This window comes from Seriola dumerili, unplaced genomic scaffold (assembly GCF_002260705.1).
Source record: "Seriola dumerili isolate Sdu_G_001 unplaced genomic scaffold, Sdu_1.0 BDQW01000003.1, whole genome shotgun sequence".
In the NCBI taxonomy this organism is placed as follows: Eukaryota; Metazoa; Chordata; class Actinopteri; order Carangiformes; family Carangidae; genus Seriola; species Seriola dumerili.
The window spans coordinates 469,376-905,693 of record NW_019174258.1 but is presented as its reverse complement, the minus strand read 5'-3'; the positions used below and the strand labels follow the sequence as shown (position 1 = coordinate 905,693).

The following is a 436,318-nucleotide window of genomic DNA, read 5'->3' as shown; positions in this document are numbered from 1 at the left end:
ATTTTATGCCTTACTATACTATGACATTTTAATACCTTACTATAATCTGTCATTTTATGACATTTTATGCCATACTTTAATATTTCATTTTTATGACATTTTATACCTTACAATACTATAACATTTTCATACCCTACTATACTATGTCATTTTTATGACATTTTATGCCTTACTATACTATGACATTTTAACACCTTACTATAATCTGTAATTTTATGACATTTTATGCCACACTTTAATATGTCATTTTTATGACATTTTATGCCTTACTATACTATGACATTTTTATGACATTTTATGCCTTACTATACTATGACATTTTAATACCTTACTATAATCTGTAATTTTATGACATTTTATGCCATACTTTAATATGTCATTTTTATGACATTTTATGCCTTACTATACTATGACATTTTTATGACATTTTATGCCTTACTATACTATGACGTTTTTATGGTATTTTATGCCTTACTATACTATGACATTTTCATACCTTACTATAATCTGTAATTTTATGACATTTTTTGCCATACTTTAATATGTCATTTTTATGACATTTTATGCCTTACTATGCTATGACATTTTTATGACATTTCATGCCTTACTATTCTATGACCTTTTCATACCCTATTATAATCTGTAATTTTATGACATTTTTTGCCATACTTTAATATGTCATTTTCATGACATTTTATGCCTTACTATACTATCACGTTTTTATACCCTATTATGATCATTAATTTTATGACATTTTATGCCATACTTTAATATGTCATTTTTATGATATTTTATGCCTTACTATACTATGTCATTTTTATGACATTTTATGCTTTACTATACTATGACGTTTTTATGACATTTTATGCCATACTTTACTATGACATTTTTATGACATTTTATGCCTTACTATACTATGACATTTTTATGACATTTTATGCCTTACTATACTATGACGTTTTTGTGGTATTTTATGCCTTACTATACTATGACATTTTCATACCTTACTATAATCTGTAATTTTATGACATTTTTTGCCAAACTTTAACATTTCATTTTCATGACATTTTATGCCATACTTTACTATGTTGTATTAATTACATTTTTTGTAATACTATACTATCACATTTTTAATCCCTAGTATAATATGACATTTTAATTACATTTTATTCATTACCTTACTTCAGTGTTTTTATGATATTTCATGCCATGCTTTACTATGACGTTTTATGACATTTTATCTCTTACTATACCATGACATTTTTTGACATTTCATTCCTTACTATACAATGATGCTTTTATTTCTTACTATACTATAACTTATGACATATGTATATGACACATTTGTCCTTCAAGAGTGATGTTACCATACGAGTCACTCATAAGAGGATATATTACTATGACATTTACACATCTTTTGGACATATGATATATGTTTAAAACATATCTGTAATATTGCAACTTTATTAAAACAAAATGCTTATTTCATTTCTTCATTTCTTTTGATGATTTTCTTAATAATTTACTCTTTAATTTAACCATACACATCTATCTTTTATATTTATATCCATAATTAACATATAGTTACAGGCTTTGGGTTGGATACATATTTATATAACATATGTCTATAATATAACCTTACAATATGTTAGTTAGACATATATGTCAATATATGATATTGTTCCAATTTTGAACAGGTTTCACATGTATTTTTACATATATGGGCCATACTGTACATACTTTGACTGTACATATTTAACTTCATATGTACATATATTTCATATATGGAGATTCAACACATGTACATATATTACATTTGTGTATCTGCATTTCTGAATGTAAACTCAGATCTTATATGTTAATAAACCATTTTTTTGACGGCTTTAAAAAATCAATCTCTTTGTTTAGCCCCAGTGGCAGGGTTGTTGCAGCCCTACCAATGTTGAGACCAAACCTACTCCCTTGGCCAAATCTAATTCTGCTCAGGGCCTCATAAAAACTTGGGCCGGCTCTATCCCCAGGGCTGCACGTCCTGTCCCACTGGTGAATTGTGCAGGACGCCGGATGCATGTGATGTAACATTTATTCATGTGAAATCACTTGTTATGTGTTTGTCTTGCTTCACTGATAAAATAAATAAATAAATAAATAACTTCTGACCTTAGAAGTTGTTCATCCCATCCTCCTCCCTGTTGGTCATGAACTTCACTCATCTTGATGAGCTGTCCACTTATGGAGTAAAGTAGTTTACTCCATAAGAGAGTAAATTAATCTTCACTAAGATTACTGTTTCTGAAATTGTTTTATCTGCTACCTTTGTGATTGATTGTTATTGATTTTTCCAATATTTTTGATTTTTTTTCATTGTCATTGCTGTTTCCACTTCCCTGTGGTTGTAATTTATTGTAGCTGCTTTTCATTGTACAAAAAGCAAAGGTGTAACTAATAACATTACTAATACCAAGACCTTGAAACCAGAGCAGCTAAATGGAATTAAGCCATTATCATTGTCATTATCTACACTTGTGCTTTCCTTACTGTGAGATGTTAACACAAGGTCGTCATGAATCTACCTGCACAGTAGGTGGAGCTGACAGAATTAAAAAAACACTTTAACAAATTGTTCTTCAATTCTGACCACTGGATAAGTGCCCAAGAGAAATTTATAAACATTTTGTATGTGAATGTGTTATAAAATAATCTCTTTGGGTCAATTTATTTCCAGTATGAGCACTTCAAAATACAAGTAATTAAATTATTAAGGTGTTAGATCCAGGTCTGTGAAATGTGTACATTTTCACCTCAGCCTGAATGTAACTGTAAATTATGTGACCTCTTGGTCACACAATACTGAGGATACTGAGTCCTAACAATGTAGTGAACACTCAAAGAAAAACGTTTTCCAGGAAAAAGTTTTTACTGAAAAAAAAAAACTATGGTCATTTTATAATTTTATAGCATATGATTGTATAAACATAAACATAGATGGACATCAATGAAAATCAGTTACATAATGTTTAAAATACATCTACTCCTCTTTTAGCAGGTGAGAGTAAAAATGCTTTTAAGAGGTTAAAATCTTTCACGTTTACATCAGTCAAAGGTTGACATACAGTGTTAAGTCATATGAGCTAAAATATAAACAAAGACAATTAGAAATCAATTTTAATTCTGAATTAACATTTCATCCATTCATATCTGAGGCTGACAACATCAGTGGTCTTGAATGAGCTGACATGCTTGCATAAATTCTACCAAGACAATGACACATGAGGTTTCTGATGAACATACCGCACAGTACAAAGAAAAACTGCCTCCCAACACATGACAAGTTGCTAGTAAAGGGTTGATTGCAAGTGCAGCGACTGAGTCTCTGAGCATCCAGCATCTGGGCAGTGAGGATCTGGGTGTAGCGGCTGGTAGGGGGGTTGTTATTGGGGTTTGCAGTCAGAACAGCCTCCCCCATCGTCTCTGTGAGTGCTTTAGTGTAGTTAGTGGAGGAGGTATACAGTATGGGGGTGGTTCAGTGGTTGTCAGTTAGACTAGAGACAGTCCACAAATTCAAGGAGATAGTTGGACAGGGATCAGCTGACTGTCCGTGGCGAGCAAAGGCGGAGCTGATGGAGGGACTGAGAGGGCAGCAAGTGGTCACAGCCTGTAGTTACCATGGAGATAACTAGTTTGGATGGTTAATGTGGTTTGCCACTGTGGATGGACCGACAAGAGGCGGGTCAGTGATGAGGAAGACGCTACCTCCTCCCAAAAAAGCATGGCTGCCTTAAGAGTTCTTGGCGACCATCTTCATCGTGATGGTCTTCACTTCTGAGTACTCCTTCAAGCCATTTTCACCCCTGAGAACACACAACAGGAAATAGTAACAATGCTGCTCATTTTGTTTAATCATATTCTGACGGGAACATTGAAATATAGTGGAGACACTGCTAGAGACCCTTGGAGGAGAAACATTGCAATATCCTGTTAGATAAAGATTTATGTGATGTTAAGCAATTTTGGAAAGTAGGTTTTCAAAACAGAAAGTCAGTATTAGTAATTCTGTGGTTAATTTGTGTATATTCAGTTGGCAGACAACCAAGTCATACTCACAATTCACGCCCATTGCCAGACATTTTATATCCCCCAAATGGACACTGTGTGCTCAGAGCGTTGAAGCAGTTTATCCTGTGAAATACACAAAACATTGATCACTTCTGTGCATTTGACTGAAGTGGCTTTATATTGTGAAATGGGGCATAACTTTGTCCAAAGCAGTAGTATTAAAGCTGCATTTAGTGAGACTAAGGTAAAAATACATTTTCAACTACTGCTACTTTTTGGAACCATCTGGATTGACAATATCCTATAGTTGTGAATTTTCAAGCTACAGCTGCCTGGGAAAGAACTAGTGAATGGATGCTATGAGGAAGAAATACAAAAGTTTGGGTTGAGTAAAAAAAAACAAAAGCGCCAAAGTTAAGAAAGTTGGTGAACTTTGGGATTGAGAAAGTTGGAGGGAGAAGTGTGACTGAGCGTCCAAGAATTCCCTTACAGTCCAGCCTTATCAGTCGTTCCCTGACAGCAATCTTTCACATAGTGGGAAGTGAATGAATAGAAGCCAGTTTATGAAGGAGAACATTTTTTAAAAGATGGAGGAGATCTGACTATTCTGTGTTCTGGAAAATGAGCTTGAAAAAAAGTAAATTTCTGTGTCCATTAGGAACAAATATTGTATTTTGTAAATACTATTCTAAAAAATGACAAAAATGGCAATGTCGATCTATAAATCACATGACTGATCAGTATATAAGAAAACAACCTCAGAGGAGACCTCAGAATCAACAGACAATAAAAAAAGACATATCTGTGAGATTAGGAGGTAACTGGAGACACAGCTGCTTGTCTGTGGTCAATCCCACATGACTTACTACATTATGAGAAGTGGTCATTGTGGCCGGTATTAGTGGTGAGGAAATGTTGCTTGGAATAGGCGGGCTTTGTTGAAGAAGAGTGGATGGGAGGAAAAAGGTTTGGTTGTTCATAAAAAGAGAAGTATGATGGTGACTGGGGTGGCATGAAAGATGAGGGTAGAGAAATGTTTTCTGAGCTAGCAGAGGATTGCAGTCAAGTATGACAAGTTGTGAAAATTTCTTGGCAGATGCTGTATGTTAGCTATACTTCTACCCCTACTCATAACCATCTGCAGCTAATTACAAAAGAAACAAAACAATCTTAGGTGAAATCAAGAAGTAACATTTTATGGCCATTTCATTTATACTGATTATAAAATTAGGGTGTCACTTTACATTTACAGTTTATATTTTACGTTGTTGTCTTGCACTGGCACATGACTTCTGATATTTTTACATCTTGAATGTCTGAGCTGAGGGGAAAAAAGGAAGGAAAACATTTCTTTGTGGCTTGTGTAATGATAGTAACGTGGCACATTGCCAGTTTATGGTTTCTGGATGCCTGAATACTTCCCACATGAAAAATATTCCTGATTGCAGCTAAAGAAAGAAAGCTTACCAGACAGTGCCGGCTTGCATGGCCGTGGAGATGGTCATGGCTTTGTTGATGTCGTTGGTGAACACGGCCGCAACCAAACCATAATCTGTGTTGTTGGCTCTTTCTATCACTTCCTCGATAGTTTTGAACTTCATGATCTGCTGGACTGGTCCAAAAATCTGTAAATAGGCAACAATACACGGGTTCATCACTAACTTCAAATCTTCTCATTTACTTTTCTCATAGTTACCATGGTCATAAACAAAGACATGTGAAAGGATAAGCATAAAGTTCAGTACAATTGTGAGGTACTTTACTTGAGTGTTTCCATTTCATGCTACTTTATACTTCGGCTACATATCAGATGGAATTACTCTACTTTTTTTTTACACTTAGTTCACAGCTTTAGTTACTAATTACTCTGCAGGTCAAACAGGATACAAGATAAACATATAAGGCATCATGCATGTTTTATAGATTTAACAGCCCAGTAGTATATAAAGTGGCTAAAATTAGATCCATCTCAAAAAGCCACAACATTAAATGCTGCTTACATGTCAATGCATCAACAATAATATTCTATAATATATATATATATATATGTAAAACACATATGACACTCTGAAAGGGGGCATTCTGCATAAGTACTTGTGATACTTTGAGCATACTTTGCTGATATTACTTTAGTACTTAGACTTAAGTAAAGTTTTGATGCAAAACATTGACTTGAATTAAGTATTTTTAGAGTATGGTATTATTACTTTTACTTAGAGAACTTCTTCCACCACTGCTTTACACACAGATATAACATGCATTAGTTGTGCTGATGCTATCAAAATCCCAGCTCTTTATCACTGTACCTCCTCTCTGGCGATGCGCATGTCATCCCTCACATTAGAGAAAACAGTGGGCTCGATGAAGAACCCTTTCAAGCCCAGAGCTTTGCCGCCACACTCCAACTTGGCTCCTTCACTGATGCCGCTCTGGATAAACTCCAACACACGATTCTGCTGCTCCCGACTGATCTGTGGAGGTGGAGGACAGATACGATGCGTGAAGCCCGGGCAGAGGAGAAAGATATAGAAAGAAAGACGCTTGAATGTGAAAGAAAATGATATGAAGACAAGGGAACTTCTGCTCAAATGTTAAAACAAGTCTGCAGTTTCATGAAGTGATAGATGTGTTGTGCTCACTCACCTGTGGACCCTGCTCAGTAGTGGGATCAAAGGGGCTGCCGACTATCCTCCTCTTGGCTCTCTCCACACTTCTCCGAACAAACTCATCATATATGGGCTCCTCCACATAGATGCGAGAGCCCGCTGTGCAGCACTGGCCTGCATTGAAAAACACGCCCTGGTGGGCCTGTTCTACAGCCAAATCCACTGTTTAAAAAAAAGTGATTTTAGTTTATCAATACCTAGACACAGCCACTTGTTCGTAAAAAAAGAAATGTCTGATGAAAATAATTGTATAATCATAAGGGTAATTATTAAGAAAGAAAAATCTTAATTGGGATCTTTAAAGTTAAATAATGTAGAAGTCAATGTTAACATAAGCTACATACATATAAAAACTTTATCTGGTAAAAAAAAAAGAAAAAGCTGTGTATGCAGTATATTGTTACAAAATTTGCCCCAATATTTATTGGAGGTATCCTGTGCAAATCTGATACCTGACACCTGAGAGACAGGACCCTGCTGTTGCCCATGAAGGGTTAACGCACCCCTGTGATTTATGGGTCTCGGCTGAAGCACCCGACTGAGTCAGGGTCCATTCTCCTGATTTACAGGCCTTAGGGAGCCCCTCTCACGGCTGCTGAAAGCATTTGAAAGCCTCAGCACCCCCAGTTTGGTGAGCCATATAGACTTTATATGAAACCCATCCATCCACAGGTTTTCATAGCACTACAAAACCTTTGAGCATTTTAGGATTTCTTATTTCATGTGTGTTTATCCACAGACAGAAGGGCCTAAGAATGGGGACACATAACTAAACAAAACAGGGATGGTGGCGGACCAGCTGGTGAGGGTGACAGGTAAACAAGGCAATGAATAAAAACTCACAATCAGCATCTGCAAATATGATGTTGGGATTCTTTCCTCCGAGCTCCAGCGTCACTCTCTTCAGGTTACTCTTCCCAGCTGCTTCTTGGATCAGCTTGCCGACCTAGCAGAGGAAACAGATCTGAGGTTTACTCACAGAGATGCAGGCCTGCAGCCAGATCAGTAAATCAGCTGGAGCCATTAAATAGCTTAAAGAGGTTGGTTAGCTCCAAACAGGGAATGCACCGGTAGACCAGCTGAAACATGAGTTCTACAAACACACAGAATGAATATCTATTACAGGTTTTTGGAAACAGCAACAGGAAAATAAAATTATGTTTTAGCTGGGAACAGCATCTGATGTCTAATGGAGGGCAGGAAGGAGCAACCACAAGGTGTGTGGGTGGTGTCCTGTGATCTAACTGACTGAGAGGGAGAGGGGCTGCCGGGTATGATATGGGTCTGGTCTGTCAGTATGATTTTGCAAGTTTTAGCTTCTTATCTACAAATTGTGTATTTTTTTTTTTCCTCTTGAAAATTGTTTATATTGTGTAATCAATCACAGTGAACATCCTCTGCATTCATTTTTGTTACATTACTGGCTATTGTAGCCTAGTGACACAGTTTAGAAGCAGACTGATTAGAAATGTCCTCATTTCTTTACCTCACAAATGACCATTTAACTGTATGTAAACAGAAAGAATGCCTAAAAAGATGCCTGGAACAGTTGACAAAATAAACATGCACATTATGATGTAAAGTATAAAATAAATAAATTGTAATAGTTGGGTTGCATAAATTTTTTAAATAAATTTTAAATTTGCCCTTTCGCTTTCTTGTCAAGAGACAGATGAGAAGATTGATACCACTCTATGCCACTCCAGTATGTGAAGTCAGCAGTTGGTTAGCATAGCATAGCACAAATAGTGGAAACAGGGGGAAACAGTTAGCCTGGCTCTAACCAAGGGGATAAAAAAAGTCCAAATACCATCACCTCTAATGCTATTCAGCAAGTTATATACAATTAGTTTAATCCGTACAAAAGTCAAAAAGTAAAAATGAAGAGTTGTGGTTTTATGGGAAGTAATGATATGTGTGGCATGACATGGAAAATTTATTTGTATGGCACCTTTCAACATAAAACACTAAAAATTAAAATAAAGTAAAAATAGATTATAACTGAGTAAACAATAGAATAAAAAGGTACTAGTAGTTATGGCCATTATGTGGTCATTATATTAAAGAAAAGTACAACATAATACATTATATATTGAGTTGCTTTCTCAAATGAATTTAAAGGAATGTGTGGCTGTGGCTCAGGAGGTAGACCGTGTCGTCCACTAATCTGAAGGTCAGTGGTTTGATTCCCAGCTCTTTTAGTCTGCATGTTACAGTGACCTTGGGCAAGATACTGAACCCAACATTACCCCAAATGTTATCATCGGTCAGTGAGTGAGAGTGTGTGTGTGGCAGAAAAGGGAAGTATGCATAGAAAAAGTGTGACGAATGTGGTTTGTGGTGTAAAGCACTTTGAGTTCTCGATAAGTCTAGAAAAGTGACATGTAAGTCCATTTATCTTCCATTTACTAATTTCTGACACATTCCTCCATTTACAGGAAGTTTCAAGTGTCAAAATTATGATACTGATTGACATTTTTTCTGTTGCTGGTTAAAACCGCACTGGAAATGAACAATATTTCATCAACTGGAAATTTAGAGAAAGATGATTTTGGGACACTAGAATGAATCAGCTGCTTCAACTGATATTTTTTTCAGTGTCTTGAAATATTGACTCAACAGATAACAAGTCTGAGAAACCCCATACACACCTCCCTCACAACCCTACACCCTAAACAAGCATTCATCTTCCTGTTACTCATACAGCCTGTTTTATTTTCCGAAAGAACTGATGGGATAAAGTGGAAAAATACCCTCTCGGTGTCCAACCAGAAAAAAAAATCCCATTGAAGCACATGGAAAAGACTCATCTTCAAGTTACCAAGATATAATAGAAAACAAGAGAACAGAACAGAATCAACTGACTGCTGTGCTGTGGCTTGTACCAAAGCTGTATAAAAACAACACAGTACTTGGCTTGGCTTCATTGTTTCTGATGTGTTTTTGTCTGTCTTTGATCAGAAACACAAAGCGGCTGACTAAGGGGGGGTTAGCGTGTGTTTATTCAGGGGTAAAGGAAACACGCTGGGCTGCCAGACTCCTCCATGTGGAGTCACAGTCACATGTGAGTCAGTACGAAGATGAGCTGTGGTGCTAAAATCCACCTGTAGCTACACCACCACCTTCCAGCCTGTGAGGAGATGCGGTGGTGGCTACTATCCCCCACCACTGCTACTACAGTGCAGTGACTCACTGTCTGGGCATCAGCAGACACTTACAGCACTGGCTCATTCTCTCAGTAATTGACTCCAGATTACATGAAACAACAGGAAAACTAGTAAAAGAAAAAAAAAAGTAAAAAAAGAAAAAAAAACTGGGCCACTCACAAAGGAAATGTTCAATCAGGACGAGATGATAAAACAAAGAAGATGTTTGTGTTAGAAGGTGCATTTATGCAAGCTCGCGTGCACACACTGATTGGGTGTGTCTGTGAGGGCTTGTTTTACTATATTTGCGGGGTCCAAAAACCAAGAGGCCGCTATACTTGTGGGGTCCGACAGCTTTGTGGGGACCAAAACACTGGACTCTGTAAGTTTAAATGGCTGTTTGAGGGTTATGTCTTAGGTTTTTAAGGGTTTTAAGGGTAAAGGTTGGACATTCAGCTGTGATAGTTAAGGTTAGCGTAAGGGGCTAGGGAATGTATTATGTCAATGACAGGTCCTCACAGAGATAGGTGTAGATAGATATGTGTTTGTGTGTGTGTGTGTCAGAGAGAGAGAGAGAGAGAGAGAGAGAGAGAAAGAATGACAATCGGAAAATGTATGTTTTACATTATACTGTGCTGGAAAATCATAAATACACAATGTTAGAGCCATTCATAGTTCAGATTTGTACTATAACTTGGTCAATATTTCAGTCATAGTTTGTCATGTTTTGTTACCATGTTTCAGGCTGTGTTTGTGTTTTAATTTGCAAGTTTTAATAAATGGTTGAAATAGCTTTAGCTGAAGAGATTGAAGTTAAATAAAAAGCCTAGCCTAGCCTAGCAGTGCTTTGAGGTATGTCTTTACCTGTGTGGGGTTATCGGAGGTCATGCACACTGCTTCTCCAACACACCACCAGGGTCAAAACAGACATCTCCATGAACCACAACGGCTGATCCAAATATAATATAAACCTGGCTCATTTACCAAAGATACATGTGAAATACAGGCTTGTCACATCAAAACATAAATTCTACATTGGAATTGCTGTAAATGGTTTTACCAGAGGGGTTAGTTTGCAGTTAGAAATAACAGATGTTTATAAATGATCTGCAGAAAAGGAATCTGCTGTCACTCTGGCTGTTACCTCCGGCCGGAGGAATGCATTTGGACCGCAACACCCCCGAGTGCTCAACACCTAACATGGTATGTCCTTGATGATTTAGCTTTCCATTAACTGCCTCCCTATTCTGCAAAGCTACAATGGTTTATCCTGTGTGTGAGAGAGGCAGTGTTTTCAGAGTGTGTTTGTATACTCTTGACAGCACAAATATGTGCATGTGTGCAAGATAAAATCAGAGCCCGTTGACATGAGGAGTAATGACAGGGCACACAGCTTATGTAAGACCCCATTTGTTTGTCATTTAGACTTCAATACAGGCACACAACATCCCCTAATTACCCAGCCTGCTCTTATGCTCTGCACATGTTGGTCACTGTGTCACTTGTGTTCGCTGACAAAAGCGGCAGGTTTTTTTCTGAGCCACTTCACTAGAGGACAAAGTACCTCAGTTGATCCTGTGAAGGCCACTTTGTCTATGCCCATGTGCGAAGCAATTGCAGCTCCTGCCGTTGGCCCGAATCCTGGCAAAATATTGATGACTCCCGGTGGAAACCCGGCCTGTCAAAACAATATGAGAGGAAACAAGCTTTAGCGGAGATGACAGCAGAGCCAAGCAAAACCACAGGCAGTGTGGGGGAATCCGGACCCAACCCAACCTCCCTACCAGCAGAGAATGGAGAACATCAAAAAGAAGAAGGCAACAGACAGATAGTCTCCAAAAAGGGGAGAGGCCAGAGAGGACAGGGGGAAGACAGGGAGGATGTGGACACTGAAATCTGCACTTGTATTAACTTTTCTTGATCATATTTATGTTGACTGTCTCGGCTGCACTACACGTACAGCGTGAAACTCTTTTATGATACGTCCTGTGTTTTGTTTATCAGTGCTCTTTTGTAATGTGTCAGCATTGATTCCTATAACTATTAAGTTAAATTATAAATGACTTCAAAGAATTCAAAGTCACTGACCAAGTAGCTCATACACTTTTTTCTTAAAGCAAAGCGATCACATCACCATTCAAATGTGCCTCAGTTCACATATCATTAAGTAAACACCATTTATACCATCACAATGTTGAGTGCTAATTCTGACTGTCCTCAGTTCAGTGGTATATTAAGTCTGTTGATGATTTAAACTGTCATGTTCGGCTTGGTACTAAACTTGGCCTGATGTTGGCAGAATAACAAGAACAGGGAAAACATCCCTTACTCCAACTTGGGGGTGCTATTCCAAGGTGTTAGCTCTAGTGCTAACCTCTAGCTCCTTTTGTTGTGTCACGTATGCGCAGCAGTTTGTTACCATGTGAAACCAGATACAAACAGTGTATGGCTCCAATAAAATAAGATGATTTGATTGTATTAGTGCTGATATTTTATGCTGATGTATGCCAGCAGTTTGTTGATTTGTCTGTAGTTCTTTTCTTTTGGGAGATTCAATGGAGTCTGAAATTCCTGATACCTCTGACTCAGAATTACAAATCTAAGGCTGACATGAGTGGTTGTTCCCTTTTGGCTGTTCGTCACTACAGTTTAAAAGATAAGATTGTTTCTGTGGCTTTTAATAACATTTAAACAAGGAAATGTAGTACTGTGAACGATGCTCTCAGTCACCAGCGAGAGGAGCTCTACTGCTAAAAGCTACTGATTCAGCCAGTGACAGTGTAGTCAGTTCATTTTGAAAATTCATGGATATGAATTTCATAGAGTACATCTCCATGAAAACTGTCCACAGGTGTTGTGTTCAGGTGTCATGCAGCCAGGGAATGGTTCCTCAGCATCATCATGTTCCTGATGAGTTTTTAATGCTTTACGAACCACAAACAAAGATGATGACCTCCATTGTATTGAAGTCTCAGTAGACATCTCAAAGACTGGAATCTAAGCACCTCAGCTAATATAATCAAAGCTATCTACAAGTGATAAATTCTAGCTAATGGGTTGACTGGAGTTAATCTAAAGGTGGAAATAAGGATTACAGATTCTGAAAAGATGCACCGGATAGACAAGCGACACTTTATAAAACATCTGTTTTTTGTCGCTTTGAGGTTACATTAACATTGGGCGATCCAAATAAAGTGTTGGCCAAATTCATAGTGAACACTGTGTTCTTGGCAAACAGAAACCTGTAAGTGATTCTGATTCAGTTATTGGACTATTAATGTTGGTCTGTTCAAATAAAATGCTGACAAAATGCCTTGTGAACACATTTGTGGTTGGTAATGTGATTGTTGTCATTTACCTCCTTGATGAGAGCTGCGATGTAGAGGCAGGTGAGAGGTGTCTGCTCAGCAGGTTTGAGGACAACAGTGTTTCCACATGCGAGTGCCGGGCCCAGCTTCCATGCTGTCATCATCAGAGGGAAGTTCCACTGTGCATGACACACACACACACACACACACACACAGACACACACACACACACACATGCCGGAAAAAGACATCATGCATCTGACTGACACACTGGGTGGTCACAAGTCAAGCTCAATAAGTCATCGCTCTTAAGTCACTTACTCTCATTTTCACTCTGTCTAAACATAGTCAAGTGAGAAAATGTTCTCGGCACTTGTACAGTATTTTCTCTTCCCACAGTATTCTGAGAAAGCTGGGAAATTGCAACACATGTGCAATGGACCCATATCACTGTACAACACACAGGCCTGTGTTATTTCTGCTTTACACAGGAGCCCATGGGGCTCAACACAGAACCGCACGCTTTCTGCACTCTTGCACAATCAACAGTGTCTCTTTCTCCTTGATCTTTTCCTCCTTTCTCACCATTCTCCTTTCCTCAAACCCACTATGTTAAATCCCCCTGTTCAGTCCTCTGCCTCTCACTTCTCGTTCCCTATTACTCAAACTCACTGGCACAGTCATTTTGGGGGCTTACCAGCAGATTTACCCGAATAAACAGTGACTGTCAGGGAATTACTGGAAACTGCAGAATGTAATGACAACAAACAGCCAAGACTAACAACCTCCAATATCACTGCAATTTACTGTTATCTGCTTTTTTTTTAAAAATCTTTTACGTCCATTTGTTTCCATAACGCATGTCACTTGTATCAAGGGTAATACTCACAGGGATAATTTGTCCACAAACTCCAATGGGCTCATATCTGGTAAATGTCAGATACTCTCCATCTGTGGAGGAACGAACACACACACACACACACACACACACACACACACACACACACACACACACACACACACAATGATTTAGTTTAAGAAGTTTAAAGCTTGAAAAATGCCTCAAACACATGAAAAGTGTCACCACCTGATACCCCCGGTGTTGTTGACTTGACATGTTAATTTGCAAGTGAATCCACACGCAACATTCCTCGTTTCTTTACCCTGGTGAGAGATTACATTTCGTTTCGAGCCTCCAACAGCACAGGCATGTGTGTAACTGTTTTAGGTCATAGAGATGGGTGTTATGCTGGAAAGGTTTGCTCATTCCTCTTGCATTACTTGAATAAAAAGGAGGTACTTATTGAGGGTGTGCCATGCTTGTTCATCGTCCACAAAAACAATTGATATTGAGAAATGTGTGTATAAATTTGTTACAACAGTCGTCAGCTGATGAAACATTGCTTTATGTTGCTTTTGGACTGGAATGATCAATGTGGAAGACGAGCCAGATGATCATTTTGAACGGGATACAGAGAAAGTATGACAATGGACACACAACTACATAAGTGGATAAAGTAGTTCAGGTTAATATACAGCATGTCAGCCTTTGTCCTTAAGTCCAAAGTGGATGTGGGATCTTTCAAAACTGTTATTGTTTGCAGAATGGAACTATAACCCTATTAGACACGAGCCTTTCAGGAGGAACTCAAGTATCAGCGAGGTTTGTTTGAAAGTATGACGTCTGGAGATGACTTATATTTCAATTTGGAACAAGCAATGTAAACTATACCAAAATTTTTAGCCAAAGCTCCACATGAAGACACTCCTCATTCATTACACACTGTCCATGATACAAATTTAACTCCAAAGCTGTATCATAATGTGAGAGATGAATAGGTGCCAGGGGGTTGTTGATGATAGATGTCCTGCGCCTCATCCTGACAGGTGAACAAATATGATTTACTGACTGCCTTACCTCATACAGGCGACAGAAATATCCTTGTTTATTTTCTCTGAAAGTCTACAAGAGGAATAAAGCTAAAACCAGAGCCCTGGGAAAATGCTCACCATGGTTGGTTTGGCAGCAGTGTACAAGAGGAGCTTTGAGAGGGACAATACAGTGGTATCAGGAGGTTTCCCATGTCCTCTCTCTTATTCCTTTTTTTTTTTGTCTTTTTTGTGCTTCCTGTTGAAATAGACAGCCAACTTTCCCCTCCTCCACCCCCGAATTCAGCCGCCTTAGAGAGGTGACACTGGTGGCAGCCTCCTCAGGATGAAAAATGTTAATGTTTGGATTGATTGTCAATTTGATACCTTATTCAGCTGAGCGTAGGCATGCTTTTTACACAAAACTGTGTTTTCTCATTCAACTAAATGCTCCTTCAATAAGTTCTTAAAGTGGCTATAATCAATATCTTTATAATAACAGTGGATCTAAAAAGAGCCACTTGTAGTACCCCACAGATAATTATCTGACTCTGCAGTGTCTCTCAGCTCCACAAAGCTTTCATAAGCTTTACTTTCATAAGACAATGCCAGTGTTTGTCATGAAACGACTTGCGAATATTGCACTTACATTCTTCAGGTGGCCAGAAACAACACTCCAGATGAATGAAAATTTTGCTCCATAAGTGCTGGATGTTCGATGTTAATAGCTAACAGTTTCTTAACATGTTCACCCTATCAACTTGAAAAGATGAAAATACGTCAGTGTTTTGTTTACAGCTTGTTTAAAAAATCAGCTATGGAGGCTTATAATACATTTATGTTTACTGTCCTAATAAGAAGAGTTGTACAAGAATTTCCCTGGACCAAATACCCTATAAACAAACAATGGTTTAAATCAGGCCACAACCAAGCAAACAACATAACGCAAAGTATTTTGATTTGGTATCCCAGTGTCCATGGTTTCTCATCACCAATCTGCCTTTAGTCCGTTTCACTGAAACACTGCTGTCATGCTCAAACAGGGATCTCACCCATTGGAATGGAAGTGCCGTGGATCTTGTCTGCGTATCCAGCAAAGTATCTCAGTGTCTTTATGGTTCCTTGGAGGTCCACAAACAGGGTGGGCAGGAAGGGCTTCCCACTATTCAGTGACTCAATAGTCTGAAAAGAGACGGGGGAGAAGTTTCAGAAATATGGGATATAACCTTGTGATCCTCACATAATTCCATACTGTTCCAGCCTTTACACTCTCTCGTGGGTGAAATGTGAGCCTGAGATAACACTAAACTACAAATATAGCCCCTAAGTTACAGTTATACGCTGTCTTTAAGGCAAAGTAGGTGTTTTGTGTTTTCAAACACAGAGACAACTCAAAGTGCTCTGCAGACGGTGTAAAAATGTATTAACAACGAAGACAAATGAAAACTGTTTAAATTAGTTACAGTGCTGTTATAAATAATTATATAAATAGGGTAATAATCACATGGATTATGTCCATGAAATATAAAAGAGTTCTATAAACAAAAAAAAATTATACTACACTACATTAACATTATTTGATTTAGCGAAATGCCCATATTCAGTTAACTTACTGCTAGATAGACGCTGTCTCTCTCCACCAGGTCGGCCAGTTTGGACAGCAGACGACCTCTTTCAGATGCGTCCATCCTTCGCCATACGGAGCCCAAAGAAAAAGCCAGGCGAGCCGCCTGCGCCGCTTTATCAACATCAGCCTATGAGACGAGAGGGAAACACATTAATTATCTGACCTGATCCAGTAGACAGGAGTGTTTTTGCACTCCCTCATGAAATCTGTCTTTTCATGCCAGTAGCATACATGAATATTTTCTGCACTTCTTTTTTTCTGTTCAAAGTTACAGAAATAAGGAAGGGCTAGGACAAGAGCCAGTTCACCAAATAACAAGATCTTGATCTCATATTGTACTTCTGCTTATCTTAATTCTTTGGAAACAAATAGCTAACTTGTTTTTCAATCTCAGACTCAAGTGGTGAAAAATAAGTAACTACATTTCAGAGGAAAACATTGTAGTCTTTACTCTACTACATTAATTTAATGGCTACAGATAGTTACTTTTCAGATTACGATTCTGCATAGAAAAACATATGAGTCTAAAAAAATATGAGGCATTTTTACTGATTAAACCACCCATAAGTATTGAAGTGGTTCACTGTTGCTCTAGGGCAACCAACTACAATATCAAACTACTACTTACATATTCATGTATTATCCAATAATTATCCAATAACACAATAATGCATAATGAGTACTTAAAGTACATTTTGTTGCAAATACTTCTTTACTTGTTTAAGTAAAATTTCTAATGCAGGGTATTACCTTCTGTAATGGATCATTTATATAGTGTGGTATTGTTACCTACAATGTTATGCTGTAGAGTATTTACCTTTTCTGCTTCTTGGACCTCACAGATCTGCTCTCCAGTAGCTGGGTTGTAGACAGGGAAGACCTTCCCACTAACAGAGTCCTGCCACTCATTGTTGATGAAAATCTGCAGAAGAAAACGGCAGGCTTTAGTATTCATTAATAAATAACCTTTGTTAAAGAGATTACTAGTCATGAATCTAGTTTCTTTACACGAATTAAATGCACAAATGGATTATTAAAACCTAACATATGTAAAGATTTGCAAACATGCTGAGCTTGAGTGGTAGATAGAGTAATGACTACCTTATTTTATTTTTAAATATTGATGTTATGTTAAGTAATCATTTCATTACACCATGTTGGCTGCAGTAACATGCTTGCAGCTGAGGCTGTGAAATACTAACAGCTCTCAGGCAGCAGCCCCAGCACCAGGTTCCAGGCTCTTGTGTAAGGGATATGGGAGAATCTCTGGAAATCTGGACAGAGATTCCTGCCTGTCCAGCATTGCTCTCTTGGGAGTGCTCCACCATCCAGACAAAGGGGGTGGGTGGATGTGGGGGTGGGGGTGGTGGTTTGGGGGGGGTAGATAAATCCCTATCAGACACAGACCCACCCTCCTAACTCCACCCTCCACCCCAAGCACACAGACACACGTTTCACAACATCACTGCTCGTTTACGAGATCATAAAACACGTGCCGCGCTTGGTTTCTGAGATGCGTTAAAGCAAGTCTTCCGTTAAACAACCGCCTGGGATTCCAAACAGGACATATTCAACATCTATTGAGACCAAAAGAAAAATAAATATTTACAAAATCACAAACTGAGAATTATGTCACTGGAGTACAAACAAACCCCTTCATAGGCTGATGAAAAGTGGAACAAAAAGGCATGGTGTGATTTGAAATTGCAACTATATCTTACGCAAGTCAAAAAAAAAAAATTCTCCTTTCTTGCTGACATGTTTAGATCCATTAGGCAGACTACTCACACACTGTTTTTAATGGCTGTCAGTCTGTCTGATAAATAGAGTGCAAGGAGAACATCTGCTGGCACAAATCCCTCTGTGTATACATATGCTCTTACCGTCCTTCTACTTTAGAGGAGCTCAGATGCACTGACAGCAAACCTGAGAGCAGGGTTCAAGTATCCCACTGGCCTAAGCCTCCCTAAACTCTCCAACATGTTTACCTCCATAAACGCTGGGCTTTAAGTACTATTTAATTGGCTGTAAACTGTTAGCCGTGTTTACTTTTGGGCTGGTATAAAATGCCAGGGAGTCTGAAAACTGTTGGAGTCACAGCAAACACATGACTCCGCCTGCCTCCTCCTCTTCATTCCCACGGCTCCTGAGCTCATAATGTGGACTCTGCATATGAATAACTCACATGCAGACGTTTAAGGTGTTCAGTATCTGCGTGTACCACTCCACAGACCCATACGTTAACAGACTCATTCCTCGACAGTTCCTTTGTACTGGTCACCCCACACACCTACACACCTACACACCTACACACACACACACACACACACACACACACACCCACACACACACACACACACACACACACACACACACACACACACACACACCGACAGACGGACACAGGCCAGAGTGGCTTCTCTCTGTACCAGCCCAGTATTCTCAGGCGCCTTCCATCAGAGGCCACCTTTAATCTGCCGCTCATTAAGAGCACTTCATAAAATTGTCAGTAACGATAAGGAGCAGAGGGCCAGCTACAAAAACAGAAAGTCCTGTAGAGCACTGAATTAGCTTTTAAATTTATAGGGGCCACTGAAGTGGGGCGCCCTAAATCAGAGGAGCCCCCTGACAGCCTCAACAGTCCAAGCAAGAATGCAGACCATGGGTAGCTTTATGCATGGCGTAACCCCTCTCACAAGACGCTGCTAAAGGAGAACGGATGAAGCACGAGAACAGTGGAGCAGGCCGCCACCTAAATCACGGCCAGAAAAGGACAACTGTCAGCCGCCGTTTGGCTCAGCCCTCTCTCTGGGCTCGGACTGGTGTTAGACTTTTGTCTCGTTCCATTGAGAGACTTGATTAAGATGACAGGCCCGAGTTGTAAATCAACTCTCAAGGTTTCTTAAAATTGCTTTTAGGATCATTTGGACGAGGGGCAAAGAACACAAGAATGAAAAAACAAGTGCAAGGGTGCACATTTTCAAATGACAAATAGTGTTTTCTTTCCCATTCCCTGCGGGGTCGATACTATCACTTCACATGATGGTTTCATGTTTATAAAAATCTGCACTACCAGTGTTTGCTTGGAATTAACTTGGTATCCCGAGGCTGAAGAGATAGTGACAACAGGTTTTCTGCTCTTGCAATGAAGCCATTTATAGCACAACTTTTAAAGTTAAAAACATTTTGCACAGCTAAATTTATTTTTAAAAAAGCATTAAAACTGAAAAAAAAAGCTCTGAAATGTGATGCCTGACATATATAACAAGGATGCCTGATGTGGAAGGGAGCGAAGCACTAAGCTTATAGGTCAAGACTTTCTGCATGGGCCACAGGGCAGCTGTAAACATTTAGCAACTCCCATACTTTTCTTTTCAAAAGCTGTCAATCACATCATCCAGTGACAGCCTGGGGATGATGAAAAGATGAGACATGGTGTAAACAAACATGTTTTAAGTTTTTAGTTTGTTTGTTATTTGGTTTTTTTGTTTGTTTGTTTATTTATTTATTTTTTTTTAGCACGTTTCAAATCAGCTACAGGCTTCTGCCTGTTTGCTACTTTGGTAAAAACGTTAAATACATTCTAAATGAAAACGACGATTTGGTCACCTTGAACCCGAAGGATGTTAAAGTCTGTCATTTTTTCAAACTAACAAAACTTTGCATGATTTTTTTTGTGAGAATTCATTTTTTAGCAATGAACTGTAGTGGGAAGTAAGAAAGGCCAAAATATTTTCTGCAGCCAACAAAACATCTGTTTGGCTCTTTGCTTCTTCTCACAGCTCAGATGCTAACGGCTGAAGGAATATGTAATGCTCCTCAGTTCTTGTCTGTTTTTTTTGTTGTTTTTTTGTTATTTTTTAAAGCAGGGGGATAAGGAGGGTGGGGTGGGGGGGTGGAGTGTGTGTGAGTGTGTGAGTGTGTGAGTGTGTGTGTGTGTGTGTGTGTGTGTGTGTGTGTGTGTGTGTGTGTGTGTGTGTGTGTGTGTTTATATATATATATATATATATATATATATATATATGAGTGTGTTTATACACAACGCGCCAAGATTCCACAGCCACACGAATCCTACCCGGGCACCTGCAACGCTCGTCTGCGCAGGAAGTTTCATATCCTCCTCTATCACAGGACCTCTATTTCCTTTCTGTTTCTGGATGGGTTTCAAAAGTCTTATAATTACTACTGTTACAAGTGAGTGGAGAGCATGTGAAAGTGGATATATATATATATATATGAGTGTGTTTATACACAACGCGCCAAGATTCCACAGCCACACGAATCCTACCCGGGCACCTGCAACGCTCGTCTGCGCAGGAAGTTTCATATCCTCCTCTATCACAGGACCTCTATTTCCTTTCTGTTTCTGGATGGGTTTCAAAAGTCTTATAATTACTACTGTTACAAGTGAGTGGAGAGCATGTGAAAGTGGAGACCAGCTGGTGTTTTTTTCTCCTACTCCTCTCCACATGTCTGACACCATGGAGCCCTCATGTTTTTCACTCACACACCTACAGACAATGCCACCCTACGCTCCCGGGTTTGGCGAGGGCGACCTCGCTGTCACTGACTGGCAAACGTCTTTGTCTCATCGGTGTGTGTGGGCAAGTGGTAAAAGTTGTTCATCCTAACTGAGAAGTTATGTGAGAAACACTAATTTGACATAAGGCTGTAATTACAAACAGTTTCTTATTCACTTTTGCAGTTGATTCACTAATTAAATACACTTCCTCCAGTAGTCAGAAACCACAGCAGACCCTGCACATCACTGGACTACCAAACAGTTAAGATTTAAGCCTTTTTTAGGCTCATATGATGCTAATTTCTTAATACATATTTTTCTCCAAAAGGGGAATTAGATTTTGCTTTTTACAGCTGAAAACAATTGTTCGAGAAAGTTTCTGGGCAGATTTGTATCAATAAATTCACATTTCAAGTCAATAGTTAGTTAAGTCAGTAATTTATCCAACTGGCATCTGTGAATCCCAAAACTTAGTTTCCATTTTGAAATATCTGAGAAGAGCAAAATGCCATTAAACTTGTTATCAACATATGTAAATGTATCACCTTTCAGACTTAATATAAATATTAGTACTACGCAAAACATGTTTAATAATTTATCTACAAGCTTAGTGAAAGGCAAAGCAAAAGACAGACTGCAGGCTGCTACACACAGCTTAATTTCCATGAATCAACAATAAAGCTGACCTCTCCTCTCACTACTGCTGTTTTTTTCCTCTAAACATCTGAGGTTTGACGGGTTTCCTGTGTATGTAACCGTTCTTTAAATCTCAGGTCAAGGAGGGGTTTAAAGAAACATTTTTCACGTAGTTTTAACTCATGGGATCAGTAAACAAAGACAAAGTCATTTTTAAAGAAATGTGACGCTTTTCTACAGACAAATAAACATCTAGAAAGACTTGCGTCTCTGCTGGGTCTGATGCTCGCTGCAGAGAGAGACTCCACCAACAGATTTATGAAGCCAAGTGTTTTTCATAATGACACCATTAGGATTTACACGTTCCTTGTCAAGAGGGCTGCAGACCGAAGGTATGGGAAGTTAACAGGGTAACCTCGCTGTCACTGCTCTTCCTTAAACAGTGATTAAGAGACAGGGGACACGATGTTGACGTGTCTACTAAGATGATAATTTACACTCGCTGCACAAGTAGGCATTTCACACCAATGGACATATTAATGGCAGTGCACACTTACCCTGTCACAATCAAAGAGATGTGTTTTAGAGAGTTTGTGGCTGTGTGTGTGTGTGTGTGTGTGTGTGTGTATGCGTGTGTGTGTGTGTGTGTGTGCGTGTGTGTGTGTGTGTGTCCGTGTGTGTATGTGTGTGTGTGTGTGCGTGCGTGTGTGTGTGTGCGTGTGCGCGAACAGGGAGATTGTGTAAGCAAAGGCATAGAAGGGGGTGGAGGAGGTTCTCACTGTGCTCGTTGTGATAAATCATTTAGTTGCACAGTATCCCCTAACGTTGGCTCTGTTTGATCTTGATCGCAGTAAGATGGTGGTTTTGAAGTGAAAAACTCCAGAACTGCAGGTCAGGCTCTGGCGAGGCAGGGCCACTAACCCACACAGTGAGACAGGGTCATAATTTACACCCCAGTGGACAGCACCTAGCATCGGGGAGCCCCAAGCCTCCATCTGTACTATCTCAATCAGTGACAGACTGATGGAGCCTCTTATTCATCCAAACTGAGTAGATGTCTCTGTATAGACTGCTTTACAAATACACAGGTCTTCAGCAGACAGGTTCTGCACAGGTTCCTATGGAGAGCATGCGCTGATGCAACCATGAGCAAAGCAACAAAGAAAACCTATAATTGTCAATTAGATTAAGAGATCTGTAACTCAGACAATTAACAAGCCCAGTGAATCTGATCCTTGTTAGCTCTTATATCAGTTGCACTGTTTTCTATGTCATTACTCTATTAGGGCTACAATAACAACAAATTGGAACTACAAGACACATTGTAAAAATGCTGATTTTTCTGCATATACATTCTTATGAGTCGACTTTTGTTGAAGCTTGATATCAACTTTTCTCACCTCTATTATATTCAAATAAAGGGCAAAAACATATTCTGACTTTTCACTTGCATAATTACCACACACACACACACACACACACACACACACACACACACACACACACACACACACACACACACACAAACCTTTTATATACTGTTCTTTCAAAGCAAAAGCTGCAACGCTTTGCTTCTGTTTCCACTCTTGTTAATTTTGTCCCACTGAGTGTCTGGTTTAACACTGAACAGTGTGAAAAACCACAAAGGCCCGAGGAATCACCCCCTAAGAAAGGCAGGAAAAGTTCCTCCTTAATTATTCATAAAACAGAGTCTCTCTTTTCCACTCCACGCCACAATAAATAGCTATCATGGCAGTCTTATTTATGGCTTCCTCCGTGGTCCTATCAACCTTTAAACTGTTTTCTATCTTGTAACCCAGCTGCTGGAGCCTTCTAGTGATAGAAATGTGGGGGTAGGGGATCAGGAGAAAGCTTTTTCCTCTTTGTGGTTTTAGCTACAAGAGAAAGTGTGTCTGAAAACTACTAACTCTAACTATTAACAGAACTCCACTTTTATACAGATGCACACAAGAAGGAGCATAGCTTCTGCTGATACAATCACACAATGTGTCTTTGAGGGTGAGCAGTTCACGACTCGGTGAAAAGGACAAGGGGCAAACCTCGATTGCAATAACATTTTTTATCACATGCTTCCCTGTTACAGAAGCAAACCTGGTAAGTAATGATACTATATCGGCCATATCTCCGTTGCTCAGATGTTATCTTTGCATTGCAAAACAAGGAAAAGTCCTTACTTAATAACTGAGATTTGTCTAACTGTTTTTTAATTGTTATGCAAGTTGAAAAAAAGTTTAACACTGCTGTTATATTGCAGAAAAATTCAATGTATATTAGTATTAAAACAATATCGTAGGAAAATCTGTGTCTGGACGCTTGCAGCTCCATCCACACACCCTACAGGCCAGTGAACAGCGTTGGCTGTTTCCCTTGCAGTCAGTGGGGTGGAGAACAGGAACAGGGTGTGAGGAGAGCCCACGCCAGGGGTGCCCATAAATCAGGGCCCTTCTGCCCCCTATGTCCACCAAACCAACAGGGACTGGATGATCCAAATTCCTGGGGGTTAATTCACCAAGTCGCTCCCTAAATTTCCTCCTGTACACCATTGTGTCCACCCGTTTAACTAACACACTGCACTGTGAGGGAATGGAAAGCTTACAACACGACAGAGCCTATACAACATGTACCGTCCGCTTTACAGTGCAGTGGCAGCTTGCCCTTTGCACTTAAAACACTGAGGTATGTGTTAACACGCAGCAGTAATAGCACTGAATGAACTTACACCACGCTATCATTAATCTGTCCTCCATGAGATGTGCCCTTTAATCTCACAATCATAAAAACACTTGTTCTGCAGCTAAAAGACCCTTTCAGGACTGATGATGAGACCTCAAACTAAAACTGCCCACACACACTACAAGAATGCCAGACAAACTAATCATGGAAGTTTTAATTCAAATATACTTTATATTAGCATTGATATTCAAGACACGTTATGAAACAGAAACTAAACAATTCTTATGAGTGATATTTTCAACATGTGTGTCACTGGCTCAACGTTAAAGGTCATGTTCAAAACATGAGGGTTATAATAAGGGAATGAGATTATAAAACTGATTAATTATTGCTTCAATTATACAACAGTTTATCAACTGCTATTAACTTATCATGGCAACAAACTGTTGAAGCACTTCACTGTAGATTATAGGGTTTACAAACAGCATCCTGAGTTAAGACCTGGTGTTCTAATTAAAATCCCTCTGAGAGCAGATTTGTTTTTGTACTATCTGCAACATGATTTGTTTCATGACTCAAATAAAGTTCTTTGTTTGACTCATGCTCCTTTGTCCAGCTGTTTCTGCATCCCCTTTCTTCCACCCACACACTTCTGGCTGCAGAGCGATTCCAAAAGCTTTCTGATAACACATTTTTTCTCTTTGACAACATGCATTTTAATTCTAAACAATTTATTCACCAAAGCAACTTTGTGTTTGTAGTATAATAATGAGACAATGCCTGAGAGAGTGTGTGTGTGTGTGTGTGTGTGTGTGTGTGTGTGTGTGTGTGTGTGTGTGTGTGTGTGTGTGTGTGTTCTAACACTGCTTCTCAAATTGCTGTGATCACTGATGTCATTAAAAGAAAATACTTTCAGACCAAGTAGAGAGGGTGTTAGTTGGATTTGCTTCATCTTTTTCAGCTGATGCCTAATATGACTGTGAGAAACCTTAATTACAGTAAATTAAGGACTTGTTGAAAACCAAAGAAACACTAAGTGAAATATTATAATCATTATGGAAAAAAATGGGAGAAAAAAGGTTTGGATCCAATCTTGCAATATTTCAATGTTATACGTATTCCTCTAATTAATTTCTTTATAGCTCTTGAGTAAGAGACTTTAATTGAAAAATATTTTTTATTAATTGACTTCCCATGCAATAACCTGAAGAGATGCTGGCTTGTGTGTTGAATATAAACATAATAAATATAAACTATATAATAATAGTTAAAAATTGTCCACGTGCCTCGGTGTTATATAAATTTTAGCAGGTCTGAAAACCACTTTACTCTTTATTGCTAAATCACACTCAAGCTGTGACACGCCCTTTATTAATACGTTATTGCCTCTATAAAAACACAGCTATTTTGTAGCATGTAGCGTCATAACTGGCACAAGCTGTATGGAAATCCAAATCAGGTTTTATCATAATCTCAGGTCTATGAAGTGACGCGGTGAATCACATTAAAAATGTAACATTAGGCCCAGCACTAAATTGTTTTAAGCAGTTACATCTTTTTTTTTTTGTTACATCAAGTAAAGTGATATCAGGCTAACGCAAAAATTCAATATAACTTATAGAATATGTTATTTTTATATTTGATCTGCTTCGGTTTTAAAATAAGTTCTTATTGATCATTTAATGCTGAACTGCACTGAGCACGTGGACGCAGAAAAAAAAAAAAAAACTCATCGGGACTTTAAAACGTGCATTCGTCCGCTTATCACGTCTGTCGTGGAAGTTACGAAGTTTTGTTCGGAGAAGTTTATCAGCTCCAGCCCCTGAGTGAGCTGCGCGGTCTGATACCGAAGCTTCAGCTGCTGACACTGAAAAAAAAAAGTTTTGTTCCGACGGATTTCTAAACTCTGGTTAAAGGTACAGGAGACATCTGCGAGCACAAGCCGAGCAAAGTTAACTCTAGTCGTTCGGCAGAGGGGTGTGGAGAGAAACAGACCTTAGTGTACTTGATCTCCGGGTTGGGCACCGGTGAGGGCATCAGCTGGAGGGATGCCATGAGAGCAGCGGGGTCGCTCTTCACCTCTCCGGGGATCTCGATCTTACTGGAAGTCATCACGGCCGTCTCTCCGCTCGTCTGCCTGCTGCGCCTCTCTGGGTTTTTTCTACAGATTTCTGATTAGGACTTTGGGTTCCTTCCTGGGTTTATAGCCAGGTGTCAGCCGCGGTTCATTTTCATTGGGCAAAGAAAAGGGCTGTCCTTTTGAAAATTAAATTCGCGCATTTACATAAACGACCTCAGCCATGCGTGTTAAGGAGGAGAAACACGTCCACCCCACCCACCTCGCACTCCCGATGCACTCAGTTTCCACTGCTTTCACTCACCAGCAGCTGACTGTTTTCTACACTAATTCAAAGTTTAACACGTTTCAGTTCAGAGGAGACCATCTGAACATGGTGTTTGGTGTCTGTCATTCTGTAAATCATAGGTATATGATCTGAACCTAACAATAACTGCCTTATAATAATCTAGCATGTTCACACATTTGGCTTCCACGTTTCTCCATTTGGCTCTGACTTCCAAATCACACAGGACCTATTTTGCACAAGTGTTTTATAAGTGGCCACATGGGTGAAACAGGCTACAGCTCCAGAGAGCACACAGTGGAGCATAATGAAGCCTACGCTTTTACGTGGCAAAACAATCTCACCACAAGGTCCATTTAGTCACTTTTGAAGCTTATCACATGATCTTCCTCCGCAGATGGAGTTTGCCCAGTATTTGTAAATGTTCAAATGCACATTTTTTCTGCGCACTTTAAGGACTTTGACATGACAGTTTAGATTAAAAGTTAATTCTTTACCTTGGTACCAGCAGTTAACAGAGGAGACATAAAGGCATGGCTACTCTTTATTGAAAATATCAACTCACATTCTTGACCCATCATTAACCATTTCCTAAGTCACATAAAGGTGTCAAACTGCTGTCCTGGGCTCACTATCACCCTGTAGTCTTTATTTGCCTAACACAACCTCCCCGCGGTCTAAGATGTTATGTAAATGTGGACTGCGGGGATTGCTGCTACTTGCTGTGGTGTTGTTGGCAGGGATTTGTCCCGCAGGTGATAATTCCTCCCAGCGCCTGCTTTAAACCTCCCAATAAACATCCACCAATTAACCCCAAAGGAGCCTGTCTCAGGGAACTATGGGGGAATTAAAGCAAATCCACTGCATGTATTAGCACACCCACAACAAATGCACATCCTCACGCATTCATCCACGGAGTCACTCAGGTAAGAGCCTGCCAGCAGTTAAAGGGTAAATCAGAAGTTTGTGTGTGATAGCCTATGTGGATTCGAGATGAGGAGATGAATACAGAGAGAAGTGAAGCCTCACATCTGCGGCCAGTTTGGTTTTTAATGCAAACTATGTCCTCAAAGATGAATCTCCTCAACCGGCGCCTTTAAATGTTAAGATTTCATAACATGAGCCTCTTGACAGGACAAAGGAGTGCGGAGACAGATGTAGGCCCATCATTTGCAAATCCCGGGAGGATGCTTTCTCTCCATCAGCACATCACCCTTTCTTCACAGCATGGGCGACACTCTCCAAAGTGTCTGTTTCACATCAAAGCGGACGTGCCTGAAACGGTGACATTGATTAATGCATTCAAAACATCCCATCCTCAGCCTGTCGCCTCACCGTTTCACAAAGCTCAGCGAACGGAAGATAAGACGAACCGGGGGAGACGGTGTGACCAACTCCAGCAGGCGGGTTCAAATGTATTCATGGAGCTCCCTCTGTTGGAGGAACGGGGCCAGGGTGACACACACACACACACACACACACACACACACACACACACACACACACACACACACACACACACACTTAGGTAATGAGCATCAAGAGCGGTTTAATAAGAGAATTGGGCTGGCAGTGGAAACATGAATTAAAAAAAACTGGAAATATGACTGATAAAATGGCTGGAATGAGTTTTTCAGAGCAAACAGCTGCAACATGAAGAAAGGTGAGTGAGAAAAACGAACAAACTTTCTAATGTGTCAAAAAGAAAAGTGAGATTTCCCCCCCCAAAATCCAGTTTCTCTGGTATTTTTTCTGTAAGAGAACTGGACATGAACTGGACAGAACTGGATATGAGGACTGATGGATGCAGGTGAAGTTTTTTTTTTTTACTTTTATTTTATATCTGTTATTTGATCAACAACAAAGATAAAAATTAATAAAGGTTATCAAAAGTTGCCTATGAGTAGCTATAGTTATTTTATCTCGTTTTTCATAGACGTTGATGTTGAGTGTTTGTAGGAAAGTGTAGGATATAGTAGGATATGTAGACCTACCTGGGTGGACTTGTTTTCAAAAATATATTTATCTCTGTGGAGAAGTTTTCTTGCATTCAGTACACTTAATTCACTTTGTCTTCATTACTAAATAATTTACAGTGGGGTGAGAGTCAAAAAAAATAGAAAGAAAGAAAGAAAGAAAGAAAGAAAGAAAGAAAGAAAGAAAGAAAGAAAGAAAGAACTACTTTAAAAAATGAAATTATAATCTAACTCCAGCAAATTGTATTTCCTAAATGGAAACATAAATATGTGATTTATTAAATTGAGTATCATCCAAATGAGGTTTTGTATTAAAATAGACAGATTGCCCTTTTAAAACATCTGAAAACGTTTCACAAAAATTAACTAATTTGTTTTGTTTTTTTAATTGCAGAAAGCCAATATATACATTTTATATCACCTGGGCCTACCTCATCTGTAGCTCTGAATGGTCAATAAAAATCAACTTTATATGCCATATTTTCACTGGCTGGAGCTCAGCTCAACTAACGTGATCATTATCAACAATATTTTGAGATTGTGGAAGTCACTGCTGAGTTGTGGTTTTGAAGGTGAGCCTGTTAACTAAGAGTTTATTCATTGTCATTTGATATTAGACGTGAGTGTGTCCGTCAGTTCAGTGATCTATTCAACAAAGGAAGTTCAATCGTATTTGTCATGGCTTTATTAAGAAAGCAACCTCCAGTAAGGGCGTTTTTAAGGCCACAGTTCTTTTATGTTTTTCGTGCATCCAAATGTGGAAGAATACAAAAAATACAAACAAATACCGTCTGCAGCAGTCAGGTTTGGATGGCAGTTCAAAAGTTTGAAGCTCACATTTGCAATAAAAAGTAGACCCCTTGTGGTTACAGAGGGAAATAGATGCAGAAAGCTTAACGTGCCCGACAGCCTGCTGAGGGCTGCACGGTCCGACCGCACCGAATGGGAGGCGGCAACCTGCACCGACTACTACACACAGTCTGTAGTTGTTAGCTGTTTGTTCTGGTCGGAGGAAGACATCAAGGAGCCCCAGAAAAAAAAAAATGGACAGCGACAGCAAGAGCAAGATGAAGGAGAGATTTGGCCTGAGGCGGGACATCTTTAAGGAGTTCCTGGCGGAATTTCTGGGGATATTTGTCCTGATAGTGAGTACCTCCCTCTGCACCTGTCATCCAGCTTAAACAGCCGCTTTAAAGCTGTGAACCAGTATGCTAATAAGGTGTCAAAGTGGGTCTCCAGGGGCTCTGACTGCTGTCTCTCATATGTCTCTGTTAACACATAGTATAGTCTGGAAGAGAGTTTCTCTTTGATCTGCTCAGATGTGATTTGTGCTTGTAGAAATCATAACAAGATGTGACTGATGTGGGACTGTTTTTTCTCACTCACAACTCATCCAAAAGTGAACTGTAACACAAAATGTAAATCATTATAAACACAGCAAGTCATTTCCTTTCAGCTATGAGGTCACGGGGAAAATAAAACATGGTTTAAAATAAGGTAATGATCGATTCACTTTGCACCTCAGAGTAGTATCCTGGTTTTCCTTGAGGAGGAGGAGGAGGAATGCTTCTCAGTTCTTATGTGTTTCTAGTCTGGACTATCCTCGCCTCCACCTGTCTCACCTGAGCTCCACCTGTCCACTTTAGATGCCACATCAGAGGAGTGGAGAAGTGATGCAGCCTCCACAGCAGCCCTTTTTATTTTTGGATGACTGCTCTCATCTCAACACTTTTTTTTTTCCTCTAAATTGCTTCTGCCTTTTACCTAATAAGTGGGGGATTAATTATTTTTTCCAAAGCTCCAAGTTGGACAAATTGTCTGTGGCAGTCGGAGGCTGTTGGTGGACAAAAGGGTTAGTGTTAATGGCGGGTATAATTGGAATAATTAAAAACAATGAGTCTTTCTACCTCCACCCTTTGTGTTTTTGTTCTTGTCTGTGTCCCAGCTCTTTGGATGTGGTTCAGTGGCCCAGACGGTGCTGAGTAAAGGGGCTCTCGGGGAACCCTTGACCATCCACGTTGGTTTCACTCTGGGAGTCATGATGGCCGTCTACATGGCAGGGGGAGTGTCAGGTAAAAGTCGCCCACACTTCATATGGATACACAAACAACTCACGGTCATTACAATACAGAAACATCCACTTCTCAGTTCAGAGTCAACCGTTTGATCCTTGCAAGTTTGCAACTAAGAAGTGTTTTCATTATTGTTTAATCTGCATAAATCAATTAATCGTTTGTTCCATGTGTCACAAAATGTTGAAAAATGCCAGCTGTAGTTTCCTAAAGCCCAAGGTGATGTCTTCTTTTTTCAGATTTACAGTCTAAAACTCTAAAGATCTAAAGATATTCAGATTACTGTGATATTAAACACAGAAAAGCAGAACATTTGTATAATTAAGAAGCGAGATCTAACGGAATGTTGTGTATTTTTTTCTTAAAAACAAAATTACTTCTAGGAATAATTATGATTGTCACCAATTAATTTTCTGTTGATTGATCAGCCGATTAATAGACTAATTAACGCAGCTCTACCTGCAAGCACATGTAGACACCAGTGCCATTTTGTTGTGAAGTTGTTTGGTTTGGCGGTTTTTCTCAGCTTTCTCAGGGGAAGAAAATCTTACAGTTATTTAATATTTCATCCAGCAGAAAGCTACAAACACAGGCTGGTAACAAAAGTCATCCCTCCGTGTTTGTCTGTGGTGGAGATGCAATCTTTGGTTGTGGAAGTCTGGCCCACCTCTTTGTTCTTACAGCACAAAGACAGTTCTCCCATTCAGGTTACTTTGTGTTACTGTTATTGCCATGTTCAGTAAGTATTTCCATAAAAACTCGGTGCATTTTCATCTCGGATCACTGACATCATTGCATTAGCTTACTGATCTAGATAAAATGGCCTATGAAGAGTGTAGAACTCTGTTATGGACTTGCAGTGTTACATAATGGGGAGCAATGGACCTATAGTAACATTTTTTTCTGGTCTTTAAGCAAGAATCACTGAGACAAATGGGAAAATGTGTTTTTTACTGGAGAGTAAACAATTAAGTGCTGTAGTTTAATTACCCCCTTGAATGAACTGATTTTCAGTGTAAGAGTGGTGTAAGTGTACTTGAGGGAGGGAGATATTGTATCCTGATGTACAAATGGGACTTTACCAGGTACATTCCTTGAGGATTATTGCAAGAAGAGCCTGGTGTAATTTGCCAGCAATGATAGGGATAGGAGGGAATAGTTGTTAAATGTCACGGTACTTTTCATGGGCTTTCTGAGCCAAAATGGTGAATGTCCATTAATCATGGAATAAGGGATTCAACATGTCAAGGGTTGCATTGTATAGGCTCCGTGTATAGTCATTTCCATGATTCTTGGGAGCAGAAAAAGCATAATCAAAAGTGGAAAAAAGAGATCATATAAATGTTGTGGTGTCTGATGGCATGATAACTGCTGAAAGGAGTAGTTTGACATTTTGGAAACAAGGGGAAACAGTTAACCTTAGTCTGTCTATGGGGAACAAAATCCACCTTCTGCCACCACTAAAATTCACTAATTAACACATTATGTCTAGTTTGTTTAATCTGTAAAAAAAAAAAAAAACATCAAGCATAAAAATAATAATTCACTGTTTTATGAGTTAGTGATCTTTAGAGCAGGTGATAGATGGATTTTGTTACAGAGACAGGCTAGGTATTTCCCTCTGTTTCCAGTCTTTATGCTAAGCTAAGCTAATTTTATAACCTCATATTTAACAGACAGACACGAAAATGTTATTGATTTTCTCACCTAACTCTCAGCAAGAAAGCAAATAAGACCTAATTAATGCTGTAATTAACCCTCCTGTATATGTTTACACAGTACATCAGAATATTGAGGAATTATATATGTATAGAATTGTTATTATTATTATTATTATTATGAGGAAATATACTGTACCTAGTTTGTGTTTTTGAAGAGATCAAAAATTATTCATTGAGTAATTTGGAAAATGGAAAGTGGTACACATTTAAATGAGCTTTACGTGTTTTTGTTGTTGTTTAGTTTGGTTGTGGCGATCACTCTGACTCATGTTACAGTGATACTTGTGCTACACGTTTAATGAGAGGAGTTGTAGAGCTTCAGAGGAATAGTAGAAAAGCCTGAGGACAGGGAGGTTAATATATGGAGAGCTTTTGCTGCATGACTGGGCCATTCAGCCCCAGGGTCCACAGCTCAGTGGGAAGCTTCTGTCCAACGACATCTCTGAAGATGATCATAGGTATTGGACTAATGAGCTTTACTGGGGCATGGGTCTCTGGAGAGGAGGGGGGGTCAGGTGTGACAAGCCTGGCTTTCTAGGCTTCCCTGGCAGGACGGCCCCATAGGAGAAGAAAACACAATTGTTTTCACTTTGTAGTCTCAGATTTTAGATGACAGTGTACCGTAAGTGTGACACATCATGGTCACTCTAATGACCTGCAGTCTACGTGTGCCTTAAGCAGATTCAGGCAGATTATGTCAGATGCAATTCAGGCAGGCAGGTCTGGCTGGTTGTCGTGGTCAGTGTTTGTGAACAGGATGGGGAGATTAACAATGGGCGCATGGCTGATACCCCCAGTGGTGTTACCACAGCGAGGTCAAAGCCAAGATCCCAGAGTGTTAAATAAATGACCCCACACTGCCGCTACAGCCCAGTAACAACTGGGCTGTGGTGAACTGGAATGTGTTCAAACATTTAGAGACAATGTAGAATATAGGAAAACAGGCCGACTCTGACAGCCATACAAACCCAGTGCCCTTTGTTTGAAAATAGCCTGAAAGTTTTGAATGAATGAACAACAGAGGGTTTAAACTCAGGCACTAAATAATCAGACAGCTCATCACTGACTGTTTTAATCCACTTACCTTGTCTCGTAAAAGATGACGAAAAAGACTTAAAATGCTTGGCTAATTAGTCGATTAGTCAATTAATCAATTAGTCAAGAAGAATAAGAAAAATAATCAGCAACTATTTTGATAATCAGTTATCATTTAAAGGGGAACTCCATCCATTTCACACATCAGAGGTCTTGGCGAATACCAAAACATACGTGAAAAGAAGTTATATAAAGCCTTTTGTGGCTCCAGAGGAAATCTGTGTGAAGTCTGATACATTCCCTGAAGCTTGATTCATCGTCTGTCGAGTCTGAAGAGTACAAAATCCTGCCTCAAGGTTGCATTAGCCGCTAACACACCCACATCGCCAATCATACTGTCTGTGGCTGAGTTTCAAGGAAGAAAAACATATATCTCTGGTTCTTCTGCATCAATTTCGATTGTTTTTCCTTGCGAGTCATAGAGTAGACTGTTTGAAGTCATTTTTCATTTTTTGATTCCAGCTTCTAAAGTGTGAGGATTTGCTGCTCTTATATCTGATGTGATGATAAACTGAAGATCTTTGGGTTGTAGACTATTGGTCAGACAGGGCTTTAACCGGTGATGGGTATTTTTCACTTTAATTTGATTGAGAAAATAACTGGCAGATTAATTTATTAAGAAAGTAATCACTAGTTGTAGCTCTGATTTTATTTTAGTTTTAAGCCTGCCTTAAAAATTTTGGTTCTTTTCTGTCACTTCCAGTTGTTGTTCTACTCTTCTTTTTAAAATACTGTACTGTCTGTTATGTTTTAGGTGCAACTTACGGAAATGTTACTTGCTCTTGCTCATTTGTTTTGTTGCATTGTTCCAGGAGCCCATGTGAACCCGGCGGTCTCTCTGGCCATGGTGATCCTGGGGAAGCTACCGCTGAAGAAGTTTCCTGTGTATGTGGTGGCACAATTCCTGGGTGCTTTTGCTGGATCTTGTGCTGTCTATGGGTTGTATTATGGTAGGTGTAAATGTATAAATGTCATCACTACCAGAGAACTGTCTCAGAAAGTGGGAATAACTAGTTATTGGAGTGAAGCTAATTTAGTGATCCCGCTTCGTGAGGTGGCGCCTTGTTTTTATGTCTGACTTATTAATATTAAAATACAAAAAAGTTGTGATAGTTGTAATAATTGCAATAAACAATTGCTTACCTTTATTGGATTTTCTTTTCCACAGATGCTTTGATGGAATATACCAATGGAGAATTTGCTGTTACTGGTGCCAATGCCACAGCCAACATATTTGCATCTTATCCTGCACAACATCTCTCAGTCATAAATGGGTTTGTTGATCAGGTGGGGGCTTAACACTAACTTGTATTTCCCCTGAAAATATACTATATCCACATGGATGGTAATACTTTACACAACCTGCCTGAGAACACGAAAATTAGAAACAATTTTTTAAACTTATATTAGTAATCAGCTTTGGAGGGCTTTTTCCTCTTTTTTTAAATGTGCAATCATTGATTATCATTGAGATACCAAACATTTTCCAAAATGATTCTGTGTATGTGGAAGTCACTAAAGCAAAAAGAGGCGCATGTGAGTGTACATTTTGTGCAGTCATGGGTATGACAATAGGCATAAATGGAGTTGTTTACTGATGTATGAACAATTCTGCTCTGATGCTGAGAATAACTACCATCTGTTCTGGATGAGTACGAGGTGAGATGGACATGTTAGTTCGTGCATTTGTGAAGGCAATTACGATGTTTAAGTCTAATCTGTTAATCTATTTTTTCTTTCTTTCTTTTTTTGATCATATAAATTTCAGGTTACATTCACATTAACAAGAGTTTGTAGGATAGAATTTAGCATTGTGTTACTTAACTGATTTTACAAAGCCATGAATTCTGCAACGTTTACAAGCATAACAGATGTAAACGAAGCAGCTACACCATCAGAAATATTAACAATTAACTTTCAGTTATAATTATTAGAAGACATGTCAAAGTAAAAGCAGGTTCTAATGATGTGTTTTGATATTTGACAATGGGCATTTGGATCAACGTGGTTGTGTGGTTTTAAGGGCTCAAATTAGAGTCTGTAAAGTATAACAAACTTGATATTTTCAAATAATACGTTGTTATGTGAAAGTTTACACTTTTTGATAATCTCACCCCGGAATGGTTTTTTTTTTAATATACAGCTATATGAAACTATATAGTAACGCTGTTTCATACAGACTGAAACCAGGGGAAAGGGGAAGCCCCATAATAAGCTTAGAGGCAGGTCAGAGGTCACCATAGTAGATGAGGTAACTGAAAAACATCTTCTCTACTACAACTACAACAACAACAACAACAACAACAACAAACAAAATAAATGGAATATAACTGTTGCTACTTGCCTTATTCTTTTGCTTTTAAGGTAATTGCAACTGGCGCTCTGATCCTGTGCATCCTGGCCATCACTGACAGGAAGAATATTGGTGCTCCAAAAGGCATGGAGCCTCTGTGCATCGGCCTGATCATCATGGCCATCGGAGTGTCCATGGGTCTGAACTGCGGCTATCCAATCAACCCGGCTCGAGACCTCGGCCCACGGTTCTTCACGGCTGTGGCCGGGTGGGGCATGGACGTATTCAGGTAATTTTAATGATGTGTCATCTGTAAAGCACAGTGTTTGAAACAAATATGAAAGAGAGAGTTATGTGGGGATTATTATCAGAAGGACTCATACAGAAAGTGGAAGAAATGTTTTCTGAGCCGCCTGCCTGAGACACAGTCAGTGTGTGATGTAAGAAACTCAAGTTTGATCAAGCGGTTACTCTTTCCTGTCCCACATGAAGAGCAACATTTGTGGCTCCATCTCTGCTCTCTTCACAATGTGAATAAATATTTCAAAGACCATACATGTTTTCTCTGCATTTGAGAAAGGGCTCTGGGATTCAAGTGAACAGGGAGAGATACCATGCACATAAATATGAAATATTCAGCACTTCATCACTGAAATGGCACAATCGTGTGTTCCTCATTCTGTCTTTCTTCATTTTATTTTATCCCAGTCATTTCAGCAGTTTGTATTTTGTTTTGTTTTTTTATTATTTTGTTTATGCTCAAATCAGCATCATATCTTGATCAGAAGGATAAAAAATATTGTTCTTATCGCATGTGAAAGTGTCTAAAAGAGTGTGTAAACTCTCTAAAACCACAAATGGAGTTATACATTTTAGCAGAAATTCATTTACCATCTACAACATTTTTGGTTAAAGGCACTTTGTTGAGGTTTTGACCACAAGTAGTTCTATGGAGCAGTGCTTTGTTTGAATCACAAACCGTGCAAGCACAGGAATGAGGATGCACTGTTACACACACATGTATGTAGGTGATGATTAACAGTTGTGGCTGTCACACACCAAATAATTAAAGCTAATTAAAGTTAGTAAACATGGATATACACAGTACAAGTTACCAAATATTCAAAGAAAATGACTCTGGAAATGTTTTATGAAGAAGGAAAAGCATTCAACAACACCACAGTGTGTGACAGCCTCTGGGATACACAAAATGTGTTTTGCTAAGAAACACTTATTGTAAATGTAACATTTTATTGTTTATTTGCATGAAGTGTCACTGCACACCTTTAACACTTATAAATCTGAGTCTTTGGTTCTGTTCCAGAAAAGGCAGCTTGTATTCACACGTAATAGTAAAAGGGATCTTTAACAGTGTGAACAGGGGGAAGCAAAGCAACCCAGACATTTCTGTTACAGCACTGTCCTTGAGCTTGTCCTGGGAAAACCCCAGACACGCTCAGGACACACAGGAGATATCGTCTCTTTTGTATGTTCAGCTTTGTCCTGCCCCAGCCACCTCAGATGTCTTGTCAGTGCAGAGGAGGGAACCCCCTCTCAACTGCAGCCACAGTTAAAAACCAGAAAAACCAGAAACAATAACATCACACAGCAAAGGCGCTGCTCTAATATCAACGAATTGTACATTTGAAATACTGTCTGCACGCTGCAAACAGAAGAGGGGACAAGGTGCACCCCTGTCTCACTTTCACTCTGGACTTTGTCAAGAGTGCAAACAAAGCTGTCACTCCACATGTATATAAACTCAGTGGCATTTTGTATGCTGTACACCTACATTATACCTCTCGAAATATTTGCCAAATCTTAAAACACATATCAGCTGCAATAGCAAACCTGTATCCTCCCTTGATTATCTGTGAAAGGCTGAAGTATTGGTCCACCATTTTGTGTTGTTGACATAATCCCTATTGTTCTTCCTGAAACTGAGTATCACCTTGTAGTTTCTTTTCCAGCTACTTGATTTAGGCTTTAATTCCTACTGAGGCAAAATGCTGTGATCCCTGGAAGAGGCTCAGAGTCTAACATCGTTGACTCAGTCAGTGCGACAGACTCTTGTGCCAGTTCAGAGGCTCTTTCCTCAAAATCCCTGTGATATTGAAGTGGTGTATCTACTGTGTTTCTTCTGCTTTTCACCAACATTCCCAGATGAAGTCAGTGTTGTCATGTCTGTGAACAATGCCCTATCCTGTTCTTTCTTTTACTCACATGTTGCTTGTCTCTGTTTCGACAGGTGGCAGATATATGCTGTTTGTGTCTTTGCCCTGAGTGCACAATTTATCATTGCCTCTGTCCTGGTCCTTTCTTTCTAACCCCCTTGGAAGTGCTAAAATGCATTAAGAAAGAATATGTGGTTGTTTAATTAAGAACAAAACACTGCTTGGATAAAAAAGATGCCTTAAAATGAGTAGTATAAGCGTAGACCTGGATTAAAAGGTTGTTCAGTACAACTAAGGATTTTTAAAAGCAGGATTCTTGATTTATCTTCAAAATAACACAATATTAAGCAGTCTACAGCTCGCTATGGGACAGATACATTTTCTGATGCTCTCTGTCCCCATACTACAGCTTTAACGATCACCAGATGGCTCATATGACCTTACAAATATCTAGCGCGATTGCTTTAATGTACATATAAGCCCTTGGTACTGTCAGTTTCATGTAATGCATATGTGCTCCATGTGCTAAGTCAGACATAATCTTTTACATTTATGATATAAACAGTGCAATGTAATGAAAAAAAAAACACTCAAATCAGGCTGAGGACTGATTGTGAAGGGTGGCACTTGGCTCCATAAAATGTTCATGCTGCGTCAATGTGACCCACTGTCTCCTGGCCTGATCATCTTAGCTGTGGCAATAGATTAAAGTCTATAATCCAGCCGCCTCCCTCCTGTAGTCTGTTTCCTGAATGCCTCCAGGAGAAAAAGATGACCCGCTCCGACGCTTGTTTACTTTCAGGCCTGTGCATCAGCACTGTTAACTGAAGCCCTTTCACCTGCAGTAAAGTCTCCTAACAGCAACATTGACCAGAAGGACTCTAATCTACTCCCTGGCTAAATAAAACAGTCTGTCTGAGGTCAGCCAGAGCGAGAATGAGGACACATGCAGTAGGTCTAACACAAAGAGCTTCTTAAGACTTTACTGTAATCTGGGATAATTGCATATAACTCGCCCCAGGTAGGACGATACAAACATAAACATACAAATTGGAGAGGCAGTGTACATTATTTAATGTGAAAGACAACTGCGCAATTCAACAATGTAGTTCTATAGTGTTGGGGGACCTGCAAAAGAAAAGAATGGAAGTGAAGCAGCAGAGGTCAAGATACCCTGACTTTTTTTGTCAAGTGAGGGTCAAGCTACACTTCCTTCACTTCCTATATTGCAATGCAAGTGTCTTTCATTTATCAAAAGCGTATTTCATTATTCAAGAGTCTTTCCAATTTATAACTATGATTGGAAAACATTTCTTTTGATATTAACGCACTTAGCAATTAGAAATACCTGTGACAGTAAAAGTTTCTGAAAACCAAACCAACAAGGATGCCTCATATCAGCCAAAGTCTAACCATTCAAGGTAATTAAAAGAGTAGTCAAATCTTGAGCTCATCCTTTAAACCCAGACTTAAAGGATATAGTGTTGTATTGTCCATGCATAATATTTCTAACCTGAAGATGAATGACTTTTAGTTGTATTATGACGTGAATGTTGACAAGTTGTTATGTAAGGCAAAGTGCTTTCTTGGTTTGAATCTTATCTCACTGGATGCTCCTACAGTGTGTCATGGCAAGGACAAACATCCTTATCCCATCCCCTCCCCACTGAAGTATCCCAAGTATCAATACTGGGACCCCTCCTCTCTGCAATATACACCACCTCCTTGGGTTTAATTATTCGCTCCCATGGCTTCTCATATCACTGCTATGCAGATGACACCCAACTATACCTGTCGTTCCCATCACACAACCCCTCGGTCTCTGTAGGGATCTCAGCCTGTCTCTCTGGCATATCCACATGGATGAAGGAAAGCCACCTTCAACTAATCCTCTTCAAGACTGAACTCCTAGTTATTCTGGCCAATCAATCAGTCTCTCCATCACAATATCAATTTCAAAATTGCCTCTTCATCCCTTACCCTAACCAAGGTTGCAGGAAACCTGGGTATCATGTTTGATGACCAGCTATCCTGCTGTGACCATGTTGCATCCGTCTCCCAGTCATGCCATTCACAGTGAAACCCTTGCAGATGGTCCAGAATGCAGCAGCCTGTCTGGACTTCAATCAGCCTAAAAGGGCACATGTCACTCCGCTACTCATCAACCTACATTAGCTACCCATGGCCACCTGAATCAAATTCAAGTCACTAATGCCGCCTTCAGAGTGACTTCTGGGTCTGCACCCATCTACTTGAACTCAATCATACAGCCTTATGCTTCTTCTCGGCCACTGTGTTCCTCCAAGGAATGTCGTCTGGCATTGCCATCCCTGCAGTTGCAGTCCAGACTGTTTTCGTTTGTGGTTCCCTGATTGCGGAACAAGCTAACAAATGCTATCATAGCAGGGGTGTCCCTCTCTACCTTCAAGATTCTGTTGAAGACTCATGTCTTCCAAGAGCACCTCCTCTCCTAATACCTTTAACACACTAACATGTCTAACTAGCACTTACTATGTACTTTCGATACACTTCTTTACTTGTTCTCCTGGCACTTATTAAATAGATGTCGTACTTTGTACTTATGCCAAAGTTTCCTACTGCACTGAAGCTTTAGTGATGTCCCTCACTTGTAAGTCGTTTTGGATAAAAGTGTCTGCCAAATGAACACATGTAATTGTAAATCTTTCACCTCTCTACCGTCCACCCCAAATGACATGAATGTAACATTAGATTCTCTGTGCCTGGGAAACTTTCTCATTCATGCACCCAGTTTGTAATTCAAGCTTTTTGTTAAACATTTTTAGTCTGCTGTCACTTGAGTAATGTCCTTAGACTTGACAAAGTTCCTTCAGAAACACAGAGGAACTACATTATCTTGATAGGTTGTGTAGTACTGCTCAGTGGTGCCGCACCCCATTAAAGCAAAGGTTTAAGATTTTAAAGGTTTAATTCATGCAGGGCCGCGTGTAAATAATAGTAACTACATCGTTAAATCATATTTTCTCCTAATTATTTATGTGTATATGTTCTTACTGCAGAGCTGGAGGTTGCTGGTGGTGGATCCCTGTGGCAGGGCCGATGGTGGGCGGAGCAGTTGGAGCGGGCATTTACTTTCTCTTCATTGAGTTGCACCACCCTGAGCCTGAAAAACAGGAGGAGAACAACATCCAGGACAAATATGAAATAGTAACTATGAGTTAAAATGTAGAGAAGGGGCTGCAGAGCAAAGCAACAAAGCTGCTGATTTTTTCTCTCAGATGGCAAAAATGTTCTTCTAGATGAAGAATTTTTATACATTTCTACAATACATTTACAGTTAATGGTTTAATACACCAAACATCCGACTACACAATTTCATAGTCATTTATAAAATATGGATGAATTAAATCTTTTTGTGTTTTTTTGTAGGAAGTCTGGTGTATTCATAAGTTTCAGGGGCTCCTTCATTTATTACAATGTTAAACTTGCTTATAAAATATATTATAATTAGACATCAAGCTTTTTCTTTAATTCCATGCTATAATAACCTTGTATGGAAAGTTACCGCTTTATTATAACTGTGCAGTATTCTTTATATTCTCCTATTTCGTTACTGGGATCATTTCGTCTCATTAGAAATATTTGCCAAGTTTCTGTACAGCATTTGTATTATTTTTACTAATGTCTACCTTACAAACAAAGGCATTACATATATGTAGCACTTAGGAAATACTGGTTTAATGTGGAAATGTAGTAATTTATACTATTTTTTGTGTGTTACAGTAACGGGTGTTTTGTGGAGTGTCTCCTTTGTTCTGTTTCACTTGATTCTTTGCGTGTGTGTTAAAAATGTGTGATCGATCGCTTTATCTTGCTGACATTTATGTAGAAAATCCAGCCTTAAAAGATTATACTGGTGTTGCTTACTTTTTCAGTTATTTTCATAATCCTGTGACACACAAACTTGTGTCCTATTGCTGGATCAAAGATTTACTTGTTACTGAGACCCTTTGATATTGAAAAGCCATAACTTAACATGAGACATTTAAGTGTCTGCTTTCTGCAAAAGAGAAAAAAAAACCAAAACATTTTGTTTCCAGCAGAAACTTTTTCAAATGTCACTGAACTCTGTGATGAATTGTGTTTGAGGCAGAGCACACACTGTATCAGGGGCAATATGCAAACACTGACTGTAACTGTTTACATTAATAACTCTTCAGAGCTGAAGTAAAATGTGTAATAGAACATAAATGTTTGGGATGGTTTACGTTTGGTTCCAAGTTCAACCCTGAAAATTGGATAACAACATTACAGGTATTAAAAAAAGGAACAACACTACTTGGAAATGTAAACTGGAGTTGTAAAAACACTGGATTTTCCTTTATTAATTGTGTTTTTGTGATTCATAATGTTTGTATCCTGTGAGCACAGAAATGTGAATTTGCAAAGACAATCCAAATGTAAACGAATATATATTAGAATACTATGACTTGTAATTCAGCCTGTATCAATGGATAACATACTGTAAGCATCACTGTCAGACAACATGATGCACATAGATCCACAGTATGCTAATGTTAATGTGGATATCTGTTGTCGGTTAAACAGGCGTTTATACTTGCATTAATTGTGAGATTCTATTGTAGTGTATTGAATGTCATTTTACAACAGCACAGTGTTTGTGTAATGTACAAGACACTTGTTTGGCAACATGACAATCACATAGATTAGGGTTTTTTTTTCATTTGTTGTTTTACTTTTATAAAACAGAAAAAATGTGAAAATGTAGTGTGTCCATTGTACTTCAAACCCTGTATGTGGCCTATGTTTGATTCAGAATTACTAGTGTGCATGTTTGAAAAACTGTTTAAGGTGTTTGTTTCACTGAACCCGTTCAGCTGTTCAGTGAAGTGGCTTGTATGTTGGTACTTTTCTCTCCCTGTCCTACACTTATGTTAGTGCTCCTGGCATGAGTGGCAGCCTGTCACTGAATAAACTTTGCTGAAATTATGTTTTTGTTCACACTTGTTTTGTTGATGTTCTAAAAACTACAAATAAACAGAGGTGTAACAATATATGAGCAGAATATTTCTTCCTCAAAGGCATCTGTTTTTTGTTGTTTTTTTCATTTGGAAAGCATTACGTTTTAAAGAGTGAAAAATAAATATAAATCAAATAGTCATAACATTTTTTCTCTCAGAAAATATTTCTGGCTGATATTGTTTTTTAAAAGAAAACAACATGTACTGTACTTGTCCAGGCCAGGAATTTCAATTCACTTTCTATGAAGTGAAATGCATTTTGCAGGGAAATGTTTTGTCCAATCAGTTCAGACATTTGCTCTTTATTTGAATGAAAATATTGTCAGAAAATATAGTTCATAATCCAATTTGACATTTTTTTCACAGAAAGTGTTTTGACATGGGACATAGGAAAAGCACAGGTATAAACCTGTATTCTATAATATTTTAACTATTGAAGTGGTTACAAACACACACACACACACACACACACACACACACACCCACACACACACACACACACACACACACAAATAAAATAAACAAATAACATCTTCAATCATAACTCTAGTCCACAGCACTCAGTCACCCAAGTAATTACATGCATACAAGCCATTAATCATCAGTGGGAGCAGCAAGTATAGCAGTAATATATAAAAATTTAAAAGACGACAACTGGAAAAGCTTACATAACTTCATGGAGAATGGATGAAGAGATGAAGAGTGTACATTTTACACTTCAGTGCTTTCAGAGCTCTTCCCCCATAGTGTGTTCTCTCTTCGACTTGAATAATACCAGCCTAGTTACTGTACTGTACTGTAAGACTTTGGCTCAAAATATTCTTTCAGTTTTTAATCTGAAAAGGAGTTGTGCATTTGATTTCTTATGGCAGCCCAATTCATTCTCATTCTTGACATGATTTGTATTATTGTAATTTTTTTTGTTTGTTTTTGTTTTCTTTGGATACACTGTTGTATTTGTGTATATTTTTTTATTATTGCCGTCATTGGCTGCCAAAATACAGTGACTAGACACAGAAGCAAGCAAACACACACACACACACACACACACACACACACACACACACACACACACACACACACACACACACACACACACACACACACACACACACAACACACACACACACACACACACACACACACACACACACACACACACAGATGCAATACTTGGAAAAGCAAAGGTTCATCATGTTTGCTGCAGATGTGACATCACCCATTAGACAAACTGCGACTTTAACTCTTCTGCTGCTGGACTAAAGTGAACCTTTACACAATATCATGTGTTTACAGCCTGATATATTTATATTTACAGCTGTTATTCTGTTCATTATTCTGCTTAATGGAGATAACAGAAGACAACATTCACTGAAGCCTGAACTAAGTATGGAAACTATGTGTCTGTGTGTTTATATGTGTGTGACTACTGGCCTGATTTGGGACATGGCCGACAGTTCTTTACTGTCATATTCTATAAATACATATAATAATAAATAATAGAGTAATTCACCAATGCCAGTTTAAGTATTATTGTACATCATTTCACAACCTGAACCTTTTTTTATTATTATTAGTATTGCACAAGAGTTAGAAAAAAAAAAGTACCAGACATCAGTATTTAAGGCTCTCCATGACCACCGTGTGACCATTAACCTTGTTTGTTTACTGTGTTTACTCACACCATTTACCTCAGACTGATACTTGGAAAAAATCCAGTGAAAAGGTGACGGTACCTGAAATAAATCATTGATTTTGTTTAATCATTTGACATAAAAAAAAGATCATCTTTGAATAAAATCTGCTGTTAGCCTGTCAAGAGCTACTTTTCAACTGTTCAAACATGTATTGCAGCAATGCAGGAAAACTCAGCATCTAATTCTTGTAGGGATTTACTCATCCATGTTTTATCCATAGCCTGAAACTGGCAGTTCTGTAGGCTTGTCAGTTTTTCGTCCATCTATCCATCTACAAAGGCAGTTAAAGCTGTGTGGTACTATTTTGAGTTCATTTAAACTGCATAAAGAAGGATATGGATCTGGTGTCATTTCAACCTCTCAGCACATTGTACTCCCCCCCCCCCGTTCATACCTCCACTCTTTCACAATGTGTTCGATCTACACAACTCGGCGCCCAGCCAATCAGGATAAGACCAAATCCCCCTGATAAACCATTACTCCTGGTGCTCCCTCTCCTTCTGTACAGTACAGTACAATGTGGTTCCCACTCCCACTCTGTTCAAGCCTCAGGACAGTGATGAGTCTTCCTTGAAAGAGCTTCTACACTTGCAGACAAAAGGATTTCACCTTCAGACTCTACATTACCTGCACCCCCTGCACCCCCCCTACACTAAAGATCTGTGCTTCTCACCTGTGACAGAAGTTTTGGTTCAAAGGAGGTAGTGTCTGTGAGACGCCATGTCTGTGGTCAAACTCCTGTGCTGTTTGCTGTTAACATATCACCTCAGTGAGGGGAAGAAAATCAAAGGAAGCAGAGCAGGTGAGTGAAATGTCATGTTTACAAAATCCCAAAAGACATTTATTGCATATTCAACAGATTTCATAAATGGATAGATGAATGAATGAAATCTACAAATCAACAGGCAATTCAGAAAACAGCTGACTCATTGACAGTTTGGAACTGGATTAGTAGACTGAATTTTTATGGACTTATACTATAGTTCAAATGTGAAAAATATTACACATCCTAAATATGATTGTACACATCATATTGATGGCCGTATTATCAGTCCATGTATAAATCAATTAATTAATACCAAGCCCCTGATGACAGGTTTCAAATTGGGCCTTTAAACCTCTTAAACTTGATATTTCCTCTCAAATTTCATTCTACCACATTTCCTGTCAATCTCCACTGTCCAATCAAATAAAGGTACAAAAATGCCCCAAAAAATCCTTTAAAAAGAAAATCTATTCTAATCAACCACATTTCTTTTTGGGTGTAAACTTTCAGTTCTCCTGTTCTATCTTATTTTATTGTTCATTTGAAGTATCTTGATTTAAAATACATTATGTATCAAATGCTTAATTGAATGTTTATTTAAAATCCACTGAACAACATAATGCTCTGTCTCCAAATATCTTCACATCTGGTCGTTAGATTGCTAAACACCTAATTTGTTTTGTGTTACTGTGTAACAGATTTTATTCTATCTGATCTGCTAAACAACTCATTAAATTGTGATTATATTTTATGTTTTCTTTACATCTGATTGGTCTTGTCAGTTTGAAAATTATAGTACACACTACAGTGTGCTTGTTGCTGAAAATATAGTAAATACAATTGCAAAATACTTGCTAACAAATCTGTCCAGACTGTTGCTGAAGTTATAGTTCTGATCAGTTTAAATTCCTTTCTCAAGTTTGTTACAGATGCATTTTGTTTGAATAACTGTGAAATTATCACGATGAAATTTTTACAACCAATTTAGTTATAATTCAAAGTTTTCTCTTATTCAAGTGTTGCATTCAGTCAGTTGTCTCTATTTAGCTGATTTAAACACATCTAGATACGGAGATGCAGATTAGAGAGAACAGCTCTTCATTCACTGCACATAACATGCAAATTATTGCACTTATTTTCTGCACAAAAAACTGTATCGTGCTAATGACAGAGTGTGGATTGTAAAATACATCCAGTACTCTGTCAGTACACATTTCTGAATTACAGTGTGTTTGTGCTCCAATCAGTCAGGCTGTTTCTAATTACTCTCCATGTTCGTGGATAAACAGTCATAACAGGGAGGAGACACACCAAAGAAAATGTGGGATTGAATTAGCAGAGGGAATGATGTTGATTGATGAATGAATAATTACTTTCATTACTTTCACTGTCGAGATGTTTTCATCATAGGCTTCATATCAGCAACCAGAGCTCATCTGATGGCGACTGTGTCACTGAGTGTTCAGGCGCCTGGGTTTCTGGCATTATTAACGTTACCAGTTTAGAATAATAAACATGCTGGACAGGAATCAATGACAAACTATAAAGGAAATGTCATGATGGATTTCCTTGGAGGAGGATCTATGATGTTTGCAAGTGAGATTTCTGAGGTTTCTGGGCTTCGGTTTTTAACATGTTAAGGGAGGAGGAGTTTAGATAAGAAATTATGAGAAGAGTCTGGCAGAGATTCACTTGATGGGACATTTTGTGAAGTGTGCATCTGCCAAAGAGGTCTGCATGACCTGGAAACACACCAAAGTTTCTCTGAAAGGGCATTAGTCCAAAAGGGACTCAATAGTGATTTCTTCCTGTTTACTCTCAGATGATATTATCAAAGCATGAATTAAAACATTTGCTCTGCTCTCGAGCGGACAAAATAAAGTGACTTTACCTGCATTATTTGTAATTATTCACCTCAAAGTAAACACATCCAGCACCTCAGCATGTTCTGGCATGCAGAATAATTAGAAAGAACAAACAGATAACTTCTCTGCTGTTTGATTTCCGAGGTGTAGTGGACACCGAGCAGAGGAGAGTCCTGACGGGGAGAGAGCCGTATGTCAGCAGCTCAGTCTTCAGGCTGTTTTTAGAAGGTGAGGACACCTGCACACTGGACCCTCTGCAGCTGCACACTCTCACCTCCTGTGGTTTCAACAGCAGTAATCCCCTCATCATCATCACTCACGGGTGGTCGGTAAGGTCAACTCCCGCTTTCCTCACGCTTCACTGACTTGAACCACTGCATACAAAACATGGAACTTGACTACAGGAAAAGAAACATGTTCAAAAGCCTGGAATATACTGAAATAAGAAAACATAAAGTATACATCCAGAGACATTTCTTTATGTGAATCACAGATGAATTCAATTACATATTCAAAATTTTGACTTTTTGTTTCACAATTTTATACACTGGGCCTATTTGGTTGGAGTATATGTTTATTCTTTCCATTTTAATCTTGGTTTTGAGCATTATGAATAGGAGTAATACTGTGCACATGCACTTTGATTAAAACACATTTCTAACAGGCAGTCTCTCCTAAGGTGGATGGTATGATGGAGAACTGGGTACTCCGGTTAGCCTCAATTCTAAAGACAAAACTGATTGACATCAACGTGGTGATCACTGACTGGCTGTCCCTGGCTCACGAGCACTACCCCATAGCAGCACAGAGCACCCGCACTGTTGGAAAAGACATAGCTCACCTGCTGCAGTCACTTCAGGTCAGGAGAACTTTCTCTACTGAAGGCCACTTTATTTTCATGTCTGCAATGAAGTAAAATCTGTTAAACTAATCAAGGTTCATACTGAAGAAACACCATAAAACTGCACCATATTGCAGTTGCCAAAATCACCTATATATCAAAAATCCCCAACAGGTACAGTATCAGTACCCAGTTAGAAAAGCTCATTTGATTGGCTACAGCCTTGGCGCTCACATCTCTGGCTTTGCTGGAAGCTATCTGGAAGGTCCAGAGAAGATTGGAAGAATTACTGGTGAGTTTTTCCACAGTGTGAATGTAACATCTATGCTATCTTACATCAGGTACACATTTTAGATTCACTGGCCAAAATAAACATAATTTGCAAAGGGATATTTTGGATAATTAACTTATTTATTCTGTACTATAAAACAAACCTGTTCTTGATTGCATATTGTGGGTTTTTCCAGGCCTTGATCCAGCGGGGCCGCTGTTTGAAGGCATGTCCCCCACAGACAGACTGTCTCCTGATGATGCTGAATTTGTGGATGCCATCCACACCTTCACTCATGAACGTATGGGCCTAAGTGTGGGCATCAAGCAAGCTGTGGCACATTATGACTTTTACCCCAACGGAGGAGACTTCCAACCAGGATGCGACCTGCAAAACATTTATGAGCACATATCCCAGTATGGGCTCCTCGGTACGATAAAGAACACACTGTAAAACCTTAGAAAATGATGACAGAAAATGTACTTACTATATGATGTGATCCTCTGGGGAATGTGAATTACATCACACAGTACCAAAGTGTTGGATAGAAAGAACATCCTTCTCTTTTTTTATTGCAGTAGTGATGCATAAAAATGTAAAATATTTTGCCCCAAGGGTGAGTTTGGAGGAGAAGCCCTGGAATTTATAGAATCAAAAAGGTTTATCCTCTGAGGACCATGACTGTGCTAAAAAACAAACAAACATGGCAATTCATTCAATATTGTTGAATGGTGTTATAAAAAGGTCAGGGTCAAATAGTCAGCTTTTGTACAAAAGCTGACAAGCTTATGTAGAGAGAGTTCATCCTCTGGAGAGAGTGAATTTCCTCAGTTCATTTCATGAGTAAATTTCATGACATTCAGCTCAGTGGACTTTGATATTTCTTGTGTAAAGACATTTTAGCCTAAAAGTGGAGTAAGAAAGGTCAGCAGGTACCAAAAACATCAGGGTTTAACCTCTGAGAACCATGAATATCCTCAAAACCTCACTGTCATCCACTGTGTGTGGAATCTTTTATTATATATTTATTATATTCATCTTGTGTGTTTTGCGGTCTGTAAGGATGATTTTTTTGTGGAATTAAGTTCTTGTTCAGGGGTCAGAGGGGCCATTCAGCTTCCTAGTATCTCTTTGAGCCATTTACAACCCTACATCAGAGCAGTGTGTTCTGCTGCTTTACTGCTCACTGGTTTGCCTCGTGCTCTGCTCTATCATAATATATTTTTTCTTAATTGGTCTTGCCACCTCAAAACAGTGGTTTAGAAGCCGTATCGTAGGCACCAGTTCATCTTTTGCTTGTTGACAGTTTCTCGCTCTGTGTTCAAGCAGATGCATTTGATTCCTTCCAATCACGTGCGAGTGGCTCTGGGATTTATGGTGCTTCTCAATCCAAAACACATCCGCATAATATGACATTGAGAGCCACATTAAAGCATCTGTCATCCTCAGGAGTTAATTAGCAACATGTGCCTTCCTCCAATCTGTCCATCCCTCTGAGCTGAGCTGCCTCCAGGCTACAGCAGTCTACTCAGAGAAAAGACCCTCAGAGCAGACCAGTATCAGGCATAATGAGTCGCTTTTAGACAGGACAGTGTGATTGATGTCAGGATTTGGTCAGGATAATTAACTCATTCCACAAATAATGGGCAGACATTGTGATTAAGGTACTCCAAAGCCTCTCAATCCACAGGAGAATATTTTGTGTGATGTGAAATGATCTGTGAAAACTAAGATCAGGTTTGTTTAAAAGATCAATGTGTCATGTTTTAAATTTCCACCATTTTTTCATTCCCTCCCAAAGGTTTCGAGCAGACAGTGAAATGCGCTCATGAGCGATCCGTCCATCTATTCATTGACTCTGTGCTGAATAAAGACATGCAGAACATGGCCTACAGGTGCGGTGACAACAGCGCTTTCGACAGAGGTCTGTGTCTGGACTGTCGCAAGAATCGCTGCAACACACTTGGCTACTATATCAAGAAGGTTCGCAGTGGCAGAAGCAAGAGGCTCTACCTGAAAACACGCTCTCGGATGCCTTACAAACGTATGTGGTTGCCCATAACAATTTCAACCAAACAGGTTCATGATACATTCATATGCATATCTCCAGTCATTATATAATCAGTTTACAGACCAACGGTGTTTCATGTCTTTCTTGGAAATTCAATAATTCTATAGATATATAGTCTAGACGGATCATCTGAGATGGATATACTGGGTGATGACATATTTTAGCAACATCAATGACATATTTATCATTAGTTCAGTCTGGTGATACTGTATATCTTACTCGTTGCCAACAAATCCCATAAAAAGACCAAAACAAGGATTTTTTTCTACTAAGAAGTATTTCCTTGTAGCCAGAGCCTGATACAGATTATTATTCCGTGCCATAGAGCTATTAAAAACACATCAATGAGTCAGATCACCGCACGGGGTGACATGTTTTGCTATTACAATGAACATGGACACTGATGTTTAATTTGAGTTAATCCCACTTATACTGTCCTCAATACTCAGAAATACTCACTAGAGCACCAAATGTGTATTATTCTGCTGCTAAAAATAGTTCCCGACAAATGCACACATTTTAAGCCTGTTTGCGTAATGTTCATCAAAAACAACAGTGCCAAGCTATTTTAGCACATTACTGAGCCTTTAAAAAAATGTAACTAAATATCTGTGATGCATTTTATATCTTTAGTTGGAACAAATGGTTTTGGGGCTGAGTGCCACAGACAGGGCAGGGAAACTCAGAAAGTACCTAAACAGAGACATTATTGGTTCGGAGATTTTCATGGGAGTTGTAGACAATGACGATAATCTATTAGCGTCACTGTGAAGCAATATACATTTTTTGATTTTGGTGAAAATGTGACATGGTGGCCTTTTTCATAGTTTTCATAGTTTTGCAAGATGCTGGCTGTCAGGGCACTCAGTATTACTAATCATCAAAACTGAATGGGATTCAGCTTCTCACATTATCACCACTACTTCTTCTTCTTCTGTTTCTGGTTTGCTCTCTGAAGTCTATCATTACCAGTTCAGGATCCAGTTTGTCAACCAGATGGAGCAGATTGAGCCCTCTCTCACCATCTCCCTCACTGGAACAAAGGAGGAGAGTGGAAACCTCCGCATCTCCTTGTGAGTACTGTACCACCGCCCATCAGGCTTACATTACATCACATCTATGCTCAGCGTACTCAGTCTTTGACACATGCAATATGCAGCTGGGCTCCCAGCTCTATAAAAGAAAGGAAGCAAGTTAAGAAGAACAGCTGACACACATGGAAACAACTCAAGCCCCTGCATGAAAGAGAACTATAAATGTGGATGATGGAGTAAATAATTTACTCAAGACACTATTCCCTGACAACTGTGCATCAAAGAGCCTCAGGCAGACCAGTGCGAGCAGAGGAGATCTCATGTGCCGTCCTGCTTGTCTTAGTTGTAGACCATCACAACAGAGGGTCTTTGCTTTGCCAATAAAGTACTGTGCCAGCTTGATATAGGATGTTCCCTGCTGTAATGATTGAACTCTTGTCTTGTTTTTTGTGTCTTCCATCTTAAACACGTTCCACTAGCACTGAAAAGATCTCAGGCAATAAGACCTACACCTTCCTCATCACCCTGGACCGAGACTTGGGGGATCTGATGTTGCTCAAAGTGCACTGGGAGGGACCGGCCCTGTGGAAGAATGTGTGGAACCAGGTGCAGACCATCATTCCCTGGGGCGGCCAAAGGAGAAATCCACTGCTGACTGTGGGCAAGATCAGCGTCAAAGCAGGCGAGACGCAGGACAGGTACTCCATTACAAGTAAACATCCTGCATTTTGAAAGCTATATACTGTTGGTAGTTTAATCCATCAGTTTCTTTTTTTGAAAATGCAAAATGCAGACCGGTGTGAGTTCATCTAAAAATTAAACATGTCCCACAAGTCTTCTACAACCCAGCCGGCTCTTTGGCCTAATTAGGCTGGTATGTAAGGTTGTTTCTAGTTTCTCTTCATACATTAATTAGTCAACTAACTTACAATTACTACAAACACCAAACACGAGCAACATCACAACCATATTTTCAAATACTTAAAGTTAGTACCTACTTTGAAGAGATGTTTGTTTGAGATTTATTATGTTGCATCATATTTTAGAAGCAGATCAAAAATTTGTATCAAATAATTGCGGGGGAGTAAAAAAAGACTATATTACTGTTAGTGACTATATTACTACTATGAGATGTAATGGAGCAGAAGTATTAAGTGTCAGAAAATGGAAATAGTTAAGTAAAGAACAAGTGCCTCAAAACTGTAATTATGTACAGTACATGAGTAAATGTACTGGAGGGCGCATGAACAGTCAAGTTAAAAGAGGAGGATTATTATTAGTCTTAGAGGATGATTGCTACATGAGTATTATTATTAACTGTATATATTTAATGCCAGTTATGTTGTCATGTACTATCTGAGAAAACTGCTAAACTAGATACAATAACCTACTGTACACTATCGGCACCATTGCGGACCTCTAATGCCACCTAGTGGACTGTTTCCCCAACACAGAAACTGCTCTCTGCCACACACTCTCTCTGTGTAACCGCACCACATCAACACCATTGTCATTGTTCCTGTTCCCTAGGACATCTTTTTGTGCCATGACAGACGATGGACAACATGTTGAGGTGTCACAAGATAAAGTGTTTGTGCGCTGTGAGGAAGACACACCAAGACAGCGTAGAACAAAGCCCAACTAGTGGACTAGTGTGGGTTCCTTAATCTGCTCAACAGACTGAAGATGTCTGATGGATTGTCCAAAAGGTCACAACTGGATGAAGTTCTGTCAACTCCTAAAAGTTGTGCAGGTTTAGGGAGCACATTAGAAATCATTAAGTGTCTGAAAGATGTGGCACTAAACAAATGGTGTTACAGTTTAATAGATGAATTGAAAACTGAGGCTGGAAAACAACTAGCAACTTCTGTGAATTGTGTTTACAATTTACAGAGATATTTGTTTAGGGTTGATTATGTTAATAACATTTTTAATAAGATAAGTATTACATGTGATCTCAAGCGCAGATTAACATTTCTGGCTACATACTTAATATACTTTCAGGGGTATAAACAGTCGAGAGTTTGTCAATTCAAATATTAACCACACAGTAAACACAGAAGTTCAATGACTTTTTGATGACATTAATTCCAAAGACTGTAAATGTATTTTTTTTTAAGCGTGTGTACTGTGTAAAATGATAAATCTCCTCATTTAAAAACCTACATTAGTTTTGCCAATAAACTCATATAAATTCACTTGTCAATCAAACTCAAACCAGAGCAATAAACATACTCTATTCTTTTCTATTCTATCTTGTGAGCCAGTTTTTTTTTTTTTTTTATGCCTGTGTGAAGGTGGATTCATGTCTTGAAAACTTCCTGTAGCACACAGCTGAAAGGTCCAGTCAATCTGAGAGTCAAAGCTCAATCAGTAATCAGAGACACCCAAATAGAAGCAGTTCCAGGTATTTAGCAGGGGGTGACTCCAGAGGGCAGACAGTTCAAATGAGAGGCAGTAAACTCAAAAGGTTTAAACAACAAGACGGTATACCTGGAAAGCTGAACAGTAAACTCCCGTCAGACCATCGCTGCAGGACTCATCACTGCCATGACTGTCAAGTTTTATGCTGTAATGAAAACAACTTTTAACATACGTCGAATACGAATTGTAAACTTGGCTCAAAGATGCACTTAATCCGTATCATAATACTAACTTGCTATCATGATCAAACAGGGAAAACAAACATTTGATCAATTCTTATTTATTAATATATTTCAAGTAGTTCAATAGAAATTATATATTTGCACAATACCTTTGCAAATTTAGTAAAATTTCCAAAGTAAGCATAGTGGGAAACGGAACAAAAAAAAGTAAACAAAAACAAAAAGACACAGAGGAGACATTAAAATCAGACAGCAGTACTGAATCTATGTCATTTTGGATTCGCAGTTCACATCACTTAAACCTCAGTGCAGATTTTCTCAACATCACAGAAACACGAAAGAAACTTATCCCAGAGAATATTAATGCTAAACACTCACCATTGTCCACATCATACTATAGCAACAAAAAGATAACAAATATTCAGCAAAGACGCACACGCACGCACACACACACGCATGCACACACACACACACACACACACACACACACACAAGCTTTCAAATTTGCACAAGATGATGAAAGAGAAGCGAAAGCACTACCAGTAGCACCAAAAAGACAAACAAAATCAGCAACACAAGCAACAGAGGATTGTTCAGAAACTTTCTGGTAGCACACACACGAATAACTGTTATGAAAACACAATAGAATTTCCTATGTACCCATTTAGGAGAAAACAATGAAGGCATTTCACTGTGAGGAGGTTAACTCGTTTGCTGTTGAGCGCTGTGATACTCTGCATAGAATCTATCCGATCGTCATCCTTACACCTTGTGCACAAAAACACTGCTGAGCTGCAGCTGTGCTCACACACAACTCTTTTGCAAGGGCAAGGAAAAAAACTATCTATCTAGTCTGTCTTTGCTCTATCAAGTTGTTACCTCCCAAAATAACTCTAAAAAACTATACATATATATTTCTTTGTTGGCCAGAAACTCTTGGTATTCTGCACTCTCACCCATCTGTCAGTGACGTTGACTTTGATTTAAGTGAAAAGTCAAAGTAGGCCAAAGCAGGGCTGGACAGTCACATAAAATCATCGAAAGTAAATACTAATTACAATCTCTCAAAAATCTGGAAACAAATTATGGAATATAATATGAAAATGTGTGTATTGTGATACAGTATACAGTGCGTATGTCAATCAGCCCTTACATTTCATATGATTATCATACACTGCCAAGCCCTAAGTCACATCATCTCCAGACTGCTAACGCTGCCACCTCATGCATTGTTTCAGCCTAGTTAAAGATCACTGACACTAGTACACCAATTTCCGTCACACTGTTATGAGTAGGCACATTTTTAATGCAATAACACAAATCAACATGGTGTTACAAGGCTAGGCAAGTTCCTTGAGAAAGCCCCCATCAGTAGGAAAAGAAAGGACAGAACAGAACAGCGGTGGATGGCTGACGCATAGTGATTGTTCGCTCGGGTAAATGTCTGTTAACAGCAGCAACAACGCAACAATAAAATTAGAATCTTTAGTTTCCCCTAGATCATTCAATCTTCAAAATATACAAATAATCCGAACTGCAAGTAAAATCAATAAAAGCAAATTCCACAATCACATTTAAACCAGACGTGTTCATTCATCTGGCTCCAGAGGCCAAGAGGGTCTAACTGCATTTGAGTGGTTTTAACAGATTTTGTCATTTCCTCTAACAACTGCAAGTGTGTGAAATTCAAAAGTGTGATACAATCAGGTTTATAAAAAGCTATTCTCTCACTGTTTATTTCAGCCCCAGACTTTAGACCAATATGTAAACGCAGCTGCAAAATCATATCACGACAGAATATATATATATATATATATATATATATATATATATATATTCATATATTTATATATATCCAGAAAATCAATCCCCCCTCCATAGCCCTCCATCTAATAATAGATAATATTATAATCTGATTAAGTTCATTTATCTACATTCTCTTCATACAATCTGCGCTCGACATCCCACAGCAGCTAACGTGACCCTTTGTCTACACGCATCAGCCAGGAGGGACTTTACCCTGAAATACGCATGCAGCCATTTTTTCCACCCAATACTCTTGTTTGCTGTTGTTTTATTAATCCTGAGAAAGTGAACAGTAAATAATCTTCATCATACAGAAAAATCTATTTCATTTGAAGCAGAAAAAAATCTAATGCAAAATCTGTACAATTGCACACTGAAAGAACATATAAGATTTAGAAATAAAAAAACTTCAGGTTTGATGGTGTTTTGATTTAAAACAATCGAATTAAATTGGCAAAAAAAAGAGTTTTCTCCCAGGACAGTGTCTGTTGTTTTTTCATTGGCAGCAAAACCTCACGTGAATTGCAGTCCTGCAATTGTGCTGATGATGGCAGCACTTCAGAGAGGAGGAAGAACAGGAAATAAAAAGGTTGCGCAGATGGAGGACAGAGGAAGGCAACTGTAACACAAAGCTGCTTCTCTCTCCTCCGTACTTTGAATAGAAAAAAAAGCATTCAAAGAAAACAAAAAAAGATTAAGACCACATAACAGAGATCAGTGAATTTCTCCTCCTGTTCCTCGTTGGAAAAACTATTTATTTCCTATAAAAGCTGTGTGAACCACTGCTAATCTGGCTCTTAGAGCAGAGGTGCTGAGTGAGCTTGTTAGGCCTAAAACAACCTCCAGGCTTTGTCCAGTGAAATTGTTTCAGTTGCAAGTTCTTTGAATTTTGCAATATGTGGTAATAAAGGTAACTCTTTGGAGAAGTGCTCCCACTGTAGGCACTAGGAAGAACCAAGGCAAAGAGCAGACGAGTGTCTCAGCGTCTCATCTGTCCCATTTGATAGTTCTCTCTGTACTGACGTTGCTGTCGCTGGCCCTGTGACTGTTGGTTTGCCTGCTGCTGTCTTCTCCGTTTCAGTGTACCTAAAGGACATCAACCTCTCAGTAAGGGTCAAATAAGCACAACAAATGCTATCTATCAATATATCCATCCATCTAAATGCAAGTATAGACATTAATGGTGTACTGTACCTGGCAGTGGCTTTGGTGGGGGCAGTTTGGGGTTGCTGCTGGGGGTGTGGACGCTGCAGATCTTAATGAAGCCCGCCATTAGCATAATAAGAGCAATGCCCATCAACAGCACTGCCCACCAGTGATCCTGGATAACACAAGATATATTACATTATATCTAAATTAGGCATATATGTACTCATGTCATTGTGATGACCAGTCCTTAACATTAGCTCCACTGCAGAGATTATTGCATTTCCTGTACAGGACAAACTCACCACTATCCACTCTGCAATATTTTCATAGAGCTCTGCATTGAAGATGGCTTTCTTCAGCCTTGCCAGAGGCCCATCGGCGTCCACCAGACGACACCTCATGAACACATCACAGTAGCCCTTAAAGTCATTGCAGGGTGAGCCGGGCTGCAGCGTTGTGACCTTCTCGTTGAAGAATTTGGCCCATTTCGCTGAACCTGTGCTGCTGCAGGTGCTGGGGTTCACTGAGGGGAGGAGGAGAAGGAATGACCTTTGAGATACTGACAATTAACTCAGTCCTTTCGCTTGAAGACAACACAACTACGAACAAAAAGTAAAACTAACAGTCACTAATGTTACATATCACATAATTCTAGCTGAACATTACTACTGTGATTGGGTATTTTGATTCATGAACAGTCTTGCAGCCTGTCACTCACTTTTTTCCATGCAGCACACATGGCACAGCTCAGCTGCCTCATCTTTGTCATCTTGGCTGGCACAGGTGCATACCTCAAGAGAATACTTTGCACAAATGGAACCAGAGCAGACCTGGTCCAGAAGCAGGGAGTAGGAAATCAGTTTTTAAAACCTTTTACTTTAAATAGAAACATATGCAAACAAGCTGCTAATATCAGATACCAAACAGCAAGCAGGCAACTAAACATACCCCGTTGATGCAGACTTGTGTTTCTGAATGGCAAGAGGTGTAATTTTCCTTTGGTGCTGAGGCAGGACACAGAGCAGTGGCTCCATTGCATGTGCCCTCATGGGCACACTCAGAGTCCGGTCTGCACTGCTCATCTGAGCCCTTGAAAGTACACCCTGGTGTGCAACATGGGCCTTGGCTGGGACTGTGGAAAAAGATTTACAAATATACAATCAAACAAACAAACACTACACTTTTAACAGCACTCTTTTGTGCTCAATAATTATTTCACAAATTACAGGACTGTACAAAGAAATGCTAATCACATCTGACCTGCAATTTTTGCCAGGTTTGAGTTTGCACTTTTTGCCCTCCACTTCATTGGCACTGTAGCAGCAGGCGTCCATACACTGATCACTGTAGCCACAGTCACACTCTTCTCCAGCTTCCACTAATCCATTACCACAGATAGGCTGGCCAGACTCTGTACACACAGACAGAACAGCATGAAAACAGAATCTCTCTCTCTCTCACACAGACACGAACAGATATGTTTATGAGAGAGAATTTACCAACAAAACAGTCGTCCCTCTTCTTTGTCAGAACCGCGCTTATATTACGGATGCTGCAGATAGAGAACTTGTTATTGTTGAGCTTGTCCCCAGATGTGGCTCTGGCGTACATGATGTAGTTGCCCTGTTCCTTTTTGTCCGGTGACTTAGACTCTCCAGGGGTGCATTCAATCCCAGAGTCATGCTGTGGAACAGTAGGCAAGTTAAGGAGAGAGGGCGGAGAGACTTGAGACAGAGCTGCATATAACATATTGCACAGCTTGGCAGGAAGTGTACTGGCATAGGCCAGTGTTTGAAGTCATAGTACTTACAGGAGAGCCAAAGTTGTGCCCGACCTCATGAGCAAAGGTGATGTGTGACACCTTGGGAGGGACATGGGAGGCGTAGTTCTGCACAGTGATGATACCAGTGTTCAGAGACTTCTTCTTTCCATCAGAGTACAGTTTGCTCTTTTCACAGATGCCTCCAGAGCTTCCTGTGGCAGAAGAATGAAAAATATAAGAGGATTATGGATTATCACACTATTTAAATACTAAACAAAATGTGTTGTTTATACAACAAGTTAATTCACTGTGGGGTAAGAGAGTCAAGAGTTAGGTGACATGAGCATTTGCTGCCAGGTACCCTCCCAGCGTAAACATAAACATGAGTATGCACGCATACACATCACACATCACAAAAACACGCACACAGCAGGGAGAGTGACCTGCTGGTTCTGGTAGTTGCTCCTGATGGGGGGCAACAGCAGGTGTCACTGCTACACAGTTCACAGAAAACAAGGTTCGTCTACTCCTGCACTTCAGAAAAAAAAAATCACTCAACCATAAACTACAGTAACTTTAATGGATGGAGCAAGTTATCAGCCAAGTCTCTGTGGTGTCGGTTTTACCATACAACTTAAACCATATTGCTCTGCATGCATGGGGAAAAAAGCGAAAATATGTTGAAAAGGTGTATAACTTGTCCTGTTAGACAGAACACCAGTAGGTGTCAGTGTTTCTGATGCTGTAAAACATTTAGTTTGTAAGAAGTGAAATGATCTTACTCAAGTGATCAGAAAAATGTGAGCCCTTTTCCAAAGTAGCCAAAATATGTTGCCTGAACTGACGATAAACTGGTCACCAAAACTATAACTTAATTAAAGAGGAAAAAGAACCATTAAAATATCATATTGTATGCTAAACACAGACCAACTGCTGTAGTGGAAGAACAGGTGCCAATATACAACAGATAACAGATTCTCCAATGACAAAGTTCGAATTTTTCACTTCTGTTTGTCTTAATATCCTAGTTTTGGCCATCATTTTTATTAGTTACACACACAGAACTTCATCAATTGATATTTCTGATGTCGTTGCCTATATATGTGTTTAATGACCTGCCGTTCTCCTCCATAGTTAGACAAAGGTAAACCATATACCACTATAAACTAGGGCTGAACGACATGCAAAAAATGTTTGTTTGAGATGTTGCAATTGCGATGAGTCAGGATTTTAGTTGGAATCTTTGCATTTCATTTCCACAAAAAAAAAAAAAAAAACTAAAAATGATAATGATGATGATGATGATGATTATGATGATGATGTGGTTTTTGCTGTTGTCTTAACCAAACAAAAAAACTCCCTTACATCTGGAGAATATGATTTGTAGGCCAGGGCATCTCTGTAACACTACAGTGCTTCACAGTGTGTATGTTGTAACACATTTTACTTTTATCAAAAAATTGCAGCTCCTGCGAGATGGATATTGTACTTGGCCTTGTTACGATTTCAATTATATTTTGATTAATTGTTCAGCCCTACTATAAACATGACTGTGCACGCATATTATGATGGCTATACAAATATATACTGTAGATAAAACTAAGGCGCATAGTGTGAAAAACTAAAATTTTGTTTTGAAAAAAAAACACAATGCTGTGATCTGAAACGTGCTGAATTGTGTGTAGCTCCAAGGACTGAAGCATGCACCATGTAAACTATCTGGCCCCTGACCTTTGTTACCTTTCTGAACTCTGAATTATCTAAAATGAAAATGCCAAAAACAAGATCAACTTGAAAAAACACAACAAAGCACTTGCCATCACACTCAACAATAAGCATTCCAGCAGTGTTGCTGCTTTTCCCATTATCCATAAATGCAGTGATTAGCAGCTTCAGAGGCAGCTTCTAGCTGCACAGCATCATGAGATCAAGGCACTTAAAGCAATAAACAATGCATCCATTATGTGTAACTGTAAATGGGCATGACCGCACATTTTATGTTTGTATACTGCATGTGTGTGTTCTTTCAGAATTGTACAGTGTATTGTATTATACAGTGTTTGTGTAACTGGTCATATCAAATAAGACTCAAATTAGTTATGTTTCACTAGTATCCCTGATGGCTGTTTGTTCTAGACTCCCTTTGTTCAAACATTCACCCCACAGCTCACTGCAACCCAGCTCTTACCCTCAAATCAATTCTTTCAGCTTTCAGCTTTTCTAATTTGCCAGTATTGATTGTCTGAGTTTGCTGCTTTATTCTTCATGTTGAGATGGTGGTGGCTGAATGTAGTCAGAGGAATAGGAAGGAGAGCCCACCACATAATTCATACATGTTGTGTTTGAGAGCAAAGAGCCACTTTATATAAGATTTCTGTACGTTATGAATACATTATGACAGTAGAGGCTAGATAGAGGCATTCCTGGCATACATTACCACATAAAAATATTATATCTATTATGTAGTCATACTAAAGGAACCTGTTTTCTCTACTCACATACATTAATACAAACCAGTTCACAAATTGAAGACTGTAGGAGACAGCACACAATGTCGATACCGCAATTTCCTCCATGCCCCATTTCCACCTTGTTTTGTTTTATGACTGACTGTCAACGTGAGATATGTACTGTATGCGCAAAAGTTAGCCACTGTCCTGCACTTCAGCTGATTATTGCAGCAGCACAAGGCCATTAAAGCTCCATTTCTACCCTTACGCTGAATTCTCTGAAAATAAGCAGGTTATAAATGACTGAAACACAAATGACTGACCAAACTGACCATAATGTTTTTGCTCTTATACATATCACCTCTTTAAGCCCTTTTTGTGAAAGGCAAATGCTATATTTAGGTTCACATTTAGGTTGTGTGTGTGTGTGCGTGTGTGTAGTATTGGGTTACTCTTATCAGGGTCTGCTGGGGTTAACAGAGACACAGTCCTATCTGAGATTTGTTCATTATTTCGAGGAACATCAATAGCACGATAACAGTTGACCTACTGGCATTTCAGCCTGTGCTCATTTTGCTCACCACAATATTGCCAAGGATGCTGTGATCTGGGATTTCCAACTAAACTGATCTCAACTCAACAAAGGTATAGATGAAGACTTAATTTACTGCCTCGCTGTTTTATGCCTCTGCCAACCAGCCAAGTTTCAGGAAATATGGCCACAATCTCCCCTTCCTGAGCTACAGCAATGAATAATAGCCAGAAGTGTTTTTGCAGAAATTTATGATGTCACAGTGAAGTTGACCTTTGACCTTTTGGGCATAAATGTCATCACTTCATTATTTTAACCTATTAGACATTTGTGTTAACTTGTGTCATAATTATCATATGAAAATGTAATCAGTTCATTCTGTAGTCGAAATGAATATGCCAGATTTGAAGAAATTCCCTCAAGGCGTTACTGAAATATCGCATTCACAAGATTGGGACGGATGGGTAACCCGAAAACACAATGCCTCCGGCTCTGGCTGTCGCTGGCACTGAGGCATAAAATATAAAAATGTGTAGTATCCCTGCGTAAGTGGCAAACAGAGAGGGTACTGATAAACCTGAAGGATGACCTGAAGGAAGTCCCTGTGTTAGAAAGCATCCACACCAGTTTACATGTCTCTGAGCAACACAGGAAGTCACCACTAGGGCTGTGTGTGTGTGTGTGTGTGTGTGTGTGTGTGTGTGTGTGTGTGTGTGTGTGTGTGTGTGTGTGTGTGTGTGTTTTGTACAAACCTGAGGGAGCCCCAACCCAAGCCAAGCCAAGCACACCATCATCAAAGTCCCTATCAGTGAAGACGTAGGCCAGGCAGTAGTCATCATGGTTCTGTTCAGAGTTAAGCTCTAAAAACTTCTCCACTCCGATGTTGGCAAAGCGAAAAGGATTGCTTTTGTCCCTTTCATCTTCAGTGGTATTTATCTGAAAGAAAGAGGGTTCAACATTTTGAGGCCAAGGGGAAAGTGACAAAGGAGAGATACCTCCACACAGATGGAGTAGTAGATAGAGGTTGGAGAATTTAAAAGATCCCTGGCATAAAATGATAACTATTCCCACGGAGGAAACTACATCTACACCGCCAAGCAGAAAGGCCAGCAGATTTCTCCACACAAAATATTAGCAGCTCACCCTGATCCTTTTAACCATGAAGCTGATGTTTCGGATGCCCATGAAGTCTGTGGCCTGGTAAATGGAGTCAATAGCCTTTACATGGCTGGAAATCTGAGGAGAAAGCAATGAGGTAAAGATTAGTACGAAGGTGCATACAGAAGTGGAAGAAAACAACATGTCATAGTAGCTAGCTTCTGTTATTTCCAATTCATTGAAAAGATTAAGGGTTTTCACATTCCTAGATGCTGACATTTCTGACAAATAACCACTCACTGTTCAGATACATCAGCTAAGCATTTTCTAAGCAATTCTTTGAGAGAGATAACATGGCCTGAGTGGATGAAAAATTAAGCAACCCAGCAGATATGTGACAGAGTATAAAGTGCTGGAGGCGCAGGCAAAAGAGCCTCTAAATTCAAGTCATGTTTACATACTGTATGGCTGCATACCTGGGCAATGACAGCCTCTCTTGTGCCGTAGTGTTTGAAGAACAGGTGGTCAGTCTGGATGAAGAGCTGGCAGGTGTTTTTCTCTTTCCCAGCTGCCCTCTTCCTCCTCAGAATGACAGGACCATGGGAGTTCTCCTCATCCAACACAATGCTCACCCCCTGTACAAAAAACAATCGTGGTGAAGGCAAAGTAGTCAAAAATTGAGGGGAGTAAAATAGACGGTTAATCCTATCCCTAGACAAATACTCATCAGTTGAGATAACAGTGAGTCTTTTTCCCTTATGATAGCTGCCTCTTATTTTGAAAGGCATTATAGTGTGGGTCAATAGTGTCTGGTGAAAATTGCTTTCAGACAAAATCTGGAGAAAATTTACACTGCTATATATAAAAAGGCTGGGCATGGCCTCTACATTGCTAATAATCTGGAGCACCTATTCAAACTAGAATTACCACCTCATGGTTGTACGCCTCCGCTAACCAGCCAAACTGCAGGAATTATGGTCACAATTTCCCCTTCCCAAGTTACAGCATTGAATAATTATAATTATCAGAAGTGTTTTTACATTATGATGTCAAGTGAAGTTGACCTTTGACCTTTTGGATATAAAATGTCATCATTTCATCATTTTAGCCCATTTGTTTAAATTGTGTCATGATAAGCATATGAAATTGTGAATTATGGTCACCGTGACCTTGAACTATGACTACCGAAATTGAAAGAGATCATCCTTGAGTCCAGGTGAATTTTTGTGTCAATCTGAAGAAATTCCCTCAAGGCATTACTGCGATATCTTGTTTACAAGAATGGGACAGACAGTTGGAATGACTGACAGTCAACCCGAAAACATTACACCTCTGGCCCCTGGCTGTCACCAGCACAGTGGCGTAAAAATATACACATGCCCTTACTGTTAGTGTAAGGTATGTTGGATATTACATAGCATCTTTTTAATCTCATAAACCTTGACCATCAGTATGTTTAATTTTGAGCTGGAAGGGGGGGGGTTATTGGCACTTACTTTGGCTGGCTCCTCTGCTGCCGATGCCTGGTACTTCCTCATCCTCTCAAACACTGAGTGGTCAGCACAACCGCCCTCTGAGCCATACTTATGAGGATAATCTGGCAGATAGGGAGGAGATAAGGGAGTGGTTGTGAACAGTTTACACTGCATCATGGATCTCTTTAGGATCATGTGTGGTGGGCTGAAAGAGGTGAATCAGGATGGGTCCAGGTGCAGGAGTAGCTACATGAGGATTTGTAGGTAGAAAAGTACTAACTAACAAATCAGCGTTATCTTCCTCCATCCTTCATATCTCTCTTTGTACTTTCTCACAGTATTTTCACTCATGGTCTCTATTACATTCATATCTAGACTGCACACTGTGTACACAGTGACTGCATTCTTCTGTTTTAATTATAACAATAAACATTTCAGCAGTATGGCCATTTGCCTTCAGCAGCTGTCTTTATAGGATCACAAAAACAAGATGGGATTAGTCTTACGATTTACAATCGCCACCTCTGCTGATAGTCACAACGCTGTTAAACACTGGCCACACCCATATGGCAATCCCACATCAAATAATGTATGACTCAACGCTTCACAACATCATTGAAAAAGCAGTTTCAGATAAAGGAGGTATGAATGAACAGACTAATGATGAGGAATATATCATATTCATTTTGGGCTTATTCATTGAGAAAATATTACATACTAGTAAAAAGAGCTTTATACCACTACTTGTGGCAGGTAAGCAGCTGATGCAACCTGCTGCTATATATCTTTCAAGTTAATACATATATATATGTTGGATATGGTTAAAATAAAGCAAACTGTCACCTGTATTATAGTATTGTGTCTTTTATAAGCCTAATGAGGGTCACCAGCCAAAACACCAAATCACCTGGACAATAATGAACAATACAGCCAGTGTGCTGGTGTTTTAAATCATTTTAAAGTGCTGATAAACAAAATGAGTTAAAAAAAATTTTTTAGCAAGGCGTGCAAATCAATGTGTCCTTATGATGTTGGTTTCAATTGATGGATGGCTTGCCTCTGAGCAACTTGTATTTGCAAAACCCGTGATCCCATTAACAGCAGTGCAGGACATCAGCCCGACTGTCTCTCAGCCACTGTTGGTCATTCATTAAAGAGAACAGTACGATGCTGGTTACTCAACTGACTGGACACACAACGCATTCAACCTCTGACAATGTGTTTTCAATCTTCACAGAGAAAGACGGCTTTGTTCATACAGTGAATGCCATCTCATTCAACTGCTGATCAAAAGGCCCTAGGCATTTAGGACAGAAGTAAAAAAAAAAAAAAAAAAAAGTTCCAAGAAAACCCAGGCGTTTGTGTTTTTTAAGTGCCATTCCTCCATCTTTTTCACTGATACCAGAATCAAAAACCACAGGGAGACTTCTGAAACAACAGAAACATTTCATAGTTGGCCTGAGATATTACTAAGTTTTATTCTGAGATTTATGTAGATGTTAGCAGCGACTATTTGAAAACTCCTTCTCTGTGCAAGGATGGCAGCAGGAATGCTGTGTTAATTATAGCCTAAAATACTATGGTATATTTTATAAATACCCACATTTGTTAGGGCCCACCGCACTCCACCCTTACTCTGCAGTGATTAGTGCCTTCATGTATAACTACCAAATCAGAAATCAATAGAATGATAACAGGTTGGGATGAAGTCCAAATCTATGGAAGTATGACATGGTTACAAGAATTTACACCTTCGTTCCAACCTTCCAAACAGATTCTTCTCCCTTCATTTCTCACTTCTGCTTTCATTTTTACAGCCAAGTAACCAGCAGAACAAACTGCAATGAATATTACAAAGCCCCAATCGAGGGTGGGGTTCATATCAGACTAAATGCAGTTCTTTGAACTGGAATCATGAGTCTCAAGTGACTGGATTGAGCTTTCCCTCATATTGTGTTTGCTTCACCTCATCACCCACAACCAGACCTTGCCTGTATGAAATCTACTAGAGTTTTCTGTGGTCGCGGTAAAGACTGAGGCTTGTAGTCCTGACTGAGAGCTTCTCTGTTGGTTGTAGTCTGACCTTTAGCAATGGCAATGAGTCATGCCTGTGCTGTGTTGTGCTCCAATCCTGCCTTCAGTATAAATACTGACCATCTTGTCCATGGCCCAGGACCCAGAGCCAAATCCTGCTGCTAACAGTCTGTCAAATGTAACCTTTTCTACAATCTTGTCAAGTTAGTATATGAACCGCTTAACCCCCAGCCCCTTACCTCACAACATTTGCCACACCAACACATCTGGTTTATTACTCATAATGCAAAAGCAACATTTTCTCCCAAAATTATATTTTCTTTTTTAAGTATTCAATTTCTGTCTTAATAGCTTTCAACATACAATCTGATTTATTCTAATAACATGGCTAGGTGAGAACCTTCGATACTGCTCATCGTTAGTTACAGCAGTTTATGTGATTTTAAACTTCCTGTAGTGCTTACCAGCTCCTTTCACTTAAACAAGTACACTTACTGATGTCATCCTCATGATAGATGACAGAGTGGAAGGGCACATTCTTGTCCTGTAGGTACCTCTCTGAGGGTTCAACATAGTAAGTTCCTTGGTAGGTTTTAATGAAGCCCTCAAAGCGTCCATTGACCACAGAGCCATGGGTCAGTGTGCCCTTTTCACCTGAAACACAGAACAAGAAGGGTGAACAGAGGCAAATAAGATATAGCCTTTGTCTGTAAAGAAAGTTAAAAAACTTCAAAGTAATATTGTTCTATATTGAATTTACAATGAGACACATCTGGTCTAAATATTCAAGCAGCTTAAGGACAGTAGTGATCTGTTGAATAAGCTTCTACATACACACACAGGATTTACATTTACGAAAAACATTGAATCCAAGTTGTTATCACACAGTCTGCACAAAAAGTCCGACAGGCTGATTCCGAACATACCCTAAGGTAACTTACAAACTCGTGATATGTCATGAAATCATAATGTTTGTTGAAAAACTAAAAGTTTGGTATTTGAACATAAATCTCATTTAATTTGTTTAAGGCTCAAAACTTTTGCATGGATTTTTCCACAGCTATATTTTTTATTTCTGAAATCTCTGAGCAGAGATTAAGGATATTTATTATGAGGGCATCACCCTTGATAAGAAAAATATAAATCTCTGTTTCTTTTCTTGCTGTTACACACACACACACACACACACACACACACACACACACACACACACACACACCAAGAACAACATGAAAAACATGGTTGTTTTTTCCCCCTCTCCATTTGAACTCTGCAGGACACAAGCAACATGAATACGTGCAGGAAGGAAGGGGACTGAGCGGAAAGAAGAACTGGATGAAAGGTAAAAGTTAAGTTCTGCATGGGGTGGGTTGTGATATGACAAAATCTTGACAAAAATAACCCTCAAATTTTTCTCCCTCTCTCTCTTTCTCTCTCACTCACACACTCACAGTTGCAGAGATGATGTAGGGGATGATGTAGGAATGATTAAATGAGAAGTGGTGATGTGGACTTTCAACGTAATTGAAAAATGAACACCATAATTGGATTAGAGACATTTCCTGCTAAGAAACGGAGCCTCTTTCCAGGATGTGGTGTGCAACTTACCAAAGATCTCTCCACTATAAATATGCGATGTATCAATAGGTGCCTCCTCTCCTGATATCTCAATGATGAGATCCGGAGAAAATAGAGTTGTATCCCTCTTCATCCGCAAGTTAAAATGTCTAAAAAAAAAAAAAAGAATAAGAATGTGAGTTAATGTCTGGTTAGAAAAAGAACACAAAAGTTTTACTTGGACACACTGACATGTGGGCAATGCAATACACAGTCGGAATGACAGTCTGACACTCAAACCCTCAACCCTGGCACTGTTAATGTCACACTCTCAACACAGAGTTTTAGTATAAACAACTGGGGAGCTAAGGCAGCACACAGAGGACTTAGCAGAACAAGCAGCATTTACACATTTTCACTGAGCTTCACCATGCTGCTGTGCTGGTTGCTGCTCAGTGCTGCTGTGCTCAGTGAGTCAGAAGAAGAATTATATCATGAGGAAAAACACATGAACATTTGTGCACAGCCATAGAACATTTTTTGAAATCCTCTCGTTCACATAACCATGATGCCAAAGACAAAAAGGCATGCATCACATGAGGTGCACATGAGCCACTAGCTTCCCAGAGACCCGAGGTGATGCAGTGAATACTTCAGAGGAACACTCCTCACCAGAAATCTCTCTTTCATAATCAAATGGTTTGGTCTCAAGGTGTGAAACTTTTTAATAAGCATCCAACAAGTGTAGTCAGTGTGTCAAGTTCTAATCATTTATGGGTCAAAAACGCTAGATCATCCGTTTTGCTTAACACAACCAATAGCATCATTTCATTTGTCTGGTTAATGGCCATGTTTTTTTGTTTGTTTTTTAAATACTCCAGTCTGTAATTGAGATTTTAGTCTCAAAGCCCAAAATGAGATAATCTGATGGCATCATCAGGGTTATTTTCTCAGACTTTGGAAAACACATGTCACACCCACGGAGGACATAATACAAGTGTTCGGCTGAGTAGTACACTTGACTGTGTGTAAAATCTGCACCTTTAAAGTCTGTGTAAACCATCTCTCTAGTTTTAGACAGAAACTCAGGTGCACTTCACAGTATTAATGACTAATTTCACCTTAACTGTGTTGTATATGTAGGTGTGCTTCAGAGGACAAAAAAACAATGAGGATATATAGGCAGAATTACTACACTGCCAGAATGACTACGTGAAAACATCAGAAGAGAAAAACAATGGGAAACATGAACACAAGAGACATACAGTGTGTGGATGTGGGGAGGAGTAGAGCATGTGTTTGGAAAAAGTTTGGGAGGATGAGACAGCAAATGATGTTGTAGGGGTCAGACACAGACCAGGATTTCCTTCTCCAGGATGACTCCTTGACCTGCACCAGCACTCGGTTTTCCCTTTCTAATTACTGCTCTCATTTCACACACACAAACACACAAACACACAAACACACAAACACACAAACACACAAACACACACACACACACACACACACAAAGCCATAAAACAATGTTACTGTTAAAGTATTTTCAACTTATTGGTTCACTTGTACCAAAGTCACGGATGACTTGTGTGTTTGTCTGTCTGTGTTTCAGAATATAAAGTGAAAAGGATCAGGTGGATTTGTCCTTATTTCAAGCAGCCTAACAAGATGTGATCTGTATTCTGAACCAAGAATATTCTGTCAGAAGACCATTTTCAAATGAAGCCAAGAGAAAGAAAAAGAAAGAGGAAAAGAGTTTGAACAAAAAACAAGAGAACTGCTAAACACAGGGAACAAAGACTAAGATCACTGGGCATTCCTCTGCTTGTTATTCATCCTGGTACACCCACTACAGTTCTTCCTGGCCTCTCTCCACCTTATTGATGGTCTCTACAGCAATCAATATGACCTTATGACTTCATCTATGCCCCATGAAAAGCTCAGTCAACCCATGACACCACCATGGCACACTGATCTCTGTTGAATATAAATTCATAAATCGATTATTCAGTTAGAAACTTTATCTGTATTGTCAATGATCTGCAGAGCATTTTTTAATGCTTATTGTCACCAATTGTTGCGCTGTCCATTTTTTTTACTGAATATTTTTGACAGAGAAGGATCACTGACCGAGAAACACACACATTTACACCAGCTGCTTTAAAACTTTAACTGTAACTTTTTTCTGGTTTAACCACTTGCTTCCTTGTCCATAACATTTCCAAATAACTGAGAACCATAGGGACGCTAACAAATCACTGAACATTCAAACATCACCCTAAACGGTCAAAGATTTTACCAGCTGAAAAAGAAAAAAACAAGAAAGAAAGAAATCACTGTATCAAGTTGCAGACAAAACAACTTGCTGACAAACTTGCAGAAGCATAGCAACAGACAGGAGGAGAGGAGGCTGAGGATCAAGTCTGTACTACTCATCTCAGAGAAGCAGCTGACTGATAAATTATTCAGAGATATCTCAAATGCTGAACATACTAACCCAAGCAGTCATACACTTTGCTCAGTAAGCAGGCCAGCTCAAAGAAATAGAGTGCCTCAAGCCATGTCCACGGAGATGGTATGCCTAAAAAGGGGACAATATCTAACCTATATGTATAAAACATTTCATGTTTTACAAAAAAAAATTAAGCAGTCAAAGGTCAAGGTCACTGTGACCTTACAAAACACATTTTTGGCCATGATTCAACAATTCATGCGCTAATTATGACTAAATTTAACAGAAATGTCTAATAGGATAAAATGATGAGGTGATAACATTTTATATCCAAAAGGTCAAATGTCAACTTCACTGTGACATCATAATTTTCTGCAAAAACACTTTTCTGGCCATTCTTCAATGCTGTGACTCAGGAACAGAAGGAGAGATTGTGACCATATGTCACACTTGGTCAGATACTGAACTGGGGACACTAATCCTGGTGCCCACCTTGAAACTGTGGTGATTGTACAGATCTTCTGTGCTGCGGGTTTGAAGACGTGTGTTAAGCATCCACATTTTAGAATTTGTAGCTTCTTTGCAGCAACATCTGTATTTTATGGATAAAGCATAAAGTCTACCGTCATGGCTACAACTTTGTGTTCTGTCAGAGTTAACTTTATTGCCCTAGCAGGTGAACACATACAAGAAATCTAACTATGTTTCTTGTTCTGTCAGTGAACTTACACACTAATACAGTAGAGTCAAATCAATGTTATTTATATGACCCTATATATAACAAATCAAAAATACACTTAATACCTTTTATTAAATTCCTTCAAAGTCTTCACTACATATATCATATGAGTTTGGACAGACATGGATGTAAACTGCAGCCTGACTGGTTGGCGGGGGAATAAGCCGTGAGGCGGTAATTCTAGTTACTGTCTAACTTGGAATCCCTGGAAGCCCCACATACTCCAGACAGGAAGGTAGAAATCACACAGTCATAAGCTGCTAGTGTTTGTTGTTAGGAGTTTTTACAGACAACATGGATCGAGATCAAGCACATCTAACATGCAATAAACTGTAAACACACTTCTTATCTCAGAGCAAGACATATTTGCTTCTGAACAATGTTGAGCCCTGATGTTTGCCAAAGGTGTTCATACTTTCAAGCATTACAAAGGGGAAATATACATCCCATAAATAAGACTCAATCCTGGAAAGCTGGCCACTAAACTGAACCGTGAATTGTGTCACTTCCACCGGCATTGCCTTAGCCAATGGTTGACCACTTTTTGGCACCTCTCTGTGTAAAGAAGCCCTCCACAGAGACAACTGTCTGCCCTGCCTTGTTCTGTCACCTGATCCAGCCACAAATATGCGAGTGGGACCTCTATAGTATCACACAGCCTTGCTCTCATAGAACACTGCACACACGTAATCATGATGAATTCAGTGACGATATAAAGAGTAAGGTACTAGCTTTATGACCACTGGCTTCTGTATCTCTTATAGCTAACTTAATTGCAATTATGAAAAACACAAATGCTAATATACAGTATGATGTCAATAACAAAACAACAGACGAAAACCTTCACACAACCGAGATAGATCAAAATCTCTGACATATTACAAAATAATAAAATGTAAGCACACAGGTGATCAGTGTTTTAAGACTATGATGCTGGTTTGTGTAAGCTTGTACAAGGGAATATGACACTGTGTCCACCTGTGATACTAATGTGAAGCTAAACTTCCTCTATTAAAGCATAAACTTACATCAATGGAAATTCTGAATAATTTGTCCCCAGAAGACAAAAGTAATGGTCCTGTTACATAACAGCCCCAGGGGTTATTATGTTAATATGTAACTAGCACATGTTTATGTTTATTGTTTATTAATGTTTCTCAAACAATGTTTTAACTGTTCTTAGATCTCCCACTGTGCACAATTCACCTGTTAAGTGAACTGGACATGCTCTACATTGCCTTGCCCTCTTCTCTGCACGTTATTATCTGTGCAGTTCTACTACTTTTTACTCTGCTACTCGAGCATCATGAGAGTTTGTTTATAGCAAACATACTGTAGGTCCATCCCCAATTCAACTTGTTCAGACACTGAAAATGCTCACACTGTATGACTCTGTGATTACCTCACCATTACAGGCAGGGCCAGCTTTTTCTCAAAGGCCAGCAATGACAGGAAAAAGCAAGAAAGCACAGGAAAGGGATCTGTTTGACAGATAACCCACAACAGACAAGCTTGGTGAAGAGGAAACACTGAAAAAACAATATTTCTGAGGTAAATTATTGTTACACTCTCATGGCAATGTGGCAATAAAAGAAAAAGAGGAAGAGGGAAAAGCAGATAGAAATAAAACTGAGACAGAGAGGCGCAAATGGATAGAGATTACCCATTATCAAGATATAATTTATTGTATGTACACATGTGTCTATGTGGATAGCGAACATATTTGTGTTCAAATTTAAGGCAGCAGAAAACAAACTCCTATTGTTACAGCGAGCCAGCTTGTCCACATTTTCTATGTCATGTGTTGAAGCACTGTGCAGTCCTAACCTGGGGTCTAGTAAGGGGAAAGGCGAGTATGACTCAATGTTTCCCTAGAGTCATAGCATATCATGTTTTCAACTCTATCTTTGATTCCTTGAAGCATCTACAGTCTTTGAATTAGAAATGGGAGTAAAAAGTATTTTTCCCTTTATTTGGTAAAAAATAAACTACCAGTCTCACAAAGACATGGAATGGCTCACAAGTAAAAAAAAATTGCAAACATTCACAAATATCCACAAAAATCAGCTGTTGCTTTCAATTTTAGTATCTTAATTTATGAGATCATACAAAGACTGTTGGACAGCATTTGCAAAATGGCCAGTCGTGGAAGAGTACAGAGTCACAGAATTGTTTACACACTACCAACATTTATTTTCTTGTTAGAGCATTGCAAGCAATTTATGTGCAACTGTTTTTTCTCACACACTCTGCTGCAGCTGACTGTTGCTTATTACCAAGTGACAAGAACTCAGCTGATACAAATCTGAAAATATTTCAACAGTGACGGGGCATGAAATCGTCTGTTTCCAAAACATGGGTGGCACCACTGTACTCAAGACAACCTGGCCTTGACAAGGGATAGATAATCTAAAATTACATGTCGTTAAAAACAGAATCGCAAAGAGAAAGAAGAAATACACAGGGACATCACTGTCAGAGATAAAAAAGAAAATAAGGACAAGGGAAAGATTTGATTACAGTTTGCAGTAACATGGTTAGTCTTGTCTTGTCAGAGCCTTAAGTAATGTTGCTGCTGCTGCTCCCAGAGAAGCCTGCACTATAGAGGCAGGTATCTTTTACACCAGGTATAAAACCCACTCAACACTAAAATCAATTATGTTCCCTCACATGTCTACGGTTAATTCAACTTTCATTGAAAGTTTCATTTCTTGTCTAATACAAAGACAACAGCAGGTACTTTCTAAATATGGGGGATTTTAAGCTGTGGTTTTCTGCTCTAATGCAATTTCCTAGTATTATGAAAACATTTCTTTAGTCTTTGGATACAGTTCTTTTATAACCAGATGGTTCAATAAGGAAATATTACAACTGAGCCATAAATGATGATGTGTCATATCCAATGGCACTGGGGAAATTAATAAACATTCATTCAGTTGCACTGCCAGCTAATCATTAACGCAAAAGAATATATACAATCGTGTGGTGATGAAATGGAAACTTAACACAATAAGCCCAGCGCAGCATAGGTCAAGGTAAAACATAAGACAAGATATATCTCCATTAAATTAATGGAATATAACAGCAGTATTTAACATTGGACCTTAAAATATTCTACAGTAAAAATGTGCAAGTGCTGTATTTATTTGTGGGTGTATTCTATTACAGCATTTTGTGTTCACAACTAAAGTGCATACGGTAGGACAAATATAAAAAAAATAATAAAATGTGACTGACATACTATGAGGTTACGTTGGAAGACTAAAAGAGAAAGATAAGGGAGGATTGTGTGTTTGTACTCAAACTCACCTTCCATGTGCATGGAAGTCCAGGTGCACAGTCCTATCTTGAGGAGAGAGTGCCCTCTTGGCTCTCTGGTGACTGTTGTGCAGGGCTTCTGTGTCATATGACAGACCTTCATAATGGCGAATATATTTGTTCAAGCGGTTCTCAAACTGACCTGAAAGAGAATTCAGTGGCTCATCAATATTTGTCAAAAAATATCTGCTGCAAGGCGGTAAAGGCAATCCACATTTTGTGTTAGTATTCTAATATGATTCTGGGTCTAATTAATCTTATATAGAATTTGACTGATACAACAGACTGATATTATAACTTGCTAACCCCAAAAAATTGAGAGAAAGGGCAGCATTCTGGTGGTAAAAACAGTGAATGAGTCACCTCATGTCTAAATCAATTCAGTGAATTTTGTTGCAACTATACACCTAAGAGAATATCCACATATCGCAATAATTTTATTAGTCATGGTAGGAAAGGTGTTACTAATTACATTAATGATGGCTCTGCTTTATTCAAGTGTATTCAAATGTATTTGTGCTGTAAGACAGCATGTACAGTACCAGGACCCTGAAACTGAAGTAGCTGAGTGAAATCCAACCATGATTAATTTCATTATTTAACTACTTTGACATGTCAATGTCTTAATGAAAAAGTCTTACGGAGCCAGATCGAGAAACGAGCAATGATTCTCTCCGATAGTTGCCAGCTATAGTACTAGCTGTCACTTACTAGATATGCTTAACAGGCTTACTCAGCTTACTGATGTGACCCCACAGAGGTAATCCTGTCAGCTTTTATTCTGACCATTTTCTTTGTGCTTTTCACAAAGGCAAAGAAAGCGGTCAGTTTAAAGCACAAGTGAGGAGCATGTGATGCACATCAGGTGACTGAGGTTCTGTTTCAGTGGTACTGTATGTCATTGTGCGAGCTCAGTGGCAGAGTTTGCTGCAGGCTGTTCAAATGCTAATCTACATTCCAAGGCAACACAGAATGCTAACTAAATATCAGTCTGAAGTTTTGGGTTATAAAAAGAAAAGCTGCCATGTGCAACAAAATAAGCCTTTGGACATAAGTTCATTAGCAAGAGCTCAATTTAAAGAGCTGGGACTAACACTGAGCTCTAAGCTTTTGTACTGACAGACCTTGGAAATATACACATTACTAAGAGACTCCCACAGGCCAAAAAGGATAATGTGGGTGCTCCACCTTCCATGTGTTGGGAGTCACAACTCCCCAAACAGGGAGAGGCTGTACCAGGCTAGTAGCAACTTGTCCATGAATGCAAGGAGAAAATATTCCAACAACCAGCTTCTTTAGCCCTTCTTCATCAATGAGAATAACGGCAGCAAATCAGACTGAACAAACAAAAAGCTTGAAAAACAACATAAAGTCTTAAGGGGTGAGAGATTGAGATAGTAATTAATCAGGGAAAATGTTGATTTTGTTCAAAAACACTGCCAGCTCAGACTGCCCAGATAGGCCTTCTCAGTGAGACATGGCAAGTCCATTAATATGTAATAATGTGACAGCACAAAGCTAAATTATAAACAGATGGTCATTTGCATATCAACTTGGCAATAAGTCTGACATTTGACATGGGACATTATAACATTTCTGCTCACATTAAAAAATTTAAACAGAAAGAAACAAATATATCATATAAATGAATGTATCAACTACAATTTAATTTGTTGCTCTCTTATAGTGCTTTTATACACACACTACCACCCTGATTATCAGGGCTACTGGAGTTTCCAATTTGTTTGAGCATGTAAATATCATATCCTGGTTTCAGACACCTGAATAAGCCTTCATCACAGAATTTGGAAATGTGAATATCCTTGGTTGTGCCAAAAAAAAAAAAAAAAAAACTAGTGACACTTCTGTCACAGGCACATAGGTCACATAGTTATTAGTCAGATAATACAAAATGTGATAAACATACATAATGTAACATAATGTAAAGTCGTTTTACATTCTGAAGTTAAAGTCTGTCTCCGACCCACTCTGTCTGTCATTATTGATGAGAAGAAGCAAAAGCCAAATCCAGAAAAATGCTGATGCAATTCCATTAGTAGCAAAATTATGAAATATGACTGACTAATATAAACACCTAGACAATCAGAAACCTGGGCAAAGATAGAATCTTCTACACAGGCATGAGTAACCACATGTTTTCCATGTAAACGTCATATCCTGAATATGATCAAAACTAGGACATTAGTGTGCATACAAACGCACTCATAAAGACAGACAGCTACAGTTACAGTTACAACACAGAAACCAGCTGTCACTCCCAAGTTGAGTGACATATCCAATAATACAGGGGCCAACATTGGATAACAACAAAATTTGAGTTATTAAGAGTATTACTAACAAGTTAACCAAGTGGTTTAAGTAAAGACTCAGGGAAACTGGGGCATCCTGGTGGCTACAAGGTTACAGTGCTGACCATGAACTGCAATTTCCCCAGATGAGGATCTTCGCTGCAAGTCATTTCCCATCTCTTTCCTGTTCACACTCAAATAAAAATAAAAAATAAAAAAAATAAATAAATCAGGGAGACCCTGAATTTTCTGCTCCAAGGTCTCAGGCTACTTTCCATACTTCAATCCTCAACGATGGGGCTCAACTGGTGTTACAATATTCCCACCAGACTGAAACACAGCATTTGAACGGTCACCACTGCAGCCCCTGAACTTCAAATATACTGAATCATTACCTGACAGTAACACATCAATCCTACTTTGTTTGGGCCTAGATTACCTCACTAAGAGGTAGCCTGAATTTCTGGGTAGACAGCAAAACTGAGAAAAAACTGGCAGTCAATTTCACTGTAATGGCAATGTCATCATGATTTCAGTGCAATCTGTTTCAGCCCCAAGTGCTCCAGTGAACCGTGAAGTGCAATTCTTGACAGAGAGGAAATCGCTGACAGGAAGAGAGGAGGTGGTAACAGCATGGATCACAACTGATCTGAGCCTTGAGGGTTATTACCATACATGCTGGGTGATGGCAGACTAGCTAACACGACACATCAGAAACTAAACAGCTCACCACAACTTAAATGTCTCTCTTCCCGTGTGTATCATACAGTGGTGGACAATAACAGTAAGGGGGGTAACAGCAGCTGTGTCAGACGTGAGATAACCTTGCTTTACAGAAAAACTGACTTCCTCAGACATATTTGATCCTTACAACTAAAATGTAAACAGTCGACACTTAACCATACATAGCTTTTTCCAACATGCCTGTCACACTGATAATACATTTTAGAGCAGTGTGTAGTTGAAAAGAAGGAGTCAAATTGCCAGGTCTTTGTAGCAATTTAGGCTTAGATCAGGACATCTATTGTTCTAACTTTCCGATCATTTGAGAGAGTAGAAACAGTTTCTCTCTCTGACAAAGTTCACAATTCACCGCAGCAGAACTTCCTCAGGTTGCAGATATGCAAGGCAGAATGCAAGGATAAAGTCACTGCAACTCACCTCAATCAAGGCTTGTACAGTGAAGGTTTTAAACATCAAGTCACGTTGTGTATAAACAGGCAAAAGGGTAAGCACCATGAAACATATCTGAGCTTTTGTAAACAGAAGTCAAAAGAATTTTCCCTGGAGGACAAAGTCAATATACAACACTTCACTTTTTAAGAAAAGCGGTCAAGCTTACATGCACCAATGTTCCAATGTTTAATGAAGACTATGAAGAAAAGCATAGTGGTAACCAAGGAAGAGCATTGGTTTTGCATACTGACTGACTCTTCAATTTTAAGCAACTTGTGTTGATGGATTTTGAATCTCATCAACATCCTTTTGATTATTCCAGTAATCTGCCAGTGCAAGTCTCAAGGGTTATAAGAGATTATTAAAACACACTGAATTGCTGCATTCAATCACATCCTTATGACCATGTTATTTATTTGTACTTGCCAATATCTGTTTCTGCACACAGTTCAAACCAACACTTTTAATGTATTTTGTCATAACGTTTGTGAACGGCTAGGGGTTGGACAACTGTATAAAAATCCTCTGCAATAAGCAGTATATTTTCATCATCTGGGTGGAGAGTCTCAACAAAGTTTGGTTCAGTTTTTAGGGTAAATGGTGACCTACTGAGGCCTGGAAACTACGATAAACTTATAGTGAAGGTCACATCAGAACTTCGACAACTACCGCAATAAACGCAATTTATTACTCATCCCTGGTAGGAGTGGGAAGCTGTTATCGAACAACTTGAAATTGGGAACATGTTCTGCTGTTGTGCAAAACACAAGTGTAACTTTCATTAAGGGTGTGTTACCGGTCAGTAGTGGAAATTTTAAAATACATTTAGCTTACAGGTTTGCTTTGGGCAGATTGAATAACTGTCAAACGTCGCAGCAGTGGAAGCATATCATGTATCTACATAAGAACCTGCCTTATATATATATACACACTGTCTTTTCCAGCGCAGCAAAACTTAATATTTATCTGGTTGTTTTGAAATTATTGAAACACCGGTGAATATTTGTTACTTCCGAGTCTATTAGCTACATCACCGCAGATCTGGTGTCTTGTTTGAAGACGGTTAGCCCCGTAATGTTAGTTTAACACTCAGTAACTGTCAAAAACACAGGCTTTTCGACTATGAGAGTATTTCACCTGTGTCAGCCAGAGGAAATTAACTTGACACCCAGTCAATACGGCGTGGCTAACCTGGCCCGTGTTCACACTCTAACAATAAACACAGGTTAGCAGCCACAAACACTACAGTTACAACATTAGCCAGCTAGCTAGCAAGTTAGATAGCCAGAGTACAACTGCCTGATCCGATTAGCGCTAGCGCCACTGACGATCACTCAACACTTTCCTTTCGCTGTGAATCAGTAGCAAACTTACCTGTAATATCTTGTAGGAAGCAAAGAATTAGAATTAGTTTAACAAATATCATATCGAAATTCCCTGTAAACCCAGTACACCAGCAAAGCGACCAGGCGGTAACGCTTCTTGTTTCGTTTTCTTTCACTTAAAGGTATAGTCGCCCTTCCTAGTTAGCTGACTCCCATCACAAACACCGGCTCTGCCTGTTTCAGCAGCCAGCCCGACGTCAGACAGACAGACAGACAGATAGACAGACAGACAGACAGAGAGTGAGACAGGCCAACAGACAGACAGGCCATCCTCCCTTCCGCTGTTGCTTGCCAAGACAGCCTGGACACACCCATCAACTGTGTACCATTGTGGTTATAGGTCGGGAGACTATAAAGACTAGCAAAAAATCACCTTTACACTACCAGATTCAAAGAAGAACAGTAAAACGCTGTGGCGCTAATGCAACCAGTCTGACATGCACCAAACTGTTGTTTGAGCGCTGTTTTCATCAATCAATCTACAAGTTGTTTACTTCCTTAAATCAGGACTTCCGTATTTACCAACTATTCTTAGAGTTTAAATATATATACAGTACCAGTCAAAAGTTTGGATATATATATATATATATATATATATATATAGCAATTATATAATATAAAAATATATAATATATATAATGTATATAATAATATATATAATGAATCTTAATATAATTTATATTCCAGTTTTTTCCACTAATAAGGCCAATTGTGTATGAAAGGTCACAATACTAACAAAGACAACATGAATACAGCTCAATAAAGTAAATGGCACTAAAACTATAGTGTACTGAGTAGACAGCAGAGGGATAAATGACTACGAATAATTATTTTTACAAGAAGGTAAAGCATGATGGCATCCTGCTCAACACTCAAAAATACACCATTCATTTCCTGATTGGTTTCCTTTATCAGCCACAAAGTTATGTCAAGTCTCTGCACTTCACCGAATTATCTTTGAACAAAAACAATACTGTTAAGGATGTCACTGCTGTCTGTCTGTGCTAAGCTATGACACCAGCAAATAAAAGAAAACTTTTCAGATCTCAATAGACACAATTCGTATGCTTATATATGTGGTTTGACACAGGTAAATCTTATATAACATGAAGTTACAGTCCCCTTTTTCATTGAGGCATTACGTTTTATATGTCACACTGCAGTTCAGCAAAATCCAGATCAATGCTTGACAAGATCATAGTTTATACCTTGAGCTTCATACTACCTAACCCTTCTCTAAAATTACAATGAAAAAAACTGTTGTGTCCTTTAGTTTATAGGTTGTTAAGGTCAAGGGCATGTTTGTGCCTGAGTTCTGTTGGGGAAAGGGTTTTTATGCAGTCTGATTGAAAGTCTGATGTGATGTGCCTGTACAACTCTGCCCAGTCTAGAAATTGCTGCCACCCAGTGACTCTAAAAAGTTACTGCATGTGGATCGACAGATTTGTCAAAAGAACCCAATTTACCCTGTATACAGTACATATATAGGCTATATATAAATTTAAAGTCTGGAGAAATTCAACCCCCCAAAATGTAGAAAAATTGGAAAATCATTATCGTTAATCATTATTACGGGTTAGGTTAAACTAGGGTTCAAATTCACAGCGACCGCCTGATCATTTCCAAAGTCTCGTTTGTCTGTACAGTGGTAGGGAGCTCTGGCTACGCGAGACTATACTGCTCTCACTGGCGCGCGTGCACACGCACGCAAGACTGTCACGGCCACGGCAAGTTCTTTTCATCCTACACTCAGGAGTCCTCGTAAAAAGGGGCACTTAAACATACCAGCGGTTTGAAAATGTAGCCAGCTACACATTCTACAAAGGTTTGAGCTTGCGCAAATACTTTAAACGGTTAACAACTTGTATACACTCAGTCTTATCTTGCCTATGAGTTTGAGATAGGCGTGATAAGTAATTAAATGGTACCGCAGCTCACAATAGACCTCAAGCTGGAGAAATCCTACAGTAATCGGCCTCAGCTTTATATACTGAGGACATCGGTCTGTCATCCTAGTCATTAGATATTTTTTGAATAAATGTATGTAGTATAATGATATGAATAGCTACCTCGGATAGGTCAAACTGCCTTAACCTGAGTGAGTAACTCTACAGAATACGAATGCACACAAACGCAGCACCGCCTGGCCGTTGGTTTTCTACCGCCCCCTTGCTCGGCCTGAAAGCAATTCACTCTGATGACGTCACTCGCAGAGTTGTCATGGCGTCTTTGGGACCGAAGCTGCTGCTGCTGCAATTTAGCTAAAATCTGTCGACAGTCTGTAAATCGAAATGGAGAAAAATGCAAACCTGCATCGAGACACTGACGGAAGCTCATTGTGTGCCACGATTGCAGCAGAGATGGGCGATGTTGCGATTGTCGGCGGAGTGAAAGGAACAGCCGAGAAATGCAAGAATAGTGAGGCACCTCTCAGTACTTTGGTTAACGTTAGTTGTAATGACAGCACCACAAATGTTGGTGCTCCCAGCGCCGTTAATGACACGTCCAGTGCTGGGAAGTCCGACGTGCCAGAAGCGGTCGAAGTCCTTTCCGCACAGGAGGGTAAGAAGAAGGACACCGAGGCGATAGGATCGTGGTCGGGGTCCGGGGATCAGATCAGTAACGGGATGGGGCATGAGTCGGTGCTGGCTGCAGAAGATAGAGAGGGTGGTGCCTCAAAGTTAGTAAACAACAAAACCGATGGCCCGTCCTCACCTCCCGCTAAGGAGAGCACAGATGTGGGGGGTGAGGTTTTGGCATGTGGAAATAGTGAACCGACAAAACTTGCCAAGCCGACTCATCTGTGTCCGGACAATGCAATCACAACAGACGTCAAACCGGGGCTGTCCGGTGATCGCAGCTTATCGGAGGGATTGCCGAGTGGGAGTGACCCCGATCCCAGTCTCGGTGGTGAGTCCCGAAGCATAGATTCACTTGAGTCCTTCTCCAACCTCAATTCCTGCCCTAGCTCCGACCTCAACAGTGAGGGACTGGAGGAGAGAGGGCTGGCCCTGGCCCTGCAGAGCGAGTATGGGGCTGATGGGACAAAGACTTCGTGCACTAAGGACCGGGCCGCTGGCCAGTCCATATACCACATCAAGTGGATCAAATGGAGGGAGGAGAATACACCGATCATCACCCAGAATGAGAACGGCCCCTGTCCATTACTGGCAATTATGAATGTCCTTCTGCTTGCATGGAAGGTAAAGGCTCTGAGATGGGCATGGATCAATAGAAACTTGATTCCAACTTAATACAAATAGGCGTTTTCATAAGGTAGCTCTGAGCTCTATCAAAATTTATTTCATGTAATTACAATGGAAAATTTGTGTAATTTAAACATTTCGATTTGCTAAGGGTTAACATACACATCTCACAATAGATCTAGTGTAGAAGTCCTAGTTCCTCTGTCCCTAAGCACTTCCCGTCAAAAGATAATATGTTAAGACGAGTTCATATATGATTACTCAATTTTAGCATTTGATGTGGATTTATTTAATCATGTCAGTGCATGTTGAAGAGGGAAGCCAGGTGTTTTACCAACTGAAGTGCATGGGTCTCGACAAAAAATGGTTTTATCCTGTTTTGGTTAACTTTTGTTGCAGTGCTTTGTCTGATTAAGTAGTAATAAATGAATAAACAATGAGTGTCCATGGTTGTCTGTTACAGGTTAAGATGCCACCCATGATGGAAATTATAACTGCTGAGCAACTCATGGAGTATCTTGGTGAGTGTTTGCTGCCGTTAAACCTGTTACACAAGAGCAATTTGATGCCGATGATTGATCTAAGGGGAAAATTGTACTGAGTTTATTAAGCCATGTTACCCTATTAAATATGGTCCTCTTCTGCTTGCTTTTTTCACTTGGCTTAAGATTTACAATAATAACCTAATGTGAACTTGCAGAAAAGAACAAATTTCTAAAGTATAATAAATAGACTATAACACTACGTTGGCCTGCGTTTATAGAACCACAGCAACTTGAGTGTTGCCCACAAGTCCACACTTGTAAACATACTAACCAATAAAGCCACTGGCACTGGAGTTGCAGCAACCTAGTAAACATTCTTGTGTTTCACATCCCCTCAAATGAGTGGATACATACTTAAGGTCAGATATATATACGTATATACATATTTAGAGCAGGGAAAACCCCCAAGAGCCAAACCTCTGCTGTTGCAAAGGATACAAGAGATATCTCTTCTCTCTGGCTGTCTCCTTCCCTCCATAACTAAAATTACTCTACAATATCAAAGCAGAGTGTCTGATTACAGCAGGGGCTCTTCAGAGGTAGAGCCAGTCCTCACTAGTGTCTCCTGTCAGCTCTATCAGGGCCTTCAGTATCCACTGGCATTGGAAGACTAAAATGTTCCACATCATGGCACTATATGTGATCCCCAGTTTTATGGTCCTTTACTGTGTTTGTTAAACTTATTTGTGTCTGTTAGCTGGCATGGCTCAAATAGTGCTCTTGTTTCTAAAAATGACAATTAGATAATAAATAACGATATCTTTATCACTTTGTTCATTAATTATCTCCAAAATGTCCATTTGCGTGGTACATTAGAGCATGAGTTCACCACGAGTTCAATTACAGCGCACAAAGCTAATCTTGTGTAATGTCCAGGGGATGCTGGATGACTTCTAAACTCAGAACTGTTTTTCATAACACATAGACACAAACAGCAGGGGTGACGCTGGGTAATGAAGTTCAAATGTGGTGTTTAAAGTGGGTGGTGGCGGTCACTCAGCAGCTCAGAAATTACACAGCATAGCATGAGCATGATCCCGAAGCACAGAGGCTGACAGATACAGACATTTAGGGAGGACCAGAGATGAGTGAGTTCACAGTTCAGTGGAGAGCAGAACAGTGAGGGGGTTTCCTCATTGTGGACATACTGTAGTAAAACCACTCAGCTGGCTGGCCCCCTGCTGGAAAAAATCTTGACTTGCACTAAAATCTTCATCAAGGTTGACAGCATAACAATCAAGAAGTAAGAAGAGTTTTTTTTTTTTTTTTTTAAACTGCAACCAGCAGCTTGTCTGTTGGTCAGTCCAAATAACTTGTGAAATATATGGATTATGTGCCAGAACACAGCTACAGAGTTTATGAGCCTGACTTTTCAGTTCAAAAAACATCCAAAAATCCTGAAAAACTTGCTCATCATAACATGAACTATATTCTGTGATAGGCTAGTTTAAGATTGGACAGTTAGTTCTCACAGCATGCACATGAAGAAATCATCATGCCTTTCTAGGTCAGCCATTAAAATTATATTGAAAAAAATAATAATGAAGCCCTAATTACAAGAAAAAATACTTTTTTCCTGGATATTCTCCATTCATTCTGTTTGCTTAAGCAAAATACATATGAGAGCATGTTTAATCTCCATGTGTAGCTGTTTTCACTTAATGTAGCTTTTGATGACAAGAAGTTGATGGCATTCCTCAGAGTAATTCTCAGGAAAAGTATGTGTTGACAGTGCAGCACGATACTCTCGCCAGTTTCTAATACATTAATGATTCTCTGTGAAACATTCTGAGAAATACTTACACCACAGTTTCAAAAGTCAGGAGTAGACCGCAATAAAACTTTCACAGCAATAGCAAGAATGTATTTTCATGGCTTTTTTTGCCCTTCAAAGTGTGTGAAATGCTTTAAATGTTGCAGCATGTTTGTAGTGCTCAACAGAGCAGGAGCCAGACATCTGCCAGGCTGTGCTCTCTGCCACAGCCCATGCTGCCACAGAGCCGTGTCGACAGAGATCTCAGTTGACACCACAGTGGACATGACTCAAAGGATCCTACATATTTGGCTCAGCCTTTTCTAAAACCCTACAATGAGTATTCTCTGCAAATGCTTAAGCTAGGAATCCATAGTGATCATCAGTGCCAAGCAAGTGGTTTCGCTCTGTCAATGCAATGTAACTCATCATATCTGGCAACATCTCTCTCTTTCTGTCCCTCTGTAGGAGACTACATTCTGGAAACGAAGCCTAAAGAGATATCAGAGGCTCAGCGGCTAAACTATGAGCAGGTAAGGCCTGCTTAATCAATGCGGAATATTCTTATTAAACAGGCATGTGTTTTTGCTTATGTGTGTGCATTTGTAAGCTGCTGACTGTTTATGGTACTTGAGGAGCACAGGGCTTTTGGAATGAACTCACTCTTTGTCTCTTCTCTCTCTCTCTCTTGCTCTCTGTGTTGAAGCCATAACTGCAAGTTTAACATGACACACTCAAAATTTCTCAGATGTTATCATGGCCGCTATTGATATATTTTCACCACCGATTACAAAGTGAGATGCACACTTCTCTGATGTGCCACACACACATTCAGTATAGTTGCATGCTAAAAGCGGGTTTGCACATTTGCATTAAGGTAGCGGAGAAGGTCAGTGGATGTTCCGTAATATGGAAATAAGCATCGGGTTGATTGCAAACCACATAAATAGCTTAGCTTTTTTTCCCTACTGCTCTATAGGTTACATAAGAAGTGTCTTGCGAGGCCTAGGGAACAACAGGGGTCAGGAGTGTCAGATTATGTTGTTTCACATGGCGGTGAATGCTTAGAGACGCATGGCTGGGTTCAGCTCCCAGCTATTACTGAGGCTGTGTGTGTGTGTGAGTTTGTGTGAGTTTGTGTGAGTGTGTGTGAGTGTGTGTGAGTGTGTGTGAGTGTGTGTGAGTGTGTGTGAGTGTGTGTGAGTGTGTGAGTGTGTGCGCCTGCCTCACCATGAGAGGCACTTGGAGATGGAGCTCCTGCTCCAGTTCCCCTGCTTCCTCCCATCTCCACTGCCTGCCTACGGTGTGGGAGGGGCCCTGCCTCTCCTCCTCTTGCGTGGCAGAGCACCAGCACATCTGTGAATGATTTGAAGCCACACTTGTCCCTCATTTAGAGAGGAGAAAAAAATAATGTGCAGTCTCCACACAGACGCTCACTGAATGGCTTTCTAAATTTACCTTGAGCCGAAATACAACCTCTTAAATAAATCAGTGGTGTCCTCAGCATGCACAGTTAGAGTAAGGGAGTGGTTAGAGTTTGTGTTGCATAGTTATTATGGCGGTCTAATCCTAGACACTAGCCTGGGAGCTGTGTTGCATGTGGGTGTCCTCAAGTCCGTGTGCTGTGGTTGACACAGTATGTGGAGACGACAGTGGGCAGGGCTCTGGGATGCTGGAAGCTGGGATATAAAAGACAGCAAGTCTGTGAGATGTGTTTATGTATACATCAAACAAAAGGTTTCCTCCTCTGTGCATCTTAAAGAAGTGTGTTTTCACCGCTTATTGAATTGTTATGAAATACAACTGAAGCGGCCCAGACTTTGAAAAGAGCTGTAGGAGTTCATAACAGAAGTAGTTCTATTTATAAATTCAGCTCAAAAAACATCATCTGTCACAGGAGTGTATGAGGCTTAAAATAGCAGTTGCACGGCTGCTCTTTAGCTATTGTTAAATATTTACTTGGAGGAGCTGTGGAAGTGAGTGTAGTTTTGTCTGACCCAGCTCAACACCATCTCTTACAAGGCAATTCATCCATGATGAGTGTTTAGCCATTGGAAGAAATGGGTTATCATGTTAAAGAAGCCTCTTATTTTAATTTGATGTAATTCACAGTAATGGGTGTTGTTCACAAATGTTTCTTAACCCTTTCTTTTGTTCTGAGTAAAGCACATAAAATCCCAATTTGGGTTTCACAAATCTGAAGTACGCGCTTGACCATAGCCTGTTGGATGATGAATGAATGCAAATTTGTCTCACATATCTGTTTGGGTGACGCCCTGCTTATCAAATTAAAGTCTTTCCTTATATAAATCTATGAGAAAGCAGAGACATTAACATAGAAGAAAACATGATGAGAAATTGCGGATGGTGATGTCGGAGACAAAGGAAATGGTTTGTTTTAAAGTTACAATCATAAAAGCCCATAAAAAGAAATACAGCTCGGTTTATTAGCTCCGTATGGAGAGCAAAGCATCGAATGGGCAAGTAATGGCAGAGGCTGTGCCATCAGTTGTGCAGCTTGTGGTGCAGGACACTGATTTAATTCAAGCAGGATCCATCTAATTATAAGATCAGAGATAAAGCTATACACAGGTTTATCAGTGTGTTAGGTACACGTGTTCATTTTAATGCAATCCATTACAAGAGCCAGGAGCTGATTCACCTCTACAGTTCCTTTTAGGTATAGTTAGTAGTGTCGCTGCACTGGATTGTGTTTGGATTGAATTACAAACATTAGAAACATGAGATTTATTTTGATGATACATCTAACAAAAATGTAGAGCAGTAGCAGCTGCTGATGTGTTTGAAGTATAACCCACATTGTGGGACATTACAGTCTTGTAAACTGTGCATTATTTACAGCCCCCACTGATGGGTAATGGCATTATGTAATGGTTTACATTTGTCCTCCAGTGACTGAAATATTGTTTTTTAGGTTCATAGATCAGATGTGTATATTTTTATAGATTTTTATATGATTTCAGACAGACGCGTGACAAAGTTCTGACAGTTCCATTCCCTAGATTAATTTTCATTGAGCAATGACATAGATATTTTTGTGGCAGTGTCAACCTTGGTATGTATTTCTTAACTAAAAACTATTGCTCAATTGTGTTGCTTGGCAGAAACATTGGTGACTGCAACATGGGGAAAGCAGCTCATTCCTCCAGCTCTAGAAGCAAGGCCTCTTTCTTTTTACATACATTTATATAGTGTAAGTGTGACTTGATTATGGTTTGATTTCTTGGCTGCATTTTGTTTTAATATAAGAACTGCTTCATGTGATCACCTGGGACCGTCATGTAAATGACGAAATGAAAGCCTTCCCTCATCTTGGAGTTGTAATACCATATTCTATGAACTACCAGCTTAGTCGATCTACTCAGGGTTTTATTTTTAGTTAAGTTTTGGATGAAAATCAGCAAAGTGAGAGAGAAGCAGAGAGGCCTTCCCATAAAAACTTCCTCTGAAGAATGAAAGTAAAAATACAGGAAGGCCTAACCAGAGTACTGTGCTAATGTTTTACTGTGAAAATGCATCCAACACAAGCACAGATGAATGTGAAAGATGCAGTGCTAATCATCCGATTTCTGAGTGCTCCTCTGCTGTTGGAGCCCTGTGCCCTAAAGTGAAGAGATGTGGTCCATTACACTGCCCTGCTAATCCTGCCATCAGTGCTGCTCGTAAGCATCCTAATCCGCACACTCAAATGGGCCAGCTAAAGGCTTTTCACCTCAGTTTCTGCCCCAGAGCTGGAGTATCTCACTGCTCATGGGATGTATAGTATTTCTAGTCCACACGTTGTACTGTCAACGTTTGCAAATTTGTTTTAAAATGATGAATTTTGTGTCATTTGGAATCATTACACCCATCACTTGATATCAAAGACGGTAAAAAATGAAAGATTCATATTCACAATAGTGATGCAAGCTAAGCAATATACAATAATTGAAATTAGTATCACAGTATTAATAAGAATAGGTTTGTAGTATCTGTATCAATATGGCAAATTAATGCAAAATCAATTATAAAATAATAAGACAAAACTCTTCACACTAATATATATATATATATATAGAGAGAGAGAGAGAGAGGTAGGATTTTTAAATAATTATCTTGGGATTATTCATAGTTTTTTGAATGATTAAACAATATGATGAAATTTTTATTATACAATAACACTGAAAGTCAACAAATGATGATATTGAATTATCCAGATTTATTTCAGCTGTAACTCAGGTTCATTGCTCTGGTATTTGCAAAGATTTCTTTTTTTGCTTTCGGGTAATTTTCCTTGTATCTCCACCATCTCCTGTAGTGTATTGTGAAAGAGCTGAAATCAGATGTAAATCGCTTACAACTACGCTCGCAATAGAGTTGTAGGGCTCAGCTGCAAGGTTTATCTTGATCTCAGAGTTAAATGGCAGCAGGGGTTCAGAGCCAGCTGGGAAACATAGCTCTGAGGCAGAATGCAAGAATTAGTCTGATTCGTTGAGTTCTCAGGTGTGTGGTGCATACATATGGCATACTTACGATGTGATGTGTACATAAAGTATGTTATATATAAAGTTCACTCTGTTCAACCCTTCAGTCATTGATTTGAAAGAGAGGAATTTCTTTCTACATATTTATATTTTTGGCAGTGTTTAAAAACTTATTAGACATAAACACAGGAAAAAAAACATCAGTTCCATGTCAAACCAGCAATATACTATATGCAAGCACATTAATATCAGAATTAGTTCATTTGTTTAGCAAAGCAAACAAGAGGTGCAGCTCTGATTTGTATTACCAATGCCTATGTTAAATATCGACTGTGTCTCATTGAACTGAAATGACTAAATGAAAAGTATTCTTCCCAGAGCCGTTTATAGTACATTATTCTCCACCATGTACACACAGCAGAAGCATGTGGACAGAAAAAGATCAAACCACCAACCTTACAATTAATGGCAAGCTGAACGCTACCCTGTTCCAAAATAAAGTTCTGATGTTTTCTAATAAGGGTGAAAAGCAAAAAGCAGCATGGAGTGGTATTTTTCTCAGTTTTGTTCAGGCATGCCACATGATTACCAGAGACAACATATGCAGTTAAAACCTCACAGGAACCTAGTGGTAGATTTATTTTAATGAAACTTGTAAAAACCCATAACATTGTAGGGAAATCACAATTGCAACAGTCACATGGGTAAAACATATAGAAATGGTATAAAGATGGTATAAAGCTAGTAAGGAACTGACTGGAGAAGGTTTTATAGACTGCTGAAGGCCAAAGAGAAGACAAGCGAGGTGAACCAGTAAACTGTATGCGTGGTTTGACACAGACCCTGAGAAAGTATTAACATTAAAAAGTATTTACAAACCTATACGCAGACAACCAGAATGTTATTTGAAGCCATCAGAAATTTGATTTTGCTGAATTAAACCCAGATGTTGTGTGTGTGCTGTGTTTGAGGGTGTTCTGGGTTTTACTCAGTAAATGTATCTACACGAGATGGTAAACCTGCCTCAGGCATCTTTATGCTTTCAGCCATTGTTCTGTGTAATGTTATCTCCCTGGTGTGAAGCTACATACTACTGTATATACTGCACACCAGGAAGCTAGGTTTCTGTCTACATTGTACTGTCTGGTACAATAGCACAGTGTAGATTCTGATGGTCTGATGGGGTTATCAAAGGAAAAAGTACCTTGTGCTACAGTGACTCATCTCCCATCATCGGGACAGAAAGGCTCGACAAGTTACCGGAGTTAAAGTCATTTAAAGTTGATATTGTCTAACTTACTAAAAGAGCGAATTAAATGTGCTGCCCATCCATTTTATCTTCTTAACTAATTATGGCCTTCACTAGAGGAGGTAGTGAGATCTAAACTATAGGATGAACCCTGTAGTGGTTTGTTACAATGTGGAATAATTATGCAACTTAATGTTTGAGCCCTGAAAGTATTAAAATGGGAACAATTACAATATCATATACTTTAGTCTAAGTTAACAGACTACAGCCTTGAACTGGCCACAGAACTGAATCATCTGTCTGATATGACTGTATTAAAATTTTAACATTTTAGGGGCGATCTGGTGAGCTAGAGGTTTAGGTTACTGACCATGTAGTCTCAGTGTCCCCCTGTTCAAGTCCAGCCGAGGACCTTTGTTGCTCTCTCTCTCTCTCTCCCCTCATTTTCTGCCATGTTTCTATCATCCACTATCAAAAGTAAAGGCAAAAATGCCTCAAAAGATCAAACAAAGGCTGTATTCATTGCAGAGCTATTGGATTGCATCATATCGTCTTGTGTTCCTGTTATTTTGTCCACTTGTTAATATTATCAAAGGGAAATATCATGTCTCATGATGATGAGTCTGAAAGCTTACACAGAAATGTAATATCAAATGGTTTCCTGGCAGAGACTTCCATTTCTTTCTGCGGTTGTAGGTTGATTGATGGTAAACAGAGTAAAACCTAATAAGAGCAGCAAATATGAAAACTCAACTTAGTCTCAATGAAATAATTGTAAAGCAGACACATTTGACAAAACCAAATGAAGGCTTGAGTGTGTGGAAGTGGTGTTTTTTTGGGAGGGTTTTGTATTGCGCTGGCATAAATGGCAGTTAATGGTTTGTTGTAAAGGTAGAAAAATCAATACTTAATAGCTCCAGCTATGCTGACTGTGTGCAGACAGCCAGGAATAGTGTAACAGATGAGGACAGCTGACAGCAGCAGCTGGATTGGACACAGCTCTTGGTTTTGTATATTGTTAACAATACATAAGCAAACATGTTTTTTTTTTTTTTTGTTTTTTTTTTTAATTCCTCTGCTGCATTGTTTTTTTTAACAAGAATGCGTATCCTCTTTCTCCTTGTTTCCTAGAACATGAGTGATGCCATGGCCGTGTTGCATAAGCTGCAGACAGGTCTGGATGTGAATGTTAAATTCACCGGGGTGCGAGTCTTTGAGTACACCCCAGAATGCATTGTGTTTGATCTGCTGGACATCCCCCTTTACCACGGCTGGCTGGTTGACCCCCAGGTGAGATGGACCTTACTCATCACTGCTGTGTTCCTTTACTTCCCTGAAAGCCAGTGTGTTTTATTGTGCTCATGTCTATCCTCAACACATCTCTTTTTTTAATTCACTATGAATAGTGAAATACTGGAAACTGGTTGCTTTCACATCTGAAGTTCTGTTCATTTGGTCCAGGAGAAGGGAAAAATGTTACAGTATTAAAGTTCGGGTCTGGTTTTGTGTTCACACTAACTTATTACAAAGAAACCAAGACGAGTAACCATGCAGTCTAACAGGCTGACAGGTAACTCCTTTGGTAACTCTGGTGCTGGGCGACTGTGGTGGGAAAACGAAGCAGACCAACCACAGGGTTTACTGATGGTAGATTTGTATGAATTCTGCTAATCCTGAACTTTAAAGGAAGCAGTCTTATAAGTGTTATGTATATTTATGCCGTATCACTTGGTCCCACAAATACCACAAATCTGAAAATGAATAGGAGTTAAAAGTAAGAGGCGTGTTGTGTTTGTGTCCTGCTTTGCGTATTTTAGCAGTTCTTCATTAAGAAGTAAGTGAAACACACTGACCACTCATTCCTGCACTATCACAATGCAAACTGTTTCATCCTTTTCATCGCAGTTTACATATATTAGCTCCATTTGCGGTCTGAGCTAATCATACTCATAATTAGACCATGAATTAACTCATCAGGTTTTGTAAAGTGCAGCACGACTTGCTATTGGATTTCCCCACATGGGTCCATTTAGTGGTGATGACGCAGGATGACAGTTGCTAAAACTGTTCAATCAGTATGTCGGTCCATATGACTTCATGCTTGCAGCTTATAGGCTCAATATGAAATATAAGTAAGGGAACAGTATCTGTGTTTTCCTTGATTCAGACCAAATGAGCCAAACTGTAGATGTGAAAGCGTCCTAGTTTATCTCAAACAAACAGTGAGATGTGAACATGTATAGCATTAAATTTTAATTTGGCGACTGTCATCCTGCATCACCAGTGCTACAAAAGTCAAAACGCAGTTTATTCTGGTGACTTCTACTGAACTTTATTGCACCCTGTGGGTTTATTTATCTTTTTTAGTGTCACAAAGAGCTCAGATATTAAGAGGTGGTTAAGAACATTATTAGTCAAGACTGAAACAAGATTGAAAACACAGACCGCTAGAAACAGGACAGAAACATGGCATCTTGTACCATAAGGGGTGGATGCAGTAGTCATTTCATTTTGCTCTCTTAACCACAGTTTTTACATCATTAACTTCCAAATGTACGTTGCCATAGCAAATCATTTTCGATAATTATTGGAGATGTTTTCCATGACGGCTTCCACATTCAGCAGATGGATTGTGTATATTTAATAACGAGTGTAACTTTTGAATTCAAAGTATCGTCATAGCTACTACTACACAAACCACAAACTAACAACTCCAGAGGTCTCTGGGAACCAGACTACCTCCTTTTCAGGTTGACTGTGTTCACTTCTTTGGTCTGAGTTCAAGTGACAGCGTTCACACCAACCTAAATAAAGAAAATTAGCAGGTAAATGTACCTGCGTTCAGGAATCAGGTTTACACAGTGCTAACAGTTGCAGCATGAACCCCTTGTCACCAGAATATTTCTCTCTGTTATAAATTTTGTATAAATGTACTGTGGCTTTTAGTGAAACAGCACCAAAGCCTGGTGAATGTTCTCTCCCACAGTTTTTATCTTTGTTTGCAGATGCATGACATTGTCAAGGCAGTGGGAAACTGCAGCTACAACCAGCTGGTGGAGAAGATAATATCCTGCAAACAGTCAGACAACAGCGAACTGGCAGGTGAAGGTGGGTGCTTTCTCCTCACTCCCTCTACTCTCTGACCTGCCTGACTCTCCTCCTGGCCCCCGTCATCCCTTCCCTGTCATCCCTGTGTACTTGACTGGAGGTCCAGAAAAAGAGAGAAAGTAATTAATTTTGAGGAAAATGTTTTAAGTTCAAATCAAATTTTGAGCTTTAGAGTTGCATTCTGATAAACATCCTCTTTCTATTAATTTTACAATACACATTGAAGTCAATTATCACCAGCGTCTTTGTGTCATACGTAGTGACACAAGTACAACTCTGCAGAGAAACAGCTGTGCAGTGTAACATTGAATCAGTGGCATCTTCTTTACATAAGATATATTTACAGTAAAGTGCAAACATATTCTGCGCAAAACCACAGACCAAGTTCAAATAAAACCAGGACACATGTGGCTGCTCATCAAATGACCTACTTCCACAGCTGTCAGTAACTTCTCAACTAAATATTTGCTAATTCACCACTGACTTTCCTCAGAAGTTGTCAGCTGGGCTGCTGCCAAGTCCAACAAATCAAGGCCTCAGTCAGTGATGATAATGCTGTAGGAGATTCACTCCTGTTCTATTGTATTTCGACATTTGCAGCATGGACCCGATTTAAGTGGTTTGCTGCTGATGCTACCCATCGCTGCTTGATGAGCTGGATTTGCATCCACTTTAGATGGGCAAAGATAACTCTCAGAAAACTGAGAGAAAATGAAACATCTCTGAGATTTGTTGTTATGCTTTGATGTGCTTCAGTGTTCAATAGTTAGTTTCTGTTTCCACCGTCGTGGCTCATTCTTTGGTAGACTGCTCCTCTGTCTTTTTGAGTATCACACTGCGTTTGTGGGTGTTTGTTACAAATTGGATGCTGTCCTGTCTTACAGATGTTGATCACCATCTGCTACTCAGTCTATATTGGGTTCACTATAGTAACTGTGACCAGTTCAGCAGCAGAGAGTCACAATGTTCAAATAGCAACTACAGACATTACAACAGGGTTTCCAGTAAGCCTTCCAAATACTGACCCATGTTCATGAATGAGCGGGGATTGATTGTAGTGTAGATGACTCATCCAGTGGTCTGTCGTCTAATGATGAAAATATTTGAAAATGAAAAAGAGGCAATTTACAAGCAACAAATGAAAGTTATTTTTCCACCTTCCTAAGTTGAATAATTGGTTATTTGCAGAACTACTTTAACTCATAGGCCAACAGGCAAGTGGCTGGTGAAGCTTATCAAATTAAAACACCAAAATTAACAGAGACATAATATAGCTCAATTTCAATCAATTGATTTTAAATATGTCTTTGATCTGCAGCACGCAGGCAGTAAACTCATACAACCAAAATACAATATGCATTCATGTGACCAAGTTTCTGCACTGGCTAATCAATCACTAATTCAATACCTCCTTTGTTTTTCTGTATGTTTCCTCCTTCCTGTCTCTCATACTAGGCATTGTAGCAGAGCAGTTTCTGAGCAGCACAGCCACTCAGCTGACGTACCATGGCTTATGTGAGCTCACATCCACTGTACAGGAGGGAGAGCTCTGTGTCTTTTTCAGGAATAACCACTTCAGCACTATGATCAAATTCAAGGTAACCACACCGAAAAAGTACTGTCAACACTAAAACTGTTGGCATTATTTGCATTAGTTAGATTGAGATCCATGTGTCATCTGTCCTCCCAGCCAGTGACGAGGCTCATGAAGCCTTTTACCTTTATATCACAGTCAGATTTCTGCTTCTCTGCGGATGTTTACAGATATAAGCAAAACCAACTTTGCAATCTTAAACAGACAGCTCTTTGTTTTTGTCTGTGAGCTAAACAGAATAAACATGCTTTAATTAAATCTTTCTCTGTGGGCTATTCAATAAGAAATAGTTCAATTTGATTGAATTGATAAATAGTTAATTTTTACAGGAAAGCCTTAGAGTAATATTTAATTGTGTGTCAAGATTTTGAATGATTATTTTGCAGATGATTCAGAAAAAGAACTTTCTAGTTTAAGTGTTACCATCTACCTGTCAGGAAGCCCTTCTTCTCTCTGTTTCTCTTCCCGCTCTGCTAAAGCTCCTGAGCACTTTCCAATAGTGTTCACTGCATAGACGTACTGCAAGACGTTCTTCAAACTTATGATAGATATGCATTTATGTGTAACAGATATACAATATTACATCAATCCCGATGACGATAAGAGGTCCCATTCGTCTGCATCCCATCCCCAACAGCCCCGTGCCCACAACTGGCTCGCCATGTCATTGTAGCTGGGACAGACCTTTCCTGTTGTCTGCAGGAGGGGAAGTGAAGTCTGCGTACTCTCATTTTGAATAGCACAGTATAATTTGCCAATGTAAGCAAAGCCGTGTGTGTCACCTATGACGTCAGACCAAGTATCATGACAGCCTCTTGTAATCACTCAGCTGCAGACTTTTGCACAAACACATACATATAGTCGCACATGATAAACGCCCATATGCACGTTGTGTGGGTGTGTACCAACAGTAGAAACTGTGACATCATGTCCCTGTGTATATAGTGTAACACTGATAAGATATATGTGTGTGTGCTTACTTCCTAGGGCCAGCTGTACCTCCTGGTTACAGACCAAGGTTTCCTGACGGAGGAGAAGGTCGTCTGGGAGAGTCTGCACAACGTTGATGGGGATGGCAACTTCTGTGATTCAGAGTTCCGGTTGCGGCCTCCCTCTGATCCAGAGACTGTGTACCGCGGCCAACAGGATCAGATAGACCAGGTCTGAGCACTGATGCAGGCAAGACTAGCAGAACCAGCATTTATCTACCACCACATCTTGATATGCTTAACTGCGATGTGCTTTTCACACCATTAGTGTACCACAAAAGCCGAGACAGAATGCTGGACCAGTAGTGGCATAATGCTCCTCACTGTTCTTTCCTCAAGTATCTTGTTTTAAACACTGAGGGAAAGGGAAAGACAAAAAGTCACAACACACATTCCGTCAAATTCCAGGAAACACCAGAATGGCACAGAATTGTTAATGAAACGTGAATGAATAAGGGAAAAAAAAAATCAACTGTGCACCATCCTGGGCTAAATAATAGATGTGTTATGACTCCCCACACTAATATTTGAGATGCAGACATATCAGATGGCAGCCTGAACATCACATAGCAGGGTTGCATTGTGCCCCCTTCCCTTCTCATCCGTTCTTTGTTGTACCACACTGACTCCACACTGGCCCTTTAGCGATGCATTGAGTTTATGTCTCCTGTGCATTTTGACTATAATTCACAGCTGTTTGCTCATTGGTCGGCCAGAGTGGGCCAAACACAGAGCTCGCTGACATATTGTCTGCCTTGTTCGCACACACACAGACTGGACCTGAGCATGGGAGCTATTACTTTTTGCTGCTCACTCAGGCCCATCCCTCCTTATCTACAAGATAGGCTTGGTGAGAAAAATCTATTCAGGCAATTTATGCACTCATAATCAATTCAGTTAGATTGGTAGAAAACTTGTAATTCTCAGTGGGGAAATTGGGTCTTCGCCTTGACAAAGGACATAACATTGAGAAGAATAGAACATACTGAATGTAACATAATGGATAACTCCAGCATAAAGGAAGTTCTGTTAATTATACTTCAAAAAATAATACGATGAAGATAATACAACAAATGAAAAGTGCTCAGTTAATAAGCACAGAACTGTGGTTGTGGATTGTGGATTGGTCTATAACATGTTGGCTGAGGAGCGACCAAGCTCGGCATAATAAGAATACAGTGTATATACATAAGCATCACAATGACAACTTTTGCTCATAAATCATCAAGTGTGTCTCTCTCCCTGTGCATGTTCATGTGTGTCATCAGGACTATCTGATGGCGCTGTCGCTGCAGCAGGAGCAGCAAAGCCAGGACCTGCAGTGGGAGCAACTCCCCGAGGGCATCAGTGACCTAGAGCTGGCAAAAAAGCTTCAGGAGGAGGAGGACCGACGAGCCTCCCAGTACTACCAGGAGCAAGAGCAAGAGCAGGCGGCAGCAGCACAGGCACAGGTGGGGAGGGAGGGATTGAACGAGGTAAAAGCAGGTGGGAGAGGGAGGAGAAGCAGGACTTTGAACAAATGTGACACAGAGGGAAGATGTTACCTTCTTGAAAGAGATGGATGTCTGCATCAGGGAGTTTGAGCTATAAAGGAGGGATTGAGGATGAAACGGGACATATTCTTTTTTTTCTTGTAATTCTGCCACCCTTTACCATGAGGTCAAGGCACACGCATTGTCGTGTAATTGTTGCAGATGAACAGTGACACGTATCCAGTCCTGTGAACTCTTTGGAATTACTTGGTTTTCTGCATGAGTTGATCATAAAAAATTGATCTGATTGTCACAAGTATAAGCAGAGACAATTTGCTCAAGCTAATAATAAACAACTTTACTGTTTCATTTCTTTACTGAACACACCTTTAAAACACAGTGCTGGTGGAATAAGTAAATGAAACCTTGAATTTTATAACGAGTCAAACTTTTGACAGCAATAACCTCAAACAAGCACTTCTGGTAAATGCGGATCAGACCTGCACAATGTTCACAAAGATGTTTGGACCATTATTCTTTACAGAGCTGCTTCAGCTCAGCCATATTCTCAGGATGTCTGGTGTGAGTGACTCTCTTGACATTGATCCTGACATTAACTTGTAAAATATCTTTGAGATAAATTTGGGAATTCATTTTCCCCTCAATGATCTCTAGGCCTAGAGGCATGAAAGCAGCCCCAGTATGTTTTCATGTTGGCGTGCAGTAGTGTACGGAGTGAAAAAGGGTTTACACAGCATGTAGTGCTGTGTGTTCTTCGCAAACAATTCAACCTTATTTTCATCAGTCCATAAAACCCAGCAACACTGTGGAGCGAAGCGCTGCTCTTTAGCAAACTTCAGGCACGCTGCAATGTTTTTTGTGGAGAGCAGCCGCTTCCTCCATGCGACTATGGACCGTGATTTACGTATAGTAGACACATGACTGCTGTGTCTGCGTTGTGCTTTTGGAGTCATCTTGGATGGGCACCCACTTCTAGGGAGAGTAGCCACAGAACTCCATCTATAGACAGTCTTGACTGTGGACTGATGATCTAAACTCTTTGATGACTTTGTATTCCTTTCAGCTTCATGCAAATCAACAATGTCTTATGTCTTCTGTGATTTCTTTTTTGGTCAGGCATGGTTCACATCAGCAAATGTTACTTGTTTAAGTCTTTTTATATAAATCAAAATAGCTCTAATCCACTCCCCCCATCTTGTTTCATTTGTTGGACTCCCAGTTTTCATAACTCCTGACTCCAGTTAGCTTTTGTTGATGTCATTAGCCGAGAGGTTCACACTTTTTCCAGCCTACAATGTGAATATTTGAATGATGTTTTTAATATCGGCAAGAACAGTACAACGATTAGTGTGTTATTAATTAAAACAGATTGTGTTTGTTCATATTTGTAACTTTGATGAAGATCTGACCACATTTTCAGACATATTTATTCATAAATGCAGATAATTCCAAAGGGTTCACTGACTTCCTCTTGGCCCTCCATGGGAGATACACGGTATACTGATTAGACGATTTCTATAAAGAACATCATTAGAACCAATGAGGCATTGCACTTTTTTTTTTAGCTTGTCTTCAGCTTGTTTTGTTTTGTCATACTTTCAACGGAGACATTAATGTTTCTATTTGCACTTTTTTCCAGTTCCAGTTCAAGTAGGTTTGCTTGTAATAAACACGTCTATATACATGTATTTACATTTCTTTTGTTCCCTTGCTCTGTTTGTGCAGCAGGGCCAGCAGGAACCTGCCGAGGGAGATGAGGCTGAAAGAGGAGGTGCAGGAGCAGGTGGAGCAGCAGCCGGCGCTGGGACGGTGGCAGCAGCTGGAGCCACACCCAGCCCGGGAAAACAGTCCTCTAGTGGGGAGCGCAAAGCCAAGAAAGAATCAAAGGATAAAGACAAATGTGTTATTTTGTAACATACAGTGTGTCTGTGTGAGTGTGCGTGTGAGTGTTTTGTGCATTTGCTTATCTGTGAGCACGGGGACAGCATTTGTTTCTCCATGGACTGGACACACAACGCTGAGCCCCCACTTGATGACAAACAAGGGAAGGAGACGATTGAGGGGAGACGCAACAAGACTAACAGTGGATCTGCTGTTCCCAAACCACTGGTGCCTGCTAACCTCTAAACCTAGACATCAGAGGAAGGGACACTACAACAACAACTACCCCTTATCTTTCATAGAGTCAGCCAAACTTTGTTACAAGTTGCACAGTGCACTATATTTGTGATGTGGGGTCAAGTTTATCTGGGGTGGTATATTTTATAGCAAAAGACATAATCTGAAGAAACAAAATGTCACACTTTCACCGTGTTCTTTTCCAAAAGCATCATTCATTTCACTCATTTTTCATTATTGCAGCTTATAAGCTTTTTTGTACTCATCAATATTGACGAAGCATATTAGACAAACTCACTTTTTTGATTTTTGTTGAGTTTTTTAAGTTAGCTGTCAATGCCAAGATTCACATTTTATTTATATATCTGTGTAACAGGTAGCTTTTGGGAGCAGTTTTATGTTTTTTTTTTTGTGTAAGATGAAAGGGATTCTCTCATAATATTGCCTGTTAGAATTCAGTGTAACATTATTTGTGTCCCCTCTGAATCACTATGTACCTAAGGGTTACTTCATGCCAGATAGCTGCCAGATACTGTAGCTTCGTAACAATACTCATCACAGCTTGCCCTGTTCAGATTTGCCTTAAGAATGGCAGTGTTGTATTCTGCTCTGTTTGAATGTGAATGTTTGTTTGTCTTCATGTGTATGTTATGTACAGTACACGTGTGCTATGTGGTATAATGGCGTGCGGTATACGTGTTACATGTCTCATTTACTCAGCATCACTGATGTAACAAGTTTCAAATTGGAAATAGCCAAATCTTTGACGCTGTATTAGTTAAGCTACACATTTATGAGATTTCTTTTATGTTGTGATTCTATTTCACAAAAAAACATGTTTGGGACAGTGAGACTTAGGAAAGCATTGCAGATTTTAATTGACAAGTCTTTTTCTGAATCTGATGTTGTTTCTGTGTGAGACACAACTAGCTTTTGGCAGATTAGATTTGTATTAGATCGCACCCAATTTAGAGTGCATGGTAGTTCTGAAAGGCCCCTTTCTTTCTCACAGTCTCTTCTGGCAGCTTCCTGGAGAGATGCAGTGTGTGTGTGTGTGCGTGTGTGTGTGTGTGTGTGTGTGTGTGTGTGTGTGTGTGTGTGTGTGTGTGTGTGTGTGTGTGTGTGTGTGTTTTTGTGCGTGCGTGCGTGCGTGCGTGCGTGCGTGCAGGCACTATCTTGATCTCCTCTGTTAGGTTTTGGATGTAAAAGTTCCACTGCAGGCAGGTTTTGAAGAGAAATACCACAGAATTTAGTGATTTCTATGTAATATTCCTCTAAACCAGGAAAGTTCAGTTCATATTTGTGAACATGTACTACTCTTTTCCACAAACCGGAACCCAAACTCCAAATCGGTGACATCAAGACTTGCAACTCACAATGTTGGGCTCCGTTAGCTGGATATTTTCCTCCTCGTTCTGCGCAGTTCTCCACGGGTTAATCTCAATCACCTTTTCTTACCCGTTCTTAGAGATTTACATTAGCCCCTGTGTCAAATTCAGAGAGGGCTAAATTCATCTGTCATTTGTGGAAAAGAAGGCCTAAAAGTGAATGTTTACAAACTGAGCAGCCCTGGAGGTCTTGGATATACACACCGAATACTGAAATTCTGTGGTATGACCTTTTAACTTGTGTGCATTTCACTACAGCGTTGAGTGTGCAAACACATGATGTACATATTTATCTAATGCATTCTTATGATGGATTTGGCTAGTGGTTTGTGCCATTATTGTACCATGGGACTGCCTCCTGAGAAACTTTTCTATCTATACATTCCAATTGGATGCCTTGACTCAAGCCTTCTATTACAGACTGAGGGAGACAGTTGTTACAGGAGGTCTTTGCAGTGCTTGTAAAACCTCCATCATTATTTTGTTCAGTGAGAACAAATTCAATGTGAGGACAGGACGATTACATGGAGGCAGCAGGCTACCTACTGTGTGGGAACCCTTTCTTATGGGCTTTGTGTGTTCGCTGGAGTTAGTTTGTTTGGCCCTGACGAGGCTATGTTTTGTGTGTGTGTGTGTGTGTGTATATATATATATATATATATATATATATATATATGACGCCTTACAACATTTCAGCATATTTTATAGGACAACAGGAAACAGGCGTATTACCAGAATGAGACAATCCATGCATTTTTCACACGAACATCAAAAATACTCTCAGGCCTTTTATTCAAGGGACATATCCTCGAGTGTCTTTTTCAAATGGTATGCTTTGTAATGGCACAGTTCCTTGGCCTGTAGTCACTTTCTCCATCACACCTTTAAGTATCTATTTATGTATACTCTCAACTATTTTGACACTTTGGAGGACTTAACACTATATTATTTAAGACCCTCATTGTTGAACTTCACACTAGAAAACAATGACTTAAGATGCTCCTCTTGTGCTAACTTGGATTATATGATTAAAAAAATAAAAGCCCCTCAGACAGGGTTAAGGAACATTGTTAACTATCTACACTTCTCATTGAGTCCTTAGCAGATTTTTTTCCAAGCAGCTTAAATGAGTAACATATAATCATAAGGTGAAAGCAAGAAGGCAGAGCGGAGGCTTTGTGGCAATATTGTATTGGGTTTTTCTGGGGTTTTTTTGTTTTTTTGTCTGTCTTTACCAAGTTTCACCTCATGTATGTCTAGGCCCATCAAGTGAACATGCTGATTACACATTCCAGTGGAAGCTTAAAAAATGAAACTTCACTTAGGGCAGTTTGAATTGATTTGGAAGATTTTATGTTGGTTGGTGTTTGTCAGAGTGAAAAGAGCGCAGAGCGACACATGCCACATGTTTTTATTATTATTGTTATTATTATTATTATTATTATTATTATTATTTCAGATTTACTACTGTGCATTAGCTTGCTATCCCCTAGTCATCAATACCAGAATTTGATATTTTTGTTGTAATGTGTTTGTTTCACCCTAGTTCCTATGATGAATTGATCAGAAGGATATTGTGTGTTTAATGTCTCAAAGTGGTTTCTTGTTTGCCTTGTAAAAGTGATGGTGGGGTAAATGCTGTAAAATGAGTATTTTGACAAGGTGGTTGTTGAACATATAATCGTTGTAATTGGTTTTGCACTGTTACATTGATATGCACTAACAGAAGAGAAACATACCTCATTTTATACAGAACATAAATTGTGAAAGAGTGCTATTGTTCTTTGGGTACCTTTTAAAAACTGAATAATGGCCAAAAGAATTCTCTCAAGCGGTTGCTCTTAAGCCAGGCGAATAATATAAATTTGTAAAAGTATGAAAGGGCTGTTTAAATGTTTGGGCTTAAAAGGATAAAAGATAGTGTCACTTCAATAGAACTTGCTGCAATTTGATATATTCAGGTTAGTGGTACACCTATACCAGGCAAAAGGCTACCAGTACAAAGGCCTGAGTACCAGCACACAGCTCATAGATGATGAGGACGTTATGAATTACAACAAGAGATAGATGGATTTCATTTGAATTACTTAACAGAAGCAGGTTTTCTACAAAGCACGGAAGAAAATATGTAGACAAGACAACACTGGTATCTATTCAATCAGCAAAAAAAATGGTGTAGGTGCACCCCTAATTCAGGTAATTATTTTTCCATCATTTAACCACACAATGTTCACAAACAAGGGCGATATGCCCAAACTTTAACATACAGAGAAATGGGAAAAGGCTGCTTTATAAGGCTTGAGTGTTGTCATCTATGTAGCAGAGGGAAATGTTCATTCTTGTTGTATGAGATACACATCCAGAGTGCTGAACAATCTCAAGGGAGACATTTTCTTTAACGCAATATCAGACTCCCAGATTTTACTTTGCGGCGCATGTATAGTGTGGACTGAAAAGTTAGGCAGAGTTCAGTTTTATTATTAACTACCCCAAGAACATCATTTCCACTGTGCGGCTCATTATGTTTATATTTCACATAAAACATACAAGCAAAAGGAACGTGTTTGTGAATATGGAAGGATACTCATTTGTGTTGATTTCAATGTTCATCTATTTACATAAATGACCAAATAATGTATGTAGCCTTTCACATTACAGTCACATATTGTATATGGTGATATATATATAACAAAATGCCTTATAGACGAGGGACATTCAACCTGATTAGAAGTTACCAGGATAATAAAAGACTAAGATCAATGGTTGGTTTGTTGTCATCGTTTGTAATGAGCCTTAATCACTTTGAAGATCAATCTAAAAAAATTATAAAATATAAACTTCAGTGTCAATGATCTACTGTCTGTTGCATTCCTACCTTTTTTATCCTGCAAGGACCAATTTCACAAAGTCTTAATTTTCTGCTGCTTTGACAAGATGCAACCCCATTAATTTTATCCTGTTTTTTCATTTTAAGTCACTGTTACATTATGTTGACAGGGATCTATATATAAGAGCAACAATAGCGCAGCAGTTTTGTGACTTATAAGTTAAATTTGAATATCTTTGTCCCCATAACTAACACTCATCTGTGGCTAATTCAATTAGACATTTTTCTTACAATAAAAAATGTATGTGTGAAGCCCCTCAGGTGACCGGAAATGTCAAAGGGGAAACTGCACAAGAGGTGCAAAACCGGTTTAAAGTTGAGCAATATGTGACCAGAGGAGAGGTTTACTGGAACGCAAACAGAAAACACATTTTCCTTAACACAGACCTGACTATGCACACAAACTGAAAAACACTAAGGAGGCTGACCAAAACCTCAGGGACCACTATCACAGTCAGTGCAGTGTATGATAAAGTATCTGAGCTGTGTGATACAAGTCAGAAAGAAGGATGTTTAAACTGGGAAGTGCTGGAGAGGCTCAGCCAAACCTTGTAAAGTCCCCTGAAACCTTGTAAAAGTGACTCTAAGATAGCTGCTCAAGCATCAGAAAACATGAATCCTAATTGTTCCCATGAATGCTTTTGGGGATTACTTAGTTTTATTTCACCTGACAATCAACAACATCTAATGAGAGCGGGTCTGAGATAAGGTTAGATTTGTTTTGATTAAATATAAATGAAGAGATAACCAATACACACTCCTGACAATTTAAGGGGTTTTTGGGCCATTAATTACTAACATAAAGCACTTTAAAACTATATATATATATATATATATATATAAATATATGTATAAAATGTTCACAAAATATGTTACATTTTTTCTACCAGCACTGTTCCACCACTTTCCATCCACTTCAATTATAATAGATCCTGCAGTTACCTAATCTTGTGGCTGTCGTTACATTTACATGTCATTTAATCACTTGGTAGACGCTTGTATCCAAAGTGACTCACAAGGGAGGGACGGCACTTGTTTTATCTTACATGGTCCATACTCCTGAATATAGCTGTTAAAAATCACAAGTAGTGTTCAGGCATAGGAGTACTGGCTTTTGGCTTCATGGGAAAACAATGAAGCAGCCATATAGTTGATGGGAACTTTGAGATGACAGGGGACATGCACAAGGTGAGAGAATGGTTGAGGAAAGGAGATACAGAGGCTTCGATCATGGAACAATCAGAACGAGTCATTCTGCTTCTCACTTTTTTGTAGTTTAATCAGGCTTTATCAACCAATTACAACAAATGTGTAGGTAAAGAGTGTGTTGTGAGTCCAAGTATGAGTGAGCAGCCCTGGATGTATAGTACTGGTCCAACTATAAAAAAAAAAAAAGATGTTGAAACTTGACAGTTTTTCAATGAAAAAATAAATAAAAGTAAAATAAGCACTACAGAGGTACCTCCTCACAGAGGCATGGTGAAGGTTTAGTCACAGATGACAGAGCGCTTGCTCCACTACAGTGTCAACATCTGGAGTCCTTTCAAAGTGGAGATTTCATGTTGTGTAGATCACATCTTCAAACCCAAATATTCTAAACGCAGCCATTAAAGTACTTCCTGCTTGTATCATAAGATTAAATGAAGTACATAGGTACCAATATCATGCATCTTTCAAAATCCCTGTAGGCTGAGAACTGACCGAAAAGCCCAAACCACCAGATTTTCAGCCATTAATGGTCTGTCAAATTTCCAGATTTACTGGAATAACAAACAATTAATTCACTTAAAACAATGTATTATGGTCCTTTCACAAAGTGTAACACCACTGAATGCCCTGCAGGAAGACTTTACAGTCAAATTTTATTTCAAAGACACAGGCCTGTATGTAATTCAACTCATGGCCTATGAGAGGTACAATGCAGGCTGTTTGGGAGTTTGATGTTTTAGTAAATCCGATTAATCTTTCAAAAGCATCAACACCAAGTATGACTTTTCAAAAAGAAAATTACTCCTATGTCATCCGTTTCCTCACAGAGAAATATCCAAATGAATGAACGTCACTTTATGAGTTTTAAAATACACTAAAATAAGACATAGTACACAGGAAATCTGAGTGTGACACTGGGCTATCCAAAATGTACATACAACACTCAATTAGAGGAGAAGTTGGTAATATCACTTGAAAACTTTACTTACAAAGACCTATGGCTGTACAATAGCTTCCTAAACATAAGTAAAACATATGCACATGGTTGTTTAATGGTAACAGCAGAACTGTCAGGAACTCTACACTGAGGTAAACACTTGTCTATACAAAATAAAATAGTGTTATCAACCTCATGGCTACAAATGTGCCACCTAAAACAGTTGATAGTCTAAGAATAAAGAGTTCAAAAAATTCTCAGGTGCTTTAAAGTGGCAGAATTTGGCCGCAGTTAGAACTGCCGCTGTGTTCCTTTGAAGGGCTTGAATCCACCAACGTTTCCACCACTAGGAATGGAGTTGCTGGTGATCTGTACAATTCGGTTCATTCCAGATGAAGAGTGACTGCAGAAAGACAAAGTTCAAGTTAATGTGGCTGGGAACAAGAGTCACACCATTCAGTTTTTCCATCATTTATTGATATGTCTGGTATACCTGGAAGAAGCCATCATGCTGCCCCGGGTGTCTCCCATCCTGCGATTATCAGGGAAGCCCCCGCCCTGGGAGCTTGATCCACCGTGCCACTCCTTCCTTAGTCCCTGCTCCCTGCCATGACGCTCCACCACGACCTGGCGGCCAGAGCTGAATGGCTGCAGAGAGAGGAGATTTGTATAAAAGGAGTCTTCCATAAATGTATATGTGAGCTTCAGCTTAAGACTGAAATTTCTTAGTTCTTAAAAATTCAGTCAAAATATGATTAATCTTACAAGTGATAATAATCTTGCAAATCAGATGTCTTTAAGACTGGACCAACATTTCATCACCAAGAATTACTACCATGGCGATGTATGCCGCTGCTTCAGTGTGCAAATTCTTGAGTTATGGCCAAAAACGTGTTTTTGTGTGGTCACCATGACCTTTGAGCACCAAAATCTAATCAGTTCATCTTTAAGTCCAAGTGAACCTTTGTGCCAAATTTGCCTCAAATTTTATTGTGCCCCTGGCCACAGCTGTCAGGGAGGCATAATAAAACTGGAACACTAAGAAAATTATTTTAATTTCAACATGTTAAGTACATTGCTTTAATTTAAAATGAGATTCAAAAAACAGAAGAGCAGCAAATATCTCCAATTTAAGACTGGAATCACAGAACGCCTGTCATTTGATTGATAAATGACAAACGTTTGATTAATCAAACTATTACTCATTTCAGCACTAGTTTTTGAAGAATTGAAGTGTATGAACTGTGACTATCCTGTACCATTAGTACAGGAAAACCTAAGAAATGCATCACATTGTCATAATGTCAGCTGACCTGGTCACTCATCACCATGGGTCTTCCTCCATCTCTATCATTGAAGCTGCTCCTTCCACGATTAGCCGAGGAGCCTCCTCTGAGTGACGGGCCTGGACCCTCTCTGCCGGATCGCTCAGCACGCATACGCATAGGCCCTCTGCTCAAACATTACATCAGGTGAGAGGTTTGATACAAATTACCTTTCATAAATTATCTTTCATGTATTTTTCACATCATGCTTCTTTTTCAAAAAGTGCATTCAATTTACCGCATATCTCCTTTGTTGGAATTTATCCCTCCATCATTCTTCCAACCATGCCCTCCATCCCTGGGTGTGCGGTTGTGTGACATGCCAGGTATTGTAGCTCTGGCTCCCATAGGGCGTTCGTGCATGGGCACCGGTCGTCTCTCATCTCTGTCCCTGCGGTCAGTGTCCCGGAGTTCAGTGCGGGGAGGAGGAGGTGGTTCAGCTCTGCGAACTGTTTCAAAGTTCTTGGGGTAGCGCTCAAAGCCAGAGCTCTCTCTGTGAGGTGCCGGGCGATTTTTTTTAACCTCAGGCTCACCATCAAACCGGTTACGTCTTACAACAAAACAAAGACCAAAACATGATTAGCCACATTACAAAAACTTAAATTAGCCCATAGGCAGAATAAAACATCTCAGGTCAGGAATACAAAGCCTAAGTACTGTGGAACAGAGGAGAATACTCGCATGCCGCATTCTGACATATTCTGAAAGCTTTCTTGGTCCACACAGGTTACCTTCTTACCCAGTCTTACCCCCTTCTTACCTAACAAACAGAAAATCCTACATGATCTTGGAGTAAATTTTAACATTTAAAATATTGAATGCACAAAAAAATCCTACTGCATTTACTTTTTTGTGTTAATAATAATAATAATAATAACAACAACAACAACAACAACAACAACAATGGATCTGTTCTAATCAAGTGTCCCAGTAAGTCATGGCAGTACAACAGTGGACCAGCATGAACAACACCAGGACCCTGTTACTGAAGCAGCTAAATGGAATGCAGTCATTATTGTTTCATTATTTACCCATGTGCTGTTCCTACTTTACCATGTCATAACGTCCTCTGTGACTGATAATGTTGCTGCAATGGACTGCCTAAGTTCCTATAGTTTCAACACTCTTACCTGTCGTAAGTGTTGGGCTGCTCAGCAGCAGCCTCTGGGAAGCGACCCCTCTCTCGGGGACTGAAGTTTGAAAAGCGGTTTGGCTGCCGGTTATAGTTTGAACCTTGGTTCAAACGGACATCAGGATCAGACTGCATCTTCTTGTTGCCATTCCAATAGGGATCATCTCTCCGACTGCAACATTAAAGATACACCTCGTGAGCCAAACCAGATTACTTTAGGTACCAAAAGTTACTTTTTGGACCTTAACAGGCAGTTTTCTCCGTTTCCTTTTCTATGAGCCTGTTGAGCACTTGGGAACAACCTTAGTTCAAACAGATCCCTGATGATCAATACTGTTTTCTTGGTAGGCCACATTCATTTCAAATGGATAAAATGCTAAAATACTGAAGTTTGTGAATTGCTGCCTTACAACTCCCAATTAAAGTCCAAAAATTTTGATCTTAGCCACACAACCACCATGAAACTGCTGAGGGACAGAAATTCAAACAGTGCATACCCATGTTCCACGTCACGGCCTCTTTTGAGGTTGTTTCTCTTTTCTTGCTCATAGCGGAGCTGCTCCTGCTGCCTCCGCAGCTCCTCACGTTCACGTGCCATGCGCTCTGCCTCTTTACGGCGTTCCTAGAAAAGGCAATATTAAAATGCACAAATTAAAATTAGTTACTGAGAGACATGGTTATTGTTATAGTTACAAAGTCACATCGTCACCTGCTCTATACGGATTCTTTCTCTCTCAAGCCTCTCTCTCTCCAAGCGCTCCCTTTCGAGTTTTTGTCTTTCCATCTCTACTCTCTGGCGCTCCCTGAGCAGGTTCTCCCGTTCTTCACGCTCCCGCAACAGACGGACACGCTCACGCTCGCGTCGTTCTTGTTCGGCAATTTCACGGCGCCTGAAAAAGAAAACATCCCTTGTCTTAGAAGAATAAATAGCAATACAAGCATGCCTTGATTATAAATCTACAAAATGTGTGTGAACGATGCTCTGTTCCAGGATACCTGCGCAACTCTACGGCTCTACGGACACGCTCTAGACGAGCCATTCGTTCACGCATCCTCTGCTCCTTCATCTTCTCAAAAGGCAGAATGTCTTTGTCGTCCCCCTTGTTGATAAAAGGTCGCTGTTTGTCTTTCATCATCTCTAACTGGGAGGGGAAAATACAAGTTGAAGTTTAAAACAAAGCTCATAAGTGAAACATCAAAGTACAAAGTCATATGCCCATAGTATCAAGAGTTTCATACCTCTTCAGGAGGAATCAACCATTTTGGCCGCCTTTGAATATTCATGTTGACAGAGGGCTGAAAAAAAGTTTCAAACAATCTTATTTAACATCTTCTGATGGCAAATTTAAAATATCCTTTAAAATATAATTAAATCAAATACAAATAAAAAAAAAGGTCTTACTCTATCAAAATATCGCCCCCTTCTGAAAGGTCGCATTTTACCAAAATTAGACTCTCCTTTACCGTGATCGAACATCATCATCTTGCCTGGGCTTTTTGTCCCTAGAGAAGAAGAAAATAATCAGTGAGAACAGACATACGCCCACTGATTAACTGAATTGGATTCTCTAAATTAGTGATGGGAAGAGGGATAAAACTTACGCCCATGCTTTCTGTCATCCTTCTTCAAAGAATCTTGTCCCAAGTTAGATGAAAGAGACTCAGATTTCCCACTTTTGACCTCTGGTTTCTTGGATAAATCTTTGTCCTTTTCTGAAAGTTTATCTGATTTCTTGTCTTCTTTTTTGTAACATGGCTGTGCTCTGTGTGTGAGGAGAACCAACTGTTAAATATGCTTTCAATCCAAAAATGTTTAACTTTTCAACTGAATTTCTGTCACTCACTTGTTAGTCCATTTTAGCCCTGTGGAACTGCGTTTGTCACTTGATTTACTAGACGTTGCTTTGTCCTCTGCTTCTTTCTTTGAGGGCTCTTTTTTGAATGGATCGTTTTTGGCCTGAAAAACAGCATCAGTCAAATATAAATGGTTCACAGGTCCAAAAATGTTCTATAAACACAGAGGTTAATATTAGACCGATCAAAGTCTCTTTGAAAACAATTTCATCCGCTTCTTAACTTACCCTTTCAACATAGATCTGCTGTCCATGCAGCTCTGTACAGTCAAGATGGGAGACACACCGAGTCACTTCTGTACTCGAAGACATAGTCACCAAGCCGTAACATTTTGAACCAGGACTGCGAGCATTTGTAACCACCTTGGCGCTTAAAACCTGTTGGCAACGAATTTTATTTTAAAATTTTTTGATTTTGATAAAATAAATGATATTTTCAAACATGTTCAAAATAAGCAATGACTAATTGCAAAAAACATCTTGTTATTTACCTTCCCATATTTGCCGAACAGGTTCTTTAGATCAGCTGCTTTGGTGTTTGAGGACAGGCCACTCACCCATATGTTACGAGAAGAGCTGCTGTTGCTGCTGACAACTCCTGATAAAGATGTTTCCAAAACACATTCAGCAATCACATTGAGCAATAAAAAAAAATAGTTACAAGTTGTCAAAAGTGCTTCCCTGGGTTTTTATCAACAACATTCGGACAGTGTCTTACCCTTTTCATCTTTTGCAGCTTTCCCATCTCTGTCTCTTGAAGAGCTATGAAGCAAATGTTGCAACAACAAACAGATGAAAATGAGTCATATTAAATAAAACCCTGGTGTAAAGTGATAGGCATACATCTAGTGGAACAAAAAAACATATTTTGTACTTTTCAGGAAAAAAAATCCTGTAGGAAAGGCGTGGATCTGAACCAATGTCTCAAAGGCTTCATTGCTTTTCCAGTGGTGAGATGGGTCAGGTTGTCAGCCAATTTATTCCCTGGACCAATGAAATCTTCGGAGGTTTGTTCAACTTCACAGCGAATCATTTGACCAAAAAGGAAAAAAAAAAAAAAAACTGCCATCACGGGGACTAATGCTCTTTTACAATGCCTTGTGTGGAAACTGGAAAAGGCTTTAAAACTGCTGGAAAGGTCAAAGTAACAAAATAAGAGGCGTTTTCTCAGCTCCTGGTTAATGCCACAATTTAACCAACTTCAGAAAAATAAATCAAAGTAGTAAATGGCAGGATTAGGTACATCAGTGAACATTTCCCTTATGGCAAAAAAAAAAAAAAAAAAATCTTGAGGCTACCCACAATGTTGCGTTCTTAGTGAGCTGGACTTGGTAGTAGTATCAAAGAACTGACATAGAAAGACAAACCTCTTTGCTTGACCTGATGCCCCAGTAGTGGAGGGGCCTTTCTTCCCAGAATCCTTTTCTTTATCTCCCGTTTCAGCTTTCTTCAAGGAGTCTCTGCTGTCTTTCTTCATGGGCTCACACCTGGATCCATCATCTTTCTTACCACCTTTGTGGCCCTCTGTCTCTTGCTCCTTCAAGTCATCATCTGGGCCCGTCTCAGCAGAGGCCTCTGGCTCATCAGTGCCCTTCTCGGCATCTGGATCTGGAAGTTTCACATGTTTACCTGTTTCCAGGAGATCATCACCATCAACATCTAGGGTGATGGCATCTTCATTTGGGATTGAGACGGATAGGTGATCGTCCTCAGCTTCTTTAGAGGAATTCATGGCTTCGGCGTCCATCTCAGCCAGTTCGGCCTCCGCCTCTGGCTCAGCCTCCCCATCCACCTCTGGGTCAGCGTCCTCATCCACCTCTGGGTCAGCATCGGCATCGACCTCTGGCTCAGCCTCCGCATCGCCCTCTGGCTCAGGCTCTGAATCAGCCTCAGCCGCCACAGCTTCTGACTCTGGTTCAGCCTCAGCCAGGGCCTCAGCCTCAGGCTGAGCGAGGCTGTCCTCACTGGGTGCAGGCTTAGAATTTTCACGAGTACCATCATCTGTATCAGTTATATCTGAGGGATTTAATAAGGATAAACATGGCAAAACACAACTTTTAACATTCACATGTTACTTGACCTAAAAAGTAGAATAGAAAGCATATTTAGTGTTAATGGTCATCGAGGGCGTAGACACCACAGGAAGACACAAAACACACAATCTTCACCGAAAATGGAGGGTGATTCAGTGCTCTTCATTTCTTGACACATGTAAAGTACTGATTCATTTTCAATTCACACTGAACGCGCAATTCCAGATGTTTCCTACAATGTGTGGCAGTTCTCCAGGTGGGAATCTTGGACAAAGTTCAAATAAGGAGGAAAGACTCATCAGTTCATCCTTTGGTTTTCTGCATTATGCAAAATGCATCCCCAGCTGGCCAGTCCATGGAAAGTCATCTGAGTTTTAGGAAATCTTGAATGTCTTCCAATATTTCTTCAATAATCCATGTCATCAAAGTCTTATCAGCAGATTTCAGAACACTGAAAAATCATCTTTCATCATCAAAGCCAACCTGTGTCCATGTGTCCCATCAACTGTACAAAACTGTAAAGTGTGTTGCTTTGGTAGTAACAGTCTGTCCTTAGCAGTCCCAGGCCATGCTGTATGTCCGATCTCGTCATTGCACACATCGTGCCGGGGCTGCAGTCAGCTGGTTTATATGCAGTATTGATGGATGTCTGCAATGACTGTGAGGTCTCTTATCTTTCAGCTGCCTCCTGACACAAGGCCTTTACAAACTGTTTTGAGGTATCTAGTGGTCCTTGCACTACCCAAATTCCAGCCTTGTTCACAGGCCGTCTCATCTGGCAAGACCTGTGACAACTCAAGTGTTTGATTCCTGTGGTAAAGGGAGTGGAGTATTCAGACATACCCAGTGCGCTTGTCACTGGTCTGTCCAGTGTTGTCGATCAAAATGTCAACAGGAAAGTGCAATGATCCTCCAGTTCTACAAGTTGTTGTGTCTTCCGACTCATTGGATATAATAAAATGTCATCATGTTTGTTACCCTTCACTCTTCATTTCCATGGGGAATGTGGGAAGTTGAGTGCCACGGGCCATGGAAATCCACAGATGCAAACAGAACTTTTCTTTAATATATTTTGAGTAATCCAAGAAAATTGGATACCATAGTCAAGGCAACCCACATCCAATGATTCATGTGTGTACCAATTATGAAAAAAACTGGAGTCGGTCTTCCAAAATGTCTTCATTAAGCATGCCCTTATTGATCCCTTTAACATATTGTGACTTAGATAGTGCAGTAGCTAGCAGAGGCATGAAATACCACTAAATCATCACAAGATGTTAGCTGTAAAAAAGAAACCTTAGGTTAGCATTGGTCATTAGTGTGCCAGCATACATACCTCTTTCTGATTCGTACTCTTCAGTTTCCTAGAAAAAGACAACACTGATGTTAGCCCAGAAATGGTTCAATGTAATAAGCACAGCAAGAAAGGGTAGTTCTGGGTATGTTTATAGAAATAATTTATTGCATTATTTTAGTGGTTTTCATGTATAAAAAGATATATGCTGCTATTTTATGACTCGATGTAATAGTACAGGTACAAGATGTAGCTTAATACCAAGTGCTGACAAATAGATAGGCTAGGGTTTTTCTCAATCATTTTCAAGAATTTGTGACTTTGTATTCAGTTATTTTATGTTAAATGGAACTGAGGAAAAGGGTATTACAGGTGTGAGAACTCTAAACAATACTTCTAAGCATGTTAAGAAGGGTCGAGTATCTTAAATGCTTCCTGTCATCCAGTTGTTTTCACACTTTTTCAGATGGACTTCCTAGGAACCATCAGAACCCTTGCTGAAATTGTCAGATGTTTCTGTGGGCCCTCTTGATGACCCCAAAAACAAAAATGGCTTAAGATGATCACAGTGAGAAATTCTTATATTTGTATCTAGGCATTTTGGCAGGAAGGCAAAGGAGGTGAAGACATAAAAAAACAACATTAACAACAGAATTACGTGCAACAATCACCTTAGAAAACACATCATCTTCCGCTGTGGTGTCTGCATCTGAATCCATCTTTTTTCCTGAAAGGTGAAGTAAATTTAAAAAGAAAAGAAAAATCAACATTAAAAAAATACTGACTTTATTCGCCACCCTGTCTCATCAATGAAATTAAAAGCAAAATTACCTTTCGCTTTTCCGCCTTTTCGAGGTGTATCACTTGAAAGCTGGATTTGAAAGTTTTCTGGATCACCGCCTTCATCCTCAAGAGCCTTGAAAAGTAACAAGTAATTTATTAAAAAACAGTTAAAATCTTCCATGGATCAATATGGATCATTTTCATTCTTAACTTGAATGTGACAAGGTTCATCGCGTACAATCAAAAAAACGAACACGAATCTGCTCCACCTGTTTAAATCATCACTTAAATGATCATGTGCACGGTTCACCACGCATTTAACGAAACAGCGTGCTACATATTATTTCAACAGCTGAACTCAATCACGTCCAATCAGCTACTGTTGTAGTCACTGTGTAGCGTTAATGCTAACAGCGAGCGCTTAATTTATTTGATAACGTATAGCTTTAAAGGTTCAAAAAACCCACGATATTCACATGTCTTTTCAGGGCCATTTGTGTCTGTTTTGAACGCCCGTCTCTTATTAACGTTAGCTTTACATTTTAAATTACGACAGTTATGGTTACAGTATAATTCTCTCCCGGTAATCACCTAAGAAGCTCATACACACTTCTTTACTGACGGTTATATGTGCAACTGTTGGCCTGAAGTGTTGGTTAGTTAAGTTGACATATATATATATAGATAAATTGAGTCGGCGGTCATGTCGGTGGTTCACTTTAACTAGGTTTAGGAAACCTGTAACAACATTAGCTAACGATAGCAACCCTGCATCGCATTCACTCGTTCTCGCACAAAATGGCTTCGTTTTTAAGTTACCTGTCTCAGTCTTGCGAGAAGGACGCTCTTTACACCAGACGTGTCCAAATTCCTTCGCTTGAGTTCGGATTTAAGATCAACAACTCTTAATTCTGATATTTTCTTGGACTCCGTGGAAATGGCACCCGACGCCATTTTACCTCAAGCTTAGTTAGCAGCGCGCGTGCGCATACTCAGATGGTTTGGCCAGTCTTCTTCTTCGTTGCTTCATTTGGTGTCACTAAATGCCACGCCGCCGCATACCGTGCTGGAGGAACCAATGAAAGAATAAATTAAAACAAATCGGTGTCCCGTAGGAAAAAAAATCTCAAATCACTTTCGCATTTGAATACCATTCATTCATTTCATTCATTTCATTCAACCACACGTGCATTCCATAAATTAGCGGGAATTACAGCTGGGGGAATTGTGCGTTAAGCAGTGTTTTTTTTGGCAAAGAGTGTTAACTTCCGATCACCTTCAACTCAACCCTGCAGCATGATGTAATTATGAAATTTTCACGCCCAAAACGAAATGCGTTCATATCAAATATGTTCAGTGTATTTTCAGACTTTGGAAAGGCAAGAAGAGCTCTTCTTGTAGATTTCATCATCATTATCATTATCCCCTCCAACTAATCACTATACCTTGATCTAATTATGAATTTTGTAATAATTACAATTATTTATAATCGTTTCTTCCATCTCAACACTGCAGCCTGGATAGGGATTGTTGGTGTATGCCTTACATGAATAATTTATACTTGGTAGGATTATTTATGTTTCTCAATGACAGTGTGTCATTTGTCAGGTGTATTTAGAGATTATTTGATTCATACCTTTCATTTGCCTAGGGCTATAGTTACTGGTTAACTTTCAGATTAAGATTTTACATATGATAAAAAACATATGATAATGCTATAAAATGCAATACATTTTAAAGATTAAACCAGAGTTTTCCAACTTGTTTGGTTTATGACACCCCAAGCAATGGTTAATTCAGTCATATTTACAGATCTATGAGTTGAATCACTCTTTTGTAGCCTAGTAGTTCCACAAAAGAGTGATTTCCTCTGTAAATTTCTTTGTTGGTTTCATTTAAAAAAGGTCCAAAGAGTTAAATTGATCCAATATTTCAAAAGAACAGAGATTAGAGAAAAGTCCAAAAACTGAAAACAGATCTATTTTTTCTTTTTGTAGATAATTTTATTATCTTTTGATAATTAAAGTATATCTTCTGATAATAGTTTACTTGTGTTGGATTTTGAATGCAGAAACTTTACTTTAAATACAGTATTTTTTACACTGGTGCGTTTCCTTTAGTAAAGTATCTGAGCACTTCTTCCACCCACAACTGGCAACTTGTATTTGGGATCAGGGGCACTACTTTCATTTCCACATGTCCACCCTACATCCACTAGTGGGAGTGCTAGTATTTGGAATCGGGTATTACAGATGATACCTGATACATGCAAAACAATGATGCATCAACTTGCATCATCAACAGAGCTGCAAGTACACATCGCGTCTTGTGAGCTTTTGAAACAAGACGAGGAGAGAGTATGGAGTATTTTCCCCCATACATTTAGCTTTTAGAGGATTTAAATCAAGTTGTCGCAAAGTGTCGTAAAGTAGCTGATCGTTGGCAGCGATGTAGCGCTCCCGTGCGGCGCTGAGAGTAATGCCTTTATTTTCACCACTGTAGCTGTGAGCCGTAGCCAGCGAACAGACGACCTGCTGAGTAAACAACAGCGGATGCCTCGGAAGGCAGGAATGGGAACTTCGTCGAGGGCTAATAGTGAGGCATTTCAATCTTGTCAAATATAAACATGATGGAGAAGTCGTAGTGCTTTTTAAGAGTCGGTAGGATTCCTGTGCGAGTCAAAATGGCTGAGTATAATCGGGTATTTGATGAGTGAAGTGCAGCTAGCCTTTACGTTAGCTTAGCTCGTAGCTACCCAGGGCCCGTTGCCGTCGATTTTGCCTCTCGGCTCAGCTCGGGACTGTGTTGTCAGTTTCACACTCCCAGCCACTAACGTCCTCGGACTGCGATTTCTGTATAGGCCTGTCTAGTTGCAGCTAGGGTGAACATTAGGATTACTGCCCACTTTCAACGCTTGTCATTGTTTCCCCACAGGATTTAACCTCACATGTTTGAAAAAGGACGGTGACACATTTTGAAAAAAGGACTTAGACCCAGGTACGTGTTGTCTTTTGTTGTCTTCTGTCTGGAGTATGTGTCAGGCTAGTTGGCTAGCCGTCCACTTTGGTTTCTCTTGATTCGTTATCGAAATAATGGTAACACAAGTTTCTAACATTGGATGTTCATATTTGAGTGCTTCTCTATTAACACGAGTTTTATCTGGTCTTAGTCACGCCAGCAGCGTTTGTGGGCTACAGACAGACAGCAGCTTATTGTAATTGTTAAGCGTTGTAGAAACTATGCTTAGCCTCAGTTTCAGGCTTGATACTGTCAAGGTAAATAAATCTATGAAGCTCTGTTTTTGCTGGCCTAATCATAGTGGCTGGTTGTGGTTTCACAGACAGAAAGCACAGTGGGCATCGTTAGCAGCAGCTCAGCAGTCCTGGCTCAGTCGTACATCTTAAATTGGTTCACTGTTACCATTTCTGTTACACCATATATTTTGTTATACTAGTTGTATCGACTGGTTCAGTTGGTCTTAGGTATTGGTATTATCTATTGCTTATTCCTTATTCGACCTTCGTCATGAGAAATCTGTATTATTCAGCCTTGATGTATGGGGATTTTTGTCTGTAAGGGCTGTCCTCTGAGGCCCCTCTCTTCATGTATGTCATTGCGCAGCTTTCTCTGTGGCATCTGAAGTACACTCACTTATCAGTTAGTTGTATATAAAATCAGAAACAGCATTCTGTCAAGTGTTATTAACAGCAGACTCACTAAAGTCACAGTTTCACAAAATTCTTAAGAAAAGCACCCCCTGGCAACATCAATCTCATCAGCCCTATTTCTCAAAAGTCAAGTGAAAATTGGTTCCTTATCATGAAATAAGCTGTGAATGAAGATTGCAATGTCATTACTTTATGTGTTTTTTCACTCTGTTAGCAAATGAAATGCATTGCAACATACAGGAACATCATGCACACCTGTGCAACATAATGTAGTGCACTACAGTTTACCTGCAGCAACACTACTGGGAATGTTGTTGTGTTACATTTTTACTGAAACAGTGAGAGATGGAAAGTGAATGTAGCTGTGTCCTGTATCTTAAAAAGAGCAGTCTTGAATTTGCAAACAACTGAGCCCCTCCACAAAAGAATAAAATGTTTTAAAAGTATCTTCAGTGCAGTAGTTGGATATTCAAGTTTTTACCATGTTTGGCATCCATGCTTTTTTTTTAAAAGTTTTATTTTGATGCAGATAAAATTACACATGGATTTTGACACTCTTACCACCTTTTTATAGATATTTTTTCAAAGCAGAACTGGAAAGCAAGACATCCAAATTTCTTAATGTTTCTTGTTGTTTGTTAATTGTGTAGTCTCAGCAAACAATGTGGATGCTACTAGCAAAGCATTGGTTTTTATTTTCTTTTGTTGTGTTACATCACATGTACTTCCAGATGGCTGCATAGAAAGCACTGGTACAATATGTTCCTAAATTGGTTGCTGAAGTAGAAGTACCATGATTTTGATGATTATGATTACATCATATCAAGAAGTGTGGTCGCTTTGTTGCTCTGGGTTGTATCACCACATGCATATAGTGCAACCTGCACTTCTGTCATTTTCTTTACATTGTCACCAATGAATATCGCCACAAATATGCAGCACCCTGTGTGATTAATGACACAGTGGTATCTGCAATAGAGGTATCCACAAAAATTTTGATAACTCCATCCAGGAGCGATCAGATTTAATATTTTTGAAATCATATGTACTCTTTTCAACTGCATGAACACTGTTTGTGTGTTTGTTGCCCAAAATACACAATTGGGATGTCCAAAATGATCTGCTGTATCAGTATTGGGGTACATCTTTTTAAATATCTTTTAATAAATTATTATTATTAGCCATATAAAGCCTGAACTATTACAGATCTTTGGTGTACTATAATCCTTTGTAATTCAGGTACACCACATTTTGAAGACAAACCCCTCCTATTTCACTTCACACTTGTTTCTGGATGTACAACAATATGATATCTTGCCCAAATGAATTGTTGTTGGATATGTGATATATTGCAAGAAAGCCATCTACTTTACATCAGCATAACAGTGTAACTGAGGAGTACATGCAACAAAACTTCTTCAAAGCAACAATCAGTAATCAGTTAATCAGTTATGATAATCATTAAAAGGGGCTTTCAGTTTTATTGACAGTTGAGGGCACAGAGACTTTTATTATTATTATTGCCAATTTGGAAATACCAGTTCCTTTGTATTATAACCCTTGTCAAAGTTAACACCACTGTTGGCTGGCAAAAGGGTGTAATCACCCATGTGCCTTCTGAAAATACATATGGAGTCTTAACATTGAAACAAACTTTTAGTTTGATTATTACAAAGTAGTCCAAATTTTGGCAATGCTGGAATTTAGTGTTGCTCAGGGAGACCTTGCACAGCTGTAAAAATTTTCCCACTGAAACCTGCTCAAAGAGTCTCTTTTTCTAGTTAGTCAATTATTGCTGCACACAAATATAGAGAGAATTGTCCCACGGTCAGGACATAAACACAAGAATCACTTTTCATGGTGGATATTCCCTCAGGGATCCCATTTTTATTCAATCTGATTCATACATTGCCTGGAATCAACAATACAACACATCAGTATTGACTCAGCCTTTACTTTTGACTCAGCCTATGGGTATTTATTTTCAAGCTTTAGTCAGCGGCCTTGGGTCACGCTGCGTTAATTTGTACTAACAAGCAGAATGACTATTAGTGAATGAATGCGTTGCCCCACATTTAGCACAGTGTTATTACAGGCATATTAATGTTTTTTTTTAGGTTTGTGTGCTGTTGATTGGTCAGTAAAATGCTAGAAATACATTTCTATCCCAAAGAAAAGCTCATATTTTCTGCTGTATGTTGTTTTTCGAAAGGGTTGAACAAATCAGTGCAGACGGCATAATTAGAACCACAATTATCTCATCTGCAACCAGCTCTGTCCTCTGATCTAACAAATCTGCTTGGATTATCTGATTTTAGCCTATGGTGTCAAGTTGATCTTGCCAAACTGCTTGAATTTTTATCACTGATATTTCAGTGGACCATTGGTAACTTGATTTTCATTTATTTACCCGAGGATTCATCTCAACATTGCATTTCATGGATGAATTAAAAGATAGAATGTTTTAGATCATCTATCAGGCAAATGTTGATGTGAGCACTTGCTTTTTATTTTTTTCAGAACTCTCGAAAGTTCTTAATTCTGTCACTGACATATTGATCTGTCCTTGTCCTTTGTGAGGATAGACCTGCCACCATGAAGAGTGAGGTGCCATCTGAGGCCCCCAGCAGACAGGAGCATCTGAAGGAGCCACTGGTTAACCCAGAGCCAGTGGAGGCAGCCAAGAGCTTCCCTAACAACATGGAGGTGATTGGAAAGGCAGGCAGTGAATTTGAAACCCTGTGTGAGTCCAGGCATCGGTCGCTGAGGGACACGGGTACACACAGAGACTCAGAACGGAGCCTTCCTGGACGTAGAAAAAGAAAAGGCCAACAGGCAGGGCCATCAGACTGCTCGCTGAAGGAGGACCAAATCAGTGAGAGTTCACTGACCCCTCAGCGTCCAAGGGTAGAACTTTTACAGCACCCCAGTGAGGATGAACATAATCACGAGTCCTCTTTTAGTGACTGTGCTTCCTCCCCTTCCTCTAGCCTGCGATTTGGCGACTCGGACACTCTTAGCTCAGAGGATGACGGGGAAGCTGGAGCAACAGGGGGCCAACACAAAGCTCCTGCCCTGACAACAGGAGGAGCCACTGGACATGGCGTGCGCCCTGTTCTGGGTCGAACTCGGGGGAATCGCTCACATAAGTGGGTGCGGTCTGAGGCTGAGCCAGTGCTTCTGAAGCGGCCGTGTCTGAGCAGCCGACGGCCTCTGCATAGGAAACGCTTTGTGAAAACAACTCCTGGAGGGGGTCAGCGGACTCAGAAGCAAAAGGAGCGACTATTACTGCAGAGGAAGAAACGTGAAGTGATTGCACGTAGGAAGTATGCTCTACTCCATAGCACCAGTAGTTCCAGCGAGGAGCTGAGTAGTGACTCGTCCTCCCCCTCTTCTACTGAAGCAGAAGATGAGCTGTATGTAGATGTCAGCAGTACCAGCAGCCAGCCCAACAGTGCGACTGTAGCTACAGGTAATTACAAACCCTGACTCTAGTACAGTTGTATCTTTGTGTTGCATTGTGTTCTCTATATTGTTTCTAACATGTCATTTTACAACATGAGGTATGTTCAAGTAGGCTATATCATATGGTTAAAAGCATTATAAACCAACAGGGAAGGCTTACAAAAGATATTGTGATTTTTTTTGCACTTTGTTAAAAAAAAAAAAAAAAAAAAAAAAAAAGAAATAGGCAAAGGGAGGAGCCGTCACAGTTGAAACATTATAATGGAGATGATGTCTCCTAAAGCTCAGAGGCACTGGGATCTCTAATGTGGCAGAAAAAAACACTATCAAGCATTAATTCACTTATTTTAATTGAAGTACATTCATGCAATGTGAATTCAAATGCGCTGACAAGAAAAGCAGAATGGCGGCTGCTGGAGAACAGGGCCACATTTGCAGTGAGAGTTTGACTTTTTTTTATCAGGAAAAAAAAATGTTTGTTTGTGTGATATTTTTTTTTTTAAACGTAAATGACTTGAATAGGCATGCATTGTCACAATTTATCTTACACGAGACTTCCAGTTTCCTCCACTGCACAATAAGAAATTAACTGGTTATAGCAGAAGTGTCATGATTGTAAACTGTCTCACTCACAGACATTAGTCTGTTTACAGGTTTTGATTCTACAACACATGATTTTATTTTGGCTCTCAATCAGGGAGGTAAAGGAGAGTAAACAGAAGAATTGAGATTCTTATCCCTTGCAATTCAATTCACAAATGCCAAAAAAAAAATTTAATAACACTACTTAAAAATGTCACATTGATAAATTTAAAAAGGTGGAGCTTAAACAATGAGGGCACAGTATGGCATACAGAGTGCACATACAAGAGTAATGTTGTAGTTCATCTTAAAAAAAAGGCCATTGGTTTCATTTGAAAACTCTTGCACCTGTATAGCATTTTGAATGATGATGGCTTTCCCCAGTACTAAAGCTGTGACAGAGAGGCTGTTCTCCTCTTCTAGAGACATGTTAACAACATGACGGAGCGCTCCGCTTTATTGTCTCCTTCCTCCTTAATAGGCTCCTTTTTCGTTAACTCGTCCCCACGTTACTCCAGAACCACAACACTAACTTCTGTTTTTACAAAAAACATTTAACCAGTGATGTTCTTCAGTAAATTACTCTCTAATTTCATTATTTGCATACAGGAAGAAGACAGTAAGATGCTTCCTTAGCAAGTTAACTTACACAACCTAGATAAAATAACTTAAACAAAAAAGCTGCATACCCTTACACACTTTTCTTAGCTTTTTTCTGTCGGTCAGACAATGACCCTCATTATTTGCAGCTCAGTGGTAACCCAGTATGGTTTGGCACCCTGTACACTGCAGTAAGAATCAGAGAATCAAAATATAGTGCCCAACTTTCTTTTTATTCAACTACAAATCCAAGATTGCCAAAGATTTGCACTGCTATAAACAGAGGACCCACCTTGTATAGTGTTTGGCAGGAGTGAAAATACACTTACAAATGGCTCTCACCCTCCACTTTACATGGCAGCTGCTGTGTGTCCCAGGTCTACGTAAAAAAAAAAAAAACGCCAATAAACCATATTATATATATATATATATATCCTTTGAGCTTTCGATAAACATGATAAATGTTGCAACATGCATAAGAATATTGTCTTTATCTTTTTGCAATAGCTTCTGCACCACTAATAAAGGTATAGCTACTCCCCTGGGCTTTCCAGGGCCTCACACCTGGCAGGCTGTAATGGAAAGTGTTGTCCTCCTTTACCTGTTGAAACAGCAGGTTTAAGCAGCTCCCAAATCTAAACCATCACTTTCTGCTCTCATTCTCATGGAGTAGCACAGCCCAGTGTGCATATCATCAAGGGCACCGTCTACTTTCTGATCTGAAATGTTTTAGCATTCGCAAAAGGAGTCAGTATATCCTGTGAAAAGCCCCACCTTTAGCGTGGCTCATTGTTTTCCTCTTGTAGCCATTTAGCCTCAGCAATATTTCTGCTGCTGTGGCCCTAGGGGAGAATGGAAAGTTATTTGTTGTGCCTCTATGGTAGGAGGCAGGTGGGAGAAATCTCAGACACTGTTGAGCAGCAGCCTTTGCATGGAAACAGCAGGTCTCGCAGGGAAAACAGGGCATGTGTTTACAGCAGGGTAAAGCAAGGAGGCAAGTGATGAAACCTGCCTTCATCACATAGATGCGGGATATAGCCAGGAAACGGGTGAATCTTACCTTTTAACCTAAGTTCAACAGAAGATATTAAAAAGTAAATACATGGTATATTTGAATGCAGATCACAGCTGGGTTGCTGTATTATATACAATAAAATTCAATAAATTTGTTCAATCGCAAACCTATTACACGTCCTCTTGCTACCATCTGCTCAAGTTGCTAACTTAAGCAAGTACTTGTGGTTTTTTACATATTCGTTCCAGTTTCTGTTGTAAAGTCATATTAGGAAAGGTAGTAGTAGTAGTAGTAGTAGTAGTAGGTGTGTTTACTTAACAAAACACTGCACATATTGGTTAAAGTTCTCTACCAACTTGAAAGGTGTTGTTGTTTGTGTAACCACATAAAAGCTTCAACTGAGTGCCAGGCAGCTAGACTTGCAGAGGGTGCTAAGCAGCAGTTCTCAGGAGACATATGAATAGAAATCACAGAGGGAATTTATGGACTTTACTAGTATGACAAGTCACTTAGTCATGTTCACAAAAACACCCTCTGCACTACTGAAGCATTAAACTTGCGCAAATAACATTTGTTACTAAGTCATATAAGTAATGTAGCAGGTACCTTAAAATGCCCTCTATTGATTATTTTAAAACCTCTTAACTAGCTTTTACAGACTACAGTATATTAGATTTTCTGCTCAATTCCAGATGAATTGACACCCTACCAAATAGTGATTGAATGTGGTAAGGTTTTGCTCATACTCACCATATTGTTAGCAATAAACAAGTATATCTAAATGTGTCAGTTCTTATTGGTTGACATATATATTTAGAATTCAGGTTGACAATGATATAGTTAACATTTGCAATCTACCAGAAACGTTTTTGCGTGAGATTTACAAGGAGGGCTTAAGAATGTAACTTTGACTCATATACCAGATGCATGAGTCAGCAACTCAAAATTGTGACAATAATTAGAAACAGGCATGCGACTGTAAACACAAATAAACATATATTTTCTGTGACTATATGCTATACATTATCTTCATCACTGGTGGTGACTAAAATTCTAGATTTACATCTGATCTTAACCCTAAAATAAACCCATAGATTGAGCTATGTGTTCAGTTATGTTTGGGGAGGCATTGCCTTCATTTTCTGCCTGTGGCAAAGGCAACAGCTCCATTAAGAAGGCTGAGAAGAATGATGCATTTGTCTCAAATTATTTTGCTGTGACTTACTTGTTTTGAGCTGTGCCTGTGATGAACTGGGTTACTTGTTTATGATGTAAATGGCATTAATACACATGCAGGACTCCTGGAGATGAAGTATTGACCGTGACCTTAATGAAGCGTGAAAAGTGAGAAAGCTTTCATAGATAATATGAAAAGTTTTTAGTTTTTTTTTTTTTTTTTTTTAAAGTAAAAATAAAAACCAAATCAATATTTGGTGGGACCACCCTCTCCTAGGAACACTTGTGCACAGTTTTTCGAGGTACTTGGCATGTAGGTTGCTGGAGAACTTCCCACAGTTCTTCTGTTGATTCAGGCTGTCTCAATGTCTCTTCATGTAATCCTGGACAGACCTGATGATGTTGAGATCAGGGCTCTGTGGGGGCCAGACCATCTGTTGCAGGACTCCTTGTTCTTCTTGTCGCTGAAGATTCTTTATGACTAACTGTATGTTTGAGGTTGTTGTGATGCTGCAGAATGAAATAAGGATCAACCAGATCATCTAAAGTACCCAAACCATTAACAGAATATTGTATATAAGACATCATATCGTTTTTTGAAAGGGTTGTGAGATTTAAACCAATGTTTAAACAACTCTAATTCACAAAATATAGGGAAAACGGTAGATCATATGAATATGCATTTTAATGCTTGAGTCTGTGTGTTGCAACCCCTAGGGTCTACATTTGTGTCACCATATAAGTTTTTACAACATGGATTACTAGCTTTATTAAAATATTGTAATTCCCATCTAAAATATATATAGAAAATAACTTTATTGTGATTGAAGAAAGAACCTACACTCTACTTTCTTCTGTCTGATCTTTCATTGTGACTATTAACCCTTGGTGAACAAACTTGAGGGGGTTCCCATGGGTAGAGGGCAGGTAGAGGGCTGTTGCATAGGTAACCATTCACATTCACAGGAGGTGAAGGAAGAAAGTCAATCTAGGTGCAAAGTTAAGCACTGCTGACCTATATTTCTCCTGTGCCCAGCATTGAACTGTTAGCCTGATGATACTGCTGTTAGCATGATGAAACTGGAGAAATACTACTTGCCTGGTTTTAGCCTTTGAAAATGCAAGAACACATTATATATCATATATCATATTTAAACACAACATTGTTTGGTAGAGACCAGAAAATAAATGGGGGAAAAGTGTTACATCTTTATGCTGTGTAAGAGTAGATCCATATGACTGCATGTAAAAACTTAAATATGTGTATTATTTTGTTTTACTTCAAACCCACAAAACAGGCATAGTGGTTTGTTTGTATTCATCACTAATCACCCAACTTTAATGGCAATATTTCTGATTGAGCAAAGTGTCAAAATAAAATGAGGGGTAGCCAAAAATGAAATTTTCATTTCAAGTATATATATTTTATTGTACTTTCTCAGATTGTATGGTGTGTCAAAACTATACTAACTTCCTCTGGTGTGTTCAGGTGCTCTAGATGAGGATGTGGTGGTGATTGAGGCAACTCCAGCACCAGCCCCTGCTGTCCCTGCAAGCGAGGAGATCAACGTCACCTCAACAGACAGTGAGGTGGAGATCGTCACAGTTGGAGATGGTTTCAGGTAGGCACCTCAGCTCTTTCAGTAAGCTTTGAAGTTACATGTTTGATGGTATGACTTCCCTATTGATCTGTGCTGTGTACAATAGCATAGGATCTTATATGAACATTGTTACAACATTTATCCATTTTTTTTTTCCTGGCTTACGGCAAAGTTGGACTGTAGCTCAGTGTATAGACATTTTTTTAATTATTTTTTCTCCCTTTTCATCCTCTTTTTATGAAGAAAAAAAAAACAGTTCTTTTCATAGCCCTTCATAGTCATTGTATTTTCCTCATGTTTTTTCTTCAGCCATTTCAGTTTCCCTACCTTCTCTGCCCTGCCTAACCTATAGGCTAAATGTCAGCCATGTGCAGTTGATGCTCTTAAAGTTTTAGGCTCCCATACTGCTGTAAAAAGTGTTTTGATTTTTGTTTTCTTTGGTAATATTTTTTTACAATTTTGTTTTATCACAATGCCACCAGCACAGTCTGAGAATACATTAATCCTTAGAATTACTCAAATCACTTTTTGGTGAATGTCAGCAGCCAAGAAAAACATGTTTGAGTGCATTTTTGTGTAATATACTGTATGTGGACATGCTAGCCAACCTTATATGTAAGAGAAATAAATGAAGATAACCATCTTTATTTAGAATTTTCTTTTTCTGTCTAAAAAAACAAATTGGACTATGCACGATACAAAATGAATCCTGAACAAACTTTTATAAGGAAATATCACTTGATCATTTGATTTCACTTCATTTTACACTTGTGTGTAATCAGGTCTGTGCTATTTATGTGTTGTTTATTGGGATATTCTTATTTCCTTTTATAAAACAGTAAGTTGAAATAGCTAATGTCTGCTTTTGGTCAGGTGCTATATGTGAACTTGGATGACCTCTCTATATGTGAGTAATACTCACATATCACTTATTCTATAACTGAGCACCAGTGCTCAGAACTGACTTGAGGAAATACAGGGGTGAGAGTTGGTGGTATGGGTTTAGCATGCTTGTGAGCCTGTTTCACTTTTGATTGCAGTCATGACCAAGCAACAAACGGTAGCAGTGTATGTAGCAATATTCAGGCAAACCGATGAGTGTTTGGAACAACCAATGGAGAAGTGGATGATGCTGCAAGAGAGGTCTCAAGGTTTATTTGGACCTTATGATTTAATTTTACACTGTGAAGGCAGTCTTTATTATATATACTGTATGTGTGTGTGTGTATATATATATATATATATATATATTAAAGAGTTGACAGTTGTTTGTGATGTCTTACTCCTTTCACCACTGTTTTCCTTAAAGTAGCAGAGATGTTCAAACTTTCTGCTCTTAGACCTTTCATTGTCAGGGTAAGGCAATAATGGTAAATTGTAATGTTCTGCCATTCTAATCATTCCTGTATATTAATGGCCACCCGCATACTCTGTTGTGGATTTAAGAACTATGTAGATGCCTTAACCCAAATATGGCTATTGGCTGTGATGGTCTGTACATGCAGTTGCAGCCATTATGACACAAGTAGGAAAAGGAGTAAATGCAGGTTGCTGATTGTGAGTGTTGACGGATATGTATAGTATTGTAGATGAAATAGCATAGCATAGAGTGTGGTGTAATGCTCCACTGGATCTGCTTTGCATATGGATTCCATAGTTCTGCTTTCATTGCTCAGAGAACGCAGACATTGTAGAGCTGCATGCCTAGTTCTTTACAGTAGGGAAATCACTGAACGGACCTGCGCAGTGCTGTGGCTATTCGACTCTTCCTAGAATCATCACACATAAAACTTACTGATTATTTGATTGAATCATCTGATCTGAGCAACTCATATAATAACAGTTTAAAGTTAGTTAAACCGTTAGTGTGAGGTGCCCCACTAGCTCACCTGGTAGAGCTAGCACCATTTAGTCTTTATCCTTACCGTGCGGCCCGGGTTAGAGTACAGCCGGTGGCCCTTTGGTGCATGTCATCCCTCCCCTCTCACCCCAACTTTACTGGCAAAACAAGCCAGAAAAAACTTACGTGACATGTTATAATTAATATCCATTCTACATCCAAACAAATAGCCAAAATCTTATAATCTATTTAAAGCCACATCATACCCCTATGCAACTGGTATGAACCTGTTTAAAGAAATTGGTTAAATAGGGTAGTTGATAAGGGTATTCTGCCATGGCTTTCATAAACATACGGAGGATTAATGAGTGGATGAATATAGTTCTGTTTCTCAGAGGAACTGCTAAATATTTAGCAATACAAAAGATATGTCCTCCCACTATCTACTTCCATTTTCCTCACCCCATTGAGAATCCTATTTCCACATTCTAATAATGTGACTTACTGTCTCAATACTCCCCTAATTCCTTATGTAGGTGATTATGCATATCAATTCACAAACCTCTGCCTCTGTGTTAACCTCTTTCTGTCTCTCCTTTTTGTAACAGTATCCCTCTTTGTCCACTTTATATTAATGTATCAGTAATATCTGAAAATAGTTCCCAGAAATGATTCCACCAAGCTTGGAATGCCATAGCTTGTCTAATCTGCCTGTTTTCCTGACTTCCAAAGATGTCCTGGCTCGCTAGAGAATGTAGAGATGAGCCTCACTGAAGGGGGGATGGGCAGCAGTGGAGCGGGAGGGCGGAGAATCAAAGGCCAACAGAATGAGCATTGAAATCTTTGTTTACACTGCCAGTGGGCCAGTTTGTGAATGTGAGTTTGAGTTTGTGTGTCGTTTATGTTAACGTAGGCCCTGGTCAAACCTGGCATTAACATGCGTCTCAGGTGATCTGATCACAGGTGGACAGCTCTATGTATGTCAGTTCGCACACCTGGCATTAAAATGCGTCTCCACATGCATCTTGATTGACCACTTGTGATTGGATCTCACTTCCCTGCTTTATATGCAAATAAACATGTATGAATTCTTGTTTTTAGCCAATCTGACAGACGGGTCTGTTGTCACTGTGCTTGAGAGGATAGAGTGAGATATCGGGGCAAGGAGGAGCTGAGCGAATTGTTGCACAATGATTTAAGGTTTTAGCCATTTGAAACATTAAAATATTAGGTCAGGACTAATTAGACTGGCAGTGGACGTCAGTAGAGTAGGCGGTCCTTTATTGTGCACAATTGCGCTTTCACTGCTAAAAGAATGTGGACACATGTTGTCCAAACCACCTCCGCATGTGGTCTAAGTGATTGGATCTCAAATCTGCCCCCCAGTGCATCTTGGGTGTGTTTACCCCTGAACTTAGAGCTGTCCACTTATGATCGTATCACCTGAGATGGATGTTAATGCCAGGTCTGAACAGTGCCATAGGCACAATTCATGTAAGCACACATACATACTGTATCATGGCCCTGGCTGGTTTATTGGTAGTGTTTAAGGATGTCTTTATCAAGTATTTCTCATTAACTGGTTAGTTGGTTAGTCGGTTGCCTCTGATCCCATTCATTTAATTTTGACTATGTGCAATTACCATAGTCAACATGGTAATCACATTCTCCTGTGTAAACCAGTTTCACAATGCACTCATAGTCTCACAGGCTTACTTTGATAAAATAAAACTCCCTTAACATTCACATGAACAAATAAAGCTGCTCTTTTAATGTTTTCCTCTAGTATTTTATGTAGTGTCTAATGGTAATTATTAATATGTCTGTAGACAGAAGAGTAGCAGTCAGTTACTGTTGTTGCACAAAGGCTTGGACAGGATTTGGACAGCCTCTCTTCATTCCCAGCTTGTACAGAATGTGGAAGTTCAAATTAAGTTTTCTACCAGAAGCAGCGGTTTAGGGACACGGTGCGATATGTTACTGAAAGTAGGACTAGACTGTCATTTTTAATCCAGACTTAATCAGTGTCAAATTTTTTAATGTGAACTGATGGCTGTTATTTATTTGTTCATGCCACTCCACACTTCACTCACTTGCAAAGCGGTGCATTAGGGGAACATTCCAGTGTGTTAACAGTGCACTGTGGGGCATGTTTGGCAGCTGCTTTACCCAGAGCGCAGTGAGATACAATATCAGGATTACGTAGCTGATATGGATCAATTTAAAAAGACCTTGATCAGTCTCTGCCCTGATTCTGCAGCTCAGCTCAGGACATGCATAGTAGTAGAATCACAGAACTTTTTGAATGTCATTACACTTTCTTTGACAATAAAACATAGTCATCAGGAAACCAGTGTGCATTCTATCTTTTAATATGGTAATGTTGTACCTGTGTTTGAGATGGCTTAAAATCCACTTGCCCAAATGTAACTTAGAACAAAACATGTGATGGCTGTTGTAACCTCTCACATTTGCCTTGCATTATTATCATTTTTGAGCCCTCTACATAATATATATATATATTTTAAAATTGTTGCTGACAGAGAGCTGGGTGATATTATATCAAGCCAATGCATTATGACCACTCACAGATGAAGATAATAAAGTTGATTGTCTTATAAGAGTGGTGCATGTCAACTTTTGAGATATATTAGACAAAAAGTGAACAGTTGGATCTTGTTGTCAACATTTTGTATGTGGTAGAAATGGGCAGGTGTAAAGACTTGAGTGATTTCGAAAAAAGGGCCAAATCGTTATGGTCCGAAAACTGCATAGCTTTTTGTATAAGTGTATATTTCCTTTTGTGTTTTCACATTGATGATCCCAAGCAAAATGTACTGTATCAACATGAAGGGCTTGCATTTCGCTCTGTATTTTCTTTATATTAGATAAAGGGGTAAGTGTAGATCAATGCTCAGTGTGAGAAAATATTTGTTCTCTATTCAGTGCTGATAGTTAGAGAGTGACACCATAATATGCTTAATTGTGAAGGCAAACTCAATACTTTCATCCATGCAAGGCTTGATGCTTCAAATTGTTTACCACTCTTACACAGTGCTATTCCTGCCTTGTATGATCTCCTCCCCTTTAACTCCCAAACTCCCAGCCTTGGCTGTCAGCAGCATCAGTCCCAGCAGTTTACTCTACATTACCGCAGTGCTCAGCCCTGCTCTGATCCCTGGAGCATGTTGGCTTTGCACAACCTCAGCTTTGCCAAGCCACCCATTCCCATAGTGTTCATGTTTACAATGTACTTTGTTTTCCTCTTGGCCACCACCCACCCTCACTTTCACACTCTGGGGGTTATGGTGATAAACATATATTTACAAAATAATCCCAGGTCTACTTAATTAGGAACTCATCCCTGGTGGGTAGACCTGCTCCCTGGGACCAGAGCTGAGGAGCCTGGCCAATTAGACCCCAATTCAACCACCATGCATCCCCCTCTGTCTACCACCCTCATTGCTGTGTGTTTTGCCAGTAGTCGCAAGTGTGTGTCTGTTCGTGTATACATGCACTCAGAGTTCTGCACACTTGCACACTTCTTATTTGTGAATTAAGAAAGTTAATCAGCAACCTCCTTTATTCCATTTTCATTGTTGTGCTGCATGTCTCACAGGAAATTGAAATGGATGCAGAAAGTATTAGTAAATGGGAATCCCCCTTATCATAAACAGCAGAGAAAGGCCTTTCCTGAGTTGAGACACATCTGAGGAACGTGATCAAAGCCACACTCTTAATTGAGCGTTCTGCATAATGTGGAATAGATCAATAATTTAATAAGTCTATAGGATTACATCCTATGATTGATGCATTAACACTTTCAGTATAATCTTGTAGTCACTGAGCTCTTGTACACACTTTTGATTTATGGCAAGATATGAACCGTTTTGGTAAGGTTAATGTTTCAGTTACTGAAGTTATTGTAATGCTTTCAAATAAACAAGAACAGTCCCAAAAAAACAAAACAAAAATTAAACTTGACTGAGTCTAGTTTTGAGCTAATACTATAAAGGCAGAATAGTAAAAGAGAAATATTGACACAATTAATATTCCATGTTTTGTTCACAGTTGCAGTCTATCACAGTGGTCATTTGGGGAGGCTCTGGGTAACACTCAAGCAGGTTTGCTAGTTTGTCACAAGGCTAACACAAAGACAAACACATTACATTACATATATATTAACACCAAGAGCCAATTTTAAGTTTTTAACCCCTCTTACCTGTCTGATTCTGGCCTGCAAGAAATCTGTGCAAACACAGAGAGAAAAAACACTTGCATCATTCTTTTAAGGATTTTATTGAATCACTTGATGATCTCTAAAGTGTCTATGATTTAATCAATAAGAATCACAGAGTTGGTCTATAATTTGGTTTGACACATCAGAAGCTGTGGTTAACAAGGCTGTGCTGTTGGCACTTAGATATATAGCCTTTTCCCTCTGCTCTGGTGTATTTTAAAAATCCCTGAGGGAGCAGCAGTGAAATCCCCTAGCCACAAAGCTCCATGGTATCCAGCTTTACGGCACTCCCATACTCTTATTCTTGTCCCTCGGGCTCATCCCTCCTCCCTCTGATCACCTGGCTTTACGGCACTGTGGGGCGAAATGTGACTATTCCCTGGCCTCTCATTTCAGTCTCATAGAGAGCAAGGGGTAGAGCGACAGGAGCCTCTGAGAGAGAAAATTAAAAGGAAGAAAAGAGGAAGGGCTGAAGCCAGGGCAAGAGAGGTACAGAGCATTCAAGTGAGAAGAAGGAAAAAGGAAAGCATGTGGAAAGAATAGTAAGATTTAGATGGAAGTGGTAGGGCGTTGTGGATGATGACACAAAGCAAGCAATCTGTAGTTTCTGTTAGAGCCACAAACCGCAATCTATGTTTTGTACCATGATCGGTTCTGATACATAACACAACAAGCACCTTCTTATGCATGTACGTTCATAATTTAAAATAATGTACGCTAAGTTTGGGTTTCCATTTCAGTTTTAGGTATATGTGTTGTGTTAAACTAAACCCCCTAAGGAGATGTCAGACAGCACACAAGTCTCAGCTGGCATGTCTTTTGGAATAGGATAATTTGTCCGGTTCAAAATTGTCTAAAAGTCCTGATGGAAAACACCAATGCTGTCTTAAAGGGTTGTATAAGTAAACATACAAGGATCAATCACCATGTTAACACCTAAATTAAATAAAGTGCATCAGATAGATTTGCATTCAGGGATCCAGCTCTGTTGCAGAGACACTGTTAATGTTAGTAACTGCTATGACAGGTCAAGGTGTCTGCCATAAAGAAAGTTTGGTGTAATAGTTGTTTATTAATATCTGTATGTCTACAGGTCACGCTCAGTGGGGGGTCTGGGCAGGATTTGGGCTAATAGTTGCTCCCAGAATCGCCTCCAGGAGCCACGTGGACGTCACAGACTCTCAACTGTCATCCAACCACTGCGTCAGAATGCTGGGGAGGTGGTGGACCTCACTGTTGATGAAGATGGTAAGAATGGGCCTAGAAAAGTCTTCCATCCAAGCAAATGTCTGATTAAAGGATAACTAAACATAGTTTTAATCTAGGTCTCACTTTTCTAGTTATCTGCCTCCTCCTGTACCAAAGCTTATAGTATTGTTCTGTTCTGTGTTCTGTGTGTTTTTTAAGCAAACTACTCATAAAATCATAGTAACAATTCCTCTTCGATATTACAATATATCAAGTATCCTTATTCTCAGATGTTTCATAATTGTCAGTCTCAAAGATGTAATTGTGATCCATGTATTTATACAGTCAAATTAAAGACAGTGTCAAGGCCAGGAGAAACAACTTTTCGATGCTAATATCTTTATGAAGATAGAGCAATAATAAAATGTTGTTTTACAAATGTCCTTAATGTTGTTTGTTTGCAAAAAAGAATATTTCAGATCCTGATATCTTAGAGTTTATGAATTCAGCTAGTAAAATATCAACAGGTTTTTATTATGCTTTGAATATGAATAATGGACATCAATTAGCCGGAATAAAAAGTGTATTGTTGTGAATTAACCATTAACATTAATCCCCATTAACCTCAAGCAGTATCCTATTTATTTGCATTTCTTTTAACAGTAAACAAGTCCTTAATTTCATGTAAAAGCAGGCTGCTTTGTGACCTTGTGTGACTTAAGTCCAATGTCAGTCTCTTTATCAGCCCACACCCATGATGGGGTAGCAAAACTGTAGAGCACCGAGTATTAGAGTATTTGCATTTCTTAGGAGAAAGAGGGGAAATTAATTTGTGAATATGAAAAGCAGATGGAGTTCACACACTGGAATGCTAATAAGGTCTGCTCTTCTCCTCGGCTGCTAAGCCTCTGCAGACGAGTACACACATGCTACAGTCCACACATGGATTATTCTTTTCCAGACAAAGTGTCCAGAAGAATTTTAGGTGGTCGTATGAATTGTGAACATCATGCTTTTTAATCTACAAGGAACAACTGATGCATCTAGATGTTGTCATATTATGCTGTCAGCTATTAGTGTATATTTGTTTGAAAACTAACAAATAATAAATAGAAATAAAATTAAAAAAATAAAATCGTAATTGGAAAACAAAACATAGTCAGACCCCAGATCACTCTAATTGTAGTGACTTTTGACTTTTTTTGTGAAATATTCACAAATGAAAAATTTTTTGGATCAGTAATTCTCATTTCTATCAATAAATTAAAGTTTAGTGCTTTTTTATTTATCTTTTTTTTTTTATGCCTTAACACTGGTGACAACTAGGGTGGAGGCATTATGTTTTCAGATTGTCCCTTTGATCGTCCCATTCTCACCAACACGATATCTCAGTAACGCATTGAGGGAATTTCTTCAAATTTGGTACAAACATTCACTTGAACTCAAGGATGAACTGATTTGATTTGGGTGTTCAAAGGTCAAGGTCATTGTGACCTCACAAAACACATTTTTGGTCTCTTGAATGTGATATCTCAAAACCGCCTTGAGGGAATTTCTTTAGATTTGGCACAAATAGTCCCATGGACTCAAAGATGAATTCATTAGATTTTGGTGTCTTATAGGCTAAAACAATGAAGTGATGACATTTTATATCCAAATGGTCAAAGGTCAATTTCACTTTGACATCATAGTGTTCTGCAAAAACCCTCCTGGCCGTTATTCAATGCTGTAACTGAGACCATGTTTCCAGCAACTTTATTTTGCAACGTAATTCTAGTTGATGCATCTGGTTAAGTGATACCTGTATTTCTCCCTCAGAGCACAATTGTCATTAATCCTCTTTTCTTTCTCCTCCCTCTAAATGAACACTTTATTTTTTCCCCCCCAGATCTCTCAGTTGTGCCAACAACCTCTAGCAGCATTCACCCCCAAACAGTCAGGTCGTCCTCGTCGTCATCTTCCCATCATGCCTCTACCTCAGAGCTCAATGATGCCCCAGGCCCTTCCACTAGCTGCCCAGGCTCAATACCTGAAAGTATGCACACACACAGGCCAAGTGGCTCTTCTCGTACGGCCACAGAGGGTAAGACAGGACACGGCATGTTGAAACCAGCTGCTGTAGAATTTCAATTCTTTGGCTCAGAGGTAGCTTGGGCCCAGCTTTCTTTTAGCTGCTGATATTATTTAAAATGTTTATACATTTAACTGTGAAATGTTCTGTATTGTGCAGTCATATGTCACCATAGGTCATTTGTGTTTCTCGCCCTCTTCTGCCCTTTAAAACTCTAACCTGCTGCCTCATCCTATATTTTTCCTAATCATATACCTTACTCTCATAGATGACAGCAGACCTGGTTTGTCAGGTACAGCAGGAGAAAACGCCGGCACAGCCATGCCCAGACTCCCATCCTGCTGTCAGCAGCACTCCCCATGTGGAGGCCCCTCTCCTGGTCACCTGTCCCTGAGCCACTCTCATTCAAGTTGCTTGCAGGCGTCATCCTCTCAGCAGACGAGTGGCTCTCAGCACAGCCATGGTCACAGCCACAGCCACGGCAATGCTCACCACTTCCTCCACCATGTCCATCACCCAGCACCGCAGCCCCCGGGATCCCTGCCCTTTCAAGAGCCTAGCTGCCCTGTTGAGCGTCCCAGCGCTCTGCCCGCACCCTGCGCTGGAGTCAGCAGCAACAGTAGTAGTAGCAGCAGCAACACAGCCCACTACCATGACCAGGTATTCAACACAAATATACTCTAGTTGTAAATAGTAGTATTTTTGATTTCTTGCTGTATGTGGCTCTATTATGGCACTTCTAAATAAATCTGGTATCCATGACTAAATTAAGTAATGTCTAAATTTGATGGTTGTTATTAGCAAGGACAGGCACAATTAGCAGCCTCTAAATAATTGGCATTGATAGGGTTACGGGGATTGTTATTTAACACCCGAGCATGGCAGCATATAACATCTCTGCCTTCCTCCCACAGCAAACTCTGCCGGTGGACCTGAGCAACAGCAGTGTTCGGAGTGGTGGAAACAGCGGGGCTAGTTTTCATGGCAGCACCTCGGCCTTTGACCCGTGCTGCCCAGGCTCCACCTCACGGCCTCCTGCTTATGTTTCCCAGGCCACCCCTGGGCCCAGCCAGCCAGCTGTGGTGGACTCATTCAGCTCCTCCATGGTGGCTCAGCCCCAGCCACAAACACAACCCCAGCCCTGCAGACATTACATTCACCCCTCTTGTGAGTACACCACCTTCATGCAGTGCAGGAAACCAGACCTTAACCACTGGCTTAATTTTTCTGAATTTTTCAAATCATAAAGTCAAGCGTCTGTTGCTGCATTTGAAAAACTCACTCATTTGCAGTGCCGTACTTATGAAAATTGGCAGAGAGCTGCACTCCTAAAACCTAATGCTAATAGTAATTAACAGAGGCTGATGGTTTATGTGCCAAGTGCTGTGGGAACTGTACCAGGCAGAAGTAGTTAATTGCTCATTCTACTCAGAATAGCTCAGTATGGAAAGGGAAGCAGTGTAACAAGGCTTTCTCGTGGGGATGTAGTAAGAGAGTTAGTTGCTGCTGGTGCCTATGCTCACCTCTCTATTGCCTGCCTCTCTGCCTCATTTCTCCTCATTTTACTGCTGCTTGGACAAGAGCCAAGGAGGTCTGCACCAAGAAGAACTAAACTAAAAAAAGTGAATATTTATTAGGTGGATGACTCACAGTAGTCCTCTCAGATCATTTTGTTTTTGCCAGAAACCTGTCATATTAATAGCAGAAGGTTTGTGCCAAAAAACAACAAAAATACTGCTACAAATGCATCATCTGTAACATGCTGAGCCAAGATGTTTGTCAACTGGCATAAAGTATAAATGTAGAACCCTTGCACTCACATTTTGACTGTTGCATAATGTCAGTAATTACTAAACTTTAGTTTTTTCTTTAAAGGATAAGTCAGGTGACATTCTTTGTTTACTTTATTGTCATTAAATTCCACAAACTTACCAACACCAAAAGCCAATTGATCCTATGAACAAGTATTTCCTTTGTAGCTAAAATCTGATATAGCTTAATCATATGTACCTTAGAGTTCTACTGTTATCCAAAATGTATTGTAGAGGAAAATAAAAAAAAAAACAGGGAACTGGGAATCCCAACATTATAAAAAAGCCATCAGATATGTTTATTGATTACAATGAGCATGAGCACTGTCGTTTATTTTGGTTCAATGTCATAAATACTGTCCTGCTTTTTTTTTTTTTTTTTTTAATGATCTGGCCTGTTTTTAAAAAATGTATGCCATCAGTAAGAACGAATGGGGCTGGGGCTGAATGCCCCAACCCGCATTGTTCGATTTGGACTTTCCATGGGATTTGTCCACAATAACAAAAATAGACAATATTGCCAGCTTCATCCTTTAGTGTTTAAAGACGTTTTACTTCTTTTTCTTTTCTCTTTCCTCTAATCCAGATGGTTCTCTAGCACGCTCACTGCATCATCAGCCCTCCTCCGCCTGTCCTCACTCCCATGGGAACCCCCAACTTACACCTCAGCCTGCTCCACAAGGCGATTATGTCATTCCCCACACTGTCACCTTTCATCCCCCACTGCCATCGCATCCTTCAGGCCACGCCGTGCCCCCTGCCCCTCCCCCTCCTCTGACTACCCACCACCTCTCTAGTTCAAGTGCCCCACTGGCCCAGCACCTGCCTACAGACCACCAGACCCTGCCACACCACATGCCGGCACTGGGAGCTTCTGTACAGAGGCTCCATCAACACGAGATGCTGCAGAGGATGGAGGTCCAGAGGCGCAGGATGATGCAACACCCCACGTGAGTATTCTGAGTATTCATATTTCTGTAAAAGACGAACTCCAGCCATGAACCACCTCCTTGTCAAATTTGCATTTTCCTTTCCTTGCAGACGAGCACATGAGCGTCCGCCTCCACACCCCCACAGAATGCACCCCAACTATGGCCATGGACACCACATCCATGTGCCACAAACTATGTCTTCCCACCCTCGCCAGCCTGAGCAGAGAACAGCATGGTCAGTATCAGAAGTAATGAGGCTTGGCAGATGGTTGGTTTTAGTCCTAATTCAGCTCAAGTTTAATTTCAGCTCCTCAAATATTACAAATGTTTAATGCGACTCTATGGTCGCTTGGTTTTACGTTCAGGTCTTGTAGATATGGCTAATGGTTGTTTATGCGTTTGTCAACAGGGAGCTTGGCATCGAGGCTGGAGTGACTGTGGCACCGTACCCTTCAGGGCACCTGCACTCCCACTTGCCCCACTACCACCCTCCCCCCAGACTGCACCACTTCCCCATTCCCTTCATGGTGAGAGAAGCCCTCAGCACACATGCATACATTAGCATAAATGAGAAAGAATGACTTTTATATGAAGTCTGGCTGAGATTAATGGTGCTGGCTCCTTATTTATAACATCAGTTATTTCAAGGATGGTTTGGTGAACCACATGAATTATGCATTAGCAATTAATAGTGGCTCATCAGGCATTTCAAATGCACACTCAACAAATCCAGAAGCCTCAAGTCAGATCCTGCGCAAATATAGTCAACACTTTCGCAATGTTACTATTAATTTTTTTCCATGGTCATCCTCAAACAACCAAACATTAGTTGTCTTCTGCAATCCATTCTTCTCTGTAGCATCAGTGCAGGTGCACATAAAGTCAGGGTACTGTTGAAAGTTTCCCAGATGTTTTGAGTGTATCCACAGTTAATCATAGCTTGCTTGCTCAGAATTAGGGGGTAGAGAAGTGGAACCAAAGGATACACAAGTGAATTTTGATGAACAGTCTCAGCAGAGTTCATTAGTTTAAATTTGTATACATCTGTGACCTTCATCATTACATATGTGCCACGTGAACACTTTTCGAAGCCCCTCGTAATTTTTTTTCCTCTAATACCACCAGCACTTATATACATGTACATAGGAATTTGCAACTATTCTTTTTATAGGATATACTGTTGGTAAATGTTAGGGTTAGTTTTATACACATACAAATACACTAATATGGCATAGCTGAAAGCCAAAGTACTCAATCACTAATCGCATACATTATTTTTTAACACCCACCAGAAGCTTAGGACCCTTTGAAATTAAATAAAGTCTGCAAAAAGTGTGTGGTAAAAATGTATGGTAGTCTTGTGGTTCAGAAGGACTAAATATATTTATGTAACAAAGCATTTTCCAGGGGCTGAATGAGATGTGTTGTGCATGTTTTGCTTTCTCCCTCATAGCACACTGGCATATCTGAAGTGACCTATCCGCACATTCGGTACATCTCATCTAGAATGACTGGCTTTGGAAGAACCTATGAGGTGAGGACTGTTGATTTGTTTTATTCGCTGGTGTTGGTGAATGTGTTTTACAACCCTGAGTACAAACAAGGCAAAAATGTAAGCAACTCTATCAGTGCGTCACCATCCAATGTTAGTTTTGTTGTATTCAGAATACACACTGGAACTGGATAAACACAGCTCTCATAGGGAAGGGAGAAGAAAGGAGAAAACAGATATAGTGCTCTAGTGGACGTTTATACAAGGAAAATGTTCAACAGCTTAACAAAAAACTAAATTTTAACATAAGCATTCAAACTTACTGGCTGTTTATGGAGTTATTTATGGACCCCAACTCACACTAGTGCACACTTTAATGTGTTATATAACTCAGGCCAGCCATAACTCACAGGGTTGGTGGTTTGATACCTGAGCTCTGCCCCACATGTCGATGTGTCGAAGAGCAAGACACTGAACCTGAATAAAAGTAGTCTGCCAAGTGTATGTAATTTGATGTCACTCACCTGTTCTGTACTGGACAGACAATAATTTGCTAATTTTGCTGTTAAATTGGTTTCCCAGTATATTGACATCTGTATGCAGCAATTATTGGAAGAACCTATCATCAGGACAGACGTGGGTGTTAATGTGATCATTAATGCTTTTAAAAGCCTCTTCGTCACCACTAAATTGGTGTGGATTATTGAATGAATAGCCAAGCTTGGCCAAACTATCTGGCCAAGTGTGGTGCAGTTTCCTGCACAAAAAAGAGAAATTTCTGTGTGTACAGAGCAAAAGCCCTGTGCATGTGTCAGTCTGTCAGTCTGACAGCAGTTCATTTCTACTACTTCCATCAGGACCTGCTGCATTTAGAGGAAAGATTGGGGACTGTGAACCGAGGAGCCTCTCAGGGAACCATAGAGAGGTGCACTTACCCACACAAGTACAAAAAGGTGAGGACCTGTGAGAGTGTGTGTAGATATGTACTGTATATGGTGTTCAATGGATTTTGTAGATACTGTATATAGTTGTGCATGTTCTGTTACAGTTTATTCTGGGACAGAGTAGGCAGTGGTCTTTTGTGCTCATTTCAAACGTCTGATGTTTTGCCAACACTTAGAAAATACTGTAGTGTCTTTTACCAGAGATTGCAGCTGTGAAGACATTGGTGGGGAAAAGTTTCCTTAGAGGTTTCCAAATGTACCTAAATAAGCAATCTAACACCCTGCCACCCAATACAGAAGGTGTTGGAGAGAGACATTGACCAACAGTTAACCCCTGAAGCTTGGGCATCTATTGGAAAAAATATGCACGCAACCCCAGAATCGGTGAGAAATAATGAACAAATCAATTTGGAAACATGTCTCTGCTCACATGTACAGTAGATGTTAGTATTAGTCTTGGGGGCCAGGGAATTCGGCTAATAACTTTGATTTGTTTAGTATAGAGACAACAGATAGAAAGTCTTTTTTTTTTCTGTTTTCAGGACAAAATGACCATTCTCTCTGTCCCCAAAGGAATTTAACGTTTTTGTTGAAATGTTTGTTCTGAATATAGTTACCTCTTTATAGACAATATTATATTTTTATACAAATGTAATATATGTATTTGTAATGTTACCGTAGGGTTTTAGTTGAGCAGTTTAATGTTTTTAATAGAGAGTGGATAAATATGTTTATTAACCATATGTAATGAGTCTGGTTGAGGTTGCTTTACTGATCGATGCTACATATCAAAAGTCAAGTGTCCAAACGTTTTTCACAAACAGAGAAAGCTGCATGGTAAGCAAGACGAAGACGAGGGGGCAGATGAAGACACAGAAGAAAAATGCACCATCTGTCTGTCTATACTGGAGGAGGGGGAGGACGTCAGGTAAATGGTTCCCCTCCTGGGTGTTTTCTTCACTGGTTGTCACAGTTTTGAGTGTGTTCAATTATGCTTTCAGGAGGGCGTGTCTGTGAGCCTTTAAACACAGACATGTGGGATAGCAGGTGTAGTTGTTCCATTTTGCCACCGTCTCTCGAGATATCATTTTTAAAAACCCAAAGGTTTTGTAATCAGCAGAAAACCCCAGAGTGCCTTAAAATTACCGGCCTCAAGGAATTGGTTTTTGGCACTCACTCAGGTTTTTTTAAGCGGATTTTCTGCCCTCTGTTGGTATAAAAGGAAATAATGAGTGTCACATTTCAGTTTCACCCTTTTTTTTTTTTTCTGAGTTTGTAAAATATAGTTTATTTACAGTCATGCCCTATAAGGATTTTAGTGATTTTGAGTATATGCCTGTATTAAATGGTTCTGGTCATATTCGTGTAAAACACCGAAACAAACAGAACTGAGGTTTTACACATTTCTGATCCAGTCAGATGTTCTTAACATTTCACACAGTTTGAAGCATCAGTGTTTCTCTGATCACTCCTCTGTATTTTTACAGGATAAGGCAGATGACATGTCATTTTTTAATGTCAACATATCCCACGAAAAGACCAAAACTAACTACGTGCTAGACTGTCTCGCAGCACTTTCTGTTTACCCTATCCTGTGTTTGGCACTCATCCCGAAGTCCATTTGTTCCTACTAAAGGCAGCCACAAATATATAGGCTTTTTTAGACACAATTATTTCATAAAACAGCTGGAAATTGTAGTTTGTAACAAATGTTGCTTTAAAATGATAAAATACTGTATTTGTTTGGTAATATTTTAAGTCTCGGATTCAGTGCACTAATCAGTATTTACAGCAGCGGGATTGTGCTGATGCGGGACTGATCAAAATGAACTACAGGGCCAATCTTTGTAATAATGAAGGAACAGATCATATAGTGTAATCATGTGTTTTTTGTAGACAACAATGAAGCTCTATGGCATAAGCTATATTAGGCTCAGGCCACAGAGACAATATGTGTTAGTCTGATGAATTCATTCATCATCGGATTTGAACTCATGGCCGCTGCGGTAAGGACTGAGCCTAAGTGGTTGAGCCACCGTGGCGCCCTTGTTTTAGTCTTTTCATAGGATTTGGTGACAATAATAAAAATATAAAATATCACCAGTTTAAACAAACAAGGATAATCAGGAAGTACATTATTATGCCAAAAAAACAGGTTAAGACCGGCCAGAAGAGCAGGACCACTTTGTGTCCTGCTGATCATAAAAGTGAGGCACACCGAATATGTAGGTTGACAAAAAAAAGAAGTGTACTTAATTCAAGATGTTGCTTCCAAAATTCAGTTCTCACTGAATTTGAATTTGTGTTTTCCCTGCAGACGCCTACCATGTATGCACCTCTTCCATCAACTGTGTGTGGATCAGTGGCTCCTCACCAATAAGAAGTGCCCCATCTGCAGAGTGGACATTGAGGCGCAGTTGTCTGCTGAGAGTTGATGCTGTTTTTCTAACAACCCTTTTGTTGAAAGTTTATTTTGAGATCATATTAATTTTCTCTTCAGTACTGCAGTCAACCAAAGATGGCATGAATTACCTGTGCAGCTCCACTACGAGAAAATAAAAAATATCTGACAAAAAAGCATTGAGCCTAGAGTGCCAGCTATCACATATTACTACAACAGCTAGAATTCTCCATTAAGGGTTTAAGATTTTATTGTATTTATAAAGCTTTTATGTAGCTTTTGATTGTTTCCTCAAGTGTCATTTTTGTTTTTGTTTCTCTGCATGTTTCCTTGCAATGCATTTCTTTGCACATATAACGTGGGCCTAACACAGCCTAACAATTTGCAGGTGAGGATAGCTGCTCTAGTAAAGATGCATTTCTGTAAACCTAATGCCTTGCTTTACTAGAATAGAATGTCAACCTCCGGTTTAAAAAAAAAAAAAAAAAACATTGCAGGATTCATTTTACCAATCATTGTATTGATTAGTTTATGTTTAGAAGATGTGGATTGTTAGTGAAAGATGTTTTTTAAGTAAATCAAGACATTCCTAACTAGGGAAATATGTTAACAGATCAGCTGCTGTATTAGTGCACACCCAGTATTTCTAGAGTGGAAATAAACTCCAATGTTCACCTCACTCCCAGAATATGCACATGCTTTGCTACGGTTACACCTCCCTCCAGCACCTTCATTTGACTAAAACACCGTTATCACCACCATCTGATGTATTTTAGAGAACAAGAAAAAGAATGTCACGTCCCTCTCTTGACTGTTCTTTCTAAATGGAACGATTGTTGGGATCTGCTGTGAATCTTTTCTTCATTTTGTTGGGGCTTCTCCCCGACAGGCCTGTGACAGTTACCTAGGTTTCTGTAAGATGAGATCTCAGGTCTACATGTGTGTGTGTGTAGGAAATTTCGCACGAGCCTGCAACCTGGGATCATTTTGTCAATTTAATACTGGCAGTGGTGTGGACTTTCATTTCCAGTGTGTGTGTTCAGAGGGAAATACACAGCTCAATTCGGGATTAATATTTACTGTTTGTTCTCACACTTCAAACCATTTTATCCACCCTCCCTTTTGTCTCTCTGTAGTTGAGCAGCAGCGTCCATTGTGGCTGCTGCGGAAAGAAAAACACTAATACTGTTGACTAACTCACTCGCATAGACTTGCACAAGAGAGAAAAAGGTAGGAGAATAGTAGTAAATATGACAGTGCGCTGAGGCCATGTATTTCCACTCTGATGAATATGAAAAAAAAGAAGAAAAAAAAGATATTTTGAATGGAGTGTTGAAATGCAGTACTTTAAGCAGGTATCCATGCATTCATTGACTTAAAGGCACCAGGATCATATTCTGTGGGATTTATATTAGTTTTAAAAAATAATATTAATAAACTTGGATAACTCTTAAATGAGTCTTTTCCTTGGTGTCCTCTTTGAAAATCAGGTGTATGTGTGAATGTGGGGTTCTTGATTAAAAAGCTATTTTATGAAACACTGTAAACATGAGAAAAAAAATCACTGGGGCCTTTCGGTGTTTGCATGTTCTCCTCGTGGCTGCTTGGGTTTCCTCAGGGTGCTCTGGCTTCCTTCCACAATCCAAAGACATGCATGTTAATTGTTTGTATCTATTTGTCAGCCCTGTGACAGACTGGCAACCTGTCCAGGGTGTACCCCACCCTTGGGTAATGTCAGCTGGGATTGGCTCCAGCTCAAGCTCCAACTTTACTTCCAAATTCCATATGCACTTGTATGTATGTGTGTGTATATATGTATGTGTGTATATATGTATATGTGTGTATATATATATATATGTGTGTGTGTGTGTGTGTGTGTATATATATATATTATATATATATATATATATATATGACTTTATTTTACCTAAAGGATAATTGATTTGGCAGCAAGACTAAATATACAGTACCATCAAAAGTATGGACACGCCTTCCCATTCACTTTAATGAGAGAGTGCGTCCAAACCTTTGACTGGTACACCTAATAAATGCGAATGGCATAAACATAATCTGGCATAAACAGGTAAATTCCTCTTTTAGTGCAAGTTTTGGTCACCGTAATAATTTTTTTTGTCATTATGTTGCTAATTAGTATTTGCCTACATCTGCCACTTGTGACCAGTTCAACCAAAAAGTGATTCTCATTCTTCGTGTTATCGATTCATTTCCACAGGTTAGGAAACACGGCCGTACAGCGATAGTTGAGGAAAATGCACATTTTAATAAGCAGTATATTCATGCTCCTTTTATTTGTCAATTCTAGTTATATCCTGATTAACCCTAGTGTTCTTTTTTTTTACCCTTCTCACTATTCACAAATTTAGTACAAAATTGAATTTTCTGTTCTGCCCATAAAATCTAAACCAAATGATTGTAATAATTATAAAGTAAATTGCATCCTCTGGACTTTTCAGATATTTTTAACGGAGCCTCCGCCCTTTTTGTTTCTGGCCTCTAATCAATGCTTAGGTCACCTAGAAGAGTAGAAGAAGATTAGGCTTGTGCATGAGCCTGGATTATGAACCAGGTGGAAGGGATGATCTTGTTTAATAAATCAACATAATCCTTTACTTTCAAGGCAAAGAGAAGAGCAGTCTACACAAAAATAGAAGTGATTCTGGCCTTTAAGACAGATATAGCTTGATAAAATACAGGATGTGATTAAAACAAAGCTGGGTGATGATTAAATTCACAAATGTTAAGAAAACCAGTCAGACTTTCATCGAAGCTATGGCAGCACTGGACACCACGGCTCTGGAGATGAATCTATTCAACAGAAATGAAAGAGGCTGAATTAATTCCGTTTTCTCAGATGTAATAAATGTTGGGGGGGGGTCAAGAGTTGAGACAAAGTCATTGATGTTCAAAGAGAATTACAAAATAAAAGAAGGGAGGGTCTAAGTTAGTGGGTTTCAAGTGTTCGTATAATTGAAGAATTTCAAGAAACCTGACGATTAAAGTAGAAATTAAGAAATGATGATAAATGCTAGTCTGTTGTGTAACAGTAGTACAAGTCAACAAACAGTCATGTCAGTTATACAGCAAAATCTATCTGAGGTTTCCACTGGTCGTACCAGACAGAGTAAGGTCGTAGCAGCAAAACTCATGGCTGTACTGCCTTGAGTTAAGACTTTAACTCAACAAAAGTCATGACAGAAAACCAGGTGCAATACCTACTGCAGCCCCAGGGTGGACATGACACACCATGGATATCACAGTGGAGCACAAAGGACTCTTTGAGAGACAAACTGTACCAAATTAAAGATGTGACAATGAATAAATGAAAAAGGGAAACGTTTGTTGATTTCATTAGATTCATGATACTGTGTCCTGCCCCGACCTTAAGACCAAATTGTGTTGTTTATTCTAACAAAGTGACATGTAAACCAAACCAAATCAGTAGCAAGTGATACTAAACATTAATGTAGCTGTACATTTGGGGGATGGAAATTTATATGTGTATGAATCAGAATTCTTCTGTATGATTAGCTCAGCAGAGCTGGAAAGACGAGTAGCCTCATGTCTGAGTAGAAGGGAGATGTTAAGAGACTGGAAATAATGGCTGAAAACATATACTGTGGGCGTAGATCTACATGTTGTAGTTGCATTAAGAGACAGTCTGCACAGCATCAAATCTGATTTGTTGTTCACTACACAGTCGTGCTGTAGGATCCACTCATTCCACCAATGACACAACACCAGTGGCAAATTATGAATGAATGAAAGATTTTGTTGCACTGCAGCAGCAGGTGAACAGCCAGGGCAAATTAAGCTTGTGTTCAATTACAGTTCATATTCCATTATGTTCATATACTTAGGGAGTGGGAATCAGTTAGCAGTAAAGGAACCTGCCATCCATGTCCACCTCTATCAGAAATGATTTGATTTGCATCCTGGCTAGGTTTCTCTACAGGTACTCACCCAAGATCAATAATCCAAACACTGATGCTGCAAAAAGATTGTTTTCACAGGAGACACTGAGACATGTCATGGTAAGAAAAGCAGAGGTGTTACTGATAACATTAATGATGGCTCTGTCTCTTCAAGTGTCCCAATAAGTTATGACAGTGTGACATTATCAATTTTCCAACTGTGGCATGTCATTATGTTTTCCATGAAAAAGACCAGTTGTGTTAATTTGAAACAAAATGCCTCCATCAGCTTCGTGAAAGGTGTCGCAGAAATGTTGTTATGCCTTGCTTTTTACCCCCATTGCCATTTGCACTAAATGTTCTTAAATTTGACCACTTTAGTCAAAAAATGAAGAAATTGTGTGGCTCCTCTAACAACCACATTTGCCAAAAACTATTAGTTTTAGTAGCTCAGCAAAAAAAAACTTCCAGATTTAGTGGGGTCTGGTCAGAATGTGTCTGTAGTAGCCTGAACTAATGGTTTTTATGTATTTCTAAAAGGCTGGACTGCAGTCTTGATGGCAGGTGGATATGGCAATAAACATAAACATCAGATTGATCATTATTCATTTAATGGGTTCTCTTTAATAAAACAAAAAAGCAGTTAAATATACAATATTACATGCTTTATTAAAAGACTCATCTACTGTCTTGTATTGCACAAGGATGTTTTCAACCATCCAAGATCAAACTATATTTGATGATGCAGAAGATCTATGACAGAAGTCCCAGCAATGTTTACTGACTAGAGCATAATGTGGTTATTTAATGAAATAACAAATTACTCAGGAATGTGTAAGTAATGCAACAGCAGTGCAAGAGATGTGCAGAAACAGTCGAGCAGAAGCAAAAGGAATTCTTTGTAGTGCCACAGAAAAATGGTAACAAAATTCTTTCACCTAAAACAACTTTTGCACTTGACAAGACAAAAATCCATTAACCCTAGTGTGTGATAACCATTTTTATCTATTTGTAACTGAACTAGAAATAAAGCAGCCCTGTGAGTATCAAAAGCAGAAAAAAATAGAATACTAAGATCCTTCAGATAAAATACAAAAAAATTTAATTTAAAAATCTAACCAACAACAGGCGTACTCCTAAATATGAACACATATACAGAATCAGATCTAAAATGCCTGTTTTTTATCATTTCATGTAAACAACTTATTCTCCTCAGTAACTAGGCTTATTGCTAGCTTGGCAATCTGTCCTTCATAGACGTGACTTACTGGCTGTGGCATGAACGAGTGACGATGTCTGTATCCAAGGTAGTACCTATACCAATAAAGTGCTAATACACCACAGACAGCATGCTCAGGTTACAGTATACACGGCCTCTACTCTGTGTCTAACATATACTGGTGTGATAGAAAAACAAAAACAACAACAAAAAAAACAAAAAACAAAGATGAAGGTGGTTTTCCAGGTGATTCACCACTTTGCCGTGTTGTCTTACGTGAAAATTTACATTGCTTTGGTATTTAAAATCATTACAATAATCACAGTGTGGTGATTTACTGAATGTACGTTCCCGAGAAGTAGTTACAGTTTTGCACCAAAATAAATATACCTGGTAAAACAGCAGTCTCTACAGTTTTGACACTGAGACAACCACCTTTGCTTCAGCAATCAAACCTTCATCCAAAGACGACATGTTGAAAATAAAAATCACAGCCTGGTCCCACAGATTAAGCATACTTCATTCCAACGCTTCAAAATGTTTGAGCGCAAATCCTCAGCAAGATATAAATGACAGTGAGGAGAACACAGAAAGCTATAAATACAATAAATAGTTTTGTTCAGTACTCAAAGGGACTGTGGAGGAAAACAGACCCCGGAGTCAAACAGTCTTCTTGTCTTTAAAGCAGAGCCTCATTTCAAACCTGACGGCCTTTTGGTTTGGTGGTGTAACCGAGAGTTACATTCATTTACCACAAGGCAGAGGTGGGGGAAGTGTGAGTTTCTCTCCTCGGGAAATCTCACAGTGCTTCTCTCTCCGACTGTAAGCTCCATCCTGTCCTCTGAGAGGGTCCGCGGTGACGCAGGAGGCTCTCCTCCTCGTGCTGTGAACCGGCAGCTCCTAGATCTTGGTGACATAGTTGTTGGGGAAAAGTCCCTGCTTTCCACGAAGTCGTCCTGTCCACCATCCGGATGCATCTGATCAGCAAACATGACTAAGTTAGTGTTCTTTTTCAGACTGAAAACATCACTTTAAATGCCATCTTGTCATGCGCTTACCCTCTTTGATGATGTCGATAATGTCATCAGCATTGAAGCTGAGCTCGTCTGTGTCCTGAGCGTCGTAGGCGTACAAAGCTTTGCACTGGGGCACCTGGGGTTTGGGTTTGGGTGCAGGTTTGGGTCGTCCTCCTCCCGGCGGAGGCCTGCTGGCCGATGGTCTGTGGGCTCTGGGGTATCATAAGACAAAGAGAGAAACCACACAGCTGTCAGGACGATCTGCCTACAGGAGGACACTAAATGAGAGATTCAGCTCACTGTGCTGCAGTGGCTGTGAAGGTAACACAGAAGTACCCAAGTTTTTTTATGGGACATTAAAATGTTATAGATTATATTCCAAATACAAGTGCATGCATAATCACCATCTTGTTATACTGAATGAAAACCAATGTTGATTTTTTTTTTTTTTTTTTGTTGTCAACATTGTAATCAAGTTCAAAAAGCAAGGTGTGTGTTTTTTTTTTGTTTTTTATATGTTCACCTGACGGAAACTGTAAATCCTCCTGGATAAATGTGCCGGACACAGAATGAAGGAGCATAAAAAAAAACACTTGTTTGTGTAGTTAAATGATGCATCCTGCTTCATTTAACAGAACGTACAGTTCACAAATCAGCCACAAGATGGTGATCTAGTGCATGCTATATCTTTGCCTGTGCAGAGGAAGTGAGACTAAAAAATGAAGCCTTTCAGAAAAGTGTTGATCCGGCGTCAGTGGTACCTTTAAGATCTCAGTTTATTATTCTGTTTACTGGCTGTGTTCATTTACTGGCAAAACCCTGTAAGTATACCTCTTATACAGTATATCATCTTTTCAACTTATTCTTTAACACAATGGCAAATATAGTATAGAAGACTATGACAAGGAACTACTTCACTAGCTGAGGATCAAGTAGTTTAAATGGCATCACCCCAGGGAGCAGTAAGCAGATAGTAAAGTAGTTGGTTTATACAATATATGCATTTACTGAATAAAAAATATATATGCTTCCAGTGATGCCTGTGTACTTGAAAGCAACTTTCATCTTTTATGTTTATTTCTTTGGTAAACAGGATCCCTGATTACAAATGAGCCATCTGAAGAGGTGCACAGCAGGGATTCTTTCACTGAAAAGAACTCCTTCATGGATCTTTCATCACAGAAATGAAAGATCAAACATACTCAGGTGAATTGTAAAAGAATTCCCCTTTGATATCAATGAAATTGAGCAGCAGCAGAAAATGAAATATTAGTTGCATACTACAGTCGGCTCCTTTAACAAGGCTGAACTTTGCCTTATTTGCATGTGAAACAAAAATGTACAAGAGAAGAAGCATCAACATGTCCTGCTGCTGAAAGCTTTGCTAGTCCTGAACCACCACCCAAAACACTGCAAACACTCCAACTCACATTCCTCCATTTGAAGCTGGCCGTCTGTCTCCATGACTACAAAAGAATAAATTATCCAAATTATGTCAAATTACAGAAACACAAGTACGTGTATTAGTGTGTGTCTAAGCTGCCTATTTACATTTAACAGTTGTGCATGTGAAGTGAGACCCTGTGCCATACTAACATTTACTCCTATACTATCTAATCTTATCACTTTATAAAGGAATGCTGTTCCCTTTATTGTTAAAACATACACGTTAGTCAAGATATGTGGAAATCAAGTCTATATAAGATATAAATTATCCTACAGATTCTTATGTGAGTTCATACATTTATTCATACAGTGTGGACGCAATCGCGTAAACACCTCATCCAAAAGGACTTTAAACCTGAAGTGACTGAATCACACTGCTACAACGTTTGGCCATATTAGATTTAAAGACAATTGGCAGCACTTGTCTGCTATTAACTGATATATGAGTTGATGTACGAGTTATATCTTTCGACTTAACTGTAATGGAAACAGAGAAGGGGGTCTGGTCTTCTTGAAAAATGACAAATTCAAATCATCAAATTGAAGTTTTCACCTTGGTGTTGAACTTGAAACACCAACGATCCAACAAATTGCTCTCAGTGCCAATGGAAACAAAACTTGCTCTGCCACTTTGTTGCTTGTGATTGTCACAGACCAGCGTTTTTATCTCTCACAACACACACTTGTTATTTTCAGTTCTTAGTGTGACACTGGGATTTTTATTTCAGCGCTGTGAGATGTCAACAAAACTGTGTGAGACGCATGAAACTCGACAGATACAGCTGTGTAACACAAAGTTACACAAGATATCAAACAGAGCTCCCAGAGTACCCAGATTAAAACGAAAACTGTAAACCTATTTACTGCATGAAGGGGAGGAGTCTCAAAAATCACAACAACATACTGTAAGCCAGACAGAGATAAACAGGAAGGGTTGTCACAAGACGACACTAACAGAGATATGATAAACGTTTGCTGCAGTATGCAGGGTTGACAAATTTCCATTCGACCTAATATGACCCATCCTTGTAGCAGTAATAGTGAAGTCCTTTCTCCTGACACGTTTTGTGTGTGTATGTTAATTTGTCTACTCCTGCATGTACTGTGTGGGTTTCCAGTTTCTCACCCTGCAGCTCCTTGTTCAGGCACTTTCAGACAGTCCAGGTTTGGCTGCGGCCGGCTGCCGCCTCGCTCCTTCAGCTGGTTGATGTTGCTGGGCAGGAAGGGGCGCGTTGAGTTGCTGGATGAGGGATGCCTCTGGTTGTGATGCTGTGAGTTTCTCTGATTGGCTACGTGATTGGAGTTTTTCAGGCCACCATTCTGGTGAGCAACTGCAGAAAAGAAGAAAGAAGAGGAAAAAAAAAGAGATGTGGATTGGTTATGTTGTGTTATAAATGGTCCATGTGGATAGAAGACAAGCTGCTCAAACACTGTGAGATGTGATCACTGTACCTGGAGGTCCAGGTGCAGCCCGTGATGGGATGTTCTGGTGGGTTCTGGATGCGCTGGAGCGACCCTGAGTAATGTTCTTCCTGGTGGGGCCTGAGGATGAGATTTTCAGCAAATAAGCAAAATGTAAAAAGAGTTGCCATTCAGATTAACATGATTAACTACAATCATCATAACTGAGAGGGAACGGAGATGGAGAGGAGATGCATGTGTATGTGGTAGAGATGGGACCAAGTGACAAGTAAATAACGTGAAGTCTGCTACTGAGACTGTTTTGTGCTGGGTCAAGTCTGACATAGTCAAATTCATGACTCCACCTCACCATGTGACTTTGGTTCACACCTCAGGTCTACGTTATCATGGCTGACTGTGAGAACGGGTCTGTTGATACTCACGTGTATTCTTGGGAAGCCCGGGGCCGACGCTGACCTGCAGGGATTTGCTCGAAGGCTTCAGTACAGGCAAGTCTCCCTGACCCTGGACAAACATGACCTGCCGGGAGCCGCCTCCACTCAAGAAGCCCCAGTTCTCCTTCTTCAACTTCATCTCCAGTCTGAGAATGACATAGATTTAACTTTATATATTTCTAAGCTGTGAACAGGGACAGCATCACTAAGAAGACATTACCTTTACAGCAACAATAAGATGCAAATTTGAGGAACAGAGGAAGATGCATATGGTCACATTGTGGTTGATTTGGGTACTTTGTTATTGTAACTTCCACACTGGTTTGGATTACATTGCATGTGTTTACTTACGTGTTACTAAACTTGAGTGGTAGCTTCCTCTGAGTTTTCTCCTCAAACCTACGAGCCAGTAAGCTGATGAACTCTGTCTTAAAGACGCACTCCAGCAGGCTGTCGTACTCCTGCTCGTGCAGGATCATGAAGTCATCCTGCATCGTGCTGAAAAACATGAAGAAATTATTCAGTAAAAGGCTCGTATCTGATGCAAAATTTAAAACCCTGACATTAGATGTGATCAAAAAGACATCTCACTAAGGGTATGTGAAGAAAGATGACATTCACACAGTTGTTGTGTTGATTTTATCCTGCTCTCTGTTCAGCTTTGATAAAAGCTAAGATGGAGAGTCAGGATCATCTTTCACATTTGCATAGACACAGAGGGAGCCTCACAAAGCAGCTCACATCTGAAGAGGGAAGACAGCCTGTGCCCGTAACCCACACAAAGATACTTTGTTCCTCCCAGTGAAGTGGAGTTTTTCTCTGATGAGCTTTTTACAACTCCTGCCTTCGTTCATTGCACCACCTGGTCCACATTACCCCAGTGACTCAAAAGCCACATGCTCGCACCAACAGCTCTGTGATTTCTACCTCTGAAACAAGTTACACAGTGTTCCCATCAACAACAAAGGCCCCACAAGTCTTTCAGTTCCTTTTATTTTTTTCCTTTCTTTGTAGTAAACCACTCTGCATTCTTTCATGAGAGTGTTTTTTGACTGCATCTTATTTCAGCAACATTTCTGAGATGTTGACCAAACTGTTCCAAGTCGGACCTGCGCATACAAAGGGACGGACACGCAGTATATACAAGAGGTAGTTTTAATACACTCCACATGTTTCCAATGTCCCTTGTGTGACATTTACAGCAACATGGGAGCTTGTGTGATTGGAAATCCAGACTGTGGCTTTTAAGTAGATTCATGACTTTCTGCAGTGCAGTGTCTACAGATTATATGTTGGGTCTCTGCCCTCTGCCTCAGCTGCATGTTGAGTAGCTGTTGTCATGTTTTGGAAACAAATCATTACCTACTGGTACCTCACTGCCTGCTGTTTTGCTCAACATGTTCACAACAGCACATAGAAGGACAAATTCAATCTTGAGAGACATGAGGAGTAAAGGCATATATATGATGGCAGCATGGCTGTGTTCATTTTTCTGTTCGGTCATCAGGACCCATAATGCCTCTGGGGAGCTCTGTCTCCCAGGAAGAGCTGTGAGATGCAGGACGTCAGCTTTGAGATAAAGGCATGGTCAGGTTTCACTGTATTCAGCAGAGCAGGGGGGGAATTTGAGAAGATGATATTCTATATTTTTAACTCTTTTATCTAATTTAAAATCACATTTAAGACAAAGTGGTACGGAAAAATATCAGTGGAACAATTAAGCAACAATAGATTGTCATGTCGCAGGGGTTATATTTACTGGAAAGCAGGAGGTGGTGTAGGAGCAGGAAGCAGTGCTTAAAGTTGACTTATGTAGATAGAGTGAGCACCAATTTTTTTTATATGGATGGATTTTGTTTGCCTATAGTGGTTATAAATGATTGGACAGTATAAGGAACATGTGGCTGCTGGGAATACCCTGAGGCAGCGAGTGGTTCATACCTCAGTGACACCGCCAAGATCTTCTCCACATCAACCCGCCTCTTCAGCACCTCTGTCACCTGCCCTTTCTCCGGTCCCTGTTTCACCTTTTCTCTTCCAATCAGGTACACTGATTTTGGGGTCAGGATCAAGTCTCTCTTAATTCCCTAAACATGGGAGAAAAAAAAAACACACAACAGATCCATAAATGTTTTGTTAGCTCTTGAGCCAAAGAAACAGGCTGCAGACAAGCCTGAAGAAAACCAACCTTGAACCGGCGGTCATATTTTGTGACTTTGTCCGCAAAGTCAATCTTTTCTCTCTTTGCCAGAAAGTTTCGAAGCTCAGGCCTGTCGTCCATACCCAGGTAGTCACCTACAAAGTTTCTGTTGAGGCTGTGTCGCCGCCTCTCCTTCCGGTTCAACAGCAGGTCAGAGGCTAGATGAATCCAGACAGAGAAGAGAGTGAGGAAGAGGGAGACAGGCGGAGAGACAAATAAAGCTGTAAGATGTTACTTCACTCACCTTCTTCCCTCATCTGGACGTATTTCTTGCAGGCGACATATTTCCTCCAGGCTTTCTGGATGGTCCTGGCGTAGCCGTCAAACTTGCGCTCCCTTGTCTCTTCCAGCAGAAAGAGCTGTGAAGACAACCGCAGAGACTCAGCACAACACACAGTAAAGGACAGACATACTGTACTTCAGTGCACAAACCCAAACAGAGACACACCTAAACAGACTGAACGGAAGGAATAACCGCACCGGAAGATTCACCTACTGAACATACAGGTGTACGTTTGAATACAGAAAACTCTGCTGTCAATGATGATGTTTTGATTTTTTTTTTTTTTTTTTTTTCAGTGTAAGAATGAAGGTTTTACTCCAAACTACTGTTCAGTCAGAGTCATTATCTGACACCAGGACCAGCGGTTTGGTTGTATCAAATTGTTCAGTACTGGAATCACAGTAGTCACGCTGGTATCTGCTGAGCTGTAGAGCAACAATGTACCAACTGGTGTGTGTGTGAAAAGTGCAATACTTTCAAATGTTTTAAATAATTCTGATTTCAGATCTGTTCATTGTTTTTGTACTGTACAATATTTATCACACATTGTCATTGTACCATGTTGTTCTGTAAATTTATTTCAAAAAATAATTATTTTTCTTCTTGGGCTGTAAAGTAATTTCACCACTTTCTGCAGAAGGAGCTGACTCTGTGCCAAAAGACCACCAGTCTTCTTCCCGATGGGCCTCTAGACATGCAATCACACTCTCTGTCCTCTCCCTCCCAGACTAAACATCCTGCCTACTGCCTCACTAACAGGCCTGGCATCGACACGGCCAGCCACAGGCCGCAGTGTGACAGGACAGGAACGAACCACAAGCAAGGTCCAAACACATCGTGACAGATCAAACTTCCAACTACAAAAGCTGTGAGGAGAAAAATGTTCTGAGTCACCGAACGACACTACGCAATCAGAGTTTTCAGGGTTTTTCACCGGAAGATGACAAATCCAAAACCAAACAGCAGGTGGGGTTTTAGTTGATATTACATGGATGTGAATTTAGCTCACAGAGGAAAAAATAAAGTGAGTGGGAGGTAAAAAAAAATATATATTCAGATTTCCTAATATCACACAAACACCTAACTGGCACTTAACTCCAAAGCAGAAATGACTATTACTGGGACTGCAACTAAAGATTAGTTTCAATCTAAAGAAAACATACAAATTTATTTATTTATTTGTGTGATTCATTGATTAATGAGCTAGTCAGCATTTATAAGAACCATATAAACATTTAATAAACGGTTTAAAACACATTATAATGTAGTTTTAAGAAGATATAAATACTGGATATTATGTTTATTAATGTATGCTGTTCAATAATAAACATTTAAATGTTCTTACAGCTGTTTACAACCATATTATGGAGTATTATAAACCATTCTTCAATTATGTGTATGCTGCTTATAAATGTTAAATAGAGGGATTTAAAGTAAAGTGTTCAGTCTGTACAATGAATGACGTCTTGTTGAAAATAATTTCAAGATAAATTTAAAATCGATATCATAACCCTGGCAAACATATATTCACATATGAATGACAACTCTCTTTAGCCTGAACTCTGCCTCAACGCAGAACTTGTGAGACCTGTGACGGACAGTGAACCATCAGCTCATCCATCACCACTTTGGGGGAGAAACTCTTCTCCAACATCTGGCTTGGCGTCAAACAAACTTAAACTTATTCCATCCAGCAAAGAAAAAGCTTCAGTCATACAACTAATTAGCTGGTGTCAGTGTCTTATCAGACAGAGAGACTTGTTTTGAGAAGCCTGGCAGCTCATTTCAGCGGTTCGCCCTGAGTGATATTTGCGTTTCATAAGCACACCTCAATGACTTGGACTCTCAGTCTGGCAGTGTGGGGGGATGGGAGAAGCTCTTGGCAGTGCATGGCTGCAATGAATAAGTAAAGGCATTCAGGATCAGCTGTAAGGCCTGAATTAAGACTAAGATGTCTGTGTATAAGCGTCTAAACATACATCTATGTGTGTGCACGTGCATGCTCATTCGTGCATGATGTGTACAAATGTTAATAAGTGAGAGCGCAGGCATCACACAAGTGCTGCTTTCATAGGAATCATGAAAAAAGTAGTTATGGTGGAAAAAGACAAGCCTTTATGATGTCCCCCCCAAACTCTGCAACCACAGCCTGTGCTTGTGTTTTAGCTCCAAAGTGGTGTTGACTCAGTGCTGACGTGGTACAAGGGTCGGGTTCAATCTCCTCCCCTCCAACAAGGAATCGAGTACGATTTGGGACATTAGTGCCCTTTTATGGTGTGTAGTTTAAAAATGGTGAGTTCAGTTTTTTTCTCTGCATACACACAGAGCTCTGCATGCCAGCAGACGTTTTGACATGTGATTTGAATTTTACATCTATACAGGAACAAAAAGTTGGCATGCAAGTTTTTGCTCTGTAGTACATTTTCCTGGAAAGCTTTCTTATAAAGACGTGGTATTACAAAGAGCAGAAACTAAGCAAAAGAACAGAAGACGTGACAGTCTGAGTGAGAGGAAGATGACAAACGTACCGACTCAGGGGCTTTAATGAAGATCTTGGTGCGACCAAGCTGGAACTGATCCTGGTCCATGTTGACAGACCGTAAGAGATGAAGGACGCCTTGTTTCTCGTCTCCTCGCCACGTTGGCCAGGACTCTTTGGTAAGAATGGCGTACCTGAGGAATATAGAGTTTAGCAGAGACAAAGAATTTCACATAAGGAGGGGTGGTTGCGCAGGTTTGGAGGGGGGATTATTTACATAATGTGACACAGGTTCCAAGCTGAACGAACTTTAATGTTGGTGTTCTACTAATCCAACATTTTCTCTCCTGTGTCCGATTCCAGTACCTAAACTCGGGGTAAAAATCTGTACACCTCAGTGTGTGGAACTTATTGGAAACATGTTATGAAAGGTAACATGAGGCAAGCGACGCCACAAAAAACCATGACTGACTGACTGTAAATGGTGGTGGAAATACCGAGGTGGAATACTGAAAAAAGAAATATTGGCGTGAATATCAAGCAGACGCACACCTACTTTTGAACCAAATCACAGTCAAACTGTTACCTGTTGAGGAACTTCCTGAAGATTCTGCGGTAGGCGTAGCCAGCACGCCTCACCCTGATGTTTTCCTTCAGACCCAGATACTCCACCTGATGCTTCACTCTGAGGATAAGAGAAGAAGGACTCAGGATCAACATCAGGATAAAAGTAAAAAGCCTCTCTCGGTTCTGGCAATAACTTGAACAATTAAACAATTATCAAAATGATTAGCAATTAACTTTATGTTGATCGACTAATCGTTTCAGCTTTGAATGGGAGTAAAACACAATATATACTCATTCTGGACAGGCTGACCACTGACCCCTCTGAATGTGGTATTGTATTGATGGAAGTTTACTCATGCTGGTTTTTCTACTTCCTTCCTTTTTTCATATCCTACTTCATTATAAAAAGCTTTTGTTTTCTACATTTGACAATGTGATATTTTTGTATTCATGACAACTACCTTGCATTTTACCATCGGTATTAGAGATATCAGCTACCAACTTTGACTCAAACATCTTTTACCAGGTCTACAGCACAAGAAGCAACCCCACAACCCCACTCCGCCAGCGGAAGGGGTTATCACAGGTCATTGTATGCAAAACAGCTGCATTTTGCGGACTTTTTCCTCAAACAAAGACCTTAAGTACTACTTAGTACACTCAGACTTCCTGTGAAAACAGTGGTTCCGGTGCTAATTAATGTGCCACCCTGTGCCGGACTCACAACAGGAAGGTCATAGGCTCTGAACAATACAGCAGCAGTCTACATCTGAACATGTAGTGCCGAGAGCCTGTGAGCCGGGAAGAAAGAGCGGGAAACTGAGACAAAGGGATTAAGAGGGGGGAATGTTTCTAACACGTCTCACATGACTAAGTCTTCAGACGGACCGAAAACATTAAAAAAAATAAAAAAACAGCAAAAAAACAAAAAGGGTGAAGGCAAAACAAATCAGAACAATGATCCAGTGTTTACGTTCTGTGTGAGAACAGCTAGAGACCCGGGACTGTGTTTATCAAACTGTGAAAATTTGGATTTAAGTGAAAGAGTGATTGCACAAAATATCATTGGTCATAATGAATAATACATTAGCTGAAGGAATATTACAGGCTCATTTTAATATACTATTTGCATTTTGATTTGAACATGTGATATGATGTCACATTGTCTTTCTCTTTTCATTTATCAAGGGTGCTAATAACGAGAATTAAGCTTATATTTATGTTGTTTGCAATCACTTTCCAAGCATATTTGTTGTCTACACAGTTTTCTCTGATCTTGCTCCTCCACCTGTGGCAGAATTTTTTAATTTCAGTCAATTTTCTGTCATTTCATCCTTATTTATATATCATAAATATATTTGATTGTTATTTATTTAATGTGTTAATTGCAACTAGAGTTTTTAAGGAATTTACGCAGATAATAATAACTTAAAAATAACTAAAAATAGCATCAAAAATCATATGTTTTTGCAGAAAAACATCACTGAGTAAACTGTAAGGATTTATTTTGAAAGACTGAACAATATGGCAGATGGATGGTAAATCCTTGTCTCTGGCTGGGAGTTCCTGCTCAGAGCACGCATGTGATCAGTCATGTGATCAGTCATGTGATCACTCTCCTCTTACTAATTTGGTTTTTCAGAGCATTCTTACGTGGAATGCAGAGATGTTTAATATGTACAGGCCCTGCGTGGTTTAAAGGTCTGCATGTGTGACTGTGAGGAATGAATCAGTGAATCAATCACTTACCGGCTCTCTTCCCAGTCTCTGGGCTTCTTGGTCTCATTAGGTTTGATGCAGCGGATGTAGTGTGGAGTACATTTCATCAGTGTGCTCACCAAATCATTGGCTTGTCTCTACAAAGTGCAATTAGAGGAAATATCAAGAAAGGGGAAGAAGATAATGATGAGCCTGATGATGATAACAATGCCAAAGTCATGACTGAATTACTGGCTCTTTTCTGACAGGGAATGCTGAAGGACACTCCAGTGAATAGCAAACACACACATTTTCTTTTCAAAGGCTGTTCCCACAGCGACCCTGATAAGGAAGAGGGACAGGTACACGCACAAATAAACTTAACTGAACACACACCTTTATTTTGCTGCCTGCAGTTGTGGGTCGACCCTTCTTTTCAGCATTGAGGTTTTCTTGAAACAGTGCTCTGATGAAGGCGCTGCCAGAAGACAAAAGAAGGAGACTGAATAAGTACTGATGCAGAAAGGCTGGTATCATCCCCGTAGCAACAAAAACAAAGTGTGGTAGGCCTAAAATAAAATGTGTCAAGCTTTCCTGGCTGCCCAAAACAGAAAATCCAGTTAATGGTTAAAGACCCAAGGACATTTGACTAAGGTCATTGGTTTAAATTCCTGAACCGCTTGGGAAGGTCTGAGCTGGGAGCCGATGGGAAAACAAGAGGTGTGTGTGTGTGTGTGTGTGTGTGTGTGTGTGTGTGTGTGTGTGTGTGTGTGTGTGTGTGTGTGTGTGTGTTGGTGGTAATGTAATGTAGGCAGGATGGAAGCTTGAGCCTTTATTATTTGTACAAGCACCTCTATTTGCAGCAACTCTCCCCAGTGCCACCGCTGTATAGAGGAATATATGCTGCTATTATATGACAGCACACTCGGTTGAATTAAGCAATGAATTACTTTTGATTGCACTTTGGCCTTTTGCTCTTTAAAAGCATTTGGTAACAGTGTTTTCTGAGACTCGGAGATGAAGATACAGGATTCAGGAGGTAGATGACACTTTACACAAGCCTTTTATTCATACCTCCAAAATACTGAGAGAGAAACAATACATCAGCACTAAAATACAATATCCTTGACATAAAACTCTCCACTTTCTCCTCAAAGGCCTGAATATATTAATATATATATTTTTTTTTAATTTGTAGGTGAGGTATTTTATAGCGACGTCATCACTACACTATGATGTGTTGCTGCTGGTCAGAATGTCGCAGATATTTGAGAAGTTTCCATCTTCGTGCTTCTCTCAACTGAAGACACTCAACTTATTTCAAGCATATTTTCAGAGGAAATTTGTACTTTTGAGCACCTTTTAGTTTACAGCTATATACATACAGTGAAGGTGAAGGTTTAATCTTTTATTTCAATAACACACCCCATACAAATACTATCTCATAGTAAATAGTATCTCATCAAAACCAAATCTCACATGCTCTCACATTCAGGCTCCTTTTGAACTGTGTCAGCTGTTTTTGAAATTCTTTGAAAAATATCATAACAACGTGGAGATTATCAGGCTTGGTCTAAAGCTGACACGTACAGCTGCTCAGCATTCAACTTATTTCAACTTGCTTCTGTCGCCGCCTTTGGTGTTTATTATTTTATTATTTCAAAGTGCTTTTTCATGTTGGTATTTTTTTCTAATTTCTGGCTTTCTCCCACATCAGTATTTGTTTGATTTTAAACTTCAGACTCGGGGCTATGGACACAGAAGAAAGGATCAGCAGGTTGTGTGTACAAACAGACCAGAAGTCTGCTAATATTGTCCAGCTGACAATACTGGTCACTCCTTTCTTCTCTCTTCAGACCTGCTGCTCAAAGGAATGAGGCTGCTTCCTTCCTTCTCATGCATCCTTTATGTGTGAGTGTGCCAAAGTCTTTTATCTATGTGCGTATATATGTTTGTGCGTATGTAAGGTGAAGTTCACGTATGTATTTTCCAGCACGTGTCTGAAGGGGACTTTGGCATAAGCTCCTTTCACGCCTCACAAAACGTGCCCACAAAAGGGGGCGAGCAGTGGCTGAGGCCTGGGGGGGTTACACAGACAATGCAGGCTGTTTGCACAGATGGCCACTTTGACACAAAGAAAGGCCAAGAAACCAAAACACAGTGGGACCAGACTCCACAATGTATCCCCGCAGGGAGACTGCACTTTTAAGGCCAGCCTGAGCAGACCCCAAAAGCTGCATTTAGGGGACAGCAGCAAGACGTGATTGAGGGCAAAGGGCGAGACGTAACCCCGCCCCGCACACTTCTGCTACGTTCCCGCCAGCTTCCAGATGCATTGGAACGTCTGAAGCTCTCATTCAGATGTATTCAATTATAGCCATACGCGTCACTATAGAAGACTCCCTTCAAGTCACCACCTGTTGGTGCAACGAGCAAATAGGAGTTACTTACATTTCACTGCTCTGCATCAACTCAATGAGGTCAGTAAAAAGGACGTCTCGGTTCCTCTCGCAGAAACCGTCCGCGTCGTAGGACACCTGGAGGAGACACACAGAGGAAGAATTTGAAAGAGTCATAAATGAAACCTCCAGCAAATGAAAGACGACACCTGTGTGAAATTAAAAATGGTAACTGATATTCTGACCTAAATCAGCGGCTTGAATTTTATGGGAAAAGAAAATGAGGGGTTGCAGCTCCAAGTTTTACACCTCCTTGGATTAGCGTCCTTATAAAACCAGCAGTGGTTTAAAAGTGTATAAATTAAACCATGTTATTTCTGCTATACTGTCAGCTGAGACTGGGGGAATGTTTTGAGCCCGGTCATGGGAGCCCCTTAAGTCTTTATGGTACGGCTCATTAAGCCTGCGGCATGTGTACCAGGCTGCGGCCACCACACATCTGGTGAATGACATGGGACAACCTTGGCCTAGACCACCAAAATGAAAATGAACGTGAAACAAAGATCTCTAATGAACCATAATGTATAACTGAAATAAAGCTGATCAAAATGTATGACGTTAGAAATCATTACATACAGAGATGGGACTGCAACCATAAATAGTCAAAGGAGAGAGAAGGGAGTTGCAGGAGAGAGGGGCGTAAGTTTAAAAATGGAAAACTTAAAAGGACAAAGATGACGACACAAACTCCAGAATTAAAGAACCAGCTGCATAACTGGTATTTATGACAGATCATACAAGCGGGGAGCGACAGAAACAGCTCCCACACCAACACCATAAAGAATGACATTTTAATAAGCTTCTATTTCCAGAAGTTACCATCAGCTCCCTACTGTAGACTGTATGCATAAAATATTAATTTACAGTTGATACCACAGCAAAGACAAGTGCATAGAGTTGCTGGAAACCTCATATTGAATGTTGTAAAAGCTGTTTCTCTGTGTGTGTTCATAAAGATCTCCCCTGCAAACATAGGCAGAGCTAAGTGCACTCAAGCTGACCTTGCCAGCATAGTGGTGGATGATGAAGCCCTGGTTCCAGCTGTTGAAGTGTTCGTGGGTGTTGATCTGGACTCGGAGCTTCTGCAGCATTGTCTGGTCGGCACCTTCGCCCACTGCGTGCATAGTGGCACACACATCATCCAGGATGCTCATGATGCCAGGGGGATTCTGAGGAAACACAAGGAAAACATGTCACATTCGTATCGCGACACTGGGCTCCGACAGTTACTAGCTCACATATAGTATATCCTGAAGTTCATTTTTGACCTCTTGCTGTTTGATTTGTAATTACTGAGGAAGAAAGTCAGGTAATAAAATATAAAGCCAAAGGTTTAATATGTGAAAGAGCTGATAGAGCTTGCTGATCAACTATCATTTAAATCCTTTAAGCAAAAAAAAAAAAAAAAAATGCTAAAAATGAAGTAGTTCCAACTTCTAAAATGAACCAGAATCTGTTGGTTTTGGTTTTCTTACTCTTCTATGTAAAACTCTTCAATGTAAAACTAATAACTAACTTTGCTATTTGAATAGTTGGTCGGATAAAACAAGACAGTTTAAGTGTCACCTCTCAGGCTCTGGGAAATTGGGATTGGGATTGAATAGACTAAATGATTAATCCACAATTTAACATGCTGATTAATCAGTGTTGACAATTGTTGTTAGCTGCAGCTCTAATATGTGAAGAATATTACAGGTTGATGACTAATAGTGGGTATTATGAAAAACCGTCTAACATAATGGAAAATCATAGTAAGGTTCAGTTCAGCAACTGGGCCAATTTATCTTTTACCAAACTATAAGTCAGTGTAAAATATTTCATACAAACACATGAAGAATCTTTATTTTTGACATTAAATGAGCATCTAAAGGATAACTCTCTCAAACATCACTCTCACACTCTGCTCTTTGGCTCCATTATGTCCAAAGTTGATCAGTGGCCTGCAGTTTGCACAGTGGTAACAGTGTCTCAACTCAAAGAACACAAGTCTCTGTCACTGGATTAACTAAAGTGTGTCTGGTGTAAAGAGCTGGACTGTCAGGCACTGATACAGATCCCCTGCTCCTCTCAGATGGAGGCTTGTTTAAAGCCCTTGTTGTGGATTTCATGGATTAGACCTCTCAGTGGGACAGATAAATCAAATTAAGAGGCGTGTCGGCACATTTGAGGATATAAAGCTGCAAGTCATGACAACAGAGCAGAAACTTGGCGGGAACTTGTGCAACTCAGTTAACAATATGAGGACAATAAAACTAACAAATGTTTATTAGAAAAAAAACTGTTAACTGTTCATATTCCAGTTACAGTGGGTTGATGCAGGGAATAATGATTATTTCCATTATTGATTAATCTGACGATTGCTTTCTTGATTAACCAATTAATCCTTTGGACTATAAAATGACATAAAAATGCCTCTGTTAATGACGTAATTGTTTTATCTCTACCCATCATTGTCCATTATGTGATGATGATTGAATGAATATTCAGATCCACATTCAGACTTCTATCAAAAGAAAATATAATTAAGAATTGTGCATCCTTAGTTGGAGTTGTGAACTCTAGTTTGTTTATAATACATTATTATTTATTTACTTTGCTCTCGATGAGATCGCAGACAATCTTGTTGTTGAAGTACTCAATAGGAGTCCACTTGATGCCCTCTTGCACGTACTCCTCCTACAACGAGAGCTCAGAGTCAGAGCAGGAAACATCTGAAGATGCTGGAAATTGAAAATAAGGTCCAAAAAGAAGAAGAGTGTGTACGGGCATTACCTGTTCTGCCTTTAGAGTCAGCTCAATGAATATCTGCTGGAGCTTCTCATTCACAAAGTTGATGCAGAACTGTTCAAATCCATTTTTCTAATGAAGAGACAACATGGTTAATACAATCCATACAGCGTAAGTGAGTTTATATTCAGTAGAGTACAGATCTCTACAGATCTTTGGGCTCAGTGGACATTGTTTGGAGTGGGAGCTATAAAAGAAGGGTTATATTGTGTACATACAATGGACCTTGAGCCTGAGCCTTAGGCAGCAGTGCTCTGCATCTTCCTGTCTAATAGAAAATGCAGCTGACCTTTACTTACATTGTGTTTACAAAGAAAAACATTCAAACTGATAGAAAAAACTAGCGGAGCAGATTAGATATTTTTTACAGAGGATAATGTTATGTAGTGTCATGGTACACACTAACAATCTTGTTATTAGGATCTAGAGCTCCTTGTAAACCAACATAATACAAAAGCACTTCCATTTGGTTTGTCCAATCCTGTGGACAGGTCCAGGACTTCTCATTAAGCAAACTAAACAAACAAGTAATCAGATTAGAAAAGCATGTTGAAGTCTGCTGCCTCAATCAGGAGATGGGACTTAATCCACGTGCTTTATAAATTAGTCTCATCCTCTGTGTTTAATCTGTTTAAATGCTCAAAGTTAAAACCTGTTAATCTAATTTCTGTGTTGCTGCAGAGTAAAATTCCAGTGGGCATGTGTCAGCTTTGGAAACAGGCAAAAAGACTTACTTGGAAAATTTCAAATCCATAAATGTCCAACACGCCCATATTTAACTCCTGATGAGCCTTCACCATGGCTTTGTTGATGGACTGAAATCAAAGAATTTTGTTACTGAAATATAGGTTTATATTTCCACAGCTTTATTACCAATGAAAATTGTGTGCATTTATTAACTTTAGAGCAGTGCAATCATACCTCGACCAGGTAGTCAAACACACGTGAATGCAGGGCTTTGGAGAGGGCGTCTCGAGTGTAACATGCCTGCTCCACGTTTAGTGTCACGTCAATAGACTCCACTGCATTTCCCCACTTGCTGTCCATCTTCCTGCTTGTCAGTTTCTCCTTCAGACGGTTCTGGTCAATTCCAAGCAGAAATGCAGGAAAGGCCAAAACTATTAAAAGAGAAAAGAGAGAAGAAGAGAGGGCAGGAAGTAAATAAAGGCAATGTTACTTGTTACTTTAAATGTTCATTTTCCTAACTCAGAAAAACCTTAAAGAGTGTGAACACTCAGCTGGAATGAACTACATGTTACAGGACAGTCATGATTCTGCATGAATTATCACCCACATATGATAAATTGGCTTTTTAAGCATGTCTACGGCTATATCGTTGCGACACAGACATTACAGCCAAACAATTACTTGGCTAATCGATTAGTCAACCACCAGAAATTCCCTAAAAAGACTATTTTGATATTCAAATAATCTTAAAAGATTTGTTTTTTATCAAAAGGATCAGACATTGCCAATTTTCAGCATCTAAAATGTGATGATTTGCTTTTTTTTCTTTGTCTCATCTATCGGTAAAATGGTATCGTTGAGTTTTGGTGTGTGGGTTGGACAAAACAAGACGTTTGGTGACATCACCTTGGACACAGGAAAATTATAATTGGCATTTTTCACAATATTCCAACATTTTATAGTTTGAATTATTAATCCAGAAAATTACTTGCAATGAATATAACATTTTAGTTCATACTGTTATGGTATGTTAGGTTGTTGTTGTGCTATTATGACAAACTGAGAAATAAAGCAGCATGTTAGTAACTGGTACTGCTCTGAAATAGCAAAGAGACATTTCTCTAAAATCCAGTATGTAAATCATTTTGCAGGCCTGCATACATTTGAAAGGCTGCCTTGTGTAACCTTTTCATAGCAGACAGCCAATGCTAATCCAATGCTCCAACACACATTTTGCACTGCATTTACTCTTATCATTAAGAGGGTAAAGCCACAAAATCGGGGCGATCCTAAACCACTGAAACGAAACATCCTCTGGAGAAAATCCAGCACAGATGAGCTTTGAATTACAGTTGAGTGCAGAATAGAAGAATAGCACTGAGCTAACCCTTGAAAAAAAAGTGTTGTGCACACCACAGATCATTTGCCCCTGACCTGGCGTTGATATTGTCCCCTGAGAGCCCCTCCCTGCCTTATTACAGTGACTCACTTCCCCTAAAAGGAAATAGCTCTCAGGCCTGCAGACTCACTGTGTCTGGGAATGCATCAGACCACTGCAGTAGCTCCCCTTTTGGGACTTTAGGGTGTGACTGACCATACGCCTGCTTAAATCATGAGGAAAAGTCATCCTTTGTATTCGGCAGGAAAGGTATGGATTGTATACTGGAGGCTTTAACGCATTGTGTATGTGAATTTCAGGAACAATGCACAAGTTCCCCTGCAGGAAATTTGTTAGTCAAAGCACCAGTGAATAATGGGGAGGAAGCGACGTCAGGACGGAGGTGTTACCAAGCATGTGGATTCACTCACCCCAACATGATGTAACACATACAATAATTCTGTCAATTTCCTTGTACAATATTGACTCGGCTTAGCGCTCATTGAAAATAATGTTTGAATAATAAAATTTTGGACATTTGAATATCTAAGCAGTCCTTCAGTCAATGTGAGATTTTCCTGGTCAGACTGTCAAACATTCATAGCTTGTTAAGAGTTTATTCTATCAATCCAGTTTTTAAAGGAATAGTTAGACCTTTTTGGGAAACTTTTTTGCCCAAAAGTTGGATGAGGATTGATACAACCTCATGTTTGTGCACTAAATATGAAGCTACAGCCACCAGCTGGTTAGCTTAGCTTAGCATAGAGACTGGAAACAAGGGGAAACAGCTAGCCTGGCTCTCTCCAAATGTGACAAGGCCACCTATACCAGCACCTCTAAAGTTCACAAATTAACATGATGTATGTTGTTTTTTAATCCATACCGATGCAGACATAAAATAGTATCTGGGGTTTGAATATTGTAGTCAATATGCAGATTTGATGGAGCACTGGAACAAGCAAATGCTACAGTATATGCAATGTTCTCAAACAGAATCATTTTGAAGCTACTAAGAGAAAATTTAGAGGGATTGTTTAGAACAAAAGGGTTCAAGATGTTTTTTCTTGTCAAAACATTTATGCTTACCAAACCAAAATGTAGGAAACATCACTATCAGGTTCAAGTTGCTTCATGTCCCAACCAGTCTAATAATGTCCAAATCATCAGCACAAGTAGTCTCAACATTTCTTTCAACAACAGATGACGCACTGGCCCCCGCTGAGTGCGAGTTGATATTTATGTGAACTTGGCTGGTGTACTTTTGTGTGGAGAGCGGTGGTACGACTGTGCAGTTTAAGCACACAGGAAGTGAGACTGGAGGGAACAGGAAAGGCAGAGATTACGAAGTGCCGCTGTTTCGTCTGCACAGAACAGACCAAGGCTTTGTACACTGCATCATACAGATACAGCACAAGAAGGAAGGAGGAAGGGAAAAAAGGGGGAGAATAAAATGAGGCAGGAGAAGGCGAGAGGGAAGGGGACAGAAGGAGAAGTATTTTTCCAAGTAATTTTAGTCTCTGACGAAATATGCCCAGACTTTCAATAATAGCGTTTTATTTTCTGGTAATCTAGCATGGTCTTGGATTACTCCAGACAGCTGGCTGCAGCCCTGCATTAACACAATAAAACTTTAGGGAGTGAAAGTGGTGAGAGAAAAATATCCTCCAAAACCAACTAGACAAGGGTAACTCAGGACACTAAAGAGACGAGAGACATTCTGAGATACATGAATGCAATGAGAAGAAGAGATTTACCGCATCCCAAACTCAACCTGAACATCAGCACCATAGTTTTTGGCCTCAGTCTTAACCATACAACTGTATCTGTGTCATTGTAGCCACGCCAGTGAAATGACTCTATGGATGGCATCGTTGGTTAATCCTCTGCTTTGGTTCAGACTGAAATATCTCAGCAACTACTTGATAAATTGTCACGATTTTTTGTACAGACATTCATGGTTCCCAGATGGTTAGTCCTCCTGACTATCTCTATAGCGTCATCCTCAGGGGTCAAAGTTTCCACTTAATACTTCGGCCTTCACTAGCTACACAACAAGCTATTAGAAAGATTGGCTCAAAATTTGGTGCAAGCGTTGATGGTACCCAGAGGACGATCTTGCAATGACTGTGATTTCCTGACTTTTTCTCCTGCACCACCATCAGGTCAAAGTTTAACTTTGTTCAGCTTTTATCTCAGCGCAGCTGTGCCCAGGTACAGCCTCAGAGTCAACACTCACAATCTCAGTCATAGCCACTAGCATGACTGCAGACTTTTATTTTATATTTATTTCAATGCTTTATATTCTTTGAGACTTTCCCTCAGAGTCTGATGAGGTTGAACAACGACATGCTAACCACACCACTGTTTTGAAGGGGAGTGAAACATTGTTGGAGAGTTTAACATTAATTAGCAGTTCAGTCCTTTTTCCATCCACAAGCACAGTTAACTGACAGTTTATTTGTTTTATTTTGTTTTTTTTTTTGGGGGGGGGGGGGGCGGGGGGGGGTTTTGTTTGTTTTTTTGGTCTGGGACAATAGTTATTAATTGCCTGAAGATCTGTTTTATTCGTCCCCTCAGCTAAATGCAAACAGCAAACTAGAAATAGCCCAGGTTTGTTTTCATTAAAGTTTTAATGTGATCTGTGGTTGTTGCTACCTGTTTTAGTGTGAACCACATTAAGCACAAAACAAGGCAGTGTTAAACTCTTTTGTGAACAAGCCCTGGTGTGAGACTACTTACACTCTTCGCTCTCCACAGCAGCGTAGTTGCCCGATTCCCTGAAACTGATATTTCCCAGGTGCAGGACTCCAGCCACAATCTGAAGCACCATGGCGCGGTCTTCCGCTGAGATGCCAATCACATCCATGGCATGCTGAGAAAGCACAGGGAAAAAAATCATGCTAAATCACGGCCGCAGCATGGGTTTACTCAATCCTGCGGTACCTAGCTCATGTCCTCTAATTACTCCTGTTGCGGTTTGACTGGTAAACAAAAGCAGGAGGAGATCGTTGGAAAAGAAAACAGAAGAGGACTGGTAAGGAGAGAGAGGAATGTGAAGAGAAGACTGTGAGCCACATGAACACTGGTATGAGATTCACAGACATGAAAAACACCATTGAGAGTGGTAAGTTATCGCCAGTTATACAGAAGGGGTCTGACTGTACCGTTGTCTCCTGGAAGTCACTCTTATCATTGATGTCGTCCACTTTGTAGGAACCAGACTGATTGAGGTAAGTGTAGTAATCCAGGCTTGTGATTCCCAGGCTGCTCTTCTGCTCTCCACTGGCTCCTTCTATCAGCTGCAGAGCAGAAAAGATCAATGTATAACTGTGTATGCACCAGTTATAGACATGCCATAACACAAATCCTGCAGTAGTGTCATTTTTAGGCATTTTATGTGCTCCATCTGTGTGTGAAGAAAATTGTACAATGGCAAAACTTAACAATTCTATCTTTTCCAGAGACCTCAGGCCATACACAACGAAAACAGATTGACCGTCCTCCTGCAGCCAAATGGCACATCTAGTCCAATGTGTCCTGAAATTCCCTCACAGACCCTCTCCATGAGCCAAATGTGTCCCGTTCACTCTTAGGCTCAAAAAATAGGTCTCACCTGATAGAATATGTGGAAACTCCTTTCTCCAGGATTCCTCATGACGACACGTGACTTCTCCAGAAGGAAGTTGGAGATTTTCCCTCCGTCTGGTTCGCCACCGGAGCTGAACTGGATCTCAAAGTATTTCCCCTGATGGATCAAAGCATGTTTTTTTTTCAGTATTGGAGTGGGCTGCAATAATGCTTAAAGCCAGAGCTATAAGATCTGAAATACTGGCACCTGGCTGTTCTAGGGTTGCTGGTGGTGGTGGTGTGTGTGTGTGTGTGTGTGTGTGTGTGTGTGCACATTTCTGATCCTGCTTTATGTCTTGCTTTCTTCTCCAGACATGCCTGTAATGTAATATCTGTTCCAGTAAAGCTGAGAGCAGAAGCCCAAATCTGAACAGAGACACTATTTATTCAAAGACAGTACCTTAAAAGTAGTGATCTCAGGCTATTAGTGACAAAAGTATTTTCCAAAAAACTTCATCTAAAAATATCCCAAGCACTGACACAATTCTGCTTTGTATGCTAACCTGAACACAAAACCAATAAACTCAGCTGAAACGGTTTATTTTGTTTTAAAAATGTGCTCTGCCTTAATTTTAAGTCCTTGCTGACTTCCTTCCTTTATAAACAGTAGAGGATGTGCCTCAGTGATTCTGCATGTATGTCTTTCTGTGCACTTTATCCTTACAGCACAGCTCTGGTTAACCAAGACACACATAAGGATTGCTGCCTCATGCAATGACACAGAAATTAGAAGAAAAGCTAATACTGTAAATGTTTGTTTTTATCAAAGACTCAACTTGGATCCAAAGGTACGCCACAAAAAAGTTGAGTCCTCAAATTATTGTGGGGTAAATAGTGCCTACTGCTTGTATTTATCTCTTAGCAACACAGGATTTGCATTTAGAGTGGGTTATTACATTTTTTTTTCTGTGTTACAGAGTCATCCTCACTTACACTGCAAACCAGATTTGACACACACTCACAAAGAAAAACACGAGGCTGAAAAAAAGGGGCCTTGGAAGAAGATTTTTAACTTCAGATGTTTTCTTTCAATAACAAGAACCATGAATTGAGCCGTGATGTTAGACACACTGATTCACAAAAAGTGAAATGAAAGCCTTACAAATCTGCTGGAGTTGTTGTTCCTCACAGTCTTGGCGTTGCCAAAGGCCTCTAGCAGCGGGTTGGACTGCAGGATGATGTCTTTGACGTGCTGCGAGGAGACAGAAGCAACGAGCTGTTAGCTACGTCACAGACGGTCTGTGAAGCAGGTACAGACACCACACACTTCACACCCTCGCTGACAGGCTGGTCTGTGCATCTCTGGAACTTTCCACTCAAATACGAGCATGTGTGTGTGTGTACATGGATACACACTCGCACACAAATACACATCCACAGACAGACACACAAAGTCTGGAGGACATTATCTTTCCTGTGAGCCATCTGCATGTCACAAACACATGAGTTTTAAATCTGTACGGCAGACAGAGCTGCTCCCACTTCCATTATTGTACACAGAAGTTGAGTGGAAATTATTTCTTGGAATTTTTTTTGCGTTACTAAACATAGTCCCATATGAAAGGAAAAAAAATAAGCACTGCCCTTTACGCTTACAGCTATTTATAGATATCCAAACGGTTATTCATTTATTTTTTTATCATATTTTATGCCTCCAAGACAAACCATGCATTGATTAATTAATGGAGCTTCAAAACACATGGAATCCAACTGAAGTAACAAACACATTTCCAACATGGCCTCAAGTTGTTAAAATAAATATTCTATATCCAGAACTTAGATTTTTTTTTTTGTGATGTATGAATATTAATCGATACGATTAGTCTTTGTGAAGATGATAACGATCAGACAGATGAACAGGTGTTACTGGCAGGAAATTATTATCTATTCAAAACTGTTCTCAGACACATGTGAACACACAACGTCAACACATTGCACAAGAATGCATGTGATGTACTGAGCATACCGCACAGTGTGTGCAAAGCTGAAGGGAACCATGTGAATGAGAAGTGATGCTCAACAGAACCGGATGGGGTGGAGAGGAGGTGAACTTTTTCCACTGTAACGGCAACCTTAGTTTAAACAAACAATAAAAAGTTATTTTTATAACTTGCATCAGAAGTGTGCATTTATACCATAACTTGCCATTCTGGACACCTAAAGCAATAATAATACCATAAATATAGTATATTTTTGTCTAACCAGTCAGACTACCAGCTTTACTGTTAAATTTCAAGCCTGAAGATGATTTCTGATGTTGACTTGGTAGAAGCGGCTCTGAGTGGATTAAATGTAGAAAAAAAAAAAAAAAAACCCACTGCCATCATGGTGCAGGCATTTCCTCATCAAACTTTAGATCTTTATCGAGCTTAGGAACTGGACATCTGCCGGTTTGGGGGGCTGCCAGGTGGCTGAAGGGGGCTGGGTGAACAAGAGGCTGCTGATGGGCTGATAACAGGGCACTGTATGAGGATGAGGGTGATAAGACGAGGACTGGATGTGAGGGGCGTTACAAGTGCAGGAATGAAGTAGCAACAGGTTGTTAGAAGTGTGCAGTGATGTTACAAATCATGCTCAATTTGTTAATGATTCTACAAGCAGGACCGAACAATTATAATATAATAAATTGTTTTGTTATTCATCTAGAATGATATAATTTGAAAAGTCACATGTTGAATGATTAAATACATTTTAACTACACTGAAAGTGATGATGAAAAAACCATCCACAGACTTCAAGTATGGATGCTGGGAGAAAGTCACTGACCAGATTTTTCCTTAATAAATGAATTTTGCAAATGCTTTTCCTGTCATTATACAGGGAGTCTCAGCTTTAGCAACGTATTTGTGGAGCAGTAATATATTCATTTTCAACTAATATCCCCTCAAGTTTTTCACATTTAATTTGATTTTAATTTCACTTAGTATTGATTTTTACTATCAGTTCAGAACAAAAAATGTGAGTACAACAACATAATGTAATATTCAATCTGTGCACATCAACATCTAAAAAAAATCTCAAAATGTTTCATGCATCTTTTACATGAAAGAAGAAAAAGCAGCTTGTCTCACCTGTACTCTGGGTCCACCCCCTGACACTCTGGAGATGTAGCCCATGATATATTTGGCCGCCACAGTTTTCCCTGCTCCACTCTCTCCACTGAAAAAGAGACGAAATGAGACACATGAGTATATGCTCAGACATCAGGTTAAGTGAGGCATGTGCACCTGAGTGGTTCTTTGGTATTACAGCCTATGGCAGCTATTGTGCGTTTTAATTTTGTTGCCTAATCAGTCTTATGTCAATGTATCACTGCCGCCTGCGTGTGGTCTGATGTCGAACAAATAACATGCTGAGGATGGGCTCGGCCACATAACATCTGTCAACTAAATAATACTTTAAGCATTTACCACCTGTGAATGACACTTCATAAGGAAGAGAGTAGAGCGCAGATCTTTACTGTACATTCATATTCAAAAACACACTTCTGATTATGTTTTTTCAAGCTGTAGGTGGTTTGTTTACATGTTTTGTCTGAACACACAGCAGCAAACAGGAGGCTTAGAGCTACTGAATACGGTAAATACTGACGTGATGATATTTGAGGTTACTTTTGATTTCCAGGTCCAACCTATCAAGATATTATATGTACGTATTCCTCATTTGAATGGTCAAAATCTGCTTTAAGTCAAGTCACAACTGTTGATCTCATTCATAATTGCAATTCACCACTTTGCAGGTTTATGTATGTGTCAGTGTGTATTTGCGTTTCCACCAAAGCAAAGATGAGCTGGACGTTCAGTCACAGTGAATCTGCTGAATAAACAGATTTCATGTGTACAACCTCCGTTTTCTATATGAACCAACATGTATTTTGTACAATTAGAAGCAACTAGAAGCAAATTTCATCTCAAGACGCTATATGAGTGATTGACTACAGCACATCTGGGCAGATGAATGCTGCAGTAATAAGGACATTTATTCTGTTTTGTCACATTTACAGATTTTTTTCCCATATCTCTCTTCCCTCACCCTACACTTGTCTATTTTCCTCCTTGCCTTTCACTTTGCCAGGGTCATACTTATTTTGACATATGTGGTTTGGCAGTGCATGACAGTGGAGTCTGTTTTTCTTTCTGTGCCTTAAAGTAGGGTCAGGTTGGTAATGCCTCTGTGAGAAACACAGCTGCAGACTGTTAGAGGCTGCCAGAGGAAGTCATGGGAGCCACTCTATTACACAGCAGTCTCTATATGGTTGTAACCCTCCCCCCTATATACCTCCTCGTTTCTTCCAAATCCTCAGCATTGTCTGGGATACCCCGCTGCAGAAGACTCAAGTAACAAGAGTCGGGGGAACAAATATATGATGAGTTTCAGCATATCAAGTTTTAATGCCAGAAAACCCTCCTGAGCTCCCTCTGAGAGCATTGTTTCTACTCCTGCAAGTTATTCTCTGAAGAGCTATTTTCAGCACAAGTTGCTGGGAGTTTGAGTCCCATTCTGAGTCCTCAGAGGGGCGAGTCTCATTGTTAAGGAGCTAAAGTGCTGAAAGGCATTGTTAACTTCCGCAGAGATTTATTAACCAAACAAGGACATGACTTAAAAATGCAATGCAGAAGCAGGGAGGATTAAACATTAACTTTCATGAGGCATTACAGCCACTAGCCATGAGGAGGATGCACAGCCAACACTGAGTTCTAGTTCCAGCGGTTTTAGGTGCACCGCGTTCCCACAGAACTGGTTGAAGTTGTACGTCCAGTAAGTTCAAGCAGACTCTTAAGATTTTGCCTCGCACCTTAAAAACATCAACCTCTCCTTGTATTCAAGCTACAGGAGCCTTTGTCCATCTGTTTTAAGGCTCAACCTACCAGTCCAAAACAAGAGGATGGAGTTGGGGAATTGTAAATCTCTCGTCAAACTTTAAATGACTAACAAACAATCAACCAGTTTGTGTTTGTGCAGACTTTTGAAGCTATACCTTTGTTAAAGCAGTTTTTTTAATACAGCCAATTTTAGGAAAGAAAATGAGCAGACTGGGTGAAGCAGACACATGATAATAGATTTCCTTCACATTGTGGATTTTTATTTATAATGGCTCTAACAGGAGGAGGAGTACTGATACCATCTGGGCTTTCAAAAATGGTAATCTATGTGCAGTGTAGAAAAGGATTAATGTGACGTATCGTATGATGACACATGTTTGGTAGCAGAAGTGTTACTCCATGCCGCCCTCACCTCCTTTTATTGTTGTTTTACACACATGCTTAAGTTCAGTGTTTGCTGACCAGGCCTCATTTTCTGCTCCAGTGTTTGGTCAAGCCAACAGGAGTCAGACATTTGACTGATACAGTCTCTGAACTGCTGAGTGGGCCATTTCAAAGCAGAAGAATCAATCATCCGTTTAACCTAAAATAATTCATTTGCTGCCCTCAGTTCAGAAGAAGGAGAAAAGGACTGGAGTGGCATACAACGTCACGTGCACCAGCTGTGGGGAACATTACATCTGTGAAATGAGATGGACTCACTTCAGCTGGGATGGGATCAAAGTTATCGACCAAGAGTCAGTCGACAGCTCGGGATGATTCCCTTCTCCATATAAGTGTAATGTTGAGTTTAGATCATAGCTTAGATTATTCTTTTATACATACATAAAATAGTTCAGGTTGAAAATTGGTGAGTCAGCAGATATTAAGAGCAAGATGGGCCCTTTTCCTTGCACTTTGTTTATTTATCTAAAACAATATAATCCAACTTATTTTAAATATCTTGTTGATTTACATCCAAATAATTTAATTCCTATAAAAGGTGGCAGATTGATATGTCAAACTTAGATGTAGGTAAGTTTTCCAATTTCAAAGCAAGGAAACATCAGCAAAGGGTCAAAAGCCATAGATATGACTGATAATATAGTAGATCAATTTGGGAAGGAAATTAAATGAAAAGGCCACTTACATAAATACTATTGGGCTTGGGCTTGGCAATCTCTCAATACACATTGTCCTTTTTAAAACTGGTCTTATTATAACATACCCAGCTCTGGCACAGCCAAGTCTGGAAATGAGCTCATGGACGATCATTAAAAAAACAAGGAGAAAAAAATAGGGGTCCAGCCAACACTGAAAAAACCTGCTTTTTATAGGATTAGGGAGCTGTTGTTTGGGTGACATGCTGACAGAAAGACTGAAAATGAATCCCCCTTTAAGGAACACAAAAATGTTTTTCTAACAGGACCATGGTCTTATTTGTCCTGGGAGCAGATGTGAAGAAGTTGGTTCTCAAACTTTTGGAAGATGTCATGGGCCTGATGTCATCTAATAGTTTGATGAGGAGTGCCAAACTGATAACACCAACTACACATACCAGCTCGAGATTTCAAGGCATAGTCACATCAGTCACATGCTGTAGTAAGTAGATGGCAACAGATAAACTGAGAAGCGTGTTGAAATTGAACAAAAACGGGGAAAGTCACAATTTCCCAACAAGTGTAGTCAAAACCACCTCATCCTGAATTCCCCTTACAGTTAATTCATACATTTTCTTAGTAAATGTGAAAAAGCGCTAGCACAGGCCGATGCTGACCACACTGCCTGGCCAGCAGTTCATAGCTGCCTTTGTTTGCTGAGACCTGGTTCATCATAAAACCACTTCCATGCTTTTGTTTGCTGATTTAGTCAATCACAAAGTCCACCTCAGTGCCTTTATGTGGGAAACTGAACTAGCAATTGCTGGCTGTCCAAACAACGGGTGAAAGTGCTGAAGCAGGGGTCATTCATCATGAGGTAAGCACTATAGTAACCACGCTGCTCAGGTGACTGGACCGTAGCCATAGCATAAAGCCCCAATCATGACACCACACTTTTCCCTATACAGCTCCGTAGCTTAAAACACATTCACCAACAAACTCAAACAGGCTGTTAAAGTACTTAAAGAATCCCCAAACATATGAGGAGAGAGTGGTTCAGGACCAAAGATCAAGCAGGTGTTCTTCCTGTTTTTTTAAACCAGGAAGTTCCTCAGAAATAGCCACTATAACAGTTGCTTTGTTTCCATCTCACATCCTGAGTTAACAGAGGCCTGATCCAGCTGTGAACTCTGCATTGTTTTCGTGTTTGGGCATTAGGGCATTTTCCTTACTTTGCATTTAAACAAAGCTGAAGATGATATGATGGAAAAACACCAAAGAAAGTCAACTGTGCCAAATGATGTGGTGGAACCTGTTAGGTCTGTTCTCCTGTTCCCCTCCCAACTATTATCGTGACCTATACTGGCTCAGCAGCAGTTCAGCTTCATTATGACATCTCACAGGTCACATTGCACAGATTACTATCTCCAGTCTTTGTCTCACTCTCTCCCCGTCCTGCATATTTAGAAACTTGACTCACTTACACAAGAGGGCAAGGGACAAACTGAGCATAAGAGATATCATATTAAATAAAGAACTTCTCTGCCACTACATATTTTGGCTGACACAAGTCATTAGTTCATGATATGTGAAGAATGCGAAAATGATGTTATTTAAGTCTTACCTGATGATGACACACTGGTTCTCACGGTCGATCATCATGTTTCTGTACATGTTATCTGCTAGAGCGTAGATGTGAGGAGGGTTCTCATACTGAGCCTGGGAGTTGACAAAAAGAATTTAATTACAGTCAGTGTTTAAACAGCTTTTGTAAAACTGTGTGTTGGTGGTTGTTAATCTAAAACTAAAGCCTGGAACACACTGAAGGATGATTCTGGTGATATTCTATATTTTCCTTACTGTCAACAAATATGCAAATACTCACTAGTGCACCAACTGTGTATTAATCCACCACTGAAAATAGTCCTCAACAAATGCACTGTTTACTTCTGTTTGGGTAAAGAATTGCTCAAAGGTATTGAGAGGTGGATTAACACGTGGTTGGTTTTGGTCTTTTCATTGTATTTGTTGACAATAGAAATGTAGAATAAATTCTGTACTAACTTCACTTTGGCCATGAGGACTTACTTCCAAGACTGTGATAAGTCTGTACTGAAAATAATATACGTTACCACTGCCGAATCTGTTTCCCTTCAAGGGAGCAACAAAGTAAGCTCCTTCATTAATGTTTCAACGTATTCTGAACAAATCTGAACTTTTCCTTGTATTCTTAGCTGGTACGCTCTGAAAATCTGAACCCAGTGCACTTATGTACAACGATAATCTGCCAAACTGTTAAATTTGGCATGTGTGATGCTGAGTGTTTTCACAGTCAGTCAGGATTTTAAAAGTCTTCAAGTGTGCTCCTGGCTTAAGCAGACAAGCCCACTCTCAGCAGGCTGGCCAAGAGAAGGCAGACTCGAACAGGCTGTTCTGTGAAGGTGCTGCCAAACCTTCTCAATGGTTGAGTCAAGTTTCTGACAGCAACATCTGCGCCAGCCCGCTGGAAAGTTCCCACTGCATTTTACTCAGTTCATTTAAAAACCTTTGTCCTTCAGACTGTTACCATCTTAAACCCCCGGCATTTCAATAACACATCAGTGATTCTTAAATGTGTTTATAGCCATATAGCATCATTCATACAAATATATCCTTGAAGAAAAGATGGAAGGCTACTTACTGCACCCTGATACATCTCAATTTCTTTTTCCCCAAAGTATGGCATCTGCTTGAAGGGGTTGATGGAGATAAGCACGGGACCAATGTATGTCTGATGACATTATGTATTAAGGGTCATGACTGGACGTGCAAACAGAGTTTCAAATCATTTATTTGAAATTTTTACAAAGAGATTATGTAACTGTATAGGAAAGAAATGACTTAATCTTAGTCTGCCATGACGTCAACAGAGTGTGCAACAGGGCAGCAGCGGAGTATCTGGTGATCAGGCCTGAGCCTAAATAAGTATCCAGTGCTTACAAATAACAGAGAATAGACCGGCCATGTAACACTGTGAGGTTTTATGCCCTGAAGCCAAAATGCCGCTCAAGGCAAATAAAGCTGCTATTGTGGGTGGCCTACAGTGACCCACAGCCTTGGCAGGGAGACCTCGCAGTTACGGCTATTTATTGACCCAAATCAAAGGCCTGACTCAGAGCTGTCGAACCTAAAACTGCCAGCATTTACTAAACTTCATAATCCTGAGCACTGCCAGAGCGTGGACGAAGTTTATGTAATAGGCTGCTTTGAGAATGCTCAGCATCGCTTTTCAAAGGGTTATTCATTCATTCATCAACTCGTTTCACGTCACAAGCGGCTTGCGTGTTTGTGTGTGCAGCCACAGCCACACTTTAAAAACCTGGACCTATAGCATTTGTGTGATGTGCTACATGAAAATGATAGACCTCAGCACATGAGTCTAAATCACTACCACAATAAAAAAAATTATGGCTGCTCAAAGAAGACAGCAGCAATGCTCTGATTCAAAAAGATTCCTCCATTATGCAACCTGCTATTCCTCACACCGTTTTGTTGACATTTTGCACCACAGTGAGACAGGACCGGAGTAAATCTGACATCGGTGAAGGGGCAGGATTTAGAGGTCTGGGTGGAGGTATGAACAGAGGGACCCTTTGCCCCACTAGTCATGGCAGAGTCTCAGGGGGAGGGCATTACCTTCCAACACTGACCTATTACTCACTGCTACTATGTCACTGTGAATGACCATTCAGCTATTCTGGAAATAGCACCGATGAGATGGGACTCAACTATTCATCACTGGGGTGTGAACTACGATTGTGAGCAAAGGATACAAAGATGTAGTCATCCATGTATCTCTTCTTGAGGTTGTCCACGATGGCGTCCTCATTGATCTTGCTGAGCAGCACCATGTCATCCACACCGCTGTGTTTGACATTGTGGCTCTGCCAGTGGTACCGGTAGTGCCCCCGGCTCCCCTGCAACAAAACACACACACACACAATGTACAATTGTTAGTTCATTGAGAAAGACACAATGAGATGGTACGGAGAGATGAAGAGTCTGACATCAAGGCCGCACAGCTACATGAAGGAATTGTGGCTTTAAAGCACACTGAGAGGTTGAGGTGGTGTGGTTTTATCACACTGTTGAGATAATCAGACAAAGTGAAAGCCAAGGGGAAAATGGTTATTATCACTAAAGCAAAAACCTCTTAAGTGTTCACATTTTCTGATCCCAGCAGCATGATGAGCCATGTTTACTTTGAAATAGTGCAAGGTCAGATTCCCAGAAGTGCTTTGTGTTATTTGTCCAAGTGTTAAAGATGCTCTTAGCCAGCTTTTATCCACATCCTAACAATTTGGTTTCTCCCTACATTCCAGTTTTTGTTCTAGCTGAGTGAGTCTCTGGAGAACTGAGGTCATTCATCATGCGCTATGAGTCAGTGGTGTCTGGCTACTGTGGACAAGGGTCATAATGTGCTCTGAGAAGTGAGTCTCTTTCTCCTGGACGGAGAACCACAGAGAGCATCGAGAACATTAGTCAACACACGAGTTAACTCTTGACTTCCTCCCCCCTTGGTGAGGAAGTGTCGGAAGAGGAAGGAGCTGAGAGGCAGTTTAAACAATACTGTCAAAGGAAAAATAAAATACTTCCTTCAGTGATACTTCTATAGTAAGATACTGTATTTTATGCAGCAAACACATAGATAATGTTTTAATGGACGTAGCATTTAAAAAAAATTAAATAATCCCATATTCTTTTTGGTGATTCTTTATGAGAAAACAAATTTAATGAAGGTTTTATATTGAAATGAATATCAATCACTTGTTGGAGCTTTCAATCATATCACAAAATGTCAATCAAAAACCATGCCAACTGACTGATTGATTGCGTTTTTGTCTCTTTAGGTGGAAGCAACAAACCTTGCTTACAGGTTTTAATCTTAATCAAGAGTTGGGTGTTGTGAATGAAGAATGGCAGACAGTTGAAAGTAACACAGCCTAGTTTCCTATCACAGCAGAACTGTTATAAATAAAACGTTGATCAAGTTATTTTTTGCTACTCCCACCAATGAGGCCACTTTCCTGAAATGATTTTAAAAAATTGTGTTGTGAATGGTGAATGATAAATGCAAGGCAGGGGAAATGATGAAACAAGGCTTGTTTCAGATGATCAATTTATATTATTAAAAAACTTCAAGGATTATTTCTAAACTTTATCATAATTTAACAGAATTTCAGGCTAAAATTACATTCTTGAAGAACCTAAGTAGGAAAAAGAATTGAATATCATGATCATGTGTAGATTCACATACAGTAGATGGAGAGAACGTAATTGGAAATACCCAATTTGTTTCTTAATTACACCTAATATAAAAAACAAACAACTCCTATAAGGCAACAAGCACGCTGGAGGCATTGTGGTCATAGTCACATCGTACACATACCCTGGAGTTGACCAAAGATACAGCCATTGAGGGATGGAGTGAACTCAGTATTGAATGAGGTATTAGGATATACAATTTCCAAGAAGTGTTCTCTTTTATACCTGGGAAATATAACAGAAGTGCTGAAGGAAGATAATTACTTGGTCAAAATCCCTCACAGCTGCGAGGAAGGCTGTTACCAGAGACCGGTTTCATACGGATCCACCAAGATGTGGACAGTGGTTAGATACAGTGCAGGAAATATTTGTGATGGAGAAAATGACTTATTCTCTAAGAGTGAAAGAAGAACAGGTTTAGCAGAAAACGGGAAAAATTGATAATGCTTAGAATGTATGATTTCATTGACAATAATGTGAATTATTAAGGTTTTAATGAGCAAATCGTAGTTGTATAATGTAACTCCCTCTGCAGTTGCATGTTCTGAGTGTGAGTTATTTTTGTATGTACATTATAAAAGCAATAAACACAAAAGTGGGAAAAAAAGACAAAACCCTGGTAAATATCTAGGACCACAGTAAAGTAACACGACAGCACAAAATAAACCAGTGGAAAGTCATTGTGCTTTTAGTAATTAACTTTAAATTACTAAATCAGGGGGGAGGGCCAGAAAGCTTTTAATATACTCAGGGGTGACTTTATTCTTTACAACAGCAAAATTAAAACCACTTTACAGACTCGGTCATAGCATGGAAGATGGCGAGGAATGTTAACAGCTTTTCAGCTTAATTCAGCGGGTATTTACCCTCAGGAGGGAAGCAGCAAATTATAGCTTGATTAATTCTCCAGATCACACCCATTAACATGTTTTACAGCTTTTTAGGTGCGGCAGAGGGAGATGCTGACTTCCTTCCTTCCTTAGCAACGATGACAGGGTGATGTCAGGGAGTTTCAAGGAGTTAAAGAAGTAAATTCATGATGTAGAGAAAGTAGACACGAAGAGAAACAGGAAAAAAAACACACAAATGTACTTGAACACTTGCAGACCAAGTGGCACACCAGTGGCAGACCAAAAATCTAAAAGTATTAAATTCAAGTCAGTTTTGCTCTTTTAACCCAAAATCCAAAATTTTGTCTTGGGGTGCCCTACAATCTATAAAACCCTTGATACAGATAAAGTAAAACTTCCTAAGGGTAAAAAGGGAGAAACCTCGAGAAGAGCCACAGAGAAGAAATCCCTCTCAGGATTCAGTAGGAGTCATTTATACCGACAGAAGTAGAGATAGTACAAAATAAAGACACAGAATGACAGTATTAAGTAAATCAAGTCCATTACTTATAACACTGGGTGAATATTAAGGGTAATTTAAGTGTAATAAGAAAGTTTAAGGCTAAATGTAAACGTTTGGTCTGAAGATTGTGGATGTGGATGCTGATCTTTCGAATAGATTTGTGTATATTTGAGTTTACTTTGTCCTCTGAGGGGCTGACTGGGCCTCAATGATGTCCAGAACCAGCACAACCAGAACCCTGTATTTACTGGTGTTTATATCACCAAATGTTCTTTTTATTCAGGGAATTACTAGGTATCCTTTTGCTGCCACCTACTTATTAAAAGTAGTGCATCAGCAGATGAAAACAGATGAAAACCTTTTCCGTAAAAGTCTACAGTTAAGAGAGTGCTGGCCCAACCACGAAGTGAAAACAATTGAACATGCTATATTTAACCTCTCTCTCTGCTATGTCTGGAATGACAGTGTGCAGATTTAAGAAGGGAGAGGTAATAAGCTGGAGACGTAGGAGGTAAATGTCAAATATTCTGAGGATTGTTTCATCTGTTTTGACTTAGGCCTTGTTTAATGAGGCACGAGGAGAAAGAAAATATTCTAACTTACAGGAGTGGACTAAGGCAATAGCTGCACAGGGAAAGAGGGCTGCACACATACACACAAAGACGTCTGGGAGGTGCCCGAATCAACCGCACTCCTCTGCTGCTGGCTGCGGAGCCGCACCAGAGCAACCGGGGGTCGAAGGGTCGTAACACTCGAGTGAATGTAGTATGGCTGTTGGGGTGAGGGGGTCACTTCCCCTACAGAGATTTCTGTTCTGCAGATTTTAAATCAGTAACTATTCATGAAAACGCTTCTCCATACAGCCATTAAATTTAAACTGCTCCGTCAGTTTGAATCCAGACACTTGGTGTGAAAAGCTAACAACACAGTAATATTTTGCACTAACAGCAGATGTTTCACCATCGTAACAAAATGTACTTTTATGAATGTGGAAAATGGTGAAGACATTAACCTTTTCCTAAGTGTTTTACTGAATTATGGATTTTCCTGTAATGTTGCTGACAAGATTTCTTTTTTTAAACCTAAAGTTACACTGTGATGTTGCTGAAGTATGCAGATGTTGCATATGCATACAACTTTATTAATGTCTATAAGGGGAATTGGATATACTGACTTGGGAGACAAAACACCTCACAACACAAACACTGTGTATTAGAGGAAAAAGTAAATAGCAGAAGTTTGTATTACAATAAATAACTAACGATTAAATTTACAGGCGGATAAAGCAGAACAAGAAGATTCATCTATTCACATACAAGTGCTCAGGGAGATGAAGTCCTGTAATCCTCCGAAAATGCAGATATCATGGGATGTATTTTCTCTCATTTAGCTGTCAGTTATGACAAGAAAAATCTCTTTGGCTCGGATTAAAGGAAATCCGAGTTACTGTAGGTCTGCGGTGGAGTATGAGTGCAGACACAGCGAGACAAACACAAATACACACAAATACACACACACTACACAGGGGACATCTGGCACAACTGGTGACTACGGTGGCCATAACAACACCATCGCCATGGAACCACACAACTTAGTAACACACAGACGCAGTAAAGAAGTGAGCATCTGATATCACCAAAACACAGTGATAAGAAGATCTAAATATATGATAGTTTGACAAGTATCATGGCAACAGTTAATAATGGAAGTATAATAAAAAATCAGAGAGGGCAGTTTTGTGTTGATTAGTTTTCCCTCTGGGAATCGAAGATAATCAGATCACCAAAAAAAAAAACCTCCAGGACCAGACCTTTTCCCAGAAGTTAATACAAAGGAATTTCAACACCAGTCCTGATCTATAAGCCCAGGCTTTCCCTTCATGCAAATACCATTACCATATATGGAGAGTGCTGAGCAGCTCTGGCTCGGTGTACAGGAAATGGCTGGGTTTGATTCAGTATCATAAGCGGCACTTTTCCCCTCATTTCTCCCTTCTGCGTCGTTCTCCTTTTCCACACCAGGATTTGACACACAGTCCACCATGTGTTAGGACTACGTTTCTGCTCTGCCCTCCGAGGCAAATCTGGACAAAAGCCATGAGAACGAATTCCTCTCTTCTAAAATAAGAAGCAAGTATAGTCGTTAATCACCCTGTACCAAAAGTCTGGAGAAATCGCACAGCTTTGATACAAGTAGTGAAAGTAAATCGAATACTGGTCAAATATCTAAACAGCTGAGGCCTTATTTGTCCCACAAACAGGTTGAGTTTCTGTACAGAAACACGCTAAGTCTCCTGTTCGTCATCATCAGATTAGAAAAGGCATTTTTAATAAAGCAAAGTACATAAGTTATATTAATTGAAGCCTCTGAAGCTAAATCAGGTTTAAAAACATAATTTTTAGTGCTACAAGGCAGACTAATAGGTCATGTACTAAAGGAAAGTGCCCCGCCAAGCATTTCAGTGGATATGATTTTGACTTCGGCCTAGAACAGACTGTAGTAGCGGACAGACCCCATGTCTGATAAGCCCTCATGTATAAGATTAGTGGTGCCAACATGTAACAGCTTACTTGACCTGATTTTTAAAGTCATTGCTGTCAAAATATCTTACCATGGAGACATGACGATATACACATACAGCATATGTTTTTGTGGTTGTGTTGTGGAATAATTTTAATCTAAAAAAAAAAGATTTTGTACAGTCCATCTATTTCTTATATGCACTGCTATCTGTATAACAATATATTACCGTCTTTAAATCTCAAACTTCATCTCTTTTTTCCTCTAGAAAAGGTAAAAGGCAAGTGGTGGTCAAAAGAAAATGCTAGAGATGGCCATGGATGTAGGACACTCAACAACTGGCCAGCAGCAGTGATTCAGATGTGATGGCTATTTCCAAATTACTATCAGCACTCGCTGATGACTGTGTGATGAAAAGGCTGCTGCCGAAAGAGCCAAGAACAAAGACCCAAGTACTCTAATTTGGTAAACATGTGTCACAAATTAAAGCACAAATTAAGGATAATTCTAGCCATAGTGAACAAGTCCAAAGAGTTTCTCGGCCCCATGAAATTCATTTTGTTTTTTGTTTTGTTTTGGTAACCTAAGGAGGGATTTTTATAAATGCTCTCATTTATACCTACTTTTTGTAATTTTTGTAATGGGTTTTCTGTGGGAATCTGTGAACCAGATGTAGAGAAAAGTGTTGCCTCACCATCAACAGCAAATTAAATTAAAAACAGCAGACTGGAAATCTGCTATCGCTCCCGACATGATTAGCAGGTCTTATCATTACACAGTCTAACACTAGACAACAATGATACACAGGTCATTAATGCTCTCTCAGGATGTCCATTTAATATGGAAATATATCTGTGATTTTCACTGATTTGGCCTCCAGTTCTTACTGGTTTGTGCATCTAAAATGTTGTAGAACAAAAGTTGCTTCCACACTCTGGGTTCGTGCACCATACCAGTGGTTTTGCGTGTTTTAGTCCATTAACATCCAATCATGTATTCTCTATGCTACATTTACATAAGGTTTTTTTAATGATTTCCTACCTTCAAGGCAGCCACTGCCAGCAGTTCATTTCTTTCAAGTATGAAGACCGAAGTACAGAGACTTAAATCTTGCTTGTGACTGACAGTCCATGATAATGAACAGTGAATCAGCTTTATTTTGTTTGACAAAGTTACAGAACTGTCACACAGTACTGCGCTCATTGATAGGGTGAAACATTTCTAGGAAACTTTACGCTCCAACCTCAGAATAACCTTTTTAATGTCTGACAACCAAATCGACATCATCCTTTTCCTGATGTTGTAGATCACTTATTGTTTGTCTCCCTGGCTTTACTTTTCCAACAATCCTAAAACTTGGAAACCCTGTGAATGCAATGCTTTTTAAGTCGACTCTTTAATTATAAAATTTCTGAGCTTCCTTGAATTCACCAACAAGGAATACTTTTCAAAACAGTCCCTGTGTTATCACAGAGTCATATGGTATCTATTGTATCTAAAAAAAAAAAAAGGCACAAAAAATGTCTGCTTTGATGGATTACCCACCACTAAAAAAGGCTGAAACAGATGCAAGTTCACTGCTATGAAGCAAGAATATGGTACGCTTCAAAATATGGTATAGTGCAAAGAACATTAAATTGTTTTACCTTGTAAAAACACTGATCAAACAGTAACCATTGGATATTTGTGTCATGTGTTATTCTTTTTTCCCAGTAATGCTATTATTCATCTATCCATCCATCCATTAGTCATACTCGCTTATCCCTGGACAAGAGGCAAGGCACACCCTCAACAGGTCACCAGTTAGTCACAGGGCTGACAAATGGAGACAAATGACCATTCACGCAATTCACCAGTCTAGTATGACTAGTGGACACTAAAATACTAAAAGGGCTATAACTGCTCCCAAGACTGTCCACTCCTAAACTGTGCCAAAAGAAGTCAGGGAATAGCTCCAACACACATTCACAGCAAGAATGTATGGGTTGATTTTGACAGATTGTTTTTCCCCTCTTGGTGGAATCCAAAACATATTTGGTTGGATCTTAACTAAAAAGAGCTTAAGGATGTATGACTCTCTAAACAGCATTTCCACCTGGTCTCTGTTGCTGGCGTCTGCACTTTGTCCAAGATCACTCACTATGTATAATCAGGCCAGATGCTGATAAAACTGCTGACTGGGATGGTTGGCCTTTCCAAGGTAGACGAGGAAGATAAACAATGATGAGAAACAGAGTAGAAACTCAGTAGCAGAAGCAGTGTGTGTGTGTGTGTGTGTGTGTGTGTGTGTGTGTGTGTGTGTGTGTGTGTGTCAGAAGTTCAAACCGGATCAGACTGTCTCACACTATGGGTCATTGCTGCTGTGTGACACCACACATACACTCTCACACTCTCTCACACACACACACACACACACACACACACTCTCTCACACACACACACACACACACACACACACACACACACACACACACACACACACACACACACACACACACACACACACACACACACACACACACAAACTTCTTCCTCTAAAGTGATGCTGAAAACTACAGATGAGGCTGGAACTTGATTAAAGAGTAAATCCACACTGAATTACACAGAGCAGAAAACAGTTGCTGCACAACTATCCCTAAACTGGAACTGTTAATGAGGTTGAAACTCTGGCAGCGCTAAACATATACTTACATAAAATACTGTGTAGTATAATGTGTGTATAATGTGTGTTCATTTTGTCTAACACCTCTCCAGGTTATAAATCCAAGTCCTGTGCTGCTGAGTTAAAGACAAACAAAAGCTTGTTTGTAAAAGCCAATCCACATTTTGTAGTACTACAGCCAACATGCAGTCACATTTGTCTCAACACCACATAGGAAGAGAGGAGGCAACCTGTCGCTTCGCCTGCCAACAGAACAAGCAGACATGCCTGCAAGGTCTGTTCTGAAGCCTGCAGCCTCGCATATTAAACATTGGAGATGAACTGCTGTCTTTTTAAACATTTGAATATCACTGGTAATCAATTGATCTGTTTTTCGCAGAAATCTCCAGAAAGAACAGAATCATACAATTGCAGAATTCTGATAGTGAAAAGAAAGCAATATGTGGTGAACCAGCATCTTAAATATCAATATTTCACTATATCGGGAAATAACTGCTGAATCAAGCATCTGATCCAGGCTGAATGGCACTGAATGGTGTGTGGCCAAAAGTTGGCACAACCACTCTCTGTTTTCAATGCTAAACCTTTAATGGAAATTCTACCTATTTATCTGAAAGTGCAAATGATGCTTGTTAACACAGCACTACTTCCAGCCTCAGCTAGAAACTAAACTTTAAATTTGTGATCTCACCGGGATATAAAACCTGGCGCTGCTCAGCTGACAATGAACCATGCTCTGAATTTGTGGAACTATAACATACTAACTGACTGGGTTTGTGTTCAGTCACATGTTCAAGCGTACACTAGACATCTAACTTAAGGAAACCAGTTGAAAATTCACACACATTGACTAGGACACAGAAATAACAATTAGTGAAAACTGTGACATTCCCCTTTCAACCCTAAACCACAGCCACAATGCCAGTAGCGCTTGCCTGAGTCACATCCACACACACAGTGAGGCAACAAAGCAGTCACTATAGTGGTCAGAGCCAAAACTCACTAGACTTTGGAGAAGCATTGTCTTGTCAATCAAAACAACTCGGACCTGACAATTATTGTCATACTGGTTATAATATTTCCCTACCAATGCAAAAACTTGGAACCAAAGCCTTTGGAAATTGTGCATTCACGGGAAATATGAGATTTATGGAAATGTGAACATAAACTTTTTCCTGTAAATGATCCTGTGAATGAACACCTGCACATACAGTAGAGGATAGTGGTGAGCAGAGACAGTTCTCTTGGTATCTTTGTACTTGTGATAACTTGAATGGTGACTTGGTCACTTGCATGTAATTGGGACACCATCATAAATAATGCAACCAACAGGCCTTCCCCGTGACTAGATAACTCACGCTGTTATCTGAACTGCCAGAGGTCACATAAAAGGGAAGAATGAAAAGAAAAATATTGATCTGCTCGGATTTGGTAACACGAGACCTGAGTGGTTGTGATGATGTTATAATGCTGTGCCTGCAGGGAAGGGCAGAGCACCTTCCCTCCCAAAGAAAGAGGACATAATGATCAAGTGTAAACAGATACTGGATGACTTTTAACATGTCTCAGACTGAACTTCACAAAGCTTCAGCTTCACAGTAACAGCACTTTTCTTGAGAGCTTGAGAGCTGCTTGTTTTACACATCTCAAACTGAACCCATCTCTTAAATGGGTGACAACAGCAGTAAGGTTCCTAATAAAATGTGATATCAAAGACAATGTGGTTTAGGGTGGAGCTCAGCTGAAATCCTAGACAAGAAACATGTCTCAGAATGCTGTATTTCTTTTTAAATATCTTTTGAAAGCAGTCTAAGTAGTGGTTGAATGTAAGCAAACCATCTACAGTGGAAATCCAAACCAGCATCTTCTCTCATAGCAGCTGAATACATGTTAAGACACAAATTGCACTCTTTTCATCTAAAACTAAAGATGGAGGAGAAACTTGACATAGTGAATTGTGTGTAACAACAAAGCAGTACTTGGTTTGGTAAAATGCCACAAAACCTGGCAGGACTGCCTGTGTTTCCTGCAGCTCATGAATTATTTCAACACATCCTTCACTTCTTAGAAGCTAAAAATGAGATTCATGGACCAATCGTCAGATCTAAGTTTTGACAAAAAAAAAAAAAAAAACTGAGCCAATAAAGACAAAATCTAGCATTTAGAGAATAAATCTTTTAAAGTGGGTTGTTAAAAATTTAACAACCATGGCTCTGATCATATCATATCAGGCCCTGCTTTCTTTTCGACTACATAATAATGCCTCCATTATTTTATGATGTACCACTGACAGAAAGATCCTCTAGTGTCAGAACTGAGAAGCCAGCAGCTGACATTATCAAACAGCTGCAATTATGAAAGTCATTGTCTCTTAAAGGTCTCCAGGAGAGCTTCCAGCTGAATCAGAGTGGTTGCACTCAGAACAGAAGCATTGCGTCTGTTTTTGGGGAAATCTAATATCTATTAAAACAGATAAACCTCCAGGATTCAGTCAGAAAACAGAGGTGAAGGTCTGAAAAACACAGCAAATCAAGGGAATTGTTTTTGCTGTGAGCTGAAACTGTTTGGATCTTGAGTACAGTGCTGTTACAGACTGAGAGGCTAACATCGGTCAAAGGTGCCTCACATTTCTGTGAGAAAGGTCACAAAGGTCAGACAAGGTCAGCCCTCTTCTTTAACCTAAGAGCAAGAATGCATTTACCTGACTCTATGTTGTTTCAGTAAACAACACTTGTTTTCCAGAGTTTTAAGTTTGTCCAAAAGCTACAGGAGGTTTTATAACGAGATCATACAGAACTATGATAGATCAGCATGACAGTACTGTTGTTAATCTTTCTTACTGTATCTGCAACAAAAAAATAAACTCTGGACTACATATTTAGGACTGTGACCACAAGCGCATTAGCGTTTTCAACTGCAGGTTCAATGGGTGAAAGGGTGTGGCACATGCGTATGATGAATGGGAGTTTAATGACGTTGACTTTATGCACTCCACCAAAGTGAACACAGTAATAATGCAGCTAAAAGAATGACTCGGCTGTTTAATTCATACACTGACAGCACAAACAAAATCCCTGAGCTGCTTCCCAGTATGTGGGAGCACCAGTCTGCACTGGTTGATAGCGTATACTGTAATTCCTCTAATTAAAGAGCAGTACTAAAAGTGTTCAATAAAAATACAGATGTGCTAGTCCTGAGTATCCAAAAAAGGAGGGCAAGAAATGTCTGCTACTTTGATAAAAGAGTCTATATGAAACTATAGATAATAAAAAGAAGAAGTGCATCAAAGTATAAAAACTACAAACACTACAGGCAGCCCATTTCAATCAGAAAACAGAGTTGGTGAATGTCCTGTTAAGGGCATGTTACATGGTATATGTTACCCAGCTGGAATGCATATGAGGATGAAGTTTAACAACAAAAAGGTCCAGGATTTTTCATTTTGGAAATGCATTTAGTTTTATTAATTTTATTGTGACCCTAGCTGCTGTAAATAACCACTTCTGTCAATGATGACAGGAATCCAACAGAAGCAGCCAAACCCAACGCTGATCATATCCAAGTCATTTGTTTTGGCCTGTTAGTGATATTATTATTCACAAAAAGAGAAATCCACATGGAGAATTAAAGTGATTACATGATAACATTAGAGTCCAGTCATGACCCATATTGATATCTTTGCTACTGAATTCTGCATGACAAGGAGTTGCAAATAGCCAACTGATAAATACAGCTAAGGAAAAAGCTCATGTGGTCTCTGTCATTCAGCTACAGGCAGGAATCTATACTTAATTTGTAATGTACCCTCTATAAATGCCATTCATTTTTACTCTTACAGTTTATTTAGCTGGCCTGGTGTGTGTATGTAATACAGTAGTGTTTATGAATGAAAATAACATCAAGTTCAAGAGGATACTATTTTGACGCTCGGGTCACTGCATGATTCCACAAAGAAATGCGCTGACTCAGCCCTGCCATGGGGACATGTGCCAGAAAAGACAACTAATTCAAACCAGCTAATTTTGACTTTTGTTTCCAGTCAGTTCATTCATGCCTCTCTATACAAATGCTGACAAACCTTTAAAAAGCTTTAACTCTGCTCTTGTTCCTCATTGATCACTGTCTTCGCTCCTGTGACTTCTTCCAAGATTGCCTGTGCCAAAATCATGCATGTGCAACTCTATCATTTAAAGATATACATTTAAATATCCTACAACTGCCCTCAGGTAAATACAGGTCTCCCTTTAACTGATTCTAGATTGGAAAAAAAATATATATCAAAAACAAAGGTGGCGACCCATTTTGACTCATGGCCCTAATGTTCAATTCAGCAGAGCAAACAGCAACAAAAGAAAAACTACTTAACGAAAAACAAAAAATGTCACTCACTATAAGAATTCAGCTGCTTATAAGATCAACCATAAAAATCACACTTTTTTTTATTCATGATATAATAGCCATTTTAATTCCCTGTGCTAGTACAGTGTCTTTTTAGGGAAGTAAGGTTAAACAATAGCAATCTACAGGCCAGACCTAATGCAACTGACAACATAAAGACAAATGAAGTTTCCAATGGACAGAGTGAGAGGCTAGCCATTGAGTCAGAGGCCAAACACTGGCTGGCATGTGACAATGGGAAACTATTAGAGCAGATAAGCGGAGCACAGCTGCACGAGTCTGACCTTGTTCCCTGTCCATGATGAGGGAAGTCATACATGCAAATAGGCAGCTATAAAAGGACACTGCGTGGTTTATGATCTAAGAACAAGGAAAATAAACTAAACAAGCATCAAAGGACATTACATGGAGTAGTTATGTATGTAAATGTCATAACATTTACAACAGCATTTATTTATCTTTTACATTACCTTTTTAAAGTAAAAGAGAAGTTGTCTGTTCAGGCATGGAGTTTGATGATCTTATAACAGCTGAGCAAGACAATTTAGTTTAACCCCCGACAGATTTTTAATTTGTTAGAGACAATCATCTGCTAGTATGATGGGAGTGTTTATCTGCTCCACACTGAGCAAACGCAAACTCAGAATCATCACATTTTAGCTGATGTGCGATTAAATTTACACCCTATGATAACTCCATAAAATATTACAGCTGTGTAATTATTTACCAAACAGGATTAAGTTCAGTTCATCTCGGCACAGCACTCTGTCTAGTTGCTTCATGCACAAACGTTTAGTGATCAGATGAAGTAGCTACATCCTCTCCTCATCAATAACAGAAGCAGTACTTCAGTTGGTAGTCACTTCTAAAACAAAGTTGAAGCATAAACACAGAGCCGAACTGTGCAGCTGCGTTGCACGGTGCACACACTGCTCAGAGAGAGAAAACCGATGGGTGCTCCCCACCTCACCACTTCCAGCGTTCAGAATATCATGTTTCACAGTTACAAGAATACTGGAGGTCTTCATGTCACCACTTGACAACTCAATGATGAAACATGAATATAAATAAAAATATACTTCTATTGTAAGTGACTACACCCATGGAGCCTTTGGTATCTGTGGAAACAATACAAAATCATAGCTACTGTCTTATGTCCCTATAATGTTTAATTTGGCAGCGATGACAGCTACTGTACAACAATAAACAAATAAAGCAGCAATTACTCCAATAGGAAAAAAAATATTACAATATTTGCTTGCAATAAATTTAAAGATTAAATAATAAAAGTTGTGGGCATGTTAAATTTCCATTGAAAATGGAGCTGCATAAAGAAGACTGATAGAAAGCGAAAAACTTTGTAACCGACAACTTTAATTTACAGTGTGCAGTTTATATGCTTATCCAGAATGATTTACAAGTGCAACAGCAGAAGTCAACACTCATGAGGTCCGTCATCACAGACAGTAAAGCAGTGAAAGCATAGTTGTAGCTTTGTAACAAAGACGTATGGAACTGATCAGGAGGAGAGTGTGAGCGTACTGAACCACAGCAACAAGCCTAACGAGTTCCCCAGGTCCACAGAATGGGTGTTCGTCTTGTTTTCAGAGAGAGGGCTTGAATTCCTGAGCAAATCTCTACAGCAGTGATGGGTTTGAAAATGGAGCACCAGCTTTGAAATGAAGGGAGAGGGGGGTTGCTCAGTACGCACCTCCCTGTAGGAGAAACTAATGCAAACCATCTGCTGTCATACCGACTTGCTATTCAGCATCTGGCAGAGAAGGACCCAGTGAGCGATGCTGGTGTCTGCTACTCCAGACAGTGAGGATGACAATCAGACTGTTTTCTCTCTCTTCTACTCTCTACATGAGCTGGCACCATCCTTAACCTCCTCTAAAAAGCTCTAAAGACAAAACCTACATTACTTTCAGCAAGTCTTAGAAACTGTTTGAAAGAGTTTAGATGAAAGTTTTATCTCTCAACACCATTATATTCACAACTCTGTCATTGCTATTGAGTATTTCCTGCTGTCATTTAGGTCACCTCACAGGGAGAAAACAGCTGCTGTTCATTCGCTCACAGGCAAATACACAAAAATACTGCAGTAAAAAGAGTGTGTAAGGGATAACAGCTTCACAAAAGCAGAATTAAGGCAGGAATTCTGCATGAATATATAATTTTTTTTTTTGCTTTTATATTTTTTGTCATGGCTCAAGTGTAAAAGCTCTGTTATGCTGACAATGCTCCTTTGGGGTTTTCCTCTGGGTAACCTGACCTACAGGTTCCATACAATGCTTAAGATGGCAGAATGCTCACAGGTTTCTGTCCTGCCTATTTCAAATAGACATTGTGTGTATGTGAACAGGTTTGAAGACGCTGTAATGCATGAAACATACTGTACAGAGACATGGGATTATTCAAGAGAGGATAACTTGAAGTTTTGAGTTCTTCAGAATATTCCTGAAGGTAAACTTAAACCCAAAACAAACATATACTTTGTGTTCTTGAGGCAAATTACAACACCTTCAGTTAAGTGCCGTCTCCTTGCTGTAAGAATGTGCTGAAGAGCTGCATCAAGCTGTATTATTATGTTCAGCCAGAGTGGGATTTCTGCCACAGAGGACAGTGACTTGAGGAATTGTTGCCAAAACACAAGGATGAGGCCACACAATGTCCTCCATAACTTAGGTCTAGGCGTGTCAGGAATGGCATTCAGTAACCAGGAAAAACCTGTCTCCCTGTAATGCACAACAGGCTGCACACATACACAGTAGACACCCTCCACCTGACACACGCTCCCTGGCTGCCTCTTCCTCTTCCTCCAAGACTAACCGGTTTTTTGAAAGATGGCTGCACCTGATACACCTGACTGATGTTTTTAAATGACATCTCTCTGGATGTCACTCAGTCAGTGCCTTTTCTAATAACCTTCACTGCATCCATAACAAGTCTGTGACTGTCAGGACTGTTAGTACTTGTGGGATTCATGATAAATATGAGAAAAGCACTTCCAAAAATAAATGTCTAATACAGAGTACCAACAAATTTTTTACGTTTTCCATGACAAGGCAACTAAGGAAACTTAATCTAATTTTAGAATATTATTGGCTAGGCCTATATATCGATTAAACATTGCTCTGTGTTAAATATTTTTTTTATATTGACTGTACAAAACAATCTCCGCCAGCGTAAATATCACTCACCATCCTCTCACTTCAACGCAACAGTCGCAGTCTTCCCTGTCCGCAATCCAGTCTTTGTGCGAACCTCAGTGAAGTTCAAAGTGTTTCAAAAAACTCTGAGTCGGTTAACCTAAAGCCAGAAGACAATATCCACGTTTACAGACGATATTCCCGATAAACTCCTGACAGCATGGATGCGGCTGGCTCATCGGTGTCGTCCGTCCATCGCGCGGTCAGATGTGAGTCTTTACACTGACAGCGGCGGAGCAATGTCCAAACAGCGAGCTGCTTAGTGATTTACAGAGGGAGCTGAGCAGTGCCCTCAAAAACCGCCTCTCAAACATAACACAGGAAACTGAGCCGGAAGGTCCAATCACAGGGCGCCGAACGTGGAATATGCTTAAATATTCATTAGTTACTGGGAGTTAAACAACTGGGCATGCGCAGTTTTGGGACTTCCTAACAACAGACTGAAATAGAGCCGCAGTCACTTCATACTATGAACTCTCTATTTACTCACTGTCTGTGCTGACAGCTCCAGTACATCCTGAAATACAATAATTTTGGTTACATTGTCAGTGGTGTAGAAAGTACTTAAGTTAGAAATACTCTAAAAGTCTCACTCACTGAATCTAAATGTCATGCATTCAAAATTATAGTGAAGTAAAAGCACAAAAGTTGCCTATTAGCATCAAAATATCTTATCTTGATAAAAAACTGAATTTATCTTCATAATTCATTTGTGAATTATATTTTGTATCATTATTCTGAGTCAGTAAAGTAACAATCTACTAAAATTACCAAATAAATGTAGTGCGATTGGTGAAGAGTAGAATATTATCCTCTGGAGTGTAGTGGAGTAGAGGTGTAAAGTAGCAGAAAATGGAAATACTCAAGAAAAGTACAAGTAGCTCACACTGTACTTAAGTACAGTACTCCACCACCGTGCATTGTAAAACCAAGTTTTAACTTTAACCTGTATGTCTTCTTTGTCAAATGAAGCCTTTTAGTGCTTCAGAGTCAAGCTAATCGGTTACCAACAGGAGCTGTGTTTAAATATAAAATGATAATTCCAAGCATGATGCCTTTTCCTTTTTACATGCTGCTTGTAGAATAATCATTTGAACTTCATATATGGCTGCTGGGGATCCCAAGTGACTTAGCGTCTCAATATCACTGGTGTATATCTGGTTCATGTCGTTTGATTTATAACAGTGTTTATCTTCTATCTGACTGTTGGTAATAAATTGCATTATTTTTTAAAAAGGTTAAAAGTTCTTAAATTCTGTGCAGTAATTCAGTCCTTTCTCTCTCTGAAGACAAAAGACCTCCGGGAGATCTCTTTTGAAGTGCATGGGTGGCACTGGTATCCACTTCTCACAGTCTCCAGCCAGACTGAGGCTTTCCTTGAAATGATGTTGGGCAGTGAGGCGACTCTCTGGGTGTAACCTGTCTAACAGGCTGCCTCTGTATGCAGTCGATACATAGGCCCAGTGTGTGTGTGTGAGTGGGTGTGTGTGTGTGTGTGTGTGTGTGTGTGTGTGTGTGTGTGTGTGTGTGTGTGTGTGTGTGTGTGTGTGTGTGTGCTGTAGTCATATGTAAGTCTTCTTTTAAATCAAATACAACACTAGCACTAACACTAGCAAGCAAACAGCTGTAGGGTGATGCTGTTGGTGCAGTGTTTTGTCACCACCCAGTGGACAAGGCAGACTCTATGAAAACATTTGAAAATATGGGCCAGGGCAGTGTTGATTTAGATGTATGATCACAGCAGGGCATTTTGGTATGGATGAACAGACATAAGCAGTGTGTCTTACAATGTAGTGAGGCAGTCAATCCTAATCTTTTTTGAGGTTAGTCTGTGGTCCCAGTACAATATAGCCTCATATCCTTTCAGAACCGTCATTCCATTGCCCATCTGTCCACCAAGCACCCTCCTTCAGCCATCACCTGCCACTGCCTGCGCACCTGTTCCTAATTACCTCATCAAGCCCAAGTATAAATGCCACCCACTTTCTCCTCTGCAGGCTCATCTGTCTGCTTTCAAGTTGTTTACTGTCAGCCTGCCTTTAAACAATGTGTAAAGACTGTTTTACTTCTGACTGCTTTTGGCTCAACTTGTGTGTTTACCTTGTGTGTTGTACCTTACTGTGATGGGGTTCTGTGTGAAAGTCATGAAAAAGTCATGGTTTATGAGCAAATGAAGTACTGATGCTGATGAGTATTTCACAGTGTTCAAAAGAATAATGTAATTCAAAGACTGTGCCAAACTGATTACTCTGATCATCATAAACTTCAACATTTAAATTGGTGTTTCATGGGACCCATTTTTTATGACCCAATGTGTGGAGAGTTGTGGTGTTTGAATTCCTGGAATAATACAGTTTTCCAGTAGCCTGTTTGCCTGAATCTTATTTGGTATGTAGATCTGGTGCTGAACCAATAGTGCCATCTAGTGCACAGAATTCATAACATAAATGTAATTCTGATTCTGTTGTTAGTTCAACCTAAAATACACTGTTTTTGAATGATGAGCCAATCGTTTTGGCCTAGACATCAGCATAAAATGAATGAAATTCCTGATTAATTTTGTTTGTCACCTTGTGTTAAAATTTGAGTAAGGTTGGATTTAAGTTTGGCTTAGAGAAAAATAAATTTGGCTTTAATTAGTAATCAGATGCTATTAGAAATAGACCAATTGGCAGAAATATAGATGCATATATAAATTCTCATTTTATAATCCTATTAACTTTTCTTTATATTCTCTTAATTTGCATTGCTCACTTGTAATTGTTGGCTTATTTGTTGTATACCTGTACTCCAGGGACAGATTTGTGGTTGTCTCCTTGTGGTTTCCTCCTTGTGGTTTCCTCTTTGTGGTTGTCTCCTTGTGGTTGTCTCTTTGTGATCGTCTCTTTGTGGTCATCTCTTTGTGGTTGTTTTCCATCTCTTTGCGGTCATCTGACTTTCCAACTAAGATATTTTTAATAGTCAAACAGAGGCTCTGGCCCAGTGGCCCCTTAGACCCTTGGACCCCTGGCTTGTGCACCATAGGCCTCTTCAGTAATCCATCCATCCTGTACCACATACCACAAAATGTGCCACATATCATAATAATAATAAAATACATTAATGGTAGTGTTATAAATGGAAGTTTGTTATTGTCACAAGAGTTTCTATATTCTGTGAAACAAAAGTACTGTAAAAAAAAAAAAAAAAAAAGAAAGAAGAGAAAAAAGAGAAAAAAGAGATGACGCACGACCGCAGGCCTCTAGTCGTGTCAAGGTCTCATGGGAGTTGTAGTCCATGGGTGGTGTACTTGCTGAATGCTAACAAAATAATCGTTGTTTTATCTTTCAAATGACAAGGTTATCAATTTTTACAACTACATGCAATAGTGGATATTCATTTAGGTTATGATGTGGGCAGAGTTTTTGCGTGTCCTGTTTCAGCTTTGTAGAAAGTTTGATGAAAGAAAGTCTCAGTACAAAAATATAGCCCAACAGCGGAGCCCGGAAGCAGGGCGGGACCTCGGCTCTTTATAAACATGGCCGTTAAGTCCTTTACAGCATCAGGTACTGCGTTTGGCTGAATTAGTTAGACTTTGAGGAAGCCACTGAGGGTAACTAGCACAGTAACAGGTGGAAAGAAAATGTAGACACACAACCGGGGGCTCTAAATTATTTACATTGTTTTACCTCTGCGTGGGAACGACATTTATAAACTTAATGTAGTACTTTAAGCTAGCTAGCTAACGAAGCTAACGCCGACGTCTCAACGTTAACTTCTGTCAACTTTTTCAGCCAGCGAGCCTAATCTGCTACTTGACTGCTTATCGAAATGGAGGAGTGCCCTCGGTCGCCCAGTCTGTCTTGATGAATATTTCACACTCGGACATCTCGGATTTACTCAGCTAAAGGCTAACCCAAACTTTCTTGGAGGTTTCCTTTTGGTTTGTGTCTTTTTTTCCTCACTGGCAGCAGCCGAGCGCTTGCCAGGCGCCCGTTCAGGAACATCACCGAGAGGGCGGACATAAACAATGTTCTCTGTCAAACCCATGAAACCAACCTTCAAGTGTTATCTTCCTCCTGTACAGGTATGTATTTGCTTGCGGGTTGTGTTTACTTGTCACGGTAGATGGTCACAATACAGTGTCAAGTAATTTCTTGAATTAATTTTAGGCTAAACTTGTGACTGGGGTGTTGCGGAAGGAAAGTTGATATTTGACGTGTGGCCAAGATTATAATAAGAAACACTGACTTCTTGTGTTGTATTGGTAGCAAAGCACAAAAAAACAAAAAAAAAACTGTTTTAGTATTTAAAGTTTGCAACAGTACCCCGCTTGAAAAAAGCAGAAGCATGTAGCCTAACCAGACTGCATTTCCTATGCTACTTCAAAGTTAATGTTAACTGAAATGTCACTGGGTGGCAAGAAGTGGCAAGAGTTTTCTTCCTGCTCCTGTAAAACTTGGAATTGAAACCTGTATGGGGAATCTGGCAGCATTTGGAGAAGGAGAATAATTACTCAGCTATAATTTGGCTTCCTCTGTGGATTCGGCATGCTTGTTTTGCCAACAGGTGCATGCACCTCTGCAGACAGCAAGTGAAAGGCTTTGCTTACAGACGCTGGTTGAGCAACCCACACAAAACCAGTGTTTGTATGGGCAAGGTCAGTGTTGGGAAGTGTTTTGTATTTAGGTAACATTTTTCCGTTGACATTCAGTGTATTCTAATATAAAATTAGCATCATAATGTCATGGGCATGCTCTGGGCTTGGTGGGCATGCTCTGGGCTTGGTAGTCAAGTCAATTTTATTTATAGGGTCATGTTATATTTTTGTCCAGGTATATGCTTTCAAAATAGGATCAAATGTATTGCAGATTTAATCAACTTAACCCAGAACTGAACTGTGAACTGAAGACACTGCTCAGTGGCATTCTTCATTTTTCTATGGACTTTACACTTTTTGAAGAGATGGGTTGCTATCTAGAAGCTCTACCACTTTGCTTGTGTAAGGAAATATGCTTTGACCATTTAATTTTCTTTTTTCATGTAGAGTGCAGTCGTAGATTTTTTTTTGGCTGTGCATGCCAGCATATTAAATATTAAATAGAACAATAACTGAGGTTAAGGTGCTGACCTTTTAGGTTTAATTTAAGGATATTTACATCTACATCTGTTTACCGTGTCGAAGCTGTAGTCCCTTTTATACATAATCCTAAATGTAAAAAAATTCATACCTACAGTCCCACCCTTCACACTCTTAAACCTGAAATTCAGCACTTTTTTTAGTCATTCATTCACTTGCAATCAGTGTGCTGTAGTGCAGCTAACAATGAACAACACATGACTGCCCAAATACTTATGTAATGTCACTGTATATGTAAGTGTGTGAGCAGTATTAATGGATGCTATATTAAAAGCATTTGTTGACTGCAGTGTATCTTTGGATCCTTCCAGTATTGTAAACAGAGCCTGCAGCAGGCTTATCATCACTGATTGCAGTAACTGTTTATGCAACATGAATTCACCAAAAGAAATCATGACAGTTTCAAAATGGTTTTATGACAGCCACAGCTGAATCTTAGGTGTATAGGGAATTTGCAAGCCCTATTAAAAGACTTCCCTTATTTAATCAGTTTTACACCTAGAAGCAATTAATATTTCATGCTTTTTCCAGCCTCTCCACCTTGTTATGACACCTTATTTCCATAATTCATTAACCATCTGTTGAGTTGGTGTTTAATTAAATCTGATGTGGCTTATTCTTTTTCTGCAGACTAATGTGAAGGAAACTATTGAACCGCCTATCAAAAAGTTGGAGCCTAAGTTACTTCCAGGTAAGTTTATTTTGTGCATTATCCTAAGAATAGTTAGCACCAAAAAAAGTTTGAAGTGTTTGATCAAAAAGCAGATGAGTCAGTGTCGCATTGCCTTAGACAGCTAGGGCTCAAAGACTAGATCTGATTGTGAATGATTGGCTGAAGCTCATTATTTGGACTTGTATAATAAGTCATCTTATTTATGTTTCACATGGCTGGTAGTGTTTAATTAGACTGGTCTAACAAGACTTTCAGCTCGTGCAAACATGGCAATCAGTCTCAACCTAAGTAAATTCAATTAGGTAATGTAATAGGTGAAAATTGTACTGCTCTGGAAAGTCAACTGAAATTAGCATTTGTTGCAGCTTGAAAAATTATTACCCACAGCAGAAAAAGGAGACATGAGAGGAGGCTCCACAATGCTGTGTAAATTTATGAGAAACCTCCCGTTTTATAGAAATTTTCTCCATCCTGAGTGGGTTTGTGCCCTCTTTACTCTCTATCTGTCTCTGCTTCCACCTGTACTGCTTTGAATATACTTGTTTCCCTCCCAGAGTTTCTGTAGCAACTGTAGTCCTTGTACTACTGGTTTTCACTCTCTCTTTTTGAACTGTTTAATTATCAACTCAAAGTTTCAAAAATGACATTGGTGGGAGCAGATTGTATTTTCTATCTGTTTGACTTTAACAATTCAAAAAGTTAAACATGAACAAGGGAATTAATTTGTGGACATTACTACTGGATACAAATTTTAAAATGATTCATTAAAAGGGCCATTTCTTTTTTAAATTATCAGGAGCATTGGCAGTTGGTAATTGTGAACCATCAATCGTCAATATATTTGTCAGTCAGCAGAACTCTGCCTGCTGTTTACAGTTACAGACTGCTGCTCGGTTGTTTTCTTAGGTGTTTTCTCACAATGCAAGTGCAACCTCTCATGAGGAATTAGAAACCTCACCCCTGCCAGTGATATTTGCATAAGCAGCAGATTGGTGTAAAGTGCTCTTTGCAGCACAGTTCCTCTTCTCCATGAAGTAGCCACTTCTGCCAGTCATGGGAATTACCTTTTTTACAGGAAACAACTGCTTGAAAGGGTTATGATAAAAGTTGATTTAAGACATGAAATTGTTAATTCCTTTAAGCTGTGCCAAGTAATGCATATTTTAGCATTATGATGCCAGAGTCTTACAGTAAGCACAGCTAGTTAAATGACTGGAACAGCAGGAAAGTCTTCATGTAAATTATTTATTTTGGTTAAAGTCTGAGACATTGACTTGGAAACCTCATGGGAGTGGCTTGACACACCCTTTGCATAGTGTCTTGTTGTGTGTTATTTTTAGTAACTATGCAGAAATGTCTTTTGAAAGTAGAAACTCTTGAACCATAGCTTAATTTTAGTTGCCAGACACTTTTTAAGTTTTTTTTTATTTTCAAACCTGCTTCACTTAAGTGAAGTGTATCAAGGCCACAGTCAACATGAAAATTGGAATTGACTACCTGTGTAGTTGCTGGTAAAACAAACTTTCCATCCACTCCCAAGCAGCATTTACTATTAGGGGTTAAGGGTTGTTGCTCCCTCACCATCCTGCTTTTGGAGCTGGATTGACAAACAGGTTCCACTTCCACGAATCCATGATCAGCTTCCTTGTTGTTAACATACTGCACATTTGCTGAATGCTGCTCAGAGGCAGAGCTTTGAAGTGACTGTCTGTAGGACACCACCCTGCTGCCCCAGTTCTCATCTTTTTAAAAATGCCTGGGGCACCTTTTTATAGCCACATTTTGCCTATGCATTAATTGTATTGTCATCATGTCAAGAGACAAGGGTCATGTTACTCATAAAAGATGGAATATGAAAAGCTGCTATTTAGACTAAAGCTGAGGCAATATCTATAATGTGACTTACTTGTGGCACTGAAGGGAGTGACTGTCTCACTTATCATCACAGAAACTATGGGTGTGTGGGACCACTTGGCTTTTTTCTGCCCAACAGGCACCTTCAGTAATGTAGCTTCAACTTTTTAAACCATTTGGGTTTTGGTATTGCAACATAGCCTTTCACAAACATGCTACACAAAGATTACAAGATGTGATATGTGTAAACGACCTCAGCTTCCTGCTAGCTTTCATATCTATTGATATACAAAGATTTTATATATTTTCTGCTATGCTTTTGAAGAATCCCAAAGTTTATCACTGCCATGTTGTTTTTAAGAGGGCAGCTAGGTTCAAAAGCCATGCATTTGCATTGTGCATTTTTCTGTTAGCCTTAAGCATATTAAGCTTAACCAACATTATTTAGGAAGCTTATGAAATGTTGCTGTCATTTCTCTTCCTGCCCACTAAAACAAAAGGGAAATGTTAATAAAACAAACAACACATTGGTTAATGCTCAACAGATCATATCTGTTAGACTAGTTGAACTTGTTTTTTCACTATAACAGGTTTTGATGTCAATTTAAAGCATGTGACGACTTGATTAAGTTTCATCCTTTGCAGTCTTTGTTCTAATAAATGGCAATAATAAAAAGCAATTATTTTTGATAGGTTTTATTGCAAAGCAGTGTGTTTCTAAACCAGACATATATAAATAATAATTATACATCAGAATTCAAATAACAAGCTTGAAAATAAATTGTGTAAATGATGATAAAACATATAATACATTTTGGCTTGGCTATTTAACAAATTTTGAGGAATAGGAAAAGGACTGCAAATACCACTTTTCATCATGGTAACAGGATTCTTCTAAATTCATTGCAGAACAGTGCAAGTACTGAATCTGTTTTCTTTACTTTTTCTTTCTAATTTTCAGTTTCTATGTGCTTCATTGAGCTGTAGTAGGTGACTGTAGACTTTACACTCACTTCACTCTTACAAAACATCTTTTTTCTGTTTTGTTTGTCACCAGGGGAGATAGTAGTTAATGAGGTAAACTTTGTGAGGAAATGCATCAGCACTGAAAGCAGTCAGGATGATCTTTGGGGGAAGTTGATATGCACCAACTTTAAGGTCTCCTTCATCCCTCAGGATGCCCCACCTAAACAGGTATGTGTGTGGACTGCGGTTTTTAAGGCAGTTAAACTGTGCTATTGTGAATGTTTAGCCATTCTTGGGAGTAGTTCAAATCCATAGTGCTGTTTTAATGCAGTTGGTTAGAGGTCTTGTCATTTTGATACCATAAGTGTGAAAACAAAATGTTTTAACTTCCTCTTACAGCTCTTAACAGTGTTAAAGTTTTAGCAGGCTTGAAAGGAAGAAGGTATAATTATCGCTTTATGTTTGCACCCACTGGTGCTACCAGCACACTGCTGAATAGCTTTAATGCTTGTATTTCCACAGCATGGTTGTATGTGCAGTGCATCTGGCAAGGAAGAAGGAAAACTTGTGTGCTTTCCTGCACTACATTGTCAATGATATCGCACAAGAAGTGAGACAACAGACGTCATTTCCAGCTATGCTGCAGATTGTTGCTGTGATAAGAAAATGGAACCTGATCATTGCTTGGCCTGAGGAAATTAACTCGATCTGCCAACCAGTATTTCAGACGATATTTTAGTGAGTTATGGGTGTAATAGAACTGCATACAGAATGTCACATGTACATTTTTATTGTTTGCTTTTACCACAGAAGTCCCAGTTGTCCCACCTGCTGCTCGGAGAGCACGACATCCCCCTGACCTGTCTGGAACAAGTAGTTACAGGTACATCTGGTGCCAACGTTTGTAGTGGCATTTTTTTGTGAAGAAGCATTTCACAGGTTGCTGCTGCCATCACAGAGATATGTTCACTGACTTTCACATATATAAATCTGGTAATCAGAGCCCAAATGTTTTATCTGTCTGATCAGTAACCAGGATACTGCAAACTATTAATTTCCTAATGATATTGAATAAATAAAAAAGCAAGCTAATATTACCATTTTTGAAAGTGTATTTATCAGATGTTTAATATTACACAGTCAAATTTCTGTTGATAAAATCAAGCAGCTCTTAAAGCGCTAACATCCAGCATCCTAACCCAGTCATTTTATAAGAGTGCTCTGCACTCAGAATTAAAGTTAGATGGGCCCAGTCCTCTCCTCATTAATCTTTGACAGCTTGGGTGACTGGTCTCGTTTGTTGTTCATTCCTGGTCAGCAATCTGATAACAAGTGATGTCACAGCTAAGGCAGTGTTTAGTGGCAGTGCAGTCTGGCTAGGATTAGCCTTGTTTAAATATCTCATAGCTGTCGATTGCTGACAGTGCAAGGGCAACTGCCCACAGCAAGAGTTGTTGTGTTACAGTGATGAAGCATGAGGCTTTGTTTTACTCAGCTTGTTTTATAACCTGTTAGAACTGGGCTACTAAAGACAACATTACAATTATGGGATTTGCACAAATATAGGAGCATCAAGAAATAAAATGAATTTGACTCTGCTGATAAGTGATATTTTGGCATTATTGCTTGTTTCTTCATACAATATGTAATCTGTGCCATGGTTTACACCTTGAATTTACACCTGGAATTAAAATCTATTAAAAGATCTATTTTGGTATATGCTTAGGTAAAGGTCATGGATTACTGTTTTGTATAAATGCAGAACATAAAAAAGATTGAGCGGAGATATATGTTGAGTGTTTTGTAGGTGACCTTAATACCTGTTGTCCAAAAGGGAAGCTTTAAAATTCAATATTGCATACCTAAGTTTTGACATGTGCATAAGTTTTCTATTAGTATTTTGTTTGTTCCTCACAGTGAATGATACAAAGGGGAAAAAGAAAGTGTTGGGGTCAAATCAGAAGCTGAAGTTTAACCCCACTGAGCTCATCCTGTACTGCAAAGACTTGCGCATCATAAGGTTCTGCTTTGATGAGGCTGGGCCTGAGAGTGCCAAAAAGGTGAGTGATGCATAAACTTTTTCCAGTTTATTTGAGATCAGTAAGATCTTGAGTTTCAGTAACTGGATGGCTATTTCAAAGCTTTTAAAGTATCCGCTTAGTGTGGATTTGGAGCTTAAGTCTACCACTAACTTTGAGAAAAAAAAAAGGAATTTGTGAATGAATGGATGAAAGAGTTAATAAATAAAATAACAAAAATAACCTAACTGAAATTTAAGGGTATTAAAGCCACTATGTGAAATTTCTGATCACTGACTTTGGCACCCCTTGTGGTAGCATCAAACACTAAATACTGCTACCTCACTTCCCCTCTGATCCCCTGATCACTACTGTGCAAACTCAAATGACATCACCAGTTCAATATTGCAGCATCAGTGTCTGAGATAGTTCTGGTTAATTTTTTTTACAGTGGGCGGAAGTGGAGATGCATCTTCATATACCTCATTGGTTTTCACCACAATTAGTTTGTGCCATCACAATAATTTGTAAGATGCTTTAATCATATGAAATTGTACACACAGTGACTTCAGCATATAAGTAATAACTTTGTGTCAATACCTCTTGCTCAGAATTAACCATTCCCTTTTCTCAACTTCCTCTGCCCATTTCACTGTTGGTTGTTGCTGACCAAACCTTTCCTTTCCTTTCCTGGCTACGTGAGCTCACTACATACACATGCTACACGCAGTGCTGTGACCACTTCCTCAGTAACAAGGATATTTATATCATACAAACTTTTATGTGCTACTTACTCACCCTCCACCTAAGGGCATTTCAGTGTGGCCATTAGCCAAACAATGAATAAGAGACATTGCAAACAATGCCATTCAAGGCAAAGGAAACTGAGAATGATCTAGATTGTAGACACAACTGGCAGCAAGGCTCTGACTCATCTCCTGCTCAGAGAGATTGGAGGGACAGATGTTTCATTCTTCAAATTGTAGCTCAGTTCAGTAGGGTCCAAGAAGGTCAATGTGATGAGATTGATTTTATGGTTGGCATGCACTAAAATGTTGCATTTTTAAGTAAGGCTGGAGGATGGTGACATATTAAATATCATTAATGTTTTAGACCAGATACCTCAATACTATTATATATCAATATAATGTTTTGATATGTGAAGATATCTTAAGAGGATTGGTGATACTTTCAGAAGACGGCTAACCACAAGGGAAATTAAAAGAAATTATCAGTAAAGTAGACTCAACCATATAGAGGCATTCACTTTAAAATCAGGTAAAAGCATCTCGCATGCATAGAAATTGGGGCTGCCCACCTTTTAATGTAGCCAGGAAAACACACATTTCCTCATTTAAAATAGTCATTTGTGTAGTGGGTTGAATTATTGTGATAACTAACAGTAGGCTTGGACTGAATGTACCTTGACCTTTGAGTTCTTTTGGGTAATTTTGGAAAATGTTAATAGAAACATTCCAGGAAGTTGTCACCTTGAACACAGCCTGCATGTGAACATGTGACTATTTGATAGGTGTACTTATTCACCTCTAAACACAGCCGACAGTAACAAAATGAACACACAGACTTTTCATACTCTGTAAGCATTGATGCAGTGTTTAAAAATATGAAATCTGGATTTAGGGAAACACTGGAAGTAAATTTGTATTTGTGACTTGAGACATGAGTGCAAAGTTCTTGGCTTTCTGTTGTCTTACTACAGTCAGGGAGCTGTATATCTCTTTATAGTATACCAGTGAAAAGCACATGAATGTGAATGCACACAGTTGCAGTTCTGATCTCCTCTCATGTCATCTGGGAGCAATTTTTGTGTAGGTTTTAGAGGACTAGGAGTTCCACAGCACATACCTACAGCAACATTACAGGCTGGTACTGCATAGAGTAGGTTCTCATTACTTTGAGTCTTACAAGTCTCTATTCACAGATTAATTTATTTTGAATCAAAATTGCAAAAATATTATTTTGTATATCCTACTGCATTCAAAAGAATATAGAACACTAAATAGAAATGGGTCTATCCTCCCTCACTCCTTGTGAGTCTATTTATGAACACTATGTATGTAATTACAGTGTGAACCTAAAATGGGGCTCAGGTCTTTTTTTTTTCTTTGTGACATATGGAATTAAGCCAGTCTATAATAGCCTAGTTTGCCATTGGAAATTACAGAGTTGGGAGCAGCCTTGACTACACACACCACACACACACACACACACACACACACACACACACACACACACACACACACACACATACACACACTTTTCCTGTGTCCTCTTGTGTTATTCACAGCTTTACAACTGAATGGACTGCTTTGTGTGACTCTAGTGGGGCCACAGAGAGATTCAGTCCTGTAAACTCAGAGCAGCAGCCTGTCAAACATTTACTTTCCCAGGTTTCACTTGTTCTTGTGTCTGCATGGTTAAAGAACATGCCTCAGAATTCATTTAGCACTCTGAGTGAACCCGAGTTGGGGAACCGATTGGTTGTGATGAAACCTAATCTGCCTTGATAATGTTTGACTCCACCATTCAAATGTACTTTTATTTTATTGTACTGTATATCCTATAAAAGTGCCTTCTTTTTATTCTAGGTTTGCCTTGCTATCGCCCACTATTCCCATCCAGCTGATCTTCATTTGTTGTTTGGCTTTGAGTATCAAGGACGGCGATACCATGAATCTAAAGGTACTCCTATAGCATGCCATATTTCTTTCACTGTCTTTCTCTGTAACCGTTAATCAACTATGATTCGCAAATTTAACTGTCCACATTTAATATATCTGCATTAAACAAGAAATAATCTCAAAAGTGTATTTATGTTTCCAGAGGAGCGAGTCAATGGCTCCACCCCTCGAGGAGGAATACAGACCCCTATTTTTGACCGTCCATCTGACTGGGATCGGGAGATCAAAAGAACGGGTGCTTCAGAGTGGAGGGTGTGCTCCATCAATGAGAATTATACCATCTCACCAAGGTTTTCAACTCACTTTCTTTCTTTTTTTTTTTGTAGGCAATTTATGATGGGCGTTGTAGACAAAGCAAGTCCGTAACTCCTACAGTTTGCCTTAGTTGTTACGGACACTCTAAATTTCACTCGTTATTCATACTTGGTATTTTTTGGCAAGACACTATATTTACACTGTGCGCCTTTTTGCTTATTTCATGAGTGACTTGTCAAGAAAAAATGTTGTGAATGTCTCAGTGTAGCCTGCAAGTTTATTTTAGACAATACGTGCTATTCATCTGAGTTCAGTGGTGACATCATAGTGGGTTTCACAGTAAGGATTGAACAGTGTTTTATGTGGAATCAGAGAAAAGGCTTGCATAATAGTAGCTTGCACCAAACTGTGCAAATCACGTGGGGCTGAAACAGTGCTTCCGTTACATTTTCTACGTTAAGATGTCACTTTCTAACTGTAAAGTTGAAAGTTGTGGGAAACACGAAAATACATTTTCTTGGATGTGTTTTCCTCAGTTTATTTAATAATAATTTTATAATCTTGTTTGAATTTCTGTGTAACACCAGTCTCTCTTTAAACTCCTCTTCAGTCTTCCAGAGTATACTGTGGTCCCAGTTTCTCTGGCAGATCAAGATCTAAAGCGGCACTCACTATTCTTCACTGATAATCGCATCCCTGTGAGTATCTAGGCTCTCATATCTCCATTAAATGTGTGCCCTTTGTCAAACTCTGCTTAGGACCACCTTTCATTTTTCCCTTTCAGTTATTTGTTATAACTATACTCCATATACTATATAAAATAATGTTATTTTGTTAGTAAATTTAAGGGCCACCAGTGTAGTCATCTGTAATCCCTATCTGCCAAGTCCAAGTAGCATCCAATTCAGTTGATCAGAGCATCTCTTTTACTTTCTAACTCATCGATGTCTGATTTATTTGCCTTTTTTTTCATAGCTCTGGTGCTGGAATCACCCCAATGGGAGCGCTCTTGTCCGCATGGCCAGCATATGTGATCCAGCACAGCAGAAGAAGATTGAGCAGAAGTAATGCTTCTTTGCTTCATTCAGATTTAAAACATGAATTAGACATGATGTTTTTACTCTCTCTTACTTACTCTCACACTGGAATTCAGTATCTGCCAGCAGATGGTTAGCTGCAGCAGTGGGATATAAAAGTGCTGAGACTCGTCATTATTTGTTATAAATTTAGTCATATATTTTTAGTTTATGAGACAAGACATCTCTAATCCAGTCATCAACATCTTCCTTGTGTTGTGGTAGGGTCTTTAATGCCATCACAAAAAGCCACCCACAGCGAAGTGATGTCTTCAGGTATGATCTGGACAAGTGCCTGCCTAACATCCAAGACATCCAGAGTGCCTTTGTCAAAGCTAGGCAGATCTGTGTTATAGGTGAGCCCCCTTGCAAAAGTAATATTCAGCTTCTGTGTTCAGTCAAATCAATGCACATTTCTTTGCTGTGGAAATAAAATAAGTTTCTTGAAATGATTTGACTGTTTTGATTATGTGCAGATCCTTTTGAGGAGTCTGAGGAGAGGTGGCTTTCCTCCATTGAAAACTCACGATGGCTGGAGCACGTCAGGTATGTAAACAACCTGACACTGTATGATAGCTCTATAAAACTACCAGTGTTGTAGTAGTTTAAGATGATATTAAAATGTCATTTTATATTTGTTTTTGGACTATATTTATTCATGTTTCTATGAAATGTCATTGTATGTATCTTTTAATATTTCTGTCTTTTTAGTGTAACTATACACTCATGAGATGAGTTACTTGTTTGGTCAGCAGGATTATTCAGCCTTGAAATCTTTGCTCTGGTGCCCATCTGACATTTGAGCTGATTAGCACCTGGCTACTGTCATCTGCCTGGCTAGCCTGTAATTATTTAGTTTATTTCAGTGTAAAGTTATGGAGGCTAAGCTGGTTACTTAGAAAATAACACTCCATGTTTTTCAAAGTCAGTTAACATGTATGTTTGTACTTGTGACCTAAGGGCTGTTTTGAAACAATCAGCTGAGATAGTCTACTGCCTGGATGGAAAGAATGCATCAGTCATTCTCCAAGGTAAAACATTCTCCTTTTGAGTTATTTTCACCAGTCATTTGTTCCCATTGTGTTTAAAGCCAGGCAGTCATGAAGCAACACCTTTCTGTACTCTTCACTCTTGCATGGCGCATGAACGAGTGTTCTTGGTCCATTATTTGTGATATTCTAGCGATGTTTGGCTTTAAATAGATTATGCATACCAGCCAAAATACATCTAAAAAATACTGTGGTCAAATTAGAATAATTTAACTTTTTTTATTTCAATCTCATCAACCTTGAAAATACTTTCCTTGCTAAAAGCCTGTTTTAAGATTTTGGTTTCTCTGATTCTACTTGTACAGAGGAAGAAGACAGAGACTTGAGCTGTGTAGTGTCCTCATTGGTGCAGCTCATGTTGGACGCTCACTATCGCAGCCTCATTGGCTTCCAGAGTTTGGTGCAGAAGGAGTGGGTGATGGCTGGCCATCGCTTCTTGGACAGATGCAACCACTTAAAAAGGAATGACAAAGAGGAGGTATCTGGCAAATTGAAATTAATCCAGTCATAGGAGAGCTGACCTAATGATTTCCTGAGATACTCATGATTCTTGGTGTTTGTTTCTGTTCTCTCGATCTAGTCCCCACTGTTCATGCTGTTCCTGGACTGCGTGTGGCAGATAATGAACCAATACCCAGCAGCATTTGAGTTCACAGAGGCCTATCTGACAGTACTGAGTGACAGCATGTGGATCCCCCTCTTCAGTACTTTCCTCTTCAACTCTCCCAAACAGCGTGCACAGCACTTAATGGTGAGGGATACATGCATATGATTGCATTCTTATTTATTTAGTTTAATTTAATACATATATTTATACGTGAAAATGCCACAGTAAATCAGTGCTGTTTTTTTTTTTTTGTTCCTGTACACCAAATGCAACAGATTCAACTATAATCTTGAATATGTTAATTCACATTTTTGAATATGTTTAATTCAATTAAATGAGAGTAAAACTTTGGAAAGATGGTAGTTGATGAAATGAAAGCAAACAAAGATTTGTACACAAGAAAAACAATATCTGATTTGTGTTTGTTTAAAAGTTTAACTTGTAATAGACATATCAGAATGTTAAAAAAAATCTATGTGTCTGTGTGAGGAAAGAGTAAGAGTAAAAAAACATGTTATAATTCCAGGTGATGGGGTGTAACAAAGCAACATGTTTTTGTGGTATCACTTGATGTTGGAGACTATAATTTCCTTCTGGGTGTCAGATAATTGACAAGAAAGAGTGCAATGCATTGCACACAAATAGAGTAACATTCAGCTTGCGGTTAGGAAAGTAACCAATAAATATGACAAAAGCAAATTATGTTTTTTTTTCGTTTACCTTTATGGATTGTCATCTCAAGTCTGGAAGTTTTTTCATGGTGTACAGAAATGTTTTTTGTCTAATACTATGTGCAGAGAAGGAATGATGTTGTCTTTACTCTGCAGGACTTTGCCAAGAATAAAGCCATCCCTCAAGGAGAAGACCAGGTTTTGTATTTCCCTCCTGTTTGGGACTGGTCACAGCAGTTCTCCACCAAAAACCAAACCCTCTTTAACAACCCCATGTACATAGGCAAAGGAGCTGCCTGTGTTCAAAATGGGGAAGTGAAAACCTTCAGACGCACAAAGGTATGTAACTTGCTGAGCTTTACAAGTTTATAAGAGCAGTAACAGCAAGTACGTTATGAAATGTATATACCCTTTTGTTTTTACTACCATGGATATGTTACAAAGACTTAAATTTCAGTTTAGGCTTTCAACCTTGGTTTCATGGTTTTTCAGCCATGTTAAATGACAGACGTAAGGTCTTTACTTGTCATTCCTCTTTATGGTCAACCATCTTTTTGGTTTGTTGAACTAATAGTATTCGCTGCTCCATAGAATTCTCATTTTCAAGGTCAGAATAGGATCAGTAATGATGTGTAGATATTTTTGATAAAGGTCGGCTCAGTCTTCTGCTCTCTTACAATTCAGGCTGGTCGGTATTACTGTTTTTTGCTTGCATTCTGCTGAAATACATAGAATTTCTGATGGAGTAAATGTTTAACATCGGCAGTCCATCCAGTCAGCAGTTTTTGTTTATTGCTGCTGAGATTTTATGGGCAGCCTGTTGTGGTTTCATCAGCAGTTTTAGAAAACACACACACACAGAAGAGGAACTATCATGCAGAAAATAAATTGTTCTTTTTGCTATAGTCGACGTTTCTAGGCCATAAGGATTTGATAATGCAGGTGGAAAGGTGAGAACTTGGATTGAGTGATCCTTGGCTGTTAAATCTGCTACTGCAGTCTGTCACAGAGATAGTTAGTGAAAATAATCCAACGCTGTGTCCTTCTTCCAGCAAAAAACCTACAGTTCCACATTGCGAGGAACACCAGCCTCTTTGCGTAATGGACTGAAAGGTGGAGAGGATGCACTGCCACGACGGGGCTCTCTGGTGTCAGAGCTGAAGCCTGATTTCTCACCAGTGAAAGACGAAAGCCCATCAGAGCGCTTTTTCAGGGACTGGTTCTCTCAACCTGCTGACCAGCAGGGCCTCCTGATTCCTTTGCTCATGCCCTCACACGTGGCTCTCTGGAAGCTCTTCTTTCTTCGCTGGGTTCCTGAAGCCTGCATTCCCAAAGGAGGCCCCATCACCGCCTACCACAAGCTCTCCCAACTGGTCGATGAAATTGAGATACTGCAGAGCCAGCTCAGGCAGTATAAGGGACCCAGTCCGGGCACCACGCCACTCCCCAGCCCAAGTGGCCCCCCTTTAGACCAAAGGAGAATGTATTTTAAGGCCTCTTCTCCGAATGACTCCCCTACACCTCCAGACTTCCTTACCTCCTCCTTTCCTTTCACCCCAATGGGAAATCTGTGCCGCCGCACTGTCCATGGGACGCCCATTAGCAAATTTCTGAATGGGGCAAGGATCTGGCTCTCAACAGAGACTCTTGCTAATGACACTGTCTGAGGATGTGGGGCTTTCAGGCTCACTTTTCTGAGCCCAGTACAGGTCTGCTTAACAACTAATCATTTTATTTTCTATTGCGTCTTTCTTAAATACCAAGAAGGAAAATGAGAAATAGAAAAATGTTACTTTTGACTTCTGATTTTTAATTATTTATAAGCTAGAATTTGCACCATTGATGCTGCATCAAAATCTGAGGTAATTTCTAAACTAAAGTGTTGTCTATCGTCCATTACAGCTGAGGAATTCAGATTCACTGAAGTGCATCCTCCTTATTGGCCAGTGAGTTGTTACTGTGAGCTGTCCTCTGACTGTGAAAGATCATCATCTTCATTATAGATGCATTTTCTTGTCTACTCTTGTCAACTGCTTTTTTTTTGCTGAGCTTACTTTATGACCCACACAAGGATTGCTTTTCAAGATTTTAATATTGAGTTGAGATAAGGTTGAGAACTCCCTTTCTAAGACTTACCTGTGATTTACTGCACATTTTAAAGCAATAATTGAAATTCAACTATTTAAGTATGTGTATAACAGCAATGCTATCAGTTGTTCTTGCTTTGAATTCTCATTGGACAGTAAGACTTCTTCACTGTAATGGAATAATGATACTTGAAATTAGAAAATGCTCCTTTTTATTGCAGCAGCAATGATGCAATTCACTGAACACTGATTTCCCAATACTCCATTAATTTGTGCCTTCCAGGAAATTTAATTGAAGATGCAATGTTTTACCTGGTCTTTTTTTCAGAAAGAGGGACAGAAAATAACACTGCTAACAAGTATTTACTTTGTGGTAAAAACAAAAAGGATCTGGCCTGGTTGAATGTAACAGGGCGTTTTTTTGGAGGGGGGGGGGGTTCGCACAAACTTAATGCTATTTGCTCCAGTTGCCCATATTTTAATGGTTGTGTTGGGGTTTCGCTGTAAGTAGCAAATAGTGTGATTTCAGGGTCTTGCTTTGTAGATGTACTCTATTTTTCAAGCAGAGATAAGGGCCTATATTTTTAGTATCATAATGTAGGTGATACTTAGAGGAAAGTGGAGCTGTGAGGACTTCAATCTGTGGTAGATATTTCCTTTTCTCTTTTGAAGGGGTTTTTATTAAACTTTACTAGAGGCCTTCTGGTAAGGCTCTGATGAGAAACTATTCAGATTATCAGTACCTGAAAGGGTAAATATTTGAAAGCAAAGGGACAGACGAGGGCTGTGACTCAAACCGGTCCCTAGTTAAGTACGTAGTGAATATTTTCAAGGCCGCACATGAAAAAACTTCTGCGTAAAATCACCTGGATAGCAAGTATCATAACTACACCCTGTGTATAATTTTGACATCTCCAAATGAAATGACAGTAAGGGTCATTTGTCTACTCACTTCAATATGCAATGTGACTAGAGAGTGAAAAGCCTTCAAAAGAACGGTAGCATTAACTGTACACACTATTCAACATACTGTATGTGGCTATAGCAATACTTTTGTAATATCCCTTGTGTTTTCTTCATTTTCCATGTTGCTCTGCATAGAGGAGTGCTATAATAGAAAACAAGCAGTGAAGTTACTGTACTTCCAGTCAAGATAGTTATAGTGTCTGCAAACATGTGACCCTTCCAGTACTCTGCAAATATGTTGGCATTTGGACCCCTTAAAAATGTCTCCCTAGGAAGTTCACTAGCAGCTGAACTAGGGACTGGTTTGAGACGCATCTGGTGAAATGGATCAGTCATCCAGAGCCCCTTTTTAAAAACTGGTAAGAAACAAGCAGTGTGTAATACCTTAATGTCTTAAAATAACAACACAGCATTTATTATCCAAGCTCTGTGTAATTGTAGTATAACACCGTTGGACAGAGTCTGTCCTACAATTACACAGGGGTATTGATCCTTAGATGCTAGATTGACCAGTTTCCAGTGATAGTCAGATACACTCATGATTATTTGGCAATAACTAGTTCAGGTGTTTTTTTTTTTAGTATAGATGTGTATAATGTGAGTGCAAACCTGTTCTCCTAAATGCTATTCATTGCACATTTAACTCAATATATAGGATAGTTTGTTTCAAGGTGGTTTTTGAATATAATTTTGGCAAATATTATAAATACTGTATATGCTTGAAATTTTCCAATTAATATTTTTGATTAATGGTACTAAATAACTTTTATCCTTAATTTAGTCTTTATATTTTATGGAGAGATATTTATATGCTGTTTTCCCACTAATTCACAATGTTGCACTCTGCTGTAATTGTATGATGACTGTGCTTCCACCATGGCACAGTTTGATATTGATCACCAGCAGATGTATTTATTCATTTATGCAAATGTTCTCTAAGAGGGATATAGTTGCTACTGTAAATCCCCTGTGCCTTTTTGGGAAGATTGACCATTTTTTGTAACTATATTCTAAATCTGTTGACTTATCTGTTGACTAAAATTGCTGATTTTTATCAATTCTGCAAATCTAGTTAAATTCAGAGGTACTGCACTGAAGCTGTTTTTCCTCACAGAAAATAAGGCTCAAATGTGTACCAGTAACCAATCATTACATTATTTTTCAAATGAAATTGCGTTTTGGCTTTTATTTCACTAGGATCAGTTTCATGGACATATTACATCATATAACAAGGGTTAAGTTTTTTTCTTCTGCTACAGACTGGATCATTCCACCTGCCATATTTTACAAGGGATGTTATTATCTGCCAAAAAGGCTCTTGTGCACAATTTGTACAATGACAAGGGATGGGTAACAACAAAAAACACAGCTGTAGTAGCAGTCATATTCAAAACAATTAAAATGATTGATTACATATACTACATCCTACAAGTCAAGCTTAGTAATATGATTCTTGGAATTTTTAAAGTATTTCCTCTTAAAGAAAAGATCAAATCTTTCTAAAATGCATGCATGGCTATATTAGCAATTAGGATACCTCCTGATGTAAACCGCAAACAAAAAATAGTGAGGGATTAAAAAAAACTGCTACAAGAAGTAAAGGAAGGAGAAATGATCTCCAAACACTGAATGGCATGGATCATGCACAGGTAGGTTTGGTTGATCTCATTGGATGTACCACTCGAAGTCGGCTGATCAGAATGCACTTATTAGTATCTTAGCATCTTTCGAAACCTACAATTACAGTGTATTCTTCTGTCATTAAAGCAAGTGGAACAATGTAAGACAGTACAACTGTAGTACAAAATGACAAGCAATATATAATAAAAAGAAGGGTTTGTCCAATTACTCTTCTAAGACTGAATGCTGAGACTTAACTTTGCTACTGTTTAAAGATTGTCTGAAATTCGTGATCACAACAGGCAAGAAGCAGTGATGATGTGTGTATATTGCAATTCTCACTCCACACAAGAGCCTCAGCCCTGCAAGCTCTTTTCAGACTCATGCTTAGACACATTTGAACTGAAAACCTTTAAACCTGACTCAACAAGCCAATTTATACACTGTTGCTCTCTGAGTTTAAGTGAAATTAATGAGAATATTTGTACATCCAGGCAAGCAGGGTATATATCCATATCACAAAATTGAAAACGCCTCTACATTTAATATTTGTGTCAATTTTCTCTAATGTTGATGTTCATATTTAACATACACTAAATGAATCACATATTAACTCTCAATGTGTCTCATGGTGATCCTAGGTGATCTGTTTTTGTAAGACACAGTTCAGTACATATAGAAGAAATCTGACTACATGGCAAAACAGGAGAAAAACAGAACGGTGTGTGAAATTTGTGCTGGTGCATATGTTGCTCTTTTAAACTGTGTTAACAGAAGTTTTAAATATGGAAGATGCATGATTTGCTCACTTTAACGGCCATAATATTGCAACAGGTACATTGGTGCTGAGGGTAACTATAATAGTTCATAACTGGACTGATATGAACACTACGTGGACTGCAATGTCACCGAGAAGATAATGACCATCATATCCTCTGTTTGGATTTCACATCACTCAGTTGTAGTGTCCCATTAAGCCATGCACTATATCAGGGCTCTGGAACTATAACATATAAATGGGATTGCTGCTATGAAATGTAAAAACATCTGCACCTAAGGCTCCAGACCCTTAGGACCTCTAGAAACCCCATGTTTACTGCTTGTGCACTGGTTTGGGGTTTTGTTAATAATTGGTACCACCGGAGTACAGGCAAAGTTTTAAGACTTTATCATTTTAATTTATATTGTAGTCATGGTGCATACAGGTACAGTACTACAGTGTGGTACCGAGTGTATTCAGCAATTAAACATCCCATTTACTGCACACTAAATTACTAAAAAATGTCAACAAGTTAGTTATCAAGACGTAGACTACATAAACGCGACATGCTGGGTTGCATCATGTATAAGTTTCTACAACTCCATCCACGTTCATTATACTTACTATAATACCTTAAAGTATTCAGAAATGGCCTATTTTCGTAGAAGGCGTGGTGCAGCTACATGAAACTACTGTCGTGAAATCCTTTCATTGCACGTGGTTGCAGCGTCCCCTGCTGAACAACACTTCACATTGGTCCTAAAAGCATTGAAGCAGGATTGTTCATTGACTGAGTTATTTTCATTATATTTATGCAATAAAAGCAAACAAGTAGTGAGTTTCTGTCAGGGGACACACTGAGTGTTTTATTTGCACTGTATTTAGATGTAGAAAGGACAAAACAATACTGCTTTACTGAAAGCTGACTGATCTCTCGTTGTGGACGTGTTGGGCTTTTGTGCATGAAAAAAAAACAGGAAATTGAATAAACCTGGTGACGTCATTGGTGAGCGCCTCTGCTGGCCTTCGAAATGGGCTCGACTGCTTAGCCTTGATTTCTTCAATTGTCCCTCCGCATATCAACTTTTTACAAAGAAAAGCCTGTCCGCGATGACATTTGGAGGTACGTCTACACAACGAGACAAATCGGAGGCTTATGCAGCAGGCATCATGCGCAGTGCCATGTTAGCTATGGGCAGATGTGAGTCGAGTTCATGTAGCCAGTTGTAGCTGTGTTAGCCGTGTAGCTAACCAGCCTGAACCTGCCCAGTGAGAAATAATGGTGATAACTAAATGGGCTCAGATTACAACAGCTATCATTTGAACTCATCGTCTTCATTTAGTGTTAGTGTACGAAGTGTCATGCTGTCACTTTTCTGTGTTCACGAGAAAATGATAACTCCAAGTAGCTAGCTAACTTTAGCCAAGTCAGCCACTAGCTAACGGTAAACAGTTACTCTGAAGTGAAGTGTGGCGGCAACTGGAAGAAAACTCTATTAAATCTGTAACTACATTTCTAAAGCAGGCGTTTCCTATCTAGTGCTTCTCATGGGTACGATTCAGGAAGCAAGTTTATTACTCGGCTCCGTGGACAACTGTGCTGAGTGAAACCAGGAACCCACTCGAGCCTGGTTCGTGGGCTGATATAAACGAAACGAAATATTTCTTCAAAGTTATTTTCGTGATAAATGAGTAAATCCGAATACGTTCAATAACTTCACATGTTTCTGTTTACTTCTGCTGGTCCATCTTTACAGGACAGCCGTACACCTCTGCATTAAAAACCCAAGCCAACAGGACTGTAGTGGATCAGCTGTACTGGAACATGTCTCTCATGTGTTAGAATAGAAATTATTTAATTACAGCAAAAACCAGTAGGTAACTCTGAGAGTGTAAGCAGTAAGCAAGTCATGTAATATGTAAATTGGTACATTTAAACTTTATTTTACTGAAATTCTGTGATGCACAACTTGATGAAGTTGTAGTTTAGTTGTCCTTTACACTGCACATAGAAAAGGAGGGATGTAGTTCCAGTGATAGTGAATTTTCAAACTGTGCCGCTTTTTTTAAATGTGGAAATTTAAATTTCAGATCCAGTGGAGTTTCCAATGTTTTCAAAGATATACTAGGCTGAAAAGCTAGATGATTATGGCATCTTGTGAATTAAGAGTGGGAATCACAGGTCTGTCAGGCATATGGTATGATACTATACTAATATGTTGCCCTTGATTACAATGATATCACTGCACTAGAGCTGCAAAAAAAATAATCAGCTACCATTTTGTCAATCAATTTATTGTTTCAGCCCCTATTCAAGCAAAAATGTCAAATATTTGCTGGTTTTAGCTTCTTAAATGTGGCAAGTTACTGTTTAATTTTGTCATCTATGATACTTTACGACATATCTTTGAGTTTTGGACAGCTGAACAAAAAAAAGCAATTATAAGGCATCACCATGGGATGCAGGAAGTTTGAAAGTGGCATTTTTCACTACTTGTTGATATTTCATGATCTAAATGAATTGAGTAAGACAGGTCAGAGTCGGACAGGTGTAGTTTTTGGTTGGCCAGTCTAATGGTTTATATCTGCTGCCAAAGATGGTATGATTTTAGCCCTGGTGTGATGAGTCAGTATGCCCTTCTGATTTTTTGTTTTTTTTAGGTGAATTGGAAGACGAGGTCAGCCAGGTGATTTCAGAACTGGTTCCTGTGCAGGCTGACTGGCTTGCAAGTCTCAGTTCCTGTGCAGTGCAGTAAAGCTACTCACTTGGTCAGAGGATTGCAATGAAACCAGCTCAGGAGCGCAACCAGGAGTGCCTGCCTCCTAAGAAGAGGGACCTCCCAATTAGTAACAGCGGAGGAGCTGGAGGGACTGGGGGAGGTGGGGCTGCAGTTGGGGGTGGTGGCAGTGGAGGTGGCAGTGTTGCTGGCGGTGGTATTGGAGAAGATGAAGTGGTTTCCATCCAGAACTCTGCAGCCAACAGTGACACTCAGGGAGGGACCCCATCCGGAGAGTGGCTGCGAGCTCAGCCAGGACTTCATTATGGAGTGGATAATTCTGATGGCATACCAGCAGTGCCCATTGACCAGTACAGTATGCTCTACAAAGTGGCTCTTCCATCTGTTACCTACTCACCTACCAGTCTTCACCCAGTGTTAAGCCACATCTCTCCAGCCTACACTGTTCATTCTCCTCTTCTGCAACATCCAGGCCTTCCCTATCCTCCTCTTGGTTATGCCCAAATCCCTCATTCCTCTCTACAGTTTGTTAGTTCACCTTATGCAGCGGTACCTTATGCTCTGACCCCTGGCTTTGTCCCAGGACCATTAATATCTCCTTCAGGCACCATCCCTCAGCCCCACTCTGTATCCCACCTTGTTCCCTATCCATCTGTCATTCAGGAAGGTGTTGTTTCCCCACCTCCCCAGGCCCAGGTAGCTTCTCATACCTTTGCCAAAGTTGCAGCATCTAGTGGTGTCCCACTCATGCTACCTTCAGAGCAAGCTGCCCAGCAGCACCTTGGTACTGTAGGAGTCCTGCCTGCAACAGAGGTCAGCTCTCGAGGGATGCCAGTCTTCTACCACCCTCAGGGCGCCAGGGCTGCCACTGCCACCAGAGACCCCCACGGTGCCCAGCAGGAGAATGAACCAGAGATGAATGGAGGGGATAAAGAGCAGGGAGCCAGGGAGGTCGTACCAGACTCGATCTTCACTGCCAGAAATGCACGTCTGCCACTGATGGCACTCAGCTCTGCAACACAGGATCACAGCCAAGACAGAGGCCTGCAGAACCGAAGACTGGAGGAGAGGAGCTCACCTGGTCAGCGCAGCACTCCAGACAGCGACCTGGAGGTAAGACACACTGATGACCTTCTAATGTGACCTATGTTTTCCTGTTATTCTGAGTATACCCAAGTTTTAGCAGTGGTGATATAAACATCCATTGAGATGCAAAATCGTTCTACATGATAAACATCGGGGGCTTCTCATCGTGGAATGTTTGATATTTTTTACACATTGCAGATTATATTTTATTAAAAATTTCATGTTGTAAGTGTACACTGAAGTGTTTGAAAATAACAATTAATGAATAACAAATGATATATCAGGTGGAGAATCCGGATTACATGTTCATTTATACCCATAGTTTACTTTTCTTTTTCAAGCGTCTACATACTGTACGCCTGATAGGGTAAGAAGTTTCACACCAAGAAACACACAAGAAAATCACTCGATCACCCACTCAATCATTTAAATTAAAGGCAACAATTTTTGAAACAATGCTCATGTTGATCATGGAATAAAATATCCATATAACATTTATATAGACAGAAATTAAAGTAGAAAAAATATAACACTCAAAATTAACTACTGTCAAATGCTTTTTCAGAGGTTATAGTGTGTTAGAATAATCCAACATATGTTGACCTGTGACCACTTAACTCTAATCAGTTCATCCTTGAGTCTAAGTGAATGTTTATGCCAAATTTGAAGAAATTCCCTCAAGGCATTACTGAAATATTGCATTCATGAGAATGGGACGGATGCATGTATGCACAGACAGACAGACGGACGGATGGATGGAAAACGCAAAAACATAATGTCTGAGGTGATGATGAAGTGATGAAATTTTGTATCCAAATGGTCAAACGTCAACTTCACTGTGACATCATAATGTTCTGCAAAAACTCTACTGCTGCTGGGTGTGAGCTTTAGGTCATTGTCCTGCTGAAACACCTAAGACCTTCGCCTAGGACCGTACTTTCTGACACTGGTTAACACATTTTGCTCTAAAAGGCCTTGGTAATCTGATTTCATCCTTCCTTTAATATATTCAGTGCCTTTAGTAGTAGCAAAGCAGCCCCAGAGCATGATAGAACCTCCACCATGTTTTACTGTAAGTAGGGTGTTCTTTTCCTTATGGGCTTCATTTTGTCGCCTGTAAACAAACTGATGCACTGCATTCACAAAGAGCTCTTCTTTTCATCTGTCCATAGAACACTATGCCAGAGAGACTGTGGCTTATCGATTCAAAGTTTTTGCAAACACAAGTCTTGCCTTTTTGCACCTTTCTTTCAATAGTGGTGTCCTCCTTTGCCTTTGCGCATGGAGCTCTACTTGGTTTAGTGTGTGGCATATGATACAGGTTGAAACCACCACTCCAGATTGCTCCAGGTCAGCCTGAAGCTCTTGAGATGTCTTGTGTGGTGTTTTTTCCACAACCCACACCAACCTTCACAGACTTCTCTCATTGAGTTTCTTTCTCAGCACCATGTCCTGGAAACATCTTAACAGTTTTATGTTATGTTATTTCTTCTTGGAAACAATATGAACTTTTGAAATAGGGATTTGAAGATCTTTGGAGATTGTCTTGGAATTGTATGTTTTTTGATAAAAGCATTTCTGATGTTCTCTTGTTTTTGCCATTGTGAAAAAAAGCTGGAAACAATCAGCCCCCTTTTTATGTTGTAAAACCATCCTTCATAAGTTAATTCAGGTCACATGAACACTGAACATTAAGCACTATTTGTTTCTGAAGATATTCCGGGGTGCCAAAACTTTCAACCGAGACTATATATATATATATATATATATATATACATACTAAAGATGTCGTTTGTTATTTATGAACCTTGTTTGACCCTGTTTGATTTTTATTAACACATCTGTGTATTTTTTGAAAGAAATTTTGTCTCTACTTTTATGACTGCAATATGGGTGAAAAGCTCAAATCAAATTTCCCACTCTGTAGGACGTTTAAGTTAATCATAATCTTGATGAGAATAGCAAAGAGAAGAGAATAAATTGTGTGTTGGAGGGAGTTTGAGCTTGACCGAAGAGATAGCTAACATACAGTAATCTACTGAACCACACACACATTTCATACTTAAATGCTGTAATTCAGGCTTCTGTGGGAAAACACTTGGATGTCTTTTTGGAAATTGTGTGTTGTTCTGTGTGTTTTCAGAAGATTTAAAAGTTGTCGGACTAACTCTTAATTCCTTTAATCAACTTCCAGGTGCAGCAGGTGGTTGGTCGTTTGGCTTCTTCCAGCCATGGAGTTAGTGGAGTGCGGAAAGAGGTCTCCTTTGCCCCCTTGAACCTCTCTCAGGGTGCCCAGAGAGCCAGAGATGTCCATGGAGAGAACACTGGTGTAATTTCCAGCCGGGCTGCGTACACGGTGCAACCTGCGACTTACAGTGACCCCAGAGTGACCGGTCTCCAGCAGCAAACAGGACAACCAGGCCATGCTGTTGTGCTTGCCAATGGACAACCAGTTCTTATTCCCCTGGAGTATCACCCGCAGCATCAGCCCCAGCCACCACAGCAACACTACCCAGGACAGGCTAATGATGTCTCAGCCAGCCATGCCTCTACCACCATGGCCTCCATTAACCCAAGCTTTAAAGCCTCTGATTCTTCAGCCAGAGTGTGCCTCCCTGAAAGAGTGGAGCCGACCACAGCTCAGCAGCAGCTTCTACAGCATCCTCCGGTCCAGCCTACAGCAGATGTGACTCAGGCCTTAGCTTCAAGCCTCGCTCCCGCCCCGACTCCTTGCAACCCGTCACACTTCATGAAGGGGGCCATTATCCAGCTGGCTACTGGGGAACTGAAGCGTGTGGAGGACCTGCAGACTCAGGACTTTGTACGGAGCGCCGAAGTGAGTGGGGGGCTTAAGATCGACTCCAGCATGGTGGTGGACATCCGTGCCAGCCAGCAGAGACCAGGTCTCGTGTCGCTTCACTTTACTGTGGGCGAGCAGCAGAGCAAAGTGACCATTGATGTGCCCCCAGAGCACCCCTTTTTTGTGTTCGGACAGGGCTGGTCTTCCTGCAGCCCGGAGCGTACAGCCCAGCTCTATGGCTTGGCCTGCCATCACCTGCAAGTAGGAGATGTGTGTGTGTCCATCACGCTGCAGCAGCAGCTTCAGCCACAACAGCAGAAACAACAACAACACCATCATTCACAGCAGCAGCAACAACAACAACAACAACAACAACAGCAACAGCAACAGCAGAACCTGTCCAGGACTATGAGCAAAACCAAAGCTACATCAGGACCTGGTCACCAGCTCATGGGGCCTCCTGCCCCTCAGCAGTCACGGTCTCAGTCTCATTTCAGGATAGACCGCATCCACAGAGAAAGACAGCGGGATGGGGAGAAAGATGTGGTCGATAAGGAGGAAGCCACACATTTGGGGGTTGTTGGGCACACTGAGTCGCCCATCAGACCAAGTAGGACCTCAGCAGAGCATCCAAGGAGCCAGAGCAGTTACCACTTGCACACAGAGAGCTCTGCTTTTGCAGGGGCAGGGATGGGAGTGATGCATGCAGCGCTAGGTGCTTCTCAGAGGCGCTGGTCCTCACCTGGCCTCCAAAGATACAGTATGAAGGGAGACGAAGGGCCACGCCCTCAGATAAGCACCTCCAGCCACACAAGGCCCTCTTTCATCCCCCAGGAGGTCAAACTGTCCATTGAGGGGCGCTCTAATGCAGGGAAGTAGCATCACATTTGGTAGCAACTATAGAAGAGACTGCCATGAGTAAGAATGAGTCTGACAAGGAGAGAAAGAGGAAAAAAAAAAAAAAGAGTGCGAATGTAGCCTCAGAATGTTTGAGATTTTGCACACCTTAAAATATACAGAAATACAAGATCTTTCTCTTTCTGGTGAGAAGTTCTGGTTTGGTTTGGTTGTCACTCAGCCAAAGGATTTGAGCCAGTGCTTCCCCAGCCAGCTGAGGTCTGACAGGGACATGAAAAGCTGAGTAGAAAGTATGTAGCTGATGAAATGCCTACCATAGTCCTTACACACTGCATTTCTCTTCCTCCCACCCTCCTTTGTTGCCACTTCCTCATACCCATGCTTGGAGGTTACCATCGCATTCAGAACACTCTTGCTTCCTTTTTGACCAAACTGTCTCTCTGGATGACCACGGACTACGAAGAATGTGTTTATAGCACAGTAAAGCTACCAACTCTGCAGGTTCTGATGTATTTGAAAGATCACAGCCAGTAATATTTTATCTCCTCCATTCCTAGGATCCTGTTTCCTTCAAAAGCATTTAAAGAGTAAATAGAAAGAAGAAAAAATTAATTAAAAGATAATAAAGAAAAATAGAGAAAAAAAAAAATGCATGGAAATAAAAACAAGTCAAACAAAAAAAAAATTTTAAAAAACCCCCCCGCACCCCCCACCAAAAAAAAAAAAAAAAAAAACTGGAGTTGCTGACATCAGCTGCTCCTGCCATGATGTTGGCACTGTTGACGCTAACTGTCAGTGTATGTTACATTATGCTTCTCCGGCAGGAGTCTAAAACCTCTGCTGTCAGCAGAGATACTTTCTCCTCTCTTTCCTTTTCAGGAGGCCGGTCTGCAAGGAATGGGATTCTCTCAGGCAGAGTGCGGCATGTCCTGCTTGTCTTACAATCGAAATAGTGATAAATCAATCAATTTGTCTGTTCAGCAATCAGTTTCCACTCCAAAAAAGTTTTGCTTTCATTACACACCATCATGCCCACTAGTTTTGGCTGAGGGCCCTAACACGTATGTGTGTTTGCATAAATGCCGCGGATTGGAATTTGTTCTCTGATAATTAGTAATATCTTGCATTCCAGTGTCATCGGTGAGAATATCCATGATTTAGTGTTTAACAGTTTCCTTTTTAGAGAATAATTTCCCATCTTGAGCGACTCCCTTCCTCCTCCTCACTATACCTCAAAGCTTTTCCCAACCAGACTGGTGACTTTTGATGCAATTTTCTACAGCGTAACTAACGGAGGAGGCACTGGCTGGTCATCACCAAAGCCACCTGTGGGAACGCACCAGAGAGACTTTACCCTATCACATCACTGGCTGCAGGCCACTTTAACCCCTTGGAAGAGTGGAAGGGCCTGGTAGTTTGCCTTGGAGAGAAACCCTGTGTGCGAGTGAGTCATTGACGAAGTCTTCTCTTTGTCCTCAACTTGAGTTACTCTTTGCTCAGTTACCAAATTGAAGCAATAGTTCTTTTTACAGCTCGCGGCTTTAATGCTCTCTAATCTCTAATCCTTCGCCGTGGGCTGTTTTTATATCTCTATACGTCTGAGGTGAGAGATCTGACCCTCTTTTAATCCAGACTTTCAAAGGTGATGCACTATTCATTTTCATTGGTTCTTCAGTACATCTGCAAATGCAAAGCCTCTGACAGATTTCTCAAGAAATCATTGTCGATGAAACTGCTCCTCTTTGATTCTCCATCTCACTGATGATCTTTACTTTTTTTATATGGATTTACTCAAGTGCATCTCCAAGAGAGGCTTGACTCTAATTAAGTTGTGATCATTATCAAGTTATCTTCTCTTCTGTCTTTTGTTTGAACATATACAGTCCTTCACTTTTTTTACTAGGATGTACTTTATCAAGTGGATCTGACGATTGTCTCGTGTTGCACATAGAAAATGTCACTCATTGATTTCACACTGACCTTGTTAATAAGAATCACAGTGCAGTAGGTGTTTTTCTAATGAAGGGAATATGTTTGAAGTATTGTTGTTGGTGTTTTGTGGTGAGAGAGAGAGAGAGAGAGAGAGAGAGAAAAAAAGAACTGACTTGCATTTTTAACTGTTTACAAATTAGCCAAGATGAATGCTGCAGTTTTCCTCCTCCTGACAGATTTTTATCCTTGTCACTTAAAAAATCCAAAAGGGTGAAACTGAAAATAAGTGCAATTAGACCACACATAAAATCATTCAGAGGTTTATAATCAGACAGCATTCCTCACATAGACATTCCCATCACAAAATGTAAAGCACACAGTACCAGTTTTCTTCTTTCCTGTCATATATCTTTGGACTAACCTCTGGCAAAACATTTGAATATTTGTTGCATTTTCTGTTTTTATTTCCTTTCCCGGTTAGTTCCATGGTTGTCATTTGTGTGTCTGACTTATTTGTTGGTGCTGTACTTGCAAACTTTTGAACTAGTTTGTCCATCAGCCTCAGACACTCTTGTGCGCGTGTGTGCATGTTTGTCCGCTTCAACTTGGCCCGTAAACCCTCATGGTTCAGAGTATAAGACCTGACCCTCTGTCAGCAGGTACAGGGGCTATGAGAGAAGTGTCAGACAGACTGACCTGAACTGGGCCTAGTGGACTTATTTCCTCTGGTGCTGTTATTTCGAGCAGCTTCAGAAGATAGGTCCGCATTTTTTTTAAGTCTATTTTGAAACGATTCTCACATGCCCATAAAGACTTACTGGTCGCTGTAATCGTTCCTCCTGTCCATACTGGCTGTGTAAAGATTCCTTCCTGATGTTATTCCAGTGTGCGATATGGGGCAAAATTAACTGTTATTTTTTTTTTGTGCAATAAAGCACTGAGTTGATAAGAGCCTTCAGCAGTCATACTTAGACAAATCAAGTGGGTATTATCCAAAGTTAGAGATGCTATGGTACACATTTCACTCTTTATGCTACTGTTCCTCTGCTGTCGCTCAGCAACTGCTGAAGCCTTCACACACAGAACGAGGACTGTGGATTTTGTCCTTCATCCCGTCACTTAAACTGGAATCACATTGAGAAGGGATCTTTTTACAGCTAGTATGAATGGGAGGAACGTTTATAATGACAACTCCATGTATGTGTGGACAAGCGAGAATTCCGTTAAGTTAGACTTGAAAAAATGTGAACCTGTTCTTTGAAATGCTGTGCAATGGGAGATTGTCATTCAGAAATTAATTTTACTACAGTACAAACTCATCTTACCATCAGAAGCTCACCCTATAGAGTTCTTTTTTTTCATGCTGTAAGCAATATACATAATACCTGAAAACATTTCATGTAGTCTTGGCATTTTCTACGCAGTAAACTCAGTATTGTACCCGTCATTGTCTTAAGTACAGCTCTATGCAGCTGTAAGGCAGGTTGACCGATGCAGTCATTTCACTCTAATGTCTGGTTATAGGATTTTTGCTTTAAATGACCTTTTTATAGGAATATAAACCAATATTTTGCGTTGTTACTTTCTATTTTTTGCTCAGTGGTCCCCATCTTCCTGAGTATAGCACACTGACAGATCAGTAAAGTTTTATTGTCTTCTTATGATGCCACACAGTTGCAGCCAAATCACTCGAGACGAGTGTCACTCAGATTTTTCATGTGTTTGTTCAGCATTATTTTGGCACGGTTGCCAAGCCACTTCAACATTGTATTTTAGGTCAAGATGCATTTGATGGGATTTAAATGGTGCAAGCAGTGCCTCCTGTGACTTTACCTCCTGTTAATTCTCACAGCAAGACCATCCTGTGCAGCCATGAGTGTTTTTTGCTTTTGCCCTCTGCTTTGAAGCAGTGTGTGCCGTGTTAAGCAGGAAAACTCGACTTCTAGCAAGATGTCCAGTGAATATTATTCACATCTCTGATAGTCTGTTGCTGTAAGTAATTGCACTAAATGCCCTCCTTTACAGTGTTTTAAAATTAAAACTGTTGGTTAATTGAAGAGTTTCAAAATGTAAAGCACACAAAATCATGGAGAAATCACAGGTTGTGTGTTTCTGTAGATAGATGTATTTTTTTGTATAGATAGTTTTGATGATGCTTGTCGATAATGCCTTAAATTCTGCTGTGTACAATGTGTGAAATTGAAATAATGGAATAATGCTTCTGGTAGACTTGGTGTTCCCTTTTCAGGCTGTACAAGAGCAAATAATCAGAAATATCAAAACTTGACACTCTTGTCATGCTTATGAGCAGAAATTCATGTTTAGATGTCTCAAAGGGCGACAGTGAATCCTCTTTGGGCCCCAAACGCTTCAACAATGAAGTCTGCAACATTTTGTTTGTGTGTGCCCCCCCCCTCCCCCTTTCTTTTTCTGCCATATTTTTTTTTAATACACTCTTATTATACTTTTTAACATTTTATTCTTGTTTTTCCAGTATGTGGAAGTGGAGTACATGGTAGCTCTTCTCTGCACTTCTAGCCAAGAGTGTCAGCAACAGAGGGCATGCCATTAATACCACACACACACACACACACACGCACACATGCACACGCACGCATGCACACACACACACATAGACAGACCTCGCACACATCTGTTGTTTTTATTGTTGTTGCACAAGCTCCATAGTTTTTTTTTTTTTTTTTTTTTATCCCTGGAATTAATGGATTGTTTGGTGTCTTGTGTCGTCCTACAGTCTCTGGACAGCAGGAGGTGGGTTTTTAATAAAGGCAGAGACAGACAGACTGCATAAATCAGATAGCTTTCAGTTGGTGGTAACGTAATGGTTTCTTATGTTTAGTGACGTTGGCAGTGGGTTTTTTTTACCTCCCTCTGTGAACTGCTTCCTGTTGTTTGATCCAGTATTCAACTTAAAAGGTGAAGTTAGGACGGTTTTGGTGTTGCTGATGGTGAATTAAATCAGGAGAATAAGAACGGTTAAAAGTTTTAAAGAAGTCTGTGTATTTTCAGATTTGACATTGTACTTTTTTGGCACAAGGTGACACTGCTTTTTATGTGACGTGTAACTATCTAAAAACAAAACAAAAAACAGCATCTTTTTTTTGAAATGCCTAAATCTGCAAAATATATGCAATGATGTAAATGTAACATTCAATCCTCAAGTATAATCCAGGTTGTATGAACTTTGTATAGTGAGTTTTAATATCGTATGGCCGTACCAATATGTATTGATCTTCTATCAGAAGCCTTAGAGTTGTCGACCCAAAGTGCTCCCTTAGAATACCCTACACCTACCTGACTTTAACAAAGCATTAATATCTCTATTTTGTTGCATTTTTATTTGTACCCTTTTTGAATAAAATAGATTTGTACTGTATATTTGTACCTCTCTGTGAACTACTTAGGGCGGTTTTTGTTTTTTTGTTTTGCTGTTTTAATTCTATGTACTTTAAGGACACAAAGATATTGTATTTTTATTGTTACAGCTAACTTGGAGACATTGCATTTATCATGTTTGTTAAGTAAACACAATATAATATATATATAAATATATATACAAATATAAATATAAACTATTATTCAACTGGTGTGCTGTTTCTTTAGTTGCATTGATGTGTTTATTTTAGTTTTTTTTTTTTTTTCTTAGTGGTAGAAGAAGTATTGAGATCTTTTACTAAAGTAAAAGTAGCAATACCTCAGTGCAAAAGTCCTGCATTCATAATTTTAACCAAGAACAAGTTCAAAAGCATTATTAGCAACATGTGCTTTAAGTATTAGTATTCATAAGGCAATAGAATGGACCCTATCAGAGCATTATATGATTGGTGTATGCTTCAAAATAAAAGAACCATTTTAATGCTGTAGCTGATTAAAGCGGAGCTAATTGAACCACTTTATATACTGTTCGGGGGTTTAACCACTAATCATACATTACAAGTAGGGCTGCACAATTGATCAAAATATTATCGAAATCGCAATTTTGATATTGCCAAGCACAACATCAAAATTGCAGGAGCCCCAATTTTTTGATGTGTCACAACATGTCATAAATGAAGCATTGTGGTGTTGCAGAGATGCCCTGGCCTAAAAATCATTCACCAGATGTAAGAGAACACGCTTGTTTGGTACAGACCCCAGCAAAAATCACAACATAATTTTTATACTTTTTTTGAATGAAATGAGATGCAAAAATTACCATTCCCACTATAATTTACCCCAATATGATTTCTTTTGCATATTGTTCAGCCCTGCTTACAAGTCTATCATACGTTCTGATTGTCAAATTTTGATCTTTACAGTAACAAGCATGTAGCTGGCAAATGCAGTGCTATAAACATATGGAAGCTAATAATAGCTCTAATAATTATAACTCAATGTCATAATAAAATTGAACTACTGAATACTTAGTGTTGAAATTTATATATATAGTATATAGAGTATATAGAACTGAAAATGTTACTTTGAAAACCATCCATTTGAATTTATGTGGATTGAACGCCCCTCTTCTAATGTTTCACTAATTCAGATAAAAAATACTGAAAATTATATGAATTAATTAATGAATTAGTCGAATTCTGACCTAAAAATTCATGTCAGGTTAAAATATGAAGTTTTTATATTGGAATTTGTTTGAAATTAAGCAACTTGAATATACTTAAAATCTACTTATTAGAAACTTGGACTTTTTAAATCCAGATTCATGGACCCTGTGTGTATAAAATGACAGAAGAGGGAAATGACACTGGACACTAGTGTTATAGTAAAGTCAATGTTTATTTCCACATTCTTCACCAGGTTTCGTCATGGTCTGTACATCTGTTAATCCAGTAACAGAGGATGGCGTCCCCAAAGGACCATCCAGTCAGAATGCATTGATATCACAGCTAGCATGAATGTTCTCATTAGCAGTTTAGCTCATTCATTTGGCCTTGTTCAGAGAGATTTATTTTGTAAACATGGACATTGAGAGGAAATCCTGATAGAATTAATATAGAAAGGCCAACGTTATTAACAACATCTTTCTTTTGATTAAACTGTATAAAACAGGCAGGCATAAACTAACAGTAGAACACAAGCTCATATTGAACCATTCTAGGACAAGTGCAGTTTCACGACATGCAGTGCTTACCTAATCCATACTGAAAGTACTGCTCGTAAAGACCAACATCACATCAGAGTTCATAGTACTTCCTTTGCAATAGTATGTCAGACCACAGACGCTGAAGTTTTCTGCCCTGTGTTTCCACTGTAGGACAAAGGGGGATCACAGCAATTTCAAAGAGCAACCTCTGAGAATACCCAGTATTCATAGTCTGAGAGAAGAGAGAAATGACACCTGAAGCCTTTGTCGAGAGCACTGATCTGCCCTCGGTACAGTGTGTCGTGAGTAGGATGGCAGTGAGACCCTGTTGTTTTCATGTGCTGAACTAGGAAGAGAAAACACATTTTAGAAGACAAACTGTCTCTGGAAAAGTCACACAACTGCCTAAAACTGTCCCTATCACATCATATGATAGCTCTATAAATGATTCTTATGGACCAGGGTGTTGTATCTTGGCTCTGAGCCCTCTCACTGAGTTAAATTGCCTGAGAAGCTAAACTCTTTACATTGAAGTCCGTTTAAATCAAAGTTGCATTCTGCATAGTTTCAGTGAAAAGTGAATTAATTTCCCTTGGAATAAATAACACATCTGTTGCATAGAGGTTTGATGCACTCCTAGAAAAGCCTGTGAGGATGAAACAAAAAGAAAAAAAAAAATCCCTTTTTTTTTCTTTGTTACATTTGCTGTGACAAACAGCCAGGTAGATTGACTCTCATCTAGGAGTGACTCAAACAGAACCAGTACTCGTCCCTGTCTCTGATATTCTTTGAAGAATATTTCAGAAACTTCTCATTTGACACTGTAAATGTTTGCATCTGGAGAAGTGGAGTCAAGAAAAACTGGAGGTAACCTTACAGGCAGGAAATTAAACAAGGGATATCCAAACATGGCCTCTAATTTAAACATTAAAACTATTTTATACCGCTGACGGAAACAAAGTAACCCAAACATTTTCACAAGAAAAATATATTCACATCATATTGCATAAATATGTGCTGGAATGAGGTTAATGAATATAGATTAATAGAATCTCTCTCCCAGTATGGGCTGTATGTGTCATGCAATTAGCCCCAGTGCTCAGTAACGGATGAGGGAAACAAAATACAGAGACATGAGTTTAAAATAATTTCCACCTGTCATGAGTCAATAAATTTGTTTCTGCAAAAAAATTTAAGTGGTACTGTTTACCCATTGTGAAGGTACTGCAGCCTTACAAAGCAAGTGAATGCTACACAAATTGCATGAAGCAGAGGTTGCATTATCTGTGTATGACGCTCTATATAATAATAACCCACTTTCATGTTGTAATTTATCCATAATCAGGAAAACAAATACGTCTTTGCAGGCAGAATTCAAGTAATGTGACACGTGACTGTTTCATTCTAACCACTTAATTTAACATTTTACCACGATATTCCTTAATGTGATAAGCCCAAAATATATAAGAGGTAACTAATGTATTGTACAGTACAATAATACAATAACAGCAGCACAGACTGAGTTACCATGAGCCAAAGAAACGCTCTGTAACAGAAAGTAAAAAATAAATGACATTGGCAAAGTATTCGGAGTGTAACAGCATAAAGAAAAGAAAAGAAAGCAGATTTAAATATTGGCAAATAGGATGTAAAGATGAATGCATTAAGATACACAACTCAGGAGATGAGGGGGAATGTTTCTCGACTCTGGGCGAATTCAATAGGACAAAACATTCGGAGTTTACCTGCTTACAAACATTAGAATCAAATGCAGGAAATACATGTGGTACTGGTGTGTTTGTAAATCACTTGCTCCTCCTATGAATGTTTGTATCCTATTAAAAAGCCTGAGTGATAAATGCAAACACAAATTGTGGAAAACAACCCGCATCCTCTGTAGTAGTGTACAGTACATGTAGAGCTTTGGAAGCTTGGAGTTGGAAAGCAGTAAGCCACAGGACAGAGGGCGCGATCATGGCGCCAGCTGAGGTAGTAGTTTGACTGAATATGAACTTCCCAGGGACCCATGGTGGCAGCCTGAAGAGAGAGGTGTAGCTACCGGTAAACCCGAGTCACTGGGCTGGCGGAGTGGACCAGAGAGGAGGGGGCTGTGGCTACAGAGTCCCCACTCCCATCACTGAAGGTCCATGTGCAAAAGATCTTTTTTCCTCAAAGGAAGTATAACTGCTCCTACAAGAATGAACCGTGTTAAATCTCTTTACAACATGCTTTTATGTCATCATCCATACAATGAGAAACATTCTCAACCCTGTTTCCAAGGTTTTCTAGACTGTAATAAATTAGAAACTGATGTAGTTTTTGTTGTATTTAATATCGCAGTTTGTGTGAAGCTGTTCGACACAGAAGATGCTGGGAGTAAACCAGCTCGGAATGGTTCACTGTGACCACGGCAGAGGTTAATGATGCTGCTTAGAAGCCAGTTTGTTGTCCCCCCCCTTCCCTCAGTGGCCTGGTCCAATTAGGGCAACTTCATGAACAGACCATTATCGATGGAAGGGACAGGCATAGGACAGGGGAACTGAAAGAGACTCATGTCTGCTGTGAGAGCAGCCATCGCAGCAGGATCATGCTCTATCTGTGTCCTCAGAGCAGGGTCGATCTTCTCCAAGCGTCGCTTGATCCTCTTTGCCTCCCTCTCGCGGATCAGCCTGGCTTGCCTCTTCTCAGGCGTCTCGTTGGCCCTCTTTAAACGCATGGCCTCCCTGTCTCGCTGCAGCCTGCGTGCCCTCTGCTCCTCCGTTTCCTGCATCCTCTGCATGCGCTTGGCCTCCCGGTCCCGCAGCCTCCTCAGTTCCCTCTCCTCATCCGTCTCACACGCCCGCTTGTTCTTCTTTGCCGTGCGCTCACGCTCTAGACGCTGCAAGCGAGCCTCCAAGGGCTCGTTCTTCCTACGCAGAGCCCATTTTCGCAGCGGCGACTGGGCCTCCACTAACTGCTGATAGGCCACACAGCTGTTGCACACCAGCAGCACCCCGGCAGGATACACAGGCATAGGGCTTAGGATGTCGGGGATAGGAGGAAGGCCTGAGGAAGAGGAGTTAAGAGCATCAGGGATAGATGCGAGCGATGGCCCTTCAGAGAGGAGACTGTCGGGCAGTGAAGGAAAGGATGGTCCTTGGTCAGAGCCTGTGCACGGCCCTGGGCCTGAGCACGGTCCAGATCCTGGGCCTGCGCCATGACATGATCTGGGGCCTTGACACTGGCTCGACATGTGGCCAGGTCCCTGGCAGGTACGATGGCCTTGACATAAGTTGGGGCTGGGGTCAGGTGCTTGACATGAGCGTGGACCCTGACATGAACTGGGGCTGGGGCCTGGTCCATGGCAGGAGCGAGTACCGGGCCCAGGGCTGTCCATGGGGCTGCTGGAGAGGGACTGGGACATGGAACAGGCGTCCCTATCATCGCTGACATCCATCCTGGTTGTGTCGAGGACATCTTTAAGCTTCTCCCTGGGATAGGGGACAGAATTAATCAGCTTGGTTAAAGCAAAACATTCTTTCTTCGAAACATGATAATTTCTTCTTTCCTGAATCTGATCTGATTCTGTCTTCACTCTTGAACTGGTCAAACTGCAGCTGAGTGAGGCACAATTTAAAATTTAACTGCTTAGACGTGAATGTTAGAACTTAATGGCACTTTTTCAGATATAGCTTTCATTGTTTCGATTCATATTTAACTCTCAAGACACATATCACCTCCTACATTCTTTATTTTACAAGTCATATAACAATGTGTTTTTTTCCCTCTCCAACACTAATGATCAAATCATACTGCCCACACCTTGTGTCCAAGCTACTGCCACCAGTCTGTACCGTCACATCTTTTTAGATGACTGACATGACTTTAAACTATTTTGTCTAAAAAAGGAAAAGATGACTCATTTCATCTTAGTTCCCCAAGTATTTGTTACAGAGAAGAGCAACACTCTGTCACCAGACCTGTGGTTAACTAAGAGAGAGGTTGTGCACACTATTACCACCCTTACAGGAGGTGACAGATAACACTATGGGGACAAAACATGAATGACATATGCTTTCAGAGTTACTTCACAGTTAACTGTAGCTGGCTGTAAAAACATCAAATGGCTGTTCCACACATATCTAACATGCAACCTCTGTAGATCTGTATATCTGTGTTTATTTATTTTAATCTAATTTATACGTACTTATGGCGTTATCTATCTTACCTGAAACTGCAAATCATGATAGCTCATGAATATTTTCTTTTCTCTGCTTTTTCTTTTCACTCCAGTGAAAATCACATTACCACTTCTTACAGTGTTTGTCCTTCTACTGTTTGTTCTGACCTTGTCAGTGCTGTTTAAATTTGAGATGTAATAGTAGTTGCTAAGCAACATGCAAGTTTATTTCCATTAAATCTGTCATTCCAGAACTAATTTTATTCATACCTCCTGTTCTGCATCTGGCTTAATCTCACATTTGGAGAACCACTGCTCCATTGTGTTCAAGTGTGCTGCATTATAGACATATTTTCACCTTTTTTATTTTGTAATGTTGTTTGAGGCGCAAAAAGAAAAACTCCATTCAATCTAAATATTTGCTTACTGAAGAATTGTGACCTTTTCTGACTAATTTTTTAATTTATTCGTTTCACTCCTGCCAAAATCATTTGTGATGTTTTATGAGAAAGCAGCACTATTAAAAACAGATTCTCCTGCTGAATCAGTCATGTCTGCTGCCTTTGTCATATGCTGATAAAGGGATCTTTTGTAAGTTACTGATAGATAATGTTTGAAGTATCAATAAACAAACAGCAAGAATATGATAAGTAACAAAACAGAAAAACACTGAGGTAAACACTGTAATTTTTTTTATTCATTTTGACTTATTGTGTATTTGTCTTTTATGTTCTTGAAAACAGTAGAAGCAGCTGACTTAACAATTTTAACTGCTTAATTATTGGCAATATGTTATGAATGTGAAGTAAAACAGTAAAACATATAAATGCATCTATATATACACATATATACACAGATTAATTCATCTAAATTATCTGTAAACTTCTTCCACTGAAACACATGAAAGCAATGTGCATTAATGACCTCAGACAAGAGCTACAGTAGAAATGAGCCGAACCTGTTAAAGTTGTTGGTGTCTGTGAATCGTGCGCCACAGACAGCGCAGTTGGAGAGGCGGTCCTCCGAGTGGATGAGAAGATGCCGTCCAAGTGAGCCAGGCGAACTCAGGGCTCGCCCACACACTGGGCACACATAGCTCTTGGTGTTGCTCATCATAGTCGTGTGCTGTAAAAGACAGCAAAACAAGATAAGAGCAAGAAACTAGGAAAAAAAAAAATACACATTAAAAGTACACCACCAATATTAAGAGATGACAACCATCTACTTTTCATTGTAGTTGGTTCTCAAAATTTAAAACAAGAACAAAAATAAAACAATGTTTGTATCAATAACCAGACACATGAATAACAAAATTAAGTTGAGCCAGTTTTCAAAATAAAGTCTCCAAGTAAAAACTAAATGACAGGACATTTCACATACAGTTTTACAAATAATTTGAGCAGCATTCAAATGTGGTACTACAGTATGTGGACTACTCAGTGCCAAGAACTGGTCTTGCAGTTATTTACTTTATCACCGTTTAATTACCACTGTAACAGCGTACGGTTCACAAGGGTTAGATCGGCAGATGCTGTAGTAATCGCTAAACATTGCGGTGATGGAATGCACACTCATCTTTCAGCAACTTTAAGGACCATAAACTGCGTGGCATTTGCAAAAAAAAAAAGAAAAGAAAAAAAAACAGCTAGATCGTCGATGCTGTGAGTTCTGAAAATGCTGAAGTAAGGTATAAATCATCTACTGAATGTGAAGTGACACACTGGTGAAGACACGTATAATGAGAATGGAAGGTGTTGATTACTGAGAAATGAGCGATAAAGAGCCTGCAAGAAATGATGAAACGCAACTAGCATTTGAAAGAGAGAATTAGTCACCATTTACAACCAGAAAATATAGAATCATCCTTAAAATATTTGAATCTGATTTTTTTTTATCATTTGAACTGTAACCAATTTAAGATTGTATTAACTTGTAAACCAACTCTAAGCACTAGATTGGATCACACAAGTCAACACCTTCTCCCAGAACCTGCATTTCCCCTAAGTACTGATGCTGAAAGCTACTTAGGGAGCTTTAAAGGTGATGACCTACAGTGGTAGGTACCTTATTAGAAACAAGCTGCAATAAAGGATCTGTACTAGATTAGGACAGACGAGACAATATCGTTTTCACCTGGTAGACATGGGAGATGAGCTTCTCAGGGCTGCTGAAATCCAGCGTGCAGAGAGGACAAACAAAGTTGTTGATGTGGTCTGCCCCTTCCTCGCTCTCCTGAGGAAAACCAAGCACCATTAAAACACATTTTGGGAACAAAATCAGTGCTATATGCGATATGTTATGTGTAAGTATAGCTACATCACAACATCTCTGCCACCTCATTTTCACTTCATAGCAGTGTGACAGGATATCATATCCATTTTGATATTATTTTACAACAATTTGTAAAAGTAGATTAAACCATATTTGAGTTATTGTATACAATCTTATTCGTAGAAGACTCGCTGTTTGTATCTTGACGGGTGTGATTTAAGTATCAAACTGAAGCGGGCCTTTGTGGAGTCATTACTCCTTTCACCTTTCCAGTTGAAGCATTTCTGCAAGTCTTAGATGATGATGTGTTGAATGTATGAATGAGCAAAATTCTCACAAGCCCTAGTGACTCACTGAGGGTGACATGATGCTGTGTGCTGTCACAGATGTGACTCACACACAAGCTGAAATACAGAACCTTTTCAAACAGAAGGTCTGAGCATAAAACATATTGGTGGCTACCAGGGGTGTTCTCTTCAAGTCTATCACAAGTCCATTCAAGTGTTTGTCATTTTTATTTTCAGTTTTTATAAATTGGGTAGCAGTCTACTTATCAGCCACGACAGCAAGGCTGGTATTGTTTTCACCTTGTGAGTCTGTGTGAGTCTGTGTGAGTCTGTGTGAGTCTGTTTGTGTGAGTGTGTGTGTCTCATCATGGCAAAATGTAGTCCTGGAGACACCTACTGTAGCGGAAGCTACCACAGCGGTGATTTTGAGTAATTTGGCAGGTCTTTATATATCTGTCGCTCTGGAGATTTTTTCAGCATGATAGCATCACAATTGTGCAAGCTACAGTCTACAGTAGATGTAGCTGAGATCACAATGAAGGCCAAGCATGAAAATGGGTGTGGTTTGAGCCATGAGTAATGAGTAGTCATGTAATAATGTAGTAATGACTACAGAGTAGTCGGAACATCAACATGTTGACGGGCACCACGGCTGTTTGATCCCATTGCAAGATGGTCTCTATCTTCCATCAGTTTGTATTTTAAAGTTATAACAGATGATCTGATGAGAAGGAACCACCGTGAAAATGGCACATACGACAGATATCTGTTCAAATGATCTGCTATTTTTCTCTAACTTGGGCAACACATTAGCTATGAAAACCACAGTTAAATGGACCTGTGGAGGAACTTAAGCTAAACCCATTAAAACTGCAGCAAATACTGCAATACTACATTCTAATAACTAATATTTCACACAGAGAACATCTATACCCAAATTAAAATTCACATCAACTGCTGCTTCACGCACTGGTGATGGATGACAAACCCTCTGGCTATTAAGCTTATGATCACCACAGCCTACAAAAGGCTTGTCACCATTGCAGCCACATTTCTAAACATGCTAGAAACATGCTATGCACCACATAACTCAAAATGAAACTGGGCCTGCATAGAGATGAAGGGCAGATCCTTGTCAATAATTTATCTCTGTGGAGTTTTGTTTGCACGTTCATGCCGCACCACCGCAGTGTAATATATATAGGCAGCACTCAAACTAATTAAAGACGAGGCCAAAGATTATGAACAAAATAAACAATACCACTATGAAAAGAACTAACACTGTGGCACCATCATGAAAACACACCAAGATTAATGTGCTCATTATTTCTCCAGCCCATTTTTTGATGTTTGGTGGGGGTACCAGCCCACTCACCTCTTTGACTCCCGCTCCTTGTAGGCGGCACTGTGTTCTCTTGGTGGTCATGTGGTCGTCAGCTGAGGTGTTGGAGGACGAGTCTTCACCGTGGTTGTCAGGATCACTATCGCTGTCTTCTATGGAGGCAAACACAGCCCTATCAATACAGACAGACAACAAAACACAGAGCAGGGCTTACTCTCACTAACACCCCTCAGTCCGAGGATGTTCCTACAGAGTCCATCCCGTCCTTCTCTGTCCCGTCCCTTTATCCTGTACCTGAGATGCTATCCTGCCCGTGGACTTCCTGGGAGTTGTTGCTGCAGCATTCACTGTCTTCGGTGAATTCGTCCCTGCCATCCATGTTAATAGTGTGCTGAAATCCTGTGATGCCTGAAGTGTGGAATGGCCCTGGAGATAGAGAGACAGTAGCAATCGGAAGATAAGTGTTTCCCATGGGCACGGTGGACTGTTCGGACTGGAGAGAAAAAGTGAGGAGTGCAGTGAGGAGATCTCCCGTGATGCTATTAACAAAAGTCAGGGGATTGTATGGGCTACACCTACAAGAAAATATATGATTAAAACACGAGGAGTGAGCGAGATACAAAAAAGAACAACATATACCGTATATGATATATATGACGATATACATCTATATCATATTGTCTATCATCAGAGATTTGGCAATAACATTTATATTGTGTATCTGCCTGTTTAATATTGTGGGTGTATTTGCCCATGATTGTTATTAGGTTTTTAATATCATTTTTGCATCAATTTAATAAAGTGCTTTGACATTTTTCATATTTACTTTGGTGGATTAGTCAAAAACAGTCATTCCTATCTGGTTATATTCCTCTAATGATTTTACACAAAATGTATTGTATCACTATACTGTATATACGCAATAATATACAGTAATAATATATATTGTATAATTCCAAGCTAAGTACTAAATGAAACTGGTATGACGGGCTAAAGAACTGGAATTAATAAATAGCTATAAATAAATAGCTTTTATGTTTGTAGTTGCATAAAAAGGTGTGGAGCACATGAATGGAAGAACAAGCCTATCTCTGAAGTTTCACAATATAGAAGATTGTTTTTGTATGACAATGTACTGCAATTTCCTGCATACCATGAAGAATACAGGCAGTGTGTGTCTACACACAGACAGACGCCACTATGACTGTGTACCATAGAGGCAGCTCCTGTCGTTGAGGAAATCATTTCACAAACAACCTGCTTTTTAAAATAAGATGAATCATGATATTTAGTATGGAGCTAATGAGCTAATGTCAATAAATTAAGTAAATTAAGTGAGAAGCCTTTTTTACCCATACACTGCATCCTGCATGAGTGCTTTATCTCCTTTGCCACATAGAAACATTTACTGTAAAAGCATACCACAAGAATGTGTGAATTTTTCAACACAAGTGCAGTCACCTATAGCTGAGGGCTCTTGTTTTGTCCGTGATGTTAAAATTCTTTAAGATTTTTGGAGGATATAAAATGTATCCAGGCCTCTCAGAACATTTTGCGATTTGGTTACCACCATGCTCCATGGTGAATGGAATGATCCAGATTATTGCGGTTAACAATATATGGCAACAAAAGAGAAACCTATAATCGGAACAACACAGTCCACCAAAAAATGCCGCTTTCATATGAACAGTCCGACACTGGAACGTAATGAATGCTAAGCCAGCAAGGCAAGCTCACTGACATACGTGCACACACGTTAACTTCATTTGCATCCCAACCCCCATTTTTTCACACACATATACCCTCACAGATACATGCCTGCTCTGTTCGACAGCTATGCTGCAGTCCCACGGGGGAAGCAGGCTGCACTATTTTCCTCTAGCTAACTGCCTTGCAACTCACTGTGTTTCTCTCTCTCTCACTGTCTCTCTCTCAGTACCACCCACACACTGAACAGCCTGGCTCGCCCTCTGTCCTCCCTGCTTGTATGTAGCTCTAGCTACCTCCATATCTATACCATCAGCTCTGAGGGGGAGGATAAAGCTTCATACCATGACAGCCCATATGTGGCTCATTTAACTCCTTGTGATGCTATTCTTTGTTTTATGGTTGCCCTGGTGATTGCAAGATTCGATAAAATACCTTCACTTTTCTTATTATTACACTTGACCCTGTAAGCCTATATTTAACTGCCAAACACTGCTTTATTGGAGACATTTTGTTTGAAAGCTCCTCTGGCATTCACAAGCAAGAACATCCCACTTCCACTTCAGATAGCTGAAATTAATGAAAACTTAAAATCCAATGTTCTTCCCCTGTGTGCTCTCTCTCCATTAACACACAGCAGAGATGGGAGAGAGATCCTGACTTCAGTTACCTGAGTCTGACAGAAGTAATTACAGCCCTTGTCACAATCCTGAGGTATTGCGCGAGCCCGCGCGCACACACACACACACACACANCAGCTTGTCCACGAAGCGACTGTCCAACCCCAGCGTCTTGTTGGTGTGATTGTAGGACAGGCGGTCATCGTGCCAGCTCTGCCGCAGGAACACGGTCATGGTGTATTCCTGCCAGGAACAACAACACACGTGCACGTGGACACACACACACACACACACACACACACACTCTCTCTCTCTCTCTTTCTGTATATTGGAGGAAAACAGTAGTATAATCTTGAGGTTTGTCAATCTACTATTTTGCTACTATTGGCTGCTACTGGCGAGAAGTTGGTATGTGAACGCAGTTTGGGCACTTTTCCCACAGAAATGCAAGCATTCATAGCACTGGTAGAGTGGGGTCGGAGTATTGAACTATGAACTACTACAACAAGCTTGCTTCACGGCACATAGCCAATGATTGATGTGTGAGAGATACCCATCCCCCCACTGCTAGGGCTCTGTCTGTACATCTGTCTCTCCTCGACCCCCCCCCCTCCCTCAGTCTCTGCCACTGTGATGTTATCTCTGAGTCTGTGTGTCTGTAGGCAGGAGGTGACGCAGTGTCTGACTGAATCCAGACAAAGAGACAAACTCATCAGCCAACAGACACACAGAAGAGGGAGAGAAGAGGAGGAGGAGGGAGGGGAGGGTATGGGGGGGGTAAGCGCGCAAAACAAAACAGACAAAAGATAGAATGCCAAAACTCTACTCAAACACCAAGCAATGGGGGTCCTGTTGAATTCAACCCCCCCCCCCTTCTTCTTTTCAGCCGCCGTCCCCTCCAAAACACACACACGCAGACACACAACACTGTCTGAATCTGCAGGAAGTGCAGGGGCCTCTGTCTTCCATCCCCACACACACACACACACACACACACACACACACACACACACACACACACACACACACACACACACACACACACACACACACACACACACACACACACAGAGGATGGTGGGCCAGACATCTGATCAATTCTCACTCTGATTAACTGGTGACCTGATATTACAGAGAAGAGGATGAAGTGATTAACCATTTTTCTTGAAGAATACTTTCTCTGGTTAGTTTGCTTCCTGGTATTAACCTCAGTTCTCCTTGAGTTTTCCTTCTGCTTGGTGATTACAAAAAAAAAGTAATATTTACATACTTTGATTCGGCCACAAGATTACACTGTCATCATGAAAGCACACAGCCATCACATATAATCAGGAAACATTTGTGCTGAGGTGCTGCAGCACATGTGGGGGAAACATCTTATTTTTGATTCTTTGAAAACCAAGTTCAGATACTTGAGAGAAACAGGTGCACAAAAGGCTGGACTTAAAACTGTACTTTTCACATGAGATGAAATGTAATAAACAAGAAGAAGTTCTGTAAGCAAAGATGTGTCCACTTACTCAAAAATATTAAATGTTTTTAGTTTTTAACTTTTAACTCAAAGAAACAGAGTTTTTCAGGGTGTATACTGAAACCACAGTAGTAGATCCACCTATACTGTTACACAAACTAACTATTTATGTCAACCTGAAGGACTCATTCCCCTTTTCTGCAGAGAGCATGCAGTAACTTCGATCCTAATTAACTCTTACATAATGCTGTTTCTCCTGGTGTTGTTGTACATCAAACTTAAGGAGGAAAACAAATAACAACACAGACAGGACTGATGTATTATTGTCTGGAATTCCCTGTGTGTGTATGTGTGTGTGTGTGTGTGTGTGTGTGTGTGTGTGTGTGTGTGTCCGCCCGCCTGCCTGCCTGCCTGTCAGACTGTCTCCCTGCCTGTCTGGTCTGTCAGTCTGTCTGTCTGGTCTGACGCTCTCTGGGGGGGGGGCAGCTCTGTGCATGTGATTCATAATTCACATGAAAAGGCAGGTACAACAATCAAGGCAAAGCAAAAGAAATTCAATGTACACAACATGGTGCCTGGACACTCCAGTGATATGGCGGGAGGTACGGCTTGTCAGTTGAAAAAGTGTTGTGGCATTTGTCACAGCATGAAGTGCACTAACATATGCTAACACTGCATTGTATGGGGCCCTCCTGAGAGTTTTCAGCTCCCACTCTGGGCTCTTGTAGAGGTGTTACAGAGCAGCAACTGAGCTAATTAGCTCAAAGGGATTACTGCAGTCGCAAGTGCAAGATGTATTTCAACAGCAGTTTAAATAAACTATGTTTAGAAAGGAGGGCTGCAGCACACATAACTTCAGTAGATTACACTGGGAAATCCCCTTCTGTGGAGTGAGGAGTATTTAAGAGGTCAGCATGCTGTCCACCAACAAGGGGATCTAGGGGGCAGAAAGGCCAGAGGCAACGCCACGAGGGGGGAACACCAACAATGTACCCACATCAGGGGTCTCCCCAGAATTCCTGCTATCCGTTTCAGTACAATCAATTTGATATAAATTGTAAGTTGAAAGATGATACTAGAGGCTGCAAACCAACTAACGGTTATTTTCATTATTGATAAATCTTCTGATTATTTTTCAATTAATCGATTAATGATTAGGCCCATGAATGTCAGAAAATAGTGAAAATTAATTTCCCACAGCCCAAGATGACATCTTCAAACAGACTACTTTATCTGACCAACAGTCCAAGCCTTACAAATATTCAGTTTACAATGATATCAGAGATAAACAGCAGATAGAGATGCTGACACTAGATGATGTTTGGTGTTTTTGCTTGGAAAGCTTGATTATCAAAATTGTTGCCAGTTAATTCTCTGTGAATTAACTAATCGATCCTTCAACTAAGTTTTAGTTAGAAAATATGCATAAATAGACTTAGTGCAGCAAGAAATACTGTAAATAATTCATTCTAAAAAGGAAGAAAGGGAGAAACAGAAACACTGATTTCAGCAAAAGCTGTCATCTTAAGACACAAAGCAATATCACCTATTTTGAATAGCTGGCGCTTTAATCAGTTTTGCTGACTATGTGCTCTCAATTGCTTTCCTGTAATCTTGTACTGAAACTGACATGTCAGAGCAAACTGAACTGACATCAAGCAGATCCCCAGAGTGTAAAAGCTGAAACGCTTGGGTGTGACTTTAAGCCTCTTCATAACAGCTATGACATATTCTTGTCAAATTAATCTACAGAAATGAACAAACAGAAATATGGTTAGCCACAAGGCCTGACATACGCAAACTAACTAGAGGAAGATGTTATCAGAAGGCTTCTTATGAATCAGTCTACTTAGTAAACACACAAATGAATGATATGCATTATGAATCTAGCAGCATGGCACTCAAAGTTTGCACAAATGATACATTTGAAAACAGAGATGTTTACATGATTAGGTTGCAAGACCATGTATCTCATGTTTGGCAAGAGCTGAACGTGATGACCATGATTCTACATTACCAGTATATGAATATTGCTGAGTTTGTCAAAGTATTAACTTTAAGTAAGTACTGAATGTTTTCTAATGCCTTTTTGTATGTTTATTTATTTATTTTTACTTATTGACTGGGTAACTTATCATTTAATTTTTTATTGTATTTACCTAGAATTTAAGTTTAATTAATAGTTTACTTCTACTATGTCCATATAACTCCAGAACAAGAGGCGAAATAATCAAAAGGAAAAAAAAAAATCATAGATCAGCCAATAAAGACTCGTGCTGTATTGTCACACTACAAACTACAAGCCAAAATGAAAGTGAGATATCCATCACCACTCTGACAAGGAAACGTTTTCATGCAAACCCAAATCTATAAAAATACCTATGATACTTAAATGTAAGCTGCTAACATAAAATAACACGACAGAGTATGTAATGGTATGCCATGATGAACCCTGTGTCTTGATGGTTTAATATATTACGGAAAGTAATTAAAACACTGTGCGCAAACGAAAAAAATAAAAAATAAAATCAATATATTCCTGTCAAACAATCAAAGAATAGACGGATAATGGACGTGACATGGATAAGTAACTCGTGGAATGGCATTAGACGATACCTGGAATACCTACAGTTAACTTTGAAGGGGTTGGTCTGTTTTCGCCTGGACATATTATTGCCCACTCCCGGTAAGAAAAAAAAAACTGGTATCTCCTCCTCACCCTGGACTGTTACACAGAGACCATCCAGGTGTATTCCGCGCTATGAGGACAGATGATGAACGAAATACTAATACATAAAAAAAATCTGATCAAATCAATTACTCGGTCTTTTTCTTGGGTTAAAAAAAATAAAAAAAACGGATTCGTAAAAGCGTCACATTCTTGCAGCCGTTAAGAGAGCCCCGTCTCCAGTCGACCAGGGGGGTTAAAATGATGTCCAGAGACACACCGAGCAGCCCCGAGCCGCTCCGATCCCGAGTAGCTGGCACCCGTGCACTCACTGCAGCGATGCACGAGCTCAGCTGATCTCTAACGTAAAACCGATGAAGCCACACCGAACAGGATTGTGGGATATGCAGGGGCGATGGGGAGTTCATGTTAAAGATACTCTGCTGCGTTCAAGTCGTGTGGGAGAAAAGACGACGATGTACAAAAACCTCACTTTTTAAAGGCAAGTCATAATACCTAGAAATGTGTGTGTGTGTAGGTGTATATATATATATACACACAGGCACACACACATATATATACACTCACACGCACGCACGCACACGCATATATATATGTTGACTTGAGGTGACAGTTTCAGAATGACCAAATGTATATTTGGCATTTCCGTACTTCAATTTGTGTTAGTAACTGGCCAAAACCATATAGGCTATAATTTTTGATATTCTGTATCTTTAATAAGAATATGGGCTGATAGTAATAATAAGCAGTGTATAAGTCTGATTGTCACTAGGATGCGTCTTACTAAACAGGACTGTGGATGTAGATGCAATGAAAACTGTTGATAGCATGGATTACTCACAGTAACCAGAAAACTGTTTCTGGAAAACCATATTGCTGTTCAAAATTTCTAATTCTTTTTTTAAAATGCTGAAAGCATGCAAAATTTAATTCCACTCACATCCATTAAAATATTGTTTTGGGTAGCAGCAGAAATCTAAGAGGTAGGTATCTCAAAACCTGGTCTCGTTAAACCAAAACCATCAACATGGTTATATACTACTTGTTATTATTATAATATATATGTTTAGATTATAATACAATATATATCTTTATAATATATTTTTGATTAAACATGTTTTGTTATTTAGATGTACAGACCCTTTAAACTTAAGATGCTGTTCACAGGTTTTGAATTTTACTCAGCAAAGTTATGAGGGTAACTTTGTATTCCTGCGGTGTGAGATAGGCCTGTGTGAGTGAGTGTTGGTAGGAGTGCTGTTTATTCACCCAGATGATAAGTCTCTGGCCAAGCAGGAAGCAGGCCGAAGTTTAAAGACTGTTATAACAGTGCTGTATAATATTCAGAAAAAAAGTCTTGAGGCCACATTTCCAATAGGAAAAGCCACATTGACTAATATCATCATACACAACAATTAGCATCAATATCTCCACTCACCATTATATGTTTTGCTGTGGAATTTTAAAACCAACCTGTTCATTTTCTGCCACAGTCTGACCAGGTGTCAGTTTATGGGTACTCTTGATAATCTCTATATAAATGTTGGCTGAATATTGATAGCTATGGTTAATAATATCTAACATTTTTCACTGCAAGCCATGTCTTAACGCGTCCTTTACTCCTTAATTCACAGCAACACTTGGGTTGTAATTCTGTCAACAGGCTAAGAAAATTTCACTTGTTCCTTGAGAAGCTCTGTTCATTTCAAGAATTTGCAAGAAATAAAAGTCTGTATCTTGAAACAGGATGGACATTTGTCAAAGTAAGTCATTAGCTAACATTTTTTCCAGTGTTTCCATATGAAATGAAAACAACTAGAAGAATGTAAGAAGGTACTTTCCACCTCTGACTCCCCATCCAGCAGATTTCCTGCTTTGCTCCTACAGTTTTATGATCATTTTAACACAGTCAGGCTCCAAGCACATGCACAACAGGTTCAAGTCCTCAAATCACATAACAATCGCTGCATCTAATCCTAGGATTGTTAAAAGGACATTGGATAATCTTCATATATGACACTAACATTGCTTTTTGTTACACCACTTTGATTGTTGTTTTTGTAATTTAATCATTCATTACACCTAACTGCAACAGTATGTTATTTCCATCTGACTTTACGTTTGATCATAATGACTTTGAATACCATTCCCAACTTGACTAGCTTGATTTCAACCTTAATCTAAATGTTACCCTGTATCCAGCTTTTACTTACTTAGACCTGATGCGGTATCTACAGAGTTAACAAAGCATTAACCAAGCCCAACCTAAGGCACCATTTCTTGGACAGCACAGTATCAACACTAGAGGGCGCTCCCAACCACTGGACTGCTAATGTCATAACATTACATGTAGTCGTCATCACTGACTGCCACGAGTAAACGGACCGCAGCACGACATTGACAGGGTAAAAATGTATTCCTCCGCAAGGATAAGAGAAAATATGCCATCTCAACAAAACAATCTCATCGTGTCATTAAATTTACGACGTTTGCATGACAAGTGACCGATGCTATACATTAACGTCCAGACTGAAAGCCATGTTATGCACATTTATTTAGGGTCAAACAGCCAATCAGATCAATGAGATAACGTTAACGTAAGCTAGCTGGCTAACGTTAACAAGCCTAACGTTAGCCCTTTATTGTCAATGCGAGAATGATGGAAGAGAAGAAGCTTACTAGCTAGACAGCAACTAGCAAGTGATAAGCAGGATTAAAAGTACAGTCACCTAGCTATATTTCTCATGACCATCAAGACACAATTCAACTATTACCCATGGTGTCCAGTGAACACTGGCATATCAGATGGGAGTCCCGGGCAGAGGTCCTGTGGTACGAGCTAAGGTTAGTGTACGTTGGTGATGAGGTTGAGCTCGGTGCGACAGCCAGTCCGCGCTTCTTTCACAAACCTCTGGGATATGTCAGTGTAACCCTCCGCCTGCGGTAGATGTGCTGAGGCTGGAGTAGCCACCATTTTGCATGTCTAGTGTGTTCCTCCCTCCATTGCTAATAGAGACGATTCCAGTCATTTTCTGGCATCACTACGGCTAGTAAGTATCTTTTAAGAATAATATGTCGGCATAAATGTATGAAAATGTCTTTACGTGTGAGTAATCACCAGTGGTTTGGTTGTATCTACGTTGACAACTCTCACTGTGGCGCTGCATAGGAAGTCGCAGCCTTCAGTGCACCGGGGTTGTGCCTGTCAGCAGCTAAGTTAGCTAGCATGATTAGCATACCCTTTTAGCTGTAGCCTGGCTAACTACCTGCTGTGCTAGGGATGTATAGCTCCATAGCCATTTATGTTGTTTGGTCGCCCATTAAGTCATAATCGTCGTGACAACGCGCAATGCTGAATTGATGTTTTATATCTTTCTAGCAAGGTAATGCAAGTGCTACTTTCTTATCAGTTGTAATAGTATTCGGATTAAGTAATACAGAAACAAACGAGTGGCCAGGTAGCAAGCTAACGCCACAGAGGACTCGCTAGCTTGATAATCCAAATGCTTCAAGAAGGCCTGAACTGCATCATGTCCTGATCAATCGGCGATCAGATTCAGGTGTCATGCCCAGCCTGTAATGGCCTCTGGTTTCAGTTCGACAATACTGTCCAATGCTGTTGACTTTCAAACTTTCATTTCACTAAATAATGTCAGCCAAGGTGACGGTACTGCTGAGGTGTCATCCTGATATGTTGCCCTTTCTCTGAAAATACGAGTGTGTACCAGTGTTAGCTCATCGTTAGCTGACTTTTGCTAGGTGTAATATGCGTTAGCTAAGTTACACTAAGCATTTGATGTTTGGCTGTAAGCCTCGTAATGACATCAGACTTTCCTAACATTTGACAAATTGTAAACATTTCAGTCGTTAGTCAACATTGCATGTGGATACAACTGAAGCCAACGATAGATAGCTTCATGTGTTAAAGACGTTGATTGATTTTTGCTTTAGTTTCCTAAGTTATAGTCTCAACATTTTAATCAAGAAGGTAGCAAAGATACACACATTTTAATAATGCATATATCTAGTCTGAGGAACACCCGTTTTGTGGAACATTTAGTAGGTTAACGTTAAGGAAGTCAGCTGTAAGTAGGAAGCAAGCAAATGAGTGACGTACAATGTAGGTGATTCCTGTACATCTTCGTCAGATCCCTTTTTATGTGAACGATTTATGCATTGCCTTTCCGAAATATCAACTACCTCACTACTATTCACTGTTTGAAATGTGACAGTTATCTAACATTTACCTATGTTGAAGTCCAAGATTCAACAGAATCCAGAGTTCTCCTTCTGTGTTGAATAATTCAGTATCATAACATGATGACCTGTTAAGCTTGAAACAATACAGCTATGACCTTAATTAAAACCACTTCACCTTTACCTCTGCTGACAGTGGCATTGTGACTAACTTAGTGGCATAATGGCAGGTGCATCAAGTAGAGCTTTATTTCCAGTGGGTGTTAGCATTTAGTGTTTTCTTTTTGACATTTTGCATTTAAATATCCACACTTTGCTAGTGATCCATTCATAGTATAAAGTGAGCATTGCCATTGTCTTGGTAGCACATTTGATATTTAACATACACCCTCACAGCAGCAGAAGCCCCATAATGGTGGTGGAGAAAGTACTGTAGAAGCATTAGTAGTAGAATTGGTTGTTTTGAAAGCTTTGCCTGCTGGCTAGTTTGCAGCCCAACAAAGCCAAATAAATAACTGTTTGTATAAGTTAACTGAGCCAGTATCTTGGAGGTAAAAAGATGAGCACTAAGGACATGAACTTTTGTTTGCACACAGCTAGTTCTTCATTGGACCTCCATGATGCCACCATCAGTTGTCGACTGGAGACCTGTTGTGCAACTGGAGAGCCTCTACAGGTTCACCTATTAATTCAAATGAGAGCCAAATAGTTAGAATTTAGCTCAGTAATGGCTCTCTGCTGTTTCTGCTGATCACCAGGGTTTGAGCACATTCTTCAAGAAATTTCTCATACATTTAACAGTGTCTTCAACAGATTGAGAATTTATATGTGGTAGTGGACACTGGTTGGAGGAGGAATGTGGGGCGACTGCAAACAGTGTTGTATTCATGAGCTAACTAATGTTTACACATGAATGTTAACAATGTGGCAGTTTTTTTCAATCTGTCTGTACTCCACCTAGATGTTTGAAAAGAAGAAATTATAAAATTAAAAACAATTAAACCTCCAAACTCTAATTGGGTGGGCCACCCAAAAATGTATACATGTGAAACACTGGTCATCATATTTTGACTATCAAATACATTTTATATCCTCTACTAAGGTGCAGGACTCAACATTTGAATGTGCATTAACGAAGCAAAGTATAGATGGAAAACATAAAAGCTGACTCACTACCTGTTTTCTATAATTTTGCTTGTTGTTTGCTTGCATGCTTGTTCTTCAGCATTGTGTGTTTATGCAGTTTTTTCAATTCTTTGTGGCTATGCAGAGCTGATCACTTAGAGTTGGTGAAATAAGAAGGAACAGAGTGGTCTGCTTTGATGGTGTTTATAACATCTGTGTACATAGCTGAGCACATACAGAAAATGAAGAGAAAAAGTGAAGGTTATAACAGCCTGTCAAATTGAGAAGGGAGAATGCTTCTCCCCAGTGGTAGCTCTGTATATTTTTCATCTTGCAGCCATCTGATGGTCTTTTTTTATCTCGTTTAACTGTGCAATTCTTACCCGACAAAGACAGTAGCAGTGGAGCTTACATCTGTGCTTTGAATTCTTCACCACACAATCCTCATGGCATACAGTAGTCTAATGTAAAACCCCCTTTAACTGTGTTTTATCTCCTGATGTTTCTAGTATGCCTTCTCAGGCTCGACAGGTTGGCTGCTCCCTGTGGTAAAAGGGAGGTGTGGAATGCTTTTTGCTTGTTGCTGGTTGTCAGGCTCTGAAGGCTAATCTAGACTGAGTCTCCAAATCTCATGAGAGGAAAAGCTTGTTATCAACATTTCAGAATACATGTAAAGTACACCTATATAGCAAAGATGTGTTTATGATATTGTATTGAGTTTTTTTGTTAGTTTTGTTTTGAGTAAATGACCCATAGTGTTAGTCAGGTTGCTGCGGGCATTTTGTCATGGCACATTTTAGATGAGATCTGTGCTTTCCTTTTTTTATTTAATTTATTTTATGTTTTTCCAACTTTTTTGCAGACCTGCAGCTTTTGCCATTGTAAATCTTGGGTCAGATATCCTCAGGTTTACTTAGTAGTTTTGTCTGACACATCTATATGGGCTGTACTGATGTCGTCTGTGTGGTTACCACCTTAACTGTTCTGCCATATGTATATGGCAGAACAGTTGCCTTTCCATCTTTGTAGTAAGGCTGAATGAAGCTGACCTTGGTGATTGAACCTAATGCTATTGCTGCCCAACTATTGAATATGCTCGCAGCTCGCCCATCCTATAGTCTTTCTAATCAAACTACGATGTATGCAACCCCTCTTTATAAGTTTTGTTTGTTTTTTTTTTTTAAGCCAAAGAGACTTTCGCTTCCCAGAAATAGTAATAAAAGTTATGGCAATTATGGATAATACAAAATATGTTGTGTTTTAATTGTAGTTGAATGTGCCGTTATACTGCAACTGCAAGAATGAGGAACTGTAATTTAATCAGCTCTCAGCAGAGGCTGGATTTACTTTCTTTAATGTGTACACTTTTGATTATAAGCACAGCAAGAGCCCAACACTAGGTCCATTCAGCTCAGGTAATTTAAATGGTGTTAAGACAGACAGTAGATCTCTAGCTTTATTAAAGTGTGGCCTTGCCTGACCACCCTCGCCATTCCTTTAAGATCAAGTGAATTCTTAGATTCTCTACAAACCAACACTTCATTCAACAAAAGATGTCCTCATTCTCTTTATATCTCGATCCTTATTTTCCTGAGTAGACTGGCATAGTTTCAAAGAATTTAATTTGATCCTGTCAGCAGTAGTTAATGATAAGAAAAAGAAAAAAGTTTTTCCATTGGGCCTTCAGGTAAAAATACTGCAACCTCCACAGTATACAGGTTTAAAAAGAGGACTCGGGAGCAACCAGGTATGTCAAACAGATTTAAAGTTGATGTTAGGTTAATTTAAAGCTCGTTCTTCAGTCACCTTAATGCTCAGGCAATGTTCGGAGTTTGTCATGTGGGAACAGGAGCTGGAGTTGATTTTCCATGAAAGGTGCTGTGGCAATTAGCCAGCTCAAGACCTAGTAATGGCAGGGGTTTAGTGAGAACAGAGGCAGTAACATTACTGGACAAATGCTAATAACACACTTGTTATGTGTAACAGTTTAACAGAGCCACAAGACATCTGTTTTTGGTGTTACACTTCATATAGTATCACCTGGTAGTACCACTGAAAATCATAGGGAAAAAAAAAAAATCTTGCCCGCAACGCATCTAACATCCCCTTGGAAGTTTTTCCACTGATGCTTAGCATGACAGCAATACATATGTTATTAAGGTAGCCAGGGTGTAGTACATGTCTAGGGGGAATGGAATCCTCTACCTTACTTGGATAATAAAACAGCAGACAGAATATGACTTCTAACCATCTTTGGATGGCTTGTCAGTTAAGGTTATAGACATGCTTTTAATACACTGGACTTCAAGTACTTATCAGTGTAGGCTCACATTTTCAAGAATTACATTATTCACGAGAAAAGTTGTATATCAGCAATGTCATCCACTAGTTTACTCGTCCTACGATTCGATTTTTTTAAGGTCTTTGCTCTGTCCAAATCCACCTCAGGACTGGGTACATACGTGGAGAAAATGGATTTGCTCGACAAGTAATTGCCATTGTTTCTGTTGCTGGAGCAGCATAATTATGTACCTCTTGTTGTCAGATAAAGGGCTTCCATGACATGGGAGACAAAATGTACCACTTTCTATGTAGAGGGGCCAACATTAGTAACTACATTTTTCTTCTTTTTTTTCTTTTTCTTTTTTTAAAATTCAAAGGTAATATTCACAGCCTCCCTAAACAAATGGGAATATTATTATATATTGGAATATATTTTTCTCAAAAAAATTTTTTTGTGTCAACTACATTTATTTAGTGAGAACATAACCTTTCAGTTTGAATCTCCTCAAATTTGCTCTAACAATATGACAGATGCTGTCTTGCTTATTTAGAAAAATGGAATTGGCTTGCTTTCATAGTTCTTGCAATTGTCTTTATCTGCAGTTCTTTTTAAATTCAGTTTTGATGTTTTCTTGCAGTGTTTTATATCACCTCTTTTTTGTTTTTTTTTTCCAAGATACTCATATTAGATTGTTGTTGGTGAAACTCAACTGCTCAACTCAAATGTTTCATTTCACACAAATGAACACCTTGTCATGCTCAGTTAAAGAGTTTGTTCATCTTCAATGAGAAATGATTTTCCTATTTTAGAGAATTACATCAACCAGATAGGACAGCTTCAACTCATGTCATTACCGTCTATCTATCTATCAATTTTTATTAGAAGTGTAGCTTTTCTGCTTTGATGTGGTCTAGTCTCGTTCCAACCCTGTAGCTATAGATGCCAACCTGTTTCTTTTCTTCATGTTTTCCAGAGAATGCCAGCTCCGATCAGACTGCGGGAGCTGATCCGGACTATCCGGACAGCACGGACCCAGGCAGAGGAGCGTGAGATGATCCAGAAAGAGTGTGCTGCTATCCGCTCGTCCTTTAGAGAGGAAGACAATACATACCGTTGCAGAAATGTGGCAAAGCTACTTTATATGCACATGCTGGGCTACCCAGCACACTTTGGGCAGGTATGTTTGATGATGGTGGGAGGATGACTTGGAGGGCAAAATGTCTTGGAAAAGCTTGTTAGATTTATTGTAACAACGCTCCTACCCTGGATAGTTTTGTGACATTATGAATTGTTTTCCAGCTGGAGTGTCTGAAGTTGATTGCGTCCCAGAAGTTCACTGACAAACGGATAGGTTATTTGGGAGCTATGCTGCTGTTGGATGAGAGGCAGGACGTCCACCTACTAATGACAAATTGCATTAAGAAGTAAGTGGAGGCAAGATCTCACGTAATACATTTAATATTCGGCTTTTAAGATGTTGCTTGTTTGCAATTGACAGGCACAGTGATTTGTTCTTGATGGCAATTTGGGTACAACCCCAAAACCTACTTTGCCTGCTGCTGAAACTTTGTCATAACCTTTTGTTCTTGTTTACAATAACTGTTTTGCGTGCTTTCTACCTTGCATTCCTATCCCTGTATATTGTAGCCTTCAAACTTGTTTCTTGTATATATTCTTGTCTGTTTCCGTTTCCGTGGCTTATTCAACTCTCCTCTCTCAAACCAGTGACTTGAATCACAGCACACAATACGTGCAGGGCCTGGCTTTGTGCACTTTGGGCTGCATGGGTTCCTCAGAAATGTGTCGTGACCTGGCAGGGGAGGTAGAGAAACTGCTCAAAACATCTAACTCCTACTTGAGGAAAAAAGTAAGCCTCATTGTTGTCATGTTTATATTAATACTTGAAGGATCTAAAATCTATGTTGGACCATGAACGAAAATGTAGGCATGTATGCAGTTGCATTTTACTCTTTAAGTTGAAATATTGTGTTAAAGGTTGGACTGTTTCTTCATTGATTGTCTTATGTGTAAATATTTGTTGACAGGCGGCATTGTGTGCAGTTCATGTCATCAGGAAGGTTCCCGAACTCATGGAAATGTTCCTTCCAGCCACAAAAAACCTGCTGAGCGAGAAGAATCATGGTAAGTGTAAATGGTTTGTCAGGACGGAGGTTCTGGCTCCTGGGAAAATATGCTTGTCCTACACAAATGCAGACTTTGTCCTATTTCCTGACACTCACAGTGCTTTTCTCACAACAGCTGGACAGCTCATGTCCTTTGCAGAGGAGAGTGGAATTAATGAGTCTGTCATAAACCCCAGGGCTTGTGTGTCCCCCACATAAGGGAGATATGCTACAAGAAGAGTTTTTCTTATAACAGTGCTGAAATAACTTTATCTTCTTTGACATTGTGTGGCAGTTCAGTAGTGATTGCTTCAGATAAGACAACTTGAAAATATATTGCTATTTTTCTAGATCATGTATAAATAGAAAATGGTGTGACATGGCCATAATATATACAATTATGCACTATGCAACATTGTCAGAAATTACTCAGATAACTGGAAATTCACTTTTATCCAAAGACCAAACTTGCTCAGTGATGAACAAGTTCTTTTACTTGTACTAGTACTTTGAAAATGTAAGGTCAAAATGCCACTTAGTGAGTTTTCAATTTTTTTTAAAATGTGACAGTTATATTATTATGTGGCTTTATTATTATTTATGTGGCTTCAGAACTCACCCACCATTACTTTCCCCTACTGTCCCTAGGATAATGAGTTTTCAACCTTGTAACATTCAGATCAGGACCCCAGGAAATGATTAGCCTGTACAGATTTATGATGCTGTCGCCCGATGTCCTCTATTGTTAATCATCTCTATGCTAGTACAAAATATTTTTTGACATCGGACATGGCCTTCTGTGTGGTTTGTCAGCCCGCATACCTTTACAAAGAACTACCAGAGCAAAGCCTATATATTCATAAATGTCTGGTAATGTATGTAAATCTTGTTTTAATAACAACATGGCAGATATTTACCATGTCTGTCATTTGGTATATATAGTACGTAGATGTTATTAAAGCCCTCCCACAAAGATGAAATATTTTTGGGAACAAGTCTGTGTTCTAATGGCAGTAACACAGAACGTTCATTCATTTTAATAAGACTGCTGCATTGGCACAGAGTTGGTGTAGGGTTCTTGGCAGTTGAACCTGGCTCAACTTCTGATGCAACGCATCACATCATCCCACAATGTACTGTGTTGACCAATCAAATGGGTACAAGTGCATATTCTTGCTAGATTACTTCATAATGTGAACAAGAATTTCTGCTGTTAAAATCAAAAACATAGATGCAGATGATACAATAATTGTCACCATGATAACTTTTTATAGTTGTAAAATCTCTGTGCAGTACTTCAACTATGACAAGCGTTCAAGCTCATGGACGTATTATTCAGACTGACCCTCCTTACCAGCCTTGACAATGGGGCTGGTATTGTTTTCACTTTGTGTGTTTGTGTGTGTGTGAGTACACATATAATAATGTAGTAAGGGCGTCACGCCTTGTGTGATCTTGTTGCAACATGGTCTCTAGTTTTCATCGTATCATCAGCACCTATAACAATGGTACCCGCCAACCCAGTCCCTTGTGTTTTTTGTTTTTTTAACACAGGTCTGAATTTCCTTGTAACAAATGAGTGATGTAGATGTCAAAACTAGACAACCTCTTCTCAACACATTCATTAAAAATGAAAAACTTTTACTTTGTATATTTTCCCAGGTGTTCTCCATACATCAGTTGTCCTCCTCACTGAAATGTGTGAAAGAAGTCCTGACATGCTGGCCCACTTCAGAAAGGTACAAAGAGATCTTCTTCTCCAACTGACCATGAATGAATTACTTATGCATTTGTCTTAAGCTCATATCACATTTCATTCTCCTTTTGCGTACACATTTCTTTTTGATAAAGCTAAGTTAGTCAAACATGTTAAGCTTTTTAAGGTTTGGATTGCGCTACAGGTTTCCTCGACATTCAAAGTATGTCTCAATCTTTTATCTCCTACCACTGTCTTTTCCTCATGTATTTCAACTGCTGCTCTACCTCTCCTTCTCTAGGTGTATCAAAACTGTGCCAGAAGCACCACTCCTCATGTCCATGATCTAAACATTATTTTGAGCTCTCTGAAAGTGAATGATTTCCAGTTTCCCCTCCCTAACATCTACCTCATATTTTTTCTGTCATTTGTCTTTGTTACAATTCCTGCATTGTGTTAGAATGAGAAGGTAAGAGTACATTCTGATCTCATAGCTGGTGCATGCTGTAAATAGTAATCACTTCTCACAGTCACCTCAGTCGTAACCAAATTTGTGTTGAGTAATGTCATGTTGTGTTTAATTTATAATTTTGATTTCTTTAACTTGCACAGTGATCATTACTATGTCAGTGTTTTGAATATTATAAATGAGTTTTTGGTCCATTTGTCAGATACATTTTTCACAATTGTTTTGAGTGTCATTATTAGCCTAATATGCAACTCATTTGATAACTGTCTATTTACAAGCAGTTGGGTGGGTGTGTTTTCACATGATTGCCACAGGCGTTGTCACCAAGAACAAATGATTTTCACTGTGTCTGTGTCACTGTAAGAGGGTAGCTTATGTTTTATGTCAGTAACTGTCATAGGTCTGTATAATTGTGGAGAGGTGTTTTTCTGTCTTGAGCAAGAGTTAAAGGTTTGGCAAACGTATTAGGGTGTCATGTTAAGACAGAGGAGTTCAAAGGTTTAGATTTATTATTTTCTTTTTAAATCTCTGGCATTTTGGGTTGCTTGTTTGTCCTCATACCCACAGCAGAGTAGAAGATTTATATCAATTTCATCTCTGCATATTCTGTGTAGTGATCTGGTCTGAAAGGTGTCCAGTCTGGCACAGCCAAGAGACTGAAAGCTGGCCAACACAAAGCTACAAGTGAAAAAATAGGCCTTCTGACAACTCCAATCTAACATCTAAGAATTTCCAAGAACTGGGCAAGCGGTTTCATTGCTGCCAGTCTTTGTTGTATTTAGGAACACATCCTAGACCTATCTATCTCTGTACTGGGTGCAAAGTGATGAAAACGATACCCAATCTTCTAATTTAATGCTGGACAAGACAGCAAGCTGTTCACCAAAATATTGGAGTGTTCTTTTATGGTTACATTTTGATAACCTGCTTTGGAGGCACTGAGAGATCCAAATGGCGCAGATTAGAAAATTATTGAGATGAGAAATTCCTATCTTAATATAATTAATTTTTTGTTGGCACTGAATCAAATTGTAGTCTTAAATACACATCAGTTTATTTATCCATGTTCAGAAGTAACAGAAGTACTATGCAGATTTTACTTTCTCTCAAAGCCAAATGTTCTGTGATAATATTCTTCCACGATCAAGGGTTTGATTTTACAGCCTCAAAAATTTGACTATTAAATCACCTTATTTACTCTACGGCACTATTACTCCACTGCAATAAACAAAAATCCCAACCCCTTTGCTCTTGATGAGTTTGGCTGGCTGCCACCGTAAATGAGAAATGAATAGCTTTAAAAGTTAATGAGGAAACATGTTTTACAAATTTTGATGATGAAAAGTGGACAATTTGTGAGATCCACACAAATATTGTGACACCTCTTCTTTTGTCCTCTGTTGTTGATCTTTTTGTAGCTGGTTCCACAGTTGGTGAGAATCCTGAAGAACCTAATCATGTCTGGATACTCTCCTGAGCATGATGTGTCAGGCATAAGCGACCCTTTCCTGCAGGTAAATCTCCCTCTTTCTTGATGCAGATGCTCTGTACTTCAAGTGCAGGTTTCGATTTGGCCCGATGCTTGTGTCATACCATACCATGAGCAATCAGAACTACTGATGATCGAATGAACCCATTAACTATATTGCATTAGGAGATAAATATTTAAAGTTGTTGTGTCATTTAAAAAAAAGCTGAAATTGTTCTGATGTTTGTGGCAATAAAAATTTGACAGTGAGATAAAAGATTCAAAAACAATTGAAGCATGAGTTGGCACAACTACAGCTAAAGCAGGCTACATGTATTGTATGTTGTGCCACTGGGGAAAAAAGCAAATGACAGCAGATCAGCAGCAAACAAGAACTGGGGCAAGAGAGCCCAGAATTTACCTGTGGGGATCAATAAAGTGCATCAGATTTGTCAAATAAACTGACAATTTGGACTTTTTCTTTCTTTTCTTAGGTGCGGATATTGAGACTACTGCGAATTTTAGGCAAGAGTGATGATGACTCCAGTGAAGCAATGAATGACATTCTTGCACAGGTTAGAAATTATACTTAGTCATTGCTTTCACTTCAAACTCATGGGTTATTGTTATTCTGACATGTGTGTATACTTGCAGGTTGCAACAAACACAGAGACAAGTAAAAATGTAGGCAATGCAATCCTGTATGAGACTGTACTGACAATAATGGACATCAAGTCTGAAAGTGGACTGAGGGTGAGTTGATTTGATTTAAGGAAAACTTGGTAAGAGCATTTTAGAAATATTTTTTTCCTGCTTAAATGATTCTTTCTTTCTCTTTTCAGGTTTTGGCCATTAACATACTAGGTCGCTTCCTTCTTAACAATGACAAAAATATAAGGTAATTAATTCACTCACCGTATTTGACCTTGCAGCGATTGAGACATCCAAAATGTTATGAATTCCTGTTGACATTTCTAATCATACTCATTATTCCAGATACGTGGCATTGACATCCCTACTAAAGACGGTACAGACAGACCACAATGCAGTGCAGAGGCATCGGAGCACCATTGTGGATTGTTTAAAAGACTTGGATGTGTCCATCAAGAGGTGACTCACAATGTTTACACTGCACACATTCCTTTAATTAGAATTTTACATTTCTTATTATTCAGCCATGCTGTTTCTGACCTTGGTCTATTTTTTCATTGCTGTCTAGACGTGCAATGGAACTGAGCTTCGCCCTGGTGAACGGCAACAACATTCGAGGCATGATGAAAGAGCTGCTCTACTTCCTGGACTCCTGTGACCCAGAATTCAAAGCAGACTGTGCATCAGGGGTCTTTTTAGCTGCAGAGAAGTATGGCACTGGCACACAGACATCACTACATATTGTAACTGCACTCAACTGCTTTGTAGTAATGTGATAACACATCCTGTGTGACCTTGTCATGGGCAAGGTTGTAAAAGAGATTTTAAGCCTTTCATTTTCCTTCTTAGTACTTCAAGCACAGAAGTCTAGGTTGATAGAACCTGTTAGAAGTAACCGTACCATGAATTAGGTACATGTAGACTAAATGTCAGTCTGTGAAGAGGGAATAAAATCCACCCGTTGCTGCTTTACAGAATACAACATAAAACGTACGCTGATATATGAAGTTTGTTTGTGCTATCACAGTGGGCAGGGGATGGCTTCTGCTGAAATGCTGTATGATGATAAAATGAGTGATCCATCGTCTGACAGACTATGTTGATACCATTTATATTCTGACAGCATTTGTCTCCTGGCTGTTTAGAGTTTAGATAACATGTTGATAAATTATTCTTCAATCATTTTTCTGGGACTAATCAAAGTATTCTTTATGCTACAGGTATGCCCCTTCGAAAAGATGGCACATAGACACCATAATGAGAGTCCTGACAACAGTACGTACATTACATTTGAATTTGGATTTGATTATTATTAATAATAATAATAATAATAATAATTCAGCTATTACCTGTGACAAATGGTCTCACTGAATCTGGTAAGAGACCTCCTTAGCCAACATTGCTTTCCTTTTTACTGCAAATCTATAAATTTATATTTAAGATTAATTTCCATTTCCCCTTGGCATCTCTGGTCATCCTTACAGGCAGGGAGCTATGTGCGAGACGATTCTGTTCCCAACCTCATCCAGCTCATCACCAACAGTGTGGAGATGCATGCCTACACAGTACAGAGACTCTACAAAGCACTGCTGGATGACATCTCACAGGTCAGAGCAGTTCTGGTTTGGGTCATGATTAGATTTGGGACATCTCCCATCTTTGAAGCCTACAGTCATAGATTTGATTATCTAAGGCACTGAGTGCATCAGAGTTTGACTTGTTTCCCTGTGCTCTGTAGCAACCTCTAGTGCAGGTGGCGTCCTGGTGCATAGGAGAGTACGGGGACCTGCTAGTATCCGGACAGTGTGAGGAAGAGGAGCCCATCCAGGTACACCTGGAAGAATCCCAGCCAAATACCACACATATACACACAAACACGAATTGAAAACAAACCTCAAACCTGAGAGGAACAGTAGGTCATAAGATGTTGTGTTTTTCTTCTCTTCCTTTTGAATTAAGGTGACTGAGGATGAAGTTCTGGATGTGCTGGAAGGCCTCCTGGTGTCCAACCTGTCCACACCTGTGACCCGGGGTTATGCACTAACTGCCATCATGAAGCTGTCTACTCGTTTCAGCAGTGTTAAGTGAGTAATGGCCTTTTACACCTATTCTTTATTTTGAAGTGTTGCAAACATTTGTGTGCCAAGGTGATAAAGTTCATTAGCCATAATCAACGTCTCCCCTTTTACTTTGTTTCAGCCGAATCAAGAAGGTGGTTTCGATATATGGCAGTAGCATTGATGTGGAGCTTCAGCAGAGAGCTGTGGAGTACAATGCGCTTTTCAAGAAATACGACCACATGAGGTGAAACTGCATTACTTTTTTTTTTTTTTTTTTTTTTTTTTTTTTTTAACCAGAGATTACTATTACAACCACATCCTCATCAATGGTTGTCCATGTTTTGTCTCTCTCCTTATTCCTTGCTTGTTTCTTGACAATAGGCCAGCTCTCCTCGAGCGAATGCCCATTATGGAGAAAACCGCTACAAATGGCCCCACAGAGATTGTACAGACAAATGGGGAGACAGAGCCCTCTGCTGTGGAAGCAAAACATCCACCACCTGTCACCCAGCCAGCCAACCAGGTAAGGACAGTTTTAATCATTTTATTATAAAAAAAAAAAAAAAAAAAGTTGCCTAGATTAAATAGTTTGTTACGGTATAGAATTATTTTTAAAGGTTGAGACATAACTCTGGATAAGTGTCAGAAAATGGATGGTTTAATTTAAGTATACTGATAATTAATGATTCTTATTTACTACTTACTATTCTTATTTACTATTTGAATGTTTATTGTGTTATGATTAATTAATACGGTGTACACATAGATATACTGTGGTATTTTATCATGTATCCATGTTTTCCTTGTCCCCCAGGCTAATGATTTATTAGACTTGCTGGGTGGTAATGATGTGGTGCCAGTAATCCAGACCACAATGCCCACCAAGCCCGCTTCAGCTGGAGGAGAGCTGCTTGATCTGCTGGGTGACCTCTCGCTAAGTGGTAGGATGCTCTGTTTAAAGTGCTCTATTACCCCATTCAGAGTAAAGCAAGGACCTGGTATAAACAGTTGTTTGCTGCCAGTGTGAATGCGCTGTCCAACCTGTATCTGCTTTTAAACTAAACCTGCTGGTTTTGGTATTAAAAAAAAAAAAAAAAAAAAAAAAAAAGTGAACACACGTAACTATTGGATTACTTTTTCTTCTGCTTGAACATGATCAAAGTAAAGTACTACTTTAAAGCTCTAAAGTAGCTCCACATTGTTCATCATGTTGAATCTTAAGTAACAGATGAACTGTAGTTCCCATTTTTAATGTGGTTAAAGGTGACTGTTCTGTTAAACCCATAGCATTGTACAAAGTGTGGTACAAATGTGTGTTTGGACTTTGCGTGAATGCTGACAGCAACAACACAAGTTGGTAGCAGTTTGTCAGGAATGCTGCAATGTCACTCCAACTTCCTTGTAAATAACAAATCAACCTTTCTTTCATGAGAGGAGACGCATGGAAATTGTATATTTTTTAGTAGTATATCCATGTCTTTTTTTAAATCCCGGTGTGTTGCTTTCCCCTTCCCAGGAGGTCCAGCCCCTGCTCCTGCTCCTGCTCCCTCCGTGCCCACTTCCCAACCTTCTTTCCTCTTGGATGGCCTCTCCTCACAGCCCTTGTTTAATGACATTGCAGCTGCAGGTGAGAGTCTGTTGCTCTCCTTGCCCATCTGCTGCCAAATAAACAGTAGTTTGTGGTAGTAGTCTAATGTATTAGAGCACACAGTCATTTTATTTTTATTTCCTTGGATAACAATGATGCATTGAATTAAATGCTAATAACCATATGTCTAAATCTGTTGATGGTATGCTCCTCTGAAATCTCTATAAAGGTATCCCTCCTATGACGGCATACAACAAGAATGGTCTGAAAATAGAATTCACATTTGAGAGAGCTAACCCCAATCCAAACATTGCGGTCATCACCATCCATGCTTCCAACTCAACAGAGGCAGATATGACAGACTTTGTTTTTCAGGCTGCAGTACCAAAGGTAAGCAGGCACAGTCGGATACTGATTTTCAGTGGCTTAATTGCAACACATTGTATTGCACAATAGTGTTCATTACATGTTCATTACGTGTTCATTCATTGATGTAGTTTTACAATGTGAATGGCTTACAGTTTTCCACTGGTTTTACGCAGCAGATTTAATAACATACAATGCCACGAATGTGTAGATAATGGATGCAGAAACAGCACTGCTTATCTGTAAGCTAGTTGGTACTAGTGGAAATCAACCATTAATATACTAGTAGTGTCTTTGGCGTGCTATTTTCTGTTATCCACAGTAGTTTTAACTAGTTAAGTTATTCAGTTATTTAATTTCCTTTTTCTTTTCCTGTTAAATAATTTTTACAGAAATCTCCTGTTATCAGAGACTCTGTAAAAACCACCTCATTTGGTCAACTGTGTGTTTTCAAAGCTAGACTCAGTTACTCAAATTATTATTATTTCTCCATAGTTATATATTTTAAAAGTAATAGGTGATTTTATTGAGAAATTTTGTTAATACTACCAAGTCTCCTTGACCTTACAAGAATAATATACATTAAGTGCCCATATTCCAAAATTTGTACAACAAAACACAGGAAACTATGAAACATAAAAAAAACGCTTTAAACATGTATTTAAAGAAACTTTCTTACAATATCTTGGTTGACTAAGCCATTACAAGCCTTCAGTATTATGGCTTACCTGACAGCATTGATGCCATTCTGAGTCTGTGTTTGATTAGACAGAAAGATGGGCTATAAACAATTTTTGGCTGCCGTGATGGATTAGGCAACAAAATCATTGTTTGAGTGTTGTTTATTTGGCTGTACCACCTCTCTTACAATACACCTTATCTGATCAATAAACTTGAGAAGTGCAATAGAGTAATTTGAACTGAATATCTGTGGTCAGTAACCAATCAATAAGAGCATCTCTGTTTTATATTGCTGTAACGACCCCATTTCTCCACTGGTATCATTAATACTGTCCACTATCTGTTTTTCAGACATTCCAGCTGCAGCTCCTCTCCCCTAGCAGTAATGTTGTCCCAGCACTCAACCAGGGAACTGTCACACAGGTCATCAGAGTCCTCAACCCTCAGAAGGTGAGTTTTTCTTTCACAAATTGTCTTTGATTTGTTTGTTTTTGTGTCTTTTGAAGCACAAAGGACAAAAAGACCTGTGCAACCTTAAATGATTTACAAGATGTTCCTCTTTTTATAAACACAATCATCCTCATAAAATTTCAGCAACAGCTACGAATGAGGATCAAGCTGACGTACACCCACAAAGGTTCACCTGTGCAAGACCTGGCTGAGGTTAATAACTTCCCCCCTCAGTCCTGGCAGTGATGAGCTGCTTCTGTTGCTCTTAAATGCCCCACCAAGGGAACTATGAAAACGATTTTCCTTTCACCTCCCTCCTTTCTTCCAACGGATCCCCCTGTGACGTCACTGCAGACCGCTGCCCTCGAGTTGCATGGGAAGCAGCAGAGCATCTAACACAGGACAAAAATACAGATGTTACGAAGACCCTATTGACTATTGACAACACCAGAATAATTGGGAAAACATATCAATCAATGAACTTTCTCTTTTCTTTCTTAATTGGTTTCCATGATCTCTTTGCTTAGTAGTACTGTTTTCCACATACACCCTCCACCCAGCACCATTACCACCCACAAAAGCACATATGCACACCATTTACTGTGGTACACTTTACCACTCAAATCACTGTAGAGAAAAAGAATTGCCCACTATGAGCACTGCAGTAACCATAGTTTTACTTTTAATTTATAATTAATTAAAAATACAGTTGAAACATTTTTGCTCCATTGATATTCATGATTGGCTTTGCATTCAGACTTTTTATATGAACCTTCAGTCCTATGACGGCAGCAGAAAAAGCTTTGAAAGGTCTATTTAGTGCAGTCATAAACTTCTTGGATAACCCCTTTTTTTTGACCCTCCATATCTTGAGTGATATAACTTGTAAGAGAGTTGTATTCATTTTGAATTACATTAATTTGCTTAAAGCATGTTTGAGCATTGTTAGGATCACAATCACACCTTGACTCAAGCTCGGAGGGGATTTTCTGGTTCTGGTAGTAGATCTCTTTATCCTATGTTTCTATAGGAAGTAGTCTACATTTGTTTTGTCACAGTGATAAGAGCATGAACAGATCCAAGATGCCCCGTTTGATCACCTGTGGATAGTTACAGAGATCGTGCTCAGACTTTCTCACACAGCTCTCCTAAAATCATCTCATCTGTAGCTTTAGTTTTAGATGTGTATATTAAATTCAACGGTTAATTGCTTTGCATAGCTTGAGGATGTTCATTCATTAGGATGAATATAATCCAAGCCTGAAATTTATCTGAAGACAAGTTGATTGCATTTGTGTTGGGGATCTATGTTTAAACCTTTCCTGCATCTATGTCCTCACAGTCTAGCTTGCAATTTAGATACATTTCAGATTTGTTTAACCTGGTTGAACTTAGTCACCATGCACATACATGTAAATGAAGCTTGTTATGAATGTAGTTACATGCACTGAATGCTTTTTTTCCCTCAAGTCTTCTTTTTCATGGCTGTCTTCTTTGATGGGGACACTCATCTTATTGGCACTATTTTTGTGAAACTATGTTTTATTTCTGCAGTAATTTGACTTAATTATTTATGCCTGATATCAAAGTGATGTGCCTTTCTGACTTAGCTAGATAAAAGCCCCTGAACTATTGAGTTCTGTATGAGCTTTGTTTGTAAGTCTGCTTGTGTGCTGATTGTGTTTTCAATCTGAGAGAAACGGTTCTGATGGATTTGAATTGGTATATCACTTCATTCAGTAAGTTTTACTTTACTTTTCAATTGTGTATCTCATATAGTCACCCACTAATACTGACCTACCTGGATGTCTTTTTGTCTTAGTTTTGACAAAAAGTTAAATTATAGCTACACAATTCTGATCGTTTTTTTTCTCCCCTATGCTGTATGGTAGACTGTCCATTTAAAAATGCCTGTTGGATGTCAATAATGACGCGTCCTAAAAACAAAGCAAATCTCAAAGAATATGGCAGCTAATAGATGTAATCTTTTCATAAGCTGGCATCACGGTTTAAAGTGTTTTTAAAAAGTATAAATGTTCTACTGAAGTGAAATGTCAATAAGATTTCCCTCCCGTCAACAAACATTGAAGTGTGAGTTTGGATCACTTGGTGAGGTACTGGGACAGGTTGCTCTGTGGTGACTGTTAGTTTGATTTCTTGGCTCTGGTCTTCTCCAAATCAGAATTCTGACCATGCTGTTGGGGACAGTAACCTTAATACCTCACAATGTTCTCTCTTTCTGTTAACTTTCAGTGGCAGTAGATTGATAGCTTTGTTTAGTCATGAATTGCAATCAAGGGGAGCATCTGCATGAGAGAAACTAATGGTAGTTTGTACATCTCATTACTTAACAAGCTTAGCAGCCCTACAATGCTGTGTTGAGATCCTCAGATGTTCAATCAGGCTGTATACTTGTTTTCACTATGCTTCACTATCTTCTAACTTCTGTGACCAAATCAGAGAGACTATTAGCTTTGGAAATATTTTTGAGCTATGATATGTGTATATGGAGAAAATTATTTCAGTTTAACTTTTTTCTGTTGTTGACAAATGCTATATTGGCTTTTTTTTCTGTACATATTGAGGGCTTTTACAATTTTGTCTCTTGTACTATCTTTCATCCTTTTTTTAGATACCATTTTCTAAAAAATTCCAATTATTCACAATGTATATTGTCTAAATAGATCTAGTCAACATCAGTCTATTAAGACTTCCCTGTATCATCACTCATTCATTGTAAAAGATATATGATCTGCTGCCTGTACATTGTATATAGTTGTAAAACAAACAAAAGCTGATCAGATTAAATAAAACCCACATGAAGACTTAAATGATTAGCTAGGAAGTATAATTGTATGCATATATGTACAAAACAGAATCTTAAAAGGATGCAATTGAGCTGCATTTGATTTACTATTCTTCATACTTCATGATCAGATGTGTCATCTTTACTTCTTTTATGAAGATAGTTGGTGAGTCAGTAGGCTACTTGTTGGGGTTCCTTTGGATGTTGAGAAAAGGGTAGAATCTGTCTTAATAGATGCTGTCTGAAAAATGTACTGTACTACTGAGAAACCTAAGCACAGTGCTGCACAGCGGCAGAAGTGGCACCTTACTTCATCTGCTTCCCTGGCCCTTAAACATCTCATGTATACGTGCCCTCGTTTGAAGAGGAGCTGTAACTTTTCCCTTTAGCCTTTATGTGTGGTTTAGTGTTCTGCACTCTTGACAATTCACATCACCTAAACCTTGTACCTACAAATTGATTTGTGAAATGATGCCCCTTGGTCTTGGCGTGTTTGCTCTCATTTGTGGCGAGGTTACCTTTTTGTCTGCCATGTAGCACCTTCCAAAAAGCATCATGTCTCAACCAAGCAAGGCCACTTCTATTGCCACACAAGGAGGTTTTTAACCTCACTGATTTATTTTATCCCCTTATGGCCAGTAGGTTTAAATTGGAATACAGTTTTATCTGGACAAGAGCAGATACAAGTTTTTTGTGTCCGAAGTGGTTTCAGATGTGTATGTTGGAGCAGCAGTGTCCTTCCCTGGGTCTGAACAGCACGGGGCTTTCTTGGCTTCCTTTCTTGACTTTTGTCCCTTATCACTGATGTTATTTGCCTCTGCATGGCACACCTTTCAGCTTCACTTTGTAGTCTCTGATATGAATGGTGGGGCTGCAACACGTGTAAGATTAAACTGAGCCCTCACTAATTAGGTAGGATGAGGGAGGAAGGCAATGGATCAATTCTTTCTCTGTTGGGGTCTTTCTGATTTTGTCTTTTATGGAGCGCTGTTTCACCATCCCCTAAACAAACCTGGGACAAGCCTGTGCTACAAGCTAATAACCACAAGGGGGAGCTGTGCAAAATGGAAGGCTGACGGGATGGGAAAGGAAGTTTCATACATCTATTCCTGAATGTTTTGTTGGTGTTGTTTGTATTGTCTTATTCAACCAGTGTGTACCCTTGTTAATCACATCTGATCAGTTCTTTCAATGATACCGTAATTCATGCAGTTTTAAATGTACAAAAGGAAATGAATCCAACATAAGTGCTTTGGACAGTGTAACTTAAAAGGAAGATTGGAAACGGAAACAAGTACCCATCAGCGGTGTGATCAGCGTTTGAAGATATATTAGTGTGTGTGAGTGTGTGTGAGAGAGAGAAATAATCATGCTTGAGAGATGGTGTGTGACATGTCTTTTATCTAGATAGGACATGATTTTTTGGCTGCAATTTCAACTTTCAGCTTCTGAGCTGCATGTGAAAACCAGTGTAAATAATGTCATTTCTACTCTTGACCTGAGATTCTTTTTGAAATGCAAGAAAAATTCAAATTATAAAATCTGTCACACCACCTTCATGGGTCAGGACTAACATGTTTAAAAGGACATTGTTCAGATAGTGCTCACATTACTGTTAATGATTTTAAGAGGGTGTTGAAAGTGCACATCCATCATTTGAATTAATTGGAAAATTGATTTTTGTTTTTTATTAGTTGGCGTGAATTCAGTCTTGGAAGAGTATCTGAATTACCACCATGTTCATTTTCCCTGTTGAATCAAAAAAATACATCCATTGTATTTTGAAAACAAAATCTGTTTGTAACCCCCAGGCTTGTCCTGACTGTAAAAAACAACAAAAAAAAACAATATGGCATCTGATTTGTTGGGGGGAGGGTGGAGACATGAGGTTCACTTTTTCCAGTCACATTTGACATGTTGAACCCCAGTTCCATGGCTTCAAGGTGAGTGTGAATGTCAGACTGAAAGTATGAAATGATGATTAAAGATGAGAAGTTGTAAACTATTAAATGGGATATTTTCAATTTATGCTGTGTATTCTTGTCTTTGGGTTGGAGAAAATGATCAAGCGAATAAAAAGTCAAATAAAAATCTAGTTGAACTATGGTAGTTTGTTTTCTTGGTTTGGGGGTGTGGTGTAATAATCCTATCTATTCAAAATGAGTGTTGGGCTTTTTTGGGCTTGTTTTAGTGAAGACTAAAATGAGGACACATACCTTGAGACAATATAAATTTGTTAACTGAGATTTTGCTACACCAGTCATACCAAAGTGGCTCTCGCCTTTACCATTTTTAGGTTTAACAGACCATTGTCAACAGTGTTGCAAATTATTCAACGGGAATGCTCAGTGTTCACAATGGATTTCTACATGATTTTTGTATCAATCTGATGACGTTACCCTGATTTTTCAAGTATTAAAAGTTTTCTGCATCAGCCAGAAAATAGCTGTTTTATTCATAAGTTTCTCAGTTGATTTTACATAAACTACTATATTGAGATATACAGAGATATTGCAATATAAACTCATATACCCACCCCTAGTTCAACTGATTTTTTTTATTACATGATAGACTCTACCCTATAGTGTTTAATGAACAAATGTGTACACTGTAAATGTACACCATAATGATCAGTTATACTGAACTGTAATTTTTAAAAATTAATTTAAGATTACTATTAGGGCTAGGGTTGGTACATAAATTCACAAATGTTAAATGAACATCTAGCAGCCATGTAGTTTCTTTTAATCAGTGTCCAGTAGCGTCACAACAAGGTAGAAAAAAAATTGCGCAGGAAGAGCCCCTGTGGATTCAAACCGTTATCACCTTACAGTGTGATATACCGTGTAGGAGTGGGTCCCTGTGAAGACCTGAGGTTTAAGATTAAAAAATGTCAGTTGGCTTTTTTCACAGAAGACATTTTGACATATCATACGAAAAGCACAGGTGCAAATAATAAAATGAATGATGAATGAATTCCATTTAGCTGCTTCAGTTTCATGGTCCGGATGTGCTGGCTCACTGTCATGATTGAATACTTGAAGAGAACAAAGCCATCGTTAAGGTGATTAATAACACCTGCACTTTTCCTGCTGTGACAAGTCAGATGTCAGTGGTGTTCCTTTGCCGGGAATTCAGAATTAAAGTTAAGTATGAGCTGGTGTGTAGCTTGGAGTTCCTGCCACTTTTTGTGGCCCCTTCTCTTGTTGGGGCCTTTTGATCACCATTCATCTGCAAATGATGCAGCTGATTCTGAGAAAGAAGAAACGTGTCAATATGAAGTACGGCTACATCTAATGATTATTTTCATTTTCAGTTTATCTGGTGGTTATTTTCTTCATCAATCGTTTAGTTAATAATGTATCAGAAAATAGTGACAAATATTCATCCCAGTTTTTTATAGTTCAAGATGTTTCAAATGTTTTCAAATGTCTTGTTTTGCCCAACCAAACTCCAAACTGCAAAGATGTTCAGTTCAATATGATATACAACAGAGAAAAGAAGAAAATCTACATCTTATAACAGCATTTTTCCCCCCATTTTTGCATACAATTTACATTACGTTCTCCCAAACCCTCCCTCCCCAAGTTAGTGGTTGATAATTCATTTAGGAAATATACACCATGTTATCATAATATCAGCTGAAATATTGAAGGTGCACAGTGACCCTTTGACCCACTTGCCCACTTTACTGTGTTAATAATCCAGCCTTCATAGTTCTCTAATATGCTTTCTACAGATCTTCCACTGCACATCTGCTTGGCTGTTGTCAATAGTTGTTTGTGTCTCCAAAATGTTTTACCCACTGAAAAGCGTAAAAGAAATTCGTAAGAGTGCCAGTAAAATTAATAAGTAATAAGACTATAACCATAACAGCTGTTTTAGATGAAGCTACAGATACGAATTAAGCTGTTATGTCAAAGTTTATAATTACGTTGGTATTTGTAGATATTGTACAGTGAAACGTGTGCCTGTAAATCAATGCAAAAAGCAGGCTAACATTAAGCTAATAAGTTAAACGTTAGCTAATGTATGCTATTAGCAAACAGACTTAGCTTAGCTCTTCGTCTTTTTAAATAAGTAATTTAACTACAAGGATAGCCGACAGCTGAATGTAGTAAACCATTTTGCTAATGCTACATATTTCTGTTGTAATTTATCAGAACTTGCTAGCTGCTTTGAGGTTGTCAGGCTGCTAGAAGGGTCTATATATATATATAAACACATCTATATACATATATACACACGAACAAGTAATTTGCAAGTCCGTCCTGGTGCTCTACAACGCAGAAGGTATATGGTCAAACAAAAAACTATGAGTAGCAAAGCCTTACAAGGGCATATCTTGATTTTTCCGCGAAGGACCGTATCAAGTTGTCAAAGACTCTCCTTATGATTAATGTAAGAAGGCTCTCCCCTCAGAAAGGGGCAGTGGCTGTTGAATAATAAATATTCTGAACCCGCCCATTTAATGTTTATTGATCAGCTGCCCGGCAGGCCTATCTGACAGCAGTCAAGTTCAGTCTGGATATGGCGTCGCTGCACCGACACAGGATGCATTTTCACCTCTCCGTGGGAATTTGCCAGTCACGTACCGGGACGGCACTTCTTGGTTTTGGTCACTGTTAATACTGCACATCCATGGCGATGGAGGACGAAGACAATAATACAGCGGTCGTTGCGACTAACACCCAAACGGGCATCAAGAAAGGAGGTGATGTCGGAGATAACGGGACTTGCATAGACAGGCAGCCGGACACGGTGGTCCACCAAGCGGGGCTGAATCAGACTGCAGGTCGTGGCAGCCGCAGTGGTACGGGAGCTCATGCTGCAACGGGGATCCGAGTGCTAAAGGCAAGTCATAACGAGAGGATTTATTTTCATGTAATGCAGTAGGTGATTCAAACAGGACAAAGTGCCCGACAAAATATCTCTATATTGTGTTACATGTCAAGGGATTTCTTACATTGCAGTAGGTGATTCAAACGGGGCATGATAATTAAAACGCATCTTTGCAATATTATGTAATGGCTGTAATGTCAGGTGATTGATATTGTCTGGTTGATGATTGATCTGTGGATGATTGCCATTCAGTGAGGAATGTACCAGAGCCAATTAACAGCCACAAGCCACAAGCCACAAGCCACACACACACACACACACACGCACGCACGCACGCACGCACGCACACACACACACGCACGCACGCACGCACGCACGCACGCACACACACACACACACACACACACACACACACACACACACACACACACACACACACACTGTGGTGTGTTAGAGCTTTTAAGGCCCACCTCTGAACATTTTTTTTTTTTGACATTTTAGGGCAAGACACATATGTGTAATGATTTATAAGTCCCTGAAGTAGCGGCTCAAGGGGCAGCTATAGCCACACTCACAGAATATCAGCTGTTCTATTCAGTGTGATGTGTATGCATTACTCAGATTACTCAGTTATTGTAGTTGAAGGAAGCACATCAAAATCATAAAGTAAAATAGGTCACCCTGTTAATAAGTGAATATTAGCACAAGTGCTGATTTTTATTCACATGTTGTTATATTTCTGCTCATAGATATTGGCTATGAAACCATAATTCAGTCACTGTGAGTTTAGCATTAATTTTACTTCATGCCTGTTAACATCATTTTTAATCAGTAAGGAAATGCCAGGAGGTCTTTGCCAGAATATGTCCACATCTGTTGATTTGGTGAGGCACAATACATCATCATTAAGTCCACAGGGGACCTCCATAGCTACCTGAAAAACTGAGCCAGGTCAGCCATCATTCATTGACACACATGTCCTTTTTTCATCAGTGGGTAGGAAAATATACAGCATACAGTATCTACCGCTTTCTGACTCAGGATAGGTTGACGAAACATGCAGGCTGTTACTCAGCGTGGCCCTGCTACACATTCACACCGGGACACAGCTACCTTACATCTGAAATCGACTGGGGGCAACCACTGCGCAAGCATTGGCTCAGTGTTTCACTCAGACACACCTTGACAGTAGCTGAGAAGGAAAGGGTAGGCAGTTTACTTTAACTGTAGCCACAGATTTTTCAACAGGTGTGGGACTTAAACTAACCTCTGTCCAGTCACATCCTTGCCTCTCTAACCTCTGGAATAATGCTGCTCCAGTTTTGACTTATTTAAGTAGTGAAAATAAAAGCTTATTCTTAACCTTGGGAGTAGAAGTAGAAGAGTAGAAACAAAATGATTTTAACTTAAAGTACATGTATATCAAATGGTAAACATTAAAGTCATTTGAATGTACTTAAAATAATTAAAATGAAAAATAAGTTTTCTGGTTGACAGGATTTCCCTATTATTCAAAAGAAAAATAACTGATAGGTACTCTGATAAGCAATTAATCATTAAATATTTTAATCAAGTAATGATACCAAATATATGTTGGTTGGGGTTAAGAGGTTTTTGACAGTTGGTCAAAACAAAATAATAATTTCATCATAATTTCAAGGCGTCAGTTTGGGCTCTGGGACGTTATAACCGGGTTTTGGTTTTCAATATGCAACAAACTTAGTGTAACAAAACTTATCATAATGATAACAAAAATTATCATTAGTTGCAACTACACTTCTTTTAACACTACTTTTCCTTATACTGATATGTCGCACTTAACAGCGAATTAGTCATGGGTTTATTGAATATCACAACTGAATGAGGCAACATTAGCAAAAGGGATTTATGGCATCTTTAAGCCACTAAACTGGAGACTGTCCAGACTTGTGCTTTCATATCCTATCTGTGAATATTCTGAATAGATGTGGGATGAAGGTGCACGATTGACAAACTCCAACAGCAGTGTAGGGTGTGTGTGTGTGTGTGTACTTACTGAAGAGCCTATATGCAGAGTCAGAATAGTGGAAAGATATAGTTACCTCTTGGACCAAGTAACATACTCTAATGCCTTTTCTAGGCCTGTGAATGGTAGTCTTAAATGAGTGGCTGATGTTATTGATATTTTATCATTTTAGTATGACATTTGTCTTTATTAATGCCAAATTCAGTTAGCCTTGCATTGAATAATTTTAAAGAAATACATTAGGCTACTACACACCCAGCTAACATCACCACAAGTGATTAGAGCAAGAGAAAACGGCAACAACATGATATGCTGGTTCCTGTTAGTAATGTAATGACAGAGTCCATCCTCGGTGAGAAAGGTAACAGAATGAAAAAAAACATCAAAGATTATTCTTGACTTACAGGCTGTACTACTGTTATAGACAGAGGCTGCTCAGGAAATGTAGTTCAATAGGGTTGAGTCTGCAAAGGAAATCAATTGCAAGTGTTTTCAGTGTAATGACAGGAATATCTAGTTACGTAGTTGCTAATAACTGAATATTGATTATAAAACATTGATTAATTGCATCCCTCTACCCAAGTGCAAAGACGTGGGAAGGTCTGCTCCTTCATAACTCCAAATACCACTGCACCAATTTTCAGCAGTGTCACCTTCACTTAATTCCACAGCATAGTTATTATTCCAGTTGTATACAGATGAAAAGGTGGGCAGTACCTGCCAGTGCAGATGTTGTGTTGAGGTAAGTCTACAGCAGCTCTGGGAGGTTAATCAATACATTTTGAGTGACAGTCAAGCTCTTTAGGCAGCCAGTGGCTGTTAGACATGCTGATATGTACAGTATGTATTTGATGTTGATCCGTGTGTTAAAATGATTCTTTCTGTGTCAGCAGCGCAACATAAAGCGGAATGGGAGTCGTGGTTGTGTGACAAGAAAGACCAGATTTGGATCACGAGAGCGGGACTGGCTAAAGGGGGACACCCAGCGGGGCTGTGTGTGTCTGTATGGGGGGACAGTGGACCCTCAGCCACCTGCCTCTGGCCCACAGGCCTCTTCCACCCCACAGACAGACCTGCAGTTGGTGCTCTGCTCTACCAGTACCACAGTAGAAGAGCTGTGTTCTCAGAGGGATGGACAGGGACTTTATGTTCAGCTGCATGGAGACCTAGTCAGGTAAACACACACTAAGTTAAAGTCATTAAAGTAAAGTTATACTTTATTTCCCCTGCATTTAAGCCATGCTAACAATTTGGCATAAAATATATTAAAAAGTAAGGATAGCTGTCCAGAGACCAATTGTAGTTCAGAGACTAGTGCTGTCCTCAGTGAAGGGCCATGGCAGAAGAATTGCAAATACCCTGTGCCCCTTTCAGAGCAACACAGTGATGTGGGTTAACCCATCAGTTACTCTGAATAGGCAAATGCATGGATCCAACATCCAATAGCCACAGTCCTGCATCAGTGTCATCATTGTATCTAGTCAAAACAGTACTGCTGTGCACTCTGAAGCATCTGACAGCTCACAGCTTAATGTATAATCATGTTCTAACATGGAAAAGGAAAAAAGTGAAAGAAATAAAACTTGACTTGAAGCGTAAAAAGATGCTTTGGTTTGAGGTTATACCAGTATAGTGCAAGCGAAGCATGAGATATTATGCAGCAGGTTCAGTCAGCTGCACCGGTTAAAATGGAAGCACATCTCTTCCATTAGACACACAAATAAACACAACTGAAATGGGAATAATGCAGTACAGTAACATCTAACATAAGCCATTAAGAAGGATTATATTTCTAAATAAATGTCAACATATCTTTCTCATTTATATCATATAAAAAACTATACCGGGCCATGGCATTTACTTGATATCCTGTCCATGAAAACCAAAAACACAATGTCACCTTGAGCAAGCTTGAGTTAATGCACAGAGCACAAACACAGTACTGAAGACCTGCTGCAGTTTTCTTAACATTCCACACTCCCACAGGATCTCACCCAGGATACCCTGAGGGACATGACTAGATGCCTCTTTCTGCTCCAGAAAACATATGTAGACAGAAATAGCAAATGATCCCTTGATTATCTGTGAAAGGATAAAACACTAGTTCACTGATCTGTGACCAGGAAAGAATCTGGGCTGTTCCTACATTGCTTTCATGGGAAAGCCTATGTGAAGATAGAAGGGAGAGTCTAAAATAAGAAATCAGTTATATCTTAAATCACTGTGGCATAGTTTATTCCATGTTAATCTTACTGTCTGCTTTTTTTTTTTCTTTTTTTTTTTTAAATGATGTGGGATATTGACACAGAGCAAAAATTTTAAATCTTCCCAGATGTCAGGTACCAGCAAAAATGCCAGTTGATGCACTTATAGTGGAGATCATGCCATCAACATGCTGCAGATATTATGCTGGAAGCACGTATGGAATGAATTGTTAATCACTTTACAGGCTGGTAGACAATAGTATGATCAACCAGCAACCTATGAACCATCATCATATCTTTGCTGATTAAAAGCCCTAGGCATTGCAGAGTAATGCAGAATGGTAATAAATGAAAGGCTTTTGGTAAGCCTGTGGATAGGCTGTGTTGGTCCAGTTTATATTCCAGCAGTACAGCTCTTAAATTGCAGTCTGCCAGCAAGTATGACCAGGTGGATTTGAATTCAATATTAAAGTCTTCACCATCCAAAAACGAGGTATGGGAGACTTAGGAAAACTATGATTTCTGTTTATACAAAGGAACATTTAATTCCTACAGACAGCAGATCTAGTTAGAAAGATAAGCCAAGGTTGCATTAAATGCATTCAGTTTCATGTTTATGGAAAATACCAGAGCTAGGACTCCATTTATGTTTGACTATAAAGAGACTTCTAGTTTTATATAAACCCTTTTTAGGTAAATGTTCTATGTATAGTAGGTTTTATTAGTGTGGTTGCTAATAGATGCATGTACTGTATAAATGAGGATCTGAAGCATACAAAGCTGTTGACAGCACTGAGAGAAGCACTGAAGAAGGATTTGTAAGTAAGGACATGATGGAAGGGATGGAAGCTTTTTTTAGTGATTTTCTTTTTATAGCTTGTAGTAATGTGCTGTTTGCAGGAAAACTTGGTCTGGGTTCTTTCCTGCTAAGGGAACATTGTATTTTCAGTCACACTAACTCCCTTTTACGATAAATTTACTGAGGCAATGGAGTTGATGGTGGGCATCCATCCTTCCATTCATCCATTTTTGAGCCACTTATCCTGGTCAGGGTCACAGTGCCAACAGGGTGAGCAGAGAGGCCAGTGTTCTTTTTCCCTGCCACATGCTCTTCCATGGGGACCCCTAATTTCCCCCAGGATAGATGGAATGTGAAATCCCTCTAACATGTTCTGGGTGTGCCTAGGGTTTCCTCTCAGTTTGTCCTGCCCAGAACACTTCCAAAGGGAGGGTCCCAGACATCACAACTGGCTCCTCTCAGAGGAGTTAGCGGCTTGATACCATGGGCCTCCCAAATCACTGAGCTCCTCACTCTGAAATGTTAAGTGAGACCAGCCACCCTGCAGAGAAATCTCATCTCCTTGTATCTACTGTACATTCTGCATGGTGATAAACTAGACCAATTGACCAATTGTTTGCATTTACAGGTGACTGTTTGAAGGTCTGGTGACCCCTGTAGCCTGGTCAAGTACAGCTCAAATAAGTGATACAGGGCCATTATCTTGTGTGCTCACCACTGATAAGGCAAAGAGGAGAGGTTGGGTGTAAGGCCTGATGGACAAGGGTAATAAATAGAACGGACTGCGCATTGTTCACGTTAGCAACGTTGGAAAACAACTGATAAAGGATGTTTTTGATAACATTGCATTTGCTTTGAGTTTCAAAACTTACCTGACCTACATGAACTGCAAGATTTTGGATAATACTGTCTACCTACAAATAGTGTAATTTAGATTGTATATTGTAAGCTTTACTCAATTATGGCATGCTTATCGATGTTAACAGGAGGTACCTGCCAATTCAGTGCAAGGATAGTATCAAATTCGTTTTACACAGTTGGGAATCTCTCTTTTCTTCCGCTTGATTTGCTAACAACAACTTCTTGCTTCTCTCAGCGCTTGATCCCTATGGTAAGAAACTGTGAAACCTTGCTCAATGATCTATGATTGCTGAGGTATCACACCTAGCCAAGTAATGAAAAATAAAATATTCCCTGATGATACTGAGACACACTTCTCCAGTCTTTTTTATACTTGGGAACCAAGTCGGTTTCTGTACCCCGTGCAAACCCACACCCATTTTGAATTATTTTGGATGATTATATTTTGATCCAGGTTGCACTTAAGTGAAACCATGCCCCAAGCCTTTGTTTCGACCATTTCCAGCTGATCACTTTGAAAGCAAAAGTGTAAGTTGTATATGCTGTCATGCTTGGAAGACTTCCTTCATGCAGCCAGACATTAAGCATTTATGTGAAAGGCCACTTGTGTCAGGCTGGATTTCAGGGTTGACGTTTATCCTGTTAAGTATCAGCGGCAAGAGTCCTTAACATGATTATTATTGGACCGAGATGATTTTTCCTCAGATTAAGTCAAATCCACAGTTTGAGAAAAAAACATTGAGCGCAGTAGGATTTTGCACAACTACATTTTTTCCGCTTTTTGGTTTGGTCAGTTTGTGGCTCCAAATGACCATCCTGAGCTCTATCAAACATCACAAGACATTTTTTTCTTTTAATAAAACTCCAAACAAAAAATAGCACTCAGTCACTCTGATTCAGTCCTTGTTAGTGGTACTTTCAGCTTTGCCGGTGCTCCATTGAACTTAGTTGGTAGTGTTCAAGTGTGGGAAGCCGGTGAGGGATTTTTTTGCTTGTCACTGCACTAGAGAGTCTAGTTGGTCAGATTTGCTTTGATTTGTTAGTTATTAGTTGTTAGTTAGGTATTGTATTAGAAGCCTAGTTGCACAGTTACACATAGAGTATATCACTGTTTTCTAAAATAATTAACACACCCTTTCAAATTTGTAGTGCTGTATATTTTTACCTTTTTTAACTTTGCACCTCCTGAGCAAGAAAAGTTTCTCTTAGGAGTTGGCCCGGACTCTCCTGCTATCCCATTCAAAAACTGCACACTGCAATTGCACGCAATTGCAACAATGCATTCCCTGTATAAGAAACTGGTGTTACTATTTTGTGGCAGGCATTTTCACACCACCTCTCCTTGTCTTTTGCCCTTCAGGAGGCTGGACCCCTCTGAGCGTCCGCTCCAGATGCTGTATGACTACCTGGCAGCTATGGGCTATGCAGACCCTGTGCGAGTGCAACAAGAAGCAGCCAACTCAGACCTCAGCTGTTTGATCCGTTTCTACAGTGGTGAGTGCTCACCCACAGGGGCCATATTCCCCAATCGTCACTATCTGCTGCTGATCAGTGGGATCTGGTAGGAGCCCAGTGTCTTCCTCTGAAGGCCTAAAAACAGAGTGCAGGAGGTCAAATGTTCCAATACTGTTTTATCACATCCTCTTTTGATCCTGTCTGTGTGTGTGTGTGTGTGTGTGTGTGTGTGTGTGTGTGTGTGTGTGTGTGTGTGTGTGTGTGTGTCAGTGCACACACACTTTCCTCTAGGTAAAGGGAAGGCAGTTGTTGTTTGAGGCTCTCTGATAGTGATGCCTCTAGTATTCAGTATAGCCTGAGGTACCACAAACACACTCCCACCATGGCCTCATGATGAGTGACTTACCATCCTTCATCCTGTGGTGTTCCTACGTCCCCATGTGGGCTGCCTTTCACCTGCTGCTGTCAACATGTTCCCATGACCCCAGGACTTGAGTGATTAAATGTCCCCGTGTCAGTGTGATATATTAATCCAGTAGCAGAATGGATGTGACTCTTTGGAGAAACCAGTGACAAATTTTTATGACACTGACAGTGGGCCTAACATGAACTGTGCACAAGCTCCACATGACTGTATGACTGTATACATAAACCCACAGACATCTCTAGCTGTCCTTCTTTGAGTCTGTTCGTTGGTCTAATGATACTCTTACAGTTGCAGCAATTAAGGGATTTGCCATTAAGGGTAAATGGTGAACGATGTTCTGTAATGCGTTTCCATTTAATTAACTGACTGGTGTTCCTGCTGAGTCAGTGGAACTTCTTGCGTTCTGGGTTAGAACTGCTCACATGCTGCTGTGCCAGAGAAAGAGGAAGACTGAGCAAACCACAGCGTCTAAAGGGCTCACATGTTATTCCTCCCACATAAAGTACACAACCCTCCCTGCAATCAAATGCTGCCACATTGAATAAAAGTACATGCTCAACACAAATCTCGGAAGCTTTGTATTGAGATTCTCTAGTTGACATGGCACACACGAGGAGACTTTAAAACAGATTTAATTTGTTTTTTTAGCCATGTGAAACAACAAGATCACACTCAGATTTTCCCAGTTGTAAAAATATTACTTGACTGACATAATTGTGAGGGCTCTGCCATTTTTGATGCTCAGTTGGGAAACATAAAATTTGAATCCTAGACTTCTGTGTGATATATGATACCATAGTGTCCTGCTTTATGTTTTGTAGACAAGTGAACACTACACAGTCTTGATAATCATCGCTCATCAGAACAACATTAGGGTTATACGTAGCTTTTCTATTGTGTTTTGTTTTTTCTGACTACAGCTAGCCTCTTTAGAATGACATACAACTTTGTCTTTATATGTGTTTAGTAAAACAACGGATGTTTGTTTGTTAAGCTGTCAGATCTCAAGTTCACTGTGGCCCCAGTCTTACTCCTAGTCTTTATGTGCCCACTGAAACTGTTGTTTGCCTCTTGCCAACATAAGAACTGATCGGATCTTGGCTACTATCAGTAGTCAGGCCACATTGGCCGGAGTCTAGCCAGGCCCCTTGGAGACTTCCTGCCTTCTTTTGTTAACTCATGGGAAAAGAGGACCAGGGACCAGGCATGACTGGTACTCAGGAACTCTTAATACCCAGCTAAGGCCAAGAAGACAACTTGATTTGGCCAATTGATTCCCATTGAACTGGGAAAGAAGTACCTGGTAGTATAGTTTGCAGGTTGTTGTGGTTGTGTTGAATCATCTCAGTATGTTCACCCACTTTCCTTCCAGTCATACAGCTTCACCAGTCATCCTCATGTTTTGGCTAGCACAAGAAAACCCTGCTTTTTCATTCCCACCCACAGTGGTGTTGTAGGTGGGCTGTTTTGTTGAAACACACAACAGCAGCCTTATTCTGAGATCCCTCTCTCAGGTGCTTGCTTGTCTAACAGCTGTTGTCAGGGCTAATAATCTGACTAAGCAGATGAGGAAAACTGTGGCCCATTAGTAAGGACTGTAGTGGTAGTTATTAGATAACCTGTGGGATTGCAAGTTGATTAAAAGGTATCTAGTTGTGCAGATACCTTTGGTTTTATATACAAAGTTTTGGATAACTGTCTCTGGGTCTTTTGTTTTTGTTTTAAAAATCAGTGGTGGCAGCACGTCTTTCCACAGAAACAGTGTTTATAATATCTTTCAGCCAAGGAAATATTCCCTGAAAGAAAGTGGGAAATATTGTTTTTTTTTTATTTATGTTTTTGCAAACAGTGTGAACTGAACCTCTAACAATATTACAAAGAAGAAGAAAAAAACATTTCTGCTATATTAAGTCTGTCTACCAATATTTTTTCTTGTGAAATAATAGTTAGGTTTACCTCTTCAGGCCTCTAAAAAACATTCAAATGGATCTGTCTGAAGAGAAAATTTGCTCTTTCATCAAACCTCTTGGCTCATATAGGCAAACAATCAGAGGCACTGGGATATAAGCAGACATTGGTTTGTTATAATAAGTCAGTGGTCTACATGCAAAGAGAAGGACTTGCTTTTATTTTATATGTTTGTGTGCTCATTTGCTTATTTGCATGTGTGTGCATTTTCTCTGCATACCCATTTATCCCAATGTTTTGTTTTTGGCCTTATTTTCTCTCAAGCCAATTAAGTTTTTCAAAGTGCAATGCAGCAGGTAATTTATTAAACTTCACATCCCCTTATTTGTTCAGGAAACTCATCCTGAACCTTCTCCACCCTGCTTCCCACACACACACCCTCCTGCTGTGGTGCACAGATGAGATGAAAACAAACACGGACAAGGGAGTAAACATTTCTAAATGCTGACTTAATAGAAAATGCTCCTAGAGAAAACAACTGCAGAGACCTGATGGCCAGTGGTTCTCTGTGTCGGCCCATTCAGCTGCAGCACAGACAACGCCTGCCGTAAGCTCTGGCGCTTGTCCACTGGGCGCTGTTCCATCTCAGCCTGTGTGATCTCTGTCTTACATCTCTGTCTCTGAGCTTAGAGACCTGAAGTCGCTGTGCATAGTTCATGTCAGGGCCACTGTCAGTGTCAGAGCAGAAGGAAATAAGTCATCTACCAGCAGTGTGAACCCACCTGATAAGTTATTGATTTGGCTGGTGCTGATTTGCCAGTGAAATTAAATCTAAATGGAGGAGTTTGGATGTCCTGAGTTTTGATCACATGGGCGGTGAACTAATGTCTGAAACTCTGAGGCCCAGTGGTTTATCATAATAATCATGTCCTGGAGGAACAGAAAGACTAACATCACAGTGCACACCAAGTACTAGTTTGCCTCTTCATTTTATGGTTGAAAGGGAGAAAGAATTGGTTCATAGGGACAAAAAGTGGAGAAGCAGTCAGACTGAGATTTAAGAGAAAAATGAAATTCTATTCAGATCTGGGTTCCCACAGAATTGCCCCGAGCAACAGAGCTCTGCAGAGAGTGGGCTCTCCCTGGTTTCCTGCCAGCTCCTTATAAAATGCTGTTTCTGTGATGGAGTTCTATTTTTCCTGAGGATTTCCTCTTTGCCATTTAAAACCTGCAGACTCTCTCTAGACTCATGGTCAGTTTTCAAGTCAGATGGCTTACTGCTGCTGAAAAATATCCACCATTTTAATGGTCTGTTTTAATGTCATCTGTATTCAAAAGCAGTATTCAGTTGTATGTTTTCCATCTGTGCTCTGCACAGTGCAGGCTTGCTGTATTTCATATCAGACTTGAATTACTTGCACAAAGTTTAAAGTTTAAATAGAGGTAAACACATATCACCAAGAGGAGGCATCTGGGTGGTGGGTTGAATTTGAATTTGTTGCCAAAAAGAGCTTGCTGTTCTGAGTCAAATCAGACTGTGTTTCCGCCTCCACTGACCCCCTACTGCATGCTAACGCAATCTATGCAATCTTGAGCAGGACAAAAAAGCTCTGGGATACAGGGAATAGTCTGTCCAAATGAGTGCTCTACAGTTGCCTTGAAATCATCCCATATGTGATTAAAATCAGATTAAATAATGTGTAAATGCCCTCCAGTCTTTTGACCATAATATACAAAGAACAGTCATTTTATCTGTTTTGGGGTAAATGTAATTTTCCTTATCCTTCCTACATTGATGAATCATTTTAAAGGAAGCTTTCTGCATTCTTTTGTTCTTTTACTTTGTTTGAGTGGTGCTAACTCTTTCTTGATACTGGCTGAGTGCACAGACATTCTTTGAAAAGTGATGGTGAAATTGCTAACATACATTTTGTATGCTGTCATACAGTTAATCAACAGTTGTTCTGAATTCTAGATTAAATTTCTTATTTAGATTCTCAGAATGAGACTGCAACTAACAATTACATTATATAACCATCATTATATCATTCTCATAATTGATTAATGTGCAGTTTATTTTCTTGATTCATTGTCTCAGTCAATAAAACATCAACATCAATTTCTTAGAGCTCAAGGTAATGATGTCGGATGTCTTGTTTTGTCTGTCCAAAGGTCAAAAAGCCAAAGATACTCAGTTTATAGATATTTTTGGAGACCATTATTTTCATTCTCAATACTTCATCTTCAAATTAGTTGCAGAGTGCAATGTTCTTTCAATTTACATTGAATAATTGACTAAGATTAGCTGCTGTATTTGTAATATTCAATACACCATATTATTAATGTATCAGTTCATAGTTATAGTAATATATACTTATATATATGAAGACAAGCAGTTTCATTCACCTGAAATGATTTTTTACTAATTTCTTTCTAGCCCTCCACCCTCTTCAAGTTCCTGAATCACTTCCTCTCTTTTTTTCATCACCCAATCAGATCATGTCTTATCAGCATCTTTTATATCCCTTTATGTTTCTTTATTCCTTCTCTCTGTAACCTCTCTTCCCTCCTATCCGTTGTTTCATCTGTGTCTTTGTCCATTTTAATTCTTCAGTGATAAGCCATGCCATGTGAAGTGAGATGTCGCTGAGTTTGCAGGCGACTGAAAGCCACACACTTGGGATGAACAGAGGAGAGAGAAGAAGTTGTACAGTCGACTCTCTGATCTGTCACTTGTCACACTGTCCCAGTGGTTTGGCAGCTTCTCCAAGGAGGATGTTGGACTCAGGTTGCTGATTAGTTCATTGGAAGCTGCACAGCCTCTCTGTGGCCTAGCTCCATGGGCCTCCCATTGCTCGGTCAAAAACATCAACAGAAAACAGTGTTACACAACACTTATGGCCATGTCACTAAACCCCTCTGGAGCCACAAGAAATGGTCAACATTATTCGTCATCATGTGGGATGGGACTGATGGGACTGATTTGGCTGGTTTGCCTCAGAGCAGCCACAGGTTGGTAGAGACAGTATAGAGGTTTACCAACTCACATTGGACTTTGATTTTGTGAGCAACCTGTTTCCCTAGCAACAGCCCCACAGACCTTGAGGAATAGCGTGCATGTTTGTTTTAGAAGCTGTCTCTTTATGGCTGGGACTTGTTTTCATAAATAGGCCAAAGATTTTCAGACGGATGGTTGTATTGATATGGAAGCGCAAAAAAAAAAAAAAGTAGAAAAACTTTGGATGAGTTTTGAAAATTGAAAATTACACAATTTTACAAGACATAATGTGCTTTTTCACATTTTCTACAGTTTAATTAATGTGGTAATCTGACTGAGCACATACCTGTTCTCCTTAACTTGCCATTATGCTGCTCAGTTCCCTGTTTGTATGTGCTGTCCATTGCTCTGTTGAGCCAGCCCAGTTTAATTGCATTTTTTGTAGATGACAGTTCTTGACCAGGTTCCATTCCCTCTGAATAACACCCTCACGAAGAAAAAAACACCTTCTTTGTCAAGTTAGCAGTTAGCAAATTTTTCCTGGAGAACCCCTACCTTGAATCTGCGATTATTTTTACCATCAGTTTGCTTCATAACTATATCCCACAGAAGGTGGGTATCGAGACGTTCAATCCCGAAGTGTTTCCATTAAAAGGCAGACCTTAAATTTTTTGCTTTAGACAGTAATGCACTTCATTCATGGTGACAACAGTTGCTCTCTTATTTAAAAGAAATACTAACTTCTGTCACCTCATTATGAACAAACAAAGCAGTGTGGCAACAGGCAGTCAGCCCCCATTGACATTGCTTTCGTTTTCAAGTCTTTGGGCATGCATATTGTTGTTTTCTCACACTCAGAACACTTAAGATTGCAATATTAACCTAGAAATTACTCAGTTACACTAAAACCACAGTCTGCTGCTGCCAGCAGGGGTGGTTCTTAGTATGTGTCAATGTCTGTACAATCACACCAAAAAAAAGAAAAGTTGTCTGTCTTAAAGTGTGGAGTTTAAATTCCATGTGTACACTACCACTCCTTTTAAAGAAATTAATAGAAACCAGCAAACCAGTGCCAGATCACTTGAGCTTGTGCCTGCCTTTATGCCAATGCTTCACTGGGTTGTGAAGTGCTTACACTGCTAGTTCCACTACGTCTGTTTACTATGACAGCTGCCCATCGCCCTTCAGTCCTCAGACAGACTTGTTGACAGGCTTGTTGATATTTATCTGTCATATCTGTTCTTGTTAGATGAACAATGTCATCTAAATCCAGAGAAGCTTTAGAAAAACAAAAATGTAGTTTGTAGAATGAGATATTACCTGTGATGAAATGGAAGGTTACTGAATCTTTAACCAAACCACTTCTTGCTTGTTTTAGGGTTGTCTAATCATACCTGCTTGCAGTATGGATGTTCAAAATATTGATAAAGTAGACCAGACCAGACTGTGTGTTAGCTTCCTACAGGTAGTATTCTCAAGAACGTAGACCCTTGACAGCATAACAAAGCTAGGTGTGGAGTGCACTTGTTTCTGGTGATGCACTGTGCCAGTGAGCATCCTTACAACCTGTGTCGGTTTGTAGCGAGTGGGTGCACGAAGATGAGTTTGTTGATGTGCACACTGCAGTGGGCGAATGTTTTGCTTAATTACTTGTTTTATTGAATTTATTATATTGGTTTAGGTTATAGGTTTATTCTAACTTACTCTTTCAGCTGTCAGCTGTATTCTGGAGCAGGGATTTCTGTGCAGATATAATGATCCTCATAATGATAGTAATTCCTCATATTCTGACAGTGATGCACAGGAAATGGCAATGACAGAAATATATTATCTTTCTTAATCTCCACTAGGACATGGTGTCGTTTGAAATATATTTGTACTAGTGCCAATACAATACCTGTGTTTCGGTATCAATACCAAAATGATTTTGATAGCTTACTTGGAGGAATATAAACATGTTATTCCACAAAAATCTTTTGCCTTCTCAAATGTTAAATAACAAGAGCAACCATATCTGTTTGATTAAATACGGGTATGAGCAAGCATTTGATGCAAGCTATTTTGATTGATACCGAAAAAGCACCGACCTACAGTCCAGGTGTTTCCCCTTTTTTGGATCACTCGACCCAGCACTGATCCTGTGAGGGTTTGTGTATCTAGTTTTCTCTCAGAGTGAGGCGACACCCAAGGATCAGCCACTGCTAAAGATCTGCCAGCCAGCCAGCCAGTTTGTTGTCAGAAGCACTTGGCTTGTTCATTATCAGTTTCCCTGGCGAAGAAAAACATGAGGAGGCTTTTATTTCATTTGGATGCCCTTGTGAAGTGAAGGGGAAGGTGGAGAGAAAGAGCAAGTCAGACAGAAAGAGAGAGAGAGAGAGAGAGAGAGAGCAGATTGCCAGTGAGTGGGAGGAAGCATAAGTTGGTTTGAGAAAAAGTTAACAACAGCGGACAAGAGGCTGAGGCCGTGTCTCCTCTGTGCTTATTTGACCTGCCATTAACCTGAGTGTACTTGAAGCCTGGCAGAGACAGCAGCACTGCTGTCTGGTGTGTTCTTCAGCAGGGGTCAGCTAAGGCTCCCTGCTGTGCAAGTTGGCGTAATTGAATTGAAAAGAGTGAAGTCTGATGTGACAAAACCCTGACTCATTCATCAATATGGCTAATACTTCTTCCAGGTTAGGACAGCACTGGGGTAGACACAGAGAAAGCATGTGAAGGAAAGAGACGGACATATTTTCCTACAGCATTCACAGGACACCTTGGCAGTTTGCCTGCTGTTCACCTCAGCTTTGATGTGTTGACTGGCATGTTGATTTCTCAAATCCAAGTCTCATCTATTAAGACCTGTGAGGGAGGGTTTTTTTTTTTGTGTGTATTACGAAGAAAAGAGCTTGGATCCTTAATTGCAATAATCCTTTGAGACGTTATGGCTCAGACAACTGACACCTAAACGCGGCCCACAGCCATGTATTACAGACTCAACCTGACTGAACCTGACTGGTACTGCCGAATAAGACCTGAACCCAACCCAAAACACTAAGCTATTCTTTGTTTATATCATTCATTACTGACCATTAGCTCACCAGGCTAAAATAACACATTGACTACACAACTTGTCTCTTTTACTCTTTGTGTACCTTCTTGCAATGTATGACATGAGTTGGATGCAGATGGTCGGCACGGTTATACAGAGAAAGAGAAAAGATTCTCAGTAAATTAAATTTAAAGTAATCAAACCTGACTTCAACCTGAGCCTGAAGCTTTATGCAACAAATTGACCCAAATGTGTTGAACAGCAGCACTCTGATATAGGTTTAATTCAATAGATTTTTAATAATGGAGTTTAATGGATACACCTTTCCTTTCGCTTACTGTAAGGTTAAACTTGTTATTGTTCAGTGAGATCTATCCAGATGTACAGTATATGCGATAATAGGGCAGTGTCCATCCTTAGGGCTGATGTAAGACCAGTTCCTGGAATTACTATGCTGAGAAGTTGACTACTCTATGGGTGATATCATAGTGACCTGTGAGTATCTATATGACTTCATTTTCTGGAAACCTCCATCTTGTGTTTAAATGCAGAACATTTGCTATTCATTAGCTGAATTTGATTCTCACAGGAGGGGTGGGGGTCCTCATGCATTAGATCGATGTCTGTGGATCTACACTAACCTCTGTGTGTGGGTTTTTCTTCCAGAACATCCAGTGAATGCAGACCAGCAAGAGCGCACTTTGCTAAAAGGCGTATTCAGCGTCAGGAAGGGCAAGACGCAGCTGCACAAGTGGGCAGAACGGCAGGTCATTCTCTGTGGCACCTGTCTAATCGTGGCCTCTGTGAAAGACAGCCTGACTGGGAAGATGCACATCTTACCCCTGGTGGGGGGAAAGGTGAGAGTTCAGTGTTTGGTGGTCAGTTGAACTCAAACAGTGTTACCCTTTCACTTTCCCCTGGGCAGAGCCTATGCTCCAGGCTGAGTATAGATACTCTACAACAACACAGCTGTGTTGAACAGCTGGATAGAGTTAAAAGATGATGCACACTGCATATGCAGAATTGTGTCATCTAAAGTAATGCATCTCAATCTTTTAGGCTGTTTAGGCGACAGAGTACATACAGGTTGTCTTTCCAACTTGAGAAAATACAGCGGTTTTGCCTTTAATCACAAACTAATAAAGTAACCTTTTTATTATAATGAAAACCTGTAATCTCCAGTCTTTGACAGAATATAGTTTAAAACCTTGGATCTCAAAACTTGGCAAAGCTGTAGTCTTAAGTGAAAAAAGTTCACTCTAAATTACTTTCAGTATATCTCTAAAAGCCCAAACAACAATGAACTTGATAGTCTAGTAGGTAATACTATATAACTGCAACTCCCGTAGATGGTGTTCAGACAGGGATGCCCCCTTTCCCCTTATTTTCTTTTGCTTTGTATTATCAAAATTTCCCCTTAGAGGCTCCAATTTCACACATTAAAGTCTATTTACAGGTGTTGGTGAATAATACAAAGTGAACAGTTGTGGATATGTTCTCTATGGGGTCTTTTAGCAAATATAGGAACTCAATCACTAAAGTTGGTATAGCAGAAATGTAAATTGCAACATCATATGTCATCACAAAATGAACACTGAAACAGCATAGACTGATGTATATCTGCGGTATAAGAACTAAAAATGTATTTATTGTTTTACAATTTTTTACTCCTTTTACCGTCACTGTAATATTGATTTATGATAATCTTCATTTTCCATTTGTGTTGACTTTTGCAGGGTTCCTCCTTATCATTTCTGTATATTGTCTTTTTATTGAGGTGGAGGAGGTGAAGCGGAGGCAACACTGTCTGATGTTCAGCTCTGCCGGATCACAGGCCCAGACATACTTTGTCAACTTTGACACACTTGCAGACTACCAGCGATGGCATCGGCAGGCATCAAAAGTAAGCAAGAGACAAAGAGTGAGTGTTACTGTGTGTGTAGTACACAATATGTGTCTCCTATGTTTTCTCTCAGCAACTGTTTGTTTGTTTCCGGTTACTCCCACTGGGCTTGTACTTAAATAAGAGATTAGATGTTGGGACTACAGTTGCCTTTTGCTTTTTGAGTCGTCCAATCAGAAACCGCCCGTCTGACTGTGTCTGATTGGCTCCACAGAGGCAGACTCTCAGCAGTGTCTGGCATTGATTGAACAGCATACCCATATTCACATAGTTTATCTTTTTTACTTCGCTTAGAGGACACTACCGAATTTTTTACAAATGCCCTCAGCAGTAGAGTTTTTGTTATATAAATCACTGTAGATTAGATGATGCTAAATGACCCAAACACATTTTTGTATGTGTTTTATATACTGTGCATCTATCAGAAAATCTTGCCAGGTTTTCGCAGCTGCTCTTCAAAAAGTTCATTGTTTCTGTTCTGCTCAGCTTTCTTTGTCTCTAATATCCTAATTAATGGCTATTGTGCTGCAGCTCCTTCCTGGAGCTGAACAGCCTCTATGAGAACCTCCACTGAGACAGAGCCAGCATACAATTAGCTATGGAAGGAGAAAGCCAACAGAAAAAAAGAAAATCCAATTAGTTGCAGATTCATGCTAAGTCCAGGATCTCTCTCTACCATGGTGGTATGGATTACTGGGTTAGAGTTGCCTGTTAGCGCACTGTGTTTAGGCTGAGACTTAGATGAGAGGTTTCTATGGAGACTGGGGATGATGACTGATGAAGGTTTTTGGTGGATTTGGGCCAGTGTTTATGCTAGATTGCATAAATTGTAAGAGTCTGTGTGTGTGTGTTTGTGTGTGTGTGTGTGTGTGTGTGTGTGTGTGTGTGTGTGTGTGAGAGAGAGAGAGAGAGAGAGAGAGAGAGAGAGAGTGAATCAGCATGTGCATTGGGGACTTCAAAATGAGCATGCAGGATAAGAGTTTGGGAGCGTAGAGATACATTATAGAGCAGAATATCACCATTTGTATTTATAGTAACTCAGAATGTGTGAAATATATTTCTCTAGATTAGTTGCATTTTTAAACTAATTATGGTACATTGATTTTTTGGCTCACTAGCAATTGGTGCCGCTTATTGCAAATGAGAGGAAGAGGAAATAAACATTTTAATATATTACCAAAGAAAAAGTAGTGTTTTCCAGATGAAAGTCGCTATATCTCAAAAACTGGGTAAAAGTTACACATGACTGCTCCATCATACAAGAACATAGTTATAATTTACAAACCGTATTGAAAGCGTAGCTCCACCTATATGTCAGTGAAAGTTGTGTGTGTAGTTAATAAATAACAGTGTAAATCATTATTCAGTTACCATCAGAAACACGGTATAAAGACACTCCTTAGTGTTTAAAAAATCAGACTCCACAGAGAAGGAGGAACTGTTGCAGCCACGGTCAGTGGCATCATGTGATTTTAAGTGTGACAGCTAACAGGACTGGAAATATTGATCAGTGCTGTCTGGCTGGACTAGATATTCCTTAAAAAATGGCAAAAGCAGCCAGCTGACGAGATTTTCAGCTGTCCTGTTAACATAACAAGTCAGAAATGTGATAAGTTTAGCTGTGGTCAAAAGTGCTAGTTGTGCAAGTTTGTTAACCACACAAAATGAGACTGTCCTGGTTTCTCAGCTCTACAGGAAATGATCCAGTTCCATGTATGAATCACTGAATCGTTGTATAGTGTATTTGTTGACCACAGTAATTGGTAAAAATCACTGAGCCTCCATTCATGCTATGAGGTTTTATTCCCTTCCAACACAGCTGTTATTTTTGATGGACCTTCTCCCCTTCCAGTGTGTTCTCTGTCCTTGTCATCTTCCTTCATCACATTGCTTTAAAATGTTTCACATTAACATGGTTTAATTACTATGCAAATAATCTAAAACAGCAAATCTGTCCTATTTTCTTTTCTAGCTTTAATTCCTCTCTGTCAATCTGTGTTCATCACTCACTCTCCTATCACTTAATTACTCTTTTTTAAAGAGGAGTTGCTTTTTAAAGTGGCTGGCAGATGAGTTGTTTTGTGGGAGATGTGCTGTTTTGTCTTTGACATCTCTAAAAGCAGTGACGCGATGTCACGCTCTGCTGAGCGGCCGTCCCATTTTCTGGGTTGCTGCACAGTGTGCAGCACTGTAGTTAATGGAGGAGACTGTCCTCAGACAGTCATCTCTGAAATGATGGAGGGAGAGCAGACTGAGATTTGAACAATGCTAAAACAAGCACAAAATCACACATGGAGATGCAATCACACACTTCTCGACACTCATGCAGGTTAGTTTTGCTCCTTGTGCGAACATTGTACATCCAGCGTTTATTCCTTGGGGGCTTACTACTATCTTAGCCTAACACAATGCAATTCGACAGTACGACCAACTAGAGCCTTCAAAATGAGCATAAGCTTGGGTTTTCAAGAAAAACTGAACATTATAATCTTCATTATGTTAGGAATTATTGCAGGGCTGTTGTATGAGACTGCATTAGTTTTAGATAGTTGTACCTGATAAATTGGCAACTGTAACTGGCTCATATTGGAGTTAGTCTGTTAGCCATTTAATTCACAACCAGTGTGTTTCCCCTGAAAGATAAACTTTATTGCTCTGGAAACTGGGGCATTATTTGTCTGAAGAAATTTCTTTACAAGGCATTTGGATGCTTGCATAATCTGACGCAATATAATTGCTTCCACTGTCCATTGTCACAATTTACATAAAGTAAAGACTCTTTAAGTAGTGGAGCCTACTGGTGCATTTTTGGGCTGGAATTCCCCACAAGGCATGTGGTGTTGGTAAGGTTGCTCCCTGACTGTGTTGATCAAAGGCTCTTAGTATTCTTGTGCAAGAAGGAAAGTAGTTTCATTGTCTTAATATAATGGGTCAAGGGAAAATGCTGGCTTTTTTGAAAATTTGATTTGATTTGGCCTGAAAAGGAAGTAATTAAAATTCAATTTATTTTGGTCATATATTGTAAAGATGTGAGGATAAATTACAAGTCAAAGCAATTACTTTAATGAGAAAATGCAGATGTGTATATTGATAACATAACTAATGGCTAGTTGTTGAATAAAGCAGAAGGTGGTAGCTAAAGCAAGCTAGGTGGCATAGTTCTTAATTTTAGAAATTTCTCCTGACAACTATGTAGTTGTGCCACTTCTGAAAAGTGTTATTTCAAAAACTTTAGAAAATTCTGTTTCTGGTGGTTAATTTCTGTGGCTTGTGTCTGTATGGGTGTATAGGTGGTGTCTCAGACAGTCAGCATGGTGGATCTGTCTTGCTACAGTCTGGAAGCAGTGCCTGAGTATCTGTTCTATAGCCAGGACATCACCCATCTCAACCTGCGACACAACTTCATGAGCCTGCAGGGCCCTGGAGGCCTGCTCAACCTCCCCAGGTAATCACACATTCTTAACCTGCAGAATTTTACAATTTTCAATAAAGGAATGGAACAAAGGACATTTTCCTTCAGTCCGAGAACTCAGGATCGTGTCCTTATGATGGAGGATATTTGCCTTGCTGAAATATATTTCAGCACAAAAGAGAATCCTTTCTGAATTTTCAGTAAGGTGCTATAGCTGACTCAGTGCTGTCATCAATCAAACCAGTTAAACTTTGCCTGAGGAAAGCTCAGCAGTGGTCTTAACTTAACTTAACTTAACTTAACTAACGGATCAAAAAATTAGCTAGAGTTGGCTTATAATGACATAAAACTTTTTGTTATTATTGGATTTGTTCATTAAGACAGTGCTGCATTGTTTGATAGTCAAAGCATAATTTCTCCTGACTTTATTGTTGCATTTCCTGCAATAATAAAAAAATAAAAACATACGCTCTTGACCTCTGAAAGAGTGCTACGGTAAAGCTGCAGTATGTCGCTCACCACAAGTCTTCCACAATTATAATCGCCAACTTTCCAGCTACTCAGCTGTTTCAGTGTTATACTGTGACATGATTTTTGTGATGCTCTTTATGTAACCATCACATCTCTTGCTCATCACACAGCTTATGATCCTCTTTCATTTATGCCAGATGGATGGAAACAGAGTGAGTTCCACACAAGAATTTAGCTTTGTGTCCAGTTCTGCATAGGAAACTGAGCTTATTTAAACAAGATGGATTTATGAATAGATGCAGTGCTACTAAGTGTTAATCATCTCCAAGCCCTCTAGTTCCCGTTGTATGCCTCCAGCATTAGTGGTTGGCTTGGTGTGTGTGTGTGTACTATGGTATTACTGAATATATTACATTATGTAAGGGCCTATTCTGCTACTTGCTAAGAAGAAGATTTACACTTTAGCGTCTTACACCCCTCTGTTTTTGGTGCTCACCTCTTTTTGTCTGTATATTTAGTAAGAAGAAGCATGGATTAAAGCAGATGGTCTTTACTCTGACCAGTGTTGTGATTCATGGCAGCCACCTCCACCGCTCACAGAACCAGGGGGAACAAGAGGAACATAGAGTTAATATGGAAGATCTGACTGTGCAGCAGCACGGCACCACCTCATTCATCACAGTCCAGTCTCTTGGACACGTGTTACAAATGTTTACACACACACATCAGAATTGATGCATGGGATGTATTTTTTTTTTTTTAAACAGCCAGCTGAGACCGTAGGAGGTGACAACATAATTTATTAACAAAACAAGCACACATCAGTAGAGTGCTTCAGATCATCTAGATCATCTTCATCAAATGTAGTGAAACAGTGTATGACTGGCTGATTTAAATCTATTTATGGCATCCGCTAATAATACTATTTCTCCATTGGGGGTGATTTGAATACTTTTTCAATGTGAACACTGTCCTTTCTTGCCTGCTGCTGGCTGTTCTTTCCAGCTGCTTCTTAAACTGTCTTAATAACATGGTACAAGCCTGAAGTACAAATAACAGCACAAAACTCCCACAGTGGACCTGTGGGGAATGAATCTACAGTATCTAATTTTCCACAGTGTTCACCATGGATTTCAACAACTGCGGTTCAGCCTCAGCTGTTAGTTTACCATATGTGTTCTTTTCTATCCACATCCTTTGTCCACTGCATTCTCCTGAGGCTCAGCAAATAGCTTTGCAGATGAGACAAGCTAATACCTGGTGCTCATCTGTCTCATAGAATATTCCACAGAGAAATTTACCCTTTTTTGTCATAGGGACAGTGCATCATCTTAATCAAGTGTTGCCAGATATTGGAAGATCCATCCAGGAACATCAGGCTATGTTATAACACAGATATTATCAATTTAGTTTTACTAAATGAGATAGGCAAAAATCTGAAAAATCACAATAAACAAAACAAGAAAGAAGAGGATGTTGTTTGTTTTTGCAGATTTTTGTGCTGTCACCCCATATGTGCTGAAGGTCCATCAAGCTGTTCTGTCTTTGTTTAGGTTTTCCCAGCTGAAGAGCCTGAACTTGTCTCACAACCGTTTGGGAGTATTCCCTGAATGTGTGTGTGAGATCCTCACCCTGACTGAGCTCAACCTCTCCTGTAATAATCTCCACACTGTCCCTGTACAGATAGGCAACCTTCAAAGGTGTGACACGGTAACACACACAAACATAGTAAGCATTCACTACATACATTACACACAGTATATTAATATATGCATTAGGATATAAGTTAGGATTCTATTTGATATTAGAACTGTACATTTATAGCAGCACATGAAAAAGTGCACCAACAAATTCCATAAGACATCAATCCTAAATACAACCACACAGTGAAACCCTGCACAAATTGCAATTCGTGCCACCTTCAAAGGAGATAATGACACCTGTGTATGCGAGTTTCGTATTAAGCATGAAACAACAAATAATATAGCTGCAAGCAGCAATGTGGGGGCCAAGCAGTCCAGCAGGCCAGAGTTTCCATGGAAACATGATGTCATTATGTCAAGAGTATGGTTGTAAGCACTCACAACAAGTTTCACACCAGTTTATTAAAGACTGGCTGAGATTTCTTGTTTTGCACCTTTGCCGCCAATTTTGATGCTGTTGTGGTTGAATGCTTTCGCAAATCAAAAATCCATGTGATAACTTTTGTGAGTCTTGGTCTGAAGATCATTACCAACTTTGATTACCAACTTTGGATTTTGGGCTTCCTCAAAATGGGTTTGCCAGACCATGTTCCCAGTTTAGTTCCAATAGATAAAAGCGTTCCCGCGGTATGACCTCCCTTCCTGTGTTGTGGCTTTGCCGCAGTTTGTGATTGGTCGTGACAGATGAACGCTTTCGAAAATCAAAAATCCATGTCATAACTTTTTTGAGGCTTGGTCTAAAGATCATCTGTGCCAATGTTAGTGAAGATTGGACAAAGTCTGTCCAAGCAGTGGCAAAAAAAAACACTTTCACATAAAATCCAATATTTTGGGAAAATCAAATTTGAAATTGAAATTGACATCATTGGGTGCATTGAACTCTGCTTGATCCGAGGAATTCAGTGGTTTTTCAGTTTTGAAAATCAGGCATACAGTTCAAAATTTACATGCATGTACACACCCAACTTTGACCTTTTGGTGTCGCTAGGGTGCTTGAGGCGCAGAGGTGAAACTTGGTGAAAAGCGTAATGGGAGACTTCCCAATCAGTGTGCCAAAATTCAAAACTTTTTACCGTGTGGTTCTAGGGGCTGGCAGAAGAAGAAAAAGAAGATAAAGAAAAGGTAGAAGCACAATGGGTTCCTACAGAGCTTCACTGCTTGGCCCCCAATAATCACAAAACGCCTCATAGGTGCATTCAGCACAAAATTGAATATACTTCATTATAATATAATAACATAATCTGACAAATAGACATATTTGTTCTACCCCTCAGAAATCAGTCTCAATACAATGATATTTTCAGAGCAAATCAACAGAAGAGAAACAACATTGAAAACAACATTGAAAACAAATTAGCAAACAGAAAACAGTGTGTTGCCCTATTTAAGTTTTTTCCAACTAAGAGTGATATTATCAGCGTTCAATCAGAAATACGAAAGAGAATGATTTATTTGCTGTGATATCGTTTTTTTAAATGTTGTTTATTTCTTTTTTTTTTATGTTTCCTATTTGTATAATGCTATTTTGATTTGCTTTTCTTCATTTATCTCATATTATTTTTATTACACATAATGCATGTCCTCATAAAATCTGGATTTAGGTTTTTTAGGGAGTCAGTGAAATGCATAAAGTTGAAATAGTTTGTTATGCAATCAGATTAAGTCAGGACAATAAGCCACACTAGTTTTCATCCTGTGTTTCTACCTAATGTAGGATGTTGCCCAGCAGACAATGACTATAACTACAAATGAACACAAGCAGTTTTTGACCACTCTTTGAAGTAGGAGAGAAAGCAAAACATGACTGTTTTGACCTTTCATCTTGTAGCCTGCAGACGCTGTCTTTGGATGGAAACCACCTCAGCTCGCTGCCTGAAGAGCTGGGTGGCCTGTCCCAGCTCAACAGCTTGGGGTTCTCCTTCAACAACTTCTCTCACATCCCCGCTGTGCTGGAGAGATTGAGTGCAATGGACAAGCTGGCCATGGCTGGGAACAGAGTGGAGAGTCTGGAGTTGTGTACTCTGGCCAGATTGAGCCACCTGAAAAACATCGACCTCCGGTAAGAGGCCAGCCTGGGAACAAACAACTCTCAGCCTCTGCATAGTGCACTGTCTCTGTGTAGCCTCTTTCTTTCCTATTCCTCTCATCTTTCTCTTCCTCCTCTCTCAATATATCTACTGTCATTGTGTAGATAATGTTGGGTCAGTATGTGATCTGGAAACTAAAGGGAGCCCCTGTCACTGTCAGTCATTCGGCAAATGGAAGTACAGGTGGAGAATATTCCTACACTGCCATGTATCTCCTCTTTTTATTTCTCTTTCCAGCATCGACAGAGAGATAAATGTCCTGACACAATGACTAGTCTAAACCGCAGCCATTCCTCCATTCCCCACCACTCCTCTAAGCCTCACCTTTTTTTATTTAACATTTATTTATAGATGCCAGGTTTGCTGAGCACAAATGTTTTTTTCTGCATTGCCCTGCTTCACTCCTACACTCACACCTGGGAGCTGCCCAGAGCTACAGTCATACGTAGCTGTTAGCTTCTTAGCAGCTCCACAGGAACAGCTGGGGGCTAAGTGTCTTGCTCAAGGGAACCTCTTTGGCAGATAAAGGAAGGAGGGGAAACGTCGACTCATTGATTTTCCTGCCAGTCTGGGGATCAAACCAGCAACCACTGCTCCACCAACAGCCAGCTAATAATTCAACCTTGGGAGAGAAGTTGTGGTTTGACAGTGGCAAACTATTTATGAGGGCAAGGTGCATCTGTGGTGGATTAGTGGGCTGGCAGCTCTCATAAAAGAGAAGTTGTTGTTTATTAACAGGATAGATGAGATCAAGAAGAACCTGGACCTCAGCAAAGTGCCTTTCCTGACAGTCATGAACTCAGAATTTCTCTACTCTTTGTTGACTGTATGAAAACTGTTAAAGCGTAGATTACCAAATATGAAAAGGCAGATCTGATTAAAAAAAAATGATACAGAGGGGGAGTCAATGGAGTTACCTTTTGGATGCTACTGATTGATTTTCAAGCCTGAGGGACTGAAGTGTGTAACCTCTATTAAATGTGTAATTGTTTAATTTCAGCATTTTCAAATTCACACTAATTGGCCCTAAGAAGAGTGCTATAATGTTTGTTGATTTATTTGCATGCTTCTCACCATATTTTCAAATAATTTGAGGAAAAGAATGCATGTTATTGCTTCTGGCTACTATAACACCTCCAAGCAAGATGACATGCAGATAAAAATGAGCTTTAAGGTAATTTTACATAATTTTTAAAAATATTGTACATGGTCCAATTCCACTAAAATAGAAGTACTTTTTTAGGAATTTTAGAAATATTTAGCCACAGTAACAGCAATTGTCCCTCAGTCATGTATGAGATGATCTGTCATTGTGAACCTAATTGTCTAAAGGTGGATGGAATATTTAACTTGATAATTTTGCAATCACAAATACCATAATACTCTTTTATTTTGTCTAATTTTAGCAAATGTGACATACCACATTTTGCACATTGTACTTCCAGCACTAAACATTTTGTTAGATGGGACAATAACTTTCCATCAAAGGTTTGCACCTCTGCTCCAGCGGTAATAACCAGTAATATTTAATCCCTTGTACTCTCTGTTGGATGTAGGCTGAATGGGCTGCGCTGTGTGAAAAGTGATAGTCCAGACGCAGTGAGCCAAGTGACCCAGCTGGACTTACGGGACAACTGCTTGGACTCACTAGACCTGAGCTCCATCTGCAACCTGGAGACTCTGCACTGCCAGCGCAACCAGCTGGGGACACTCACACTCAGCGGTTTCACACTGCGCATGCTTCATGCCAGCAGCAACCGTGAGTCACACAGAGTGTCAACTAGCTGCTATTATTGCCTGACTGTCTGTTTGTCTGTGTGTTCAGGCCTTTCTCCCTAGTGATACATTTATCTTATAAACACACATATGAATGGTCCAGATGTTTAGCTGCTGATTGCTGCTTTTATCTGCCCACAGGCCTCACAACAGTCAACATCTATCCAGTCCCTAACCAATTGACACACATGGAACTATCACAGTGAGTTCTGGCTGGGAATAAGAAGCAGTCATTGTTTCTCATTTTTGAGCAGAGGTTCTGAGGTCTAAAAAAAGTTGTTTTATCATATTTTAATTAATCTAATCAGACACATAGCATAAAAGACATTTCGACGATCAAATATAGTGAAGTTTCACAGTATTTACACTACTCATAATGTCAACCGTTGTAAACAACTATTTGGACTTTTTTTGTCTGACAACTCAAAACCCCCAAATCTGCAATATTTGCTATGTTATTATGTTTAAGGCAATAACTGGATTGCAGTAGGCTTATTGTATACTTAGGCAGAAAATGCAACAGTACGTCAGTCCCTTTTCTAGTCAACCCCCGATTTAAATTCATTATTTTTATTAAAATACAGATAGACATCATTTGTATGCTTAAGTAACCCTTAAAGATATTAGTTTGGCTTCCAATTTACAGTTTGCTCAGCCATACAATTAAAAATGAAATGACAACTCTGCTCAGTTTGAGTGTTTCTGTGTGTCTCTCTATGTGTGTGACTGTGTGTGTGTGTGTGTGTTGAGACAGGAACCTTTTGGAGTACCTCCCGGACTGGGTGTGTGACTGCAGAAAAATGGAGATGCTGGACGTCACACATAACCTCCTGTCTGAGCTTCCTTCCAGGTTATTGGCCTTTTCTGCCACTAATCCTGAACCTTTTCTATCGAGACTTTATTTTTTTTATGTTGCATAATATGAATTTATTCAGCCTTGTGTAATAAACAGCTGGCTGTCCTATGCAGAGTTAGAAGATCAGGTGCCTCATTACACATGGTTGTGCTTTTTAACAGCTCACTCTAATACCAAACTGCTTTTCATAATTCCCATTGGAAGATTTAGTTATGGTAGTGGAACCATTGAAAGAACAAGGCACAAATAACAGCTTGTATCAGGCTCTTTGTGAAAGCAATATCTGTGTCTTTTGGTTGCCACAATAAAATGTGGCCATCCTATAGTGCTTGGCTCATGCTTACCATTATTCACTGCCAGCCTTCAAAATTGGCATTTGCATTTGAATGAGATATCACAAAAGCTTTTGCAAATGAGATAATATTCCTCCATCCACTGTACCCACTCATGACTTTTGTGATGGTTTCAGGAGAGAATAAAAAGATGCTCTGCTGATCTGTTTGGGCAGCCAAGCTGTAAATGTCATTGATGGATTAGTAAGCATGGGTTGCCATGTCTGACAACTCTCCCTCAAGCTCCACAATAGTCAAGTCTGCACGGGGAGAAGATGTTCTTCGGTTCCTTGGCTTTTTGTTCATCTGTTCTTTTTTTCTTGTCTTTTTTCTTGTCTCTTCTGGCCTCTGACAGACTGCTCAACAGCTTGAGTTTGAGAAAGCTCCTGGCGGGGAACAATCGTTTGCAGAGAGTGCCTGACCTACTTGACCATGTCCCTCTGGAAGCCCTAGACCTCCAACACAACAAGCTAGCTGAGCTCCCCGAGAGTCTCTTTTACAAAGCCTTAAAGTGAGTCTCTCAACCCCTTTTCTCTTTGTGTTTCCTTTGTCGTTCTGTCCCCAAGACCATTTATACTCTTAACTGAGTCTTTTATCAGCTGGTTCCTCTGCTTTGAAACTTTTACTGGAAGTGTGTTCACTGTTATGTTGCAGTTGACAGTTATCGTATTGCAGCTTTGTGTTGTTTGGGGCATGAAGTATAGGTTGTATGAAGGGACTGTGGTCAAGATCATTAGAGCATTATAGATTGTAACTGGAGCTTCATTTGCCCTCCTATTTCCTGTGTGGTAAATCACTTAACACCCATTAGCAGTTCAAATGCTTTAATGTACTTTACTGTCTATAATGCTGAGGCATAATGGCAGTAACTGCTTTGTGCATGATGGTTTTCCTGATATGCTTTCTAAGAGCTGTACAGCTTCTAAGGGAAAGCAGTGACACTCATGGCTGATGGAAACAGTATAAGTCTGACTATAGAATCTAGGTTAATAACCAACATTTTTCATATATCCATATGTACAGTGAGATGTCAACAGTCTTATAATGTTTATAGCCTGCAGAGATATCATTGCACTGATAATGCAATGCCTGACTCTGTTGTTTTCATTTTTGGACCAGAAGGACAGGTTTTATTACTGTTCAGTATGTGATATGTACAGACACTGACTTAACAACACTTATTACATAAGAACCACTGAAATGACTGTCCCTCCTATATATGCGGGTTCAACAATATGTAAATTAAGTCTCCACTTGCAGAGATAAATTAACTGTCTCTTTTTAAGAGTATCCTCTTCAGTACAATGAGAATCAGAGTGGAAATTTGAAAATTGTGAAGCCCCTAAAACCTCTATAACCCTAAAAAAATTCAGGACTGTGATCCAAGACCTCCATCATCTACATTTATCATTGCACTAACATTATGTATGTCCTCTATCCTGTTCACTGGAGGAGGTGAGGCCAAGTTCACTAGCATTAGCACATTTGCTGCTTTTACTTGTCTGTTTGGATAGATAAAATCACAGAAATATACTTTGCTCAGTATTTTGAATGTGAAGATAACTCTACAATAATGCCTCTGTTCATCCATCGTGTACATAAAAACGGGGACCTCAGATTTTTAGCTTAAACTTCTTCAAGTAAACGAGACAGGGATGGGTGGATACTCTCCTTTGATGCAATCCTGACTATTTATACTAATGTATAATGTTATGTTGTTATGTATGTTATTATTTTTCTACAGCCTAAAATACTTAAATGTGTCAGCCAATGCCCTGGAAAGTATTCCTCCCAGCAGCCAATCAGAGGAGAGCCTCAGCACACTCCAGGAGCTCTACCTGACGGGGAACAACCTGAATGAGAACTGTGGTGCTCTGCTGGTTGGACACCAGAACCTGCGGGTCCTTCACATTGCCTACAATCAATTACTCTCCTTCCCTGCCAGGTGTGTTCCCTTGGCTATTTTTAATTAACACTTAAGTTTTATTAGTTTTTTTTTTTTTAGGAGAAAAAATACAAACAAAAAACATCATCATTGCCAGGCACCTTGACATCCACAACATCCACAACTCCCAAACATGATATATTACGGATTATGGACAGGGGGTCTTTGTACAACACTACTTAATTTGTCTATAAGTTTCTATGACTGACAGAGTATACTGCAGAATGAAGGTAAATGACATTTTAAGCAGTGAGGATGAGGGGATAAAAGCTACCAACCACATTCCTTATTCCAACAAATATATTATCCATTTTGTCCATCTTGCAAAAATACAATCAAACTGTATAAATCATTTCTCAGTCTTGGTAGGGAGGCCAGTCTTTCCTTCTTATGAATCTCTGATGATTTCAAGCCTGTTATCTAGTGCAGGTGTGTTGGTCTATAAGCATTTATGAGAGATTGTTTTTTTGCTGTTGCAGTCAATATTTTCAGGAGGTATCTATCATTCACTGTTATTCCTTCTGGTAGATCGCCCAAATAATGTGACATGCACATAAATGAAATCTGCCATCCAAGTATATATGGCACAATTCTGGTGTTACTTTGGCTGTCATGTCATTCAGTAATTAATTTTATTTGTAAGTCATTTTTAATGACTTATACATTACTTTAAAAATTTTTATTTTTATTTATTTAAAAAAATGTATTATTTTGTCCTGTTAATTTTATTGTGTCTCGTGTCTATTTAATTATCCTGCGTGTATCCCTTGGTTTGCGTCAGCACATCTATTTTCTGTTTTGTGTTTTTGCCCTGTTGGAAGCCCTTCATTAACTTACTGGATGTTTTGACAATTATTATATCATAATTATCATTATTATTATTATTATTATTATTATTATTATTATTGTTGTTGTTGTTGTTGTTGTTATTATCATTATTATTGTTATTATTAACAAGAACCATTACTTAAGAAGCTATTTACATATGCTTATATCCTATAAGGTAATAATATTAATATTAATCATATAAATATTCTACTTTTTCTGCTCCCTGGAGTTTTTCACTGACTTTTTTGTACCTCTTTAGTAAGCTGAGTAAGCTGGAGCTGCTGGAGGAGCTAAATCTAAGCGGCAACAAGTTAAAGACTATCCCCTCCACTGTGTCCAGCTGTAAGAGACTGCACACTCTCATAGCACACTCCAACCACATTACTGTCTTCCCAGAGATCCTCAACCTGCCTGAGATCAAGGTCAGACTTGTGCTGATTTCATTTGCCAAAATGTTGTGTGTATGATTATATTATACCTGCTTCAGCTCATGTGTGTGTTGTACGTTTGTAGCTTGTAGATCTAAGCTGTAATGAGCTGACTGAGATCCAGCTGCCTGACTCGCTGCCTGCTACTCTGCAAGAGCTGGACCTCACAGGCAACAGCAGCCTGATGCTGGAACACAAGACCCTCAACCTCTTCAGGTGAGTCACAAAGGCCAGACCCATTCAAAAAGGTTGCAGGTAACTCACTGAAATTTGTCAAGTATCAAACATAAGCACCAACACCTTGGCTTTAGATTCTGTAGTTGTCTGGGCACATACTGGCATCACTGTTATATGTGTAACATACTGTATATTGTGCATTGTGCATGTATATTGTGCATGTACATATACCTGTTTCTACAGTGCCTTCTACCATATTTCTTCTCCTTTTTAGTCATATCACCACCCTGAAATTAGACCAGAAATCCACCACGACAGCAGGGGACTCACTGAGTGTCTCCACTCCATGGAACCATGGTTACTCTGAAATGAGCGGCCAAAGGAACAAGTGAGTATTGCTTTTGGTTCCCATGTGTTTTCCTTGTTCATTTCTGAACATCTTAGTATCTATCCAAACTGTCATGAAATGACTACACACGTGCTCAGTGTGTAAACATATCTGTTTCACCCAAGTAAGACACTTGAGAATTTATTCAGTGTCTGTCCTCAGCCAGTCTTTTTAGTCCGTAAGCAGTGTGTAGGTTTCTCTTCTGTCATTGCTGCTTGGTGCATTGGATATACTGTCTCCAATGTAGTATATCCAATGCGCATACAGGATGTTGCTGTACAAGCACGGTGCAGGTGTCTACCACTGAGTCAATATCTGAATCACTGGTAGGTGCCTAGTACTGACATAAGGGCAGTCAGTGAATCTTTTTAAAGAGTAGCTGGTGCAGTGGAGCCTAATCATTCTATTGGCTTTAATGCTTGTAACAATGTTAAGTGCATCACTGTTGAGAGCCTGGTAAGCCTGGCTGCTCCTCCAGGGGCCCAGACACCACTGTCTTTTATCACTCCCTGACCTGGAGCTGCAGTGTTTAATGTTGAAGTATATATGAACTTTACCTCCGTATGTGAGTCAATGAGTTGTCATTTTATTAATGCGGATCCATTGTTGGGGACAGGTTGTGTGTGTCTGTGCTGACTGTTGACCAGTTTGGAGACAGTGTGGAAGCGTGTTATGGTATCTTTGATGGAGACCGCAATGAGGAAGTGCCTCGGCTGCTACAGTGCACCATGGGAGATGTGCTGTGTGAGGAACTGCAGCACTCCAGTATCGACAGTGTTTATATGTGCAACACTTTCCTCACCTCACACAGGTAAGACATATTTTTTATATGTCAGTCTTTATTAAAACCTCTTTCTGTACTTGTAAATAAACTGCAGTTGCTGCAGCGTTTAAGATGCAACCAGTGCCTTAAAGAGCTTTGTTTGTTTTTGAATGGTACAGGAAACTAGGTATGGCTGGCCAGAAACTGGGTGCTTCTGCTTTGCTGTGTTATATCCACCATGAGCCTTCAGATCCAGGAGGCTACTTCAGCCTTACTGTGGCCAACGTGGGCACCTGCCAGGCAGTGCTGTGCCGGGATGGCCGACCTGTATCTCTCTCTAAGGTTTACAGCTTGGAGAACTGCACTGAGGAGATGGAGAGAGTTAAACTAAGTAAAGCCATTATTACCGAGGTAATGCACAGCTTGCTTGTATGTTGGGTTCCTACTTTTACATTAAAGCCATTATGTAGAACTTTTGATCAAGTGTCAATGTGCAGCTTCATATTCAGAGGTGGATATATTATGAAGCTTCACACTCATCTGCAATTCTAATGGCACTTCTGTTTTATAGGATAACAAAGTGAGTGGAGTGACATGCTGCTCTCGCCTGCTGGGCTGCTCTTACCTTTCTCCCTGGGTGCTTCCAAAGCCCTGGGTGCACACTGAGCCTCTCTGTTCCCAGGATGAGTTCTTGATCCTGGGGAATCGAGCACTGTTTGAACGGGTGTCCTACCAGGAGGCCGTGTGCACTGTGCAGGCTGTGCGAGATCCACGCGCTGCTGCCAAGAAGCTGTGTTCGCTCGCCCAGAGTTATGGTTGCAAGGACAACATTGGGGCTGTGGTGGTGTCCCTGCATATTGGCGAGGATAGCTGTACCTGTGAGCCACCGGTCTCCACCACTGAACCCCGAGGTCCCCCTCCTGCCCCTGCGCCTGTGTCTGTGACCCCAGGCCCCGGTGACCCAGCCACCCTTTCATCTAGCAGTGGTATTGTCTCTGAGTTCAACAGTGAGACATCAGCCTCAGAGGTGGGCAGTGAGGCGGGGTCCACCGCTTCAGATGAGCACCAATCCTCTGGCCTTGCATCCCGCCCAGAAAGACGCTGTAGCCTTCACCCTGCTACTACACTGTGTGGGATCATGGTGCCTGGCTCGGCTGGTGCAGGAACACACCCGGGCCTATTCCAGCGTCAACCCTCCTGTGCTACGTTCTCAAGTAACCAGTCTGACAACGGCTTGGACAGTGATGATGAAGCTCCACTTGAGGGTGTTATCTCCAATGGCAGCAAGTTAGAAGTAGAGGTGGACATTCACTGCTGTGCTTTCCAACTACGGTCAGGGGCCCCAGAGAGCCCCAAAGATTTAGATCTTGAAAAGCGAGGCTCTGACTATCCAAATGGCAAAATGCGCAGACAGAACAGCGTGGTGGTTTCTGCTACAAACGGCTGCCTGCTAGCTGTATGTGGGAGAGAGATTGCTGACCTTAAGAAGTCTCCCTCCACATCCAGCCTGTTTGGGAAGAAGCTGTCCAATGGCTCTGTGGTAGCCCCTGAAGACAGTCATAATCTTATTGAGGTGGCCCTGGAGGCTCCTAAAAAGAAGTCTGGTTACTTCACTGCCCCAGCACAGCCGGACCCTGAGGATCAGCTGATTGTGCCTCCGAGCCTGGAGCAGGAAGTCAGGGAGCAGCTAAGAGGCCAGAGCCCTCTAATCTCAGGCTCCTCTGCACCATCCACAATCCCCTCCTTAAAAGACTCTGTGTGGGATCATCCACACCCTCCTGCATTTGCCTCTAACCTGGTTCCAGGTCCAGGCCCAGCTCCCATCCTACAGCAGGAAGTCTATGATACTGCCCTCTAGAGGGGGGACACAGCAGAGCGGCACGTGGCTGCAATTATGTGATTGTGCCATTCCAGAGAAGAAGAGATTTTTCTCATACATGTGGGATTTTCCAATTCAAGTTGCCATTGAGATCTTTTGTGAGGACAAGACAAACATGTATGACCTTGATAGTTATCATCAATGATGCTGCATCATTAATTCAAGGTAAAAAAAAAAGGGTTTCTGTGCATGGTCTGAGTATCCAAGAAAGTAGGGGTGACCAAGGTCCCAGTTCATAACATGATGTTGTGAAAAGGATGGCTGGCTATCATAGAGCAAAACAAACCTGACCCGAAATGGGTTACCTCATGTGTTAAAAACATGTCAGCAACTTTTCCCTTTACTTGGAAAGTCAAGCAGTCTGGAGGGTGTATATGGGATGATGTTCAGTGAGGGCAAATCTCCTCTCCAGGGGCTTTGTGGTCTCTCTGGTCCTGGAGAGAGGCCCTCTAACTGCAACTTGAAAAAGTGCCTACTGTGGACGATTCAGCCTAGAGCTCCTCCACATCCAGGCTGTGTTTGGGGATGTGAGTTTCTTAGTTAAATTTGGAGGAGGGACAGTGTTTCCACGAGACCAGCACTGGCACAGCTTTTGCTCTCCTCCTCCTGTGGCTTACAAAGGAAATCAGACAGAATAAAGGCTTGTAAGGCACATTGGACTAGAAGATGTGAAGACAAAATAACTGCATTTATATGGCCAGAAACATTATGGTTATTTTTTATTTCTTACATCCCCACACAAAATGTATAGAATCTTCTATATAGGGTAAATTAATTCTATACAGTATAGTACACAACTACACAACCAACTAGCAGCCAACTCAAATCAAAAAGTATTGCTGTTTAGAGCAATGTATTTCGAATAACTGACAAAAATTATAACATCGAAGTCATTCAACTGTACAGAGCTGGTGTGTTGCAGAATTCAAAAATCCTTATAACAATATAATCTGTGACAGTGCATGATCAAATGATCTCCTTTAAAACAACATAAGAAAATAAAGTTAATTTAAATTTAGTCAGTTTAATTGTCACTGGATAGTGAACTGGAGAGCCCAGGATGTTCGGATATCATTTAATTTCAGTCATTCGAACAAACCAGTCAAGGCACAAAAGTGAATTATTACACTGTATACTGTCAAGAGATGAAGGGTACATATATAATTTGTATGTACTGCAGGTTACTGACATTTTTACTTTTCATATCAAATTCTTTTTTCAGCTTAGATCTCGAATGTACTGCCCACACAAGCAGTTGATTTTCAGGGTGTGTTATTTTGGCCCGTTACACACGGAATTGACACCCTTTTGTTTTGTATTCTGTAAGATCTGGTCTGTGTACACAAGTTTGGGACCGAACCCACAGTTCTAGAAATAAGCGCACAAGTTGTGACATAGAAACAAATTATGCCTTGCTATAATTTCATATAGCTCTCCTTTTCACTCGCACATATTGCATTTATCCTTATTGCAGATCGGGGGCAATGCTTCTGTAGGATTCAACTCACAGGTTAAATATAAAAATTATTACCAGTGCAGCAGCAATATGAGGTGGTGTAATAACATACTGATTCACAGGATTTTTTTTCCAATTTAGTTACATTGAGTGTGTTCCCAAGTTTTTTAATGTATTGGATCAATCATATTTATCTCATCTGAGCGTAGGCTGTCAAAAACTGCATTATTTAAATTATCAGTTAAATATCATGCAGCCCTGGAAAACTTCAGTTTGCCCATTCCTGTACCTCCCCACCTTGTGCCATAAGAGCAGGTAGCTCTGCTGGGGCTGCTGTGGTTATAAGAAGGCCAAAGTTGGGTAATTGCTCATGTCAGTGATTACTGCATTAGATGTATATTTTTAGTTAACACTCCAAGTTGATAGTGGTGCAGTTCTGGCATTCCATAGCATTTGCATAGCTGGACCTTTCAGTGTTCCCTTTTAGCCTTAAAATAACACTACTCAGTATTTTTGAAAGGAGGAGCCATTTGTTTCATCCCACTCATGTTCTGTTTGTGACTGAGGTCTTTAGCTCAGGGGGTGTTGTTAGTTAAAGCAACCCCTCTATCCTTAATTTGCTCCGTGGGAATGAGTGATAAGTCGCTGATGAAGCCTTAATTGATGTGTGAGTCTGAATCTTTTGTTGTTATTTGCAGGTTTTGTCTCTTGAAACAAACAAACACTGTTAAAAGCACTTTGTACATAGAAAAAAGTAATTTTCAAAGTTATGTATATTTGAGTTTACTATATGAGATATTGATCAACACAGTGTGCTGGGATTACTGAGGCTTCCCTCAGCCCAACATATCACCTCTTGTCTAAGAATACATAGCCAGTGGAAATGATGATGATGTAAAGTGACAATAATTCATTTACAACATTCACTTTTTGGTGTGTTTTTTATTATATTAAACATTTCTTAGTTTATTAGTTTTTGTTTGCTCTCAGCTACATCTGAATTTTTTAGAGCATATTTACCTATCTTAGCACCAAACAGCATAATATACATATTTAACAACTCTAACACTATTTGCCAACATTACTGTTACGCAATAATAATGTAAATCATTGGGGCCCCCTGAGGACATACAGATATGTTTTACAGTATTTATATCCAGTATCAGTATTTGGTTGAAGCATTGTGCTAATTGATACCTACACTAACCATCTGGCATACCAAGGTTTTTGAAATCCCTCCATAATAATGACAAGTCAGGGAAGCAGAACTCTAAGATAATAAGTTTACAACAAACCACTGATATTGTCTTTATTATGCTTATTCAAAATTCAAATACTGATTTCAACTAAAGTTTTGGATTCTTAACTTTCTAAAATTGCCAATGGGAAACTGATAAGGCTAATAATTTATTTCTAGTCACTTTATTGATCAGACGGTGCAGGGTCTGAGATGCCAAACACTGGGGACTCTGTGGTTCTGACTGTAGCCTGTAACCCACACATGTTGTCCAGCATCTGGACTGATGGCAGTGAGACTCTGATGGCCACTGCAGGCACACCTGCCACAGGAGGAGCTAGAGAAGCTGTAAGACAAATGATTGTGAATAGTATCAGTACATATCAGAAACAAGTAAAAGTAAACAGGGAAACTGAGCTCTTTAGAAGTTAGAAGTTTGAAGAGGAGAAAAGGAACTTTCTTTAACTTTTAGTTGGTAGTAGTGTTTGCAACAGATCTTGGGAATTCCCTCATACAAATATGCAAAGTGTCAATTGTATTGTATATGTATATATCTATATATATATATATAGATATATACACATACATACATTTATATCAGAGCTTCTTTTTCCATCACCTAAAACTACAAGAATACTTTTTCTCAATATCTGAAAATGAATATTGACTGATGTATGTATGTGCGGTGTATGTACTTGGAACTGCGTGTGTAAGTTTCATTGCTCTTTTATTGTGTGAGTACGTCTCTTCCTTTCGCTCATTTGCAATGTAATTTGATTATTCTGGTCCCAGTTTTGCCAAGTCAGGCTCCGACTGTATTGCAGTGCTACGTTTAGTGCTCTTCAGAGCCACCTGGGTCAGTTTTTTAAACAGTTGTACACTCATTGTAAATGAATTCTGTCTGTCTTCTGGTTGATGTCATATATTCACCTACTGTCCTGTCCTTCCAACATGAAGCGTATTTGAATAATGATCCATTACTAGACTAATCAGTGTGCATGTACATATGCCAACTGTGTGGGTAGATACAGGAAGAGGAAGCACAGGGTACAGTGCATTGAATTAAATATTCCCTTTAATTCTTTAGTGGAGGGGGTCCAGTATTATAATGCTCATAAACCCCTTCCTGCACCAAAAAAAGGGTATGTGCATTTGAGTAGGCTACAGTGTCAATGTTTTTTTTAACTGCTGATCATTTATTAACTGTTAAGGATCATTTCCTCTCTGCACAACTTAACAAGCTCCTTGTACAACTACAGTATGTTGCAAAATGTCTGTTTGTGTGTGTGTGTAAAATGAAGCTTAAGTGCACACGTACAGTAAGTGTATGCATGCTTGTGTGAATAATGGATTGACTGTAATTCTGTGTGAATATGGTGAATGAAACTGATCGAAGATGCTCCAGTTGTTTAACATGTGACCAAAGTAGCCATTGTTTAATCTCACAGTTCCTTTCTGTACATTATTTTCTAGAAATGCTTTGAATATTTTTTTCTTAATGCCAAGAAGCTGATGTTTATTTTTGTACTTCATCGTTCCATGCAAATCTATATTTCCCTCTCCACTACAGAATTTAAAGTGACTGGGATTCTACAGAATACTGTCTCTCATTACGGTACTTTATTTGAAGGTACTAATTATAACTGTATTTAATGTTGAAAGCATGCCCTAAATATAAGTCAACTTAAAAACATAAGAGTGCATACAAAATGTGATTTATTTGTACAAACTGGAGCATATCTAATATTTTTGGGTTTGTATTCTAGCATGCAGATTACTGCTAAAATTTAGTTTTATGTTTACTAATTACAAGATTTATGATTTAGGAACAGGACTAACAATGAGCACTTTTGCTGTTTGTCAGACAGAACTGTATTCCCCTGAACTTTGAGAGTGGAAGGTAGTCGTTATTTTATTTGAAATGCTGCTATCATTAGTTTTGAGCAGACACGCTGTTTCTAAATTAACTTTAAGCCAAGTAGCAATAAAACTTTTTACTGTGATTTTTTTTGTCCAGTGTCCATTTTGCTCACAATTTTTATTATTATTTCATGCCAATAAATATAATCAAAATTACTGCTTTTTGGTCAGTACAAGATATGATGCTGACAGTTTATTTTGTCATTAATTTTAAAGTCCTTAATTATGATGTAATAGGAGGTTATTTATATATTTGCCTTGGTCTCTATTTATGTTTTCTCTCATTCAGTTAGCCTAAATGCTTCAGAAAACAGTAATGAACAGAGAACACTTGATGCTTTGGAAATATGTACATTCAAGATCCATGTGTTGAAGTCATGATTAAATTCCTCAACACAGTAGATCTGCCATCTGTTGGTGAAGTTTAGAATGACATGTCTATTATAATAGTTGACAAATGCCAAAGAAAAATAAGGTTAAATGCGACAAGACTCCTGGTTTCCATGTTTTTCTTGTGAGTGATGGAAGACCTTTAGGCAGGAACAAAGTCTGACATCTAAAAAAATGGGAAGATATTGTTGCTCAATGGATATGTAATTTATACTACTGAAATACTGTGGGTATTTTATGCATAAAAGACAAAATACTAACTTCCAAATCATAAGACAAAGTACAAAGCAGAGGATGTTTTGCTTCCCTGCCTAGGAAAGACATTTGACACTGTCACCACATCAAGTGCTGGAGACATTTAATTCCAGAGTCAGTTCAGTCTATAACAGCAATAGTTTGTATCAAGACTAAACTGCCAGGATTAATGATCATCAGACTGAATTGAGATTTATGGATTGCACAATAATTCATGTGTAGGACACAAATTATTTTAACTAAGAGATCAAGACCTACGGAAGTGTACCTCGGTAGCATCATTCTTAAAGGAAGCAGCAAAGGCTGATAAATACACAACCAACTCTTCTTGAACAAATGAAAGGAGTTTATCTCGGTCCTTTCTTGTCAAATATTTTCAGAGTATTTTTTCTGTACAAATGTAATGAAAAATGACTAGTGAAAAATCACTGATTTGCCATTAGAGTAGTTTAATATAACTATACATTATACAAAATGTAACAGACACCATACACAGGTATATAAACTGCAAAAGAGGTAATAATAAAAAAGTATTCTCCAAAATCAAATGTAAACAATCATAAGTGTAATCATAAAAAGTGTATAAAAAAGCTGATTCACCAATCACATTCAACAAAAGTTAATAAACAGTTACACCTAATAAAAAATTATAAAAAACTATCCATGTTTTCTGGTGGCAGAGACTTCTCCTAAATCTCACTTTTGCCATATGTTGAAGAGAAAAGGCATCTTAAAAATGACTGTCCTCGTTTGTTCTTTGCTTCTTTAGCTCCTGCACTGACCTGAAAGCTCTGACAGCTAACACTGCACCAAAGATGAAAACAAACACCCCCAGCACCCCAAAGAGACCTCCTGCGATATCTGCACCGTGGAACTGGCAGTCAAAACCCTTGTGCCCTTTGCTCTTGTACATTTGTTCTCTCTCTTCACAGATTGGATTATTGTAGGTTTCTTGCACCTTAATGAAGTAGAAGGCAAGTGCAGGGATGTAGCCCAGGCCGATCAGGAAATTCAGCAGAGCCTCCCCCAGCAGCACAGGGGGCCAGCGGTAAGGGACTCTGAAAATCCCCAGAGTAAGCATGGCACAGGCGTATATCATTAAAACCCCACCGCAGGCCATGGTGAAGATGTACGGAGGTCGCTTGAGCTGATGGAACAGCTGGTCCAGCTCCTTCACCCTGTCTACATCAGCTCCAGTGAAAGCATTAGCTCCACCAAAGTGATAATAGTAGAGTCCGCCGAGGCTGGCCAGATCACGGTAACCCCCATTGTTGCTGTATGGCACTCCAGCGCAGATGATGATAAGCAGATTCACAAACAGCTCCATAAGCTGGCACAGACCTGGGAGATACAGGATAAACACAGTACTGACATGAATGTATAACGACATGAAGCAGTGAGACTAGCCCTGACACGATGAGCCAATTTATGATATTATTGATTGACGAGAAAAAAAAAAAATTCTGAGCAAGAATGCCAAATAATTACTGACCGCAGTTTCTCTGATGAGTGGATTTTCTGCTTTTCTTTGTCAGAAATGATAATAAATTGAATATCTTTGGGTAATGGACCCCCACAAAACAAGACATTTGATGTAACCCAAGACCCTAGAAATATCTGATGGGTTTTTTTCACTGTTTTCTGACATGTTATATTAAAAATCATTAATCAGTTAATTGAGAAAAGCCCTTTAAAAATCCCATAGTAGTACAATATATAATATTATGGCTTATTATCATGTACAAGGCAAATTTTGAGTATGTGCTCTGTGAAGGTAACAATCAAAAGCAGTGTTCCCCACAGATTGAGAATGTAAAGCAAACAGCACGTAAGTTAACTAAAGCACATTTAGTGAGTGAAAAGTAAAAACAGAAAATTATATTAAATTTTACATTGTTAAATATATTTGGGGACCCTCCTGACAAATTCTTAACATACACTGACAAGCATGTGCTTTGAACGCAACTAACATTTCCCAGAAGGACCCTAAAATAAATATACTTGCCTCTACTGGTTAAGATGTATCTGAGATTGTAAAGCGCTTGTCTGTGTTGCTGCTCATAATACTCCCGTTCGGAGTGATACAGTGATGTCTCTCTGGACCTCAAAAGACAAAGTTTTTTTTCAGTGGGATAGAATTGATTCTTTCTCAAAAAAACATGTAATTTTACATAAACATACAAATAAATATGTTGCATAATCCTGATTCAGGTTGTCTTTAGTTTGTATGGAATGACATCACAGTGAGCGCAGGGCCTTGCTTATTGAAAGTACAAGCTCCCTTACAGTCTTGAGGGTCCTTCATGGTCATGGTTGTGATCTTTGTAAGCAGGTGTCTCCCTGGAAGAGGCAGTTGTCATGTCCCTCTGTCTGTATTGTTTGGCTCGCCTGTCACCAGCAGAGCCTCTCTCATCCAAGTCTCTTGGCTTTTGGTTGCGGCCTCTGCTATCATATGAAGAGTGGTCTCCCTCGTGTGAACCGTCCCTGCTCTTGTAGTCTGTATACACATCACTCCTCTGGTGGTGTCTTCCCCTGTCAGACATCTTCTGCCAACAAAAGAAGATTATGGGCATGAATCCTATTACAGACTCTAATAAACTAAGTGGATAGTTGGCTTGTGTCTCTGTTACTGCCACTGTGGATAGTAAAAAAGCATGAACTATTTAATGGAGATTAATGACCGGGTGAGGTAAAGGACGTAAAATTGAGGTTTCTTCATTCATAGTGACTCGAAAAGAAAAAAAAGGTCATTTTGGGGCCCACAGACAGAAGTGGAGCGTATTAATTATGAATTTGATTATATATAAGAAGAACATAACGTCTGCTAATTAAATCTGACTTTAACATGATTATTATTTTATTTCGACGCGGGAGGCCAAAGGATATTTTTTTAAAAGGCTCACAATTCAAAGCAACGCCCTTGTCTTCCCTGCTACTAAATTCATCCGTGCGTTTCGATGTCTCTACGTAAAAGTGAAATTGTTTTAGGCTCGTGAATAAAACAAAGATACAATGTCAAAACTTCCTACTTTTGAATTCTGTCCGTAATTCGGTCTCTTTTTCGTTTGTGCCGAGAAAATAACAACCCACCAACTTCCTGTGTCGGATTTCCTTCTCCTGTCGCTCACCTGTGCTGTGCCACGCCCACTAGTTTAGAGGTGATTTAGGGGGAAAATACAGTGACTAATTTCCAAGTTTTACAGCTTCTTTTTCCAAACTATAGTAACCCTGTTTGTTGGATGTATAAATAGTGTATGTGTTTATTGCAGCATTGTAAGCACTTTATTTTATGACCAGAAAACAACATTTAAGTGACTAGTCAGTTTATATACTAATATTACAAGACTCCGGCAGCATTATTGGAAATCAATAAAAAACCAAATGTGTGTAAAAATTGTTGATTTCAGTTGTCCCCAACTTCCAAAAACAAAAATTTGCGATTCATGCCTCAACCCGGACGTGAACGCACACAGTGCACGCGGTCACGTTCAAATCATGAAGCTCGCGGCAAAAGTCATTTTTGCATTTCCGACGAGGCGTAGATCATTTCAAAATAAATGTCACTATGTGTCAGTTAGCTCATGCTCTCAGATGCTGTAATGACATGGGACAGATACTTGTCTATGTTCATCCAGCTCACTGATACAAATCATGACTGAAGAAGACTATGGATTTTCCATTTCAAGCAAAGAGCTCAATTACTGCAGCTGCAATCCCTTAAGAGGAAGTAGGTCCCTCCACTTCCTCTACAGTTTAGCTTAATTCACAAACCCATCAATGAACATAAATTATCACTAAATATGGCAGATGTTTCTTCTGTCTCTTGAGTACCTTCACTGCAAGTGTGGATCTGCAACCATAGCAGGCAATTGACCCAGGGCCTCAGGACTTCAGCGGCCACAAATGCTCTGGGTTTACTATCCAATTAAGAGCAATTGTAACTATTATGATTGTTCAGTTGAAAGAGGAAAGTGCTTCTTGAAAAAGGAAGGTGTTTCTTTTTACTGATCTTGAGGTCGACCTAGTCTTTAGGAAAAAACCTATGTCAAACTTTCATTTACAATATTTATGTTTCTGTTACAATAACTTATGTGTTACTCCACTCCACATACCGGAGGTGAGAGGCCACAGTCAGTGACAGTTCTTATGAAATATGGTATTTTGTTATAAATTAAACTGCCCAACAGTATGTGTATATAATATAATCTATATACTTCCTCTATCATTGGCCCACATTAAACAACAAGGGGGGAGGTGGTGGTGGTGGTGTCTTTGGCTGAAGACTTTTATTGTGAAGTCAGAGAGCTAACCATCACCGGAAGTGTTTGTGGTTATTCCTTGAGCTCACGCTGCCACTACAACCGACCGCGCGCTGGCTCGGCTAGCAAGCGAGGAAGATGCTAGACAGAAATGGCGGTGACGGCAAGGCGAGCAGCATGAAGTGCTGATGCATTACATGGATCGAAACTTACGACTGGCAGGACAAAGTTGGGAAAATGACAATGATGTCGAAGTAGGACACCTTTTGTAACTGTCATTACAAACCTACAACACCTTCCCGGGAGAGTTTTCATCTTGAGGAGAGAGAACCTCACCGGGAGCATGGCTTCTCACAGCAACCAGGTAGCTAAGCTAGCTGGCTAACGTTAGCCTGCAAACAACTCCTGCTGCACGCCTTGTAACGTTATTTATACACTCACGACCGTCCCGCACTTGCACAACATTCATACCTAAAATAGTGCCATTCTATAGTGGCAATTCGGACAGGTGCGTGTTGTTATTTGAAACATCTGGCTTGTCGTGTCATTGAAAGTAAGTACTAAAAAGTGCTTGCTAATGCCCCCCTAAGCCTCATTGAATCACCACCAGCATGGTAGCTAACAGGCCCTAGGTCTCTCCATTCAAATGAGCCAGCGGTGCTATCTGCTGCAGTCTTTAGGACATGACAGCTACGTGTAGCTGAATGACATGAAAGCGTGCTTAATCCAAAGTCAGCGACGCTTTGGTGTCAAATCCGACAAGTGTCATGTGGTATTTCCCAGAGAAAAGTGACACTGAAAACTGCTGCGTGTATGCATGGCCCACCTGCTCAGTTAAGCGACAGGCCTTCCCTCAGCGCATATTTTCATAAGTGGAAATACCTGCTAATTAGTTTTGCTCTGGGTATTTAGGAAGCACAGTGACGATTTGGTGGAATGTTTTGCATGTGATGATTTTTCGTTTCTAGGCAGTTGTGAGCTAGGATATAACAATTCCCTGCTGGTCATTTAGCTATTAGCAAGCTAACAGCTTTATTCAGGTGGTGTGGTTATACTTTGCAGTCAGTCCGCTAGCTGGTTAGCTAAATGGAAATGCGACAGTGTGGGCCTTCGTTCATAGCGAAGATTTATTTGATATGGAAACAATTTGAAACACGATTGAGCTTGCACGCTGCTGTGCAGGTGTGCGGTTATACCACCGGTCTCCATGTGGCATAGATTGTAGGTGATTTAGCAAGTTTGGTGTTATCTCTGAGGAAGGTAGCTGTCATGTGGGAAGGCCCATTTTGAAGTCTAGCTATGCATGCAGAGACATGCCAGGTTTGAAGTTTCTAGCTGATGACTTATTTAAAGTTGATATTATGACAAAAATCAATGCAATAATAAAACTAAACTCTATCAGGGACACATGCTTTATCGGGTTCAACAGTTTAAGAAACGGCTAATGATCACAGTAAGGAAACCTCACCAGAGATTTAATTCTGCATGCTTTCCCACTTCCTAGCCTTAAACTTGAGTGTTTCTATTGGCCAACTGTTCAGCAAAGTGAAAGCTTAAAGGGAAAAGCAGTCTCGGCTTCTTTCAAACACAGTGGTCAGCTTTTTCATGTTTTGTATAATGGCCAAAGAATGTTTGTCCTCTAAAATGAATGATGATACATGTTCCAACTGATATTGATGATCCTACCATGATGGTGCATTTGTTGTTTTACAAATGTTGGCATTTATGAATGAATAGCATGACTCAGAAGAGTTTGTACTTAGCCAAATTTAGGTATTGAAAGACAGAGCTCCACATTAACAGTTGCCCAATTTCCTCGGGCAACCGGATTTGGATTCCTATCAACTATTTCGTTTGGTTTGGTTGCCCCTGTTGGCAACTGTTTTTCCTGTGTAACAAAAACTCCTAATAGCTCGCCCTCTGTGTAAAATCCTCTGTATAGACAAATTAAAATGTCGCTGTCTCATTGATTTACTCTGTGAGAAATGACCAAGAGAGTGGAATAAAATGCCACAACACTAACAACTGATATAAAGTCAACCAAATCCGACTTAACAAAAGTAAAGTTGTTAAACAGGTCGGACAGCCAAATAATCAGAGGTAGAACAAGACACCACCAGCAAAAAGAACACTCTTCTGAGCATGAATTGGGGAAAACAGGTCATTGTGGAAATGCTTATCAATACTGCTCTGTAGTTGTACCTGCAGATAAAAAAAAACAAAAAAAAAAACTGACAAATATGGCAGCAAATGGTAAAATTCTGTTTGTCTCTTTAGGTAATTTACCCCGCTAATACATTGTCTTGCCAATGTGCCATTTGAAAGTAGTATGTTAACATTATATTTTTTGGTTTAATTAGTAAAGCTGAACCACTGAGAATTTAGGCAACGCTTTGTTAAATAAAAGGCCATTGCAGGATCTTAAGAAAAAGCATAGAAATTAAGATTATGAGCACTATTTTAACAGTCCAAAGTGCATTTAGACCATGTCCATATCACTTATTCTATTTTAACGGTATTAAAAACGGTTGCTGAGCTAGGTGCATTATTCAAAAGGTTTTTAACTAAGTCTCTTGGGTGTGCGTGTATTAGCGTAATATTTAATAAACTAATCAGAGTGCCATCTCCTATTCCCTTAAAAGCCAGGTGGGCTTCCACCTTGGTAGCCCTTGGTAGCAAATTAATATGCTGCATACAGCTGTACAAAGAGGCAGCCACTCAAATCACAACTTTAGACATTTTTTATGTTATATGATAAGTGTGAATAACTTCGGTTCATTATGAAACTGAACAAATTTAGTATAGGTGTTGAATGGGAAACACTACGATGGATTTACCAGCTAGTAAGAACGCTTCTCTGCAGAATCTCATTTATGTCTAAGAGACCATAGACACACAATATGCCACAAAGAACGCTTCGAACTTTTGTGGACTGTATTGTAATGTTACACCTGACTTATCCAAATATCTGAAGCTCATTTTTAGCACACTTGTGAGTGTATGCGTGTTGTGCTCCTGCCTATGTAGCCGCATATCACTATCTTGACAAAGTGCTCTTAAAATAACTGTAACCAGGTTTTTGTTGGTCAATCACGCAATCGCTTTCCACTGCCTCAAGATAGCTATGCGCCAACAATGCGCCTGACCACACCTCATTTTAAGACCAAAACACCCAAGGGCACTCAGATGGGCACAAGTGTATTTGCAATTTAAACAATGTGGGAGCTGGATGAGAAAATGACAACTGCGTAGGTCTGAAGCTAGCAGAGACAGTTGCGTTGAACTTTGCGCCGGGTGTAAGATAGGGCCCTATGTCTCTCTTTGGTTGTTTAGTTTTAACAGATGGATCAGTTTAGCCTCTCAGTGTAGAATATCTATCAGTATGTAAGGTTCTCTAGAGTTATCGCCACCAACTTTAGACTTATTGGTTTAGTTCAGGCGTTTGCTATAAAAGCCGTTTTTCGCCTGTGTAGCTACAAAATGTTATAGCTTATGCCTCTATTTTGTTGGCTTAAAGACGCTTAAAGGAATATTTGCATTCATGTGACATTTATTACACTGAACATGGCAACAGTAGTTTATTCCTTTCAACTCATCAAACTAGTAAAGCAATGTAAATGGGGAGCTTCTTCCCAGAGCATGCACTCTCAGAGGTGATTGCCTGACATAGATCTACACTCCTGAGATAGAAAATGCAGTCAAGTAGGAGTTTCAGAATAAACAACATAGGCTGTGTTCATTGTAATAAGGAATGAGTCATCCAGTGGAATGGTATGGCTCTTAAGCACTTTTGCAAATGTAACAGTTATTGCGACATCCTCTTTTTTATTTTTTAATGTCTATTTTTAGTTAAACCCAGTGTTCCGCCAAAGCATAAATCTGTGAGTAGGATAGTAATCCTCACCACTCCTCCTGGGAAAAACTACAGCATAAGCACAAACAAATCAAACTATCATCCAAATTGCCCCCAAATTTTCTGCTTAGTCATTCCAAGTGCATACAGAATGTAAATGCAGCCAAAAAAAATCCACCAAAGTGTAGCTAAAAATTCAGTAGCACCACTTTACTCCAGTCATCCTATACTAGTCATTCCCTTTTTCCCAATCTGGTTTTACCTGCATCAATTTTCAATCTCCCCCTTTACCAACACACATTATCAATAAGACTTGGGTAAAAGTCATAATGTTCTTTCAGATTAGCATGCCACCCTTAGCATGTCATACTAACAGGCTAAATGTTAACATTTTATCAGTCCTTCTGTAAGCATGCTAAGATGCTAAATGTTAGCATGCTGATTGCTATTAGATATCAAAATGTTGCAGTGCATAAAATTAGGGCTGCAAATAAAAAATATTTTCAGTATCAATTAGTTTCCTGATTATTTTCTAAATGAACTGTACTGAAAATTGTAACTATCATAATGCACTATTAGACTGTATTATATTTAGCTAGGTGTTCAGTGGCAGCTCATTTTGTATAGTAATTAATCGGGAATAGTGAGGGGTTAATTACAGAGAAGAACAGAAAGGGGTTCACCTAGTCAGTATAATTTGTACATAACAACACTGATTGTTCTCTGGATAATTAATATCAGGAGAGTTCAGGCGAGATTGTCATGCCATTAGCATCTTTTTCAAGTTCAAATCATTTTAAAATGAATGAATTAACTTTAAATGATCAGAATGATAGAAAACTGAAATGGTGGTTTTGTGGCGTATTGATAATCATATCAGTAATGGTATGCCACATTGTTGAATTGATGAGTTAGCAGAATACATGACATTAATTCCTTTCTTCCTGTGTCATATTCATTCGTATTTCATGCTTTATAATCATTGTGTCACTGTATTACTACATCACACCAATATGCAGGCACAGACATGCTCCAGAGATTCATTGAAAACAAGTCTGACCTTATTTGTAGTGGTGCTACAGCATTTTCATGCTCAGCCAAGTTGTCCATTAATAACACTGCATACCAATTTAAGAGAACAAGCACAGTAGTGCTCTCTGTATCCCCTGTTATGGTTAGAGTTGACGGATTGTCTGAGCAGTAATCAGTTTTTTGGGGCTGTCTAGGCATGTTACTCATTTAAATCCAAAAAGACCAAGTTGTAATATGTAAATATTCACATAGTCGTGATTTTAATGATTGCAGATGGTGAACAAAAATTCATTTTTCAGAGTTCTGGTTAATTTGATGGTATTTTGACATACTACTCAGGTATGTATTGTGTGACTGCAAATAAAAAAGTAAATCACTGTGCATTGGGTGTTAACAACAATGTCATCTGAATGTCTAGATTTGCGTTTTTACACTTTGCTATGTGTTGATAACGTGGCCTTTTTGTGACCCTAGAGTCGGTTTTAGGGGTTTCATTTGTATTTTGGACAAAGCTGTTGGTAGCAAGTTTTTATGTGACTATTTTCAATAGCTCACATTTATAGATATTACAGTTGAAAAAGAGAAATGATCAATAATGATAATTTATGTACCAGAATCAATCTTTTCTGCACATTTGCACTTGAAACTTGTTAAACATAATATCACTAAAATTGAAGTAAATTGTAGAGCAGTATATTAATAACAATATACATATCATATACTAATACTACTTCAGCCCTGCTATCTGTTATGTTAGACCCTTCCTATATCGCTGTTGTGTGTGTGTGTAGTGTCGTCACTAAACTGTGTTGAAATCATACAGATGGCTAATTTGTTGTAATCCTCAGTCCAAACGAACAGCAAGGGAAGCTTAGTGTGGTACGCATGGCACGCCTGCAGAAAGAAGCAAAGGGACATTCTTTCTGTTGTGATTGTATTAGCCATCCTGAGGCCATTGGATTATGGCTGGCTGTTTGTCGCTTGTAGTGCCATTTCAGCAATGTGGGCCCTCGTGTGGGGCCTCGTTTGCAAAGAGTTACATGTGCTTGAGCTGCACTTTCTTTTCTCTGTGCCTCCCCTTTCACGTCCCACTGTTTATTGCACTGCGAGGATTAACAGCATGGCTAGTGAGTTCATGTCACCTTTTCTCAGTGGCTTTGTGTTTTCCATGCTCATGTGGACACTTAGGTGGCAGAGTGCGGTGTTTCCCCTGAAGCTCTAAGGGTCATCTGTCAGGGGTGTAACATAACTAAAGCTAATAGGATATGAAAACAAAATTAATAACAATGATATAAATTTGATTTTTAACAGTCAAAACAATGTACTAAATAAATATGTGGAATAACTGGACAGTGGGGTAGAGCAATAGCATTTTGCTATCCAGTGATTTAATTAATTAAATTCTGTCTGGAAAACATATGTGCGATTCTTCCTACCTAGCCCGCTATTAATTACAGTGCCAATACCTGTTTATTGGGTTATTGGTACTCAAAAAATGAAGATTGTCTATGCAAACAACTAACTAACAAATTGACTTCCCTCAGTAGCAGTGGCAGAGGTTTTTGGTTAACCTGATGGATATGAGCACTTAACTCCAAAAATCTAATTTGAAGTCCATAGGTATGGTGGGGTAAAAGCTGTTAGAGGGGTCTGAACCCACAAGCTAATCAGTTTTTTGTATTGTTCCACGTAAATCTAGGTCACTTCTCTTTATTCATCCTATTAATTATAGTTTAGTGCTGCAAGTAATATTTTCATTACACATTCATTTGTTGATATTTTCTCAATTAAGTGATCTTGGTCAACAAAATATAAGGAGGTCAGATGTGCCCATGCCCCACATATTTCTAGAGGCAGAGTTTGTTTGAAAAGTGACCCAAACAAATAATCCATTATCAATAGTTGCCAATTCATTTTGTCTCCATCAGCTAATTGGTTACTCAACTAAATGTTTCATCTCCAATTATGTCGCATAGTTAAGTTTTTTTTTCCTAAGTGTCTGTATGACTTTTCATACTTGTGTAAACCAGTGTCAGTGACATGGCACCTTTTCTCCACTTATGAATCCATTTATGATCTTATCCTGGAGTGGAGTTTTCATAGTTTGTGATTCTATGCATAACTGGATAACAGGGTTTAAGTTAATTATTCAGAAATAAAGTTAATGGAAGAAAATAAAAATAAATAACAATTTGGTTAAGTTTTGTTGAATGCGTCAGAGGTGTAAAGTCAATTCACCTGCCATTTTAAGGCTGGAGTTTGTTGTGTAACTGAAAAAAAAAAATCTTGTCTCTGAGAAATTTAGCAAGTTAAGTGTGCAAGCAATCAGCCACTAAAGCTGTTATCTTAAGTGACTAATTCATCATTTAATTATTGACAATTTACTGCTCCAGATTTCCAGCAGACACAAGGACAGGTTAGCAGAGTCTCAGTCTGGATCCATGTAGTTTTTAAAATCACAAGCGCATAAGTCAGATGTCTCTAGTTTCATTTTGTCAAAAAAGCACATTAAATTAAGACAATACATACACCAGGGCTGCCTCCGACCAAGGACTTACTGGTCGACTAGTAGTTGTTACTTCAAGTCATTAGGCGACCATTCATCACATGTTAATAATATTAATTATTTAGATTTTTGGGGTCATCAGAAAATGGTTTGAGTCCAGAGCTGAGAGAGAATGTTATGATTGACATTGCTGGCACTGTGCTACAAAACAGAAATACAAAACGAAAATAATGAGCCTTTAAAGTATAAATTTTACAAGTGCAGGCACAAAGCGAGCTGCCTGTTAATGACACCAGCAAAAGCAGTAATGATTCTGAATGCAAGGAGAACATTATTTGGAGTGGCCATACTAAGTGGCTAATGTTAGGCTACTGACATGCTTCAAATGATGAGCCGTGTTTGAGATTGGAAAGGGGAATGTTTGCCTTCAGAGTTTGTATGTTGCCTTGTTTGTATGGTGCGGTTGTCCTTGGCACTCTTGAAATGTTCCCACACTTTGGATTTCCTGCCTGACATATTTATTTAATGTAAAATACTGTCATGAGGTAGTGTGTACCTTAAGAGTTGCCATAAGGCAGGAGTTGTTGGTGGAGTCCTGCTTGCTCTGTCCCATTCATTATTTTATCACTAAATATGCCCAGTTAGGCAAAACCCAAGACGCTTGGTTACATTATAACCTAACAACTACAGGGACCAGCTGTGTAAACAATCTGTCTGTGACTGAGTGTTGCTGATTTTTTTTTTTTTTCTTCTCCTGCAACCAACCTACTAAGACTTTGTCAACTAATACTCTTCACATCGAGTATTAGGGGTTAGCCCTAACATACACCTGCTTTTGCGTGTTTTCAGGTTATGGGTGCTTTGTTTTCTGTGTTTTAACCTGTGTTAACTATAAAACCTACCTCCTACCAGTCCTGGGATCAAATCTGAGCTGTTAGTATTCATGGTTTATGTATAACACTGCATGACTCATCACTTCATGTGGTGCTTTACCTTTGCACACGCTAGCAATGCTGTCATGGTTATGTGATGGCTGACTCGAGTAAGAGCCCTTGTACCTAGATATGCGATGACAGCACGTTTTTTGAGCCAGTTCGAGTTATGGGGCCAAAGTCCTGTCCTTCATTATCTATATTATTCGATTTTCCCTTAATTTGTTCTTTTATATTGATGTATGATCTCATGTTTTGGGACTTAAAGGATGTGCCAGGTAATTTAGAATCAGTTTCCAAATTTTGAATTTGCATCATATCATATCAGGAAAGAACATGTTTTGAGAGAAGTGGATTTTATAATATAATTTTTTTTCAACTAATGAATGTATTGATTTCTTCCCACAGTACATCTTCGGGGAATTCAGCCCTGATGAGATCAATCAGTTTTTTGTGACTCCACGATGTTATGTCGAGGTAAGGAGATGGATTACAAAGATGTAGTAGTTGTTGTTTTTACGTTAATAAATCCTTATTACATGGATCACCATGAAGGTTGACAATTTACAGGAAGATCTGGCAGTTTCAGCAAAATCTTCTTGGACAGAAAACAACCATCTCAAATGGTCATATTTTATCCCCTTGTCAATGTTACATCTCATGTCAAAAACTATTTTACCACGTCTTCTGATTTTTATACTTGGATTTTTAAGTTGTCTGAAGTAGTGGTGATTCAGACTCACTCAAAAATGTAATTCTACAATATATGTGGAATTTTTAAATGTTTTATTTTTTCTAATTGTGCATTTTGTCTCATCAGCTTCCTCCGTTCAATGACAAAGTTCCGTGCGTCAGTCAGTCTTCTGGTATGTACATTTCATATACACTAGATTGTTAGATGATGTTTATTTTGTTTTTTTTATTATTTATTCATTAGCATCAAAATACCCTATCATCTCTTAGGAGCTGACTTATCAAGCTCTTAGTTGATATCACTGTAGGTTAACAGAGCAGGTCTTTCAAATGTAAGCGTGAAGCCCAGGCTGAGCTGACCTGACTTGCCTAGACCGGAGATGCTTTTCATGTCATTATTTTTTGCATATATTTATACATAAAGTTCTGTATATATTGTTTACAAACCTCAGTAGATATTGAACACTTTATTATATTAAGAATACATTATTCTTTAAATTACGGGCCACCAAATGAAAAAATGTAATAGCAGCCACCTTTCTTTGAAATGGTTCTCATTTGCACATGACACTTGCCTTACCTTGATTTGTATTGATTATTTAGGAAGTTACTGCACTCCTGCTGTACCTTATATTATGGAGTCAATGGGACTGCAGGTTTGCGGTGAGTTGAGGAGTCTGACACCCTGTGGCTTGACTAGCTGTTGTGCGTTTGCTGTAAAACTCAAAATCCAGGTTTCAAAAACTGGTGGCTTTCTAAACCTTGCGCCTGTATTCTTTCTCTTGCCTGTTGGTAAAATCTGTAGAGCTTTGCATGCTCAAGATACTGCTAAGTATCTTATCTTCTCTTGCATTTTCACCACTGCAGGGTTCCCAAGTTGAATTAAAATCGGATTTAATTTTTGTATGATTTAACAATCACAGCTTATTTACCAGGGGCATAGTGATGGTTTTATGTGGTTGCTAACATGTGTGTACATATTTACCCTTACATTGTTAAGGTTTTATTGCTAAATGCATTCTACAGTCATGAAGTGTGATTTCAATAACACTAACAGAAGATCGTCTAATCCCAGTAGAGGAAGTAACTGCTGTTTTCATACCCTCTTAACCCCTGCAGAACATCAGGGTTTACAGTTTCGGTGACCAGTCAGCTGTATCATAATGGAAAAACTTGGATGATTTTTCTGATTTGCACTTACTAATGTTTCCTGTTTGTTTACCTTTTCACTTTGCACCTCTCGCTGCATAGTAATTTACTATTTAAGATGCTATGCAACACACTTTAACTAAATAATGAAGCATAATTTGTTTTGTAATGATGACGTACATTCGTTTTGTGCATTGGTGTTCTGCATTGCTGAAGCAGTTAGTGACGCTTGGGTAATATAAATGTAGTCAGTTTTTAAGAAAGAATGAATGTTGATGTACATCACAGATGTGCAGTCCATTATGAAACTATTCAGACAAGTCACTTTTGTTGCCTTCAGAATACATAAACTGCATGGGGTGTGTGGTACATTACGTTTATATCGTTCATAGTTCTCTTATGGATGATATTTGAGTCTAGGTCTCATATCAGAAAATATAAATTGTCATCCTGCCATCATAATTTTAAAAATGCACAAATGGAAGTCTATAACTATATTCCTATAAATAAATATTCTTTAAAACTGTTAACATTTGGAGGTGGGTAGTACCATATAGGAAAGTGTAAGGTAGGCCTGTTTCTTTACTAGTGTGCTTTTGTTTTGTCTGTACACTATATTGCATCATTTTAATCTATAATTATTAGGTAAATCTAGGTTAGCTTACCTTTTTAGTAAGTGATTCATAGAGAGAAATTTATGGGAAGAGTTACAATAAACCCCCAGTGCTGTATTATTGTCCATCGATAGCTTACATCAAGATCTTGTCGGGGGACCTGATCTTGTCATTATTTGTCAAGACAAATTAGGCACACCTTACAAAAAAAAGGATCAGTCAGAACTACTAATTACAAACTTGACAACATATAAATGTTGAATTTGAGTGCTTTGCTTTTGTGGCAGTTTATTCCAAACAGTACAAAGTGTTTGACATAAGGCACTTTACTTATACAAAACATTTTTTTTATTTAAATAGTATACAATTAGATATATTTCAAAACATTTAATTTGTATAGAGTACACTGTTTAAGCATATAATTGAGACAAAAAATCCTACTCCTTGCATTTTGGAATAATAAAATGTACATATTGTCAGTCTTCATACAAAATTTATTTGAACTGTCCACATTTTCAATGTATACCAGTGAGTCTCAACTGGTATTGTGTCAGAACCTTGATTAAAATTGTTTTAATAGAATGCTAATAAAATCAGGGCAATTAACAAATTATCTAGGACCTCATACACATATGTCACGGCTTCCAAGTCTGGTCATTTGATGGCTGGCCTTTACTTGTGAGGAAAAGAAAAATATTATCATAAAAGCAGGATATAGAATTTGTAGCCTACATTGTGCCCCCCTCTTCTTAATTGGAAATGTTGAATCACCCCACTTCGAGGCTTCACATTAGCACAGAAAGAATGTGGTTCAGTCAAGCATGAACGCATCAGTAGTTGTTGAAGCTAAAAATAGGTCCAGCGGAATTTATTTTTTTACTGGTATGTGTGATCTTGTCACAGCGCTCCCACGACTCCTGTTGAGTGATAGCTTATTTGTTCACAAATAAAGATTTTATACCAAACTCCCCAGCCAAGTGTAAAGTACCACAGTGTCTGTTTTTTACATTTAGGATTAAGGCTGTATTTAAAGACAAAATTTTGTTTCTAATTGATTGAAATGTCATCTACAGCAGAAGACTATCAGCGCATTGAGTTTGGCGTTGACGAGGTGATGGATTCCAAGCCTGTTGGGGTGAACGATCCTTTATACAAGGTGTCGAGCACCCTCAACCCCCAGGCTCCAGAGTTCATCCTTGGCTGCCAGTCAGCCCAGAAGGCCCAACAGACAGCTCCTCCAGCAGCTGATGTCCCTGATGGAACCCACTTCAACTCGCTGGATGGCCCTGATTCAGAGGCCTCAGCCCTGGACAATCACCAGGCCTGCCAGGACATGGACGGACTCCCTGGCAGCCTGGGACAGCGAGAGAGGAAGAAAAAGAAAAAGCGACCGCCTGGGTACTACAACTACCTGGACCCAGCAACTGGCAGTAACAACAGCAGCAGTGCAGCAGATGGGACGCCTGTGACAGCACTGGTGAATGGACATGCACTCGGTGGCCCACACCACAGTGCTGAGGATGTGGATGGTAAGGTATTGTCAGGGGCTGAACTTTCCACCCCTGGACCTGTCTCCACGGCAACATCAACGGCTGCTGTGGCTGCAGCCAAATTTGCCCCCTCATCCACTGCCAATCAGAGGACTTGTGATAGCCCTGATGACTCTTCTTTGGACTTAACAAGTGGAGCTGCCTCTTTATCAGATGGCAATAATGCAACTTCCTCCTCTTCATCCTCCTCTCAAAGCAGAGGGATGACAGAGGGACCGAGGACTGCAGATCAGCAGCCAGATAATTTGGCTCCACAGAGCCCCGAACTTTCAGATACTCCCCACAGCCCACGCTCCAAATCACCTCTTCCTCCTTCAGCTGCTGTGGCCACCCCCTCTGTCGCCACTTCCATTACGACTACTGAACTGGAGGGAAGGGAGGTAGCAGACAGTGGGGTGGCCAATGGGCTAGCAGAACGTGAAACTCCCATTAGTGCAGATGGACACAAAGAAGACTGTGAGAGTGGGGAGCACACACAGCAGGCCTCCCCAGACACTGCTGCCCAGCCGGTGGTGACAGAGCAGGGCCATTCGTCTGCGATTCCAGCTGCACCTACTGCCAACCTCCCCAAGTCCTGGGCTAGCCTCTTCCACAATTCCAAGCCTCTGCCTGGGGGCCCTCAGGCCTTTGTGGAGGTAAAGAATGTTGTGGAAGTTGTGTCTCCCTCCCTCGCTACACCAGAGCAGCCTGAGAAAGTTGGGGAGGTCAAAGACGGCCCTGTCCATGTATCAGAGGATCCAATGGCCCCTAAACTTGCAGGTATAATATGAAGAAGCTCATTGTGTATGTTTAAAAATGACCCATAATACCTGTTTTATGTTGTTTCAGCTTAAAGTGTTTTGCTGCAAGAGAAATGTACATTGCTGCTAAATTTACTCCCCCTCCACTTGGTGGCAATGTTGAGACAATTGTACTGTTCTACCTCTTGTTCTCCTTCATGAGTGTAAGCCTTTTAAACATTTAATGTTTTTTTTGAGAAGAGTAGAAGTGAAAAGTGACCTAACTACATATTCTGCTGCTGATTATCTTATATTCTATAAAGTGTATATTAAGTTTGAGCAGCTCGGATAGCTCAGTAGCACCTCACTATAAGGAAAGGTTATAGGGAAGTTGCTTTCATGTTCAAGAAATTCAAGAAATGAACACTAGATGGTGGCACTACATCCAGAATAGCTGTCAGATACTAAGTCACTAGTCTCATTTGTGTAACCCACTTTGTCTCATTACCCAACACATTAGTAGGCAGGGAATACCTTGCAAGACTCAGGCCTTGTGAGAAAAGAATGTTCTCCTCAGACACCTAGAAGTGTATGGCTTCTATTTCTCATTTTGTCAGGATTCTGTTTTTATTCTGTTGTGGCATCTTCCTCTTTATATTTCAAGTTGTGGTGGTTACAAGTAGTGGTTTGGCAATTATTTCAGGGTGCATTTTGCATTAATGAATGGTCACACATCCTCTTCATAATTGCTATTTAGGTAGAGTTTGACCTGTCAGGTGGTAAACTCCAAGACAGGGAGAAAACCCTGTTCCTGTTTCATAGGGCCATGATGGCCTGACACAAACACAACACAGCACGGCAGCAGGTGCATTTGTTGCTTAAAGACATCTTCAACAAGTGAGAACATTAATTCAGCCAAAAGAAGAGAAAAGGATTTCTTGGCCTCATCTGTATAAGGATCAGTTATAAGCACAGTCTGGTTTGAGATCACTTTTGAGTTCATTTATTTAAGAACTTGCAAACAGATACAAGATGCAAAATATTTAGTTGTGCAAAGTCATTCTGGGCTGTGTTTTTTTTTTTTTTTTTTTTTCCATTGTGTCTCTTAAAAGCAGCTTGCACGATATGAATGTGCAGCATATATGTACACATGTTTGGGTTATTATACAGTTGTTCTCTCAGGTTTGGGAATCTACCAAAGTCCTCACTTGTTTCTGTCTACCCAAACACTTTGGTTTGAGTTCTGCTTTGAACACAGTCCTGTGTGGTCAAATGTGCACATTTTCAGCACACTGTCCCTTCACTGAGGTACCTACCTAGTACTCATCAGGTGTAACTTGAGATGCAAAGTTTTAATTGTACAGTAACATTGTATTCCCTTTTGAGATGAAACTGCTACTGCATGCTTATAAACCAGAATATCTTGTGGCTGTATTCATCTGCAGAACAGGACAGCCATCAGTCAGTGTTTCTCTTTAAAACATGAGAACCGTTGGGATGTCATTTACTGAAAAGCTCTAGCATTGCTGCAGAGGTTTAATTGGGTTAGATGGTCACAGGTGTTTAAAATTGCAAATCGGGACAACAAGCAAATCTATAGTCTATATATGTGCTAAATAATAACTGACCACATCCCTAAGTGTAATCTGTGTGTCTTCCCTGTATGTGTAAAATGACACGCACAGTAAACAATTTGAAAAAGGGCCACTCTTAAAGTTCGCACAATACAGCGTGTAGTCTCAGTTTGTCACATCTCTCTCCTACAAGATAAATCATTGTCAGTCAGTCGGACCCGCTGGCACTACTTGGTTTTAATATTTAATACTCGTTTCTTCTTGGCTGTTAAACTGTGTTACCTTAGGATAGGTTCAATGACAACGTTTCACAAAAAGTAAAGCACTGGTTTCATGAATGGGTTTTAATTAACAGAGCTGCTTGCATTTACAAAAGAGAAATGGGCCTGTGTAAAACTGTGGTTGTCCAAGTTTAAAATGAGCATAGGAATCACCCTGCTAGTCATTGGCTTGTTCTGATTATACATTACCTTTTTGTAAAGCAATAGTTAGATTATTTGCAGTCGAATTTTAGTAAATGCTATGTACAGGGAATAAGAATGAACTTGTGTATATGTCTTTGTGCCTGTATTCACAGCTACAGAGATTGCATTAATGATGTTTTTTTTTTTTCCTTTCATTTTTTTTTTTATAAATTAATTGTGTAAATGTCCACGTTACCATGGGAGCTGTGTTTTTGAATGACAGTCTCCCTTCCTAGGCGTGGTACAGCAAGTTCTTGCTCTTACTCCGACAATCTCTTGTGCTGTTATCACAAGAGATAGGAATAGGAGAAGGAACATTTGTTTCTGTTCATATGAAAATTTACTTTGTGTGATTCAGGAATGAATAACTGTGTTATAACATTCACCACTATATCACAGTTTTAATGCCTGAAATTATGTACACAAAATTGTACAGACATGGTTTTTGATTGATGTTGAAGTTGTACAGGGCTGTCTGTTTATAAGCATTGTGTTTGTTTGAATCCCCAGAACTTATTGAGAATGTGAAGTTGATACATAAACCAGTGTCTTTGCAGCCGAGAGGACTGATCAACAAGGGAAACTGGTGCTATATCAACGCTGTATCCTTTATCTTTCACAGATATTTGCACCTACTTCTTTTAACACTTTTGACCTGTGTACACACATTTCTATGGTTAGCTGTTGGGAGTATGATTTGCTCTTACACGGGTGCTAAGCCAAATAGCACATAGGATAAATGGAATGTAGTCCCAGACAAAGCTGATATGTGCTTTAAAAATACCATTGTGAAATGTAGTTGTTTTTCTTTCGCTGACACTCGCTGAGGAGTGAGTTTCAGCTCTGCCAGCAAAATTCCTAAAATTTAATTTTTCTTTTAAGGACTGTTCAAAACATTTATGAATGAGTAATCTTTTTTGTTTTATGGAAACTAGAACTGCTGGTATTAGTCGGTCAATAGAAATGAACTATTTTGATAATAGACTAAATGTTGTAGTTGTTTTTTTATTTATTTATTTATTGTTTTTTTATTTACTATCTGAAGTGTGAGGAGTCAATGCTTTTATATGTTTTATATCACACAAAATTTGACAGCAAGAAATAATAATGGGCCCTATTTTCTGACATTGTATAGACAAAACAGTTAAATGAGAAAATAATCTTTAGTTGCAACCCTAATGGAAACGGATGAAAAATTTGAGACCTTTTACTCAGACACTTTGTTTACACAAAATTAACAAGACATACTTTAATTCAAAAGATATTTAATTTTTTTTTTTTTTTTTTTTTTAAATAACATCGAGTTTCGTCAAATTAGAACTTATTCATGTGTTTTATCTGTGTCATTGCTTTTCCACATGGTTTTCCTCCCTGACTCTCAACACTCAGACCCTACAGGCCCTGATTGCGTGCCCTCCTATGTATCACCTGATGAAGTCCATTCCTCTGCATAATGAAGCGCAGAGACCATGTACCTCCACACCCATGATAGACAACTTGTAAGTACTGTTTCTGCATGCTGATAGCAAATTGTTAAAATGTGTTTTTCTTAGACACATGACTGTGGTTTCCTTCTCTGACAGTGTAAGGCTGGTGAATGAGTTCAACAACATGCCTGTGCCATCAAAAGCCAAACAACAAGGTACGATGTGACAGCATGTTGACAATGTGACAAGACATTTGACGCCGTTCTCTGTCAGCTGCACTGATGTTGCAAAATTTGTTACTGTGTCCACAGCTGTTGGTGATAAGGTCATGAAAGACATTCGGCCTGGTGTACCCTTTGAGCCGACTTACATTTATAGACTCCTCACTCTCATCAAGTCAAGTCTCTCTGAGAAGGTAGGCTGTGCTGTCTCAGGATCTCATGCATCACATATCCATAGCAGAGCAGTATGTCAAGATGCTGCCTTTTTTTTTTTTTTTTTATTTAATGATGACACTCCTGTAATACACTCCGTCTGGAACAGACTGTGCTTGAAGCAGGTGTTCCTGTGTGTTTTTTTTTTTTTTTTTTTTTTTTTTTTTTTGACAACTCACCTGGATAAAATGAATTCATGCGGTAGACATGCTGAGTCAATTCTGATATAGTTTTAATGAATGAGTTCCTTTTCAGTGTTTACCTCAGTGAATGACTATGTATGCACATTCATGTCTGCATACTGGTGACAGTAGACATTCTTTGTAGAGTGTTTTAATTGGTGTTGATGTCCTTGTGCTTCTGCTTTTAGGGCCGACAAGAGGATGCAGAGGAGTATCTTGGCTTCACTCTCAATGGATTGCATGAAGAGATGCTGGCATTGAAAAAACTAATCTCCCCTCAGGAAGAGAGTAAGCATTTTTTACAGCTTGCAAATCAAAACAATATCGCAAATAAAGTCATTACAGGTTTTTTTCATTGAATTAACCGTTTTCATATCATTACTGTTTTGTGTTTAAGTTAAAGATTGTTACTTTGCGCGTAATGAAACTGCACCAAAGTAACGATCTATTGTTGAGTTTGAAGGTTTTGTGCTATTTGTTTTTTATTTTCAATAAAATCAAAAATCAGCAACCAGCTTGATAATGTGAACACAAATATATTGATTTTACTGAAAGAATGAAGATTGATACCGTTCGCAACTCGACAGGTGTGACTAGACAAACGCAACATCCCTCAGCAGAAAAGCATGTCAGCAGTTTATGGATACAATATATTGATTGACAATGTTCCAGATTATTCTTGTAAAGAATAGATCAAATGATCAGTTGAGATGCTGTTGACTCTACTACAAGTTTTAAACTGACAGGGTATTCAGAGGAGGAGTTCATTTTACTTACTTTAAGGCACTTTGAACTACTTTGGTCATTTGACCTTTTTAAAGTGGTTTATCTTCAGTGGTGTTGTTTTTTTCCTCTTGACAGAAGCTCCTACGCCCAACGGGCCTGAGTCCCAGCCAGGTGTGGAGGAAGATGTTGCTGATAAGGAGGAAGAAGGTAGCGAGGATGAGTGGGAGCAGGTGGGCCCCCGAAATAAGACCTCCATCACTCGCCAAGCTGACTTTGTCCGCACACCCATCACAGACATCTTTGGTGGCCACATCAGGTATGTTGACAGATTGCTGAGAAGATGGGTTTCAGAAATACTTTTATATGTGAGGTGAAAATAATGAACCCTATGTGTTGGAAGATGGTTGCTGCATATATGGAGTGCTGTAGTTTTTCTTTGTACATAGTTTGTTAGAAATTTCATTACACATCTTTATCCTCTTGTTGGTAATGGCTTCTATACCCAGTTTAATACGCCAACCTTGGGTAAGAATTATATTAACTTTGTGTGTGCATCCTGGGTCGGTCGTAAAGTGTTCGACGTCTGTTCATGGTCATCACAAATTGGTCTGCCACCAGCCATCTCCAGCTTCTCCCCACCAAACACCAGAGTCCTTCAGAATAACAGCCACTGTGGTTTGATTGCGGTCAGAAGTCTCGACAGCAAGACGTGGGGCACCCATCCACAAACAAAAGGTCTTAGCTTTCAGACAAATTGGAAAGTTAAGAACCTGTGCGGGTGTAGCTTGCCTAAATAATATGTTCTATGAGGTTCTGGTCTGGCACAATCCTGGTCCACACTGGTTGCACACTGTCTTAAAGGATTATTTTCTCAGAAATGGTTGCAACCAGAGAGAAATGGAATACAGGAGTGTATGTTTACAGAGGGTAATGTGTACGCCCACTGAGCTTGGCTATAACCCATGGACTTCTTTAGGCACTGGTCAGAGTAATTGGTTTGTCTTGAGGAATCACTGCAACTATTTGAACATTATTTTTGCCTTCATTTTAAGGCCTTTTAGTTTAACCCTTTGACCACCAGGAGCAGCCGGCATATTACGTGTTTTTCTTTTCATATTTGATGGGTCAGAAGTTGCAATCAGGGTGAGCCTGGAATAATAAAAAAGGTTGAATCATTGCATAATTCTACTGGCAGGCTTTAAATCTTGGACACCCACAGACTGAATTATGTTAAAACACTGTAGTCAAATAATTGCAGCAAAGCAGGTTATATAAAGTATTATTTTCATATTGATATATTTTAAATATTAACCTGCGTTGGTTATATATTGCCTTCCAGGTCTTAAATGCCTTAATTGCATTTCTAACAGATTGTTTTTCTGTTTTTATTCTCTGTCAGATCGGTTGTGTACCAACAAAACTCTAAAGAGTCGGCCACTCTGCAGCCTTTCTTTACGCTGCAGCTGGACATCCAGTCAGAGAAGATCCGCACTGTCCAGGAGGCTCTAGAAACCTTGGTGGCACGGGAGTCGGTCCAGGGCTACACTTCTAAAACCAAGCAGGAGGTATGCAAGAAGTGCACTTTCAGACTAGATTTTAATCAAGATCAGTGTCACACACTCTCACATTTCAAAATAACTAAGTAATATAAACCATGTATTAGTTGTTTTTTTTTTTGTTTTTTTTATGGTCAGGCAACAATTACAAATATTGTAATTGTTGCCGTAGGTGAGTGCACAAGACCTCACAACTGAGGAATATACTTGTCTGAAAACGCTACAGACAGTGAACATTAAGCTGGAACAACTGGTGCAGGAAACATCTGCTCTGCAGCTGTATAATGGGCACACACTTTGAAGTTTGTTTTTTGGTGACATAAACCTATCGTTCTAGCCTTTATCATTTTAGAGGCAGTTAAATTTGGTCCACAGCCTGACATTTGTCTTTTGTACTTTGAAAAGCACCAAAATGTAGTGATTCATCAGTCACTACTTTAAAAGGGTTGAGCAAGCTCTTGTATTTCCAAGAGGATGTTACCTTTTGGTGTGTACTTGTTTTGTTAATGTTCCTTTTTTTTTTTTTTTATTAAGAAGAAATGTATTGGGTTTCTGCAGTCCTACAGTTACACATAAAGTTTTATGAGCATTTGAAAATGTTTTTTTCTTTTCCTTGGATAATCTTTTATTACTGTCACAGTATGTGACTCTGACTTCTTGTCTTTTTGTCCCCACTTTCAGATTGAGATCAGTCGGAGGGTGACTCTGGAAGAGTTGCCCCCGGTGCTGGTGCTCCATCTTAAGAGATTTGTTTTTGAAAAGACTGGAGGCTGCCAGAAACTGACCAAGAACATTGATTACCCTGTTGACCTGGAAATCAGCAAAGGTATCGACCCACACTCTATTTTTTGGATCTTTATGATTCCAGTTTACCTGCACTGGCCAGAGACACTATGACTATGGATTTACACTGTTGGAAAATCACTACTGTATCTTCATAATCAGAGTGTGGACCCGTCAAGTTCCTTTTTTTCCGGATTATCTCTCAGCATGTGTATTTGTTTGCATGCAGCAGGCAGTCAAAAGTTGTTTTACTTTTTATGTTTTGTCTTTTTTTTGTTTTGTTTTTTTTCTAAAGTCAACATTATCCAATCATGAGAGCCCTATTAACTTTAAGATTTGCAGAAGATTCACTCTCAAATCATAAGAGCTGTAACATCGATGAAGCACAAAATGATCAAACGTGCACCTGTATCATTCTGTACTGATTACAATTTAAGCAATGGTTTTGAACTTCTTAGTCTAATCAGTGGATTTTCCTAATTGTCATTTTCTTTCAGATCTCTTGTCCTCTGGAGTGCGGAGCAAAGTTGTGAAAGGCCAAAGAACTTATAGGCTCTTTGCAGGTGTGGTTGTGTTTTGTTGTTTATGTGATTCAGTCACATTGTTGAATCTGCTGCATCTACTCAAGATACTCAAATAACAATGTTGCAAAGTTTACTTTAAGAATGGCTGAATTTAATTTGGCTTGTAGAATCATTAAAAGAATAAGTTTTGTAAGTTATAGTATCAGTTATTTTAGTTGCATTGCACAGCATTGTGGGTCAATCTGATCATGGTAAAAACTGTAGTGCCCAACTTTGATTTTGAGATACTGTAAAATATCCCACATTTCTCTAATGTTTTTCTGTCTCTCACCTTAACAGTTGTATATCACCATGGGAACAGCGCGACAGGCGGTCATTACACCACGGATGTCTTCCACATTGGTCTTAACGGCTGGCTGCGCATTGACGACCAGGCAGTGAAGGTCATCAACCAGTACCAGGTGGTGAAGCAGACTGCAGAGCGCACCGCCTACCTGCTGTACTACCGCCGCGTCGACCTGCTGTAGACACACACATACACACCCCTCAACACACGCAAGAATACCTGAATATATTGACAAACACACACAGCACAGCACATGCTCAAAATGCACTCGTTGACAGTACAGTACATCTACACACGACACAAACACACAGCAAACTAATGAACAGGAACACTGCCCAACTTGTTCTCTTGCAAGATTTTCCTCTTCTTCCCTCCTGTCCCCGCTTTCCTGAGAACCAGCTTTTCCAACACCCTTTTCCTTGTCTCTTTTTTCTTTTCGGAAGAAGAGAAACAAGCTGCATTCACAAAGATTTCCCTGTGACTGCTCTCTCTTCTCTGTGCACCACTGCTGTGTTTTTTTTGTTTGTTTTTTTTTTTTTTTTTTTTTTCCTTTTTTGTTTTACTTTTAAAGCAGCAAGGAAGGACTGTTGAATAGACAGAGGTTGGGCTGAGGTTACTGGTTTAGGACCTGCGACTCACCTGACTGAGCCCACAACTCTGCTCAGATAGCAAACAGTGGACTCACTCACACAGGAAGAACTATCTACCACAGGCTGCAAGTGGACTGCGGGGGTAATTTCTCTTGTTTGAATTACCTTTTTTAAGGAAAGGACCCAGAAATATCAGTGTTTGCCTTTTAGTAAAGGAGAACTGTTGGCCTAAAGAATTTGCCACAGTTTAAAAGCCTATTTGAATTTGCCCTAGTGCATTGAAAAGGCCCAGCACCAGCATTATCATGAGTCTCTCCTCCCAAGGCCAGATTGTCTTCTTCTCCACCAACGACAAGTCCTCCTCCATTTCCTCACTTTTACGATGCTTTTAAATCTCGGTACTTGAGCCATCAAAAACGGGAAAACTAAAAGAAAGGTGGTACATGGAATGGGAACTGAAATGCTTCCTTGTTTGAGAGATCCTTGTTATGGTATCTGGGTTTAGATTTAGAAAGACTATCTAAAAAAATATTAATGCGCTTTAGAATTTAATAACAAATAAGCTTCTGTGCACAAAGTATAAACTGATTGATTATGATATGACAGGCAAATGCATATTTTGCAAATATTTAGATTAAAATGTAAAAAAAAAAAGAAAAAAAACTAAAAATATAAAATCTAGCTGACTGAAAACTTGTTTGGGTCCTGAAAGACTGCGCTAGTTTTTAGACTCAGTTCTTGCACTGGAGAGATGGCAACCAATCAAGACAGATTCCACTGCAAAACCTGCCCTTGTTTACTTTGTACATTTCCTTCTCTATCCATTGTTTTTTTTTTTTTTTTTTTTTTTTTTTTTTTTTGTCTTGTCTAAAGGTTCCACCTGTGTATAGGTGGCTTATCAGTGTAGTTCTGAGCCACACCACCCCTCTTAACCCCCAACTCAGCAGAAAGCGGGGGCTGCCTTAGGTTCAATGTGTGACGTTTTTCCACTCAGTGTACGAGTCTAACCCTAATCAGGCGGCAACAGCAAGTCTAATGTCTGTGAAGAGTTAGGGGAATGTACCTGACACCTCTGTATTTTACTCTTTTGTGGCTCATTGTTTCCTCCTAGTCGAGGGAAATGGAGTGTTGAGGGGAAGTAGGACTACATCTGTGCTACGCTCTGCATAAAGACCCCAGACATGCGCACAAAAGGAGATAGTGTTTGCTTTTGTTGATGATATTGATTTTTGGATCATTCATTGATTGTGATGATTTATGTTTGAGTTACTAAAAGATGTTAGTTTTTTTTGTCATTGATCATTTATTGGATGTCCCCTTGCTCTCGCTCCCTTCAGAAAAATATGCTTGCATTTGAATTGGTGTTTGAAAAGAAACTACACAGGCTAAAGCACAACAATGAATAAAATTGATCTAGTTCTTTGCTTGATATTTATTTCCATTTTGTCATTTTCTCTTTTCATAATTTTTTTAAATTTGTTTTTTGTTTTTGCTCAACACCCATTTCATTCCAACCACCAGTGCCACAACCTCAGTATCAACAAAATGAAATCAGCTCAAGTATTTCTACATGACTTAGAATTTTGTTCTTGGATTTTTATCCAAAAAATCCTTTTCTCCGTCTCAAACACACTTCACTTCCTCACATATACCTGTCTATCAATAACACAGGTGAGAAGGCGGTTGTTGTCACATACTTTAGTGCTTCAGATCAAAGAGTGCAATGTACAAACATTTTTCTGTATTTTAAGAGCAGCACATGGATTTAAGTTCATTTAAAATGTCCCTTACTTGTTTGCGAGTTCACAGACTGATTTGGTTCAGTTTTTCAATTTAAAATTAAAGTAATAATTTTCAAAATTACATATGGAGATTTAAATCATTTTTAGCTTCTGTGTGATATAACATCATGTGGTGCATATTGACTTTTCTTGTGGGTTTCAAAGTCAGAAGCCTTTCCCGGATAAACCAAAGGAAAACATATAGGCCCTCCTGCCTTTCCTTCAATTCAAACTTTATTTTGCCTTCTCCATCTGACGTCTTGTTGCCATGTCTTGTCACAGCCCACGTCTCATTTCACACAGGAAACAGCATGCTGTTTAGACAGTCAATACATCTTACAACTTAAATGATAGTTCAGTTGTGCTGCTGGCTTTGTAGTCATTTCAGCACAAATTGTGACAGTGTTGATTTGCGTATTTTTCCCTTTTTTTTTCTTTTTTTCTTTTTTTTTTTTTTTTTAAATGTGGAAGTTGGGACTTTGAAATGGACACCTTGAGCTTTCTGTTGTACAGTTTTATCTCAGTCTCTCATGGCTGGTCAGGAAATGTGCTGGTGAAATGCTTCAACAATGTCTCTCTTTTCAGTATGTGCTCCTAACACTATTGTCTGCTGGGAATTGTTAGGATAATGACCTAAAAACAAAATCTATTCTGTCTTTTAATTTTAAGCCTCCAGCATTATATTTTGTTTATTGTTCAAATAAAGGATTGTGCAAAAAGCAGTTTGCTAATGAGGTGTAGTCATAAGACTACTGGGCTTTCTTATAATACAGTAAATACTGAAAACATCTGCAGTCTCTGGATCATGGACTGGCCTACAGAACAATGTGCACAATAAACCAAAACAAAACAATCCATAGTCTTGGTGTACCGCACGCTGTTAATTGGTCTCTTGTTCCTGTATGTCAACATATACTATGTGTAGTATTTGTAGTGTGTCTCATCTCCCCCTCCTGTGGTCTAACTGGCTGCCTTGGTACCCACAGTGCTCTCTTTAGGGCCATGGCTGTTTGTTTTAATGGGAAGCAGACCCATCATTGAAAAATTTGCCATGTAAGGTTTTTCTGCCTTTTTAGTATTCCTTACTATTTATTCCCTCTGTACTATAGCTCAGCCGTCCACTGAAATGTGGCTTTGCTCTCAAACTTACAATCAAGCATAGTATTTTCCTTGTTAATGTCAGAAGGCAACTGAAAGAGCTCCTTTTTTTTTATAGGCTCATAGCCTGAAGAGAAAATTACATGTTTGAACACCCACTGATAGACCACCTATACTCAGAAGTGTCTCCTGCCATTCTTAAAGGATGATGGTGTATGTATGTTAGCCTGCTCCTCATGGGCCTTTTAAGACTTGGAGTGGTTTGTTGAAAGTGCGTAGGACCTATTTTTCAACATAAGCCAGTAATTTTAATGGTCATAGCATTGCAGGGTCCAGTGCGGCACGCAGAACAAGAGCAACTGCCCACAGAATGAGGCTTGTGCTACATGTTTTCTGTAATTTCAAGCACCAGGAATCAAAATAATTACTCAGAGTGGAGATGAGCAACACAAAATTGAGGGCTCTCTTGGGGCAACAAATTCAAACCACATGTAGCCGCAGATGAAATCAACAGGTCCTCGTTACATCTGTGTTTCTGCTTCACAAACGATTTGTTGTAATTGTGAGTCATTTGTTTTAGTACAGAGGAGACAACCATCAGACCTGCTACTTAAACAAGCAGCAACCACCACAGCTCAACAGCAAAAACGAGTGCAATGATAATGTCTTAACATCCTTCAAGCCTGTATCACCAAATTTACAACATGCAAGCTGCAATTTATGAGCTTGTTTCCTCTTGCTCATTTTGATGCTGTTGTACTTGTTAAAGCGTACACCATACATGTGACTTATCCATGAACATGCACAAGCCTTTTACAACTTGAAAATTTAGTAAAACTACTTGTGAAGTGTGATGCTACCACCAGTGTTTTTCTAATGGCTAAATGGATGCAGCGTCCAAAACATAGAAACTTAGTGGTGAGTTAGAAACATTCAGTTAAGGTGGTATTGAGGCCCAAACACGTGTGTTTTGAGCCGTTTAGCATCACACAGGCAGGTGACAAAGGAAACGCCTTACTAATTGAGTGGGGAAGTGAATGTAGATGCTGTTATACGGGGTAAAAGGGGGTCACCGAATGGTTTGGTAATCGTGAGAATAAAGTGTATCATGATGTTGCCTCCACACTAACTAGATATAAAGGATTGACATGTCCTGCATTGGTACCAGTCCTTCATTCAGGATGCTACAAACCAATAAAGCTACAGTTAACAGAAATTCTCTATACAGCATATTCTTACATTTGCTTATCTAGCCCTCCATCACCTCTTTATACTCATAAAGAGAGTTTGTTTTGTTTTGTTTTTGTTAATGCATTTCCTGTTTCATTACGAGCCACCCTCTGGTTTGTTTTTATAATCAGCCTTGTACACCATATGGTCTCCTCATTCATTCTCCCCCAGTTCGCCTCCTCCGCATCTCATTTTTGTGTGTTGTTTAGAGGTTCACGAGCACTCCACGTTTTCTAAGGAAAGTAAACATGGCAACCAGAGCTTCAAGGACCTCCACAAGCCCCTGTCCAAATAAACCAGCTCTTTTTTTTTGTGTATGGAGAGTAGTACTGCTGTGTGTGTGTGTGTGTGTGTGTGTGTGTGTGTGTGTGTGTGTGTGTGTGTGTGTGTGTGTGTGTGTGTGTGTGTGTGTGTGTGTGGGGTTCCCCTTGAACCTTACAAAAAGAAAAACACAGGTTCCACCTGCTGAACATTATATAATGTCAAAAAGTAAATAAGAAAAGGGATGTTTGAATTATGTAATCCCTCTGTTGTCTTCAACTGAGACTAATGTAGAGTTGTAAGTTTCCAGTTTCCACTTGGTCTGGTATGAATTATGTATCTGGGTTGATGCAGCCGAGTAATGAATAACACTTCTGAGAACAAAACCCTCGTCTCTTGGAGATTTGAATACAGACATCCTCTGTGAGATACATGATCGCTAATGTTTATTACAAGGGACTATCAGGACCTCGAAATGGAGATTGAGGTTTTGTCATTAGACGATCTACAAAAAAAGTTATCATTACTAATGCTTCTGATTTACAGTGTATTAAAAAAAGACATCAGTGAGACAGGGTGTTGTACTGGCAAAGCTGTTAAGTAAAATAACAGATTTGTGTTTCAAAAGGTCTGTGAAGAAGGACGTGAATAAAGAAACATGATACAATACAAGAGTTTCTCAGAGTATGAAAAATTGGTGGCTGGTGTCAGAGGATGGTCTCACTTCAGTCACAAAGAAAAAATATTTGCTGGATAGGGAACAATTAAAAAAAATAAAAAAAAGATGGCGACACACCAAATATGCACAGACATATTTAACAAATAGAAAATATGGTTTAAAGTTAATCTTGTTAAAATCACAAATGTCCAACATGATCGAATCAGAAATAAGGGGGTCTGAGTCTGGTGAGGCAGAGCAGAAGTTGTACGATCACTCTTCAGACAGAAACCAAACTGTGTCCCTCCTCAACTGCTGAGGTGACTCAGAAACCTGCAGACTGTTATGATCATGTGTACAGGAAGTTGAATATCCCGGTTTGTCTTTGTTCCATATCAACATCATTGATTGACAGAACTTAGTGTGGGGAGTAAAATATTAATATGTGGTGTTACCTTTTTACATTTTTTGTGGATGGGTTTATGTTTGGGGGTAATGGTTTTGTCAAGGCAGCAGCAGCTGTATCCAAATCGACCAAGATCTGACTGCATCGCTGTGTAACTGCAAATGATGATGTCAAAATGCTGTCCCTGAAGGAGAAAACACACTTGCCCAATAATGTGCTCATATTTTTGGAAGAAAAGGCCCCTGGTCTGCATGAGACATCTGGATGGATATATTGTAAATATCATTCACTAGATCAAAATATCACCATTTAAAGAATCCCGAGATTGGTTAATCCTGGCAATATAAGAAAAATATTATATTGCTTAAATGAAGAATTATCCAATGTCCTAAAAACTGTACAGTGAAAGGGATGAGTTGTCTGACAAAGAAGACTGAAGGTTAAGTGGTGCTTTTTAGCTGGGGAAGGTCAAGACTAGGATATTAAGTATTTCCATGTAGTTAGCTTGGTAAATGATGGAGCCCATCAGGCCATGATGTGAGCTTAATCTTTAGATTTTCTTTTCTTATGTCTCAGAAATGTGATTTTCCTGTGAATATCTCACTACAGACCGCAGCCACCCTTGCTACCATCTCTGCAGGACATTTAGGAAAGAAAGCAGATGCATGATGGGCCAGACTTCCTGTTAAACATGTATTTTGACTTGAGTGCAAAGCCCAAATAGGCAGAGTCCTTGTGGGAAGAAAATCTGTCTGATGGTTCAGTTTGCTGGCATTCCTCCTGAGTGACCGTGTTCTTGTAAATATCTGAAATCAAGCTCATGATGGAATAAAATGTGAACTATGTGGGTCACAACGCAGCTAGCCGTCTGTCAGATCAGGAAGGAGATACGACCTTGACGGATGATGAACCCTGTTTGTGAGCAGGAGATCCTTGTTTGCCTGTGCCAGTAAGGCCAGCTCTCTTCCCCTGTTTATTCTCTCAACACCTGACCCGAAGTGACTGTAACATGATGATGATTGTTTTTAACATTTCTATTAATGAACAACTACAGCAAGAACAAATATGTAGAAACTTAATATGTGAACACTGAAAAGGCAAGAAAATTCACTTAAATAATGACAGAAATCGCTCGTGTCATTTTGACATCTTATTATGCATCACAAGTTCTAACACTATTTTTTCTCCAGATTATCACTACAAGTATTGATACCACTTTTAAAATAGGCACCTTTTACAAAGGGTGTATAAATTGTCACTAATGGCTTTATCAATTTCTAATCGATCATTTACTAATGCTTTATCGATCAGTTATATCAGTACCTCAGTCACATCCACAGACTTAATGATTACAACCTTTAATAATGACTTAAATATTTCCGTTATTACCAAATGGAAAGGATAAATTACAGCCGATAGATTTTTCACAGCCTGGCAACCCAAATATATAATATAATAATATACAATAAAGATATTCGTTTCAACGTATATAAAACACAATTATTAGAGGGCACCATTGCACATATATTACTCTGAAATGGGTTGTGAGTTGTACTCATATATATAGAACTTTTTTTTTTTTAAATGTAGTTTCAGAGACTTTAGTTCTGTCAGTTGTGGGTCTCCCTCTTCACCGCAGCCCCTCTGAAGTTTGTGGTAATGTTTGAAGCGTGTAGCTGCTTGAGAAGATACATGTCTAGTTAATAACTGTCACTGTGATTCAGAGATGCTGATCTATCTGCCTGCAGCTGACTCGTTCGACAGTCACTGATTTACAATATTTGCAGTTTCCCTCCTGACATTGGGCTCCGCGTCAGCGTGCGCACACTGCGCGCTGCTTGCCAGGAACATAGCCTACTTGAGGGAGGCTGGCGAGTGTGGGAGTGAGTAGAGACAGTAATTTTTTCCTCTGGCCCTGAGGGGTCTCCTTCTCTATATAAGGCACTCTGAGCTGCAAAGGAGTTACTCAGTTCCTATGTGCTTCAGGAACACCGCCAACAAGCAACAGCCCGGTGCTCTCACAAGGGAATAATCCTGACCATTCTCTTGCGCGCAGAGGAAACTGAAATACTCAAGCAGCTGGATACTCAGTAACACAGAGGTGAGCTATTATGAGACATTTCACACATTTATTTGCAACGTGTTGTATTGTAGCTTTCAGGTACGCTGTGACATAGCGGGCTGGTTTTAGTTAGGATCTGTCTTTCCTGTGCTGTAGCCTCATGCACATCACCTTGTGAAAGTAAGACGATGAGAAGTGTAGCCTACCTGGTCTGACGATACACCTTCTGACTGACATCATTTTGTCATTTCATTGTTTCAGATTTATTGATTTTACTCAGTATGACACCATGAAATTTAAGACATCAACAACTTTGATGTTTCAGTTGTGGGTTACAAACCATGACACTGTAAGAGAGGCTGTTGGCAAGACACTGCCATTCATTATGAGTCTGCCTCCTTACCAAGGAAATGTCAATGGGATAGCAGCAGCTACCAAGATGGAAAATACTATAGGCTACAGGCAGTAGGCTTATGAGGAAAGCAGGAAAGTATTTCAAATCTAATGCTAGATTTTGAGTTATCAATACAATAAAAGCCATATGTCACTTAGAAAATATGTCACAATTTTTATGGATTTAGGGGCAAACTACTGGAGAATAGGACAAAAGTCAATTTTTAAAGGGCTTTTTTTGACATGCAAATTTTTTGCATGTCAAAAAAAGCATATTGTCCTCCTGACTTGTGTTTACATTCAGCCTCGTGGTGGGGTGGAGAGGAGGTCAGTCCCCTCTTCAGATCAGAAACAAGCCCACCAGATAGACAAGGTGTGGACATGTACGTGTGTCCGACTCTTCTGCTCTGTCTGTCACTCGGGTATAAAATTCATGAGAGCCATGAGAAGGGCCCAGACACAGAAGCTGGTAGAGGTTCAGTGTGAAAAGGGGGCACAGGGAGAAGGAGAAGGGTGTGGTGCCTGGGCTGCCCGCTGGCTCACAGTGCCCAGAGCTGGCACAGCATGTTGACACAGAGCCGGTGCCAGACCTCAAGACGTCTTTCCAGCCAGAGGGAAAGAGGTGAAGGGATTCAAGGATAAGAGCAACCAGTGCGTGCTAGAGCTTGGTTTATTTTTTGTCTTTCTTCTCTGATCACGCTGACTGACTGCTCGTCTTTCTTTATAACAGTTTGTGACTCTGTGATATTTGGTTTAGCTTAAGTCATTAGGGCGTTTTCCCTCTTGCTTGTCTCCCTCCAGAGGGAGGTCAGATGCAGGGTCAGATACAGAATGTTGCCCTTGCATGTGTCAGGAATGCAGTGTTTTTCCTCAAAGACAGTTCAGCAGGGTGAAAGCTTGTCAACCTGAACTCAGGTCTCCCTCCTCAGTCTCTCACCCTGCTGCTCAGTTTGGTTAGAAAATAATCAGAGTCAGGGGATGAGGATGAAGAGGTAGATAGTATTTCTCAACATACTGTGTATAACAGTGGTGCAAGTCCAAAGCATACTCAGTGTTATATTTACTGATGAAGCTTAAATTGCTCTGTATAACAGGTATTATTGAAGCTATGTTATGAATGGTTAAATGCTCTTTAAATGGCTTTGACTGAAATTATGTTAGTCAGACAATGTGGGTTAAATAAACTCATTTAGACAGAGTTCATCTTTTGGACATAGACGTTAACTGGTTGAATAATTGTGGTACAGTACATATTATTTTTGTGTTAATGAGAAAATAATTAAAGCATTTCAAAATAAAGCAACGGTTGATTAAATGTTGCACACACAGAAACCTGGGTTGGTAATGAGAGGGTCACTAACAGAATGATAACAACAACAATGTTCTAATAGCCTATGCTGCACAAAATGCAGTAGCCAGTTCTGTGATGCACAATAGAGTGCAAGACAGTCATCTCTGATGCATCACAGTATATGTGCAGAGAGAGGGAAACATGCCTCTTAAATGTAGATAAATGTAGATTTTATTATATACTATGATATACAATCACTGGGTATCATTAGGTAAACATGTACAATCTTCATGTATTGGACTGCATTACAGTCTAATGCAGTCCAATACAACAGTTCTGCTTGTAATGATTGACATTGTATCACAGAGGAGTCAATTCAACTCTATGGTCATTATTAAGCCTGGAGTTACTGTGAGGGGAGGCTGTATTGGATTGTATTATGTTGAGAGGCGTTTCAAATGTTTTGTCCATCCCCATTTACTCACATGTGGAGGGGGGAATATTAAAAACATCTTTCAATATAATGCATTCTAATACAACAGCACCTGTACAGCCTCAAAACGATAAAGCACTTGGATTGTTAATACCTCAACTTAACCAGAAACAGAACAAAGCTTCTCAAAAGAAGGACTTATTGCAGGGCAGTTGCATTGGATTGCATCAGATTCTATTAGTGAAAAAAATAAAGTAGTAACAGTTTTTTATGAAATAGCCATAACTGCCAAGCTGAGTCTCATCAGAAAAAACAACAGAGAGGCAGGTGACAGCAACTGATGGAAAGTGTTGCTGAGCTATACTTTCTGCTTTGTCGCACTTTTAATACTTTGTAAACCCATATGTTTCTATGTGTGTGTGCATTAAATTGACAACTTTGTTACAGGGAGTGTCTCCTTTCATTAATTGAGTAATTTCTATGCCCATATTTTGTAATCTGTACTTTACTTTGTTGACTCACACAGCGAGGGAAAAACTCATTAAACATTTCCTCTCTGCAGGTTGTGTCTGGAACTCTGAGGAGCAGCGTTCACACAAAATCCAGTGTCAACTGCAGTCTTACAGTCCGACCCAGACAGCAGAAGTGTCAGAATGACCTGCGCTGCCATGACCTGGTTCACTGTCCTCTCCCTCTCCTTCCTGCTGTTGTGCATCAGTGACTCAGGTTCCCTCTTCCTGCCTGACTCCAAGGAGCTCAGGCAGCTGCTGAGCCGCTACGAGGAGGAAGCAGACCGGAACGGCACCAGCAACACAGCTGGCAATAGGACCCGACGAGCCATCCGCTGGTCGGACCGTGAGGAGATCATCCAGCTGCACAACAAGCTGAGGGGCGTCGTCTACCCAACTGCCTCAAACATGGAGTACATGGTCAGACATGTCCCATTGCCCCAATTACCTACTTCAGTGTTATTCTTAATTTACAAAGATAATTAAATGTTATCAACTTAAATTTTTGGCGTTACCTCACAAAAAAACTTCATTTTAATGTGTCAGCAACACTGAGCTCTGAAATGGGGCTGGTAATTAGGGTTTAAGGTTTTATTCTGCCGAGAAAAGTGGTGTTGGTATAATAAAAACAACCTTTTCTCCCTGCTGGAAACATGCAGTCATGATGGTGAGTTATTGCCAGCCTGCTGTGCTGCTCTTTTACAAGGAGGATAATAATGCTGACTCTGTCCTACCTGCAAACAGCTCAGTGCTGGAGAAGACAGGAGAATGAGGGAGGGCTTGGTCAAAGGAGAACAGAGGGAATAAGACTTGAACAGAAAAATTATGGGACAACGTGGCACATCAATGGGTAAAAAAAAGGGAGAGGGATTATTGTTGAGACACACAGAAAGTTATTGAAAACCACGAGGTCCATAAAGTTGAGAGAAGCAATGGTGGCCTGTGTGTCTCTGGAGTGTGGTTATAGCCTGGGAGGAAAGTGTCTGTAGATTTACTCTGCCCAGTGCTCTCTCGAATTCCAGCGAACAGGCAGTGTGTGTGTGTTTGTGTTGGTGTATGGCTGTTTGGGGCTACAGCGGTGTCTGTGTGTGCATGTTTTAGCGACCACCAAAAGGCTGGAAATTTACTGAGGAGATGTGCTTTGAGGGGCCATGCTGTACGCAGTCCTCCCTCCATTCATAGCTACCCCTCCATGGCGGGAGTCAGGTGTCTTCTCCGCTTTCCACCCTCCTCTCCAACACCGTAAAGAAACCTTCTCAGGAAATGTGGATAATTCAGCTGTGATTGCTGGAGATTTGTAGTGGACCAGGGCCAGGCGCCAGCTGCTCCACTCAAATGTCACTGTCTAAGGTTAATGTTGTACTTGTGTCCAGCTCAGTTTCACCTCACTGGGAAGGAAGGAAGTGCAGGAGCAGAGGCCTTGAACAGGTTGTGGTTAGGTATCTACTGAGTCAGAACAAGATGTGGATTATACTGCTCCACATTGTAGTGGAAACTGCAGGTGAATGTTACCGGTGTAAAATATGTAAATTCTTTGTGGAGAAACTTCTTTCATTTGATGTGTACAGGTTTGGGATGATGATTTGGAGCGGTCTGCCACTCATTGGGCAGGGGAGTGTCAATGGGACCATGGACCTCAGGACCTGCTGATGTCTATTGGACAAAACCTGGCTGTTCACTGGGGCAGGTGAGATATAACGCACATAGTCGGTATGCTATACCATCCATAGTCTTATACATTTATATAATGCCTAATTGAGTTTCCAATTTCAAAACAATTTTTTATACCCTACTTTGGGGAACATCTACTATAGCTATATACTTTGAGGTCAGTGCACCACTTTGTTCCAGACTGAAGTATCTCAGCAACTGCCGTGAAATTTTGTACAGACATTCATTAGAGGAAACAGAGGATGATTCCCCCTGACTTGTTTTCTCTTTCAAACCATTATGAGGTTTACATTTGTAGTTTTGAGTGAAATGTCTCAACTGCTATCGGTTGGATTGCCATGAGATTTGGTGCACACCCTTCAGGATGAATTTTGGTCATTTTGGTGATCCTCTGACATTAGCGCTAGTGCCATCATTAGGTCAATTTTTATGCTCCTAATGCTTATGTTTTTGACCAAGTATCTGCAAAGCTAATGACACAACAGCCTCAACTGTACATTATATTTAGTGCTGATTAGCAAATGTTAGCATGCTAACACACTAAACTAAGATGGTAAACATTGTACCTGCTTAACATCAGCATGTTAGCACCGTAACCCTGTTAGCATGTTAATGTTAGCATTTAGCTCAAAGCAACACTATGCCCATGTACAGCCTTACAGAACCTCTAGCATGCCTCTGAACTCTTAACCTTGTTCACAAATACATGATCAGCAGATCATTTCTTTGTACTTCTTCTTTTTTTCCTTTACTGAAAGTCTTTTCTGAACTGTTAGTGTTGTAAGAGTAAACTGTTTCCCGTAAACTACAGAGACGAGTGTCCGGAAAACTCTTAGTCATAACACTTTGAATTGATCTGCTCCTTTAAAAGAATCTTGGTCAATTGATATGTGCGTAGTAGTGCTAGTCAGTGCTAGCATATTAAGCTTGATGTTTGTGTGAATGAGTGTGTGTCCGAGTAGACACCAGACACAGTAGGCCTCTGTGTATGACAGCGTGTGGCTATCGCAGCAGGTGCCCTTCCAGGAATCTGCTCTCATTCTCACAGCCCCTTTCCTCCCTCCCCTCTTCCCTCCTTTTTTTCCTGTGCCAACAACCCTTTTTTTCACTCCCCCTCTACTCTCCACTTATAAGCTCAGCACTTTTTCAATACCGTAAAAAGAGATGTTTATAATAAGAACTAGAACTGATTTGTTAGGCTGTGGAGCCATGTTTAGATTTGCTCTGATTGTTTTTTTTTTAACCTGATTTGATTTCCCCTGTTATGGAGGGGAACAGACTGCTGATCTATGTGCCAGGTCAAATTCAGACTCATCTCTTGAAGCCTGAAGGGAGGGGGAGGAGCAGGGAGGTTCAAGCAGTGTTTCTCAAGTCAAGCCAAAGCACCTGGCAGCTCCCTCAGATATTTCCCTTTTTGCCCCCTAGTACCTGGATGGCCTGTGACTGAGCCTACTGTTTGTCTGTCTGTCTGTGTGTGTTTGTTTATTTGTGTGTGTCTGTGCATGGGCTCTACAGATACCGCTCTCCTGCCTTCCACGTCCAGGCCTGGTACGATGAGGTGAAAGACTACACCTATCCCTACCCCCACGAGTGCAATCCCTGGTGTCCAGAACGCTGCTCCGGGCCCATGTGCACCCATTACACCCAGGTGAGACAGATCAAAAAAAATGAAGGCAGGAGAAGACGAGGTGAAAGAGTTCAGAAGAAACTTTGACAGATAATAAATAGGTTAAAGGGAGCTCCACTCATTTTACACATCAAAGGCTTTTGTGGCTCCAGAGGAGCTGCGTGAAGTCTGATCAATTGCCTAGCATAACAGTCCCGAATCTCCGACTTAACTTTTAGTGGTTGAGTTGCATTCTGGGTAATGTAGGCGTCAGGTTTTGACATGGAAAAAGAATGCATGCAGTAAAAAGGCGATTTCTCTGGTTCTTCTGCGGCAATTCTGACTTTCTTTTTTTCTTTATTGTCCATCATGAGTCTGAAAAGTTTGGCATCCAGTTTGGTTAGTGTCATTTTAGGATGAATTACATTTTTTTTTTTCTTTTTGGACCATATACTGGTATTTCTGCTATGTTTATGGTAAAATCTATGTAGTATCAGGTCATGTGCCTTCCTTTAAACATGTGGTGAGCACCCTGTATGATATTTCACAGTATTTATGGGCAGAGTTGTGGCGTGACTGAGGGGTTAAATGACAGGTGTGCATATAGTAACTTGTAGACGGTGAAAACAAGCAAGCTAGAGAGATAAATGTAAAATCAGATGCAAGTAATGGAACAAAGGAGAGTGAGGGGACGGAAAGAAGAGTTGAAGATGAGATGAAAAAATGAAGAAATCAATCAAAAGGAAACAGCAATGGGTGAGCTGGCGTCTTTTTCCCCTAGACTTTACTTTGTAGCTGCTGGGATGAGTTTACAGAAACATCCAGACTCCTCCCTCTGCCTTCACCCTGAAACCTGATCACTGTCATCTGGTAGTCATTTCCAGACACGCCAGACATCCCTCACTGCTTGACCTGGATTCTTTTGAAGATGCTGCAGAGACGGGACTGTGCCAAATAGGAGCATCATCACCTTGTCTCTGTCTTTCATTTGCTGGAAGTGCTGATAAATCTGCAATCCAGGCAGTCATACTCCATTACTACCCCTACGGAGAAATGGTAGACCCTCCGGAGTTAGAGACTGCATTGTGCTGAACTACCAGCACTCAGCACACATCAGTCTATGTGCTGACTCACTGCTTCCAGCGGCCTCTAACTCTACCAGGAAAAAGATGAACATTCCTGAGGAGGGAGAGCGCACATGTTTGAGAGTTGGGGAGGAAAGTGAGGAGGAGTTATGGAACATGCTGTGTTGTATTCGTTGTCAAATGGCACATCATTCATCTGTAACACCGCTGCAACAGCTTTCCGTTTAATAAGGCGTTTTATTTTACCTTGGACTGTCTTGGGCCTACGTTGACCATTTTTTCCACTTCTAACTGGATGATGAAAATGATCACGATTGTGTCACAGAGGGCAAACTGGGTTCACACATCATGTGCATCTGACTGGGTCAGAAAAACAGACCAGGCGCTCCTGGTTGTCCCAGTGGCCACATTAATCGTGACTGCCAGTCTAGTTTCTTCCTCTGGAATGACTGATTGAACCATAGACTGTGAGAAACGTGAGGCGGGACGTCTAGGCTTAATAATAATAGTTTTCTCTGCTATAATGTGTCTGTTCTTTCAGTAAGTTCCTTCTGCTAACTTTGGTCATTCCTCTATTTCCTTCTTCACAGCTGGTCTGGGCAACCACTAGCCGAGTGGGCTGTGCTGTGCACGTGTGTCCAAAGATGGACGTGTGGGGTGAAATATGGGAGAACGCCGTTTACCTTGTGTGCAACTATTCCCCAAAGTAAGATCAGTATTCCTTCATGTTCCACTGTTCACCAACACCCCTTCTCTCTAGATTTGTGTTTACATTCCTCCTCTTTACACTGCTGACAAATGTTACATTGCTTGCTCCTAATATAGCTGCACTGCAGATATGTAGCACTAAATGTTTGAGAGGTTTGTATAACATATTGTTGCCATTAAAATTCCTCATAAGTTAGAATAGAAAAATAATAATGAAGCACAGGGAAAGAAAAATAAAAGCAGAGCAGGCGTTTGTTTTCCAGACAGCCCACAGGATGTAATTGCCTGAGAGACAAGGAGTGTGGGACTAATGACTACTAGGAGTGTTGACCATGAGCAAAGAGTGCTGAAGTAATTACAAGGCCATGAGCCCAGTGATGCCTGACTGATGATTAATTTCCACCTTAGTCAAGCTGTCCATTGTGCACTACTTCTGCAGGGGTAACTGGATTGGAGAGGCCCCATACCAACATGGCCGCCCTTGTTCCCAGTGCCCTCCCAGCTATGGAGGGGGATGTAGGAATAACCTGTGCTACAAAGGTGAGAAAACCTGTGTAGTTTTCATTCAATGCAATTAAATATAAATATACCCTCAACCTGAACCCCATCTGTTTATCCATCTATAGACTCTCAGCGCTCAGAGACAGAGGACATGAATGAGGTGGAGAAGCCTCAGGTTCCAATGCTGCCTCGTACCACCGCTAAACCTGCCCTCAAACCTAAACCGTCCACTCCGAAGAAACCAGTGTTCAAGCCCTCCACTCCGAAGCTCACCACACCAAGGACGCCATCTTTAAAGACTACCAGTAACAACTACTTAGGTATCTAGAGGGATTATACATCATAACCCCAAACCTCCTCCACCGTTTGTGTGCATCTCTTCACTTATTTTTTTGTCTTTTTTTTTTGTTTTCTTGCAGCTCAAAACATTAAGTGTGAGACTAGACTGCGAGATAAGTGCAAAGGAGCAACCTGCAACAGGTTAGGTTATCTTAATGAATTTCAATGTAAAGCTACTTTTGGATATGTGCTGTACATATGTCTATTGTGTGTCAACTCACTCTCCAACTTCTATTTTGACCACAGATACATTTGTCCAGCTAACTGCATGACTAAGAAAGGGAAAGTCTGGGGAACTCTCTATTATGATGTGGTGAGTTTTTCCAGCGTCAGCAGCAAACACCACACAACAGTTAATACTGTAAATGAATATTTATAAATGCTAATTTTTTGTTGTCTCAGCAATCAAGTATTTGCCGAGCTGCTATTCATTTTGGCGTGATTGACAACAACGGAGGATTGGTCGACATCACAAGAATGGACAAACTTCCATTCTTTGTCAGAGCCACAAAGAATGGCATTGAGTCTCTCAGGTGGATATCTCTGCTTGACCTAATTTTTCAAATAGGGTGAAATCCCATTTCTTATGAAACACATTTCCCTGCTTTTTCCATTCACATTTTGCGCAATAATGGATTTTTCCGATCACAATTTGTTTTCCTGATTCCTAAACACTGTGATGACTTTTACAGCAAATATAAACCCGGCAATGCCTTTGTGGTGGCCAAGGTGGAAGGTGAGTGAATCACTCTTTGATTCATGACTTTATAAAAATACACGTCTTAGGAATATTACGAGTTTTTCTCTTCCTCTGTGACAGAAATGACTGCAGACTGCTACACCACAGTGGCTGAAATCTGCCCTTTCAAAAAGCCCTACTCACACTGCCCAAGGTACCTTCTCACATCCACCATCTTATCATTCACTAAACAATCAAATTGTTAGCCAATTAATAGTTCCCATTCTTGTAAAATAAACTTATTTCTATGAATAAAACCCTCATCTGTTGCTTCATATTCATCCTAATGTCCAATCTCTTCCTCAGAATCTTCTGTCCAGCTAACTGCAAGACTCAGCCTTCTTACTGGTCACCTGTTATCGGAAACAACTTTTACACAGATGTAAGTAATACAAGTTTTATATGTGTATGAACTTTAGTAAATTCATCACGAGTCAAACCAGAGGTCCAGGCCCTCCAGTTCTGTCCTGTTTCTTGTTTAAATCTTTTTATGGCCTATTAGTTCAGACAGAAAGCAACGGATATGTGGATCTGTATCATGGTTAGGTCGACTTTAAGGCGACTTTGCAGGGTTTGTGATGCATGGTAGCTATGGAAAGCCATTGAATCACAGTCTGAATTTGACTAATGGAGGATGGGCGTAATGGTGAGGTAAGCCAGAGACTGCCAGGGATGTAATACTCTGCATGGGGCCTGACCATTCAGAGGCTGACTAAAGTGTTATCTCAGACTAAGTGCTTGTCTCTCAGATGTAAGAGGAGCAAACGTGCCCAAGAATGTTTTGCAGTCTCAGGCACTGGATGTATTTTGACTGTGGTGTAGAGGCTGGATGCTGGTTAAACACGAGACATAAACTGTCTGTTAGAAATGTTGGAGGGGTGTATGGACAGTGTGATCTGTGTTTGGACTAGAAATGAATGATTCTGCTCCAGACTGTTGATAAGAGCTCATGGTCTGTTGTGCTGGAGCCAGACTTCTGGCTGAGATTGTGAAACAAATGCTTGAGTGTGTGTGCTAACGTGTGTCTGTGAATTACTGCATTATGTTTTGTGCTGTATCTGTAATAAAAGAATTACAAAGATAGCTCCTGTAGTGAAAAAGTTCTTTTCCATCTTCTTAAGGCCTTTCTCATCTTTCCACGCTTTCTCTTCACAGAACTCCAGTATTTGTAAAGCAGCCATCCATGCAGGGGTAATCAAAGCAGATGGCGGTCTTGTGGATGTTCTGCCACTGGACAAGAGAAAGAGCTATCTTGGAGTCCTGAAAAATGGCATCCAGTCTGAAAGGTACTGCTCAATTTTTTCAGGTCAACTATTTTTTACTGAAATGATCTTCCCAGACGAGGACTGTAGGTACAAAGACAGATGGGTCAGGCACCATGTCAAACAGTTGCAGGGACATTAGAGATAGCTTGAATTCCAGAAATCTATGTTTTTAGATTTGGCTCACTGCAGTCTCACTGTAAAGTATTTAAGAGAGACTGTGTCTAAAAATGAGAACAACCATGTTTAGACATGCTGTGTGACCACTTCCATCAGCAAGCAACCATTTGTTTAATAGCTGTGAAACTGCCAAAACTCCTTAGTTGTAATGATAGGGAATATGTTCACCATTGCTGAAATGAAAAATAAGAAGATTGTAGTGAAATGACACAAGTAAATCTGACCAGAGAATCTGAAATATGACTGAGAAAGGTAGTTTTATTCATTTTACCCTAACTTGATTTATGTCTCCTGTAATACTGCATGTAGTGGGTTCCCTGCGTGCACGCCATGTTTCTCACATCACTCTCATGTCTGTGGCTGGCTCCAGTGGACTAAGCTTGGGCAAAGAAGCCCTTGTGGCCAGTTCTGTTGGCATGTGGGGTTGTAAGAGTAATGGTGTGGTTTGGTGTGTGGATGGGCCACACATGGGATCTGTGCTTACTTTACCCAGGCATTTCAATTGAGTGTGCAAAGTGCTGAATGGCCAAAAATAATCCAAGTCTGATTCTATGAAATCTAATGCAAAGTTGCGAAGGCCCCACTCATGGCACTGGGATAGGAGGTCAAACTGCTGAGTGAGAGTCCGTGCCATGTGCCAGCATCATGGCAGGGTGGGCAGGTTGGACTGGACTCTGTTGCTGGGGAAGTAATCACAGCCTATCCAATTACTCGAGGATGGAAATGCTGTCAGCCACTTAGTCAGTGCTTTCCTATACGGATAATTATCTGTGATGTGATACCAATCGCGCTGGCCTATCAAGATTATTGATCATGGCAGAGCGTCAAGGTTTCTCCACCGATGAACTAATTGCAAAGTCGTTAAGTTTAACACATGTGGTAGCTGGAAAGATCATTCTGAGAAATACGGCAACAGTGAGTCATACTGCCAGTCTGTCATTTGGTGGATGTTTTTTCCAAAGATGTTGTGAACAACATGATTGTGCCCTTTTTAATGGCTTTTACTGCAGGGAGGACTTGGATAATATTAAAGAGAAGAATTCCAAGTATCTTGAAAACACATTTTTCAAAAATATGTTTTTATTTGGATTAAAGGGGCACTCCACCTATTTTATACTTGAAGTTCAGTTCGATTGTCACAGGGAGTACTTCTCTGCCTCTGAACATGGTTGTGTAATGTCTTCTGTGGCTCTAGAGGGAGATTTCTAAAGCCTGAGAAAATAACTCAGGGCTATCTTAGTTTGTGCTTGAGACTTACATTTTTTAAAAGAAAGCCTGTAGATGTGCAGCTCCAAAGAAGTGTACATTTAGGAGGCACAGAAGGTGTAATAAAAGATGCTATTGGTTGCATTAAGGATTCAGTGTTTTCAGAGATTAACCTTTACCAGGGGTTAACGTTCAGGATAAACTCTGCTGCTTCAGTTCTGACCATTCTTTTCCAGTTCCCACACCTAACTTGTTTTCTGTATCGTCTGTTTGCAGCAAGACCAACACAGAGGGGGGTTCCTTCCGAGTCTTTGCTGTGAGGGAGTGAGACTTCAGTTCAGAAGTCCAAAGACCAACAGAGTCACCTCAGCTGCTCTTGAAGAGCAGGAAGTGCCCACAGGTTGGATACCAAGGCTGTTCATCTGTCTCTGTGTCTTCAGTGGAAATAGAACGTCCCAGCAGATTGATAGACAATTTTCCCTCTTAGTTATCAAACAGTAGCCACCCAGTAGAAGGAATTGTCCGATATTTTAATGAATTGTTATTTTTTCTCATCTTGTAACTCCAGATATGGATATTCCTTAGACATACGTAATCTGTGAATACAGAATTTTTTTATATATATTATGATGCATTGAACAGCTGGTGCTGGAAGTTTTGAGTTAGACATGTTTTACAGAAAGTACTGTGTTTACAAATATAAGTTGGTTTTCATACACAGGAATGTATACTGATCACACTGTATTTAATCATTGTGTACAGAATATATGATATTTTGTTTGTTTTAAAAATGGAGTACCATATATTAACATTATGTTCTATTCTGATTTGTTATTTTATTTTATTGCTGCCTTCTTCCTCTTCGCCTGGATAATATTTGCTTTTCTGCTCCTGAAAATTTAGACTGTGAAATCAAATCTAAGTCTAAATTGTATTTATAAGTTAAGAGGTGTGCTCAATGTGAGGTGGGATGTTTATTGGCTGGGTAGAGCAGAACTCATCAGGCAGACATAAAGGGAGAGGAAACAATATGGTAGATGAAAGTGTATACAGTAGGCAGCAGGCACTGCAACAGGAAAATAATGTCTCCCTTGAGGAGGCTGGTGTCACTTCAGTGCCAGACGAGGGATTAAGTGAAGGTGTTACATTGCTGAAGTCACTGTGTAGTATATGATAGTTGGTGGAGATGGGCCTTCCGAATGGTGGCAGTAGTGTGGACAATCACAGACAGCAGATATGTTTATAATGATAAGCAGTAATATGTCATTTTATTTTATATTTATTGTTGCTTAGTGCTTTCGTTGTTTCTTTATTTCTCTGGCTCCTTAAAATAAATGAAAATGCTAAATTTGTCCCCTCCCCACCAGACAGATGAATGTGTCACATGTTTCAGGTACAAAGAGAGTTTCTTTGTGTAAACACCAGGCCATAACAATCAAACTGTAGTTTATGCACTATGGAACAAACTACACTACAGTATGCAGTGTAAGCAGGAGACAGACCTGTAATGTCTATCATTGTACTGGACTGAGGCACTGTGGCCATTGGTACAGCCCTGATTTCAATACTTTTTTCTCTGTACACTTATGTCTCTAAACCGTTTCTCTTGTGTCATATAAATCCTGAGAAACTAATTAAACAAATGTAAAGTGCAGTTTATGCTGCAGGACTGGGGTGTCCAGTTGGGATCCTAAAATCACACCAAACACATTATAGCACCATTAAATCTTGTCTCTCTACCTGTTGGGTTTCCTTAAGGATTCAAAAGTAAAAGCCAAGACAAAATGACTAACTTCTTTTCCTAAAAGCATATTTAAACTCTAATCTCTTTATTCTACCTCAGTCCTATCGCTGCGCCAGGCATTTAAGTCTTTTCTATATGGGAATTTTTATGGGAAATTTTAAAGGTTTTGTAAAATTATGCGAACTGTAAATACTATGATTTTTGTTTTTGAATCATCTTCTATGCAGTAAGATTATAATTAAAATGTGTGAATTTATTTCTGTTGTCTTGGTCGTTTTGTTTTTATACAGGTGTAGGATGGGTTCTATATTTTTTTGGCACAATTTGAAAATAAAGTATTCCTTACAAATACTGCTGAACATGCTTTTGTTTCATTAAAAGACACTAGCACATGATATTTAAGGAAACCACTGATGATGTTTCCAGGTTGTTGAGAATATTGTGTGTGATTTTTACAAAAGCTTTAGGTCAAAGTGGCATTTGAAGATGAGAAAAAAAAATCAAGTAATTTTAATTTGAATGAGTGTATTTGACAGTTTATTTATTCTTCATTTATGTTCTGCCAGTTCATAATACGCTGAGAAGAAACTGCCCTGTCGTTTTTAGTGCAACCTAATCAATCAAGTCAACTAATCAAGATACCAAGGGTTTTACTCTCACCTACATGAGGATGTGACTTCATGGACAAAGAAAAGTTAAGAGTCCTTTTTTAATTCACAAAATCCAAACATTTAATCAAAACTGCTCCCAAGTGCAAAAGTGGGTGACAAAAGGTTAAAAAAAAAAAGGTAGCTGTCATAACTTTAATATTGTAAATGCACTTTGACCAGAGCTTCATGATAAAAATCAGTGTGTCATGCATTATGAATAAAATTCAGACCCCGGCCACCCAGTGTCTGCCCATTATCTTTGGAAGAATATCACTGACCATGTTCACAACCTGGCTCTGCTTCTTGCGGTCAAATGCATGCCGAGTGAAGTGGAACAATAAATTGAAGCAGTCGCATTTACTCAATGACCACGCACATAGTACACTATGTGCGTGGTCATTGCCAATACTTAAGTGGTCATCTGCCAATACTTAAGGGCTTTAGCTTATGGTGGGATGCTTTCAGAAGAAAGGAAGAAACTCCATGGACTCGGCTAAAATTTCACGACCTTGCAATTTCCCATTTCACAGTCCAGGGTCAAGATGTCATTTGTGACAAGTTCACTGAGGTGATAAGATCACGGTACACATGCCATTAAAAAATGCCTCATTAACCTAAACCCTAAAGACACAGAAAGAGGAAAGGAGAATGGCAGAAAGAGAAGAGAAAAGCTTGTAAGCACTGATAACTTTGCGTACCTCCATGCAGTTTTATTGAAGGCAGATGTTCAGTTTCATTTAAGACCAAGTTGGACAGGACCCTGGCCATCTTACTGATAAACAGCTGCAACTGGCTTGTGTGATGACTATTTTACTCCCATTGTCAATGGAGATAAAAAATTTGTACTCACACTGTAAATCCCCTGACCGCTTAGAGAAAAACCTCAGGGATGTAGTCCAATTTTGAGTTTTCTTGTCCTCAAATGTGCCTTGCGCAACAGATTGTATTGGTTGTACAACAACTGCATCACATTAAGGGGAATAGCAGTAAAGAGTTATTTGTTTTGTCTATTGTCATTAAAGCCTATAAATTGTCAAGACTCACCAATTTACTCTATTTTCCTAATCCAGATGTGCAGACTCTGTAAAATACTGGCTGCCTTTCTCGTGTCAGCATTTTCTATTGTTTTCAAAATTCCTATGCTGCTGTATTGATAAACATGATCCATTATTTGGCAATAATGGATGATTTTATGATCAAGATGATTTTATAAGGCCATAATTATTGCAGGCGTATCACAAGAAGTTCATTGATTGTGAGGAAATTATTAGGTGTTCCCAACTATGTATGAAAACATGATAGACAGTGAAGTAATTGCCTCAAGTGCACTGATGCTCCACCACGTGGCTCTTAGAGAGGTGCAACACAGCAGCTTCATTGACCTGCTGCCCACTGTTTGGGTTCTCGAGTTTGATGAGCAATGGCTCTCAAGCATCTCTACAGCAGAGTTGTAGTGTAGTGTCCTTTTAAATGTTAGGAATTAGATTTTAATGATGTAATGAGTGATATGGGTTTGATGAAACCAGAGTAACATACTCTGTAGCCTTCAAAGAAAATGGTCAAATTTGCATTGCTCAAGTTTGAATCCTCATGAGGCCAGCTCTATGCTCTCATGTGCAATTATACATGCTTGTAAAGGGAGAGCCATGTGTGTGGCTGTGCTAACTGTATTATTACCAGAATTGAATATTGGGAATTTTATTAATGGGGTTTTGGAAGGAAGGATAAGAGCTTACTGCAGTGCAGTTCATACACTCCAGACAGGACCTCCAGGCAGGATCTTGATAATTGGACAGATTATAAGTATTAGAGTCCAAATTTTATGATTGAGATGATATTTTTCTGGTAAGAGAGGCCATATATTCCAGCACATTGCTTTAAGAAAGCCAGTTTGGATGGGCCAGTTTGTGTGAAGAAATTTCAGACTTACAGAGACTGGAATTAAAGACACCATCTTCCAAAAGAGATGAACGGGAGATGTGGCTGATGTTGTTATGACAGGTTGTGTCTGGCCTGCTTGTTCGTCATATGAATGTGGTAAGAACTGTAGAAGCAAAAGGGGGATAGAGGCTTTACCAACGCCATCTATCTAAAGGGAGCATTTGGAATTGATAGGAGGATTGGTTTACCTCCCCTGTCTCTGCCTTCTGACATTAAGGGAAAAATGCCTGTTAACATAATGTTACGCAACAAATTTGAGTGATTTTAGGGTTATGGTGCAAACAAGGGTTACTGTAGGTCCTTGACTACAATTTGTTAATGTTAAATAGTTCCATCTAGTCTTGGGAGTCTTTCAGACAGAATTTCTTTCTGATGGTGGATTACCTGCAATAATGGTCTGTATTCTGTCTGTGAGGAAGTAAACCAAGATAACATGAGCCAAAATATACAGAGAATGAGAGGAACGAAATGCCACAACATGTCATAACCAGTAGCGCTTGATTTTTCTAAAGTCTTTCCATACTTAATATCCTAATTTAAGTTGGAGAGTAATAGCAGTAGCACTATTGTCTATCAATTCCACGAGTAGTCTTGCATGGACCCAATTATGTTCATATTTGATGTTCTGTACTGTGGCTGATTCTACATCTTGAATGAAACTTCAGAGTCTGAGTCACACATTGACAAAAATATGATCGTGCATTGAATTATCTCTGATGAAATATGTGAGCATATTTTTCAGTCTTGCTTCAACTTGAGTCCATCAGTTCATCTGATGACAATGTCTGTCTGTTGGTCGATCATCAATTTGTTCATCCACCACTCGGGTCCAGACAGAACAGCTTGAGAACTATTGGATTGATTGCCATGAAATGTTGTACAGACATTCATGGTCCCCAGAGGATGAACCCTAGTGATTTTGGTGATCCACTACTTTTTCTCTAGTGCTACCATGAGGTTGACATCTTTGTGTTCAGTGAAATATCTTGACAAACATTGGATAGATATTGGATAGATAGATTACCATGACATTCAGTACTTTGATGATCCCTTTACTTCACCTTTATCACCACCAGCATCAAAGTTTTCATTTATCCAGTGAAATATCTCCATGGACTGGTACAGAATTTTGTTTCTTGGTTACCAGACAATGAACACTATTCCTAAAAACAGAAAGTTTTTATCTGGTTTTCATCTTGTTTTGAGAGACATGTCTTGACTGTTGTGCTTGTATTGCTGTAAATTCGTGAAAGACATTCATCTTCCCCACAGGATGAATAGAAATCCATTTGATGACTTTCCTCTGGTGCAATCATCAGGTCACAACTTAAATTAAGATCAAATTTCTCCAAAACACATGACATTCCCTTCAGTCCCAGCTGTACTTTATGGTTAGCACTAATTAGCAAATTTTAGCATGCTAAAACGCTAAATATAAACATGGTAAACATTTTATGATCTAGTGTTGTCGTGGTGAGAATGTTAACGTGCTGATATTAGCATTTAGCACTGCGCTGCTGTTAAGCACATCCTCACAAATCCGTTAGCATGACTCGGTATTGTTCTTTTATTTTGTTTCCTCTGTCTGTCATTCTTCTTCCACATTTAATATTAGAAAGCATTAGGTGTGGAGGATCCATTTATGCAGAGCTTTATGGTAATAAAAAAATATGCTTCTGTCAGGTAAGACTGAACATTTAACTCTTTGAGATTCACTTTTGGAAAGCCATAAAACACAGAATTTTAAGTGACATCTTCCGGCATTGATGTTGCCAAACCACCTACAGAAATTCGATTCGATGGGATGATACTCGAATGTATCACTATAGTTGTTTTATTTGGTTTGTTCCTCTTTGTTTTTTCTCCACACAAGAGCCACCGCAGTGAATCCCTGGCTGTGTTTCCCCGGTACTTGGTTTGAATTCTGGCCCAGAGGGAGGCAATCCCAAGTGAGAGAACAAAGACTGTTTGTCAGCGAGATGATGAGGAATCTGTGTGGATGGTGTGTAGTCAACCAATGTGGACTGGAACAGTTCCACCTCATTGCCTGGGTAGATCTATAGGCTCCATGTATTAGTCTGAAACAATTAGACCTCAATGATCTTGGTGTTGACAGCCACACACAGTTTTTCTTTCTCCCTCGTGACGCACTTCCATTCTGGGAAGGGTGTGTTGAAGAACCCAATGGTCAAACACAAGAGTACGTGTACATATGCCAGTCAGCAGTCGGTGTTTTGTGGTAGAAACCATAATCCATGTTGTTTTGCAGACATACTTTTGCCCCTATTATATGAATGATGATTAAGAAAAAGTCATTTTGACGTGTTTCTGTCTGTAAGTCTCAGCACGTCATTGTCAGCCTCAGTATCGGCTCACACAGCCACTAGCATGGCTTATTAACATTAACACTGAAGATTAAAGTTTACTATCTAATCTTAACCTTAAAATCAGTTCATGCACAATGTCAAATGCAAAAGACATACACACATACATATGTCTATGTATACATACATACATAGATAGATAGGGCAAGGCAATTAAGTGCTTTTCTGACATTTATTTTTTGTAGTTTATGGCTTCTACTCTGATGTATATTGAAAAGTGTGATTTAAATGCATAAAATTGTCTATCAGATCCAAATTTATTTATGTATGTCAAAGTATGCAAACATAAAATTGAAGCCGTTAAAACCCTAACCCTTTCCTGGGGACAGAAGAGCCACAGGAAGCTAAAATTTTTTCCATCATCCCTTTTCACAATGACAATGAGTCCTAAATAATGAGGTCTGGTAAAAGACCTCATTCACTCCTCCACATAACTTTCCTCAAAGGATTAGTTGAGGTTCAATAGTTCAATAATTGGTAAATGATGGATACATGAAACATTGAAACACTGTTACATAAACCTGCTGTCAGTAAAGCAGTCTAAATATAGAGAACCTTATTATAAACATCACAACAAAGAGCACACTCATAGTCCAGTTTTGTTTTCCAGCATCACACAGTGGAGCCGACACTTAATAATCACTTGCTGCTAATGGCTGGCTGCTTCTTTTGTAGCCCCCTTGCTGACTATTGCCCTTCTGGGTGAACATATGAATCCATTGAGTAGCAGCAGAGTTTGTCACCACTTTAGTCTGAGTGGAGCAGTGAGACAAGTGGAAAGTTAAGCTGAAGTAAACAAGGCTTGAGGGACAGTATTATTGTCTGTTTAAATAGCTCAATCCTCAGAGAGTTTGTGCCAGTACACAACTAGTAAACCACAGAAGAAGAAGGAATAAGCTGCTGCGGCAAACCTCTACTTTGTTAAAGTTTTCTTTCTGTGAGAGGCTGTGAGAGTTTAGATGAAACTGACCCCGGCCTTGAAGGGCTCTTCGTTTGTTCAGCCAGTCTAATGTCCTGACAGCAATGATCAAAACAAAGCATACACATTTACTCGTGGTGAATATATAAGGGAGGCAGGGTGCAACAGAAGTGGTGCATTATCTGAATGTGAAAAATACATTTATGAAAAATCACTGATTGCCTGGACATAGAGTTTAGAAACTTATCCTCAGCAGTTGCATAGTACTGTTGAGGTATTTATGTTAACTTGCACTGTGAGATGAATGTTCTGGCAAACAAGTTCTCAGACGGCAGGTATGAATTTCACTTAGGAAATGATAATTATCTTTTGTAATGTGGGACCTTCTTCTTCTTAATTAAGGTTGCTTAAGTAAGGAGCAACAGTAGAATAACTTCCAGAAAAACTAAATTAAACCAGTATGAAGAGTTCAGAGATATAGTGCATTAGTAGTAATAGTACATTCCTGTGAATATAAAATGATGATTTATAATAAATGTTGATTAAAAAAAACAAGAAACTTCCAGAAAGAGATAAAAGACATGTTTTGGAGAGTTGTATATAAAGTAGAATATTTATTTGTGTCACTGTAACATATTTAACACATTTAGAATATGATTGTTTCCAGGTGTTCCTACCACAGGTTGTCAGTGAAAAGATAGAGTAATTTTGTTTTCCTTTGTTATGTAACCCCACTGCCTCCCGCTCTGTGTGTCACACACTGCAGAGTACAATATGTGTTGGATCGAGTAAGAGGTCATAAATCGTCTCTCTAGCAGCCCTTCTCTCTGTCAGGCTATTTTCAAGAGTGGAAGACAAAACCCCTTTGAAAAACAAGAGCTACAGTAGCTCTTTCTCCACAAGGTATGGAAACCAACTCCAGAATTATTTGACCTTTCCCAATTCTGAGAAATAAGGATTTCCTACCTGTAACTTCATGTCATGGCAATTAATTATAGGGCTCTCAATAGAGTACACAGCACAGATGTGATGCATCCATCACACTTGAAGAAGTAAGACTTTAAATTTTGAATTTTGAACAGGTTACAGTATTTAACAGACAGTGTTAATTTGTGTTGTGCATACAGTACATTGTTATTTTTTGAAATCTGGTCATAAATTCAGACCAAGTTTCCACTCCAGATATGGCTTAAACTGGAGCAGGGTGAATGAACTAGTTACACCTCCACCACTCTGCTGTATTTTTGCAGAGGAATCTGTTCTCATCAGAGTTTTATTCGAGAATCACACTTTCAGCTGCCATTTATATATAGCCTGCCATACCTATATTTAATATGCTGTTCTCAGGATTTACAATAACAATTAAGCTATCATCCAGATACAGAAAATATAACAAAAGTCGCCATTTCATTATATTTTATTACATTTTAATAATAGAAATCAATCAATCGATTAATGAAAGAAGAGAAAAAATAAAGATAAATATATACACAAGTAATAATATATATATGTCAAGCAAATAAAAAATAAACAAAGTAAAGTCACTCTCTTCAACCAATTTGAAATTTTCAAATCTTTTCATGTAGCATAAATAGAACGATACAGTCAAGACACTGAAAGCTCGTAATGCAAAAAAAATGTTCATTATTACTTCAGAGCAAGTGGTAAGTGAGTGAGTTTGGTGCAAGTGCACTGCTCTTCATCAGAGTGGGTTAGGGCAATTCTTGCATTGGGCTCTTTATGCATGTTGGATTTATAGTTTAGACTTTTGCTCATGTTTGCTTCAGTACCTGTTTAGGATGTGTTTTGTATTCCACTGCAACATTTTGCTAATAGAATCAGTCAGTTGTGACATAGCTGTAGAGATCTATTATTTTACGCAAATCCTCTGCAGCTGCAACATTGTAAATAAGATTTATTGCCAGTAATATGTCATTGATATGGGTTCTCATAGAGGCAAATGGAATCTGCATCTCAATTAACATCCTGAGTCCACTTTTCCCATGTTATTGATGTCATTGGGGTATCTGCACTAACGTTGGTACTGACTACTCATGCCAAGACAAATGTCAGCCTGGGCGTCCCTGCTGGGTCCCAGCTTGAGGTTGTGAGTTTATTTTACTAGACTATACTAGACTGAAAATCCCTTGCTAGCTGCCTTCTGGGCAGTGGTACTGTAGGGGCTCTGGGAAAGGTTTGGTTCCCAGACAGAACTGGTTTTCTAGACTTGTTGGTGACCTTTTCACTGAAGGGTAGAGCAGCTGACCGGTGGGAGCTGCAAAGAAACTACTCTCATTTTTATTAAGAATTTATTGAAGAATTCCCACATTTTATCTCCTTTTACAAGAACTGTGAAAGACTCCAGAGCGTATGAGTATGTGGGCCATTGTCGAATAATTTAACTGTCGGTTTTCTTGTTTAAGGCCAATAGTGACTTGTATGTAGGTTTACTCAAAAGGTTCAGACAGCTGTGATGAATGTATGTCGTGTTTGCTTTTGTCTGTGTAATTATGCATGATTTTCTATGAACAGCCTTCACTCCAAAGGAATGTTTCTCTTGCTGTATCTGGACTTCATTTAACATGCACTGTTTCTTGTTAAGAGAGCCATCCAATATGTTATCATGGTATAAAACACAAACCAGAAGTGTTTCTTTTTTCCATTCTGTAATTTATAGTCACTAATTATGATAGTGGGTGGATGGCTGTATTTACAAGTGCAGTTATATTTGAAATCAGATTCAGACAACCAGTCTAAGGGGGGAGAATAAAGAAAAAAAACTTGTTTCTGTCTCTTTGAGAACCATAAATTATGTTTTGGGAGTGGTGGTTGGACTTTGACGTCTGAGCAAACCAACTTACTCACTCATTGTGGCATTGTCTCTTTAGAATGAGTAGTAAGCAGTAACGGGAGATCAGACTGCTGACATGAGCGCGAAGCCATCGTGACAAGCCTGCTGACGCACATCAACTTCAAGCAGACCAATGCATGCTGCTTCAGCCAAGATGCTTTCCTGGAACTCATCAGTTGTGTCTGACTGACATACAGGCTTCAAAATACTCCTGTCATAGTGGAGAGCTCCATCCAGACTACTGTGCTCCTCAGCAAATGTCCCACCATGTCTGCCTTTGCGACTGATTCATTCATTCAAACAGAAAAAAAGACGCATAACAAACAATGGTCACAGTTTCTTCAGTCAGTGTTTTCATTACTCCGCAGTCTCCTTCCCAGCCCGTAGTTTCTGATGCTGTAGCTCCATTCAGTGGGGTTTCGATGCAAACAGACAAAGGCACAACGGTGATGTTCCTCGTTTTGCAAGATGTCAAGGCTGCACAGCTTCAGTGCATCCACCTCGATGAGATTAGCAAAGACCAGAAACCATCTGAACCCCTTTGGTAGCCTGGAGAATATTGTGCCTGCCTGACATATACAAGACCTGCAGTACTTGCTAAGCGTGCTCTTTCGAGGACTTGGAAAAAATGAACAGTGCAGAAAAACAATTTTGAGCCCTTGTCAGGCCAGGGCGATGGCGGCCAACACATTATTGATGAGCATGACCAGACTCCCACTGGGAGTGTTAAAGGGAGTCTTCTTCCACTGCTCTCCCTCTCCATATATGCTGTGTGGGTGTTAAATAATCGTACGTAATCCCAAGACAGGGAGGTCTAGGGACAAGAATCAGATGTTGTGGGTGACATGACATGGCCACTGATTATGGGAGATGAGAAAAATGACCCAGTACCAAAGGCAGAAATGAATCTTGTCATATCTGGGAGGTCATTACCCTGTTGTGTTCCCAGAGAGCGCCAATTCATTACTTTTGTAACCCAGTGACAATAAATGGTTAAACTATATTAATAATACTGTTTATTTCTTATTTGAACAATAAGTGTTTCGAAGGGAGATGATCAGCCACTCAGAAGTCATAGTTGGTTAAGTCCCGCCTCTAGCTGAACATGACTGACAGATCAAGAAGCACTTGAAAATGAATGAAATTCGCGAATGAAATTGTGTGTAACACAGGGAAGAGATGTGCTCGTGTAATGGCAACCAGAGCAAAGGAAGTGTGATGAGTAGCATTACAAAGTGAACAGTGAATAAACCCAACCATGACCAGCTAACTAATCAACACAGAAGATTACGGAAGTAAATGCAACCGGTAGTTTGGGAAGTCCTGTGTTGTCCCCTCTATCTATAGCAGTATGGCTAATGTTGCTATGTGTGTGTGTGTGTGTGTGTGTGTGTGTGTGTGTGTGTGTGTGTGTGTGTGTGTGTGTGTGTACGGTGCTGTGTGGCATGCATGTTGGATTATTGATTGGTTGTTGATTGCTTACAGTGTGTTGAAACAGTAATGTTAAAGCTACTGACATAGTAACAATTTCAAAGTGAGAAGGATGTTGAAATATTATGTTGTTGTCCATTATTATTGAAATATTATTATATTTGAAGAAGTAAATATTTAAAGTACAGTGTTAACATTTTATCGTAGGAAATATGTTAATGTTATGTTTTACTATAAGTGGCCATTGCAAATATTAGTAGGGCCATAAGGAACATGTATAGCCTACTGCTTTAAGTCTTCCCTGATATTGGATTGAGGTAAAGTTTACTGCTATTGTCTTATGGTTATGCTGGTTGTTGTTGTTTAGTCAGTCCTATAGTGTACAATGATGTACAACGATTTAGACATTAATATAGAGAGTTATGGAAGTAGAGTGTCTTGCAAGGCCTTAACATGTTATCATTGTGTTTTTTATTGTGTGTGATGCTTAATGTTACATTGTTGTTAATAGTTAGATGGGCCACTTCGGGAACAACTGAACCCAAATGAAATAATGGAGCACACAATTCACTTTAGCAGATTCATGATCAGGTGCAAGGGTCTACTGTTTCGACGCGTACTGCGTTTTCTTCAGAGTCAAGTGGATTGACCAAACAAATATTTAAAGTGATCACAGAAGACAGACTTTATTGACTATTGACAAACTAAAGACTCATCACTTTAATTTTTTTCATTAATCCATTATTTAAATATAGTGATTTATCACCTGCAAGTTCAATTCACTAAAGGTTACATTTTGCAACCTACCTTGTATTTCATCTATGGTTATTTCAGTATGTCTTTGAGCTCCTTATGAACCTAAAGTGGGAGAACCCAGGACTGGGTTACACTGTCATCTCAAAACCCCTTTGGCAGCTCCTCAATGGGATGTGAGCTTGACACAGAAACAGATCTTAACGAGAATCTGGTTTCTTAAAATTGCAAAGGTTTAAAAAAAATAATAAATAATTTCTAACTGAAGTTTGTCATTTGTATGAACCTCTGGCAATAAATGTAGTAGAAAGAAATTCATAGAACTGTGAAATAGTCTGACACACATATTGAAAACATTTTTCTGCTCGTCGTCCCACTATATCTCTGTTTTCCAATGTCTGTCATCATCTTCCGGCATTCGTCTTTCCATTGCTCTGCAGCTGAAAGCCCTTCCTAGGAAAAAGAACATAACTTTTATTTAGCGCTGGCAGCTCCATTGCTTTTGTGGATTTTGCTGTCCTGGATGTGCTCTATCACAGTACCATATATCATTGTCCCCCTCCGAAGTGATTATGTAACACAGCAATGATGGCAGTAAACAATTCAGTGTGCTTTTCTCTGTCCAGATAACAAGTTGCTTTATTTCTCCCAAAATTTGTTTTTATTTTTCTGCTGAGAAAAAATTAGGTGATACCACATGTTTGTGTGCTGTTCTACTCTTCCCTCTGTAAAAGACCACTACCGCTGCTGCTGCTGTTTCTGTTACCTCTACTACTATTACTACAGATACTTCTGCTATTACTGGTGCTACAGCCTACACAGACACTTTTATAACCAGTTAAGGTAATAAAAAAAAGTTCAAGCATGATTAGAAACAGAGTTAAAAGGCTGACATGAATTCAAAATAAAATTTAAAATTAATGATATATCCAATCCGAATACAGTAGTCATAAAACAAAAATGCTTTCACCACATAAGTGCAAAATCTGTTTGAAGATGAGACCTAGAAGATGACTCATTTTGACAGCCTAAGCTCCTGCATGGTCCCGAGCCTTTAGGCCCACGTGGAAAAACGTCTGATTGACAATTAAGATTCGGCTACGTGGAAAGTTTTGTTCCACCCTGGAGACAAGACGTCAAGTCAAATTCTGTGTGAAACACCATAAAAAAGACAGATGACGTACAAAAAGCATTTCCCCCATCTGCAAAATTGTTAAATCTTACAAAATTACCCCTTTCACTGATGTTCGTCTAACATATCAGACTTTTTCATATTAGATTAGAAAACTCACTCTCTTTCAGAAGGTCAGCCACATGTTTTCAGCTCCATGATCAAAAACGTGACAGATAGGGCTGAAGTGTGCTGTAGATAATAAAGCCTTGCTTCCCTTCTATTTTCCTTGTTAAGTGTCCAAGAATCATGTGTGACCATGTAATGTTGGCATTGGTAAGTGTTGAAAGGAGGTGGGTAGTCAAATCAGGTTAGGTCAGGTTAATAGATGAGGCAGACAAATGTTTATAGAAACTTTGACATGGCCAAATGTGAAATTGTATGTCATTTGACTTTGGTTTAATTGCTAGTCAACGTTCGTTTACATGGATGGCAGATTTCCCAAAATTGAGCAGCAACAACCTTTAAAATATGCTGAAAGGACTATATACTACTATAACTATTCCTGTTTTGTTTGTCTCTCCTTAGACTTTACAATCCTCTGTTTCATGGTGATGAAAAGACCAAGTGCTCCCCTGCTTGTTGAATTCCATGTCTGCGCTCCAGCTGTATTCCCGATGAGCCCAGACCGCAACATTTTAATAATATCTGACATTCAAGAAATCCATTGCCAGTGACCAGATAGGAGACCTTCTTAAACCATGACATAAATTTACATGACATGTTGATTTGGGGAAAATGAATGCACGTACTGGAAGACTTTATGCAACAAAAGGCACAACTTGTTAAGAAAAGATTATCTGTGCCCTCCCTAATTGCACCATTTATTGTGCAAAAACTGTGCTTTTCACAGTGTGCTTCTCTGCAGTGGAAAATCCCACACTGTGAGGGGTTGTGTTGAGGTTTGGTCCCACTGGAGTGTCTCTATGTGTCTATGTAAGCAGGTGCTCTCTTGGCTCCCCTGCGTCATGGTGGCCAATAACCCTAAAAGTCTGCTCGCTCTCATCCAACTTCCATTTGTTAAACTGTGTCATACATCTCCAGTTCTTTCTGTGTGTGTGTGTGTGTGTGTGTGTGTGTGTGTGTGTGTGTGTGTGTGTGTGTGTGTGCATGCGTGCATGTGTATGCGTATGTGTCTGTGTGTGGATTGCCCTACTTTGGATGTACAACTCATTCACAAGTGGTGCAACAAGTCTGGCTAAAATTCAGCATTGTGGGGTTCTTGGAGGGTATACAGGGGAGAAACACACTTCTCTACCTTGTCCTAGCAAACACAGCTGTTCCTGCATCCCCACGTCACCCCTCTCTCTCTGCACTCTTTTGCCCAGAATTCCCTTGGCCAAACAAACCATGCAGGTCAACACAGCAATGGCCAGTTTATGCTGAGCTGTGCTAAACAAGTATTAGTTTAGAACTCAAAGGCTACTCTGGTGAGTGCTGACTTCTGCAAGTTCTGTGTCTGATAGACATTTGTCAGGAATTATCAGTAATGTATAATAAAATTCACTGCCCATTAACACACTTATAAGAGGATAGAACTGTGGTGAATCATGAACTACCCTCGACTCACCATATTATTAAATCAATTTGATCAGGTTTCACATTTTGTCCATGCAGTTTATTGGCATGCTGTGAGGTCAGAATGAATAATTTCCTCCTGCCTTGATTGTAATTGTTTACATATGAGGTTGTTTATTGGTGTTTGTATTTGATGACATAACATTTAAGGTGCCCTGGGAGATGCAGCTTTAAAAGGCAAACTGTTGAGTTTTATTTCATTATTATCGTTAAGACTTTTCTTCAACCACAATTTTAGTGCTTTGGCCATACCTCAGCACCCGTTATGGAAACAATTACGAGGAGGAAAAAGAATCCAAGTATTTGGAGGACACATGCACAGACACACACACACACACACACACACAGACAGACAGATAGACAGTCGTGTTTCCATCACTTAAGACATTACATTGCCTTACTTTCATTTCCCAGAGACTAATCCTAACCACTACTTGTCTAACTCCTAACCCTAATCTCAACACTAGCCCAAGCTTAACCCTCATCGTCAACCAAGACTTGTTTTTTTCTCCAAAAAAAAAGTTGAGTCCCCACAATGTAACTGTGTAGACAGATTAATCTGCCACAATTTCTGTCTCAGCCTGGTTTATTTTTGCCAGTCCGCCCCTGTCTCCTGCCCTTCTCTTTCCGCCCACAAGATGTCCTCAGGCTTTGCTCCCTGTGTCAGACAGCTGACCCCCCACACCCAATTGCTCACCTGTCTCTCACTCCCAAATCACCCAGTCCTGACTCCCACACCCAACTCACCTTTTTCCCATTCCCTAATCAGCTCATAGTACATATGCCTGCTGTCTCTCCCCAGTCATTTGCCAGATTATCGTGTTCGTCATGTGTTGCATTTTGTTGTGTAACCAGTTAGTAGTAGTATTGAGTAGTGTGAATGTGTATGGTTATATTATCATCATCATCATAAACTGTGTGGAGCCCAGGAGGAATGGCTGCTGCTATGCAAAAGCAAATGGGGATCTTAATAAACAAACCTGAGACATTTATGTCCCTACAACGTCAGTAATACAGCTGCACACACACACACACACACACACAAACACACAAACACACACACACACACACACACACACACACACACACACACACACACACACACACACACACACACACACTCCTTTGGCTGCTTCAAAGGAAATACTTGATATCCAATGGACAGAGAAATAACTCATTCTCTACATATGAAGACCAAAATCCCCCAAAATATATTTGAAAGTGAGTAGAATGTCATCATCTTTTTTTCAGCTCCATCTCATGGTCTTTATGATATAATGAACTGCAGAGCTGTTTTGCATATCATTGGTGTTTGTACATACAGATGACTGATTCTCAGTCAGGCCCATAACACAGGGAGACTTTTACCAGTGTAGCTATTAAAGTTTTATCCTTAGGTGATGATCTAAAAGGTCACAGGTCAGGAACTTATTAAGATCACATCATGACCTTCATCATCACTCAGACTTGGTTTTATAAAATGAACTCTTGACCCTCAGGCCCTCTTAACCTCTTGGGTCATCACAGCAACGTAAATCATAGTGAAATGATGCAGGGCCCATTCATCCACCGAAACTGCATTTGCAGAAGTGGTAAATGATCGCCTGCGTTCTATGGATTCAGATTCCACCTCTGAGCTTCTCTTACTTGATCTCAGTGCAGCTTTTGATGCCATAGATCACTGCATACTAGACAATTTGGCATCTCTGGCCCGTCTCTCATGTGGTTAAAGTCTTATTTAACTGAAAGAACACAGTGTGTTTCCTACAATAATACTACATCAATATTTTCTGATGTGAAATATAGGGTACCCCAGGGCTCTGTTCTTGGCCCTCTGTTTTTATCTCTTCATATTTCACCTCTTAGCCAAATTATACAACAGTCATGAAATTACTTTCCACTGTTACACTGATGATGACCAGCTTAATCTTCCTTTAAAAGCTGATGACCCTTCTCAAATTATTAAATCAGAGGCCTGCTTTTCTGCTGAATGTCTTCCTGTGCCTAAATTCTGATAAAACTGAAATGCTGGTCATTGCCCTGACCAAGACAAGACAAGAATTTGTGCAAGTAGCAGTAACCCTTGACAACTGTGTGATTTTTTAAAGTATGCCAGCCAAGAACCATGAGGTTACATTGGATCATACCCTTTCTTTTGACCAGCACATTAAAGACATCACCAAAGCCACTTTCTTCTACTATGAAACATGGCTAAAATAGTCTATTCTTTCTATGGCAGATGCTGAAATTCTGTCCGACTCCGCTTAGGGGATAAGGTTAGGACTTAAATCCAAACTTGGTCTCAGTGTCAGTGAATCCTTTAAACCTATAGTACGTACAGTATAGTCCATGTGATCCGGCCAACAAGATTACTGTAAACTTTCTGATAACCCTTGCCTCTCTCTAACCCTTTGCTTGCTTATTCTCTCAAGCACATGAGTGTCCAGGCTGTGTGTCTCCCTCTCTCCGTCTCTCTCTCTCTCTCTCTCTCTCTCTCTCTCTCTCTCTCTCTCTCTCTCTCTCTCTCTCTCTCTCTCTCTCTCTCCCTCTATCTATCTATCTCTCCCTATTTTCTCCTTTTCACTCAGGCTCTCTGTAGTGGACCATTGGCCATCTGGAATCTGTCTTCCTCTGTACAAACAACATCTCTTGCATGTCTGTCAATCCTGGAAGAGGGATCCCTCCTCTGTTGCTCCTCCTGAGGTTCATTCCCTTTTTTTCCTGTTAAAGGGTTTTTTTCTGGGGAATTTTTCCTTGTCGTAAAGCCCCTTGAGGCAAATTTGTGATTTTGGGATATAAAAATAGAATTTGACTTGACTTTGTTGTATGATCCGGCCTGGGCGAGCCTTCTACATTTTTAAAAGCCTTGTGAAACTTTATATACCTAAAGTAGAGACCTGGACATCTGATAAGACAGTGCTTAAACGTTTGCTTGGGTAATGTATATTGAAGATAAGAGGGCTTTGAGGCCATCAGTTGCATTTGTACTACACAGAGCTTTTATTAAGGATCACTTTATAGTTACAATTTATAGTTGACTGATGTAGGAGTGGAGTGCTGTTTTAAGCCTGAATTTGTAGTTTTAGTTTGTCTCGGACACTTAAGTGGTACAAAATTTATTGGACAGTACAGTACACTTAAGTTTCTGGGAGTACTCAAGGCTGACATTCTTTTTGTTCTTGTCCTGGTTAAGTCTACAAGTCTGCAAACTGTTTCCAAGGTTGAATTCACCTTTCTTTTGTTTGGATTTACTTTCAAGAATGAAAATAGACCACATTTTCTCTTGAGGAGGATGATTTGTGGGGGACTGACAGCAGATCTTATCTTGCCTAATATTCCAGTCAATTATTTGTACTTCAAAAAGCAACTTCTTTTTTTGCAGCGTTTTTTTTTTTTTTTTTCTGTTAATTTGCCCACGGCTGAATATTAAGGTTCAAACTTGAAGTGCTACCTCTCCTTACAGGGTCCCTGATTGAAATTCAGACCACGGTGAGAGCAACTCTCTGCACAGCTATATTTAGGTGGAGCGGTTTCCAGTCATAAATCCATACGACAAAGACGACTGCTGTCTGTCTCTGCTACCTGAGAGGGCAATGAAAACATCTGGTTAGTAGACCTCACTGGCCTGACTTACCACCTAACAGAAGTGTTTATTATACAACGAATACTTATGACCATTAGCAATGCTAACTTCCTAACTTATCATCACCTTAAAAGTCTTTGAATTTTCTTGCTGTCTTGATATAAGTTGTACAGTCAGAAAGGGGACGAGTTGATATGGGGACAACTGTGGAAAAACCCCAGATTGAACTGAGCTGAACCTTTGTGTTAGTGCCTCAGCAGCATCAGGTCTCATCCCTCTGTTAATGGCGTTGTAAGCCATGTTTCCTGCTGAACTGGGCACCAGACAAGAGCGCTGACAGCAGTGGGCTCATCCCATTCAATCATAGCCTACAAGGCCTTCAGTCTTCAGCAGCAAATGCTGATCCACTGTTTCTGTTTTCTCTCTCACAGGTTCAGCCTCTCTTTTTACTCCCTCACTTCTCGGTCTACTTGCCACTTGTTTTAAGGCTGCAGCAGGATAGTAATTGAGCCATTTCTTGAATATTTGTCATTTCAAGTTGGTATGGCACATTTTGACATTTACCATTGAAATTGGTTGATCTAAACTATATTATTTTCAGAAATCATAATTTGGTAAGAGCATTTTGATAAAACCAATATGTTCAAACTTGGCCTTTCTGCAAAGTCTTAAAGAAAACTCAGTCTTCTCAGAAATCAAATGAAATAAAATGCAAATAATGTTCCACTTGTTCCTCTTGAACAAATATTGAAGTTCCTTTTTAAGATAATAAACTATTTTCTGCAGGTCATATGATTTTCAGTAAGTAATATAATTCTCAGTCATGAAATGGAAAGTAAGTTTTACAGCCTCATGGTGTAAAGTTTTGAATCTTTGAAAATGGCAACAATGTGTACTCAGCTGCTGTCTGTGAAGTATTTTCCATTGTTATTGTGAGCTATGGGAGTGTCTGCACATCACTGCTTTGGAAATGTGAGTAACCGCAATATTCTTTTATTCTATTCTCAGTATATTTAGAAAGATGGTTTTCAAGTAATCCATATTGTTTATCATTCACTTGTTTCATGTGGCGCTCATCTTCATGGTTCAGAAGTTGTTTTGGCTTTAATATAAGATTTTAAGACTTGGGCAGACACAAATTTGATTTCACCAACCTCTGATTTAATGATGTCAGTGTTTCCCCACTCATTCCCCACTGCCTTTCCACACTAGCATAATCAAATAATACTGTGGCATAGCTAAATTCTTCTTGCCCTTCAGTGGAGGGAATCAAGCAGGTCTGTGGGTGCGTTTGGAGATTGCGCAATATATATACTTGAGCAGATGTCCAAGGAGCTCCAAGATATTTGGCAGTCCCCTGTCACATCCCATTTGGACTCTTTGTACTTATTTCTTTGTTTTATTTTGAAAACCCTTACCATATGTGTTCATGGTTGTTTTACTTCCTTCCTTTGTGTTGTTTCCCGTCAGTTTTCTTTGTCACCTGTGTCTCATCAGCGAATTAGTCCTCTGTGTATGTATGTATAGTCCAGTCTTTCACCCTTTCAGCTGCCAGATTGTCTTTGCATGACCAGTTAGTCAGTGGTCCTGCTGGCCTTGTTGGTAGTTGGGTACTCCTTGTGATATATGATTTTATTTACTTATTTATTTATTTTTTATCTGACTTGCTGACTTTTTCCCTTTTGCCTGCTCCTTGCCTGTGTTGTTTGCTACGCTGATTGACTTCTCATGTATGTACACCAGCTTCCAAGTAAAGACTTTGATTTATGAACTCTACTGTGTGATCCCTGCATTTCAGTCGATTTCCTGTTAAAGCAACATTCCTAGTTCAAACACTCACAACAGACTGCCGGTGTGTGATGCAGAGAGAGGAACTAATATGATCAATTTGCATGTTGTTATAAAAGAACAAGTTCAGTGCAGACAAAACCCCCTGCCTCTGGACTCCCTCTGCCCAGGATGTGGAGAATGACATTGACAGCTGAGAGCGGGTGTTCAGCTTTTAACACCGATCACTGCGCTCTCTGCCGAGCTTGACAGATCAATAGATTGCCAGCACAGCAGGCCCCTGGAAAGGAAACCAACATCACAGCAGTGTCACTGCTGAACCTCTTAACAGCAACCAACAGTGAAACCTGAGTATGACAAGGAGCCCATTTTCAACTATCATGTTCCTGTTTAAAAGCCTATTTAACTGTTTGAGTGAATGGTGGATGAGCACCGTCTCTTCTGTGATCTGAGGAACGTTTAGTAAGAAAGAATGACACCTTTGACACAATACTTCATTGACAGTAACCTTGGTTTAAAACCAAATCTTTAGTCTGTAATGGACAATCTAAAGTTGGTTATTTCACAAAGCAATGATTGAATAGTCCCTGACCTGTCCCCTTCAAAATGAACATTGACAGCATCATTCTGAAGTACTGAAGGTTTGACCTGTATAAACTTCTAATTCATTTTTTCACACTGTATTCCATGAAGTACTCCTACTGGGATTATGATTTTCTTATGATTTTTTTTTTTTTTTAAAAAGGAACCCTCCTTTTACTTGAAATGACATATCATGCTATGTTTTTTTTGTGGTGGAAAGGAGGGAGATTACATAGAGCATGAAATTATTTACAGAAGAAATGCCCATTATGCACACTTTTCCAGTTCTTTTGTTTCCAAGTTTCCTCCCACGGGATAAAACAGTGAAGTCTTCCCCCCTCCTGCTGATGGTGAATGCTGGTCAACACAGATCTCTTAACCTAAATCTCAGATAGAGCCTAGTGTGGACAGTCTGAAGATGACTGCAGTGGAACTTCAAAAGCCTGTCTTTGGATTGTAGGGGATGGATGGATGGATGGATGGATGGATGGATAGATAGATAGATAGATAGATAGATAGATAGATAGATAGATAGATAGATAGATAGATAGATAGATAGATAGAAAGATAGATACTTTATTTATACCCTACGGGAAATTCATGTGTCCAGTAGCTCATTGGTAATAATAATAACAGTTAATAATAAATAATAAACAATAATAATAAAATTAGTCCACTTCCTTTGGCTGAGGTGTTATATAGCCTGATGGCAGTGGGGGCAAAGCATCTCCAGAACCTCTCTGTTCTGCAGCGCAGCAAGAAGAAAAACTTGCTACACCTGTAGCTATGAGAGACTATGCAAAGAGACAGAACATTCACTTACTGCAAAGGTTTCAAATGTGCTTTCATTCTTTAGATTTCTTTGTGCGTGAAGAACTGGTGGACCAGGAAATGTGATCATACTTATGAGGATATTTACTTTAAAATTGTTTTAGCTGCACAATGCATCTTCATCAATCTGCTCTGTGCTGTCCTGTCCTGTTGTTACAAACAGTATGTCTTTCTTCAGTTGAGAGTATTGTGGCTGGTCCATATGAGTATACTATATGCAGGTGTAAGTCTGCAAGCCAAGCACATACTGTATATGCTGTCAGGGAAATGTAAACTTTGAAAAGATTTCCACCATCTGTGGAGAAGATTGTTTTTTTTCTCTCATTACATTGAACCACTTAGCTTTATGGGATTATGTAATGTTATATAACTTCTTTTAACATCAAGAATTCCTCCACTGATTAGGTAAAACTTAAATGTCACAGACTTGATACTGTCTCAAATGGAAAGAAGAACACGTCATTATTTAGCTAACCTGATTTCTGTGATGAATGAGGTTTTTTTTGTGTTTTTTTTTAAAAAGAAATCTTCAGAACAGAGATTATACCCTCTATTGTGGATATGTTTGCCAATGACTTTCAGGGAAGAATAAAGGATGGATTTCTTTCTCTGTTTTTGTAGGGGATGAGTAATTAAGAAATGAAAACAGAAGCTAGAAAGAGAGAGGGTTTCATTACACAGAACACGCTTTTGTCATCGAGTTATATGGAGTCATTGCAGCCCCTCTTACCTCCTGCTCTGTTGAGCCCCCTCCTCCCTCATCACTCACATCATTAACCTTTACCGAGCATTAAGGTTTGCACGACCAGTGTCCTCGAAGGAATCACTACACGTACCTTGCAGGTGGTGTCTTTATTAGAAAGTTGTCAACCAAAGGTCCAAAGACAGTATCCAGTGTTTGCTTGATGCCACTTTTCTTTAGATCAAATTTCTATGATTTTTTTTTTTTTTTTTTACTTAGACCCTCTCTATTGTGAGCTGACCCTTGGAATGACAAGCCCCACTTGGCCTTTTTATTTGAGATGTGACCATTTCTCCATTCAGATTTACATGACAAATCTTTCACCACAAAAACATGAGTGGAGGCTCTTATTTACAAAGACAAACTTGACTCACATGGACGACAAATCTTTCTGAACAGGCTTTTTGTGCCCTCTGCTGACAAACGTTGGGTCTTGCGCTTCAGCTCTAGATACAAGTTGAGCATACTGTAATGTGTCTGCAGTGAGTGAATTATGCTTAGTTATAGTTCAAAACACCTATTTGCATTGTAGATTTCTTGTACAATCTTTTCACAGCAATGGATGACTGCACTTGTGTGCATGCATAACTGTATGTGTGTTGAGTGTGTATGTGGCTGAGTGTGTATATTTTAATATGTGTTCTGTCTCAAGCTCATAACACCCCTCCACTCCTCGGTGAAGTTGCTGCTTCTTGACGTGTGTCTTGGTGAGGACAGGCACCTCTGGTATGCCGTGGGCACACTGGCAGCATCGTCATGTCTGTACACCTCAGTGCCAGTCTGTGCGGGCAGCAGGGAAGCCGCTTGGAAGAGCTTTGTGAGACAGACAGACATGGGCATTTACATTTAGCAAATGAGGGTACAATGACTATCAATGAATTTAATGGAATCAAATGTCAGATGAGAACCACTAAATACTGAGGTGGCTATGTTTATTTTGATGGTAGAAAACAGTTGGACTTGATATGACAACTACGTGGAATAAAAGCCTCTACACTGTTACTCATTGAAAAGTCAGTGCTCCTTGAAATACACACTGTTCTATATCCAGTCAAAACTGTTAGGTTGATAGGTTGATTTGTGCTCGCTCACATGTTGAAACGTGAGAGATGGCAGAGGTGAAGTTTGTAGGTGAACCTCTTTCCTGGTCTTGAGTCTTGTCGTTGCCTGAAGGAAGAGGAGAGTCTGGAGAAGACGAATATTGAAAGTGAGAGCCGGTGAACAAATAGCACATTGTCAGTGGTAGATTTCAGTACAATTACATAAAGTAAATGTCGATTATGACACCAGTACAAGCTATACAGTTCAAAGTTTAAGATAGCATATAGTCTAAGTAAATAAATACTGTAGCAGTGTCTTCTACCTGTACATAGTCCATTTCCTGTTTTGGCTCCCTCTCCCAGCAGCATCTCCAGCAACAGGCTGTCCATTGTGGCTTCACCCAGCAGCTGTGCTAAGTGGAGAGTCTCCACCATCTGCCAGGCCACACTCTGCAGGGGAGGCATGATCAGCAAGAGCTCCCCAAACCTTCCCCGCTGCTCACAGGTTGCTTCTTCTAGCAGCAGTTGGGCCTGGAAACGCAGATGTCGAACCAGCTGAGGACTCTTCAAACCCGGACAGTCTGTGGGACAAAGGTAAGAAGACATATAATGAAGAGGAGAGAGTACACTGTAACAAAAAGGCTATGAAGAAAAGTTTTGATTGCTGAATAAGAAACAATAAAATAAGCAGATGAGGCTTGCTTGTGCTTATCACGGTTTGCCATGGTGGACATTTTATGTTTGGATTTTTGTCACTTCCTGTTTTATTTTTTAGTTAGTTTCCTTCTGTGTCTCGATGTTTAGACTTCCTGTCTTTGTCCTGTTTCCCTCCTTGATGATTGTCTGCCCCGCCCTAATGTGTTTCACCTGTGTTCAATCACCCTTGCCTCCCTATGTGTCTATTTAGTCTCTGTGCTTCACTTTGTCTGTTATTTTTCCTCCTTTGTTATGACATTCCTTGTGATATCTGTTGTTAGCCCCTGTGGTTCCTCGTGTTACCTAGTGCTTTTGGTTCCTGTTCATGTTCCTTGTGTGTTTTGTAAGTAGTCACTCTTTTTTGTTATTAAAATAATTTCTTTCCACCTACTCCCTTGTGTTTTTGGCTGCATTTGGGTCCACCTTACCACAAACATGACAGTTCTGTAATTTCACTAACTAATATAACTTTTGGCATCATTTCTATGAAAGACTTTTACTCACTACTTTCCTTCCAAAAGGAAAATATGCCATTTATCACTGCTTCAGTCCCTAACTCCCTTTCTCAAACTGGACTGTATATAATCAATATTTTATTGGTTCCAAGAATCCAATGATTGATGCATCTTAGAAATAATAAGTCAATTTTCTAAATGAGCAGCCAAAGGAGTTATGAAAGGAGTTACGAAAGGTCACTGTGATATAATTTTAAATGAAATAACATTTGTGTGAATGCAATATTGTTACTGCATTTAATGCCAAACTTTTGTAAGGTCATCAGTGAATGTATAGTCACAAAACAACAGGGTATAATGAGAATAACAGAAAACAATACTGCACAGTTTTTTCAGTAAGAGTAAAAACTTTTCAACAGGATGGTTGAAAAAAATGTTTGAATAAAGATTGTGTGATAATCCCAAGTCAGTGTCTTCATCTTTGCTGGGCTGTGCAGCAGAGTTGTAGTTTGCCTATTTGGTCCTCCTGCCTCTACTTGTACTGCCTCAGATAAATGGCCCATTAAGTTCAGCAGGCAGCCAGCACCACCTGACTGCCAAGAACTTCACCACATCCTGATATTATTAGAAAATCGCCCTGAAACACTCTGAAGCCAGAGCAGACCACACAGACTAAACTACACATGCAAAAGGCCAAGAAAATAAACAGATCCAAGAGAGAACATCAAAAAAAGGTGTTATTTGCCTGGTGCTATGGATGAGGTCAAGTGGCAGAACAGAACCAACCAGACTAACCTGGGGCAAAGACGACAATAGTTTTGAGGCAAGCAAACTCTTTGTCTGTGATGTCCAGCTCTCTGAGAGGTTTAACCAGCTCCTCTTGGATTCTGAAAGCCACTCTGGACACCTCTATCTGTGCACCTCTCAAGGGGATCACAGAGTCATTTCCTGTTCAATAAACATAGACATATTCTTCCATATGCAAGATATTTTAGGACAAAGAATACTGCAGATACATGTGAAAACTAAAATGCAATACCTCAGGATATAAGTGAACAATGAAATAAAAAAGGGAGACAGACAGTTTTATACCTAGAAGAATGAGATTGTTGTAAGGTAGAGAGCGTCTTGCTGCCCCTAGAATAAGATGTTCTGCAGAGTGGGTTCGGAGCAGGGTTACCTGCAAACAGACATAAACAGGCTTTATGTGATATACAGCTTTAAAAGGCTAATTAATAGTCATCCAAAGCATCAACCTGAACTGAGAAATGTATACACTCACTGAGTCCAAGTTAAAAAAAAAAGAAAAAAGTCAGCCACTGTCACTTTATTCTGCTTAGACAGGTGTAAGTTAGCTGTATGTTTAAAAAGTAGTTTTGATATTCTGTCCCCTTCCTACCCTGTCATCTATTGGGAGGCTACAAAACTCTGGGATGTGTTTTGCCCATTCCACCAGCAGGAGGAGTTGCTGCTTCATGGACTCAAACACGTCTCCCACACCGGCTGTCTTCTTGGTGTTGATGTCGTGACTCCCAGGTGAGACCAGCGCTGGGAACTGAGAGCAACAAAGCAAAAAGTGAGTTCGCAGTGGGAGCAGGTGATACTGCAATGTGGGAATGAACCTTAGAGAAGGTGCATGAGTGTATGTGGGGTGGGAGATGAATGGGGGATTAGAAAGGTGATGATGCTGATAGGTGTATGAGTGCTTTGGCACTTCGAGAGCTGTAAAGGGTAAAGCAAGCCAAGGCAGGTAGAGGAGGTTTTTGTAGATGGAGACCACATGATGACAAATATGGAAAAACGCCCCACCAGCATAGGATGCAGTAGTTCATTTGCCAATCATCTAATTTATTTCTGTGCATTCCTTTTACACGCAAAAGCGTATATCTGGTTGTTATTATTCATTTGAAGGTAATTGAACATCGGCACACAATCCCAGATCAAGTGGTGCAATTAAATGGGCTATGATTAGATGGGGTCCCTCGGCAATTTTGTCATTTCTAAGGAGTAACTGAATCCAGCCTACAGCTACAGCCTTCGCTGAATTTAATCGCTGCATGTCTAAAATGTAACTTATATCCTCTTCGTCTCTGACCTTCACCAACATGATTTCCAGAAATAGTGTAGGGATCCCTTGGCTGGCATATATGAGAAAAGTGTCCATATCTGTTGCAGAACTTTGTATCTGAGGTCTTAAGCAACGGTGTGTTACCTGTTGCACACTGGCCTCTGCCCGCAGGAGCACACTGATGGACAGAGTGCCCACTGTCTGTCCTTTGGCTCTGTGACTGTTGATGCAGTCTCTCTCATTCTGAACAGCTGGAGATTAAAGAGAGGAAAGAACCATCAGAGACGTTTCTTGGCTTCTCCAGACATCAGTTTTTTTTTCTCACCTCAGCTGCAAACATGTTCTGAAAGAAAAGACTTACTCTTTGCCTCCACAAAGTCCCTCTATCCTCTGTGACATTGAAGTTGCTGTTCATGCCAACATTAACCATGCCCCAAATGTTGCAAATATGGCAGAAATTAGAAAAAAAAACACTGTGCCCAGAAGACTTCTTCTATTTGGAGATTCGAGTGTCTGTTTCACGATGTAAATTAGTATAGAGTAGTTAAATGTAAAAGGAGTTGATGAGAAGTCATATAAATGGGTACATTTTACCAGAATGATGTTTTAGTCCTGTCATGTAGACCTATCTTGATTTGATATATGCTGATTTAATATTCTGATGTTGACAACAGCTTCTTACATTTGCCGTGCACAATAAAAAGTGGGCGTGGATGCCTGGATGCTTGATGGTGTGGATTATGTTTAGCGGAGGAGATGTCATCAAATGATGATGACCCTGTGAAAGTCATTAGAAACAAAGCAATCTGGAAGGCCCCAGGCTGATTCCAATATGGCTTTACAAAGTCAGACAGCAGGACCAAGTGTCGGAGTAATCAGTCATCAGAGCTGTCCTCTCAGCATCCAATCAGGAGTGTATTAATCAAACTAGAAGAGGAGAAGGAGCAGGGGGCTAACTCTCTGCTTCACAGACAATGGTGCTGCATGACAATGTCAAAAATGAATCTTCTGTGGCGCGTCGGTTAAGCCCTGATTGGGAGTAAACAGTTACAGTGAGCGCGCTCAGAGGTCAAGTGTAAAATGACTGGTATTTTATTCTACAGCATGTTATGCAAACCAGGCAAATTACTGAAGTAAACTTTCAAAATTAGTAGCCCTGGCCTTCACTGCAGGGGGCTGTAAACAACATCTTTCCAGAAAAATGCAGAACAAATATTTGCCCGTGCTCAGTCATGTTAATTATTCATGTGTAGAGACTATTCATAGCTCCTCTGATCACATCTCTCTTTCCCTGCTTATCTGTGGGAGTCAGTGGAAGATAAGGCCAAAGATACACATAGGGCACATAAACACGCACGAAAATCAACACTGACGCACTCATTGTTGCACAAGAAGTAAACAAAAATATCTTTTCCTTTTATTGAACCACCCCTGATCCTCTTTTTCCATTTCCTAGAAGTAGACATGACAAATTTTCTATGCAAATGGTGTATAGCAAATTTTAGTTTGGAAGTTTTTCAAGTTTGGAATATTTATCTCATCCTTTTATGTAGGTTCTTGTGGTTCAATTACATTTTTAGAATTTAAATCCTGAAGGTGCACTGTATTAAATAAAAGAAAGCTGCTTAAGAAGATAAAAACAATTCCTCTGACCTTCCTTTCTCATTCCAGCTTTGAAACACTTTTGTAGTCTGCAGTAACGACACTGGTTTCTTTTGTCTTTCTCCACAGAACATTGCCTGTTGAACCTAAAAAAAAAAAAAATCGGTGGAGTTCCCCTTTAATATTTCTCAGAAGAAGACACAGTTACACACGTGGAATACTCTGAGGTTTAGAAATTGATCATATTTTGTGCTTGATCCTTCGCTTGTAGTCACCTGACATCTCACTCTGCACTCAGGGACACTTTTTAATGCAAGCTAAGACATGACAGAATCTGTAGTCGGCAAAGCACGGTTCAATCATCTGCTCACATGGGAAAGTCAAAAAGAGCCTACAGCTATATCTCACCATTGATTTAGAGTCCCCTGTCATTATATATATGTTATTGTTTCCATGCCTGGACTGGTTCCAGCGACTATGACTTTAGGTTGCTTTTCTTTTGCTAGGTGTTGTTTCCTCTATGATACATCTCACACTTCTGTACAATGGGTGATAACTTTAACACCACAGAGTAACTTCTCACTTCAACTTAGATAAAGTCCTTTTTGATATTCGCAATGTCATTGTTATTGCTGTGTATCTGTTTCCAGACTTAATTTAACATGTTAGTTGATATTGTGCTATGCGATGAATACAATGTTGTTGAACAATGATCTGTTTTATTTAGAGGGATCTATGATGGAACTTACCTACAGTTGTAAGTGTGGTTATTGCGAATACTCCTCCTGAAGAAGCCCTTGCAGCCATCACAGCTGGATGCACCATAATGCTTACCTGTGGCTCTGTCTGCACATATGGAACATTGAGTCCTACCTCCATCAGGATGTGATAGTGATGAGGTGGGTTCTGATGCTGGTGAATCTGTCAATTAAAAGATAGTAGACACTAAAAAAAACCCTGCAGATTTCTGATAAAAATAAAATTAGGTGCCTGACGAAAAGTTTGAATATGAGACNCTGTCCTCTCAGCATCCAATCAGGAGTGTATTAATCAAACTAGAAGAGGAGAAGGAGCAGGGGGCTAACTCTCTGCTTCACAGACAATGGTGCTGCATGACAATGTCAAAAATGAATCTTCTGTGGCGCGTCGGTTAAGCCCTGATTGGGAGTAAACAGTTACAGTGAGCGCGCTCAGAGGTCAAGTGTAAAATGACTGGTATTTTATTCTACAGCATGTTATGCAAACCAGGCAAATTACTGAAGTAAACTTTCAAAATTAGTAGCCCTGGCCTTCACTGCAGGGGGCTGTAAACAACATCTTTCCAGAAAAATGCAGAACAAATATTTGCCCGTGCTCAGTCATGTTAATTATTCATGTGTAGAGACTATTCATAGCTCCTCTGATCACATCTCTCTTTCCCTGCTTATCTGTGGGAGTCAGTGGAAGATAAGGCCAAAGATACACATAGGGCACATAAACACGCACGAAAATCAACACTGACGCACTCATTGTTGCACAAGAAGTAAACAAAAATATCTTTTCCTTTTATTGAACCACCCCTGATCCTCTTTTTCCATTTCCTAGAAGTAGACATGACAAATTTTCTATGCAAATGGTGTATAGCAAATTTTAGTTTGGAAGTTTTTCAAGTTTGGAATATTTATCTCATCCTTTTATGTAGGTTCTTGTGGTTCAATTACATTTTTAGAATTTAAATCCTGAAGGTGCACTGTATTAAATAAAAGAAAGCTGCTTAAGAAGATAAAAACAATTCCTCTGACCTTCCTTTCTCATTCCAGCTTTGAAACACTTTTGTAGTCTGCAGTAACGACACTGGTTTCTTTTGTCTTTCTCCACAGAACATTGCCTGTTGAACCTAAAAAAAAAAAAAATCGGTGGAGTTCCCCTTTAATATTTCTCAGAAGAAGACACAGTTACACACGTGGAATACTCTGAGGTTTAGAAATTGATCATATTTTGTGCTTGATCCTTCGCTTGTAGTCACCTGACATCTCACTCTGCACTCAGGGACACTTTTTAATGCAAGCTAAGACATGACAGAATCTGTAGTCGGCAAAGCACGGTTCAATCATCTGCTCACATGGGAAAGTCAAAAAGAGCCTACAGCTATATCTCACCATTGATTTAGAGTCCCCTGTCATTATATATATGTTATTGTTTCCATGCCTGGACTGGTTCCAGCGACTATGACTTTAGGTTGCTTTTCTTTTGCTAGGTGTTGTTTCCTCTATGATACATCTCACACTTCTGTACAATGGGTGATAACTTTAACACCACAGAGTAACTTCTCACTTCAACTTAGATAAAGTCCTTTTTGATATTCGCAATGTCATTGTTATTGCTGTGTATCTGTTTCCAGACTTAATTTAACATGTTAGTTGATATTGTGCTATGCGATGAATACAATGTTGTTGAACAATGATCTGTTTTATTTAGAGGGATCTATGATGGAACTTACCTACAGTTGTAAGTGTGGTTATTGCGAATACTCCTCCTGAAGAAGCCCTTGCAGCCATCACAGCTGGATGCACCATAATGCTTACCTGTGGCTCTGTCTGCACATATGGAACATTGAGTCCTACCTCCATCAGGATGTGATAGTGATGAGGTGGGTTCTGATGCTGGTGAATCTGTCAATTAAAAGATAGTAGACACTAAAAAAAACCCTGCAGATTTCTGATAAAAATAAAATTAGGTGCCTGACGAAAAGTTTGAATATGAGACGTGATAGACATTAGCATTGTAGGGGAGAGGGATTCTCTAAGACCTTTTATTTGGTTGCTAATGAATAAATAAATATCTCTGTGCCTAATCTAACAAGCCTCACAAGCATCCGAGACAGATCACACAGCTGAGAGAACATCAGCTTTGTTAAGAGCAGACAGACACCTTGATAGACACGATCATTCATGATCCCTTTTATCAACCAAGGCGCATGATGAATCTTATTCCACCTTTGTGAACAGAAATAACCTTGCACATGGACACGGCTATGCAGTAAGGTGTTGATTGTGAACTCACGGCCCCTTAGGAATTGCCTGGGCACCATTTCATAGGTTTAGCAGGAGCAATGGTGTTGATAATAAAACCAGGGTTATAGGTAGTGATATCACTGCTCTATGTGACTGTCAGTGCCATAGGCCTCAGAGGAGAACTGCTAGTTATTACTCAAGAGGAAGAGAAAACTCCCCATTTAATTAAAGCAGTCAGAGGTCAGTGGCAAGCCAAAGTCCACTACTCTCCTCTGGCTAATTTTACATTGGATGCTCTGTTTAAATTCTCCTTCCATGTTGCTCCAAATTGCATCTTGCCAGGGTTTGATTGCTGCAGGATTGTCTCTCTTTAAAAGCACTGACCGTCAAATACACGTTCTTGGTGCAGTGTTCCTGCACTGATGCCTGTACTGTACAGACCCCAGGCTATAATGTATGTAAATTGCATACTTAGTTTAGGGAGATGAAGCAGCTAGGGATTGCGATTTAACAGGGAAAATGCTTTCTGTGGTCAAAGATCAGTTAGATTGAATTAAGAGATTAGAATACATTTGCCTTGCAGTTATCTGAATTTGAAGAGCGGCCTGTTGGTAAAGCTTTTTCATTTAAAGTGGTAAGGAAAGGGCCTGATTCAGCTGAACGGAGCCCTAATTATAACGATGACAGGGGATAAGATTACGAAAGGAATTAGATCAGAATGTAAACTTATGTAGAATGCTGAATCGAGTAGTCAAAGGACAGAAAATTTATCTGCAACTATTTTTCATTGTCAATTCATCACTTAAATTTTCTTTTTTAAGCAAGATTGCCAAAGATTACCAGTTTCCATGCAACTTATTAATTGTAATGATTAGCTACTTTTCTCTGTTTTATATCATTGTGACATTTCCTTTGGCTTTGGACCACTGATTGGACTGAGCAAGCAATTTAAAGACTTTGGACTCTGGGAAATTTTGATAGGCCGCAGGAGTACATTCTTTTAGCTCAAACAATAAATTGAGAAAACAACTGATAGATTAATTAAAAAGTGTTAGTTGCACCCTAAACCCTAAATTGGGAAGAGTAACTGCAACAATGCAGTATTTTGTGTTAGAACCGATGACACTTAAGAGGCTTACACTTCAGAGTGATTTAGGTGAAGCTGTTTCATCATACCTGTTGTATTAGTTTGCAGTGGTATCACAATCGTGTTGTTTAAATGCTCAGTGTCTGTACTGCAGTGAGTGTACTCCAGTTTAAGGATAGTTCCAGTAAGCTTCATGGCTCTGATGAGGCTCTATGTTTAGAAGGTTTTTGAAATTGGCTGACAGGCAAAACTCCACCAGTATCGACTGTAACTTCCGGATCACGCATTCAGCTCAGTTTCTCTTCATCACAGGAATCCAATGTGTGGGCTGGATCCCTTTCCTTCTTCTACAGTTGCTTGCAGCTTTTGTTTTTGTCTTCTCGATCCCTAGCTATGGATGTTAACCTTCTTTACAATGGCACTTCTAACATTCTTGTGGTGGGTCCATAAGCTGCTCTGTGATGGTCCACTCCAGTGACTTCACAGCACTGAAATTTGGCCCACTGTCTGTTTGCTTGCTTCTTATCAGTAAAGTATATAAAGGGGAGAGTTCAGAAACAGATAAACATGACTCACTGTGAGGACCAAAAACAGATAAGACCTGCGAGAAAGATGTGTGACCTACATGTTACAATACATTCATGACTAGTTAATTTAATTGGTAAAATAAATGTCATCAAAAAAGTCAATAAATTCAAAGACAAGTCCAAAGGTTGCATGCTGTGACGTCTTTCATCGAATTTTAGCAGAAAATTTACATGGTATTCTCTTATCTTGGACAATCAATACGGCACAGAAGGGTGACATGACACAAACAAACAGAGTGGGAGACTTTTGAAAAGAGTTTGGATGGTGCCTGATTAACCTTTGCTTTTATTTTTGAGGTAAGTGATACAATTCCACGCCAGTGACATTTGTCATTTTTCTGTCTCCATGGTGTTGATAAAGAGTATTTTAGTTTCATGACAAAGACAGACTTCACATTCTATCGTATTGGTGTTGTTTGGTTTTATTGATCACCACTGGAAATCTACTACATATGAAGCTAATCTGCACCTCTTTGATTCAGATGACACAAGTATGCAAGATAGTTTTGCTGTCTGTTCAATCACCATTTTAACTACAGAATTGTCATTATAGCACAGCAAGTTTATTATCTATGTACATACACACTGTTGTTTAAGAAATGTCATTTGGAAAACAAGATAATTCACTACTGTTAAATCACAAAAAAAGAAAGAAATCAGTGGTAAATTTCTGGATGTACAGCCACAAATTCAGTGTTGTACAACCAAATTTTTTAACATTTAATTTCATTAAAATGGCCAGTTCCTTGTCTTGGTTCGCTACATGAGCTCAAACACAAATACAAGACAGATGAATATAGTATTCTAGATTTTAAGCATACATGTCAGACTGTAGGGACAGACTTTTGAAAGAGTGAAAGACAGGGATAAAGGTGAATGTGGTCACACCATTTTTTTTTTTTTTTTTTTTTTACAAATTATAACAAATTATATGTCAGACCACATATGAGCTTTCCCAGTACTGATATCCATCATACTTTGGTGTAATGGGATTTCCTGGGTGAGTAGCCCTCCTTCCTTGAATGTCACGCTAGGCCGCAGGTCAGACCTCCCCTGGCAGTGGCTCACACACTTAAGCTTTGTTTGGGTGATTGATAGATCATAAAAACCTCCAAGTTGTAAGATGACTGCAGCATAGGCCTTACTGGTCTTTGAGATTCTATCAGGGAAGGGTTAAAATGACCCATGAATATTGAATGTTTAGCTTGTGAATCTAAAAACATTGCTTTCAAAATAAAAAAAATGCTATACTATGAACTACTGGCACGCATCACAGTTTAACTGAAAACTACAACTCTTACACATTTCAATTCTTCAGTGAAACTTTTAACATTTTGTTTAGACTGATTCAATTACGACAAAACATGTTTACATTTAATTTTGTCCACCGCTATTAATCAATTCACTGTGGGTGAAGGAGTCAGTCATACAGATGAGCATTATTCAGGACAATACCATGACAGGATTTTCTCTGTCCACTGGGGGGAGACAGAGTACATCATTTCTGACCTCAATTTTAATCTGTACCAGAGCAAGAGCTCACCGAAGTACTGCATCACCGAGGTAGTTATAAAACACTTTTATAGATATAAATCTACTTGTTATTTATTTGTGTGTTTCTATGCAGTATCAAAAAGTGTCAGCATCCACATGACTATGTATTTTAAATAGTAAAAGTAATATTAAGAGACACACAATTTAGTTGATGAAATATAATTTGGGTGCAAACTCTTCAGTAACTCTCTTCTCTTTTGTTTGACACACCTTTATGATCCAGACTTGCTCTCTCATGTTTGGTAATGTAAAACAAATTTTGATGAGTTTACTTAAAATTATTTGCATAATTTTTCCCAGTTTAAAAAGCCAATGCAGAGGTTTGATCGTGGCCTATAGACATTGGTCTGGCCAGGGACCTTCATTGCATGATATTCCTCCTATAACAGTTTAGTTTTACTATTATTTTTCACGGGACACATGACAGAATACTGAATTTTCACTAACTCATATGTGTACTACCTTTTGTGACGTAAAAACTATCAAAGCACAGTAAATGATTGACAAAGACTTTCATAAACACACAGCAAATGCCATTATCTAGTAATTTATTATACCTTAAGATAAGAAAACAAAACAAAAAAATGAATCTCTTCTCAGATCCTCTGTCCTGCCCTGACATACTGCGTGCCTTTCATACTCTGGATTATGACCAACTCCACATGTGACGCTCAGTCACATAAATTATTTATGCTTTTCCAGGAATGCAACAGACATATTCCTGCCTATTTGTCAAGTTATTACTCGGTGGGTATAAAAGACAGGAGTGCTGCATAAAAGATAGAGGTTAGAAAACAGTAAATGAATAAAATGAAATATTCTTGAAATATTTGCTCTTTAGATAAGAGCATTTTCTGTTGGAGCCTTTCTCTAGTCCAAACAAGGTCTGACACATTTGTCTCTGTGAATTCGATTAATAAGGCTAGATCTCTAATCTCCACCTGAATACTAATGCAGTGATAAAAACCTGGAAGATCAGTACAATGTACAGTACAAAAAAAAGAAAAATACAAAACAAAACCACAGCCTTTGGAGTTTCATTCAAAAAAAATGGGGAAAGTAAAACAAAGCAGCAAAAATTGGTCATAAAAGCATGGTAAGCACATGATTTAGTGGGGCGATAAAGAGTGGAAAGGTGGCCATTCATCATGGAAGCTAGCTCACCAGGAGAGGGCCTGTCACAGACACCACCAGGTCTGGGAGGCATTTTGAGAGAGAGAGAGCGAGAGAGAGAGAGAGAGCCTCCAGTTGCCCCTACAACCTGTTTGTTCCAATGGCTTTTCCAGATGGACACAGCCCTTAGATGGGTGAGGAGTACTTTGTCTTTGCCGCTCTGCAACTCCATTGACACAGTAGTGTTGAGGGATGGATGTTGTTAACTGCAAAGTAGAGGACCAGACTTAAGAAGGCTTTGAGCTGCAGAAACACTTGATGGGAACAGAAAAAAAACTTTATTGTGGTAACTTCAGATTTCCCTGTAACAATACAGGGTAATGTAATGGAAACAGTGACCCTCACCACTGAATTGCAAATGGCTCAGCAAAAGCACCCAAATCTGGCTTGTACCGAGTTGAAATCCATAAGGGACCTATGACACAAAAAACTAAAACACCAGAAAGAAGTAGCTTTTGACAAAATATTTTGCTCAAAATAAACCCACCTACATTTTTATCAATGAAACAGACGGGACAAAGTAAAGCTCCATTGATGCTTGATTCATCACTTCTGCATGTCAAACTAAACTTTGCAGTTGCCTTGCTGAGAGTGCTACGAGTAATTACCACTAATAAGAACCATGTCAGGATTTGTTTAAGTTCCATAAATCTTCTCTTTCTCTCTCTCTCTCTCAGGTCCATATCAAGTCAGTTTGACAAATCCGACAGAATGACTGAGGAAATTCTGGAAAGAGGACACTTTGACTTCACTATGTCCAGTCCACTGAGACACATCCAACCACCGATGCATGGTTTCCATTAATGTGGGCACATATGAAACTTTGTGCAAAATTAAACATATTGGGAAAAAGGAGATAAATCTTGTGATTAATTATAATTATTCGTGTTACATTTTTCAATTTTGTACTTAGAATTCAAAGTCACAGACAGAAGCTGTTCAAGGGTGCAGTAAGTACAAGGCAAACTATGTGGAACAGAAACGTTCAGTGGGATGCACAATAAGTATGTTTACAATTTACCACATTATTTTGTCTAACTTGTATGACATAGTAGTACAATAATACTTTTCTTACTTTTTTTTTCTTTCCATTGATTTAATACTTTTCTTGCTTTTTTAAATTAATTAATTTATTTTTAACAAGAAACAGAAACGTCACTTCCTGCTGTTGAAATAGTCGCAACTTTGCAAAGGAGTCAAAACTTTTCTTAATTGTGCAGCTGCGGACGGAACACGTTTTATTTCAGCTGGAAAGCATCGTTTTGAAGAAATGTGAAAAGCGTCTTCAAATAAGTGTTGTCAACCGACCCGCGGGAGTTTTTAAAGTTTAGCTCATTACATTATTTTCAGAAGAAAACATCTTTGTGCCTCAACTACGACACTGTTCGTTGGTGCAAATTATTATTCCAATAGTTACACAGGACTGAAGGCCGCAAACTAAAGTTTACAACGCCACAACACCGCTGCAACCCATTGCCGGAAACTGAGCAACAGAGTGGACCACCTGCTCCACATTGAAAGTAGCCTACCAGGTAAACGTCAGCAAACATTTACCAAGCTAACAGTAAAATTAAAAGAGCAGTAGATTTGTCTGCGAAGTCAGAAAACCTGACTAAAGCTAACTAGTAAGTGAACCAGGTGACCGCAAACAGCTTTACCACTGTAACTGTTAATGTGTGTATGTGTCTGTGTTGGATAATTAGTCACGCAGCTAATTTATAGCCGACTTGGTGCTAGCCATATATGAACTTTAGCTCATATTATACCATGGGTTGTATTACTGTGTGTTTTTAAAACGTCACCTAGTGGCCAAAAATTGTCGAATGTACCTTTCATCATTAAAAAAAACAGTATAAAAAACGAGCCTGTTTGTTTAAAATTTCAAAATAGTAACTTAAGTTCCATAACTTGCCATTGTATTAATCTCCTGTCAACTGTTAGATGGCTGTATTTCAGTGTAAACCATGTCCTAACTACATATATGCCATAAACATAGCATGTAATCATTGAAATGCTGTTTAAATATAATGAACTAGATACAAACTTGTTATTTTTATGCTTCAGTTTTTGTACAAATTAAACAAATTAGACACAATGTGTTAATTACTGAGCTTTAGAGATGCCCATAGGTGGATTTTGTTGCTTTACAGAACCAGGATAGCTGATTCCAATCTTTATGCTAAGCTAACCAACTGCTGACTGTAGCTTCATATTTACCATATATATATATATATATATGAAAGTGGTCCTTATGCTCTCATGTTATCTTCTCTAAAATTGTTTATTTATTGTCATGGGATATTGTAAATACTCTAGCCAACATGTATATAACTCACAAATGTGGAATTTATGTGAATGAATATGAACCTCTGAAAAATATTTCTGGCTTAAGTTGCTTTTTGCCACTCTTTGATAGAAATTGAGCAAGTTGGTGACATCAAAGCCCGCAGTCACTGTGTCACTCCGACCTTGAGATTTTGAATGTCTACTGTTGTTGAATAAGTAAGTTGATATGTGGGTTGAACAGACTACTGCTAACAGAAGTTCAAGAATGGTTCAAGTAGAGAGCCCCTTCTGCTGCTTTCCTTGTCAGAATTGATAAAGCAAATCTTTGTGTGGCCTTCGAAACGTGTTTTCATATGCCACCCATATGTTTTATGACTGTTTTTGTTATGTAAACAGGAAACCCAACATCCTTAAAACTGTTGGTGTCAGGGTTTAATTACACTTTGAAACTGTATCTGACCTTATATGCTGTTTCTAAGTACCAGTGCAGAAAATGTGATTTGAATACTGAACCGGATGAATCTATATCACTTTTTTCCTACTTGTTTTTTTTTTTTTTCCATTGGTGGTTTGTGTGTCTCCACGACTGCAAATAAAAGAAAAACATATGGGATACTGTGAAAAATGATTAAAAAAAACTCCCCATTTCTAAGGTCCTCTGTGAACCAGCATTTTAATTAAAACCACTTGTTCTCAAACCTGTACTTCCCATTAGTCATGTTTGAGGGATTATAGACAGTACCAATAAAAGTTAAAGATTAAATGCAAAATGCAGATGTGTGAACAATGTGGCTTATTTTATAGCTATTGCAGCCTTTTAGTAATTTTGAAAAACTAACAGGCATTGACAAGGTCCCCTAAGTCCATTTACAAATAAGATGACATTCTTTGGAAAAAGAAATATCTGGAAAGGGTTTCTTGGTTGCGGGTCAGCAGGGGAGCTTTTCAAGGAACTTGAAAGTTTTCTCAGAAAACATTTTATTCTTCAGTTCCTTTCATCACATTATCGGCACTGTCCAACAAAATCCTCAGTTAGGTTATTATCTAATCCATACATTTCATATAAGATTATGTATTACCTTCATTATAATAGAATATGGTATGATCTTGTTTTGCATCCCTTTATTTAGAAACATTTTAAATTGAAACAAAATTAAGTACATTTTATATCAAGAGTCATCATGACCATACAGGCAGATGGGTGCTAATGCTAAGTTGAGACTGCAAAATTTTAGCTCTAATTTTCCACTCTGCTACAGTTTTGAGATTGCAGAGAAAAGCCCCAGATCAGATCAGAGGCAAATTGGCACTCAATCGCAATTTGTGAACTGTTCAATGGCTTGATCTGAGAGATTTGCCAATGCATGCAGATGCCTCAAAGATATCTAGATCGAATCAAACAAATCCAGTAGTGTAGAAAGTGTTGTGACCTGGTTGTGACTGGCAATGAGTATGAAAATAATGTAGTCATTTTTACTGTTGGCTCCTCTACTTAGAAAGACCAAACAGACTCGTTGGGAATTCCTTGTTGTGAGAGATCTTGTGACCCCCGTTGTTGTTCAGTAATACACCTGATTACAGGACAAGTTGTGTAGTGTGAATAGTACAGCAATCTGACAGCTTTGGTGAGAGAATAACTTTCATATAATAATTGCCCTGCTATTAAGTGCAATATTCTTTTGACTGGTTGCATTGTGAATTGTTAGTGACCCTTGATCCAGAGTTGGTACCGCTGTCAGTCAGACCTCTTAAAGCTGCTTCCTCAAATGTTCTGAAATGTCTCAGGAAAGAAAAAAGGGGAGACTGGATAGCCTTTGCCCCTTCCTCATTTCCTAGTGCCCTCTGCTCAAATATCATATCCACACGTACTGGAACTGGCAGAGGGTTAGTGATTTTGAAAAGCATGCCTTAATTAGCCAATGTCTTAAAATATGTGCTCCTTATTGGATTTTGCATTGAAGTTTCTTTTTTAAGAAGTGTATCAGCAGCAGCATTTAAAATACAGTGAAGGGTTTCATCCAACTAGAGCAGTTAAAAACATGTTCTTGCTTGTGTCTTGATGAGAAAACTGTGGAAAGAAGTGAAGGATGGAAGAGAAGTTCATTTATTTCATACTGCACCCAGCATTAGAGGAAGGGAAGGTAATGATCAGCAGTGAGTTTGGCCATTGGCCCAGTATGATTATTAAGAATTGGTACTCATAACAGAAAACACTGTATGAATTATGTCATGGCATTGACATTTGTAATCACATCTTTGCTTTCCCCTCTCTTTTTCTGTTTGTGATTCAGCACCCTGTCAGGTCTTCAGGAGATTTCAGAGAGGGAAGAGAAGGGAGAGAAAAAAGAAGAGAAATGACTGTGCAAGGGTTTCAAAACCAGGTATGAAAGTATTTTTTTTTTCCTCTACAGGATTTTGGCATATTTATGGAGCATTACTATAGGAGCGGGCCATTTAATGTTATTTGCAGAAAGCACACATTGTTCACATCAAGCTTACAAAAGCTGAAGGCACAGCCATGTGATCATGACCCCGCAGCTGAAGGGCCAAGCTGCATGAAGCAAATGGGATTCAGCATTTGTGAGAACTCAACACAATTAATAATAGAACCAGGTTATGAAAATAAAAAAGATGTAGGAACATTACTTGTCCAAAAGCTTTGTGCTAAGCAGCCTAAGGCGCCCACACATTGCTGAATTGGAGAGGCATGATATGATGCAATTGCTTAGTGTATCAAAACACTTGCTCAGTAAGAGGGGAGAGAGAATAGACCTTGGTAAGTTGTGTGTAGGAATTATCAAAAATTTAACTCTTATTCCTGCTGAGCTCCCTAAGGATGTTGTACGGATGATTGTGAATGGGGAATAGTGCCTGCATCATCACATTATCTGGAATCACATTATCTTCAGTCAATAGTGGTTTTATGCTTTCTTCCCCTGCAGGATTAAAACACCACAAGTGTTTTAATACTGAAAGCAATAATGAGGGTGAAATATTTGATGTAACGTCTGGGGAAAAAAAAACAACTTACTTGTTGTTAAATATCTAAAACTCAAATGTAATAAAAAACAAAAACAAAGCTCCATGTCAAAATTAAGGTAACATTTATATATAACCACCAACGTCATGTCACATGTCAGATTATTCCAATCTGTTGAAATGATGCTATGTTATACAATATCTGTGTGAATGCTAGATGGAAACCTACAGGCCTGTATTGTCCTGATGACAGAAATTTAACCACTGACTCTTGTGGCTGAGTCAGATGAAAATGTGGTATGCTTTTACTCTGCTCGGCCAAATGTGAAATAAATATAAAGAAAGGAAAATGGCTGCTCTCTTGGCTGTACCCTTGGTCCCTTGCTCTTTGTTAAAACCATATCTCTGCTGCTCCGTTGCCCCCAGCTACATTAAATCCTATTAAATTCACCTTCATTAAAGCAGTCCTCTCTACTCCTTGCAGCAGCCCTGGTGCGGGCCTCTCAAGGACAGAGCAGTAATGAGGGTGGACTGGGTTTAACCTTGAAGAGTACAGGTTTTCATTTCCAAATCAATAACTTATGGTTCAAAACTGCCACTAGATCCAGGCTATAATTTTCAAGCATTAATTGTGTGGATTATGTTTCTCCAGCAGTGAGAAAGTATTAAAACATGAAACTGCAGTGTAGATTGTGCATTTATCATTATTTTATTTCTTTAAAAAAAAAAACAAAAAAAGGAATTGACAGCTTGAACATTTTCTATATCAGTGGGTTTGTGTGTATGTGTACACTATGCTACACAGATGGGATAACTGGGAGATTGTATTTCAAAGAGTCTGCATGGGTGTAAGTGATTAGGCCATTGGTGCAATTTTCTACAGTGAAACCAAGCAGAGGGCAGTAGGCTGGAATTTCTCCTCAATCCAGTATTGCAGTGAAGTGTCGTCATTCACTCTAAAGAGGTAGAAATCTAAGAAATCTCTTTCACAGCTGTGTAAGATGAATTTTGGCAGTCACCTGCTGTCAGAAGACATAGGAAAATATGAATTATGAATGAAAAAATTAACACGTGGATGATAGACAGACAGCAGGGACAAGGGGAAAAGAAAAAAAATGCCTGACCTACAGTAAAGGAGTGAAATTGTTTCAACTCCTGTCATTTTCCATGTTTTAGTGGGACATTCTCTGTAGTGGGCTTTGGCGTCATTGTCATATGATTGTATGGAAAGCATTAACTTGTCCTGCGGTGATAATTTCTGCCCGACATGTTCATAATATGAAATATTGGATCTTTTCATAAAATGGGGAGGGCTGAGGCTGTGGTGATCACTGGAGCTTAATTTTTTAATCAACTTCTCTCTTAAATGAAGCTTTATTAAATTACAAAGCTCACACAGTGGGAGTAGGACACAGGCAGAGATGGCCTAGTGTAAAAAAGAGCTTTGTGGGATAATTAAATAAAATTAATAAAAAACCCTCCACTAGCATAGACTGAGGAGAATGGGAAGGAGAGGAAACCCGGTAGCCATTTTCATGCTCCGCTTTTCTTTCATTCTTTCTCATTAGGGTCTCAGGAAATTTACCATGTGGAATTATGAAAAGAAGAAAGGGATACAATGGCTGCAAGATATTGATGGATAGTAAATGAAGACACAGTTCTATTCAGTTTTTCCATATTTAGATTCATGCACCCTGTATACCAAAAATAAATGAGCTTATTGTTGTCTGTGAAGACACTCATCCCGGTTATGATATCTCTTAGAGTTTTATGAAGGCAACTGGACTTGCTTGAGGTCCTTGAAGACATTTCACCTCTCATCCAAAAGGCCTCTTCAGTTCAGTGTTTATTGCTGCTACTCTGCCAGAGAAAGGAAGTGTGATCACATTTTGTTAAGATTTAGCAGTTTAGGTTAAGCTTACAGGTCTGAGAACGCAAACTACATTGTCATCTTTCAGCTGACGCAATCTCACCACCTACTACGCGGCACTGCATTTTTTAAACAATTGTATCGTAGTACATTTGAGAGCAGGATCCGGTTACTTTATCCTTTTTTACTTAAAAAAAAATTATGAACTTTTGTGCAGCCTCAAGCAGGAACTTCCTAACTACCCCTGTATCTTGGTTAAAAACTGAAGGCAGTGTCTTTTGTTTTTATGACTCTGAAGCTTTGAAATAACCTCCCTGAGAAATTCATGCCATTAGATTGAGTGTTATATTGAGAATTGTACTTTTACTCTTTAAGCTCCATTAAATTGTATTTGTTACTTTCTGTTCCACTAGGCTATTCTGTAATTTCTGATGAAAGGCTTGTTTCAGTATTTCTTCCGAACAGATACTGGCATTTTCTCTCCATGTCCTAGTTGAAATGGGTTTATTGTCCTTTAAAATTTGAACATTTGGTCATTTTAGCAAAGAGGCAGATTAAATGACAAGTTACCTCGTTTTTAGTCAACAACTACAGCTTTCATTAAGACTTTGACATTGCATCCATGATGAAGAGGGGCCTTCAATGACAGGTAGTGAGTTTAAAGGGCTTCAGGAAATATGGACTCCAAACCAAAAATTCTTATACACAATATTTTTGTCTGGCAAAAAGTCGCAAGAGATTTTGAAAAGAAAAATAGCTGAGATTAAAACTCAACAAACCCAACCCTAGCACTACCAGTATGAGCAGATTTAAAAAGTACCCATTTTAAAATGCCAACCTACTCTTGGTTATTGTGCATATACCACAAAGGCATAAAAAAGGCATAAAAAAAGCAAAAAGCAGTTTTGAATTTTTTATCTAACTTTGGCTTCACTCAGAGTGGTGCACTCTGCATTGGCTCAAGGCATTGATATTATACCATCCCATTAGACTGGTGCACTACTCACACAAAATTGAAGGAGGTTTCTCTGCAAATAAATATCTGTGAGGTATCTCTTGGGACGAGATGCCAGTGGGCACTGCTTCACCACGTCCAATCCACAATTCCTAGAAGTGGGCCATAGAGAACATACAGTATCTAATTCATTAACTTTGAATTGGTTTCATTAATATGGTTTCAAAACACTGACTAGACATGGTATTGTACTAGCTGCAATCTTGTCTTGAGAGATGTGTCTAGATAGATCCAATAATAGTATCTTTCAGAACTGTTTATTATCGGCATTTGCCATCCTTCTCATCATGAGACTTTATCTTTGATGCTTCCTCTTTTTTGGTCATGCCTCATACTTCAGCAATGTGGGCACACTTCTTAGACTTTAATCATCACAGACCTCAGGGTTAAGGGAATCGTGTGCAGCTCAGTAAATATAGGTCAAGTGTGATTATCCTGCAAGGTCAGCGTTGAAATTTAACAGCTCCTCCTTCAGCCTGTATGCAGCTAATTGGAAAGGTGATATATTTTCATTTTTTGGACAATAGCACAGTTCACATTTGTCTCCTATGGCAAAATATGAGATGGGAATTTCCTCTTTATGCTTACAGGTTTGGTCTCATACTTCCCAAGAGGTAGGATTTATTATATGCTACTCTGTGAGGCATCTCCCTTTCCACACTTTTTTGTGTTTTATCCACTATAGAAGATGTCCTTGGTCTTCTTGCCTTGTTTTACTGCTGCCTTGAACATTTCACACAGTTGTCCTTGACATTTTGGAAAGTCTTATGATTATTTATAGCCTCTTAAGAGGTCCAGCAGTATGCTGTGGGCTATTGCTATAATGTGTTATCTCATTTAGAGTTCTGTGTTTTGTTTTTTTTACTGTTTTATAATTCTCATGAGATTCAACTGATTAGGAGTTTGAGGGGAAAAAATTGCATTGACTCTTATTTTAGAGGTAGACATCCCTTAGAACTGTCCTCAAAGTGGTTTATAGTGTGGTAAAAGTCCTTAAAGTCCTCTTAGCTTCTTTTCTTTTGAATACTCTTTTTTTTTTCAGCTGCATCTGTCTCTCAGGCTCTCTGCTAAATGAGTTTTGGTAATGTAACAGCATGGGCAGATTAGTTGGAAAGTTTGGTAGCTTTAATGGTGCGTGAGATGAGCCTTTTCCATCCTTAACACTGGCGATCAATCTCTTGCGTGATCAGGAATGCAATGTCAGATGGTTAAACAGATTTTTTGGAAAAGAAAATTTTGAAAGCCTTTACATTATGTGAGCCAAACTGAGAGGTGCTGGGCAAGGAGTCTCTGAGGAGTGGTTATATTGATTTGAGTAGTAGTAGTTCACAATGGTCAGCAACCTGTAGGAATAAAGAAATGTATTTGACACATTTATATCTTCCAGAGAAGTTATTACTCATATTCTGAGAGTTTGTAGTTCTGAGAAGGTGCAGAGAACAGTCATGGACACTATATAAACGTTTCAGTTGATTTATTCTTGTTGAAGAGTAATGGACAGTATTTTCAATTCTGATTGATTCAAATTTTGATACTGGTCAATGCATTCTGCATTTTTGCCTGTTTGAGTTTATACTGTAGAGGCACTGTCATAAGAAACAACAAACCTGCTTTATTAGATGTTTGAAAGAAGTGTTTTTTTTGGCATTCAGCTTTTGCACATGGCTAATGCCTGCCTTTTCATAATTAGTTAATAATTTATAGTTTGGCAGGTAGAATGCAGTTTGCCTGCAGGACACTCATCTCAGCAGTACACTTATCAGCCTGGGTTGACTGTCACAATTGTGATAGTTATTCCCAATCAGACCTGACTATACTTGGAAAAACTATATACTGCATATTATGCTGTGGCTGATAACCTAACACATGAGCTCCAGCTTTATCTGTGGAGTTTGGCTATACTTCTCGGTGATCTAATTTCATCTACCATCAGGTAGGCGTCAGGTGAGCTAGAGACTCACCTGAAAATACTATCCAAATGTTTTGATTATCTATTTTTGTCAGATTGCTAGTCTTCTACACAATGCATGCTTGACTAGACTCTGGCGCTTACCCTGCTGTGAACACAAATACAGGGGTAAGACCTGTGAAAGAATGTATTTTGACATGAATGCATCTAAAATGGTTGTAAATTGTTTGAGAAATAGATTGTACAATCTGCAGTAGATTTCCAAAAGACAATCTCTAAACTTGACTGTATATGTTTTTACAGCTTTTTCTTTCAGTACAAAGTTGTCATGTTGTGTGTTTCGTTACTGAGTTTCAATTGTGACTTTACTCAAAAATGTCAAAATTGGAATGTGACCAGGAAACCCTATACTTACCCATGCTTTTAAAGAAAATAAAAACACCCTTGGTGCACACACCACTCATCCTTGCATGACATGTTATCTAATGTCGCTCACAAAATCTTTGGCTGGACTTCAAAGCTGAAATACGGTAAAATCATATTTCAGCACCTAATATTGCACTTATAGTCACTACAGAGCGTGCAGTTGGACTAATTCAGTTAGCCCAAACCTCTTCCAGCCAAGGCTCTGAAGTTTTACACTCGTGCCCAGTATGTTGTGAAACTGCTAACACTTTTATGTCTGTCTGTCTATCAAACTTTATAATGCTCTGATTTCTACCCCACTGGCAGTGTCTTTTAATTAGATTATACTGGAGGAATAACCACAGTTCAGAATGCCAATTTGTGTCCCAGGCGGTGTAAAATTTGCTGTTACACTGCCGCCAAACAGAGCAGGTGAGAGCAGACAAGGTCCCTAGGCAAAGAGCAGCAGACTACTCCGTAAGAGTTTCTCTCTCTCCCTTTCTTTTACCTCTCTCCTCCCTCTTTTCAGTCAGACATTAGAGGTATGAGAGGATAAATAAAAATGATATTCAAGAGTCCGACAATCAAAGTAAAATACAGAAGTTTTGGTACAGATGATGTCTCCAGGGTAGAATTTTCTATACTATAAAGAACAGTGATGTTGGCGAGCAAGCATGTGTAGTGTACGTGCTGTATATTGAAACTGACAGTGTGTTAGTTCGCTCAGTCAAACTGATTTCTAACTGAGCAAGAGGTCAAACAAGTGTCTACAGCTGGGCGCAAAACCAAATGTTAGAAACATTTATTTCACCCAGTATTTTGCTGCTTGTGGATGTGTGCCACAAAATAATATGAACATACCATGATTAGAACTATGATGCACGTTTGGATGCTTGCAGCAATCAGACTTTTTTATTCAGTGTGTTAGAAATCTATAATTTACATTGAAAATACTAATCCTGTGTTTAAAGAATATAGCCAATGAAAGCAGCAAAGTGAACAGCTGCAGGTAATTAGAGCTGGCCCAGGAATGGCCAGGGATTCAAAGTAAACATGGATGGTTTCCACAATCAACAACATTTACAAATGCAGAAGAAGGAAGCTACTGAATTTGTGAAGAATGTGCAGTGGGAATGGAAAGCATAGAAGCATGAAGCCAGCAGATGTTGAAAATTAAATACATGCGGCATGTGGCTAACAGGACTGTGGGCTTATTCTTCTGATGGCAAACCCTGGAGTTCCTCAGGGTTAGAGGACAGCTGTTCCAGGTTAATACTTACAGGTTTACATCCAGCCAGCCATAGCTAAGATTTAAAAAAAAAAAAAAAAAATGGATTTCCTTTAGGGGAAACTGACCTTAGTTTTTGTGTTGCTACTGTTGTTTGCTATAGTACACATATCAAGTATGATTCCTGAAAATTGGTCAGGATTTTGCAACACAGTACAATTGTTGAATTCACTGACTTTAAATGGCTGGATGAAACCAAACTCTTATAGAATCACTGCTCTGAGAGCTCAGATTGTTTCAGGCATAGCCCTGAAATACTTTAGTCTGTGGGTGCCAACTGGTTCTACTTTAAATTGCTGAAAAGACTTGAATTATAGATGATCAGCAGAAGGAACCTGATGCTCACTTGTGTCTCTTTGTGTGCCCCCAGCTGATGCTCACAAAGTTTTTGGTGAGTGGCAGCACTAGGTAGATTCTTTCAGCCCTGTGAGGTAAAAAAAAAACAAAAAAACCCTATATAACAGTCGTCATGAGGTCAGCAATGAGGAAATTATCAGGCAGATACATTCGTAACATTATAGCATTGCATAATAAAATTCTTTTTTGTGGCCTGCATACATCCAGTGGATCTCTATTCAAAATATGAAAGTATTTTCAGTTCTTTGGCAGATGTGCTCTAGGATTTTGTGGTGAAATGTGTCAGTAGTTTGCCAGCTTTACTTTGCTTTCATGTAAGAAATTCAGATTTTGCCTCAAATGTCTTAAAATGAGACATATTCTCATGTATTTATATTTGTGGCATTTAACAGTAGTAGAGCAAAGGCATTGGTAAGAAAAAAAAATGGCAGGGAGTTACCCTGTGGAATACATTGTGTTAAGTCTGTCGCTGTGTGGCATCCCTTAACTAAATATTAGCACATTGGCTGGGCAGCCTGAGTGTGGTTCTTCCTTCACTGGCTTCCACTGAAACAACCGTACTCTGTTTATTCGAAATAGCTGCCTGAAATTTTACTGTCAGACTCTCTGCCTCTCTTGGCTCTTTGGCTGTTGCAACAAAAACATGTCAGTAATATTTAAAATAGTAGTGTCATAAATTATTTGCACTAATCTGTGTAGGTATTCGTTCTGACTCATGAAGCAGTGGATGATTCTAGGCTGGAGAGTATAGGTTTTGTTTTTCAAAGCCCGGCACAGCTTCACAGAAATGAAGTTTTAACATTTGCTTTTTGTTTAGCCTCACAGCCTGTAGAAAGAAAATATGGCTTTTTACTAGAAAAGAAAGTACTTCATTAGAAAAGACATTCAGCCTAGCATACGGTGCCCATTCATTTCACTGTTAATATTTCAAAAAGTCAGCAATGTGCATGGCTTATTCTTTACAGTAATGCTTCAGTTTTCTTGTCTTAATACTACATGACATATTCTTGGAATCTATCAAAGAAAATAATCTATGTATTACCAGAGTGCGGTGTTTTTTATTTTGATTTTAGTAAAAGGAATTGAGAATAAATGTAAGAAACCGTTCCATGCCTAAAACCTTTTACTAATTAAAATGTGTTTTGTTTGTACTTTTATTGAAATTGAGCGGCATTTGTTTGTGATTTTATAGTTACTTTTTTCTCTGAAACTCTGTGTCCGGCATCCACTGGACAGAGAAGAGCTTTTTGCTTTAAGATTAGAAACTTTTAGCACTGGATTGCAGTGCTGTGGTAGAAAAATGATACAATGTATGCTTGGAGACTGCAAGAGTGCCTGATACATTTACTTTCAAGCCTTCTGTCCTTCACCACTTAGTTTATGTGTACACTCCTGCATGTGGGAATCAGGGCAGTGTGTCAACTTTACCCTCCCTGTTTCCCACCCCTTTCACGTATCTCACCCTTTACACCTCTGCCCCCTCTGACCAGGTGCGTCTGTTCAGTCACCCCACTCACAACTGTAGGTTGGGTAGCTTATTATTACTAAATCGTTGCTGTCAGCTCCCATCAGGGCTTAAGATGAATGTTGCCAGCTGTTTCCCTGCTCTCATTATTTCTCTCTTTTTCTGACTGTGTCTTTGACTCTCTCTCTCTCTCTCCTTGTCAGATTTGCTCCTCATGCAGTGGCCTCATGGTGGTGGTGAAGCTCCTTCAGTGGTGAGTACTTTACTGCAGACCCAGATTGTGGATCCAGCAAACACGTTTTTAAAAATCCCTGAAGAAGTAGTCAAAAGTCTGGCACACTACAGTACAGATGAAAGGGAGTAATTCTGTAGTGTCTCATTTTGTAGGGTTATATGGTAGATTTTATTTTGCAGACAGGACAAGATGTGTCAGATAAGATGGTACATATTCACAGCAACTGCTCTCCTGTGTATTCAGTGAGAGAGAGATATACATTATGTATCTCATGTTAAATCGCTTTTAAATGTAGTAGTAGTAGGGTTGGGCGAATGGTCAGATCTCCACTTAAAGGAGTGATGTTTTTTTGTGGCCAGGGGCACGTTGGACAGAGTTGAGGCCCTCCTCCTCCCTGGAGGTGGGCTAGGATCATTAGTTTTAGTTTTTGAAGTGTTTGGCCTTTTGATGTTTCTATGTTCTCTTTAGGCAGCCTGGCCTGAAGGATATTTAATATCACTCCTACAAATTTCCAGTTAGGAATAATTTGAACTGAGCATCTGTCAAAGAAACTGCCATTTAAATACATTGGTCATGGTTAAAGAGGCATAAAATGAGGCCAGATTAGACAGAGCACCTTTCTCTGACGGCTGGCTCTGGTCGAGTTGGGGCCAACCTGGGGCACAGGGACCCAGCAAAACTGCTCCTGCTTTCAATTCATTAAGTATAACAATCTCACACCGCTGGGATCCAAACTCTCCCCTGACTGCCCCCCTCATGACCAGCCATGCTTGCTTCTCCTGCGACTGTGGCATTGTGGGGATTGTCTTAGGGTCTCAGTTACTTGATATTTTATTTATGAATGTTCAGGGGAGTTGGGACTAGATAATATTTCTCTCTGCCTCTGATGCCTCTGAGCAACAAGGGACTGGTGTATCCCCAGTGTCTCCACTTCAAACATTCCTCTTGTGTTTCCACTAGGGTGTGCAGGAGGACCTTCATCAGCGTATGCAATCTTAGATTATGTCTTATCACCAAGAGAATCATGAAACAGCATGCATTACATCTTATGAAAGAAACTGTCTGTACCTAAAGCAATTGACTGGGTCTGTCTCAAAAATGTTCAGCTTTTCTTCTCTCTGTCAACTAAAACAAAGGCACAGTCACTCTCTGAACCACAGAAAGATACATTATGAGACAGAAGGACTCAAGACCAATTAATTGATGTTAATGAACTTCTTCCTGTGGCAAGGTGTGTGTAGAGGTGTTAAGGTATAATATTGTGTGTAAAAAATGCACAAGTCTTTTGTTGTTTTAAACTACTGGAAGTACAATTATTGTTTACTTTAAAGAACATAATATTTAAAGAATACTTGATAAGTACTTGGTTATATGGTTTCCATATACTTAAATATTTTGTGACCAGTGAATATGCATGGCTATATCATTTAATATATATTCAATATACAGTAATAACTGATAACAAAACTTTGGGGAGGAGTTGTTGAAATTGGTGGAGAACATTGTGAAATATTCTTTCATAGTCCCTGCCCGACATACCCCTTTCTTTTATCGCTCTTGGGTGTAGGTGTCTACGAATGAAGATGGGTTGCGTGAGTGGAACACCTATTATAACACAAATTTGTTCCACATTGCATTGGCTTGGAACAGAAACAGAAGAGGGAAGAGGAGTGGTTAGAGGTAGTCCACGGCAGGAGGAAAGCTGGGGAGTGTTGGCAGGTTGGCACATTTCAGGGCAAGCTCAAGCATCTGTCTCTTACTCTGTGTCTAAAGTTTTGTTTTTGTGCCGTAGATGAACTATGCCTCAACTGTTACTCCTTTCTGTCTTTTTCCTTACCATTACATATTTATTCAAGTTATAATATGTTTTAATGTTGCACAAACAGTTCAGCTCTTTTTCTTAAAAAGATGAAGAACATGGTCTCAGCCATTGATACAGCTCTTAGACCTTGCAATACAAATACGATCCATTCAGTTGCTGTGCATTGGATATGCTGTCGAATTTACAGCCTTCTTTGACCTAAATTTATAACATGACAATGAAGTCGGCAAAATTATGGAACTTTGGGAAGAAAATGGTTGTCTGCATATCATAATTTTTTTTTACATCATAGAACAGATGTCTTTTTCAACTGTGATTTATATTGGTTTTGGGAGGCATAGACAAATTACATCATCCTGCCACTAGGGGCATTGGAACAGGGAAATTACGCATTTTCTTGTCTAATTTGGAGGACGTGTTAGGTAATTCTATAATCCCATTCCACTGCCACAACCTACAAAAGTATTGTACAACTTCAGATTCTCTTCAGGATTTGTGAATTTTTCCTCCTCCTTGACATGGTTGCCCTTATTCTATCACGAATAGCACCAATGCAATTAACCCTAAGAATGTTCATTAAAAAATTAGGTAAGCCCTAAGTGTTAATTGTCTAAAAATAGTTATCTCCATGGTAAATAGATCACCTAAGGTCTGAACTAATCACTGAGTACTGCGTGCAAATTCTAATCTTTTTTTTTTTTTTTTTCTTTTTTTTTTTTTTTTTCTTTTTTTTTTTTTTTTTCTTTTTTTTTTTTTTTTTCTTTTTTTTTTTTTTTTTCTTTTTTTTTTTTTTTTTCTCATCAGTTTTACTCTACTCTTACTAATTTACCTAAATTCTGAGTATTGTCTGATATAGAGTACATATCTGGTGTCAGTGCTTTTTTTTCTCTTTCAATTGGTCTACCTTACTGTGTGGTAGGTAGTAGTTTAAAAGAGCTATTTGTAATAGTTTTGCTATTGCTACATAGCTTCAGCCTGTCTCATCATTTTCCAATAGTGACTGCCCTTTAAGATGTAGCGCTGTTCAGACAGCAAGAGACACATGTGGCATTTTTCAAGTTCACAAACTGTTGGTTACTGAGATCTTGGCACAATCTAGAGGAATTGCCTTGTAGTATTGTGTTTAATGTTAAGTAAACCTTGTCATTTGGGTCAAGCAAAACGTAACTGTGCAGAATGAGGGACTTGTCAGTGTATTTGATGTGAGAGGGACCATGCTGCCACTGCACACTTTCAAGTGTGATTGGGTGTTAAATAACTAGATAACAGGGAGTAGTTAATCGGTGTGAAGTTGTAACTTTATCCTCTCTACCTTGGCTTGTCCTGGTGGTGGGAGGAGACGGTGTTGGAGGTGAATGCGCTGTAAGTGTGGAACTGCTGTGGAATAGGCTGTCAGGGTTCATTAGCCCAAGCCATCTCTATCTCAGGAGGAATGTGGCCAGTGGTTTAAAACCAATTTCCATTACCTGCCTTCATTTTATTAACTTCCGTACCATTACCAGGGAGCTTCCCTTTGACGTTTGTTCCTACTCACTGTCTTGTACTTCTAAAAGATCCCTCTGGGAGCAAGGTTGTGAATCCTCACTTATCCTGTACTGTCTGTTCCTTTTAATCGCCAAGCGCAGTGCCTCAGCCCTTTTCAGCCCTGTGCAAAAGTGTCTGGTGTGTGTCAGTCTCAGATTCAGATGTGAGGATCCTTGTATAAACGTCTGTGGCACCAACACTTAAGACAAGAGCTGACACAAGTACACAGTTAAAACTATAGTTTACTCCCTGCTGTTTAATGATCAGCTGTACAGAGAAATTATGAGTAACTTGAGTAAGATCCTCTTAAAAGTTCAAAACTGGTCTGTCAGCTCAGTTTGAATTGTCAGTAGCTGCTAAATTTTGTGTCAGGCATATATTGTGTTAAGATAATCCCATGGGAGCCTGGGATGTGTAGTAAATACTTATTATGATATCTATCTATTCCATGACCCCAGTCCACCACCGCTGATTAGATCTGTTGGGAGCATTTGTCCATGGATAAGATGGGCTGTTCTTGCAGCCCGAGTGAAAAAGAGGAGTATGAAGCTTGTGAGACGCCTCTCTTCGTGACTGCCACTTGGGAGCACGGGGAAATGGAAGAGGAGGTGAAAGGCCAGGTGTCTGCCACAGAATTTAATTAGAAAGACTGGATGCTTTGTCCTCTGTAAAGTTGCTTGAGGCATTGTTTAATTGCCCCATTCCCCATTTCTTGCAGCAGTCCCTTCTCTAAAGTTCATTAGTATTCATCTTGTACAAGCATTTGAATGTTGATTTGAAGAATATTCTACCTTGCTGTACTTAAATTCATTGTCTTAAGTCTTACCCAAATTACATTATTGTCTAAATGTATATTGAAATACAGGACCATCACAATACTTGACCTTGAAACCATTTCGAATGTTGCAATTGGAGCCACTCTAGCTAGCTGATGAGATCAGTAATTGACCACACTGATGTTTTAGAGAGCAACAAGACAGATTAAAATATGGACAACTGAAAAAAGAATATTGACTCTAGAGACAGTGTGCAAACTATTTAATCTTTTTAGGGATTTTTTCTCTTCTTTTGAAATTGTTGGATTTTAACAGTGTGTGCAAAGGGGGACAGTTTGTCATTTTACAGGAACCAGATTACACCAGGGTTCTGCCTTTTTGCACTTAAGCATTGCTTACTGGTCTTCGGAGGAAGAATAGTAACTGTATTAGAGGAAGCAACCTTCAAAGAGAAATCAGAGAGGAAGTTTGGCATCAGACACATACCATTCAGCCTCACAAAAATCCATTTGATAATTCTGTTTTTCCTGATAGACTGCATAAAGCCAGATCAAGCATACGCTGAGGCACTACTTCTGTACTGGTTGTTTATGAACTGACAGTTCTGAGCAAGTGTCTTAATAAGAGGAATTTTGAGGTCAATCATGGATCGATTTAACATTTAATGAAATCCACCAGAGAGATTTGATTTTTAAAGTTTTGATGAATCAGAGTATGTAATAGGCAATTAACTGTTAGATTTTCATGATTCATATGATGGTATTACCAAATATGTTAATAATGTAAGAAGGCTTTTAAGACAAAGAAAATTGCTTTTTTGGGGTCTTTTTTCCCCAATCACCAGCCTTGAGCTTTATCAGCAGTGTTTAGCCCAGTTACCAGCATTTAAGAAGTGAAAGCTGAGATTAACCCCTGCAATAACACTGACCATCATTCATTAAAACTGTAATCATGCGTAAAATGAGATTGATAGAAATTTTTCTAAAAGGCTGAGAAAAGGGAATAGAAAAGGAATTATATACCCTGATGCAGGATTTAATGGACAGAAAGTTAATTCAGCTGCTTTCAAAATATGGTAAGGCAGAAAATCCTCCTGGGCAAATTATAGACCTCTCCACCATCATCACAGCATTTCTAACCGGAGACAGAGGTTATGCCCCTTCTCGCACACCCATACCTGTACAGCAAACTGCATACACACATACACCAACACATATTCTGCTCTGGAATATAATATCTGGTTTATCTAGTTGCTGGGAATAGTTAAATCCTTCATGGGGGAAGCACTCTGTTGGTAGGATTACCTTAGTATTCGCCCACCATTTCTCTCCTTATTATCGCATTTTTTTTCTCAACAGGCGAGTTTAAGGCCAGTGTTTTAATGTTCAGCTCTATTCAATCCCTAGCTTTTACACTGGATATAATATTTATTTTGGTTAATCACTTAAGTATCGCAGTGAGCTCAATATCTTCAGTAGTCGGTAACAGGATTCCGTGTATGGGTGAAAGTCAGGGCACAAACATACTTTTTTATATATACTGCATTATAAAGTTTCCAAAGTAAATTTTTACTTTAAAACACCCTTGGCTGACAGTAGTCTGTCCATTTCACCACCCCTGCCTGAGATAAATTTTGAATACATTTTTGGCACTCAGACCCATAAATGAAATGGAAATTTACTTGCCTTTTTTTCCCTTTTTATAGTATTACAAGTACCTTAATGAATATAGATACAGTGTGTCAGAAAAGACACAAAACATGAGATAAATGTGATATAACGTCTTTGCTTTGCCTGTTTTTCTCTGCTTGCTTGTATTTTTTTATTCGCTCTTTCCACAGCTTGGGTCCCCCCTGCAAAGTTCACTTAAGAGTGGACTCTGTACCTGCTGTTTTAAAGGTTCATTTTGAACTTACAACCAAGGGTGACACCTGAGGAACCCTGCCTTTGATTGATTGTTGAGACCATTGATCTAATTTTGAAGCCTTTGAATTTCTCCTCTGCATCCTTCCTTTTTTTTGTATGGAATGGAATAAACCTAATTTCCGTGTGCCTCATGCAGGGCTTCACTCTCCAAGGTGGGAAAACAGAGTGAATAAATAAATAAAGAAACCCAAGAAACAGGTCTTTCACAGCAGCACAGAGATTTTTATAGACTGGATCAATTAAATTTGTCTTATTTGGAACGATGGGGCTCCGTAACTCAATAAGAGGTAATGTGGTTGAAAATGCCTCTCACTGTGCAGCCATTAGGTGAGAGAATGTTACCATGGGAGTATTAACATGCAGAGATTACAGAGGCATAAGACTGGTCTGAGCCAATTAAAATCAAGAGCAGCCTAGAAAGCGGAGATGTGGGTGGCTGTCCTGGGCTACTGAGTCCTGCTGCGAGGGCAAGAGCGGGAGAGAGAGGACATCACAGCCAGGTCTTGATGGAAACCAGTAGTGCTTCAGAGAGGAGAGGAGAGATGGTGGCTTTTAATATTAGCATGACAAAATAACAACCCACGAGTAACTAGGGCCCTTACTGTACTCAGTTGTTCCAATAACACGTCCAACTACCAAGGGTTTTCGCTTATAAAATTATTAATACTATAGAAATTGATTTTAGACTAAGCTAAATGTTTGTAAATTGATTCAAATACTGGCAATTTATAATTAGTTTGAAACATGAAATGCATTCATACTCAACAATAAAAGCTTTTTATGAAAAGCAGCTATGGTGTCACCAAGAATGGTGAAGGATGAATGCACAATAATCATGCATCTGTACATATTCTGCTCATTATAGTTGGACAGTTTGACTGTTTACATGCCATTATAGACTGCATTAGTTTGAACTCTAGAAATACTTGAAAAAAGAAAAAAGGGGTGATATTCTAGCCAGAATATATATTCAGGGTCTGTATAATCTACATCAAACACTGTAGAGTTGAAAGTTGGCAGTAAAAGTTTTGTCCTTCACCGACTGTGGTTTGAATGGATTCAAACCATGGATTCCAATTCGAGCTTAATTCAATTAACTGATTAGTCAACTGACAGAAAATTAACTGGCAGCTACTTTGATAATGGAATAATTGCTTAAGTAATTTTTCAAGAACAAAAGCCACAAATTTGCTGGTTTACAGCTCTCAAATGTCAGAATTAGTTGCTTCTGTTGGTCTTACATTACTGTGAATTTAATATTTTCAGGTTTTGGGCAGTTGGTTTGGCCAAATAAGACAAATGAAGATGTTGCTGTTATGGGCATTTTTCCCTGTTTTCAAATGTTTTATTGTCCAAATGATTTATCAATTGATCCTAAGATTATTTGGAAGATTTATCAATAATGAAAATAATTGTGAGTTGAGGGCCTAATTCCAATACTTAAAGGTCCAATATTGTAGAGAGGTTTCCTTGTCTTTTGTGATTCTAAAGCAGGTCTAGGTGCTATGAAATACTTATTCCATGGAGAAATGTGCACAGCCTGTTTTTGGAAACTGTTTCTTAAAACAAAATATCAGGAGCCATGCCACCAGCACGGCCCATCTGGACCCACTGTCCAACCTTTTTTGTTGTTTTAACTTTATTTACAACGCCAAGTCATTTTGTCACTGAGCACGAAGGCTACAAGGTTAAAAACTTGCTGCAATCTTTGTTAATGGTTGTATTGGTAATTATAAAGCAACTGTAACTGCATCTGAGTCTTTACACCTATCTGACTCATTTATTTTTACAAAATAAACACATCCAAGTTGTTAGGAAACCATTTTGTTTATAGCTGCGGCATTACTGTAACATTAACATTACCCTGTTACCCTGACTGTCCCCTGGCGTCTGACTCTCTTTGCATTTACAGTTGAGTTTCACCAATTTACAGTAGGCTACAATCCGTTACCTGTGAAGTCACCCCCCCCCCCCCCCCCCCCCCACATAAATACACATCAGTGTCTTGCTCAAAGAATCTTCGATGTGTGGATGATTAATGGATGATGTGCTCTACCACCTGGGCTACAGCTGCCCCCTTAAAATACAGTGCTTTTGCCTCTGTCCCTATGCACCCCATTGACATGAGCTGGTGTGCACTTGTTTGCATGTGACTGCTTCTTTCTCTTCCATTTGGCAGAATGTATGATGCCCTGAATTTCTTAATATATTTTGATTGGCTGATTGGGTCCCAGGCAGTTCCATCAAACAGTTACTTTCTCAATGAACAAAACCTGAAGGCAGGTGTGTTATATGCATACCAACGCTTACAGTGACTAACTGACACCAAGGTTAAGCATGAAGACTGACCCAGATGTTGTGCATTAAATCATATTCTAGTGTTGGCGTGTTTCAAACATACCTAGCATATTGATGAAGAGCAGAGAGGTGGGTTATTTCACTGTAGAGTTTTGAGAGGTTTATATTATTTTAAAGCCCTTTTCATAGTCAACATTAACTGAAGCTGACCACAGCTACTGTCCACCGTTGGTGGTGAAATTACAAACTTTTTACCTCCACCTTTCAGACCTTCAGGGTGTGCAGGGTTGATGCTCAAAAGATGTAAAGTACCACTTCAAGTTTTTTTTTATTATCATTGTGTAATTCATTACATTCATTTTCTTAAATAGGTTTCAAAAAACCTTTTGCAAAAACACTTAAAATTGTAGGTTTATTTTTTGCCTGTCTTCTGAATTTCCTCCTCTAAATGGTCTCTTCTCCAAAAAGCCAGTCATTCTTTGTGTGTGTGTGTGTGTGTGTGTGTGTGTGTGTGTGTGTGTGTGTGTGTGTGTGTGTGTGTGTGTGTGTGTGTGTGTGTGTGTGTGTGTGGCACTTCCCTATCAGTGAACTCAGATGTGTCACTTGCTATGTTGGAGAAGGATGGAAACACAGAGTGCCTCAGGACATTGTAACAAAGTCCCTTGTGCCACCAGCCCCCCCTGACACAATTACCCACTCATGTCTAATTGGCATTTGAGGCTTCTCTGCTTGATCGACCATGGCCACATCAGCATGAAGTGGCAGGGCAGCGCTTGCCAAGCTGTGACTTAACTGGTATCACGCTTTGTTACTCTTCTAGCTGCTTACATAATTTACTGATGTAAATTTACTCTGCCTAATTAACATCGTCAGCCTCTCATTTAATCTGAGCAGACATGGGATGCATCCGGTTGCTGGTGCTACTGTCCGTTTTGCTGATTTCTAAATGGCAGTGCGTAGGCCTGTCTGTGGGCTGTGGTGATGGAGTCTATGCGACTTGGTTGAACAAATCCATTACTCAGTACATACACAACTTCAGTCTTGGCATGTGGAGTTGAGAGGAAGGGTTGGGCATGAAACTAACTTTCCAGAATTGTCCTGAATTAAAAAAATTAAGTTCATCTCAGTTGTTGGTTGATTGAAACTGAGCACTTAGCTTGAGAATGGTTTAGACAGTGGCGCATGGACACAAATCTGACTGACAGGCCTCGCTGTAGAGAAGAGCTTCGTGATATTTGAGGTGACTTTGCTACAGACAAATAATCATACTCTCAATTAGAGTCCCTTTCTCTACTTTATGGTCTCTGCAGTACCTAATGGCCTGTTCCCACAGAACTGTCTCTGGATGCCTGCACAGTCATCATTATCCAACTAGATCTCCTGTGTTAATAAATGACAAGCGTCTGGAGTATTGATTTGTTAACCTTCAAAGTGGCGCCATTCAATGCAGACGGTAGAATTATATGAATTTAACAAATGTAGGGGAGTTTGCTCTGAGCGTGTGTGTATGAAGTATGTGTGTTTGGTTGTGTTTGTGCACATGTATGGATTGATCCTAAGATATGTGATTCTGAACTGCTATTACTGTTACTTCAAACCCAGTCTGGGCAGAGACATCAAACCTCTACGAACAACAGTATAGTTATTGTAGGTCTGTGGTGGATGCCCAATGTTAGGGTTGTAGAAAGAGTGGTTGATGCTGAAACAAGGGCTGCAACCAAGCCACCCACTCATTCAGCCAGTAAGGATATTAGATCAGACTGGTGTTTTGTGATGGTGGCAGGGTCACTGAGCATCTCATTCGCATACCCCCCCTCATCACCCAGCTCCTTCCCATTGCTGCTCACCCATTCTGCCGCACTGCAGGGTAATCAGGACAGTGACACTTTATGAGAGAGGGGACGACAAAAGGATTTACACACAAAGCCTGGCAGAGGAATATATCTCATTCGTCTCCAGAGTTTGAACCTGAGTGCATAAGCACAAAAGTTTAAGAGAAATAAGTTTGAGTGCATTTAGTTTAGCGTAATTGTTCACATTCATTTACATCAGATGATTCACATGCTGACACACGATGATTTAATTATTTTTGTAATTTTATTTAGTAAACATTGCAGAGAAATGCCATGGCTTTTAATGTAATCTTTCCAAATAATGCCCACTTTTGCTACAAGGTTTTTTACATTTTCAAATAATAATAGTGATGAGTACTCTATGGCCTTTGTGCTAACTCATGCTAATTCAACGATTCACCTGAAAATACCTGTACTGCATTTCTACCAAACTCAGCCCCAAAGATAGGGAAAAATAAGTTTAACTGACACAGCAGGAGTTGTGTTTTTTCTCTCTGAATATGGCGATTTTTTTTTTTTCCATGTGCAATCTGCTTTTCGCTCGGTAGAATGGTTAAGAATAAATGTTAATAAAGGTTAAGAATATGTGTTTGAATGTCGGTTGCAATCTGGGAGAGTGAGTATAAAATTAGAGGTGAAAGTATTAAAATATTGATAACACCTCTCTGTGTCCATTGCTAGCCCATATTTTATTCATTCTACCTTGAAGGTAGCATGCAAGATGACCCCTTTTCATTCAGGCCTCTATGCTAACTCCTGCTTTCATAAGTTGTGATTCCCTGTGCCTCCACTGACATTTTGCTCCAGTTCAGCCACTGTGAAGACATCGTGAATTTTTCTTTAAATTTCATTTGTGCATTTCTTTTGTCTTTGAAATAAGATTTCATATGGTGTGGGCTATATATTTGCTGCCATTCAGATATATGTAGATAATCAAAGCCTACCCAATGTTTTTGTGTGATTCAGCTTCAGAGGGTCCATTATATACTTTTTTCCGTGCATGAGAACAAACAGCAATAATAAATATGTTTCCCATCATTAGAGGATTTTATTAATATTGCAGGCCCAGTTATTTCACTTCCTCAAGCCAGTATTTTGATTTTGTTTTACAGCTGACATCAGTTGTCAAAAGGAGAAACACTCAGTGTGGTGCGGGTGTGTGGTTCAGGACCTTGATGATAATCATTTTAAAACACCCAAATGTTGAATGACTTGAAACACAATGAATGTTTCAAAACATCTGTCAGAGATGGCCTAGACTGTAAAAGTGTTGTTTTTTTCCCCTATGTCAAGCACTGCATCATTCACTTTGATTTTCATTTAAAATATATATATATATATATGTATATGTGCATTGTGCACTGACATGGTACTAGGATGAGGGTTTTATTCAGTAAAGAATAAGTTTGATATGTGTTTTTGAAATCATAGTCAGTATATAAACACAGTTTTATTTGGCAGTGTCATTTGCCACACTCTAATTTGTATTGGCTGAGCTGGTTTCCTTTTTAATGTATAATCCACAGCAGTATATCAAGAACATATGTTGACTTATCCATACACATAGAATTATTTCAGATTTCCAACAACTCTCCCAAATGATTTATATTTCATAGGGGGCATATTTGCCAGTGCTTCTTTGAAGATCTGTGCAGAGCTTCTGCTCAGACTTTGGTCAGTAATAAACAGGAATTCCCCTGAGGGTAAGGCTCATAGGTGCTGTTTATGTTGACCAATGGAACCACAGCCTGGAAACCAGAGGAGTAGTGCTGTTGGGATTGAAGCAGGTGGGTTCTGGGCTTCAAAGACCAAAAGATAATCTGCTAAAAAAATCTAAAGCCAGGCTCTGAAATGTGCTGAACATCTACGAGCTTCTGCTCGCAAAGACACAAGGCTCATCATGTGGTTCGAGCCAGCCCAGGAATGCTTTGATGCTGCTGATCCCCTAACTTTTGTTAGTTTATTTGACTGAGTTTTTATGTATAATATGTATTCCAAATGCTAGCTATTCTTTAAAGAACTTAAAGGAAATCCTGAAGAAATAACTTTGGAGTTGAGAGCTTGTGCTAAAGCATCACTTGATTCAAAGGCTCAGCTGCAAAGTCTTCCATAACACAGAGGGAAAAGTGCCAGGTCAATCGCTGGATAAATTGTAGCAAAAAATGGAACCACATAAGCACAGGAGATTTATTTATCAGGCTTATATCGTTTTAATTTTCTGAGCAGAATGATAATGTTAAAATATTGATCGGCTTATTTTGATACCTTTTCAAAATTATTCAATGTTTAACTTTTTGAAGTCTTACTCTTTGATGGCAGTGGCATGTTTGGCAATCAAATGTGTAGTACAAATATTAAACAGCCAATGTAATTAAGGTATGATAAGTGATTTTAGGTTAAATAGATAACGAAACACAATGTATGTTTTTTTTTTTTTTTTCAGTAGTGTGAGTAATGTATGTACAGTATTTAATATTTATCACAATCTTCAACTTTTGAGAACATTTTATTTGAGAAAATTTTATTTGCAGTACCATTGATGATTCCTTGCAAATTATGTTAACCAGTAAATTTAACTCTCATTTGGACTGACAGTCATTTCATCATGTTTTCAGTATAAAGGTGGCTGATATTAATCCTGAGACACTCAAAAAAGCTGAGACTTTTAGGGTCATCTTGCCATCCAGATCTGCTCTTTTCCATTGGCCATTTCTAACCTTCTCCGTTTTTGCAGCATGAAGATGAACATGTGCTACATTTCTCAAGTCTATTTGAATCAAAGCTGCAGACATCCAATTTTATCACCTACAAGGTGAAGATTCAGAGCAGGAATGAAAATATGGAAGTACATTTATGCTCAGTTCCAGTATATTCATATCTATCTGGAGTGCCAGCAGTATTAAAAGGCGCAGCAAATTTAGTTTTCTGACTGAACGTTTTGAATTTGGTCCAGCTGCGACCCCTTAAATTATATAAAATCACTAGTATTTTTCATATGCATGCTGATAAATGAAACTGCTAATAAATCTTTGCTGGGGCAATACAAGCAGAAGAGAGCACAAGTTTCATAGTTCTTATGTCAAGGTGGTTTCAGCTGGAAATTGCTCTCCTCACATGACTATGAGGGCAGAATGGATCTTACTAAGGCTGAACCAGGGAATAGAGGAAATAAATTGATTTTATTTTTCCCTTGCTATTCAGCAGCATTAGGCCTACCTCTTATATAACCACTGTCGACTGAGGTCTGCTGCATGTGTACACTTCTTGTCCTGTGCAGTCTTCTACACCCCCTGACAATCAGAATTACTGGCTTTCCTTGTCTTGTACAAACAACATCTTTTCTTTTTTTAAGAGGGCTATCTTAAGTGGTCATCAAAAGAAAATAGAAAAACATGAATAGATGGAAAGTAATGTAGGAAATGGCCTCCTAGTCTCCATCTTAGTTTATAAAACAGGTTTTTGTGGAGAGTGATTGTGTTCTCTTTGCCTGCAGAGGGGGATGTTGCCCTGGACATGAGCTCATGTCCTGTGTTTTAGGCAGCGGTACGCTCACTACCTGCACTGGCGTTTCCATACATTAATGTTATTGTATGCAGGTCGAACGCGTTTCATTATATTTTGAAAACTGGTGTATCTTGGTAGTTTGATGCCGTTTCCCACTACATTGCTCTTTCTCTGTGTTTACAGTCAGCAGCATACTAACCTGCTCTGTTCTCTGTCTTTGTTCACTTAATTGTATTGTTCTTGATACAGTATGTACATGATCTGCACATAGAAATCTTGCTCTGAAGCCACAGAGGCAAATTATATATATACAAGAACCTTAAACTAAGCTTTTAAAAAAATAAGAATGATTTAACAGAATTCATTTGGTATAAAATATGCAGGTAAAAAGCCACTCAGCAGAGTATTGTATGAAACCAGTCCATAAATATGAGAAATAGTTGAGGTTGAAGAATAGGTTACGGAGGTGGGAGATGAGATAGCGGTGTTTCAGATGGCCCCCCTCCTGGTGCCGGCCGTCAGAAGGAACGAAGTAGCCATTTTGTGGCGAGTGCGGTGGTGCGGTAGAGATGAGATGGTTAACACCCTTCTGCAGTATAGCCACCCTCCTCTCTCTCCCTCTAATTTTCTCTCTCTCCCTCTTTCTTTCCCTCGCTCGTTCGCTCAGTCGACTATGAAGACACTTCATCTTCCCTGACAGTATGACCGCTGCTGCATGTTCTGATGCGTTCAGCATACCTTCATTGCATCATAAATAAATCAGAGAAATGACTTTTTCTTTCTCTTTCGCTCACATGTTCCTTTATCTCACCCTCTTCTGCGCCTGTTATCTTCAGGAGTCTGGAAAACGGGAAATGGTGTGCTGGTGGATTTCCTGTGTGCTCCAGCTCTTCCACTGTTCTTACTGCATGTGCAGGATCATCACCCTCCAATCCCCTTTTACATTATCTCACAGGAAAGAAATTATTTTTGCTCAGTAATGATATTCGGTCCTTGTTATGACATTATCTGCCTTAATTTTAATTTAAATGTCATGGATGTGAGGGATTTTCTTAATTAATGTGCACAGGGGATGCAAAATACAAAGTTGTATAATAGAAACCAAGTAGTGTCATTTTTCTGTTTTTTGAAAGGGGGGTTTGGGGTGCATTGTGACATAGGGGCTATACAAATAAACTTGACATGCTTTGTTATTTGTGCTAGAACCAAAAAAACACACACCAGCACACAAACACGCATGTACATTTTATGGGGCTGCAGATTACATGAGCAGGCGAGGTAGTGATGGGTGGATGGAGGAGAAGGGGGATGTGGAGGAAGATTGTCAAGACCCCCCCCCCCCCCCCCCCCCCCCGACTCCCAGTTACCCAGTCCCTCCACCCCTTCCTGTAATCTCCACTCCTCCACGGGTAGTCTCAAACCTTGTGTACGTCCACCACCAACCAATTACCTGGCAACCCTGCCCTTATCCCCAGCACAGGCGTGATGCTGCTGCATGATGGGGTTTTTGTATATTGAATTCCATCTCCTGGTGAGATAAAGGGTGTAGGAACAGGGCTCTGCCGCTGTGCTAGATAAGTGTTTCTCACAAACCGTTCCTTGCTGCTTCTTCTGACACTGATTGTGGAGAAAAGAGACATTGGGGATGGCAGGGGGGAGAAGGCGTGGGGGTGGAGGGTTGTTGCAGCGAGATGGGACCCAATTTCAGTATGATTTTCCTCTTGTTTTTAATTTGTTATAAAGCAGCTCACATAGAGAAGTTAGATCCAGCTCCTAAACGCTTTTCCTGTTTTACGTTTGTCTACATGTCACTATTGAGATCAGTATTCAAATAGCAAGACAATGTTTTCTCTGGCATCTCTTCTTCTCATTGTAGACTTACCAAACACCAGATATTACTCTGTGGATCGATAGTTTATCTTCATTTAGGATGGCTGTTCAATCTGCAGAGGTGACAGTTATGGGTTGAGCAGCTCTGTGGAGTATCAGCTTTTATTCAGCTTCATCCCTTCGCTCTCAGTCCTATTTGTAAGCTGTCCTGAGAAGTGTCCCTTGGTACCTATGGCCTGAGCCGGGCCCATCTATCTGTCTTTGTCTGACCCACTGCAGGGAACCACACACTCATTGGTTGTCCTGGGGAACAATGTAAGTGATGGACCACCATTCATACATCAAACCTGTAAGGCGTTTGACAGTGCAGGACAGAAACATTGAAAATAATGACCACAGCAATATGTATCAGAGGTTAAAAATAGAGCGCCGCAGAGAAGTGCTGGCAAAGTTGAAGCTGAGAGCTCTTCTATGTGACCCACCCAACCACAGCCCTCCCACTGTTTTAGAGGTTAATGGAAGCTGCCTTGAGCACAGAAGAAAAGATGTTTCCAGTTAGCTAGAATGAGTGATATTCAACTACTTGGACACTAATATGCTCCAATTGAATTTCTCCCTTTGTCAGAGGGGAGTCTGTCCTGCTGTGGACCCTCCCTCACAGCTGTGCCCTTGCCTCTCTCTGCTCCACCAGCACTGAGCCAAGCCCCAAAGGTCAAGTGTGAGGGGTCAAGTTTAACCTGAAACCAGACAGAGCGAGCGGGAGGGGCTGGGGTCACTTTTGTGCAGCATATTACTCAGCATCAGTGTGCACGTTTGTATTTATCAGTGTGTTCTCTATCTGTTGTGAATGTTTGTGGTTGTATGCTTGAGTGATGTCCACTGACGACAGACTGGGATCTGATTGCTCAAGCCGCATTGTGAATTGGTCAGAAATATGCACAAGAACAACTGTATGTTCTTGTATAGCACCACAAAGTCATCTCTGTAGTATGCATATAACAACTCATTTCCAGTTAACTTGCCTATGCAGAGTAAGTCTGACAATATTTTAAGTTTTGTGCGTGAGGTGATATGATATATATATGTGCAATGCTTTTTTTTTTTAAACTAATGCTATTTGTGAACTACAATTGATCTCAACTGTATACTCAGAAACATACACTAGGCTGTAGAGATCAGGATACATATGGCCTGTGTACAAGGCTATCCTATTGCTTTCACATGTTATGAACTTGATGTACAATGTGTTTGTATTGCTCTCCTGTTTTAGTTTAGTAAATTGCTTGTGGATCTTGAATCTGTTCATGTACATAAACATCTGTATCCCTCTCTCACTTTCTTTCAAACACACACACTCACAGCGTGAGTCAGCCCACACCTGGAACAGATAAAGGGTCTTTCATGTTTGCAGGGCTATCCTGAGGTCAGTGAGTGCTGGTGTTGAGAGCTAGTTTTACTAGGAGTGAGTGGAGCTGGAGAAGAAATGAAAAGAAACCATATATATCCAGGTGTTGCAGAGTTAAGAAAGTTTTATTAGTCTACAATTCCTTCCTTGATTCCTTCCAGCACCACAATAGAGATGCACCCTTGGCATCATACCTTGCTCATCTATTGCACAGTTATCTTTTGAGCAAGAAGATGGTTCCTTTTGAAATATCAACAGTAGAGACAAATAAAGAAAAGCCTACGTTTTTGTCAAGCAGCCGTTTTAGTCTTGTTTCAGGCATTTACGGGAGAATATGTGTTCCACTGAGTATTAACTTCCACTATATTAACCTCTATCCTCAAGGCTCTTGCCTGACAGTAACTTTGAATATACACACATAAACATTCACAGAAAAACGATGAGCAAAATATACATAGCAAACAGGCATTTACAGAAAGCAACACCCACAGCTCAAACAATAGCTGATCCAACACACATTTGGAAGTATTACTACTTTACGCTGTGTTCTCTTATATGTGAATTTTATTTTTACTTATGTTTATCATAAAAAATATTGATGAAGAGGATTGAGTGATTTCTCTTTCCGCATACTATATGTTTGAATGTTATCATTAATGTGTAACCTAAGCCCACCCTGATACTGTGCTTTGCATACTTTTAATTTTTGCAATGAAGCATAGAATTTTTTAAATAGAAGTATAAAATGAAACAACTGTGGAGGAGCAGCAATCTACTGCATTGGTACTGAAATGTGCTTGTTTCAAATCCAGCCAGGGACTTTTGTTGCATGTCATCCCCCTCTTTCTTTTACAGTTACAGTGTTTCCTGTCACTCCACTGCCAGCAGTCTAGTAAAGGTGAAATGCCATATAAATAGTCTTCGAAAATGTCTCTTATAGAGCTGTTTCCCCTTGAATGTCAGTGTTTTGTGCTGGAGAAAACCTCTGTTTATGTGGTTGTGTGAGTGCATGCTTTAATGTATGTGATTGAAAGGACTGAATAGCGCTCCACATGTCCAGTTTCTCACAATAGTCTGTGGGAGAGTGCGGGAGTATCCGTGACACCCGTATCCCTGTAAAGTTTCCGGTGCAGGTGTAATTCCCTGTTAAACGCCCTGTAATTTACTGCCCTTTGGGAGCACACTGTCTCAGGGTGTGAAAATCAATAGGATGGCGGAGAGGGATTGGGCACGGTGTCTATGCTCAGCCACATTATGGCAGCAGTTAGGGTAATTCTGTAATGGCAGGCGATGAGGTTCAACCTATCTAACGCTCTATCTGAAGCAGATAAATGTTTTACAACACCATCGTTTAACCCATCCTATCCACTTCACCCTGCCCCCAACGTCTCTGAAGGCTATGCCCAGGGACTCTTCCTAGAGCTGAGGTCCAGACTGTGGTGGTTGTGGTGGATTCGGTAGTGTGCGAGTGTATTTATTTGTGTATGTGGGGTTCACCCCTTGCCTCCCTGGGTGTGCATTCCAACTCTTAATGCTCTGTAACCTTGTAAAGATAGCCTGAGGCATTTTAGCATATAGCTGATCTTCAAAACCCCCCAGTTGTTTCAGAGGGAAGCCATGTGGAAAACATGCATTGAATCTTACAAGATACTGCATGTATAATGTAGCGTACATCAGATCATATAGAGAACTGAATCACATAACCCTAATTTGGTGCACCTCTAAGCATGCAGAGTGGGTAATTTAACTATAACACAATGAGATTGATAAGAATGATCATAGAAGATGTGGACTAATGAGGAAGTGGTGGGATAATGGAGGATAATTCCCAGAATCGATCAGAATATAGTGCCATTGCTTTGACTTTGTTTCTAATAAAAAATCATGAGTGAAGCCTTTGTGTGAATGAGAGCCAGAGTGAGTGTGATGGTGAAGAAGTGGCTGAAGAGGGAGATCCCACGCAGATTTACAGCCCAGTCTGCATGACGTGTCTCAGCTTCAGCAGGGACATGCAATTCATTCTCCCAGAACTGAGCGGAGAGATCTCATTGTGCCTGCCTGGATTGGCACCAACAGCAATCACTTGTTTCTGATTTATTAGATAGCCAAGGAAATTAATTTTGTTCCAAAATGCATGGTCGGAAATTAGATGGTGAAATTGTGTGAAAGAATCAGTGATTGTTTTCCCCCCCTGCTATCCCCCCGGAGGTACTGATAACTGCTGATCTCTGTGACACCATTAATGAAAAACTTATTCAGATTCTGGAAAAAAAACTATCTTTAGCGATGTTGTAATTAACTTGGCTATCTCTCCAACCCCTAACATGATTTGAACCACCCATTAACATTCCCCTAAAAAGCTGGCCGCTAGCACTCAGGTCATGGCTGTATATGGACCTTAGGAAGTTCTGTCCTCCCTTCTACTTCCTGTTCACATGTCTGGAGATCCGGTCCTTCATACAGTAGAGGAAAAGTGATTTGCACAGCTGGCATCAGCTCTCCTTAGTAGTTTGGTAATTCATGCTATCACATTCTCTGTAACTAAAATATTAAAAAAAATACATATAAAAACAGCAACGCTTTCTTTGCACATTGTGGGTGACGTTATCAATATGCAACAGTATAAAACAGTGAAGATGTTGTTACTGTACGGGGAAAACATGGGATAGCCTGTTTGATTGTTCCTCTGCATTGTGTTTTAGTAATAGTTTCACATTATTTGCCATTGTGGTCACACTTAATCATTACCATGTCCATGGATGATCACATTCATTATCTGCCGAAGTGTGTATCAGCTAATAGCAAATGCAATCTCAATGTGAGACGATTGACTGTGGAGAATACCTGTCTCACATTTTCACCCTGTCACGTTTTTTATTTGACCATGAATAAATATCATTGCCAAGGCTATGCAAAATGAGCCATGTTTACACTGAAGTTAAAAGTGAAAGGCACGCGTTTCTGATGATTCTGTTAGTGTGTAGTTCTTTCAGCGTAGAGTAGTATGTTTTCACTCTCTTAAATATCAGGTTGCATATTCTAAGCCATGGCCTTTTTACCACTTTAAATGATTTGATTAATTTTGAACATAGTATGAGTATATATTGTATCTGTCTACTTGTTCAATCTTTGTAATGTGTTTTTGTTGCCTTGCCATCACGGTAAGAGGTTGTCAGAAGTATATATTCTCTACTTATTTATCCTAAAGGTAGTGAAAACACAAAACAAACTACTATATATGCTCCTTATATATCAGCTGGGCAAACATGCCAATATATTCATATTGTTACCTGTCTACTTAAGTACTCAGCAAGATCAGGCTTTTTCATTTTAATTCTGACCATTTATCCATGAAAACAGTGACACAGCCGTAAACATACAACACACGCAACCATTCAAAACTTACAACATCACACTTCTATAAATCCGCGCTAATCCCTGCTGGATATTTGATAATTCACTTTTATTCTCCTGTGTTTCTCTCTGCTACTCTATCCCCAGCATTTTCTCCTCCACCAAGGCTGTTCCACCATTTTCTCAGGATTGAATGCAAATTGGTTAAAACACTGATCAGAACTTATTACAAAATGGAGCCTTGCTTAGAGAAAGAAATGGTGCATCACTATGAGAGCAATGATGGGAGGGGCTGGGGGAGCCTGAAAGTGGGCTGGGAGCGGTGGTGGGTGGGGCTACTGGGGGTGTGTGTGTGTGTGTGTGTGTGTGTGTGTGTGTGTGGTGGGGGGGGGGGGGGGGTTGTGTGTGTGTGTTGTGTTGTGGAGGGGTGGGCGGTAGTATTCTGTGGCAGGGATGGGAAAATTAGATTTATTTTTTTCATTGTGGTGAAGAGAGGGAGGATGGAAGGGGGTTTCGGGGTTCAGTGAATAGCACCAACAGTATTTTATATATGTACAGATGGAAGAAAATGAAAATGTTTTCTGAATAGCTTTTCTCCATGCATTACTTTCTGCTCTGTGTGTGTGATTCTGTCTGTACTTCTCTGTCTTTTCTGGCGTTTAACCACCCAGATCCACCCCTCCTCGCTGCTTCCTTTTTTGCTGGCAGATCCCCAAGGTTATGGCATGTCTGGACATCCTAATCAGGCCAAGTCTTGATGCTGAATATTGTTGTGCCCCTCATCCCCATCATCCCCACACCCAATACTGTTTATTCCTTATACTTGCCATTATATATTCAAGCCTTTGTCCAGTCTCTACTGCACACCCCGCTGTGATAAATGAACACACCTTGGAAAATAGAAGGGTTGAAGAACAATGATTCCACTTTTTATGGAATTCATTTTCTCCTAGGTCGCCCTGTGTTCAGCAGGTACAGGAGGTAATGCATAACTCACTCTCGCCCATGTAGTAAAGGTATGCATTTGAGCATTTGAAATTTATGAAGCAGAAATTGAGGCACAGGCTACATGTGTGAGCCATTAGGGTAATTTAGGCAGTTTATGTCCTCTTGTCCCTTTGACCTAAAGGGACTATTTTTGCACCTTGTTCAGTAATAATAAAAAAGGAACAGCTCCCTTTTTGTTTGATTTTTTAGATCTGTGCATCCGTATGTCACCCTGTGGATTCTCTGGCAAATTGCATAGGAACGGCTAAATAATAGATTTTCTGGCAAATTTGATGAAAGACATGGCAGGATGAAGTTGTTTAATCCAGCAAAAGGCTTGGTATTGTAATGTTTCAGAGGATGTAGACGATTGCACCACTGAAAGCAGGTTTAACAGTAGACCAGAGACTATGTTATTGACCTTTCAGTTGAAGGGAGTGCTCGCTCTCTCTCCTTAACCCTCTTGCCTGACAGCACACAGCCAGTACCCGTGCCCAGCCAGTAGATGGTGTGCCTCGTTCAGGTTTTCACGGTTTCCACTCACTGAGCCTTGCTTGCTCACCTCGCACTTGTGAAAGCGCTTCTGGGGTAGGCCTCCTAACCTATCATCCCACACCCCCTCAAACACCCCTCTGAGCACCCGCCTTCCATCTCTGGCCATCTCCCCCATCGCCCCCCTCCCTATCCATCCAGGGGCAGAGTCACCGGGTGCAGTTTCTAACAAGCTGCTGGGGACCGCACTGGCTCAATGAGCCATAAATCAAAGAGAAAGGGGGAGTGGGAATAGGTAGGCCATGAACCCCCTGCAGAGAACACCATTCTGATGAATATGAAATGAATTTGTATTGCTTGACACGATAAGCCCAAGGATAACCCTCTGCTCAGTCGACACTCTTTACCCTGACATCCTTCAGACATTAAAAGATGCACAAGAAAACATCACAAAAATATATCTTAGCAACAACTGTCCAGCTAGGCGTGAATTATCTGTGGACTGATTTTTGAACAGGAACATGAGAGAGTCACTGAATTGCAAATTACAGGATTTAGTGTCTTGTTTTGTTGTGGACATTGGTGAAGTGTTCAATCTAACCTTCCAATGTATGTTCTGTCCTTTCTGAAAAGGACATGGGACAGGTGGATGACATGGACACTACACCACTGACTTTTTTTAGATTCATTGACTGGCGGACTGGCATTTAATAAGAAAGCACTCCTGTAGCATTTTCTTTTTCTTCTGTCAAGTCCCCATCTTCTCCTCCCCTCCTGTCTTCGTTCTTCTTTCTATCTGCACCTCTCTGAATTTCCATTTCATTTTTGGTGCAGTTGCTATCCTTCTGACATCTTGCATCTCTCTTGGGCTGTCTTCCTCGGCGTCCATGAGTCATTGAAACAGCGTCAGGTCAACTCCTCCAAGAAATATACGGGATCATGGAAAAGAAAAAAAAGCCCACGCATATTTGTGTCCTTTCGCATCATGCAGCTTTAGTCTGTCACTTCCTCAGCACCACATTCAAATGTGTGAGTGAGCATGCTTACATTCACGCACGCAAACACACGGATACACGTAAGCACACGTGCAAATACACTCATTGTGGTCGCTGCACACTTCATTTAACACATACAGATGCAGGGCTTTATGTGTTTTCTTAAAGCCAGAAAAAACAAGGAAGTGCACAGAAATTGTAAAAAGCCTGTGTATCATTTTATGCTTCACAAATGCCTCCTGGCATGGAAGAAGAGCCATTGAAATTGCCTCATCCAAGAGAGGGAATAGGAAACTTTGCTACGTATAATAACATGAATTGGTAATGCTTCAGTTTTATGCCCCTATTTCGTTTGTATGGTGCTGTCTCAGAGCCCTGAACCTAGTATTTCACAATGATTTCACAACAATTTACAAAATGCAATTGCGATACAGAAATGACAATATCAGAAATGTTTTTTTCTCTTCCTTTCTTCCTTTTGCGTGTTTTTAAGCTTTCTAGTGAGTTTAAAGAATTACAAACAGTGAATATGTCTTTCACCTGCAGTACCTCCCTGCCTTTTATTTTTTTGCGAGATGGCCTTTTTGGTGGGATTCCCATGCTGAGAGGAACCTGGCATAGTGTTATTCCGAAAAGTAATGGAACCAGCTTGTATTACGCAAGTGTGAAAGAAGAGACCCCTGATGCTGCTTGGACATGAATGTTTTTTGGTGCTTTTATCTGTTATTTCAGGTGTGTAGTTGTCCTTTAGATTTAGTAAGCTGTAAAAAAGAACTTGATTTAATACTCAGTGCTTATGGTGGTGGAAACTGTATGTGTTAAGATATACAGTATGTTCTGATGTAGTCAAGACAGACCGACTGTCTTTTTATAATTTAATTTATAAAATATTTGTGTTTTTCAAACAAATTGATGTCTTTTCACAGATTGGCTTTCAAGACAAAGTAAAGTAACATGTCCCTGTAACTGAAATTAAGATGAGAACACAACACAGGCATAAATTTGTTATGAATGTAAGACTGAACAGCCCTAGTAAGTATATGCTGTTAATGACATGAAATGATATTTTAAAATCAAAAAACACCAAACCGTGTTGACCAAGTTTGTTATCTCCTTTTTTTGGTCACAGAGCAACTTATTTTGTTCAGATAGACAACACTTAAGACATAAAGTATCTCCTCTGGTACTCGCACCTTGCCTTAATTTGACCTTTGGGAAGGTAGCTACTGGGTCCTGGGTATTTTAGTCGAGTGCTACTGACCTTCACCTGTGACCCCTCTCCTCAACAGTGGGTCAGGAGAGGCACTGAGGGATGCTGCCGCTGTTGTAGTTTATTATGGGTACTGTCACTATATTACCTCTGAAACTATCCTGGCCTCCAGAATCAGAATAGGAGAGCTTTGTCTCTGTGTTGTCATACTTATCTAGATGCAAATACTTATCTTGTCTTCATCTGTAGCGTTGTCATCCAGAAATTCATGTTAGGGGAGTGAAATGCCAAGCCACCTTCTATCCCGCTCACCTGAGTAATGCACGTGAAGTTTTTTTTTTGAAGGTATAGCACATGTGGTGGAGGTATTCATTAACAGTAAGATGTCATTTTAGCAACAGCTGAAGAAAAAACTACAGCACGATTTTGGTATGTTGATACCTGGTTGGTAAGTTCATTTCCTCACGCTTTTGTGAGTCATTGTCTTCAGACTGAATGCTGGACGTGTTTTTTTGCTTTTTGGTTTTCCTGAGTGGAACAATAAAATAGGACAATTTCTCTACTATAAAGGCCACTCAAACATTGGAGTGATACCGGACAAAAGGATTGGAGAAAATCTGGGGCCACAGCAGAATCCAGCCTGCCCCCGCTGCTAAACGCTCCTGCTCAAACAAACATAGCAGCCATTTCCTCCCTCCTGTTCTTCTGGAGGCCCCTCCGCCGCCTTTGCTGAACACCAATTCAGGCTCCGGTCTGCAGCACAGTTGGTGTTGTGACGGTGTCGCCCAATTCTCTGTCCTATTCGATCATTGGTGTAAAAAACGGCTTGTTATCTCAAGTTTTTGTATAGCATTCATACAGTACTGTGTGTATAAAAACACCGAATGTGTATAAAAACAAGATTCTAAAAGATATTTAATTGGTGTCTTTGTTTAATATCTTTTGTAACTGTGTGTATTTTGCAGTCTAAATTTGAAAATATGTCACAGATTATCTTTTATAAGCAATTAAAGTATAATTGTAATTTTTATATCCTAAGATTTTCAAAACATTTTTTATAAAATTATTAATTAAATGAATTCCCAGCTTGCCAGACAGTTTAACTCCTGAATGGAAAACAGTTGTTAGTAACAAATGAAATTATGTTGAAATTATGATATCTTAGTTTTTTTTGCCTTTTTTTTATTTTGACAATGCTTAAATGTGGTATTTAAAACCTAGCTGAGGGAGTTTCAGACTCGCTGAGTCTAAATGGTGTATTTTATGTACTGGATGCATCTTGGTAGGAATCAGCTGACCCCGTCTGAGGGAGGCTGAAAAGTGAAAGAGGCTGTTCTGCTTTTAGCACTGCTGCGAAACTTGCAAAGTCACAGCCCGATCGGACTTATAATTCCCTTGGGCGTGTCCGCCAACAGTCCAAGCGTGATGGAATTCATTGCTGTGCTGTACCAAGCAGTGAAAAAACACCACCAACGTATCCAACAAAGGGGAAAAATATTTCCAGTATTGTCCTATGTTGGACATTATTTGTAATGTTAAAAAATGTTACTCAAATATCATGTAAATGGTATTTTTTTTAGTATATACCACATATATAATTTTTACATACATTTTCATCTATTTTCTTTCTGTTTTCATGCGGAAATCAGTCTGGGGGCTGTTTTCTTTTTTTATTTATCTTTTTACTTAGGTGTACCAATTTTTTTATATTTTAGGATTTTTTCTTTTATACAAAAAATACAAAAATAGTGAAAATTCTCTCATACTAAATGATTGAGTATTTTCAAGTATTCAG

General features: G+C 39.5%; 17 protein-coding genes across 28 annotated transcripts; 10 read left to right on the top strand and 7 right to left on the bottom strand.

Moving 5' to 3' along the window:
* Positions 1-3,434: 3,434 nt before the first annotated feature.
* aldh1a2 (aldehyde dehydrogenase 1 family member A2) lies at positions 3,435-26,771 on the bottom strand. Its single transcript, XM_022740831.1, has 13 exons — positions 26,520-26,771; positions 17,490-17,594; positions 16,659-16,799; positions 16,098-16,227; positions 14,066-14,127; positions 13,227-13,355; positions 11,433-11,546; positions 7,566-7,668; positions 6,700-6,884; positions 6,363-6,527; positions 5,524-5,681; positions 4,105-4,179; positions 3,435-3,851 (listed from the first exon to the last, which is right to left on the bottom strand). The coding sequence occupies exons 1-13, from the start codon at positions 26,634-26,636 to the stop codon at positions 3,779-3,781; spliced, it is 1,557 nt and encodes a 518-aa protein (XP_022596552.1). The 5' UTR covers positions 26,637-26,771; the 3' UTR covers positions 3,435-3,778.
* Positions 26,772-29,819: 3,048 nt separating this feature from the next.
* Positions 29,820-43,251, top strand: aqp9 (aquaporin 9). Its single transcript, XM_022744016.1, has 6 exons — positions 29,820-30,008; positions 30,809-30,935; positions 34,564-34,701; positions 34,920-35,038; positions 36,116-36,333; positions 41,257-43,251. Exons 1-6 carry the CDS (start codon positions 29,907-29,909, stop codon positions 41,417-41,419), a joined length of 867 nt encoding a protein of 288 aa, XP_022599737.1. The 5' UTR covers positions 29,820-29,906; the 3' UTR covers positions 41,420-43,251.
* A 2,178-nt stretch (positions 43,252-45,429) lies between these two features.
* On the top strand, positions 45,430-54,038 carry lipc (lipase C, hepatic type). 2 transcript variants are annotated; one of them, XM_022744813.1, is made up of 9 exons: positions 45,430-45,738; positions 47,718-47,896; positions 48,247-48,426; positions 48,583-48,700; positions 48,876-49,109; positions 50,481-50,723; positions 51,709-51,823; positions 52,264-52,482; positions 53,315-54,038. In XM_022744813.1, exons 1-9 carry the CDS (start codon positions 45,657-45,659, stop codon positions 53,427-53,429), a joined length of 1,485 nt encoding a protein of 494 aa, XP_022600534.1. In that variant the 5' UTR covers positions 45,430-45,656; the 3' UTR covers positions 53,430-54,038. The 2 variants fall into 2 exon arrangements, with proteins under 2 accessions (XP_022600534.1, XP_022600528.1); XM_022744807.1 differs by having other exon boundaries at positions 47,712-47,896.
* A 456-nt stretch (positions 54,039-54,494) lies between these two features.
* adam10 (ADAM metallopeptidase domain 10) lies at positions 54,495-79,841 on the bottom strand. The gene is made up of 16 exons (XM_022744795.1): positions 79,619-79,841; positions 74,751-74,901; positions 68,305-68,423; positions 67,192-67,350; positions 64,684-64,784; positions 63,664-63,822; positions 63,233-63,325; positions 62,842-63,025; positions 59,156-59,319; positions 58,845-59,028; positions 58,606-58,756; positions 58,294-58,477; positions 58,064-58,175; positions 57,648-57,868; positions 57,391-57,517; positions 54,495-57,282 (listed from the first exon to the last, which is right to left on the bottom strand). The coding sequence occupies exons 1-16, from the start codon at positions 79,668-79,670 to the stop codon at positions 57,176-57,178; spliced, it is 2,268 nt and encodes a 755-aa protein (XP_022600516.1). The 5' UTR covers positions 79,671-79,841; the 3' UTR covers positions 54,495-57,175.
* Positions 79,842-81,868: 2,027 nt separating this feature from the next.
* On the top strand, positions 81,869-101,217 carry mindy2 (MINDY lysine 48 deubiquitinase 2). 2 transcript variants are annotated; one of them, XM_022744871.1, is made up of 9 exons: positions 81,869-82,832; positions 83,299-83,356; positions 85,602-85,666; positions 91,998-92,156; positions 93,872-93,974; positions 95,430-95,572; positions 96,556-96,729; positions 97,826-98,008; positions 99,779-101,217. In XM_022744871.1, the coding sequence occupies exons 1-9, from the start codon at positions 81,921-81,923 to the stop codon at positions 99,962-99,964; spliced, it is 1,983 nt and encodes a 660-aa protein (XP_022600592.1). In that variant the 5' UTR covers positions 81,869-81,920; the 3' UTR covers positions 99,965-101,217. The 2 variants fall into 2 exon arrangements, with proteins under 2 accessions (XP_022600592.1, XP_022600583.1); XM_022744862.1 differs by having other exon boundaries at positions 99,776-101,217.
* Positions 101,218-106,492: 5,275 nt separating this feature from the next.
* sltm (SAFB like transcription modulator) lies at positions 106,493-115,963 on the bottom strand. The gene is made up of 20 exons (XM_022743970.1): positions 115,829-115,963; positions 115,058-115,142; positions 114,898-114,953; positions 114,269-114,296; positions 112,267-112,915; positions 111,618-111,661; positions 111,391-111,497; positions 111,128-111,277; positions 110,891-111,003; positions 110,649-110,809; positions 110,449-110,549; positions 110,286-110,342; positions 110,043-110,188; positions 109,756-109,936; positions 109,544-109,668; positions 109,045-109,218; positions 108,153-108,464; positions 107,903-108,041; positions 107,083-107,237; positions 106,493-106,992 (listed from the first exon to the last, which is right to left on the bottom strand). Exons 1-20 carry the CDS (start codon positions 115,961-115,963, stop codon positions 106,881-106,883), a joined length of 3,030 nt encoding a protein of 1,009 aa, XP_022599691.1. The 3' UTR covers positions 106,493-106,880.
* A 1,550-nt stretch (positions 115,964-117,513) lies between these two features.
* On the top strand, positions 117,514-144,714 carry rnf111 (ring finger protein 111). Of its 3 annotated transcripts, XM_022743992.1 has the most exons (16): positions 117,514-117,604; positions 117,944-118,006; positions 121,263-122,149; positions 127,005-127,137; positions 134,290-134,444; positions 136,273-136,467; positions 136,724-137,115; positions 137,370-137,622; positions 138,853-139,216; positions 139,308-139,433; positions 139,608-139,725; positions 140,652-140,732; positions 141,548-141,643; positions 141,932-142,018; positions 142,459-142,562; positions 143,952-144,714. In XM_022743992.1, exons 3-16 carry the CDS (start codon positions 121,273-121,275, stop codon positions 144,067-144,069), a joined length of 3,099 nt encoding a protein of 1,032 aa, XP_022599713.1. In that variant the 5' UTR covers positions 117,514-117,604; positions 117,944-118,006; positions 121,263-121,272; the 3' UTR covers positions 144,070-144,714. The 3 variants fall into 3 exon arrangements, with proteins under 3 accessions (XP_022599713.1, XP_022599726.1, XP_022599720.1); XM_022744005.1 differs by lacking the exon at positions 141,932-142,018; XM_022743999.1 differs by lacking the exon at positions 117,944-118,006 and having other exon boundaries at positions 117,534-117,604.
* Positions 144,715-148,585: 3,871 nt separating this feature from the next.
* myo1e (myosin IE) lies at positions 148,586-197,224 on the bottom strand. 2 transcript variants are annotated; one of them, XM_022744468.1, is made up of 29 exons: positions 197,012-197,224; positions 181,384-181,527; positions 180,252-180,341; positions 179,196-179,290; positions 174,741-174,828; positions 172,772-172,861; positions 171,656-171,787; positions 171,207-171,341; positions 170,782-170,914; positions 166,899-167,095; positions 166,712-166,792; positions 165,963-166,049; positions 165,783-165,866; positions 164,192-164,359; positions 163,183-163,268; positions 161,128-161,209; positions 160,783-160,889; positions 159,053-159,151; positions 158,516-158,660; positions 155,949-156,063; positions 155,693-155,862; positions 155,446-155,591; positions 153,856-154,002; positions 153,493-153,650; positions 153,101-153,190; positions 152,775-152,979; positions 151,633-151,668; positions 150,245-150,414; positions 148,586-150,163 (listed from the first exon to the last, which is right to left on the bottom strand). In XM_022744468.1, exons 1-29 carry the CDS (start codon positions 197,012-197,014, stop codon positions 150,087-150,089), a joined length of 3,360 nt encoding a protein of 1,119 aa, XP_022600189.1. In that variant the 5' UTR covers positions 197,015-197,224; the 3' UTR covers positions 148,586-150,086. The 2 variants fall into 2 exon arrangements, with proteins under 2 accessions (XP_022600189.1, XP_022600195.1); XM_022744474.1 differs by lacking the exon at positions 151,633-151,668.
* Positions 197,225-200,526: 3,302 nt separating this feature from the next.
* mtmr10 (myotubularin related protein 10) lies at positions 200,527-218,234 on the top strand. Its single transcript, XM_022741385.1, has 16 exons — positions 200,527-201,086; positions 202,770-202,830; positions 205,724-205,860; positions 206,443-206,515; positions 207,550-207,692; positions 210,260-210,353; positions 210,495-210,642; positions 211,218-211,305; positions 211,583-211,671; positions 211,909-212,039; positions 212,160-212,229; positions 212,644-212,714; positions 213,038-213,210; positions 213,313-213,483; positions 214,167-214,349; positions 215,063-218,234. The coding sequence occupies exons 1-16, from the start codon at positions 201,030-201,032 to the stop codon at positions 215,675-215,677; spliced, it is 2,304 nt and encodes a 767-aa protein (XP_022597106.1). The 5' UTR covers positions 200,527-201,029; the 3' UTR covers positions 215,678-218,234.
* A 2,252-nt stretch (positions 218,235-220,486) lies between these two features.
* On the top strand, positions 220,487-227,000 carry atxn1l (ataxin 1 like). Its single transcript, XM_022744978.1, has 3 exons — positions 220,487-220,566; positions 222,105-223,294; positions 225,462-227,000. The coding sequence occupies exons 2-3, from the start codon at positions 222,227-222,229 to the stop codon at positions 226,944-226,946; spliced, it is 2,553 nt and encodes an 850-aa protein (XP_022600699.1). The 5' UTR covers positions 220,487-220,566; positions 222,105-222,226; the 3' UTR covers positions 226,947-227,000.
* A 6,648-nt stretch (positions 227,001-233,648) lies between these two features.
* Positions 233,649-251,349, bottom strand: znf821 (zinc finger protein 821). Of its 3 annotated transcripts, none has more exons than XM_022746185.1 (6): positions 251,279-251,349; positions 242,312-242,443; positions 242,051-242,169; positions 240,251-240,349; positions 239,076-239,242; positions 233,649-237,428 (listed from the first exon to the last, which is right to left on the bottom strand). In XM_022746185.1, the coding sequence occupies exons 1-6, from the start codon at positions 251,280-251,282 to the stop codon at positions 236,438-236,440; spliced, it is 1,512 nt and encodes a 503-aa protein (XP_022601906.1). In that variant the 5' UTR covers positions 251,283-251,349; the 3' UTR covers positions 233,649-236,437. The 3 variants fall into 3 exon arrangements, with proteins under 3 accessions (XP_022601906.1, XP_022601890.1, XP_022601898.1); XM_022746169.1 differs by lacking the exon at positions 251,279-251,349 and adding an exon at positions 248,445-248,503; XM_022746177.1 differs by lacking the exon at positions 251,279-251,349 and adding an exon at positions 248,445-248,503 and having other exon boundaries at positions 242,051-242,166.
* A 113-nt stretch (positions 251,350-251,462) lies between these two features.
* On the top strand, positions 251,463-272,496 carry ap1g1 (adaptor related protein complex 1 gamma 1 subunit). 2 transcript variants are annotated; one of them, XM_022739829.1, is made up of 24 exons: positions 251,463-251,554; positions 257,084-257,287; positions 257,410-257,534; positions 257,836-257,977; positions 258,156-258,252; positions 259,896-259,972; positions 260,390-260,398; positions 261,817-261,912; positions 262,361-262,441; positions 262,521-262,619; positions 262,709-262,764; positions 262,863-262,976; positions 263,086-263,226; positions 263,738-263,792; positions 264,002-264,124; positions 264,256-264,345; positions 264,477-264,601; positions 264,717-264,821; positions 264,959-265,100; positions 265,392-265,518; positions 266,094-266,204; positions 266,395-266,555; positions 267,564-267,662; positions 267,807-272,496. In XM_022739829.1, the coding sequence occupies exons 2-24, from the start codon at positions 257,087-257,089 to the stop codon at positions 267,906-267,908; spliced, it is 2,478 nt and encodes an 825-aa protein (XP_022595550.1). In that variant the 5' UTR covers positions 251,463-251,554; positions 257,084-257,086; the 3' UTR covers positions 267,909-272,496. The 2 variants fall into 2 exon arrangements, with proteins under 2 accessions (XP_022595550.1, XP_022595560.1); XM_022739839.1 differs by lacking the exon at positions 260,390-260,398.
* Positions 272,497-275,000: 2,504 nt separating this feature from the next.
* phlpp2 (PH domain and leucine rich repeat protein phosphatase 2) lies at positions 275,001-314,642 on the top strand. The gene is made up of 19 exons (XM_022743956.1): positions 275,001-275,322; positions 278,206-278,489; positions 282,540-282,673; positions 291,665-291,855; positions 292,776-292,901; positions 296,192-296,346; positions 298,338-298,484; positions 300,316-300,546; positions 302,131-302,333; positions 302,492-302,552; positions 303,105-303,200; positions 303,894-304,049; positions 305,283-305,483; positions 306,571-306,733; positions 306,825-306,955; positions 307,191-307,304; positions 307,921-308,115; positions 308,247-308,478; positions 308,639-314,642. Exons 1-19 carry the CDS (start codon positions 275,110-275,112, stop codon positions 309,923-309,925), a joined length of 4,320 nt encoding a protein of 1,439 aa, XP_022599677.1. The 5' UTR covers positions 275,001-275,109; the 3' UTR covers positions 309,926-314,642.
* Positions 314,643-315,747: 1,105 nt separating this feature from the next.
* Positions 315,748-318,282, bottom strand: marveld3 (MARVEL domain containing 3). Of its 3 annotated transcripts, none has more exons than XM_022744894.1 (3): positions 318,234-318,282; positions 317,491-317,750; positions 315,748-316,545 (listed from the first exon to the last, which is right to left on the bottom strand). In XM_022744894.1, the coding sequence occupies exons 2-3, from the start codon at positions 317,513-317,515 to the stop codon at positions 315,935-315,937; spliced, it is 636 nt and encodes a 211-aa protein (XP_022600615.1). In that variant the 5' UTR covers positions 317,516-317,750; positions 318,234-318,282; the 3' UTR covers positions 315,748-315,934. The 3 variants fall into 3 exon arrangements, with proteins under 3 accessions (XP_022600615.1, XP_022600624.1, XP_022600634.1); XM_022744903.1 differs by having other exon boundaries at positions 317,491-317,747; positions 318,234-318,266; XM_022744913.1 differs by lacking the exon at positions 318,234-318,282 and adding an exon at positions 318,108-318,121.
* Positions 318,283-319,588: 1,306 nt separating this feature from the next.
* On the top strand, positions 319,589-343,751 carry usp10 (ubiquitin specific peptidase 10). Of its 2 annotated transcripts, none has more exons than XM_022740875.1 (15): positions 319,589-319,827; positions 328,195-328,263; positions 328,607-328,652; positions 329,083-329,142; positions 331,319-332,551; positions 335,060-335,151; positions 335,939-336,048; positions 336,133-336,191; positions 336,288-336,391; positions 336,781-336,880; positions 337,454-337,634; positions 338,718-338,883; positions 339,556-339,700; positions 340,155-340,220; positions 340,521-343,751. In XM_022740875.1, the coding sequence occupies exons 1-15, from the start codon at positions 319,807-319,809 to the stop codon at positions 340,706-340,708; spliced, it is 2,640 nt and encodes an 879-aa protein (XP_022596596.1). In that variant the 5' UTR covers positions 319,589-319,806; the 3' UTR covers positions 340,709-343,751. The 2 variants fall into 2 exon arrangements, with proteins under 2 accessions (XP_022596596.1, XP_022596587.1); XM_022740866.1 differs by having other exon boundaries at positions 331,316-332,551.
* Positions 343,752-348,403: 4,652 nt separating this feature from the next.
* LOC111221810 (cysteine-rich secretory protein LCCL domain-containing 2-like) lies at positions 348,404-362,536 on the top strand. Its single transcript, XM_022745384.1, has 15 exons — positions 348,404-348,652; positions 351,293-351,659; positions 352,808-352,926; positions 354,426-354,558; positions 356,192-356,307; positions 356,749-356,849; positions 356,936-357,130; positions 357,230-357,290; positions 357,396-357,462; positions 357,552-357,682; positions 357,842-357,885; positions 357,970-358,042; positions 358,195-358,270; positions 359,044-359,174; positions 360,813-362,536. Exons 2-15 carry the CDS (start codon positions 351,384-351,386, stop codon positions 360,862-360,864), a joined length of 1,575 nt encoding a protein of 524 aa, XP_022601105.1. The 5' UTR covers positions 348,404-348,652; positions 351,293-351,383; the 3' UTR covers positions 360,865-362,536.
* Positions 362,537-383,648: 21,112 nt separating this feature from the next.
* LOC111221855 (hepatocyte nuclear factor 4-gamma-like) lies at positions 383,649-393,918 on the bottom strand. Its single transcript, XM_022745444.1, has 10 exons — positions 393,515-393,918; positions 391,825-391,996; positions 391,127-391,221; positions 387,888-387,994; positions 387,075-387,230; positions 386,768-386,855; positions 386,471-386,623; positions 384,848-385,105; positions 384,577-384,669; positions 383,649-384,297 (listed from the first exon to the last, which is right to left on the bottom strand). Exons 1-10 carry the CDS (start codon positions 393,618-393,620, stop codon positions 384,254-384,256), a joined length of 1,272 nt encoding a protein of 423 aa, XP_022601165.1. The 5' UTR covers positions 393,621-393,918; the 3' UTR covers positions 383,649-384,253.
* Positions 393,919-436,318: the final 42,400 nt, after the last annotated feature.

Excerpts from the sequence above, each read along its gene's own strand:
- rnf111 (XM_022743992.1), top strand. The coding sequence starts at position 121,273 with ATGAAGAGTGAGGTGCCATCTGAGGCCCCCAGCAGACAGGAGCATCTG. Across the intron at positions 142,019-142,458 it reads TGCACGCAACCCCAGAATCG|AGAAAGCTGCATGGTAAGCA; the intron begins GTGAGAAATAAT and ends TTTCACAAACAG. Across the intron at positions 142,563-143,951 it reads GAGGAGGGGGAGGACGTCAG|ACGCCTACCATGTATGCACC; the intron begins GTAAATGGTTCC and ends TTTTCCCTGCAG.
- mtmr10 (XM_022741385.1), top strand. The coding sequence starts at position 201,030 with ATGTTCTCTGTCAAACCCATGAAACCAACCTTCAAGTGTTATCTTCCT. Across the intron at positions 207,693-210,259 it reads GGCCTGAGAGTGCCAAAAAG|GTTTGCCTTGCTATCGCCCA; the intron begins GTGAGTGATGCA and ends TTTTTATTCTAG. Across the intron at positions 212,230-212,643 it reads CGATGGCTGGAGCACGTCAG|GGCTGTTTTGAAACAATCAG; the intron begins GTATGTAAACAA and ends TTGTGACCTAAG.
- znf821 (XM_022746169.1), bottom strand. The coding sequence starts at position 248,484 with ATGTCCAGGCGAAAACAGACCAACCCCTTCAAAGTTAACT. Across the intron at positions 240,350-242,050 it reads AAGGAGCGGGAGTCAAAGAG|GAGAGCGAGGAAGGGGCAGA; the intron begins GTGAGTGGGCTG and ends GGTTTTCCTCAG. Across the intron at positions 237,429-239,075 it reads GACACCAACAACTTTAACAG|GGAGAAGCTTAAAGATGTCC; the intron begins GTTCGGCTCATT and ends CCCCTATCCCAG.
- LOC111221855 (XM_022745444.1), bottom strand. The coding sequence starts at position 393,620 with ATGAAGCTTACTGGAACTATCCTTAAACTGGAGTACACTCACTGCAGT. Across the intron at positions 391,222-391,824 it reads AACCACACTTACAACTGTAG|GTTCAACAGGCAATGTTCTG; the intron begins GTAAGTTCCATC and ends TTTTTTTTTTAG. Across the intron at positions 384,298-384,576 it reads CATCTCTCACGTTTCAACAT|CTCTTCCAAGCGGCTTCCCT; the intron begins GTGAGCGAGCAC and ends TGTCTCACAAAG.
- phlpp2 (XM_022743956.1), top strand. The coding sequence starts at position 275,110 with ATGGCGATGGAGGACGAAGACAATAATACAGCGGTCGTTGCGACTAAC. Across the intron at positions 304,050-305,282 it reads CTCTTTTACAAAGCCTTAAA|CCTAAAATACTTAAATGTGT; the intron begins GTGAGTCTCTCA and ends ATTTTTCTACAG. Across the intron at positions 308,479-308,638 it reads GTAAAGCCATTATTACCGAG|GATAACAAAGTGAGTGGAGT; the intron begins GTAATGCACAGC and ends TCTGTTTTATAG.
- aqp9 (XM_022744016.1), top strand. The coding sequence starts at position 29,907 with ATGGACAGCGACAGCAAGAGCAAGATGAAGGAGAGATTTGGCCTGAGG. Across the intron at positions 30,009-30,808 it reads TGGGGATATTTGTCCTGATA|CTCTTTGGATGTGGTTCAGT; the intron begins GTGAGTACCTCC and ends TCTGTGTCCCAG. Across the intron at positions 30,936-34,563 it reads CATGGCAGGGGGAGTGTCAG|GAGCCCATGTGAACCCGGCG; the intron begins GTAAAAGTCGCC and ends GCATTGTTCCAG.
- myo1e (XM_022744468.1), bottom strand. Across the intron at positions 180,342-181,383 it reads ACATGGATGACTACATCTTT|ACATACATTGGTCCCGTGCT; the intron begins GTATCCTTTGCT and ends TAATGTCATCAG. Across the intron at positions 170,915-171,206 it reads GTGACTTCCAGGAGACAACG|CATGCCATGGATGTGATTGG; the intron begins GTACAGTCAGAC and ends GTGCTTTCTCAG.
- sltm (XM_022743970.1), bottom strand. The coding sequence starts at position 115,963 with ATGGCGTCGGGTGCCATTTCCACGGAGTCCAAGAAAATATCAGAATTA. Across the intron at positions 115,143-115,828 it reads TTCTCGCAAGACTGAGACAG|GCTCTTGAGGATGAAGGCGG; the intron begins GTAACTTAAAAA and ends TTACTTTTCAAG. Across the intron at positions 109,219-109,543 it reads GGCCGTGACGTGGAACATGG|TCGGAGAGATGATCCCTATT; the intron begins GTATGCACTGTT and ends TTAATGTTGCAG.
- usp10 (XM_022740866.1), top strand. The coding sequence starts at position 319,807 with ATGGCTTCTCACAGCAACCAG. Across the intron at positions 329,143-331,315 it reads AATGGGACTGCAGGTTTGCG|CAGAAGACTATCAGCGCATT; the intron begins GTGAGTTGAGGA and ends TGTCATCTACAG. Across the intron at positions 336,192-336,287 it reads ATCAAAAGCCAAACAACAAG|CTGTTGGTGATAAGGTCATG; the intron begins GTACGATGTGAC and ends CTGTGTCCACAG.
- ap1g1 (XM_022739829.1), top strand. The coding sequence starts at position 257,087 with ATGCCAGCTCCGATCAGACTGCGGGAGCTGATCCGGACTATCCGGACA. Across the intron at positions 264,125-264,255 it reads TGCTGGATGACATCTCACAG|CAACCTCTAGTGCAGGTGGC; the intron begins GTCAGAGCAGTT and ends TGTGCTCTGTAG. Across the intron at positions 264,346-264,476 it reads AGGAAGAGGAGCCCATCCAG|GTGACTGAGGATGAAGTTCT; the intron begins GTACACCTGGAA and ends TTTTGAATTAAG.
- LOC111221810 (XM_022745384.1), top strand. The coding sequence starts at position 351,384 with ATGACCTGCGCTGCCATGACCTGGTTCACTGTCCTCTCCCTCTCCTTC. Across the intron at positions 351,660-352,807 it reads CCTCAAACATGGAGTACATG|GTTTGGGATGATGATTTGGA; the intron begins GTCAGACATGTC and ends TGATGTGTACAG. Across the intron at positions 354,559-356,191 it reads TGTGCACCCATTACACCCAG|CTGGTCTGGGCAACCACTAG; the intron begins GTGAGACAGATC and ends CCTTCTTCACAG.
- marveld3 (XM_022744894.1), bottom strand. The coding sequence starts at position 317,515 with ATGACCATGAAGGACCCTCAAGACT. Across the intron at positions 316,546-317,490 it reads CATGAAGGACCCTCAAGACT|GTCTGTGCCAGCTTATGGAG; the intron begins GTAAGGGAGCTT and ends TGTATCTCCCAG.
- mindy2 (XM_022744862.1), top strand. The coding sequence starts at position 81,921 with ATGGAGAAAAATGCAAACCTGCATCGAGACACTGACGGAAGCTCATTG. Across the intron at positions 95,573-96,555 it reads GCACTATGATCAAATTCAAG|GGCCAGCTGTACCTCCTGGT; the intron begins GTAACCACACCG and ends CTTACTTCCTAG. Across the intron at positions 96,730-97,825 it reads AACAGGATCAGATAGACCAG|GACTATCTGATGGCGCTGTC; the intron begins GTCTGAGCACTG and ends GTGTGTCATCAG.
- adam10 (XM_022744795.1), bottom strand. The coding sequence starts at position 79,670 with ATGATATTTGTTAAACTAATTCTAATTCTTTGCTTCCTACAAGATATT. Across the intron at positions 68,424-74,750 it reads GACTTCCATGCACATGGAAG|ACATTTTAACTTGCGGATGA; the intron begins GTGAGTTTGAGT and ends TTTTTTTTTTAG. Across the intron at positions 67,351-68,304 it reads TTATAGTGGAGAGATCTTTG|GTGAAAAGGGCACACTGACC; the intron begins GTAAGTTGCACA and ends TCTGTGTTTCAG.
- aldh1a2 (XM_022740831.1), bottom strand. The coding sequence starts at position 26,636 with ATGACTTCCAGTAAGATCGAGATCCCCGGAGAGGTGAAGAGCGACCCC. Across the intron at positions 17,595-26,519 it reads CGGAGATCAAGTACACTAAG|ATTTTCATCAACAATGAGTG; the intron begins GTCTGTTTCTCT and ends TTTCTTCTGCAG. Across the intron at positions 11,547-13,226 it reads TCGCAGCTCTCATCAAGGAG|GCCGGGTTTCCACCGGGAGT; the intron begins GTAAATGACAAC and ends TTGTTTTGACAG.
- lipc (XM_022744807.1), top strand. The coding sequence starts at position 45,657 with ATGTCTGTGGTCAAACTCCTGTGCTGTTTGCTGTTAACATATCACCTC. Across the intron at positions 47,897-48,246 it reads TCATCACTCACGGGTGGTCG|GTGGATGGTATGATGGAGAA; the intron begins GTAAGGTCAACT and ends GTCTCTCCTAAG. Across the intron at positions 49,110-50,480 it reads ATCCCAGTATGGGCTCCTCG|GTTTCGAGCAGACAGTGAAA; the intron begins GTACGATAAAGA and ends TCCCTCCCAAAG.
- atxn1l (XM_022744978.1), top strand. The coding sequence starts at position 222,227 with ATGAAACCAGCTCAGGAGCGCAACCAGGAGTGCCTGCCTCCTAAGAAG. Across the intron at positions 223,295-225,461 it reads CTCCAGACAGCGACCTGGAG|GTGCAGCAGGTGGTTGGTCG; the intron begins GTAAGACACACT and ends ATCAACTTCCAG.